Genomic DNA, 544663 nt, shown 5'->3' on the forward strand with positions numbered 1-544663 from the left:
TCTGTACCCTTGCAGAAACACTGAGACATGCATTATCCCCGAAAGAGGAATGAATTCAGAACACTCAGCTAAAGGATTTTACAGAAGAGAGGAGAGGTGTAACCATACATATCACTGGGAAGCTAAAGGTTATATATATAGCTATAATTACTGGCTACTGAGAGATCGAATGAATCAAATGGGGCCAAAAAAAGACCAAAGTGTAGATATGTTCAGTAGCTGCCTCTCTGGTGGAGAGTGTGACACAACAGGGAGACAGAGATATAAGGGCTATAAATATGCTGTCTGAATTAAAACAGCTGCCACTTAGAAACCCCGAGCAGGGATATTTAAATATTCTGAGGCATGTGGGAAGGCTATGCTATAGTTGGCTTTTTTTTAACTTTAAATTAGGTGCTTTTTTAGTCATGCTGTGTCACAGGCAGAACACCACTGTCTCAGTGCTGTGTACTCTCTCATGTTCTCCAGGTGTCCTCAGTAACAAATTCCTAAGTGTGCACAGCTGAGACACATAGAAACTAAAAGGTATTAAAACTTCTGGTGTTCAAGTTCCTTAAAATTGTGTTTTTCAGAGGTTGGAAGGACAAAATAGTGTATGTGCATGTATGGCTGGAAATCCTGCAAAATCAGACTTGTGTTATGCTGATATATTTGTAAAAGTGACACTAATATTGTAAAAGTCACACCTAATTTCTTTTACTTGTACATATCTATCTGTTGGTTTGATCTTGGGAAGGAGGTTCTGGCACAGCTACCTTCTGAGTTCACCTTCCAGTGTTAAAATGAAACCTGTCAAGCTTGTAGAGAAGAAAGAAAAGGTATTATTCCCAGATTTATTTATCTAATACAAGGGATGGGCTGTGACATAGTTTTCTATATGAGAACAAAACATAATACAGGTACAAAAAGTGTTGTGGCATGTTGTTCACGTCCCTGCAGATCTTGCTTTCCCACCTTCTCCTTCCTTCTTTTAACTCCTAATTACCTTCATTTTTGGCAGCTGTTATGCAGCGAGTGCAAGGTGGGTTTGATGCTCCATCATTCTCCCTACCCCTCCATTCCTGCCCTGCCCCACCTGGGTGGGCCTGGCCTTTCTCTGGGATGTGTGGGAGCGTGCCAGGCCATAGCTCCAGGACCCTCTTGCAGAAGGATCTTGTTGGTGATCTCTTTGCCCCAGAACTGTATTTTGGCTGGGCTGGCAACAAAATCAACTCCCAGTCTGTGTCACTGTCATCTCTGAAACTGGGGGAGAAATTTCCTTTGAAATCATGGATTTCCCTCTACTATCATGTGGGTGATTCCACACTCATCATTGCCCTCATAGTCTCCTTGATGCCAGACCAAAAAACCCCAAAAATCCCAAAAGGCAGCTAAATCTGTTTTGTGCACCCAGTCAGTCTGGAGAGCAGCAATGCAATGAGGGTCCTGCCATGAGGTGCAGTAGTGTGGGGCTCTTCTCCTGACAGCAGGAAGGGACCACTCCTGCCTGTCTCAGCAGCCTCCTCACAAAACTCTCTGAGGACTCCTACTCCTGCCTGTTTCATGCTATATTATACAGGCTTCCAAACCAGTCCTCCTTTCTCTCCTGATCATCTGTTCTACAACTTGCAGAAAGACAGGGTGAGAGGGGCTTAAGATACTCTTTTGTTCTCTCTCTCTCTGTCTTTTCCTTTTATTCTCCTCTTCCTTTTTCTTTTGTTCCATTTGTTTCCCGCTTCCATTCCAGCTCTTTCTTTGTATAGGTGATTGCTTTAGAATTGTATTATGTGGTCAAGATACACTTTAGATATAAGTAAGCTTTGAAAAGAAACCATATTGTTCCCATTCTTAAAAAGTCACAATACTTCGTGGAGATATTCCCAAGATATTTATCAATGCAGCAAGTAATTGTTTCTCGTTATTTTCAAATATTGCTAAACTGCTCTCAGGAACTGAAATCACTCTTTCAAGTTTTTATTTGGAAATGAATACTTGAGAGCTACTCAATATTTCTGTCACTACTGCAGGTATTTTCATAACAGTGCTCTTGTGATCCTTTAGATTCTCTTTATAAGAAACAGAACAATAGACAAGGTTTTAAAAAGAAAACCAGGAAATTAGTGAACTTATTTTTTGTTTGGATTTCTGATATCACTTTTCGACACAATAAATTTGATGGTTTTCCATAACGTACAGCAGAAACATTTTAATTTTTTTTTCAGTATTAGTTTCAGCATTCAGATTTAATATCTGATTTGCCATTTTCCATTTGTTGATTTGCACTAAAGCCTTAATGTTGCTTATTAAGGCTTATTTAGAAAAATTGCAGGTGTCATGAAAAGTAACCAGGTTCCCATTAGATATGTATAAAATATTACTTCTGTATCCTAATTAGTGGTAACGACTTTTAATAATGTAAGAACTAGAATGTACCCTTTGGGTCTGGACAAACTAAGCCCTGGTGTTTAATGGGGCTCATACACGTGTTTTGTTTCATCTAAGACAATCTGCCATAACATAGTACAAAACAAGATGTTCTAATTTTCTATAAATATAGCTTGCTTTGGTTAAGATAGAAACTGCCAATTGCAGAAATACACACGTTGTTCATAATTTATAAACAATAAACACTTCTTTTGGCAGGCTGCCATGCAGTTCCTTTCTGCTCAAGGTCTAAACTGTGAATGAGAAATGATGTGAAAGTTACAAATGGAATGGCTGAGGGACCTGGCAGGGTTTGAAGTGATGTTGGTGCCAATCCAAATCCATGCTAGACTCTGTTAGGATAGGCCAGTTCAAAGATGTAGTACAACTTACTGGAAGTGGCTATGTCAATGAAATGTCAAGTGAAATATATATAGTAGTCTAATTGCCATGTGGTAATGACAGAATATTGCTGAGGCTTTTCTCATTCCTGCCTTTCATATTGTGGCAGAGATGCAGATAAGCAGTTGTGCGTCTGGAATTCAAATGGTTGAAACTTCAGTTAGCTTTATGTTTATAAGGGTGATGTTGGATAAAATGAACCTTTTTGGGGGAAAGTGTGGAGAGATTTAGGCATCAGATGAGCAATAACTGGCAAATTGTTGGATGCTCATTGCTTTGAACTTGAAAATGGCCCCTTTGAAGCAATTTGCTTTCCATCTCCGTTCTCCTCTGCCATGCTTTATTACAGCTTTGGCATGGGATCACCTCTGGAGTTGTTTCCCTCTTGTTCTCCTCCTGTCCCAATCAGCACAAAGGGGATACCCCACTGAAATGGGTGCTCCAGGCTGACTCATGTCACATGAATATCATGATCAGGCTTTCTATGGGAGCAGTGGACTGGTTTTCTTGTGCCAGTAATCCAAATATTTATTTCTTCCCACTCCTTCGGTAGTGGGAAAGTGCTAAAAATTCAGACTTTCTTATTTGTCTGAAATCAGTCGGATTTGGGTGGGAGAACCCTCTTTTGAAAATGTTTACATTTCTGTCAAGTGGTCAGCATGTCACTGCTCTCACAGCAATCTGCACTGTTAGAGCTCTGTTCCAACAGGCTCTCAGATTTTCCTGAGCTGGTTGGGTTTAAGCAGTTTCTAGCATTTCCTTGCCTAGTTCAAGAGTTTTTCGGGATATTTTTCCTATAGCCCATTGCTACACTACGGTGATATATGTGCTTGACCTGTTTTTTTGACATGCGCAACATATTTTTGTCTCATCAGAAAGCACACTTACAGTTTAGCAAAGCTCATATATTTATTTATTCCTTTTAAGTGTTGATTTTCAGTGAATTAAGAATCAGAACATTATTTGTGTACATATGCAGAATCAGGGCCCCTTTCTGATGCATTCTGTGACTTTTCCCACATCTGTAACTTAGCCTCCTCTTCCTGGATAATTTATATACTGAAATTGTAATTCTCCATTGACCCAAAATCAAAAAGTTCATTGAATTTTGTCATTCTACTGTTTCAGAAATGCTTTCTTACACTGACTACAGGCCTGAGTTGAAGCCCACTGAAGTCAGTGGATGTCTTTCAGCTAATTCTTGACAAGCACTGTATCAAATTCTAAAATGCATCTTTCTACTACAAAAAAAAAAAAAAAAAAACAGCAAAATTTTCTCAAAACATCAGCAGAGGAGTGCTGTAGGCAGAAGACCAAATCTGTGTGTATGCATGCATTGTCCCTCAGGGATATTTCCCTAGAATTGCAGACAGCAGTATAATAAATCAATTATCTGATTAAAACAAAAATAATTAATATGCAATTATGACAGATGTCAGGCCAATTAATATGTAAATATTCATAAACTACCTGACAAGTTGCACATATGCAAGTAGAAATCTTTAAATATGAACACCCCACTGTGTTTGTTGAACATAAGGGCAGGATGTTTCTAATTTGGTTGGGGAAAATAGCAACATGTATTTCAAAATAATTTTGTTTTCGTTTATCAAATACACATTCCCAAAAGTGAACAATGAGCTGTGATGTGTATAAACAAATAAAGTCTTTATGTGTCTCAGCACTCCAAAACTTAAAATGTTTACTTAAAATTGGCAGAACAAATATAAATCCAAGAGTCATTCAAGCTATGATAACATTAAAAAAATGTATATGTGTTCAGTTAAGAAGCTGCAGTTCTTCACCAAGCTACCAGGTTTAACTAATTATTGACTCCTTAATTATTAACCTGGGTTAATTGGTATATCCCCATCGATCATTAACTTTTTCATTCATTGATCAGTTTGTCAATTCAATGCATGTTAACCACCCATAACCAGATTTACACATTAGCTACTTTTCAGGTAACCTACACAAATTAATTTCTTTTCTGGGTTAATTATCAGCTAATTCCCTTGGAAATTTTTCACTAGTTTAATTATTTTTTGCCTTGCATTCATTATCTAGTCTTCAGTTAATAATTGTAGAAACTATTTTCTCTGTTAATTTTTAACCAGACATCCCTTATTAACCATTAAATAACCCCATCAGTAGCATGTATGTTCCCAGCTTTAGTTTACCTACATATGGGTCTCATCACCATGTGGCAATAACTTATCCGTGCATTTGACAGCTTTTTTAAATTTAACAGGCCAATATCTGAGCTGGACTAAATTTACTTTTCCTAATAACCAACCTGTCAGAACCAAAGTGCTACTCGTGGATGGGTCATATTCAGTTTTTGAACAAAGAATGGACATAGTCATTTCTATGACTCTTCTTTATTTTTCTTTTTGAGATGTTTAAGACTGAAGGTTTCCTCCAGCACTGTCAGAGTTGCAAAGGAGACTTCAGACACTAGTAAGTCCAAAAGGAATTTTTTTCAGTCAGAGATAGATTCCTTAAGAATATGTGGCAAGACAGATGAATAAGAAGAGCATTGAGAAATCTCCAGGGTGGAAGACTTAAAGGAAAACTCTTCTGTCAGGATTTTTCTCAATACAGGAGAACGGTAACTCTCATGGGTAATTAAATCCTTTTTTCTCCTAATCTGGCAAATTTCATGATTGGATGGCTGGAGACCCATCCTACTTTGTGATACTGGTGACAATTTCTTCATCTGCACCCTGTGGATCTTGCATAAACATATATAACTAGAACTGGATACAGTTTCTCTATTAAAACTTTCCCAGGAACAGAATCTTTTCTAAGAGAGTTGCTATCAAAATGTAGCTTTTAAATTGCAGCAGATATAGGCCATACCAAAAAGTAGTACAAGTGCCCACAGGGAGAAGGTAAATGCTGGACCCCTGTGAGGTACCTGCTCTTCTGAAGCAATCAGTTCGATTGGTGCAATATGAAATGCTTTGCTGTTTTTAAATGGCTCTATTTTTCTTTAATAATTTTCCACTCCACAACCACTTTCCCCACCCTATCTTCAAATTCCTTGTAGAAAAGGAGGTTTCAATTATATTTTTTCTATGGGGATGGATGACTTCTTAACAGTGACATTGCAGAGCCATTGGGGTTTTAAAACACTGGTATTTATATTGAAGCTACCATTTGCTTTGTTTTATTTTTAACCAAAATTATATGTTTCAAATAGGGTAAAGACGATTTCCTAAAATAAGAAGAAAAAGACTTGAGATACTTGCTTTCAGGGCTGGTGACTGATATGAGAACACAGAATGCAGCAGAAAATAAATGGAAACATTTTAAATTCAATTGTTTGAAATGTTATTTTATTTGTATATATGAATACTGTCTCTACTGAATTTTCATAGAAAATACAAGAATGCCTATTGTTTGCTAGCAATTTAATCTGTTTTATTATATTTAAATAAATATTAAAAACATTTTTTAAAGTGCATCTACAGACATTAGAGAGAGTGAGACAGAGGTGCATTTTGGTTTCCTCCACAAAATTAAACCCACAAATGTCTCTATAGTGTTTATACCTATTTTTATATCAAAACCAAATATTGTAAAATTTTTTAGAAATTATTTTGGACCATAACTTTTTTCCTTTGAGGAAGTAGAATAGGAGCATGATGTTTGTTTCATGATGGATGTTGAGAGAATAATGTATTTTTCAAGTTTCATCCTTTTAATTAATGTAATAAGATAAGTTTTTAGACCTTTCAGTGATTGGTTTTGTAAATCAGAAGTTCCTTGGTTCTGGTTTATGTTAGTATCTACATCATGATGATTTCATCCTCTTTGATCATACTTTAGTAAGGAATACCCTGTTCCAGTCAGTGATATCACAGCAGGAAAAAAGTAATTTAAAGATAGGTTTCACATATGTCTGAGTTAATAACAAGGCAAAGGAAACACCAGGCATCTAAAATCATTTTCTTGAGAAGCAAATTAATTTATTAAAAGTTAAACGCGCTCTGGGTTTTATTAGCATCAGTTTGCTGATCTCAGTGCATAGAGACCAAGACCTTTTCTTGATATGCAAGACTGAGTCCCTGGTCTGTGATTGAGAATGAATACGTGGCAGCAATTTGTGTGGCAAAGGGGTGACAGGAGACAAGAATTTCCCTGCCCTGATATTTTCTTTATGAGAGTTCAGAGTGGGAGTCTGGGTAAAAGACAAGGGGAATCCTTCTCAACTCAGACACTGAGCAAGCTGTTTGGCTAAATAACCAGGACATTGGTGTCTGCTTGCTTCAGTTTAGTTAAAAAGATGATTATGTTTCAATTTATTTGCTTTTGGTTATTAAAACCTTTTCCTAAATTATTCTCTGCAGCAGTGGCTCTCAATTGTCAGCGTCCGGCTAGCTCCAGCACTGCTCGCAGCACGAGGGGCCCTTCTCCCGAGAGCTGGCTTCGGGATAGCGCCTAAGGCAGTGCCCAGCTTGCGGCTGTAGGCACACCTTGTGCAGGACGGAGTCTGGTAAAGGCTGCAACCAGCGGAAAGAAGCGGACTCCAACTGTGGCTTAATCCAGGCTTTAATGAACCCCGGACGGACCGACAGGAGAAGACGGGGGGGGGCGGCTGACAGCAAGTTTTAAGGGTAGGGAGGTGCCAGGCATTAGGCCAATGGGGGTGCAGTGGGGAGTGGGGTCCAAGGGATTGACACGTGGGTAACACCAACGGGAAACATTCTGGGGAGGGGCCCCGGTTCCTCAGCCAACCATCGAACTCCCCTGCTGGAACATTCTAGCAGTAAGGGTGGGGAGTGAGAGTGATTGGCGGGGTACCGGGGAGGGATCAGAAGAAAAGATCCAAGGGTTTCCAGGGAAACCAGGGCGGAGTTTAGGGGATACATTGTTGGCTGGGGTGGAGCCAGGAAGACAGACAGCTCCAAAGGCGGGAAGGGAGAACTGGGGCAGAACCATTTTCAGACAGGAGGGGATTGGAACAAACCAACCTAATAACTTAACAAAACACACTGCAACAATTCTGGGAAAGTTTTTCAAAAGATCTGAAGTGACTGAGCACAAAGTAGTCCTGTATAACTGAAATGCTTCAGAAAAATCTTGTGTGACTTTATTACTTCTAAGCACGATGCTGCAGTGAATTAAGATGCTAAAAGTTATATATAGCAATTTGATAGTCTTATCTGGCACTGGTCTTTCATTTCTTAGCATCTGGCTAATCTAAGTGTGAAGTGTGGTGTATACCTTCAACATCCAGCAGCAGTCCCATCCCCATCATCTGGGTGTGTGTTACACAGATCTTGAAATGTTCAGGAGAGAAATCCCCAAAGACCTACATGTTAGCTATGGCTTCACCTCAGTGTCAGAGATATCTCTCAGCAGTAAAGAAAATCTGGTAGAGAACCTTCAAAACCATGCATGTGATTAAATGCAGATCTAATGACTATGCAAGAAATTACTTTCATGGGCTTAAAGACATTTCTTTTTGAAGGTAAAACAAACCATGAAATTAGGTGATAACAAGGTTGAGATTTATACATTTAATCCCTTCTAGGCAAATCTCTGGATGAAATACAGTCAGAGGAAAATGTCTTAAGATAGCAAATATAACTAGCAGAATACTAAAAAAAAGGTATTAAGAAGCTAGCATAAAAGGGGGAAGGGGAGGGAACCTCCTAAATAAGTCAAAAACTAATGAAATTACTTAAGAAATATGGACTTTGGTTATGAAGATAAATCCATAAACAGCCCTATGTGCAAAAAGAGGTAATTAAAGATTTTTGTAAAAGGAATAAAAACAGTGAAGTGAATAAACAGCCAAAAATCCAAAGAGAAAGGTGAATTCTATAGTTGCCAAATGCATCAAAGGGCAAACTATAACCAGGTAGTTAAAACTAAAATAGTTTGGTAGGTATTTGTTGCAATTCTTCTGCTATTTTCAAATCACCTAGTGTGTAGGGTGAATGTATATCAATTTCACTCAAATATTTTTTTTTTGTAAAAAGATACATTCATTGAAATTAAAATAAGTTTTCATTGTTTTGTAAGGTAGACTTGCTACCCTAAAGAAGTGGCTGTTTTCTAGATGCAAGTTAAAAATAACCAAACGAAACCTTTTTCAATACAGAGAACTGTGAATGATGTTATTAATATTAAAGGATTTGAAAAAAAATAAAAAGTTGAATTATATTTTTAAATGTTTTTCTCACATACTTTATTCCAACCTTTTTTTCCCCTTTTTTTAGGGAAAAACAATCTGTCTAACCTGAAACAGATTGTTTTGTCTGTATGGGAACTTCTGTAGATTTGATTAACACTACACTGTCAAGTCTTGAGGTCAGGGCAGATTGTATTAGAAGCATGACAAGTAGTTAATGAATTTGCATTGACTAATCCATACAAAGCTAAAGATTTTTCTGTCAAGATTAATGTCCAAAAAGAGTAGGACACACTATTTGATACATTATCTTACACTGAATCATACTGTTATTGGACACAAGATTAAGGAACTGTGTTATTTTGTCTTATTGCATAGCTATACAACTGGGTTTAGCTATGACACTGATGTATAGTCATTGCTTTAGGAATTCATTTAATCACCAGTAATGTCCTGCTGTAACTCCTCTGTCTATGATGTGTGTACTGGCAGTAGCAGGTCACTTCCCAGTCCTGCAAACCTTCCCTTTCCAACCGTTCCTGCTGTGCAGCCATTCCAAATGCAACTTGGACTCAGAGATGCTCGGTCCAAATTGTGATCTACGCCTTCAGTGTGAGCTAAAGTGTCCAAAGACCTGGTGATCAAACACTTTAGGCTTTCAGTTGCTGTCTAGATGTAATGTGATTAAAAGAGCTGCTGTTCGTGAAAATTCTAGTGGCCTAACTGAAATGTATACTCAGTGATTCTGTGAAATCTCAAGAGGCAAAATTTGGTGAAAAGAACTGCTGGAATGCTTTTTCCAGAGAAGTTAGGCATGATATTCCTGTCAAAATGGTAAGAAAAAATAGGTGAAACTCTCGGTCTTGAAGAAGGAAAAAGTATTAATAAAGATGTCTTATCAAACTTTGACTAAAATTCCAGAACCTGTGCAAAATAAGCAAGAGAATCAAGGTAGGTGGTGTATATGGACACCTGTATGGTGTATAGGAGGTGTCCATTTAAACACTGATGTAGAAACTACAGTCCACAGTAACAGTAATGAATGCAGGAAAAGTACACAAGAGGGGAGAAATATGGCAAGATAGTCTCCTTGTGATTTTTTTTAAGATGACCATTTTTTTTAAGGAATAAACCATATAGTAGTTTAATTAAAGAAAAAGTCTTGCAAATTCCAAGTTGACATCTTTGGTAGATTCAGTTGTCTGTATTATATATAAGAACATCTATGTAAGCAAAGCCAAATTCCCAAAAAATAAACCAATTTTTTCAATTTAAAGCAGGATGAAGTAGAAATTAGGGAAAAAAAAAAGAATCATGCTCAACATGGATGATGTAAGGGATGGAGACATTTCCATGTGCACTAAGAATTACCAAAGTGGGAATTTTTAATCTGTAATGAGAGAAAATAAAAGATACGCAGAGAGAAGAACATAGAAAAAAGCTTGTCGGGTTTTGCAGACATAGAAAGATGAGTAATTATTCACTGTCTATAACAGCCTTAAACTAAAATTGCATCAAGTAATGGGTAAACAAAAATTTTTTCTATTCACAAAGAAAATCTAAGCTGTTAAACTTCTTTTCCACGGGGCACTGTGACTGCTTACACTATATATGTTTTTTAAAAACTACCTGATAACAAGAAATAAAATTTCTCTAAATTCTACGAAGTCCAAAGATGATGCCTTTAGATCAGGGATTTGTTGGTGGTTGTATGAGTGTAATGGAAGATGCTTATGTTTTGTGGAGTATTTTGTGAGAACTAGCAGTGGACATCTAAAAAGTAGGTTCAGACATTATGAAAATGTATCTGTAATTAAATCCTCTTGTTTTGTCTTGTTTTCCCCTTTTAGGAGATGGCTCCATCTTTTGTTTCAGGTAGTTAAGGTGCTCTTTGGGAAATAATTTTTTGTTTGAGGCCCAGGTCTAGTTTACTGTATATATGAATTCATTGAACAGGAAATGCTGAACATCTAAAAGCTTCAGTGAGCCCCACACTGCTTAAAAGTATCCAGAAGAATGATATGAAAATATAAAGGCTAAAAATTAGTTGATGAAAAATATTGGTCTATAAGATAAGAGCTATGGAAGGTTGTAAATTTAATATTTAGGGCATATACTTCAAAAATGGAGAATGCTAAATATGATTTACCTTGCTAGCAAAGCTGTTGGCTGTGTGGATTACATTCATCATTATCACTTATAGCAACCTGAAGATGAATGGCACAGGCTGACACCAGCCATTTGGTTCCTGAGGTGAATATCATCATAGACTTCTCGTAAATAGTGCTCATTTCTGTCTCCAGCCTTCTTGGCTTTGATCAACTCTCTGTTCTAAATACTGGTTTCCTACTTCTGTACCACTTGGTACATCCCAGTGCTTTTAAGTATTGTATTTAAGTGCTTTCACAGCTGCTGCAGCTTTTATATCTGCATACACATCCCCAGTAACTTGGATAAATCAAAGGGTAACTGTCTCCAGAGTGAGCTTCACTGCGTCCATGGCTCAAGAGTGCCCTTAGACTCTCTTATATGCATGTGCTCCTCTGTTTCTCTGTGCAGTTCATCCATGTCAAATGTTGTCTCTCTTTATATTGTCTAAATTTCAGTGTTGGGGTTTTTGTTGATTCACTCAATCTCAAGTTTACTTCATTAAATCCCTGTTTATGAACCTGTTCCTTCCTCTTCTATATCGCTGTTTAGCCCCACAGACTGCCCACACAGGGGCAGATGGCTGTGGGTATATTCAAGTCTTATTTTAGCTTATTTCAATGGAGTGAGGCAATGCAACACTCCTCAAAACTGCATTTGTTCTCTAGTTCCAGTAATTGTAATCACATGTTAGCTGACTCATCAGTATGAGCCATGACAAAACTGTAGCAATGCAGAATGCTGTCAGCTGGTCAGTAAATAAAACCTCTCCTTCATAAGTCTTGTGGCATTGCAGGTGGCTTTGTCATTAGAAAAAAGCACCCTTTCTAAAAATCTGGTGTGGTGCTGAAACAGAACACATCAGAGTAGGAGAATCTACTGGAAGTCTTTTAGCAATTACCTAGATGAAGATACAGCTGATCATTTGCAAAGAAGCATGGGCAGTTCTTAACATGGAAACTGGGACATTCATCAGCACAAAAATACTAGAAACATCCCTAAAGTCTTTCTTTGTTGTATTCCCTTACTAGTTTTGCTGTGTCAGATAAGCACTACAGAGTTTAGGTCTGTTGCACGATGGAGGAAAGCACAAGTTGGCCTTAACATGTAAGGAGTGACAAAATTATTCACGCTGCAGTTTCTGTGTTTCAGAGTTCTCACCGTGCTGGGTGCTTGCATTGTAACCCTCTGGGCAGCTGTGCATCAGTGTGCAAGGACAACATCTGGGAAGAGGCATGCAAGAAAGGAACCTTTAAAAGGTAATGGACTCGGTTTCTCTTTTCAAGCATACATTCTCATCCCTAAAAGTTTATTAATGAATAACTGATACTGCATTGTTTGTTGGTATAATAGTGAACTCTTAAAACATTAAAAGCATCAGAAGTGTCTGTACACACACAGTGCATGTGTTAAATGTGCTGGAATGTTTTCTGCTGAGATTGCAGCAGAAGAAAAGCACTAGAGCCACGGTGAATACCAGCTGGTCTGGCTGATCTCCAGAGAGCTAGAATCAGTCTCTGGGTCACTGTTCAGCAAGAGCTGAATACTTTCAGACTAAATTGATTTAAGACTCTCTTAAGGTCAGAAGCAGACAATTCTTTAGGATTTGTGAACCATTCAAGCCCATTAACAAGCAACAGTTTACACACACTAAGGATTCTTGTCCTTCCTTGCAATTTTTTTAGCCAATGGGTCTCCATACCTGCAGCCAATGACAAAGAAAAATACATGTGGAAGCTGTCCACTTTTTTGAGACTTGCTGTCAAGTTAGATAAGGACTTTAGGGTACACACTACTGTTTGTTTGCATGGTCTGTAATTAGTGTCTCATGGCACTGTTATTTCTCAAATAAAAAGTGAAAGAATCCTGTGTTTACATGTACAGGATCCTTGCAAAGCAGCCTCTGAAACATTATGACTAAGTATTCTGAGAGGGAAAAAAAGGGAGACATCTTCATGGCATGACAAAAAGCTACTGAGGATCACATTCAAGAAATTTACTTGATGCAAACGGGGATGGTGAAGGAATAATTTTTTTAAATTGAATTATGGGTTGTCAGACTGTTTTCATAGTTCAGTGAAGATCTTATTTTGCAACTAAATAACAACATTTTCAGTACTAGTTCATGAATATCATCAGAATGGGCTTATTTCTGTTGGCTCAAAATCCTCTTAATCAGAAGGATTTTTGAAAAAAGTCTTGATTTTATTGTATTTCACTTTGCTTCAAAGGAGTTTTATTTATAGAAATTATTTAATGACTTGATGAGGACCTTTAAATATACTATACATTTACTAGCTGTGGTATGCAGTCAGAGGGAATGCACACAAAGATATTGGTAGAAAATAATTATGTGGATTTGACCACTTGACAGCAAACTGCAATGAATCTAGTAAAAATTCCATTGTAAAACATCTTATCTTTTAGATACCTCATGGCTTATATTCAAGAGAGCAGAATAGGAATTCATAGTAGTGCTGTAAGAAGAGGCTGAGTTCTTGGAAGGATGAAAATTTTTCAAGTGAATGTTTAATTACTTGCAGTTTTATTTTACTGTCTAAAACTAGGTGAGATTTTTGGAGTTTTTTTCAGTGCTAAGTGACTGTGTTTGCTTGCAGTGTGTTTTAATTGCATGATCTTTCCTTGCACATTGTGAAAAAATGGTATTGCTAATCTAGACTGAGATTCTCCTGCTGTGTGCAACTTGTACTTAATGTGAATAAGCCAATGCATGATAAAGCTGTTTAAATTGTGTTCTCCTATCCTGGTGAGATTTCAGTTCCAGAAGTGTGTCAAAGTCAGAATCCCAAATGCTTGAATTTACTACCTCTCACTTTGTGTACAGTTTCCTCATAGAAGATTCAATTTTGTTTTTATTAGACTCAGGTTTTTAAACCATAATTGACTTTGTAGAAATAGGTATAGAATTAAAGCAAACCCAGAAAAAAAAAGGAAAATATTTATTGTCTAGTGGAAGTCTATGATAGGTATGTGAATGTATACAAACATGGTTAATTTCTGTCTCAGATGAGTTGCTCTGGTACTGTCTGATTAGTGATTTAAAGGGGGAATACATTTTTCCTGCTCCATTGTGGGAGTTAGCTGCTGCTTTTCATCAGTTCACACAAACTGCCAAAGCCAATGTCTGCCTTACCCTCCTTACACCTAATGCACTTTCTTTATAAACCCTGGGGATTACACCAAGCTTTTATAACTGGCAGCATGGCATTGCAAGGGATGAAGGCAAGGCAAGAAAAAAAGATATTAAAGCTTCTGACTAGGACACCAGGACCATCACTCATCATCAGAGCTGTCCTTGTGAAATGTTGATACTTCCAGCAGTCCTTGGAAAGTCATACTTTGCCACTAAATGGAAAACTGCAATTATGTTCTGATGGATGTTCAAGATTACAGTATTTCTTATTCCCAATTTTTACAGCTTCAAATAAATATCTCCCTTGTTTCCCACTGTCTTACTGCTCCCAAAGAGAGCATTCACGAGTGAAGAAGTCATAGACATGTGATAACTTGACTATCTGTGTAATGTCTTTTTCTACTACCATGAGAAGTCAATATTTCATTTACATTTCTTTCCTCTGAAACCCCAATCTCCTTCGTGCTATCCATTTTCTGAATTTTAGAATCAGGGTGGGTCTTTCCATCTTGTCCTTTTACCTGTGAACAAACTTTTCTTTGTCATATACTTCTGCTTTTCCTTTCAAAGTTGCTTATAATTCTAAAATGAAGCATCTGTTTTGTTTTGTGACTAAAACCTTATTGGAAAAATGTTACTTTCCTCATAAAGACTGATTGCTGCAGCTCGTGCTACACACACACAATTTCCTCCTCTTTAGCCCATCCTTTGACATTTTTCTACCACAAGTTTACTGATTGCTCAAGGAAAAGAAGGTCAAGATGGAGTCATTTGAACACCTTAGGTTTTCAGGTCCTGCTTATATTTCTGAGGGACAAGACAAAAATCACAGATGGGTATAGGCTGTGTGTTGTAGTTATTTATTAATCCTTAGATGCCTCCTTCCCAGACCAGTATTGAGAGCCTTAAGTGAGGTCTCTGAATTCTGTATTGAATATGTGGGAATTGTTAAGAATCTCATTATGGCACCTACAGCAGACACTCCAGAGTGGGAGCACAGGGCCATAGGAAATTCAGAGAGGAATGCCTGACTTATATGGAGATATGCATCACCATTAGGAGCATACAAATCTTCATAAATATATCTGTGTCTCTACAAGGAATGTAGAGTCTTAAATCCTTTCTAGGTTGTAAAGCAAGCACATGCCTTTAAAATTGTATGCATCCCAAAGGGAAAGATAGAGCTTCAAAACCACTATTTCCAATTCCACAGAGTTTATTGGTTCCCTATCAGGATTTTCCAATCCTTAGTCTTGTTTAGGAATTTCTGGCCTGCAGGTACCCTCCTGACCTGAAGGATGTACCACATATTTTCCACAAAAGAATTAGAGATCAGTTCTTGGACTCAGTGAAAATGATGCTTCAGCCCTGAAATTTAATGGTCACATGAGGCAGAAGGTGTAAGGTTTCAGTTCCAGAGCTCTGCAGGAAATATCCTCTAGAGTGAGCAGGTAAAGATGTTTTCTGTGCTGATTGTTATGAAAAGTATTGAGCTGTGAAAAACTAAAACAAAACTATGGATAAAAACCTTGATGGTTCTCTTCTAATTAGTTAATTTATTGAACTATTCAATTGCACTAGCCATAGAACAAAAGAGTGAAAGAAAGCATTTTTCATCTCAAGGAGATCCCCTTTTAGGCTAAGATCTGCAGCGCAATCCAGCAATCAGATTTTGGATCTTAAATATTGCACAAGTTCAGATGAATTTGCTCTAGCTGCAGTGGTGGTAGCTTGCAAATATTTACAGAAAAAAATCACTTTTGTGGCTGACTTTTTCCCCCTCACCAAAAATCAAGCTATTTAAAACCACCACAAATGTGACAAGAATTAAGAAAAAATTAATATGAACTCCTCAAATTTCCATTAAGCAGGTGGCAAATTTTCTCTTTTGGTATTGTAGCAACCTCTTCCAAATGTGGATTTTTTTAGTGGTGATTTCCTCTTTATTCGTTAGTTTTACACCAGTGGATTATCTCCTGCTTTATATAACTGAAAGTCAAAAGAATAATTTCTTATAAAAATTATTTTCACACAATATTTTTCACTTTCCTGTTATTTGTATTTATTCTACATAGTATACTGTCCTTTTCAGAACTTTAAAAATTTCTCCTTCTTTTATCCTTACAAATGTATTTATCTACAGAAGTCTCATTTATCCAGAGGCACTGCAAAAAATAGCTGGAAGACTTCTACACCTAAAAGACCCTTCAATTTCCCTTTCCCACAAACAGTTAAAACCATAAGGAAAGACTAAGTGAGAATAAAATACTAGAAGAGATACACAAATGAATCTCTGTAATGGTCTCTCAATATTTCCCAGATAATAGAGCTGTTAGATTCACATTAGATCATGCTTCCTTATTAGTAGTCTCTACAATCTGTCTGCTGTCATGAGATCATGTATTGAGAGTTCTTTTAATATGTATTTTTTAAGTCTATGTTGCTGTCCAGGTTTCTATTTCTATTCTTGCCTAGTAAGCAACATCCATTTTCCCCTTGTACTGCAGATTCCTTTTGCTTACTTTATTGACTTCATGCCTTTATCAGAATCAGCACAGCTTTTAATGTAACTAGTGAGCCTGTCATTAGGGACTTGATGGAAGCCTTCCTCAAATTGTAAATAAATTATACTTTATGTACGGCCATTATCATCTTTCTCTGGGGGTTTCAATGGCTCCAAGCTTTTGTGGTATAGACCATATCCCTTTAGGCAAGATATCCCTTCAGGATATTTCCCTTCAGGCATGATATGCTCGTTGTAGTCATTATAATATTACTTTGATTATTCTCTAAATTACCCCTCATTACTGTACATTTTCTTTGCTTTTCTCATTACAGATGTAAACATTGTGTGTCTGTTGTGTTTTCAGTCATCCTTCCATTCAATTTCTTAATATACAGCTTCTCTCTGCGATTTTTGATGGATTTGAAAAAAAAAGGAAAAAGTGTTTCTAGCTATGTATGTCATGTCTAAAAATACGGGAATTCAAAATATAGTTTCCTTATTTAATTTAGAGTGATTAAGTAACTAATTAGTCACAATAGCATATAAAAAGGCATCTTTATGACTCTTTTGGGAAGTGATAATGAAAAGGTCTTGCTCTGCATCTTGATTGTCAACTGACCTGGGCTCTATCAAAGCTATAATAAGAGAAGTAAATTCCAGAGGTGAAGGGCTTTTGCTAAGAATTTCCTGTCAACATCCCCTGACATTTAAGTTTAGGGACTCAAGTGTTGCAGCTGACCCCAGCTGTCATGGTGGAACACAAGAGGAGAAGGAGGTTACTTAATTACAGTCCTTCAAACCCTTGCTGATGCTTACAAGTTCTCTGTTATGGTTCCCATTGGGCTGCATGATTTCATGGGCATGAACACTCTTGTCCATTACATCACATCCTATGGGAGCATGAGAGCATTCGTTAGGGAGAATAGAATTTGTACAACAGTATCCAAAGCTGACATACTCAGAAACTTCTTACAACCTTAATGACTTCATTTCAGGTTTTCTAACATTAGATGTGTGCCCCTAGTATGCACACACAACAGATACAATACCATTTCTGTAAGTACACATCTGTAAAACAGAAGCAGAACTCTTGAAGATTCACATAAATTTGAGTCTCTCTTTAACAAGATCTTCATTCTTCAGTGCCTATAACGTCTGAGGACCATTTGTGAGTGTGAAGTGTTCCTTTTATCATCCCTTTTCATAAACTCAGAAGTTGATCTTCACTTCCAGCAATCCTTTTACTCACTGTTGACAAATAATGTAGTTCATATTCTATTTCCATGAGAGACATGGAACTCCTGGAGCAGGTCCAGCAGAGGGTGAGAAAAATGATTAGGATAAAAGTGTTTCTCTTATGAGGATGGACTGAGGGAGCTGGGCCTGTTCAGCCTCAAGAGAGGACAACTGAGAGGGGACCTTTTCAGTGCCTCTAAGTATCTGAAGGGAGGATGTCAGAAAAGGGAGCCAGGCTGTGCCCAGTGGTGCTGGGCAATAGGACAAGAGGTGACGGTCAGAAACTGAGGCACAGGAGGTTCCACACAAATGTGAGGAAGAATTTCTCTAATATGTGAGTGACCATGCATTGGGACAGACTGCCCAGAGAGGCTGGGGAACCTCCCTCATTGGAGATATTCTGGAACTGTCTGTACACATCCTGTGCCCTGTGCACTGGGAGGACCCTGCCTGAGCAGGGAGGTGGGACCAGGCTCACACCCTGGGGTCCCTTCCAACCTGGCTCCTTCTGTGATCCCATGATTTTTTTCTAAGAGTATTTAAACCTCCAAAGTAAATTCAAGATTTTAATGAAGGCATACGCAAATATCCTCAAATTCTGCCTTCAAAATAAAGTACACTTTCTTTACACTGAACAAATAATTCTAGATTTACCCAACAGAGGTCAGAGGCTTTAGTCTCCAGGACATTTATTTTTTTGTTGAGATAAGCTAGCACCCTTAAAGTATCAGTTGTGGCTTTGAATGAATTACGTAATACAGATTTTTAAAATTAATTTTAATATTTAAAATAGCAGTAATGCTTAAGCAAGAACTTCAAATAGGCATATGTAAAACATCATGCCAAGAGATACACTGCTAAAAAACTGTTCTCCAACAGGCATTCTTTAGAACTTCCTTTGGTTTTAGTTTCTGTTTTATCTATGAGGGGATAGTTTAGCAATAATAGCAACCTTTATTTATACACAAATGTCAGAAAATCTATATATCTTTTCTCACTAATTCTTCTAGTTGATGATGGCAACATTTAAATTAAAATTAAAATTAAATATTGTCTCATGACAGAGACAGTAATTGTCATCACAATTAACTACCTGCCTAACAATCAGGAAATGACTCAATTTTGATGTTATCTATGCTTGTTAGAAACCTGAAAGAAATCCTTCTTCCTAATTGTGTTTCAGGATCCATATAGTATCACAAATAAACATTTCTGTCTTCAAGAAGCTCATGCTTATTGGGAAAATACCACTTAATTTTAAGAAATCAGCTTTCTTTCTTCAGTCGTTGGAATTTTCTTTTTCAGAATGGTCTAACGTCCCATCAGATTCAATTTGCATGTAGAAGTAGATCATTTTACCTCATTATTTTTTGGCTAACTTGAAATGGAGTTTCAATCATCATATAAAATGAGAGAGCTCTTAGTCACATTTGAGAATTAATATATAAAATCCTTTCTTTCTCCAATGCTCTTTCTCATGTGTGCATGTACTGTCAGATTACAAGTAATTCAAGATTAGTGAAACAAGGTCAGCTTGATTAACAACCGACAATTAAATCATTCCCCTGTGGAAGACCTTAATACTTTTTAATTCTTGCTATTGGGCTGTATAAATCTAGTACCTATTACCAGGCTGCTATCAGGGACAAAGGGAATAGTGTTAGGTGTGCTTTGTCAAACTCCAGCAGAGCATGGTGGAGCACCATGGGCTGGGTATTGTAAACTCCTATGGCTCTATCCAGAGAATCTTCTATACAAAGCATCAAAATAATGATATATGATTGTCTGTATAACTGGAAATTCCATGCTACAAAGTTAAATTTCTTCTGGAATAGCAGATTTTTACTTTGCCTGAAAGCAAATTGCAGAGACTTGTTGACATGTATGTGCTTTAAACAATTATGTAAAACTGAACTCTGATGTGAACCTTTTGTGCAACATAAACTAAGTCTGCAATTGTCAACTGGTGTGGAGAAATAACACAATGTAAAAACTAATATTGAAAGAACTAAGGTAAGCATTGCACATATGACGACATATGACACACCACTAATAAATTGTTTAGAGCCCAGAATGACAACTTCAAGAGGAAGTCTAAGCTTGTGTATTTCCTCTCTAAGGCTTGCTTTCACTGCAAATGCTGGTGGAAATTCACCCTTAAAAGCTTATCTTTTGCTATTTGAGATTGTGTGAGTGAGCCACTGTTTTAAAATTGTCACTGCTTTTTGAATAAAACCGGGATCAAGCACTGAAATATTTAAATGTATTCTATATTTTCTAACTTGTGCAGTTACAGTTCAAAGCCTGCTAGATTTGAGACGTAGTGATAAAAGTCTCTGTTGCATGCAGCACAGCTATCACGGTGGCAGAACTGCAAACTTTCCCTGTCTGATCTGTCAGCCTCTGGAAGGCATGATGCTCAGCAGCTGATAAAGTGCTCTATGCTGAAACCAAAATTATGGGTTCTAATGAACCTCAGAAATGCTGCTGTCTTTGAAATGTGACTCCCTGTCCAGTGAGAATTGGGCTGTTTTCACAGTATTGAACAGCCACTGGATGATAATGACCTTCAATAGCTACAGCTTGGGGCTAGATTTGAGTTTGATACTAAGAGGTGAAAAGCTTTCAAACTCAGTAGCAGTCCCTTGAGCTATTTAGTCCTTCCAATGACTTATGTCTTGGTAAACATAAATCCCCTTTGTCCTCATCATGCTTGTTGCTCCGTAGCAGGTTTTCTGCAGGCTTTGTATCATTTTTTACTGTAGATTTTCTGTAGATTTGAACCCTACGTCATCTGATGTATGCTCTTGAAATGATGTTTTGTTTCACAGTCCAGCAACATCAATTAACTGTGGCTTTGGCTTTGCTGAGTTTTGAGACTTCAGTGAAAAGAATTTGGGCAGCTGCACATTTTTTGTCCTTTTCCTTAGTGCAATCTGAATCTCAAGCTCAATGGTTTGGTACATATTTCTCAGAAAGCTCACAGGTTGAAGTCAAATCAACTTTGTTACCAATTTTGTGGGTAAAAAGTACATCTTTAAGGAAATATGTGAATGAAAGGGATAAAGAAAGATAATCTCTCAGCTTTACTAAGAACTCAGACTTTCTCTTTAACATAGGTGAAACATTCTGCCCAGGATTCTTCTTTCCTTCTCATCACTTCTGTTTTCCTCTTGATTGAGTAGGTCAGTAATGTAAACTGATAAACTGCTGAGAAACATGATGTGGACATGAGGACTTTGATCTAGCTTATTATTTTAGAATGGCCTCAGTTGAAAAACATGTATACCTACACGCTTATACGTATTTGCTTTATACTGAATATTTGTTAAATATTTTCATGATATCTGTAGAACAATAAGGTTCATACTGTAGTCCTGCATTTTGGAGAACATACTGTGACACAGGGAATTCACACTAAAAGCTACAGCTCTAAAGAATTTTAAAGTCATGTTCTTCTTGACCATATCCTTTCCTTACCTAGCATAGCACCCACATGTGTAGCTTTTTCCCCTTAAACACTGCCTTTGAAAATTTCTTTCAGTTGTGTTTTTCTTTTTTTTTTTTTTTTTGACCACTGGTTGATTATTGCTGCAATTAAACTCTGCCTTATCCCTGCACATTTACTCACTCAAAATAATGTCTTCTTACAAACAGATTAATTCAAATCCATTCAAATATAGCTTGGCTTGGAATACATGTTTACAATGTACTTGATTGTAAAGACCCTAGTAGACTGCAAGCTTTATCAAACTAAGAATATAAAGCATAAAACCTTGTGTGCCTTTGTTGTTGTACTTTAATTCTGTTAATCGCCCTAGGTAAAGATTAGCTGCTGTTGTCAATTTAATTCAGCTTCAAACAAAGCAACAAGGTCACTTCTTTTTTTTTTTTCTTTTTTTTTAAAAGCAAACAGGATTGAGTTGTCATGTAGTTCTAATAGGCAGCACAGGGAATCATTAGTCCACCTCAGCTCTCTGACTGATGGGCATTTCACTTCAGTCATCTGACTGAGCACTAGTGGCCCAGTACTATTGACACCATGTCAGAGCTGAGAGAAGATGCCTTAATCGGCTCAGACACTCTCTGCATTGATTTGACAAGTTGCTGTAATGACCTTCTTGTTTTTCTGAAGGATTACTGTTTACCCAGGGAGGTGCTGCTGAAAGCATGTGCTGCATTGTCATGGAAACTATTATTGTTGCATCTTGATCCCATTAATGCTCTGGTGTGTGACACTGATATGAGACACTGAATATTTCAATGAAGTACATTCCACCTCAATAATATTAATCACTGATGATTCATTAGAGTTTCAAAATTTACAGGTAGTTCTGTGTAGCTTTGCCAGCAGCAACAGAAGGGCTGTGGCTGCTCAGGGCACTTTCCTGCCTTGATTTGATATTTTATGGCCCAGGTAGCTTCTTTACTTTGAAAGAAGAATGTGCCACTGTTTATTTAGTTTGTTTTCTTTTCTAATTTTTGCTCTTTGAGTTAGGTAGCTTGCATGTAATTTAAGATGATTCTGGTTGAAGAAAGAAATAAGACAACCAAGATGGGGAAAAAAAAACTCCTCATACTTGAGACATATATATCCATAAGGAAAAACAGTATTTTGGAGAGAGGAAGGTTAGGTGATATATGGAACATTTTCTTCATCATGTTGAAAGTGTAGCAGCCTGTAACTAATATTTTTTCCCTCTTTTCTTGTAGCTTTAGGGTAATGGCAAGTGGAAGACATATCTCACAGCTCACGATTCTAAATTCTCACTTTTTCAGTGCAAGCATATTTTTCTCAGCCATTTCCTTCTTGTGTTTGCTATATTGAGTGTGTGATCTTTACTGTCTCTAGAAATTAGTTTCTTACTACACTACATTTGGTTGAAACAAGCATGGTTCCAGCAGTGATTTAGGCAAAAAAGAGTGAACAAGAGCCACTGACATGAAAGAAAAAATTCTGACCGGTTAGCAGACACGATAGCTGTTTCCTTGGAAAAGGTAGTACAGCAGGCTGTCTTGCAGGCTAGGTCTAATGATTAAGCTGCAACAGAAATGGCTATTCTGACAAATTTGAGCAATTTCCTGTACATTGATTTTTGATGAGAAGAAAGGAAAATCTTCAAAGTTTTTTACGTGAAGAATCATCTTTCATACACAGCTTAGTAATTGGGAAATACTCTTTGAAAACATGTCAATACAGGCTGAGCTCTTATCTAGGGGCCATGGGCAGCAAATGAAAGAATGGTGCTATACAAGTAGCACTTTAGGAAAAGGGAGTTTTTTTTGAAAAGTAAGAATTATTTCAGTTTTACTCTTCACTCTTCATCTGAAGTGTTGAAAGGCTACCCAGGTCTAGGATATATTATATCATAAGAAATCTGACTGAAGGTGTTGAAATCAGTGCTTGGCTGCAGTAGCTTACCATTTCTCTCCATTCAATCCAATACACAATCATCCAATCATCAGCTAATAGTTTAGGTTATTGACAGAAGTGTCTTATTGACTTTCTTGTTTAACCTAATAAATAATGAAATGCCTTGCACCAGTATTTGAGGAAGTACTGAGTAATATTTCCCCACACATTACAATCAGTTTTTTTCTGATCACAGAGTCATTAATATTTCTGCTTTGATTCTAAGTTATCTGAAGTATTGTCAGTGTCTTAACACTTCATTCACAGCAGAGCCTTCTGAATACTCTTTGTGGCATTTGCCTTTGAGAAAGATGTGCAAAAACTAGTCTTTGAAAGACTTGTATCTCAGAACACAAACTAGGAGGGGTTTCCAGTAACATCATCAGGAACAAAAATTGCAACTGTCCAAGGTTTTTTCCACTGATTAACTATTTCACATGCTGTACTATGGTCAGAGATGGTTATTGAAAGGTTATGATTACCTTTTCCATTGAAAGGTTATGATTACCTTTCCCTTTCAATTGAAAAGAATAAATATTTCACAAATATAGAGTGTCTCAAATTCTTTTCAGAAGAGGTGTTCTTGAGAGGCAGAATACAAGCTCCTGTATTTGCATTTATAGTTATTTCTTGCTGGCTGCTGGGATCATTCCTAACACGTTGAAATGTTCACTTCATATTAAGAAATTTTTTTGGTTTAGAATATTCTCTTTGCTTGAGCCAGACTAGTTTTACTTAAAGAATTCTGGCTTAGAAAATATTTTTTAGGTTCACATTCTGAGATGCTTTAAAATTTATTTATTTGCTTGGAGCTACCTAGTCCTCTGTTGTGAAACAAAAATTCTGGATAGCCATAGTTTAACGTTATTTAGCAAATGCAGTGAGTAAGATCTGGAATTAGTCCACGTCTGACATGATAAGGAAGCAATGCCTTTATTTTTTGACTTTCAAAGATGCAGAGGTATACTTGGTTCTGTTACATAGAAGAAACTGTCTGACTGAGACAAAAAAAAAGGTTCCTTCATCTTCTTCATTCAGGCCCATACAGAGGCAGTTGCTTGTTACACAGAAGAGAAAACAGAGCCAGGAATTCTCCTTTCCTCTTCCAAACAAATCTGCCAGTCTCTTATTCTGCAGAGGTTTTCTTGCTTAGTAAAAATACAGCCTTAGGTTGTCAACATTAAGTAATCAGGCATAAATACATATAATTAGTAGTATTCACAATTTAAATTTTTTTTTAGGTGTTAATCTTATACATTTAGAAAGTATTTATGTGTGAGCTATATACATATTTCATGTATTAAATAAAATGTGTTTCTATACAAAAAAATCAGACAGGAAAAGATAAGAATATGTACTATGTGTAAGAAAAAGTGTTTGAAGTTGAAGGAGTATTGTGTGGCACTCAGTTAAATAATATTAAAATTCCAGACTCCAGAAAAAATTCACTGTAAAACTGCTAGTAGACAGTATGTTTGCTGCTATATCCATATTACATTACCTGCAATTTAAATCAAAGACTGAGCAAATGTGGGATTATTGTATTAGTCTGAATTGAAATGTATTTAAAAGTGAAAGCTCAGCATATTGCACAATACCTGTATGGCATCAGAATGTTGATTTAGCCAAGAGGGATACGGCTTGCAGCCAAAGTGGCTCTTAATGGCACTGAAATTAGGACTGTAATCACCTTTTTTAGATTTTTTTCAATAGCTTCGAATGAGACCCTTTAGGCTGAAATAGAATATTTAGGCTTAATTTTATTTTATTTTTTATTGCCAATCTACTAAAGTAGCCTTGGTCTCGTTCAAGAATTGAAGTAGGTGTTTTTACATTTGGAAGAAGTTTTCCTGAATGCTAATTTTGTGGGACTTTAAAGTAATTTTGAGACCTTCTCTATTTAACTACTTGGTGCATTTGCTCTTCACTTTAGTAAAGATGCAAGATCTAATGGATGGTTGTTAATCTTTTTGATGAAGTACTTCTTCACTACTGCTGTTCTAGTGCTAAGTATTCAACATCATCCTAGAAGACTTCTCCCCAATCAAATCAAGTCCTTAGGTTTTACAGGCCAAAAGTGAAAATTTGCAGGACATTTTTTTCCCCCAGTATGCTGGTCTTTTGTCCTTTTAAGAAAAAATCTTTATCCTTTTCAAGGATTCTTCTTTATTCTGTCTGGTTTTTATTCCTCTATGAACAATACACATAGCTGTTGATGATTTATGCAAAATAGCTTAATTTAGAGACAAATTTTAAATTCCAGATCTGAAATGAAACTGTATTCTTTATCCTTAAAACCTGCCTCAACCTTTTCCTGGTTAGCTCTTATGGTGATCCTCACAAGAGCTTGATATTCAGAAGAGGGAGGAAAGGGGGTATCTTTCCCATATAAACCAGCCAGTAGAGCTGTGTAACAGGCTGGCCCTAAGACTAGCTGACACAGTTCTGCTCTAGTATATTAAAGGACTTCATCATAATCTAAACCCAGTTTAACACACTGATCACTGAGTTCTCTTGCTTTACTCATTGAGACTCTTAGATAGTTGACTCATACTTCGGATATTGTGTGCAGTTTTTGTCACCACAATATAAAAAAGGTATTAAGCCAGTAAAATTCAAAAGAGGGCGGTGAAAATGCTGAAGGGCCTTGAAATGAAGCCATATAAAGAGTGGTTCAGGTCACTTGACCTGTTCAGCCTGGAGAAGAGGAGACTGAGGGGAGACCTCACTGTGGTCTTCAGCATCCTCGGAAGGGGAAGCTGAGGGGTAGGCACTGATCTTTCCTTTCTGATGACGAGTGAAAAGACTTGAGAAAACATCCTGAATCTGAGTCAGGGGAGGTTTAGGTTGGATATCAGGAAAAGGTTCTTCAGCAGAGGGTGGCTAGGCACTGGAACAGCTCCCCAAGGCAGATGTCACAGCAGCAGCCTGACAGAGCTCAAGCAGTGTTTGGACAATGCCCTCAGTTCTCACATGGTGTGACTCTTGGGGGTGTCCTGTGCAGGGCCAGGAGTCAGACTCAATGATCCTTGTGGGTCCCTTCCAGCACAGTCTGTGATTCTGTGATGTGCTTGAATAGAGCACAAGGATGTGAAACCATCAAGTTTCTGCTGCAGTTTTAAAGCCAGTAGTTGTATGACTAATGTCGTGTGGAAAGATTGGGCCTGGCAACTAAGGACTACCTTTTTAGAACTCTACTTCACAAATTATTTACTAAAGCTACCAACTGAAACTTCAGGAAGAATCTGCTGAAAAGTGGCAAGCTCTGGTAAAACAGCAAGACAAAGTGTCCATTAAGCCTCCTTATTCAATTGTAGTATTTCTGTCCTTCACACAATCTCGCTTTTACTACAGTTTAAAATGACAGAAAAAAACCCCTTGTTGAAGCATTTGATATTATTAGGTACAAAGTGTGAATTTTAAGGTTAGGCCAACAAGATAACTTGACACTACATTCAAAGTAAGACAAACTGCAAGTACACCAGCTGCTGCCTTGAATCTGAATGAGTCTGGAAGAAGATGAGATGATTTTTCCTACAATCAAGCTCTGAACTTGTCTTCACTGAACTGCAATTCTTCATGAATTGCAAGTCTTACACATACACACAAAATTTCAAAAAGTGTGTTCAAAAATCAATTTTTTTTGAGCTATGAGTCAGATTCTTGTATTGATTATGTATTTTGCTTTTCATGGCTTAGCTTGCCATATCTCAGCTCTTAGGATAGTCTTAGGCAACAGTTGTTATGCCATGTATTCATGGGGCAGTTCCATCTCCCCAGAAACCCTTTTGAAGCATGATCAGGTATAAGATATGCTAGTTTTTGTGCCATTATAAAAATGGTGAGAATGAAAAATAGGCCACGAGACACTAAGGCATTTCTCTTTGTGATAAGACATATAAGACCATATCTGCAGTCAGACTATTAGCAGTTGGGTTCATGCAACTAAAACCAGATTGGACAAAGAATTTGTAAATTAAGGAATAAGTTTTTACTGGTATGGCAGTGAGCAACTTATAGTAATTCTTGTAGTTATTTCAGATCATTATTTTTTTTACAATATGTAGTTTCACAGGGCCAGAATATTCAACACAGAAAAGACAAAGGGGTTTTGCAAAATAAATCCCTCTTGTGGTATGCCCAGACTTGCATTAACTGGAATGAGTAGTTCCAATTTGAAGAGCCTCTTGATGCTGGCCAACTCTGGTAACAATTTTTTTTCAGGTGAGACTCCAACAGTCACAATAGCTGCTGTCTCTCCTGGCAGGAATATACTTGCTTGCTGAAACCACTACAAACACATTTCCAATCAGAATTTCCAATTGCTTGTCTGGTAGCATTAAAAGATTCTTTAAGCCAAGATTAAAAATGTTATTAGTACTTCACCATATAAGAAATACAAATATATGTCAGCTATGTCTTGTGCATAAAGTATCTCATTTAATTGGTTTCAAATTATCTTTTATGATGTTTCCTCTTGTTTCTCTTAGCCAGGCACTAAATATTCTCAAAATGAAATCTGATCATTTTTCATTTTGCTGTTTGCAATTTTGTTGGTTTTCAAGTATTCTGTAGATATCCAGCTTTTTCAAACTGAATAACTATAAAATTTTCCCAGTTTTCAATAGATGTATGTCCCATCATGCTTCTCTCTATTTCCCCTTTGAAGAGCTCTTCAATTCTGTTCTATTGTACTGCTGATGAGGGAAAAACATAAGAATACTTCACATGAGGGCATCCTATTGTGTAGCACAAAGAAGCCTCAGCTCCTCCAAATATGTTTTTTGGTTGTTATTATTGTTATTCTATATTAATTCTGCTTTACATAGTAGTCACAGAAAATAAGACTTTCTTAAAGTAGTTTCTGTTGAAGTCAATTGGGAAAATATAAATCTGTTAGCAGTTAGCTGAAGACCTTGGAGGGTAAGAATATAAACATTATTCCTCTGAATTTTTAATTGAAAATGTAACTTTTCTAGCATAACTAAGGGTAGCTGGACAGTGAGTTGGGGTTTATTTTTGGTTACTTGGCTTTTTAAGGAGAGGATATGAATAATTTATTGTTTGTGGCTCTACCTGATCTGCCATAATTAACATTGCAGTGGAAAATTATTTTAGGGAACCATAGGAAATGCACCTAGTTCTCCCTGTGCCATTCAGAATCATACATTATCCTTGCATAGCAATTCATAGCAATGAAATATTGTTACTATATAGAACTTTATTTTTGGCTCTTTGCTGCTTTTTGTTCCCCAAGTTTTTTGATTCCTACATTTCGCTTTATATTTTTTTTTTAGTGTGGAGGCCGGTGGTCCAACAGGGAAAGAACCTACAACCCTCCCCTGGAGGAGAGACCCCTCAACCCATAACCACCCTTGTTGGGGAGAGGAAAAAGGCTCCTCCCAGCATGCCTTGATGTGACATGCATAATTAATGTATCCCATTGGCCCTTTCCCCTTGCTCCACCCCTGTGCCCCCATCCCATTGGCCTTGCTGTTCTACCCCACCCCTCAAGATCCATATTCAAAGCCCCCGCTTTCCCTGCCTGAGTGGCTCTGCATCCCTGGGTCCCTTGGAGGAAAAAGCTCAGTAAAACTCTCCTTGGAACTCCACAGGAAGACCCCATCTCTCCTTCTTCATTGCCCGGATGCCTGAAGAGCTGAAATCACTTGGTTGAGCACAGATGTGCCTGTGTCCTCGAGGAGGTGTCGCTTCCAAGCCACTTCCTCAGGAAGGTCGTGGCACTCTGGGCAGCGCCCGCTGTGACCCTTCAGGTACATTTCCCCTTATGCACAGGCACAGCACAAGCTGTTATTTACTGATATAAATTTATGCAGGACTTTGCATCCAGCGTCTGGGCTGAAGTTCAGCTCATACTTTTATCACACTGCCCTTCAAGCTTCTTTTCCTTTGTTGTTGAGGGAGTACACTTTTGTTTTTCATTCAGCAGGACACCTTATGAAGTGTTTAGTCTTTTCCCACATTTGGTTGTTTAAACCTAAGTTATGACCATACCAACAGGTGTCCTGAAAGTGAACGGAAGTGGACTCAGGAAACAGCAGTTGGGATCTGGTTGTTTCCAGCACACGTGGTCGGTGTGATACAGCTCAGAACCCTGGCTGATGGGAGCAGGTGAGGGTGTTTAAAGTTCAGCAAAATAGTCACAGCTGTGGCTACGGAGTAGGGAACCACATTCCTCTTTACCTTAAGAAATATATATATATATTTATATGCGTGTGTGTGTACGTATATATATATATATATATAAATCTATATACACACACACAACCTGTGTTCTTCAATCTTCAAACAGGAATTCTCAAGATATTGCTGACAGAACAATCTTCCATATTGTCAAGGATATGCTGTAATTACTTTTTAAAGAAAGAGTAAACATAATTCTTGTGGCAGCCTTCCTGGCTTGGCTTTCCTCTCTTGGGTTAGTGTGAACAGGTAACAGGCACACCAAACTGAAGATCAAGTCTGGAGTCTGATTTATTAATTTAAATATCTCATTACTACATTGATCAGCTTCTTTTGCAACTTCTCCACTCTCTTTCTGTCTCTTCTGTTGTATTGCCTGGGGATTTTTTTCTCTCTTTGAAACTCTCTTTTTAAGAATATTTTCAATACCTTTTCATATTCTAAATTTATAAAGAGAGAAGCTGCTTAGATTAATTACATGCAGTCTCACTAGCAAATTTCTGGAGCACTTTGAGTTTTTTTGTGGTGAGAAATTATGCTTGGTTTTTTTTTTTTTTTTTTGCTCTGTCTATGCATGACACAATTTAGAGAACAGACATTTCCTTTGAATTTTATGATGGGCTTATTGTGGTTTTTGTTGGGGTGTAGCAGTCTTTAATATTTTTCTGTGTGTTCTACCACAAAGAGCAAAGAGTGGATACACCTGTCAGCAAGGAAAGGAAAAGAGGCTTTGCTGGTACTGTCACCAAATTGTGTCATGGAAAATGTTATTTATTGATTGTGCTGACAGTGAGAGTAAATAGAGCTAAGTCTGTTTTACATTGCAGATGAGAATGTGTATCTCATAACTCTTAATGCACAATCTGACTTCAAATCACTTCTCTGTGTCTCTTTTCCCCATATAAACCAAACACGTTTTTCTATTTTATTATGTGAACATGAATTAAAACAGAAAGGAAGTAGAAGACGTTGTTTTTATTGCATATTTTTTCGACATGCAAGTCTTCTTTGACTTCTTAGTAAAAATTAACAACTACAAATTCCATTTCATCTGTGAACCCTGTTATAGATTGCATTATTCACTCAATTGACTGTAACAGTTAAAGTGATTACCATCTGTGATCTAAATATCTGTTTATATTGGAATGCAGCAAATATTTCATTATTAATGCCATCTTATAAATCTGAATCTCGTTTAGATGACAATCAGTTCACTTTATGACAACCAGAGTGTGTTCTAATTCTTGCTGGTGTTTGATCATTGTGTGCAAGTTTCAGACTCATTTGAAATGTTTCTGAATAAGGCATGCAGGTGTGCATTAATCTTGCACTTTGCTCGGTAGATCACGTGTCCATGATAGCTGTAAAATCATATACTAAAATATTCATGGCAAGTTTGTGTAAAGGACTGTGCAATATTGTGTTTTAATCAAAAAGAAAAAAGCATTTACTTTGAAGTAGTTGAAGTAACAGCTCATGAATGTGATTTCTCAAAGCTGTGAAATACCCATTGTCATTTGCTTAAACAACATTCAGACTAACAGACTTACTAAGGTTTTTTTATATGTAAGGACCAACAAGTTGGTCCCTAGCCTCAATCTTGTTTATTCTGCACTTTTAATATAGTTACAAATGCATCTTTTGGCCTAGATGGACTTTATATCACTATAATTTCCATCTCTGTTTGTGTGCCATGCTAAGATTTGTTTACAAAATCAAGTAGAATTGGTACGACTTACAGGACATTTACTGGTCTCTTTCCCTGATACCTTTGCAGAAAACCCAAGAGACTAGATAACTGCATATTTCTTATAGAGGATGGAAGTCTCTCCACCTGGCAATAGGTGTAGCCAATGGTGTTATGATGTCCTACCACTTTCTTTTAAGCTCTCTGTGCTGAAAAGTGATGCAGGGAAAAAGAGGATGCACTGTGATGGAATCATCATGCTAAAGTGTGAGTACTCCTCTCAGAAGACAAGCATCTAATAAATTTAATGTAAGTCTTTGGAGGTCCTAGGCTGTACTAAAGCCTGATATTATGTTTTCATTACCTTCAGAAGTTTGTTTTAAGAAATCAAATTATTCTTTATTATTCTTCCCTAAAATATTTGCCAATTCCTTTTCACAACTCCTGTAATCACTCATGTTAAGAACAGCACTGTAACTTATGTTCAGCATTGTGTTCAGGAAACCTGCTGCCCCTTCCCCTCTAATGAGTCCAGAATTATCACAGAGTCACATGAATAATGTATATAGACCAATTAAATGAAACTGCTGTATTAGTTCTCATGGGATGCATCCGGTGGAAGCAGCAATCTTGTGGGCAATGGCACTGTGTAATGACACCTGAAGCTAACCACATGTAGCTATTTGTGATCTTTTGAATCCTATTAATTTATACCTTTTGTTTTCAAGCTAACTTAATTATTGTAGTTCTAAATTGCGAGTGCCTGATTTTATTTCTTTGCATTCCCTAAGGCTGTAAAATACAATACAATGGTGAATTGCAATGAAGTGTAGTGAGTCTGATTGATGTTGGGTTCATTAGGAGGTAGAAGTAAAAGAGTGCAAGGGAAAGTTTCTGACTGTGAAGACAGGTTGATTTGATATCTCCATTCCAATAATACTCATGTCTTGAAAACAATAGGCCTTAAAGTCTTTACTGAAGTTACTGCAGTCATGCAGGATGGGGAAAACTTTTGCTCTGTGAATATGACTCTGTAACTGGCTGTGAAATACTAGAGATGTGTAAAGCTGTGTCAGCCATGTCACTGCAAGAGTAAAGTGAGCACAAATGCTGAGACACCCAGTTCACTGTAGCCTTGCCAGCCTGCTCCAAAAATGGTACAGAAATAAATCAGTGCTGCCATACGACCCCAGTCCTGCACAGGTAAGCCTGTTCAGCATAGCCTTACTTAACTGTGCAGATCCCCAGACTGCCAGGAACCTCTGCCTATGCTCTTCATGAGCTTAAAACTGATAATCCACAAAATCAATTTGTTCTCTCAAGAAGACATCTTGAGATGAAAAGCTGAAATTCAGGTTGGTTATAGTTACTAAACCACATATGGTGCATTTTTAGATGAGCCAATGGACAGAATAGGCCAAGGTGGGATTTTCAAAGGTGCTTAAGGCATTTAGTAGCACAACTGACACTAAAAGTCTATGGGATTTACAGTCTTACATGCCTCTGGCAGTTGATTAAAAAAATCTAATTTCAGCAGATAGTACTCTGGACTGTTGCTGGGACTTAGTTTGTGCTGATACAGCTATGACCTGTTGTTGAGGACCTGCTGTTTCAGAGCTTCTGCAACTCTCATCCTTTATTTGCCTTTCCAGGCATTTCCAGGCATCTCTGGAGTTATACCATGCAATGCAATGCCCTCATCTCCCTCAGTCTTCTTTTGAAGAGATCACATTTTCATGAAGTGAGCTCTATGTCTTAGAATAGGATTATGATAAATGTTGCATGAACCTGGGCTTTGATTGCAGCACCTGAATGAAACTACAATTCAAAAAAGAAAAAGTTGCCTTTCATCATTATTAGGAGAATCTTGCCAGAACTGAACATTAGCAAAGGGGAATTCTGTAATCTCTCTTTTTGTAGGTATTTTTTAAAACAATGGACACCAAGCAAACTAATTTGTCAACGTTTGGGTGAGTCACTGTGACAGTCTCATACTTTCAAGAAAAAGGAAGTTGGAATTATTCAGGCAAAGAACTACATTTATTGATTCCTTCTTAAAAAAAATGAAAACACCTCCATTACTCAAACTTAAAACTTTATTTAAGTCAGTGAGTTGCTATCAAATAATCAATAGACTGTCTTGTATATTACATTTATGGCTTTTGTCTGGTTGAACATTAGTCAAATTTCCATCCAGTTTTCTTTACTGACTGGGTCAACGGAAGGGTTTTGGTTTAAATTTGGCTTTCTTGCATTCAAATTAGATATAATATCATATGGAGGATAGACAGACAAGCACAAAGCACATGGTTCATTGTATAAACTGTACTGTTGCACCGTAAGTGGCTTAATCATCACATGCTGACATGACTTTGTATTTTTAAAATAAGTGTGTATTTTTATTTTATGTTGACTGCCTTTTACAGTCCACTTTGTCAAAGAATTCTAACACTGCTTCAGGTCTGCCTATAGATGATTGTTACTGATGCAACAGCTTTACCAATCAAGAAAATTTTTTATTTTTTCCCACCAACTAACTTCTTTCAAAACTGAAAAAAAGATAAACACAGTATTTACATGTAATAATTAGAAAGCCTTGTATAATGAAGCAAGAATTTTAAGATTTATAAATAGCTGAATGTGAGTCTTATAGCCTACTTAATTAATCACTAAACTGTGGAACCACTGCAATTCATATGTCAATCCAGACTCTTTTATGGAAGTGATTTGAATCAATTGCTAATGAAATTGAGAAATTTAGAAGCAGCTTCTTGACTTTCAATTGACAGGATTCATATTTAACTCAAGAAATGTGACAGTTAATGGCAACATGAAAGCACTGTAAATTATTTTCCAGATCATATGAGAATTATAGCATCAACCTATGGAAATAGCTTGTAGCTGATCAGTTTGAAAATAAACAGTCATAATGAAATATTTAGAAATCTATGATGCTGCTTAAAATATGAGGGATTCTGTCTGAAATAAAGCACGGATATAATCTTACAAATATAACAATAATACTTGGAGAATTCTCCTATATTGCCACATACACAGATTTATCCTTACTGCTCTTAAGACTGTAATCCTTTAGAAATCCTTTATTAAGTCAATTACTTTAAACTGCCAAAGTAGTTTTATGGCTAATTCTTCCTTTTTAATGTAATTAACATTTTTACTCTTACTCACTTACTTGAATTTAAATGATTCTGCTGTTGAATTTGTTTCCTTAACTTTGCACTTCTAGCCACATTTTAATTAATTAAAACTTCATCCAGATAGAAAGAGACAGTTATTGTGTGTTAATGGAATATCAGTGGAAAGTGCACTAATCAATAATTAATTAAATTAAGGTGTATATGAGACAATATTGCTATATAATTAACTGAGAACCCCACAACACATGCATATTTAAATATTCATTAATAAGTTTGTTAGGAGTTTTAGGTCATGCTGTTTTATGGATTTACATGACATATTTAAAATTAAAAGCATTTGCCAGAGAGATCCTGAAATACACATTAAATTCAGTTCTTAATGATTTTGACAGTCATGTAGCAATTTTAGGCAATTGAAGCCCCACTAAGAAGGAGAGTGTGCCATCTTGGAGGCGAAATTTGCAGGAGATTTGTTTTAACCTTTGATAGATGTGTAAAAGCCCTCCATGTGAGAAAACACATTCCATACCTGAAAAATGTGCCTTACAAAAGATCATGAATAATGGAAGTATTTTTGCGATTGCACAGCTAAAGCTGGATCATTCCACTTACATGATGTTCAGACACCCTACTTATTAAGGACTCTGTTCTGTTAATATTGATGAAGTTACCTCATTTGCTCATTGTGAATGACTTTTCATGAGAATTTACCAATGAATATACTATTTAAAGGTGCTGCTGATTTGATACATTTGCTCAACTTTTAAATTCTGAATAAATAATACTGTAATGTTTCCTCTGTGTTCAAAATTCATTACAGTTTGTGTAATTAATGAGTATCGGACCGAATAGTGACTATTTTTAGCAGGGTATTTCAAATCCATAAAGTTTTATAATTAAAAGGATTCTTCTTCTTTGAATATCCTAATCATATTCTATTTGCCAGATGTTCTGCACAAAAGCTTGACTTTATGAAGGACTCTTAAAACTGAGGTACAAATCTGACTCTCAGACTGAGAGTTATTGAAGTTAAAACTTCAGTATTGTTCATTGATAATGAAGAACTTTAAAAGTTGAGTAATTGTTGGGAGGAATTGAGGTGCTTTTAATAATGGAGTCCAACCAGATCTGGCAGATGGAAGACTGAGAGATTTATGATGCTGAAGTTTTGGAGAAAGACTAGACAAGTACCTTCCAGTAGGCGGCTAATTTTAAATGGCTTATATTTGGAGAGATTAATTTTCACCCATGTTGCTTACATATGTTGCTTCAGTATATGGTTGGAGGTAATTTAAGTTAATAACAGCTTAGATTTTTTTCTTTTTTACATTTATTTCATATTGATATGGTAGCTTGAAAAGTAGCTTGAAAAGCTAATCATCTTAATTCTCAGGCCAACTTCTTTGAATCAGTACACCCTTTAATTATATGATTCACTTTTAAACATGCTTAGCAATACAGTTTTTTGGATTGGCATCATAAGGCAATATTTATATAAGTATTCATTAATAAGTGTCATTATATTTCAAGGGGTGTTATTTACATAGAGCCACACACATATACTGTGAAAATATGTATAGGTCCTCTTTTCTACACTGTGTAAGAGGAAAGATTGTAAGCTTTCTGTTTCAGAATGGTGTATATTAATTATACATTATTTATTCTGCCTAGCTTATTTTTACAGATTGGTTGAGCAATTTCTCCCCCAGCTCCTCTCCACTTTGTTAAATTGCAGGTTTCAAACCCTGGTCAGTACTTCCCCAGAAAGCTGTTAATCACAGTGCTAGTTAAGACTGATTTTGAAATGAATTTTTCAGAACCTCAAATTCCTATTCAGTTTCTACATTACTCCCTCGACATCTGAGCCTGTTATTTAAAGCAGGAAGTAACACTGGAAATTGCAGTGTCACAATATTATAACTTGACAGTGAAAATTGAAAAACCAACACAGAGAACTGTTTTCCGGCCTTTGTTGGAGCTCCTACCTGTGAAACTCAGGTGTGATCTCACATGGGAGATCAGCATGGGTCCATGAAGACCACATCCAAAAATGAAATCTTTGTCATGTTCTCAGGTCTGCTGAGCAGCCCAGTCCCCAGACACAGCTGTGTCCTGCCAAATGCAGGGCTTCTGGTAAGCTCCTGCCTGGGGTGGTGGGGACAGGTAAGTGCTCTCCCCAGTGTGAGTCCCCATAGCATCCAGCATTGTCCTCAATATCAAATACTTGCATTTTAGCAATGTTCATCTCTTGCTCAGTTCTGTTAAACTCCAGCTTGCCTATTTTAAGGTCTTTATTCTGTAGTAATTGCAACTCTTTTACATACAGTTAATTTTTCACCTCAAATACAGAGTGTTTTCCCCTGGAAAGTGTCTCAAAATGCTGCACATGCTGCCTTGGTACAAAAGAAATTTCTTCCTATCACTACAGAGAAAGCAATCTTTGAGCACTCATGGCTCTAATGGCCCTCAGTGAGAGAGGGAACTCAGATGTCACCTGAAATCCATCTAATGGTAATTTCAGTACTCTGCCTGAGTAGAATACCTAATGTGCCTGTCACCTTCTCAAAATCACATTTAGCACAGGGAGAATTATGTATATGTGTGACTTCATTAGTCCAGGAAGACTAACACATTCAGGGAGGATTGGGCAGGTCCTTGCAGGAGCAGCAGTGTGGTAGGCAGAGGTGAGCTACCTCCTCAGCCCATGTTGGCAACCACAGGTTAGCATACTTGTTCCATTTATCTCCTGTTACTTCTTCCACCAGCACAATGAAGCTCCCCTTTTGGAGTCCTGGCTGTTCTGGCCAGTCCAGTCCATGATATAAAAACTAGAGAGGTCTCATTTCCTCTCTAAGAAGCTCAATGGAACACCCAAACCTATTATTTTGTGCAAAACAAGAATATCCACAGTTTAAACTTCATGAAAAGTAGAGTCTCAAAAACCACCTTAAAATAATTCTTAATATTTTACTAGGGAAATAATGCCCACAGGTTGTGATAGTAAAATTGCTTGAATTTGACATAAGGAAATTGTGTGGATCTTAGCTAAATGTAAAATAATTATACAGTCATACAATTTCCACCTGTGAGTTCTGCTGTAGATCTCAGGTGTTTTATTCTGTCTTTTTACATTAGAATCTAGTATTGGAGAGGAAAGCTTTTTTTCCATCCTTCCATTGCTGATGTTGGGCCTGAAAACCTAAGCATAACTTTGCTTCCAGACCAAAATAAATAAACTCCTCTGAGATAAAACAAGGCAGCAAATCCAGGCAGTTTATTGTCATGCTTTGGAGCAACACACTGCTCTTGGTGACCCATGTCAGAAAAGACAGGCTTTTGCACCAGCCTCAAGATATATCTGTGTTTACTTGTTTGTCATGAAGCTCATGGTAAAACTCAAATTCTATGAAAATATTGATTGGTAGATGGTGTTTTGGTCTTCCTGCCCAAAACAGTCTCCCTGTTCATATTCCTTTTCTAGGGCTTAATGGCCATTTAAGGTATGTTTCCAAACTTGACCTTCCTCTTTTTTTCTCATTACAGGAAGAGATTGCTCTTTAAAGAATCATGCAGAAACGTGAAATCAAAAAAAAATATTGAAAGGCATTGAAAACCTTGCAAACTGTTGTTATTATTATTATAAAGAATTCTATTATTTTTATTTTTTTGTAAGTTAAGTATCTTCTGATGAAGACCTGTAACATGCCATGTCATACATAGAGCCTCGTAAGACTTGGGCCTTACGGTTAGGGTTTGTAATGCTCATTGACAAAACACAAAAGGGCCTCCCCAGTCAGGCCAGCCCCTTTTGTTAACACGAATAGACAAGTGTCTTTTTGCAGCTCTAGCACATGAGGGTGTGATGAGTCTTGCTCTGTCCAGACTCCCCATTTTAAGCTCTAGTAGATCATCTATCCTGGGCAGTTTTGAGGAGGAAGGTATATTTCCATTTCTGCTGCCAAAGCAATATATCTTAAATGCTCTGTTTTGATGCTCCTTAGAATAAAAATAGCACCAAATATATATTACTGCCCAGAAAGAGTTTAACTATAAAAGCCAGGGGAAGGAGGAGGCAAATCTTCTATTTTCTTACTTTTTAAGCCTAAGGATAGTGATGTGACATTACTCCAATTTACTGAGTATAAAACTAAATTAAATCAATGCTTGAAGCTTTCCTTGAATATGTCTCAAATTCAGTTCATCTACCATTATTGAAAAGTATCACATTTAAGTCTTAATAATTCTTTACACTAGAGTGCTATTAATGTCATCATTATTATTGTACTTCCCTATCTTCAATATATTATAGCTGTTAGAACTCAAGTGCAAAAATCAATGGGAAATTTGTATTTGATATAAAATATTCTAATCTATTAAAATTAATTTCTTTTCCTGCATTATGTTAATTACCCTCTTCCCCACCTGGGAAGAAACCCCTATTGAATTCTTGACTAGATTTAGATCTAACGTTGGTTCCCCAGAGTGCAAATCTTTAATAAAAATTCCATATTTAATGTCTCTTTTCTTCTACCTTTTGTACACAAATCACAATGAAAAATATTAAGTGAAAGGTCTGGTTTGACCAAAAGGTTTTGAATACAGAAGACATCTAGTCTTTCATAAAATAAAATAAAAAATCCCTCAGCTCTTGCCTGTGGGCAATTAAGCTGTACATATGCTATTTCAAGATTAAAAGCAGCACTGAAAACCCAGTCACATCTGACTGTTCAACAGTTATATATACATCTAAAGATATATCTTTGACATACAGTTTTGTTTCAAGAATTGCCTCCTTTTCTTCCTAGCTTGGGGAGAACTTTTCATGTTTTCTTTATTGAGAAATTATTTCAAATAAATTATTAGTTATTGTGTAAGAACCTACATGCCAGTGAAAATTTCAATGTTTGTTTTAATTATACCAATGATTCTTTTAATTTCTTGACATCAATATCGTAGTAAAAACTTCTGGCTTTTCCAGACCTTTCCCTAAATGTTAGAGTAAAACAATTTGCATCAGTTATTGCCATTTGTACCATTTTATGCAAGTCTTCATTATGTCTGTTGTTTCCTTTTTCCCTCCACTTTTTCTTACACAAATGAATCTCACAGAGTGTGATCATGAACTCTGGTCAGTCCCAGGACCTTGAGAGAGGTATATTTACCAAAGAAAAGTGACCACTGAAAATAACAGTTCAGAATTATTTTGAATGCCCCATAAGAGCAAGGCTTGAGCCTAAAGGTTTAGGTTGGTTATATATCTGACTCTGCCCATTTTTAACAGTTTATTTATTCACTTGGTTGTAAGGTTATCACTACTGATAGAAAAGAGTAATTAATGCTGACACCTTCTCAAATGCAGTTTCTTCTGAATTGACAGCCAGAAAATGTAGGTGCAGTTTGTGTTAATTGGGGTGGGGCTGGGCTGAGCCTCATCCCCAATGAGCTACAGGTGTGAGCAGCAGGTGAATCCTATTGGAGCTACTGAGCCATGGAGTGCCCAGGGGCACTGACCAACCACCAAAGGGAACAGAGGGCACACAGGTGCAGTGCATCAACAGGAGGGGGTAAAAGGCTGGGCTAAAGAACAAAAGGAGCAGGTGCTTGAGGCTTTCTGGAGTGGGATGATGTTATTCTGATGTTATTCTGTATGGGTAGACACCTGAAGCCTTCTGATGAAGTATGGTGCTCCTCTGTATGGGTTGAAGCCTTCTGATATTGTGTGGTGATACCCTGTGTAGTGTGGCTGTCTCAACTGCAACATGTGCTGCAACAAGAAAACCCGTATGATTTAATGTTTTTCTTTAGATTTGCTCAGGCTGCAATTGATTTTTCATAGTGAAAAATTTAAATACTTCCCCAAATTTTCTAGGTCAATCAAAAATTAGTTTAGGGAAGCTTCAGAGAGGGGTCTGCAGTAAATGTGGGAATTGGGTGACACTCACAATGGTGAGAAGATGTAGTGGTGAAAGGAAACAGAAACCAGCAATATACAGTGGTTCAGCCTGGAACTACTATTGCTTTCTAAACCCAGAGTGAACTGGTTGTGCTTTGGGTTTCTTCTTCCCTTCTCGTGATCTCATTATCCCACATTACTTGGTCAGTTGATAAGTTGTTTCCTTGAATTTTACACTAGATTCTGTTTACAGTACATTGTTATATTTGTTGTCTTAGGCATCAAAAGATTGAGTGTGTTCTCTGTTTCTGTACTACATATGTGTGAACAAAACTGTGTTTGATGGATCATGCTCAGTGCCTGTGCTTGGTTGTCCAAGCAGCATCTGATTTTGAATTGGCAATCTTATCATGAAGAAACATGTCTTCTGCAGTTGAGAGCCAAGTAGCTTATCTCACCTCTGAGACTGCATATCAACCTGAAGGTCTGAAATGAAATGACTTCAGTACGATCAGATCAATTTGCTGTGAGAAGCCCACATCACTATACAAGCCCACATAACTCAGCTGGCTTTGGCAGCTTGCTCAGGAGAGAGCTGGGCCTACATGTGCAGGAGCACTGAATTATTTCTCCTCTCTGGAGATGGAGAGTCAGAAAAGATCCCTTCAGGTCAGGGTTGAGGACTCATGAGGAAGTCAGCAATGAGACAGCTAAATTTTAGTTGAGTACGCTGGGCATTCAACACTTTTCAAGGCTAAGACAGCAAAGGTCAAGAGGCTAATCTTCTCAAAAGCAGATGAACACAGAAATTAATGTGACACATCTAAATGTTGCACGTGCCTTCCTAATTATCCTACCTAGTAAGTATTTTCTTCTAAATTAGAGTCCTTTCCTTTCTTGAAAAATAGTAGCATTTATTGTCTGATTATAGTAAGATGTTGAAGAGCTCAAGAGTTTTGTCTTGCTTTTCCTTTTTAGACACAAATATATTGCCCTTCATAGACTTATTTCATGTTAAAAACATGCTTGACTATTTTTCACATTTAGCATGCATGTAGTAACACAATATATTGTTTTGCTTTATTGCTCACAGTCAAGTTTTACTTTCCTTTCTGTAGCAATAAAAAGTAGCTTTAGCAGTACATCTGTCACAATATTTACCTCCTAGGCCACCAAATTTAATGTCAGTATCTGCTTAGTATTTTGATTTCTGTTATCAATGCCAGAGGAAAGCAGATGATAGTAAGACCATGTATTATGCAGCTCCAAAGTTACAATAAAATATGATTTTTGATTTGGTGTCGATCCTTAAATGTGTGCAAATACTAAACCAGATTGACAGTCATCTTAATGCTTGAAGGACTGATGTATGTAAGTTACTAATGTAACTAAATCTGAATTTCTCTAGGATAAACATTGGTGTTAGTGCAGCACTTGTCAATGATTCATTTTAGTTTGGATCAGTTTGTAAGGTATTGATTATGGTCAGGTGGATTGAGTTTGTTTGGTTTTTAACCCCAGGTTATGCTCTCAGACCATAAATAGGTACATAAAAGGGCCCTTAAAATTGTGAGCAATTATCACTGAATTATTCAAGCTCTGCAGAGAGAGGGACTGGATGGTTACAGAGAGCTGTACTTTTTTTCTGTCTTGCTTCTTTTTCCATCTAAGCCTTAACAGGCTGGTGAAGGGGAGCTTTTCTGGTAGGTTAACTAAACCTCATATTTTAGTACCATCACCTCTATCTCCTGCTGGCAAAAATAAGGTAACTACCCTTTGAACTTGAGCATACTTGGTATTTTTCTGCAGCTTTAAATTGAATTAAGAGATGGAGGAGGTCTATGTAGGATGAGGAAGAATGATAAAAAAAGAAATCACAGATTTTTCAAATGCTAGCAATATTACATGAAGGAAGCATTAGAAATGAGAGAGTGTTAAAATTATTTTGCTAAGCCCCCCTTCCCCTTTTACCCCTGCTCTTGTTATCAGCTTGGAGTCAGGGAATATCTGTTCTCCTTTCACTTACCCACATTCTCTCTGACACCTTTCACTTACCCACATTCTCTCTGACACCTTTCACTTACCCACATACATTGTGTTCCCCATAGAGTTTTTCATCTTGTTGTAAAAATGACACTTTCAGGGATATGACTGTGGAGGCTGAAATGTTGATTACCTAGCATTAATCATTTCTGGAAATACCAGTCTCTAAAGATGCTAGTCCTCTGGGGTGCATATGAAGTGCTTGGAGAGGAACAGACTGATGGCACGTGTGGGAGTGTGTGGGACAGTACATATTTACTCTTGGCCATTTTGGCATTGATTTATCCTTTTGTGGTCACATTTAAAAAATATTGTTGACTTCCCATCCTAGTTAATTAATTGAAGAAGTCATCCTCTTTTGGTGTTGCTCTCCACTGGTTTCATTAATATGTAATGAAATTTCCCTTTGTGCCTTTATTGTCGATGTTCGAGAGCCTATCTGCAGGAAAGGGTTTATACCATCAGTCTGGAATCCCACTTCCCTCTCAGCTGCTTTTCTCCATATTGATGGCATACAGGATAAACAGAACAAGTTAATTTGTAATCTTAGATAGAAAATGATAGCTGCACTGTTTCTGTCATTGAGCACTCTGCCAGTTTAAACAGCTGATTAGTCAGCTTCTGTGGAATCGATCTGAATCAGTTCCACCTGCGTGCACCCACCAGGAGCCACTTTATTGTAAATCAATCATTCTGAAAACATCTCACAAAGGGGCCAGTCCTCACTAACAAGCCATCAATTTAAACTGTCTGTCTGGAGAACTCTAGAAATTAGAAGTGCAACATTTATTCTAAAATTACGGAGTTGTTTGTTTTTTATGTTGTTGTGGGTTTTCTTTTTTTTCTGTTTTAAATGATAGCCTGTAATATTTGGTGCTGTTCTTACCTTTTTTTACCTTTATTTTACTCCTATGAATTGGGTCACTTTTCAGACATCCCAAAAGTGCAGGTACTTTCTCATCGGAAGGAACAATAGGTTTGGAATTTTAACAACAATGGATGGAATGGATGGCCTTTATTACAAGAAGGCAACATTAACAGTAACTCAGAGACTTTATATCCTGCCCTTGTGCCCCTTGGGTGTTAAGATCGATCCCCAGAGTCAGAGAAGTTCTCCTTATTCTTTGACATGATGAATTGCTAAATTTTGCCTGTGCAGAGAGTGGGTCTTCCAGCTGGCAGTGGTTGGAGAATCTGCCCCAGGGGAAAGATACAGATATATGACTTGGTCTCCAAACCCTTCCTTTAAGACACTTCATACTATCCTAAATAAAAGAGAGTGGAGAAGGTATATTCTACCTTTTTTTTTTTTTATTGGCCTGTCTAGGCATTTCACTTATGTCAACAAAAAAGCTGTGAGAATCATGTTTTCCAGTTGTGTAGAATCTCCAGAGTCTTATTCAGCTTGAGAAAAAAAAATATGGCAGCACTTAGTTTGCAAGGTGTGGAGCAAAATACTGCATGTGATGTTACACTGTGTAATTACATGCTGCCACCTGACTGCATTGTCAACACTGTCTCTGATTACAAGGTAATTGCTTAGTTACTAGTTTGGATGCAAAGCTTTTCAGAGACTTGTGTATTAAACAAGTGTCCCACTCTTGGAAATGCAGTCAAAATAGAAGTTCAGTGAGGGCTCATGTACAGAAAGTAATTTTTCACTTGGGTTACACTGGGCCTAATCTATCTCTGCTTAACCCCAGCTGAAATCCTCTCATCTATCATCCCATTTGTCGTAGGATACTCTGGTGAGATGTCTCTTATCAAATAGTGTAGGTATTCACAGCAAGTTCAGAGCTTCAGTTTCTCTCCTTTTGCAGGGAGAAATGTGAAAGACTAAAATGTTGATGGTTAAGGGCTCTATCAGCCACTTGCAAAGCAGTGACTGCTTTTCTGACATGCATGGTAACAGCCCAGGTGCAGAGAGGTGAACATGAGAGGATGACCACCAAAATCCAACCTTTCTTCTGCAGAAAGCTGAGTTTTGAGATGGATAAGGGAAGAAGGCATTAAGAAGCAGATCCCTCATGGCGGGACGGGCGTTTTTATCAAGCTTTTTATTTGATGACCACTATTTCTAGAATGTTTAAACTCAAAGATGAGGAAAAGTGCAAACATGGTTACTTTGAGATTATTTCATTTTATAATCACAGGATGCTGATTTAACACAAACTACAGTTGTAGTGCCCTGTGTTGGTTTTTCAGGGCCTGGTCTTTGGCAGCAGGGGGGCCACAGAGGTGGCTCCTGTGGGAACCTGCTGGAAGCCTCCACCATGTCCAGCAAAGCCAATCCCTGCTGGCTCTGAAGCTGGGCCAGTTAGAGAAAAACATATTTGAGGAGAAAATAACAACAAAGGGCACACAGTTTTCTCCTAGCCAGAGAAGACGAGGAGGTGAGAACATGTGAGGGAAATGACACGGAGACACCAAGGTCAGGGGGAAGGAGAGCAGGAGGTGCTTCAGAGCCGAGGTTCCTCTGCAGCCCCCGTGCAGACCGTGGTGAAGCAGCTGTGCCCCTGCATCCTGGGGATCCACAGGAATGCAGAGATCCACCCACAGCTCCTGGGGGAGGTGCCCATGCCGGAGCAGGTGGGTGCCTGGAGGAGGCTGTGATCCAGTGGGGACCCAGTGGAGAGAAGAACCTGCTTCCAGGCTGGAGCAGCCTGTCCTTGGAGGGCTGCACCCTGTGGAAAGAGAGAGATCCACTTCCCAGCAGGTCTGGGAGGACTGTCTACCTGAGGGGGGCATTCACATTGCAGCACGTGTGGTAGGGCTGCTGCTCGTCAGATTGGAACCATGCTGGAGAAGTTCACTGAGAGCTGTCTCCCATGGGAGGGACCCCCACAGCCTCACAGGGGAAGGATTCCTCTCCTGGAGCAGCAGAAGAAAATCTTGGTGATGAACTGACCAACCCCTCATGCCCTGTCTCCCTGCGCTGTTGGTGGGAAGGAGGGATTGGAGTTGGGGGAAGTTTGGTCGGTGTTTTTAAGGGCTTATTTTTCTTCTCATTATCCTCCTCTGATTTTGTCAACAGTAAACTCACTTAGTACTTCTAAGTTGAGCCTGTTTTGCCCTTGGAGTGTTTTTTCCTGGCCCTTATCTCAAATCATGTGCCTTTTGTTTAATATTCTCTCCTCTGCCCAGCTGTGGCAAGGGAAGGTGAGCGAGTGACTTTCATGGGTGCCTGGTGTTTAGCTACAGTGTCAAACCATGACATGCCCATATTAAACTGATACCAAATAGTAAATGCCTCAGCTGAGAATAAAATGAAAATGGCAACTTCTGTGTAGTTGGAAAAATATTTTAATAGACATAGATATTAAATCATTAGGTTATTGAGAGAGGTTGTTGTTATCTGTAAGCACCTGGCTCATAGCAGCTGCTTCTGAAAATCTGAACTGCAAGATCTCTCTAGTGGCTGTATCTGCCCTCCTGGCTGTCTTGCTGGCTGTGTTCCAGTGCCTTTCAGGATGAAATGGGACAACTCAATACAGAGTAATATGCAGAGCTATCTATCTTCCCTTCCCTGTCAAATCGTTGATGCATTATGGACTTTTTTCATACTTTTGATTAGGACACATGTAAGGAGGTGACTAGCAAAGACACAATTATGTGTGTGATGGGGCAGTGTGGTTTTATTGAGCATAACAAGTTGTATTTTTGCAGGAACCCTGGTATCCCTCTGTGGGCTGTGCATGCTGGCAGTCTGCAAGACTGCAGTTGTCTCCCGAGATGCTGGAGTGCCCTGGTGTGAGAAGTTGACTTCCCTCATGCAAAAGAGAGCTCTGGGCACATCCACCATTGCAGCAGGTTCCAGAGTATGGAAGAGCTACATTAACCAAGATTAAATAAAAAACCTTAGAAGTGCTAGGAGTTAAATTGCAGCTACAGCAAAATTATTAACATGATGACAACTTGTGCACAAGGGATTAAAGGGCATGAAAAATGGAAACAGATCCATCTGTTCTTGCCAAAAGGAGCCAGGGTAGAAAATCACAAATTTCTTACTGTATTTAGTACACCAGTACTAATTTTATTTCAGACCCAGTTGAGCTACAATAATAAAAAATATTTAAATGTATTTATATCAGTCAGGTGAGCTGATCAGATTTTGGATACATGTGTGAGAAGAGCACATCCTGATCTATTACTTTTGAGTAAGTCATTTATTACTCCATTGACTTAAACTGAATTTCTGTGGACTTTACCTCTGTAACTAAGATCATATTCAGTAAAGAAAAGTGAAGTAAAACTCAGCTTGGTGTGAATGCTGATCTAAATTACGCTACTTGATCATTTATTGTAGGCACAGTTTGTAGTCCCTGGGGTGGGGCTGGGCTGACCCTCATCCCCAATTGGCTACAGCTGTGAGCAGCAGGTGAGCAGCATTGACAGCAATGAGCCATGGAGTGCCCAGGGGCACTGACCAACCACCAAAGGGAACAGAGGGCACTGGATTTTTGGATGAGGTGGACTGCTTGCTGAATAAATACCAAAGAAACAGAACTATTGTGTGGAACTTTGTGTTTTTGTTGTTTACTGATGTTATAGCATTGTTGGCTAAATCCAGAGGTGTGTGTAAAGAGAACAAGGCTCTGCTTAGGCAGCCAGTCCAACACCGAACTCTGCAAAAGGCTACTCTATTAATTACAAAATATATCGGTCTCACTAGCAAGAGTAACAAGACTGATCAATCCTTCTCAGCAATGAAAAATCAGACAGTCTAAAACGTTAGTGTGGCAACAATGTATAGTTTGGGACCTAAGAAGTGCAACGACAATAACAGTAAAAATCCCCATTTATGGGGCAATTTATCAAACAAACGTCTCAGGGCACCACACAATAAAAACATAAGAAAATGAAATCAAACAGAACTGTGGGCTTGATTGAAGGGAAGTAATTGATTATTTTTCCTAAAAGCATAATGAGAAAAACCAAAACTTTAATCTCTTGAGGTCTAACATAAAAGTTCAAAGCCTGTTTCAGATGTGCAGTGCTAACATTCTGAAGATGATTTTTTTTCCTTGCTGATTCCAGATTTGTTCTGGCAGGGCACGGAATAGGGTGCCTAAAACGCTAGATTGAAACTCATTTAGAGTGTGCTTACCACCTTCTAGTACAAAAGTTTATTCAAGGATTATAGAAAAATTACTTAAATTTGAGGAAAAGTACAAGAGATTAGCGGATATAATCTCTGATCCTTGGGATATCATCTCTCCTTTTTTGGTATGCCAACATCTTTGTTTCAGATTCCTGCAGGTGCCTTTTCTATGTGACTGCACCAAGTCACAAACCAGTTCCTTTCTCAAGTTCCTTTCTGTTGATACTGGAGCTCCCATCCGGCATCCAGCTGCATGATGCAATTATGTCTGTAAATGCTTTTTTCTACCTTCTCAAAGTGCCAGAATAGGCACTCCTCTTGGCAGATAGTTGAGGTGAAGATGCTTAAATATAAAAAATGGCATCACTAATTATTTGTTCTGCTGCCCACACTCATTTCCATGCTCAGTGTGATATCTATGTCAACTCTCACGTCCAATGAATAATGAATGATATGGTCAACAAAGCTTTTCATCAATACTTTTCCTGATGTTCCCCACTCATTGATATTTCTCCCATGTTTTCTTGAACAGTCTGTTACTTCCAGTCATCTTTACTTGTATGAACCCAGACACTGCGTAGAGAAGTTCCAGGCAAACAAAGAAGTCTGTGGAGTCTTCACCATTAAGGAGCTTCACAAACTGACCAGCCCCAGTGAATTCTGTCTGAGCAGCACAGTTCAATGCTAGAAACTATTAAGCAGATTTAGAAAACATAAAAATATCAAGGCAAAAAGTGCTTATGCCAGCTGAGAGTCCAGAAAAGGAAGCTGCTGGTCTGCACAAGGAGTACATTCTTTTGTGAAGCAAGATAAAGCAAACATACATACAGAAAAGCCTAAAAATAGGTTTGATTTCTCCAAACTTGAAAATAAATTTCACTTTTGTGTATATTCGAGGCACTTGCATAAGAGCAAATCTCTGTTACTAAAGATAATGAATAAACATGCTTTCTTTTCCTTATCCAGACAATTTAATCTCAAATCTATTAATATTTTTTTCCTTGAAACATGTTGTAAAATACACATTTTGTGCGTGCTTGTATCTTTGGACAAGTTTTTAGTACCCTTCTGTAAAAAAAGTGGTTGAATTTTATCTAGTTTGGCATCAAAGGAAAACCAGAAAGAAACACATCCCTGAATGTGTTTTGCACAGGAGTTGCAAACATTCATTGAATTATTAAACATTCATTAGCATTTGTTAAATATTCTTGCTGGAATATTAGTCCCTATCAAGAGCTACTGTGCTGACTATGCGAGTGCAATTTTATCTCTAGATAGATTATTGATAATACAATAGCTTTTCTGATCCAAATACATTAATACCAACAAACTTCTATTAACTTCAGTAACCTGTTTAGGGAAATTGCTTTTCAGATCTCTGGGCCCATGCTGCAGTTCTGCTTCACTGTAAAAGTTTTACAGAGGCTTGTTTAGACTGACAGTAGGGTGTGTTCAGGACAGTGGTGCAGTAGGTGTAATGAGACAGGGTGCTCGCAAGTTTTGCTGGGGCAGGATGATCCTGAAGGAGCAGATCCTGGTCCACCTGGATCTCTCCTTTAGCTCAGCAATGTCAGATCCAGGATACTGATAAGCAGCAATCAGTTTTCATAGGCGTAAGTATCAACTATTGTAGAGATGATAACTTGCTTTATTTTTCTAATTTGCACCAGAAAAAAAAAAAAAAAGGAGTTTTCCTGAGGAAAAGAAGATAAAATGTTTCAGTTTAGCAAGGTTTGGCCTGGAGTAGAAACCCTACTCTAAACTTTGTCCTACTTTGCATTATTTTCTTACATGGCTACAATTACTTGTGGCTCCCAGGTTATAACCTTGTAGGACCAAAAAGGAAAAAAGGCCATTTATACCCCATTGGGTCTGATAAAGTTCTAACTACCTGCAGTGTTCCTTTTTGGAGTTCATCCATATGCTGCCATGGAGGTCATACTACTGATCTGACTGGTTGGAGAAAATAAAAAAAAATTCTCTCCAGAAACAAACAAACAAAAGTAAAAAAAAAGATATTTTATATTTAGTAGTTACATTTTCAGAGCTCTTTTTATCTTGGCCTTGAAATAAACCATGCATGCATGCAATGTCCTTTCTATTAATGACAACTTAAATATAAAAGTGTCCACTTTCTGCACTTTCTGCCCCAAAAGAAACTGTGATGTATTACAGTTTCAGCAATCTTCATTTTGGTAATTCTCTGCTTTGAAAGATAGAGGTCCTTTAATGACTGATTTTAATTTAAAAAGCCCCTTCTACTTAGAACTTTATTAATGTTCTTTTTAAGTACACCTTTTTTGCAGTATAAGGTCTTTTTAATGACAATGGAACATATATACAATGTTTATGATCTGATTTAATGCTATTTTTAAATGAGAAAGTTATTAAAACATGAATCATGTTGCAGCTAATAAAAAATGAGAGGAATCACAGGAGCAAAGGCCCAGGCAGAAAGCTGTGGCTCTTTAATGTAGAAATATTTATTGTGAGATGCTATTAAATGGATCAGAGAGACTGAGCTTTTACTTCTTTGCCAAGGCCTATGCAGCAGATATGAGATTCAAACTCAATGCACACAGCACACGTAACTCTACATTTGCATTTGAGTCTTGCATGAAAACTATTTCAGAGTGCTTCAAGGAACTGAATAAAGCAAATTCACTGTAAGACAATGAATGAGTTGCCAACTAGGAAATCGCTGTTTGCAGGTGATGAAACCTTTGAGGAGAGGCTTTCTAAGCAGTGGGTGCTGTGATACATGGCCCACCTGAGAGAGCAGCCAAACCTAGTCTGGGGTTTGAGAGCTGTGGGGATGGGCTCTGGGGAATGTGGCTGAAGCAAGAAGGAGACAGGAATGGAAGGCTGAAGTGGCCAGAAGTACTTTGGACTCTCTCATAATTTCTGTATCTTTGGTTAATATGAAGGGGTGTCACTATATAGAGAGTATGTACCAGTAGAGAAGAACTGATAAGGGGGAAAGAGGGGTGTGCACCGACAGGGAAAAGATTTTACTTTTTCACTCTAGGTCCATCAAAACCTGGCAGTCTGCAGTGATGGAAAAGATGCATAATATGATAAAGCTTGGTAACCAGCATGTGTGATTGAACAAACCAATGAAGAGATAATATTTGAAAGCTTTACAGCTTGGAAAGCTGTTAGCAAGCTGGTGTCCCCTTCATCATTTTTAATTTTACTTTTACTGCCCTTCATTTGCTTTGACGGGTTGATGTTGCCATGGTGCAGTTGAAATTCTCATAAAAGTGCTGTTACCCTTTCAAGATGGCTATTTTTTCCTAGGCTTTATACCACATTTTATAGTTATGTCAGAAGGTGTACTTGGTTTATGAATTCTCCAAGCTCTGAGACTGCACTAAAAACTCTAGGTTGCAGTTCAGGCTTGCCTTTTAATTTCTGATATTTAACAACCGCTACAACAGTGTATTATTTCCTCACATAATTAAAAAATTCATTTTAAATGTATCCTTTTGTTAATATGGGTAAAAAAAAACTTCTGCTTTTCCCTCACTTTTTTGATATGTAGTTTCTTTAACAATAAAAATAGAAAGCATTTTTTTTCTGACTAAAGCAATGTGGGTCCTTTTTATGCTCTCCTAGTTTTTAAATTATTTACCTGATGTAGGCAAATAATTTTAAAAGCTCTTTCTGCTCCTTGTGAAATGCCATACCCAGTGTTCACCGAGATATTCTCACACTTTCAGTGGAATTTGATTCATGTCAGATGTGAATTGGTCCCATGATGCTTCTGCAATCACAATTAATTTCCCTTCCACTTGCTCTGTGGCAATTCAAGTAAAAGATCTACAGAGAGAAACTCTTGTCAATGGTGTTGTGAGTTAAACTTTTTTGCAAGATGGTTTTTAAAATGAGCATACACATATTGATAAACCTGAAAAACCTGTTAGTCATTAAGAACTGTCCTACATGACCCCTACTCAGTGTGAGCAACAGAGCAACTTCACAGCTGGGTTGGAGCTTTGGAGTGGGAGAGGACAGAAAGGGCCAGAAGGAACTTTTCTTGACTTCACACTAAAGTCCAGAAAAATTGTTCAAGAAAGATATGCCTGCTAAGGGCAGCTCATGAGATTCGTTCGTTAATTACCATTTCTGTTGTTTTTTTGAAGAAAAAGAGACTTTAATAGGTACTCTGTAGCTGCCTTTCACAGCAATACTGCTGCTAAGGGAAGGAAAGAAAGTTTCAGATGCCACTCTCTTGAATTGTTATTTATTGCCTTCAGTTGAATTAGAAGCAAAATCAAAGCAAAACCAGAAGCTCTGATTTTGCTGACTCTTCCAAGAAGCCCTCCTGTAGGGTGCTGGGAAAGAGATGAAGTAATGTCATTAAAGGCAGCACAAACTAAGACAGAGATGAATGAAAGTTGCACTCAGACACAACTTTATAAAAACCAGAATTTTTGCTGAAACCTAGTTTGGTTGAATTTCTGGAACTAACAGAAAATTAAATGAGCAAACAATGTGTAAATGTCAAAAAGGAGTCAACAGGCAACCAGAATAAAGCACAAGACTGGCTTACTACAGGTAGTATCAGGTACACCAGCTCCTAGAAGTACCTTGCTGGAACATTGGTGTTGAGGACCAAAACTTGGATTTGATTTGATGACTCTTTAGGCAAAACCTAAATGAAATCCCAGGTGTTTACACCTCAGGAGACCTACACTGTACTTTGTGTAATCCAGCTTTAACAGGAAGAGCCATTATTAAAGCATTTCACAGCTTTGCTCTTCTTTACTTCTGCTTACCTTTTTTTACAGCATTGAGTGCTGTCCAGTGCTGTCATATTTGAATACTGTATTTTTGCATAGCACAAGGACTGTTTCCTCACAATGGACTGACTTATATCCTTTAAGTAATAGAAAAACTTGGAGGGTTTTTGTGGATTTATTATGCACTCTAGTAGTTTCCTCAAAACTTGAATGATAACATTTAAAACTCAGACTTTAAAAGGAAGCTTGTCTTTTAAAAACAGAACATTAGAAAACTCCATCTAGGTATGTCAATCATCCAGGTATAGATTTGATAGGGTCATTTCAATAAGAAACTTTTATTTGCTCTTGCATACACTTGTAATTTGGTGAGAAGTGAAAAGGAGGTGGGAAACAAATGTTTGTGACTTAAAGGTATTATTACAGCATGAAGTGGCTTTTTTTCTCCTAAGTTAATAGGTTTGTTCCTGTCACTCTTGCCAGAGTCCTATGCAGTTCTATATTGGTATTTTATTTTAGCTGAATGACACTTTAAATGTCATTGTAATCATGATGTGTCCTTAAAACTGTATCATTTTGTTTTGGTTTCTTGTTAAATACTTTCCCCCTTAATTGCCTTTTCATTCAACCAGAAGACTTATAATGGCAACCACAGCACAGCTGAAAAACAATTCATTGTACCAGTCACAGACTCTCATAATGGAGCACCTTAATAAGAGCAAGTTCTGTACTTCTTGAAGGCACAAGATAAATTAGGTTCATAGTCCATTATTTGAACAAGGGTATCTGACTTATGGCAAATCTATCTGAAAGAGTATTATAGAATTGTATTTTATCTTTAAGAAATGTGTTTTCTAAAAGTAAGATATTTGCTTCTGTTGCAGTAAAGGATTTAAACAGAAGAATTTCTCTCTAATGTTTGTTGAATCATACTAGAATGATGAGGTAGAACAGAGCCATACATCAAACAACCAGGGATAAAAACTGAGCATTGTATTTCATTTCAGGAGGGAAGGCTGGGCACAGAATGCCGAATGGTTTTGCCAAGAGCACACTCCCTCTCCCTTATTTACCAAGCTGTATATACAATGGAGGAGGTGACAGCACTCTTAAACTTTTTCTACTGCTGAAATTTACAGATGTGCACATTTCCTTTTTCTTCTGTGAAGAACATCACACTGGCAGAGCTGGAGGCTGCATTTCTCTAACTCTGCAGAACTGCTAGAATATAAAGAAAGGCAAGACACTTGTTCAGTAGATTTTTCTGTAGATGCCCTATCAGTTTGTCCTCTTTGTCAAGCATGGAGCTGAGAATGGGTGAAAAGAGAACTTTATCTTTCTTCCAAAGCCTTTTTTTTTGGCTTTGGCTTTTCCTTGCTGTGTGGTAACAGCTAACAAGTACCACAGGTACTAATGAGGCGTCTTCTAATTTAGGCATTGAAACTAAGATATTAGGAATTCATTTTTTGTGTGCCTGTCAGGCATCATCAGACAACCACTGATGTTGGTATGACCTGGAAGGGATTCAGACTTAATGTTTAACATCTGAGAAATGCTATAATGAACTGAAACTTCCTTTACAACATCCTCTGGTTTTGGCTTAAATAGTGTGATCAGATTCAATTTTCTCAGGCAAACATGCATTTCTAATTTTTCCCACAATCAAGAGGTCAGCCAATTCTTTATTAATATTTCTTGATCCGTGGCTGAATACACATAAGATTTGAGGAAATAAGTTCTCTTTGTATAAAACTTAAGGCATAAATGGAAAGCAGATTTACTGTGATTTCTGATCCCATCTTACCAACACCTTCATTCAGCTCCCTCAGTTTCCTTGGATGGTATGTTGAATTCCTGTCCTGGAGGAGGGATATTTCACATGGAACAAATAGATGAGGTTTCTGGTTAAAAAAAGTGTTTATTTTAAGTATGTAAGTGACCATTCTACTACAGTTCTGTTTGCAGTGTTACTTTCTGAATACTGAGCCAACAACCAGTGCTCAAAGCACTCAGTCTCCCTGGTCCTAGAGTGAAAGAAGGCATTCTGTAGACTGACTGCACAGCCATTGAGCTAAAGTGGAGACAGGAACAAATCCAAGGGGAGTCAGTTTTTCATGGCTGCAATGGGTCTGCAGCAAATAGGGTTTCATGACTGGTAACAAGAGTTAAGTCTGGCCATGCAGTTTCTCCCTGTCATGGATACAGATTGCCTTCCTAACAGGTGGAGATAATGGACTGCTTGAGTCCTTCTGGTAAAGTAGCTTTGATTTAGAGTAGTGGCTGTGTGGTGTTGCAGGCGTTTACAGTGATTATTGGAAATTCTGCCATAGAAATTAAGTCTGTCAAAACAGGAAGACCAAGAAAAGCCTAACAGCTGCCACTTCCAGCTGTTAAGGGTCCATAGCTGTTGGGTACCATTTCCCTCTTTTTCTCTTTCCTAAATACTGGGCCAAATGCTGTACTGCTGTCACACCTGCTACATTGTGCTCTCTTTCCTTTGATTTATAGACATAGAATTCTGGCCTAAGAATCCCTAAGTAAAATCAGGAGGACTGTGCATCCATGTGTAGGCATTGTTGTCAAAAGACATCTGATATTTAAAACTTTAGTTTGTGAAGCCATTTTGGGAACAGACTTCCTGAGTTGTGAACACTCTTAAATGTAGTAGATGGAGTAGACAATTTCCAAAATGCAAGAAATATCTCCATAAAGATTACAGCCTAATGTCTAGGACTTTGAGATATTCCAGCAGGAGTATGACTTTTATTAGACTTTTATTAAAGTTTACTTATGATGATAGAGAATCTTTCCTTGATGTTCAAATATTAACACACCTGCTTACAAATTTGAGTGTTTACAGTTACCTTTCAAGTAATCTCTTTCTCAGAAGGGATTAAGAGGCCCAATGTTTTAACACAATTTCACATTGACAATTAAATGGATCTGTGATATGATAGACATGACATAACTTCTGCAACTGAATATTTTACAATAGTAAACACAAAAAAATACACAGTGTTGTGATTGGAATAGAGTTGATATTATTTCTGGGAAAAAATTTTCTCTGGAGAAAAAAGTAATTGTGTCAGTTTTCCTTCAAAAACTTTAAAAAAAAAACATTCTACTTGCCATACTAATGATATAAACCTTATCTTATGCTTTAATAGCATCCGGCTGACCTCAATTTTTGATCAAAATTTTTTACTTTTCTGAATTCTGGGACAGTAATTTTATTCTTAGCTTTTTCTCTTCAGTCGCTATTGCATTTTGAGGTGTCCGTGCCTGGTTTTATATCCAAGGCTTCTGAAGATTGGAGTTTGGGGATCCTGGGAGTGTTTCTTGTGGAGATTTTTTCTTGGAAGAAATTTATCATGAATAGCTGGGTGGATTCTGGTGCAGCTGAAGTGTCGGATACCAAGGCAAATGACATTGCTTAAAAATGATGGCCATGAAATGCAAGTGCATTGCAAATCACTCAGCTGCAGAGTCTTGGAATAAAAGCACTACAGGGCTGATGTATGGACTGATGTTGCCATTTAATGTGGTTTCCCAGCAAACCTTTCATAAAATTCATGACTGTAGCTGACCTCTGTTACTGTGCTCCTCTTAGGGGAAAAAAAAAGGCTATAACCCAGCTCTCTACAGCAGTGCACTGAAAAGTGATGTGTGATGTGAAGCAAGGTGAGGGGAATCATGTTCACTTCACCACAGACACTAAAGGTGAGCCTGTAGTCAAGCAGTTGATTAAATGTCACAGCATATTCGGCACTCTTCCAGGCTGACAAGGTTCTATTCTGACCAGCTTCAAACTAAGAGCCTCATTCACATTTTCTACCAGCCTCAATCACATTTTCTACCAGCTTTACTCCATTGCCTGTGCTGCTTTAAAAATGTTGCCTCTGCAAAAGCAGAATCAGCCATCAGCTGCCAGCAGGTAACACAGAGCTTCTGTATGTTACAGTTACCACAAAATACTAGACAAGACGCAGCTTATAATCTTTTGCTCCTGTATTAGCTATTGTTATTTGGTTTTTGCTTTATGCATGGCTGTGAGTGCTGATTTTCCCCAAAATCACCAATTCTGGCCTGTCCCAGAGAGTCTTGGCTTCTCATGTAAAAATTGGAGTATGTTTTTTGCTTCCACTATAGCTTACAGTCAAGGGACAGCTGCTGATGTATGTTAAGTTGCCACAGAAACTGAAACTGTATGAATGCCCCAGCAGGTTGAATTTGAGGAAGAAGGTCTGTTTGGTTGACATGTGTGAGCCACCTCCAGAGAGAGCAGAAAGTAGAGGTGGAGGAAAGTGTAATGGAAATGTGAAAAGAGGTAAAGATTATCTAATCAGAAAAATGATGAGGAATCATTTGTTTTCTTCCTAGCTCTGTGTAAAATGGTAAATTAAAATCCACCTCTCCTTACAACTTCCTTGTCTTTCAACTTCCCACTCCTTCAAAGTACCTCTTCAAATTGTGAGAGCTGAGATGGTGTAGTCTTTCATATGTGAGATTGATTCCATATTTTAGGAAATGGAAAATGAACTGTTACTGTAAGTGTGCACTTTTGTCACTACTACCAGCTAAAGCCATTCCATTCCCTCAGGTAAAAGTAATAAGCAAATGTAGGCACATTGCTTTTGGCTGCATGTGAATCTCTGCCTTTTTTTGGTGGAAACTATTTGTGAATGCAAATTGAGGGCACTCAAATGTGTGTCCAGATCACCTGTGTGATTGTGATACCCCACCTGTCAGCAGAGCCCACCACACTCAATGTGCTTCTCTGGGAGAGTGCTGTGTTAGTCCTTAAAGGTCTGGGCACAGCTGGGGCAATTGCTCTCTTGTTTCTGCCTCCACTGGTCTCTTCCTGTGTGTTTGTGCGTGTGTGGGTCTGTATGTAAATGAGGGAGGTACACCTGGAAGAAGAGGCAAGAAAATGTTCAGTGATGATGAGTTAGTGATGCAGGGTTTGCCTGTTGGACAATGAGCCCAAAGTTTGTTTTAAATTAGCTAGAAAAACTGAAAAACTATCCTTCCAGCAGGGTTTTGATAGCATGTGGTGGCAGCTGTAAGTCAGAGCTTCCACAATTCCACCCAACTTCTTGCCCAAACAAGCTGTATGTATAGTAATACAGTGCAGTAGTGTAAAAAAATTTACAATATAATTAATTTTTTTTATTTTGGTTCTCTCCAGACTATATAGTCCCTGCCTGTTATTTTATTTACTCCATAGCTATTCTTGTTTTGCTGTTATTTCCTTTAGATTGTAGCTCTAAGGTCAGTCTAAGGACAAGATGTTCCTTCCAGAGATGAGTTGTGAACAGTAACAAGTGGGCTGTGTAAATGCTTCTTTCTTCTGTGTCACTCTGAAAACCTAGCTTGGGGAAAAAATAGCCTCCTTCAACTCAGGATTTAGATCCTAAATTCAGATTTTGAGGTTGACATCACTCCTTTGATGCCTCCAAGTAAATCACAACAGAGTAGTTACGAGGTGATCCAAAGCCATGCCTATGGAAGCTGTAGTTCTCCAGACTGAGACTGATTTTTGTAGCCACTAAGATGTAGAGGACAGGATCAGTTGTTTTGTTTTGGTTTAGTTGGTTTTTTTTCCCTATTTCACTTGATATTTTTTTTAATAATTCCATGCCTTTTTTTTTCTCTATTTTTAAAACACTCTTTTGATTCAAAAACAATGTTACATATCTTGCATCCTACTGGAATCATCTGTATGTTGCTAGGACATTAATACAAGTGTAAGAGGAAAGGCCACCTTGCTCCATGAGGGCAGGGGATTTTAACATCCAGACAGAACAATTGATTAATAGAAATGGAAAGAGTAGTTGTAGTATCACACTCTGCTCCTCTATCTCTTTCTTCTTCTGGACAATATAAATGTGCTGGTGGTACTAAATGCCTTCATTCGTAAGTGAGTACAATAAAGATTAGTCTTTAATTATTTCTGGCATATGTCCTTTAAATTCAAAGCCTGTAAATCGCAATGGGCAAAGGGTAATATGTCTTAACAGGTTACACCTCCCGAAGGATTTGTTGATTGACATCAAAATTGTTTCCCCTCCCTCTCTTCTGACTGACAGAATGACAGGTGTGAAGTGATGGCAGTGTGCTGTAATAATGTGTCAAAAGACCTTAAATCAAGACTAATGTGGCTTCAATGATAAGCTCCCAAACGTTTGTATGGCAGAAAATGGAACTGTAGGGCAGATTCATCTTGGGACTATTATATCTTTGCACTTTCTAAAAGTGCTTTTTTGTTAGGGTCCTTGGCTGATTACAGGGCAGAGGTTTGAGGAGTATTTAGTTTCACAAAGCCACCATAGGGAGAAAAGCATTTCTAAGCTTACTACTACGACAAACTTACATCCAGTGGGGTTTTTTTTCCCAGCAATTTTAGTATATATGTAATCTAGAACCTGAAATAAATAAAAAAAAATACTTGTTCCAGCAGCTACCACCAAAGGTGGTCGCTCCTTTGGACAAAAGGCAACCTTTATTGCTTGAGGAAGCAGTAGAAAGGCAGTGAGCATAAATAAGGGTGAATACACAGAGAGACTCTCTCATTTAAGCCACCTCTGATGTGCAGTTTGTGCAGAATTTTCTGACCAAGAGGGAAAGGGAAATGCTCTACTGCTGCTCCAGCTTCCTGCTTTTGTATTTCTTCCTGCTGAAACATTATGAAAAAATTAGAATAGAAGGAAAGCCAACAGAGGCAAAAATGAAGTAAATAAACTTTTAAAAAATGTAATAAATCAAATTGAAATCATAGACAGTCTCTTAATTTTAAAACTGTGGGTCAGTTTAAGAAAAAAAAATCAACACCAAAAATTGCTGACTGACAGCAAAGTAATGGTCATGGCAAGTTTGGAGAAATGTGCTCTACCCCTCTGTCTGAGCACAACTGGGAGCTATTTCTGACAGAGAGAAGTCTATGCACAGAAAGAGAAGAGAACTGATTTCAGCTATTACACAGTAACATGAGTCAAATTTGGTGTTTGGGAGGGGAAGGAAAGGGTCTGTGGTCATGGACATAAATTAACACAAAAATTATGAATTAATAAAATTCTAGAAAATTTTAGAAATTTTCTAGAAAATTACTAGAAAAATGCAAAATTAAGACTTCAATAAAGTTATTGCTTAAATAAGCTGACTTGAAAGTAAGAGCATCAATAAACATTCTAATTTCTTCAGAAGAAGCCAAACCACAATTTCCTCCTCCTTATCCCAAAGCAAGGCCTAATGAGTGAGCTGCCATTGAATATTTACGAAACAAGAAATAAATGTTGCTTGAAATTTGTTCCCTTGATGAAGAAGGCAGCAGCACCTGAGCTGTGTCAATCTCTCTGCAGTCTCCTATCTACAGCTTTAAGATAAATAATTAAAAAATAAAAATAAAACAAATGCAACAAAACACTGGATAAACACTGCAGTTTTCAGTGCATTATATTTAGATGTACACACTATCTTCATGCCTCTGTAAACTTCCCCAGCCCATGAGGATTTTCAGTTTCATGGAAGCAGTCTCCTAGCCCATACTCTAGAAGCAAAATCTGATTCACAGAACTGATTTTCCAGTCAGGCTGTTCCAAAATGCCTACAATCAGTGAATAACAAGGCCACCAGCACAAAACAAAGCACACAAATGTGTAGTCAGTAATTTACACTATAGAGCCATTCAATGGCAGTACGCTGCTAATGGCTGCCATAGAACCTCTCCTTATCACCATCCAAACAGGTCAAAATGTGGGGTTTGAGAAAATTTTCCTTTCCCATTTATTTCCCTTTCTTTATTTGTCTTTTTTAACTAAGTCCTTCTAAGCTTCTTTGTGGAATAGCAATAATAACTGAGAAAAATAAATCTGTTACAAAAAATTGGCCTTGCTTTCTACCCAAAGAAGATTTTCCCTTTTCTTTTTCCTTAGAGGTGAAGCTGAGAGCTGGTTATTTTATTTGATTGTCTATTTTAATATATAAAGCACTGTGAAAACATACAGTGAAGTCTGAACCCTCCATCCAAGCAGCCATTATAGGAAATGTTTCTGTTGGAAAAGATGGTAACATATGAAAATATTCCTAAATCTCATTTTTCCTCTGAAACATTACTTAACCCTCAGGCAATAAATTTCACTGAACTCACTGAAGTGAGAAATGGACCCTTTTAATAAGGCTTTTAACTACACATCTTAATGAAACTTAAACAAATGGTGTCCCTGCCACTATGTTGGCTGCATGTGTGTTTATGTATACTATGTAAGAAGAATACATATTTTTCATATTTAGAGATTTACTGTTCTATGGTAATTTTCAAACAGCACTGGAAAATAAACAGACAATTCTTTCTTTTTAATAACTGCAGTTTGCCAGCTTTCTTCTTTACCTGAGTAATGACCACCAGGAGGGGCTTCGCGGCAGCTTGTTTTCTTCCTAGATCCAGAAAAATATGTGCATTTGCCTACAAGGACAGTGTGCATTTTAAGGTACATTTTTCTGTATTTGAATCATTTGTTTCTTTCTTTCTTTAAAGACAAATCGCATCTCTGACCTGTGACACTGGGTAACACATGCTGTGGGCTGTGCAAAGGGAAATTTCCTACATCCAGGCATTCACTTTGCATAAGTTAAGGCTCTGCATGCTACTCTTGTCCCCACTCCTTTCTAATGTTAGTGAATTTTGTGCTTTATAAAACAGGCCGCTGCAAATGTGAATAAATCTGTATGTCAAACCCACCCTCTTCCCCACAAATACAAATCTGAATACGAATGTCAGGACCCGTGCACATGCCTAGTTTCTGTATGAGGCATTCTGCCTATCTGGAGAAGTGATTTGACTTCTCAGTATTGCATTAGACCACTGTCATTAACGACAGAGGTGTCATTTTGATGTGATCTGTGAGGCAGTAGAAGCTTTGAAGTTGAAAGATAGAACAGACATGGATAAATTGTGCTCGGAGTATGCTGCTATTGCACCATTATTGCTGGCAATTATTTCACCAAGTGACACATCTGATAAAAAGTCATCTGCCTTGCTATGGAAAGCAACCACAGCTCGCTGGAGCACGTGGTAGATCTGTCGATTTCAGAGTGTGAGAAAAAGCTCATTAGCTTTGGCCTGATCACTCTGCACCCACCATGAACTGTTTTGCATTGTTTCCCCCCCCATCCTCATATTTTCAGTTGGTTTCCTTTCCTGATTTAGCACTTGTGCTTTTCTGTTTTAATGTTTGGTCATTTGCTCTCCCTTCTTCACTCCACTTTCTCCAACACATCCTTTCTTAATGATGTGCCAGATATGCTTTCTGCTTCTCTTACCCTCTTCCTTAACAATTTTGAATAATGTTTATTTCTTTGTTGGTCTCATAAATTAGGGGGTTCAGAACTTTCTTTTAATCTGCAGAGCATGTGAAATCTAACTGCTCCAAATAAACAATAGCAGATTCCATGTAATTAAATTTCAGGTTAACTTTAAACATGGAGTAAAGGTTTGCTCCTTCAGCTATGCGCCATGGGCTGAGTCTAAGGAACAGAGGCATGGAAAATTACATGTATCATAGGTTTTGGAGATTCTTCCGATTTCTAAATTGAAAAATAACTTTGTTAAAACAAAAGCTCATGTTCTATGTTACTATATTTCCCTGGATAGGTGAGCTGTAAAAGAAGGTGGCCTTAAGCCATCCCCCTTACCAAAATGTCTTTCATTGCAGTATATCAGAACTGCTCTTCCATAAAGGCATGACAGAATACATGGCATAAAGTCATTCCACTTAAACTGAAGTGTCTTGGTTACCCAGTTACATTAGTCTCCCTTCATAGGCAGTCAAGACTCAGTTGCCTTCAAAAGGCATTTTATGTTGAAGAGCTGCTGTTTGCTGGAAGGAACATGGTGCATGTGCTTACTGAGCATGCTAAAGGCATTATGAAATAAATATTCTCTGTGAGACCTGGACACAGCAATAGGTCACTGTCCAACAACATGGGCTTTACCAGGGTTCTACTACTGAGTCTTGGGGATTTAAATCTTCAACATCTTACAGACAGTATTATTTTTGCTCTAAATTAATGGTCTCAGTCTAATCCTGATAATTATGTCTTCACAGCATAGCCAAGAGACAGGTGATTTAACTGACTAGAGAGTCTCTGTCCCACTCAGAATAGGCCTCCAGGTCAGAGGTGTATTAATGAGAGAACAGCTGGAGGATGATGAGCTGATCCTGCAGCCTCCAACAGCACTGAATGGACTACAAGGGACTCTATAGAAAATAACTCCCAGCTAATAACTGTACAAATTATCCTGCAGATCCAGCTGTCACCAGGACTGCAAGCATTCCTGTTTGTTTTTGGAGGAGCCCTGTGTGCTTGTGTCAAAGCCCAGACTATGTACAAATTCCCCAGTGGTCACTGTGAAGAACACCATGATACTTTAAAGGTAAAGGAATCAAATTTACATCAGTTTCTTCCAGGACTCATATCCTGTGCCAGCAGAAGCTCTCTGTTTTGTAGAGAGCTTCTCTGATCAGTATTCTTGATGTGTATCATAGTGGTAGGAAGTAGCAATAATCATAACAATATTAAAACTACCATATACTACAAAGCTAAATGTTAAAGGCGATAAAGCTAAGCATGGATAGCTAGCTGGGTAGTACCAGCTACTATTTGCAGTAGTAAAGCATGTTATGCATGTTGGGCATGTCGTACACTGACTGATCCCTTTCATTCTGAAAGGGATTTCCAGGCCTATCTTGGGTATTTTTAGCAAAAGTGGATGAGAAACATAATTTAAAACAAGAATAGATATTCCTATTGTTTATAGAGACAGTTTTGATTTCCTAGTAGCAAGCAAAGTGCATGAGGGTAATAATTGACTTGAAGAAAGAATGTGAATTAGAAAGGGCAATAATCCTTGGAGCTTGCCCTGCTGCTGGAAAGCAGTGGGTTTCCTTCTGGCCAGAGCAAAGTTTTCAGTGAGATTACACACATCAAAGCAGGTTACAAAGACCAGATTGATGGTTTCCCTAAAAAACACCCTGCAGATATTTGAGCACACATTAACAAAACTATTTCTTAAAAGCCCAGCTACAACAAATTGTATCAAATGGCTGCAAGGAGTTTCATTGCTTGGTGCCCTGATCTTCCCTTCAAATTATTCGGGCAGAGTCCAAGTATGAGAAATACTTGCAAAACCTAGTAATGTATCCTTACAGAAACTGATCCAACACTGCAAGGAAAGAGGAATTCTAATACAACTGGTAAATGTAAAAGGGATTTCTTTGTCATACTTGCCATCCATACCAATGACTGGGTTACCCAGCTACCCAAACTGTCTGTGTCCATATCCCCTCAGTAAAACTCTCCAGCTCAATTGTCACATGTAATAGTCTACTCACCTGATCATCTCTTATTTTTCTTCTTTCAGGTTTCCATGTCAGTGCATAAGTTTTTAAATAATTTGATAATTTTCATAACCTGCTTGGACTTGATTCTCTAACCTGTATTTCAAGAAGCAGTTAATCAGTGTGGGTGACTTCATGGTAGCCTCACCTGAAAACTTTCCAGGTTTCCTAAATTCCACTGTCTTGCACATGTTTATTATAACTTCATAGCAACTATGTTCATATACAGAATGATGAAAGTGTGTTTTTTCATTATCTGACTAGAATATCGCTGAAGAGGCAATGAAGCTTGTGTATTATGAAAAGATAGAACAGGAATGTCCAAGCATGTACAGTGGGGGGATAAGAAATGAATTTTACAGCACCCTTCAGAAAGTCTATCATAAGGAAAAGTTGTCTTTGAAACCTTCTCTTCCTCGGTGGGAAAATAATATATATGTGCAAATCATGGGTTTTCTTGGCTTCTGGTATCACCAGAGTTATCTTGGAAGTAAAGGAACAGTCCTGCTTTCATTAATTCCAAACATTAAACAACTATGATATTGACTTTTACAAAAGCTTTGCATTCAAACTGTTCACCTCGAGTGAAGGGCTACCTAATTCAGTCTGCACACATGGATTATGCATCCTACATGTAAAGTCTTTGATCCATGAGAAAACCAATATTTGTTAATCTGTTTTGTGCTGTATCTTGCAATGAATGCTTTTGCATATATGTATTTTATTGTATCTGATGTCTAAAAAAAGAGTTTACTGGATAACACTTGAGGGGATGAACTGAAAAATGAACAGAGATGTTTAAAGTTTCTCAAGAGTCTGTGGCTTCAAATGCAATAAAATATTTTACAAGTTGTTACTGTGGTTTGATTTCCAAGTCGTTCATTAGAGACGGACGACTCCAACGAGAGTTAGAGAGAGCCTAAGAAGACAAGGATGTTGGAAAGAGGAGTTTCTTCTTCCAAGCAGGAAAAGAAAGTGGAAATTGAATAAAGTTGTAAAAAAATTAAGAAGTGCTTTGGAGTGTTAATGTCTCTCCAGCATCTCCATTGGGATACTTTGAACTCACTCTCCCACTGACTGTAAGATTTTTTTTTGATAGAATGTATCTGGTTACTGGACGCTTGTGTCTCATTGGTGAAAAAAAATGGGAAAGTAAAACCTGGCAAACTAGACCCAGAGGTAGGTGAAAATTTTAGCATAATGAATGTTTTGAAAAAAGTGTATTAATAAATCTGTGTTTTAAGACCTAGAGCATGGGGGAAGGGGAGTACTTTTTAGAGAGGTCAGTCAAGCACCTATAGCCAGGAATCAAACTTAGGGTCTTTGAGTGCCCTTACTTAGAAATAGGTCTGAATGTCTTCTGTCTTTGAAGTAAGAGAAAATTTACAGCCTTTTCAGCCTTTTTTAAAATAGAATATTTTCCCTAGAGGCATCAGATGGCAAAGGGCAGATTTGTGGTACGTAAGGGAGGACTGAAAAGAGACTAATTTTTTTTTTTTTGTGAGTGGTTTTTTCTTTGTTTTAGATTGTCGGTTTTTTAGTTGGTTTTTTTTTGTTTGTTTGGTTGGTTTTTTTTGGGGGGGGTACTTTTTTGGGAGATTAATGATATCAGCCTTAATGACAAGGTTTTTTTTTCGCAGAATGCCAGCCACATGCACACAATCTTACAGATTCCAAAAGGAGACTGTTTTTTTTAAGCCTAAAACCATACAGTTGCATGTAGGATGATACCTAATTCCCTGCAATGGAAACATAGTCCAAAACTTGCAGATAATTTTTAAATGTAATGATCATGAGAAAGTAGAAAATCCTGGGCTGTTTAGCAAAATTATCAATCCATCTTAACTTGACCCATCAGAGCTAAAGGTGATATGAAATGGTCTGTTCAACCATGTAAAGTAGTTAAACTATACCAACTTTATCTGTATTTGACTACACAGCTGGTGTTAGGGTGCCATTTGTGGCTAGTGCAGAATTACTTATTTATGGTACCCACAGCATCCTCCATTGCAGCTGATATTAATTACTATTAGCAAGGAGTATGATTGTGGAGTGTAAGCAAGAGAGGAAGTCTGTTGAGTTAGTCTTTAGTCAAAGTATTAATAGCATTGGTTTCATGAATGCTGTAATATTTATGACTTGGTGATACAAGTTGCAAACTTTTCTAGAAGAGAAAAAAAACCACAGCAATATCTCCTTCTTTTAGAACACAAATACATAAATTTTAATCTGAGAAAAATACAAAATGAAACCATGTACAAGTTATGTACAAACCCTTTTTACAGGACGATATATTTTTCACTGGATATTACATATGACAAAGTCAGGTAGATCATTTCTGAGCACCAGCATTTGTTCTCTCTCACCAACCCATGATGTTAAAAGTAAAGTGATGAAGTCATACTCCTTTTTCTTGATGAACTTTTAAGTTAAGATGCTAGCTGGTTCTCAGTGTACCCCCTCACCATCTCCACTTCCAAACTATAACTAATGGAGACATGTGAAACAATCAGAAGATATTGTATATATGTATTTGCATGTGTGTGTTTTTTCCAAAGGAAGAAAGTGGTTTCATCAGTTTTGAACCTACAGAAATGAGAAAGTCAAAGTAATATATTTTTTTCCTTTTTTTTTTCTTTTTTTTTTTCTTTTTTTCTTGCCAGAGGTTAGAGTATTTGCATTGGCTAAGCATGTGTGTCCCAAGCTATAGGACCATGGCAGAAGCAGAAATTTTTTAACTGCTTGAGATAACTTCTGCTGACGTTCTTATTTGGTTCCTACTAGTTATCATCCAGTCAACAAAATGCTTGTATGCCACACTTTTTTGTTTCTGAAAAATCTATGGGTTTTATTACATTTATTGAACTGCCTATATGCTGTGTTCTGGGTTCTTTGCTTTTTTTACTTTATAGAGATCTCCTCTAAAATGCATTGACTGAAGCAGTAAGAAACCTTGTCTCAACATCATAAAGGTTCTAATTAGATGCAGCATTACTGTTTAGCTTCCTAAGTTAGATATTGCTCTAAATTAGAACCAAAGTAATAAAAGAAATACCTTATATTTTATATTTTCTTCATTTTCCCTACCCCTTCTCCTTTTGGCAGTCACCAGTGCCACACCACTGGGCAGAGCAGATACCTCAGAGCCACAGTCCTCCCTTCTGGCTCCAGTGGCATTTACCTGGTGTACAGAGTGCTGCTCAGAGGCTGCACAGCCTCAGCGTGGCTGCATGCTCTGGAGCAAAGGGGACCAGTGCAGAATAGATACATTGCTGACAGAAATATAGCTCTGATAAATGCTGGCACAGACTTATCCAGACTAAAGGCCCACACACCGTCCTGGGCAGTGACTACAGCAGAAGAGCCACTACACTCCTTTCATTATTTCAGATGGGGCTGTAACCCATACCCACTACTATTGCTCAGCATGAAAATACTATAAATGGAATATCAGGAGACCTGGTGTGCATATATAGTGGCTTTAAAAATATTTCCTTTAAGCCTGTGATTATTCAAGAACCTTTAGAATTAAAAAAAAAAAATTAAAATTAAAAAAGTGCTTGTTTGCATGTTGGGGATTTCGGTGTTTCAGATGCCACAGAAAGGAAAAAACCAGAAGGCTTATAAAGAGTTCTCCTTTTCTCTGATTTTTTTATGTATTTGCCATTGACTTTGACAGATATTCCCAGGCTAATCCACTGCAACACTGGGAACAGATTTGTGTTTTCACTTTGTCCCGTTCATCGCCTTTCACACTCTTGGTTACTTTGTTTAATCTCATTCAAAACTAGAAATGAAAGGTGAGACACACACTTCTTTTGGTGCTGAAGAAATTCACAATGATAACAGCTGTAAAAACAAGACACACACACGCACACACACACACACATTGACCTCAATATGTGTTCATTTCAAATACATTGGGATCCAGGAGCCCTTAGGAATCCACTTCTTAAAACCATTTAAGCACCTGCTCTGTGTTTCAGTTTGTGCCCATGTGAGTCAGCTAATCCAGGGCAGCTGTTAACAATTTTATGGATTGACCAGTGAATGGCCAAGCAGTGAAAACACAAATCATTAGCCATTTATAAATTATTGCTCTTTTTTTTGTCATATATGTTTATTCACCAGTTTATGCAACCAATTGTTGCAGTAGTTGTTAGCTGTGGTTTAGACACACACAGCCCCAGCAAAACCTGAATGAGAACACACTATTTTACTTTCTTCTTCTCCTTCTACTACATGAAGAATTCAAGAAATGCAAAATCTTCCTTTGCAGGCCAAAAATAGCCAACCTCACCCACTACCACCCAACAATGTATAATAAAAGTCTAAATGTTTTTGCAGTGTCTCCTGTACCTTGCTTTGCAAACTACATTTGTTCTGTCCTGCCTTTGGCTGAGGCCATTTAGTTCTTTTCATATCCAGTTGACCATGCCTGGCCGAGATCAAGAGGTTTGTACTTTCTGTCCTATGTATTCCCTGCTGTTGGGCCATGGATGCTGATTTGAAAGACAAGGTGTTAAAACGTCAGTGACAGTTTTAGAATGCTTTTAAAATGTACAAGGAAATGTTTTTATCTTGTTTTTCCCTATTAACAAATACATCATATACTTATTATTTTAGAAGGAACTACACAATCACATCAAGATGTTAAAATTTGCACTTAGACTATTCATATCTTCTTTACTTTATACCTTAACTTCTGCTGTGCTTGGCACTTGCCACCAAATCGATCAGAGGATAGTTTTATCCTTTCATCTTGGTGCTCATGGGCTTCAGGGGGCAAATTAAAACAATGGCCATGAAACAGAGAGAGCCAGCAGACTTTCTGACAGTGTGGGAGCAGACAGGTGCAGGGGTGTGAGGAGGGCCAGAAGCACAGCCCAGCTGCAGCAGTGAGAGAAGGCTCTGCAGGATAATCTCAGTGCATCTCTCATAAAACTAACCAGGATGGCTGGCTTTTGGTCAAACCAAGAGGAAACAGCAGGGAAAAATTCGTCCATATGCTACCCTGCAAGTCATATTTTCTTCTTTTTTGTGCCTTTCTTCACCCCAGCTCATGGAAAATAAAAATTATGTCAGCTTCTTGTGATGAATCTATCAAATACCTGCACACCCCTGTACATATGTGTGTGTCTGTACCCACATACACATCTGTGTGTACCCACATAGATATATATGTGTGTGTGCATGTGTGGACATGTATATATGCAAACACACACACACAGACACACTATTTATCCAACACATGAGTTACCAAGAAAACAGTCTATAGCCTGTATCAGTAGTGCATGCAATTAATGCAACAAAACCACCCACAAAAAGAAAGCCAAAAAAACCACCAAAAACCTGGAAATCCACCCCACCCCACTTTTTTTTTTTTTTTTTAAATATTTGCCTTCTGAGACAGGGGTAAAAGTCATTGATAAAAACCAAGAACTTATTTTTGTATCAGTCATCATGTGGTCTGTCAGCTGTCCCTTTCCCAGCCTTTTCCCAGCTTTGATATAACTTCATATATCCATTTATTGGTGCTGGCCTTATAATTTTTAATGGCTGAATATTGAAGATTCCAATTGGTTTTCTATCTGTTCCTCCATCTAATTTCCAGACATCAGTCCTGCATCTTTGATTATCAAAAATAGGAGTAAGAAAATATCACTGATTCTAGCTTTTCTGTAAATGGGAAATGTAGACCCATAACTCCACCTGTTTCTCTCTGTCTTGTTTGCTCTCTGTGGGTGTTTTTTTATCAACCATTGCATATGGTGCTCTCTGTGCCAGAAGAGCTCATGAGTGTGTTCAGGTCTTGTCCTTTATTTACAAACAATAGCACGGGATTTTGGGGTGTGACTGTTAAATTGGACAGAGACACACACAAACCTCAGCAATGTAGGGGTGCTGTATTTGATTATTTATTTTGTTTTACCCAGTGAATGTTCACTTCTGAAGGAAGGACACTCAGAAGTGACACTTTATATGATAAGGTATAAGTTAAAATGTTCTATGCCCCTATAATAAATACCAGTCTTCTCAGTATAAAGAAATAAAAATTCATATGCATTTGGTGAGGTTGAACACAAATTTCTACAATTCTCCTGTACTCAGGACCAGCTTTTTTCATTCTGGTTGTAATATGAATGCAGTTCATAAATGAAAAAGGAGCACTGACTTCAAAGAAAAGGCTTAACATGACCCAATGCAGAGACTGGATGTAAATTATAACGTGTCACTAGCTGAAGCAGCATATGTTGGAAGAACTCACTGGAATTTATCTTCTCTTTTGGGGACTGTGAAATGCATTAAACATGCACCTAAGTAATAATGAAAAACTGCTTGTATTGTTTTGTTACTCTGTAGGAGAGTGAAATATTTTAAACAATCCAATTTTACAGATACTGTATTAACAATTCTCATTATTGTCTTTAAATAGCTATTCTACAAAATGTAACAACAAAATAGTCACAGTCCAAGAAGTCACTCCAGAATAAAGCCTATTAGGTGTTAGTATGGTTATACTTGTACTGCAGCCAGTGGACAAACATTAAAGCTGAGATAGTTTGGCTTAAATGTTGGATTACATAGTGGACATCATTGTTTTCACAATAAATTCATCATCTGCTTTGTATTTGTTTGATTCACTGATATTTCTCTAATGATAAAAATACCACGGTATGTTTAATTGTGGTGTTTAACAATTCTGCAAAATTACAAAGCCTAAAGTTAACTTGCACAATGAAAATCTGCTTTTCCTGATGACTCTGGTTTTGTGGTTTTGGTTTTTGTTTCCCTACTATCACAGCCTTTCCTTTTTTTTTTTTTTTGTTTCCACACAATTGTGTCAGATGTTGCTTATTTGAGATAGAGAGAGTAACTAAATCATTTAGAACATAAATGCTTGGGTGGGTGGATACTGCAGCACAGATATGAAACATCACATTTTTGTCTGATGGCTATAAAGCTTGTTGGCAACTTTGTGAAACTGCTGACACAAAAGGCACCCATCAAAGGCCTTTTGCATGTTATCATAATAAATACATTCATCACTTTTATTATTTTTATTTGGTTTTTACTGTACTTTTGTGTGTGGTGTCCCAGCAAAGTAAAAATAAATAAAAGGAAAAAAAAAAAACAACAGAAAAACAACTGCTAAAATAAGATGTTGCTCATTGTAGGAATCAACTGAGGACAGCATGTTGTGAGATTGTAGAGCTGGAGCTAAACCAGTTTTTATCCCAATCTGAATTAACCAAAAGGAGATTCAGTGTGCCCTTTACCAGGGTATGAGCTTTTACTAAAGTGCAAGGATCTGGAGATAAATCTCTGTACATATCAGGAAGAATTTTTACCATCTCAGACCAATGAAAGGCCATCAGCACTTCTGAAGTAACAAAATGTGGTAAATTAGATGGTTTATAACTGATGCTTCCATGCACTATTTTATGCACTCTGGATTAAATCACTGTAATAATGGCAAAAGAAGAAGAATTGCCAAGCTTGCCTTCCTGAAATTAGCAACTGCTGATGGCTAATGGGAAGTGAAGTGCAATTGCCAGGTTTGCCGTTTCTAGCAGGGCCCTGTAAGTCCATGGCCCTTGCTGGGGTGGTGACATTCCCTGTGCCTGTGTCACATCGTGCTCCCGGGGCTGCCACCGTGAGAAGGGGCAGGGCACAGCAGGGGAGTTACTGCACCTTCACACAACTGGCAGCCAAGATGATCTATGTGTGTTAATAAAACAAAGACTATTTCTGAAGAATGTTACATGTACAAAAATATGACTTTCAACTCTGAAAATAAATAAGTTCAATTTATTAAGAGCTGGTGTCAATGCTGAACAAAATACACATCTTCTGATAAAGAAACATTTTGGTGAAGTGTAGGGTTTTTTTTCTTGGGTTTTTTTTTTTTTTTGATTTACTAAAATACAAGTTGGACCTTTTTTCTTTTTTGTAAATATATCATTTTTCTCCCATAATTACATATCCTTATAACTGTGACCATCATTCTCCTTTAAGCCAAAGACTGAGGGTTTGTTGGGTTTTTTTAAATTCTTAGGAGTCTGGCCACATATGCCATTTTTTTAAGGGAAAATACTTAACAATGAAAAAAAAAAGAAAAATATATTTTTTTTCTAATAAATAAAAATAATTTAAAATGCTAGAGGCTATACATGACTAGTTTTGATTATGTTCATTTATAAATGAAATAGTTCCCAAAATACGTGGAAGCAATATTAAAGGCAGACAAACAAAGATCTGTCTACTTTATTTTCCCATTAAGCGTGCCCTTCTTAACTTCTCCATCAGTGGTTCAGCAAGTAAGAGGAATAAATGTCACATCACCATTCATGAAGTTTGTCAGGCTTTATAAAAATAGTTCTGGCTTCGAAGGAGTCAACATTCATCTTCAACTTCTCGTATTGGTGGTATCAAGCTGCTTGTCGATTTGTATTGATTGATCTGATTGGCCATGTGAGTGCTCATGGGCTTGATTTGAATGTTTCTGGGATAGGCATTATCCGGCTCATCTGTAAACCATTTCTTTTCTGCTAAGGAGCAAAAAGGGTAGAGACAGAATAAGGAGGGAAAAATGAAAGTGTTAATTAGTGAAGCACACATACACAGAAACATCAGAAAAAAAAAAAAAAGAAAAAGGGAGCAGTCAGTAAAGTTTATAGAAAACAGAGATCAATAGAAGGTGACTTTGACCAATTACTAGCAGTACAGTGCATTAGATTAATACCTCTGAAAATACAGTTATGAAAGGAGGATGACGCTTGCAGATTTGATAATAGAAGCTAAAGAAAACTGCCAATATGTAGTTTGCTTGTTGGATGTAAGAGAGCTCTTTTCTTTTGCCCATGCTCAGGTGATTCATTTATTAAAAAAAAAAAAAAAAAGTCTAAACTAAGAAGCCAAGGAGAGCAGCTGGGATAAGGGTAATACAGAAAAGAGCATGTGAGTCTATGCACAGAGGAGCACCTAAAGAGGAGACTTCTCTGAACCATTTCAGCCTTGGGGTGGTGGCTACTGCTGGCCCAGAAAATCATGCAGGAGAACATAAAGAACTTTCTGCAGTTGGTGTTAGACTAAACAGGACTTGTATTCCTGCTGCCAGAGAGCAGCCTTGCTGCACAGGGTGGGCATTAAATCCCTACTCTGAAACACAGGTGCTGGGGCACTACTGAACTCTAGGGTTTAAATGGGGTGGGGAACACACCAGACACTGCAGGTGACTGTGGAAGGGGCTCCAGCTAATCCTGAATGGATCAGTCCAGATAGGTGACAGCAAAGGCAAAGGAAGTAAGGACTTAAAGGAAAATTAGAGAGGAAGCTCTTTCTTTTCTATCCTTGAGCAGTGCCTGTTTCCATGAACACAGGAGGAATTATTATGGTGCGGCTTTAAGGTGGGCTGGGAGCAATGTGGGAGGATGCTGAGAGGCTGCAGCATTGCAGCCCTTTCCCAGCTGTTCATCATTGTAACCACTATGTTGCACTGCTCCATTGCAAGTATGGACAAAAGCTTCTTAAAATTTACAAAAAAAAAAAAAATTCTTAAACCCTTTAGAGAGCATTTTCTGCTGTAATTTCTCAATGACAGCTATGTAACCTTACAAGATAACTTTATTCCAAGACTTGGGAACTCCTGATGCAGAGAGAGGCTAATGGCCATTAGGTGCACTTGTGCCTTGACAAGCATTTGTGAACAGAGTTCTGTCTCCATTCTTGTCCTCCTTCCCCAGATCCCAGAGGTGGGTGGGCAGAGCAGAGGACACTTATGGTTCTGGGCATTTCATTATTACATGGAAGGTTCAAAGTGTTCACACCAGAGCTGCTACTCTTACATGTATGCACTACTTTCCAGTCCAATGGGGAATCCAAAATGCTGCAGAAGCTTTAGTGCCTCACTTACATAATATAAACTGCTACTTTTCTAACCACTGAAATGCTGCAGTATCTGGAATCAACACAGGAGTGGAAATAATGCTAATTTTTTTAATAAATAAATAAATAATTTAAAATTAGCAAAGCAAAATTCACCTAGAAACCCAAGGACTGAGCACAAAAGCTCAGGAGGTAAAGGAGAGAAAATAAATTGAAAGGCTGAGAAAAATAGAGGAAAAATACCTGGACATAACTGCACAAAAATAAACAAAGACCTTTGGAGTTAAAGTCTTTCAAGAAGTAGCTTAATCCCCAGAATTACTGGACTTTTCAGTCAGTTTCATGAATAACAAATTAAACCGCTTTATGTGGACTTTTAGAACTTATAAGCCAAACCCCCACTCCCCATTGAAACCTTTGCTACCCATTCTTACACATTTTAAAAAAAATTAAATCAAACCCTGGAATTATATTACTTATTAATGGCTTATTGCTGAAAGGAAATGGAACTACTGTGTTGTTTTTCTTGTAATTTTCTAAAATGCTTTTCACTTGTGTTTAAAAATATCCCACTCATTTGTGACCAGACTAAATAATTCCCTGCCCCCTTAAAGGTGCCTGAGTCTGAACGATGTTTAATCTCCCATCTCCCTCTCTCTCACCTATTATAATTAAGTTCCCTTTGATTTGAACAGATTGGACGATAGGAATTCATAATGTTACATCCTGCACACTGAAGCTAACTGATTAAGTGCTTTAAATTATTCTTCCTGACAGAATGATAAAGTTACAATCTGTTCAGAGATGATCTACAGCTTGCCAGACTCCTACCGTTTCTTTCTACATTCATTTATCTTTTTGTCAAGCAGTTAAAAAAAAAAAAAGCCTCAATTCCATAGATCTTTTAAAGTAATCAGAACATCTGAATTATTAATGAGACTTTAAGGGAATGATTCCTGATGGCGGCCGGTTTAAGAAAGGTTGTAGGAAAAAGAAGTCTGGGAATGTGTACACATCAAAATAATTTCAGCTCCATTTAAAAAACCATTTAGTTCAAGTGTGACACATGAACCATTATGCATTTGTGGAAACCAATTTTATGTGATCTACGATTAAACTAACCTTTCAGAGAGGTGTAAAGTGTGATGGTTATCATGTTTTAAAAGCCTTGTGAGATCACACAAACAATTTCAAACTAACAGTTTTCTAATGGTTTGTGTTTAAAATGATTTTGAGGCAAGTTAAGCACCGTGAACTTTCATTGCTACCTTGGTTTTTTTAACACATGGTGCAAAACTTTCCTTACAAACAGAACTTGGTGCAAGTTAATTCAAGTTGTAGCAAGTAAGGGGAGGCTTATGTGAGTGCTAAGAATCAGAACTGTGTTGTGTTTCTCACCAGCCAGTGTAAAGCACTTCCAAATACCCTACTTTCCCTAAAATTTTCCAAATAAGCTATTTATTTATGTGTTAAATTTTAAATAGAACTCCTATATAGGGAGCTGTTCTTTAAAAAGACACCACCCAGTCTCCTTTTGCCTTTACCTGGCAAGTAATACATACAGAACATTAATAATAAATGCAGAAGCTAGTAGATTCTAATGTCTTTTGCTGTTTAGATTTCTTTTTGCCAGTGCTGAAACCTTGACCCAAGCATTATCATTTCCAGCATGCAATGCTTAGTTCCAGCTTTATACCTTTCCTGTTCCTCTCTGCTGTCAAAATTATCTTTGACCACATAACGATGAATCTCCTGTGCAAATTCATTGCCCTCTCTACTTACCTTTGAAATGTGAGCTTAACACTCCTGATCTTTACCCTTGGCCACTATGATATTCTGCTCCCAGTCACTAAATGTTCTTCTTGAAGCCCCTTCACAATTTTCAGTCTTTTATGCTATGCTTAAAGCCTGATTTTGGTATGTCTTCCAGAGTCCTACCACAGATTTTTATCTTCAATATTTACTTTTTCCTTTACATCAGTTCAGAAACCCCCTTTTTTAAAGTCTTTAAATATTGCTATATTCATCAAGTATTTTTAAGCTCTCTGTCATATTGAGTCTGTTTCTCTCCCTTTTGGAATATGCATATTGATCCTTACCAGAAATGTTTCTACATTATACTGACAACAGGCATAGTTTTTTACCTTATTTTTTAGGAGCTGCTAAACAAGTCCCTGATCTTCCTATGCTATTTGACAGGCTTCTTTTTGACAGCATCACCTGAGAGATGTTGGAACAGCTTAGTAACTGAATGTATTAGATGGCAGAAAACACTTACTCTCCTCTCAAACACCTATGTTTGTAATGTCCTATCAGCATCAGTGCATCCAGGAGGGTTCAAAAGGCTCAATGCTCTTATTACAAATAAATAAAAATTATTGGTTTTGTGTAACATTCTTCCCTGCAGCATAAAAAGAAATGATATAAATAACCAAAGTAAAAAGCTCAAAATACAGTTTTCTTCAAGTTGTATTGGATTGCAGCAATTCTCTCCAAGAGATTCATTGTACTGGTGCTTTAAAATTTCTATCATTAATTTTGGACTGAGTAGCAACTTAGAGCAAATGTCACTGTGAAACACCCTCTCTTCTAAGCAGAGGCAAAGAAAATACTACCCAAACATAACACAAAGGTTTTACTATATTTGTATTCTCACCATAATCCCAGGTTACCTTTCAACTGTTTAAAACATGCATTTTTTGTCTTCTGTGACACTTGCAGTTTCAAATTAGTTTGCATGTATGTGTTTGTGTGTCTCCTCCCTGCATGCAACCATTTTGTTTATAACTAAGCTGAAAATTCTTCCATGTAATTTGTTCCTGCATGAGAAAGAAAAGTATTGAAAGTTTCTCTACCCACCTGCTCAGAAATTCTTTGTTTGGCAGATGAATATTTTACATTTAGCAGGCAGTAAGAAATTTGCAGGGAAAGAGAGAATAAACTATTTTTTCTATGAAGAACTTTACTTTCCTCCAGGGCAACTCAAGTTTTGTGACAAAGATAATGTTCTGGACTTGTTCTTGATTTTTTATTTTTTAAACTACCAAAATTCTTAGTTTTGACAATGGGAATTTCACTGGAAAATGCCTGATTCTCTCTGTTTCGGTCAATAGGAACCCATGACAAGAACCTGCAGGTTTGCTAGACATGGTTTTGTGTCAACACTTAAGCTCACTAAGAATTTGGTTTCGCATGCTGAAACCATGCTGAGACTGATATAAATGGCAAGACCTTCATTTAAAAACCTAAAATGTCCTTCCTGACATTGGTGATAATTCTTCACTTTCAAAAACTAACCATTTTACTATGGTTCTCTGACTTGGGATAGAACAGGAGATTTCCTCTTACTTTTCAATATAAACACCAACATAAAGTTGATTTAAGTATTTCTCTACTTATAATGATCAACCTCCATTAGTATATCCATATCAGAAAACCTTCATCACTATAATAAAGTATTTGATCAATCTGACTATAGTCAGCAGTGGCAATTATACGCAATACTACTAAAAGTCAAAAGTTTTAGAATTCTAACTTTGGGATAGAGGACAGAGGTGGAGTAGACTCCAATGTAATTTGAAGAATTTAGATTTGATTTAGATTTATATTAAATATTCCTCTTCTGCTGCTCACAAAGTAGGCAAGTTACTTTGCTAATGTGCACTGTTTATGTCTTTTCTATTTGAGCTGCACTGTTATACAAATACTATTTTTTTGGATAAAGATCATTATGTAGCATGTGACAAGTGGCTTCATATTAACACCCTTCTTTCTCTGCTAAATGGAAAACAGATAAAACATTAATGGAAAAGCATTTTGGTGTCAAAGCCATTAACATTCTTCCAAAATGTGTAACTGCTCTCAACTATCTTCAATCAATTCTGCCAACATAAAAAGATGCTCATGTACATACATGGGGAATAGGAGAGTAGGGAGGGGAAGGTAGGAAAGAAATTGGAATGAGGAATGGGAAATTAAAGTAATGTCTGCACTACGATAGGCATCTTCATTGAGCAGGAACCTGGGTGTTTACAAAAGGACACGTGCAATTAGAAAGGCAAGCAGATGAGAGGAGAAAAAAACAAAACAGGGTTGAGAAACAGCAGCAGCAGCAGCAGCCAGTTTTACTTCTGGTTTGGTGGGAAAAAAAAGGCAAAAGAAAACCAACAAAACAATCAACCAAACAAACAAACCAATAACTGAATAAGGTTTGTAACTATTTTTTTTAATTTCACAAGTTTTCACAAGGACAAAGTTATAGAGGGAAACCCACAGCAGTTGCTAGGTCATGCAGAACCATTAATTTTCATACCTTGGCCCATTCTATTCATCCTTGTTGCACTTTAGAAAAAGAAGTAAGCTATGTAAGTTTTACAATGCTTTTAAACTGTCATATTTCTGGTTGAGCACTTTAACTGGCACATCCTTGTAGCAATAAATATTCTGAGGGCAAAACACGATAACTTTCTTTGCAAAAAGGAACACGTGAATTTTTCTTTATGATGAAGAGCAACTGTAATAGTCTCATTTGTAGGGGAGCAACCATAATTTGCAATGTATTTCACTGATTGGACTTACAGCTGCGTTTGAATGCACACTCACACATATAGACTGTATTCCAATCATTATGCTCAGCACTGCACAGTGGTATTCTCTGTAGCCCACTTACACGGTTCCAGGTTTTGTCAGTAAAAGTGCTTGGCTTTATTGTCAATTCACACAGCAAGCAAATCTTCAAAATTATCATGCTTGGGGAAGGGGAAGGTAGAAGACAAAACTAACCATAAAAGCACCTTGATTGGGTTGGCAGTTACAATGCTAATCATTCAAATCTAAATATTTTTCTGTCTGCATGCTTTCTTGCTGGATAGCCAGGGAAGAGGGTATGTGTTTCTGCCTTCCCTACCCTCGGAAACCCTCCATAACCTAGAGCTAACTGTATATTTCAAAATATACATTGGCTTCTGAAGTTTAAACCAAGAAAAAAAAAGTAAAAGCAAGCCTGAACTATCATTCCTATGGCTGTCTAGGGCAGGTTCCTTTCCACTACTTTATTTAGTTCCCTGCCACAACTTTTTTTGGCCACATGTGTCATTGGTGACAATTTGCAAGAACTAAATTCTGGCAAGTGCATGGAACGCAATGCCTCAGCACTGTGAATATTTCCAACCCAACCCTCCTGTTCTCCTCATTAACAGTGTGGGGCACAGCACCTTTTCTCCCCAAATGGGAGAGATCTAAAGGCACTCAGTTATCTTCCCTGTATTCCTGCATACTGGCATGCACCTGTTGAAAAAACCAGGTACAACATGCAGCAAGATTTCTGGAGGTTCTTCACATATTAGGGCTCTTGTTGGAAGATTTATATGAATGCTAACTTGGAAAAGTTAAACTACCATCTGGGGAAAGGAACAAAGTCCCTTGAGATCTGATATGTAAGCATAGAAAAATGCTTGCTCTTTTCTGAACATTATTTATTCTGTACATAAGGTGACTAATTCACCTTTTAAAGACGTAAAAGTCCCAAGAAGGCAGTTTTTAATGACTTACATCCAATATTTATGATACATATGGCTTTTTATCCCAAATGTCAAAAGTGAAAGAAAATATAGCTATTCATGTGGCAATATAAATAGACAGAATAATAATTTAATATGCAATTAGACTCTTTCTAAACTTAAATTAAACCATTGGAGTTGTAAAACTTCATGCCCTGACAATTTCAGTGTTAAAGGGAAAATACACCATCTCCAAAAGACTAGTATTTTAGAGAAAGTTCTTAAACAAGCAGAAAAGTCCCTGATATTGCTTTGGTATAAAGCAGATGTCTAGCAATAATCTATACAAGGAGTGTAAGCCCTATATAATATAAGCCTTGAGAGTGAAAAATCAGCAGGGATTTTTTTTTTTTTTTGCATGGTTTTTGTTTTTTTTCAATAGGAGAGTTTTATAAGCTTCAAATAAATGTATGAGCTCCTGTAAATATGAGTATTAAAAAAAACCTACTGCAACATACATCAACACTTCTGCACTAAATGACTTTCTTTGTGTAACTCTGACATCAAGAGCAAGTGTTCATGTTAAATATACTCTATTTTCGGATATGTAGAGTAACTGCAGTGAGTTATTTATGTTTTCAGTGTGCCTATGGGTTTGGAATTCTTTTTTTATTCTCCCCTAGCATCATAAATAACTTTTGGTCCGTCTGCTTTGTTGCTGTTGTGCTTAAGGGTTTTATGGTGGTGAAATAAAAATGACAATCACATGCACACTGTCATACATATGCAAAATATGTGTACAAAAAAGGGAAAACTCCATGGGAAAACAGGGAACATTACTGCTGGAAACATTAACCGGGGAGAATGGGTGGTGAATGCAAGTTTCACACACAGTGGGAGCAGATACACATATCAAAGTCTATCTTCCTGCACATACTTCTGTTTGTCCCGGGAATCTCTGCTCTTGGTGCGGTTCGGTCGGTTGGCTGTCGATGGGATGGAGTGAACTGATGAGCTCTTCTTGCTGGAAGAGTAGGAGGAATGGGAGGAATGAGAAAGGCTGGCTCGGGACTGGCCAGCGTTGTGGTCAAATTGCATCAAACAGAAGATCAAGTCCGTCGGCACAAGCTCAAATTCATATGGTGGGTTTGTGATAACATAACTGGGAAGAAAGGAAGACAGAAAAAAAGAAAGAAAAAGAAAATAGGTTTAGATTTATACTAAAAAATTTCTTCTAGAGTTGTTAGCTCAGGAACACTTAGCCAAATTTTTGCATTTCTGTTTGTACCTAGTTTTAGGTCACATAATTCCCACTATAGATTAGGACCTTTTTAAGTCAGCTGTCACTTTTTTAATGTTTTCTTTCAGACAGACAAAATTCCTGAGAATGATGTTCTTCAAGTGACTCACATAATGATTTTTCAGAGAAACCACCATAGAAATCATGCTCCTTTCTCTGGCTGCACCATAATGCAATGACTCTAGCAAATATATTTATATACTGACAAAAAAAAGTACCATACCCACCACAAACAGTATTTAAAAGAATGGCTGAAAGGCAGAGAGAGGAGGATTTCACATGCAGCTTATTTAAATACATATCACATTTAAATACATATTTACATAGTTATTAAATATTTAAATACAGTCAATAGAACAAGGGATATAATTATTGGTTTGGATTGTGACTGTAGTTAAAACAAGTTAAGGAAAATACATCAATAACTTTATAGCAAGGTTAATTTTGTTCATTCACTCCACATGTACATTCATGGCCTCAAAGAGCATTTATAAAGAGAAATCTGCACATCCAAGAATCCAATTTATTGCTTAGCATAAATCCCAGGCCTGAAATAAGAACTTGCTCAATTTCAAGAATCCCCACCTTCACCTAATGGCCTTTCAGGGTATGAAGAACTTATAGAGCAGCTGCTAAATTTTTTCATGCATGTGAAAAACAGACTTGAGCAAGGCAATTGGCATTTTCTGTCCAAGCAAGAAATGAGTAAAAATTGAACATAAAGCTCATGACTTCTTTTCAAATTAATTCAATGCTCATAAGAAATCTGCTTAGCTGCTTCAGGGACAGAAGTCCCTTATTACGCCAACAAATAATCCCAAGTATAGTAACTACAGTGTAAATCTAAACTGCAACTCAATTTTTCTACCCAATTTATTCAAATTCTTACAGAAGAAGCCGCTTTGGTGGGCTGCAGTGCTGTTTATTGCCATGTTCACCCAATAATGATGCTTTCTGTAGAGCATGAAACAGTAACAGATGGTAGATTTGTGGTACTTCTGGTATGGGTCTGTGTGTGTATTTCTAGGAAGCAGTTAATTAAGACACATTTCAAGCAAGCTGCTAAATGGCCTTCAGTTTGCAAAGATGGAAATGTGTCTGCTCTATTTAAAGCACTAAGGTCAGGCTTGGCGCTACTGAAGTAAAAATGTAGTCTACCAAGAGAAGGGTTTCCATTTACTGGAAGAAATTATGCTTAGACACAGATGGTACTGATGGGAAGCCCACAGGAGTATTATTTGAGCATTCAGAAAAAAAGACTAGCTACTGTAATTTAAATTATTATCCCACAACTTAGAGTTGAATCATATAAGGGAACTGAAGTCCTTTCCTTGCAGGCAAACAGTGGATCATCATAGAGCAAACAAGCTAAAGATGCACTCTGAAAATTTAATTAAAAATTTTTGAGTAATATCAGCTGACACCTTACACTGTGATATCCAGCTTATGATTTAAAGTCAGATAGAATCATGGTGAAATCTTTAAAGAGGATTGTGGAAAAGTTATGCAAAAACGGAGCAAGCTCTTTTTTATATTTATTACAGGCACTGGGCTTTTCCTTGCTGAGAGGACTGAAGAGCAGTGAAGCAGAGATGTTCTAAAAGACCAGACTCACCGTTTAGTGCATTGGCTGGGAGTACTTAGATGTGCATCCCTTAATCGATAAATTCCAAAGCAAAGCATATTGTATGTTTTCAGTGCTTTACAAAACAGATCTCCATAACAACCTCCGTCCTAGAGGAAAGAGAGGAGGTTAAAAAAAAAAAAAAAAAGAGAACAGCACATTTTTTTCTTTTCTTTGCTCTGTTAACACAATGTCAGGGAACAGGTCGTGCAGTATGAACTTATAAAAAAAGGGACAATGTATAGACAGTCTGTTCTTTGTCTCAAATGAGAGCCTTTTACCAAAAGAAATGAGTAATCTAAATGTTTTATTTCAAATTAGTAAATATGTAAAGTGATGATTGTTATTTTGAAGAGCCTTAGTCCATAAAATAATGGCAAATTAGAAAGAGAGAGTGATTTGCTTAAAGCTGGAAATCTAAATTTTTGTACCAGACAATGAATATTCTACAAATTACATTAACTGTGGTATTAAAATTGTTAGTATCTTTGACCCTTTCTTGGCAGCAGTCATACTGTCATCCAGAAAAAAAAATTGAGGAGCACAACAAAAATTAGAGTTCAATGGGTTTAAAAGGATAATAAATTATCTGCTGCTGTAAAATAATGACTAAATATATGATTAGCAAAAAATAAGTTTAGATTTGCTCATCTGTATATCCAAATAGTGATTCTTTAATAATCATGAGTGTCAATGCATTCTGCCTTCACAGATGTAGTGCAATTGAGGGTCTGGAGAAACAGCCTTCAAAAGATTGGTGTTGCCTATTTTATTTGTGGAAATGTTAGATGAGTTTTGCCAAAGAGTTTTGATGTGCTGCTAGTCTCAGCTGCAACTAGACTGCTACATCATCTGAAAGGCTGTAGGCTTCTATCTGTGCACTCTTGCCCTCATCCTTAAACTGGGATTCCCTGTCATTTCTGTGAAGGTCATTCTGTTCTTTTTGGACAGGGCTGGTCAACACAGGGTTCATTTAAGAAACATCAAATCCTACATCGTCATCAAAGCAGTGTGAGTGCTTTGGGATTACCTCAAGATTTCATAATGTGGTCCAGAAAACATTTCTAGATATTTTAGTTTTATATAATGCACTATTTTTAAAAGATCATTTATTTATTTGGTTTGGGATTTTAGATTTTTTTTGTTTGTTTTTTACTTCACCCTTAGAACAGTACAGTCAAATTATCAGAAGATGAGGATTTCATAAGAATTTTAGTTCATCCAAAACCAGCAGAAACCAAACCTTACAAACCTTTGTTTTCAAGCTAATAAGCAGATTTCAAGAACTGGAAGCTCTGTGAAAACACTGAATAAGCTTATCAACACCCAAAAAAAGGTATATCTATACATATTGAATAAATTTAGAATTCATTATTGCTCTAATGGTTATATCATCCATATCAGCTCATCCATCTCTTTAGCTGACAATGAAGAAGAGCCACAGGATTTTCTGTATGAAATATGCAGGCATGAATGTATGAAATATCCTGGGCAGTCATACAGCTTCTTAAAAAGGTAAAGAGCAAACCTGGCACTCTGTGCTATAAATTTTTAAACAATCCAAAAGCCCTATTAAATTCAATAATAGAAATTATATGCTTATTGAGATAGATTTTTCACTCAAGTCTGAGAGACAGCTAATAGAGCACAGACCAGCCTTGGTTCTGCATTTCCCTCATGATCTTACCCCTAGGTCTGCAAATGGCCCATCATACAAAGCCAACTGAGCAACTCGACACCTGTCCCTGTTTGCAAGTGTCTGGGGCGTGCTGTAACCTCCTCTCAATGCATTTTCCTCAGCAATCAGTGCTTCCAGCTCTGGTGTGGCTCCTCCTGTTACCAATGTCCGTATCAGTGTGAGGATATTGTCATTGAAGTATGTCTGCAGAGATAAAAGAAAGCTCTTTAAGCAAACACCATTAAAGTCACAACTGAAGACATCCAAATTACAACTTTTCCGGGTTTCTGCTGTTTAAAGTTCTTGGCTGTCTCTTCAAATAATTTTATATAGAAAGTGAAAAGACAGCAGCCTCCAATTACTCTATTTTCTTCTTTCCCATTAGGCTCCTATACTAGATCCTTCCTTTTAAACACCAATTCAGGCTGATTTTTATTAAAGTACAAAAATTTGAATGATTTCTGTTTCCTATAATTGGTGTTAGTAGTGATGCAATGACTGCTTTCCTTCTCATCGCCCTCATGTCTCATAATGGGCTTTAGGACATGTAATTGTAAAATTCAGACCACATTTAAAGCTTACACAGGCTAGATTGCCTTTTTACTCTTGTCACCAATTCGTTGGGGAGCTGCCTTTGTGCTGCAAATGTCATTACTTATTACTGTGGCTGGACTCTAGCAGTCTAACCGATGTATTGTACTAAACATCTTATTACGAGACTTGACAGTGTTCAGACATAAGCATGTATCAATTAAACATCTTGAGTTCATTCCAGATAAATGTATGATGAGTTGGGGATCCTGGTGGTCCTTTTAAAAAACTCTAGGGTATAGGGTAAGTGTGGTTTATTAGGGAAGATTTACTCCACACTGACATTTTGCCAGCATCTGTAGCATTGCTGGTCTGTCAGGCAAACAATGGGTATTTAAAATATTAATTTAAATCCAGATGAATGACTTTCAAGTTCACTTAAAAGTATACTGGTATAGTTCAGACATACTCAGTTAAACCTCTGCAATGTATTGTACTGGGCAAAAAAAATGTTGAACAAAAAAAAGGAAAGATTGTCACTTATAATGTCACCAATGTCTGAGTTTTCAGAAGCTTTGAAAGTGCAAGGAACATAAAAGGAAAAAATGAGCTCACTGTAGAGTACACAGGATTGACATTACTGGATTTCTGGATTTTGTTGAATTTAGGACTTATAACAAATGCCTGTAATCCAACCAAGTAAAAATGAATAGTGAATTCTCCAACAGTGCTTGTTGTCTAAAGATAAGACTTTTAAAATAATACTTTTCAATGAAATTCATTGCTCTAGCCATATAATGTAACTGCATTTAATACATGGGTAAACTGAGGTAGAGGTTGAAATATTTTATCCTGAGATCAAAAAGCAAAACTGGCTTCCTATCCATGTTGCTTTGATATTCTTTCTTTGTATAATGAAACTTCAGTTTCATTGTTTGCTGGAGATGACAGATAAAACAGAAGAAAATGAGTTCTACGCAGCAATGTTTTTCAATTTACATTGAAGTTTCCTAACTTCAAGCTTCTCTGCTTATTTTCATAGGCATATATGCCATTCACCTGTTGACTAAATTAAAATGGGGAACGTATTCTTACTGTTATACATGCCCTAAAGCAAATACTTGCATCTCATCAACTCCAATTATTTAAGTTAACCTGGTTAAGGCACTACATATTTTAGCTACAAAGCATATTGTAAGGAGTAGTCTGACATAAGCAGAGGTTCATGAAGATTCAGCCAGTCTAAAACAAGAGCTGATCTCAAATCAGCTCTTACACATGTGGGTGCACTGGGTAACAATTCAAGTGTAATACTCAAACCTCTCTTAACTTATAGAAAAATCAATGTGACCCCTTGCAGGAATGTAAGTCTGGAGCGATTACATGATGTTTAATAGGAATTGCCACTGTGAGAGAGAGAAGACATTCAGCCATGATTGTTTATTTTGCAATTACTTCTTTCTTGATGTCCCTGAGATGAAATCAGAGTCACCCTCTTTGGCAACTCTTTCCACTGTGCTATACCTCTAAGGCAAAGCTAAGACCCTTATTAGCAAAGGAAGCAGCATTTATTGTGGAACAGTGGCTTAATTTGGGTTTCACACCATGACTGATGTGGATGGACCATTCAATCAGATGGATGAGTGCAGCTAAAAGATATTTCTCGGGTTTGTTTTGTTTTGTTTTGTTTTTTTTTTTTTTGGTTTTTTTTTTTGCAATCATTGGGAGAAAATATTCCAAGGTTCAGGACAAACTGCTGCAGCATTGCATCTGATCAGAAAATGTCCAACCATAAGCAAGAAAAGATGGGTGAATAGGAAGCTGCAACTTCTCACCTTCCCTAAACAGGGTTACTTCCTTCTGTACTAAAGTATTTAGCACTCCTCAAGAAAAAGCTGTCTGCCCATGCTTTTGATTGTCACAAAAATCAGACTCCGCATTGCCAGTTTGGAACTAGGGAAACACTGAAAAGCTGAACTAGCTGATATCCATTTCCTTTGGAATAATAATACGCTGAAATTAATTTGAGAGTGATCTTCTACTTGCTCTGTGGGAGGGTACATGGCCTGAATATGCCAGTACTTATAAGAAACTGATCTACAGAATGTCTTTGGAAAGGTGCTGTTGTACTTACAGTAACAAAGCACTTTCCAGTGATGGAAAAGAAACCCTTTTGTTGAGTGTGCATCAAATCTGAAGAAATACTTGTTTGCTATTGTTGTTAACCAAACCCCTACATTGGACATGTGTGTGATACCACTTTAATCAGCATCTGGAATGAGAGTATGAAATAGGTGTATTCTAAACACAGAAAAAAAGAAATGCATCATAGACAAAAACTGGGTAAATAGCAAGGAAATTGTGACACAGATATCTGAGCTAGCAGTGCCACCTAGCCATTGCTTCAGAATTGTAGTGCAGCTCTTGCAAATGTTTCAAGGATGCTTTCCCATTCGTTCAATCATTTTTAAAGTATAATTACCAGAGTGCTTATGTTTTGCAGTTAATGCTGTCATGTCTTTTAAACTAATTGGTCTTCTACAGAAAATTTAACTGAAAATTAGCACATCTTTTAATAATATTGCTTTAACTTTAATAGCACTTTGCCTTTCATTTATAATTACACTAAAATTGTCATTTTTCAAACTATATCTGCCTTTTTTGTGTTTGCTAGTGGGTTTTTAAATTAATTTCTTTTAAGAAGACTCCTCCTCCTCCACCACATGTGGTTTTTAACCTCACTTTCAAACAAATATTTTAAGTTGCTTTTCTCATTGAGTTGAAGGAATAGTATATATCCAAATCTGAGGAATGACTGAGCTAACATCAGTAAGTCATACCAATAACAAAAGGGTCTTTGAGACAGAATAAACACCAGACAATAAGTAAGAGGATTTCACCATTTGAAAATCTATTAATTCTTAAACTATTGTCCAAGCTTTAAAGAAGATTGGAACACTTTAAGTTACAAGATGCTGCTTACTAATTCTCTGAACAGAATTGCATTAAAATTAGTCTTGTGTTCACATCAAAGATTAGAACAGTTTCTTTTCTGTATAAATAAGACTGTGAGGATCCATGAGGGTGAATTCTTGAGTACAGGACATAATGAAAAGTTATTTTTAACTGTTTTAATGATTTTCTTCCATTCTGTGTACTTCTGTTTATATGAAGAAAAAGTAGGATTTGGTAATACAGAAAGCAGTCAAGACCTGAAGTTCTGGCACAAGCAAATGAATTCCAGGGTAGTGAATGTTAAGTGGTATCACCTGGTGCTGGAGATCCCTGTCTCCAGCAGCACCTGGGGTCTGTTGCAGTGTAGGTGTGGGAGGGACACCAGCCTGCCAGAACTGCTGCAGTTCTTGTGTCTTCAGTACCAAAAGGAGGAACAGGGAAGCTTTGGCTCTCAGGCCAACTGCTCAAACCTTTGAAGGTTCTGTGTGTTGAAAACTGGTTTCCTTGCATGTACAGGATTTTATGGAATAACTATCTCAACAAGACCCAGAAAGAAGCCCCTTCTGCTCAAATATTTGCTCCTTTGACTATCCTATGCCATATAACTTTTCTATAGCTGAAGATAACATTTTTAAAAAACAGTTACATAATCTAAAAGATGCTTCCAATCCCACACTTTTTAGTTACATTTCACTTGGTGAAAGGCATGCTCCGCTTTCCAGAAGTGGTGCTGCCTTGAGACTGACAGAGAATGTGAATTATTTCTCTGGGTTTGCATATGCTATGACAAAATAAATATTAATATATCATTTAAGTACCTGATGGCAGTAGATGTCTCTTCAAAGACCTAGTAATGATTAGCTGGAGCACTTTAACAATAGCCACTGCCAGAGTTAAAACATGAACCAAGCCCAGAGCTTTCCCACAGAGCACAGTAAAGCTCTTGAACAAACCTGGTGAGATCACTGCTACCAACTCATCAACAACACAGTGCAGGTTTTGAGCTGGTTATTGTCCTCTGAGCAATGGTGTTTGAGCTACTGCACTGTGAATCCTGGGCTTGTGGGAAATACTGCCTTTGCTGCAAAGCCAAACTGTGTGTAGATGACCAGTGCATGGCACTTTGAAAACTAAACTACATTAAGCATTTCACCTTTGAAATAAGAAAATATCAAAAAATTTCAAACTTAATATGTCCAGATGTCCAGTACTGTCATCTTATCAGAAATAATGCTAAACCAGCAGAATGTAAAGGTCTCCAGCACTCAGACTTGAATTACAAGGTTACCATATTTTCTAATCTGCGATTCATGAGTTGGGTTTAGTGCACTACTCCAATATTATAAAACTATAGAAAATAAAACTTTAATTTAATACTGATTAATACTGTAGAATTATTATTGTTATTATTATTGTCCAATAACAAAATACTTAAGCAAATTAATTTGAATATATTTTGTAGCTTTTTTTCCCTATACCTACATCTATATGCATGTTTCAGATGACCCACAGGTCAGAAATAATACTGCATTCATGGCTATTATTCAACTTTCTAATCTTTCTTACACTTGTTTTACTACAAAACCCCAGTACAAGAGATTCATTCTTAAAGAAGCAGTTAATGAAAATTTGCATTGTATACTATATAAGGAATTTTCATTACAGATATCAACAGAGTTCATAAACTGAAATTTTTCTATCAAAAATAAGCAGTAAAACCCACTGAATCACTAAATAGATAGAATAATGAACTATATACTTGTCTCCAAGTGAGCTGGCAAAAGGCAGCAGAGTGCACATTATATACTTCTTACAGAATTCCTGTGAAATTAATAGGATGAAAGCATGCCTACAGATCTCACAATTTAGCTAGGATTTCGGGTTCATTTTCCCATATTGGAAAGTATGAAGTTAGACACATTAAATAGAAACTGTTTGCTAAAGTAAGTGTACTTTAGGAAAAAAAAAGAAAGGTAAGAAATAATATAGTGAAAACAGATTAGTTTCTGTGAGAAACACTCTTTTCCTTGGCAAAGTAGTAAAAGGATAACACACCTTCCCCATGAGAATATGGATAGTAAAGGGAAAACATCTCACACATTTTACACTTTCTGAGTGGTCAGGAAGAATTGTACTTTTCCAACTCCTTGCTGGGCCTTTGAGGAATAAAGAGAAAATAATACTGCCACTGATCAGAAAAATGGTGAAAGAAAAGACAGGATAGTGAACAATTCTAACTGACTGAATCCTTGCCTTTCTTCTTGATTAGTATTTTTTTTAAGTAGAGAATTTTCTACTCTTGTTATCACATTTCTCTGGCTTCAGGCTGCACTGTCCCTGACACAAAATATTACCACTTAGATGTGAAAATGTTTAGAAAAAGAACTTTTATAGAATGGAACTGCAAAAACAGAGGGGCATGTTGCCCAAAACTAAGAGTTAATAAAAGCTAGCAATAACTAAAAACATTAAAATTTCTGAACAGGCACGCTGTACCTATTTTTTATTGCATCACTATTATTTACTTGAGATACCTTTGCACAAGGAAGCAATGATGTCCACAGTATCTCACTCTCTTTCTGTGGCAACCAGAAGGATTAACCCTACTTTTTCTTGATTCTGAAGTGCCCTACTGAACAATACATTCACAGACATTGGCTTTGATAATAATGGGAGTAGATAAACAGCTCTAAGTAACATTTGGAATCTTCATGTTAAATTATGCCCATTTATAATGTGAATATATAAATTATATAATAATATATATAACAACATTTTATCTGTGTAGACTCATTTATCTGCGGATGGAACATATGGAAAATATAGCAGGGAAAACTACAAAATACAGATACATAAATATGAAATACAAATAAAATAATAAATCATAAAGATCACTATAAATTTTTCTTAAAAGCAAAAAAAGTTTCATTCTGAATTCAGGTGAAGGTCAGACTTGGCTCCTTTAGAGAAACCCATCTGCTCATATACAGTATTACTTGGGGTCTACAACAGACCTTTCCCAGCACTATGGATCTTTATTCCATAGTGAGCTCAGAAAGCCCATGCTCAGATTTTAAAAAGACTACATCCTTGCTATATCTAGCAGAGTTTAAGGTCCCTCTGAATGAAGTGTAGCTCATACAGAGCAAGACTGGTCTGGAAACTTGGCCAGTATGAGGAGGATGAAAAGAGCATGACTGAGGGGTTTGCTTCAGAACTGCTTCAGGCTGCAAACAAAAGCCCCAATGTAGATATAACCAAAGGCCACCATCTGTAGTTTCTGGCATGCACTGAAGCTTTGATTAATAAGAAAATTCATATGAAAAAGAGAGGATAACCTCTCTTCTCACAAACAGAGTTCATGAGATGTGTACAATGGCTTTTGTGGAGTTCTATCAGTGTCCCCCAGCACTCATACTCGGAGCATTGCTCACGGCTACAGGAAATTAAAAGCTCAAAACACAGTTGATGCTGTCTGACAAGAATGGTGAGCACAGGGACTGACACACTGAATTTGAGTCTGGATTTTAGGCAGAAGGGACAATTTTTTTTGAAAGCATGATCCTTAAAACCTGACATGAGACTGTTTCCTTATAAAATTGTGGACTCATAGAAGTCCTAGATATCTCAGTTATAGTCTCCAGAAAATAACCTAGCTTAGGTTCCGAAATTCTCTTGACACCTAAGAAAAAAACATCTCCTGCCTACCTCTGGAAAAGATTCTCCACCTTCACTCTCTTTCACAGCAAGTCTGATGGAAGGGAATGAAAAAGATTTGTTTGCTTACTGCGCTCATGAGAGAGTCCAGCACGCTGACAGCAAATGCAGTTCCACAAGCAAAAGGCTGCGTGAGATACAGTTCTGTGTCGGGATCATCATCATCATCTTGGTCCAAGAACTGAACATTTGAATCATTTACTGAAAATAACAATAGTAATATTAGGAGTAGAAATGAAAGGTGTTTCTGGGTCACCAGCACGTGACCTTACACATCACACAGCCAAAGAAAAAGAAACGGCATATGTCTGGAAACACAGACTTGTGTCTTTGACGTCACTGAAAATGAAATCAAGATGGATGTGAAAATGTGCATTTAAAAATCTGCTGCTCATTATCTTGCTTGTAAGAGGTGACACTCTTGTTCTTGACAGGTTCCTATCCCTTTCCTGTAATGCGGCTTCGTGGCACCAGTTGCCTGCGCTCAAAATGAGATTTATGATAAATTTGTATATTGAGACAATCTTGGTATATTGGCAGGGTACAGTGGCTGAGGCTGTATGCACGTACAGTTAATGTGAAATGCTATCACAAGATACAAAGTTAGAACCCCGTTGTAAAATAGAGGCTGTCAATAAAATGCTGATAGAGCCCACAGGCATCTGTTAGATGTGCTGCTGTGATTCTTGCTGGAGTGGTGTTAATGCACTTAGGGCTCAAAAGAGGATAAACTGTCCCTTTAACATGCATCTATCTGAATGAATGAGCAGTTATTCTCTTGCAGCACTACCTTTTGTTCAAATATTTGTCTCTATAACTTCACTTTCTCAGCCACGAATTCTACATTAGCCCGTGTGAAAAAGAATCTAAATCAGGCTGTTTTAGAGAAAAGCACAAATAAAGTAGTATCTGTCATTTTGACTTTCTCTGGCATTTCATTGTCACAGTTAAGCCCTCTGCCTCCAACTCATTCCAACTAAAAATAGTTGTTTCCTTGAGATCAGTGTATCAAGTGGATCGTATTTCATGAAATATTTCATTTCCATATTAGTCTCCCTCAGGCATGAAAGCACAGACTGCTTAGCTATGCCATTGAAATACCCTTCAACTTACTAAATGACAAATTAATTTCAGTTCCCATGCAAGAAAGGGAAATGAAAAAGTTTTTGAGCATTTGAAACTGCATACGCTGATGATATCCCTACTCCTCCTGTGAACACATCTCCTGAGCCAACCCAGCAAACTTTGAAAATAACATGAGAACTGCTGTTAACTTGATCAGATTTCAGCTCTGGACTTTTAAAGCCAGAAATGATTCTGCCTACTATTCTGATCTTCCTTCTCATACAGTTTCAATCCTTCCCATATAGTTTTCTTGTACATCCACTTCTTTTCCAAACTCTCTATACTACTGTGCTTGCTATGTTTAACTTACAAAACATTAATTACTGCAGATAAAGCCTCATGATAGCTGTATAAAAGAGATGAGGAGAGAATTTAAAAATGTTGCCTTTGCACTCCCTGATGTAATTGTTAAAGCATAACACCTTAGTACTGTAATAGGAGAAATGTTCTGCCCTAGGAATCAGAAGACTTTCATCCAAGAAAACACCAGGATCCACAATACTTCTTTTTCTAGTACAATACCTATCAATTTAGGTAGATTCTTAAGCAATATAGTATTTGAAAGCCTGCTGTATCAAAATGTACTTTTTGAACAGCTTGTACCTCAGTTTAATTTGCTAGTTGAGAGTAGGCACTATTGACAGTAGCACTCTTTTTCCACTTCCATCTGGCAGGCTAACACCTGACACTGCGCTAGCCATGCGTGGGGTCAGTTCCTGAGCTACTAAAAATCTATCATGAGTTCTGCAGGTGTGTGTTTATCCTCAATATCTTTATATTCCTGATGCAAGTTAGCACACTGGGATTTGTGGGCCAGGATAGCTGGGTGCAAATGGGTGGTGCTGTGCCATAGGGAAAAGCTCATCAAACGCTGCTCCAAAGGCTGGTGAGAGCACTCTGTGTTGAGAGGGAACCACACAGGAGCCTGGCTGCTCCTCTACAGCTTCAAAACCTGAGCTTCTGAGAAAAAGCCTTACTCTACAAAATAAACAAAAAAATAGCTTGAGGGAAAGTATGATGCTTGGGGTTTTTTCTGGTATCTTTTACTTCTTCTTGGACTTCTTGTGAAAAGCTGCTAAGGCATGTCCACCAAATTGACAACAGGCTGAAGTAACAAAAAGAAAGAGAAAGAAGAGAAAAGGAGAGAAAAATTGGTGTAGGAGAGTGAGGGCCAGGGAGGTGAGGACTTAGGCCAAAAAAAATGAATTGGTGAGGAGGTGCTATGAAAACAGCCGGCAGGTCAGACGAGTGTGATCAAAGGTTTACTGATGCTGCGTGAAAAAAAATCATTAAGAAGACCAGAACAAGACAGTCAATTTCAACCAGAACCACAAATAAAACACATTCAAAGCAGTGCCATGAGGGTAGCCCCTCTGATACAGCCAGATAAATAAAGGAAAAGCTGATGACAGTAAGAACAACAACAGAAAATAACACAGTGATGTGAAGGAAAAAGGCACTTCTTACCCAGTTCAGTTATCATTAGAATGTGGGTTCCACTGTTTTTTTCCTGACTGATTGAAACCAAAGGCAGAAGTTTGCCAGGCTTAGCTAGTAAGTAAAGTATTTAGGGGGGAAAGAAAGTACAGAAAGAGAATAAAGTAGGGAAAAAGACAGGTAAGGCTCTAAAAAATAAAACTGAAAAAGAAAACAGAAGGACAAAGGACCACATATCAAGTTTGTATTTGCCATGAAAGAAACAGAACAGCTTCTGCACTTCACATCACACCGCTTGACAACATAAATACCCACAGCCAGAGTGGAAATCAGAGTCTAGTTACCTACCATCATCATATTCTCAAGAGTGAAATATCTCATACTATTATACAGAGTTTGGTTACACATGATTAAACAGTTTTGGACCATGAAGAAATAAACAAATGGCCTCTTACAATTGATCAAATGCACAGGAAATATCTGCTTATACTTACTCTGGCCTTTTTCCTTTTCTAACCTTAGCCCAAAGACCCCTGCTTGTTTGTTACACTATGCAAAAAACATCTTGTCTGATAGATTATTTATTTAAGAAATTGGAGAAAACCCAAAAGAGGGAAATATATTTCAGTTATTCAAATAAAGTGAATCAACTGTTACTAAACTTTCTTTAGAGAGAGTAATTTAAAACACTTATCAAAAGAGAAAATGTAACAGTATGGGTAATTTTTCTGTATCTACATAACAAGGAAAGTGAGAAAAGGACATGGGAATGTATATGGAAGGATAAATTTTAGCTTTTCTTACCTAGCTCTGTTATAATAGGGATGTTGGCTCCTGTTGTAATGGAGGGTTGACGTAAAAGGCCATGGACTGGACTATTGTCTGGAGATGTCCTATCCATCCCAGGAGGTGTAAAGCCTAAAAGGAAGAAAGAAAAAAAAAAGAAAAGAAGAGAGAAAAATAGAGGGAGTTTACAGAGGACAAACTACACACACAAAAAAACCCCAAACAAACAAGCAAAAAAAAAACCATTCCAAAGCAAACACCTTTGCTTAAACAGCAATTAAGATTTTAAACAGTACTGTTTGTAAAAGGTAATTCAACCATAAGGAACAAACTGCTTCCATTAGCCAGTTTTAGGCTTGAGCAGAAATCAAGATTTAAAATTATCCAACTGTTTTCCAACAGCACTACCACCCACACATGGTAGGGTTTTTGTAATTTTGATGTGTACCATTTATAATATGCATTTCTATGAGGATTACAATTGTAGTAATACTGGGATGGAAGGGTCCAGTCTACAAGACAAAAAGATAGGATGAAAGGAAAGAGATACAGGTTTTCAAATGGTATGTGAGAGGATTGCTTGAAAAGAACTGGAAAGAGTGACAATTTGAAGGAAACAAAGGTGGAAGAAGAAACATGTTGGAAGGCAGTCACAGAAAAAAAAAATCAGGAGACCAGCAACATTCACCTTTAAAAAAGACTGTTTTCAGCCAGATTGTCTACTGTTTGGAATGGAGCTCCTGACATTGAGTGTTTTTTGGGGTTTTTTTTGTTTTTTTTTTTTTTGTTTTGTTTTGGGGTTTTTTTGTTTTTGTTTTGTTTTTGTTTGTTTATTATTTTGGTTTTTTTGCTTTTTTTTCCTTCAAACAAAAAATATCCAAGCAAAACCTTTTGAATTTTGATTGTAAGTACTGAAAAATGGGTAGTCATACAAAAGCCCATGCAATAGCAGGACTGGAAATTCACCACTGAGACTGACTAATGCATTCCATCCCCCTTTTCCAGTAAAGCTATAGAAAATATAGAAAACATGTGAATGCTCATTTAAGGTCATTGCAGAAGTGATGGTAAAGCTAGAAAGTGACTTTATTGTTTCATAGACCAATAGACCAATATCAAGGCAGCATTTTTAGACAAGTATTTGTCTGCTAGGAATAAAACTGAGCCAAGTTTACTTTAAACCACACTTAAAAGAAAAAAAAAGACATTCCTTCTTTGACTTCACACCTGACATCCAGGTGACAGACCTTTGGTCCTTTGTCACTAGTGCTGAATTCTCCATACACTTATTCTCAACTTATTCACAGCCAAATTAATTCCTGACTTAAATTCACTATCTTCTTGCAGTGTGGAAATTGTTTCACTCCATTAAATTCATGGATACATTCACCTGGTACTAAATTCAGAGGAAGATTATATGATACCTTGCCTTCAATTTGGGGACCAATTTACAAACCAGGAAATCTCTAAACTAAATTGTAGTTGTTAGCATATCATACTGGTTTATATTGTCTTAAGGACTTACAGTTCTCTTCCAGTGATAATTACATCACTCTTAAACTGCCCCTAAACTACAAGGACCACGAGATCTGGGCTTCTCGATTTAATGGGATTTAATGTTCTCCTTCCATTCATCTATCTCTATGTTTTGTCTGTATCACATAGAGAATATACAGGTAATAAAACTAGAATCACTGGGAAGAGACTTCCCTAGCTCTGCAGAAGGTACTGGTATGAATTTCATTCTGACTATCACAAGAAAACTAGATGCAACATGGTGATTGTACAGACAGGATAGCTTAAAAAGAGAGCAAAAAGGAATTCTGTGAAGAATTCCTCAGGAGAAAAGAAGTGGATATGATATCTTCAACGGGCTTGTAAGACAAAAAACATTGCCATAGGGAAACCTAAGTCAGTAGAGAAATTCTATATAACATTACCAGTGGATAGAAAATCTTTATAAAGCAGATTTCTTAGAGGCAATCAGAAATGTTAACAGTCAGCCATGTAACACCACCTGTGGTGCTGAACTCACAAAGACCAGCTTGGTGACAGGGAGTTGTGGTCCCAGCCAGTTTCAGTTTGCAGATGTTTCCTTCTATCTGGCACTATGACTGAGAGCTGTTTTGGCCCTTTGAATATTTATCTCTTCATGGCAGGAATGTCAGACCGGTAAGCCTGAGGAATCTCGGGCTCACCAGTCTGACAGAGGTCTTTCAGTCACCACCTTGTAAGTTACAGGTAACACTGACACTCACAACAGCAGAAAAACTAAAGTGGGACTCCAGGGGGAGGAAATGCTATCTGAGGACAGGTGGGTATTAGTGTGACACTTCCTTCTGCAGCAGGATCCAGTGTCTTGTATTGTATTATGGAATGCATTCTTTTAGGAGATGCATTAGAAAAAGCTCAGGTAGCTGCAGATTCCCTGTGCAGTTAAGGTGGCAGGCCCAGTTGGGTCTCCTGCTGAATTACAAATCAAAATGGCAACATGATGGTTTTTCATGCTCACTTATATAAAAGTAAAAAAAAACTAATTATTGTTCTCATGCACTCCAGGGATTGTACTGCTCAGAGTATCCCTGGAGGCTCTGCTTCTCCCTGTTTTCCTGAAGCATTTCTGCCCACATCTCAGGGCACACTTCCTGAACCACCTTCTAGTGAATCAGGCCCTTCAGGTGGTAGGAGCACAGCAGTATTTCCCTGCCAGTTAAAAGCAAATTGAAGTAAGCTAGTGTATGTAACTCAGCTAAATGTGCAAGTTCTTCTTGCCTCCCCTTCACTGCAACGTGCACATACACAGAGACACGCACACTCTCCATCTAAGGCCATTTGTAGCCACCTCTCTAACCCTTAGAATATTTGTCTTCCTGGGATGGTGTCAGAAGATTGAAGTAAATGTGGCATTTTTGTTAGACACAGACTGTCAGAAGCTCTGTAATTGCACACTGCACACATAGTGCATTCAGTCTGAAATGCAGGAAGCATGTTAAAGGGATTGTGTTTTCTCCTTGAATGAAAAATAGACTCATGCCTTAATATTTTTCATCCTACTGTCTTGAAAGATGTGAGAAGTATCTGATAATTTAATTTCCTTGCTCGTACTTAATCCAGACACTTCTACAAATTTACTTTTAAGAAATATAAGAATTGTGGAATATTTCCAGGAAAAGGAAATATTTGGGGATTTTGTGTGCTATCAAACACCTTCAAGACACATTCCTGCTCCCAAGTCACAAACTAATTTCCATACACAGGCTGTCTATTTTTTTTCCTCCAGAAGAGAAAACAAAAAAAAAAAAAAAAAAAAGGTGCAGGAAACTAACCTGCTTTATCAGAACTTTCATTTAAAGGCATGAAAAACTACAAGTGACAGCTGTGCAGATTCAGTGAATGTGACATTTTTGAATTTCTTCAACTTGACAAGTAAACACCTTAAATCGGTAATGCTATATGCATAATACATGACCTGTATTTTGACATCCATCATCAAATGCTGACTTGAGAAAATACAGGTTTGTACGTCAAGGAATAGCACCCATAAAGCAGGGAGAAATTCAGGTCACAGGGTATTAGGAAAACTCTATTTCATTACAGAAGCTGAAACAAGCTAAGGCATCAGATTTAAGATCCATTTTCAGCTGTGAAAAGATTCAATTCCTCTGCACAGAGCATTCATTTAGAAATGACATGCTTTCCTCACAGCTTCTTTTCATTTTCCTTTTCATATTCCATTTTCTCCTTCAGTCCCCAAACCTTGTTCCATTAATGCTCATAAAAATCGTAAAACAGGGCTGATAGTTGTGATCTTACAAACACAGTATCTCCTTGTTCTACAAACAACTGGGGGAGCTCTGGCTACAATTGCTTAACCAGAGCAACCTCTGCAGTAAAACTCACATGCCTGTGCAAGTCTGAGCACGGTGCCTGTGGAAGGAAAAGCAGTGACAGTGGGGAGACTTCTGGAGAAGGTAATTCTCTTTGCCCACAATTAGGAGGTAAGGCAAAATCATATCAGTTCCAGCAGTCACTGCAGCTGGTACTAAACTGCTGTACTGGGAGAGTGGTTCACTGGCTTTACCTCAGGCCATGAACTTTTTCTCACTGTGAAACTTAGTTGTCAGTCACAGTCAACCCACCACCACTGGCTATAGTGATAATCACTTCAACATAGAGTTATAGAATCATTTAGGTGTGAAGTGTGCTTTAAAATCAAGTCCAACCACTAAGCCAGCACTACCAAGTTCGCCACTAAACCACGTCACTAAGTGTCACATCTAAATGTCTCCTAAATACCTCCAGGGATGGTGACTCCAGCACTTCCCTGGGCAACCAGGAAATGTTGTTCCAATGCTTGACAACCCTTACAGTGAAGAAATTTTCACTAATACCCAATCTAAACCTCTCTTGGCATATCTTGAGTCCATTTCCTTTTGTCCTTTCACTTGTAACCAGGGAGAAGAGACCAGCTCCCAGCTCACTGCCACCTCCTTCCAGGTAGGTGGAGAGAGCAATGAGGTCTCCCTTATCAAACTGAGGAAGCTTCAATAGGAGGCAGACTACCCCTCTCTGTCTCTGAAACAAGGTACTGCCAAGCAGTGGATTAAGAACATCACAGCTCTGAGATGAACACAGGTTTTGGGCTCCTGACATCTCCAAATCAGTAAGGCCTGGCAGTCAGCAGTCACTGCTTCTCTCCTGGCAGCAGCATCCCTCCCTGACAGGCAGGGACTCCCATGTCTCTCCTCAGCTACCTGCTCTGAAGGAGTTTGAGCCTCCTGCAGTTCTCTGCAGAAAGCTGATGGTTCAACGTCTTGACTTTGAGCAAAGAGCCTTTCCCAGCTCCCTCTAAGGTACTACTGCTCACAGAAGTAGGCAAAAACCAATCAATTACATCAGAAGCAAAGATCTAAGTCTTAAAGATGTTCTCACCTTTGTGGAAAGAGAACACAGGGGAAATTTCCTCGGTAATAGCAGGCAAGCTCTTTTTACCAGGAGATGCGAGTGCTCTCCTGCTCTGAGCTCAGCATGACTAGGTGGCTATGAAACCTCACTGTCCCTAACAAAATACCACCAACAAAGGGATGAGCAGCACTAGGATCATGAGCTCTGTGCCTCTTGAGCCAGCTGACCCGTGGTCCTCCCAGGGAGGCACTAACTGTGTCTCAGCAGTAACATGCAGGTATTCTGAGATCCACAGTGGCACTGTGATGAAGTTCAAAATTAAAGAATGCTGTCATGGTAAAATATGCTTTTTCTTCCACTGAAAGAACCACCAATTTTGCTCTGCTTATGTGTGAGCAACTGGCCTGATGGCCAAATGATCTGCTGACTGTGCTGGCCATAAACCACTAATTTTTGTTTCTTTGCAGGTCACTTAACTGAGTAATGTCCCACAAAATGCAGGAAAGTTTGCTCTTCATAGCAGTAAATATATTCTTAGAGTTTTCTGAGGGGACTGATAAAGCTTCACTGGGGTTTTAATGTAGAGGGAAATTTGTCTTGTGGATGTGCACTGCTTCTGTTCCACTGACTCCACCAAGATCCAGATGGGCATATTCACAAAAGTGATTTTATGCTACATTTATAAGATATACTCTGTTCTTAAGGACCATAATGGATCCTTTATGATTCTTTTCCCCTTTTTCTCTGCCCCTTTCTTCTTTTCCTACCTTCCTTTTCAAAGATGTACATTTTACTAAACTGGAATTCTCTGCAGGCAGAAGACATTATCCCAAAATGAAAATCCACTTGACAGACCTAAAGGCTGTGGCCTTGTTATTAAAACACCTTGTAAATTGATAGCACCCTTTAAATAATGCTATTTTGGGGAAAGATGTCATGGCATTCACTGGGTGATATATGCTAAAAAGTCCTCAAATATAATTTAAAAAGCACATGCACATCCAGCTACCTCTGGTTAACCTAAAGAATATGAGACAACAATAATATTTTGAGCATATATGAATAAGACATAAGTGGTGAACTGCCAAACACACCCTCGACAGGTTATCATGCAGAAATATGGGACAAGTATTTTCATTAAGCAGAGGCAGCCAAAAAGAAATAATTCTCAGAAAGGACCTCACAGTTGTATCCCTTTGCTACTGTTTGCTGACAATGTCATTAATATTCCTGTGAATTCAATTGAATGATAGACTATACCTGTTATTCTCCAAAGTACAGCCCTTGGGTATACCTGGAAAGTTCAGCAGCAGTCATGCAGCTAAAGAGCTGCTGACATTCATGGGAATCTGTTACAGCCATTCAATTTAGAAACAATTCTAGCTTCAGTGTCTCATGGGGTCTGAGACAGAGAGCTGTAGTTCAGCCTGAGAACCTGGAAATCCTAAATTCTGGCTTCAGTTCTGAGTTTTACTGTGATTTGTGCTGAATATCCAATAATCTCTTGGAGATTATCACTAAAGCTCTGAAAAAGGAGAGGAATGTGGGAGGCCGGATGTGACTACATAAGCTCCCAGCTCTCTCAGAGAGAGAGAGCATCTTCAGAGATGCTCCAGGCCCAAATATAGGCCAAGGTAAATCTACAGAAGGTGGAGGCTGAAGAAGGACACCATTCTCAACTTTAGCAACCCTCCAATGCTTTGGGAATGGAACAACACTCGAGCTTTGAACTCTGAGAGACAATGTCACACAGAACCAGCTGCCACTTTCTGCCAAGAAAGTGCTCTTCTCTAATTTCCCTTTGCTCACTTTCTGCTGAATTACAGAAACCTCCAGTAAAAATATCCAAATCAAAGCTCTAATGGAAGCACAGGCCAGCGGGTTCAATGCTAGTTTCTGCTCCCCAAAGTGTGAGATCCATTCCTGGATGAGTTAGTGGCCCCCTGTGCTGAAAGTGTAAATGATTTATAGGCCTGCTGGTTCTTGGGCTGCTCTAACAAGGCAGGATTAAGCTGTAAAAACAAAGATCAAGAGAAGGATTGGAGTTTCATCATCTTGAGGTCTAGCATTGAATCACACCACACTGATTCCATTTCAATTGTGAACAGCATAACATATTAAAAAAGTGTAATATTTTAAGCCTAGGGCAGAATAATGTATAACTTAGAGGGGTCTGTTAACAGGTACTTATATAAATCTCTTCCCAGTTTCAGTGCCATTTTGAGTTTCACTATTATACACACCCCAAAAAACAAAGTCCACCTGAAACTGCCTAGGTTTTTTTGTTGTTGGCTTTGTAGTAATCTTTTTCCCTTCACAAAATCTTACCTTGTAATTACCCAAACCCTAACTCTGCAAGGTTCACCACAAGCTTACACAACCCTAAACTACCAAAACAAATGGGCTTTCTTCACTAATACTTTGCAGAGCACAGCCTTAATGTTCACTTCTTCCTATTTTTCTCACTTTAAGCAAGATAATACGTAGTTGCTAGCCATAGCACTTCCCTCAAGTCAGCATGAATGGAAACTCTATTTCTCTATGCAGTAAGCAAAATTAGATTTCCCCTTTTTAGCTAGTTTTTTATAAATTTTATTTTTTAATTGTTCCTACTCTTCATTTACTATTTAATAGTTTTCTACATTAGGTGCTTCTAGGGCACAAAGTTAGTAGCACAGGTTTGCAGCTAAAATGATCTAGTATATAACAATGCCAAAATCCTTTCAGTTTAATCATTAGTCAGCTCTGCATATTTAGACCTCAGGCAAAAATAAATATGCTGAATAAAAATTATCAAATAAATTAAGTTACATTACCTATTTTAGAGAGACAGGTATTCAATAACTAGAAACAAAATGGAAAACTCACCACTAAAAATGATATATTGGCATGTAAGACAAGACTCTACATTAAGTCATTATATCAAAAAAAGTGAATTTTTCCTTAGTGTAAAGGAAGAGTAAAGACAGATATTATAGCAAGTAATCAATTAAAATATTTGAAAAATAAAAGTAACAGTGTTGTCCAACATCTGATTGGCAACTACTGAAACATAAATTAAACAAATTTCCCATTGCTGCTTATGGGAAAATTATGTAGATTAGAATTTGATTAGGTTTATATCATGAGACTCAATTTGGACATTTAATCTATTAAGCTCCAATAAATGAGGCATCTGAATAGCTCCCCTGAGCAGCAACAGTAATAACGACAGCAGCCTTTTTTGGAATATGTATTCTGAAAATTTCTTTAGCAGACGAGTCCACATCTTTAAGTACAATTACTTTGTAACTTCTACAAAAAATTCAGGTGTTTGCAGTAAGGAAATGAATACATACAAAATGCTTAAACAGACATTTTATGATAATCAACATCTGTCACTCTGTTCTAGCAATATTGATTTTCCATCAACTTGGACTTACTTATGGTCGACTTCATGGTCTGTGAGGGCTAAATAGTGCCAGCAGACTTGCAAATTACTCAAGCTGGAACTGAGCTGGAAACCTATGGTAAAACATCATTAATTTCTCTACAGGCTGTGTCAAAACTAAAATCCCACATTCAAGGCTGTCTTGGGGATCAAAGATTGAACTGTGAAGGCTATAGCCCCATTTTATCAAAGAAATCTGAACTGAATTCCCAGAGTTGAGCTTTGAGACAGGTTGGACTCAGATCAAGACCACCTCTAATTTATCTGGCAGGTATGCTTCACAGGCCCTCCTGCATATTTCCTGCAGTCTAATCTATTTGCAAGTATACAAAAGCTCCTCTTCTATATTGCTCTATATTGTAAAATGCAACTTCTCAAAGCCTGCTGACTAGAGAGCCCATTGTGCACATGTCCTGTCCTGCCAGATTTCACCAAATCCTAGAGAAGCTTTTAGTGGACAGGTTGTCTTATGCAAATAGTCAAGTGCCAGTAGGCAGGTGAATTAAAAAAAAAAAAAAAATTGAAAATGTCAGGGCTTTATTAAATGCTCATAGTGAAGGAGCATGGATCCTGTGTTCATGTGTGGATATATTCTCTTTAAAAGAGGTTTTAACATGGAATTTAATTCTGGCACTCAAGCTTTCAGCATGCCACTACAAAGGTTTTCTGCAAGCCCAAACTTTTTACCAGTACTCCAAATTGAACATCATAAATAGGGAAAAAAATCCCAGTCATGCCCTTTGTCATTGAAACACCGCCTTTTGTAGCACACGACTTCAGAGTAGCATGTCTGTTAAAGACATCTTTGTAGATATCATGTGTGAAAATGAGTATCAGGTTGATTTTAACTATAACAATCTATATAACACTAACTCAACCAACTTCCCCTTGGAAAGCACCAGAAATCACAACCTCTTCTTTCTACTTCTTTTTTCTTCACCATTTAAAAAAATCCAAATACAAACTGCAAAGCTGTGGAATGGGGAGGAATCTGAAGTAGCTTTCTAATTGAATATTCTTGAACTCTGTACAGTAGCAATACATTAGCTACTGATAGTGCCTAAGGTTGTGTCAGTAAAACTGCCTGAAGATCAGCAGTGATACCACTGGTGCCACTGGGTTCACCCCATCTGTAAAATGTGGAAACCCCTGCTTCAGTCAGAATCAAGAGTTCAGAGAGCAACTCATGCCTCTGATGGCCATATCCAAAGCATACAGTCAGCAGTGTAAATAAAGAGGTGATTTGCTCAAATATATCAAGAAAAAAGGAAAGTATTCAGAAAACCAGTGAGGTAAAGTCTGCTCTTAAGAGAAAATTCTGTTGCTAAGTCTGCACTGTTTTGGCTCACTGTCTTTCTCCTCTTATAAACATTAATCTTAAAAAGAAAATTAATTCCTTATCATGACAGAATGACTCATTATTTTATCAGAGTTTTTTCTAAAATCTATAAGAGTTTTCCTTACCTCTGACAGCTCAGTCTTTTGTATTTAAAGAAGCATCTGCAGAAGTGTCTCTACACCATCTCCTTATTTATTTTATTTATATGGGATTCAAAACCCATTAAACTAGCAAACAAGCTGGTAAAGACAGTGATAACAGTAAAATATAATGTGGTATTCTTTAAGTAGTGAAAATTAAATGGCAATCATAAAATGTATACTACAGTATCCAGTCACAGTACAGTCATCCTGAAAACTTCCAGCAGTTTTTTGTAGGGTTTTATTTGTGTTGGTTTGGTTTATTGTGGTTTTTTGGTTTTCAGCTCTGCCTACTTATTATCATCCATGAATCTAAACACTACTTTAATCTCTACAAGCACTTAATACATTAACTTTCCTATTCATTATTGCTTAGTATAGAGTTAAATGGGTTGATAAAAAATAAAATGTTTTCTTCCTTGTTTTAATTTCATTAGTACCAATATCAGTGGAAATAGCTTTCTTTTCAATTAGGCATTCTGAATATTTCTGAGAGTCTTTAGTCTATTTATTATTATTTGATAGGATTCTGAGAATAAATCTTCAAGTTGCAATGTGGGCTTTTGTTGCTAGTGAAGTAATTTAAAAAGTGGTGATTTTGGGCCAACCTAAAATATAAATCTGCAGATAAGTTGTAAAGGCTGATTTACATGTGACATGTGAGCAAGTTGCCATTAAAAATATCTAGACACAATCCAAATTTTTAGAAGCACTCTGTCTATATACTTCAGTCTAGATCTTCCACTGAAAATGGAAGATAGGTCTTCCTAGGTCAGATGAGCTTACATTGCCACTAAAGAGCCAGATATTTAATTAGAAGTTAGAATAGTAACAATTTGCAAATTTTTGAGGATTTACAACAGATATACACAATTTCTAAAACACACCACTGAATATTTTAAACAAAATGGCCAAGCCCCTGTTCTGAATCTGATTTTCTTTACAGCATAAACTATTTTTGAGCAAGCTCACACTTGTGGCTAATGACTTAAGAATGTAACTGCAGAGCTGTTAGTCCTATTAATTAATCGATTAAACAAATAAGTAACATTTTATCAGGCCCCACACTACACTGCCTGATTTCAGTCTCTTGTTCTTTTCTTTAGAGGAGCTGTTTCAAAAATGCCTGCCTGTCTTTGCCTTCACTTGGACATGCATTACTAAGTCACAGAACAAGCAGACTGGCAGGAACTTTGGAGCAGGAACCCCAACATGGGTGTACTAGCCTGTCTACATACTACCAGCCTGTCCATGCGTTTAAGAAAAACCTCTGTCAAACTTACAGAAAATATATATACTGTAAACATTGTAGGGATACCTTCCCTCTCACTAATAACCAGTAATCATGCTCCTAAATTAGTATTTAGAGTATTTGACAATTAAAGTTGAATAAAAAAATTAAGCAAGCAACCAAACTTCAAATCAACATGAAAAGTGGAATCTCCATTATACTTCCACAGGATCTGATTCAAAGTTCTAAGGAAAGTTTGCAAAAGATCAAATATTGCTATGACATTACAGACATTTTGTAAGATCTTAATCCTGTCTCTAAATAAGCCACTACAAAAATTCCATTAGCCAGAAACTTATTTGGGTGTGTTGAATAGAAATAAATTCCAAGAACTAGTTCAGAACTTTCTTCAACAAAAACTCCTACCACACCATTTACAAAATTAATAATTTAATTTTCAGCTCTGGTTTGCTCAGATGTTTAAAAGCTGCAAAAATAATGTATTATTAGGAGTAAGCACAGCAGTATTGATTCTCCAACAAAGGCTGTGCCTCAAGTTAGCCTGAATATCCTTTCCTGCAGATGCTGAAAGAACTAGCAGGTTCTTGATAACCAGAAGCTAGCAATCTTTCAGAAAATGCTTATTATGGAAAGTCTGGGCTGTCTCATATTTAATCACGTCAAACTTAAATCAAGAGGTCTTTCTTGAAAACAAAATGCCAAAAATTTTATAAATTTTATCTAAAGCTGTCAAAGTTCTGCAAATCACTAGCAGGTGATAGATTCTGCTTTTCTGCTTTGGAGATCACAAGCTAGGATTTACCTAGAAAGAACAAAAATCCAGCTTTCTCCTGTATTGGTATTAGACAGGTAAAGCCTGCTAGATACTGATGCTTTGTATCTTCTTCCACAGTAAAGCAAAACCAGTGACATTGATCTCTAGAAAAACCCCATCACCTTTATGAATATAAATAACCATTTATTAAGCAAACAATACGTAGTGAAGCAAAGAAAGACACCAGAATTATGCTCATGAGGCTGCCTGCTGTGGTACATTACTTTCAAACTATCTTGTATTCCTGCAATATATTATCTATATGCTCCATTTTCTTGAAGTTATCTTCATAATCAAGATGCTATCACAAGTATCGTGGGCACTGGAACTATTTTTAATTTTCATTTAAAGAGCAATTAAAGAAAGACAATGGATACACAAGATAATAAAGTAAGTGATTAGCAGCATGCAAATGACATAGGCTTAATGATAATACCCTATTCTATTCTCCAAAGGGCCTGTTGAGAGAAACCCTTCCTACATGTGGTTGTGCAGCTAATGTGCCTCAGCCTACAATTACAACATTGCTGACACCATTAACCACTGAAACAACATCACTTCATGAAATCCTTGTTGTCTCATTAAAATGCAAAGGGTCAGGTAATTTACCAGCATTGTGTGTCTACTTTTGTTGTGGGTAATTAGCAAGCATTACCCAGCATGGACTCCTACTGGGAAATAGTTAAACTGTGAAATATTAAAAAGAATTTTTTATATTTGATGGGAACTTGAAAGATTTAGGATTATAACAGCAACATACAATGTATTCAAAGCCATGAAATACAGACCTTTTACACATTTCATGTCATAAAATTTTTGTGGTTGGTTATCTTTGAAAATTAACTTCAAGTTTTAAAAATTTTCCTCAGTATAATTGGATCTAGATACGCATCTTCTTATGCAATTAAGAACTTTTAGAAAATACACAGAGGGAGATGCAAAACACCTTACAGTTTTTTAAAGACTTACATATGGTTTCTTAAAAATAGTTTTTTTAAAAGTTAAAACACAGAGGTGGGTGCAGTACATTCTAATACTTATGTGCCCTTTTGTCTTGCTAATTGCAGCCTCATATCACCATTTAAGGGAACCTTGATAACGCTCACTATCAGCTCACATCTTGTCAGGGAGCAGAATGGTCTCTTATTCTTTAAATGGAAGTTTTGGAACATAAAACACATTCCAATAAAAGTGAACAGAAAATTATGAATTCATTAAACTACTTTGGTATCTTGTGCTATATATAATATTTATATTCCAACTACTGTAAAATATGCTTTAATATCTTTAGGCAACTCTAAGGACTTAAATATTTATAAAATGGCTAAAGATAAAGTATAGCTCTCTTATTCCTACATACAGATGATGTAAGGCATGCAATCAAAGACAATAACACTTTCAACCCATTTGTCATCTTAAAGGAGCCTTTCAGCTTCAGATCCCTTGTGTGCAATCTACATAAGAGTTGTTGCCTACATAGGCAACTCCAGAGGAGTTTGCTCCTTAAAAACTACCAAGAGTGCTATACTTCACATAAAACAGGGTTTTCTGAAAACGGAGACAAAACTATAAATTTGCAAGGAAAACAGCTCCGAGTGGGGCTTCAAAATACTGCTGTATTTATCTCTGGGACATCTGGGAACAGGAAGCATTTTGATTTAATATTTCATAACATAGAGGCAATTGCTTCCTTGCCTGGTGTATAATTAATGCTCATAAAAAGAGTGCGTTTTTTTATTTCTCAGCATCAGAAATGCACAAAATAGTACACCTCCATAATAGGGGGTTTGCTTTCAAGATGTTGAATAGCAAATAATAATAAATTTGAGTTACCATAAATTTATAACAGTTTTGGGATGCTTAAATATAGTTTAAGTATGAGATCACATATTTGATGTACTGTATTATCTACCTCCTTCATCCTGTTTTATTTTTCTCTGGCTGAAGCAGAAGATATCTTAAAGCAGAAGAGGAAGAAGCAATTGTGAAAACTGAAAGGTATTTGGGCTAGGACCTTAAAGTATTTCTCAAAACCAGAGAAAATTGTATCAAAGGAATATGTCTCTCCAGTCATTCATCCAACACATTTTTAGTGTTTTATAAGCAATAAAATTGAAAACCCTCTTTTCTTAATAGTTTTTCTCTCTTTCCATGAGAACTTTGAGAGAGGTGGGGAACTACTTTGCCTACTAATTCCAGCAGGCAACACTGGTGTCCAGCTGCAAGGAAAGGTACCAAAAATGTGAAGGATGCTGCAAGGGATCCTTCCTGTCAAGGGTTTCATGTGAAGACTGGAAGCCTAGCAAGGTCCTCACAGAGCTGGTTTCTTACAGCACAGGAAAAAAAGTTAAGTGAAAAGCCTCTCTCCCACACAGACTCTTTAGTTTATTTAAGTCCAAATCTTGCAAAGACCTGCACATAATCTAACTTTACACAGGTGGACAGTTTCATTGAAGTCAGAGAGATTTATTAACCTGTATAACATTGAGCACATAAGTTTTGGAACAAGCAAGGCATCAGATTATAAACTTGCCAGGGCAAAGGCCATATTTTATTCTTGTATATATCAGGACTATGACAACAAGCTCTTAATTCCATCTAGAGCTCCAGTGTGCTACCATAAAATAAATAACAGCTATCAACTGATCCATCTAGTTCAGCAGGATAAGAAATTATGTGCATGTTGCAAAAAGGTAATACTGAGTTATTTATCACAGAGACCTGATCTTCAAAAATTGGGCTATTTTTTGTGTGTAAATAGTGATATGGGACATGTCTGGTCCTTATCTCATTTTTCAGTTATTAACTTCATTAATTAGGATGGTCAGCTTTTGTTTTAGAAAGGGCTAATGAAATCAAACTACAACCACCTAAAATTCAGTTAGCTAAAAAATAATCACTCAACCAAGTAGAAAATTTTGTTAATTGGATTATTACTATTATTGCAACAACTGATGCTAACAAAAGGAACATTCAGAACCAGTGTAAAAACATCCTTAATCAGGTGCTAACTCCTACACTAAACCATCAATCCTGCAAGCCAGTAACCCTGATGTTAATGTAAAAAACCATTTTTGAAAATGTGACTGGAGGATTGATACTGTCTTGGAGAGATCTTTCAAAACATCTGTATGAATTAGGTAATTATGAGTTAGTTTAAGTATAACAAGCATTCTGCAGTCTAAAAGACATTGATATACAAAGACACACAGGAATAGAAGGGTTGAAAAGAATAAAGCTAATGTCATAGCTCACTTTTAAAAACTACCCCAAATCTTTCACTTTCTGCCTTATTTATTTTTAATAAAATAAAAAAAATTAAAATTAAAATTAATAGTGATTTTAAAAAAATTTTAATCACTATTCTCTTATTTATTTTTAATATTACATCTACATTTAACATTCTACATTTACTTATAAGCTTTCTAAAGAGGTAAAGTAGCTCCTTAAATTCTGCAATTATTTAGTGCAGCTAAATAGAGTTTGATTTTCTGCATTAAAAAAGCAAGATTCTTTATTCCTACGTTTTTATTAAATATAACAAATTAAACATAGGAAACAGTGCTGGAGTTGCCACAGAATATTGAATTCCATAAAAACCTAAAAATTAACTTCATCTATGATTATCCAAGCCTATATTCTGAAATATTAACTTTGAACCTTATGACTATAAAATAAAAAATATAAGATTCAACATTCACTAAACCCCCTCTCCTTCAGGAATAAAACTATTGCTTTGAATTTATAAAGAGTTTTCTCTAGCAGCATTAAAATACAGTTATCTCCAAGAAAGGGCAAAAACCATTGCTAACAAAGCACTTCAGACAGTATTTATCCTTTCCCCTTATTTAAGAATTTTCTCTCATTTTCAATCCAAATAATATGGTTTTTCTGCCTTTTTCTAACACTTCAGAAATAAAGCAATCAAGGTTTATTGATTGATAGAGGTGGAAAATAATATATTATCTGCAATCACAATGGAAAACAGATCTCAAATTCATTTTATTAATGAATTTCTTGCAGCAAATTGTGAGACTAAGTTCATAAAACTTTGCAATGATACAAGAATTAGTTATCCAATTGTGAAATAAGTCTAAAGAAACTCTGTCTGTTTCTGTCCTTTTAATCAAAGTTTAAGACAGCTCCAACAAAAGAAGACAATGAAGTTTTAAGTGATTTTTAAAGGAACTGGATCAAATGAAATGAAACTTGTACAGGGCTATTTTACCTTGTGCAATTTGTTACACTTGGAAGTCAGTGTGTAAAATTCTGAGTATGTTTACTTGATTTTATAGGATTTTCCCTAGAATAATCCTGCCATGATGTATGAAATGTATTACCCAGGAGTTCCTCCAATCTTCATGTTTTTCTCTTTATTCTCTCTTGTTGGAGGATCTATTATGAGAACTGTAAATGAGGGCCCTAAAAAGATCTCTCATGTGTTGAAATAGTGTTCCTAGGGAAAATTCTCATAAGTTGAAGTCATTCAGAAAACAGCTGCAATTGTTACTTTGCTGAAATACATCTACACTGCTGTACTGTGATCTGTCTTAGAATGTCTATGGACAAAATGTTACTATACAGCCTCCCCTTTCTGTACTTTAGACCTGCTTGGAGCTATAAGATCACTTTTCTTTATTGTTTAGTAAGTGTTTTTTAATGAAATGTACTGCTCTTACTATATAGGACTCAAAATAAGCTCTAAATCACTATCCAATAAAAGAAAATTATTGAGTTGGATATCTAAAGTTACTACCCAGAGGCTACTCTGGTACAGTATTTATAAATCTCTAAACAGTTAGGTATAATTGTCTTTCTGGGTTTTGGGAAGAAAGCCAAATAGCAGCTTTAGTTACAACTGAAGATAAATATTTTGTGTCGGGCCATGTTCATCTGGTGGATAAAATAAGAAGTAAAATCCCCACAAAGTAGGACTCTAAGAAAAAAACAGGAAGCATGAAAAACTAAATAGGAATAGTCAATGGATGATACTTGAAGAAGAAAGGATGGAAATGTCAACAAAATGAAGGAAAGGAAAATTACTGGAGGTCTCCCAACTTAACAGCCAAGGCAGAACCCATCACACATCCAGTCCTCCAGGGTGCTTTGGAAAAATGTTATGACTGAGGAGCACATGTTATGACTATGGATCTAATATTCTCTGGTCTGCTCTCCAAAATAATTCTTGATGAAATAATCTTAATTTCTGTTTGAGGGAACAGAATGAGAAACAGAATGTACAATAAAAACCAATCTCCAGTACCCAGGGGTGACCTTTTTATCCAACACAAACACACAACTCCGTACAGATCTTTCTAGGAAGAAAATCAGTCAAGATCTGTAAGAGGTAATCAAGACAAACACAGGGCTTCCTTGTCAAAAATAAGGTTGAGTTTATAAATAATTTTGTGAAGAGCTGGGCCAAGACAGCATTTTGTACTTCAAAATCTGAGAAATCTTAATGAAACAATAGTGTGCTGCAGCTTCAGTGGGATACACTTTGGCCTTTCTGTCCTTGGAATCTAGGTTCTAGGTCTCCCAAAGGCAATGAACTGCCTGGATGATTTCCAAAAGCTCATTTTCAGGACATTAGAGTCTGCAGCCCTAACCTCTAGCAAGCCTACAGAGCTGCCCAGTCAGCTTTGAAACGATCAATGCAGACAGCCCTGAGAACAATTTCAACGTGAGAACTTCCAACAGTACAGGTTTAATTTGAAAGAACTTCTTTTCTTTTCGAGTAGAAGTACATATTTTATGTAAAGGAGACCAGAAAATCCTTTCAAAACTGTTAGTAAGCTTTTCTTCCTTAAGAAGACAGGTTGTTTGCACACGCAGTTCTGTGTAGCCATGCATCTGGTCGTATGTTGCCAGACAGCTGATGATGAACATAGATTTGACAACTTAGATAGTTTGCTGCCATCCCCTCTGGATATGCTAGGTCATTTGTAGCTCTGGTCCAGATTATTATTTTTTTCCCTGTGTCTTGGAACTTTGAGTTGGATTTTTCTTCTGTGGAAGATCGAGGCAGAGCACTGTGCTTAGATGAGATCCAATTCTGGCAGGATCAGTTACGACCCAAGATGGGCAAGCCAGAGGACAAAAATGTTGCTGCACTACTTATAGAAGGTCCAGATAATTGATAATTACTGTCAACCAGTTTGAAAACCTGGGGATATTATAACACCATAGGGAAGTACTATCAAGTCTTCAATTCTGTATGAGAATTGCTGTGTGTGTTTTAAGTTCATCTATCTTGCACTAGTAGTCAGAAAATCCTTTGTTGATGCAAACCAGATTAATTCAGAGCTGATTTTTCAGCAGTTAACTTAATCCATTGGGAATTGCTAGCCCTATTGTTATAGAAATTTCCCTTTCAGCAAAGTATGCTGTCATGTGTCCACCAACTTGCTTCTTCTGCAAGATCCTTCCTCTCAGATTGCACCTGGGTTCTGTTTCAAAGCTACATCCCTGGCTGGAGAGGGCATGTTTGGATGGATACAGAAATACATTTTTATATGCCTAGGACTGAGAGTGACTTTGGCGTTGAAGCAGGTGATGAGGATGAAGCACTAAGAAAAAGGGAATGAAATCCCAAAATGTGTGATTCTCTTCCTGCTACCAACTTAAAGCAAAGGAGTTATAGACATAGGCCTGTACTTCAACACTTGCCAACAATTATGGCTTATCTGATGGTTAAATAAATTCACATCCTGGTTTTATGGCACCCTTCTTGTACTGGTGTCACCTTTTGCCTAAAGCTGAAATTAAACAATCACAGATACAAACTAGAAAGATCCTTGTATATTCAATAACTTATCAATTAAATGACTGCATTTTTTTCAGAAATGTAAACATGAATTATATATCAGGTTTTCATATGAGATTCCATCACTTACTGACTACATAATTATATGTATGAAATACTATTTATTTAGCCAGAATAGCAAGGGTAAGGTCATACTGCTAAATTCCTCACCAAAAATCTTGCAGCTCACCCCATACATTTCTTAGACTGCTCACATATTTTTGTTTTATTTCTTCTCTTTTCAACATCCTGTCACAGGGCAACTGACCTTCTGCCACACCTCCATATTTTCTAATGTCAGTGTTTCTGATGATCAGTAACAAAAGTAACATAAAAGAATAACACAGAAGATCCAAGCATGATATTGATGAGGATGTCTTAACTCAAAATCATGCATTAAGATCTAGAAAAACTCAGGCAAGCAATACACAAATGTAAAATGACAACTTGCTCTATAAATAAAGGTACTTAATTGCTGGCAAGAATCTGTGAGTTTGTTCTAATATGCTGTTTCTTGACCAGCAAAAGTTGAATCACCTACTTTATGTAATTGTCATGATAGTTGTGTCTACCGTATGTTAAAGCTGCATTTCAGAAACAAAAATGTCACATTGCATATAATTTCCAGTAAAGTTTGTGCTATGCACTGATTCTAACTGCTTCTGACAGTCTAATCATTTTATTCAAGGTCTTTCATGAAAATTTACGGTACTGAAAGGAGCAGAACCAATTCAGGAGTTGTGGATTTCATAAACAGAGAATTTACTGTGAAGATAATTGTTTTCTGAAGCAACTGGGCTTGCAAGAACCCCTCCTTATTCAGTCCTTCCAATTAAAACAGGCTGCTGGTTACCTGCCTAATGTTATGCCCTGTTTCCCCAGAACAGCTATGGAAAGAGTCACCTTTAATTTTTTAACATGCAGTCCAGTATTTACCTGAAGAAATGTCAAAAATTTCTAAAAATGTGCTCACCTATTTCTCCTCTGCTTCTCTGAATCAGCAACATTTAAAAGGGCTAAAGGGATTTGGACTATGGCCAGTGAACACTTCCTGACCTACAGGGGCTATTGCTGCAGCAGCAACCTGGGTATTAGAGAGTCACAGAACAATTCAGTCTGGAAAGGACATTGGAGGGTCTCTGGTCTTATTTCCTGCTCTAAGCAGGGTCAACTGTGAGGTCAGATCAGCTTCTTTGAGCTTTATACAGTCAGGTCCTTGAATACCTCCAAGGATGGAGAGTAAAAAATGACAGGTGTTCATGTGGTGCACAAGACTGGATATTGACAGGTTTCTCTATCCTCACTGAGGGATGGTGTGACCCTGTGTACTCCCAGAGGTAAAATAAAACAGTCAAGTGCTGGAAATGTCTCTAACTTCTAAGCAAAGATAGAAAATTCTCTCAGACTGTTTGTGCTTAAGAAGAGATTCTTGATTATTTTAATTATGTGTGTGACAGGAGACTGAGAGAGATTTGACAAATAGCCATTAGCCTGGTAGTGGAAGTACAGATTTAGTTTTGAGATACAGAATTTCAGATCCCAGGGCTAAACCACCAAAACAAGGAACCTCTGTGCATGTCTTCCACTTCTGCAATGAGTTTCCTACTCATGACTACAAGCTATCAGAGTGCGAGCAAGTTGGCCTCACAAATTTGTGAAGAAAGAACTCTAAAATATTTGGGGTTGTGTTATTTCCAGACCACAGATATGAAACTTTCAACATTCATGGGATTGAAAACAATCAGTTTCTTCCTTTTCTTCTCTAAATCTACTTCTTATCCAGAAAACTGTCCTATTTGACTTTGAAAAGTTCAAACTTTTAGCTTCCTGGTACAACTTAATTCCAGTACTGAATTCCACTATTTTATTGCTGATTCTAAGAAAGAATTTTCTATGTTCAAGTTTCTATATTCAAGAAGTTACACTGCAACCTCTGATTTTTGTCATATAATTCCTATTTCCTGATTAGAGTGTAAAGAGGAAAATCTGAACTTAATCTTAGTTCTCACAGTCCTTGAGGGAAAACTATCTCTAGATCAGGCTCACGGGGAAACTGCAGACCAAAGCACAAGCCTTTCCACCTACATTTGCAGCAGAACTAGATCCAGAGGGAATACTTACTGCTGCACTTAATAGGTTTATCAAAGGTAGGACTTCAGCTGCATAAGCTGCAGGACCCTTCAGGGATGGGAAGATGATTGTTTTTGCACTGATGGTCTTTGCCAGGGTGCTTATGACTGCTTTGCAGCTGCTTTGCACCGGCACAGATGGTGTAAAATAGCCTTTGGCAACCTATGAATCAGTCCCCTACTCTCAGGAAAGATTGAAAGATTTTGTTCAATGTTCTTAAATGGGATGAGTGCATGTCAAACCATGGGAAGAAATCAGCTTTGAGTTAATTCTCTGTGGCTTCTTGAGCAAGAAGGCGCAAAAGCTGTAAAGAAAATTAAAAGTTCTTGTTCTTTTTATTTTACTTTTTGGCTTGTGTTATTAAAACTTGCATTTTCTCTGTAGTTTCAATGTGTTTTACATAAAAAGAAATTTTGTTAGATAGAATTCAGGTATTCCAAAGAATAACTGCAAGTTATCACTGGTTATATAACAGCAACTCACCCTGTAAAGAAAGCCACAGTGAGAAAACGAAGTTTTTATACATTATCTAGGAAAATTTTAAAATGAGAAAAAATGCCAGTTTCATGTTCATTCATTTTTCCTCTGAAAGATGTGCTCTGTGATGTAGCAGAGAAACTATGTGACTGTCCCTTTAAAAGCCATCATACCAATCAGCAGGTTTAACTGTCAAGCAAGCTGATGTAGGGCTCTTTGAATTACTGAGTGAGGGATATTCTTCCTGCCAGGTCCTGTCCCCTGCAGGCACTGCAGAGAAGTATTATAGGGCAGTCCTTACCTTGGGAATTAGCCTGCAAGACCCCAATGCTGTCATCAAACTGCATAGATTTGATGTTGAGTGACGCCAAGATGCATTCCTTGTCCTGCAGCGAAGCATCATCAATATTATTCTGATTGGCTGACAGGATAACGCACATGTCGCAGAGGTTGATGTTGACAGCCCTTAAATCAGCCCGACTTAATGGCGTACCCTTCGGCACAGCGAGGAGAAAAGGGGGGTGCAGGAGAGGGGAAAAAAAGAAAAACAAATTAAAGATTGAGAAGGAGCTTTGGGAAATTATTTAACAAGTATCTTTTTTATGCTCTGACATTAAGCTGGTCTAACTATGTGCCAGGGAATAGGAGATGTGTGCTAATCTAAAGGGTAGTTGGTGCTGATGGCAGCATTTTAGGTTCAGTCTCAATACTCAGTCAAGCTATTACTAACAAACAAGAAACAGGAATAATGCCAGCATTCTACATCTCATCAGTGACTTGAAATTGTCTTGATTTAAGCTGCTATCATGTGGCAACCTCTGGCTCTCTGAATATAACAAGGGGGGTGTTTTAAATGTCTATTTATCTATTACCAAGCCACAATGGTCTTGGGCAAAAGAACAGCAATTTAAACAGGAAAGCATTACGTGTCCTGCACATTTGAAATGCAATCAGGACAAAGCTATTTTTTTGTACCTAAAGCAATATACAGAAAAGGTTAATCCTTTTCGAAGCACGCTTTTGGTGCTTCTAGAAGGAAAACACACTGAGCTTCAAAGCTGTGTGATTAAACCCTTTGAAACAGAAGCAGGACTTTATCCTAATGGGCACAGCTTGTGCAACGTTCCCTGTTCCACAATCCTCAATCAGAGAATGGAATCATTAAAATGAAATGCTGTGGTAGCCTGCGGATTTTTTTCATAGTTAACAAAGCTGAGATATGACATTTAACATGATATTTTTTTGTTTAAAATACACTTGCCTTCCACATTCAACAGTCCACAACTGTAGTTACAAATTATTAACTCTACATCACAGGGCTGCAAGATCCAGGAAATATACTCCTTTTTTTTCAATGGAAACTAGATTCAACTCTGCTGTCTCACATGGATTGGTACCCAAAGACCCCGATGATGAGGAGACATAACTGTCCCAGTGTCATGCAGTGATTTTCATAAAATCAAGTCAAGACCCTAGTCTTCCATCTCCTGATCATTCATGGTGAATACCTCCTGAACTCCACTGGGAGTACTCAATGCAAAAGTAAATTTAAAATGCACACAGTGAAGGAAGAGGTCAATTCTTATTCAGTGTTTGCCAGTTTAATTATTCCAAGTAATTTTCAATAATTTGAGGCACGGAACCTTGTGAAAAGCAGTATGTATCAAACAGATATGATTTCATTATAAACTGCTCCAAAGTTAGAATATGATTATTCCAGCCACCTTAATCCTGCCCTTTGTCCCTGTACTGTGCACCAAGTGAAGCAGGGTTCCTGTGGGGAAAAATAATATGCAATCATGTAATTAATTAAAGGCTCACTCCTAATGATTTTATGCAAAGGGACAGAATTAAGGCTGCCTGAGGATATTTAAAATTGGCATTTGCCTACTTTTTAAGAGTTTACTCAGGAGCTTAAAGGCATCTTTTAATACAGACTTTAAATTACACTTTTTTTTTAAACTAGAACAAATGTTTTCATATTCAGCTGTAACCACATCTCCATCAGATATCAGCAGCAAGTTTTACCTTGTGAACCAAAGCACAGAGAAGTATGAAAGTGGCCTCCCTTTAACAGGTTCCTGCAAGTATAATCTCAGACCCCTAAGTACATTTTAAAATTAGTATAATTACATCAGATATTTTAAATTTATATCACCATTTTGAACCAGATAGGCTGCAAAAAAATGGAAGTAACAGGAATGAAGTCTGTATGGTCTTCAGCACCCTTGATGACTATGTCAGATACAATTCCTTTATAAATTTCTGTATTTTTAAAGTTGCATCAACTAACTATTTAAGCTGTTCAAATCAAAATTAATCTAAAGCTATTCTGAATTTTGGTGTAAACTGGGGAAAGTAAAGCTGGTGTACATTTATTTTATGCCTCTTCAGAATTCAGAATCAAAACTTTGCAAAAAAATATTGTAGTAATGGATAAAAATTACATACTGGAAACAGTGGCAGGATTCTATTCTGCTTGATAGTTCAACAGTATTATCAATTTAATTCTGATTCTCTAGTCTTTAGCCTTCACAGTGACAGGAATTAAAAGGAATTGGCAGAAATAGGAGGATATTAACTGACCAAATCGGATATTGACACAATTTTTGTGACAGCAGAGAATCTTGTGACACCGTCTGTTGGATCAGGTTACAGAAAAATGCCAAGGGCTAACACTAAAACTGCATTTACAGTAACAAAGACCTACAGTCTGAATTAATCAAAAAGCAAAGACAGACTTTTCATTCTATAGCTATTTTCCCAATTATTCATTTAAGGTTACTTCCATCATTGATTTATTTATTTTTAACTGCTGAAATGAAATTACTAAGAACTAGTAAACTTATAATTTTTTATTCTTAAAAAATATCTAAACTAACTTTACTATATAACATGCTGAGCATTTCCTTTCACTTATACCATGGGCTCCCACATGTCATTTATAGCTATGATCACCGAAGATCACCAGCTTGGGGGACTTAATTTGTTAGTCCTGGAGCTCTTGATTCTACATTTTGGTCATATGAGTGAATCAAAATGATATATAGGAGAAAAAGGGCTTTTGCAGTTTTAGTGGCTGTGCCTACCAAGATCAATTGGAGCTTTTCATTGATTTAAGAAGGGTCAGGGTTTTTCTGTACTTTCATACAGGACTCTGAACTGAAATGCCAAGGCAGTGTTCCTTATAAATCAGGCCAGTCCACAGGAAGTCTTTATGAATACATATAAATATTATGTAGACAGAGTAACAATTTTTTCAAAGGTTTTGTGGGTATAAAACCATAAATAATATTATAAATAACTACTGTCATTCTGTCAGGGAAATCACAACATCAGAACCAGCTCCATGCAGGGCACTACAGTGAATGGTCAATACACAACACAGCCAATACATCTGATAGCAGCTGAAATTCATCCGATGAGGATGAGAAGGAACCAAACACTGCAGCAAATAACATCTAATAAGGTCTCACAGGGCTCTGTTTTTATAGACACAGTAAAGGGAAAATCTAAGTCCTCAGGCCTATAAGTAGACAAAAGTAAAAAACCCTAAGATCAAAGTCAATACGAATCTGTCCAGCTGGTGTCCTAAATAACAAAGTATCAATAATATGGCTTTTGAACTTACAGGCAAGATTGAAACCTTGGGGAAGTTATGCAGTGTCTCCCATTCCCTTCTCAGGTATTCAAGTGAACCCACAAACACAATGTGCTTGAGTTCATGGTAGTGAAAGTTGCTGGCTCGTAATGGCATCACTAAATTTCTTAATCCAATCAAAGCAGATTTAACATCCCCAAATATGCAAACGACTACATGCCCACTTAAAACTGTCATCGCTGCTTCACTTCGAGTCTAAAAAAAAAAACAAACAAAACAAAACAAAAAGACAAGGGAAAAATGAAACAAAGGGAATCTTAAATCATATATTGAGTTTAAAACCAGGAAAAATACAACTGTCAATATTGTTCATGCACAAAGAAGTAGTTTGATACAGCTATTTATTTTACCCTTATTTATATTTCATTAAATGTGCTCAGTAGAAAAAAAAAGTTCTTGTTTGCAAATCCTCTGGCATTTGGGAAGACATAGTATTTGACCAAATTCTGGTCCTGTGCAAGTTTCTATACATGTGGATTGTGACTCTGGCTACAAAATACTGTAGGTTTAGCTAAGGATTACAGAAAAGAGGTGCAAAGTCATACCCTAGTTGACAAATCACTGGATGGGTTTTTTTCATCGCCAATTTGGAAAGGAAGATGTTGAGTGTCCAGTGTTCCTAGTAGGGCTTTGTGATATTACTCAGATCTTGTGAGTTGAGGACCATACTTTCTTAGATTCAAAGCTCTTATTCAAGGACAAGCTGCTGCTTCCCTGAGAAGCAATCCATGAATGTCTTACACTGCTCTGCCTTCCAGTGGATGCCCACTATATGCCACAGAGCTTCTCTCAGTAACAAAATACGAGTGCAAGTTTGTGACTAACACTAAACTTTCAGGCCAGTTGGACTTACTGAGGAAAAGGTCTCATGGAGAATATTTAAACAGTGTCCAGAATTATCTTCTTGTCTCAGTGAAAGAATAAATTTTTGCACTAATTTCAGCATTGTTTAGTTCAGTTGAGCAGGCAACTCAAACACCAAGATGATTAAATAAACCCACATGGAAAAAATTACCTTAATTTCTGAAGCCATTCTTGGCATTGTAGTGCTCCATCACGTACTTGGAGAACCACTGATACCATATTGCCAAGAAATTGTACACTCTCTACCATTACACAGAAGTTTTGCCAATGAACAAAACTAAACCAGTGGCAATACGCAAATTTTTCCTCTCAGATATCCACACTATAAGTCATTTTCCTAAATTACAGAAGCATGGTTGTGTGCAATTAAGATTGGAATATGTGGCAGATATGTTCATTATGTCAGAAGAATGGGAACTCTGATTAGAAGTTTTCTCATCAGTTAAAAATTGCATGAGCTTTCAGTTTCCCCAGAGAAATTACACTGATTTTCATACAGCTTAACCAAGAGAGTCGGCTTGGCCCTTCAGACAGCAGAAGACAGGAGCGAATCCTCAAGTGAAGCATTTAAGTTGTCCCATGCCTCTGCCCATGCATCTGGAATACTCAGACTTTACAAGACAGAGATCAAGTCTTGAAAGCAGGTATGTAAAAAATATCACTCCATAAATCTGTAAGTAGCCATGTATGGCAAAAATCCCTTCTAACTACCTGATACTGCTGAAATGTCACAGAGCCAAAACAGACCTTGGGCAGAAAAATTAATTCTTTTCTGATTGGGACATCATCAAGTATCAATTAGAAGACAACCTGGGAAATCTCATTATCTTCAAATTATGCACTAATTTGTACTTGTGTGGTCTCTAAGGACAGCATTAAATTTGCATAGATATGAATGTAGACATAAATTGTGGACTGTGAGTTTGAAAAGGTGTAGGGAATCATTTTGCTGGGACTGTATTGGCGATGATGCGTGAAGCAGAAAGAACCAGGGCAGACTTGCAGATTCACAGGCTGGTAGTGGAAAAAACTAACATGGCATAACATAGAGATGATGACTGTGTCACTCCCCAGCACCATTTGTGGAGGAACACTTTTCAGTGTAGGGCAACATGTAGTTTGTCAGCTAAAATGTGTTTGTACCACAAAGGAGGATTTTTATCTCTATTACAAAATGTACAGCAGGGCTACCCCTTCTTACTTGCTGATTACAAATAAATGATGCTATTTAAAGCTGTTCAGGAAAACTCCATCTCAAAGCTCCATCTCCAAAATTTGGAATTTACTTGCTTGGCTATTTAAACACTGATATTGCAATTCCAGGCAATGTCAGAGTTATTACAGAAACCCCTGAGGAGAACTGGAGACAAGCTTTTAACCCCTGATTGCTAGAATAACTTGGGCTGTCACCATCATTGGCTACACCATACCACAGTGCAGGAAAATCTAAGAGAGCAGGCTCGGGAAAAGCTTTATGAAGTGCGACAAAGTGAAGATCCACCAGGGAGTTCATTTCAAATATAATCAGTTTTGCGTGTGAGATCTGGGGTTAGTTACTTGCTACTCTTAGGTATAAGTACATGAACACAAGTGGCATAAACTTTCAAAATAGACTGTGATAGGTCTCCTAATTATTTTTAATGACTTGAGTCAGTTTGATGGTTTTCCCAGTTAAAGGAATGAAACAAACATAGACAGGGCTCACTGCAACATGCTAGAGTCAGAGTAGGAGCATTACTTGCTCTGGCCTATTTGGGCATCTTGAAATATTGGGAATTGAGAGAGAAGTTGTAAAAGAGCAAAATTAATTAAAAATCAATTAACTATAATTAATAAACCATCAATAAATAAGAGGTAAGTCAAAACAACACTTGCCTGTGTTAGAATCATTACTGCCTTGTGTAATGAGAAAAGTGGGGTATGTAAGCATTCAAGTATTTCTAATCATAATTGTCTAAAAAGATTTAAACCAAATATGTAAATTTCAAACCAAATATGTAAAATTATGAAAAACAAATTCCCTATACTGGATGAATTTTTATTGCTGCACTGGGCATAAAGATTTATGCAATCAAAATTCTTTAACCAAAATCCTAGCTTTGGTTTCATGACTCTTGCTCCTGGATTTTGTGACAGTAGAGACTAACTTATTTATCCATTAGATACCAGTTCTATGGTTTAAATAACCTCTTTTCAAACACAACTCATCATCAATACCTACCAAAATGACCTTTTCGATGTCTTTGGCTGGACACCAATGAAACATCCCTGTAGAGTCGTATTTTTTCACGTTGGCATCCATATTGTCAATCTGCTCATTGCCAGGAATTAACAAGGGGTCATGCCTGGGGAAAAACAAGTTGAGGACAGCATAAATGGAAAATACTATGAATTATGGATGGAAAGATATCCCAAGAGCTGTGTACAAAGAGGGACAAAAGTAAAAAAATGAAATGTATTTACACTTTAACATGGTTTCAATAAGGACATTTTTAAACAAAAGCAGCATACCAAAACAAAAAATTAAATTTTAAATGTTGGGTGCAGTTTCAATGACTTTCTATCCTCTTTTCTGCCAATAACAATTTAATTTTAAATAGGGTTTGCTGGCACCATCATGTCCATCCAAGTTTTTTTCTTTCTTTCCAGTCTCACCCCTCTGAAATAAATATCAAATTTTCTATAGGCATCTGCAATGAAGTAGAAGGGATAGGAACAGAGCCCCATGCTGACTGACTGGCATAAGTATGGAAAGCCAATTACTTGCTTTTACCACATACAACTTCTGACGTGATGCTCTTCACAGTAAAAGCTTTAACAGGCTGCACTTTAAATATTTTAGCAATTTGCCCAATCATATTTTGCTTTCCCAAACTGAAGCCCTTTAAAGATTCAACAGTATGTCATTTTAGAGCAGACTGACTAACAAATGCCCACATCTGGAATACATGATTTTAATACCGAACAACAATGTCCATTTTCTCTGACAACTCTACCTGTGATAACCTTCTAAGTGTTTCTACTGAAACATTTTAAAGCACAAGGCTTCTGAAAGGAGAAGCAAATAAAAGATATTTTTATGAACTTATAGCTATATAGCTACATCTAAGCACAGACACAGAGTCCTCTAATTTATATGCTAAAATCAACCATTAAACTAAGTACGAAGAGACTCCAACACTCACATGCTGGTGAAGACCCCTAAGTGACTGCATTATGCAATAGCATTAGCAGAATCATATTCACAAGGTAGAGGGTAAACTGACCCTAAAATCTTATATTTAGCATGATTCAATAGTGCTTTGTCTGGAAAGCTACAGTCTTTACCTCAGGTTTTTGTCATGAATGCTTGAAATATCTTGATATAGAATTGTAACATTTCAAAGAAATATTTGCAATGTAAGAATATACTAAGTGCTCTGAGACAGGTATCCAAATTTTAAAGCACTTTGCCCTTTGAAGCCTGTTAAAGAAATGCCCATACGGTCTGAGCTCTTAAAACAGGAAAGTTTCCTGCTTTTAAAGCATTTGAACCAGCACACTGTGGTGAGATCCTCTCTTCTGCATCGACTGCTAAAGCAGACTGTGAACATGGTGTCTGATATAGGTTAATGTACCTTGAACATGGTATGCTAAGTAACCATGCAACCAACACTTGCTTCCTATGAAAAGTACAATCTCAAATTCAGTCAGGGTGATCAATTACTGTGATTTCATAGCCACTGATTACAGATCCATTGAAATCAGTGGACAATTTTCATGCATTTCACTCAGGGTCAACTCCAAAGAAAGTGGTTCAAAAAAAGTTGAGAAATTATTAATACAATGTTCCATTTAAACCAGAATCTTCTGATGCTTTAAGACAATCAATGCCCTACATGGCAAAGACATAAGTCAGAGTGATCTGGAAAAAAGAAACACTATGTTTTCAAAGTTTTTTAATTCTCTCAGTAGAATACAGTTCAGTGATTCCACTGTAACCCACTGGCAGCAGGGAAGCCCTACTGGACTACCTGGAGTCTCTGTTCCTGCTCCAAGGTGAATAATGACAGGCCTTGTGTAAGTGTGTTCCCTCTCTCGTAGGAAGCAGGGATGAAAAAGCTGTATCAAAGGCATTTGTTGTGGGGGCTTGGTTGTTGTTTTGTTGGCATTTTAAAATTTCTATAAAAATATATAGACTCTGCATTCTCTTCCATCCATCAGCAAGATGCAGCTGTGGTAGTTTTATCTGAAAGCTGAGATGCCACTCATTGGGCATTCCCCATCTGCTCAGAGCTCCAGGTGGTACAATAAGATCTGCAGCCATGAACACACTTCCATTTGAAGGTTGTACTAATGTTCAGACTACATTTAGTGGTGCTCTGTGCCACCTATTTTTTCTAATGGAATGTTTTATCTATATATTTCAAAATAAGAAAGTTTGCCAAAAGATTAGGAATCTTCAGGAGTTCCATTGAGGAATGTTTTTCTTTCTGTTGTTTCAGGGTTAGGTTTTTTCCCCCAGTACTTCCACAGAACATTTCTTCATGAGTTTTTCTAGAGGAGCATTGAAAAGTTCACTTTTTAAAAGTAAAGTTCACCAGTCAAATCACATCTTTTCCTTTCAGAAATCAAGCACATTTAAGAAGGAATTTTCCTTTCCCCCTATCCTTCATCAGAGGAACTGTAATAAATCAATGTTTAAACAATGCCATATTCTAGTTTTGTAGTCAGTGTTTCCTTTCTGCTCTGAGATTTAAAATTAAATAGATGATCTGAAGCTTTAACACAAGTGATTATTTAGCAATACTCTAATCCCAGACACAAAAATGATTCACAGAAATGATACAAATTGAAAGGAATGTTATAACAAAGCAGGTGGTATCAGATATCTGACATCCAATTAGGGTCAACTGCCTTGAGGTTTAAGGCAGTTTTTAGAGTGCAAGTGCTTAAAGCCTAGCATAGTTCTTTAGGGCTTTGCATCCTAACAGGGAACATTCAAAGTACCTTCTTCCAAAGGTTTATTAGAATATTTTAGGCTTAAGCATAAGTTGGTTTCAGGGAAGAACAAAGCATGTGAATCATCAGCTGTAATCCCCTGTTGAAATTTTAGGCAACAAATTGTGATTTTTTTTTAAAAAGCCCTTTCGATTTTTGTCTTTTTAATCAATACATGCATTTATTGGCAGTATCATAAACAGTTTAGACTCTGCTTTATTGCTTGGAGTATAATAAGTGGGAACCTTAAAGGAAGCAAAAAGGAGGCGACACGCAACATGAAAACATGCTAAGAGATAATATTTTCTACTTTTACTCCAGGAAAACAGATTATTGCCTGAGAAAGACTCTGTGATATGACTAGCCACATTCTGTTTCACAATATGTGGGGTTATCCATGTAATGGGTTTATTAAATTTAAATCTTCTAGGCTAGGATAGTATTTTAATTTCTCTTTAATCAATGTTCTTTCATTCTCAGTAAAGTGATCCCTGAAGCTGTCTCTGGACCTTGGAAACTCTTTGCTACTTAGGTCCAACTTTGTCCTCAGATGTTACTGAGCGTATCAGAAGATACACTGACTTATGTATTTAAAAACTGAATTGATCAGTTATAAAATAGTATTACTACTTTGGACATATACACCCTCATTAATCTGATGATCCAAACCTGTTTTGCAAATCCTAAAAATTAATTAAGATAGACACACAGAGAGGCCAAAGCTGTCAAATCTGCCTAAGGCCTTTGGACACCCTCTTCCCATTAAAATTTATATTACACAAAGCATTACAGTTGTTGCCCTTACAGCCAAATCATGGACTGAATGTTTCTAGAGCCTCTCTGCCTCCTCCTCCTTGAAGATGGCCTTGTCAAGCTGTGCTTGAGTCACATTGGCAGGTTACTGCAGAAATGCTTATATTCACACTGCAGTCATTATGTTCTCCAGGGCTGCAAAGTTCTCTGATTCAAGAATTTAAATCATATGAAGAAAAGCACTTTCTGTCAATTAAACCCCCAGTACTTGTTTTAATTGAGATGTTGGTTTTTATGACTTGCAATGACCAAAGCATTTGGTCCTTCTGGCTAGGAAAAACATGTGTAGCCTGTATGGAAAGAAAGGAACAGAAGTTAAATTTCCCTCATCCATAACCCCAGTCTAAAAATAGCTTCTCTGGTTCTTATAGCAGATATTACATACGCATGACTTAAAATGAAGAGCAAAATGCCATCTTTTCAAGGTTTTGAAGAGCCTATAATGCCACTCATGTGCAATTAAACTTGAAAACGACGCTAAATGCCAAGCTACAGCTGCAAACCCAAAAAGCCTGCCTGGAAGACAACAGCCTAAAGCAAAACCATAAATCCCACTTACAGCAAACCTACTGCAAGGAAGTCAACATTACATTTTTAAAGAGTACTGCTTCCCTAGCACACAGTTATAACCATTGCAAAATCTGAGTTTTTGAGTCTGAAACTTTTGGGTACTCACTGGGGATGGAGAGAACTGAAAAGACCATTCAGGACTAAAGGGCTGCCTCAGTAAATGACTATTGTTAAACATACCCTTGTATTATGTCACCCTTGTCTTATGCTATTATACACATGCAATTGAGAACTAGAGCAACATGCCCTCCCTGGTGTGCAGTGAAAATACCCCGAGTGCTGAGCACTGGGAACAAGAATGCTGTGTGACCAGCAGGGAGGACCCTGAAAACAGGGCTGCCTGAAAATAAACTGTAATCTCTTAGTCTTTACACATTAGTAAGACATTGTCTTGGCTAGTTTTTATTCTGTCCTCCAATAAAATTCTCTTTATATAAAAAGTCAACACAAACCACACCTGATAAAAACACTACTCCTCTTTAACCTGTGTCTGTTTGAGTCTGTAGTTGTGCCTTACTCAGATAGACATATCTGGATTTTATGCACAAAAAGATGTTCAGCAGTCTCCTGTACAAGATTCAGGGTCTTTAGAGACACCCTGCCTGGGGTTCAGGAATTTTGAGTTTTCCTACCTGACTTAGGGGTTTGTGGTTATGTCTTAGCAAGTGTATGCACACAGATGCTTAATTTTAGGAAGAATGAGTGGGTTTGCTGAAGGTAAGAGAGGAATTAAGACACGCTAAAGAACGTCTCATGCCTTCAAAATTTTTCCTGCAAGTACCCTAACAAATTGTGGCAATTAACATGCTGTTAGTGTTAGATGTGTGCAGCCAGTGCAGGTGCTAATAACTGAAAAAGCATTTAGAGCTTTTACACCCTGGCTGAATATTTCATGATGTGCTGCATGTTTCACTATTTACTCAGTGGGCCTGTGTCACTTCAATCTTCTCTGACTGCTTTGACTGGTGCTATAAAGCTCAACCAAGACAGAGTGACGGCTTGTCACAGGAAAACTCCAGTGACTCCAGCAGCTCACTGGGACTAGCTATGAAGGTTGTCACGACATTCTGATGGAATTCAGCAAATGTTTTGTGACTAATACACCCAACATTTGTCGGCTACCATTAGCCATTCCCTGTGACCCTGCAGCCTGTGTGGATGGCATTAAGTTGTAATGAGAATTTGTTGCCTCTGTGTGTTACACTAATGACACTCTCACTGATCTTTCCTTTCACAGGTTAATCAGAAACGAAATTTGTAAGGATTCAGTGCCCACATGCACCAGGCTTTAGAGAAGAAAACCCAGTGTGACAAGAGAAAGAAAACCTGCGTTTTACTGCTAAATGCTTTCATTGGCATATTCAGAAGCTATCCTCACATTTTTTTGCAATCTCATACTGTCTTTTTTCCCCTAAATCTAGGAAGACTATATCTAATACAGTGGTTGGTACCTAGTGCCTTGTCCAGTTTATGGGGCTAACTACAGTGTTAATTGTCCTTTCTTGCCTCTTGCTCTGCCCAGATGTTGCTGGTTTTATTATTCTCAGAAGCCTTACTGAAGATTTCCCATTAATTGATCAAGACTACTAAGAACAATGATATAAAGTTGCTTACTGTAAGAATCTTGCTTTTTAAATTATCTTGATATCTCAGGACATGATCAAAATATGTTTCTGAAGTATGAAGCCTCTCACATAAAAAAGTAACAAAATAGTTAACTTCCAGACTTTTCCATAAGCAATTTAATGAGGGGGCGCCAAGGCACACAGTCAACGTGTCTTTTAAGATTTCCCATTTAGATCCACTGAAGCTGCAGAACTAGTAATCTTTGAAGGGTAGGAGAATGTACCTGAAAAAATAATTTCTGATTTGTAAAAACTAAACCCACAGTTAAGTGGCATCATTAAATATAGGAGTGGTTTTGTCACTTAAACGAAGAGTGTGACATTATGTTTGAAGCTATCACTGTTGCCAGTCAATGTTTATAAGAATACTTTTTTTTTTCTTTAAACCCAGTTTATAGCTAAAGAGCTTTTTATTTCTATTGCTTTGATCTGAGTGCATCTTCTCTTACCCTGAACTTTATAAAAATTGTATTTTTCTTCTGCAGGAAAATTCTCCTTTCCTTTCCTGCTCTCTCATCCCAAAAAGACTTGCCCAAGACTTCAAGTAACCTCAAAAAGGAAAAAAATCGCATGCTGTTTTTATTCCCATGGCTTATAACACAACTATGTATTGTGTTTGCATGGCCTGATTTTGGTAGCCAGGGTGCTACAAGGGTGGCTTCTGTGAGAAACCGCCAGAAGTTTCCTCCACGTCCAGAGGATCCAGTGTCAGTCAGCTCCAAGATGGGCATGCAGTGGCCAAGGCTGGGCCAATTAGCAATGATGGTAACATCTCTGCTATAACAGATTTAAGAACAAGGAAAAAAAAGTTATTGTGCAGATGTAATGAGGCCAGAGAAGAGCAGGGTGAGAACATGTGAGAAAACAGCTCTGCAGACACCATGGTCAGTGGAGAAGGAGGGGCAGGAGATGCTCCAGGCACCTGAGCTGAGGTTCCCATGCAGCCCATGGCAAAGATCACAGTGAAGCAGGATGTGCCCCTGCAGCCCATGGCAAAGATCACAGTGAAGCAGGATGTGCCCCTGCAGCCCTTGGTGAAGATCACGGTGAAGCAGGACGTGCCCCTGCAGCCCTTGGTGAAGATCATGGTGAAGCAGGATGTGCCCCTGCAGCCCTTGGTGAAGATCACAGTGAAGCAGGATGTGCCCCTGCAGCCCTTGGTGAAGATCACAGTGAAGCAGGATGTGCCCCTGCAGCCCATGGCAAAGATCACAGTGAAGCAGGATGTGCCCCTGCAGCCCATGGCAAAGATCACGGTGAAGCAGGATGTGCCCCTGCAGCCCTTGGTGAAGATCACGGTGAAGCAGGACGTGCCCCTGCAGCCCTTGGTGAAGATCATGGTGAAGCAGGATGTGCCCCTGCAGCCCTTGGTGAAGATCACAGTGAAGCAGGATGTGCCCCTGCAGCCCTTGGTGAAGATCACAGTGAAGCAGGATGTGCCCCTGCAGCCCTTGGTGAAGATCACGGTGAAGCAGGATGTGCCCCTGCAGCCCATGGAGAAGATGATGGTGAAGCAGGATGTGCCCCTGCAGCCCTTGGTGAAGATCATGGTGAAGCAGGATGTGCCCCTGCAGCCCATGGAGAAGATGATGGTGAAGCAGGATGTGCCCCTGCAGCCCATGGAGAAGATGATGGTGAAGCAGGATGTGCCCCTGCAGCCCATGGAGGTCCACAGGGATGCAGAGATCCCCCTGCAGCCATGCAAGAGACCCAGGCTGGGAAAGGTGGATGCCTGAGAGGGGGCTGGGACCTCATAAGAGGCCCATTCTGGAGCAGCCACCTGGCAGGGACCTGCAGACCCATAGAGAGAGGAGCCCATGCTGGAGCAGGTTTCCTGGTAGGACCTGTGACCCTGTGAAGGAGCCATGCTGGAGCAGCCTGTCCTTGAGGGACTGCAATCAGTGGAACAATGACCCAGATTTCAGCAGTTTGCAGAGAACTGCTGCCCATGGAATGGACTCACATTGGAGAAGTGCACAGAGAACTCTCCCATGGGATGGACCCCACACTGAAGCCAGGGAAGGGCTCCTCTCCCTAAGCAATGGGAGAAATGACATGTGATCACTGACCATAAACCCCACTCCTCATCTCCCTGCACCTCTGGGGGGAAGAGGTAGAGCTGGGAAGAAGTGGAGGGAAGATGATTTAAGGTCTGTTCATATGTGTCATTATCCTGCTCTGATTTTGTTAGCAATGAATTCAATTAATACATCTAATGTGAGTCTATTTTGTGAGTGATCTCTGCCATTATCTCAACCCATGAACCCTTTGTTGTATTTTCTCTCCCAGCTGTTGGAGGGCAGTGAGAGAACTTTTGAGGGTGTCTGACATCAGCCAGCACCAACCCACTACAGTCTTCTTGAAACCTGGCTATCATACTTCAGCTCAAGAAGCCAGTCCTTCAACAAAGAAATGGAAAGGAGACAAATTAAACAGGAAACCAAAGTTACCAGTCCCTGGTCTACCAATAGTAGTGAGAGTCGGGATGCTAACAGATACTACCACCTATCATTTAAATAATTTAATTCTATAGTATTGTTAAAAACTGGAGTAAGGCAATATGGGTGATTACTGAATTACTCCTGTTATTCCATAGTGAACTTGTAAAACAGAATCAAGAAGCAAATTGTGCTATTATATATCTGTTGGGTTGCAGCTTAGTTATCATTGCATATTAGCACTGCATTAAGTCTGAATATAAATTTAAGTACAAAATGGAAACTTCCAAGGCTGAGGGACATAAATATATATTATAGCTCATCAGTGGGCTTTCACTTTTTCAAACCTTACCTTCATGTCTGGTTTAAGGGAGTAATGGAAAATGATCAGAGTCAACTTATTTTACCAGTTTTGGCTTGAGAAATGCTTCCCTAGATCTGCCATCACATTTCTTTGTTTCTATGAGAAAGCTCACAGTTTCATTTCATGGAAGGGCAGCACTAAAATGGCAGAGGCAATGCATATTCATGCTGAGTGGCACTAGCAGAAATGTGTATGTACATTTAAGTGTATGTGGCTCAGTGGGTGGATGAGGAGATAAATGTGCACAGCCATTGTTCATATACTTAAAATATTATATACAACTTCAGGAAAAAAGACAGGAGGGTTTCCTCCTCAACTTCAGATAAATAATCTCATTAGGCTTCTGGAAACGTATACCAAAGAGCTCACTTGTTTTTCTGTGTCATTTAGCTGGGTCTTGACAGTTTCTGAGCAAGTTTTATTGTTTGGTAGGGAATTATTTTAGATCCTCAATCAAAAAAAATCCTCAGGCTTACGAAATTCTCCTTGGCAACACACTGAAAACCCAGTGTCCTCTGATGCCTCTGATTCTTATGTGATCAGGGACACTAATGATAATGACCCTTTGCTGAGTATGCTACTTGTCTAGAGGCCTATGTCAACTACACCACTACATCCAGAGTGGACAGGGACAAACTATTTGTTTGCTCTTCAGGCCCCTTGGGCCCTGTCATATGCTATTTGTTCTTGCATTAAGAGGTAGTTTGACTCGGCTGGGCTGACATTTCCTTCAAGTCAGTGTATTCCACTCAGGCAGTAGCAGCTACCAAAGCAATAAGTACAGACTTGAGGCTCAGCAACAATCATTTAAGTGGCTTTTTTGATTCATATCCAGGGCTTTTCACATTTTTACTGGTCATTCTGAATCCAAAATGACACATTTTTTTAAAAACTGGCTTTGCTATTTGATATTCAGGCAACATAGCCTCCTCATAGTTAACGTGGCTGTTCATCAATAACACGCATCAGAACCTGCAACTGAGATTATGAACAAGGACTAATACAGCTGCATGATACCAGAGGCATTGATCACTTCTACTTTTCTTCTCCACCTCATGAAGGATACCTGATATGTGATTACTCTCCCAGTCACAGCCTTCCTTCCTTTTCCTTCCATTGCCTATTTAAATTTTACTTTTTACTGTAATAGGGTGTCCTTGTGTTCACATCTTAACTGGAGGAGTATATTTTTTCCTGTTGGAGTTTCAGTTATTTTAAAAAAGTATCCTGCCCTTGTGCTTTTAATGTGTCAGACTTTTGCTGATGTAAAGCAGGTAAAAGCAGTCATGACAATGCTGAGTATTTTTCTGGTTAATTTGCATTTGTAGGTATTGTTGGAATTTGAAAGATTTGTTTCTGATTGATTAGACTCTTCTAGTATTGCATCAGTGTGATGCTGCTCATGCCATTTGATGTGATGCAGCATTCAGTTAGAACAGTGACTTCCTAACTTTGAGTCTAGACCATCTGTGATGCACACAAAGAGCATTCATATGTCAATTCTCTATTTATATCAGTTAGTAATATACTGTAATTTAGAGTCATTAAAAAGGTGCCATTAAAAAGATGTCTCCAATCTATCCATTTCATATTTGGTAATGCAGATTTCTACTTATGTGTTAGTAAATCTACAGAACTCCCACTCTCCGACCAGGTCAGACCACTTGTCAGGAGGTCCCAGGGAATCCCTGTGATACCATTTCCATCCTCTGTTCTAATCCAGCAATACAAGAAGTCAGAGTTTTTTCTCATAGCATAATACCCTCCACCACTGTGGGAATCTAAAACCTATGCAGCATTTTCAACATTATCTTAACTGTAAGGCTGCTCAGAACGATTCAAAAGTCACAATTTGGATTTCAATTTACTAATGAATTTTTCACATATTTTTTGTTTTCATAGTCCAGACTTCTTGTCTTCCAGGTTCCTTCTATATCCTCTGGGTCTAAAACCACAGCTGAGAAAAAGTTTGCAAAATAGCCAGCTATTTCTGGGCAGGTGGGACAGGGGCAAAACTGACTTGAAAAAGGAGTTTTTAAAGCAAATTTACAAAAAAACTTCTAAAGATAAATATCAGCTACAGACATGACAGTGCTTTAGCTGATTTACCTCTTGGGTACTTCTAGCTGACATGCACTAAAGATTTCTGGGCAGGAAAGCAAGTACCTGTCACTTTCTGTAATTTACAGGGATACAAAATAGCAGATTATACAGTCCACCTTTGTTCCAGAGAGAAGAAAGAGTTTGACCATTACAAACAAATCTTAACAGAGCTCTCTTCTGATTCAATCCACTTTGTCTTTTCTAGCACCTTGGACCAAAGTTAAGTCAGTGTAGATAAAGAGTAAAAGGAAGAGACGGTTGGGTCTGGGGAGAAGCTGAGGGTGCCAACACTGGGCTGGAGAATACATTTAGCAGCAACAGAGATGAGGAAGAAAACAATGTCTGGATTTGGAAGCCTGGCAAGTTCTCCACTCGCTGCTCAACCTGTGTTTAGCAATTCTGATGTGCTACTGAGCAGACAGCTCAGGCTCAGGACGACTACTCTCCCTCAGTCCCTCTTCAGCAGGCAATGAAAGCAGGCTGTACTTTGAAAATCTTCCCCCATCATGCAAACTGACACAGGCATGCTTTTCAAAAACCCACAGCCAATCTGTTGATCATTACTTATTTACAAAGGCCTTCGGGCAGAAAGTCCTGTAAAAACCATACTTGATACGGTATACACTAGCTTTTTCTGCTTGTGGAAAAAAGTACCCCTAAGGCTACCTCAAACCATCACTTTCTATTGCACATAAAATGTACCGTGTAACACTAAAGTATTTAATATATATGGTATAATATATCTACAGGAAAGGCATTTGTGTAGAAGTATGTTACCCTGTATTTGGTAATTTGATGTTTTGCTGAAGGCTATGACTTGAAAAAGCCTGCACCTAGTACAGAGGACCTGTCATCTCAGTACCCAAGAGCCAATAGAATAAAGAAGTACCCTTAAGCAGCAAAACTTTGACACAGCTTTGAAGCATATGAAAACAGTATAACTCCCCAGAATTATTATTACTCAAGATCAAAGAAATGAGGCATACTTTACATAGCAAACAGGGACAGTGTGTTCAGGTCCTTCTCTCTCTCTCTCTCTCTCCCTTTCTCTTTCTTTTTACTTCTACTTCCCCAAAATTAGAATCTGGGAGAAGGTGAGGGGGGGAATCTCCACATGTTTAAATTTTAAGCAGTTAAAACAATTAGCACCAGATAAGAGGACTGTCCAAAGGTAAGTAAATTGAAAACTATGCTAGCATGACAACTGGCACTATAAAAATGAGAAGTTTGCCAGTATGCTCATTTTATTCTTCCTCATAAACTGTAAACAAGCATGTAAATCAGTGTCATATGGGCAAGGCTGAGCTAACAGGAAGGCAGAGAACTTTTAATGGCACATTCTACAGAAATAGATGGTCAATAGGGAAAAAAAAAAAGCCACAGCTGGGTGCATTTTCCCTCTGTGAATCAATCTCACTTTTGGTTCTGTAGTCTAAACAGAGATGAAGACGATTTGTGGAGGTTACGTCCTTGAATATGCCCTATATTGCAGAAACAATAAACAAATATGGATGCTTCTGTAACTGCCCAAAGAAAATTCCAGTCTAGTGACTGAAATACAAAGAGAAATATCACCTACCTGTATCCAGAATCATTACAGGAACAAAATCATTGCCAACAAAAATGATAAGAGATTTTATTTATGGAAAGGACTATATATTTGTATCATTTTTTTTTCACTTAACCTCTGTGAGCAGACAGTTATACACACATAAATCTCAGATTCCACGAATGTGTCTGTTTATATATGAAATTAAGTTTACATTTTCTGTGTATGTGTACATATATATACACATAGAGTGGAAATCTCTGCTATGGTATTTATGGATACAATTATGGACTGAGGGTCTAGCCTGGGTACATAGGATATGCAAAAACAGAGCATGAACAGCCTTGTTGGAAACTCTGTATCCACTACAGGATCAAATTTTGACTGAGTTGAGCAGGTAAAAGGCAAAGCACAGTGAGATAGAATGCAAATCACATAATATTTTAATAGATTATAATTTCTTGTTGCAGTTCTAGCTTTAACAAATGTCTTAGAGGTAATTTGTCCTATAAAAGGAAACTACATAGTTATATAAAGAGTATTATTGTAAAATAATGTACACATAGCAACAGGGGAAAATATCACTAACAAGATTCTGTTTTCATCACCCACTTTTGGAGTATATACTACCCTCTTAAAAATCCCTGTATTTCATAATTAATGTGCTTTTAGCTTGACTAAAACTGCGTTAGTTTTGAACTTTGCTTTGGCAAGTACATATATTATTAGACTTTTTCATCAGTCTAAATCAATTAACAGAAATTTGATTTCAATCGACAGGATAAAAGGAAGGTAATATTCAGGTTCATTTTTGATTGTGATGATACATCTCACATATGGCCTTAAGTACAGAAAACAGTACTCAGAGGGAATCCAACAAAAAGAGAATTGCCTGAGGCAAACTAACCACATGAGTTCCCCTGATTGGTTAGTGCTATCATTAGTGCCACTGCTGTTTAAGAACTACACATGGACAGGACAGGGTGACAGCTAAGACTTTAAAGCCTATGTATTTTTCAAACAGCTTTTCAAACTGTTTTTCATGACAGAATTTTTTTTCAGCTCTATCATTATCTGCTGACAAGCTGACAGAATAAATACTTCAGCCTTTCAGAAACCATCTAACAATCTTTTTTTTTCACCCCCTCCCCTTATTTTTGATGTGGGGGGAGGAGAGGAGGAAGGAAGAAAGAAAGGAGATGAAGATATGAGTTTTTTTCAGTCTTACCTCATCAGTTTGGGTGAGGAGTTGGGTGAATTTCGCATGCCTCCATTTCGCTGCTTTTTTTTGGGTGATAGTGTCGACGGCTGCTCATCTTCAACTGGAAATATAAGGAACTCATGAGATTAAGTACTGCTCTGAGTGCAATATGAAATACAAGTGAAGTAGCAAAGAACACACACTCTATGTCCATTCACGCACTGATACTTCATTGCTAACATAGGCCAACAGTAATAAGAATCAAATACATGTTAGTTGAAGAGATTGGTTTGAAGGAGAAGCAGAGAAGAATACCAGGGTTTTGAACACAGGTGTTCAAATTGGTTTCATACTTCAAAAAACAAAGGCGGGGGAACCACATTCGGGTTATTCTTAGAGTTATTATCAGTTAATCTGCGCTACAGAAAAATAGAATTAGTGCTCTGCTGTATTCCCAGACAGATAAAGTACTATTTTCAATATCAACATAACAGCTGCCAGCCTGCTTTTGCTAATGAACTAGACACCAGTTGGTTCTCGCTCCTCACATGCCAAACAACAGAGTCTTCATGAAGAGATGTAAAATATTCAATGCCTTGATGTTCAATGATTCAGTTAGTTGGGAATGTGAATGCAGCCTGCCATTGTGCACAGATCTCCAGCACAAGTCAGACCTCATCGCTCTACTCTCCTCCCAAAACGGAGTTTTAACAGGAGTGAACAGAATGAGGTTGAATGGAAGTGGGGAGACAATACCTGCATAACAGAGAATGCATGTGTTATGCAATCTTTTAATGAGGATGAGGTGCATTTTCAAGGACAGATTGATTTCCAGATAGAAAATCACTTAGAGTTTTGTCAGTCATAAGTTACTCTTGGATAACTTATGTCACAATATGTATTGCTTAAACAAGTGCAGCTTCCTAAGAACTCATCTATAAGAATTAACCACCATCTTTACAGTTTTGAGATTGTAACTGCACTTGATAATCTGTATGTAACTTCTACATGTACTATCAAAAGGAATAAACTCATGTCTGCTTTCTCAGGTTCATACTAATGCTACTTTATTCTGGTACAAAGAAGAAAAAATAAACTTTTTCCCATCCTACTGTTAACTGAAAAATTAATTAGAAGATAATATAACTGATGCCTAGGAAGATTTTCCTTTAAAGCTAAAAGGAAAGACATCAGTAGCAGTAATAGTAGCTGCTATATTTAAAGAGCTTAGTACACTTTAGCAGTGCACAAGCAGAGGTTGAGAAAAAAATATTACTTGCAATAAGATACATAAGAAAAACAACAAAAATGGGATATATGTCACCTGCAGCAGACTTATCTGTGAAGAAATTAAACAATAGTCTTTTGCTGTAACTCTCTTCTGACACTATTTTATTACAGACTGTGTTCCAGCCTACCACCTCTGTCTGTTTGCCCAAGCCTGCTAGGGAACTTCATTTTGCCTTGGTCAAGACCAAAGGGCTGGGCCCTGAAAAGACAGATTTTGCTTTTAGATGACCTGGCATCATGTAGAACAAGGGAGTCACAACCAAAGAAAGCTCTGCAAAGAGAAAAAAACAAACCAAAGCAACCAAACAAAGCTAATCCTAAAATAAATGTGCCAAAGAGTGCTGTAAAAGACAATACTTAGATCAGAACATTGACTGTCTAATAATGATTTATTCACTAAGTTTCTTCTCTTCTTAGGCAGCATCCCTAAAGACAAAGGAATTTTCTTCTCATTTGACTTTTCTTTCTTTTTCCAAATCAAAGTCCTATAGTGTAAATGCTTATTGATGGTTAGTTAAATGCCTCTCAGTCAAATTTGGCTGAGAAATAAACAAGCCCACAGAAAATTCTCAAAAATACACAAATTGAAATTTTCTTTCTGTGACAGTTTGCACACATTAAACTAGATCACTTCAGTATTTAGCTACATGTACCAGGAAGTGAACATAAACCAAATTGGTTTTTTGGTAATATCTTTGCAGCTCTGATTGCAAAAAAGCACAAGTGTTTGTGCTTTTCAGAACACCCTCTCCAAATTATTCTCTTGAAATGGCCTAGTCTTGTTTTAAACTTCTCTACCAAAAAGTTATTTGCATGCTATTCCACACAGACAATAGCTTTCAAGATATCCACTGTGCTCTCTTGTTCTTTATTGGATATAAATATTCAGTTCCACCACTTAAAAGATCAAATGAACAAGAATCATGCAAAATGTTTTTTCCAGAAAACAACAAATGATCTGTTTTACTCTCTTGGGAGTAAAAATTCTAAATTTCACTCAAATTAATCTGTTACCATGGGGTTAACAGAATGTTTGTCCAGAGATGCAGTATGGCACCACAAGTGTGCTGTTATACAATTTTAGCAGTTCAAGGAAGATACACATCCATCAGGACCATAGGCAAAAATCTTACAGTAACACAAGTGAACTGTACATAATATTATAACCAGAAATATTTCTCTGCACAAGAGAAAACAATATTAAAAAATAATATTCTTCCAGGTTTTCAGCTAGCTAATAAGACTCTTTCCTGATCCTTTCAAATTCTGAAAGTTAATACAATAAGGATGCTTTTGTACTATATGGTCCAACATTTATGTTCTGCAGTGCTGCCAGGAGATGCTAACCTGCAGCCCAATTAAAAGCAAAGCCTTATTTGTAACCATCCAAAATAACAACTTCTAGAAGTACATTTCTAACAGTCTGCACTTAGTATCAGTACCACATCTGCAATAAATAAGCTTCCTTTTTGGATACGTGCTTGTCATATTCAAATTATGTTACTGTCACCAGGTGCCTGCAAAGCCCAAGGTTGCTGAGGCTCACTAGTTAATTCCTGTTAGCAAAGCCTTCTGAGGATCTCAATTTGTTGCTTAACCAAGAAAGGCATTTATTCTCATTGCAGCAAAGGAAGTAGATCTAGATTCATCATATGACAGAAAATCAAGTTTTATTTTTCATTGAAATTCTGCGGAGTTTACAGGGCATCTGCAGTTTAGCAACACAGCTCCATAGGAATGGGGGAAGGGAACACATGAAGCTGAAATACGTGAATTGTATCTAATGGACACTATTACATATGGCTTCGTTCCCAAAAATGTTGCAGTGATAATTCACAAGTGGTTTCTTAGTAGTCAGTAGGATAAAACGTATTTAATTATTATCCTTTAGATACTCCTATCAATTTCCTGCCTATTTAAAGAAGTGGATCTAGCAAAATTTTCAGTAAGGTTATTAAATATTTTAGTTTCATGGTTTCTGTGTCTGCATTAATTTAAAAGGGAGTCTTAAATTCGCTTGTTCTTATGAAAGAAAAACATATTGGCACAGCAGGGCTGTGATATATGACAAATAAATTCTGATATTGTATGTTTATTTTTGTTAATGAGTCCCCATCTTTTATGTCTTTATAGTACAGGGTTTGTAATATGGCTGTATACTACAGCCATATTATGTTACATAGACTTTTTTTACCGGTTTAATGAAAATTGGAAGTTCAAGAATTGGACACAGAGTTTTATAGATTTGGAACTCAATTCAGCCTCTGAGTTCTAATAACATTCAAGAGCTTGTTTACACATCCCTAAGTATAACACTTATTGTACTGCTGTAACAACCCAGAGCTCACTTGTCTAATAAGAGTTTTGCAGTTCAGGAAGACTCAATGCTAAAAAAATGTCAGGCGAGTCTAACGAGGCTTCAGACACTCCGTTTTATGCTGGAGTTTAATTTAAAGTTACACTGATGTTTTAACATGTTTGCTTATTCTTGAGTAAAGAGTGTTCATTATTTCAGTGACATAACCTCCAGACAATGTTCCATGAATTGGTTTAAGATGTGCTGGTAATTTTAACAGCCATAATGTGGAGTTGAACATCTGAAGCAACACATTACTTGACTTTTATCCTCATTTCATTTTTAAAGCAAAAACAAAGGGTAAGTCTTCCAAAACAGTGGACAAGTTCATAACTTTTTTCTTTGTTATTTTCTAACTATTTTTAAAACAACACTGTCTCCTTTACTCCCTCTCCCAGGTCACTAGCTGCACTAATTTACAGACGCTTTTTTAGACACCAAAAAGAGCTGAAATTTGAAATAACATTGATTTTACTGAACACCACATGAACTGGGATACCTGGTAAATTCATTCTGCCTCGCATGTAAATGCTCCAAAGCAATTAAATCCTTTGAAAGGTAAAGCACAAACCACCCAGAAACATTAGTTGACTAGCTATCTTGATTAACTTATTAATCACCACATCTGGAGAAACCCACATCTGTAAGCACTTAACAGAGCATTAGTAATGTCATAGTCACATTGAAAACAGACTGCAAAACCATGCACAAACCATTCTGTATTGCCTTATGCATCCAACTACTGGGCTACCTACGGAGATCTTGGTTCAACCCAGGCTTTTGGGAATGGTAGCAGTATTTTACAGGCAAGCTGAGTGCCCTTTGCAATCTACAGTAGGTAGATTTTCCTTGTTCAACAGAACTCAGTAAGTTAAGGTGCAGCAGCGAGGGGTTGTTGGGTAGGAAGAGGCTCCCTTTACGGTTATTAACAAGTGGAACAGGTTCCGGGATTCCTTCAGTGGACTTGGCATCAATCAATGCATTAGTAGTTGCATTCTTGAACTGATATGAACCTTTTGGGTAACTTGATCTAGCTGCATTCTTTACTTCTAAATAATAAGAAAAAATTTAAATTAATTTCTTCATATTAAAAAATATTTAAAACCACAGGCATGAATCAGTTTTGATATTATGTGGAAATACAGACATTAAAGCTTAAGGTATCAGTTCCAACAGCAAAAATAAAGGTTTATACCTGCAGCTTTCTTATGTTGTTGTTTCTTTTTTTCCTCTAAAAATGACTCTTTATAGAAGAATACTTATAGAAGGATTATTCAACAATATTATCACCTTTAAGCAATAATCCCATCCTAGGGTAAGTATCTCTGAGGTAATACTTATTTCCCCATGTTGATAAGGGCTTTGAGATTTACTATCTGTGGAAGATGTTTATTTCTTTGAAACTACTGAAAATGACAGGGGAGGTAAAACACTCTGCTGCTATTAAAATAAATAAGGAATCATAGAAAACATAAGGTCACCACTTCAAAATTGTGCAAGCACACTTATGGAATTAAACTGATTTTAAGGAACCCATATAAAAATTGTTGAGTATTCAACAGAGCTGAATACTGTAAATTTCAGGAGGTCATACATAGTACCTCTGAAAAGAAAGTTAAGAAATTCAATTTCCTAAATATGGATATAGCTTAAAATTGTGATTCTTTGTCTTCCACTGATAATATATCAAGGCTACTTAAACACTACCCTATCTACTAATACCTCTAACAAATGGCACCTGCAGTAACAACCAACAACAAAATATTTTTCTGGTAAAAACACGCAATAAAGATCTTCTCCTAATGCTTGTTTCATTCTGAATGAGTATAGTATAGACAAGAAGGTATAGAACAGAGCTGCTAAGACCTTATTGTTGGTTGTATCATAAAGTAAGAAGTTTAGGTAGGGAGTAGTTGGCGGACTGATAAACTTGCAGCATTATTTATTATTGAAACATATATATATGTTTCAATTGTCTTAAAGATTCTATGGAGAACACTGAGTAGAGACTAGAGGCAAAGTATTTGAGGTCAGCATATTTTTTGGGATCTTTGTTTAGTTTACCACCAGCTAGAAACACCATCTGGTAACAGGAAAGATAAGAAAATAGCATTCCATGCTTGCCATTTTTCTTCAAGCACAAAATCTGTCTCTCTCACGGAAAAGGTGAGTCTATAGGAATTACATTAAGAGTCGTTTGAAGGTACCTTTTAACAAGGTTGAACAGGCTGGTGGCAAAGCACCCATTCCAATTCAATGACCTTTTGATGGCTTGCTACTATTCTGAGGTAGATTCAAAAATTAGTGAGAAAAGAACTAAAAACTAATTTATGATACTATTCTGATTTTTACTAATAGAAGCAACATAATAATAGTAATAATAATAATAATAATAATAATAATAATAATAATAATAATAATAATAATAATAATAATACACCAGAGTTCACATGTATATTAAATCATCAGAGGAGAGCATATATCTTTGATTAGCAATAATGCCATGAAGACAAAAATATTGAATACACTACATGAAAATTATCAATTTTATCTCAGAGTTACTGGGTTTTTTATCAAATTTTGTACTTCTACTTTTGATATTCCTCCAAGTGAAATAATTTTAGGATGATAAAATATATCTGCAGAGAACTATCTCCCTACACATGTCACTGGTCAAGCATGTATTTGAAGGCCTCGATATGCATCAACTCAGTTCTATTTTTAAAGTGCAGATAATAATACTGGAAATAATCTTTAAAAATCCACATCCTCTATCAAAGTATCTTCACATGAAATGGAAGAAGACCAGAATCTATTAAGCTTATCAACCCTTTAATCAAGTTATAAGAAACACCATAATCTTTTTACAGTCTCTTCTGGAGTTCAGTAAGTGATGGTTTCAGATACCAGACCTGACTATTAAGCAATAACCTTCCATAGCAATGTATGTTTTATGGCATATTCCATGCAGACAAATTCAAGCTCTCCTAAGATTTTGTGCTTGTGGTGGCACAGCATGTGTCAGAACAAAAATACTTGTCTTTTGGTATGGCTTCATATCTGGAGCATGGCATCATATTTAACAGCACCACATGATCTTGTTCAGCAGGAAGGCAGACTGAGCTGCTTAAAAACTAAGTTACTTCCCCTTACTTCCAACAGTGTGGACAGGTACTATCACTGAGCATGGGCATAACAAGTTGCCAATTTTTTTTGGTCAAATTATTCCAGATTTAAAAATTCTAACTACTGGTTTCATCCCATGACTTCTAACTTCCTGCCTCAAGAGCTTAGATCAAAGTGGAAGAAGACCCACAGTGGACGAGTCATGAAATTCTTTGTACATAGGATGATTTTCTTTCTCCAATAGTTTATGGCCCAAATCTTTTTACTCAGTCTTCAAAAGCAAGGATTACAGAATAATATCTGAATGACCTATCTCTGGTAGAGATAATCTCTTTTTCCATTCCTCCTAAAATTACACATTTTTTTTTACCACAGAAGAGTGAAACTGGTTACTCTTAGTGTAAATAGTCTGAAGGTGCATGCTGTGCCACATACATGGGGCTGTCAGAATATACCCTGAACTACATGAGCAAGCATAGAGCTTTTGGATGAAGCAGTTCTGTACAACCAGGTGAGAAACAAAGGTCATCTTCAGCAGATAAACACTATAGTGTGCAGAATGTAAAACACTTAGGGAGTATTCCCCTGTTCAGCAAAGACAGTTAATTTTTATCAATAATTTCTTTAAAATCCGATTGGGTTCTTGCACTATTATGTGGGCTGATTTCCATAAAAACCATATTTGGGAAACAAAGATTGCTGTTAATTTTATGGAACTAAATACATCCTTACATATTGTCACTGCCTCACTAGGTTTGGCAATCAAACTGTCTGGATTGGGGTAATTTTTCGTACCACTGTGCAACAGCAAATAACAACCTCCAAATCCACCAGGGTTCTTTACTAAGTATGGGATGAATTTAGCACCACCAAGTCTACTAAAACAGGACTATTTTTCTAGTCATAGTTAGATTAATTTATTTTTATGTAGCATGACATATGACTTTATTTCCAATGCAAACAGTCACAGGCCTGCATTGTTTATGCTGCCTAAGTTCCTTAGAACTGTTCCTTAGAATTGTTCAGTACATTTTCATGTATCCATAAGGCATGATTATTACCTAAGAATATTTTGAGAGCCATTTTGAGACCAAATTTTAAACTACTTTCTGAGAATGGCAAACAGTAAGGAACGGGATAAAAGTAGAGTAAGGGTAAGAAATTCCATTTTCTGTAGTATTTTCTAATTGCACCCTGGGTGAACACAATCTACTTTTAATAAATGCTGTGCAGATTTTGCCCAAGAAGCCTGTCAGCATTAGAGAGATAAAAAATAATATGTATAAAATGTGATATATTAATGGAATCGTAAAGGTATTTTGAAGTTGCATATATTCCTATTCCTTACCCCCACCCTCAGGAACTCCCTTTCAAGCCCAATGAATATACACTTGCCTACAGACTGCGTTAGGGAATCATGCCTGTTTCTATTTCTATACATTTTATTTATTATAATGAAGATAATTTGAATTGCAATCTGCAACTCCCTGAACATTTTTAAAACAACAAATGTAGTTAAACTAATGCCTGTGGCAATCTCTATTTATTCTTTGTGAGCACACACTTGCCATAACTTAAAACTGGGCTGAGCTTTAATTTAAATGTAACAAGGCAGAATACCAGTACAGTGCTTTCAACAAAATGGCTGAAACTGGCTTCAGCATGATTTGCCTGGAAGGGAAGAGGAAAATGTGTTTTAAAGGAGAAAAAATATCCTGACCAAAACCAGACATTCTAAACAACCACCATTGATACCCAGTGCTCCTCTCCTCCCCCATCTCTATCAGCTGCTAGGCTTTCAGCACTGTTTTTCACCAGACACTAGCAGAGTGTTTTCCTTCATAGTCAGCCATCAGCCAGAGCTGTCACTTGCAGATACTTCATTTTTGTTTCAGTCTAATTCATACTGCACCCCCTTAATCTCTGTAGTGAGTAATGCCATGTCACTGTGAAGATATGTCAGATCCAGCATTAGAAATACAGAGAGTGTTCCTAACAGTTAAACTATCTTGGTTCGAAGAAATATTTTATTTCTCCCCCCAACTTAACCGATGTCTTTCTCCTGAACATCTTCCAAGCTGACCTCCAAAGGAGCAGTCACCCTTCTGCAATCTGGCTCAGCTTTCATGGGGTGGGGGGTGAAGACAAGCTGCAGCCCTGTATTACTAAATGCAAATAATCAATATGTTGATAAAGCTTTTGGCTACCAGAGTTCTTTTGATGGGAATGACAGCGAGCATGACTTGACTCATTCAATGACAAGCCTGTTTAGACTTTTTTCTACCTACCACTTTGTGAATCAGGCAACTGAAAATACCCACAGCAATTCCTCCAAACTGTCAGCTATTGCTGTGATTCCACCCAGCACCCCCTGTACAAGACAACAGATTAACCATTAGGCTAGATATGTTGAAAATATACAGCTTCAACCTTTCCTCAGCTAGCTCAGAGCGATGTATAGATGATTATTTCAACCGTCAGCTGCCGCATAGACTTAAACCCCTGCACAATAACTCCTGGATTCATCTGCCCCTTGTCAAACTTGCACAGCTTTACTTTGAGCATACATAGTGTGGCAGTTTCACTGCGGATCTAGAATAATCCAGACGGCTGCTGTCTCTTTGTTAACAGGAAGCTAAACTGATGAGTTTGTAATGCATTTCTTATCAAAGGTACTTTAAAAAAGGAAATGTGCCAAATCAGTTGGGGTTGGAATTTAGCATAGTATTGAAATATGATTTAATCAAAACATTTGTTATTTGTTGGGGAAAAAAAAAACGCCCCATATTTTTCATCCTCTAAAAATCATTTTATGCCAGTGAACTATTTATTTAACAAATTTACTTGATTTTTTTTTTGGTGGTAACAGATGTAATGAAATCATTGACTAGAAACTACAATATAATGGTGCTTGATGAGATACAAGAATGTTAATTTTAGAAACTGTGGAGCAGGGTTTGTTTGGTGTCTGAAATGGTAATTCAAATGAAACAGGATTGCTGCTTTTGTTTCTGTGTGCATTACATACTCAGGGAAATGCATTTCATTCTGTTTTTTTAATACAAAAAGATACACTGCATATCTAAACACTAACACCATTAGAAAAGCAGGTGAAGCTGGCTTTTGGTTGCAGTGTCTGCCACTTAAAGTGGATAAAACATCAAGATCCAAGAATGTCAAGAATGCATCATCACAACATTTTGCAAATACTGAATGGTGCTTACAGGAGACATTCTCTTTGAAATTGCAGATCAAGAAATATTTCTCTTTTTTTTTTTTTCCCCTCTTTTTGTCACTGGCTTGTACTTTTTGGCTAAAGGCAAATAAAATTTCAAAACAAATGCATTGCGTCTACTACTTTTTTCTTTTCTTCCTTTTTCTTTCCATTAGTATCCAATACTTAAATTTTGTATTAATAATACATGGTCTTTCAGTCTTAATTATTCTCCCACATTTAGACCTGAAACTCAGCTACAGATATATTTCTCATCTTTGCTTTTCTGTGAATGCTGAAAAAAGGACAGTTAATAGCAAATGTGGAATCTTGCCATGCTGGATCCTGTTATTAATTTAAGATGGCTGCTCTGATACTCAGTGAAATCAATACAGACTTGAAATTCCTGATCTTTTAGAGTAACTTGTATATAGGATGAAAAATAGACTACAAAGGAGTTTGGAAACCCAGAAAACCTATAACTTGAATCTTTTCATGAAAAAGGTCTGGCGTATGGATTTACATCATTTGTGCTTGTTTTTAAGAGTAGAGAAATTCCCTAAGGTTACCACAGAAATATGGTATTTTTTTCTTTGCTCCTCCAGTTTAATTCAATAACATAACTAATATGAATGCTGTATTAATTATTATCACTTCTCTGTTACTATGACTTCAGCAAGCAAAGTCATTTAAGGCTTTCCAAATTGTGGTTAATCCAAAGTCCAGTAAAGTCAGAAAAAACATTTACACAGACTTCAGTGGACTTTAGATCAGGAGCTGTTCATAACTTGTGCATGCTGTCATAAATGAGAAGCAAGCCTTTCCCATATAAACAGCATTTTACACACATTGGTGTGTGCAATTTTGAGAAGAAAGGCTTCTGATTTCATGGATCTGATTTCTCGTTCCAATACAGAGGTATACAGACAATAGGACACTATTTGTACATAACAAACATCTTCTCTTTTCCCTGCCAAGTTTGCACAGTAGAAAAAAAGCTACCTCAATCCCTAATAAAATGCTAATTTATATTTAGACTAAGTCATAGGTCCATTGAACCTTGAACATATTTTCTAAATCAAATTTTAGTACTCTCTCATACATTTTTCTTGATTTTTAGTCTTCATTCTCCACTGCCTTTTCAAATTATGATTCACTCTGTAATTGTTTATTCAAGTCATTAAACTGTTATTGGAAAAATGTCAAAGGAAAAGTTAAAAAAAAAAAACAAAGCTTCAGTGGACTTTTTTTTCCTCCCTGTCCATTTAATTGTCCAATAGACTCCTCCACTAAGCCATATCCATACAGAATACTATTTGGATAAAGTTTGTTTTGGGAAAGGGTGAAGAAATGGAGATGTCCCTAAACTGCAGAACTTAAACCAGAACATGGTCTGTTTTCAGGGCAGTCTGTTCTCCAGACAAACATCAAAGTGAAAGGAACTAACTTTGTCTTTTCAGAGTGCACTTTGGAGAATAAGGAATGTCTAAGTGTCTCATTGGTACGGCAAGTGTCAATATGCTGAGTTGAATTTTAAATTATATTACTTCATTATAACAAGCTGTTCTGCTCTTAGCATGGAGGAGGAGCTACAGAAAATGTTACCCCAAGTGTCAGGAAAGAGCTGTTCAGATCCTGTGCTTCCTACTAAGTCACAAGCAGCTATGAACTACGATTTTAGAGCCCCAGCTGCTGTCTGCAGCACAGCAAAGTACAAAAGGACTGCTCAAAGCCACACGGTTGTTAACATTTTAACAGACTACCTGATGACTCCATGGCTACAGGCAGAGGAATGGGAATCTCCTGACTGGGATTTAGTTTTACCACTGATTTTGGGTTACACAGCATTGGGTGGCTCACTTGCAGTCAATTCTGGTTTAAAGGATTTTATTAGTCACAGATCTTGCTAGAATTCAAATGACCAAATGATGTGAAATTGTGGCTGTTAATCTCTAATTTTCTCAGACCTAGTAAGTGTAAGACTGCGATGTTGCTACTGTTGTTTGAAAAGTACATTTTGAATACATTCCATAAAAATATACTGTATTCATATGTGATACTGTTATTACAGTGTTTGGTGGTTTTTTTTTATTAGACATGAAGGTGTGCCTCTAACATTAAATAACTGTAACATCCTTTTTATTTTTGTGTTTCTATTTCCCTTCCTTTAAAAAAAAGTGTCAATTAAAGGGCACTGATTTCCTTATGAGCAGTCCTTTGACAGTTTCCCAAGGTGTGACATGTAAAGCCAAAAGACACATCTTTGGGAGATACTTTAGCAGTAGCAACACAGAGCAAATTATAATATTCCATGCATTGTCACAGACTGTCCTTGTTTCAATGCATAGCAACCCAAATTGTATGGTCCTTTGTCCTATTGCCTCAAAGAAGATTTTGACACCAACTATAAGGGACACAGAGGAAGAAGTTGTGACACTAGCAAGGGCACACTGTAGTTATGCAGTTCTGCTAAACTGCAGAAGGAATCTATCTTGTTTTTACAAAGTTAAGGAAGTTTCCCCTTTGTGACTAAAAACACAATCTGATCAGTCACTGCAGAAAACGGTGAAGTTGTACTTGTGGACAAAAAGTAAGCTACTATTAAAAAAAGAAAAATCTAAATTTGAAAGGCTACTCATCATTGTGCCTACGATCTCTTTACTGTTTATACTCCCCCTGCTCCAATAAATTCAAAGAAAAATATACAATGCCTTGAAGTAACTATGAGTAAAAGTAAGGACAGGAGTCCTTGGTGATTGCTCTACTCCTTGGGATTAGAAATGTTATATTTACAGCATAGATTTTGTTTGTCAGGCAGAGTATTTCAGTGCACAGGAAAGCGATATTTCCATGCCTTTGGAGCAGGACTCCACAAATTCCAGCTCAGTCTTGCTGCAACTGTTTCCTTCCTGTGAATATTGGAAAGTGTAGATTTCATCCTGCAGAAATCTAATTAGAATTATCACTTCTCTTTTCCATTAAGAAGTGCCAACTTACCTTAACATCTTAAAAATAGATATTTCCAGTAATTTCAATCTACATATTCTAAAGTTTTAAATTGAAATAAAATTTTATCTACCTTGCTCATTACAAAAGACAATCTAGGTCCCTGCCAATACCACAGTGAAGTGAAGATTTTCCTAAGCTTATAAATCCAAGAGATTGTATTCTTAAATTCTACGATTTTATGTATTTTTTTTCAATTCTTCCTCTGCTTCCCCATGAGTCGCCTTACTTTTGAAAACACGCTTGAGACGATCTGGCTGAGGTTGTTTCTATTTTTAACTAGGTGGTTAATATGCGACTGATAAATTGGGGTTTTCTTCCTATTTTTTACTTAGTAAAATTTGATACCATTAAACTTCTTTTGGCTTGTGTTTATCTTTGAAAAAAAGGGTGTAGAAATGTCTGTGTCTCTGAACAAAAAGAACTGAAATATTAACATTCAACTCTGGCTTTCTTATCATTGTTCAGTTTTCACCCACATCAGTGGAAGAACTTCCATTTACTAAATTTTCATAGAATCAGGCTCAGTGATCCTCAATACTCTTTCAGACTTAGCTGTAGCATTCCTCTGGGATGGAGGTCTTCACACTCCTGTTATTTGTGTGGCCATCATATAATTTCCTATGTAAAGTATAAAATGCTGAGCCTATTTACATAGACACTGGTTCTAGAGACAAGTGCTTACACTGCACACACCTCTATGGCAAAAAACTGTATACCATTTAAAAGAGCCACCTGAAATATTTTTTTTGCAAAATTGTTTCCTCAGCAAAGCAATTCATAATGAAGTTCTTGCAGGCTCCTCAGCCACTACTGATTTCTAAGCCAGCACCACCACCTGCTGGTTACAGGGAGTTTCAAGACCCAGTGCTGTTCTCCTGTCTCCAAATCCATGCATAAATATAGTGCAGTATTTCTCAGCTCTTCTCATACATAGAAATGTTGTTACCAGAGGAGATTTTTAGCAGATTGGTTGCAGTTTAACAATACTCTATTAGCTGAATTATGGCTTTCATAAAAGTAGGAAATGTTAACAAAGAAATTGTTTTATGCAAAGTACTGTAAGTCACAGGGTAAACATTAGAATTAATCAAATAGATTGAACCTGTAGTATTAAAAGGCTATTGTCACATAGGCAGGTTTTATTACTTACAGATACGCAGGTAAATACTCTTTATAACACTAAGAAATGAGTATTTTTTTTCCTAAGTGATCCCTACTTTAGTGAATTCCACAATGTACTTCATTCTTTTGAAGCTTTTTTCTTGCTTTTAACAAATGCATCTAAAAGACAAATTCTACTTGTTAAATATATTAATAAAAAAAACAACCGAGATAGAAATAACTAAGATTAAATCTACAAAACAATAGCAAAAGTAGTGATAGCAAAAATGGAGATGAAATACAATCAATTGCTATGGAAATTTAGGGCAGTACAGTACATAATTTCTAGGTAAACACTGGCCAAAAAAAAAGAAAAAAAAAAAAAAGGAAATAAAACAGCAACAGTAACAACAAAAAACTCCAAAACTCATACCTCTGCAATAAGCTCAAAGCAGCCTGGCCAAAATTGATTGCTATGGGAAGCAAGAGCTGGCAATCCACCCCATATGGGTAGAAAATAAAGCATAAGCTAAGAAATCTAATGCTTACAATTAATAACAATGTTACTAACATCATAATTTTGATTTCTCATAGAAGGAATACTCGAAACGATGGATGTATACAGAAAGGATCATATTTTGCAAACACAACTTGAATAGGCTCAAAATACCTCCATATAAAATAAAAAAAACACTGTAATGAATTCTCTCAGATAATTTCTCTATTATTAAAAAACCTACTTTACTGATAAGATTGAATCTTCTGCAGCAACTAGAGTTCAGCACTTTTGAAATACTGTGAGAGGGGAAAGTATGCCATCTCACATTCATTTCATTTAAGACCAACTATAATGGCATAAAATTACATAGGCTAGCAACAGAGAAAAAAATACTGAATCTACCCAACTAATCTGATATTAATGTTAAAAAAAAAGAATTACATATGTTTTGTCCTTTTAGTTTTCACTTTGATACTAAAGCTACAGAGAGATGCCAGCCTTGCTTAGCTCATGACAAGGATCAGACACATGACAGCCCATGATGAGGAACAGCTTTAGAAAGAAAATTTCATGAAACCCAACTGCATTGTGCTTGGTACTTCTGGATTCATTAACCAAACCTTGATGAGAATATGGGCATTACCAAAGAAAGAGAAGGGAGCTCAACAGAGCACCCTCACTGTTCTCACACAGTCCAATGAATCAAGAGGAGAGGAAAAAAAGCAATGGACAATTTTGGAGAGGATTGTCAAGGTGTTGAATTAGCAGGTTACTTAGTCGTGTTCTATTGAGCACTTGGTGTGCTCAGCACAAAAATCACTTAAACACTAAGAGTCTAAAATTAAATACAGATGCCATCCCTTTTCAAAGTAAGTATCATGATAAGAAAGAGAGAAGACTGATAAAATTTAAAAAAAGGAATGAAGATTCTGCAGGAAACCACAGAACTGCCAGGATTTCTGTTGTATTATCACACCAACTTCACAATGAACTCTACAATCACCTGGAGCTGAGGAATTCTCTCCAACAAAGAAAAAATTGATATATAAGATTTACAAGTCAGTTACTACCCTAAAAGAAACTATATCAAACACAAATGCCACAGGATGCCAATATATTTGGAAATACTGTTGCTGCCAGATGTTTTGAGAGTCAGATACTGAAAGCATCCAGAAATCCTATGCTCAGGGGACGCTGACAGCTGTCAAGAAAGTCATCTTCCAAAATCAAATTGCTTGGAGCTCTACCTCTGAGGGTTTTATTTTGTCCTGTTTGAGGAGAAAGAAGAGGGCACACAAAAGACTTATATGCTAAGGGCAGGTTAGAACCAAATGCATATTTTGACATATTTTATGTTCCTCGTGGGCAGAACTCAAGGATACTGCTGGGGAACTCTCTGAGACCCAAGGGACAATTTCAGGATGCTTCCTGAGGAGTATGTGAATCTTGAGTATTGAGGCAGAATATACAAACCTAAAGATATGATTCTGGCATGCCCTCAAGCTACAATTTTAAATGCAAAACAAGAATTTTGCTATTTAGCAGCAGAAGTACCAGTAAAGCTGTTAATGAATGAGCTGTAGCGTTCAAAGACTCAATCAGTCAATCAAAAAGACCTTTTAAGTTTGATCAGCCACTAGACATGCTAACACTAGAAATCCTGAATCCAAAAACAGAGTAGGCACTTTAATGAAGTAGGAGGTAGTATTCTCAGGGATTATTCAGAAAAAACAGAAAGACAGAAAGTTCTCCACAGATCATGCTCTAATGAAAACTACATGTGCTAGTGGTAACAGGGGTGATCTGAAACAAAAATTTAACTAATCCTATACTTGAAAGAGGCAAATTCAGGTGTAGGTAGTTCTAAGAATGCCATAACCTTTATGATAATGGCATACTGAAGTGCAGATAGAGAACAGAATTCATACTTCATAAATTACCATGCAGGAAGATCTGGTGTCAGCAAGTTAGAAGAACATCAATCCCTGCTCTTACAGAATTTCACACTGATGTAAGATGAGCCAAGTCCAGACTGTGTGATTGGATTCTTGGCTTGTCTTCCCTGGCACTGCAACTTGTTTGTTCATCTACTCCTCTTCCAAACATAACCAAGGGCTTCTGCTGAGTCATGTAACTCTCTGAACTGTAAGATGCCTGCACATTGGACTCCTTGTATGGAAGGATCCTGTCAAATAGTGAGGATCACATTACTGACTCCAGGCTCTGCAATCTTTGCACTATGATTACCATTACAAGAGCTCTGCTGAGACTGACATCTGTCCCAGCCCTACTGTCTTCTCATTTTTCTCCTATTTCTGAATGAAGAAATAAGTAAGGTATATCTTGTTACTCAGGGCAAGGAGACTCTTGAACACAAGTAATCAAAACATATTTAAATAAATTCTTCATATATGTATTTATCTATTTATTTGTTTTTCCTTGAGTAACTTTCCTGTAGAACACAAGTTTTGGTGGAAAAAAAATCCATCTTTTAAGAACTATTGAAAAATTTAGATCTTTCTAAAAAAAAGAAAACTGATTGAAATGGAAACAGATTTAATTCTCTGCAGAATTTTGTTCATAAAATGAAACAAAAATTACACTTTCATGTCTCATTTTTCACAAGACGTAATTTGTCAAAAGTTAAAATTTAATGTCAGTAGAACTCAAAATGTGCAACCTCACACAACAGGGTAAATACTTTTTTCTGTGGAACACCAAAAGCAGTTACTAGCATCCAAGAGTTTGTAAACTATGTTTTACTTATTGGAAAGCTTATTTGCTTTGTTCAGAACCAAGTAAAAAACAATGTTTCTTGTCAAAAACAAGATACAAAAATTGTTAAGAGTCCATTATTGATGAGAAATATTAGCATGTCATCTGAATATTTGCGAAACATGTCTCATATGTTGGAAAGGACAGTATGTAGTGCAAGCCAGAAAAGTACACCCTGTTCTATTCAGCAGTGCATCTCACTTTTTCTCATCCTTCTGCTGTCTCATTGTGTGAATTATAGTCATTTCCATACCCTGCAATTCTAAATAAATACTGTATCACTCCCTTGCTGCCACCCATCTTGTGACTGACTGATCACAGAGAACCTAGCAGTCCTTGCATCTTCTGGTAGATCAGGAATAATTCTAATAGAGCTAAAGCATGAATACAAGGAAACAAATAATCTTTGGACAAATGTCTGCTAATGAAATATGCTATCAGTTTGCACCTATGGATTCACCACATATTGCTCACAGAACAGGGATAAGCATCATCTCTACATTAGGCTCAAAAAGTGCAATTGTTTTTATTCTCTTCAAGAAGAATCTTTGTCATATCAGCCAATAAAACTTTACTAGCTAGGCAAATATTTATCTTGACTTACAAATTACTGTCTGTGTCAAGCTGCTATTTTTACTTAATGACCAATCCCACATGGGATCATCTAAGTATGACAGAAGCAGGGCTGTCATAATAACTATGTCCATTGTTAGATGGCACACCTGACGGTTCCTTCTGGCAAGTTTGCTCAAAAAGAGAGCCTCCATTTCCTGCTGCCAGTCTTCCTTCATAGCATAGGGTGATGTAAAATCTCTCTCCATATTATCAGACATGCTGTGTCAGGGAACATACAGCACCATGAAGTGAGAGTGAAGATAATGTCAGGAACATGGGAATGGAGAAAGGAACATGCACAGTGCAAGCAAAATCTTTTATGCGAGAACGAACAAAGGAAATTGCAGGACAAAGATCAAAGATGCTATAATGAATTTTTGGTTTTCCTTCAGCAGTTCCTCAAAGTAAACAAGGTCTGCATTCCAATTAAAGTTCAAAAGCAGCTGAAAACTTCAGATTATTTTAAAAATATGGCAGCAGAGATACTTCTCTGCTGATGCAGATAAACTCAAGTTACTCCTGCCCTCTCATATAGTATACCCTTTCTAAACCTCCCTAAAATAGACAGCCCTAAGGCAGTTATGGTAATTTCCCCACACCTTCTTTCTGTCTTGTACCCCATTTCACTCTTCTCTTGTTCTTGCTGTGTGCATCTACATTCTTAAGCAAAGATCATAAAATCAGAAAATTGGCCCCTGAAGGGGAATACCTATGTCAAAACAACATTTAGACTTATATTTAGGTCTTCAAAATGTAGATCTCAAAGCACTTCTCAGCAGAAAATGTAATATAGTATAATAGATTGAGAATACGGTATTTTCATTTTCTGAAGGGAAGAACTATAGTCACATAGTAAGTCAGTGGCACAGTCAAGATTGGGATCTTTGCCTAGCAGCACTTTTGTTTCCCATTTTTGCCTAGGTAAAATTTCCAGTCAAACTAAAATGCACACAGGAGTGTTTGACCAGATAACACCGGACACATCTTACACACTAATAATGCTTTCTCCACCCTTCCTTTTGAGAATAATTGTACTGTGCTAACAAGTCTGATCAGTATCAGTGAAGCATGTCTGTGTGAGGTAGCACACATTATGCTTCCTAAAATCTTTGATAATAAGTGAATCACAGAATTACAGCATTCAATATTAAGTAAAGTATCATAAGGAAAGATATATTAAAATATTATAAACATATTATTAAAAAATGCTAAAAGAAGATGGTGAATAGTCTCAAAGAGTGAAAGGATGACTGAACTTTAATCTATTATAAAGTATATTATCAACATAGTTAAGAATTTACATACTGAAATAAATGTATTTATGATTTCTTAAAAATAAATTAAGACTTTTCCTCCTATGTTCTGTCCAACCCCCTCCTGTCTACTATAACCCCAATCAAAGCAATAGTACAGCATGGGCACTTGTGTTGTGGCACTTCAAGAGCCTCATATGGAGTTATATGAAAACAATCTCCTCTTTTCATGTAGAACATAAATAATTCATGAGGTTGTGTTTCCTGGAATACACAAATACCTCAGAAGGTTCTAGGTACTCAGTAGAAAACACAAAGACCCAGAAAAATTGTCCTGTAAGTTGCTTCTGACTTTCAGACTGGGAGCTGATCCACTCTGCTGGAGCCACACTGACCTTGGTAAAATCTGAAGATCTCCTGTTCTAATTCAACAGATTTTCCTAGCCCAAGTAAGAAATAGGTTGGCTGCCCCTGCTTTTGGTTCTAGAAGTATGGAACTTATATTAGTCACTCATATTAGTGACTACTAATGTCACTGCAACCTGATTACAGGTATGCACATATTAAATATGCTAGGGGTCCCATGGAATAATCAGATGATGGTTCCACTGTGTTTGATGTTTTCCATATTTCTCCTGTTTTTATATCAAAATGCATCAAAAGAAAAAACACTGCCATACATAAAGCAAAGGCTTTCATTCTAGGGGATTTTATACTAAACTGCATTCCACTTTATATGTTGAAACAGTATTTTGGTCTGTTGTATACTTCAATGAGCACCTCCTTCTATTTACTACAATACCTTCAGATTACATAAAATGTGTAAGATATAAGCCAGAGGATTTATTTTTCTCTCAATCTGAGGAGAAATATTCCAAATTGGTGAACACATTTTTTCCTTGAATTATAAAAGGAGACAAAGAATAGGGATATAAAGGAAAATAAATTATAACAAGACTATGAAGTGTACAGGATTTACATATCAATTTTTTTAGTTTTGAAGTAATTGGAAGAGGACATGAATTACATATCAAAGTGTCTATGGCATGAGCATGAGCTGATAGTTTTCTGCTGTTGTTGTTTCAGCATTAATTTGAGACCTTGCCCAATAACATCCACACAAACTAGCTAAGAGTCAAAATAGCAATCAATTTGGGGGACCTATCCTGAAAAATGGTACTAACAACTTCCCAGCATCAATGAGCTTCTCAATTCTACAGCTGTTTTAAAAAGCTTCCTCCCAAAGGCACATTTAGAAGTAAATTAAATGCAACTTTGACTTAATTAACGTTTTAAATGATAATGAATACAATGTAGATTCATAGAAGGCATTTACATTGCGCTATAAAACTGATAAAAATTTAATAACTCTTTGTTAATAAGTTATGTCTCTCCAGACCCATAAAGCCTAAGGCAGTCAATGCTGTAGTCTAGGGTCTAATCCAGGTTCCTAATGCAGGTGGTATAAGGAGGCAGGAGACTGACTTGACACTTGACATTTGCTCTAAGCCTGCTCTGGATCAAGCCACTGCTTGTTCATAAATACTTTACTTCATATAGTAAAGGTCAGAATTTGGGCTCAAGGCAGGGCTATGACAGAAATGCTCAAGCTGAAACCGAGCCAGCTCTGGCATCTGTCGCTTGAAATAGCTGGAAAGCAGCAGAGAAGGAGACCTAACTGGCCAGCATCTGTCCCACACCAAGGAGGTAACAGGAAGAATCTGCTGCCTGGTGGTAAGAAACTGTCATGGTGAGTTTCGTGACAACCAGCCACACTCAGGAACTAAAAATGCAAACATAATTTCCATGTCACCTTGCATAAGGCCCTCTGCTAAATTCACTCCACAGGATGCAGACAGCATCTTTCCTAGCTTGTACCCATAAAAGCAAACCACTCACCAGTCCCTTCCTGTGACCCTGGCAAGAATCACTACTCAACATAAAGGCCTAAAGAAATTAAAAGCAGACTCTTTGATCTTTCCTTCCCCCACTATCCCAATTTTTCAAAGGTTTCAATGCTAAACTTAGCAGTGCCTCCAACCCATGATGATGTGAGAGTTCATCTCCTTGTTACAGACATCACAAATTGGGCAGAGCTTACTCTCATCAGCACAGGGGTATATGCTGCATCACAAAACTCACCTGGAATAGTGCATGCCTCATTATTTATATTATCTAGCAATGAGCCAGGCTGTCTCATTTTTACCATTCTACCTTCTGAAAACAGCTTAGTTTGGAGGGTTCTGGGTTTTTTCCTACTACAGCATTTCTACATCTCAGTACTCACCTATATGCTCAGACTATGCCCAAAAGAAGCTTAAATAATTTAGCAGCACTCAGATTCTATTAAAATATAGAACAATAAAAGATTCATTTTTTGTCTTAGAGCATAAATACACAGTTCAAGTCACCTATTGCAAAATCCCTATTGTTTCCTATCACTTTTCCCCTTTTGCAATTAATGTTGTCTCTTCAGTGTTTGAAAAGGAAATACAGAAGTCACAGTGCACTCATATATGTGAAGAAAGTGATAGAATAGATTCTTGGAGTCTCATGAGGCCATTTACCAGCCCATTCTGGTCACTGTTTCTATGTCACTATCACCAATACAGAGCAAGGTACAGTTGGATCAAGGAGGGGATCACTTCCTTGAGGAGCGCTGGACATCGGAGGGCAAGAAAGGCACACAAAGGGCTGGCTCAGTGAAACCACTGTTCCAGCAAGCAGTTCTTGAATGCTAGTTAAAACTGTGATTGCATTTATTGAGTCAATTCATCCCATCTTCTTTAGTGAAACACTTGAATGCATCTTTGGTTCTATGGGCTTTAAAACCCCACTGTCCAGTTTTAGCAATACCAGCTTTCTCAACAGTGGTTCATTCTCAGAAGATGGCTAAGGAAGGTGATTCCCCTCATGCCCCAGTAACAACTGTTAAGATGTATATGCTTGATTTCTTTTTCAGTTGTACTGGACTTGTATCTTAATGAGTTGTCTAAAATAGTGTTATTTCTTACAAACTGGCAACTAAAATAAACACAGGTACCCATTTTTACATTATTTTCATTATTTTGAAAGGAAAAACACAGTCTTGTAAAGTTATTTTGAAGAAACATCAGGAATACAACAGTGAATGCATGGAAACCAATCTAACTGAAGTAAAAATCTGTCACCCTAAAAAGGACAGTATCTGGAACTGGTTTTACCAGTTCAGTATTTCACACACAGTTCCTTTCTTGGGGTTATTATTTATATTCTCTCTGCCTTTGAATTACCAAGAATTTATCTGGCACTATGTCTCATTCTAATGTTCCATTTTCATTAATCTCACAAAAAAAAAAAAAAAAAAGTTAGCCTATACAACAATTGTCCAGTACACAGAGATGGGGTCATTCCATAAGAAGTAAGCTGTAAAAACCACAACAATCTGTTTATAATAATTTGTTTAGGACCTTATGCCATTCAGAAAGGAGACCATCTGTCTTGCCCAATTGTTTTTATTTCCAAGACCCAGTTGCCTATTTATTCCCTCAATCTCATATTCTTCCTCAAAACATTAAAAGCATATTATTGGGTTTTTGTGCAGGACAAAGATGAGACAGTGTGACCACACAGAGGTCAGTAGGTTGTATAGAAGAGAAAGGATTTATGCAGCACATGCAAAACTAAGATTTCCAAGCAAACAGACCCACTTCTGTCCTGTGGCCACTGCAGAAGTCTCACAGCTCAGAAAAGGTGTGTAGAGGGAGAGAGCAGTGGTACTACCCCAGAGTAGTAATCAGAGCATTATAAATACAATGTAAATGTGATGATATTCATAGCTGGATGAACATTTCATAGTCTCTAGCTACCACAAGGTGGTTTACACATCCTGTGAAAGGAAACCCATTGTTGCTAAAGGGTGAACAGAAAATTCTAGCACTTAAAGTTGTCTCCTGAGAGGTCACATACCTGCCCTTCCTGCACCTCTGCTCATGCATGACAGCTACTTATCTTCTCTTGGCTACTACAGCAGGACTAGAGAAGTAATAGGTTAGAAAAGCAGAGGACACATCCTCTGCAGAAAGCAAAGGATGCTCTCTCGCATTCTAGGAGAAATAGAATATGCTGGCTTTTCAGCCAGTATTTCAAGAACCTTGGACTTAATAATTGTCAACCCATTTAGAAAAGCCCAAGCATATTTATACAACTGATGAATTTTAGATACACTGACTCATGCCTGTTACGTATCTATCTCTCTGGATAAATCAGTGAGTTATATGTCATTTCAACTCTCAGTATAGAATCTGGCTTTTTCAGCTGTAAAGACACACAGGCAGGGTCTGAAGTAACAGGTCAATGAAGAAGCTGGAGCTTATCTTGGCCTTACTTGCTAAGGTCCGTCCCATCACCAGTTATAGTTTCAGCACAGTTTACCAACCTTGGTACCCAAAATGTTCACCTTGCAGAATGTGATTTTTGGTCCTTTGAGAAACATTCAGCAGCTAACTTGTTTGTACAGAATAAAACATGTGCTAACACTAGAAGATTATATGGAATATATGGCTTTAAACTTGGTCTGGCACAGAGGGAGATACATGCTTTCCATCTTTCAAAAGTTACACTTTTTCCAACTTTTCTTACCATGGTCTTTCCATGTAAGATATCTAAGAGCCTGGGCTGAACTCTAAATTCAAAATGTAGCAATAACTATTCTTTTCTTTTGTCTCCAGATATCCTTTATATTCACCAAAGCAAAAGTCTTCCCATAAAGCTTCTCAGAACTACCAGAGCATGCCAAAGCACGTTTTCTTACAAGTTCAATTAGATACGTCTGGGCCTAATATCAAGAATATCCTTGAAAATTTAGTTTCCCATGGCAGTGGGTGCAGCAACAACTTTAGGAAAGGTTTCCTTTAGGAACATGAACTTTTCATGTTCCTGAGAAGCACAGCCATATGGTGATGGAGAAACACAGAAAATAAATGGTTCAGGTTAAGATTCTGTCTGTATCAATTAATCATTTGAATGGCACCCCCCAAGACTTGGCACAGACCTAAGCAGAAACATCACACTTGCTAATAACATAATTTCAATGCATAAACCACCCCAGGTTTTTCAGTGGCTAAATGCTTCTCTTCACTCTGACTTGAGTCTCCAATGCAAGAAGTATTTGGACCATTTGCTATTCATGTAGCAATCCACCAAATACAGCTAAACCCGTAAAAATGTAGATACAAAAAAAAAAAAAAGACTTAAAATTCTCTTTCCTTACATTTAGAAAAACTATCAGTATATTTTTCCAGAAAACAGCCTATAAACTCAAAAGCTCTTTTAATGTAATTATACCTAATCATAATACCAATTTTCATTTGCTGAAAGTAGAAACAATATAATAACAGAGACACCCATTCACAGTGGAAAATACACTGCAAGTGTTACTTTCTCTGCAGATTATACAATTAGAAAATTAAATCCTGTGTACACCACAGAATATGTAAATTGACATCTTCTACTCAACATCCGATTTTTAGAAACAGCATTAATTCCTACAAAAACCACTCATTGTTTCAAGAAGCTCCATACAATGGTCTGTGATTTTATTTACCTTGGAAAAAAAAGCCCGCTTTTATAATCAAAAGTTAAAAAAAAAAGGAAAGAAAGAAGTACATTAAGCAATTGTAGAAGCAGACCAACTCAACTGGGGCACCACGACCAAAGCAAGCCCTGTAATAGTATAATGACCTTTAATGAGTGTCTGGGGAAACAATACAGTCATAGCATAAAAGACAAAGGGCAAAACCCATCATGGCTCCACTGACACTAATTTAAAATGATTTTCAGAACAACTAAAGAATGTAAGAGAGGTAATCTGATCCACCAATCTGACCTCACTTTGATTCTGGGGCCCTGCTGCTGCCATTTCTAATTGTCAAACACTCTACATTTCACATCTGCTCATATTTAATGAAAAGCTGACTCTCCCCACCATTCTCTGAGCTAACTAGCTCTGTCAAGATGGGCATCGTCCGACCCCTGTGCACTGCAAAGAAAACGCACTGATTTCTATTGAAGCCCTGCCAGTGCAACGTTGCGTGCATATATATATTTTAATTGGAAAAGAAAGGCTTATGCTGCTTTGCAAAGAGTGTGAATTGGTATTGATTTTTGTACTTATTATTAACAGTCAAAGGTGACTAGCCTCACAAGGGGAAGACTGAGATCTCTTTTGATTTGAAGGAGTGATGAAGGGGGGAAAAGGCCCATGAAGGATAGGATGCTAAAAATCCTCAAAGCTGTCAATATCACTTATCCTTCAAAATATAACATAGCTCTAACATGTTTCCCAAAAAGCTCTGGCTTTTGTTGGAAATAATACCATTATTGTGGAGGGTTTTGGCTCAGCAGGCAACACAATCAAAAATGTTTACTTTATCTGCCTCTGTAGAGTCTTAAGTGGACCTGAAAGCTATGGTAAACCTACAAATTAGTTTTTCTTTCCTTGCCAAACAGTGCTAATGGCAGAAATTTTATCCACTTGCAGGGGACATATTAATTTATCCTAATCTGGTTGCTGTTAACACCAATGCCAGGGCCCAGCCACAAACTCTCTGTACCAGTCTGTACTCTACAAACTCTACCAGGCACGGTGTTACTGAGGCTGTTACACTGTACAAAAAACTGCCTGCAGCAATTCTCAACACAGGAAGGTTTCTTGTTTGCTTTTCTTAACAAAGTATGCTTTACTACATTTTACCCTGATAAAATTCTCGTTAAAGGATAAAACTGTTTTTATCCTAGTTTTAAGTCCTGTGATTTACAACAGGACTTAAAACTAGGAACCATCCACCTTATGGTGATACATGAGTTGCAAGCAAGGAGATTGCTAGGATGTTCAGAGTGCTTATACACAGAGAGAGATGATTTTGGTAAAATCTCCAAGAAATCCTATGAGAATATTTTTAATTAATGTGGTCTTCAGACAAAAGAAAGGTAACAATTATAGAATTTTTATATTTGTGACTGGAAAAATAGTTCATAAGTCAAAATAGTTAAAGCAAAATCATTCAGCACTTGGGCTACGTACTGCAATATGGTACCAAAAGACAACCAGGTGCATAATCCAAAATCTACATTAGTCTTCACAGCAGAAGGCACTTTTGTCCAAAATGACTTGCCTTGGAAAATGGACATGCTTCCTGATCAAAACTCCAATCTATTCTCATAGCTGTAGCTGGATAAGTTTATAGCTTTCCTTTGCCATTTGGGTAGGGAAAGGAAAACAGCTCCTGTCCCAAGACATAGTTTTGCCTGTTAAGAATGACTAAAGAGGACAAGAAAATGAAACAAACAAACACACAAAAAACCATTTAACAATCTTCCTCAGTTGATGACATCACACTGATAATCCAAGCTTTGGAATCCCTACAGCTTGTCCGAAGAATTAATGGCCATGCAGAATTGTTCTAGGTTCTCTGTCTTTTCACTCTCAACCCTGATCTTTCAAAAGAGCTTCCAGGGCACATTCCAGAATGTTACTGTCCTATGGAACAGACACTACATTAAATTTCAAAACATTTGTACCAGGGATTTGCACCAACCTAGTTTTTCTAAAAAGGCGCTACAAAAAGTACAACCGATTTTACAAAAAGTACAAACACTTCCGTGGTTTCTGTATTAGATGGAAGATCTTGCTTTACTGAGAATGAAGAGTTACAAACAAAACTAAAGGCAAAAGTAGCAGCATAGAATAGAATTCGAGCTACTATGTTGTATCCTGTATATTTATTCACTGCCCATTGTATGATGCTTTAGTGCCAATATTATTAAAGGTACCCACTTGGCACCAGTCACAGATTTAGACAAAGGTCTGGTCCTCCACCAAAGCACTTATTGCTTAATTAATACAATTTGTATTGTATGAATTAAATAGAAAAGATGTCACCATACTGCACTACTAAGATCCTGAAGGCTATTGCAAGAGGATGCTTCATAAAGAGCACACAAAGCAAAATAATGATTTACATTTTTTTGCATTAAAAATAAAAACAGAAATATAAATACAGAGCTGTGATCAAATTTGGGGTTGATTTTTTGAAAAAGCATCAGCCCACTAAAAACTCACAGAACTACAATGCACGACACAAGACAGGGATGATACCACAGACACCACAAACATGGAACAGCATGTGTTGGTGTTAAAACTTACAGGCACGTAAACTGGTGGAGCAATCATTAACAGAGACAGAAGAAAGTGGGAAGGCTCTCTCAAGGGTGTCCATGTTACTATGTACACTGCCTGACATGCAAGAGCAGTCACGCTCAGAGCGTCCGCAATCAAAACAACATGCCAGTCTCATTCTCTTGTAGATGGACATCTTGGCTATAACCATGTGTTGGATGGGAGGAGAGGAAGAGCAGCAGGTTAATGGCAAGGTTATATATATAACAAGGCAGCTGGAAGGTAATTTAAGGGATTTAATACAGGCCTTAGTTAATGTTAACAGTCTTGACCCAGGAAAAAAAAATGCAATGAGATTATTGATAACACTTTGGTTGTACATTAAAAGTAGGGCAAAAGATTAATTGCTCTTTATTTCTGTTCAGTCTTAGAGGGTGACCGCAGTCATGGGGAAAAATTACTGTTTACAGTCAAGTGTTTGGATCAAAATAGAACACAGTAAAAGCACAGAATAATAAGAATATGCTTTTCCCTTGGCACAATTAATAACACTGGATTAAAATGAAAACAAAAGTTGCTAGTCCATTAGGTACTTTGGCCTATCCTGTTTCCTGAAAAAATCAGAGATTTCTTCATATATAAATATATGTATGTATGTATACACACACAGAAACACACATACAAATAAATTCTTACATACACACACTCATACACACGTATGCATTATACATACACACATATATATAAAAATATATTTATTCTTAAATGTATTATAATATTTTTTCTGTATTAAACTGTGCCAAGGAACACCTTTACTGCAATCAATTATACATTAATAAAGAATTACAAGATATTAATAAAATTTTCCAAAAAATTAATTTTTCTTACATTTTATCTTCAGGAATTCAAATTAACTCTTGACAGAATACCAAAATTTGCCCATATAGGAGACAAAACTAAAAATGGTAAATATGCTCGACATTAAGTTCAGTTCACAAATAAGGCATCACCAAAAGCACACAGAGCATTGGTCCACTGAAACATGCTGAGCCAATCATTGGCATGGTTTCTGCTCTGGATTCAAAAGTCAGTCAAGAGGCGTTAGGTCCAAAACAAGTGCCAGGTCAGACAGAACATCTTTATCTTTCAGTCATCTGAATGTCCTTGTTATGTATTCCTAGAAATATAGAGCATCCTATTTTATAAATGCATGTATAATTACCATCCTGGAATTTTGTATGTTATCAGAATCAGGTATGTTTACCTCTCAAGGAATCCAAAGGCCATTTAGATTGTTTCACATGCTGCACTGAACCAACTTTTGGTAATGGTTTAGATTGAACTGACTCAATTATACTAAAAACAAAACAACACTGACAGGCAAAAACAAAACCTTAAAAGCAAAGGCAGAAAAAAGGTAATGTTTCTCTGGCCTGTACCTTCAGTTTAGGATGTCTTTTTTTGCATTATGGTAATGACATGAAATTTAAAAGAATTTTTTTTTCCAGTTTCTTAATCCCACAGTCACCAGGAAAGAGGGATTGAAATCACTCAGATGGGTCAAGTCCTGTTCTAAGGCCTTGATGGCTTGCCATACAGTATACTTGTCAAGCAAGGGTAACATTATGATTGTGGAAAACAGGCATTGAGGGAGATGAATGAGTGATCTCTTCAGCAGCGACCCCATTCCTCTAAAACTTTGCTCACATGACTAATGCCATGTTCTTTTAGCATCCTAGTAGAGTTATCTTACAGCTGTTCAGAAATTCATCATGCAGCATCAGGCTTGTTCATTGCATAGTACATCATTCCTCAGAGCTTGGCTTTTAGTAAGAAGGTTTCCACGGCAGCTTTAATGCATACACATTCAAACTACACAGAAAATTCAAAACAGCATTTTCCCGTGTTTTCCCTCTAACTCTTCCCAACACATTCTTTAAAGTTGAAAAGTTGGACAGTAAAAGAAAAGTGAAATAGGTTACCAAAAGTGTAACAGTCTTTCCAGTATGCCTACTTTCTTATTTTTTAAGGAAATTAAAGAAAAATAAAGGGTATTTGTGAGACACACTGACAGTAGGTGAGGTTAAAAAAGCAGGCCCATTTTGCTGTAATTATAGCTGTTTTGAAGGACTTTTTCTAATCAAATGCTGTAGCAAAACACACTGCTCAGAAATTCCCAACTGCTACGTCATTGGTTAGTAACAGTCCCTGGTTCTCATTTACTTCTGGCCATATCTTGTCAACAGTCAATAATAGGATAGGACAAATTTATGGAAATTAAAAAGAAATCATCCTTAAGGGCAAAGAAGGCTAGGAAGGAAAACTTTTTGTACCATTTTCATCAGACTTAAACCAATAAAGTTGGAAATTTAAGGCCTTCTCTTCAATAGGGGAAGGACATGATGGCGTTTCTCAAAAGCAATACCCTTCAGGGACTGTTTTTAACTATTATTGTCAGTTGTTCTGGAGATCATGCATCACTTGAATATTTCACATCATTAACATGCAGGAAACAGGCCTGGACCTGGAAATATAAGCAGCAGAAAGGACTTGCCACAAGGATTTTAACAAGTATATAAGCAACTGCATATCAGAGCAATAACTTTTGGAAAGAAAACATGCTGTTACTCTTCATTCCTTTTATACAGTCAGTTACATTCACACCAAATACAATACTTATTTCAAATAAAACAAAACACGCATTATTAGTAGGGATGACTAGTGACAAGATCAAAGACAGCACAGAAATGATTTTAAATGGTTCAGCCACACACATACCATTTTCTATAAAACTTCCATAAACATTAACAGAAAATGGGAATCATCAGAGAGACAGGGGGACCTTAAGAACAGCCTCTGTGTGTGTGTGTGTTAAATTTATCTGACACCTGTAGGACCTGCATAAGAATCAACTTATTCCTATTCCTAGCTGTGCTATAAATGTTGAATAGAATTGTAATTTGATACTGGTGAAAACAAAAGTTGGGACATAAAGGAAACTACTTTCCTATTTTCAATTGTGTAATAAATAGGGAAAAAAAAAGAGAAGACAGATCCTTGTACTTTATATGATGACAATCACACAACATTTGTAAAACTAATCAGTAAAAATATCAGGGGAAGTTTTTATGGACATTAAGTTAAGGCTGCTTAAATAATTTACAAAACAAGGCACATATGAACTACTCATTAAGAGCAAAAGGAGAGCAAAGTTTCTTTCAATTGCTTAGAAACTAAATAAATACTTCTAGAAACTTCCAGATGCAATTTTTCTCAGAAGGTAGTAGCCTTCCTTTCTATAAAAGAAAGAATAGCTCCCCAGATGTCTAAGCTTTTCACAAGACCTTACTTCTGATCTCAAAAAGTCAAAAAGTACAGTTAAAATGTGTAGATTGTCTGGATCTGAAGCGTTACTTAGAGTTCACGAACGGTAATGGGAAATATTTCCAGCTGCAAAAATAAGCAAAGGAAACTGCAGATTATTCTCTACCTAAAATGTCAAGGAACAGCTCCTTTAACTTTTTCCTTTTTTTCTTTCTTTAAAGAAAGCAGAACAAAGTATTCCTTCTTCTTTCCTGATTTTTCGTGAGCCCCGGGCTGTGCCCCCTATCCTGGTGCTGCTCCCGGCGCTTTTCCCGGCGCTCAGCGCAGCCAGGGTGGAGCTCCGAGGACATCTAGTGGATCTCTCTCAGGCAGCAGCTGCTCAGAGGCAGGATCGGGAGCCTTCCCTTCCTGACCACCCAATGGTACAAAAAGGTATAAAAAGGTCCCAAGACACTTCAGAATTGAAATGCACACTGTTATTTCAATTCGTCAAGTTCTCATGATCCAAACTGTGAGTGAAAAATCATCAGCATTAAAGGCGACCAGGCTGGAGTGATGGCCTGCCAGCTTAGCATCATGAGACTGACACACAGACAGGACTTCCCCCAGCACAGTTTCAGTTTCCTGAAAAATACAGCAGTACCTTAAACTGTTGGTGAGAATTTATTCACCTTAACGCAACAGGAAAATCTATCTCTCCATTATTTAATTTTTACAAGTCAACTTCAAGACTAGCAAGTGCGCTTGCTCACTCTCTTGCAATTTTTGCCATCAATGACAACTGGTTACTTGTTTGTTCCAATTCACAAAGTGCTGTTCTATGCCAAAACTGAAAAAACAGCAGGAGACCTGAGCGGACAACTTGCCCTATTTTAGTAGATATAAGAATGACTCGGGTTTTGATGTAATAGCACATTTATAGACCAATTCATTTTAATTTTCAAATCTGATCATGACCTTTCCTTCATTACCTTACAGAAGACTCTCCAGCCAGTGCACTCTCAAAGCAAACTACTTTTCTAAACAAACTTAAGCTATTGGGGAAATGGAAAAAAACCAAAGCAAAACTACATGACCTTTTCTTTTCTAGTTCTTTCACCGCATGAAGAACTCTTTACTTATTACCATTTAATGAATTTCTTTAGTTCACAAAGGTCTCAACATAAGAACATATTTTAAATAAATACATTGCTTCAGATAAATCCAGATTACTTCTAGTATTTTGCCTCAAAGTCAATGGGATTCACCATTTCATCTATAGAATTTGTTTTACTGCTGATTCTTATCATGCTGACCAGTTTCACAATCTGCTTTTGCCTGCTGCTTCATCTTTCTGCTGTGTCATTCTATTGGCTAAAAATAGATGTTTGAAGAAATTTCTGTTCTATCCTTGAATATTTTCTTCCACAACAGGATCTCAATCATTCAGTGTAGTTTGCAGGCTCCACAATAAAATAAATAGCAAATAATGATAATGCAGGCCACCATAATTTCAAGAAGGCCAGAACTTTATCAAGAGCATAAATTATTCCTTCATTCTTTGCAAGATCCTACAGTGTGTATAGCTGGGAGGAGGAAAATATCTCAATCCTGATTAAGACCTGAGATGTTTCCACACAATAAATTCAGAATATGTGGTAAAATCTTGAAGTTGCATGTTGAGGCCTCCTTTACTTAGAATAGCTGCAGCTACACAGTAAAGTTACAGCCTCAATATGGCACAGTAATGCTGCACTGCAGCTACTCAATCCCCCTTGCTCTTTGAAAGAACAAGCCCATATAATCCCAACACTGCCCTATAACCAGTGCATTTCTTTGCAGCACTTGTATTTCTATGAGCAAATTCTTTCCATGTCCCAAATGCTGTATTTACCATGAGTGTACACACAAAGTGGCTGATGAGAGCCTTCATAGATCCTGCACGCTTTCAAGTGGTATGACCTAGATTGACATGAAGTGGTCCATAAAGCTCATATTCTAGATATAATAATACTGTAAAACTTTGCAGCTAAGGCCCTGGAAAGTCAGTGTGTGTCTACTTATGTAGGTAGTGTCAAAACCAGCAGGCTCAGGAAAATAATCACTGCAGCTTGTTTCCTGTCGAAGTTATCTCTGTGTTTATATATTAAAACCCACTTTTAATTCACTGTCTGGCTTTCTCCCATAACACTTTTTTCTGTCATTAGGGAGAAAAAAGTTAGATAAGGACAGTAAAAGACTGCTGTGCTACTCTTTGTGTCAGCTGTGCAATGGAAAGGACTATTCTCACTGACCATTACTGAAAACCTCAACAGGGACCTGACAAATGAATTGTATTGAACCAGGCAAAGAGTGCTATAGTGGCTATTACCCCAGCCTAACCAATATCCCTAAAAATTCATGAGATATCCCTAGAATAATTTCAAGGAAATACTACTGCCAAGATCTAATTTTCATTTAGGGATAAAAATAAGCTTGTAGAAAAAAAGGGGCAAATAGGTGGAAGAAGGGAAAACTGCTGTATTTTCTTCAACGTCACCCTAATCTCCATTGGTGGGAACAATGAGAAACTTGTGGGTATGACGTCACTGCTACATGCAACATAAATAAAGAAAAGAACCAAAATACTGAACAAAAATACTCTCTGCTAGAGAAAGACAGGTTGGACCGCACTCTGGGCTACAGGGAACCCATTTTTACTCACAATAGATCACTATCAGTGTGCAGTTAAAATATAGTAGGGGCCGTGTTCCAAGGCAGCAAGAGGAAAAATAAATCAAAAGTTTGTCAATTGTCATAGATTACAAGAAATTCCTTCAAACACATCAATGTACACATGATTTGTCCCCTCTGGGGTTCAACCCCCACCGTTCACAGCAAGCACTGTCACTGGAAAAAATATATAGAGAATTAGACCACAGTTGTTGCACAAAATGAAAGAAACAGGAGGAACAGGTCATCCAGTTTAGAGATTTCATCCCAACGTGGCAGCGTTTTATACAAATATATACATATATTTGGCCTCTTGCTGCAAAAACTACAGTTAAGTGGAATAGGAAAGAGATTGAAAACATTAAAAAAAATTAACATTCTGTGAATAAAATTTCCACACAAGTATTTCTTTGGACAATATGCCATCAGCATTTATGTGTTATTCAGGGAGTGGGATGGGTAAGGAGAAAAGGATGGCAAAGAAACTGCAAAAGGAAAGCAGGATTACATGAATTACCCTTGGCCTTGTAGAAATGTACTGATCTGCCCTGAATTATTAATATTAGGCCTAACGAGTTTGGACAAATGGCTATGTAGGTCAGACTCACGTTTAGACCCCAACAATACCCCAAGCTAATATTCAGAAAGTGTCTAAACTGAAGTGCAACCTCAGATGCATTATTAAAGAATGTGAGTTAAATATTATGGGAAACTGCTTGAATTAGAGCCACCATAATTGAGTTTTCCATTTCTTTCACATCTAATTCACCTGAATGTGTCAATATTTTTATAAACCTTTCCTTTCATCTTACATATTTTCCACATTTAGCTGCCTCTAATTACTATGCTACTCGCTCATTAAAGCATGTATTTGTCATATAGAACTATATAGATTCATGTGCATGCAGTGTTAAAAATCAAATTGGCATAGCGATGTATTACATGTTGACATCGCAGTTGATAGTTTGCTAACTCAACGGGGAGAAAGTTTTCTCAATTTATGTTTTGCTTTGGTTAGAATTGTATTTTTAAGACCAATGATTTGCATCATTTGCAGATGGATAACAAATCTAAGTTTTTTCAAAAGTGATTAGTGATTTGAAAGCTAAAACATTTTATGCAAATAACATTCTGGACTAAAGACTTACCTTAAAAACAAACCCAAAACCAAAAAGCAAGTCCCGTAAAAGGGATTTCAAAATTGCCAACAAAATTTGAGAAAGAAAAAGCACTAATTACTATTGAAATTTTTCATTTCATTTTTTCTTCTTACAGCTCTTTAAAAGAAAAGCAATTGCCTTATTTCTAGTACTTGTGAGCATGCTCCTCATTGAAATCTCTTCTCAGCTCTTCTACAGGCTGCCTGCTACTGTGGTATCTGTGACCCCTTGTGTGTCTAAGAAACAGCAGGAGAGAGGGCAGACTCACAAGAGGGGAGATGTTGAAAAGGAAATTTTAGATGTTATTCTCACTGACCATTATTCTTCACCTGACTCAGAGGATTCCCTCCTTAGTGTTCAGTGCTCACTGCACCAGCTCTGACAGCCACCTCCTCCTTCTGCCTCACTAACTCAGTTTGTTTGTTCATCTGCCCAACAAACTTTCATTTATTGGACTGATATGTGTGACCATGCCATTTGTAACCCTTCCAAATGCTACTTACAGAAATTGTTACTCTTGCCTCTCCAAGGCCTTACTGCTGGTAATATCCATTGTGTTGGCTGGGTCATACCCTTTTTTCTCCCAGGTTTCAAAGTACTGAGAAGGTTACCTTGATTCTCATTAACATATAATAATAAAGGGCTCTTAAGCTTTACAATGTGAGTTCCTGATTCCCTATCTTCTAGTAGATGACAATGAAAAGTGTAGGTCTCATGTTAAACTGAGAGATCTTTGGGATTTATTAAATTTTTAAGCAGGACATGTTTAAAAAGCATACACCATGTGAAGGAGGAGTATAGAAGAAAATAGAAATAAAATGGGTTTTTTGTTTTGTTTTTTTTTTTTTTCCTGACAGAACCAGATAAAATTAAGCAGGTAACATATTTCTCTTTAACTGTTGAGTAATTTTGAAAAAAGATTTCATGAGAGTCACAGACACCCTGAGGCATCTGTAACTGGCTTTACCAGAACTTACTCAGCAGACTCATTGGCTTTGGCAGCAGTTCAAAGGTCACATTCTCACATGGATAAACTGTTCTTGAACAATTTTTTTCCAATATGTTAGGCAATGCATACATTCCTTCCACATCAGGCATGCTTTCCATGTGCTTTGCTCTCCTTGTGGCTACTGGGAAGATAAATACCATTTTCTGTCAGTTCCAGCTGCTTTCTCCCTATCATGCTATTGTTCCACACTTGTGGTGTTTTGGAGGAGAGGAGTTTTTTTAAAAATCTCCAATGATATTTTTTTTTCTTTTGAAAATGATCTTCAAGACTTCATCCATTTCAGGTACTCCAAAAGGCAGAGAATGTTCAGCTTAGGCTTTCTTCCATCCTCTACAACAGTGCACTAATAAATGAAGCTATACATAAGAGAGCTTTTTTTATAGCAGACTGAAGCTATAAATAAGAGAGCTTTTACCCTTTTAAAAGTAATGGTAAAATAGGCATGATCAAACCCTTCTGAGATCTCTCAATTTACCTAATCAATACTTTTAAACTGAATTATCTTTTTCATGGCAGGATACCATGGAATGCACATAAATATTTATATATTCAATGAGAAATTGATTCCTAAATAATTTTGCTATTGGTATTACAAATATGCATGGGTCAAACACATCTTTGGTCAAAGTGTGGTTGTGATAGCTCCTGAAAATGTCCTTTCAAAGTATATATGGGTAAAATGCTAATTGCTACATATTTATAGAAATTCAGATGCAAAGTCTCATCTCCATTCAAACACGCAATTATTTCTTCATTAAAAACTGTCCAAACAGTTTAAGAACCTAATTAAACTAATATTAGCATTACAGCTAAAAGGATATATGTAAGTGGTGCTAATATTTAATTTCTTCCAGACAACCTTTTCCTCCACTAAAACTGTTCATTTATTTAAAAAGAAAAAAATTTCAATAGCTATATGATAAAATATAATTCCCTAGTTTCTTCTCTTGCAGAATCTGCATGTTATGAATGAGAGAAAAACTTCACTGTTGGCTAATTCTTAACTCAGAAACCTCCACAGTTAAATTTAGCTTGACTTAATTCTTCAATTTTTGTTAGCATTGGTCTTTAATTTACTTTTTAATGAAGACACAGATGTGAGTGGTGTAACAAAAACATATGGACTTCAGGAACCCAAATAGCACTTACTATGTTGCTGTGCATTTATTTCTTAGCCTTTCTGTACCACTGTGTAAAACATGTAAATGCATGTAGAGGTATTCTTCAGGGCTGAACAGTTCACGAAAAGGAGAGGAAGGGAGGGATAGAAATATTACTTACGCCGTTTGCAGCCACATTTTTTTATCCTTTTGGGATCCGTGATGTCATCATGACAGGCCTTGCAGTAAAAATATGCCCTGGAGAGACAGAATGGACAAACTGACACATTTCTTAATCCATATAAATGAAATTAGTCCCATATTTCATCTTGTTGCAGTGACCAATTAAGGAAACGCACCAATGCTAATTTACTTTGATCTTTGCAAATGTTTGGACATTTAAAGTAGGAAATATTTGCTGCAAGACCATTAATTTCAACTATAAGCTCCAAATTAGTATTTCCTTTAATACACTTTCATTTGAAAAGTAATTGGAAGAATGTATGATAATTATGCCACACTGTATTAGTTTATTTGTTGTTCATCTTAGAAGAAAGAGCATCTAATGAACTTAATCACAAAAAAAGACTTTTTGTTTTCATCGGCTACCAGGATGTTTTTTTTTAAGGACTGTCTAGCACCCTGTGCCAATTTTTCAGCTTGGACATTTGATCATTACTGTATGATCAACACTGTATGTTGATCTTAAATAGGGGTAGAAACAATGACTCTATTGGCTTGTCAGCCTCACCTCTGTGCCTGGAAAGATTGTGTAACAAATCCTCTCAGAAGCTTTGCTGAGGGACATGGAGGACCGGGAGGTCATTCAAGACAGGGAGCACAGCTTCACCAAGGGAAAATCCTGCCTGACCAACCAGCTATGATGGAATGACTACATCAGCAGATAAGGAGGTACTACAGATGTCATTTATCCAGACTTCTGTAAAGCCTTTGACATGGTCCCCCACAACATCCTTCTCTCCAAACTGGAGTGATGGATTCCATGGGTGGATTAGGAAGTGGTTGAATGGCCACATCCAGCGGGTAGTGATCAATAGCTCAGAGTCTCACCAGGCACTAGTTACAAGTGGTGTCCCTCAAGGATCTGTACTGGGACCAGTGTTATTTAATACCTTCATTAATGACACAGACAGAGGCATCAAGTGCACCCTCAGCAAATTTTCAGATGACACCCATATATTTTGCTGACAGTATGAGAACATTAGATTGCTATAACAATTAGGAGGCCACTGAAACAAAACTATCTACAGTCCAAAATATAAAAAACCACAAAACCAAACCAATATTTATATATAGCCTCTGATTAAACACAGCCTTTGGCCCTGCAGCCAGGATGATTACTACTATTTCTTTTAGATTAACTATAGCATGGCCACTGCAGGTGGAACTATACTGGTAGTTAAGTGACCCATCATGAGAAAGATAGCAGGTCTAGCATAGAAGAGATGAACCACATCAATGCTTCATATTGGTTCAAATACAAATTGAAATTGCAGGGAGACCTCACTGAATGCTATTAACATTTCTAAAATCAATATAACATGAAGCTACCAATGGAATATGTAAGTCCTAAACCTAGCACACTTTATTTCTCTAAGAAACTTACAGGAAGATTACTCTTTCAGGCTGCGAAATTGCCTTAGTATTTCCAAGATGCAAAATGTAAAAGGAAAACATCTTCTCTGAGCATGTATACTTTGCTGCAGAAAATTTCTGGTCTTCAAGATATTCACATTCCACCAAAAAGAAAATCAACTACTTCCAAGGAAATGAGAAGAAAGTGTTTTTCAAACCATGAGTAGATGTCAAGATGTAAGCCAGGAGGAGAAAACTGCCTTGAATTTTTAAAATTTCTCTCCAGTCCAGCTGTAAAGAAGAATCAACTACCACAAATAGTCCACCACAAAAACTTCATAACATGAACTGGATATTGGTCATTGATAGAGACCATGTTTCTGAAGTTCACTGCAGCACAATTGTCCTAAAGAGTACCTTCAATCCCATGTCCAAAGTAAAGAATAAATACCTGGAGTTATTGCTGTAATAAAATGATTCTAGATAACTGGGGTAAATTAAGTGGATTTGAAGAATGTGGATTTCTGGCACTCGTGTTAACATGTAAATGAACAAGGAATAATGAAGATGCAATTCAGGTAGTTTGTATTATATTTAAACAGTCAACATTTTATGTGAAGCTATTTACCTTGGCATAACTGTTTGTAGGTGTAATTGTTTCTTATGGGAAACTATTCTTCTCAAAATGCAAAAATGATTCTAACAGAAAGAGTAATTGAACATTATAGGTTATATCTCATTGTGGGATATATAAATATGAACAACTTTAGCTTAAACGGGTTGAAATGTCTTCATTAACAAAGCCGGAATAATTTAATTTGCATTTCAGGTATAAAGCATGTTTAATTATGCTTTATTAAAAAATAATTTTTCTCCTCCAAAAGATCTCAATTTTAGAACATATTTCTGAATCTGATTCATCGCTCAAACACTTTTCATAATTGGCTTTGTTAGTAGAAACACATCTGATAAGCATTTGCTTTGCACAGAGCAGCTAAGAAACGTGTCAAGGGAGGCAGAACATTTCTAAACATAGCCTTCTGCCAAAAGCCAGACAGAATTGGAAATCCTGTTTCACGCTCACTATCAAATGAAACGTGGCAGATGAATGATGTGAAAAATTTGTCTAAACGCCTTTATAACACAGTTAACTTCTCCCTAATCTTAGCAGTTAAAATATTATGCCATTTTACTTAGTCTGAGAAAAAGTTCATTGCAGAGTGTAAAAATGCTTTATAAATGAAAGAAAACTAGCAGCTCAGTAAAGCAGTGTGCAGACAGTTCTGGATGCTCAAGTGGAGAAAAGCAGCAGAGAGGAAAAGAACAGAATGCTGCAAGGCAGAGTCCCTGAGGCAGTGCAGGATGTACAGGCTCCAGAGATGGTGCTGGAGATGTGACAGGACAGGAGCACTGCTGCCATGTTCTGTACATTTCACCTAGCCGAAATCTATCTCAGTTCTTTCAAGAAAAATAGAAGTCAAGTTCTCCAATTTCACTGTTTTGGTGTCTTGACTTTCTTTAAGTATGCATGGCAAGTAGGCATGGTTAGGTATTATTTCACTGTATTTAATCCTAAAAGGTTGGAACTTAATAAAGAGTATCATTTGAATACTTTATCATTTTAAGTATAGGATTTAGTTAAAATACCAAACTCATGGATAACATCAGTAAAAATCTGATTGCATGATTCATAACAAAGATACAAATTATGAGGAAGCGCTCAGCTGGAAATATTCATTTTTTTCTGTTTTTTTAAATTATGGGGACACTAAATATTTTTCTTTGAAAAATTGTTTTATCACATTGCTCTTTTGTTCCTTCCAAGCATAATATAATCCTAACAAACAAGACTACATACATTTGGTCCTCAATAGAAAATCACAAAACTCCTTTGCATTCATCCCAAATCTAGCACACCCAGGTACATTGACTCTGTGAAGTTGTCTGCAATGGATATAATGCACTTTTGTAGTTTGATTTATTATTATGAGGCTGTGGAGTTTGTAGTTCCATTAAAGAAAAATGACAAGAACATAAATATTATTTTGCTAATGCAATTACAGAATAAACACAGCAGCTAACTCGCATAAAGAATTTGCTAAAGTCTGTGTAGATTAGAACTCCTCTAAACCAGAATCTAACAGAACTGTCATCCTTGTGCTCCTCTCTCATAGTAATTCCTCTGAGACACAATAAGTATAGAGAAAACAAATGAAAATATTTCACATTTTCTAGGAGGACTCAAAAACCCAGTCTCTTTATTTCTTTTCATATCTGCAGCAAATTTCAGTTCCTTGGGACTTAGGAAAACTACATGCACATAGGTGGTTCAGGAGTAACAACTCAACCCCCCCTTCAAATTTTTAAACAGATGATAATGAAAATTAGGTGAAGCATTTACATGTAAAGAAAAAAACTGAAATTAAATATGCTTGTTTCTATTCAAAGATAAAAACATTTTAATTACCTTTTTACTTCTTTGGCATCACTTGCAATGAAGAATCCTAAGGTACCTTCTTGAATCTTGACATGGTTTCCAGGATTGATTAATATACTGCTCAGTGAAACAAGAACAAAACCAACAAAACAATAAGTTTATATTAATTTCAGCTGAATCTTCCAAATTAGCTTTATTTGATTCTGTTATAGGGGACCCACTAGTTAGGAAAGGCTGCAAGGAAATTTTAAGCCATTCTTCCTTGATATTTCCAATCAAATAAGAGTTTCACATGCGTTTTACAAAAACTTTAGTTTGAGACAGTCAAATGCCTCTGCCTATAATCACATAATCTAAGTGCTCACATCTGTTTTCTTATCTTTTTGCTTTAATTATAGATTACGCAAAGTCCTCTCAGAAATGTGAAGTGTGAAGCTGAGCATTGCTGTTTGCTTGCTCTGTCATGCAAAGTGGTGACAAATTCATAATATGGTGAAAAGGAAAAAACCCTCAGCCACTGCTCAATAACAACAAAAAGTATCACTTATGAAACTAAACCCTTGGATGCAAATTTTTGCCAATTTCTAGTGAAATAGAAAGTTAATGGGACCCCTATCTGGACATATAATGTTATTGTTTAAAATAATAAATACACACATACACTCAAGGGGAATGGTACAAGACAACCAGTCACGACAGCTGAAAAAACATAAAATGAATAGAAAATTTTTAAAACACTGCTATGCAGCCATGAAAGAACAAAAATAACCCAACCACCATGACAGAAGAGCCTCAGCTAACTTTGACAAAGGAACTAGTATCAACAAGTGAGGTACTCCATGTCTATGAAATATCTTTATTTGGATAATAATTTAAATCAAGACTTTAGGAAAGGTGTTTTGCAAAGCACCAAGCTAAATATGAATATACAGATAGATATAAATATAAATATATTCTCCATAAGTTTTATTCATGGGTGATGTATCTTAGCTTTTGCTCTAAAACTTAATATAGCTTTTCAAAAGTTTTCTCTTTTTTGTCTTTTATTAAAGTTCAGCTTTTCTAACTCAAAATGTAGTAACGGTATGCACATGTAATTTAGAGTAAATAAAGACTACCAGGAATTGAAACACTTGTCCATCTAGCAAAAATTGATTTTAGGGAAGTACATATACACATAAATAAATAAAGCACAATGCTGAACAGACATACATTATTAAAATTTGAAGGTCCAAAGTCTTTCAGGCAATTTATAGGAGGGAAAATGGATCTCAGTACATCTCTTATTCAATATGTTAAATATTCTCTACACATTAGGAATAAATTATTATGACAACATAATATATCTGAAAGATTAATAATGTGCACATCTTTTTGTGTAATTCCACATGCCTGCAACATCTTATGACAAGAATATGCAGGCCACAAAATAAAATGCTCATGAGTTCAGAAGTAAAAGGTTGGTCACAAAGTCATATTTCAGCCCCCTTTATATAGACCTTAAGATACAGTTCTTAATTTAATACCCAGAAACTCCTTCCTTCTCACAATCTGAGACTTCACTCAGTGGTGTTTTACTGCCATTACTTCAGCCATGGCTTCCTGTAATTTATCTCTCTTGAAAATCAGCATCATATTTTTCTTGTGTGTTTTTCTGCAATGTTCATCACTACAGCATGCAAAAGATTCATAAACAATTTCTTTGACAGGAAGAATGAAGATTTTACTCCATTTTACAGAGGAGAGATTAAGCAACTATGAGATATAGTACTCATTAATTTGGGATGCTTATAGGCCAAATCTTTTTAAGTGTTTAGCATTGCATAGCTCATACAGACTTTCTAGGAACTTTTGCTGTGAGAATGCTCAGCATTTCCAAAAGCCAAGCCTCTGATTCCCAAAATAATGAATATACTTAATCAGAGATCAGCAGTAGAAAGTTTGGTTTAAATTATTATCTCCTGCTCACACAGATAGCCTGCGTCAGAAGCTGGAACAGAAATTAAATCTCAAAAAAAGCATCTACCCAGATATCCTTCCCTTCATTCACAGTTTCAAGCTTTGCAACAAATTAAAAAGGAGAGGAGAACTACAGGAACTGGAAGGTATCACCACAGAAAGCAGGTTCAATTTCCACAGCACACTTTACTAATATTTGCAAAAAATGAAATGTGATGATATAAGGAACTCCTGTATTACACACACAGATAAATGGGATGAAATAAAGTTACACAGCTAAACTAGTATCATCCATCATCAACTAGTATCATCTATTGTCATATCTAGCATTTCCTTGTTAGTGAATTGGGCCTAATGGCTGCAGTTGCAATGAAAACTTCTACCTAATGCAGTTTTAAAATGCATTTTCACAGGTTTAAGATGGAATAAAACAGATAAAAGAAAAAAATAAAAAGAAACAACTACATAAGAATTTCTTCATATGAAACCACTTACTCAGGTCAAAAATAGGCTGGCAGATTTAGCTTTCCCGCATAAGCTTTTGTCACCTGAACACACAAAGTACTTCCTAGCACTTGCAGAATGCTGTACTGGCCATCTTAGTCTCCACTTTCCCTCCTCCCTGCCTGCTAGTATGCAGTAACCCGCCATTAAACCGAGAATTTAGCAGCTAAACTAAAAAATCTTCTATAGAGGCTAATTTCATGTATTGATTATACTGTTCCTTATAAAATATGTAAGGTCTTGTAATATAATTTGGCTTGGCTGTTTTTCTTAGGTACAAATGGGTACTGCTCTATCTGAAAAATACTTTTTATTTCCTTACTTGATTCTTAAGTCACATAGGTGTTATAGCTATTCAGTGAAAAAAGATTAACACATTTTTTTTTCTTGGACCCAGGCTGGTTTTTTCCCCCAGTACAATTCTTGGATATGGATAAACCATACCAAAGAGGAAAAAAAATTCTACCTGAACCTCAACAACCCAAACTCCACAAATTGAGGTAACCACTAGATCTATAAATGTTCAATTCTCATAATGACACTTAAAGTTTGATGAAGTAATAAACAAATGAAGCAGTTCTTTTGAGATGCAGGGAACATAGTCTTAAATTGGAAGTAACTGGCTTCATTTAGGATGCAATGTATTGTGAGCATGATTTTGTATCTCAAAGTTTTCTGAGACACATTAAATCAATTCACATGGGTCAGTGTACAGACTTTATTTTTGTCAGACCTTATATTTCATTCACATATACCTCTTTCCACAAATACAATGTATTTATAACCACAAAATATGGATGTGATCACAGTTAATGCTTCTTTTGGAAATGAAAACTAATTTGCCCCATCATTGCTACTGGCTAAGAGTTACAGAAGAAGCTCATAAAGCTTTGGGCTTATATACACACCAGAGCAAAATCATGAGCAATTTCTACTGAGCTGTATGGATACATTAAATGTACAGCTTATTAAAGCTGCAACTCAATTATTTCTTATGACACCTGTAGTGGTCTTAGCTGAAGTTATGCTTTGATAAGCACTCACTCTAATATATACAGCAAGGAAAATGTTTTGAATTAAAACAGAATATAGGGAACAAACAACACAGAGAAAAACAAAACAGTCTTCTGAGTATTCCAAGAAAAATGCATCCATCAATTATTTAGAGATGCATGGGTTTTTTCAATATGAAAATATGCATATATATCCCCATAGTTGAGAATACAAGTACATGGTAAACTAAATAGGAGTTTTAGGAGAGACAGCTTCAGCTAATGTCTCATTTTTATATATATCCAAGGCTACAAAGGAAAAGGTGAAAAAGGAGAAACTCAAGAGGTTTAATAGCAATATATATAGCTAATCCATATGCATTTTGTGCCACACATCAGAAAAAACATTACTGACAATGACACTGATTTTTCCAAATACATGTTTTTAACATAAAGCACAATTTGATTTTTTTATCTCCTAAATCAGCTCATGAAACCAAGCAAGAAAGGCCAAGAACTTTAGAAACTTGCAGGATCTTGATCAAACTTTGTAATTTTATAACATTTCTAGTTTAGGTTATCTCACAAAGTAGTCAAGTAATAACAAGCTTAAAAACATGTAGTCATCATTTCTTTAATGACTGCAATTCCAGAAATACATCCCTCAGGAAAAAACCTTTCATGACAGGGCTCACATGATTGCTTGCTCCTTCACACATGAATGTTAAGGACACATGACAATTAAAGCCATGTAAATTAAATATGATTTAATGTGTTCAATGGGAATTTAATGCACTTCACCACCATAAATTCAGGACAAGTGAGTTCCATTACTTTTTGATAATATTACAATTAGAAAGCCACTTGTAGAATGGAATATGCCCTCTGGAAACCAGTGTTTTACACTTATCTGCAAAAGTCACCCCGTTTGTTAAAGATTCACTTGGTGACTAGATGCAGGGTCATGCACCTAAGAGCAATGAAAATGTCCCACACTGAAAATGTAGATATCACCCTTGAATTCAGTTGGACTCTTAGGAATCACAGACTGAATCATGGTTTATGTTCAAAGAGATCTTTAAAAATCACCTAATTACAACTCTCATGTCATGGTCAGGGATAATTTTCACTAGAACAGATTGTTCAAAGCCCCATCCAATCTCTCACTTAAAGCAGAGGAAAGAATCATTAATATTATCTACACAGCTGAAAATGTCTTCCCAGACTGATAGAAATATTAGCAGGTGAAAAACAAATGGAAATCAGTGCACATTTGGGATACACAGTTTCAAAAAGAAACTCAAAAACTCAAACAAGGTCACAGAAATTCTAGACAAATGTTTATGGTTTTCTTTACATTCAATGAAAATTTCAGATTGGACATGATGACTTTTTCATATGACAGGGGAGAACAGATATCTGTTCATGTTTCTCACTGTGTGTTAATTGTGCCCAACTTACTTATTGAATTGTATCTTTCTGATATTTTAAGTATACATGCTACCTTCAATAAAAGACAGATACATGAAAATATCAGTTCATCCATTCTTATCTATCTGAAACTACTCCAGAACACGACTGCTGCTCAATACCTTTCTTGGTAGTGCATGGATGACTGACTGCACAAGAGACCAATATTCTGACCTAGCTAAAGCATACCATATTATATCTTCCTTTAAAGCACTAAAAGTAAGCTAAGGTTTCCTTTACTAATTGTGTATCTTCTATGGTTTTTTGAATGTAAAGATGCTTGATGGAGAACCTAATAATTGGAGACTCAAACTGTTAAGACAATTTCTGAACTGACATTTGGGGTGGGACTAATTCCTCCAGCTATTTATTTTTTACTAATTTCTGCTCTTAGGTGATTTTTGTCTCCTGCTTTCAAATAGCACACATATTTCACTCAAGTTATCTTCCTTGGTCTAAAACACTTTTACAAAGTTATGGAAAGCTGATAGCTTTTCATATTACAAAAATATTTAAAACATTACTTCTAATAATTTATCAGCATACAAAAGATTTCAGTAGGAGATGAAAAATGTTTCCTGTAGCTTTCTAGACTATTCAGCCATCTTTTAGGTGAACTCCGTGGAAAAAGCAACCAGTCAGTGTAAGAGTCTGAACCATCATTATGCAGTACTAACATTATGCAGTATTTACTGGTAGGCCACTTGTTAAGGGGCATGGCTCCACAATTTGCTTTGCACAGCTTGAAACTGAGGAGGCTTCCACTACTGCTGAAGTTGTGAATGGATGGAACTTTGAACTCTTAATCTAGACATGGTAGTACAGTAGCTGACACTCAGATCTGTCATCTGCATAACTGTCAGCCTTCTCTGAGAAGAACAAAAGAGGGATCTTAATAATATGGAACAGCGTGGTGAAAGTCTTTAAACTGAGCTGACAAAGGCACGTGGGGATGCCCAGCAAGTACAGCACAGCAAATATGCAAGGGTAATTTTAGCAGCACTACATGAGGACTAAAAACTGAAAGCACAGATAAGGTCAACCAATAGAGACATGGATGAGGAGAGGCCTTTTAAGGATTTTCCTTATCCATGCCTCTGTTATGTACTATTCCTGTTTGGTCTTAATTTCAACTATACATTTTAGACAGCACTAAAGGTGGGATTAGTCTCACCTATTTTAGGACCTAATTCTAATGCATTCAAGAACTTTCTTCCTTTGCAATTATGGACTAAGTCTGGATAACTAATAGGAGATTAGACATTTAACATTTTGATTGACAAAGTCAGGTGTGATGAAACCTATTATCAGAGACCAATTGAACAGTTCATCCCTGCATCAAGGAAACCTGTCTGATTTAGTAACCCTACTTCTTTTCTTGGTTGCTTGCTTTCAGCTGTATGGCTACCTGTGTGACTGCCATCAACCTATTCTAAAGAAAAAGAAAGACCAATTGTTGAAATAAATGAAACACAAACACCAAAATTTTGACTAAATGAATGGCAAAAGCTGTAACAATTCTGTTTTAAATCTTGTGGTAGATGTACTGTACCATTCCCCATGCAACTCAAACAGTAGCAATATCATCTAGTAATCAGGAAGATATAATATTGTTTAAGTACTATAAATACATTATCTAAAACAAATTATGTGGTACTGTTTACTAGAGCTACTATACTTTTAAACAAAAACAACTATTATTCTTGATTGTTTCATGCTATGCCCAGATAAAAAGTACCACTATTAGCATAATGGCCTTTTAAAACACACCACTCATTTACCCAACTACAGAAGTAGTTGGAAATAATATTTTTTTCAGGGTATGTTTTCAAGTGGAGTGTGAATGTAAATGCACAAATCTCATGGTGGGAGTTGTGCACATACCGGTTTTCACACTGATTGTAACTCATAAAATATTGCTTCTTTCTTCTGGGCTCTATCATTGACATTAATTCATAATGCTCTACACAGCAAAATCTAATAAGACACTGAAAAGAATACAAGGCAAAAGACACAGTGCACATTACATGCTACAGTATATTAAAGCTTAATTACTACAAGCATATAAAAGGTTGCTCCCAGGACTTAAGTTTTTTACAACAGCACCTAAGTCAAGGTCTACAGGATGTGCATGAGGTACTTTATTTTAGCATACTCCAAACTAGTTAAATAGTGATGGTGAACTCAATACACTTGAAAACAATTAAATTATTCCTTCTGGTTCCAGAAGTGATTCGTTATCAGTACAATGAGGCAGAACAATAAACTTTATTCTGGGAGCAAGCAACTTCACCTGGTACAACACCTCTTCATATTGCTCATCATGCCAGCATTAACATGCCTTCACCACAAGATAAGATATACTTAAAAGCAAGAAGCAAAGTAGAGGTGCAACAGCTACAGATCCTTGGAGATGCTAAGTGTTGCAGTAACTTCTCTGCAGTTGGATCATATCAATAATGCCAAACTGACAGGAAGCCACCTCTCTTATCACGCATCTACTCAGAAACTATAGGAAGATAAGACTAAAACTTAAATACACATAACACATACAACATACACAACAGAACAGACATAGAAAATAGAGTTTGAAGAGTACAATGAAGACGGAAATTGAAATGTCTGGACAATGACAGCAGGTCTCCAAAGACCATCACTGACAGTCAGACAGACTGCTATAAGTAATGAGGGGGAAAAAAAAAAGCTGTTGGGGGAAGAGAGATGAGGAGAGACAAGGATATGAAAGAGCATGCCTTATCAACTTCCAAACCAATAGCAGCATGATAGAATGTAGACTAGAGAGGGACTCACAGCATGGTACACCAAAGAAAATGCAAAACATGCCATCTCAAAAAAACTACAAAGCTGAGAAAAAAATACATTCAGTAACATCTTAATAAATGAGTTAATAAATGTCATTAAAATGAATGTGACATATAATCCATGGCACTTTCACTGGAACAGTACAAAAAATTTAATGAGTACTGTATTATGAGTAACTGGACTCAAAACAGGACCAGAAATGCAAAGAATCAGGTATTTGGTTGCTGTTAATGGAAAATGAGACTGCAAGAGAACATGAACTACTGTACTGTAAGACGTGTTTTGAAGGAAGACTCTGGGGAAAGAAGGACATCAATGAAAATGTGAATATGAACAACATGGCAGCACAAGGGCTGGTAAAGACGAAATATACATCGTCATGATACAGTCAAAATGAGGACAGGAGAGATTAACAGTGAAATCTGCTTTTCAAATGCAATGATCTGATACACCAATGACTCCACAAAGGGGAAAAAAAGCCTAAAAAATGAATCCTCTTTTATTTTGTACTTCCTGCAAAGAAGTTAGTGCGTGAGTCACAAGAAACACTGGAGAGACAAAATGCTGTTCTCTCTCTCCTCTTTGAGATTGGGGGCTCATATATAAATATATACACAGAGATATATATACACACACACATAGATAGATGAATATGTATAGGTATATATGTGTGTGTATATACAGAGAAAGATAGACAAAGATGTTATCTTCCTGTGTTCTTGGCAAGGAATTAGTCCTGAAGTTAGAAGGAGTGAAGGTAGGATTGAGGTTGGAAGGAAAGGTAACGAAGAGGGCATACCGCTTTCGGCTTCTGCAAACGACAAGAAAAAAATTGCAAATCAAACACTTTGATAAGAAATCAACTGACACCAAAGCAAAAGCAAAAAAACCCTTTATTTAAAAGTCTTCAAGGCTTAAAGGTTTTTCTGCTGAGAATGAGAACAAATATATGGATAGACAAAGAGAAAATTTTACAAGTGGAGTATAAATGGGGAGCAGGAGGGAAGAATCCTGGTTAGGCTTTCCTTCTTGCTTAGTTATGTAGAATAAAAATACAGGGGGGAAAGGAAGGCAGACATTTCTGTAAAAGGGATTTCAGATGAGGAGTTTGAATGTCTGAATTTTGAACTGTTATTTTTTGCTATATATTTAACATTGGGATATTTTCAGGTTCATGTTCTCCATGTTTCCTTTGCATTTTTCTACAAAAAAAGCAAAACCTTTCCAAATAAACTAAGAATATTTTTTAAGTGATAGTATTTGGCTTGCATCAGGGAGACAAAAAATAATTTAAGTGCTTCCTGTTCTTAATCACGGGTTATAACATTCCCAGAAAGCAATTAGTGATGAAGGAATGGTTAACTCATATCGTGAGCTGGAATTACTAGAGTGCAGATTTTAGTAGCTAGTCAGAAACTCTAAATTAAGTTTTGTAAAGTCAGAGATTTCTTTGATAGCTGAGAAATAATTTAAATATTATTAAATATATAAATGCAAAGGTTTGAAAGAAATCTAATCATAGGGTTTTTAATGAATCTTTAAGATACCTTGATGAGAAGCAGTTGCGTAAAACGATAAACGTACTCTAGATACTCTATCCATGACAGGAAAACAAATATACATTTATTATATTTATAACTATATTAATTATATTTAGGCTTGAATATCAGCTTTCAAGCAATTCTGTAAAATCATAATTGTTATTAATTACCTACCTAAACTGACAAAACTTGTTATCAAGGTGTGCTTTCTGTTGTGTGTAGCTTTATTAGCAGTCAGGAAAAATGAAGAAAAAACCATCTGCAGGCAGGAAGCTCAACTGCCACTAACATGTACAGCTTGGATAGAGTTCTGATAATTTTTAATTACTATTGATTTCAAATTCCCTACAGTAAACAGAATTAGAGTACTAGATCTTCATGAAAGGGTGCCATCTACATAATGTTCTAAATTTTTAGCTATATTTAACATTGTTTCTCTAAATTTTAAATTATATAAAACTTCTTCCATAGTAGTTCTACAAAACACAAATGCAAAGTATAATTATAAAATAAATCAGCATGTATCTAGTTCTGTCACTCTCAAAAGACTGAAAACTTGAATATCCATAGTCAGCTCCCACTTCTCCTTTATGAAGAATTACCAGGAAGAAATTTGGATATGAACAGAATAAAATATTTCCAATATCAGTATCAATAAACATAATTGACAAATGACAAATTTACATTGTTCAAAAAGGGCTTGTGCTTCTAAACTGTGTAATTCTAACTTTGATTTTAATTCTGCACCTTTTCATTTAATAAGATGCATGGAAATGCAAGTCTACTTAGGAGGTGAGAAATTGAAGTTTTGTTGCATTACCTTTCTGGTTTGACTAAAAGACCAGAAAACCACAAATATCTAGTTAACATATTTGACTTGAAGAGCACGGGAACAAGTAGAAAAGTAATATGCTGCAGGTAGTTCTGTGACTGATCAAACAGTGACTATAAAATTGTCACTGGTTAATATAATCAGCAGATATTGCTGTGGATCAGGGTTATAAGAAAATGTGACTATCTACCCTGTATATCTTCCTCTTGCTACATACATATTCAACAAATCTAGCTGTCAATATCTCTTTGTTAGTATTGCTTCCAGCAATGTTAGGCTCTTTTTTCCCCTACTGTAATAATTATTGCAAGCTGTTACCTGTGTGGCTTTAAGTAAGAAATATATGATTGTATCTCACTGTTTTAGTTTTTGTGGGATCCTCTGCATCACCTTTTGATTAAGAACTCAATCCAACTTCCACTGAAGTTAATGCAAAGAATGATATGGAAGCCAAGAACAATCTGTTATTACTGTAAAAGACTGCAATATTAGCACTTATGTAAGTAAATGACAACTGAAGTAATGGCAACATAAAGCTGGCCAATATTTGTTAGGAGAAAAACAGAAACCAAATATTTCTTAATACTGAAGACACAAAATTTGGTAAATTGTTCCACTGCTGTTATTATTGTATTTTTCTTTTTTCTAGCAAAAGATTAAATTGTTCATAGACAGAAGAATAGATTGTTTGTTTTGCATTAGCCAATGCAGAATGAGGTCTTTCAATGGAAAAGTAATTTAAGAGTCCAAAGAAGCTAAATACAGCATAAAAAATCTGATAGTAAAAAAAAAGGATTTCTTAATCAGCATAGTGTGATCAAAAATTATATCCAATAGTACATACACCACTTCACATTTCATTTAATAATATATGGAAGAATCCAGCAAAATCAACTATAGGGCATGGAAATGCTCCTAAATAGTTGCAACACTGCTTTTTCCATATCAAATTTCTAACACAGGTTTTATAAATTTTTTTAATTAAGAAAAATTATGGAAGTTAATACTAAGTATTAAACTTTCAAAACCCCAGAAAATGTAGAATGAGTTCAATTGATAGAATTGGTTCTCCTGTGAGAAGAAGCAATTGTCCCCAAAAGTGCCCTTTGGCCACGAAAAGGCAATTAGTGGCCAAAAAGAAGATGAACTACTATGTATCTATTCAGGTCTACTACAGCAGTACAAAATGTAATTGCAAGAGGAGAATCAAATTCCTCTCAGAGTTAGTATTGCCATATATTTTTAAGTGTTTCAGAGAACATTTACAATATTTTTGTTACATAAAAATGAATATTGTTTGAAACATTAATGGACAAGGCGATGGAAGATTGACTCCAATGTTCAATCATGTTTCTATGAACCTTTGCACAAAAACAAAAATGAAAGAAACACTTCCCGTCTGTGAATCTGTACTAAGAATAATGATTTTTTTTTCTTTTTGGTTAATGAAAATAGCCAGCCAATTGGTAATTTCAAGGCTAAATTAATCTTTTCCAGTTTCATTATGTTATTCATGTAAGTTTTGTGAGAACAGATACTTAAATTTTATTTAAATATTATGTTTACCCTATATTTGTTTATCCTGTAACATATCTAAATTGGTTCCCTCAAAATAATTTAAATGAAATTTGTATTTTGAAAATACACATAGCTATAATGAATTTTGATATCACATCTGTTTTCCATTTTTCTCTTTTCAGTAGTGTATGTTGGACGTCTGATTAAAAGTGATATGCTGTAAACACAAAAATTGTAAGCTTTTCCATAAATAAAATCACTCCTGAGATGAGACATATGTACTACTGCACTTTTTACCAAACATTCTGACTTGGGTTACTTTTAGGGAGGAAGAGGGCAGAAATAATTCCCTTTCGGTCCTACGTGAAATGCTGCAATGCGATGGCATGCTAATTACATTCTGAAATGTTTCAAAGAATAGCTATGCTCATTCTGGAAAAAAAAGCAGGCAAAACTGCTGACAGTGCATTCGAGCACTCCCCAGGCTGGTGCCGTAGGCCGTACCTGCTCTCGCGCTTCTCCGACTTGTACTCTATGGCTATCATCAAGAGCTTCAGCTTCGCAAACACCAGCCTGCAGCAAGACAAGAGGCCAGGAGTCAGTGCCTTTTCACAACCAACATCACATATGGGCAGGTGGCTGCTCCCACTGGTTGAGTGTCAATACAGAGATAGCTGGCCTCATTAGGAACATTTTGGGGTAGAGAGTGGTAGGCCTAGAACCTGGGAGAAGGTTAGCCTTACATTATTAAATATCAGGAGGCTCTGCACTAGTGGAAGACAGACTGGTTAAGTCATCTTCAATCAACATAATTCACACCTGGTCCAGCAATATCCAAGGGCACAGAATATCAGGAACTACATTCACATATTCAAAAGATATTGTTGGAATACGTTCACACAGTACACACACGTGGAGTTATAAACATAACTTGCAGACTGATATTAACTTCTGTTTCTGTCTAATTCTTCACCCTAGTGTTGACATCAGAAGCTGGAAATTCTTCAGCAATATTGAGTATCCCATCCTTACTGTCTCTGCACACTTGTTATCCAGACTGTATGGCAGCCTATTTACAAAAGAATCACCTTCCTAGACTTGCATTTATGACAAATAACCTGAGAAAGCAGAACATTTCATTTAATTTCAGACTTTTAAAATGTCATTGACTGCATGAATTTTAAAAGTTACGCTACAAGACCTGTTCTCAAAGTCTGTATATTTCACAGGTGGCTGAATACACTAAGACTATCCGCTAATTCACTTTCCTCTTCACAAACCAATGCAATGGATATTTTGCTGTCCTTGTCCTTTGTTTTTTCTGGAAACTGAGCAGTCAATTCTTACATTAATGAGAATATCTATGCACTAAACTCATTAATTAAAGTGCTTGAGGAGACCTCTTTCTAAATCTCAATAAGCACCCTTTCTTTCTTGATTATTTTATCTCCATTCTACCAGCACAGATAAATGAATGTCAGCTTTGTGTCAAATACAGTCTCAGTCATATCTTCCTACAAACTCATATAGAAACTTGACACATTTAAAAATGATTTGGTGTGGAGATTTAATTTTCATTACTGTAGCTAGTGCTAACACACTACTATTCATTCATTCAGCACATACTATTCATTCAGCACAAACTACTATTCATTCTGAATATAATACACTTTTCTGCATTATGTTGTGAGATTTCCGGTTTCAGTAAATCACAAACTTTAGTGCCTATATTAAAAAACTTTTCCCCTCAGTAAACTCAGCAGAGTTTGGCTGACACAGTAGAAGGATGGATTGAAAACCCCTTAACTTGACCAGCAAATTGAAGACTGGGCTCTGTCATAGCTACATCCTAGACAATTTCTAAATGGATAATATTTGTCTAACAGTTGTCTCCCCCTCATTCTTATGCCATGTTTTTGCTCCTGTTAAAATTGGGAAAGGTGGGGAAGTTAGAGGAGTAGAAGCATACTCATCCTTTACATAAGAGATTGTATTTTACTTCTCCATCTATTTCCTCCTCTAAGAATGGAAGAAAGAGGAAATATGTGTGCTAAACTAACCTGATTGTGTAGACAGAGTACTTATTATACAAACCTTTTGCATACAAATCTCTCATTCACAGACTCATTCTAGGCTAAGCATTTTTCAATAGCCAGAAATCAAGCTTGCACTATGGTTGTGTACTATGTGCTTCTTTCTCATAAATGAACAGACCTATCTTTTCTCTCACATACTTTACTTGTTGCAAATGGTTTGCAACCACTTTTGTAGAGCTCTGGGTGCCACACTGCTTATATGACTCCATGACATCTGTTTAAATTAATGAATAGGTTCCTTGGAACAGAACACAAGCCAAGATGGTCATGTTGACCACCACTATTTAAAGAATGGGAATCATAAGAAAAATAACAGGATAGTACTTGTGAGCAAATTACTCAATTTAAAAAGATTGTTGATGAGTTTGTTCAAGACAAAAAACATTTATGCTTTAATTTACAATCACTTAATTACAAATGTCTCCTGAAACCAGGCATTACAATGTTTCAGATTCTTTCATGCAGCGATTGCTTTAATGTTTATTTTATTAGACACCATTTGATGTAGCAACATTAGGACTTAAGAGTCCTCACATTAGAGTGAAAAGGTCTCATGCAAAAAAATTAGATTTCTCTTACAAGAAGGTAAATATTTCTGCATATTAAATGTATTTGTACTTACTCACAAACTGCAGGGAAGGACAAACCCACAAAGGCACTAGACAGATATTCTGTATACATTTCATTTGCAACTCCTTCCAGGTAGTATTTCTGCCACGTATCCTCCTCAATCTAAAACCAAAGAAACAAATGCAGAGTTCTGAGTAAAAACCACAGCTTTCTTTGAAATTTAAAAACAACTGCTTAAACACGAATCAGATTTTAACACATAAATCAGTACACTGCTATGGCAATTAACATCACTTGTTTGTAAGGGATCTTCTAGAATGCTGAAAAAAAACCCCAAAACAGAGTCCCTGTAGTCAGTAAATCAAACATCATATGAAAAAATAATACACTGAATTCTTGTCAAGCACATGGAGCATGGGGTGAAATAAAGTGGTAGAGAGCATGAGGAAAAAGTTTCTCTAATTTTCTCTTTTTAAAAATAGTAGAATCACAAAATGTTAAGGGTTGGAAAGGACCTCAAAGATCACCTTCCTGCCATGGGGAGGACAGCTCTCACTAGACCAGGTTGCTTAAGGCCTTATCCAACCTGGCCTTGAATGCTGCCCAAGCTGGGCATCCACAAACTCCCTGGGCAAGGTATTCCAGTGTTTAACTACTTTCACAGTAAAGAATTTCTTCCAAATATCTAGCCTAAATTTCTCCTCTAAGTTTTTACCTACTACTCCTTGTCCTATCACTACTGTTCATAACAATGAATGCCCCTCTGGCTTCTCTGCAGCCCCCTTCAGATACTGGAAGGTTGCTACAAGGTCTCCACACAGCCCTCTGTTACCCAGGCTGAACAGCTCCTACCTCAGGGGAGGTATGGGATATCAGGAAAAGTCTCTTCACCAGAGGGTGGCTGGGCACTGGAACAGCTCCCCATGGCAGTGGTCACAGCACCAAGGCTGACAGAGCTCAAGCAGTGTTTGGAGAATGCTCTCAGGCATATGGCGTGACTCTTGGGGTGTCCTGTGCAAGGTCAGGAGTCAGACTCAATGATCCTTGTCAGTCCCTTCAAACTCAAGATATTCTGTGATTCTATGATTCTCTTGGACCAAAAAATTTCAGGTTTTCAAATTTCAGCATTCCAGGAATATTCTGACAGGACTTAATATAGTATTTTAGATAAGTTTGTGTTTTTATTCCACGGGCTGATTATTAATTTGGGATTCATCAGTCTTTCTCTCATGTTGAACAAGCCAAAAGGCACTCTTTCAAACTCTTTCCAAAAAAATGCTCTAAAGAACCGGAGGACGGAAACTTGTTAAGAAACCTGGTGAAATGTAAGTTACAATGATTTTTTCCTCTTTTTTTTTTGTTTTGCTTGGGGTGTTTTTGTAGGGTTTAGGATTTTTTTTATTTGTTTGGGTTTTTCCTTTTTTGTTTGATTGTTTTGGTTTTTTGGTTGGTTTTTTGTTGTTGTTTTATTCCCTCCTCCTGTTGACAGGCTGCCAAGTAATCAGTTACTTTAGTTCTGGAGATGTAAACCACTGAAAGAATAAATTGCAATATGGAGATGTTCCAAATCTTATACAGCCTGACAAGTGGGCTGCAAACAATCAGGAGAAATTTCTTCCACAGAAATTGTTTCACCATTCAGAGGCCATGTGGGATGGTAAAAGGGATTTGCATTGTGTAATTCCCCACCACACACAGAGAAACCATATCACATTTTTTATGACCCTTTTATTTATAGGAAGCTTGCAAATGTTGCTGATCAGCAACTCTATATACAGAAGAGAGATAAAGTCCAGGCTTGGTAAAAAACTAAGACTCATGATAGCAAGGGCATGTTTCTAACTTTTGGTCTATTTTGTGGCTGTTTCTTACATTGACACCACCTGGGGTTGGAAAAAATATACAAATACATCACATATCTCCCTTTTGACTTTCTTTCCTTGCTTTCTTTTCTTTAGGCAGACGATTTTGATTTAGAGGAAGGAACTCCAGATCAGTCCATAGTTAAATACTCACCCTAAGTCAAGGACCAAGAAAGGACTGGAAAAACCCAAACATTCCCAAAGCAATGATCAACCTCCATAGATACCAGTTAGTGTTACATTAAACTTTGTTAAGTAATTGGAAAGTTTAAGATATGATCTGTTACGATACCACAAAATGTTGATTATAGAATGTAAAGAATTGCTGATATTAGGGATGCTATAAAATATTATTATAAGATGATTGCAAGAGTTGACTAAAGATGACCTTTCTGTTTTATCTCCACCTGAACCATGACATTTTCCCAGTGATTTCAAAGAGACAGATGGTCACCTGCCTGGTATCTTTCATGAGGAAAAATATTTTAGGAGTCATTATGCTCTTCACTACTTTAAGCCTTTGTGACGATATTTTAAAGTTTAGGTAACTGATGGATCCTATCCAGAATTGGCCATACTACTAAAACAGCCTCAACCTCTATCTTTCTGATTCCTCTCTAGTACTGCAAATATTATTATCTCTCCCTAAGTCACGCTGTAATTCTGTCTCCTGATAGTCATAAAAAAAATTAGCCACTGCTTCAATTAGCCACTTCTTCAATATGAAGAATAGCTGGAAAATTACACAGTGCAATCCAAAAGAAGAAATGTAATTTTCATCTGAATCTCTTTTTAAGTCATGATACTCTTCTTCTCTCCTCTATCTTATAGATAGATACAATATTGTTACCAGCAAATATATTTACACAATACAATCAATTCCTAGTGAGACATGGTGACAGAGATATGAAAAAGTGATGTAGCTCTTGCAAGCACAGCCATTAGTATTGTCAGAAGAAAATGAAAACCTTTAATACACCCAGCCCTACACCCAGCACTGTAATTATCAGGAGCTCTGTAGCTCCAAAAGAACTCTTGCTCATAGCATTTGCTTTTCAGTGTAATGATGGGTACATGAAAGACTGAGTGTATCTGAACCTGATCATGCTATATAATTTCTTCTGCCAAGATCTAAGCATCACTATCAAGACAGAGAACAAATGCTGAGTTGCATTGTGACCTAGGATTATTCATTGCTATTTGCAAGGCAAAGGATTGTGGATATCCAGCTCCTTTATAGCACAGTGAAAGGAGCAGACTTTACATCTCCTGAGAGAAAAGTAACTGGCTGAAAGCAGTTCTTGTGGTCATATCATAGAGTGAAGCTTCATAGATTTACAGTCTTATAATTGCATTTCCTTAATTATTATAAATTATCAACTACTTATTTACTCAATTCCATTGTCTGTTGAAAACAAGGCTAACAAATATCCTTTGTACTATGAACACTTTACAATCTCAGTCAACTATTTCTACAGCTTTCCGTATGCACGGATGATTTTTAAAATTTGTATAAAAAGACTGTATTTTATAAAACATCAAATATGCTAATTGAGATTAGTTCTCATTTCAAATGAGATTTATGCACTTTTCCCCATCAGTACTAATGTAGAATTTTGTAGTGGGTCAAGGCAGAGAGAGCATCCTTGAAATAGAATGACATGTTACTCTTTTTAAGATTCTGGCCTTGTTGGATTTGAACTGAAAGGTGTACAGGCTCTACTTCTAATAGTTTCAAATATAAAAAAAAAGGGCAAGATTTCTATCCAATCATGAGGCAAAGGATAGACAGGTGTTGATCTGTTTAAATGATTGACTGAAAATTCAGTCCCACGATAGACTTTAGCCCAAGACAAATACACTCTTATCACAAGGACTGATACTATGTACACACAATAAACAGTTTTAAACCACAATAGGTTTTAATTCCTAGAATCAATGATTTTAAATCGCTACAGTCAGGAAGATCTTGACATGATCTCTGAAGATAAATGTGTTTGGTAACAGGCGACATTTAATATTTGATCTAGGTCCTGTGAGCAGGATCATGTAATCAGTTTATTATGCAGCTTCCTGAAGAACCTCACAATAAATTTAAACATTGCATTTCCTCCTCACTCCCCTTTTAAGGCCCTCCCACATGTCAAGGAATTCACTGTTCATTTTCCAGTTCTACACTTAGAAATATTCCAAGGCTGCCTAGGTGGTCAAAAACAAAGAGCAAACAAGTTGATGTGTTCCATCCGTGTAGGTAAGCATCCAGCTGATATGAATCTGTGATCTGTGTGGTTTTATTATGTCTCTCTTTCAGCCTGGACGAAAAAACTAACGTAAAGTGGGCATTGCATATGTGTAGGTGTGAGCAAAAGCTGCTGAAAGAGCCCAGAAAACACTCCTGCTCTCAAAATAGCTTAGAGGATAATAGAGACAGCTCTAGATAATTCTGATATTTGGAATGAGGTGGATGGGCTGCCTTACCTATAGAGCAAAGGCAAAACTAATTTGGCTGTGGACTTGTGTTACACTCGAGTACCACATTCCACATTTTATTAATTTACACAACAATACTAACTTGGCTTGTAGGTTGTAGATGGGCCTGTAGGATTGGCCTGTACAAAATTTAATCACTTCTGCCTATTACTCCATGTATCTGGTTTTTGCAATGTTTTTCATGTAGACAGACTTCTGGTATGCGCTTGCTAATTCAAACAATACAGAACTTGCAGTACAGTATTTCCATCTTTTTCTCAGACTATGCAAGTTAATAAAGAGTCCAAATTCCTTTTTTAATACAACAGTAACAGTCTATGTTATAAGAAGACTGGATTATTAAAATGAAGTTTACAGGTGTAATGTTTTGTGGGGTTTTTTCCCTTTACATATAGTTTGGTGCAATCTATCTGTCTTTAAATGTTTACAGAATATTAATCTTTTCGAGCTGATTTTCTTTTTGTTCAGTTTGGTGCCAAAAAGAATATAAAGGATTCCATATGATCTTACATTGCTAAAACCAAAAGGAAAATATTAGGAACAAATATAATATTTTGAGGTTTCTTAGTTTGTTTTACTTCTAACACTGAGCAGACTGTTTACACAAATAATTTTGCTGTAAAGTAACACATAATGAGTTAAATGTGTGCAATGTCACCATCAATCATGTTCATTTGTGTTTGACTGACCAAACATTTATGGCACATTAAATCACTTTCTAATCACGCTATGGAGGCGGAACAAACCCACATTTCAAGCTTTCATTAAAAAATACAGAAGTTTCCATACATTTTCCTGGCAATCTCGTGACTGGTGAGAGACTCCACTAATAATGTTTACCTAAGGAATTTATGAAGGTCTGACAGTACTTAAATTGAAAGTTCTAAATGAAATGGGATGAAAGTTATTTTAGGGAATGGACATATTTCTCTTCACTAGAGTCCTCTTCAGCATTTCTAATCAATGTAGCTGCCCTCCTACAATGCACTGATGATTCACAGCCACTATTTAATAACTTTTCTTTTTCAAGTTTTTAGAGTGAGACAGACATGAGAAAGATCATCCTTTTAGCTAAATAAACAAACCTATTGTTATCACCAATAAGATTAGAGTCACATAAAGAAATGTGTCCCAATTCTTGTACATTCATTTGGCTTCAGATTTTGAATTAGTCAGAGATCTTTGGAAGCAAAGACGTGCATTTCACTTGCCTAGAAAATTCACTCTTAATTATGTGGCAAAAATATTTTTAACCAGGATTAACAGAGTATTGCAATCTTAATGCATTCTCTTACGGTGTTTTTCCTCCCAGTACCATGTGAAGTTGACATCTGAAGTCATACAAGTTATCTCTGCACACTACTCTGTTTATAACTGTATATAATCAGACACACAAGCAAAACTGACAACGACAGCTTCCCCCAAATCAAATTTATTGCTATTTTTATGCTTATTCTGTCTACAAAGAAATACTCAAATGGAATTTGAGTAACGCCTTGCAAAGCTGAGCCTTCAGCTTAAAACTGTTCATCTAATGAGATCTAATCTGTAACTGTACTGGAACTACTATAAAACGTATTATAAAATAAGAAAACATACCTGGCTAAGATAATGGCAGAAGTGGTTAGATATAACTTCTGGAAACATGGTACCTGTATATATCCAAGATTTGACGTCTTTAAATGTTTTCAGATAAAAATCCAGGCCATTAATGTGTGTATTTCTAGTACAGTTCCCCCACAGTCAGACATTTGTACACGTCATCATTTTGTGAATTTTCTTGCTGGTTTTTAAAATCAGTATTAAAATGGCTTGAATTAAGACTGAGACTTTGAGGATACCCATATATTTGGATCTCCTTAGGAGAAAACTGACCCCTTCTGATTTTGGAAAGACAGAAGGTGAGCAAACTTTTCACATGAACTCTGCTGCAGAGCTCGAATTCATATAAGAGGCTGCCTCAGTAATTTGCATACATCAGTGTGACTGTCACAAATGTTTGACACTCCTGAGAGTCTTGGGTTACCACAGCAGGCAGGAGTGAGAGAGATCAGACTGGCAAGGAGAATGATGTTCATGAGAGATACAGATAGAAAGGATTAATATCCAATTGGAAATATGTTGAAGAGCCACAGACAGATTCCAGGTTTGCTGAAGTAAAACAACTTTTTTGTTTCTTTCTTTCAGTTGGGTTCTTTTAGAACGTGAATAAAGATGAAGATATTCTAACTGCAGGCAGTAAAGTGCAGAGCCCAGACCTGTTTCCATATTTAAAACTGGTCTTTTTAATTAAATGTAATAGTATAAAATATTTTTTCATGGGAGCCTGCTGTCTTCTAAGGATACCTTCATAATAATGTCAGGATTTTATAAGAAGCAAATAAAGATTCCCTGTCCGGCACCAACATATGCACCTCTAAGAGAACAGTCCTGGCTTTCTAATCTGAGGACATGAGGGTATTTTTATTTTTAGCTTATTTGCACAATGAAGTTGAAGTGGACCATGGCCTACCTTTCACTTCAGTGCTTCCCATCCCACTAAGAACACTCATCAGACTGGAAACTGCACACCCGTTATGCCTGTAATCAGTGTCCCTGAAATGCACCAGGAAGGATGCAGTGGCTGCTGCAATTGAGGCCCTGGTCCAGTGAACAAGTACAGCTGCCACAGAAGTCTAACTGGGTTATAATTTTGCAATCTAAGTCCAAAAGAGCGCTCAGACTGAGGAGGAACAAACACATGAATGATGTGGTGGGAAGTTTGGGCCTCATTTCTAACATATGCTCCTTATTTACTCACAGTCAGAGGTCCAGTAGTCTTTTGATGTCAAAGATGAAAATGACCAGTCCCTTTTTCCTGGAAATTTGTTGCTACGTGGCACTTAGATAAATCATATTTTTGTTTTAGCAGCAGCAGCTTTTCTAATAGACAAACATGTGGTTTGTCTAAAATCAAGCAAAAACATAAAATGCCAAAAATATCTCCCTGGAAATGGATGATGATTTGGAAAATACTTTAAAGGCCAGACACTTGCTGAATAAAAATTAAAAAACAAACCCCACAAGTTGATAGAACCTAGTTTATTGCCCAGTTTTCAGCAAAAAATTTGCATGGAACTGTGTGCGGGTTGTTTTGGTGTTACAAAATCTGTTATTGTCCTTCTATCTGTTTCACATTTGAGTCATGTTCTCTACTCCAGTCTCTGACAAGCTGAATAGCAGACTAATAAGTTCTAATGAGGAAGGCATTACCTTTATGAATGACCTCATAGAGAAAAGGTTGGCTAACATTGTGGAAAGGCCCGGTGCCAGGCAGCTCTGGGCTATGAAACCCAGCTTCAGCTCAGCAAGACAGATTGCATCATCCCCTTCTTTCCAGTTCCAGCTTGGGATATTTAGTAGATGGGCCTGGAAAACAAACAAACAAAATAACTCACAGGTTAAGAATCAGAAACAGAAGACAGTTCTGAATGATTTTCTCTATTAATACCTTGGATTTTTTCTGAGTAGACAGAAGCACTTCAAGTGTTTCAGAGCTTAATTCTATGCTGAGCAATTTTCCACTCTTACCCACTACAGATAAAATGCTAGACTTCTCAAGACATGCTGGCTGTGGTACTCTGTCAGGTCCATGCTCACACCTGAACAAGCAGAATTGTTGTAAAGCTTTCCTTCCCTTCTGCATGTTCCTTTCACAGCACTTTGAGCTACCATCTGACTGATGAGGAACACACATAATACACAGGAAGCTAATACAACTTAGATTACAATTATGTGAGGCTGCAACCTTTAAAGGATACTAGAATTTTAAAATGTATACAACTTCTGTCTTTTCTATTTCTTTTCTTCCACCTTGAAGAACAGTACTTGTGAAAAACCAACCCCTTTTTGACAGTGAAAAAACAACCCTTTGTTTCTAAGAATGCTATTTACAAGGACAGAATGAAGAAAATAACCGAGCAAGACACACCTGCTGTACTGAAACTGCAAACTTAGATAAGTACAAATATTGTTCAGTTACTGGTATAACTGTTGGATTTTCTCTGACATGAAACTTGTATGTTTGTGTAGATACAAGGAAGCACAGAGTCCTTCCTCCTTCTTCCCCTTCCTAAGTTAATTCCACAGTTCAGCATTTTGATAAAAGCTATTCTTGAAGACATAACCATCGGAATAGCAAACAAACTGCAGTATTTAAAAAACAAAACTTCCCCTCTGTGACCGTTTAAAGCAGAGAAACTCCTTGCTCTTATTCTATAAAAAGACAGGCTTCTTCCATAACATGAAGGAAGAGCACATAACAAGCAACAGTAGTTGCTCTTGTTCTAGCAACAGGTTACAGGTATAAGGAGTTGTTATCAAACCTTCCTAGTGCCAGATTTATTGTGTATTTCATCAAATGAAGGTTTACCTAGTCATGCTTTTTCTCAAACACTGGGCAGTGAGTGATTCTTTCAGAGCTAATAAAAGAAGCAGGCCACACATGAGTACTGTGTTACCTGATATATCCTTCCTAACCCTGTTAGTCATCAGTTTATGGACTTCCTCATCTCAGGACTGAATAAATTGACTTCATTGTGTTTAAGGGTCACAAATTTACCGTAAAAATTTTTTTCAAATTTCTTTCCAAAGTGGATTTATCATTTTGAACTTGACAATATTCTTAGTACCAAATGTCACAACTGGGCTATGTTTTATATTAAAAACCACAAATTTATCTATTTTATACCTACTGCTTGGCAATTTCAGGTCTACACGGTCAAGCTGGAATAAAAAAAAAAAGGACAATAACCTCCAGTAAGACAATAAGAGCAGAATTTAGAGAACTGAAGTGGTGAAAGGTCATCTGGAATCAGTAACGACTATGGACACTAGCTTTGAGAATTAGATCCTAGGCAACTCATAAATGTCAAGATTTTTATAAAGTCCCTTGCAAATATAAATAAAACTAAAACACTTTGTAACTGGATTACATGACAAGGTTTATTAAGATGTTTTAGTTTGGAAAGAAAATGCTTGCTGTTACTGGGACTAGAAAAATTATGTTTGAGTGAACGCAAATGCAGCAAAAAACTCTGAGAAGAAACACTGGCCATCACATTACCTTATTGTGGTACTGCAACATCTGAGTGATAATTCTTATCTTCGGATGATAATTCTTTATGGAAATAACTCTAAAAAGAAAAGGAAAAACCTATTAAAATAACTTTTAATTGATAGGTTATTTGGATAATGCATCCAAATACCTCTATTTTACCATGCTGTGAAGTCCCACAATTAAAACTGCACCCCCTTATTCATCTGCCTGTAAACCAAACTGATTGATGTCAGACCTTTGAAATATTTACACATAGTCAAACTGAGGTAAAAATTAGTGGCTAGTACCAGAGAGCAATAAGCCTCAGGAAATATTCAGTTGAACAGTTTGCCCTTATGGAGTTTGCAGAAAAAGAGACTTGTTTTAGCAGCACTATTCAGATAGTCATTCCATTAGGAAAATAATGTAGTTGGAACTGTTACATCCTTCTCATCCTCAGGGACTATCTTCGTGCCTTTGAATCAACATACTTGAGCAAGTTCCCAATGATAAATGCCTGAAAAAATTAATTTCTACCCCATCACGTTTTATTTCTTTATAGCTGGTAGATACCCATCATATCTAAATAGCTTGAATAATGATCTTGTGTTACACAGGCAAATTTATTAATTTTGATGGATTAATCCAAAGACCAATATAAAACTGATAACTGAATGCAGAATCTATAAAACATGGGGCTACTTTCATAATCTGCACATTTTCCACATTCTAAGTTACTTAATGAATCCAAAATATACTCAACTGTGTATAGATTTTAAGTGGCTCGAAAGAAAATTGTTTGAGAAATGCATGGATTGATTTTGTATTATAAAAAAAGAATTGAGCAAAATTAAGGAGATGAGCAACCAAAAAAAAAAAGTCCTGTATTTAAAACCTAAAGGTAGAAAAAGAAGATGAAACAATGAAAAAAATATCTGACTTATTATGGAATCATCAGTTTCATAAGACTGAATGCCATAAATGTTTTCATTGGTGTTTTGTAGAATGTATCTTGTAAACTACTGGTCTGGCTTGTGCTTTTAAGCATATCAAAGCTAGAACAGGAAACATAAAAAAATTGCATTATTTTTACAAATCTTTCTTCTAGTTTTCCATTTCTTGCTAAATTGTTCAATTAAACATTCAACTTTTAAAAATTAAATTGTGACAAAACACAAGAGAATTCCACACTCACATTAAAAATTTTTGCATTTTATTACATTAAATGTATTAAATCTACTAAGAATGCATCAATCTGTGACTGGAATATTTGTAATGTATTTATGCCATCAACGTCAAAACAAAGTTTCTTGTATTGCAACTCAAACCATGTTTCTAAAATGAAACTAGGTGTATTTTAGCCTTGTGTCTTTCTCAGATAGCTACATCTCTTGCACACAGTGGTAGTTTTCCCAGAAGAGCATTTTTTTATTTCTCCCCTTCCTCCAATACACAGCATGTAAACATCTGACAAGCCAGTAAAATCTAGAGAACAATACTAGAGAACTTTTAATCAATCACTGACTGAGATTTTAATTTTAAAAAGGAGACTGGTCTCATTAAAACTAAGATTGTATGAACAAAACAAAAAATGGAATGGCTTAGGTTTGTTGTAACTCTAGCTGCCATCTACTGACTGACTTTAATCTCCCTTCAGAGACTACAAGAAGGAAAGCAGGAGGAGATCTGATGATCCCTAATGCTGTAAATGCCTTGTCAATCAAAACAAGCAATGATTGGTCTTCAGCATAAAAAAACCAGAAACTGCCCTGTATCTTTGCTATCCCCTGAGCAGTGCACTACTTGCAGGAGCAGCTCCACCACAGAGCAGCAGGAACGAAGCACTGAAGGTGCTTCTGCCCCATCATTGACACAGCCCCTGCAGTGCATGCACTCATGCGTGTATTGTTGCAACAACCTGACTGCATTCCCTTCCTCTCAGTGTTCAGCTAGAAATACTCAAACCCTAGCTCCTGCAAAATGACTAAGAGTGACAAAGCCTCTGCTCCAAGTGTCTCTTCTGACACACTAAAGCAAATGAAACAGTGGAGGTAGGAATTTAAGGTATTCTCACCTCTGGACTTTGGTGAGGATCTTTTATTTTGTCCTCAAAAAAAAAATAAATCCTACAGTGTTCTTTGAGTGCAACAGATCAGATATAAAATTAGCTAATCAGAGTTAAGGACCAAAAAGGTATTAAAAACTGCAGAGTTTACCTCATAATATTGGAGGCATCTTCAGCATCTGGGTCAGCGCAGTATTTATTGGCAAGGATTAGGCACGCATCTGCTGACTCTATCTGAGACACCAAAGAAAAAGGAAACATATAAAGCAACATCTCTTTCCAGCTCTTCCTTTCTCATAACTATCAGGGAATCCAGCACTGGCTGCATGAGTGTGAGTGCCAGTTCTCAAAATTGCTAATCAAAAATGTTTCTAGGCTAATATGAGTTCATGACAGTGATTACGACCATTCTCGTGCACACAGATAATTTCTTGAAACTTGCTTATGATGACCAGAGCAGGTCAGCAGTTACACTGACAACTCTTACTCTGTATCAGCTGAGCCACAAAGGTGGTAATGTTAATCTTTTGTAACCAGATACTGGAATTTAGACTTTTAAATCCATCAGAAGTTCCTGTGGCATCAGTACAGTGCTCCCACAAGTCCCTGCAGCTTTGTTTGGGAATTTAAGTACCTTCTTATTCAAGACAGGAAGAGGTGGCTGAACTGATTTAGAATCTGAGCGCTGGATTTAGAAAGCAAGAGGAGGACAACTGATCTATTCACAGCTCTAGATTCACACAAACCTGAGCTTTACAGAACTCAAAGCAGATGACAAAAGTATTTACCAGTGTATACAACCAAATATCAACACAAAGAAGGGTGGAATACAGAACACAAAATAAGAACACATGATTTTATGATCATAATTAGGACATGCTCTGATGAACTGAAACAGTGTGCATTAGCCTACAAAAATCTTAAGCAATTTCTGCAGTCAAAATGGACAAAAGACATGATTAGTATTCCAGAAAGTGTAAATTACATAGTACTAATAAAATATTCTTGACTTAAGTAGCCAGCTACATTACATTGGGAAAAAAAGAAAAAGAAATGAAAAAGTTAATGATGTATCTGACAACCTGATTTTTCTTTAATTTTCTTTTTTTTTAAAGCTTCATGCTATAAGAGAATGAAATAATTTACCATTTAGAAATTCTAGAAAATAAATATCTAAGTAAGTAAAACTATCTAACTTTATCTACCAAAAATCTTAACTTGCATTTTTCTTTCTGGATTCTAGACAACAGAAAAAGGGTTTGGAGGGTGAAAAAATATTTTTAAATTGCTCTCAGAAGTTAAGACAACAGCACTTTAAGCAATTACTGTAAGACAATATCTTGCTATATCAAATATTAATGTAAAATACACTTTTGAATGAAACATCAATGAAAAATTCATAAAGTGTTCAATGGAATGGCAGACAATGTATCTTAGGTCACTGTTGCTGTAGCTTTGAAGATCTAAAGATATGGGGAAAAAAGGTTTACCAGTATAGATACTTAAGATAATAGAAATGGAAAAACATTCTTTTGGGGTTACATGAAGAAGGGCTTTAGTGTCTGGGTTTTTTTCCCAAATAATGCAAGGAGTACTTAGAAAAAGGTCAATTAGCAGAACAGAACAACAGAGCTGTTACCTTCACTCTCGCCAGGTCATGGGGATTAAGGACTGAACCCTGATAAAATTCCACCTGAGTGAAGTGTCGTTTAAAAAGAGCTTCCAGCTCAAGGTTAGGGGAGATACTGCAGTGGAAAGAAGAAGAAAACACAAGTGCAAATGAGAGGCCAATTTCCATAACTGCTCCATTCCCGCATTTACAAATCCACCTATTTATTTGTTTTAGATATTCAGACTTCTGCTGATGCTTTTTCTGTGGCATGGAAACAGCGTGCCTTACTTAAAAGATGAACACTAAATTGCTTTCACTGCCTTACTTGTATCTGCAGTGCTCCTGGCCCACCTGGTGCTACTCTCCACGTTCACTGCGTGTACATTTCCAAGGGATGTGAATCCAGAAATATGGGTGCAAGCATTTGAAAACATCCTCTCCCAGCATTCTACCCAGAAATTATATAGTACCACAATCATCCTCTGCATGTCCCTACCATTCTCACAACAGCTGACAGTGTAGAATAGAACAACTCAATGCAAGATCTCTAAAAATCAGAAAAAGAAACCAGACAGCGACCCTGAGGCCTCTATGAGCTACAATTAAAACAAACATAATGATGCCATGACTTTCTGTCTCATTTTATTTTGCCAGAAACAAAAGAAAAATTAAATTGATTACAGTCAATTACATAACGTGGCACCAACCTTGTAAATATTTTCCTAGTGCCACTCATTAAAACAGAAGGAATTTAATAGCTACAGGCACAAACAAGCAGCAAGGTGCTAAACTCATTTCATGTGAATGTGCAGTTTCCTGATTCCTATCACCACACATTTTCACTGTGGAAAACTTGATCCTTGATTTCCTCTCACAGTCACTTGTTGTTACATGGAGAGGAAATAAAATAAAATAAGGTAGTTACTTGAGGATGTCATCTCTAGTTCAAATTGAAAGGACTAGATGAAAAATTGTGGACGTACTGCTGATGCTTAGTTTTCAGCTTTCACTCACAAATTATATCCTTAACTTTTTAATCATTTTCTTTGACAACAAGTGCAGAATGCATTGTTGAATGCAAAAAAAAAGAACATTTATAAGTTGAAACTCTTCTAAACAGACGCCATTACAGAACAGAAAAGATACTGTCTCCTATCATGTGGCTTTTTCAAGCAGTTCCTCCCAGGCATGGCTATTTGGCAGTGTAATAGTTATTAAATTATTATTAACTTACACATCATGTAGAGCATGAAAGAAACATCAACCTCATTAAGACACCTTTCCAAATTCCACATAAGAAAGAGGCAAGATACTATGTGTGTGTTGCTATGTGTATATTAATGGAATAAAGAGCAGTACTGATTATCACCACAACAAGAATTTAGTTTCTATTGTCAATACGTGTGTAGAGTATCTGTTATATTAAAACTGAATCTGCACCTACATTTTTCATTCTATAAATACTCTGGACTTTAAAATAAGCACTTTCCTATAGAGATCCAGGGTGAAAAGGTGTTTTCAGATATCATAACTTTGTACAACATACAGTGTTTTTCATTAGTTTTACTGATATAACTATCAGTATTTTGGCAGTTTCCCTAGGAATATTTACCACTAAAACAATCTTGGATGTATTTATTTCCATTTCAATATTTTTTATTTCATAACCTGATCCCCACTTCAACTATGCATTTAGCTATGTAGCTCACAGACAACACAATGGGTCTGAAGTCTGTCTGCTTGAAACAAATATGCTTAGTACAGGGTTAAGGAAAATGCATGAAAAAAAACCCTTTTCCCAAGACATATTTTTAATAAACATAAATGCAAATATTAATCTTATGGTTATTTGGTACTTTAAATATTCTCTGTCTTCCCAGCTTAACCTAATAAGTTTTAGTAAGAGATGATAAGAGCAATGTTGAAAGATTACTCACTTATGCAGAAAGACGATTTCTACATTGACATCATCCCTATCCTTGTGCAGGAAGTCCTTCAGGAAGTTCGACACACTTTCAAGTGTTATGTGACCACAGACAACTATGTGCCTGTTACAGAAAAATCAGAGTTAATCTTGCAAAGAAGCTAAAACAAGCAAGCAAGCACAGATGGAAATGATAACTTATTGAGAAAAAAGAGCATTAGTCTCTTCTTGATGTTTCTCTAGATCCTATTCCACGATGTCAGAGAAGAAAAATACAAATTACAAAAGGTTTTTTTGCAACTGCAAATACATCCATGTACACACTATCACCTGTAAAGCCATTTGCCCAGGTTGTATAACACATTTAACAATAAGTAGGATCAGTTATATATATGTTTATGCACTGTATTAACCAGTCCCTTTCAAAGTCATATTTCCTCATTTTACACATCTTACTCAATATTTTTAACTCCTCTAATGCAATTTACTCTTTAAATTTTTGGGTTACAACAGTAAATCACCCTAAAATGATTCAATATTTGTCTATAGTTGAAGCAAACTTTTATGCCAAGGAAGGTAGTGCAAAGCTTTCCAATTACAGGCCATAAGTGGCAAGAAATCTTTATCCTACCCTAAATCCTAGAAGGAGAGTACTTTACAACAAAAAGTCATTGCTTACTATTATCACTTTTTTGGCAGAGCAGAGTGTGTTAAACATTTATTTTGAAATATGATAACTCCTTTTACATGAGTACTTAGACATCACCAGGACTCAAAGGCAATTTTAGAAATAGCAACGATCTAAAATTTCAATTGTTTCACTTGATTTAACAGGCAAGAAATAGAAGTTTACAAGAGACTCTGGCCACACTAGTTTGTATTTAACATAGGACTTGATACATGAATGCTTATTGCTAAACTTGCTATTCATAGTTTCTGCTTTGCCTTTTTTTTTTTTTAACCTAAGTTTTAGGTGCAATAAATGTCCTTGGACTGCAAATGCAAAAACCACAAAAACAGAAGTTAAAGCTTTTCCATTTTATGAGATGGTAAGCACAGTATCAGAAAACAAGACATAAAATATATCAGGTTAGCCTTTCTCCTTTGGCCAAGGGATGCTCTGGAGGTTCCTCTGGAAGCTTTGCAGCTTGGCAGGGTTTGCAGTATGCTGGGTACAGGGGAGAACCATACCTACACTGCCCCCACCAGGACTCTGCCCCTGCTTCCCTGATGGTCACTTGCCTGAGCTGCCAGAGGTGTACAGGTATGACTTAGTGTATTGTTACACATAAAGCAGCAATGGAAAACCTCAGGAAGCTTCAGATTCTGAAGAGATATTTAAAACCTTAGTAGTTTACTTGATGTGAACTCTGAACAGACTGTTTGGTACACTACATTACACTAACATACAGGCAAGTTCTTTCTGTCTGGTGGTATTCCAGACTTCTCCTGGCTATAAATCCATATAGCATCAAAAACTCACCAACTCCCAGGGAAATTATAAATAGCAGCTAAAAATAATAATTTGTATTCCTTATACTGTCTGTGCATGTTTTCCAAGATGACTGATTTTAAACTATGGGTATTATTTTCTTCAAATGTCTCCAACTATTACTAATTAAGAAATTGAACTTTCCATCTGGATAGCTTATAGCTTTTGATAGCAGAAATAATTCCTGATTGTAGGGGAGGTTCTTTGTAGAGATCCAGTGCTTTTAGCTTTAGCTGGGTCTCTTACTGAATGCTCTCCTGATACACTGCATTCCTATGGAGAAAATTTATTACTTCCCTGGCTGATTTCACTTAATACGGGTTCTTTTCCGTCATTAGAGTCCACATTTTAAAAGTATGGCTGTGCGACTCAAAATATTGTATAGCAGAAGAAATTATCAATCAGAGTATCAAAAGATTACAAGGTAATTCATGCCCTCAGATACCTCCAGAGGGTATTTGCTACAAAAAGTTCCTGCTACAAGCAGATGCATTTGGTACAATCCTGTTATGACGCTCACTGAGTAGGGACTCACAGCAATCTGCTCCAGGGAAAGGAAAACATTTGGCTGCCAAAAACTCTTGCATTTGGGTATCAAGAGTAATTGTTTTTGGAGTGTTAAAAGACATCTGCACTGTGGTTTCCTTTTATACTCTGATTTGGAGGTGGACACAATCTATTCTTCTCTTCTTTGCTATTCTTATAGAGAGTGGGGCAGTGTCCTGAACAGTGACTGCAACAAAACCTCCCGGATTTCAAAGAATATTTTCTGATAAGATACTTGCATTAATTTTTGGTTGAAAACTCCCATCAAAAAAATCCTCCTTTAACGTAAGTCATATTTTTGCTTAGAAGTAAAAGAAATTGAAAACAGATTTCCTACTTGCCCATAGAGAATTATTAGGTATATTATTTAAGAAAACTTGAAGAGTTTATGTTGGAACTTATAATGTTCCAATCTGTCCTGTATATGATTTGAAGATTTATAACTTCCTCTGTTTGTTTTAGTAACCATTGTATTCACTTTTTAATTTTTTTAAACACATTTTTTTCATGCATTGAGAAAGTAAAGCCAACATAGTGGATGTCTTTTGTTTCCTGCAAAAGAGTTGGTTAGTAGAAAGACACAGAATTAAGTTCATTTGGTCAAGAGAAATATCTAACTTCTGCATTAAGCTTTTCTTTCTGAAAAACCTCAGAACTAGTAAATTATTATTATTATTTCTTTTTTTTTACTCTTTATAAACAAAATTTATAAATTCCCTTGCCATACTGAAAAACATGATTTAAGAATTTAGACATTTTTATTAATGATAGGTATTTAGGAGGACTAAGATTTTTGTTAAGCAGTAGTTGTCATTGGTACACATATCAGATATGAAACTGGTTTAATATACCAGTGGGAATCCATACTGTATGATTGTGAGGCTGCAAAATAAAACTTTTACAAAGAATCAAAAGCTTATCAGGAGCCATATTCTATCAACAAAGATAGGCTAATCCATCCTCTCCCATATATATTTAGCATTCTCAAAACGAATTTGACAAATATGAAAATATTTCAAATATGAAGAACTGGCACAGATGTACACAGTTGATTTGATCTGTGATTCTACATAATTGGAATTCTCTATAGTAACTAATTTTTCCCACCCTAGTATTGACATAATGATCCACTTACTAAAAGCCCTCCAGCTTCTTATAAAGTAAACAAAAATGGAGACAGAAGATGCAAAGCTACTACGGAGACAAACTGTTTCATAAGGAACACAATGAAATGAGCAAAAGTTAAAACATCTAGATTTTTGGCATGAGATAATTGAGAACATACACTTAAACCATGTAAATAGCACTGTAAATGAAAACAGATCCGCTCTGAATGGGATTCTTTAAAAAGGATCTTTGCATGGTTCTTCCTTCACAGGACACAATACAAAAGGCAAATCTTTTGCCTGTTTATTTTGCAAGAAACATCCATTTTACTGGAATAAGTAAAAAGAACCTGAAAAGACTCACTCCAACTAGTCTGTTTTAATAAATCAACAGTAATAAATACAAAATTCTGTTCAGTATTCAGTTGAATACTTGGTGTTCACTTGTCAAGTAACTAAAGGAAATGGGATGCATATTGCTCTAGATGCCTCTATAAAATTATGATATTGATATCAAATACATATGCTTTGATCTTTTCATGGTATTTCTGCTTAGCATTCTGCTCATTCCTTTGTTTACTGACCATCTAAACTCTTTATATACCAACAGCAGGCTGCAGCTTGTTAAGTCCAACAGGTTTTGCTCAAAGAAATGATGGATGTCAGTCATGTTTTCTTACTAAAAAAAAAAAGTCAAAAAATGTCAATAGAGATTGTATATGTGGTCTGCTTGTTTATCTATCAGTGATATGCATTCTGAAACGTACCAGTTTACAGTACATTTCTAGATGGTTGTGCTTTTCATGATTTACCAAAGATTACTCAGGATTCTGATAATTCAGCCCAAAACTTCGTGTGTGTTTTTGTGTCTTTCTCTTATTTTAGCATAAACCGTCCTCTCAGATTAACTCTGTTAGAGTAGTAAGTGCTCTGCAGCCACAATCTGAAGTGTTTCCCTTTGTTTTTCACAGAAGACTTGAGCCCAAACATGATGGTCCTCTAGTGATCTCTTACGAAGCCAATGAGTACAGTAGAAAAATAATTAAACTGTAAGCTAATTTCTCAATTTGATTCTCCCATCAGGCTCTATAAATCTCCTAGTTAAAAGGAGACAAGAATATATTAAAGGATATAGAATATATCTATATATTCTATATATTCTATATCTATATATATAGAATATTTATAGATATAGAATATATTAAAGGATATAGCAAACTGACTGTCAAGCAAGTTGAACATTTTTTTCTCCTGCAACTGTTTGTCCAAAAGTGGATTTTTATTATTCTCTTTATTCCTGAAGGATTAAAAATCAAAAAAGCATTGTAGTTACTGGGAAGTGTTGCAGAAACTAAAATATGTCATTATTAAGACGTACAAGCATAAGGCCATACTGTCAGAGGAGATGTAATTGAAGTAGGGGAATACATATCTCAGGTAGCTTTAATTTCTGTAAATTGGACCCGATAGCTTCAACTGTCAGCTATTTAGGAACTAGAGCGTATTTGTGCAGCTGCTGTGCTTAATTCTGACAGAAAATACCTGTTCTTTCCACCAGGTTCCATGCCTTTGGATTCTCCCTTAATGAATAAAGAAAAAGGGATCAGGTAATACCAGGAAGCTCTCAAAAAGCTCCATTCAGTAAGTGGAGCACAGTACAGATCACTGGAACCCTACTGGATCCTACATCAGATTAACACAAACAGGAAATTGTTAATGTCAGGCATTTGAAATTTCATCTGATGCAAATATTAAGTCACTTTGTGACCAATGCAAGTGTGCATTTCAGCTCCTTTAATCCAGGATAAATAGCACACTTCTTTGTTTAAACTCCACATTAGAGCTTTCATCCAAGTCTGTTTGCAATGGCATGCTATCCTACATGACTCACTCTGGCCTGCTTTATTTAAACTTTGCTCAGCTACAGCTAGATGAATTTATCTTGCATTTTTATGATCATGGCCTAAGGAATTTTGCAATGTTTCTCTATAAACTAATTTAAAAGTTAATATTCTTTCTCTGATGCACACCTCCAAAACAGTCATAATAAAATGAAAGTACAGTGATTTGTTTCTTCTAGGGTCTGGATTAGTAGGGACTTCCACTACAGCTTAAAATGAATATTCATCCTTTCATTCAGTATGAATGGCAATATTATTTAGAGTATTTCTGCTTTTATGAAAAATACCACAACATTTAGGCACAACACATGTCTATCACCAGAAGACAAAAGTGAGCAGTTTACTATAAACAGCAGAAAAAAACTACTGAATAGCAAGCACAGGGAGCCCATACTAGAAAGCTTACAGTTAAATGCAGGGGCAATCTACACCTCAGCATTAGCATCTCACTTGCAAACAGACCTTAACTGACTGTCCTAATCCCTCCAAATCCTGGATTTCATTTTTGTAACATTTTGTGGGGCAGATATCGCACATAGAAGCCATCCTGTTTTTACTTCTGAATTCAACTGAAAGTAGTTTCTATTAAATACATTGTTTTCTCCATTATTATTCGTTTTCAAATCATCTTACATGTTTTTTAAGTGCTCAATGAGTCAAAAAATAATTAAATCCTTTGTAAGCAATGCAGGAGTTAGGAAAGGATCTTCATATTTTTGAGCATTTCATCCATGAGCAGAGCCAGTGCATTTCTTTCCACAAAAATCATCCCAAAATGTCACGAGTAATTTTCTGCAACAGAACCTGAGTGAAAGCAAGAAGTCTCTAAAACTTGCTGAACAATTAATCACTTCTGCCATCTCACATTACACAGCCTGGAATGCCATGTACTGTACAGTATTTAGAATACGGTAGATCAGCAGATGTATTAAACAGAGTCAGTCTTTCTTGGGTAAAAATTTGAACAGCATCTACTGCTATTTGGTGCCAAATCCAAGGGGGTTTTTTCAAAGTTTAAGCAGAGAAAAGGAACTTTTAAAACTTCAACTGGAAATATAAAAGAAGCGATGTTATTGTAGGAATGGAACGTGGTATGAGACCTCAAATACACATTTTAAAGTCATAATGTTCTTATATGTCACTTCCCACATTTCCCTTCTTACTTTCAAAAGAATGGATATAGTTTAATATGCAGACAAAATTGAAAAAAAAGAAGTTTCTCCTATTTCTTCTATCTGTCAGTCTATTTAACACTCATCAGATTTTCTTTATCACTAAGTGAAATTTCATTTGAAAAAGTGGGATTGGAAGAATGGCTAGCAGATGGGAAATAGAGACACCCCTGGGATCATAATGTAATCCATGTCACATTCTCTTATTACATTCTCATCCCACTGAAAAAATAATATCTTACATATTGCATCAAATTATTTAATATAAGAATTTAATGTCACTTTCTTTGGAGCTATGCCTCTCATTACTGCAGCAAATGGACCTTTTCTTTGGTTAAGCCTAAACTTTTCTTTTTTCTAATTTGTAATGAAATTCAAATGTCTAATGAGTTCAATATGACCTGTCAACTTAAATTATCTGTTTGTCTTTCTGTTTACCATATCTATCTGTCTACAGTTTTTATTTTCCTCTGTGAAGTTCAGTTATTGAATCCCATGTTTCCTTCTGGAAGGAATTTCTAACAGATGATTATTCCTGTTGATATGTTGATGGTTTGGTAATTTATGGCTTGTAAATTTAAGAAATCTGTAGAAATCTCTGGGAAACAGAGGAGATCATGAGAGAAGAGAAACAGGAGGTTCTAATACCTTTTACAGTAAAAGACTGTGATTTCATTAAAATGCATTTTTAATCTTACATATTAACTACAATAATGCCTCTGGATAACTAATTTTAAATCTTTTAAATCTGTATTGAAGTCTAGCATAAACCTGTACAATGCTGACAAAGCAAGCAGTTTATATAAACATATCCAGAGCCCAGAATGGGTCAGGTTGGAAGGGACCACAATGGCTCCTCTGGCCCAACCTCCCTGCTCAGCCAGGTCAGTGCTCTCTCTGCCACACCTGCTCATGCAAAGCTGTGCTCTGCTTTCTGCCCTCATAAAGACTTTGCATCGGATTTGATAGCAGGATTGCATAAAAAAGACGAAATAATTTAGTCCATGGAATTAGAAGTCATTAATTCAATGTAAAGACTGAAAAAATCAGTAAGCTATCCAGGCTGAGTTCATCAGTTTACAAATGTTCTTTCCATATGCTTTCTAGAGCTTTGTGCATGCTGATTTACAATAAATTAATATCTTCAACTGGAAAATATTTCACAGAGTTAAAATCCAGTCTGATTGTATGCACACACAAATACAGAAATGGAACAAGAACAATCTTGATTGAAAAGTAAATTAGCAAATACAGAATAAATTTTGTATAGATATATTGGTATAGGCATTTTGGTATAAATGCAACAGTAAGTACTGCTGTTCATTTAATAGCTGAAGATGAAACTTCAATGAAAGACATTCCTGTTTCTCAGAAGTCTCCTTACAATAATATTATAAAGCAGAAATTATAACTCAATTTAAAATCTAAAAAAATCCCTGTGGACTTTCACAACTAAATGAACCTATTATCTAGTAAGTTTAACCAGTGATAACTGTCTACAAACTACTTGTATTTCCAAAGTTTCTATGTATGGGTCTCATCTAAAACAAAAATAAGGTTCTTTATTATGCAAAATGAATCCTGTATAGTTTACGATCCTCTGGGGACTTTATTGGCTGAAAAGCAAAATGAAATGTGAGCTCAAATTTGATGTGTTTGTTATTTCTCTTCTTTAGTTAGTGAAGTTTGTATCAATAATTTTTATGCCTATATACTAGCTCCTTTATAGTTACAATTCCATAGCAAGACTCTCCGTACTACTAAAGTCACTTAGTGTAAAACTCAAAACAACATACATAATCATACACTGGTTTTAATTTCTGACCTAAATGTTTAATAATCATGTTATTACACACACTAGGTTCAGGAGGCAACATGTTGTGCTGTTTCCTGGCATGGCTGCTAGCTGGGGTTAAACCACAACAATGTATAAACACATATATAGATGTAATAAAGCAGATTCCATGTATTTACCTATTGTGTACAGAGTTAAAAAATACACACATTTTCTGTTTCAAGGGCTGAAACTATATCTTTCACCAAAATTCAGCTGTTTTCATATTGGAAATGTATTTAATCTGGAAACTTTCTGACATTAGAAATAGAACAACTGTAGTTTCTCATTATTTTTGCTGCCAGAATCTATGCTTGGTTGCTCAACTAAAGACCTTATACTGCTAATTACTACCACATGCCCATATCCCAAGCAAAGGAAAACTTATTGGTTCTGACAATCCATTCTCTCAACACTGAATTCCAAATGAAAACTTCAATTTTGGCCAAACATAACATTTCATCAATCTTGTTCTACTGACTGCAAAAGGAACATCAAACAAGGGGTCCTAATGGCTTTTTACTGTGCAGTTCTCAAGCTTAGATTCTCTGATGAAAGACCCACATGAGCAAAGGAATCTTTAAACCACTTAGTAATTAATAATTGAACCAGAAAACAATGCATAAAGTAAATTCAACAGTTTTTATGCTGATGACAGAGATGAGTTTCAAGCAACAAATTATATGAGCAGTAGAGATCAGCAGAGAAAGCACTGACAGAGTGAGATAAAAACAGACAGTGCATACAAAGAAAGACCAAAAAAAAAGTGAAAAAATAAAATTAAGCACGCCCCAAAGCTAGCAGAAGCCTGTAATCTGAAGTTGAGCTTTTCAGGATGTGGGGTTCTGACTGAAGATTAGGTCCAAATTTAGAGACATCTGAGCAATGCTGGGTACTAGTGACAATGTAGAAGGGGAGGAACAAACCCTGTTTGCAAAACAGGTTTTTAACCATATTCCCCTCTGCTGTAACTCCTTTACAGCTTTAAAAACAGAGGGATTTGTTCTGAGTTTGAAAAAATTCTCTTTGAGGAAACAAGTATGAATATAAATATGAAACTCTTCTGGCCTCTGTGACAAATAAATATTTTGGGAAATTACCAATACTACTAATTCCCAGAAATAAATCAAGGCATTTAGTTTGTCTAGGTAAGTGATGAAAGTTTCCAACATCAGTGTTTACAGTTTACCTAAGACATTTGAGGGTATCTCAATAAATGCACATATTGAAGTTTACTATCTAATTGCTTGAGTATTATTGAACAAAAAATTGTATAGTTACATCTAATTTTAAAACTTTGATTAATTTAAACAGTGATAAAAAAGTGCTCTAGAATTAGCTCTGTGCGACATTTACAGTCTTTCTGTTACACAGAGAGGAGCAATAAATCCATAATCCACTTCAACAAAATGTTGCATGGGTGATGATTTGAAAGGAACAAAGCAAAAATTATCTTCTTAAAGTAAGAAGGACAATTCATTAGATAAATTTATTGCAGTACTTTATTTATGTCATATGAAAGGGACTCTCTATATGACTAGACTTTTAGGGCAAATATACTCTACCAGTGGATGTCACAATGGTATGTAATGAAATGAAGGATGGCAACACTAAAGGTGATATTGTGCTGTACCTCTCTACATTGCCAAGGACAGCTAGCTCAGTAAAGGCTTTATCCCAGCATGTCCAGGAGCTGGGAATGCCAGAAAGAGCTAGCTTTAACTTGGTCAAAAAACAAGCAGGCTTTCAATAGAAATGTAATGAGGTAATGTTTAAATAAATAAAATTTAACCTTTGCCACCAGTTAAAAATATTAGGTTTGGTTTTTTACCATACTGTTTTGATATTAAGGTTACTGCCTGCTCTTCTTCAGATATGCTTAATGTGATACAGGGAATTGCTTAAAATCCCTGGTCACAGATTCTAAACTCATGAGAGTTTGCAATATCCATGGAAGGTCAGAAAAAGCTGTATGAGATCTGAATCTGCTGGTTGAACATTGAGAAACAGGGCTCTTAGACTTCCTACATAGTCAGTCCAACTGAACAAACTGGTAAATATTATCTCCTATTTTGCATCCAGTAAAACAAGGTTTTCTGAAGAACTGAGTTGTCTGAAAATCATGCCAATTATCATTGCAACTTAGTTAAGAGACAAACCACATGATATTCTGATGCCCAAAATGGTGAAGTGACAATTCACCCTTGCTGCAGAAGTTAACTGCATGTGTAATAGCAGTACTTCTTACAAGCTGTGTCAGTGTACTCTGAGTGGAATCCAGGTTCTCTTGAAGAAGGGACAAAATGTTGTGACTTGTACCATAGCACAGCCCAGGTCTCTAATTACAGTGTGACAACTCTCCAGTGGTAACATCTGATGTCAAAGAACACAGCGTTGCAAGCTGTGAGTCAGCTGTTACCACCTTCAGGGGCTCTTTAGAGTCCCACAACCACACCTGGTCTTTTTGGACTTACTTTCTGCCTCGGGTTGAGTTAAAAGTTCCGCCGTATTTCTTCCGATTAAGGATGAGAGCAGCAATTTCTGGCACGTAGCGAGCAAACATTGCCTACATGCATGAAACAAAAACACAAAAAAAAAAAAAAAGAAAATGGCATGCAGAGAGTGTTCTACTGCAGCAGAGGCAGCAGAGCCTCTTGGGATACTTACTTTCTTCCACTAACCGCACTATAGGAACCACCATATTTCTTGCGGTTTCCTATTAACTCTATGATTTCAGGGACGTAGCTGGCAAACATGGCCTAAGAAGAAGATAGGAGACAGAAGAAAAGACTAAAAAGAGAGGCCAAAGAAAGGGGGATGATGAATATTTTCAGAAGATATATATTCTTAAGATCTGAAAATGCAAAAGAAGTAGATCTATGCAGTTGTTTAAAAATAAAATTAAAAAAAATGAAAAATTTCTTATCAAACAAAACAAGAGGGCTCAATGTAAAAGTTGGTCTTAGAGAAGGTACACACCTTATAAATAAAGAAAATGGTCAAAAGAGGAAAAATGGACATGTAAAACAAAACAAGAACAAAACTACTTCAAACTGGTATCTAACCACAAAAAACAGTTATGTCTATTTCTTCCTGAAGAGGGGAGGGGGGAAAAAACTATCCAAGCCCCACTGCAAAAAAACAAAGTCAAATATTATCATTACTGTAACATTTCCGTTTCAAATACAGACTCTTTCCCCCATTGTAAGAATTTTAAAAAGACAAAAACAAGATTAAATCAGGGGTTATTTCCCCATCAAGAAACAAAAAAAATCACCCCCCCAGCCCCCCTCAAAAAACTTTTCCAAAAGTTCTTGGGTTTAGAAGGATTGGAATAATATGTGATAGAAAAAAGGTTTTGAGGAGAAAATAAAAATCATTCTGCCATGTTTTGTCCAACAAACAGCTTCCTTGTGGCTGGATACTTTGAAGAGCTACTGCCATTTGACATGATCTTTGTCTTCACATGTCAATAAACAGAGATGAGAATGCATATATGTAATGCTCATACATATCTGTGTGTGTCCAATATATGGCATTCATAAGCTTGGTTATATACATAGCACCTCTGTGAGATGTATGTATATGTGAAACCAATGGATGAGGGTAAGGTAACAATATACATATGTGTGTATGGGCACAATATACATTACAAGTCACCCACATAGCATTTACCTTGTACAGGGTAAATACTAAAATAAACTTGGCTTGTTTAGAGAACATTGCAACAAGTGTAATAATATTACTAACACTGACAAATAATGGAAAAATTGGCAAGACAAACAGTAACTTGGGTGCTATTTACATACAGGACAAAGAACATGAGAAATTGGTGTTATAAAAGGATACGTGATAAATTGTGAGCTAAAATTGTACTACATGACATGAAAGGACGTTTGAAATTAAAGGGAGTGTGGTTTGCCATCATCTGGATCAGGCAAGCTGCTCTTTAAGGCAGTCCAAAGCCACAGTGTTTGTTGGAATTCTGGGAAGGAACACAGAAGGGTGGGTAGGACCTCTGAAACCGCAAAGTGCCTTTAAATATCAATAGCAACCTCCATTAATGCTCTACAGCCAGTCACCAAGAAGTAGAGGACTACAAATAACATTCTATGTTGAAATATTAAGGCACTTCATGTATTCACATGCATTAATCATTTAAATGGATTTGAAAAATTCTAATTTTGGACTAATTCTGGACTAATTTGACAAGCTCTGCCAAAATATTTATCTACAGGAAAAAATGCATATTAAACATATTTAAATGTTTTATAATTAATTTTAGTTTAATAATCCAGATATTGTTCCCTTAATTACAACACTGAGATATAGAGGATCAAGTTTTAAGGTAACTGGAGTACTAAGAAGAACATAAAGAAGAATTTTTACCAATCCCCCAAGGATGAAGAAGACCATGAAAAGGCGACCAAGGGTTGTTTTTGCATAAACATCTCCATAGCCAACGGTGGACATTGTAACCATCAGCAAATAAACACATTCCCAGTATGTTAGCGGTTGATTATTTTGGAAATTTTCCCATGGATCCCCTGAGTTCTCCACCTACAATGTACAAGAAAACATATAATGAATTATATTAATTATAACTGACTCTAATTAACCCCAAATTAACTCTACCCATATATGCATGTGCCTTTGTGTGTATATAGATATATACTTTGGCATATAATACAAACTCTGAATGCTTTCCTGTGATTTATTTTCATCAAATACAGAACCTGACCATGTGCCAAATAGAGCACTGCAGTTCTTGTGCCAGTATATACAGCCTTGCTACTCAGATCATTTATGGGAAGTATCTTTTCCAGGCACCACTACATAATGTAACTTACTCATGTAGTTTGGTAAGTTCATTTATAAAAATGTGTTCAGAATATTTTCAGAGTAAATCTTAGTTTTAATGCAATTATACTCCTCACAGTTTTTGTTTTTAAAAATTATGTTTCTATTGAAGGTATTACTGGCACCTTTAGTGGAATGCTATTGCTTTTTCAAAAAGCCAGCCACTGTAAAGACAAAACTATAAATTTGTCAGTGGGAAAGGAGTGTGCCATCTAAAATCTGCTCCATAGTAAAAAGTTGAAGTTTGAGTACTCCTTCAGTAGAACAGAAAAGCTTTTGCTGAAAAACAAAGGAAAAGAATTCCAAATCCTAGAAAACAGAATTCCCTTGGTGTTGACATAGTATTTAAGGGGTGTTGTGCTGTTTGGTAAAAACTAGGAAAAAAAAGGTATTGTTTCAGATTGAAACGCTACATTTGCCCAGAGTGTTAAAATACGTTTCTACGTGAATGAGAAATATACCATAAATTAAAACACTCAAAACCGCTGTGCACCTTTACAAGGGCGAACATTAGACGACTGATACCGCAAGAAAAGAAGGAGCTGGAATGCGATCCTGCCCAGCTGGACGCAGCTTTGCAGCGGAGCCGGTGGAAGCGCTCCGCACCGAGCCCGGCTCGCTCGGGCGTTCCCGGGCCGACACCGCCTCCTGCTGCTCGCCCGCGCCGCTGCCGCCCCCGGGGCACGGACGGACAGAGCCCCGGCTGCGCCTCCTCGGAGGGCAGGGCGACCGTCCATATCGCGGGGAGCTGGCATACCTCCTTATTGCGGGGAGCTGGCATGCCCCCTTATCGCGGAGAGCTGGCGTGCCTCGTTATTGCGGGTATCGCTGGCATGCCCCCTTATTGTGGGGAGCTGGCATGCCCCCTTATTGCGGGGAGCTGGCGTGCCTCCTTATTGCGGGGAGCTGGCATGCCCCCTTATCACGGGGAGCTGGCATGCCCCCTTATTGCGGGGAGCTGGCATGCCTCCTTATTGCGGGGAGCTGGCATGCCTCCTTATTGCGGGGAGCTGGCGTGCCTCCTTATTGCGGGGAGCTGGCATGCCCCCTTATCACGGGGAGCTGGCATGCCCCCTTATCACGGGGAGCTGGCATGCCCCCTTATTGCGGGGAGCGGGCATGCCTCCTTATTGCGGGGAGCTGGCATGCCTCCTTATTGCGGGGAGCTGGCGTGCCTCCTTATTGCAGGGAGCTGGCGTGCCTCCTTATTGCGGGTATCGCTGGCATGCCTCCTTATTGCGGGGAGCGGGCATGCCTCCTTATTGCGGGGAGCTGGCATGCCTCCTTATTGCGGGGAGCTGGCGTGCCTCCTTATTGCGGGGAGCTGGCATGCCTCCTTATTGCGGGGAGCTGGCATGCCTCCTTATTGCGGGGAGCTGGCATGCCTCCTTATTGTGGGGAGCTGGCATGCCCCCTTATCACGGGGAGCTGGCATGCCCCCTTATTGCGGGGAGCTGGCGTGCCTCCTTATTGCGGGGAGCTGGCGTGCCTCCTTATTGCGGGGAGCTGGCGTGCCTCCTTATTGCGGGTATCGCTGGTGTGCCTCCTTATTGCGGGTATCGCTGGCATGCCCCCTTATTGTGGGGAGCTGGCATGCCTCCTTATTGCGGGGAGCTGGCGTGCCTCCTTATTGCGGGGAGCTGGCGTGCCTCCTTATTGCGGGTATCGCTGGCGTGCCTCCTTATTGTGGGGAGCTGGTGTGCCCCCTTATTGCAGGGAGCTGGCATGCCTCCTTATTGCGGGTATCGCTGGCATGCCTCCTTATTGCGAGGAGCTGGCATGCCTCCTTATTGCGGGGAGCTGGCATGCCCCCTTATTGCGGGTATCGCTGGCGTGCCTCCTTATTGCGGGGAGCTGGCATGCCCCCTTATTGCGGGGAGCTGGTGTGCCCCCTTATTGCGGGTATCGCTGGCGTGCCCCCTTATTGCGGGGAGCTGGCATGCCTCCTTATTGCGGGTATCGCTGGTGTGCCCCCTTATTGCGGGTATCGCTGGCATGCCCCCTTATTGCGGGGAGCTGGCATGCCCCCTTATTGCGGGGAGCTGGCATGCCTCCTTATTGCGGGTATCGCTGGTGTGCCCCCTTATTGCGGGTATCGCTGGCATGCCCCCTTATTGCGGGGAGCTGGTGTGCCCCCTTATTGCGGGTATCGCTGGCGTGCCCCCTTATTGCGGGGAGCTGGCATGCCTCCTTATCGCGGGGAGCTGGCATGCCCCCTTATTGCGGGTATCGCTGGCATGCCCCCTTATTGTGGGGAGCTGGCATGCCTCCTTATTGCGGGGAGCTGGCATTATTGCGGGGAGCTCATAATTCCGGAGGGCTGGGATGCCCCCTTATTGCACTTTACCGACGGGGTACGGCACTACCGAGAGCAGCGCGCTGCCAGCAGTAAAGCAGCTCGGAGCCCGCGGTCCGGCAGAAAAAGTCAAGCGAGTGTTTGCAAATGCACTTACCAAATGTATGAACCCAGCTGCTGTCAGCCACGTGCTGATAAATATAGAGCACAGATTCACTAGCTTGATGGAATTACTGGAAATAAACAAAGCAAATAGGAGCTTAGACTAGAATTTGTCACATATTTTTATAGGTACCTGTATACAACTGCAAACTTTAGACTCAAGAACCTGATCATTATTTCCCAAAAGGAAGATTCCCTAAAAAACTTATTCAAAAGTTTATGTATAAAATGTGTTATTTTTCCTTTCGAGAGTTCATATTTTCATAATTTAGATAGCTTGAAAAGAAAGTCCCAATGTATGAGAGCAGAAAGGCAAACAGAAACCTTAGCTACATCAGTAGTCAAAAACAAACTAATAGAAATAAATAATGCTTTTTCACAGATAATCTGGTTGCCTCTCTGTTACACTCACATCTTCATTTTTCACTGCTATACACTCAGAATTATTCACACATAAATACATAAAAAATACATGAGAAAACGGATTCTGAGATTAAAGAACTAAGGTATTTCACAATTCCTGTGTAAAGTCCTAAGTGTTTTCATATTATTCTGCTTGTTCCTATGGAACTCTTTAGGGAAAATTCACATGAAACTAGAGTATTTCATACTTAACACTCACAGTTTGCTCTAAAAAAAGAAAAAGGTATAATTTAAACCCACCAAAAACATATGCAAATGCTTTTTAGTTGCACTGAGTACTATTTTCCCTATTCTAGCCAGAAGGGATTTTGAAACAAGGACCTCACTCAGTTTCGCAGGAAAACACCATACTCTAATATCTTCTGGAGGAAATACAAATAAAACCTGCTCTTTTACAAAAATCACTGTCCTAAGAAGGATATTCAACAGAAACACGAGGAACTGTTGTCCATGTATGACTGTGTTTAAACAATCTTAGCTATTCTTGCTTTTGCAAATATTTATAAGAAAGTAACACCTCAGAAAAGACCCCACAATTATCCTTAAAGCATTACATTAAAAACTATAAAAATTGAAAAAATAAATTACTATCAGTGTTAGCAGTGGTAATTTTGTGGTAGAATTAATGTTTCTGTTTATAACCACTTTAAGGACAATAAAAATGCATCCTTTTCTGAACAAAATAACCTGTAAAATTAACCAGTACAGGTCCTTAAAAGATATTTTAGAAGTTAGAGTTAGTGGACATATGGGAGTACAAGAAATAGAATATGACTGGGTAATATGACAGACGAAATGAATACTGTATTCAAAAATAAAATAGAATATCAGCAGTCTTGTCATTAGAGTTCACCAACATCAACATACTCCCTATTTCTCTCTTTCTTCAACTATGGTTGATTAAACTCCCAATTTTCTTAGTGGTAACATTCATTTATAGCACAGGACCCTAACCAATGAGTTCCTAGATTAAACAAAATCATAGGAGTGATGCTGATGCAAAGCTCCATTATCAATGGCTGAATATCATCCTTCACCTGAGCTTAGAACACAAGATGTTCCTGATAAAAAATTATGTGTCTGTTGGTCTCTTCATATCACTGTAACACCCATTAATAGTAACTATTTACATGACTTGTTTGGTACATTTTATTTTTGAAGATTTATTAAACACTGTCTCTTGTCTGTCCTCTATGAAATACTCCCCGTGTTTCTGCCAGAGTCTAAATATAGATGAAGGATTAGTCATAAACATTTTCTCCCTCTTTAAGCTCTTTCCAACATCTGTGCAAAATCCCTTACTGTGAGCCCTGCTTAAGCCCCTGCAGATTTTTTGAAAAATTTTAGAAAACAATACAGTTTTCAACTGAAAACTGTAGAATTCAATTTCATAAAACAAGGGAACAAAAAATCTTGAGTGAAATACATTTAATTTCAAATTAGGGAAACAAACGGGTCCTTGGCAGAGTACAGCCTTTTAAAGTGCCAGTGTAAAATTTTGCTTTGTCTTACAGGAGCTTTTCAAATATACTTAGCTTTTTTTTCAGATATTCTAATAATCACCTAACACTTTACTATTCTCCTTACTGTCTCTGGTTTTGCACTGTGCACCTTCTTTCACTGGATCCAGTTTTTGGAATGGCCCTTCTGCTCACTGTGTAAATAATACACATCCCTTTAATCCTCATATCTCAGTCAATAATTCCAGGAGTAATTTTCATTTAGAGGTTACAGTAAATTTTTTTCTTATTGGAGAAAAGAGAAAAGAAGGAGAAAATTTCCCTGCAACTGCAATAAATATTAAAACCACAGTATTGCCCAGTATACCCTAACAGTTCTCTCATCTTCTCATTTGTTATTTGTTATTAGTGCCAAATGCACTGAAATGCCTAGGTCAAATTGGTTCCATACATTTTTCATATAAATACATATCACCTGAAACAGATAATTCTTCTCTTTTGCTGAATTTTTAAATATTAAAAACTGCTTTTTCTCCCTACTTTAATTTCAGAGCTAGTAATGATATACTGAATTTTCTATCCCAATTCAACAATTCAAGTTCTGTTATTGACTCTTGGTCTTTATGTTTAAAAAAATCCTAAAATGTCAAAAAATTTCAGTAAAACCTTAGAAGTGGACTGCAAAAAATGCTAAAATATCTTAATTCTAGAAGATTTTTTGCCATCCCTGAGCAAAATAATGTTGCAGTAGCAGGCAAAAAGCATACAACACTGCGTAAGCCTTTAAAGTAATAATAAAGTCTAAGGCCACAGTATGCAATTGAAATCACTGACTGCATTTAGGGAAGTAAATTTTATTTAAATAATACTAGATTTGTTGAAACTAGTAGTTTAACTGCTCTAACTTGTATAAATTTTTTAAAGATTCTCCATTAATCACAAGGGCTCAGCACGCTTTATTTTTTTAGGAAGCAAATTAATTCAGAACCAGAAGCTCTCAATTACATAGTATTCTGGTAGTGTCACAGAAAATGTGTGTGCAGCACGTGAACTGCAGCTCTGATGGTACTCAGAACACACTGAAAATATGAAATTTCTCACTGAAGGTAGCAGTAATGAATGAATTTTCTAGCTTGTTGCTTTCTAAAAGCTAAACTCATACAAGACATTAAAAGAAACCCCAAACACTTACACAATCAAATTTAGGTCAGTTGTAACTAGAAACTCTTATAAAACAAATTGTAATCTGTTAATTTGTTTTAATTTGACACATCCATAAAAAAAAAATGTTTTGTGAACATTGCTGACATTCCAAATTATTCAGGTCATTTCAGGTTATTAAGTAAGACAACAAAGAGAACAGACATGATTTTCTGTTGCATTACCAGGAACAGGGAGAGACATAAAAAACTGTTTTGAGGCAGTGACAGTTTTTCAGTTAAATAAATGATGTTAGTGATGAACTGCTAAGGATGAATTAACTGACTAAACTGAAACACTCATATAAGAAAGTTTTGCTTTACAGGCTTTCACTAATCAACATTTGAGGTTTATAGATATTTTGGCAGTTGTATAAATAATAACAGAGATTATGATATCTAATATAAGAGTAAATTCTGCCCCAGAGAAAGGCTATTTCAATGAACAGGTCAATCTTAAATAAAGCAGGTCTAAGTACCTTGAAAGTGATTAATGCACATATTTATGGATCTGGAATTTCACAAATCCCCCAATACTGGAGGGGCTATTAGCTTTTATCCAACATCTTCGAGTTTATGGGGCTTCTCTAATGACTGCCATTTCTTATGACAGAGTTGTTCTCCATGTTAAATCTTATTCTCCATTCCCATACTGAGAATTTTGAGCTATGGGACTTCACCTTACATTCCTTGATGTCTTTGTTTGACCAGAAATGTCTTCCTTCCAGTAACTAAAGACAGATAGTGTGAGAATTTTACAGCACAGAGAATAGTTTCAAGGTTAAGGGTTGAAGAAACAGCTGTTTACTGTAAATCTGTACAAATTTCAGTACCTATTTTCCTATTGCTACAAATTATCACAGCAAGGAATGGATTTACCTGCATATAAAGCCCTCACAGATCTATAGCAACTGGTGCAGAGAGGGGAAGTTTTCAAAATGGAATTGATTTTACAGTAATTATTGGAAGCTGTGGTCAATACTTCCCCTGCAGCATTTTAGAGAATGATGAAAAACAATATGTCTTCAACTGCAAGGCATGGGAAGGTTTCTCCTTATTTCCTTCAAAATGATCTTTTGTCCAAAACTGTGCTTTTCCTGCACAACACTGATTTATTAATAGGCCAAAGAAGCAGTAAGCCAGAAGGTTAATTGGAATATTTTAATTATTACATGGAAGAAATACTAAGGATAATGAACACAATATAAAGATACCTCAGTGTAAATTTAATGATTTTGATGTGAAAAAAGATGCTTAGTTCAAAAAAACTGGAAGAGCCACAATGAGAATGTCTCAAAATACTTTTTAACTGTATACTTTTGAATGAATTTTGATTTCAGTTTTTTCAAGACAGCAGAACATAACTGCTTATATGAAAAGAAGCAATGTTTAATCAATACATAGAGATGTAAATCACTGAGCTTTTAATTTATCAACACATAACCTTGCTCGGTTTCAAACATAACAGTGGATCAATTAAAATGATGACATAGCAAAAGATGCTGTCACTGACAAATCATTCATCAGCAGAAAAAGGCTTAAAGAACAGATAACAAGTGTAGGGGTTTTTCCAGAAAAGAAAAGCATATGTTACTAGGGCCCCAAATCAAACCCATTTACATTCTGTCACCAATGCAACTAAATCAGCATCCAAGAAAAAGTCTTACCTTGTTTTAAGTATATTCAGAAACTGCAAGATTTCTGAAAACTGTATCAGTCTAAGGGCTCTTAAAAATCTTAAACCTGCAGTAAAAGAAAACAAAGTTATAGTAAAGAATAATTCAAGTTGTAACAGCATATCACAATGACAGTGATCAATTAAATCAACATAGGTAACATACAAAATGCCAGATACCTTTGAAATGCTCTTCCATATTTAATTGTTCAAGGATCCTTAACAGGTATTTTTCAAATTTTTTTTAAGTTTATTTCCCTAATAACAGGTTTATCCTACCAGAAAGTGTTAATTTTTGTAGGAAGTAATGGAAGGAGACACACAGGCTGAAAGCTAAGGGGGAAAAACCTCACTGAGGTCTCTGCTGGCAGCTGCAGTGCACATGTCCTTCTCTTTCAGGCTGTCAAAGACACAGGCAGGTCTGAAACATCTCAGTCCTCCAAGCTCCCACGTTGCTTCATGAAAAATAACAGATCATGGGCAAGAGATCTGATAACCTGGATAAAGTAGACTGTATATGCCTGATTAAATTTGGTAAATCTTAATGACGTAAAATCTTTTATAGTAATAATGCTCCCTATCTCCACTCTCGTTTCAAAAACCTCATGCAGGAAAACAGAGAAATCACAATTTTTCTCTTAAAAATGGCAAATTTACCACAATTCTTTCCATCAGTCTATAACTACAGGAATACATTATACACCACTATTTTTAAAATAGCATTTTCACAAATAAATAGCATTTTTATGTTGAAATCAGATTGCGTGCATAGCAATTCCCAGACAACTAAAAAAATCAGTAAGACAAAGAGTGTGTGTGCAAGAGAAACTAATTGAGAAGATTAAGGGCTTAAATTATTAAAATAGTCTTATGCTGATAGTAAATGATTTGGCTGCAGATCTTTGGCATATGAATGAAAGTACACTCTGTACTGTACATATGCACAGCTTATAAAATTAAAGTAAAGCATGAAGGATAATTTTTATTAGAGAGTACAGCCAGGAGTTACATAAAAGTTGTGTAATGTGATATTGCAACTGTTACAGGAAGGTCCAGAGCAGTTTCTTCTCATAGATTCTCATTATTGACATCTATTTTACCCAACTCCAGTGCAGGAAACCACTTTTTATTCTAGAAACTTAAGGAAATACTGATCCTGGCAAACATATAAACCTGGTCAGAAGTTTCATCATCTTACTGGAATAAGAGGTTCCCCTGAAGCACAAGGGTGCATGTGGCAAGATGTGTTTAAATCAAGAAGTTTTTCCTGCAGTATTATTGGAAAGTTGTTAAATAAAGTATTTGCTCTTATATTTTGCCCTGTTAAGACTCCTAAGTAGTGTTAAAGTACACTCCTGTCTGTTATATGGATATAAAGTTTCTTTTTAATTACTGACTGTGGGTAACTCTGAAAATTAATCACAACTTGCTAAATGGATTCAGGGACCTAAATGAAAAGCAATTAAATGAAGCTTAATAATGCCAAATGTCAGATACATTTGCAATTAGAGAATGATAACTTTGGATCACATTGTTGAAACTGTGAGAGACACATCCCTCTGCTCCACTTCCAGGAGTTCCCACAGTTGTTACTCCAATCCAAAGGGATGTGGTGAGACAGGGAAGGGGAGGATCCTTACTAGCTATCATAAACCCTCCAGCTCTTTTTCACCCAGCTGCTTTCCTCACTCCGCTCCCTATAAACTTTTATGAAAAATGGCTGGAGTAAAAACATCCTGCACTGCATCTGAAGCTAATGGTAAGATCAAGTTAACCATTGCTATGTTTCAGAAAGAAACCTGAGAAACATCTAAGTTAGCAATAAAATCTCTATCTCCAAATCCTTATAAGGTTTAAGTTATATTTTAATAGTCAAGTCATCAAATGATAGATGAAAAATACTATGTGTTTGTTGTGTTCAATGTGTTTTTTGTGGAAAAAGAAAATTATTATAAGTGAAGTCCTGCATTTGCTGCAGCCCACACAATTATTAAACATTTCCTTCAGAGAATAGAATTAGGAAAAAGAAAAACAAATCACTAGAATGTTTGTTTGGACATTTTAACTACAAAATAGGGCTGGCTTTCAATTATAAAAGCCAAAGCAATTATTACATGGCAAATTAATTCTTTCCAGTATCCTGAAATTTCCTAGGCACGAACAGACCTCCTATTATATTCCTATACGTATTTCATTTTATGTGATTTTCACAGAATCATACAATAGTTTGGATAGGGACAAATTTTCAAGGTCATCTTGCCCAAGCAACCCTGCAATGAGCACCTAGATCAGGTTTCTCAGAGCCCTGTCTGGTTTGACCTTGAATGTTTCCAAGGCTGGGGCATCTACCACCTCTCTGGGCAACCTGTTCCAGTGTTTCACCATGGTCATTGTAAAAAAATTCATTATTTGTATTCTAAACAGCCCTCTGTTATATTGAAACCATTACCCTTTCCTCTGTTGCAGCAGGTTCTGTTAAAGTCTGCTCCCTTCAGGCACTGAAAGGCCACAATAAGCTCTTCCCAAATCCCTCTTTCCTCCAGGCTGAACAACTCCAACTCTCAGCCTTTCCTCACGGAGAGGTCTTGCATCCCCTTTTTTGTGCTGAGGGCCCCAGAGCTGGACACAGAGTTGCAGGTGGGGATCACAAGAATGGAGAACAGGGTAGAATTTCCCCCTTGCCCTGCTGCCCATGCTGCTTTGGATGCAGCCCAGCACACAATTGGCTTTCTGGGCTGCAAATTCCCATTGCTGGCTCATGTCCAGCTCCTCATCTCCAAGTACCCCCAGCCCTCTGCAGGGGCTGCTTTCAACCCTTTCCTCACCCAGCCTGTGTTGGCTGGGGATGGCCCCAAGCCAGGTGCAGGGCCCTCTACTTGGCCTTGTTGAGCCTGAGGAAGTTCCCACAGACCAACTTCTCAAACTTGTCCAGGTCCTGGACGGCATCCCGTCCCCTCAGGCACCCCAACTGCACCACTCAGCTTGGTGTTTTCTGCACACGTGCTGAGGGGGCACTCAAACCCACTGTCTCACAACTGAGAGCATGTTACCTCTTTCAGGTCTACCCCCTTACCAAGAATAGAAACAGTTGGTATTTGTTTATGCATCAAAAATAGAAAGCAAAATTCACTCATAGGAGCACTAACGAAAAGGTCCCCCTTCGCAAAGCTGTTTCAGCTACATATACAAATGTATACAGCTCTCTTTCCTTAGCAAAATTTGGGAATGTGTTTTATACAAGTGGAGAAGAAGAATTTCTTTTCTTATGAAATACCTACAAAACTGTTTTACATTTAAATGATTTCACAAGAGTTGAGATATGGTAAGTTTCTTATGAATTACAGTGAAGTCCATTCTAATTTTGCACATTTCATAACCCTGTCTGCTAAAGTTAATTGTAAACTGCTAAACAGAATGCTCAGGAAGTGCTTGCTACTTTGTCTTCATCAGGTAACTTAACTTTTTCTTGGCAAAGAGTTTTACATTTGAATTTTCTTATGGGATCTAATTAGAATAGGATATAACCTGCTATACTACAAATTATACCAAAAAAAAGTACCAAAATATTTAATTTACCTTGAAAATCTCTCTAATAAGAGAAAAAATACACAGGTAAAATAAAAGAAGGACCTCTTGAGTTTCTCAGTCTTCTGCTTCTAAATGGATGACTAAAATATGCTTAGGATTTGGAGTTCATTTCAGCCACAATATCCAGAACAAAGCTAAGATATTCATAGATATCAAGACCAGAAAAAACTTTTATCATTATAAACAATGTGAACAGACTCCTTAAACAATATGAAACTAAGTGTTTCCATCAATAGTTTTTGCCTCTAGTACAATAATCTGAGTTGTAGGTATGATGATTGAAATAAACCTTCAACTCTTCCACAGGATTCTTTTCTTACTGCAAAAATATTTGTTCAGCTACTGTGTTGCCTGTGCAGCAAACATACCATTTTCAAAATGCACTGAAAATACACTCAAAAATACAGTGAAAATACACTCAAAATACACTGAAATAAAATATGTGTGTAATGTTATTTAATGGTGTTCAACTTAAAATCTGTAAAAAATGGTCACTAGGAGAGGCTGCATATTGCCAAAAACCTCTGAAATCAGTTTTAAAGAAATCAATTATCTGTTCAATAGGAAGAATATGCCATGCTGAACTACCAGGCTACATCTAGAATATAGCAGGAGTACTTTTTTGCTGACTCTTTACTAAGGACCCACCAAAATTGATGGATTCTTTAGAACAGAATAGTGATCCTGGACCAAGAGACTATGTGCCAGTAGCAACACAATTACAGTCGAAAATTATTTTATCTATAAACTTTACAGCAAAGTAAAGTTTATAGATAGAGCAAAGTAAACAGTATTATTTAGAGCTTTATTTGACTTAAAAGGCAATAGGGTATTCTCCTGTCTGTCAGACAGTTTTGCACTCTCTCTGCTGAACTGATGCTTTCCCCTGGATTAATATACAGAAGCAACCAGGATTAGCTACAGGTTGCAAACCCCAACTCAACCCCCTCCCCTCCAAAAAACTAGAATTTTCCCATTTTAAATCTTTAAAGGGAAAGGCAAGGCATGACAACTATACTTACACAATTTAAATGAGATTCTAATAAATAGAAACAGGAATTGGGATATTTCTTCATTCAACATGAGAGGTCAATTTGACAAGAGCAGCACCAAGCATTACACTGTTTCTCACAAATGAGATATGTAATGCCCATCTTACTGCCTTAGGCTGCTTTTTTTTTTTTAATAGACAATAGTATGTCCAAAATATTGGTGTAAGGGTTCAATACACAGAGATTCTATTTACCACTTCTATTCCTGACAAAGCATTCACCCACTTATCAGAACAGCATCTTCATCAAACCTATCAATGGCTACTTCCACTATAGATTTCATTAAGACCACACGGTTTACTTAAGTCAGAAAAATATCCCAGAATACATATTTAGGAACCTTTTTTGAGACACAGGATGGAGGGATGACTTTTAGGATGCAAAATAATCCCATTCTGAACATCTTCACAGAGTGCAGCAGAATTTTCTGAGATCTTACTCCCTGTAGATGGGCTTGAAAATGAAAGCTCAAAGAAAAATGACAAGAAGAAATAGAATGGGAAGAAAGGGATCTGTCATTCCTTGGAACCAACCCAGACAAAATATTTTTATACATTTCCCTACCTCTGTTATGCAATAGTACAAGTGGGGAGGAATAGCCTGCTGCATGAAAAAAAATCAATGCTCTATGACCAGGACAGTAAAACTACAATCAAGTTTAGAATAAATCTTTCTGCTGCACATTCCTTCAACTTGCTAATACTCCTTTTAAATGACAGCAGTTTCAACCAAAATTTCTTGATAACACCAACACTGCAGAATATTACATTCCATCCTTCAATAAAGACTGGATTATTTGATTCTAGGTGAACAATGAACCCCTTTGCTGGGGAGAGAGGAGTACATTGCATAAGTTTGAGAAAAAATTCTTCCTACAAAGCAACTGAAATACTGCAGCTTTTTTTTTTTAAGTTGAAAAATAAAACAGAATCTCTTTTTTAGAAGATACAGTAATATTAGCACCAGAGACAGCATAACAGTTCTGAAGAAAAAGTTCAGAGTTGTACCTTACCCCAGTATGAGCCGACCCTATAACAAGACACCAAGGAGTTTCGCAAAGTGCGCTGCTCTTCCTTTTCGGGGATATTATGTCCAGGTTTGACACGATATCCATTTTTGAACAATTCTCCATGAGATTTTTTACGCCTCCTAGTACTTTTGTACGTTTCTGTACGCGTGCCCCCAGAAGGGTTATGGTAGACTAAAATCTTGCTGGGAATCATGACTGTATCTTCAGCTCCAGAAGCACTGCAGGAAAGTACTGTGATGGAGTCCTCAGTCACAGCACTCACTAACAGCAAAGATGGTCATATATTTACCCTTCCTTTTGCTAATTCAGTGTCAACACGGAGAGACAGCTCAGAGTCCTTTCTTTAACAGAACTTCTCTTTGGGAGCAGATTTGTTTAACTGGACACAAGATAAAGTTCCCCTCTACTGGTTGTTATCAAAAGATAATGCAGTATAATCTAGTTCATTTCCGTTAGCTTGAAACAAACAGAACGAATTCAAATACAAAACTCAGCTTGACAAAACAGGCTATCACAAACTGGATAGGCAAAACAAATCACAGAAGCAAGCAGGCAGTGCAGATGCTCCTCTGATCCGAGATGTATTAGAGCTTAAAAGCCATCTTCTATCCGGATATTACCACATAAGCTTCTTTCAGATACATCAACGAACCACACCCATTGATTCAAAACCACAAACATGATGCTGTTCACTTGGAATGAACAAGTACTCTAGCAAAGAATATAGTTATTATAATATATGTACATAAAGGGAATTGTTTACTGTGTATTAGTTTCTTTGGCAAGTTCACATGTCTGTTTTCCAGTTAAAGTTAGTATGCAGAAGGCAGAGGTCACATAATCAGCCAACTCTTACAGGATTTATCCCAGATGAAATTAAAAAACCAACAAACACAACAACCCCTCCTCCAATCCCAGTTAATGACAACTATCTTACTGAAGGAAAAAGAATTCAAAACGAAACAATTTAGCCATCAAGCACAAGCTCAAATAATATAGTCCATAGCTCTGTCAAGCAGACTTGCTCTATGAATATTCACAAAACTGGAGTTTAGTTCAGTCAACTACCACCTTGTTCAATGGATAAAGCTCTACAAATCAAAAGTAATCATCCTCTTCCATTACATATGATAGATTTTCTTCATGATTTTTCCTGCTTTGAGCATAATACACAAACTTCATTGTGTAAAGCTATCTTCATTTTGAGGAATATGCTTATCGTTTCTTTTTTCTTTTCCTGTTTTTGGCCTCAGAAGACCCACAAATATAGCAATGCCATCTGGAGTACAATGCAAAGCAGACACAAAAATAGGCTGCACCATGTGCTTATATGAAATACACAGGATTTCAAAGCATTTTGGAAATGTTATTAAGGGGTGGACTGCCAAATATAAAGGGGATTGTAGTACACCGAAATTTCAAATTATAAGTAACATGCAGATAATGAAGCAAACTACTTCTGTGAGCCCTTTGCATTGTAACCTTAAACACAAAGTTCTTACAAACAACCTGGTTATGTTCCCACTGGTCACAACAGTCAGGTTCCACTCAGTCTATAGGGATGGGGTTTATGTCTGCATGTGACAAACATCCAAGATTTATCTGTGAGCACTTGAATCATTCCTGTTCAACTGAAAAGATTTGAATGGGGTAGTACTTATCTGTGCTCCTAATCACATCTTGTACAGCTCAAACTGAATGCACGTCTTACTTAACTTTTTGTAAGGCACACTATTTTCCTTTCTTTCTGTATTTCCTCTTGACTAGTATTATAATCTTGTTATTTTCCAATTTTAAACCTATCATTAGTGTACTTTATACTTAGTACAGCAAATGTTTGGGTGTAGAATCCATTTACCTTGAAAGCCTGGAATGTCTCTAAAGGAAAACAGGACCTAAGTAATAAATAGCAAGAGCCAAGCTGTTTAGTTTACATAACCTATTATTTTGGTTTTAACAATTTGACAGTATTCTTTAAACTCCTCAGCTTCCTGGCATAGCCAGTTTTTTATCAATTTCTTTTCGGTCAGTGCACTGCTTAATCTGTTGTATACATCAAAATTTGAAAACATAAATTAAATGACACAAACTAGGATTAAGTCTAAAGTAAACCTGCTCGACAAGTTTAAAAAAATGTATATAAATTTGAGCAGCAGCAGGATGATGGCGTATTGTGCTGAGAAGCATTCTTAACATCACAGCCAGCCACACAAAGCTACTGGTATTACCTTCCTGTGCAGACATTTCTGCTTTCCAAATTACTAGTTTTTTAGTACTTTGTTCTACAACTCAATTACCCAAGACAGCTTCTTGTTTTCAGTGACATTTAAAGTTTGCTACCATCTATAATATCAATCTATTACTTGGTCAATTTTTTTATATTAGATGTAAAATTAGATTGCAGAAAATTGTTGTCTGTAGACTAATTTTTTTTTTCAGTTATCCAGAAAAATACCTTTTAGGTATTCTAGCCTAGATGAACATCTGAGTGAAAGTCTGGAGTCCAATTAAGCACATGAAGGTGGTGCCATCAGTAGACTATCACTGTTTCTTACCCCTGTGAAGGACATGGTCCTTGGCCTCCTGGTCTGAGGTAGACCTAAAACTCCTAAGCCCTGAGTTATCAGAAGTACCTGAAAATTTGCAGTCTGCTCTGAAGTATTTAATCCAAACTAATCAACAAACATTTTGTTATAAAGAGCTCTAGAATGTCTTTTAACAACCTATTTTGCCTTCAATGAATTCAAGCTACTTACAAGTTAAGTTGTTCATATTTTCTACAGAAGCATAACCTTGAAGGACATCACTCCATGACCCTTCTTGAACTTGTCACAAAAATAGATTTACATGCTTATGGAAGTACTGCTATAATTGAATGACAACTTGCTTTCAAAGTCCATCCAAATGTGAAGCTATTAAGCTTAAAAATGCAGGAGAAGAAAGCAAGACTTGTCAGCAGCTAAGCTCCACTTTACCTTTGGCTATGCAGGGACTAAGGACTTGCTATATCATCTTGAAGGAGAGCAAGGGAAGATTAGATCCTGCCTCAGAAAACCAATGTAGTGAGTAGAAGTGGGTATCAAATTATTGTCCTTTAAACCACAGGTTAGACACGGGTGATGGATTTGCTGTGCTTTTGTGGGATGCTATTTGCTTATAGCTGTGCTCAAAACCTCAATCTGCAAAAAGCCACAAAACACAAGGAAACCTGCCAAGGAGAAACCTGCTGCAGAGAAAAATAACTGTGTTATATCTTGTGACTATTCTCTCCTTGAAAATTCATTTTTAATCTAATTTACAATAAGTGAACACAGAATTCTCCACATGCTACCTTTCCTCTCTTTTAAATTGCTGCTTCTGAAAGAACAATGTAAAAGCCATTTGCTGTACACAAAATGGCCCATAAAATTTTCATTGCTGCTATTTCAAAAATGGTGAAAGTATTATTCATAGGAAAAAAAACCAACTGAATAACCTGCTCTGTCTGAATTTAAAAGCTCTACAGGTTGGTCAACAACTACTTTTTAGTACAGCTTTGTAGCAACATCTATAGATTATGACAAAACCAGAATATAATGCTCATTCTGCCAAGAATTTACTACTCATTAATCTCACTAAATTATTTAGAAGGTAAATTTACAACCCAACCTTGAGTTCCTGAGAAAACGCATGTAGTTACATGTAGTTATTTATTTTTTAACTCCTAGTCCCAAAGTCTTAAGCTATTAAACCATTTTCAGAAAGCTTGGCATTAGCAAGAATAAAACCAGTCACTCAATATATAAACATTCATTTTCCTGCTTTACACCACTTCAGGCAACAACTGTGTCATCTTCCATAAACCAAGCACAGTGGTAAATGAAGAGCAGATCTTTGCATAAAACCAGGGAGCATTAACTTGTAAACATTTTATATTACAAAAGAAGTATTATCCCACCAAAGTGACATTGGTGCCATTTTTAACAATGATTGAAACCATGAAGAGAATAATAACCAGTGTTCATATTGACCTAGTGGGTAAAAAAAGAGTTAAGAAGGAAAATAATTTATTCAGCTCTCATTTTTCTATTTTTTTCATATTACATTTGTGTAATCCTTTCCAGATACTGTGATTCCATACTCAAAACAGATGGAAAATATGCCTTTTTTAATTCTGTGATTTGGGGAGAAAAGCATTAATTGTACACTTTACTGATGGTGCTACTAAAACCAAAATGACCCTTGAAATAAGAGGTTAAACCCCAGCAAGCTAACCTTGCAAAGAAGGTTGCCCAGGACGTTGGAAATTTGGAGGTTGCTTTCTAAAGTGACCATTACAACTCAATATAAAGAGGTTTCCCTTCCTGAAAAATCACACGTTAGCATCTTATATAATTTTCCCTGGCATTCATCAGGAACAAATTGCACTAAAATCAGGAATACGCTATTTTGAGAGGCTGTAACCATAGGGCAGAACAAATGATAAGAACAAAGGCAAAGGAAGGGCAAAGGCCAGATCTAAAGCCTGACTCATGCTGCAGGAGGTTGATTTAAAAAAAGCCTTGCAATTCTGCCTGTCTTTGCTCCCGTGAGTCACAAGGCACAGGCCATAACTGCCAAAGAAACAAGGAGCATGCTATGAAATGGGGCTTGACAAAGAGTCAAGTATTTCACTTCTAATCAACTGGTATGATATAATGCATCCTGTTCAGTGAGCCTCTTTAGCCTTTGAGTTGCACAAAGAAAATAGTCCAAGAATGGATACGAGCAGATACATACAGATTATTATGAGAAACCAGTTATGAAAATGATACACCACAAAATCCTGTATGTGATTATGACCCAGGTGCAAAAGACATTAATTCTATTTTCTGACCAGATAGATGAAAAATATTCAAAAAATATTTATGCTTGTCCTGGTAAAGCAATAGCCTTTAACTCAATGTACAGAATGATTCCTTGCATATTGTGCAAATTTATATTGTACAAACAATAAACAGAGTATTTCAGACCAGCTGTAGGATTAAGAACTTAGTCATAAAATTGCACAGAAATTAAAGATTATGGTGTTTTTCTTTCTGCAAACACAATTGTTGTATAGATCCATGCACCATGTTTCAGCAGCACTTAATTTCAGCCCAATCAGTACTAAAAAATAGTCTTCACCTCCTCAGCAGTGCATCATGTTTAAATACGAGGTCTGAGAACTGCAAGTGTCAATTCATCACTAAGAGTGAGTCAAGAATAAAGCCAGTAAAGGAAGGAGCATTTAAAACTCTTCTCTTCAAATTCACATTAGACATAGAATCTGTAATCTGCCTACTGAGAAGAAAATTCTCACATTTTTGGGTGCACAGAAATGCTTTCCCTTAAAGACTGATATTGCCCAATCAACAAGAGAAGATAGTGAAATTTCTGTGCACTATCAGAGTAGATCAGAGCCCGTGCCTAGAAAAGTAAGTGTCTGAAATTTTCCTAGAAAACTCTGTTCCTTACATCTATGTATCATTGGCTATTTTCCACTGAATGCAGCATATTTCTAAAAGGATTTGCCCCACATGCAATGATATAAAATTTTCTCTAGATTAATTTCCCAGGTGAGAGTGAACATGAAAGAATTCAGATGATATTTCCAGATGTTTCTGCTCTTACAGTGCTGATATCTGCACTGTGCTCTCAATAGGAAGGAAAGTGAAACAACACAGAAAATATAAAGAATCCCATCTCCTTTTAATTTATAATCACAATATTACACATGTAGAAACTCCATCATGATATATATTGCCTGCACACTAGCCACTATGAAAATAACTTTTTCTTCAAAGTTAGCACTGTCCCAACCACATTAGCCATTAAGAAACACTTCATTAATTATGCTTTAATAACTATCTAAATTTCAAATAATGAAATCGCATACAGTATCTATAAATTATATATCAACAACACAAATTTTAATATTTTCTAATAAAATATTTTGAATTTATTTACTTACATATTTAACTAATCACTTCTGTCCGTAATTAAAAATTGAACTTTTACACCCATTACCTACAGCAGCCCTAACATACATACATTGGTAAGAACCCCTTCAGGACATAGGATTTTTGGTATCAGGGAAGATGAATGTTGAATAGGAAACATTTTCAAAGGCTGCATTTTGAAAAAGAAAAATAAATAAATAAATGAATGTGAAGGTTGTGGAAGGTATTCAAACCATATTAGGAATTTATATTTATCTTGCTGTGATTCATTCTTCTGTTGTCACAACAATGCAATCAATACTAGAACTTCACTGGCTCCCTTGACTAACTTCAGAGAAAAGCATCCCAGAACAGAATTAAGTAAAATTGTGCAAACTGTTAAAATGTGGAAATAATCCTCACGTCACTTTCAGCAGACAATGTCAATGCTCTATTTGGCTACGAATATTCCAGCTAGCTCTCAGCAAAAAAAACCTTCTGCTGGGCTCTGCAGGTATGATCCACACGCCCAAGCCTAGTGCCAGCTGCCCTTACTCCCTGTCTTCAAGCAAATGACATTTTGGATGGCCAAGGGGCTGCAGGGTGGATGAATGAGACTGGCATTAACTGCTGGCTGCACAGGGCTTGGAAAGGCACCAGTGTAGCTCTGTAGTGCACCATGAGCTCACCCATTCACAAAAACTCCTGCAGTTTTGTAGGAAAACGTTCTACATGGTGTGGGGCTGATCAAAGAAAAATACAATCAGCAATTAGGAAGACAATAAAGCTGACAGATAATTTCTACAGAGAAGCAGAGTAACTATGTGATAATAGAGAACTAACGACTGGAGAGTTTTGAGTACCGCAGAAATCTCAAAAAAGCATTTTGCTCTCAGTCATCTGTGCTTTTAAGGGACTACAACAATTTACTTTTGATTATGAAGATTATGGTTGCTAGATGTCCCAACTTTAATGCAAAACCTCTTCAAATTGAACTTCACACTTCAGATAACAGACAGCTGATTCATTTCAGCTAAACATCCACAGTGATGCTTCAATATTCCTGTTTTGAATAAAACCAGCACTCCTTGAAGGATAGTGCTTAACAAAATGCTGTGTACTAAACCTGTCTATGTAGCACAGTTCCATCTGCCTTACTTTATAAAAGGTGATTTTAAAAGATGGCAAAATAATTTCCCTGTATAAGTCACCTCTAACTGCAACAATAAAATGGCTTTAGAAAGAAAGTTTCATAGCAGTTTTACTTAAGTGGAAGCCCTCCTTTTTCTAAGTTTTAATACTATTTTTAAATTAAGAGATGCATTATTCTCTTTTTGTATTTGCCCCATGTTATATATTTACTAGCAACAAACAAATGAAGTTGTGAAGTTAAATACACTGCTTTTCCCACATTCAGCTTTGAATCAAAGCACATCTGGGGAGATATCATAGGAAAACGTGCTTCCAGTAATGCAATTTTGAAGACAAGTTAAGCTTAGATATGTGAAACCTAAAATACCAAGAAAAACATAATTTTTTCACTTCATATCCCTTTATACATAACAAAGCAGAGAAGTTCACTAGATAGATTTAGAGAAAACTCTTTAATAACTATATAAAATTTATAAATACAATGTACTGACATTTACATAAACAATTCAAAACTAAATGCCTGAATGAAACAAAAATGCACTCCCAAGTTTAGCAGCGTCTTCTTTAACACTGTTACAAATTAAAAAGTTCCCTGAACAGAAGAAACTAAGAAAAGCAACAAAAAAGTTCCCAAAGGATGGAGATGTAAAGAATCTGTAAATCTTGGCCTCTGAGTATCATTAGATTTATTGGCAAACTTTCTGGCAATCCATTAGGTGAGCCTACTGCAGTGCAAGTAGCTATGGAAGAGTCAAAAACTTCAGAGATGTTTTTGTGGTGCAGAAATATGCCCTTCATTTTACAGATTGCTCTGATGTGTTTCTATTTTCATTTAGAATTGGAGATAGTATGACACTAAACACTGATTAAGGTGATAACAAGGTTAATGAAGGCTAAATATCTGTGGGTCAGCAGTGAATCAAGTGTAAACCCTGTATAATGAAAAAGTATCAACACACAAGTACTTGAGAATGTTAAGCATTCAAAAAAATTGATGTGAAACAAGTAGCAAAATGTGATAAACTATGAAGGATACTGTTCCCTTGACTTAAGTCAATATTGTATGAAACTGCCATATAAATACCCTGCAATTCAAAACTTCAGAAAAAGCCTTAAATATTTCAGCTGTAAGAACACTTCCCAAGTTTTCCCTCTCTATATGCTGTCTGACTTTGTAAAGCAAAATACTGCAACTGTGAAGACAGAATAGTGGATAAAGGAACAGATTTTCAGCCATCCAACTATTAATTCTGAAATGTCACATAAGCAGGAAGGTCAAAACTTAACAGATTCACGTAATATTCTGAGATGGAAGGGACCCACTAGGATCTCCCAGGTATATGGCCCATACAGGGACCAAGCCCACAGCCTTGGTGTTGCCAGCAGCAGGCTCTCACCAACTGCTCTTCTCATATTGACACCTGGAGCACTGAAGCACCAGAAGTCATCTTTCCTAATCCCGGTGGGGTTTGGACCTCTCAGGTGATGGTCAAGCAGTGCATGTAAATGACCATATTAATGAAGTTTCCCCTTTTGAATGTAGAATGATAACAAGAGTGAAAAAGCTTAAATCAAATTCTCTCTTGACTTTTCTTAGTTTCATATCTATAAAGTAGAGTGAGATAATTACCAAAAAATTACTGGAAGGATATGAATGATCCGATTTAAATAAAATTCCAGTCTCAGGTGAGTACATCAGTTCCATCAGAGCCCTTTGATATTCAGAAAAAACAGACACAGAAGAACTTTCTCAAGTCTAGTATGGAATTCTTAACTTCTAATCTTTCTAGTGAAAGCCCAACTATCTTTGCATCAGATTATATCAATTCCAGTCTCAACAGGATTTGCCTTTGATTAATTCAGTCTTGCAAAAACGTCAGGAGGAACACAGATATGCAGTTTGGGGTTTTTAATTACTTAAACTGAATAATGCATCTTTTCTTAATTCCACATAAACCCAGACTCACGCACCACAGAGCACACTAGAGCACACTAGGTGCTGAATTAATGAGAACTACACGGACACTGCAGTACTTTTGGTCCATGGTTTATAAAGTAAAATAGTTCCTTAGAGCAGTGTCACAGAAATTAGAAATGCAAAATGAGCCAAAGATCAAAAAGAGCAACAAGGAATCATGGAACTCATGTTAAAAATGCCAAAATATAAACTGTCATGTTCTAGGTATAAGGACTTCTAGTTTTGGATTTAGGCAGATATCAATTATATTATTTATATAGTTGCTTGTAAACAACAAGCATTCAAAATTCAAAGTTGAGCAGATCCCACTCAGCAACAAACTAACACAGATTCAAAATATTTTAAAAAATACAGCCAAAAAATCAATGGATGAAACTATCAGGGGAATAACTATGGCATAGTGTATAAAGACTAGACTGAATGCCTACAAGGAACTATACATATTAACATACCACCTGGGAGCCAAGACATGACATTTTATTTTGAACTGGTCTTTCAGCTGACATAAGATAAGAACCAGTCAAATTTAAAAAAAATAGAAACCAATCTAATCTCTCATATTACCATTAAAGAAAGTGTGCAAGTCAGTTACATGCTGCAGATAGTTCAAGAAAATTTAGAAATCATCTGACTGATGATAATGTGACACTAAAAGAAGCATTTTTAACTGCCCCTCATTCAAGTAAACACAAATGCCCAAAGACAGAATAAATAATTATGGGGTCCCTCAGCAGTTCAAGGGAAGGAGTTCTCTCCTCTTACAGTATTACTCCACATCTGATTAAAGAGAAAACTCAACAGTCCAGGTAACCTTTATTTAAGCAGAAGAACTTAATTACAGAGTCAGAAAGACCACTGAAACCATTAGAGAATCCAAATACAGCCATGAAGTAATTAAACTGATAATAAAAAGCAGGATAAAAGGAAAATAGTCTGGTTTTTGCACATCTAGTTATTGAGAACATATTTTAACTGGACAGAAAAAGGATATGGAGAGAAGAAAATTATGTAATATCTGTTAAGAAATGCAAATATTTTGCTATTAAAGGAAATTGCAGTGATTTGCTTTTCAGCATAAATCCTTTATACTTGCTTTACTATCCTTTTATTATCCTAGAGAGGAGTATGACTGAATTAAATCTGAGCAAAGTTAAAATCCATTATTAAAACAACTTCGAATTTAGCAGTCAATCTACAACAAAATAGCATTCTGTGTTTCTCAATCACTAAATCTGGCAGACTGATCTTTAATATTTATGGATTGATGTCCAGAAAAAACATGACATAGAAGACCAAGCAACGATGACAATAGATAATTTGGCTACACCAAGCTAAAGAAAAGTCTGGCTGCTTATGTTCCTTTGTATGAAATATACATAAAAACATCTTGGCTTACAGCCTACTACCTGAAAAACATATGCTGAAGAACATTAATATACCTGTAGAAGTTCTAAGTATTATAACCCTGAAAGAATACTAAGTATTCACTGAAGGGAGGGTTGGTTATATGACAAGGAAATCTTACTAGGAATTCAAATTCAGGTCACTTAGATGAAAATACTAATAATGTTTACTGTTCTTTAAAAAAAAAAAAATCCAGTCCAAAACACTAATATATTTTTTCCATTTACAAACAGCAGAACACAAAAACAATAAAACATTTATGAAATATATTAACCAACCACAGACTTGCTGCATTGCAAAGAATTTCAATCGTAGCATAGCATGACTAGAAACATGGTGGGCATTTCAGTAATGATGGAGAAAAAGCAGAAGTTTCCCATGAATATTTTATTTCAGAACTTAGAAAAAGCCAATCATGTAATGACTGCATACTTGCCTTCCTAATGTGACTAAGGAGACTAAGGAGAATGCAAATAAACACATCTGTTAAGCCAGACATTTCTAAGTCATCATGTCTGGGTAACTTGCATCCAATAGTTTTTAAAACTCTGTGGGCTACTTAGAGTTGGTTCTAGGCAAGTCTGGCACATGTAGTTTATAGAAGTTCCATAAAAAAGTTTATGTTATTTCCATAAGCTTAAAAGAAACAACCATGAGCCTATTACTTAATCTCAGACAAAACAAAGAAATCACTACAAAGTATTTGAGTAGTCAAGATAAGTAATTATTTTTAAGTATACATTTAGAAAAGCATCATATGCCATTTGCTTTTCCATTAAATGACATGTTTGAGTGACAGAGCTATAAATACTGATGTAATTTACTCGGCATTGCCATGGCACTCATTAAATGGACTAAGCCCCAGGGAGTCTTAAAATGTATATCTGGCATGTCTTCCCTGGAAGTCTAGTCAGGAATGTGTTCTTGACCTAAGTTATTTAATATTTCTATTAATCTTCTGCCTTATAATGCTAAGCAATGGTAAATGAGGATGAAATTCTTGGTAATGAAGAGAGTAAGTTAGTGACAACAGGGCTTGGAATCATGTACAGCAGGATGGCAACAAACAATATGCATTCATTTATAGGTAATATGTGCGTGAATTTAACTGTAAATTTAGGACTGGATAATTTTTTTTCTTCCACTGAAAGTACATTCTTGCTCAGTCAGGTTATAGATGAAAGAAGTCTAGTTAGTCCATCCAGCCTGGCAAATACAGTAGGAAACACTTTTTAAAGCTATATAGCTATTTTCAGCTATGATATTAAGAAGCTTTCAACAGCTTCTCAATATTCAAAAACTAGGACTACTTTTGGGCTAAGCCAGCCACTCATTCACTCATGGAAAAAAAAAAAAAAATCAAGATACCTCCCTGCCTATCACCCCTCCTCAAGAGAGCAGAATTGAAATCAGAATGTTATTGGGGTCATTTTTATGCGCAATGTTAAGTACCACTCACAGACAGAGGCAGAATGGGAGCAGTTGATTTAAATCATCCTGTTTGCTTTGATATCACAGAGGTAGGGAAGCAAGAACACAGTTTCTATGCATGTCAGATGACAGACACTAGTGACACGTGAAACCAGTGCTGTCCCTGTGTTTCTGCTCTGCTCCAGTGTCTTTTGACTACTTGTTTGACTTCTCATCAGTGGAGGAGAGAGAAGAGTATCGTCACAAACGAATGCAACAATATCCATAAAAATCTGTCCTGGATTAGCCAAATAAATACTTGTCACAAGGTTACCTTCTGGTCTTAACATTGCAGCAACTCAAATGCCCGTTGGGAAGAAAGTATTATTTTAACTAGGGCCCTATCAAAATATACATGCTCTGTGAAACCTGAACTGATTAAGGTGCCTAGAAAAAAAGCAAAAAAATTGTCTTCAATACAATGCCAATGTGATACAGTCCATTCAATGACAGATTACTGACAAATCACCAAGCACATTGAGCATTCAAAACTCTTTTAATTAAATTCCTTGATACCTGTTTGAAGGCATTTGAAGTGTAGAAAGAAATGTTACCCTATATAAAAGCAGTAAACATGCACACATACATAAAATAAAATTCTTCCAAGAAATTTTAGAGAATTTGGCTTCCATAATATATAAAATAATGCATAATTTAAGCAAAATGACCAAAAAAATACATTAAAGCTGTATAAAAGATGCTAGTTTTATAAGAAATATTGTAGAATTTGGATGTGCATTCAAAGATTCTACCAACAGATGGCAGAAATGCACAACACTTGAGAAAGTCATTGCAAATGACTGCAAATTTAAGGTGCTGAGCAAGGGAGCTTTGAGACCTGTAGATGCACCAAAATCCAGTAAATTAATGCGAAGTCAAAGTGGTCTCCCTATAACCAAGTTATCAGAGGGCTTGTTTGTGTCAGTGTAACTAAATTCCATTAAACTACCTAAGTTTTCCAAAAGGAATAAAGTGTTCTACAGATTCAAGTATGCTTTCAGGCTGAGCTGTTCTGTAGAGATTATGGCAAGAAAGTCTACAGGGCTTTCATGTAGAAAGCAACAAATGTTTTCATGTACAGATTTTCAGCCAAAGCGTCATCTTGACAAGCACTTGTTGGATGGGCAGAAGGCTTCACACCATCACCTTAACTACCTTAATAAGACACGTCTGATTTTTCACCAAAGTCATCTATCTCTAAACCAATTTCACTCTCTGATTCAACAAGAAAGCTGAATTTCCATCAGAGTTGTTGGAAATACTCTTCTCTGACCAGGCATTGATATTGAAACCACAAGTCTCATCCAAAATTAATTGACATGTCTCGAACAGGACCTGGACAGAATTGGAACAAACACTGGAAAAAAGAATCCCTTTCCCAAACTGCACTAATCACCACCTCAAGAGATTTGTTCACTATGCTTTGCATGTGTCTATATTTGCATCTGTTGCCTCTCTTCTTTACCCCACTATATATCTCTAATTAATTTTCTGAGAACAAAAGTACAGCATCAGCAGCAACTTAGACTAAAAGGCATGTCAGGGAATAAGGGTGAAGAAAAAAATCTTCCTGATAATAGAATTTATAAGAATCACACAGTTTCTATCACTTGATGTTCTGTACAGTAGAATAGATGAAACATACGGTCAGAAAAAGGAAGTAAGATTGTTTAAAAGACCTTTTCATCTTTAATTTCTGTGATTCAATATAAGACACTAAAAAATTCATATATTATGTTGTATTAATAACTTTGTATTAATCTCACAATCTAAGGCTGATTGTTTCTCATTCACATATTCTTGCAAATGTGAAGCCAAGATCATATTTCTTATGTTAAATCCCCCTCCAACAATACTATCAAGGCAATTTAGCTCAATACAGTCAGATCATAAAATCAATATTTCTTTTTTCATAAGAATACAAGTAGCTTATTAAAGGCATTTCAGTTATTTGAATTGGCTTTGCTATCACAGAATACAGAATAAGGGTTTTAAGTGTGTAAAGTGTTATTGAGTCTTTACTAAATAAAACTGGAAGACATTCACTTGTTGTAGGACTCTCCAATTTTTCAGACTGCAACCCACCCAAAGGAAAAAAGTTCTGAATCTGAAACTTAGCTAGGATACTCAAATTATGACAACTTTGTGGTTAAAAAAAACAACCAACCAAACTACAAAATTTACCATGCCATTATTTCTCCCATTGCAAATTATCTTTGCCAAACAACCCTTTTAGCCTACCTTCACTTAAACTATAAAAAAGTACACAAACTCAGCAATGCACGGAAATAATTTGGTTAAAGTTCACTGTCAAAATCACCTGTAAATCATTCTTCCCTTGGGAAGAGTCTCTCCACTCTGTAGAATCCTGCACCTGGAGAACTGTCCTACCACTATCAGAAAGTTGCTTGTACAGAGTTGTGCAAGCAATACATAGGATTTGATAAAGCACACTGTAGCTCATGAGCAAGTATCTGCACAAATGTTATTGTTTGCAAAACAGTGTTGGAAAAATGTCATGGGATCTAGATGAAAATGAGCATCCAAAAACACACTGATGTTCGTATCTGTACAGTTTTCAAGTCAGAACATAAGAAATTTTTATATAGCATGATAAAGCACTATACATCACTGAATTATACAGATTCATTAAAAATTTCTTTCCTATCTGTGCTTCCCCCAATTTTTCAATAATATGTAGCTCTTTCCATATACCAAATGGACTCTTTTCACGTGCTTCCTTTTCTTATGCTGTCCTCTGCATGCAAAAATGATACCACAGAAACCTTTTCTGAAAGCTTTACCAAATCTAAAAATCTGGTATTTTGCAGGTTTGAAGTGCTGTTTTGCCTTCATCTTTACTTTAGACATTGATCATAATGATATTCCTAGAAAACTTTTGAAAAAGTACAATCTCATCTGCCTTTCAATAGCAAATGTTGTCTGCAAACTGGAATCCAGGTAGAAGACTAGATTTGAAACATCCTCTATGAATACTGATTGAAAATTTAATTCATATACAGCATTTCAAGATGCAAAAATATATGTAAAGAACAGCTGAATACAAAAGAGTATCAGGGAAAGGAGAAGGCTTCTAAGAGCTGCCTAATAGGTGAATGATGGCATTTCTGAGCTGGCATAAGAACAGAAAAAATCTACTGGCTTTCCACTTCTCTATGGGATCAGATGATACATCCAGAGCATGTCCTCTGCTATGCTTCTCATCTTTCTGTAAGCAATTACTGCTCCAAAGGCAAAGTTTATTATTTATTTAGGATAGTTTGGTTTCTTTAAAATACTGCTCAAACTGTGGGTCTATAGGGATACTAGTCAGTTAGCTAAAGCAGGACAGCTCTTGCAGAATTGGGCATTCAGAGAGCCACTTGGGAACTTGGATTCTGCCAAGTACTTCAATGAACTCATTACAGCTGACTGACATGAATCAATAATGAAATAAACTGGAAAGACCCTGATGCACAATACATTCCAGAGGGTGCATTTTATTTTGGCTCCTAAATGATCCTGAAATCTAAAGCGTACAAAGGAAACCTGCTAAATCATTAAGAAATTGTTAAAATGTGCCAATGTTGAATGATTTTTGCCTCACTAAAAGGCAAACCTCCCTGCTAATCCTACATACACATGGGGACAACTTGTGCAAAACCCACAACTTATTTGTTCTGAATCCCCCTCAGCAGAAGGACATCTCTCTCAGTTACAATATTTATATAAAGAAAAAGGCAAAGTAGCCATCTAACCTGAAACTAAATAATATGGTCTAAACACACTCCCTTCCCCCCTACTCACACACTCAGTCCTACCAAGGTATTACCTATGCATATGATTTGAGCTCTACAGGTAGTAAATTTGGCCATCCCTTTCAAAGGTGTAAAAAGGAATATACAGGCATCATTAATACGCTTTGATATATTCACTTAAAAATTCTTTCATCACAGCTTCTCAAAATACCTTGCTGGTCTAAATTAAAGCTATGTTAGGTTTCCAAACAATTCACATTTTTGAATTAGCGAATGATTTCACTCAGGATGATTTATCTAAAATGAAAACCCCTCTGGAAGCAGGTGCAAAGCTAAAACATTGTAAATATGTTATTCCTAAGATGACCACATTAAAAAACACATCAGTTTTTTGCCTCAGCAGGTGATACATGTCTCAGGGGAACTCCACAAGGAAACAGGCAAAGTGGGGCTATAAACAAGAAATCAAGATAAAGTGACATTGGTGTCATTAAGAGATATGGAAATTCTTTCAACCCTATGAGTGCTCAACTCTTCCTGAAAACTGACATAAAACTTATGAAATCCATGCAGCAGAAACTGCTAAATGTGCAAATGCTCTCATTATCCCTGTCAGTACCGTTAGCTGGATTGCTGTGTCACCGTGAGTCAGTCAATTACGCAGTCACTTTCATGAAGGGTATTCATTCCAAATAATTATCTCTGCCTCATTTCCCAGAGTTTGTGGTCTTGCTACTTTCTCATTTCATATTCCTTTTCAATGGATTCTGTGATTCTATTTATTCTCTCAGATAGACTTAATCTCCAAGGATTTCAGTCTCAAAGTTTTTGGGAAACTCTGATACATCCCATACAGGAGTGAAAATCTAATTCACATAATGCAAGGAATCTGAGATAAAGTTATAGCTACTGAAATCGGCAATTTTCTTTCAAGGATAAGGATGTTTTTTACTTACATACCTTCTTTTTAAATTTTATTTCCTAACATAATGTGGAGCTGTATGACATTTTCTCTTTCAAAAAGCCTTACTTAGTTTTCCATGTATGACAGAAATGATATGTGATAAAGAGAGTAATCATATGAGGATGTGTAGTGATCTTTCTGGCTATTTTACTGCTTTCTTCCCTGGCATACTAATAACCACTGATATGACCTTTACTGTGGTTATAAATTTACTGATCTCTTTCCATAAAAAAAAATTCATCAATAATTTTTGCATCTTTGCACTTCTATATTAAGATGAAAATGTTAAAAGACTATTGAAGACCCTCTGGTTCATTTTATTTTCCATATGAAACATTTAATATAAGTATTTTCTTCAGTTTTCAGGGACAATGAGTGCCTGTATTTTTGGAGGAATGAATTGCCAAACTGTGAGGTTTCATATGTTGTCTAAAGACATGCCATTTTTAGGATGTTTTCTCTGAATAAAAAACTCACATTTGACGTTCATTTTTCCAAAGGAAAGTGCTTATAACACTTGTCCAAGAAAATCCATTTGGCACACTGTGGATGTTTTTTAATTGAGTGTCCTCTCTATTTCATTTTGCATTCCCTTTTACATGTGGCATACCTTTTCTAATGCATTCCCAGCAGTCCAGCAAAAATATTAAGTGTCTAAATGTATCTCCCAAACCAGTCACTTCAGTGGATTCAAAATTTAGCCACACTGGCTTAAAAAATGCAATGAGAATACATTGATTTCATTGTTGACAATGATCCATGGCAATCCAGTTCAGTGAATGAAAGATCTAGATCATCTGTTCAGGTTGTGAGCTCAGACAAATCAAATTCATGGTTTGATAAAGGCAGGCTACTGTTACACAGTACTTCCAAAATGGAGTTCTCCACCACCTAGAGTAGGAGATTATACTAAAGAGTTGAAAACAAAACCAATATAGTAAGTGCTTTTTCTGACAAAATCCACCTTTCTGCTTAAAATTCACTTTGAAAATTACTTTGGAAACATTCTTCTATTTACACAATGACATAAGATCAACAGATTCTCCACCCAAATGTGCAAAGCTGAAGTAATTTTATAACAAACATTTTAAAGGTTAAACTATTTTACTTACCAAGCCAACTTCTGTTTAAATATACTGACACAAACACTGGAGGGACCGTGAAGAAGTCTACCACTGAGTTAACTTCTAGCCAAAACCATAGCTTGTCATTGGCTGCTATAAACTGGAAAGAAAAAAAAAAGAGGGGAAGAGATGAAAGAATCAGATTATTATCATGCTGCAGGTATCTGATTTGCAGGTATCTGTTCTAAAATATTAAACCCAGAAGTTAATTTAGTAACTGATGTTTTAGGTCAGTCCAGACAAAACACGGAAAAAAGTCTGTATTGCGAATTTCTTGATAATAACACTGAGACTAAAATGAAAGGTCTAACTAGAGAGATAGATCATCTATGTTATCAGTTGTAGTATCTGTGCTAAAAATACTTTTTCCACATTTGTTGACAATGTATCAGTAATATTAGAAAAGTGTAGGCAAGTATTTGGAAGTATATCACCTTTGTTCCAGCATACCAAATATGCTGGTGGTAGTCTTATCATGCATTTGGTGTTCACAAATTTCTCAATACAGAGCTGTTTACAGAGTCCCATTATTACAAGTCCAGAGGAGATGAGCAGGGTGACTCCTACAAGGCATAATTCAGGACTGCAGCACTTCAGGCATGTGGTCATTTCTCTCTCCTGAATACAAAATTGGCCCTGGGAAACTGGCAAGCTTAGATGCCAAGGGCATCATAGTCAGAACTTGCCTATGTGCTTAAATAAGGTGAAACTGCCATTTGCATTTGATTAATAATTAAAAAATAATTGAAACATTTGCTTTATATAAATATTAAATGTTAAAATACAAATAAAGGGAAAAAATGAGTGTATCATGAAGATATTTAACGGAGCAGATTTATCTGTCTTAAAACTTTGACTTACACATTTCAAAACCATGGTCATATTCTTTGCATTAAAGAAGATATTGTCTTTCTTTCAAAGAAAATACAATCTCTATTTCAATCTCCATATACAGCAGCTGCCTTCCCTCCCTGCCTCCTGCTACCAAAGAGACATTACTTACACGCAAGCCGAAGTAGAGTAGGAAGAACACATTGAAAGCCATGTCGATCTGTAATGTGAAATCTTTGTAGAAATTCTGGCAGGATTCTATTGGGCTATTTGAAAGACAAAGAAATCAGAATAAACTGTCAATATGTGAGTTTCTACTCTGCTGAGAATTGTTTGCATTTCATTAAAGACCTTGATCCAGAAATCATGTTTCTGTTTTCCAGTCGTTTACTAGATACAAGCAAGCATTTCAAAGGAACTATTTCATTCATTCAGTTAGTCATTCATACAGTATTCATATTCACCTCCTCAGGTAATATTTGAGAATTAACATGCAGATACCTTTAGGAGAGGACAAGCAGGAGAATACCTCAGGATTGCTTAACCCCACATTAACCCTTAAAGAACTGACTTCTTTCTAAAGGACACACCTATGATACTTTAGGAAGAAATCTAACAAGTACACAGGTAGAGTGAAACATTACATCCTTTTAATTCATAAAACCTTTAAAAAAATAGTTGCTTAGGAATACATTACCCAATAGCAACCTGGAGTACTTAGTCTTGTAGAATCCCTTGTTTATAAAAAGTTGATTGGATTTTTTTTTTCTTTTTCTCACTTTTTTTTTTTTGTATGGCCATTTAATGTACTTTATGTACAGTACTATGAACTGAGTAGAAAAGCAGCATAGCCCACTGGTAAAATTAAATAACAAAATAAATTGAAGAATTTGAAGCAGTACTCTAAGGGTTAATTTCTGCATGCAGGTTAATTAAAATACCCTTGTGTCTCTCAGGCAGCCATTGCAAATTTTAGCTTCTTATTTTATGCTCTATTTGACAGTGGGACAGATCCAAAGCTTGCTCTATACAAACTGGTACTTTATAAATATACTTTTATCTAAGGAAGGTGGTAGCTTCCATAAGTATCATCAGTGATTTATTTGTAAGGTTTCTAAAACAGGTTGTTGAAGCCACAGTCCAATGTTGTAGTCATAGACCAAAGTGAAAATCATGTCCCAATATATGTTGATGTATATACTATATATACATAATGTCCCACCATATATACATATATATACACACATATATTGCAAATGATCATGTGTTCATCACAAGTATAATAGAGGGAAACTAGAACATAGATCATTTGAACATTCGGAGCCCTAGAAAACTCCCTTTAGAAAAGCAGAAATTTGTTGGCTTTCTAGATCAAATAAATCACTGAACATGAATGTAATACCAGTTAGTATAGCAGTAGTTCTGCAAATATAATGCTAGACTGCTCAACAAGCAAGATTCTATGCGTTATGAATGTCAGGTACCTAACTTAAGGCATAAAGGAAATTACCTGGACTACCAGGTCATTACACATGCAGCCAGATTTTCCATTCCTTGTATACATTTCAGGTCAAACAAGTTAATTACAGCATGCTCTCTCCTGTCTCTAGATGCATGAATGTATACAGCAAAATTCTCCTTGATGTAAAATAGCTTCATATTTTAAGAAGCTTCAGTGCTATAGGAAATTGTATTAAAACTGTTTTTCAAAGGCTATTTGAAAGGCATTGAAGTTATGAGACACTTCTGTTATAGTTCAAATAGAATTGATTTACAAGAGCAGGGAGAAGGGAAGAGAAGCCATATGTTAACATACAGGAGAGCAGACAATAGCCCATATTTACAAACACAGTTTTAGCTACAAAAACACTGGATGTAATTTGAGAACCCAACTGGATAATTTTCTGTAAGACACTAATGAGAACAAAGGATTTTGTCAAAATAAGGAAGGCCACACACTGAGTCACGGTGCACCCTACCAACAGGAAATACAGAGGAACGTTCGAACCAACAACCCTGCACCAACCCTTAACTCCGGGTTAGGTTCCTGCAAAAGCTGGAGAAATTCACTGAAATTCACTAATGGACTGCAGAGGCTTATAAGCAGGATAGAGAGCAATTTTTAGTTAAGGTCAGCTAAGGTTGCAGCTAACAGCTCTACTTTTGTGTCACTATCCTTTACAAAAACCTACAAGATCTGACAAATTATCTAATGCATAATAAATCTTTTTTTCGGCAAAACACTTAGCCCAATGGATGACAATTCTAATTTGTGACTTTTGTTCATCTAATAGCAAAACCACTGTTTCTCCTAGTCATATCCTTTAAACTTCCTTCATTTCAGAGAGCATCCCTCTCTTTCAATATTTAAGTTGTCCATTTCAAAGACAAACACAGCATCCTTCTTTTTTATTTCAAATGATGATTTTGTCAGAAGGGCATGACATTGAAGAAATTATCCATTTTTTCACAGATGGATTATAAAAGATTTTAAACATTCTAAATTAAACTTTCAGTTTGGATTTTTTATTTTTCTTCTCACCAGTAGCTGACATCTGAGCTGGTAGAAAAATAGGGTCACTAATGTTTATCGTTGCACAATTCTGCAGAAAGCCAACTTGAAACTTGTCTTTACACCAAGTTTCCCAACACCAGAAGTGCTGCAAGTACTTCTTAGTAGTGCACAAGGGTCTCCAGGACCAGTAATAATAGTAATAAAACTTCTTGGTTTATATTAAAATCATATGGCATATCCTAGGGGATTTCACCCCATTAGGGCAGCAAAGGTTTCACTTCTGAAAAAGGCAACAGACTATTAGAATTGTTTTTACTCCCCTTCCATGCATGGTTTCATACATTTATACCACAAAAAGACAGAAGAAACTATGATAAAATCAATGAAATAGCATACTAGCAATGAGAGGAAAGATTTCATATAACTGGATAAAATTTACAGTAATGATGGAACTGTAAATGCAATGGGCACCTCCCCCTAAAAGAAGTGGCAGGATCAATACTCCAACAACTGGCATGCACATCTGGTAAATCAGCCAGCTAGGGAAGGAACCCCACCAGAGCTGTTTTTCTGAACAGAGAAGGACTGGTGTCTGCTGTGACAATAGGAGGTTATCTTGGGCACAGCAATCACAAAACAATAGATTTTGATTTTTGTTGAAATAATGAGGGGGGCCAGCAGGACTCCCAGAGGGCAGGCTTTGGCCTGTTTATGATGCTGGTTGAGAAAGACCCTTGGGATGCAGTCCTGAAGGGCAAAGGAGTCCAGGAAGGCTGGACATGATTCAAGATGGAAATTTTAAACGCACTGAAGCAGGCGATCCCTAGGTGTCAAAAGATGAGCAGGGAAGACCATCAGCCTGGCTGAATAGAGAACTTTAGCTGGAATTCAGGAATAAAAGTGCATCATCTTTGGAAGAAGGGCCAGGCAACTCAGGAGGGCTTCAAGGATGTTGTGAGGCTATGCAGGGAGAGAACTAGAAGGGCCAAAGCCCAACTAGAACTAAATCTGGTTACTGGCATAACAGAAAATTAAAAAAAAAAACATTTCTAGAAATGCATTAGCAACACAAGGAGAGCTAAGTAGAATCTCCATCTTTTATTGGACGTGGGGGAAACATAATGCAAAGAATGAGAAGTCTGGGGTACTTAATACCTGCTTTGCAGTCTTTAATAGTAAGAGCAGCTGTTCTCAGGGTATCCAGTGCCCTGAGCTGGAAGATAGATGGGGAGCAGAATGAAGCCCCCACAATCCAAGGGGAAATGGTCAGTAAAATACTACACCATTTAGAATAAATCAAAAGGGCTGCATGGAATCCACCCAAAGAAACTGAGGGGGGTGGCAGAAGTGCTCACCAAGCTATTTTCCATCATTCCAGACCTGGTTAACTGGAGAGGTCCCACCTCACAGGAACTTAAGAAATATGACACCCATCTACAAGAAGGATCAGGAAGAGGATTCATGCAACTACAAGCCTGTCAGCCTGACCTTGGTGATGGGGAAGGTCATGGGGCACAACATCTTCAGCCAGCACAGAGCACATGTAGGACACCACAGGATCAGGTCCAGCCTGTTCGTGTTTATGAAAGGCAGTGCAGCTTGACCAATCTGATCTCCTTCTAAGGTGACTTGCTTGGTGGATGAGGGAAAGGCTGTGAAGGCTATCCAGACTTTAGTCAAGCTTTTTACACCAATTCCCACAGCATTCTGTTGGAGAAACTGGCTGCTCATAGCTTGGACTAGCTGGGTGAAAGACAGGCTGGATGGCTGAGCCCAAGGAGTGTAGCAAATATCTTGATCTATAATCTGGTCAAGGGAATTGAGTGAGTCCTCAGTAAGCTCACAGATGACACCAAGTTGAGTGGGAATGTTGGCCTGCTGAAGGGTAGGAAGGCTCTGCAGAGGGATCTGACCAGGCTGGATCCATGGGCTGAGGCCAATTGTACAAGGTTCAATGAGGCCAAATGCCTTGTCCTGCACTTGGGTCACAACAACCCCACGCAGTGCTACAGGCTTGGAGAAGAGCAGCTCTAAAGTTGTTGGGAAAAGGACCTAAAGCTGCTGATCAGCAGCCAGCTCACTGTGAGCTAGCATGTGCCAAAGTGGCCAAGGAGGCCAACAGCTTCCAGCCTTAAACAGGAACGGTGTGTCCAGGAGGACCAGGGAAGGGACCATTCCTGTGTGCTCAGCCCTGGTGAGGCCACCCCTCGAGTGCTGTGCACAGCTCTGGGCCCCACACTGCAAGACAGCCAGGGGCTGAGGTAAAACACAGAAGGGCAACACCTGGGGAAGGCTCTGGAGGGAGCAAAAGGGGGCCTGGGGCTGTTCAGCCTGGAGAAAAGCAGGCTCAGGAAGGAGGGTATCACTCTCTACCACTTCCTAGGGGCAGGTGTAGCAAGGTGGGGGTCGACCTCTTCACCCGAATACAAGTGACAGAAAAAGAGGAAATGGCCTCAAGCTGTGTCAGGGGAAGGCTAGATTGGAAATTAGGGACCAATTTTTCACTCAAACTGTCACACGCTGAAAGAGGCTGCCTAGGGAAGTGGTTGAGTCACCATCCCTGGAGGTATTTAAAAGATGTATAGCTGTAGCACTTAGAGACATGGTTTATTGGAGAACTTAAAGGTCATTTCTAAAATAAATGATTCTATGATTCTCCAATATTTATAAGTACTTTGAAAGAGCATCTTTGATTATTGATACAATTTTTACAACAAAACTAGTAGCTATGAAGCCCAGTTGTACAGTTATAATAGGCATAAACTACTTCAATGAGCAAGAGTGACTACAAGAGTGGTAACAAAATAATTCCATTTAATTTTACATATTTCCTGCAAAACTTTGACAAGGTGTTCCCAGCATCCTTAAAGCTTTGCTGCAATCAACATTGAAGCCAACACTGTGCACGACACTTTTATCACATGATGTACCACCTGTCACTTCAATTCAAAAGACCCTATTGCTGCTTAAAGAACTATTTTTGCCACCAGTTTATATAATCTGTTTATTATTCTTGCTTATTTCTGTTTGGCTTAAAACGTTTCTAATGCATCAAAATGTTTCTACTGGAATTACTCCTTGAATAGTCATAAAACGAGTGGGAGAGAGCAAAAAATGCTTTTTAATGTTCTCTGAAATTTCTTCTGTTGAGTATATTAATATGAAAGTTCCCACAGAAGCCTTCAGATTTTTCCAGGATTTTTGAAATTGCAACAGAGTTGAAAATAACTTGAGTGGTTTTACTGTATCTTTTCACCACTTGATAGGAGCTCTAAAGCCCATTGCAAACTTCAGATCAAGGCCTTAGTAAGAACTAACAACCTCTGTCCCAGCGCAGCCACTGCCATCATGGCCACACAGAATAAGAGAAGGAGTTCCACGCTCATTCAGACTTTTGACCAGCTTTGCAATCACAGAGACAGCTGTCTGGACAATTTTACATTAAATGTTCCCCACAATGATGGGAATGCTTTTGTACATCCAATTCAGCACCTGAAATAACTATACAGTATGCAATTTACAGTTCTTCCTAGGTAAGGAAGTGGACTGTTTTATTTTTTGGTACATTGTGCCTATCTGCTCCTAATGGTTTTTTGCCTTTTTATTTCTCTTACTTTTTAATGACAAGGCATGCAAAGACTAAGATGGATGCTAATTCTTACCTGTGTATAATTTTATTTTTTTAAAAAGGGAAAATGTTTATTTTAAGACATATTAATCTAGTTGCATTTTGTGAAGTGTTTTGAAGATATGTATATAAAACTTCCATAAACCGCCACAGAAGAAATTACTTCTACTGCAACCAATTAAGTACTGATGTTAATATCTTACTACAGCTGCTACAACTTCAGAATTTTAAGAAACTATTGAAAATTTTAGAAATTCAGAGAATTTTCCTAATTTACAATTTTAATTTTTGTGAATCTACTTTCTGAATGGTGAAGGAAAAGCCAAATCCATTAGAGAAACAAGATAAAAATATTTTTAATTTCTTATCAATAAAATAAAATATAAAATTTAAAGTAGTGATCATATGAAAAATCAAGAAGTTTTTATTACCTGTATTCATGACAGTTTTTAGACTGCACAAAAGAACATTGTATGAAAAAACAGTAAAATTTGCACTTTCCATCAGAAGGAATGTCCACTGAGGAGAGTAAATTTTAAAATTAAATTATAGCTATGTACAGAAATACCAGTTGATACTGCTAAAACATAAAAAATACAAATAAATAAATAAATAAATAAATAAGATAAACCACTCAATATTTAGAAGTTCATTAGTATTGCATCATTTGACACTCCACTCACTGCACTTTCCAATTGTATTTCAATGCAATTAATATCTATCAATTTGGGCATGTAAATTTTCTTTGTACATAAAACTGCTTAAAGTGGTGGGATTTTTTTCAAATTATTTTGTTTTACTGGAAGCTCCTCTTTAATACTGAATTCCCTCAAATTTACTTCTAGAGCGAACCAAATTTTATGAAGTCTAGAGTAAAAAAATTTGGCACAAATTTGATATAGTAGTGTCTGCTTATACGCCTTTAATACATATTTTGAACAGTACAGCAAAAAAGAAAAATAAGTTGCTTATGGTTAGGACTTTAAACTCTGTTTCAGTGATGTAGTACTAAAGTAAAACTATAGAAAAGCCACATGTATCATTTAGTAAAAGCAATTTTCATTCAAGGCAGAAGGGTTTACTCCTTTATGGCTTAGTCACACAGCCCAGAAGGGAATAAGCAGTTAAAACCTTCTTTACTGAAACAGGCATGAACAAATAGCAAAATAGCACAGATGCCCATCAAATATATACCTTGGGGAACAAATATCATAATTAAAGCAAATCACCAAGACTAAATTAGAATCAAAGATGTCAGACATCTTAAAAGGGACAGAGAGCATAACATACTTTTTCTTACTTCAGTGGCTTCCTCACTTATTAACCCTGTGAGTCCCACAGTAAGAAAAACATTATTTTCTCACTGTATCTGTATTCATCTTCTCAACACAAGATGTTGGTTAAATGCATCTCAGTTTAGAAAGCCCTTCTTTGAGTCATAGCACCAATAAAGTTTTTGACCACAAGTATCTGCTAAATTACCTCACTGCCCCTTGTGAGGGACATGGGGCAGCACTGGGGAACTCTTGCTGCCAGCACTTTCAGTTAGTGCTGCAGGAAGTGCAGGCAGAGTTAAGTTGGTTTCTTTGCCAAGGAGGAAGGACAGACAGCTGGATCACCAGAACAAGGCACTGGTGAAGGCAAGGTGAAGACCCCCTTGGCCTGTAGGAGAAGTGCCTCATAATCTGCTGTCACAGACCTAAGATCTGGGTCCATAAAACTCTATGGGATCATGACATCCCTGCTTAGAGATATTTTTCTGAGGTTTTGTGCACCTGGAGCTAGTAAGTGAGGGAGAAGCAATCCCTTTCTCACCAAATTTTGTAGACAGTTATGGCCTGATAGCTGAAAATGATGTTGCAATCATTTCTTGTATCTTCTCATATTATTTACATTTAAGTCCTATTTGACCACTCAACCCCCTACATCTAAATTCATCGCTGTTTCTCCTACACACACAAAGAGTGAGTGAACTTTCTGTTCCCAAGTGTTTCATTGTCAAATCCCAGAGTACTTTGCCAAGTACTTTTCTTTTAATTCTCAATTCTGAACCTCCTTTCCTTAATGGATTAAATCATATTTGTCTTTCCACGCACAAACCCCCCTCAATGGCATGTGATGAATTTATTTTGGATTACTCTGTTTTACTATGTGTGTTTCCATCTCCATTTCTGCAGTCTATATGTGGAGTGGACTCCCCTCTTCACTTTGATCTGTACCTCTCACATTCCTTCTGAAAATATTTGATGACCTTAGGCTCATACACACTAAGCTGTCTTTGAACTACATCAACAATCAAAATCCTCTTTGTTCAATTTTAAAATAAGTAAAATATAAATCTGATTAAAATAAAACTATTGAATAACATTTTCTCTTCCAAGATTTCTTACACTGTGTTTAACCTACACTTTATAATTTGCAAGTACTCTGCTTTTCAGAGAAAAGCGCCCCAAGAACACTTGAAATGTCTGTCCTTACTTCCCTTTTCTAATTTCTATTACAACATATTCTACTATTCTTTAAAGTCTGACAGATCACAAGCTGGCATTAAAATTTTACCCTTCTATTTCTAACCTAATTAAACAAATGCATCATGACTCATTTGTTCTGCAAATGCTTTCTACAACTAAGTCCTTCTTTGCAATCTCCCTAATACCTTGGGAGGGAACCTTGGCAAGCTCTCAGACTAATCTGGGGAAAAATGAACAGGCTTCCCTATCCTCCTTCAAAAAAAATTCCAATATCAGTAGGAAAAAACCAACAAAACAAGATCAATAAGTATTAAATTGGCACAATTGTGTCTTTTAGTAAACATTTTTCTCGGAACCAGAGAATTTTTTTCTTTTGATCCTTTCACTTCTCTGCATCATGTCATAAAGAATGGGGATTAAGAGTTTATGTTGTTCTTATTTTCCCCTTTGACTGAAATTTATTTAAAATTTAAACATATATTTAAATGCTGTGACTCAGCAGTTTTAAATGCAAAATTAAATCCATTTAGAAACTAAGACAGTTGTGGATTTCCAGTGGGAAAGAAAAAAGAAGCTCCTAATTTTAACTTGTGTCACATTCACATACAAAATTAGGAGGCAAATTTAGTTGGTACAACTGCAGAACAAAGGTCTGCTTTCTGATGCCCATCTAAAGCTATCAAATTTACAGAGCTATTTGCAATTGGCAACACACCAAGTGACAGTCAAGTAACATTGACAATAATTATTTTACCTAAATGAATTAATAAAATTTTGTAAAGTTCAGCATAATGCTGTCAGTTTCAATCTCTCTTTTTCAAGTTTTCCATTAATTTGAAGCACATCATGCTTCTTCACAGACTCCCCAGTAAAACATAAGCCAATGTTCTACAGCACTCAAGCAAAATCAAATTGAGCTGAGCTAATTTCCTCAGCCCAAACACAAAATAATGTACGATAACAATAAACTTTTGCTTATAATTTTATATTGAATTATTGGGATATGCAGACAGAAATGCATTAAAATTGCTCACTCTGAAAACAAAATAATAATTTCCTCAAGATGTGTGGCTATTCACTACTATCTGCAGTATGCGTGTTTTCTAATTTTTCAAACAGAAGGGAAAGGAAGGTCCCTGAAGAACAGCAAAACACCCAGGAGCTCAGTGTTAGAATGGGCTTAAGTGAATGGCCTAGAATCCTTCTCCATAACTTCTGACTTCTTTCAGTAGTGTATAAAAGACAGAGCAGGTGCTTTCCTGTAAAATACACCAGTAAGATTTTCATCCTAAGATAAATTAATTTGAAAAAATTTGCTAAGAACCACGTATAGAACCACATATAGAACCAAGTAGAAAGAGCTTATTATTTTATTTTGCGTTACACTCCTTCATTGTTCATCATGAGCTAAGAACACTGGCAACTAAAAATAGCATGACATTACCTTGACAAAACAATCTCCCTGATGACAAATCAATTCTAGGAAAATGCCTGGGATCACATTTTTAATTAAATAAAAAGTATTTAATTTTAATAAAAATGATTTTGTGCGAGACTACTAACATCCCAAAGAGAAAAATATGAGTATACTCTTTCAACTAACCTTACTTTTTTTGGACAAATTTTAATAAGCCACTTCAGTTTTATCTCTTGTACTGATTGCATTATGAAAGGATTTGGTTGAACTGCATACCTCATTTACTAAAGTTGACAATCTTGAGAATTTCTCTTCTATATAATACTATTTTTCTATTACTTCTTCTCTCATTGTTATCTAATAGTTTCTCTCAAAGTCTATCTAGGAGTAGTAAATTGTAGCTGCTTACCCCAGAAAAGAGAAAATAATTGGTGACATGAAAATGCTAGCAAGTCATATGAATATTACTCTTCTTTCCATGTTGACATTGAACTAACAAATGGAAATGAATAAAGTTAATGAGAAGTATATCAGCAGCATAAAACCTTTTCATTTATAAAATACAGATAAACACTGGAGTAGATTTTTCGGAGAGATGGTGAATCTCAGAATTTTAAAACAGTAAATACTTTTCAGCCTGGCTTATATGGACCACTTAGAGTCCTTGCATTTGCATGAATCAATAGAATGATCTATATACAAGATATTTCTTAAATTTCCTCTTTTTTTAGGAGAGGGCCTACAAACCATTGAACTCTTAGATAAGTGTCTGAATAAATTTATCTATAGCTACTCTTACCTTGCATCAAGAATGAATTCCTGAGACTCCTGGTTCTATTTGTTTGCAGCTGCCATCTCTTAAAACTATCTAACTGTTTCACATTTGCTGTCCACTTTCCTCAGACTCAGTTTTCAACAGCCCACCATTATCAGGCATTTCCAACTCCAATTACTCCCCCATCTCAGTGCCTTTGATTATTCTCTTGATACTGTCATCCAACTTTTAAAATCCTCCCTCATCTGACTGAATTATTTGAAAAATACATACAATGAACAAAAATTAGAATGTTCTCCATCTATCCTCTTTGATTAGAAATTAATATTTTTTCTTTTGTATATTAGCAAAGAACAGAGCTCTAATTTTCTGTTTCATATGCATAACTGATTCCTACAGATGATTTTGAATGTACCTTCCATACATTTCTTGCTAGCTTACATACTGTAAGTTAAAAAAAAAATGTTGTCCTATGAAATTTAGTCTTATTTCAACCATTCTAATGAAAATTACAAGAGTACCAGATAATCTGGAGTGTAAAATGCTTACAGTCCATTCATCTGTCTGTCATTTCTAGAATTCCCTCCTGTGATATTGGGATGAAAAATATCTGGCTACTCTCTAGTCTTACAGGGTAGAAATAAACTTCAGCCTAAGGTATCTTATTTGGCTTTAACAACAATGTAAAATGTAAATGAGCAATATAAGTCAGAAGTATTGCAAAGTGGTAGAAAATTGACATTACATTACTGATCAGCTTCTTTGGTCAGGCTATCTAATAGCATGATCCAAATCTATTAGTAACCCAAAGAAACCTAGTCACATTGTGTTAATAGTAATTCTAAAGCACTCCTAATACACAGTTACACCAGGCAGGATATATTTTTTCCTATTTCAAATGAAGGCATAACATGAACCATGTAAATTCCTTCCAAAAATCTACACAAAATTGGAAGATATTTTAGTCCCAAACAAATTTTCATAATTTCAGATTGTCCCTCTTGTTCCTCTTGAGGACCTCTTAGCCTTACCTACGCCATCAGTATAAAGGCTCTTTAAAGCACCTTGCTCAATTAACACCTAAGGTAAATTTAGGGTACCTCAGGTCACGCAGCTCAGCTGCTCCCCTTCCAAACTATGAGATGTGTAGTATATCCCTGTAACCTGCCACAAGGAAGCCTGTATTTGTGTACTTGTTACACTTTCCTAGCAATACTGAACAGATGACTTGAAGCAAAAAACCTTTCAACTACCAAGAGTAAACATTCATGATGGCTTTGATTATACCCTGAGCATTACAGTAGAGCTGTTTAAATTCCTCTGCCTTGAACCAGCTCTGGCACAATCAAGGCCACATTCACTCCTAGTATACATTAACAGTCATGAAAATTCCTTCTACCAGTTTCTTTTTTTTTTTTTTTTGTAACCTAGACCCCTGAAGTGTCTTAATTGCATGTACCTTTAACCAGTGAAACACATTATTATATTTCTCTCCCATAAGCTCCTCTGCTGTGCTTTAATTTCCACATCTACATAACTGCAATCTAGTAAATTTTCCTTCTCAGAAAAGCTTGTGTCACAGCTGTTGCAGCTGTGAGACCTGATTATTCACCACCACTGGCTTAAGTGCAAGTACCATATTCTTAAGGCAAAATGCTGATGCTATGAAAGACTCACTGAATAGCCACATTTACTTCTCAAAATAATAGAAGTAGTTTAAACAAAGAAGAAATTAGGAAAATACTTAAACTTTTCAGAAAAAAATAGCCTGAAGCCTGAGTGACAGTCTCACCCAGTGGTTTTTCTAAATGGGAAAGGCAAGGCTGCTTTCAGGCAGATTAATGACACTATGTCTTTCTTTTACAACAGTAACTTTATGTCCATTAACAGATGGAATAAGAAACTGTCTACAGCTGTAGCAGTTGCAAAATCAATTATTAGAATCCTGATATAAAAGTATTTTACATCAATATAAGAAGAGGATTATAGTAGAGCTAAAAATTAACATATAGTGGCCTTTTTTTCCTAACACCTCTCAAAATGGTTTGCACTGTAACACCCATCACCTTCATATCCTGGCTGCTCTGCATGGGAGAACAGGTGTGTAACTGAACTTACACACTGAGCTACTGGGAAGTCAAAAGGACTGGTAAAGTAATCCCATCTGTACTGAGAGCAGAAAGAATTTCATGTTACTGTGTAGATATATGAATGACTTGGTTTAGAGTACTAACAGAATTTTCTTTCATTGTAACGGGGGGGAAAAAAGTAACTGCCTTTATATGGACTCTAAGAATAATACGAAAAAATTAAATCCTAGGTAATCCTGAATAACACACATTCTTAGGGAAGCATAGTATCAGCACGTGGGTGGCATGACAACAGCTGTAGAAATTACTTCCCTTTTGTACTACTTTGAATATATTTATGTTTTCATTAAGTTACCTGCCTAAATGTACACACCAAGAGCATATTTTCATTTGTATATATACCTGTTCTCTATGACCATTTTTCAAATATCATAACATTTTATATTATAGGCCCTCAAAGTTAAATTCATACAACCAATAGTACCTGTTCATCAAGATGAATATTAATTTGAAATCTGTGCATTAATTCTGACACCAAAGAGTGCACAAATTGTAACTTCCAAGCATACACTAAACATTTGCACTGATCAGCAGCACTAGAAAAATTGTATTCAGACACAATGTTTCAAGTCACTTCCCAGACTGCTGTTTCATCATTTTATCAGGAAAGAATAGGATAAAAATTCAATCACATCTTATAACATGCTGATGAAAGGTTCATTTGACTACATTTAAGAACATATGAATAATAGGTTGGTTAGAATTGTCACAATGTCATTTGTAAAGGAAATTTCAACTCTTCATATGAAATGTCACCATGTGTTTTGTAAATTGTAAATTATTTTCCAGGTTATTTATAATTTAAAAACCCAAAAACCTATTGAAGTTAAAACGCTTCCTAAATTCTGAATTTCAAGAAATTATTATTTACAATCTTACCTCTTTTCACTGTCACCTGCTGCTGAAGTTGACAGCAGGGAAAGGTTTGTGTTTCTGATACTACTGGCACCACTCAGTCCTTGTCACAACAGGGTAGATAGTACATCCTTTCCTCCTCACATCTTGACCACACCAAAATTGTCCCTCTAGTCAATAAACTACTGTAATATGCTGGAAATTTTAAATACATAGACCTGATACATATTATGTCCTATTCATGCTATAATAGCTTATCTAAAGTTAGTGATAAGCATAATTTACTTTTGCCCAAACTTTCTAATGTTATGGGTTTTGTTTTTAATTCCATTTCATGCACTTAATGCTCTAGACTGCATTCAGTGTATACATCATTATGTAAACACATTGGCATGCACAGGCAATACAAGAATAGATTATAATTAATCCCATAGACAACCAAAAAAGGTGAAGTTGCATCATGCAATGAAACCAGCTTGGCCTGGGCTGCCATGCAGAAAAAAACCTACATCAATGAGTCTGCTGTACGGCTCCTAGGTAAGAGTTGATATGAAAGAGGTGAGTTATTTCAGCAATGAAGTCACAGGCTGAGAATGTTTATACTACTGTAAACAAAATACTGTACATAGCACCAGTATTACTCAGGGATGGGGGAGAAGATGCTTGGAAAGGAGGACAAAAAGGATGAGAAAGAAGAAGAGGGAGGAGGAATTATAAATTACAGTAACCAGTCTGAAATCCAATTGGTTCTTTTAAATAAGCATTTGTTATTTCATTCAAAATAATTTCACTTGAGCTTTCAAAGCAAACCTGAATTTTCAGTATATTTTGAAGAAAAAAAGATGAAATAATGAGATACAGAGCAACTTCAAAATGTCGAATGTGTTCAATAATTGATGAATAACTAAAGATCATAAACACACAGATACGCAGTGGTGAATTTTTCAATGCAGTGCACAGGATCCAAAAAACACAAGCTTCACTGATTTGAATGCACAATCAACCAAACTAAATGAATATGGACAGTAAAAAGGATGCATTGATATGGGTGATTTATTTGGTCGCCTTTTGCTGCTTTTCTGGTAAAAGACATCTCTGCTGGACAAAGCAGGTTTTTTTCAGAACTTGTGTTGAATGGCCTTTACCTTACTCACCTTCACAGTTGCACTGAACATAACAACATGACTGGAATTACAGAGTGACCACCTAGCCTGTTCTAAATCATGTACATTGGGCAAAGTACTGCATAGCCTCATTCCAGAGAGCTCAGAAAGACCTGATTGAGAAGGTAATTTATTTTATTGCAGCATTCACTTGAGGCGCTACCCTGTGATGATAATTGTATGATTTTGTAACATTGTAACATATTATTATGTGTGTTCCATTACAAAAGGATTTTACATGTTTATCAATATGTATATTGTTTTCAAGCAATTTTTCTTAATTACCTCTAAATGTATATCATCACTCTATTTTTAGCACAGTTCACAAATATATAAACTACTTATGCAGGATAGCGATTCACACAACATCAAAAAAGAGCTTTAACAAGAAAACTAAATTTCACTTACTGTATAAGATTTTTAATAGAATCTATTATTCCATTTGCAGTACAATTACTTTTGGTATCTTTGTTTTATATACTAGTAGCTTTGTGAAATATTAATTTTTAGTTAGTAAATTGTCACAGAAATTTAGATTACAATAAAATCAAATAATTGACAGTAGAAGTAATTTTCTGGCCTCTTGAAATATCTTAGAATAATTGCAGAGAAACTGGTCAATATATTTGTAATTCAACAGGGAAAAAAAATTTCTAAATTGTTCATTCCAGATATAAAACCTCCAATATTACCACTCTTACATAGTGAAATTCACATTCTTTTTCCAGACAAATACTTCTAAGTTTTTCAAAGAAACAGAACTTGCATTCAAGACTCATACCATACTTTTGGCCACTGTGTGCTATGTAACAAGGCTAGCAGAATCTTTCATTAATTGCATAATAAACATGTGAATATTTTCTTGGGTGTACAGATATGCCCTTACAAACTGCTACACAGTGCATGCAAATGTTATCGCCTGAGAAGAAGGTTACTTAATCAAGAGCAATTAAAGCACTGCTGACAAAGCCAGAAATCCAGTAAATTGTTTAAGGCAAGCAGTTGAGGAGCCCAAAAATTTTGGAACACAGACTTCAAAAGTGTACCATTCAAACAGCTACTGTACAGTCAGTAACAGGAATTCTGGCATACACAGTATGTACTATAACGTATATGCACGTATCACAGCGCAAATGATACACACTATATAGGTACACTTTCCCATTGTTGTGGAAATAGAAGAATCTTTCTTATCTTACTTGAAAAGCATTGACTCAGCAAAAAGATGGAAAGCAGTCCTTAAATTTATTCTCAAAAAAGCAATACACCAGTAATCTTTCATTTAGTTCTGACAGAGCAGTCCTCGAGACTCAGAACACAAAGCTGGTCTGAGTTCTACAATGTCATCACTGCAAACATGACCATAACATAGTAAACACAAAGGGAGAAGAATCATATCCTTGGTATCTGCTACTAATGCAGCAGAGCATGATAGAAGCTCCAAGTGTAAGGATCTCCAATGATCAGGTTACATCACAGTTTAGCATACCTTTACTCAACAGTTTGTCCTACAAACAGTGACTTTTTGCTACAAAACCAGCTCGTTCGAAGATTCAGCTATTAGTTGTAAGAAGAGATTCATCTGTTTTCAGATTGTAGTTAGGAACCAACTTCATGTTAGAAAAGTTTCCCTGCTTCAGCTGGAGAGAAGGTATCAAACTCATTTATTTCCTAACAATCTACAATCTAAAATAGCAGGAATTTCTCTCTTTTGATGTAGCCAAAAGCCATAACAAACTTTACACATAGCTCATACAAGTCTGTTGCAAATTATAAAACCTAATCATTATGAAGGGTAACGTACTATTTAAAATAAATGACCAGAACTATCAAATATAACTAAATTTCTGGGATAGTTAGCCTTGGAGTCAATTCCTTTCAACCCCTGAACATAAAACTCCTTTTGATAAACCAAATACTGGGAAAGTTTAGTTTGACAAAACAGGGGATCCAATTCCTAGTTGTAGCTTTCTGTTTTGAGGACTTGGTTTCACTTAACCAGGTAAGTGAGTTAATAAGACTTATGAACTATCTGACTGAAGATGGTCATAAGCAAGTTCCTGGAACAACAGAGTGACTAGATTCATATCCATTAACCTGTAGTGATTTGAACAATTACATTGCCACTGGATTTTAGCTACAAAACCTAATGCATTGAAGTTTCAAATTTTCCCTAGGCAGCAAAGCTTATTCAATTTGCATCAGACATTCATGTTTATGACAGAGAGCTGGTTTAGAGAAAAAAGCTTTCTTTCCTATGAACTAAGAGTGCCTTGAGACAAGCCTTGAGATATCATGCTAAAAGAGTCCACAATGCACGTACTTAGTCATCCTTTCACATCAGGCTGGAATAACACCAGCCTATCCTGATTGCTGTAGCTGTTTACCTCACTTCTGTCCCCACCTCAAGCAAGCCCATTACTTTTCCTCTCCAAAATTCACTCACTTCCCAGCCAGTTTCTCTCACATAAAGAAAAAACAAAAAAAAAACAAACCCCACTATATCCCTAATGCTCTAATTCTTCCCATAAACACCATCTAAGGACCACACAACAGTCTACCCCTGTCTGCCCAGGATTTTCTCTCTAATGTGATTCCATACTTGCAGCAGTTCCATATAAGTGAATTAGCACAACAAATATTACTAGCTGCTATGTTAAAGCAGAGGCACAAATCTCTGGCATTGCAGAATGTGTGTTTGGGATAACATGCACAATCACTGCACATGTGTTCATTTTATAATTTATTAAATATGTTACAGGAAAAAAAAATGGAAGATTAAAAGTTTTCCCAAAGTAAACATTGCAAAAGGGAATTTTAAAAATAAGTTAAAGCATTTCACATCCTCTGGAAGAACCATATCTACACAGACACTTGGCAAGGGTAGAGTGCTGATATAACCAGGGAGCTTTGAGATACTAAAGGGAAAAGAAGGACACAGCAAGTGATATCAGAATCCAGTGGCTAAAGTTGTTGCATCTAGAAGGAATCTAGATGGTGGTGGGAGAATAAAGGAGGAGTGTTAACCTGTAATGAGAGCTTTTTACCTTAACAAAAAAAGTGACAAAAAAAGTCTCTTCACAATAAAAAAATACATGAAAACATGTTTTATACATTTTACTCATATTTTTCAAAGGTTTTAATACTACCCAATGAATGAGGCTACCTCTTGATGAACTCTGTCCTTGCCTGTTCCTTTGCATCATTATGATGCCTTAGAGAAACAAAAGCGTAAATGTGGGTAATGGTGTTTCCATATTAGTTTCCATACTAGTGTCCTATTCAGAAATGTGAAATTTCAAATGAATAGCAGATTTTCTTTTGGATGTTAGGTTTCCAAGAAATTAGTAACTGGGTAAAAGTTGGATTCAGCTTTCAGATGCACGTTTCATACTGAAGATCAGCCTTTCTCTGAGTCCTAGATTGAACCAGCGTGAGAATGGCAGCAAACCTTTGAAAAATATGACTAAAATGTATAAAACATGATTTCATCTATTTTTTTTCTCGTGAAGAGACTTTTTCTGTCAATTTTTTTGTTAAGGTAAAAAGCTCTCATTACAGGTTAATACTCCTCCTTTATTCTCCCACCACCATCTAGATTCGTTATAGATGCAACAACTTGAGCCATAAATGAACTTCTGTCTAGGATGTGTCTCTTCACTTTGAATTCCTTTATGGACTGAAGGGACACAATTTTTCCAATGATTCATATACAGCAAATCACTGTAAGATTTATTTCATTCTAAGTTAGATTATGTGACTCCTTGAAGGGGAAATGAGTGGCAGGAAGTTGGAGGGAAAATTAGCCTGTACAAAAATGTCCTGATAGCTTTAAGCCCTTTTTAAATATAATAAAACCCCAGAGACTGCTGAAACAAATATTAAAACTTGTAATAGCTGAACATTAAGATGCCCTTTTTCGAAAAAAGAAAAAATGCCTTTGTTGATAGCACGAGGAAGTGTACTTGAAGTATCCCTACAGATGGTTTAAACATTAGCTATGAAGCCTAAATTCTTTCCTCTGATACTTTCTCTGCCAGTTACAAATAGATAAGGCTGGCTGACCAAGTCCTGTAGAGGAACAAATATAAAGCATACCTTAATTTTAGATGACTCTTCAATTTAATGACTTTCATTTCTAAGAACAGACATGAAAGTGAACAAGAAGGTTTAGAAGAACTTACAATGAAGGCACTGAGGGCATGCCCAAATCTTATTGAACATTCATTGCCACAATCCCCACACCCTTTGGTTCCTTTCCATCTCATGTGTTTCAGCCAACAAACAGTCAAATTCCTAGCTGGAACACTATCTTCTTTTTATCTCTTTTGAATAAGAACCTAACTGCATATGAACCTCATAGAACTACTAGCTGTATTCAGATGGCAGCACAGACAGTGAGCAAATGAACCAGTTCTGCTCTCTCTTCAGCAGGAGGCTGCTTTGCCCATCGTTCAAACCAAAATTCTGGAGTGTGCATGAGCTATCGAGTCAGAGGAGGCAGAAGATGAACCCAAGTAAACAAGAGAAGGACTCCTTCCTACTCCCCACAATATTTTCAAGGAATGATGAGAGTAGAGGATAGACTGGTTTCATACCTCTCTAAATACAAGAGAAGTCAATTCCTTTCTCTGTTTTGTCACACAAGAGGCTGTGTCACGCTCTCCACAGTGACAGCATGCTGCTGCAGGGGTAATATTGCCCTTGGTCCCTGCAGCAAAGCAACAACTCTTTAGGAAGTGCAGAGGTACAGAGAGGGGACGTGTCTCTATTAATAGTTCTGCCTGAGCTATGAATAAACTTCTCAATACTTGTGAAACTGATATCCTGATCAACATACCAGGACAGTGGTACCAGCATTTTCAAACTCCAGGTTCCCACCTGCTGTTTTTCTTTTGGTTATGAATTTTAATTCTTCACCCAAATCAGTAGTTTGAAAGAGAAATAGATCTTTATTTATTTTAATAAACCACCACTGAATCCCTCTCTTTCTCTACTAAAATACCTTTTCAAGACTTTATTATGATTAGGAAAAAGATTTACATAAACAGCTATGCACCTGCATGAAATCTTAGAGCCACATGGCATGAAGTTAATACTCAGAATATTAATTTGCTTAGCAAGCCTGCTGTCATGCGAAGGTCTATTTCCATTGTGTGTTACCACATTTGATTGCATGGAAATGTTCCCTTGGAAAATTTTGGGTTTTTTTGCACTGTTCTCTCATGAAAGGTTTTTTAAGTACTACATATGCATTTGTATGTACCTCACAGACTTTGCTTTTGCATACTGTATCACCTCTTGGTATTCTCTGAGAATGCCAAAAAGTATATCATTCCAAAGACTGCTTTTCAAGATTGTTGAGAAAAAGCAATCTCCAGTGTAATGTCTGCCAATTTTTAGATCTGAAACTCAGAGAATGAAAAATCTGCCTTTAAATAAATGCTGTCACTGCCAAATATACTCCATTTCTTCCCTCCCATTTCTGTGGTATTTTACCACTAGCCTGTAGCTGTCTGCTTGTTTACTAAAATTTTGGACCTAATTTTCTGTTCTGTTCTTCCTCTAGGCATTCAGTCCTGGGGGTGAGGGGTGTTTTTCATTTGTGCACAGAAAAGAGGAAGGCTCTAAATGTTCATCAGGGATCAGCCTTTGAGTGAGGCACACATGATATTAGAGCAGTCTCCAGAGACTTAGATATCATGCAGGCAAGTAATTTATTTTCATTTACCTCCTGCCTGAGAGGTGATTTCACTGATTAATCTACACAGGCAGGTTCATTCCTGTCTCTCCAAACCCAATAAAACTGTTAGTGACACTCCTAATCAATACAGAAGAATTCCAATTTACGTTTCAATGTTAGTGACTTACACACAAAAATTCTCTTTCTCCATAAACCCAAGTTTTATATATGTAGCAAGAAGAGTCAGAAAATTCCTTTCTGGTGTATTAATCAAACTCAACCACCTATCAGCCATTACTGAGCTTCAATGCAAAACTTCCAAAAGGCTGTCAGTATTCTGTTTGCTGTTGTACCACTGGCTGGCATCATCCTATCCCAGCACCTTGCTTTCAATTTACTGATTGATTATTTAGCTGAGAGACACAGACTTGGCCTACAATGTGAAGTGTTTTGTGCTTGACAGCTCGATTGATTATGATAACTAAGAAGAAATAATAAGAATAATCATTTCAACAATTCTTTTAATAGGGCTTGTCCCTCTCCATAGCAAAGATCAATGAGACAAAATAATTCCTAACAATTGGTGTAGACTTTGCTTTGCGTTTTGTAAACTGCCCCCTAACTTTTCAACAAATATTTGAGAAAAACAAGATTTATACAAATAGACAGTAATGGTCTTCAACAAGCTTTACAAAATAAATAGAAGGGAATTTTGTCTGATTTCCATGATGAGAGCAGGCATTCACTCCACCAACTTATTCCAACTAACCAATGCAGTGTGCAAAATTGCACAGGTAAGGCCAGGGGGTTTTGGCAGGAGGGGGAGCTGGACATGTAGAGGAGCCTTTTTCTGAACAAGAAAATAATGAAGAAATTCTAGTGACTTGAAGTATAAAAATATACCTACATAACTCTATGTATCTGCAAAGAAAACCAGTCCATTACATAGAAAGAGTGTTAAAGAAAAAATGTGTTTTACTAATTTCTCTGCCTTCCTCATAACCTCTGAGAGAATTTTTCAAGAGCAAGTAGAATAAAGGAAGATACAGTGAAAGCACCCTTGTTAATATATTATATCCAGTTGTCATGCTCTCAACTTTACAGACAGGTAAATTTACTGTCTTAAAAAGTTCTTGTGAAATTCTCTTCATAAATTGGGAAAGGAGTAAATATATCTAATGCTCTGTGTGATCACAGTACATATATTTGGCATTCAATATAAGCACCACACCCAATATTTTTATAATTCAAGCATTCTTCCTTTTCAATTCAAACACTTCATAATAGCTACAGGGCAGGTCTAACATTTAAATGTTGACCAGGGGCTCAGCCAAGTTAAATATAATTCTTAAAACATGGTATAAATGTGTTTAAATGCCATTTATGGCACCAATTAAAAATTTTGTGAGTTAACACATCTATGTGGAGAAAGATACTTTTGATCAATCTGCTGTAAAATTTATTCGTATTTCCACCTCACAACATGAATCCTCCCCCTCCCAAAATATTGGGAGATTATCATTTTAAATGAGTAGTAAGCAACCATGATAGTGCTCCGTTGGCAGAGAAAATCATGTTTCTTGTGCCACCTCCCAGAACATCATGTTTATCAGTTATGGCTTTGCAAATTTGCTCATATATAACACATACAACATCTGAACTACTTGAGAAGAAATTCCCACATTTCTCATTGTAACCAAGTACTACAAGCTGCTACAAGTACTACTACATTAAAGGACTTGTATCTTCACACAGATAGAAAAAGCATTGCTTCCTAAAAGTAGATTAAAAATTACAGATTCTTACAAAATCAAGACTCCTAATGTCACACTACTAACTCACTGTGATTCAGTTCTGCCTACTATTCATTTACCAAGACAAAATCTTGATAAATATAGTGTTGTATAAAGAGAAAACAGACACTTAAAACATTCAATCTTCATATTTCATTCATGTGAACCCAAAGGATCTCATTACTCACAGATTAACTAGCAGAAACTATTATCCATTAACCTCCTAAAAAACTGAAATGGAAACTGGGGTTTTTTAGCAATAACTGCTCACAAAAAATGTATACAAAGTCACTGTACACCTGTAAATTCTTTTACTCTATTTCTGGGTTTAGGAGAGAAGAGATTGTTTTCTCATTTTTTATGCAGCACAAATTACAGAAAGGTTCTAAAGGTTAAAATGCACAGGCCTCAGGCTTACCAGTAACAACAACGATGCTAAAATCCATTAAATACATTCTGTAATCACACCAACTGTTATTGGAATGATTAACATGATGTATGGATACTGAAAATCTACTGTCTGTTCTATCTGAGATTGCTTTTCCAAACACCACTAGGAAAAATCAGCTCACAGTACAGCTGCTGGTTTTTGCTATGATCTTATAAAAGACTACATTTCCTATGTTTGTAATTCAACACACATATTTCTACACACCTATGACTGAAATCTGAACTACAAAGAAATATCTCAGCTACAATATTCAATCAAAACTGCAGTTTTGCTATAGGACAGATAAAATCACCAGGGATAATGCACTTGAGCTTGCCTAGTACTAAACAAACAAAGAAAGAATACACTGATATGAAACCCTAAAATACAGCACTGATTCTGTAGGTAAGGCAAATTATTAAAAAGCAAATTGAGTTTTCCTTTCCCCAAACCATTCTGCCTGTGCATCCTTCCTCAAGCTCTAAAACTGAGCTGGGATTGTTCACTGGGGGTTTTCCTTCCGTTTGTTATTCATCTTTCTCTAAGCTCATATCATATTCTATATATTACCCTCTATTTACCCAAAAGACAATCAACTAGAACCTTGGACTTACAGTGTTTAGAGTAACAAACACAGCACAGGAGAAAAATTACTACTCTTCTCCCTGAATTACCTAAAAGCTTTGGAGTTACATGGAAACCTTCCTATCTTTTGATGTACAGACCTCTGTTTGCCAAGCTCACAACCTCAGCTTTTCCAATATAAATGCTTAGTGCTGAAGAAAACAGAAGTACACTACAGTTTATTTGTCAAGTTAATGTAACTACATGACATCTTGATGAAAGTATGAATTATTATTATAATTGTTCTACCTGCATAAAACCACAAAACCATAAAATATATTCTATATATTATAATATAGAATAGTACACGTATGTAATAATGTGGTAAAAAATACTAGGGAGATTTTCAAGGATTAAAAAAACAACCCAACTCTGTGCCTGGTTAATAGCCCCATAAAGGCACTGCCCCTACCTAGAAGTTTTACCTACAGCTTAAAGGTATGCCTAAAGAAAGAACTAAGAGCAAACTGGAGAGGAAGACAGATTATACAATTTAATATGAAGTTTGGATTAACTGCTTCAAAGGAAGCAATTATTTTAAGATGTCCTTGATCTGTGAATAACTCCCAAAATTCATTTTTAACTGCTTTCTGCAACCAAGACTCCACAGATTCTCTAACAAGTCTCAGGCAGAGCACTCTGGTGCCTCTTCACAAGTTCGGTTATAAACTGATCACCAGATTTTCAAACAGAAGCTCATTTTTCCCCACCTCTCTCAGCTGAAATGACTGGAAATTGTTGCCAAGCTCTCGGGGAATCTAATCTAGGTTTTATTTTATTTATTTTCACTACCACCGAGGAGCGCCTTTCAAATGTCATTCACTCTCGCACTGTTTTGTGCAAGGCCAGGGCAGCGAGGGCCTGCGGGACTCTGCTGGGTGTCCCCAGAGCGCCATTCCAGCCCGGCCCTCAGGGAACAGCGAGGCACTGGGGAACGGCCGGCACTCGGGAACCCCCACCTGGCCCCCTGCCGCCACAACGGCCTGGCCACCGCTGCAAGTGCTGCCAGCAATGGGTCCCGATCCTCAGGGGAAGGGCAAGGCAGGAGGGAGCTGTGGCTGGACCCAGGAGGTCCCAGCTGAAGCCAGGGAAAGCGGCTGGGGCAGCAGCTCTGCCGCAGCCAAGGTTCCAGGCAGCCTCTCAACCCAGCAACGCCGGCGCGTGCCAGAACAAAAGTCTTCCAAGGCCTAAATGTGCCAAGTGAATATTTAACCCTGTAGAAAATTTTACTGGCTGAGAGCCAAAAGGGAATTTTTTTTGATGGAAATATACAGGCTTATGTATAGAAAGTTGGCCAGGAGCCACAAGATTAAAATTGCTGCTTTTACTTTTAAGTAAATGCTGCAAAGTATTATTTGTGAAATTGATTTCTTAATCTCTCCTCCCCAGTAAGTGCTCTCTGAATTGACTTCCACACTAAAAATTAATTTACAGGGCTTTAAGCAGTGAAAAAAAAGGACAACAAAAACACAACATTATGGTTTTTACATTAAGGACATAAATGAGGTGGAAAAAACTCAATAGGAGCATTTATCTGTTTTATTTTATTTGTTAATCACTATCTGGTGTTATTTTAAAGAAAAAAGTAATTACAAAAATATGTAGCATTAAGATAATGCCACTCCTATAACACTCCCTATGTATTCTGAAGGCACTGACAAACATACACCTGTCATTACCACACATAACAATGGATAGAACAATGGGATTGCATTTTCCTGATCCATTCTTTAATAAAAAGGTACCTTGCCCCATTGCAGAGGAAGTCCACAAACACAGCAATATAATTCTCCTGTAGTTTAGACGTGAGTGCATTTTTGCACTACAAATATTAGGAGAGACTATCCCAAAATTAAAAGATGACAATAATACAAAAGAAAGGAAAGTAAAGGTAAATTTCTAAATGGTACTTTGATAACAGGAATACGTTTAGGAACAAAATATTGTGAACTCAGTTTATGAATGTCTTACTGAATTGACTACTTATGAAATGACTAATTATGAAATGACTATTAGGCTGCAGAAATTGTCATGGTTTTTTTGGGAGAAGACTGACAAAAGATCATAGGTCCACTGCTTGCTTACTACACAGAAAATAAAAATTATTTCATAACAATGTTGGTTCTACAGATTTAACTACTATCATCCAATTTAGGAAAGCTAAAATTTAACACAATGTTGCAGAAAAGCATACTGATTTTTATTTTTATGTCTGGGGTTTTGTTTTGATTAGCATCTTAGTTTGAGTCTTGATACAATCTAATGTAGGTTAACCTCTAAATAGCAAGCATTAGAATAAAACCTATGGAAGCCAAATTTTTGGCTATGTTTCCTGAAACACCTTCAGCTTTAAGCCCAAAAAGAAGTCAGACTTTCAACTACCCATTTTTACTAACATAGTCCTACTTTTAGAATCAAACACATTATTATCAACATCTGTTAGCAGAAATCAGTTACAAAGACATTAGCCAATGTTTGGGGCATCTTTTCTTTCAACTTTTTTCCCTTATTACCATTTTACATACTAGGACTGCATGGAAGCTTGGATGTGATATTACATCACAATGACAGCTTACTGTAAGAGGAATAACTGAGTTCTCTTTGCAATCACCTTCTCAGTGCCAGCCAGAGAGCTAATGGGAAGCCTGAAAGCTTCCCTAAGAATGAAAGGACTCACATCACTGTTATTGCAGTAAACAGCTTTGCTACAATTCCAAAGCTTTGAAGTTCTCACTGTAAAACATCTGCCCTTAATTCAGCAGTTGAAAATCCTTTGACTCTACACACAAACCTCTCAGTCAACCCTGTCAAGTTACCTATATTTTGACACTCTGCAGAGTCTAATAGAGATTTTCAAGCCTGCCATGTAATACAATCTGAGCTGTTGGCAGCTACAATTGACTTCACATGCCATGTTTCTCTGATCTCTGCTGCTAACAATACTTTGTCAACAGAAGTCATCACATGTAATTGTCAAGAAGAGCCAATGCATGTGTTGTTCAGTTCTTAGATTTCCTTCCAAAGATATACAGTATGTATATTATGCAGGCAGGCCCATTATAGCAATTCAAACACTGTTAAAGTGCACTGGTTGTTCTCTAAGTTTGCTTCAGTGTTCATTTTTAAAATGAATGCATGCAACTTGCTTGTGGAAAGGGGTTTGATTGAAAAAGGAAAAAAAAGAAAAGCAAAAAAAAAAAGAAAAAAAAGCCCCTAAAACTGACCACTGTTCCTTCCTACCTGCCCATGACAATTCTTTGGCAGCTGGAGAAGGTGCAATCTTGTATCCCTGGCTAGACTCTTTGGCAGTTTAACCACAGTGTTATAACTAATAAACTTTACAGCATGGAGGCTCATGGCAACCTGTGAAATCCCCTAGGTGCTTCTCTATAGCACTTGAACATATATAAGAAAATGTTCCAGTATAATTTCCAGCCCACAAATGCTCAACTTGAAGATAGTGGGTGTCTGCAAAATGAAAACATCTGTGTGCCCTGCCCAAATGGATATCAAATGCATGGAAATTGTGTTTCATTTAAAAAAATATGCTATCTAATCCTGTTATGAATAGAAATGTACATAGCTGTCTGGTCAGCTGCATTTAGATCAGTTGATATGGTCAACTCTCTTCTCAGAAAAGTAGCAGTATGCTAGTCCCACAATAAAAAATATCTTCTTACTAGAGCAAAATTATCCACTATTCCCCCACATCAGAATTATTCCACTCTCAAATACAATGAAAAGATAAAATATTTAGAGGCTACATGAGCCAAAAGGAACAATTCATAAATAAACTCTAGTTTACAGTGTGCTATACAATTAATTACATGCCTATTTTCTGATATAATCAAAAGTGAACAAACAGTTCTGAGAAACTGAAGAAGAGGGCTTATTTTAAAAAAGTAGCTTTTTCACAAGTACTTATCTAAATAAAGACTTTTCAGTCTCAAAATGATTGATCAATATTATTATGAATTACTGAAAATCAGATATTGATCTTATTTCAAACTATATACACTTTCATAGAAATGTAAACTTTACATGGCAGTGCACAAAGAAAAGGACTTAAGGAAACTGCCATGTTAAACAATGATTCAGGAATGTGCAGTATGAGGGATTCATGTTTCCATCAGTGGTGCTTAAAGCAGTAAAGTAAGAACAAAAACTTGAAGAAAATATAGGGATTTTGTTTGTTTGTTTTTAACATAATGGATGAGATTTCAGAAACCTACAATTCAGTTAACCTGTAAATTACTCCAAGAGATAAAACATATCCCTTTTATATGTAAAAATAATGCTATCAAATGCTTTTGAAAAAAGGGCCATTCAGCTCAGATTTAGACAGGTACCATTTTGGAAAGAACATGAGGCCTTACAATTAGAAGAACATTCAAAAATACACAGCCTGTAAAATAACATTAAAAAATAAAAAGAACTCAGACCATTACTTAAATCAGCAGGTAGATCTACAGTAGCATGTTCTCAGTATGAATCTGCTCGTTAAATATATATATACATACACAATTTCCTATGCTGACAGCTGCTGTAAAATTTTTTGTAAAAAGCTCCTAAATACAGCAGATTTGATTTCCAACTATATTGTTACACTGCTTATATTAGGAGGGGAGAGATAAAAAGTATCAGCATGAACTTTCTGGTTTTACAGCTCTGAAGAATTTAGTTTCTATTCTTGTTACTCATGACAGCACTGAAATTGCATCTGCCAGAGTGATTACATGTTTTTACTGAATTGCTTTAAAGCCTGAGTCTCACACATGTGCCAGGGTTCACTTAAGGTTCCCATTTCTCTTGCAAGTGACCACATCAAAGCTTTTGTCTATAACCAATTTTCTTTTACTCTGAAATGGTAAATATTCTCCAGTATGAAAAAAGCTGAACAGAACTAATTTGATTACTCATGCATGTATGCTTCTAGTCACCAATTAAATATCTTTTGACTGCTTCAAACATTTCTTCCCAAAGCTCCAGACAGCTTCAAATTAAACTCAACTGGGAGAAATGGATCACTGTGATGTGATGTGGGATCACTTTCCTTCATGTGGGAAGTGCTAGGGAACAGCAGGAAAAGCTGGGAAAACCAAAAGAAATGTCAGAACATAAGATGAGTGAGGCAGTCTGGGAAAGACACTGACAATGAAAGCAGTGGAGGTGCTGGGCCACTTTGGGCCATTTGGCATTCAACCCTGGCCACTACAGCCTGCTTCTCCTGGAACATACCCTAAATTAAAAGGATCCTTAAGGACAAGGAACTTCTCTGATTCCTCAACTCTTTTTACCATTTCTCTTTCCTTTTTTCCTGTTACAAAAGATGCAGCCCAAGATAAAGAATATACCTGAAAAGTGAAAAACCCAAAGGAAAAAATAGTGCATTTCTGTTCTAGCCCTTTTTCCCCCCCTTACTTGCATTTTAATGGTCAAATTTTTTTAGTACTAATGAAAAAAGAGAAAATTATGCATTACACTTACTATGTTTTTATGAAGGTGACAAGGCCTCTCACATGAAAAAGAAGCAGAGTTAAAAGGGGATCTTCTCCAGATAAGAAATGTTATGTTATTGAAATGTGAGAGCACAACTTAATAATCTGAACTGGCATACCCCTGCAAATTTTTGTAGCTGTCTCACAGCTTTGGGGGAAAAAGCAACCATGAAATTCAATTGGTTTTTGACCGAAAACCTCAAAGGAAATCAAAGGTTAAGTGCTGTCAATGTCACATAAAACCATGGTAATTCTGGGTAGTAAAATAAAATTACCACAACTCACTTATCAAAGCTTGTATAAATATTGTAGGTCTGGCAATTTTTTTTTTTTTTGGCTTCTGATGCTACTACTAACATAGATGAGATTTGTGTAGTTTTGCTATACTGTAAATTCAGTTTAGTAAAGATGAGGACAGCACTGAAGAGAATAATTAACAAATTTTTGCATCAAAAACTGATTCATTTCAGTTCTGTTTAAATTCAATTAGGAGAACAAGCAGCACAGATTTTTACTTTATACAGTGGTCAATTGACTAGGAAGAACCCAAAAATGTTGCATTATATACTTAATCACTATAACTTTAATGTACAGAACAGGTACAGATTGTCTATAACATCAATAGTTATCTCTAAGACCTGAAGTCAAAGGACTCTCTAGAGAATTGTGGTAACTGTAATAAATACTAAAACTGTATGACAGAAAATATACTCCATGAAGGAGTACAAATAAATGTACCTAATGAACTCACTTTACATATCAGCATGTCAACTTAACATTGATTTCCTAACCTGTCATAATAACAATTTTCAAGTTGTAAACAAAGAACTGGTGAGGAGGGGTTGCTATTCTTTTCTGGGTTAGTACAAAGATGTATAATGTTTTCCTTCTCACACTGATAATACATAAATCAACTGACATAAATACTGACAACACATACATTAACAGGCGATATACCACTCAATCCTCTTAAACTGTGATTAATATTGTACATATGCATCCTCTCTGAAATACCTTTTCTTCTCCTACTTTGTGGCCAAACTATGGATGTATGTATTTGTCTAAACACAATGGCCTAAACTTCTACACTTCCTCCCTCTGTTTATGTGGGCCTCTGCATTTCTCATACAGAACATGTTAGGGCTTAGCTGTCTGTTTCTTAATTTTTGCTGCATCTATCACCTTTCTGTTGATCTTTCCATTCAACCATCTATTTTTAGAAAAATGGATTTAAAGAATTTAATTCTGTCTATAATGTGCTTCCACATTACCGTCTTTGAACTGACTGAATTTATGTTAGAGAATCCCTTACGAGTTACATAATGATCATGAAATGTTTATATCATGATTCCTTGCCCATGTTGTTTGAGATCAGTTTCAGGTTCCACGAGTTCAAGTGGTCTCCCTTTGTGTTAACAGATACCAGTCTCCTGAATCACACTGAGGTCCAGATAGAGTTTATTTCATTCCACTAGCATTTGATGTAAAAACCTACATCAGACACTGAGTGGGGGCTGGAAAAGATCTGGCAGCTGGCATGAGTGGGAGTAAGCAGCCTAAGGACAGTGTGCAAAATGCAGCAATGAATGACACCTCCATTTTTGTCAGAAACTGAGCCTGGGCTTGCTAAAGAATCTGATCTGCTTCTTAAAACTGTATTTCTTACCTGCAGTTCTTTCTTATTGCTACTTTCAGCACTGCTGAGAATTGAAATTCAGTACAAATGGGGCTCATTAATATCTGAAAAAGGAGGGCAAGTTATCACCCTCAGTCTCATCATTCTTCGTGACTGAAGTCTGAATCTGATTTAGAGCTGAGTAGCTGTGAACCTTCTTTGCTTTACTCATGTTCAGTGACTACCTACAGAATGCATAGGATTTTAAACACATACATTCATATGCATACACTCAAATCTAGAGAAAAAAGAGTATGCACAATATGCTGAAGTACTTAATCTAAGTCCCCAAAAGAAAAAAAAAACAGAATCACAAACATAATACTAGAATCATTAATATATTTTTTATATTTCAAGGAATGATACTTTAAGTAGACTAACATAGATATTATCATATATAACAAATACACATAACAAAGCTACTAAATAAAAAACTTGCTAAAAAGGGGAAAAAATCTCTACTAAGCCAAGATCTGTTTATGCAGTATATAGCATTGGGGCCTCTAAGGTCCCAATCCCCAGCTGAGGCCAATAATCCTCAAATCCTATTGATTAGAACTGAATCAGAACCACAAAATATTCCTTTTATATTACTGGAAGGATTTTTGAAGACAAATTTTTTGGTTCTGTGATTAATATAGATAACTATAAAGAGAATAATATCTCATAATTCAAAACATTAACAATTACGATGAGCAGATATCAAAATTACTTGCCTATTACAAGGTCCTCTTGATGACATTACATTTTGCTTTAGAAGGACCTTTAGGTGATGTCTCTTAAAAACATGAAGAAACAAATATATTTGGCAGAAGCCTAAATATAACTGAGTGCAGATCCTGGTTTTGCACATGTGGCTCTGAACAAAACAGTTTCCAGCCAGAGTTGTCTTTTCATTATTATCTGTGTGTAGCAGTTCTCCTCAGATGCTAAAACACATATTTCAGGACAGACTGCTGCAATTCCATAGTGAAAGTAATTCTTTAGAATAAAAATCATTTAGCAAAGATGTCACACTTAAAATAATTCCATTTCTATTCCTGTCAGGAAAAGTGGCAAAAGACAGAGGGTAATCTACAACATGACCACTGGGGGTCATTCATTTTACACAAATGTTCCACTATGGTAAAGTATTTACTGGTTTTTAGGAGGAGTAATATTTTAATAGAACTAATTATTTCCAAAGATAAGAACACTCAAATATTATTATTCATATATTAACAAGCTGTGTTCTTTAATTTTAAATGGTTAATGGGAAAAAATAATACAACATTCTTTAAAGATCTAATCACCATAATATCAAGAAACTGAAAAAGACAAACACAACATTTAATATATATAAAGAAATAAAATTTTAAAAACTTCAAGCAACACCTTTTCCAGATTTTCTGCTACATTTGTAAGGGGACTAAGAGGAAACTGCTCAGACACACATTATGAAAAATGAAACAATGTGAACTCTGATTTACCTACTTTGTTTTGCTTCTATCAGATGGTCAACAATACTTCTAAACACTCCATATGGAAGACTCAATGAAATGAGACCTGAATGCTAGCACTGAGAGAAAACCAAACATTTGATTCACGAAACTGTCTGTGCTAAATAAAATCCAATACAATCCTTCGAAGCATAAATGCTATATACCTGGTTTGACAGTCAACCATAAATATGACTTAAAAATCCAACTGCTGTTTAAAAATAAAACAAATGTAACATGCTCAACAAAGACTGAAAAATTTTAAACTATGAAAATAGATACCTGTATCTAACATCTAAAATTTTTACAACTTCAGGAAGTAGCTAATTTTATCTTATATATAAGCTTCATATATATACATATTTACATGTATTCAGTTAAGAAAATGAAGCATACTAAATCTGTGGGCTTTTTCAGTAAGAAATTACCAGTCATATATTGACAATAAATGATCTTGATTTCATTTTTCCAGTGAAATACTAAATGTAGTTACCTACTTATCACACAGTATCTGCACATGTAAACAGATCACTAGACATACTTCCCAAAATTTAATTTTAAAACGTTAAGATTTTTTCCAGCATAATAATTCCACTAGGTATCCTGGCTGCTGATTTTTGATCAAGAAATCATATGCTTACAGAAAAAGACCAGGCTACCACTTCAGTTTCTATTCTGGCTCATTACTAGCTCCAGTTTATTACTTTTCATTCTCTACCAGGCATATCTACTTTCCTATGGGGACACTAATTACTATTAAGAGCACATAAACCAAGTTAGTATAAAAATAATAATACACTTTTTAAAAAAATCACCTCTCTAAAATTATAGGGTTTATAAACTATACTAACAGATTTACTCCCACATAAGCACAATAAACCTAATGAGCAGTGACACGAACACAAAAACAAGCCAAAACAACTCCATACAACCCACAGCCTTAAGACTACTCCTCTCTCTCCCATCTTCAACATTCCAAAATTACTTTTGCTACAGATTCCTTTTTCTTTTTTTTTTTAGTCATCTGCAAGCTCTGAAATCTCAACAGGCCTTTTAGACTTGGCAAGATAATTTTTTCCTTTGCCAAAGGAGGAGGAAGTTCATACAGTAATACCACCAAAAATCAAATGTGGATATTTTATAGTGGGAAGAATCACTCTCTGTCTTTCTTTACATTTCCTAGCATGCTTGGCATGCTCATTTCCATTGGTTTTAGTCAATTAGGCTGAGTTGCTCATTTTAGAAACAACATTTTTTTTTTTATTTGCTTTAGGAGCAAGTAATTTCCACTGGGAAAAAAGAAAAAAAAATAAAAACCAACCTACATCTTCTGCATAAGGTATCTTTAATAACGAAAATTATCCCAACACCCCAAATGCTTCTTAAGCTCTTGGTCTGACAATAACAAAAAATGCCTCAGCAACATTACCTCTTTTAATAATTTCTTTGGGAATGCTACAATCTCATAATAGAACCATGATGCATATCTTTTTGTCCACTAAGTTATTACTATGCTTTCTAAACCTGTATCACAATCTGCCAATATATTTGATTGTTGGAAAATTGAGATTATGAGTGACATGAGTATGAGCTGCCCTGAGAATAAGTGAAAAAGAAGCAATCTCCATAAAAAGAAATTGTACCTGACAGGATTCCCCTCTATAAAGTGGAAATTATTCGAAGCTTGATAAAGAAATTAGAAAGGAAATATCAGAAAGGTTGTTTACTCTGTTTTTCAATCACACACCCAGCCCCCACATTTATCATAGTGGAAATCTGTTTACATTTACAGTACTCCAAGAATACATGGAGCAAAGTCAGAATTCAGATGTCTTCAAAATACTTCGCTTGGTGTAGTTATAATTTACCACAGTTTAGAATTAAAATGATGTAAGAAATATTTCCTAGAATAAGGATCTGTCTAAATGCTGTTGAGTGGCTAATTGAAGAACAGCTGTTCTTCTGGGACCCCCTCAGGACACTGATCTGCCCTAACTTGTCAGCTGTCCTGGGAAGCTCACCTTCAGTAAATGGCATCTTGCCTCTTTTGCACACACCAATGTATAGGCCAGTGGCCACAGAGGACAGTTAAAAACTGTAAATAAATACATAAGTGATGGTCATATTGGGGATAGGTAAGAGGAGGTTCTTATTCACTCTTCTTATCAATGTACCTCGTGCAAATTATACCTTCACACAAAGTCAATCTGTTGTAGATTACTTACTTGAATTCTGATTTTACCTAATTAATTTTGCAGATGAGATATGTCTGACATTGCTGGACCCAGGAAAACTTAAGTCTCTTGTTACTTGATAAAAAAAAAGTAACATTACTCATTTTCTCATTTTTCAAAAATCAAGAAGCTTTAGATAATCAAGGTCACAGACTTACGTGACTAGTTCTAAAGTATGGTATGAGGCAGAGAGTAGAGGATGATTAAAAACAATGAAATCTCAGAAAGAGAAAACAAATCCCATCAAAATCATGTCCAAATTACTATTTTTCACTAAGAAAGCAAAGTCCAACCAAATGGCTGAAAAGGGGGGAAGGTGGGAGACACAGTGCAACATGTGGCAGAACCAATAAACACTGCAGTTTTTCAGGAAATACATGTTTGACACAGACATTTCTCTAAAGCCACTCTTCAAGAGGTCAGAAAAATAATTTTTCTGTCCTATTTCCTACCATATCATAAACTGGGATATAGAAAGATATTAAGCTATAGAATCCAAAGGAGAGTAATAATAAAGATGGTGAAAGGCTTGAAGGGACACCATGCAAGGAGCAGCTGAGGTCCCTTGGTCTGTTCAGCCTGGACAGGAGAAATTGAGGGCAGACCTCACTGCCGTCATAACTTCCTCCTGGGGGGAAGAGGAAGGGCAGGCACTGATCTCTGCTCTGTGGTGACAGTGACAGGATTTGAGGGAATGTCCTGAAGCTGAGGCAGGGGAGGTTTAGGTTGGATATCAGGAAATGGCTCTTTACCAGAGGGTGGCTGGGCATTGGAACAGCTCCCAATAGAAGGACAGAGGTCACAGCACCGGCCTGACAGAGCTCAAGCAGTGTTTGGACAAAGCTCTCAGGCACAGGGTGTGACTCTTGGGGATGATTCTGTCCAAGACCAGGAGTTGGACTTGATCTTTGTGGGTTCCTTCCAAGTGAGCATTGTCTGAGATTCTGTGATGATTCTTTGCAATGCAGTATTTCACATAACAATAATTAGTGCTGCCGGATGGTGCTCTGTTGCTGCACAGTATGCACTGCAAGATCTGAAATACTTTTATACTTCTTTTGAATTTATTTTCTTAGTGACAAAAAAAAGGAAGGTTCCAAAACATCTCCCCCCACCCCCCCAAAAAAAAAGGCAATGCTTGATATGCATGCAGTGTCACAAGGAGGAACAGAAAATAGACTCCCTACAGTTCCTTGGGAAGTCCCAGCCTGAGTAACCAGAGGAAGGGAACTTTGGCTTCACTGACTCACATCAAGATGTTCCAGGGATATTTTTTTTTGTTGTTATTCTCATTTTTGATCTAAACATTAAAAAACCCAAACCACAATTCTTTCTGTATCAATATGAATTCATTTCCTAATTACTGCATACCTTTTCCATGTTGTGCATTTCATCCAGCAAGATCAAACTATAGAAATAAATAAGTCTACTGTAAGCTCTCACTGCATTACAGAAACTAAGACAGAGAAAACAGGTTTTCCTCTTTCATACAAGTCATCACTGAATGTAACATGGGATGTAGATCAATGAATATAAGCAGTATTGTTTGGAAAACTTTTGCTGTGTGGGTTGGTTTTTGAGGGGTGGGTTTTTGGTTGTTGTTTTTTTTTTCCCTCCAAACACTGTTGCTAGGACACAGGGTTGTGAACAGCGACAGGATATATTTTCCAGGACATAAATGGCAATGAGTCTATATTCCATTTAAACTACTGAATGCCTTAAGCAGGAGGGAGGTACTTGTATCTGCTTTCTGTCAACTTAATATTTTAAACAAAGATGTGTAGGATTAGTGGGCTTTGAAATGGAGTTAAAGTTTTTTTTTTAATGCAGTGATACAGCCTTTAGGTAGGTATAGTTGCACCAAAGCACTAATAAAATACAGATGGAATTAATATTTCTCAAAACAGACTAGAAAATGTAAATATTTTAAAAAATTGATGCAATGTGCATTTCTGTAGTAGGCCAACCCCAAAACTTGGATTTATTTTTATCCTTCTATCCTTTCTATTTACAGGCTTTTACAAGCAGTAAAAAACTAATGCTACTGCTGTGAAAATATCCAGAAGAAACAGAAACACACATTTTTTGTTCTATTCATCAAAGACTTTTTCTTAATATTCTGTACATTACAGGAGCTGTGAGACAAACTGGGGGAACAAAGAGAATATTTCAGCCACTACAGAAAAGTACTGTGCAGATCTATGTGCACAGACTATTCAGATCTATTCAAGTTTTAAGAACCCATTTTCAGAATGGTTATTTCTACACAAACACACAAAAATACAGCATTATGCAATATATGCTAACCAGCACATATAATATGTGAGCATGAATACAGCTATCACTGAAGACAGGTTTCAGCAGTTGGAAAGAAATTAAATTCTGGGCATCAGTTCAAATAATACGCAGCTTCTGCAATGCGAACTGAAGGAAAAGTTTTCTTCATGACTAATAGCATGATATACTTTGTGTGTTGACTAAATGGGCAGCAGTAAAAGCAGAGAGCACTACATTAATTTTGCCTTTCATGAATAAATATCATGCTTTTCATAAATAGCTAGAGGAGAAAAAGAAAATGGAGGTATGCATTGAAATGAAGCACTCAAAAATCATTGAAAATTTATGTCCAGTAGTACCCAATATGGACTGCAAAATACTCAAACTGAAATGGCACATACGAAATAAAAGTACCAAAGAGTTCAGGGGGAAAAAAAACCAAAAACCTGCTACAATGGTTCAGTCTAAGACCTTGTACTATTTTATAAAACTGAAAATGAGCTTCTTAAATTAATACCAAAAAAGGGGCATTAAAATGTGATTTTAACAAGTCTAGAAATAGCTCTACAAAGCATTAGCGGAAATATCACTAACAGGAAAAAAAAAAGACATATATGGAAGATAAAGTCAAAGATCTAGATTAAAAGCTAAGACACATTTTTAAAATCAAGGTAAGTTAACCACTGCAAGTAGTTCTCCAGGCAAATGGAAAACTTTGTATCACACCACATCTTTAAAATTAAGTCTACGTATCTTTCTGATCCTAAGACATTTGTTTAAAGCACAACACTGAATAAACTGTTATATTGAGAAATGTGACAAAATGACCAGAATAGGCCCTTTGGCTCAAATTCCAGAACCAGTGGTATTTCACAATCTCATTTAGCCTTCTCCCCAGTCTACAACCACAGGAATTTAAAAAATAAACTATTTAAGAAATCCTTAACCTAACATACCATAATGTCTTCATATGCATCTAAGAATTAAATTAATAAAGTGAAGTATGTCCTAGTTTTATTAGAGATAAGTAATCACCAATAGTGGTTCAGTAGGAGTTTAATTTTTAGCTTTATTTCATCTTTATAAATTTCCAAAGTCAATAAACAATAGAACCCATTTCAACAGATGTTTTCTTCATTTAGCATTCTCAATTAAAAGAATATCCCTGATACCCTGCCGCAATTTAATTTTAATTAAGGTAAACCAAGATAATCCTGAACCTACTTCCAGTCTTTTCTATTTTTGCTTGTATTCTACTCCCTTAATTTTATACCAAATTTTTGCAATGCTTCAATCTACAGGAAAAGTGTAATACTGTAAAAATTTAATCTGACTTTATACAGAGACTAGTAATCTGGCTAATGCTAAGAATAGTAATTTTTTTTATTTATTGACTTTCGTACAAGTTTATGAGTCCTATTTCTCACCGGAATTTCATCATATCAACAAAATGCAAATCACTGACACCAAATTTCAAATGTGAGGTGGGAAAATTTTGAGCTTAAGTTAGCAAAGATCTTTACAAGAATTTAAGTATTGGTGTTATGCAGAAAGATTATTTGCAGCGATGAATGGATATTCTGTAAATAATAGTATACTGACTGTTGACACCAGTGTCTACTTCTGGTTTTTAAAATATAAGTCACCCATGAGTGTTGTGATGAACATGACTCTGAATAGCAAACCAGCCATCAGTTATCTGAGTTCAGATACATGTCACCTTTTACTCAGAATTAATACTGCTTAACAGTATAAAAATAAGTAATACCAAAAGATACTTCATATAATCCATATAATGTTCTTCTTAGAATTCCATTTTTATTACAGGAATGGATGGAAACTGAGCCACCTTGGTTGAAAAATTATATTTTTCAGCAGAGATGGAGTATAGTTAAGGCAAATTTAAATAATTACATGAAAATAGAAAATCAAGTTGTTTTGAGAAAATATTAGGCTCAAAATGATGGCAAATGAAAAGGCTAAAAATGGTAACATATGGCTGATGCAGTATCTTTTAGGGCTATTAGCATCAGACTTACATTTCTTAAAGAACCTTATAGTATCACAGTTTCCAGCAAACTCATGCCATTTCCTGAATTGTAAGAATTGATTACTTTATGGATGTTGAGCTGGCATAAAATTCACTATTTCTAATGCTTATCAAAGTACAAAACCTGTGAGAAAAACAAATCTTCAAATGTCTAAGAAAAATCATTGTAGCAATAGGGTTTTATGCATCATATAATTGTCCCACTGCAGGGGTTGTCCCCCAGTTTCAAGGCCAAATAATTCCCATCAGCAGCAGATGAATGAATATGTCATGAGCTAAAAATCTTGCTAAAGAACAACCTGCTCCACTCCCTGTAATTGCACTAGATTTGATAAGAGTAATAAAAAACTTTACGAATGTAAAAGTGAGCAAGGTCTACTACAATGCCACAAATTGCCATTTTAATATTAATCACATTTGTATTTAGTACTTTCTCCTGTTGAGGCTTGTATAGGGTACTCTATCACATGTACCTGGTGCTGAACACAGCTGACTAATGCTTATCACTGTTCTCGTGCAGCACCATCTCTGTGCCTCACTGATAAAAGATAACAATATTGTAATGCTCCATTACAAATTTTCTTCTGTGCACAGTAATTAGACCTTACAATTCCCTTTGTGAAGCTGGTTTTCTGTCAGGTCTTTGAGGATTAAAAAAAATAAAATAAAAAAAAAGGGTAGGGGGTGGCACAGAAGAAAGGTGAGACAGCGATGTTTGCTACATTGCACCAGGGATCTATAAAGGACTCAAAATGCTCACAAAGAATAGGGAAGGGAGGAAAGCCTGCAGGTATTCATGTTCATCTATATGGGATTTCCCTTTTTTTTTTTCAGTATTGTTGGATTCCAGCTCTGGTATTTACTGAAGAGAGAGAGCTCTTTTCCTCCTGGTTGCCTAATTAACATGGCACAGTTGGCCCTGTGACTCTGTCAGAAATGACACATGCGTCAAAAGTGGAATGGGTGTCCTTGCTGCAAGGAATTCTATTTTTAAGCAGAAATGACTCATCAACTACTGGGGTGTCCCAAAAGCTACAATTTGTCAAGCTGTCAGGAGAAAAGGAAGGGGAAAAATAAGCAAAAGAGGTCACATCTTTATTTGTATCTGTAGCTTAAAAAGCAGAGGGGTAAGGCTGATTATACATTTAACTCCACTCTAAAAAGCAATTTTCTATGCAAGCCATGTTTTGATAACAGCATTATGGTCTGGTATTTTTAAAACCTCAGCTGAGTTATCTCCTCTTCTAGATCATATAGATTTGGGAATTTGTCCAGTGCTAAGGAGGAATGCTTCTAGCTCAGTGTGCACAACTAATCTGTCTACAGGGAAAGAAACCATGGGACAAAATATTTGCAGATGCATTGTCAGATGCCTTGAGATGAAACAAAAAATGCAGACATTCATTTGGAATGCGGGAAAAAAATAAGGAAAGATTCTAACATGTAAATCAATTATACACTGGTGGGGTTTTTGAAAGAATTTTAATTGTAATTTAAGAATATGTTCCCGTAGCAATACTGGGAACACATCAAGCAACATGGTATGAGTTTATGAAAACAGAGAAGTGAAACTGAGCAGGCCATAAATGTGATTTATACAGTTTCCTTACACAAACTGACCTTCAAATTGTTGTGTAGGTGGTGAAAACCAACATGGGGCAGGTTTCCTGAGAACTTGTTTGCAGTGAAAGTTACCGGAACCTAAGCTATTAAATCTAAGCAAATAAATGCTAATCTAAATATTTTTATCCATATTTCTTAAGTCAGATCCAAGTCATTATCCAAAAAATGCATATGTAAGCATAACAGTGTCAATGCGCTTATTTTATTGATGCTCAAGAAACAGTAAATTATTATTCAGAGACAACAATAATTAGTAAATTGTAATTCATGCCAGCAAGCAAGCTTGGGCTTCAGATGCTGCATAACATGTAGTGCTGCAACATAAATATAATTTTCAAAATAAATATAAATTTAAAAGACTAGCAAATCACAGGAATGAGAAACTGAGATGTTCTATTACAATCGGTTTTTACCCATAGTCATGGGTAGAATTTTTTAAAGGACATTGATTCAGGGGTTTTTAGGTAACAGACATAACTTTTAACACTCAGGTTTCACTGGACTCAGAAACTTGAGTTCATGCAGAGATATGAATTGCATATGGTATCAAAACTAATGCAAGTTTTATGCAAGCAGGGCAGCAGAAGATAAATTCCTTAACTTAAAACATCGTTTAGAAGTATGGTTTTCAAAACATGCCTGAGTATGCCTGACATCTGCCTTCAGATGAACCTCCAGGTGAAAGACCTTACTCTTGCACAAATCAAACTTTGAGATCCTGCCCTACAGAAGCTAATGGAATTTAGAGCAGATGGGAATAATCTTCCCAAAACAGAACTAGAAATCAATGAAGACTGCCAGGAATCAACTGGAAGCAGCTGTCAATTTGCAGTTCTTTTTCAGCCTGATGTTTAACCTGATGCCTTTGGATTTCTCAGTACACACAAGCAGAAGCAACTCATTGGAAAAGAAAGATTCAGTTTGGCACACAGGAGGGTTGAATACCAGTGTTATTCAAATGTCCTTTAACAACAGGCACTTGCTTGGAGAAAACCTGCCAGGTGAGGCAAAGATCTGCTACAGCCTTTGTCAAGCCTTGCCCACTTGAAGGAGTTCAGGTATCCCACATGAAGCACAACAGCATACAAAACCAAACCAGCCCTCAGCAGAGAGAAAAGAATTTGACTCAAAAGCATATTATAACATCCATGTCCAAACATACAGGTTGAAATTTATTTCTTGCTAACAGCTCCAGAACAAGCAGTAAACTCAACTTGCCATAAATGCCACTTGTCACAAAGTGTTAGAATGGACTTGGAACACAGTAGGGGGAAAAAGAATTTTCTACCTTGTGGTACTACCTATTTGTTGTATTTGTTATTAATTTTCAGATACAAAATAAGATGCTAGCATCTAACATGAAATTGTCAGAATATTCATGTATGTCTACACACAGCTTCCAGATTTAAAAAAACAAAACCAAAAAAAAACCCCAAAACACTCACAGACCAGTCACACTAAATGACCAAAATGTTATCTAAGTAATTGTGGCTCTGAACTGCAAAGCAACATGTTATGAAAAAAAGTCTACCCTGAGCTAGGATCACACATCTTCTCTGGGCTTGGATCCATTTGTCTTCTGAGAGTATCTGATTTTATAATAATATCAGTAAGAAACTATTTTACAAAAGATGAAGGTTTAAAATGCTCACTTTTTCTCCATGGCAGTTATAGTCAAAAAATTATTCCTGTAAGATTGAAATTGTATAGACACCCTTGGCACTCTTGCAGGCTTAGATCTTCAGAGCAACAATGTGGTCTTAATTTCCTTCTAGCCTCCCAGGCTACATAGTTAGCTTTACATTGCAGAAGACATAATAATCAGATATTCCAACATCCTACCAACCAAAACACCACCAAGTATAACTTGCACAAGCCAAATACCAGTCATGCAGGAAATTCCACGATCATCCTATGGTTCTCCTTTCCAATATCTCCCCACTGTCACAGCTATCAAACTTTCCTTAAGTTCCAAACTAAATTTGCAAAGTCACAAATGATATAGATTTTATCATGGCTCCAAACACCATAGAGAGTATGAGTACCATTCCACTTCCCTACTGGAACAGTGCCACGTCTGCCCTCCCTAAACCAGAGGGTGTGACATTTTAGTGTAAAATCCTGCTTCTTTGAAAAAGCCTTGTAATATAAATATAGCTAACAAGTTATTCAAATTTGACAACGCCTAAGTCAGACCTCCATTTCCAATTAATTTCCTCCATTCATTCTTCAAAGAGAGAAACTTGAGAGAGCAGCATGTCTTACTCTCCTAAAAAGTGCTGTCTTAAAAATGTGCCAGAGGTACAGATTTTTGCCCAGACTGAAATCAGATTTCTGCCAATTAACTAGAAACTGGAGAAGGAAAAACCAATGGCCAAATGTTTAAAAAAAAACATTACTACATTCCACCTAACCCTTAAAAAAGAAGGATCTGATGCCTGAAATACAGTACTGCCATCTGTCTAAGAGATGACAAGAATTTAAACTATATAAGAATTTACTTATGAAAAAGTGAGGACTTAGCTATTTAATGATCAAACTCTTAAGCCTGCTGTGTTCAGTATAAACACATTAATTTAAGTGACAGATATTTACTTAAAGGCCTATCTAGCAACATTTTCATACAAATAAAGTCAGTAAATATCACTGCACGTACAAAGTTTTGCTATTTCAGATTACTGACTTATTTGTGGTACAATAAAATTATCCAAACTTGAACTTCTGTGATTGCTTAGCATGGCATGCAACTGGCTGCAGCTGGAAAGCAGCTTTGCAGAAAATGACCTGAGTCAAGAAGTTCACTCTAAGCCACCCATGGGCTCTTGCATTAAAGGTCAGCAGCATTTTCCAGGCTGCTTTAGGAAATGTGTCTCCAGCACAAAGATACAGGCACAGGGGAGTGAGACCAGAGAAAGGCACAAAGATGTTAAAGAACTGGAGCCTTGTCATATGAGGAGGGCTGAGAGACTCTTCTGACAAAGGCTCAAATAATCTTACCAAAACCTATAAACACTTTAAAGAGCCTCCTTCAGGTATTAAGAAAAGAGAGTCAAACTCCACTCAATGGTACTCAGTGGCAGTTACTGGGATCTTTTACAAGGCCCAGCACTTCAGAAAAGTAGTCCCACTGGAATTTCTCATCATCAAGGTTGTGCATTACAATTACTAAGAATTTCTGTAGAACACCAAGGGATAAAAACAATACCCAAAAATTTCCCCAGAGCTTGATTTGCCAATTATTATGAAAGAACTCTATTTTTGTTTGCCATTTTATCATTCACAGTGTTGCTCATTTAATTCATTTGCAACAATTCATTTTCATTATTTAGCAAACACAAACTACTGGCATTGATTAACAGAAACTTCATTACAGTGGTTTGTCTAGAGAACTCAGAATATTTCCACACTGCCTAACCAGAGACTCTGTACCATGAGCAAAAATCAGTGTAATCCAATGTTATTTCATTAACGTGATAAACACATACAGAGGAATTTCCTTTATTCATTATTATAATCTTCTAAATAAATTGGAGGAGTTGTTCAGGTAGTGTTATACAAATTTTATCTGCATATAATTTGCCAAACTCAAGGTCTCTGAACATGTCAGAGAATGAATGCAAACACTGAGCTAAGAGACTGATAGTACATAAATCATGCATCTAATTTTTCAGTATGCCTCACTACATCCAGATTTTTTTAATAATTCAAGACAATACACGATTGGTGGTTAAGGGATAACGTCTAACAACAAAACTAGGAGACATATAATCATACCTAATCCCTTTGTCCTAGAGAAGCAAGTGCATAGTAACACATGGACAATCATTACCAGGTGGTTTTTTCCCTCCACTGTGGCCTGTTTCTTTTGGTTTTTGCCTTATAATAATCATATCACTGCTGTTGCTGGACTTGACTTATAATTAACACCATCTGTGCCTAACAAAGACCTTCAATCATCCTGGTATTCAGTTGCCTGCAGAGGCCATGCATTGAGCTGCTCACCCACCTGGCTTCCACTGCAGCATGCTAATGAAAGCAATGAATCTTAGCTATGGACACTTTCCCAGCAAAATTTGCAGAGCACTGAAGAAAATTAAAGATCATTGTCACAACTAAGGCTTTCTTCTGGAAATCACTTTTCAATTAAAGCAATAATGGTGTACACTCAGCACCGACTACAAGCACAGTAAAGATAAAATTAAAATACTTAAGACCAAAAATGTTATTTAATGATGTATCAGTTTAAAGAGTATGGACTGAGGCTTGATGAACACAAACTTTGTGATTTGCTGAGAATCAGCAGTAGAAACAACTGAAGTTACAATTCTGTTATAATACTAAAAACCACATTACTTCAAAATAAATACTTACAAGAAATTCACTTATATATTTAAGGTAAATTTTCTCTGAATCAGAAAATTACACCTATCACTCCATTTGACAAGTGAGCAATTAATATAACTAAGAGGAATTAAAAGTTTCTTTTTCCCTTTTAATGTAAAAAATGGGTGAAGAGAACACATATAAACTGGATTTCCTTCAGTGTGGAACAAAATTTATCAGCTCATAGAAACAGATGCAGTGCTAACAAAATTAAAATTAGTAAAATATTAAAATTTTACAATGCCACCAGCTGCAAGGTACTGTGGTAGACTCCCCTCACAAGAATGCAGGGAATAATAAGGGAATAATACTGTTTTAAGCTACTTGCCAATTCACAGACCATTGAAGTTTTAGCAATTTCAGCAATGGTAAATATAATCTAACAGCATTTCCTTGAACCAGATCCCAGAATTTTAAGTCAACTTCTACATCTCTTAGTCATGCATCACAAAAAAAAAAAAAAAATATATATATATATATATGTATATGTGTGTGTGTGTGTGTGTGTGTATTTTAATTCAGCTGTGTACTTAGCATGAAGGAATGTTCCTGTAGCCACTTAGTGTCGATTAACGAGTGTACTAAGGCAAACTTTATAAACATAATTAAAATACTTTTGCATGAGTAGATTTCACTATAAGCAGGAAGGCTTAAAATAAAGTTTAGTACAATTGAAGTCCTACTTACTTAACTCCTCAAATATGAAGATTGAAAGGCTATGTAAAATCTGTGCACACCCAAAACACTGGCAAATACATACTTGGGAGTACAGAACTATGAACTGCACAGGATGTCCTCAGCAAAATGATACAGCATAGCCCTAAACTGGTTACTTGAGGGGAAAAAAAAAAATCAATATTTTACTTTTCTATGTCTTGCAAATTGAAAAGAAATAATACATTCCAAAAAACAGACTGTAACCTGAAAGCTATAGTAAAACCAAAGCTCACACTGAGCTTTTTCTATTAACTGATTTCTGATCCTATCAGACTCATCTTCTTTTTTTTTATACATCAGGCCAATGAGATCCACTTAAAATTCAGATGTAGCATTGTTGATTTACAAATTAAATTAAAATTGCTGTTTCCTTGAAGGGCCATGAAACTGAGAAGGAATCATCAAAGATGTTCTGCAGATTATTCCAGTTAAAATGGAAAAGCTTAAGGACTTGTAATGAAAATGAGATTGATATCTAAAACCACTTGAGTGTTTATGTTTACATAGACTTGGACTTAGAGAACTATTCAGATAAACTTCATACCTCATACATGTCTGTAAAAGGGGTAACACAGACTACACAAATGAAAAAGATGTGAATTCTCCTGGGCAGTAACACTGTATCTGTAATAAATGTGAATGAATAATCCTCACCAGGCTTGCAGTATTTTTGTAGAAGATTTTGCTGAGCAAAATCAAATGTCTCTCAAAAGACAAAACACGGAAGCAGTAGCAAACAAGCAGGAAAGCCAAACACAGTACACTATCACAACTTAGCCTCAAATGATCCCACAAGAGAATTCCTAAGGACACAAAGTGCTGCTTTCAGGGGGAAAAAAAATTTCTAGTAAGACTTTCCAAGAGAATTTGCTAATGACACTTTTCTCCTTGTGCTCTCACACAGGAAACTTCTCAAACAAAATACAGAGATTTCCAATGCATCCTTCCTTCCCAATTTATTCCTATGCAATGGCAAGAAACCAGCATGAATCCTCCAAAACAAGAAATCAGACTTCTCATTTTGCAGTGTTTTGGTAAGTAAGTTCTAGTATAGTATCTCTGACATGTTTCCAGCTAAATTGCTACTGAACAAGTAGACAAAATCACCTGGGTTGGAATCATGAAGTCTAACTGTTAGCATAGGTAAAACAGACTTGCTTCACCCTAAATAATAAAGACAACAGCCAAAAAATGAACTCAAAGGCACCACAGGAGATAGAAGAAGCACAAGAAAACTGTTTTCCTCGAGGGAATCACAATCCTTTCAAAAAAGTCATCCACATACAAAATAATTTGACCAAATTCTCAAAGGAATGACTTTTTACAAGCATGCACTTGCAGAGCTTAAATACACTGATATAACACTCTATTTGATTCTGCATTGCTGAAATGGGTGTCAGGTCAGCAGAATAAAATTAAGCAGAACTTTTCACTTTAGGGATATATATGGGGTGTTTCTAACATGAATTAATCCACTAAGAATTTACAAAAAAAAAACCACCAAAAAGACCAAGATGTGGGTAGAGAACTCAAAAAGAGTAAGACGGGAGAAAGGAGGAGAAACTGAAGAAAAAGTGTGCAACTACAGTATGCTAACTTGAGGTTCCTCAATTTAAACTGCAGCACAATTTAAATATTGACTGAAAGCCAAGAGAAATGCCCAGTTAAACCACTTGTTGATCAAGAAATCAATACGCTGGTAGTAGTACATGGATTGTGTGGCCCAAAGAAAGCTCAAGTCTCCCATGTTGTCAGCTTTGCTCTTCTTGAGGAAAAGAATGAAAGACTCAAAAATGCAGTGCCAAAAATTCATCATATATTCCATTAACTTCAGAAAAAGCAATTACCCTGACACATCGCTGTAGTTTGATCTGAAATTGAAACATAAGTAAGAACAGGTTTTAATCTATTCCACACTTTTGACCTGGAAATGTCAGGTATCCAGGAGCTTTGCCACTTTGCTTTAAAAAGTTTTGCAAAAGTCTTCAGGAAGGAACCACTTTACATACTTCAGTGGTGACATATTAAGGAAAAATTGCTAAAATCAACAGAAACACTCATTGCAATGTTAAGAAGGAAAACCAATTGTCCTCACTTCAAGGGAGCTCAAGACAGAACTTGAGTTTTCCCACCACGTGGCTCCTCTCCACAAAGAAAACCTCTGCTTTAGTTATTTTCATTATCCTTAACACATCTATGGCTTCAAACTCGCACAATACAGAGCTGGCATCCACGTATCCAAGAATGCCTTTTGCTGGTGCCACCACATCCCAAATATCGGGACGTACAGATGTCAGCAGGGGAATGTCTGATTTTCTGAGTCACAGAATGACTGGTTTAGAACATTACTACTACCATTACAGACAGTAGGCAGGCTCACATGGACTGACTCTGGTGTACAATCTTAACAGTTGCAGTAATGGAAAACCTTAAACTAGCTCAGAGAAAGCATGAGCATGTCATCATAGAACTTTAAATTGCTATTGATTCTTCAGAATATCACACTCCCAAAAGAACTGTATTCAAGGAAGAATATTTTTTTAAGTTCCTTTTTATTAATTTCTTCTGTGTTAGGCTACCAGTGTGCCTGTTACAACACTGACAGTGCCCAGCTCAATGTGAACACAAGAGTGGAGTATGAACAGTATCAGAATATGGTCTGACTTATCTTGTTTGTATCAAACCACCACACAGCCTGATAAAACTTTCTTCTGCCTGGCCAAAACCACACCACTGTATGATAACATCAGAGTAAACCTAAAAAATACTGAGATGCTTTGCAGACCATGAGTAGTTCACCTTATGGTGGTAGAAACCTATCACGCTCAGAAGCTGGAAATACAGAGATGCTCATACTGTCTAATTCATGCAGAGGTTTTCAGAAGTGTTCTTGTCACTCTCCCCAGATGCTTTTTACTCCTCCAAACTGCAATTTTCTGACAAATATTTTTAGTCTTTATTTCTTACCCTAGTCTTGATTTTGAAAGAAAGATTCTGCACATGTGTAATGAATATAAAAACTGTAATTTTGCAAGAGTATGTATAATCTCAATACACAAAAGTAGTTTTCCTCTCCATTCTACAGATCCAATGTGACTGTGTTCAATTCAGTTTATGTAATTTTTTTTTTCCCATTCTTGAGTTATTTTTGTAGAACCTTTGCTATTATAGAGTTCTTTGCACTCAGGCAATGAGATCAAGCACTGATTTGAAGTAGATGAATGGAGAAATTCAGAGATGTATAATTGCTGCAGGAAAGGAGAGAAAGGAAAATGTACTCAAATACTCACTTTGATGAATCTATGAAGTATATTACAAGAGCACCAATACTAAGAGCGAAGACTAAGACAACCTACAAAAGAAAAGAAAAGAGTAATTATTTAACAGCATTAACCATTTATTCTTTTACATACAAAAACAAAAAAAAAAGACAACAAAAATAAATAATAAGCTAGTTTAATTTCAGCTCTGATTTTCTTTAGGAAATTAGTCCTACTTGAGCTTCAAACATTATATATTATCATAGAATCTTTCTTGCATTAAAAAGAGACAGAAAAATCTGGCTTTACCAGACCTCTTCTTCAGGATTGCTCATTGGTACAAAAACCAGGAGTGACCAAACTTCCATTTATATACATGGATGTGAAACCCACAGGAAAACCGTAAGAATGCACTCATGTCCATAGGGGCTACAGTGAACTGTCAAACAGTTTAAAGCAAAACTTGATGCAGCACACGATAAAAGTTATGACTTTTGTTGACAATCTTAACATTTAAAGCTACAGATGAGTACTGGAATAAAAACATCTTGATTCAATACAGGCTTCAGACTTCTTTCTGAAGCTGCTGTATTATGAACAAGCCTGAGTGAGGATCACAGTGCAAGGAGGGGACACACAAGGTTTTCATTCTAAGTAGACTTTCTGAAACAGTGTAGACATTGCTCTGCTCCCAGCTGTCACTCAGTGCTGTAAAGGCAGCATCTGAAGCAAGGTATAATTATTACATAACCAAACTCTGAAGTTCTGCATGGCCAATATCAAAAATGTACATATCTTCAATAAAATAGTCATTAATGTATGAATATTACATAATTAATACTAATTGTTAAAATAACTATTCAACTGAAAGCTTAAATGATTTTTTCTTACTTTTATATCCTGCTGACCATAATATTTTTTACTTTGTGAATGTTTGAAAAAGAGTATTTTGCCTGAGTACAAGTATCTGTTGTCTTGTCTGATGCATTATCACCTGAACCAGTGAGATCTGTCCATCAAATTCAAGAATCAAAGCATGAAATTCATTGAAATAACATTTTTACTACCCAAGTCTAATATATTTGTGTTAACATCTAGAGTTGAAATCTTCTTTCATTGTGTACAGGTGTTGCAAGGTGAAATAAGCTATTAAACGCATACCAACTGGTAGTAGTCTCACCATCACAAGAAATTATAGTGGTGAATAGAACTTGTGGATTGTTATCTGACAACATACCCCAAATTATGATTAGCAGCCATCCCAAGGCCCATTTTCCTCTGAATTAAGATAGTGGGAATCATATTATTATGCACACTCTGCCCTACCTGTTGGAATATTCCAAGCTAGATACAATCATGGTTTCAATCTGAATCAAATCTGCTCCATTATTTATTATCAATCCATTTCAAGGAAAGTCTGCATTTTTAAAAAACAAAATTTTAAAGAGTGCTGAGTGTTCTGAGAACACAGAGCTTACAATTTTGGCAAAAATTTTGCTTTTTCCCAAACCAGTTTTAAACACAGCTATTTACTTTCAAATAATTTAAAGTCAAGTATTAGTGGTAATGTTTTATCCTTCTTTCTGTGGAATCATTTCTATAGTAACAGCACCCTCAAAGCCACTATTAAATATAGGTATCTCTTTAAAAAAATCAGGAAAGAAAACAGCAATGAGAAAACAATAAAAAGCAAACAATCTATAAATAACAGAAGAAAGAAAAGAAGAAAAAACAACCATAAAAAAAGCCACAGGACAAAAGAGATTTACCCTATGGTAGGAGTTTTGGGTTGCAGAATGCTGAGATGGCCACTTAATGCTGGAAATGAAAATTTAAAAACTGAGATTGTAATCCATTTGGGACTCTATAAATACTCTTCTTATTCATTCAAGTTTCACAAAGCACACAAGGGCTTTGTAAAACTTTTATTTTCCTTTTCACATAGCAAGTCTCGAGTTATGACTTTCAGTCATTTCCTCTGACCTGTAGAGCAAACCCAGCAAAACACTGCATCAGCCTTACATTTCAGTTATAGCCAATCCTTTGTTAATCATCACTATGCTGGCTCAATGTTATAGAGATTCTGGGTGCGACCTTCCAAAACACTTAAGGCTTTCAGATGTTCTGTGACAGTTCATGTAACTGCCACTAAAATGCAAAAAACATATAGATATATATTTATATACACACCTGATTTTAAACCAAGGCTTATTTTCTCTTCTCTTGCCTTGAAACACATACCTAACACGATACATAATGTCTCAAAGAACCACAGAAAGGGTATCAGAAGAGAATGGAATATGAAACTCCATTTGTTTTTCCTGCTAGCAGAGAAACACATTTTTCCTTTGCTAAGTGACAGGGGAGTTGAGCTGAAATTGAAACCATCAAGTGTGTGGGAAAAGCAGACCCTGAACCAATCAGGTTAAAGTTATAGTAAAATAAAAAAAAATAGATTTTAACAAACCCCAAACTCCTGTATGCTATATGATAATATCTCAGATGCAAGTTTTTTGTATTCCCATTTAAAGAACGTGGAGTGTAACCTGGTTATTCAGACCCAGGATGACACTTACTGAGTTTGCTCTAGTGTTCCCTAGATTGCCAGGGGAGATAATATCTGTTTTAGAGACCTTACTAGGCTAGAGGGGCGTCACAAACATAGATCCATACCCCAAATTCACAGCAACTAAAATCTGAGGGAAGGAAAAGCACGTATGTATGTGAATTACTGCCTTTCTGGTTAACTAGGCCATGGCAAGAAGTTTGCTTCCTTTGTTTATTATTTCAATGTGTTTGCCAAAACATTGCAATTGCTACACATCTATTATAACCCTTCTGTACAGAAGGAAAGAATCCTTTAATTTATAATAGCTTGCTGTTTGTATAAGATTGAGAAATGTGAACTCATATGCTAACATCTATACTGACTAAGCACTTACTAACAAATTAAAAATAAACACCAATCTGATTAAAGAAAAGAGGGGGAAATACATGGAATAGTTGCTGCATATCCCTAAATCTTTCATAAAAAAAGGAACAGAAAAATCCAGCCCCAGATTTAAACAAAAAAGTAGAATGCCTTTTTATGGCAAGAGTCAGAGAAACTGCAGATAAAATTCATCTAAGGAAAACTAAAAATGTTTTGACTGATTCCAAGATGCTCTAGAAGAGCTTTGACTGCAGTCAAAATTTAGGCATCCATAATAAATACAAAAAGAAAAAAGAGAAAGAAAAAAAGGAGAGTTTTGATAAGGGTGTAACAACATAATAATACTGCAGGCAAGAACCAACTCCGAGAAACACTGTCCCAAATAAGCTCAGGCCCCAGCCCATGTAACAAAGGGATGATCCAAGGGGTGGCACTGTTCCCCCTACAACTCCAAAACTGCACTGTTGAAGAAAAAAGGGAAAGCAAGAAAGCTGGTTCATTAGACAGGAGGGCTACAGTTATTAATGAAGAGACTCTAGAGCAGGAACTTCAGATTCTCATACCCTGTAACACTTGAACATTCTGTGAAAGTTGAAACAGAACTCTTTGAAGTTTCAAAGGCAAATTCGTGCTTATACAAGATTAAATTATCCAAACATAATTAATACAAAATAGCATAGAACTCAAGAGGCAAAGCAGAAAATCAAAAAGGAATAATTATCTCTTTTTATTTTCCTCCAAAATTAAGTATTAAAATAGGAAGTATGCAGTGAAAAAAAAACCAAACACTTTCAGAAATCTGTAACCCCTAACACCTCGGGGCATCAGAGAGTTCTTATTTTTTCTGACGACAATCTGTTCTGTACTGTTCTTCAAAAATGTTTCTTTCAAACTCTTATTCTATGGTTAAATTATTCTACCCAAAGGCTACTGTAATCATTAGAATATACTAGGTTTTTAGTCACTAATATTTTTTTAAATTTACTTGGTTTTCATTTCTACATTCACACAGTAAAGTCTGTTAATAAGATACTCAGTTTTATCAACTATGATTTTAAGATAAAATTCCATTTGTTTTTATATTTATAATTAGTTATGGAGAACACTAATTAGTTCCTAGTTCCTGTATACATAAAGCTAAAGCCTCAATGATCCATTAAACTTTTGTTTGCACTACTAAGATGTGAATAGCCTGATGTTTTGATCTAACTTGGGTGAAAATTCTCATACCTTAAATCTAAACCCCAAATGTCATTTAACCATCAAATAAGAAATAAACTGTAGTTCTTTTATAGACAGGCAGAATTTGCTTGTCCAGATTTATTAGGAATGAGAACCATAAAAATCCAAAGACCCACCTGCTTCAAGTTACATTTCAGAAGTTATCAATTCCTTCTAGTTTGGCAATCCCAGCATTACTTTGTAGACTCTCGGAGATGTACCCACATCTCTGCAATTTAACAAAAGTAAGACCTTCTTGACCATAGAAGATCCAGAGTATCTTACCTAAAATTGCCAACTCTTAGTTACTGAGTTAACTTAATTGCTAACTCAGATACTTAATTGCTACTCTTTGTTACTAAATCTTCATTTTGAGCTTGAAGCAACTAAAACACTAAATCCAAATTTTGCAATTTTTATAGCCACATTAAAAACTTTTCAGAAACCCTGACTTGAAAATCTTTTACAAGATTCTACATGCAAGTCATTTCCTTTCAGTGACATTTTACGATTTAGTTTTTTGTTTACTGCTATTACAAAAAAGGAGTTAACAAAAAAGTTCATCAGCTATTAAATTTTACAGTAACTAATTTAGTGATCAGCACACAATAAAAACAGTACTGTAAATTTGTCAGCTTTACAAGATTTTTTGCTATATAAATTTTCCCCTTCAGCAAAGCTCATATAGGCTTACATTTTCCAAGTCTGAGTTTATCCAAAAGAGGAGGTGAAGGGGAGTGAGAAATGACTACTTGATAAACCAGGAGACAGTAAATTCTCCATAAACTTCTGTCAGAAAATTCATAGCAAGGATTTAATTTTAAAACCAAAAGGCATCAAAGTGGTCCAGCATGAGCTCTGCTTGATGACCATGAATAATCAGAAGTCTTGGTTATTGTCCTTAGTCCTACCATTCTTATGATGTGTAACTTAAGCATATTACTTGACCTCTCCAGGCTCTCAATTCTCCCTCTTGCTTGGATTTGGCAGGAATACTCCATGTCAAACTCATCAGGGCAACCACTCCCCTCACTACAGGTGTTTGCAGTGGGTCTTGCACAGCTGAGACCTCTCCTGAGGCCACAGTAACCACCAAGACCCCAAACATGACATGGCATCAGTGGCAGCAGCACTGCCTATGACAGCAAAGGGGCTTTGTGCATTAAAGGGTTTTATTTAAGTAGAAAGGTGTCAGTAACTCTATGATAAACTTTTTGCCAATTTTTCTGGAACTATACTTTTGGTACCATTAAGTCACTACCCAGTATAATAAAGTTTTTAGTTTATTACTAAAATTCTGTACTTATCATAAATATATCTTTAAAAATACAGATCATATGTAATGCATCTCTTTTTACAGACTTGAATAATATTGATAAGAACTATAGAAATAACATTATTTCTGGGACAGAAAACAGATAAGAGCAAGCAGAGAAGAGTTACCAAAAAAACCAAAAAAAACCCAAAAAAAAAAGGCATATATTTAGTTCCCAAATATCTAATTTATGCATCAGAGCAGTAGTTTGGGAATATCTGAAATGTACAATTAAAAGCTATGGTAAAGGCCTGAATCACTGTGAGCTTGCCTAACTACTCATGACTGTAGTAAGTAACTGATGTAATAGGTCACTGGGAATAGAATATGAAACATCTCTGAATGAAACCATACTAAGAAGAATTAGCAAATTCAGTCTCCCTGCCACAAGCTCCGTTTTCTTCTCTCTCCAATAAAAGATTCAGCTTTCTTGCATAGACTTGAACAGACTACATCTCATTTGAGCAGACTGCTTATTATAAGGAATGCTGTGAAATCAAAATAAAGGAATTACTAGAGTAGACATCAGAAACAGAAATATATTAAAAAATTAAACAAACAAACAAACAAAAATTTAAACAAACAAACAAAAAAATTATAACTTCTATATACTTTTCCACACACAGTTCCAATCTGATTTGAGGAAAGATTTTTCAAAAGCATTTTTGCTGTCATCTGTTCTGTACATGCTTCAATGTATGTTAATATTTCAGCTTCATTTTGCTTTCTTGATACAGATTGGGGTTTTTCTCAACTTTCTACTGACATATTGACAATAAAATGAAAACTTCTGTTAAATCTATAAATGTGAAAAGACTGAGATTTTCTAATTAGTGAAAAAATACAAGACAAAAAGTCCCATCTGTTAATGGTGCTCTGCAACTTGAAGTTAATTAGGTTTGCTGGGAGAGTGCCTGGCAATATGACCAATTAAAATACATGCAACTTTTCCAATTCAGTATCATTAGTCAAAAAAATAGCAGTACCTTCTATCAAAATGTGCCACTATCTGGAGCTAAGTGGATGGCATTATATGTCTGTAAATATCTGCATATTTGAGGGGCTTTTCTGCCCCCAACCTAAAAGGTTCTTCCTCCTGATTAGCTAGCAGTCACCTAATTAAGGTCAAAATCACTCTTTGTACATTGGCAGAAGAATAGCTCTCACAGATTTCCAGTGGATGTGTGACTGGCTCTACAACCACGCTGAGCAAAAGCGTTGTGTTGGTGACCATCACCAACTACTGGGGATGTCAGTGCTCTCCTTTCCAAGCTCCTCACTGTCCCACTGCAGATAAAGGCTGCCAATAAGCCTGCTGGCATGTTGTTCTAGAGAAACCACTGATGACCTGTCACTCAGATCCTGCAAAAATGAAAACCAGCCAGCTCAACTGCAGAACTGCACAAAGGCCAGAGAACCCAGGGAAGGGTCTCCTGTCACACCCTGCACTGCACCAGAGCAGCACGTGTGCTGGTGGCCGATAATTCACAGCCCCATGCCATTTGCTCAGCCGAAGAAAGCCTCTGGGTTTTGTGTCAGACCTTGAAATGCAGCATGTGCTTTTTTTTCTCTGTTTCTATGCTACTGTGCTTCAGTTGTGACAAAAGGGGGTTTATCTCCACATGAAGAATTGGAACCAGGTAACTTCATCTGGAGCACTTTGTTCTAACAATATTTTGGCCAACCTCTGGCTAAACAAAGTGATCAAGGGGAGATGAAGCAGCAAGCTGCACTTTTTGGTATAGTGCCTACACAAAAAAAATCTCCACCTGTGCGTGGAACATCTTGGAAAACACAAAAGTGCGCTAATTCCTGGGCAGAATAAAAGACAAGATATTACCCAAAAATCACAATCAAATTCTTTATAATTAATTTATAAACCAATCTAACTATATGATGGTGCAACACCTGGGAAAGTAATCAACTCAAATCAAATAAATCTATTTACCAGTAAAATGTAATGTAGTCGTCTGCCAACCCACCTCTGTATCTGGAATACTGCAATACAGAACTGAAAAATCAATAAACTATAAAAAAAAAAAAGGAAAATACTGGAAAACATGGTCTTTTTGAATTAAGCAATTATCTATTATCTATTAAGCAGTATACTTTTTCTTAAAAGTATTTGTTCAAAAAATAAAAAAAAATTAAATAATAATAAAAATTAAAAAACACAAAACCAAACAAAACCACAAAAACTAATTTCACAGTTCTTGTCCATACTCCTCATCATTTACCATTCAGTTTTGTAACTGACAACAAAATAGGAGAACATCCAAGAAACAGTCAAAGAAAATACAAAACAGAAAACAAAGAATAGTGGTGAAAATACCAGAAAAGAATAATACAATAGGGTAAACAAAATGCTGTGTCTTTAAAATGCTAAAATCAGAAAGATATCGCTGAAGTAAAGGGTTTGAGGTAAGGAAACCACTCAAACAAGTTTTCAAGAAAAACTGCAGTCCAAAATGTGGACCTTCTGAGAATTTAGGCCTCTTCCTACAATTCACAGTGCATTTGTACAATATTATACATATTAACAGTACTGTTAAAGGGAGCTCAAACTTTACTGCCATGCCATAAGAAATTACTGAAAAGAAGTACATTTCTTTGTGAATGAATCACTTTAAGGATGACATTTAATGAAATTATTTACCTTATACATTCAAAATTAATACTAGATTGTATGGCAGACAAAAGGAATCCTCACATTCCTCAGTTATTTTGACATTAGTCTGACATGCAGCCTACACAACAGACAGTCATGCCAATAAATGTTCAAAGAAGAAACAGAGAAAGAGGTTACTCCTCCTTGCTAAGGTTTTATAATTGAACAAATTGCTAAATTTTCAGATTTTGTGTTACTCAGATTTCCTGCTACTATTTCTCAATTTTCAAACAGCAGAACTCCACAAACACAGAAACAAGTAACCTCCCATTTGAACTGTTTAGGTTCTTAGTCACCAGACAGCAAAGGTAGATACAGCTGTGCATGTATTTGAAAAACTGGAAGCTCTTGGCTTCAGTAAAGCCTAGTAAATTTTCATTCAAGAAAAAGACGGAATCAAGAATGCTGAAATCATTTAGCACACGACAGAGGATTTGAATGCTTGTCAAAGAGTGTACTTTAAAACATGAAAACAAGACACAGAAGGGAAAAGACTCACTGCTAAATGCATCTGACAGGCTGCAAAAGGAGTTTGCTGCTGCAGTATCAACATCACAACTCTCATCTTCCATGTACCATTACCTCATGTGGGTTTTCTCTTAAACCTTTTGTAATATAATATAATAAATGAAATTTAGCACTTTCATTTCCAGACAAAACATAGAGTATAACAATTTCTGATACTTGCAAATACATTGGTCAACTTCTACTCTAAGTCTAGAAAAATCCATAACTGTTTCATAGACTTCTAAAGGGAGGTAGCCATCAACATGACTTTTTTAATGGGGACCACTAAACCTTCGGCCATTCACACGAGGATTTTCAGGAGCTCACTGCTCCTCAAGTCATGTTCTCTGCTCAGCCATTTGGCACAGCTTAATGTCAACTATATGAGCAGCTTTCTGTGACAATTAACAGGGATATCAAACACAGGACCATCAATGAGGAAAATGAGCAAAAGGAAACTACGTGATATAGGAAGGGGGGAAACTTGGCAACAGAGCTAAAGAGCACAGTAGCTTTGAAAGCCACCTTTTTAAGCATCTTTTTCCTCCTTTTTCTCTGCCATTGTTTGTCCTTCAGTCATTTTGCCAAATTTGATAGCTTTGACTGATAGCTATAGGAAAATCTCTCTTACCAATCTGCTTTGAAGATTAAAAAATTGACTTTTTTATCACTGGGAATAAATCTAAGCCTACTTAATCATCCAGCTATACATGAAAATGCGTGAATACAAAAAGCTGCCTTTAATTAGTGTACAAAAGAAAACTATAGAGAGCAAGTCTGAGCATTGTAAATTGTAGCACTCACTAATTTTTAGTCTTTTTAGTAATTTAGTCTTAAGAAGTCTGATAGTTCTAAACAAAGGCATAAACCTCAATAGTTTTACAGAGGCTATGTCAAAACATAATTCTTATCAGACCTCTCAATTTCCGACAGCAACAAAAAAAGAGACAATGTGAGCTCTTCTGGTTTTTAGACTAATTTGAACTGAAAAGCCTGCCAATTAATTATCTGATAAAGCCATTGATCATGAGATGTGAGTTCTCCTCATAATTAGAAAATAAAATTTAGCAATTTTAAGGGAGCAGCTAAACCTAAAGTAGACTGGTCAGGGTTGTGGTGATCTTGGTTTATGGGTAAGCATTCACTCACACTAAGAAAGCAATTTTCAGTGGGCTTTGGAATAACATGGAACCAATGTTCATACAGTTGTTTCTGCAACTTGAAAAAACATTCATACATATTTTCTCTTTATATTAGGTAAAATTTGCATAAGCATAATTATATGCTACTATGGGTCAAATCTTGACTCACAAGACTGCACTGATATGCAGACCTTGATATTTCAGAGAAAGACAAGGAGGCCTTTGATGCCATCAATTACAAGCAGTGGTGATTTCCATACTGTCACTGTCAAGGTGATGGCATGTTGTGAATATTGTTAATCTGGAATTATGATTCAACATTATCTACCAAATGATAGGAAATTTACATGAGGTATGAAATTAAATCAGTGATTTGCAACTATCACTAAAGACCAATGCAGAAAACAAATGATGCAGCAAGCAAATGTAAAAGCTATTTTATACAACAAACCTTTTCTTGCAGGGAATGCTTTTTCTCAGTGGTAGGATGGAAAGACTAGTTTCTCTGTTAGGATGCAAAGACTGATTTATTCAACCAACCTGCTCACTGCCGTCTCTGTTTTGCTATGTAGTTATAATTTTAAAACTGAAAGCTTTATTATGAGCCTTCTTCTATGTGGCCAAAGGCCTGCAGAATCAACTTCAAACGTAACTCTCTAACAGCCTTATACAGTACCCTTACTTTTAAAAAAATACAGCAGTGACCACTAAATGCCTTGAAACCAACTGTTACCTCAGCAGACTTCTTCTATTGCTAGTGACAATATCATCAGGTCCTTTAAGTTTCACCCTCTGGTACCATGGCTTTTGTTATTCTTTTCATAGAACATGAAGATTTTAATTAAAAAAAAAAACCCACCAATAAACAACATTCTCAAAGTCCTCCTTTCCTCTGGGCCCATAGCCTTTGCATCTTTATCTGGCTTTGCTAGCCCATAGTATTTCTCATCAGAATCTTTATTTTTCATGCAGACACCATTTTGAGAAAATTACCTACCTTCCCACCTGCTTTATAGGGTCCTTTATAAATGTGTAAGAATGAAAGGCCACCAAGTTCATTATGGTGTGGTCTTATTCACAGGCATAAAAGAGGGTGGAGAATGAGGAACATCCAACTTCAGCTTATATTCTGTTTCATAAATGCCAGCTGATACATAATTTTTCCCCTTTTCTGCATGCTTGCTTCAGCCTAGCTATAGTCTCTTTCCAAGGCGTTTCTGAAAACCACCAAAAAACCAAAACTGGAAAAACTACCAGGCAATCATGTAGGAAAAAATTGGAAAAAACTACCAGGCTGTCATGGTGAAAAATTTATAAGACATATTCTTAGGACTCCATGTCTTTATGTTAATATGCAGTTTTAGTTGACATTTTAACATTACAGAATGGGTAGAAGTTTAAAGTACATAATGGATTTGAAGGTTTTTTAAGTATTGCAAAAAAAAAATATTTTTCATGAACTATAAAAAACATCCAGTAGCAAACCTTGTGAAAGACAAAGTGGTTTTCTCTGAATAAGTACTGCAGAACCTGCCTGAGATTCCTGTAAGGTAAATTATGCCATTGAAGTGTAAACCCTTTTCTTTTTTCCTTCCCTGCCTCCTGAAACTCTACTTACTATTGAGCTCCTACAGAGATTCAGTCCAATGCTGCTTTATTCAAAAACCATTTTAAAATAGGTCACCTTTCTAGAGTCTATTCTTAAACAGAAAGTTTGAAAAGCAGATGTCAATGAGATTACCTTTTTAGCACCTCTTTATCTGTAACAAGAGTTTAAGTCTTTAGCCTGGGACAGAAGCTTCTCTCTCCCAGCTGTAGGCCCAGCTGCTTTCCTACACTGTGCTACACCCACTGCTCTGATGCTCAGCCTCCCCTAAAGACACTGCTCTTGTCTAGTAAAGGAAAAGCTGGCAGGTAAAAGAGAAAGACCAGCAGGGTGAGTGAGTGGCCTATTTTGGTTTTCTATCAAACCAAAGTCTCATCAACCCCTGGGTTTTGTCAATGACCTCCTCCCTCCTCTGAAGCAGTTCACTGCAATTACAGCCCTATACACAGGACCAAAAAGTGAGAAAAAACAAGAAAATTATTAAAAGAAGTCCAATGACACTTAACAAATGGCAATAACACTTGAAAAGTGTTTATACCAAATCTGCAAATGAGAAATATTTATACTGCAGTGATGACACTGCACAAGAAGGAAGACTATCAAGTCCTAATGCTAACAAATAATTTGTTTTCTCAACAGCTTGGCTGACATGCTTCCTTTCTGACTCTCAGGCAGAGCTGGAAGACAGAGCTTTCAGCATTTGTAATTTCAAACACTAAGTTAAAATTCCATTTGCTGATTGTCCAAAACCCCAGAATGCGCCTCTGATCAATCTTACAACAAAGACCCATGTAAAAGTGTGCCAAGGCAGACTGCTGACTCTGAAAGGAAGTCCATGTACTGATTCATTAATGCCACTGCCAGCAGCACTGACTCATTCCTTGGAGATATCTTGCTGAAGCAGTTTCTCAATCCATAGTTTAGTTTCTTATCATGGTTACAGGTGTATTAGACACCAGGAAGACCAAGCACACAGTCATATGTGCTTACAGGACTGAAATTAAAGCTGCAGCTCTCTCTTAACTCTAAGAACTAGAGTAGGATGTCACTACTGACAAGACCATGCTGCAGGGCTACTCCACAAAATAAAACATGGGCATGAGGAAAGGCTGCTGGGGATGAACAGAGACTTTGCTAGAACAGGTGACACAGATTTTGCACAGACACTCTGCCACAGACAATGTATGGTATAAGCTGCACAGTAACCAAACAGGCTTATTTTTGTACCAGTTCTTGAGTGAATTAGAAGCAAATAACCACTGTACTGAATAAATAGAGCACCTGTTTGTTGTGGTTCGTGTTTATTGTTAAATGGTCCATTCTATTATCCCCTCCACTTTCTAAAAATGGAGCAAGATTTTAATATCAATCATCTTCCACCTCAATAATCTTGGGACTAAAAAATGTTTGGTGAAGTTATTACCTCACCACTTTTTAAAATCCAGTATTTAACATCAATGACTCAGTTATTAAATAGTTCTCATTCTGTCCAGAAGCTTTTAAACTCTGTGGCCAGATCAATGATCATGTCTTTGATGTTCACTCTCCAGTCTCCTGGTGTATATACAAACTAAAATGAAAAATGTATGTTACTCAAGTACACTGCTATTCCTTTTTCACAGAAAAAACCAAGAGAAACTATTATTAGTCTGATCTCGGAGCAAAGTGTTCTCAGTACATGAACAGCATTTGCTCATGTTGACATAAAGTATGAGGATTTTACCATCTTAGTTTCATTTATTCTGTATTTGTTCACATGCACAAAATACTGTCTCCAGCAGACTGATGAAAAGCCCATACTTTTATCTTTTTTACAATAGAAGACATTTTAGTGGTCACAAGTTCCTGCCTTCAATTCAAGCTCCTGAAGCTTCTTCACTGTGATGCAGAACTCAAAGTAAATGCTGAAATATTACTTTTAAGAACACTCTGATATAGTAGCGGAAACCACAAGAATTAATGGGGTTTTGCATATTTTAAGCTCAGACTGTCCATGGGAGGTTAGGATCTCCATTGCTATAAAACTCCCTAGGGTTTGCATGACCTGGTTGTGGTCGCAGGGCAGGGGGGCTGCAGGGGTGAATTCTGAGAAGCTGCTGGAGGTTTCCCTACACTCAGCACTGCTGTTGCTAAGGCTGAGCCCATCAGTGATGGTGGGGGCTCTGTGGAGGCTGTGTCACGGAAAAGGCAGGAAGCAAAGCACAGACAGACCTAAACAAGAAGGAAAATAATATGCACACCATATACATTAACTTCTATTTAACTCTAAAATCCCACACATTGAATTCACCTGTTTATAAAATGTACATGTTCTTCACACTATTTCTTTCACACCATGTGGACTGACATAGTTGACAAGTAGGCCATGCAAGTTTTGCATGAATAGTGTACTTTAAAAATTGTCCTGGCAAGCTGTTTAAAGAGCCAGGTTTTTCTCTGCTAGTCCTTATGCAGGAAGATGTGTTTTGAATCTGAGATCTATATGTTTGAACTTCGCAATTGAGCTTGATTGTATGAAAACTGAACCTGTTCTGAAAACATACAAGCATTTTTTAAAAAGAGTAGCTTCATAGTTATTCTGAATTCTTCTGCTCATTGTATGTGTGACTAAAACTCACTGCAAGTCCTACTTTGAGTCATGAACTTAAGAGAACCTGGATTGTCTTTTTTCCTGCACCAAATCAAACTCAATTTGAACCAACAACTGACACTCAGCCATCTTCATTATCCTATTTTTCACTGTGATGACGAATTCAAGCTCTTTAATGATCTATCACAGCTAATATGCATTAGTCAGCTTTTAACATCACTACAATAAAGTTGCATAAGCCATGAACTTAAGAGCTCCTTTAGTTGCAATTTCATGGACTGAGGCTTATAATACATTCATATATTTGAGGTTTTTTCACCATATAGAAGCAACTTGCCATTTAAAACCAATCAGTCAAAACAAAGACTTCTTAATCAAATTCCTTCTTTTTTTCAGCTAAATTATATTGCATTTTTTCATTGATTATTGTATGGGTTTCCTGAGTTTTATATGATTTCTTGGATTTCTAATTTGGTGATGCCTGTAGAGCTGAATAATACGACAATATTAAATATAAACAAGATACAAGCAATGTTCTAAATTTGAATGCCAAATATGATATAAATCAGTGTCAAAATAAGACACTTCCTCAGATATCTTAACAGATGAAGCTTTGGTACACACTAGGCCTAACTGGTATACACAGAGAGCAAAAAATTACATTTAACAACACTTGTAACACTTGAAAAATGAATGAACAGTATTTCTCTTTGTTCACATAATACAAAGTGATCCTTTTGCTACTGATGCTACTAATTATACATTAATTACCTTGTTATGCTGTGACATCATATTGGCGCTAAAAACAATGAGTCAAACCTGATAATGTACTCTGTTTTGTTGCTTATTTTTTTCCATTTAGGAATAAAGACAACTTATTGGCATCATTCAGTTCTGAAAGCTTACTTAAACCTCAGTTAAAGGTAAATTTTACAGTAGGAAAGTATTGTCCCTTTGCATTCGTCAACTTGATAAACTGTTCCATCCAGTAAGTTTTTCTTTTAAAACCCACTTTTGGCACAACCAAAGTTATGTAACCTGCATGATTTTTTTTCTGTATTATTTGGAATAAAAAAGATCAAAGTGTTATTGCAACCATTTCAAAAATACATTTGAAATGTTATTTCAGAATTTTTTTGTATTATAATAGATGTTACTTGATGAGTAAGAAAATTATTTACTGCTTTGTGCAAAATAAAATAGTATCAAATGCAACTTTAATTGTAGCAACTTGTCAGACATCACAAAAATAACCTGCCTGACATATATTTCCACCACTCTCATTATTCTTTTACTATCTCTACTTTGTTTCCAAATGAAACTGATTATTACTGCTAAAGTATTACCCATCTGGAAATATATCATCTCCTCAAGGGCCTTGCTGATTTACTAACTATCAACAACTAATTTCCTTGGTGAGTTTCCACTTTGCAAAGGAACTCATTAAAATTCACAGGTTTAAGTGTTCAGTGCTTTGTTCTCCTAACAAACACTGGAAAGTGATGTTGGGGCAAGAAAAATAAATAAACCTTCCAAAGTATCTTATGAATAAGCAACAAAACAGAGTACATTATCAGGTTTGACTCATTGTTTTTAGCTCCAATATGATGTCACAGCATAACAAGGTAATTAATGTATAATTAGTAGCATCAGTAGCAAAAGGATCACTTTGTATTATGTGAACAAAACTGTATCTCCTCTGCCGCAGTGTATGCCTTTTATCTACTCTGCATAGCTGCTACAGGGGCAAAGAGAAACTAATTTTGTTTGACTTCATGATTTTTGGAGTGACATTGAAGTTAAAAATCCTCTGATAGATCCAACTTGAATTTATACTTAACAGCCAACTGTATTCTAATGTAATGTCCCTGTTAAGCAGTATCTGACTTCAGTATACTATCAAGTATCTTCCAAACCCTTCTTAAACTTTTAAAAGCAAGACATGTACAGAAATTTACCTCATACCAACATAATTAACTTAGCAACCTTTGTTGTTCTGTTAAATTACATTCCACAAACTAAAGGGAACAGGCAGTCATTCTCTTTTGTCTCCTCTGTTTGTACATTTCTTATCAGCTCCTGTTCTCCTTTCTTTTGTTGCCTTACAACACAGAATCACAGAATCAACACAGAATCACAGAATCATGAGGGTGGAAGAGACCTCTAAGATCATCGAGTCCAACCTATGCCCTAACACCTCAACTAGACTATAGCACCAAATGCCATGTCCAGTCTTTTTTTAAACACATCCAGAGATGGTGATTCTACCACCTCCCTAGGAAGAGCATTCCAGTACTTTATTATTCTTTTGGTGAAAAACTTTTTCCTAATATCCAGCATATACCTTTCCTGATGCAGCTTGAGACTGTGTCCTCTTGTTCTATCAGTTGCTGGCAGGTGGAAGAGATCAAGCCCACCTGTCTACAACCTCCCTTCAGGAAGGTGTAGAGAGCAGTAAGGTCACCTCTAAGCCTCCTCTTCTCCAGGCTAAACAACCCCAGTTCCCTTCAAACATCCCTCATAAACAATTTTTCCACATGCATTTTCTTCTTCTTTTTGAAAGATGTTCTATAGATTTTTAGGTAATAAGATTTTGTGTTCCATGTATCTAAACACTCTGAACAGGTTTGCCCTTGGCATGACAAAGGGCAGGGTCTGACTCTGCCCAGCTGACAATGTCTAGGGAGATTGCCCCTGCCCCCCCAGGCTGTTAACTGGCCAGAACTGCTCCTTGGCAAACCTGCTTGTCCTACCTTTAATCTCCGTGCAGGCTGGCTGAACACATAGCACATATATCGCATAATACTTGGCATTACACGATTATTCAAAATAGTGGAGGATAAGGATAAATTCATTGAACATACAATAAAAAGCAAACTTTACATGAAAAAAAGAGACTATGTTTCCATTAACTAAAAAAAGTAAAACAGGCTGTGGGCTTTGACAGATACTTGTTTTGCAAGGCATTAAAGTCCAGACTAGTTTAAGACTTAGAAGACAAAACTGTATTTTGATTTTAACCGATCTGATAACCATGTTCTCTACTGCTTCTAAGATGGAGATATACATTCATACAAGCTCTCAGTTCTCACAAAACCCTGGGGGAAGATTATCACTAATAAAGCCTGGCACTTGGTATGTGCTAATATTCAGCTGTACCCAGTAGAATAGCGCTGAAAAAAGATTTCCCTCAAAATAATTTTATTCCTAGAAAATATTTATCTTCTTAAAATAACTTCAGCTAGGTATCAACCACACTTTTTCCTCCAGTTTCAGTAAGCAACCTGCTCTGGAAGATTTTGATCTCTACTGTGTCTAGACTGACAGCAAAGCGTGACTTGAATTTTTGAATATATCACTGGCAAATAAACGTGGTGATAGATACAGAATCCAGTCTTGTACAAATAACCTAAGTAGGAGACATCATTTTCAGGACATGTCAATAAACCAGATCATATCCAAGGCTACATCCAAGCCAACTTCATAAAGTGAAGCTATATGAAGATCAGCAGCTCCATGGCAACATCATACACAACACAAACTTCCCAAGAAACCAGATAAATAGTCAGACATCAAATGTATAATAAGCTCCATCTGCCCTTACTTTATTGCCAGAAGTACCTCATTTGATTTTCATAAAACTAGGTTTGATACCCCAGTACTACCAATTATACTTTAAAGAACAAAGCTGATTCATTCTGCCTTGAAAATAACATCTGTGCTGGGTTAATGAACATGTATCAGAGATGTACAAGCAGCACTCTCCTGGTGTTTTCCAAACTGAGTAATGGCAATGTGGGAGTTTACTGGGTAAACTAAAGGCAACAAGCATTACTCAGCTGCTGAGGTCTGTCACCCTTCTCATGAAACACTACTTCCACGTATAAAATTTCTCATTGAAACAGAGCTATTTGCAGGATTGTGTATGAAGTCTGAATGGGGACAGATGTGCACGTTGCTTTTTTCAATCCTACATGGATGTTCGCTGCAAACTTGTACAGTTTTGGCACTTGAAACGTATTAAAGAAAGGAAGAATTATGAATAGTATAGTTGTGATACTGAGAAATAGTTATTTTAGAAAAATTAAGATGCTACAGTATTTCAGATTGGCATGCCCTGACAGATATCCACACTTCTAAGCACTATATCATGAATACGTCTCCCAGATCCCAGTTCTAGTCACACACTAGTCTTTAGCATTTCTCTGTATTGAAGGGCTTTTTTCATCCATGAATGGAAACTCACAAATTTATTTGCAGGTCTCCTTGATTAACATTACTTTGACTCCAATTTAAAACTGGTTTGGTAATTCATTAACTGATTTTACAAGGAGGTGTGGACATTCTGGTTCAATGAGGTACAATAACTTCCAGAGCAGCAAGAGAACAATTTTCATTCTAGAAATGATTATACTTTTGGTTTGTGTGAGTCACACCTTCCTTTATTATTCCCCCATTTTTAATCTCACCTGTTTAAAATAATTTTATGTTCATTAAAATATTCATATCAGTGGCATGCCATGAAAATTTATTATTTGATATTTATATTGAGTTTAAGATATTTTAAAAAAACCCCAATTTTTAAATTGTAAAAATATTTCATACTTTCATATAGAGCATATTTTCATATAAAGCAATATAGAGTATCATATAGATACTCAGAATCAGACCTAATTGTGATTAACTAAGAAATTATCTAGCTAATGAGATTAACAAAGGGATTTACAGGCTTTCACTTACACGACAAAGATTGACAGTACACAAAGTTACAGGACATGACTTGTTCAACACAATATTTTAACACATTCTTCATCTTCTCTGCTTACACCAGAAATACTACTTTTTCCTTTGCTAAAAATTTTGAGAAGGTAAATATGAGGATGAGGATTGTCTCTTTTGAGAATTCTTTCTCTCATAGACGTAGAGAAATGCACGATCACATATCCCAAGTTTGGTTGCTAAGTTTACGGGTGCTTCAATGAATTTGAATTTATGGGCCACAGAAGAACAAGAAAGAAAACAAACTTCCAATATACTAAAAATACTACACATTTCAAATATATTCTAAAAAATGTAAAATTTATTTATACCTACATTTCAATAAAAAATGAATTCTTGCAGGCTATTACAGAACAGTGAAACCAATCTGAATTTCTGAGTCTTTGTTCTTCCCCATTATTGCTTTATTTTTTGTTGAGGTTCAGCTAATTAAAAACTTGCTTACTTTAAATGAGGTGAAGCCTGTGTTTTTACTCCTTTTTTAGAGGAGTGGTAGAATCCTTCTAGAAGCTTTAAAAGCGTGCCCCTATAGACAATATGATGTTGATTCTGTGTTCATTTTAACTGGCATCTCTTTCCTCCTTTGTTCATTCTACAAAATCTCCTGTGTTTTTTTCCACTCACCCTGCTATGTTTCTGACCAATTTTTTTTGCTCTGCTTCCAACCCACACTCCATCTCCTGCCAAGGGAATTTTAAGTCATTAATTGCTGTCAGATTTCCATACTCACAACATTTAACCAAATTCAACAACTCATTCATCCATATTACAAAAAAATAAACGAAGGAAAAAAATAGAACTACTTGAGAATAATGGAGAGTGCTAGCTTTCTAGAGTTTGATAATTTTGCTTAGTACATAAATATACTGAAGGGATAAACATGCATTAATCAGGATTGAAATTACCATCTAATCACTTTTTTTCCTACTGTAACTCTTTAGACATTTGCATTAATAGAATCAGAATGCATACAAGAAGAATGACCCAGTAGTGATCATGTACTTACTACATTGTGCTTACTTTTCAAACATACAGTAATTGTTTGAAATGCAGAATTTAACCAAAAAACTGAATATCATCCTAACATGTCCATTGCCAGTCATCAGGAAAAAGGCTTCCATAGGAGGCCAGTGCAACAGGAACAGCTCTCCTGGAGACATTATGGAATCCCTGTCCTTGAAGGCTTTCAAGACTCAGTCAAATAAAACCCGAGCCAATCTCATCTCTTTGGTAGTTTACTCCTGCAAGGATTCATTCTGCAAAAGTTTTAGGAAGTTCTCTCAGCTATATAATAATCAGTTGTGGAGTCCCCAAGTGGAGGGGAATGAGCAGCCCACAACCACAAAATCATAGAATACACAGAGTTGGAAGGGACCCATCAGGATCACCAAGTCCAACTCCTGGCCCAGCACAGGACACCCCAAGAATCACACCATGTGCCCAAGAGCATTATCCCAGTTAATCTGAAGAGTAAATAAAGTTTATAAGCACTATAACATTGCTGAATTTTACAAAATTCTCAAATAAAAAGACATAATAAACCAAATTGCCTAGTCAGGTGACTGCAGAATACTCTTAAATATGTTTATAAGAAAGAAAGTTAAAAAAACCAAAAAATGAAGTAACTACTTAAAGAAAAAAACCAAGCATATATTTAACATAAATTTGAAATTCAAGACCAAGAAAATGATCAGTAGGATGGAATAGAAACTGAGGTGACCAGAGTGCAAAAAAAAGTACAAGTTCAGATAAACTACAAAATGTAACAAGGATATAATAGCTGAAAATTAAGATTTCAGAAGTTTTTCTGATGTATTTTATAATATCACTTTCAAGGTCATTACAGTAATGTGGGCAGTTTGCCATGTGCAACATGCCTGATGTTGCTTCTCGTAGAAATGTTCTCTTAAAATCAATGGTTTTGGTAGTTGAAAATGATCACAAACATAAGTCTATTTTAATTTTAAACAGCCTTTTTACCTGGAGGCTGTAAGGTCATGGTTAAAATTCTTATAAACAGACCTGGACCAAAATAAACTGAGATTAAGCAGGATCTTAAAGAGTTACAGTTAAAGCATTATCTGCAGAGGATTACAGTAGACAAGCAGTCTTGTTTCATGCCAAACTATGACCTTTGTCTTACACAAATGCCACATTCATCTAGGAAAGGTGTCTGTACAAGGACAACAGCACTCTCTCAACCAGTTTTTTCTAAAGCATATGGATAGGCATGTTTGATTTCCTTCAGTAAGACCCACATACAGTAGGAACCTATATCATGAAACTTTGCAATGCTCTGTTCCACTGAATGGAAAGCTAGACTAAAACTCAGGACTGTACTTTCCCTTTAATGCATATGCAACTTCTGACATTACTAATAGAGCCTAATTACACTCATTAGTCCCATTCAACATTTCCTTTTCAAATTATTAATTGCAATAGGCCTCATGCTTTAGTGCAGCATGAAACGAAGCCCACACCAAAGAAAACAATCACCTTCTCTCCCCACTATTAGATTTTTTGTTCATCTTCTAGCTTTGCTTTTTATTAAGGGGTTGGGGGATGGGATCTAAAGAAATCATAAAATAGATTTAAATAATAATGTTTATCTAATTTTAATAGTTTTGCCACCTCTTTTTTGCCTATTGTATCCTGGCAAATGGAATTGAGAAAAAAAGACATTTTGCCATGGATTAACTGCATGAATTTAGAGTGTCAGTCTTCTGATGGAAACAGACACATAAGAGAAGTTGCATAATCACCTTGTTTCTAAACAAGTTAATTTACCATGAAAAGGTGCAGAAAAATAAACCCTTTGATGGCTAGGAAGTTAAATAGGGCACAGGGATAAATAATTTATAATGCTAAGTACTGGGAAGACATGGAAGAAGAGACAAAAACTATGTGAAATTACCAGACTTCAGCCAGGCTACAGATCCCTGACTGTACTACAGAAAGAAAACAAAACTAATATTTTGTTTAGTACTGTAACAGGTTCAAGGTCAAAAAACCGCATACAGACTTGCAAAATTTTTGAAAAGCAGCTTGGTGTGAGAGCTTTCTCAAGTAGTTATCACAAATGGTAGTTGAGTCTCAGTCCTGCTTCAGGACTGAGCAACATGACCATATCATCTGAGCAGCTGAATACAAACACCTCCTTTATCTCTGCATTTTTTTGCAGACTCAGATAATCTTAGCCTTGAGAGAAACAGAAAACTCATACAATTGATCTCAGCAGGATGGTTGCTTCAAAAATTATTAATTAAGTAAAAAGCACCCATCACTGTAATTGGCCTGAAAGAAAAAAAAATGAAAGTAATGCCTAATTCTATCATCTGATGCCATTAAAATAACGAAATTATTTTGGGGGTAGGGATGAATGATCCTGATTGCTGCGGGCATGGTCCTGCCTGCCACTCTCCCTTTCCCAACAAGGCAGCCAGCCCTGCTGCTCCCTGGCACAAGCTACTGAGGTACAATAGGTGAAACAGCAGGCAGAGGTTCTCTGTTTAATGGGCACTTAAAGGAAAAGAAATAATAATTCAGATATGCTCCTAATAATCCACAGCCCAGCTCTAAGGGCAAAGGATCCAAATGGAACAGGTGACTCAAACAGTCTAGAAAGCCATATCTACAACTCCCAGCTTCACTGATCAGGTGAATTGTGGATATGAAGAAGTTATCTGTGACTTTCCATCTCTAAGGCCTCTCACTGAAGATATTTTTTGATTAATAGGAGCAAGTTTAACCTGCAAAAAGTATTAGATGCACAGGCTTTCAAATTATTGGGGTTTAAGAAGTTTTTTTTCAAAATAAATTTTGCATATTCCCGACTCCAAGAATAAGCTTGACTGAGTAACAGAGAATACCAACTGAACAGAAAAAGCAACGGTACCACAGAGCAGGAATAATACCAAACAAAAGAGACCAAAGATCCTGAGTTGCTGAGAAACTTGACTGATTTTGCTGGACTTGTAGGAAATTATCAATTCAGGAAGAAAAGTGAAACTTGAGCATACACTAAGCACTACTTGGGAAGCCTTTCCACCAGTGATGTCCTCCTGGATGTTGTACAGGCAAGCACTGGCATTTACACAGAATACAGTGAAGACTTTAGTTTGCCTCCTTAATCTATTTTGCTCTCTTCTACAAGAAAGAGCACATAGAAACAACAGCTACAAATTTATAAAGCAAGACTGACCATAGTAAGTCCTTAGCAGAGAAAAAAATATGCTTTAAAAACTTGAACAAAAAATACCTGAATTTTACACAGTAGAAAGCTGTTATTCATTTTCTTCAGAATATGTTACTTAGAGCATAGATGTCCTTTTCTCTGTTCCCTTTCTATTTCTTCTTACCTTTGAACTACTGAAGGTGTATTTCAATCTTTAAAATGTCACAATTTAGCCTATGAGTTTATTACATGATCACATGACAGGGACAGCATTATAAAGGTATTAATTTTACAAATGTACTGTATGGCAAACAAAATGAGTATTTTCAGATTACCCTTCCCAAATGTACAAGGCTTACAATTCAGGCATCAATTATTAAAAAACTTTGGTTTAGAACCAAATTCAATGTTCTTTTTAGTCATCTTCTGGTGTGAATTAGCTAGAGACCATGCTTTTAAGCTTGGCCCTGAGGTTCTTGAATATATCTTTAATTAAGTTTTAAGAAGAAAAAACAAGCCAATACTCTTAGAGATAGACTAAAACCGTCATATTTGTAACACATTTGTGGGTGACCTTTTCCACAAATATATGTTTATGTAAAGCCTTCTTTAATGAAACGTTCTGTGATGAAAACAATCTATCATTCATATATCCTAAAAGACCAGGTTTGAAAGGCAAATATAATTATTTTCATTGATGAAAAATAATTTAGATTGACATGGAAAGCTCTAAAATATATGGAGATTATAAAATGCCAATAAGGATGGATGAACTGACACTTAGTAATAACAAAAAATGAATAGTCCTTAATTTTCTTATGAATAGTCAGCATAACACTTAGGACAACATTTTTCTAATTTTTTCACAGTAAACTATTTAAAAGATGTGATATGTCCTTCTTTTTTAAAGGGTACATATTATAACCTTATTCTATTTCAAGACAAAACTTACAAATTCATTAGACCACCTTAATTTTAATATGCTTTTTTTTTTCACTGAATCTATTCATAGAAATGTGGAGGTCAACAACATGGTTTATAAAATAAAATATATTTTAAAAAAATGCAACCAGTTAGCCCAAGTGTCATGCTTCCAACATAACAAATCACAAGATACCAAAAAAATATTTCAACACAAACATTGTGAACAGATAATTCATTTTGATATAGAAAAACAAATGGAGTGTGGACAAAAATCAATTTATTTTTTTAGTGCACCATTCTAAGTACTTGAAAGCTGTGCAGTTATTTCACAAGTATCTAGAGGACTTCTAAACATTTCTGTATCTAGGCTGAAAAAATGGATTCATTCATCTAATCTGTTCTGACAGCTGCAATCAGAGATCATAAGCTCTGCAGATAAAGGACCAATTTTTTATGGTATGTTTATACATTGTCATTTGCAAAATGTGCAAAGCCTAAACTATTACTGTGTTTTACATAATAAAAACCAATGACAGTCAGAGACTTCACAGTGATGTGAGCACATTTACCCCCCATAACTCCCCAGCCTCAAAAGGTGTTTGGGATTCTGCAAAGTACTGCATACTTGTGATGAAATCCTACTTATTTTTTCCTATTGCTAACACTTCCTTCCCCCAAGTGAATCTCTTCTCATTAAAATCCATTCAGCACTTCTGCTATAACATTTATAAGGTGATTTGTCAACACCGTGACATGTCTACATAAAAAACAGATGCAAGGTCCCTGACACCAACCTGATTAATAAGAACAAAGTGTAATGAGAATTTCTAGTGGCTAATGTCATAGCAAGAAAGAACAAAAAAAAACACTGAAGACTCTTCTAGTACAGACTACACCATATTAGAACTGTGTGAAATATGGTACTATTTGTCTAAATCTGTGAACTAGTAACAGAAAAATAGCTCTAAACCATGTCAAACTTTAGCAAAATCAAAACAAAGCAAACAAGCATATACTTCGAACTGGCCTGCAAGAGTGCCAAACATTTTTAACTGTACTGTCCACCCAGAATTTACACAGAGGCTCAGGGGGTTTTATTGGCAAAATTTGGGTTTTCCCTCTCAGTAGAAAGAAGTTCAGAAAATTGACTATCTTTGGAAATTTGCACTCTACATACGTAGTCATAGAATTATGCAGGAGGAAAAGCAGAAGTAAAGGAAAAAATAGGGTAAAAAGACAAGTCATTCAACAGTTTCTGCTTCTTCAGAAAAGGTTATAATTTTCCTCAAAAGTGTAGCATCTGGCTCGCTCACTACTTTGATGAAAAGAGGTAATGATCTGTAACGTGCACTAATCCTACTCAAATATTTATTTTTATTTTCTTTTATCACCTGACTTACTGGCTAAAATCAATGTTCAAGTTACTGGCCTAGTTCAATCTCTGAACTGAGAGGAAAACAAAAAAAAGGGCATTTCAAAATAATATACAGTCCAAATATAAACATTTCTATCTTTTGCTAAGATGGCATATCCGCACTGATTATGGCCAAAAGGTGTTTGATCCTGTTCTCACTTTTAACTAAAATAATCAAAACTTTAGGAATCAAGACTTTAGGGATCTCATTTGTTAAAACTAATAATATATTTATGTTTTAAAAAACCTTTCATTTCTTTAAGGCTCATACTCTTAAGATGTCTCAGATAACAAATCAGAACATGTAAATTGGGCTTTTGTTTTTAAACGGCCACTGAAGTGAGCTAGTTAATATAGCTTTATTCCTGTTTTTCTCATCCTCTCCCCATTGTCACAGTATTAAAAAGAGCAGTTTACCTGTCCAGCAAATGTTTCTCTTAGAATAAGAGGCAGGTGCTGCATTACCTCTTTCCTTTGAAAATGTTGTCCAAGGATATTATACATCCATTAGAACAGATGGGTACATACACACACCATGTTGTGAGCCATCTCAACTCTGAAAAGCTGCTAATTCTGTCACACACTGAGGTCTCACAGCTGTTGGCCAATTAGATGGATGAACAGAGTTAAGAGTCCTTTTTAAGAAAAGTTAGTGCTAATGACTACATTTTTTAAGAGGGAACCTAAGAAGAGGAAAATGTAACTTTGCTATTCACAAACTAGAAGTATAGAGATACATGAATGTTATTTCAGACCACTTCCCCTTAAAGATGGAAAAAACAAACAAAAAAGAAGATGGGGTCATCATGTCAGTGGCCAAAAAACAAACATCTGATCCTGAGTGGCACTAATAACCTGGAAATCATGCCTGAGCTTGTAAACTATCATGGAAATCTCCATAATGACTATGCCATCCGTCAGCTGTATTTTTTTTTTAGCTTTATTATTTTTATTGAATAACATAGATGTGGACTTTTTAGCTTGCCATCTTACTTAAAAAATAAATTTGGATAGCTGCAGAAATCTGTCTTGATACCGTGCCTACCATCACATTTCAATGAGATTTCTCAAGGCAAAAAAGAACAGGTTGCCTACTATGACTCAGGCATCTTTTGAATCATACCTGCTATTATAAATTGGCTAGGAAAGCATTATCATGTTATTTTTTGTGCTTCTGGAAGTAAAAGCCATTGCTGCTTTCAAACTACAACCCTCTATTGCAAAAAAATAAATCAAAATATTTTAAAAAGTTACACTGTTCCATGCATATGGAGATATACACATACATGGATATATTTTCTTATTTGAGAAAAACCAATGGAAGAAAAACTTTAGGAGAGTAAAATGTAATGGAGAAGGTTTAAACAGTTCCCTCAGAAGGTCATTCTTATAAATTAAATGGCAGCAGAAAATTTAAATACCCTATTTATTGCAGTGAACTGAACATCCATTACATGAAAGCTCCAAAAACCAGGTACATGTGCTTGGATTTACTAAAAATGCAACACTGCTGGGTCACAGTTACTTCAGTCATATAGCTATTCCCCATTATAGAGTAACTTTGCATATACACTGACAATATAGAACCACACAGAACTAAGAGTACAGTCTTCAACCAAAATATATTTTAAAGAGATCCCTTATTGATAAGCATTCTATTTTAACATACCATTCTAAATACATTGCTTGAAGTATTTTTCCTTAGTGGTCTAGAAGCAATTATCATTCATTTTTACAACCAACCCCTACAGACATCTATTCATCTTCAAAAGGGAAGAGCAAGGTAAAACCCCTAGTCACATACAAGCCTTCTCTGTCCACATTTATTTGCACTACTCAAAGTGATGTGGTTGCCAGAATCACATTTTCCTTTTTTATAGTTCTCATCTGTCTTACCATGTTTTCCAAAGCAATCTTAGTTCCATGAAATTCTTACTTGTGCTAAAAATTCTTTCATTGATGCAGTCTGTGTACCACCTTCTTTTATATCTTCCTGATCTGCCTTGGAAGTTCTGAGGTACAGTCAGGCAATGTGTTCAAAAGACAGCAAAAATTTTAAAAAACCTTAAATCACAGCATAAAGTACACTTCCCATAAGCTTTTCCTTGCATCCTGCAACACCTGAACTGGCTAACACACTGTTTACGCTCAAGATTTCAAGATCTGAATTAAGAGTCCAATGAGCTCAACAGACATCTTTCTACTGATCTCATTTGGCTTTGGATCAGGTCCTAAATCCACCGAGGTCATTAAATTGTTCTTTTGCTCCTTGCTTTTTCTCTGTCAGTCACTTCAATTTCACTATGATGTCATTCAAGGATTCATGGAAAATGGACCGACTTTTTATATAGTCACATTAACAAGACCCAACAGCCAACAACAATATTCAAGAGTCTAGAAATTCACTTTTCAGTACATTCCAGTTAGTGCCACATCTTGGTTCAGTCAGCCAGCACCAATGAGATAATTTTTGGCTCCTTATTCGCAACTTAGTGTTTGGAAATTAACAGTTTTGAACTCCATTAAGAATTTCAAATATAGAACAAGTCTGTTGGAAACATCCCTTATCCATTTCAAATCTCTCTTAAATCTTGGTTTATAACTGTCAAATTTCAAAATGCACGGTTATATTCTTATAAAAATTATGGCATAGAAAAGAGTGGATTTTATTGATTTTTTTTTTTTTTTTTACTTTCCTGTAAAGGATTTCCTTCTTTTATGCTTTATATTCTTATCTTTATGTTTTCTTTTTGCCTATCACACCCCATTTATCTGGGTGCTCACGAACAAAACAATAGCAACAAAGTACTTGAGAGAATTTGGGAACACTGAATGCAAACTGCACTCTCACTGACCCTCAGGGAAAAATGTACCTCTAAAACATGTTTTATCTGGCAACAGAAATTATATAATGCCTTTAAATGACAGCAGTGATAACATCTAAAAAGTTCCTAAAATCTATCCCACAAGAAGTAACTTGGCGATCCTGGAAGTTTGAATAAATCACAAGCAATTAAAACAGTGTGTGAGACAGACTATGGATCTGTCTTCATTTCAAACCCTGTAAGCTCAGCATTGTGCCTTTCCAGGCTCTTTACATGATCCAGAAATAAATCCTGCTATATAGGTTAGAGTGAAACATGAGAGTGCACAGACAGAGAAACACTGCTTTGTTGCAAAGCAATGCACAGAATAGCTTCAGGCTTTTAAAAACTAATAAATCTGGCCTCCTGCAGATGCTATTCAACTAACTTAGCATTTCTGCCCTCAGTGCATCTGTCTGGTTCACTATATACCATGAAATGTGTTAGGAAGTTCATTATCTCCACTTATCTAAGCTAGTGCTGAGTGGCAAATATTACCAGCTAAAAAAAAGAGTAAGGAGGTGGCGCTCCCTGATTCTTTCAAAAATATCCTATAATACTGAGTGGTTTGGATTTTGTTTCCATTTCCCTTAGGGGTGACAAGCAGTGAAGACAGTTATTGCTTATTACAATACTTTCAGCATTTCATAGAATTAAGTACGTGACTCAACACAAGAGCAGTTTGTGATTTCTCCATGAAGTAGAGACAGCAAAAAGCTGTTGTATACTTCTTTTGAGTATGGTAATTACACTGGGCATTCAGTATGTTAATGAAGTAGGGAAGCTACTTTAAAACAACAACAAAAAAAACATATTTAATTTTTTAGGAATACTTGTGGAGCATCACTGCAAAGTAAATCAGTCAGCAAACAATTTAGTCATAAAACAATGAAGAGATTACCCCATGTGCCGGCACATATGACACTGGCCTGAGGCTTATCTTGCAAGCACAGTAATAATGAGTTTTATTTTTGGGAAGCTATTATACTAAAGCATGTGCATCTTTAGGAAGCATATATAGTTAGTAAGAATACTGATCACAGACTAGTGGTCTCTCTAAACTAAGCAAACAAATAATTTTGGCTAGATTCCATTTTATATTTAGCACTAGCAAGTTCCAACTTAATTTTGGCTTTCAGACTCCATGTAGTGGGACAATGCTGCTACAGTGACCAAGGCAGGAAAATCAGTCTTAAATCAAACCTTTCCATTACTAATTACTACACTGAATATGCAGTTAGTAAATTCAGCCCAAGTAAATAAAAGAGAAAAATAACCAATGCTAGCCTTCTTACTCTACAAGTTGGCAGTAGTTCCTACTTAAAACCCTCCTCTTTACAGTAATGAAAATGTGGTACCTTGAATGATGCATGCTGTATCTTCCTCAGTGCTAGTGGTATGTTCCACTCAACAGATTAGGTTAACAATTTGTGGGTTTAGTACTAAAAATTATCTCCACTGTTCTCCGGAAAGCATCTGATCTGAATGATAACACAAAGAGGTGAGGTGGGAGCACACTGGCAAGAGAAAATACTTCAGACCCTTACTTCCTGGTTTTGCAGCATTTTATAGAGAAAAATTATTCCAAAAGAAATAGTCATTTTCTGAATCATAACAGCAAACTTTCTGAATGAAAATCAGGGCATGTTTTAAAATGAAACTTTTTAAAGGCTGTCCTGAATTTTAAGGCTATATAAATGATTGAAGCATTCCTTCATTCCAAGAATACCAGATAATGCACAGATTTATAAAACTGTAAAGGGTAGAAATTATAAAGTCTAATTGTAATCTCATATTCAAAACTTTATACACACAAAAAGCATACAAACAAACATATGTACATATGAAATTTGAACCTCAGTAGAAAAAGGACTAGGTTTTTCAGAAGCATTTAACAATTGTTAGAGATACTTTTAAAACTAAACGGAAAAGGGTTTCATCGACCAGCTCATAAACAACTTTTGCCAATTTATAAAGACTTAAAGACAATCTATTTTCCCCAAAGAGATGTGCCAAAAATTTGCATAGAAGTTGGTTATTCTGTGTGCTGATAGACTTTTTCAAAAGCCAAGGAAAAATACTTTTACAATTATATTGTTCCTGTCTTATACTGTGCATGACAGAAAAATTTCATAGGAAAAACAAGGAACAAGACTGACTTCCAGAGAAGTTCTATAGAAAATGCTCAGTGAAGTGACCTCTACATGAAAACAGCATTAGCAGAATCCAAAGAGAAACTGAGTTAGAGCTGCAAATGCTAATCACAAACATACTTGGATAAGAAACAAGTTCAGTATCTAAACAAGTTAGGGAAGTTTGAAACAGAATAACTAAAGTTTAGAAGCAATGGCACCCTAATGAGTATTTTCACGTTTAAAGACTTGAAAGTTTTCTTGGTTCTTTTAATATTTATGAGGCTCTTCTTGCTAAGACTGGTAACACCACTGTTGCCAGCTCAAGGATTTTTAAAGCTCAGGGCAAGCTAAAATCTGCCTGTCAAGCACAGCCTAAAAATCATTCACACAATAAAATGTCCAGTAAACACTTCATTGCCTCTAGCAACCACCTGCTCTACTCGTATGTGGTAACTAGAAATTTCATATAAGCCCTACCTTCTTCACTAATCATTATTCATAGATGAAAGCCATCTTTGATTTTTAAATCACATGGTCAGTGTATGGAGAAAGTGAATTCCATTAAATCCACTCACTAAACTCATATTACTGCCTTCCCTTGAGGAAATATGTCAATCCTTGGAACACAGAGTACAAATATTTATATATATATACACCTGCAAAATTTTAACTTGGTTTTTAGGAATGAAGCAAATGAGTGATGAAAGAAAGCTTTTCTGGTGGAGCTTAGTGCCTATCTGCAGCTAATCTTGGACTAGGTATTTGTGCTCAACCTTTTCACAAGCATCCTCACAAATCATGCAAATTAGCCAGAGATGGCTGGAAGCAGTTACTGAGCAGCAGAGTCCTCATGATGCTGTATTGTGATATAAGGCCTTTAGTCCTCTTTGCTGTGCCTTTCATTTTTCTAAAATTACATTAACTAAACAAGGAAGAACATGAATGCAAAATAGTATGATGTCTGCATCTAGCTTCCTGACATTAGGTATGTACATAGTTATATATATATATATATCCCTAAAGATCTCTGTCAATACAACACTGAGTCAAAGTAAACATCTGCAAAGATTTCCTCCTTGTCACAAATTGAAATAAAATGTCCATACTAACCATGTGCAGAACAGAACAAGCAGCCTGGACTTATTCATGAGTTTTGAATGCCAAGTGTCTCTTTGCACATCATGCAATGAACATCAGACCTAAATAATGGAAATGCATGATGTCAGCTGCTGTGTCTGCATGCTGTGAAAGGATGCGAAACACACTGATGCTGTATTTAAATTGACATAGCTTACTATATTAGGAGTTTCTGCAGTCTCAGTGGGAGCCTGGGGACTTTTGGGGGACATTGCTGTCAAACCCAGCAGCAAAATGGCCCTGTGAAGGGAGCCCCGTCAAATTCATTCCCATCTTGCACAGAAAATTTTCTCCATGTTGTTCCTATTTGGAGAATCCATGCACTTACTTCAGCTTCAAAACCAAACATTTAAGTTGTCAGTCATGTGAAACAAATTTCCTCTACAATTCCTTTCCTTTACATCAAAGTGAAGCTAAATAGTATTGCAATTGCCTCAGTGATATGTTCCCTGGTTAGAATCAGCACTGAGACCAACTAATTCCTATTTACTGCAAAAACAAACAAACAAAAGTCCAGAAGGCTGAGTCTCCTCAACATCAGCAAGATACTGACTAGTCCTCCTCACATATAGCTGCACATTTAGACATATCATACAGTTCTGCCTATCAAAAGCTTGGTGATCTCATGCCAAACAGACTGAAATGCACTATAAAAGAGATGCTATATATTCAGTACAGGAAAAAAACCCATTTTGACCACAAAAAAGTTGCTTGTGGCATACGTCTAGACTTTTCAAAATCCACTAGCCAGCTTATTTTGGCTCAAGTAATCTATGAGGGAAGGGAAATCAAGATTTCTGTGAGGCTGGTATTGACACAGATGATTTTACAACCATTCCTTAAGCTGTCTTAGCCAAAAACAGGAAAAATGGAAAGAAATTAAGGCTCTGCTCCAGAGCCACATGAAAAAATAAATACCAAAAAATGAGCCAGAAGAATTAGTAACTTCAATTCTATCCTTAATTTCATTGACTATCATGTTATTAATTTATAACAAAGAATGTTGTACAAATTTTTAGTAGTTTGCCATCTTAAAACATGTTTTGAGACTTTTGAATGAATTACTATTTTAATCATACCTATTTGTGGGGATTTTCTTTGTTGCATGTATTAGATTTCCAGGCCTTATTAGTTCTTACAGACCAAGAAACTAATTAAATCAAATTAAAGGAGCTGTTTTCTAAAAAATAATTTCAGGCCTAGACCCATTAAGGACAATTACTGTAGTAATTGTCAAATTCTGTAGTAATTGATCTCTTATAGTCAGATAATAATTGAAACAGGAAATAGCCTCTATTTCCTGTTTCAATTATTTTTATATATTAGCTGTACTGTAAACATGGAAACAGATGCATATTTCCCCTTGTAAATGTAATACAAGCCTAGCACCCATAAGTGAATTTAGAAATTGACATTCAAATACCTTATTCTTGTCTGAAGAAACTAAGTTTGAAGTGCTGTGGGAGTACTTCAGCATATACAGAGAAAAATTGTAACTTATATCAATACTGTGAATCAAACCAAGATGTTGTTTTGGAAGTTCAGGATCCCTGGAAACTGTGGTACTTGGCATTATCGGGTGATTTTAGTCTTTGGCATGATTTACATACCAGAAAAAGAGACCTTTAGCTAATGGTATTGGCTTTGTACCTATTTGTACCCAACTCATCTGATTAAGAGTTTCCAGTTAGGTACTGCAAGCTCTTCCCAAGCAGTAAAAATTAAGGTCTTTGGGGAAAGTTTCTGGCAGGACCAGTCCTGTCATCTTGTCTTGGGCATGCTTAAGGCTTGTAAGCCACTTTTAATGGGGCTGTCTTGCATCATTACCTAATAGTTAATTTTCTTTATAAAAACAACATCAAATATCTAATTTTCAATTTGCCACCTGCTTTTTAAGTTAAAAGAATTATTTAATCAAGCTTCATGACATATACATACATACAACATATGTACATAGGAAAACACCTATTCCAGGCAATATAAAAGTCATAGCCGGCTGTTTTTTTAAGCAGAGATGAAACTCAGGGCATTCCTGTTTAACTGCTTTCTAAGAAGGCAGGTTTGTCTGACTGATGAACAGGTGACACATAATGGTGTCTCCCCTTGAAGCACTGGGACAAAGCGAAAAAAAACATTTATTGTAATGACTGTCAATATCAAACACTGAAGCTGAAAAATAAAGACAAGCAAATTCATCCGGCAGCTCAATTAGAGGTATTAATCTAAGAATCCTAGAAATCTCCATTACAGATAGCAGTTTAGTTATGCTTAATTTCTTATGCAACATTAGTTCAAAGATTAGACTTCATAATAATCAATACACATAGAGCTTGCTTATACACCCAAGTCTATTTCCAATTACAGGCACAATTACATACTTTGAGATTAAGAAAAGAGTAAGCTGATACTAGGATTCAGTAGAATAGAAGACTCACTAAAGCCCACTAAAGAGCTAAAAGGTTTGGGGAAAGAAAATGTGTGTAAAAGCATCTGAAGTCCCAAACCATCCTAAATACTGGGAAATCACCCAATAGCTTATCACAGAAAGGAAAGATGCTTTATTTCTCTGGAAAGACTGTAAGACTATTCTTCTCATGCCAAAAACACAAACTGAAGACAAAGAATACAGCTTGATTCTGAAAATTGTGTTTTGTAAGTGGAAATTGTCAGAATACACTATATGAAAAAATCTTTAGTACATTTAATATGGTAATATAGTAAACATGGAATTACCAGGATATCACAGAATCATAGAATATCTCAAGTTAGAAGGGACCCATAAGGATCATTGATTCCAACTCCCTGATCCTCATGGGAATATTTAAAACTAAATCATCTGACTAAGAGCATGACCACTTCCCCGGGGAACATGTTCCAGTGACTGACCACCCCCTCACTGAAGGAGCAAAATCCAATGTCCTGTCTGAACTTACCCTGACATAGCTTCATCCCATTTCACTGATAACCAGAAAAAGGAGACCAGCACCTAACCCTCCTCTGCCCCTTACTGAGGAAGTTGTAGACTGGGATTAAGTCACCCCTCAGCCTTTTCCTCTCCAGGCTGAAGGGACCAAGTGACTCCAGCTGCTCTTCAAGTATCTGGCCCTTAAGACCTTCCACCATCTTTGTCACACTCCTCCTCTGGACACACTCTTTGTGGATGCCCTTCTAATACTGAGGCACCCAAAACTGCACTCAAGGTGAGGCCACACGAGCACAGAGCAGAGCAGAACAATCATTGTCCTCACCCAGCCAGCAATGCTTTGCCTGATGTAGCCCAGGATACGGTCAGCCCTATGGCTGCCAGGGCACACTGTTGACTCATATTCAACTTGCCATCAACCCCAACTCCCAGATCTCTTTCTGTGAGGCTCTCCAGCCTCTCAGCCCCCACCTCAGATGTATAACAAGGACTACCCAGTCCCAGGTGTAGAATCCCTCACTTGCTCTTGTTAAACTGAAAGCTTATAGAGTCGCTTGACATCCAGTTCTTGGTCTGTCCAGATCTCTGTGCGGCTCCTCCGACTGTAGTACTGTTGGCAAACTCAATGCACACTCAATTCTTGTGTCCAGGTGATCTATAAACAATTGAGCCTGTGGAGCCCTGCTGGTGACTGGCCACCAGCCCTACATAACCTCATTTACTGTAACACTGAGCCCAACTCATCAGCCAATTCTCCACTCAGTGTGGTACAGACCTGTATAGCTGCATGCTGGACGTTTTTCCCAGAAGAATACTGTCAGAGAACATATAAAAAGTTCTGCTAAAATCCAAAAAAATCAACTTCAATAACTAAAATCACCTGCACACTTCATCCACATGTCAAGCTATGCTGTTATTCTCGCAACAGAATAACAAGAACAGGATTGGGCCTATTGAGGAATTCTGAGAGGTTTTTTTCCCAAGTGCTTTTCTGACGGTCCATGGAAAGTAACTATGAACCACATGTTATGACAGTTTTGGCTTCCCTACCCAAATAAAAGCAGCTCCGAGTATGGAACAAGCTTCAAACTGCTCTAATTACAGAGCCAGTTAAGCACACAAGCAAAACACACCTGCAAGGAGACCCTAGAAGCAGATACTGTCAAAGCAATTTAACACATTAAATATTGAACCTCTTCTCATACAGTATTCAACAAACAGAAGGGTGAAATGTGTTTTCTTTTTATGTAGTCTTTTTGTGCCTCTGTAGATTAACTCTACTTTTCAATGCAAACAAACCAAGAAACAAAAGATAAGCCATTTGTGTATGAATCAAAAAAAAAAAAAACATCAAGAAGGAATGAAAGTAATCGCACAGAAGACAGTCCTACATTTAGAGTATCTGCCTGTGTAACACTTGCAAAATATTTGATAATGATAAATGGATTCTCATTTCTAAGAGCTGCATATAATGAAAACATTTTGAAATATATAAAAGAGACTCTAAGGTATTTTAACAAATCTGAAATATATCTCAGAATTAAAATTCAGACATTATGATGATGATGAGGAGGAGGATGATGATGATTATAATAATAATAATCTTTTAGGACTGCCTTTTATGTGTTTGAATGCCATGTTTGAAAATCTAAACTGAAAGGAAAACATAAATTTAAACCAGGTTTTTATTTAACTGTGTTACCTAGAAAAAGTAGTACAGTTCTAAATTTCCTAACTTACACAAAGAGATACTATCTTTTAATAACTACAGAACATAAAAAAACCAAAGAAAATACTCATACCATATAGGGTGTACACAATGAAAGAAGTTCTGGTATAAAATTAAGGAAAGATAAACTGTGTGTAGTTAGCTATCTGCAATGATTTCCCCATACTGAGCTCTAATAAGGCTAGAAAACTTCATCTCTTACAGAGAAGTAGTAAGAGATATATAGGGTGATGATGTGAGTGGAACTGGATAAAGTCATTCATGCTAGGTTTATCATACAACAAAATATACCTAAGTGTGTGTAGGCTTTCCACCCAACACTCAGACATGGGTGGATTTTCTAATATTTGATCATTTGTCTGGTATTTTAGATGTACAGATAAAACAGAAAGAAGCTACTCTGTCCACTCCTACTCCATGATCAGATCAATGCTTTGCCTTGAGCATGAACAGGAACAAAAAGTGAGTCATCCCTAAAGGTGTAGGCTTGGAGCACAGCAGGCTGCCAGCCCGCAGAGATCTGCCTCCACCAGCTGCATTAGCTTCTTGGAGTTGCAGCACATTTGTCCAGATTGCCATCACTGAAAAAGCAAGTTACTAGAGCTAATGTTCAGTTGTTATTCAGTCCCAAAATAGCACATCCATCTGCTGAAACAAGTGTATAATTACAAGACATTGTTACATAAGCTATTTATTCCATACTGTTCCCTTGTCAATTTTGGAAGGTGCTAAGCCAAATTCTCTTCTGGGGCTTCCCTTCTATATAATTTAGATCAACTCATTATTCAAGCCATTATTTTGCTATTAGCAAGCATAAGATACCAAGGGATTGCATCTAAACTATCAGGGAGAAACAATTCATCTGCAAAAGGGCCCACTGATCACTGTTTCCAGAACCATCCAATTCCAGCCAGTCATCCTTCTACCACTCCAACCAACACTGCAAGTGACAGCTTCTGCCTGTGCATCTTCAGAAAGGTCCTCTGAGGTTGAGGACAAGGCTACAAAATTCAATCAAGATGCCAAACCACCATCTGTATCAGCCTTTGTCCCTACTGTTTTTACATTTCGTTCCTCTTTTTTTTTCTCCCTCATTCAGAGATATGGTAGTCTAATCAGTGGTGACAGGACTGAGACTACATAATTACAATCAGTTCATGCTAGAACTTTTAACCTCACTTGATTGTTTATACTTAAATTTCAATTAAATTGTATGATTTTTTAAAAAATTCAACTGAAGGGCAGAACTCCAGTATCCCTATGTCTCCTAGCACCAGTTCAAAACACAGGTTCTTAGAATGCTGCTTGCCCTCTCCAGTTCTAACAGTGTGCTGAAGTAATCACACAGCTCAATCACACTCTGCAGGCTCCAAATCAGATGTAAATGCAATATGAAACTACCAGAAATTGCTGAGAGAAGTTATCTCAGAGCCAAGGAACAAAATAATTCACAGCGAGCAAATGCTTACACGTTATCTAATTCTAGTCACCTATAATGATGCTGACTTCATAGACAGTCTTGTACTCCTGCACAGCTGAGGTAAACATTAAGCAGAAGAAAAAATATTCTACAATTATAACAGAGACTACAACTCAGAGGCCAGAAAAAGATATAAACTTGTCTATTACTAAATTCTGAAAAAATCTTTATTGAAGACGTTTTCATAATCTAGAGAGTAAAGATTACAAAAGAGTTAGATAATACTATATATTATTTTATTTATATATATTTAACTGCTGAATGCTCATTTCATCAATGACATTAAGATCTGATGACATCTGTAATTCTGAGTAGTGTACTTCAAGCAAGAAGCTTGTTCAGAAAATGGAATCCTATAGAAGCTTCTAATGCTAATGCACATTAAGATTCAATGTCTGACTAGACAACCAAGAGTTTGTCCTGATGCCATGAAGCTCTTAACTTGGGCTTTCATGGATTAGAGGGCTGAGGCTCGGTAGCTCACAGGCCAGCTAACTTAATTCCTCAACAGAACATTCAACACTTATTGAGGCTTCATTCTATTTTTCTAAGCTATCTCAGGACTCTGACTTACTTCTCTTTGAAACAGAAAAGAATTTATAAAATAAAGAAAAAGGCTTAACAGGGACTAAAATGAATAATAATGAAATACAGTGTAATGCTTATATCTTTATCAACAACACACCATAACAAGGCATTCATTAGTTTTCCCTGTTATGGCCAATCACCAGAACAACCTGTATTAAAAATGCTTTTTTTGTAGTTCTCATGCTTTTCATGCTTATGTTTGCCCCATGAAAAAAGTTATTATTTGTGAACTAAATTTGTTTTCAGATAATAAGAGCTATGCTGTTATTTAATAAATTTATGGTTGTGTATGTTCCAGAAATAGCTACTCACTTAAAAGAGGAGCTATGAATTTAACAGAGAAGACTAAATGGGCTGAAATCTGCCAAACAGTGCAACAATTCACGTTGATATTTCTTCACGAGTATATATTTGTCCAAGGGCTTTCAATAAAAGCAATCACTGAAGTACATAATGAAGCAAAATTCTGCAAGTCAGAGAAGTCTATCATTGTTTTCTTCCAATAAAAAAAATGTATTACCATTTGACATCTATAAAGAACTCTGCTATGCTTTACAAGCTAAGGTAAGCCCAGTCTTGCATCTAAATTTTGTGAAGGCAAAAGAAGAAATCTAGTAAGCATGATCAACACCTCAGGTATGACAACTGTTCCTATGACATTTGACAGAATTAACATTTATTTATATTGCTCATTAAACTATACATTATTAATCAGCTTTTAACAGCCAAAATCCTGTGCCTTACATAACCATGAAGCATAACACTTGCCTTGAGAAACCACTGTTTCCAATGAACAAGGAATCAAGGGAATTCTGTAACATTTTATAAAATATTACTATAAGATATATGTAAATATATTTTGATACTTTGAGGCACCAGATCGAGGTAACTCTATTGACACAATTAAATTTATTTGAAAAAATTCTGTAGGTTGTCAACTTTGACATTTTTAATTATTTAACTGATAAATTATTAGGAATGTTTTGGTATTAATGCCTTGTTTGACATAATGACTGATGTATTAATTTCGTGTATGATTCACTAACTAGTATATCAAATATCAATCAATACACTAGCATAGCATACCTGGCAGGAAGAGGGGGAGATATGATAAATGTCTTAAATTAAAATTTCCCAAAAAATAAATTGATACAAAAGTAGATTCAATGGATTAAAATTCTACAGATGACATTTAAACCATCTCCCTCTTTCTGAAATGAGGAGAGGCAAATATTTTTCTTCTACAGTCACACAGCAAGGATTTTATCAAATTATTTTGGTAATTGAGACCCTCCTGACACAGAAATTTCCACAGAATTGGAACCAGTGGATAGCTCTCAACCACTGCACAAAACAAATCTCCTTCAAAATGAAAATATACTATACCCATTAGTATTACTTTTTACCCTTGACTGTACTTTGCCAGTAGAACCATGTTTTCTAAGGCTTAAAGCACAGTTTCTGTACCTAATTCAAAAGCTTTTATGCAAGTATGTATGCTCAGAGTCCAAAAGTATCAGGATAATCCATGCAAACTTCACACACTACATATTCCAGTATAATGTTCAAGAAAGATTAGCTGAGTTATAAAGAGTGACTATAGACTGTATAGGATCAAGATACATCTACAGTGAATGTCTTAAACACTTAGGTAAAATTAATCCAAAATAACATTTGTATTTCTTGGTTTCAAATATTCTGAGATCTAATATATTATTGACTCCACAGTATCTGAAGCACTTCTATTCTGTAAGAGTAATTAACCAAATTGAATCAGGTGATCGTACAAAAACATACATGCTATGAAGAAATCACTCCTCTTGGGTCTAAGGTGAACAAAAGCTCTTAAGGAAACATCTTCATTTTTGTGTAGCCTGGATATTAACCATTTTAGATGCATGTAGTTAATATTATAAACCTAAATCTGAGAAAACCATCATTTACACAACACTCTGTCACAGTTATGCTGGGGATCACACTGGGGAGTGTCCATATTTAAGTACATATTTAAACAAATGAGCATTTTTAGTTTTTTAGGATTCTTCAACTGTTAAGATTATAATTTTACAGACAGCATTTTAACACCTTGGAAGGACACAGGAAAAATAGAGCACAAAGGTTAAATAACATGAAAACCAGAGAGAAGTACTTCTGAACAGATACCAACTTGCACTCTAGACTTGGCTTAATGGGGAAATAATTATTAAGTCTCTGAGAAAATTTTAAGTAATCAACACAAGAAGTTTTTCAAGGCAAAAAAAAAATGGTTGCGTAAGGGAGCGACAGGGCACCCAAAGAATCACCTACAGTTCTAACATGTTTCTTTCAGTCCTACAGCTTTGCCTTCACACAAGCCATTCCATTTTAAAGTCAAGTATCCTACTACTTTAAATAGCCCCTGTTACCATAGTATCTAATCACTAGTTAGGTGAAATAGCAGGTTCCACAAGGTAGAAATGCCCTAACACACATTTGGGAGGGGGAAAGACACACAGAGAGGTCAAACATCTTGACCAATATCACTTAAAAACCCACTCTAAAGGAAGAAATAAATGTGTCTCCAAATTTCATACTATTTTAAGTATTTCGAGTGGAAAGGGAAGATCAGTAAACAAATATTGAGGATAGAAACAGCTTTTGCTCAATCTTTTCATTAAGAGCTGTCCTTCAGTAAAAAAATTTTAAAAAGGGGTTTTGACTCCAGGTACCACAATATGTACAAAAAATTATTACAAGGAGAAAAACTCTCAGAAAATTGAGGTGTTGGTTGAAGTTCAGCCATTTAATAGATGAGGATATGAAATCAGTGAATTAGAAAAAACCATGTCCATAGCACCATGTTAACAATACATTAACTCAGAAGGCCACCAAAACACAAAAAAATTGTATTTGGCAGACATCTCTTGAGCAAGAATGGATATTGGGTCACAAAGGAAAGATTTGTGCCTTGCTCACTGCAAATGGAGGAGCAATGAAAAGAGGAAGCATCTCCTACCAGTTCAGTATGGATATCTTTCAATGGGTCTGGGAAAAATGTCAGAAAGGACTGAATTATTGTTCTGTCTGCACTTGCTATGGGACTCTCCTAAAAGCAAAGCACTGCAGCTTTCTGCATAAAGATTTCTTTCAAAATTTTCAATTGCCCTGTCTGTTTAAACATAATCTTTTTAGAGCAGCGATTGATCCTTACTATTGCAATTTTCTGACCTTTCTACCTGGCACCAGTCTCAAGGTTGGGCCTTTAAGCAGCACCATACAGTCAGTGCAACTGTAACACATCACATTTAAACATGCCAGTGGCTTGTCTTCAAACTACGTCTATTTCACCATATGAACCAACAGACTGAATCAATACAATATGAACCATAAGGTTTCTCTGACTGTATTGAATGCAGGGCAGCTTGCATTTCTTAAAATGCACTTAAAAAGTGGGTTTTTTTCTTCACTTGGGTACAAGTTTTCCCTGGCACTTACTTTATAAGTCTACTTACATGAGTGAAGCTTTGAGAAACAGACCTGAATGTTTTCTGACTAGGCAAAGGATATTAAAAGGAGTAGATGCTGGACCAGACAAAACCACAAAATAATTTGCTTGCTCTAGTCAATGGGCAGATGTTGCCACTGGAATCAGCTACTATGTCCCAATAGCTTGAAATGGTGTGAATGAGAAGCTAATTGAAGTATGGAAATCACCAAACCGTCCATATTTCAAGTTAGTACAGTAAGAATCCTGTGGCAGGAAAGAATAGCAATGACACTGACGAGGCTTGAATAGAAGCTTGTTGTGTTTGGATATAGATGTTCCAGTGGCAGTAGATCTGGAAGAAGTGTCTGAAGAGACGGGCCCTCCCAACGATTTTTTTAAGTGCTTCCCTAATGGGAAAAACACTGCCGTCATATCTCTAACCTCATGATTTTTCGTGACAGAGAACAGACAGATATAAGACCAATCAATCTTATAAGGCAAGCTGAGAAAACTGGTGATGCAGATCACACTTACATTAGACTAAATATAAAGAGCATCCAGAGAAAACAACCACAGAAAGTGCTACTGTAAACCTTCAGAATTTAGCAAGCTAATAAAACATTAATCCTTGTCAAACTTAAATATCTTCTATTTTTAAGAGTTCATTTGGCTGCAAATGGCTGTCTTCCCTAATCCAAGTACTGTGCTTGTAGCAGATGTTGCTTTAATAAAGTGATCTGTGCCAGAGATGCTTATAAACTGCACACAACAGAACAGGATTTACTGCTCCAGTGCTCATCCTCTTAGATTTCAGGTTCTGCTCCTTTAGTGGAAACTTTATGACAAAGGCAGATTTCAAAACACGGTGCAGCAGGGTTTGGCAGACCACTGAGGGAGTAGCTATAAGAGTAAAGTAGTGAAAGGCATGGTCATCATAACGGGCACCACCCCCAGGGCAGCTGGAATGTATTGCTTCAAACACCAACATTATGCCAGTGGCTTAGCTATCACATCAATCACCAAGGAAAAGCAGACCTATTCTGGAACATCTTTCATAAACAAATTCAATTGAAATTAATCAATAATTTCAGTGACATAATGGATGAGAGGATATCTTCTTTTCTTGAAGAACCACCAGCTGCAATCAGGGCCTTTTTTGTTGTGGTTTTTGATTTTTGGGTCGGGGATTTTTGCAGGGGTTTCTGTACATTGGTTGTTTGGTTGGTTTTTCTTCTTTGAAAGTAGCTATAGTGTTTGCATACATTTTTAACTGGGACAGATTTAGTAGGGCAGATGATCACCAGCCTCACCACAAAGCATGGTTGGATAACCACATAGTTTCCTATTCCTTCCCAGTTACTCACATGTATATGCAAACCCTGAAAGAATTGATACTGGATTTATTCTATATGGACTTCAGAATTATGAGGACAGAGGACGTGATACTGAGGTGGTGACTCAGGAGACAATTGAAGAACAGGACCTGAAGAACTGGCACAGTGAGTTTCCTAGGTTACACAGGCTGACTATTCATTGATACAATTTAACCTGCTTTGAAAAATCAAACACTTCTATTTCGTAAACCTACTACACATCTAGAAAGGCATCTCATGCATTTGGCAAAGATAGGATTAATGACATTTTTACCGCTTATGAGGTCTAAGGTATCCCTTCAGAGAATATTCTGGAAGAGCTCTGAAGTTTGGAGGCTTACATACAAAGTGAAATTAATCATTTATGCAATATTGAACCTTGAAAAATCAACAAGAACCAACTGCGTGAGCAGCCACAAGCATAAAATTTCATTCAACTCCTTACAGAATCTTGGAAAAACTGAAGAACTGAAGTGTATTCTATCCTACAATTAGAAAGATTGCTTGCAATCAATACTGAAAATTAGTTTCGCCTGTCATCTAGATTGAATTTCTGTGAGCACAACCTGCAATTTACAGGGAAAACTGAAGATATTAAAAAGTCTGTGAACAAGATTAATTTTTATAACTATTTAATAATGAAAAAAATCTAGATTTTAGAGGGTTGTCTTTTTAAGATTAACCAATTTTAAAGCATTTAACAGATTATAAAGAACTCACAGCAATTGCAGCTATAACTCCCCTTCAATACAGTACTGACACAAGAGAAAAAAAGAGGAAGCAAAGATATGAACTGACAGAAAATAAATTAACACACAAACCCAAAATTTCCTACTTTATAAATACTGTTTACTTTCTAGGAATATACTAATTTGATGCAACAGCCCAGGTCATTTGCCTCACAATTCACATAACAAAATCCAGTCATATAATCTGCACTGCCACTTAGTCTGTTATTCTGAATGTCTCTCTCTGTGACAGACACTGTTCCTCCCATGATTTTCCTCTTTTTCCTGCCAATATCTGAGGCTTTTATCCTCTCACTGTTATTCTCTGCCTTAAATTCCAAAATCATCCTTGGCTTTTCTCTTGACGTTTCCAGGTGCTCAACATGGATACATTAGGATGTAACAATGCCTTCCTTTGTACAAACCACCACATATATTAACTAAAAGTCAACAATATTCAGGAAGAACTGCAGTCAGAATTCAGACATGTACTAGAACTAAGAAAGAGAATAAGAACATTGTCCATACTTGCACTACAATGTGTTAAAAAGATTTTAAAATATCAATACTAACTTTCATCATGTTGAACTCATGAAGTTTTATCTAGTTTCTGGTGGTATGAAGGGAGAAAAAGAAAGATTGATTTCAAGGGTCAAATATGTTTCCAGTTTCAGAACTAAGTTCCAAGATAATTAATTCTCAATAGGAACTCATTACACTTTGTAAATGAATTCATCTATTCACCAGCATTTCAGTGACAAAGGTTCTTGATACATGGATTAAACTCTCAATTGAACCTCAATTCTATCACCTCGTACTCTCACCTCTCCTCAAATTGAAAATACAAGTCATTCATTTGGAAAACCTATTAATTCCTTATTAATAGGACAATGACCTTCTGATCAAAATGTCTGTCCTCCTACTCAGTGAAATACTTTTTTCACTTGAATTTACGATACAGAACTGCCACAGCTAACCCTTTGCAGACAGTTTAAACATTATTTAATTACAATAACTTTACATCTGCATTATGCAATCCACATACACAGTAACATCAGTTTAACCAGCAGGTAAAATCAGGTCTATTAAATAAGAAAAGGACCATGTAATTAATCAGATTGGCTTAGTGGTCACTTTCCTATCTCCTCCAGTTACTGTGTGCCTGAGAACATCAATATCTTCAGGAGGAATTTTAAAAATAACAGAGAAATGCCAAACAATTTAGAATATTTCTTTTCTACCTAAGGCAGCTGGCAGTTGTTTTCTATGGGTTTTTTGTTGTTGTTTAGGTGGTTTTTTGGGTTTTTTTTGTTTCCACATGCTTTACATTACTGCTAAGTCTTTTTATAGGTGATGTGATCAGTACTATTCATAGTATACTGAGAGCACATCACCAATATTTATAGTATCCAGTCTGGCAGTTTAATCAAGTTTTGGAAGAAGTCCTTATGTTATACACAGAAAAGCTTGTTTGAAGGCATCTTGGTGGAATTTCTGGGTGGTATTTTAAACTTTTTTCATACCTTCAACATTGAAATCAGTACAAAAGAGGTTACATTAATCAAACAGGTTTGCTCACTCCATGGGCCCTAATCTTCATGTGATTAGAGACAGGAGTTCAAAACCCAGCCCAGTTTCTGAGAACTTTTATACACAAAAGCCTTCTTATCAAGGGTGGTTCTAAAATATGTCACTATTCATTTACTGGTTTTGACCTTGTTTTGCACTTCATAAGGGGTATTATCTAAAAACCCCAGCTCTTAGGACATTGCCCTGATTGACTCCAAAACTGATATAGAGGTAAGGAAATGCTGTTCTGCAGGCAGATAGTAATTCATTATTATGTTCCATGTACTAAGATGCTTGTCAGCATGCAGTTTAACAAAGATATTTCACTTTGGATGTCTGCAAGCAACTACACTCTTGCTTTAAACTAATGATAAAATAAAGGTGGAAGATTGAATATTTGAGGAAGCTTGCTTTATTTTTATTAGTTGTTGATGCACCTTGTCCTACCAGTATGTTTAGTGCTGTTCAGCACAGTCCTAAAGCATCCTCTCCTAAAAACACTTTCCAGCAGTTAAAATTATCATTGCCTGCCTGAGATCTTCAGAAAGAACAGCAATATTAGCATCGCCAAACCTTCACCAAGTTAAATATGACATCTGATGATTTGCACATGTATACCAGCATGTCAAGAGTGGAACATTGCTCCCTCAGACCTAATATAGTCATAGTGCTAGATTAAATAAAATTATTTTTTAATATCAGAATTAGACGACAAACATTCGGAGAGTTCCATACTGAAAAAGGGGGCTAACTTTCAGAGAGACTGCATGCACATTTCAGAGAATTGTATTTCCTGAACTTCCATGTGCTCTAATGTTCTGATGAACCTCTTTGCATTGTGCCAAACCATTGTCAACAGTGCCAATGACGAGGGACAAAAAACCGAGGGATCAAATTGTGGCACTCACTCAATGACAAACAGCAATAGCAAACTGAACTTGTTCCGAAATAGTGAATACTGCTCCCAACTACCACTTATGTTGTCATTTTAATGCACTACTTAGCACATTATACTGTGTCTAATATAGGACCTCTAACATGCTCCTGCTAGGGTGATGTTAAAAGAAAATCTCACACGAACGAGTAATGAGGGACGTTTCAAGATCATATAGAAGCAATTGATTTATTTTGAGTGATCTGCAAAGAGCTGGTGGTTTAAGTCATAAAACCAAAATGAGTAGTTGACAGTCCATTATATAAGAGAAGCCAAAATCCTGAAATCATAGAAATAGGGAATTGTCTCTTTTGTAAGCCATCTGAAAGTGAGAAGAGAATGGCTATTGTGCCATTAGGAACACTTGCACCAGTTGCAAACAAGAAATTCCTAATACTGAGCCCTAGGATTATATACTCTCAACTATTAGGGCAAAACACTTCCTGGTTCAAAATATAAAATTACAAAATGTGGTAAAATACAGAGTTGGAAACACTGTTGGCCAGTTTCCAAAAAATGTTTTTCACTAGTTTTGAAAAGGACAAGATGTCTTTAAACCCTCCCTTCCTTGGAGATCCTTCTTGCTGGTAGGAATTTCAGCTGCCAACTAATCACAAAATAACCCCTGTAAAAACCAGTAAGAAATGATCATACCTATTATTCATATACTTTGTAGGCAAGAAGTAATCTGGATTAGTCCTGCTAGCCTGTGTTTTTCCACTGATTTCTTCATATGCCCTTTTATTCCTGCTTTATCTTACTCTAAACAGGTTTTACACAGACTTAATCTTTCACCAACAGAAACATGAGGCACTACAACAGGAGCAATTTACATTGCTCATTGCTGGTTTCAGTTCCTTTAAAAGTTTAATTGGTGGGCTTTCCTTTTATTATAGCTACTGAAAGAGACACCTGATGAATTCTAGCCAGGTTATCATAGTCTAAATAGTATGGGATGAATTCCCTCTTAGCCTAACCATATCTTTACTTTTTACATTAATAGAAAAGCTAACACTATTTTTAAAAAGCACGATTTTAGATAAGACATCTGTAAAAACACATCTTTCAGTTTGAGGCTCTCTCTTGCTATTCTGGTCTTGGGCAAGTCAAGACAAAAGCTATAAAATTATGAGAAAGGTCCACAAAAACCATGTTCAAGTGAAAGAGAGCACTACTTGCCCTGAACTTTATTGTCCTTTATGGGGTGGGTCCAATGAGTCCTCAGTCTAAGAATAAACAGCATTTACTGGGATGATGCATTATGCCAGTGATAAAAGTTCAATTTGAAAAAAAAAAAAAAAAAAAGGAAAAGCTCTTCTCAAAAATCATTTTTGCAGGCTGCCATAAGAAGTGATAGTACAGTGATATGTGAGAAAACATCATTCAAGGGTGCTGAAAGCAAAAGAACTAAGAAACTCCTTTTCTGACCTCACAGCTGTCAGAAACAGACAGGGATATGTTGCCTTAAACAACCACAAGAAGCCACAAAGCTGCATCCTATGACCATGACACTCATCTGTATTTATCCAGAATAGAGTCCACTTTAGGCCATCGTGAAGAAAACTAGGCAAGATCTAGAATTTCCTGTCATTTCAAACTTGCATGACCAACACAAATGTAAAATGAGAAGTTGTTTGGATTTGATGTTTGGGTGTGGGTTTTGGGGCATTTTTTGGGGGGTGTGCAGAACAGTGCCATACTGAATGGAAATTCATACTTAGGGAATGTACATGAAAACACTGCACTGTTTCCTCAGAAAGATCACAGTAAAGCACAGCAGGACAAATGCATACTTGCTTTTCCTGCTCAAAAACAAAAAACAAATCTCCATAAATCACAGAAAAAATCTCTGGGAGCAATATTAATTTGGTGCCACAGTCCTCAATCACATCCTGATTTGTTTGAAAGGCTGGTCTCACCTCTTGCACTCATTTACAATATTTATATTTTTGTTTGTTTGTTTTATGTTCCACTATCTTCCCACCCTTTAGTGAGCAAGCATAATTAGGGCTACATATCTTAGAACTAAAAAAAAATCAGTTGCTGATAGAAATTTTTTGGTCTGCCTCTTAATCACATTCTAACACAAGATACCTGCTGTAGATCAAGACTACTTGAATATATCCAAGAAATGGCTAAAAGCAAATGAGCCACAGGTGACATTCTGGTCAGGACAGCAAGAAGTTCTAGTTCCTCAAAAGCAAACTGTGTAACATGCTTTGCTTTCTGAGCATGTTTCATAACCAAATTCAAGCCACAAGTTTATTGTTCAGATATGTTGCATAGATTGAGCTTTGCTATATAAATAGATATGTATTTATATATGGCTCCTTATGGCTCTTGAAATTAAAAACTCCACCTTAATTAACATACCCCATTTGTTACAGATGTGTGTGTAGCAAATGCTGATTGAGTGCCTCTAATTGTTCTAGAATCATGTCATATTGCTCACTTGAAAACCAGAAGATTCTTCAATAACTCATGTCATTCACTTCATGACAGACTGGTATGAATTTTATCTTCAATAACTGGGAACACAAAGTATTGTATCAGTAGAACTGCCCTAGGTCATGAGTCACCCTAGAATACCAGGTAACCACACTGCAATTGTGGAAAGTTTCTGTCTTGTGTTGCAACCTAACAGAAATTACCAGACTGGCAATGGTCACAGTGGGCTAACAGCATTTTAGCCAGGTACACTGGCACAGATTTCTGATGCAGGAACTAATGCAGCATTAACTTTTTCATTAGCTACCGCTTTCTGTTCCCACATCATGCCACCCACATGGGGTTACTGCACACTGCTGCAGCTTCCCATAGAACACTAAAGCACTGCAATTCAGTGACTGCCAAAAAAAGTTCTAATGCTGGTTTAGATACTATATGAAAATATCAACCTTCAGCTGGATATTATTTCTAGAAATCCTTGTTTCATAAGAAGTTATGGTGGGGTTTCCAAATCCAAACCAATATATCCACTTGTGTTGAATTCATGCTATAAAGTAGCTAAGTTTCACTGGCTTTTGTCAGTTTTGAAAACTGGAAAACACTAAGATTTTTTTGTAGTTGCTTCTGGAAAAATGATCACAAAATTATTTAATATGGTTTTCCCTGAGGGCCCTGAGTAAACAAGCATCAGGACAATGAGCAAACACAACAGCCACACACTATCACAGCAAGATAATGAGGCAACCATGTACACTCTCTGCTAGTTACCAACAGAGACTTCACATAATTAAATTAAACTAAATGTCAAGTAAGTTAAATCAACATCAATTCCTTGGATTCAGGGATATACACAATTAAGATTTACTTCCATTTATTATAATTCATAATATTTTGTGGAAAGGAAAGGAGTGGATATGAGCATTAGAGATATAAACAAGGCTAATCAGTCTACAGTCAAAATGCATTTAGTAGGACTCTTGTATAAATCCCATACAAACTGTATGGCTGGTTATACTTTTCCATGCATCTTTGTTTTGTCTCACAAAGTTGTCCAAGGATAGTGGTTTCCTTATAACACTTTTTTCAAAAACACTGGCAGAATTAGAAGTAAGTCCATGCGAAGATTTTTTTAAATTAAAAGCTTATACTGTCACATTGTATTTTCCATTCATGATTAGCATTAAAAGTGAACAAATTGAAAGTGACCTGCATTTCAAAAAGATGCAAAACCTTTAAGACTTTTAGGATATTTTTGCACACGTACCATTTGTGATGTAATCACAATGTCAGTATTAAACATGACAGAAAAAAATTAAAGATAAAAAGATGTAAAAGCCCTGAATCTGCTTAGCAGCAAGGTATAGGTAATATATAAATTCCTTAGCCAGCAGATAAAATTCAGAGTCTGAGGATTACAGACTGTGCTCCAAGCTATTAAATTACAGAATTATCTCACTAAAGAAGTGCACATGTTTGATCATCTGGATGAGTACACAAGACAGTGTCTAATCAGTTTTGAGCATACAGGCAGGTATGACAGCACAGAGTGATGCTATTATTGCTATCCATATGTCTAAAATCAAAGAGGCAAATGAGTGAATTAAGTGCCCCAAACAATCTCTACTTTGTGAGAATTGTTATTTTGTCTTGTTTTACATGTGGTATTATTTTAACAGTGTCCAATATTAATATTTAATCTGGTGTACCATCTGAACACAGGGTGTCAAAAGTATAAGAGACATTACATTGCCTTTTTATGATGAAAACCATCACTTAGCAGTTGCTCATCTTGAGTCTTTACCTGTGAAGGAAAAAAAACCCTCCCACAATTCTCTTGTGATAAATGTCAGCAAACTGGAAACATGAATGAGGACAAAACCCTGTCAAGGGACAAATGAAGAATTAAACATCTGAATACCAGAGCTCTGCTACAATGCTAACTGTTAGACTGCAGAACTAGATACCTTTGTTTAATGATGGTATCATTAAAAAGGCTTGTTCTGTAGAAATAAGAAAGTGATCAAAGAAATTTAATTATCATAAAAGGTTTATTGAGAAGTCCAGAATTTCTTCCAAGAGCATGACTATGTTATAGCTGCAGCTCTCAGGTATTACATGTTGTTGGGATAAATATTCCATGGAATGGCTTGAGTTGGAAGGACCCTTAAAGATCATCAAGTTCTAATTATCCTGCCATAGGCAGGGACATGTTTCACCAGACCCATCCAGCCTGGCCTTGAACATCTCCAGGGATGCAACATCCACAGCTTCTCTGAGCAACCTGTCCCAGTGTTTCACCATTACTCTTATTTACAGATGAATAAACAAATATATATGAAAATTTGTATATTGAAAAATATAAGAAGCTACTTAGTAACTCAGTTCAGATGTAGAGTTCATAGTTAAAATTTGTTTTTAGAGAACATTTATAAGTTCTTACTGAAGTAGGTACAAAATTCAACAGGTGCATGAGACCACTAATATTTCTATTATCTTCAATCCCAGTATCTCAGCTAAACAACAACAGAACCAGCAGGCATTAAGTCTGTTTCTTTACCAAGTCAAGAGAAGAACCATCCCTACATTACCCTTTTAAGTTTTCCTTTAAAGTTTTTTTCCTTTAAGTTTACCTTTAAACTTTTCCTTTTAAGTAGTCAGCAGAAGTCAAATGACATTGTTTTCAATCCCCTTCAAAACACACCTTGCAGCAAGCCTTTCTAGTAAAGTGGCATTGCAATTGAGTAAAACATTTTGCAGGTGATGAAGAACACTACAAAAAACCATTCTTTTCATATTAAAACTAGATTGCAATATCCAATCCAGAAACTGAAGTTTTGTGTTCTGGAATTCTAGGCAAGTGCAGAGTCAAACCCACAGTCTCCATACCCACATAAATACAATATAGAAGGTGACAGCTACTTCCACTTCCACTATATTTAGTTCAGCATTAAAGTATATTCTGATAAAAAACAGAGTATAGAAAGATAAAAAAGGGAAATTTTATATAGCAATAACAAAAAAGGAGGGGAACACACCCAAGAAAACTGCAAAGCAAGCAATATAAGAATCTGATTCTTCCATCATCACACACTCACTGTAGAAAGCCTCTATCCATCCTATGGTAGGCTTTTCACAACACAGCACAAAACTAATTGGGCAATGGTAGGTCTGAAAACCTGACAGGTAATCTTGGAATTTTTACACTTCATGTTCATAATGACTACTGCTTAAAACTCTTACCTAACTACTACATTATTTACAAGCAGCATGAAGTTCACTTAAAGTTTCTTCCTAAAGTGTTCAGCAGGATAATAGAGAAAGTTAAGGAGTCTACCTTCATATTGATTTCTGAACTGGTCCATGCTCTGAAATTTTTTGGTGTGGTGTTCAAGGTTTTGGGGCTGCTTTTTATTTTCATTTTGGTTTGGGTTTTTGGGTGGGCTTTTTTTTAATAACATTTTTGGATAGATTTTTTTTTATATTTAAAAGCTTAAGAAATTAAGCATAGTATGATTAGCAATATCTTTTGCTAACCTTACTGGGTTTTTTTCCCCCCACACTCACACAACAGAAACTACTTCAACTGTTATGTAATAATATTACTCTTCTTTTCCAAACAGAGGTAGAACAAGAGTTTCCTAATACAATCTGACAGAATTGGCCAGGCATGCTATTTAAAGGTAATACTATTTGAGAGCAGGTTACCTCAACTGAAAGGGCCAAGGGAAAAACCCTCTATAGTAACCTGTCTACACAATAGATCCCAAGGCATTTCCCCTCATCCAAGTCACCTTCATGCACAGACAATCATAAAGAAGCCATCTGAGATGCAGAGGAAGCCGATGCTAAATATGCCCAAATTTTCCTTCTGCCTTGCAAGGCTGGAAAGGGGTATAACAGATATTATTTCTCAGTGCTAGTTCTTCTCCAAAATAAAAGGAAGTCATAAAGCCTTTTTCCTCATTACTACAAGACAAACAGCCAGAATCACAAAAGAATGGGGTATTTCTTCCAAACAGGATAGCTTGACTAAACAGTCTTACCAATTAAACAACTAACTGTAGTCATGAGTTTCTGGAACTGATATAGTGTAAGATCATAAAAATAACAAAATGAACTGCTCAATAATGAGGCAGAGTGAATCAATATTCAGTTCTGATTTTGGATATTAACAGCCTGGGTCAACGTTAATTACACAATTTGAGTTTGGCTCTCATATATCCTCTTTGCATCTTAATCAAACTGAAAGCTCTCTAGAAAAGCACTTGCTCATGTTCTTGGGTTTTGCAATGCTTAGGAAAGCCTAGCTCTGATTTATGAGACATGATGGAAATGTTACAGTTTTTATGCATTTGTTTCCTAAACCTAGACGAGGTTTCTTTTATTGACCTTGTTTTGCCCACAGGGCCTTGTAAAACAGTAAGAGCTACTAATAGAGCTTTCTGTTATATCAGTACAGCAAACTCATTCAACATTTTTAGGTAAGACTGATATGACAAATGAGCAGTCATAGAATAAATAAATACATATAAAAACATAAATAATAAGCACAGCCTTTACATTCCAAGCACAAATGAGAAGATTTATGAGGGAAGAACTAAATTGGTTGAAAACCTTTATTCTTGGGCTTTTTCTTTTTTCCTTCAGGTGGTAGATATTTCTGCCTCATATGAAACTTCAGCCTGTCCATCATGGTTCTGACACTATCTCTGTCTTTCAGGGAAAAGAAAAAGGACTATCGCTACTGTTGAACATGGCACATTTCTTCAAATGAAAACCCAACCTGAGTGTTTGTGTGAAAATGGAAAGAAGCAAGAGAAATTGATCACTTTTTCCATCCTAGCATTCGAAAGGTAAGTAATGAAACATTCTTCTAATGAATGAGTCATATCTCAGAGTATCTTACAGCTTAAAAAAAATTGGTACTAGATAACTGATTTGCTCTTACAGACTCTTCTGGAAAGACAACTTTTGTCAAAATAACTGCACCTGTAGCGGGACATCTCAAGTACATTTTACCCATCATAATCTTGAGTACTGTACCAGGGGATAGAGGAATGCAAACAAAAACAGAATTAAAAAAAATAAAAAAAAAGGATAAAAAAAAATTTAAAAAATGGATAAGTCAGTGATTCTCAAGTGGAGGCTCAGTGGCCTGTGCTCATCATCCAACTGAACAAAATGTAATGGATTACTGTGTTCCATAGATGGTAGCATGTAACTACATAAAATGTTACAGGGGAAAGCCAAAGGTTGCTGGCTCAACCAAGAAGCAGTTTCCAGGTTATGTCTTATATCCACATAACTTAGATGAGTATTACTACACACCTGCCAGAATTTATGTTAAGCAACTTTTCTTTTCGGGCTTTTTACATGAGTACAAGTTAAATTTCCAACCAGAGTTAATTGAAATCATTATGTTGTCAAGATATTTCATAATATTAACACTGGATTGATAGTCTTTTCATGTAACTATTTCAAAGTACTTCTCAAAGAAATGCTTTGCAATTTACTATGTTAATTAAAACATTACTAGATCTATTGATTTTAAATGAAAATGTTGACACTAATATAATGCTTTCAGTATAAAATGTATTACCTTTTCCACAAGGGTGGCTTAACCTGGCTAAATGGAGGGGGGGGTGGGGGGCCTCTAGTACAGTAGGACAAGAAAAACCCCTAAAAATTTTCCCTTTCCTTTTCCAACTACCATAAACTAAGCTGACATGTGCCTCCCATGCAATAAAGGCTTTTCACTTCTAACTGTTGTCTCTATTCAGTGAAATACTATGAGACTTTATTGCTGCAATGGTCACATTAAAAACATGGTTTCCTGCAACTATAAAAATAAAATATTAAGATGAAGAAAAAAACCCCAAGCATTAAGCTTTGCATTATAACTTCCCTTGACCTTGCTTTATTATACAGCAGCATGAAGGTCTCTACATGGCTGCATTAAAATACTTTACCAAAAAAAATCTTATCTATAGACCCATAGATAATGTCATGCAGTGTAGGAAAGTACACACAATTTAATACAAACCTTGTGGTTTTTAACAGTTTTCATAGAACACTGAATCTGTCAATAAATCTAAGTCTGTCTAAATCTGTAAATCTAAATCTGTTTAAATTGCAAGAATAAAATTCACCTTTGTTTATTTATTATCAAACATGGATTTATCTATGCCACATTAAAGGAAATCAGCATGGCAGTAAAGAGAAATGTTCTTAAGAAAAACTCAAAAAAGAAATCAAGTTCTCCAATTCTGCATTTAGAGCAGGTATCTTTGCCACACTGTAGTGCAAATGAGCAAGTACTGTTTCAAAAGACTAACAAAACCATTAACCAAATCTAATCCCCATACTTTAAAACCTAGGCATACAGTTTAAATAAGTTAATATTATGTCTAGTCCCTGCTCCCACTGGAATCAGCAGAAGATACACACAACTCAGGAGTTTGTGTTTCCTTTGCTGTCTTTTGAGAATATAATACAAGTACAACATGTAGAGATGCTTATGTCCTTGGGAACAACCATCACACGGATGCATTTCCATGTAAGCAGGGGTGTAAACTTAACAGACCTTCAGTTCAGCAGAAAGTGCACTACTAGATGACTGTATCAGAAATTATATTTTATTGAAACTTATTGGTTCACATTCCGTTCCCACAGAAACGGGGAAAAAATTGGTTCACTAATTTCATAGAATTTTACCAAGGAAAAAATGGCAAGGCTTCCATCGGTGGGGGAGGGAAAAACCTAATTCTCTAGTCAAACACAAGAGAGAAGACCTCACTGACAAGTCTAAAAGTTGTACTAAAATTTCCAGTGTCAGTTTTCCATCTTGAAGCTCACATACACAAACTGCAAATAAGGCACAGTATCCCAACATTGAAAAGATGTCTAGAAAACTGCAAGTGCTATAGAGAACCATATAAAAACCAGAATGTCCCCAAATTTATAAGAACCTGCTTCAGCCAAATTTTTGCTCAAACTTTAACTATCACTACCATTAAATATTATGCTCATATCTGGTCCTGCCAAAGGAAAGGCTTGACAGAGGGAGTTTGGGCAGAATTTCATTTCTATTCAACAGCATCTGACCTTGAGCCTAGAAACTCCCTAGAGGATTGTGGCAGGAGAGTTTTTCTGCTTTGTTTTAATTCTAAAACCTATTAATCTTCCTTTAGGGAAAAAAATCCACAATTAGCTTTACATTACCAATGGGCCTGCACATGTATTCTCTTTAAATTTCTCGTAGGAAGACAGGTGTCTGCAGTTCTGATAAAGCTTCATTTGGCTCTCTGACAGGAACATGCTATTCCATATATGTTATTTTCATCCTCAAATTTAGCCATCTACACCTGTCCTTAATTAAAGCAGTGTAAATATGGATCGACTGAGCTAACTTGAATTAAATTACACAGTTAAGCACAAGACCAAAACTCGACCCAGAAGCTAGAAATGATTTTAACTTTGTGTTCCAATATGCTTTCAGTCTTACAGTGCCTTAGATTCTCCTCTGAACTCTTTTTTAGCATTTTCACAAAGAATCACACTACGTATTTTTGAAGCAAACCAGCACGCAGAGGAAGGTAACTCAAATAACACACTTGTCGACACTTCTGTCAGCTAATTTATGCTTTTTAGATATTTTTGGCATTGCTAGCAAATAAAGGCATGTATTTTGTTTTTACAGTTCTTGAAAGTGTAACTGCTTATCACAGCAGACATACTGCTGTCAACTTTTTCTACATGGAGGCTTTAAAATTCAACTGGTTTACCTTTTCTCCAGTCTAAAAAGTATAAAACATCCACACACACACCAAATAAATAGTCAATAATATCTGCAACTAGCACAAGAGGTAGTAGTACTAATTATATGCATTAATATTTAATGACTGTTGCCCAGGTGAAGCTAAATTCTTTGTAGTCAGTTATTCATTTTTATAACAAAAAGTCACTTTTTCACATCTCTCATGCCAAAACTAATCCAGCATAAAAGACCAGGAAACAGGTACAGGAGGCACTTACTGTATTCCTTTAATGTCTAAACGAAAATTCTTGGACATAATGATATATTCTGTTAGAGAAATCAAAGGGCTTTGTATCATCCACAAGAACAAAACTTAGAAAATGTATTATGTTATTAGAAAATACATTAGAAAATGTATTATGTTGTAGAAAATGTATTATGTTAGGAAATAATAGGCATGTACACAGCTCTCTGGAAATGTGAGAAGCAAAGGTGGTCTTTGAACCTGAGAGATGAGAGCAAGGCACAGTTTCTCAAAACACACTTTTTATTGTTTGTTTCAACTTAAGGGTAAAGCATGAGAGACTATACTGCATTTCAGACTAAAAATCCCTGATCTGAAGCAGAATCCTTTAAACAACCATAGAAATCTCCCAGTCTGGTATAGTCTGACACATTCAGTACAAAGAGAAAAGATAGGCAAGAATTAAGAAGGACCAAGCATTTTGAATGTTTAAGAATAAACCTGCTGAACTGATAACAAAAACCATTAATTCCTTCATTTGGAATAAATAATATGATGCAACAGTAGGCCATTAGTAGTTCATCTTACAGTATTCAAGTTCAAAAAAAACATCTTACAGTATTCACATCAAAAAAAACAAAAGAGCATGCCTTAGCTTAGTATCAAGTGAACTGGTTGAAATATTCATTAGGAATAATGTAAAAAATCTAGAGAAATATGATGTCATTAGTTCCACCCACCTGCATTTCCATCAGGTACACACAGAGCTTTGCTTAGCAAAATTCTCTCTGTAGAGTATTTTACTGGCAACTAGATATAATATTCCTCAACAGCTCATGCTGCCATGATTTGCTGAGAAAAGGTTGGGAGTCTTGAAATTTGACTCCAACCCTATCAAATGGTGATGCCTAATTTAATGCAGAGATTAATAATAAAATTACAAAAAAAAACCTAAGACATAAAAACAAACCCAAGTGCACCAAACCAAACTTAAAACTGTTTCTTCTATGTTTTTTGTCTTACTGACAAAAGCAATGAGCCTTCTTATATAAACACCTAAATAACACTAAAATACCAAAACTCATGCCAAGTCAGAAGTTGTTGCAATATTAACATATTTGAAACAAAATGGGAAAGAGGATCCACACATACTCATCACTGTACCTGTAAATGAGACTGAATAGCAGATAATAAAGCTATTTTCAATTAGTATGCTAGTTATAAAAGTGTAACAAAGCTGAAGATTTTCCAAGCTTTTTCATATATTCCTATTCCTTGAAAAATCAACAAGACAAGTAGAGATTTCATTACAAGTACAAGGATCTGATGTCAATATTCTTAGCTACAGGAGGTAAGACAAGACTGAAGTTTCTCTCAATCCAACACTTACTTTGTGGCAAACTAAAAGTTTTCAGGCTTCATCATATGCTTATTCTTGTAATTCCATATCATTGAATTAACTCATGATAACTCAACTAGTTATATAATTTCCTTTTTATAAAACAAGGTCTAACTTTTTTTTTACACTACAAGATGCATTCTCTAAGTAAAATAAAACCTCTCACACAGACAAGCTTTTCATTTGTAGAAATAAAACAGTGGGTTTGGATATCCAATGGAACTGCATCATTAAAAAATTGATCTTTCATATGAAGAGACATCAACTATAAAGAGACCACAAGCAACTAGTGTTGATGCCCAAGGCTTTTTCCAAAAGAGAATACATAATAATTCTAATGGACTGAATGGCAAGGAAAAATTCAGATTGTTTATCTGTCTGCACCAATCAGACCCAAAAGAAATTTTTAAAAAAGCAGAAGTGCAGAACGAAAACACTAAGGAAAAGAACCTGTATAGTAAAAAAAATTGATACATGAGTATACAATCTCCAAATGCATAATATGGAAGTAAAAATCATTCATGTATAAATATACAAAATTTATATAAAGCAGACACATGCATTTCATATTACTACATTGATTTAACTACATAGGACAGAAATGTATTTTGGAGCAGAAAATGTGTATTGGGAGAGAAAAAAAAAGTTCTGATTTCACTAATTTTAAAAGCTGATTTCAATGCTTTTTACAAGCATGGGTAATTAATCTGAATCCTCTAATGCACAGAAACAAAGGAGTAATAGAAAGTTTAGTTGCATGTTCAAAGTCATGCAAGTTGCTATTAGATGTGAGAACAGAAAACATGTCAAACTTCAAGCAGTCACATGCTGCAGCTACTGAATTCACACTGTTCCCATTATTTTTGAAGAGTGACCAAAAATGCTTAGGAATTTAAAGTTTCTGCTACGGACCACTCCATCTATTGTGAATCCTCTAGATGATACCTCAAATAGAGAAGAGTTTTCTGCCCAGCTAACTCCTCCAAAAGCTTTAAGCCAGTGGCTGACAACCTTTTCCAGCCTAGAGACACTTGAAATTATCCATTGTACTTAAAAATACCAAACAGCAACTGTAAACCTATCAATCTGGTAACTTGATATTCTTAGTTACTTTTCACTTTTCAGCCATCTGCAACAGCAAATTGATAACCACCAACCATCCAAAATATCTTCGCAATATTTACCATGAGAGAAAACAAGGCAAATCAGAAAATGTATTCTATAGGAAAATTATTACAACCATTTTTTACAGATTGCTATGAGAATACCTATGGGTTTCTGCAATACTTTTCTGTTAGCATGACATGATGATTTATGCTGCTGTTTTGTAATAGGGAAAAAACTTTGGATTCTCATCTACATTGATATTCTTATAAAATCCTCTAAGTATAGCACAAAGCAGTTTTCAAACCTTGTCTGACAGTGTGCAGCTTGATCATATTCATTAAAGCCAATCAGACATAAGCACCAATGACAAAATTTGCTCTGGCCATGGTTGAGAACAAAAACCACAAACCCGCAGCCTTGAAAAAATAAATCTGAACAAACTACCATAATTCTCAAGAAATATCGTGCTGAATTTCTTAGAGCAGAACGTAGAACTCTCTGATTTAGCTGAAACAATAGAACTGACTGGTGCAGCTCCCATATGCATGGGGGCCAAACTGCAGCATGGACAAGAAATGGCAGCAGGGAACACTGTCCAGACAGTCCAATGACACTCACAGCCCGCAGAGATCAAGTGCCAGCTGTCCCAATGCCACTCTAAAGCTGAACTCAACCTTCCAGTATCTGAGTTGGCTCGATTTTAAAATCCAAAACAAAGCATCCCAACTCACAAGAGAAGACTTTCTCGCTTGTCATAATGAACAGATTAAAAAAAAAAGGAAAAAATATAAAATTAAACAGCTGACAGGAACATTACAAACAGTTTGCATTGTTACTAAACTGCTGACAATATACCCATACTTGTTACCAAGATACATAGCTATACTTTCTCAAGGGACCTTCACCTTCAGAATACAGGTTACAGGATTAAATATAATGGCTGACAAGAACCAAGAGCTTAGTATTCTACAGCAGGCTCATGACAGGATCACATTTTGTATATCACAACAATCAGATGGCTCACTAAAATCTACTCATCTCTACTGAAGTAATTTTTACAAGATTTTACCCCTGACAGGCACAAACTGATTTTTTTAACAGTCTGTAGGAGTTACATGTTTTTCAATGAGGGGACTGTGGGCATCTGACAGAACTGGATGGCTTAGTTTGCATGCAGTCTACAGAAGGCAGGATTGGGTTCCACATTTCACTTTTAGCTCCCAAGTGGCATCCCCATTCTAAGCACTAACAAGTATACTGTGTTTGAAATTTTTATTTTATTAAGTTTGGACCAGAAATAGAGGAAAAATCAGATTCTGTTTCCTTTCTCATTCTATATTTACCCTGCCTCAATTAAGTCAGTTTTGTGACTCCTTCTTCACAGTCACAGTTAGCAATTCCATAGCTCATAAGAAGGCATGGCATTACATTGCAGAAATTGCCTTTTCACCCACCTATCCTAGATAGCTCTGATGAATAGAAGCAGTTTTCATGAGACTCAAAGAGCCACCAGGACTTTTTCAAACTTGTGAAAAGTTCTGTCTCTTTGCCTTTTTTCCCCACAGTCCCTACCCAAAATATTTTCTCCTATCTTTATCCCAAGCTGAAGGGAAGTGTCTGCAGGATGAGGACTCTAACTAGGAAGGAGGAGCAAGATCATTCAAGAGGACAAGGAAGTTTCTCCCTTAAACTCATGGCATTTTGCTGTGGATTTATGGAAGGCTCTAAGAGCTTCCAGCTTCTAGCTGAAACATATGGAACAAGCAGTTAATATTCCCTGATTTTCACTTCTAATTGACAAGTTCTTCATGCTAGTTTCTACCATTGGATTACCTGCTCCCTTTTCAGAAAGGCAAATATAGAGTTACTACTACTTCAATTGAACCAAGCCTTCCAAACCTTACCAGTACAGACATCAGACTTCACAAGAAAAGTGGGACTTCCTGCAGCTTTGGTAGTAAGCTTTGAAGTTGTCTCTGATGCAGCATTTGAAGCTAAAACAAAGCATTAATTAAAGCAGAGAGGAATCTCCTGTGCCAAAGCAACGCAAATTTAAGGAGCCACATAAAACTACTGACACCAGGAGGGATATGTTGAGAATATTCCTCAAGAAACCTCTGAATATTCAAGAAATACCTAAAAACAGTTTCAAAAACAAAAAAAAATAGGTAAGAAGGAAAAGGAAACTGATTTTGATAGACAATATTTTGTGTGAAAATTTTGCCGAACATCAAAATGGAGATTCTTCTGTTTACCACAAGCTTAGCAGTTTGTTCCATTTACCCTACGCCTCAGAACAATGAATGATGGGAGAGCTGTACAAAAACATACACAGAATTTTCTTCAAAAATATTCATTATCACATGAGTGTTTTGATTACAAGCACTATTTTTTCAAATACATTAAGCACAAAGAGGAAAAAAAAAACACATAAAAACCCCAATATTATCAACTGCATCATCAGAGCAGCCCTTCACATAGGAACAGCACAAATGCCTTAGGGGAAGCCATCTGTCTCCTCCAGTAAGCTTTGTAAATATGCAAAATTGTGTTAGTATCTTCTGTTCAATACCTGGCTGTTGTCAGTGGCCCATAGGTGGAAGGTAAATTTCCCCTGTACTACACACTGATCATGAGGATCAGCACAGCATCACAACAAGGCACATTTCTGTATTTACACACTTTCATGCTAGATTCATGCAAGAAAAAAGTGGCAAAGACTTGCCCTTAACTCATGTCTGACATGGATATACAGCAATACAGGTTATCAATAGTGCAGTCTTACACCAATTTTTCACCAATGAAGCACTGTCTAACAGAAGTTGACCTAAACCAGGTTTGCCTTCTGAAGAGAAAACACTTTCATTACTTTCTCCAAATAATCACACCATTCAAAACTTAATACATTATTTTAAAAGTGTGTTTGCTTTTCTTCATTTCAATGACAGAATGCCATGCATACCTTAATTTAGACAAGAAAAGAAGTGGTACTTGCAAAAATATTTAGCAGAAGATATTTATTCCCGCTGTAAGGAAAAGCCACATGGTTTTAAATACTATTAGAATGGTTTCTGCAAGCATGGTCAACTATCTAAAGGTCATGAAAGTCCCTGCAACACAGCCCTAAGTCTGAAGATAACTTTAAAATGGGCAACTTCCATATCAGCAGCTATAACCTGACTGAAAATAAGGTAGACTAGGCTAGAGTGAGATCTGGCTTACAAAAAGGAGGCCTATAAAAATAAGGAGTTTTAATTAAGATAAATTGTACGTGTTATGTATACACTAATTTTCTACTTTTCCACCTTTTGAGTTAAGAATTCAAATGCAATGTTTTAAGTCCAGTTCTGAGTGTATTTCATGCCATTTCATTATAAAATGTACTGTTTATTCATTTCTTCATTTGATTTTACCAGTTCATGTACCTTATGCTAACCTTATCTATTCTTCACATAGCAGTACTTAAAACTGGTAAAATTGAGTAGAAAAAATACAGTTTATGTTTGATTAGCCATATAACTAAATGAAAAATCTCAGAGAAAAGAAAATTTAAGATTAGCATATGTTAATCATAGAATATGCTGAAATAAGGGATGCATTAGGATCATTGTATCCAGCTCCTGGTCCTGCAGAGGACACCCCAAGAATCACCATGCAGTATGCATTATTCCTTTAAGTATAAGATCCACTGAAATTACAGCAGTTCCCCAGAAATAAAAAGTACAGCAACAATCAGAACCGCTACATCTAAATGTAGCACCTACGTGCAGTTTTAAAGACCTATGTGCAATAGAAGAACTTTCTCACCAGACTCTGGGCAGAAGCCCACCCTCAATCCAGAGCAAAAAAGCCTGCAAAAAACCCCCTCACTATTGTCAATAATAAATAAATATTCAGAAAATGCACAACTGAAATTTAAACTAGCTGCAGTTACCATAGAAACAAACAAGACTTAGTCAACACTTCCTACTCTATTCCATTATCATTACCTCATGAACTTACATGGAGAACATTGTTCCTATTCCTATGGAAACCCTGGAAATAGCCCCCATCACTGTCACAAATTAAGGCAATCTAGAACTCATCCCTTGGATTCATTTATGTGCCACCAAGGCCTATGAAAGACTAAAAATAACTAAACAGACAAAGTTCATTTCTCAATAGGGATGAGCAGAATCTAAACCATTCCCCATGAACAGCTGGCAGGTGAGTGCCAAACACTGACAAGAAGTTCATAATGTCTGAGCATCTGCAATGATCAGATCTGTGCAGTTACACTGACACACTGCAAGGTACATGCCCAGCAGTTTGGGCACTGTCCTGCTACAAATGCCCCAGCTAGGGAAGAATCTGCTCTTCAATCCTTATGTCATTTCTCTTTTTGACCACGATGAGGAAAAGGGAAATTTTATACAAATGTAATAGTATATAATCTAAAATACACATGTAATTCTTTCCATCTCCAAAAACTAAAATAACTTCAAAAAAAAAAAAAAAAAAAGGCAGCAGGAAACAAAACCAAAAAAGAGGAGGGAAAAAAAAAGAGGGGTGGGCCACCAGCAAAACCACACCATATCACTCAGGGCATGGAACATCTTGTGATTCCTGCCTGTGCACAGTCAGATCTAGAAGCTGAGAAAGACTTTCCCTTTTCTCCTTTAAGTTCAGAAACCTAGACCACAGCTAAAGGGAAGATATGGCACTATTTATTTTTGCCTGACTAGAATATTCTGTAAGTCTCACCAAACCTTGCATAACTATCTAAGAAAAATTGTAATGTCAGAGCAAAACAAATTGTTTTATCAAAGAATGCATGTGCTTCACTGCTGCAAAACTAATGCCATATTGGACTTGTAAAAGGCTTAGAATATTATGAGTATGAAAGACTAAATCACTGAAGCATGCATTCAATTCCTATTCTCTAGCCAATTAATATATTTTACTCTAAATTAAGGCCTATTCAGATTAACTGCATCCTAAGAATATTACACATGCCCAGAAAAAATAAAAAAATCTATGTTAATTTCACAAGAAGACTGGTTACAGGACATTTCCAGGATGAGAGGGATCCAAAATGAAAAAAAAAAGAAAGAAAAAAAAAGAAATTTATGAGAACTTGTCTTATCCTTGAGAAAACATATTAAACTTCATATTTGAATTCTGACATGTTGCATACTCATGTTTACTGAAGGTTTCTCTTCCTGCTTTGAAAAGCTGGTGAAATAGCTGATACTGTCAAGAACACTGTCAAAAAATGTATATGTATACCTATCACACCTGCTTGTCCAATTTCTTATCTGTCAAATACCAAATTATCCTTTGAGCTCCTATTCTCATTAAAGCAAGGAGATAACAGCCACTGTGTCTTTGTAAACAGTGAGAAACCCCACAATTTCTGAACTATTAAATTTCACTGTGGCAGCTAGAAAACTATTACATATCACAAGAGGTTGTGGGGATATTTTCCCCCTCAACACTAAAAATTTGAGTCCTCTCATTCAGAAAAAAAAAAGAAATTAAAAGTAAATAAGAAGCAACAAGAACAAATCTAGTTGTGAAAAATACTGAAAAAAACCAAAACACACAAGGAAACAAACCAGAAGGCGCATAAAACACCTGTCTGTATTTCCCAGGAAAATTTACTATAAATACTTATATAATGAAAGATCCACTGGTTTTCCCCAAATGAGTAGTGAGGCCCTCTACCCTTTTTTAATAATTTCTCAGAAGCCAGTCAAGGGTCTACAGATTTCCATAGACTGAACTGTGTCAAATTCAACAATATATATATATATGACTTCATTCTGTATATCAAATACTCCATCTAATTAAGTAAATCTTTTTCTTCTTACTCAAATGATATAATTTCAGGAAGCAAAATCAGTTCATAAACATGTTTAATTTCCTGCATCTTGAGATTAATTATCAATGTGTCTGATTCTTCTTTGAGAAACTCACCTCAGAAATCTGATACTTCCATCATCTACAGCATTTTACAGCACTTCAAAGTAAATCAGTACTTTCCTGAACAGATTTTATTCAAACTTGTACCTTTTACTGTTATTTATATTTATGCCATTCAACATCAAATGCAAACAGAACTGCATGGGTTCAATTAGCACATTCTCAAGTCGTGCTTATGCAATTTAACATGGACACGTTTTTAAATCACATGTCAAATTCCCATCCACATTGTTTAAGAGCAAAAGTCGCATTTTCAAAGGTTGTGGCACCAAGAACATTATATTTCAGTGATGATTATATTTCAAACCAGTTACAAAATTTCACTGGGATTCTCTGAAGTTTTAAATGGGATTTTAATCACTTTAGCTTCTAGTTTATAAGTATATGCATTCTAAAAAGAAAATGAATCCAAATTACATAGGAGACACTTTTTACTGCAGTGAACTCCACAGAAAGCCCCTGCATTTTACTATTTGTCAATGCTCTAAAGCAATTATGTTTAAATAAAGTGAAAAATGAAAAAGTTTTTTTCCCTTTAAACCATACATTATCATCATCTGTCTCCATTTGATATGTAACTGCTCACAGGTCTGAAGGATTTTTACACTAATAAAGAAAAATATAAAGGGAATATAAAATCATTATTAGTCTATTGAATATATCACAGATCTCGTTGCATAGTCATTTCAATCTTGTCTTTGCTTTACAGTTCTGACCACTCTCTATATTTGTAACACTGGGCTTAATTTCCAAGTTTGCTTCCATTCTTCCAGGTACAATTTTACTTTCAGATAAAATAGGTCTATAGTTTTAACACCTTATATGAAATTAATAAATTCACTGTTTGTAGTTCAAAATCATGGGGCAGAGTTGTCAAATAGGCTGGGGAGTGGACTGGCAGTCATTTTTTCTTACTTGCTGTCTCTGCTTCTCTCTTGCAGTGGGAACTAGTCTGCTATTTTGCAGAGAAAATTGGGATTGACTCAGTGCTGATGCAACAAACCAATCAAAAATCCTCCACTAATGCTGGGACACAGTACTTCCTTTAAAATAAAAACATAGAAAATCAGAGAAAACTTACAAGTACTCTGCCAGTTAATGTCTGGGCAGATATCATGACTCCTGCCCAATCCTTCACAGACGTCATCCATCCCACTTCTGCTGCCACATTCTCCTCTTTTTCATCTGTTGGTTTGCAGGCTCCATCTGCCTGTGTATCTCCACCACCATTGATCTTCTGGGCCTCCTGAAAAGTAAGTACTTGGGTTAATGTTTAGCAATTTGACAGTGAAAATCAGTATATAGGTGGTGCCAAGAATAGTAATAAAAACCAGAAAATCTCTCTTCCTGGATCCCTACTAGGTGAAACAAAGAACCTATTTGGCCACATTTTTAGAAATAAGAGAAACAGAAATGTTCTATAAGGTACCAGACTAACTAGATAATACTCTCCTTGACATTACATCTTCAAAACATATACTTAGCACTAAATATACAATATGTTACTTTGTTGCAAGCAACATCATTGACAACAGCCCTGTATGCAATTACAGAGTTACATACAAATGAATTTGTCAGACATACACCGAAAGACCTTCCGATGTATCAGTTCAAAATACTGCATACTAGGTGTGAATGTAATTTATGTATAATTTTAATTTCCCATCACTAGAATTAATTATCTGAGTAAACTTTCACTGAGAAGCATGATGTAACAAGACAGCAATTATGAAGTGTGAGGGGAACAAAATCCATCATAAAGAATCTGCAGGGAGCTGCCACGCTATCAGTGAACCTGTGTTTCAATGCAAGTGTTTAATATATCACAGGAATTCTTCTGTCAGTAAGTGGCTCTCACAGAAAGAAGAGCTAGAAATTAGAGGAGCCTCAGCTGCACCAAGTTCACTGATAAGGAGCACACACTGGAATTCATATCAGTCTCTCATGGATGCTGCAGCAAGGATGTCATGCTCTGTGACTGCCTGGGATGTGCTACAGTCATGGGTGCTGCACAAACATCAAGGGAAATGCCAGGAAAAGCCAGCGTGGATTGCACAGTGTTTAAATCATACTGCATGCAAAGCACCACTGTGCCACGAGCACAGTGATACTTTGGTGACAGCATAATACTAATGACTTGCTGAACACTTGACAAGTTATGCTAAACAAAAATAGGAGAGGCAGCAAAATTCAGCACTGAAGCAAGTCCTGAGCACTAGATCTGCATTAGTGTTCCAAGCACTCTGCACAGACCAACAGCTTGAAGGATCTTGTTTATAGATTACTTGTCTGTAGGCCAGTAAGCAGGAAATCAATTGCCATTAATCCCCTTTGGGATATCCTTATACAAGCAAAGATGCTGTATAAATGGTGGTTATGTGATAATTACTACAGCAGAAGTATATCCTGTGATGGTCAAAACCCAGAGCTGTGAGATGGCCTTGAGGACACAGCTGGACACAAGGGTACAGGAACTTCCTGAGAGAAACACTGAACTAATAAAGCAATGTCATTGAATCTGTCAGCAATGAACAGTAGAACAATGCTAAAAATGTTAAACGGAGACCAACAGTTGTTTTCAGAGAAGCTCAACACTGCAACTTAATTAGCTAATCAGATTCTTTTTTCTCTATTAGTTTCCCTCCCAGAAAGCAGGCTCCATGTTCTTACTAGCGATTACAGCAAAGTATGATGTTACTATACTGATAATAACAAATTATTCAGTTACAACAGTAATTCAGTACACTTCCCAAGCAAATAATGCAACATAAGTTTAAAATTACTTTGTATTTGCATAGCTGGACCTCATTCACTGACAAATTTGGACACAGTGAATCAGATGTTCTGCACTTGGCATTGAAATACATATCCTGTGCCGCACACACACGCATGGAGCACAACCTACAGGATGAGCTCATGCAGCGATGTACGACACAGAACGAGGTACAACTCGGAATGAGGCGTCTCCAGCTGAGCAATGCTTGCCTGGAGCCAACTACTGACCCAAAGCCATAGAGATCAGACCCAAAGAAATGCCTTCACCACCATCAAGGTTTCGATTACAAACCAGGAAAGAGAACACTAGGCTCTATACTCCAAACAGCATTGAAGCTTAAGCAGCCTAGACATATCTCCAAGGCCTCACTGGTCCTAGCTGCTGTCCCCAGGGTCTCCCCTGACTCAGATGCCCTCTGTGACCCAGGACACCCCTTCAGCCCGATCCAGGGCTCCCACAGCCCTGTCCTTTCCAGCCTTGGTGAGGCCACAGCCAGTTCCCCCGGCCCGAGCCACAGGCTTCTGTCTCAGGCTGGCCCAAGAAGGCTCCAGGCCAGGCCTTGTCCCACCAGCCCAGCCATGGCACTGGGCAGGCCCCTGGCCCACAGGAGCCCCACAGCCCTGACAGCTACAGACTGCTTAAAACACCACACATGACATTTCTTTCTCTCTTCCCACCAGCTTCTCTGCCTTTTCTAACTGCTAGAGCTTATCTTTCAGAACTGTAAGCTTCACACCAGATTTTGCTCCATGGTCCTCCTATGCATTGCACAGTGAACTTTCATACTCTGTACAAGTTTCTATTGAATGAATTAATGTGGTTTTCATAGTAAAGGAGGGATAATTATCTCTTCCTCTCAGATAAGAAAGTGAGGTGTTGATTAGATGCCTAACTCAGTCACTGGAGATGCCACTGGCAGAGCCAGGATGAAGCCACAGTCTTTTTTGATCTTTTCACCCAGCAGCGCTTGCTTAAAAGAGCACAGATGCACACCTTGCTACAGACCTCACTATAGAAAGTCACAGGACTACAGGTCACTAAATAAAAAGCTGAATAAAGAAGTCAATTTTATTGAACTTGTATTAAGGTTAGAAAATTCTTTTATTGTGTACATGTTCCTTATCCCCAATCTTTTTGTCAATAGATGTGATTGCTCATAAGATATAAAAATAATTTAAAATTTCCTAGCACTCAATGAAATAGTAGGCAATTTACTTAATTGAAGGAGAAAGGTAGCTTTTATATTTTGAAAAGGTTTTCATAACCTACAGTTCTTTTGCTGTATTGACTTTTGGTTGCCAATAGAATAGAGCAGTAAAACATGACAAACTTATTCAGTATTTGATTCTCTAAAGGTATTAAAGTCTTTAATGCATTGAATGGCTATATTTCTGTATTTATGCTACTTATTTCACCTCTATTAAAATCTCCCACCCATATTATTTCTTAATTAAAATTTAAGTAAAATAATAATCCCCTGCCAAGTATGATTTGGAACAGACTGTCATGATCAGCCTAGCTCCTGCCATTATTGTAGCTATAATTAACATGCAGATTAGTTGCTGTTATGTAATATTTGTATTCATTTGGGATATTTTATATTTTTCATCTACATGGCTAGCTTTTATCTTACTTAATTGGCAGTTGAGTATTAGGAAAAGTTTATCCCCAAGTCATTATGCAATTGTGCAGTGATCACTAAAGGAGGTTTAAAGGCTGGTTTTTTTTTTTTTTATACTGAACAAAAAAATTCAGTCCTGTTATTAAGTGTATAGTCTTGTTTGATTGCTATTTCCTCACCCCAGTGCACTGAGTAACCAACACCAACAGCTGAAAAAGGTGCTTAAAGTAATAACCTGACAGTGATGATAGCTGCTTAATTATTTACAAGTTCAATATTACAAGTAAGAGATCTTTACCCATTCTGCTAACCAGTTTTCATTATTTTAATTACTTCATGGCAGGAACATGCAGGTAGATTAAGTGAGAAGCAGTATATTATGAAATATATATTTCCTGAACTTAATGACTAAATGGAAACTAGCATGATGAGGTGGTGTGTGTACAGGAATCAGTACTCAGTGTTCCACCAATGGTTTGGCACAGACCTGGACCAGAAACTTCAATGGTTTGTCTTCTATTTTCAGCAATAAATATTGATTTAGATTACATAAATTCTGGGATTCTTGAAGACAGTCACCTTAAGGAAGAACTCAAAGGCAAAATTCACTCAAAAACAGGCAACAGTTTTCAAAACATAGTCCTGTCTTTTCCATTTCTCCTCTAAAATACCTATACAAACATAGAACCACTGCATAGACACCTCATCCAACTCAGGACAACACAAAATAAAATCAGAAAATTATTATGAAACCTTAAAACACCATCTAAGAATAATCTTTTTACAAGTCCTAAAACACAGGACAACATGAACACAACCTGAAGAGTAGTCTCTGATGTATGGTACTGAAAAAATTTGTTATCTTGTTAAAATATGTTTTAAAACATATGAAACAGGGAGTCAATAATGTGAGGGAAAATACCTGGGTTGAAGTGTGATGAAACAAAAAAAAAGGATTTGGTAATCTCATTTACCTAACATGTAACCAGATGAATATTACACAAAAATCATTAAGTATCACCTGCAATGAGATAGAGAGCAATGAGTCATGACCACATCACTCCAGAGAAAGTAGTATGCTCAGTCTAAGCAGATGTTTAAAACCAGTAACACCGATGAAGCAAACACAGTATTGGCCTTTGACTTCCACCCTAGATAACATGAGATGAGAAAGGGTCTGTCAGAATGGCAGCTGCTCCTAGTTTAAAGTATGCAGTAAAAATACAATAAGAAAACATCACTTGGAGCAGTTAGGAAAGGGCTGCTTTAGATAATGATGCCAGCAAATAACAATTTTATCTCTATTAACTGCCCTTAAATTAACAGCATTGCATTCCTAGAGCCTGGCATTTTATGAAATGTTTTAAATCAATCAACAACACTATGATAATGCCATTCTTACAAATTAGGAATTTGTATTTACCTTTCCTTCCTTTTCGTTCACCTGTTTCCCCAAGAGGTGCTATGTGAAGAGGAATAATTTTGCATATGAGACTATTTCTCCTTTCTCTTGGGCAAATGTCTAAAACACTGTGTTTAAAAGACTTCTATCAATAATTTAATTTCATGTCCTTCAATACATCCACTCACCACTTTCACATCTCCAAACAGGGGCCTTAAATTTCTATAAAACCATAATATTATGCTGGATTCTCTGAAGCTGGGCAATGTACAGTGAGTGTAAAGACTTCAGGTACCTATTGCCATGGCAGAGGCCTTCTGTCAGATAAAGTTACCATCCATTGTCTCCATCTAAACAGTTACTGAGTACCAGTTCATCCAGAGCTAAAAGCAAGCAAAACAAAAAACCACCCTGCAGCTGTTCACCTGCTCTAGTGCAGTTTAGGAAACACAAGTTTTCACTGGAATATTAATAAAGAAAACAAATGGCAATGTGAGAAATGAACAGCTTTATGGAGACTTCCAAACCTCTTTTAAGTCAGACTTGTAAGAAAAGAGAAAGCAAAGGCTAAACTAACTAAATGTGAGGTAAGAGGTACTTCTAAACTGGCCTAGCCACAGCATTTCTTTGCATATTAGGTTACACTGACGTCAGTTGTCATACTGTAGCTATGGTTCAACTTGTTTCAAAAGATTAATTATTGATACCCAGACAAACATTATTCCTTTCACTGAATAAAAGAACCAGAATGATCTGTGGAAAACATGGCTGATAAGATACCAGCATTTTGCTCTCATAAAATATTCACAAGCCATATAAATTTGTTGTCTGCAAATTTGGAAGATGAAGAAAAATAAGTCAAAAATAGAATACAAAGGTTTTCTTATTAGTTTAAGACTGAGATGTTACACTCTGTTTTCTGCATTCCCAAGGATTTCTAAGAAGCACCTTGCCAGTCCTTCCTTAGAACCAGAGCCTTACTTTCTATGCTGACCACCAGAAAATCTTTTTTCCTCTTCTGGCAGTGACCAGCTTTTCTGTTGCATTTGTCCAAACCTTCAGTAATGCTCACAGATTTCATGTTCTGCGACCTTCATATTTCTGGTACAGGTTACTCTTACAGAATTCCCTTTTCACATCATTGCTTTGACTGACAAAAATTGCTGCAGTAGAGGGATTAATTCTAAAACCTTGACCTGAGAGACAAGAGAAACTAGACTAGTAAAATATAGTGTTCCACCCATGATTCCACAAATAGTTCTCCAGTCTGTCAAATGAAAAGCTCCCGGGTATGGTTCTCACTTAAGAATATGAAACAGCAGACACCTACATTATCTGAAATCTGAAGTACAAAAAGATTCATTTCAAAGATTAAACATTTCTACACATTAATGGAAATGTTATGATGTAACACTTTCATTGATGTGAAACAGTATTTTCAAATAACTGAAAAACTGTCTGTCAGATTTCCATACCAGCCTAGTAATTGAGAGGCATGCTCAATGTCCCTGTTCTGTTATCAAATTTTGAAAGTCCTCAGTCACATTGTCTAACCTCTTCATGTCTCCACCCTGCAGCTATAAAACAAGAGCAACAACAGTTTCTGTTGCATAGGGATCTTAAAAAGATAAATACATGTAGGATTTTAAGTGTCTTGATATTCACAAAGACAGACAACACAGACATAATCTAAGTGATTTTACTGGTAAAAGCTGTTAGGTTAGTTATATAAGACAATTAAACACTAAAATATGTGTAAAAGAGAAGCAATTAAGAACTCCAGACAACATGGGGAAATGAAAAAGGACAGAAAGTCACTGCAACTTTTTGTTCAAATAGACAAACAGTGCTTTTCAAAAACATGATTGGTTCAATTTAGCAGGAGTTTATGTCAATAGTTATGTAAGCTTTCACTATAAGTTAAGAATTTTGGGTAAAAATTTCATGTAAATTTATTGATAAAAATAGAACTAAGTTTGCTTTTCTAGCTTCTGATTCTGTATCAGACCACATTTTAGAAATAAATAACCTCTGAACTTGTCATAAGATTATGTAACAAGTGAACTTACTGTCTGCAATACATAAATAAATAAAAAAATAGGATAAGTCAGTGATGAACAGGTTAAAATTACTCCTGAAAATATTTCACAAAATGTCAAACTAATACCTAGCCTTTACATTTATTTTCCTTTTTTATATTAACAGAGCAGTTCTTATTAATTTTCTCTACCTAGACCAAATTATTACCACATTAAAATAGTCTCTGAAGGCCCTTTCAATTACCAAGTAGCAGGCAAGAGGGCAAACAAGCATTTCACTTTATTGATGGGGGCACTGAATTTAAATGAAATGACACTTTTCATTATTCTTTGGTCCCCACATACCACAGAAATATGTCCATTAAGTAAATTAGACAATTCCTATGTAAGGCATTAGTCTTTAAGTGTATTTTCTGTGGTTCAAGCCTTATATTGACATCATTCTTTCAAAATATGCTTTTGAAAATCCTTTTAAGTAGATTAGCCTTAAATATGATAGAACCTAAACTTGCAAAAATATATGAAACAACTTTAGATGGGACTAAGTTATTAAAAATACAGACAAGTGTTCCTGAATAGAAAAGAATAAAGGACAAAAAGGTGCATACATTTTCTGGTATCCTCCTTTTTTGCTTCCTCCCACCTAACAGAAGGCAAATCAAAGTAAGCACACAATTGAAAATAAAATTGATAAAGATGTTGTCATGAAATGAAAACTGCTGAATTACCTATATCCTATTGAGTGAGAAATATCTATCTGTCATAGATGACAAAACACTTTCAGGATTTATCCAAAAGTCTCAAACTGCTTCACAAATGGGAGAAAAACAGTCTCAAATATGAGAAAGAAGAAAGAAACAGTGGGGAAATTACCTAACTTGTTTATCTTGATTACAGGAAGTACTCTAGTTGATTGCTTGTAATTTTGTTGTTGTTGTTAGCATTAAGTAATACGCAATTCCAAGATTTTCAGTCATTACCTCTTGGCACTTTTTTTTACTGCCATGAAAGAATGAAAGACAGAAAACAAACCACATTTATTTTTTTCTAATTTTAAGAGAAGTATGACTAGTAAATCTTTTCTCATCTATAGGATCTAGATTACAAGCATAGTTTTCACAAAATGACTATGTGATATATCCAGCAGTAAGAAAAATAATGAAATAACTACTCACTGCCAGAAATAGTCAATTAAATAACCCATTAAAAAGTTCCAAAAGTAGAAAGTTTATTTCACTAAAAGATATACTCAAGCACCATTTACAAAATTAGTTTCAAACTGCTTTGTCAGTGCAGCGAAACTTCACAGCATCTTGTCAGTTGGGTGTTTTTCTCCATCCTGCTCAGTCACAGAAGGGAGGTTTGTACCTTCTAGCACACAGGATGTTTTCATTCACTGCATTAACCTCCCAATCATCTCTCACTCGTGCTATCAGAGGTATCCAAGAGAAGATGTCTAGACTGAACTGCAGAAGGAAATTCTTCCCCTCTTCTGTGAAATACATGTTCAAAATCACACTTCTATTGCCCAAAAATCACAAAGAATCCATGGATTAGGATAAGCAATGCCCAGCTTAAAGGACAAAACAAAAAGTACTATAGCTACTCCAAAAAAAGAATATTGGTCCTTACATAAAAGGAATTAACCACTCATTTCCTTCACTACAAAGAACAGGTTTTCTCCTCAAAAACTTGCTGACAGGAATTTGAGAACTTCATTTGACTCAAATCAAACATTTTCACATAAAAGGGATGGACTTAAACACTTGAGTTTTCTTTATACGTAAAATAGCAAGTTTTCAATATTTTAGTGGCAATCCTCAATAGGGAGCCTCAAATAGAATTTTATTTGCATATACATTTTTATAAATAGATTTATGATTTTTCAGAAGGTTTTAAAGATTACCGCATAAAAGATGAAGGAGAAAGGCAGAGGGACAAAAAAAAAACCAAACCTGAGAGACTCACAAACATAACAGGTTGGTAATATCATAAAACACATGTATAACAATAATTTGAAGACTGCCAGAGAAGCATTCTGTCATCTGCCAAATTCGATAAAAGAGTCATCTCTAAGGCATTTTTGATTCAAGGGTAGTGCATAACATTTATTCTCATTGTATTACAATCATAAAGGCAAGCACAATGAATTAAAGGCAGCTCTCTGTAGGATATAAATCCATATCTAATCCTATCCTGATGCTGGAAAATAAGTTCCAGCATGCAGCACATAAATATTTGAAGAGCAGCAGGTCAGCCAATTAAGTAATTAAAACTATTTACTAGCACACAACACTTCTCACTCTGAGATTACAGAGTGCCATGCAGCTTTCAGAGTGCAAGAACTTGGTGCAGGGGGGAGTCAGAGAGCACACAAATGTGCAGGAATCTGGAGCAAAGATATACAGTTCTACTTCTCAAAATATTGAAAATGCAGATTTACTTGCCAACTGTTTTAATGATTACTTTGAAATAATTATATTAGACTCAGCGTTTCCCTCTAAAAGACCAGTTACATCACATTGTAAAAAATGTACAAGTGCTATTATTTAATCAAGTAGATGTGACTTGATTTATTACCCACTGCTATGGAAACAATTTTATGTCATGTTAATCTCATTACTCCCATGCATAAATGGCAGACAAAAGTTTTTAATCTACAAGGAATTTTTTCTTCTTTCAGGTTAAATTTCTTTTAGGTAGCTTATATTACTTTGGTTCACTTCCTAGACAGTAACTAGCAGCACCCAAATTATCCAAAGTCAACACCTGTAGACTACAAATACAGCACCTGATATATTTATGGTACAAGGAAACACAGTTGTTCCAAATTTACAGATACTGACTGAAATCTGAGGCAGAGAGAAAAAGATCGATACATTTCTGACTTGCATAATACATCTCCATTAATTGTTACTTATGCTATAGAGAATGAGAACAACCTCAGTGAATTCTCTTTGACTTTCTTAACTTCATCGCCTTAAATAACAGGAATAACTTAAAGCAGCACAGAGATCATCCCCTGCTCTTGTGTGCAGTGATGCAATGCTAGGAATTGATGTGTGACATTGAACATTGCCTTTTTAAGCAATCAGAAGCTGAACGAGTGGAAAATAAAAATACATTGTATCCATTCTTGGCTCTCATAATGCATCCTGTTCCAAGGGAGGACTGAATCTGCCTGTACCAAAATTTCTATGTGAAGCTCCTACTCTGAATAGGTCATTTTCTAAATGAAAACAGCAACTCTTTGAAGCTCCTCAGAGGCCTGAGTGCTCAGAAGCAGCCCAGGCAGAGTTGCATGAGTAGCAGAGGGCCTGTGAGGCAGGCATTGTTCTGTCTCATGAGTCTGCAGTTTTTGGTTTCAAAATTTATCAAAGCTGCAGATACAGCATGTGTTACAAAAGTATGTTCCCTCTGAACACTCACTCTGCCTATGAATTATGCATGACAAAGCAGGCAGTTATTGTCACCTGAGCAGAAAAGGTAATGAACAGAGGTGAGAGGATAGGTCAATTTCAATTTCTAGCTCTTTTGGTAAGATTAAATAAGAATAAGAGGAAATGAAAGTACAACTGCTGTTAAATCATCAAAAAGTATTGAGTTTTAATTTGCTTGACCTTAATCAGAGCAGAAGTTTACAATGACAGATAATAAAGTTAAGGCTACTATGGAAATTTCAATCTTGAATGCTGCTTGTTTATATCTTGCAATTCTGTGGCAATGTAATAATGTTATTACAGGGCCTGGGACTCCAATTTTTTCTCTTAAATTTTATATTAATTATTTTGATAAAGAGTTTGCAGCAGCATAAAGATTGAAGAGTTCATCAAAGCAGGTTGCCACACTATGCACTATTCACAAGATGTGTTTACTGAACCTACTCATCAGCTTGAAACTTTCTCCATTTACCATGGCTAAGTCTCTTACCATAAGAGACTTTCTCCATTTACTGTGCTGCATAATTACCTAACACAGCTTTTCAAGATGCAGGTGCCCCCTCCCATAATTTATGAGATTCATTGACAAGCCTATGCAAGTATCACATGACATTAAAAATTTCACCTTAACTACTTCTTAAAAGAAGAAAGGGCTTAATTAAGCCTTAGGGAAAAAAAAAAGTACTGATTCATACATAAGTAATTCACATCTTCCAAATATCTGATTCTAGTTTATTCAGCAACAAGGCATTGAAGTAATACATGTAACTAGGGGATACATTTGAGAAATAAATAATATCTCTGCATTTCAGATTCAGCTGAAGGAAATTGGGGGGTTGGGGAGGAAAAGCATGAACTGTAAGATCAGCTCTTTTTTTTTTTTGAGTTTGAAAGTATGGCTTTTATCCTCACAAAGTAGTTTAATAAGGAAAATGGGATCTGCAGGTTACAAAAGCTGGAGTCTTATGTATAACAAATCCCATTTTGTCTGCAGATCTAAAACTGAAGAAAAGGATTCAAGGATGTTTTTTCTTCTTGGTCACTTTCTAAGTCTTCACTGGGACCATGGGATGTACCATGCATAATTCAAATGCTTCAATTTAGTAACACCTGTAAAGTGCCCAATAAACCAAAACTGCTGTGTAGTTTTTACCTGATGTCCACACTGGCAGCCACCATGGCCTAGAAGCATCCAGTGGCCCCCACCCCAGGTTGCAAAAGATTTCTGCTGAATAAAATGAACTTTCTGTGAAGCAAGCTTCTTCCTTAAGTCATATCAGATTATTGTACTGTGGTGTTTAAAGAAAACCTGACTTCAAATACATTTTCAAGGGCTCTCCATGGAAACAAAGTCTCCTCGTTATTGATTGGCTGAACAGAAAGAGTTCTAAAAATTCATATGGAAAACTTTGAAAACTTCATTCACTTTTCACTTTTTATGAGATTCAAAAATGATGAAACAATTATATTTCCTCTAAAAGCCCACTACTATTACCTATAATATGAAGGTGGAATCCCTCAGATCCACAGAAATCTTTTCCTACACTGATTTCTTCTCATGCATATAACCACAGGAGTAACAGAAAACTATAAACTAAGCAAACTCCAATCTGTACTAATATTTTATAAAACAAAGCATGTTTTACACAAAGTTCTAAGCAAACAAAGGCTAGCAGGGGAAAAAAAAAGACTCTGTATCTCAAAGGAGTGTTTTAATTTCATTACTCAGAGACTTAGCAACAGTGATATTTAATAAAGTGATCATCAATCATCTAAAAAAATACATTTTTAAAAAATGTATGATTTTCTGCTATGCTCTGCACTCCCTGTAATCAGAGTGTTCTGCTGGAACCTAAGTGGGGGAAATTTTTCATCAACACAGGCATATCAATTATGAGAATGTCAGCCCTGCTGGATGCCAGATTCAAACTGTTGTTAGGTAGGCTGTTTATGAGATGGCTGAAGTAAAACAGTAGAAAAGTATAAAAATAAATCTAATACTTCACAGAGAAAAAGTGATGACAGAATTATATACTTGTATAACACAAATTCCAACTCACTGTAATAAAATTCTTCCCTCCTTCCCTCAGTGTGAGTTTGGGGGTTTGTTTTGTTGGAGGTTGATTGGTTCTTGTTTGTTGGTTTTACAATTAACTCACTCTCTTATGTACACACACTCTCCCTCCAGGATACTCTCTAGGCTTAGGACAAGATTTTAGAGTAGACAAACCTGATGCAAGGACTGAGCTGCTGGAGAGACAAAAGAGCTGTTTGAGGGCCCCTCCACTTACCAGCCTACATCAATATTCATGTTGTGACAAAGCTACCCCAGAAAACAAATTTGTTCATGCTATCAGTATTTTTACCCAAACATACTCAGACATCCAAAAAATTTCACCTCTAATAACTCTGAATCTTTCACAAGCTCCTCTGAACCTATAAATTGTGCAGAAGTCCCTGAAGATGAAAAAACAAAGGCTTTCACTTTTATGAATGCATGCAGACTTATCTCTAAAGCATAGAGCCAATCCTTCTTCCTTTTCCTATGTTTCTTTGCAACTAAAACATAGCTTTATCAACAAATGGACCAGATGGTCTAATCCAAGTTATAGTCCTGATTATTAGAATAGACAGGGTACCAAACTAGCTAGTGACAGAACAAAACCAGGAGGATTTTTGGCTGGTTACCTTGGGTTTTTGTTGGGGTGGGTTTTTTTTTTTTTTGTTGGGTTTTTTGCTTTGTTGGGGTTTTTTTTTGTTTGTTTCTGGGGGGTTTTTTGGGGTTGTTTTTGTTTTGTTTTTACTTAAAGAAACGCCAAGTCAGTGACCTAAACAATAAAGGTGTATTGATTCATAAGAATCAATAAGGATCTGAGCCAGAAACTATAAACACACATTCCCACTGGGACAGGACAAAACATATGGCTCTATAAGTTACTCCATATGGTGGGTTTTTTTGCTGGGTGTTGGCTTGGAGGGGGGTTTTTTGGTGTTTTGATTTTTTTCTATTATTATTTTTGGTTTCTTGTTGTTTTTGGTTTTTTTTCAGTCAGCAATGTACAGTAAAAGATGTACAGTCTGTCTTCAGGGTACAAATGAACTGACAAATGAATATCTGCATAAATAGGGGTTAAAGATGTAAGGCTTAAGGACTGATACCTCTGTCCTGTTTCTCTAGCTGAAGTAAAGGTAAACTTTTTAACTTTTTCTTTTTAGCTTGGGTAAATCTGTTTCCCTCTCAACTCAAGCCCACATAATTCCCCTTCTCTTGACTACTCTGCTATGACTCCTCCTCCACTTTCCAGTAATGTAAAATTGCAAGCTATGGTTCATGTATTGCATCACCTGTATTGATTCACACTCTAGGACCTTGTAGACATTTTTAACATGTAATATTAATGTTAAGTGTTCAATTAAGTAATAATAATTTTACACATACCAGCCTTTATTATTTCATATACAAAGTTTTAAACCTGATTTTACCACCAATACACGTGTATTTTAATGTCAAAATTTAAAAAAAACCAAAACCTATTCCATAGGCTTCTAATTAGTAATTATCTATTATTAACAAGAGTTACTTGTTTCACTGAAGTTTCTGGTCATTATATCAGAGCTGCAAATAGGAAAACTAGTTTTAACATCACTTTCTCTTTTTTTTTTTTTTTTTGCAATACTAAGAAAATCGCAATAGGTTTGCCTAGTTATGTCCCTTCCAACCCAAACCATTCTATGATTCCATGAAAAAATTACTTCAGAAGAGGAGTGGTACTACAGTCAAAATAGGTAACAATTTAAGACTGGTGTTGAATTAGTCATGACCAAAGCAAAAAATTATCACATTCTAAACACTTTAATGTCTGAGTCAAAGGGAGTAAATAAGGTTATCTCACAAGTAGAGGTTCATCAATTTGTAATTAGAAGCATTATTCATTGCCTCCTTGCTGAATATTCTCTTAAAATTGATAGCACATACTATACCAGCACACACAACAATTCACATGCACAAACCCAAAATACATACAGCCAATTAACATGTACAAAAATACTCAAACATAGCTCAGAAACCATTTCTATTTTTAAATTAGTCATGCTTCATTTCTTTCTTAATTGAAACCAATTTAAAAAAAACCAAGTAATTGTGATCTAGCATCAACAGAATCTGTTGCATTACTTTGGTTTGGTCAGTTGAGTGGGGTTTGGATTCAGTTGTTCAAAAGGCAAAGGAAAACATTTAAGAATTTATATTAAAATAAAGATGACTCTATTATGATCGATGCAATGACAAAAATTTTCTTTCCTACTTAAAACCAATTTTACTACATAATATCAAGACTTTTCATAGTTTTTAGCAGTCTTCCACTTAGCCCTCTACTTTACAGAATTCCCTTCCCCAGCTAGAAACAGATAATGAGAACAACTGCACACATGTTTGTGATAAATCTGATCTTTTGTTTGATTTTTGGAATATGTGGAAGCACTCATTCCTTCAGGACATGCTGTCATGCCCACTCAAGGACACGCTCTGCTGGCAGCACCAGTGAGCGTGGGAATCACTGCCACAGGGTCAGCACCACCCCAGGTCACTGTTCACACCCTCCAGCCCAGGCACCATCACCTGGGGCTCGGGGATTTGATGCTCAGGGTAAGCAGCTCCTACAAAGCTGACACCCAGGAAGCTGAACAGCAAACTAAAATCTGCCTAAGCAAGTAACACAACCTTTTGTGCAAGAGGGATGAGAAAAACCAGGATTCTGTAACATTATTAACAGGAATGGGAACAGTAGCCTTGGGATTCAGAAACATATGTATTAATCAATGCAGATTACTTTCTCTAACCTCTTAGGACATGTTACTCTCATCTGAGCTGTCTAATTTTAGATGTGCTAATTTCATTTAACTTTTCTAAAAACAGAAAACAGTTATCTGTAGGCAAAACAAGTTTAAAGACATACTATCATGTTTCAATTAAAGGTTAGTTTTCTGTATGTGGGAAGCTGCATTTAGACCAAATAAAAGTAGCCAATTGATAATTCATCTTAGGTCCCATAACTGTACAAGATAAACACCAATACAGTTTAGAATTTTCTTGTATAAATAAAAATACAACAAAACAAAATATAAATGAAAAATACACTGAAGCCTGATTTTATTTTCTGTGTCAATGAAGATGTATGTACGCATGCTCATCCTTAGTTAGGAATAAAAAAATACTACAAATATCTTTCTGACAGGCACGAAAACCCAAATTATAACATCACATTTTAAAGAAAAACATAGTACTGAAAATATAACATAAATAGAAATAAAATTATTTCCTCATAAATGCTCAGCAAAGGAAAAGCAAAAATATAATAAAATATAAAAAATAGTTATATTTTGAAAAAGAAATGTTTTACTTTTGCTACTCTGTAGCAAACACCTTGAAACTACCAAGAATTCGCTCAGGGAACCAGATCTGGATGCTGTTAGACAATGTGTGTGTACATATTACAGCATTCCCCCCCAAACTGAAATTACTGTACTAATTCTGTGAATAAACACAACCTACATTAACCTCATTACTATTAACTGAATACCAAAAATCCCTCATTTTCATTCAGCTGCTTCTCTCAAAACACTGATTCTGTAAAATTGGAACTTGCTTTTGCACACAGCAATTACTAATACAATTTGGGAATTCCACTCCATTCTACAACCAAGGAACATTTGGGGACCAGAAAGGTAAAAAGCTAAGGGACAAAGTGCCTCCCTTAAAAGTGAAGTAGTATTTTAGAACTTAGGATGACAACCTGACAAACTCATTTGCACACTTGAGATTGATTAATTATGGCCTCAAAGTGAAAAGTGTTCATACCATGATCATTATTTATGTGAAATCAGGTTATATGTTTTAAGCTATAGCACTAATAAAAGGACGAGCCTTCGTCTCTCATGTGATGTATGTAAGCAGAATCCTTTGCCTTGCTAAATAAACCACACACAGACTTAAACTTAATTCTGAGACATCTTTTGTGTGTCCTTTCGGTCATTTTTAAAAATTACCTCATGGTACTTGGTGTACACACAAAATGCCTTACTTATAGTCTGGATCCTTTGACAATTTCCTATTCTAATTCGTTTCCATTGGGCTAGAAGATATTACTTCTCAGGATGGTAAATTTAGCCCATGTCCTCATTTTTCTCCCTTTCACTGAAACGAAAGGGTCTTCATAAAACCCCAAGCTAGCTCCTAACCAAGTTTTGGCAGTGCTTTTTTAAGCCTGTGTCTCATCATAAGATCTCTTGCAATGGAGTTGCCATTTAGAAGGCACATTGTCAGTTTAATTCTTTGAGTAACTCCTTGTGTCTGCCACCAGCAACTCAATCCTGGAATGTAATAACATAAGAGGAAATGGACAGCTCCCCAGTACAGCAGAAGTGCATAAACCAGGAAGGGAGCTTTATCCACATGTCCTAGTCTTCTAAGCCCAAGAAAACATTGTTCTTGTTATGAGAAGATCCATTTCCACCTGAATAATGCTTTTTTAGGACAACTGTATCTGAAATATTCTCAGTAAAAAAAAGGAACTGCTATTTAGCTGATGCTTAAGAAATACCTGCATACAGCAGTTGAAATCAACCTGGATTCCTGCCTGCCATACAAAGGACTACACTTCATTCTTTTTCTACCCAAAGAACTGATATTACAGACTGTAAAGAAAATAAATTCAGCCTTATGGAAAATAGAAAGAAAACTTACATTCCAAACATAATGTTATTTTGCGTATAGAGGTATAGGAAGCAGAAGCTAATAATTCGGAACTAAATACAGAGCACTTCAATACTTCAGAGACTCACAGTATATACAAAAGCAACATCTCTTAATTAAAGATTAACCCACTGGCTGAGAATGATACAAAAGTAGTTTGTGTTTTATTCTTTTTGGTAGCTGAGAAAGTAAGAAGTGAACATTAGACTAAAGAGAATCAGGAACAGGCTGCTATGATTCCTGAATAGTCAGATCTCAACTCATGCCTCAGCTTTGCTAAAAATTCAACATTCAACAAGCTAAACTATCACTATTAACCAGTACTGCACCCAGTTAGCACAATCTCTGGATTGCAAGATCAAAGGTGATATGCCCCATCCTTAGCACAATGCCAAGGAAACATTTCACCACAGAATACAAAAATCTCCTGGAGCATTTTTGAAGCATTACTCTACAGTCCAAGCAGCAGCAAAAAATTCTTCAATAGCTATGAAACAGTTTAAAGCAACAAATAAAAAGCTACATGGAACTTTTCCAACAGTCTTTTGATAGCAATTAATTTAACATTTAGGAGCAACACTTTTGAAATTTATGTTTCTAAAACAGAGAAGGCCATTACTGGAAGCTCTACTACTGAGTACTTTCCTATTTCTTAATCAACATACCATGGGAAACCATAGCTCTGTGAACACCAAATTACATGTCTTTTAATTCTTACTGTGCCAGTTAGGACTCAGTACAATTTCTTTAACTGTATTACAACATTATTTTCATTTTTCCTAATTTTTTTGGGCTTTAGGGTTTTTTGGTTGGCATTTTGTTTTTTTGTTTTGTGGTTGGGGTTTTTTTTGTGTGTGTGTTATTGTTGATTTCCTTTTGCTGTGCAGTTAGCATTCCTGTTCCACTTAATGACAGCTACTCCGTTGCAAGACAAAAAATATATAAAAACACTGAAGAGCCACTTCAATACAGTGTTTTTAGACACTAAACAACTTGTTTGAATTTCATTCTTTAAAATTACATAAGAAATTTCCAGAACATACAGAATTCTCTCCCAGATTAGTTTTTATAGTCTTCTGGCACTTTCAAACATGCTTCTGAATTATACTTCATATCTGTATTTGTTAACCATAAAGTCAACAACATATGGCTCAGAGATCATAAAAATGAAGAAGTATTAATTCTTCAACCTTTTTTATTCCTTTTTTCTATACATATACTGGAAAGAAAAATTATGCTATTTTGGAACCTATTAAATAAATAGAACAGTGATTGTGATACCACTTAATTTTCCCTCTGATGAACAATTCAGTGACCTGCTGTGAAACAAACAAACAAACCAGCCAAGTGCACATATTCTTGAAAGTTACCTCTTCTATAATTAGCTGTACCTTGAATTCCTTCTGAATATATTTGCACATCAAGGAACATTTCTCTAGTAAAATACGTACACAAAAAAATTTGTTACCATTTTAAATTGCCACAACTGTGACAAATTACTGTATCATACAATGTAGTTATAGTTGATAAACTAACACTTGACTAAGTGCTCAAAAATCTACCAGAAGAATTCTCATCTCCCTTCACAAAGTGTGATCAGAATTTTATCAATAGGAACATAAGCTAAAGGTTACAGGAAGCTTTACCTGAAAATGAGTGAAAGTAGTCTAGTATAGTGAAGTGCAAGTACAGTATATTGATGTGAAAATGAATTTATAAATACTGATCTACCAGAAAAAAAAAAATTCTTATTTAGTCTTACATAATGAAATTATGAGTCCTTCATGTAGGATGAGCAAAAACCCCAAGGTTAGAACAGCTGGATTTTATTGATTAAGCAATACCATGTCTTCCATCCACTTTTACTTTCCTTAGATAACAGATTTCCTATGATAACTGGATGCAGACTTGTAGAAAAGGGCAGGAAATAAGCAATTTCCTACTCAGTCTGATTGCAACCCTTGAGGATTTGCTATTTGCTTTGTGTAGTAAAGAAGATTTTGATCTGAAAGTCTCAAGCAGTTGTGTATCACTGATAAAGTTTCTGCATACCTTTAGTCTGAACAAGGGAAAACCAAACATTTCTCCTCCCACACATGGAAATGCAAGTGTCTCTGAATCACCCATAAAACACAATTTTCTGAAAAGCCCCTTAAATTCAGAAGGTTTAAATTTTGTTTTGAAAAATGTTAGTATCACTTATCTTTGACCTGAAATTCATCTTGGATAATTTCTGATCTTGTATCAACCTTTACAACTACAACATTAGTCATAAAAATTAAATGGTTTTGGTCACCGCACTAGATTCGGTTGGAAAAACTGCAGGTTACTGCTCTGGATCTGTTTGGGTTTGGTAAGACCCTGAACAAGCTCATGGAAGAGAAAGCAGCCATGTACTAATTGGGTACTGCAACAATTGTTGCAGTAAAAGAGATGTGCTTACCACACAGAAACTATACAGGTCTCAAAAACCGTTCACATGGCAAACAGCTGAAGGTCTGGAGGGAAAAGGAGGGACAATTATATATACCAGCCTTATTTAAATACTCTTTTATAGGCACCCATTCTTGACTACCATTTGCAAAAGAATATTTGGCAATATTTATCTTTGATACAAAGCTGTTAATCATGTTCCCTTTATGTAAAAGGGAATTATTTACTTAGATTATTGACAATAATGTTTGGCCATGGTTTAACTGCTCAAAAGGAAAAAGCAGGGCAAAGAAGCCCTCATAAAGAAAGGAAACACTTTGAATCAGTACAGCTAAAAGGATTACAGTCACTTAGCACAACATAGAAACACATGTTTTGTGTCAGAAATTGCAAGTTACACACATGGCTATGTCAAGGAATACCCTCCTTGTATGATCAAGTTTACAGGTAGAAAAAAAAGAGCTAAAGAAAGAAGAAAAATTTTAAAAAAAGAAAAAACCAGAAGAAAGCTGATGACAAAGCCTATGAACACAATCTAGCCTGCACACGTGTGTGTTTTGATTGTTGTAAAATTTGCTTCGCTGTAACATCTTGGGGGGAAAAGATACAGAAGAGGAATACCTATACCCGATTACTTTAAAAAGTCACATGACAAGTGCATTAAATCTAGTGCTCTTTTTTTTTTTATTTCCTTCACATGTTCCTTCTTTAAATTGCCTTTAGGCAAACATCAGGGGAAACATTCTCTAACTCTGTTTTTAAAAGGCTGATATAGAATGTGTAATTCTGTAATTGAAGGACAGCTGGCTGTTACCATGATATGCCAAATGAAGATCCTTTCCACTGGAATTTGTGGCTCCCACTGATTATAGGTTAAACTCCCAGAATTAAAACCCCATTCATAAGGATTAGAAAGGCAGAGCTTAAGACTTGCCTTCCATATGTGCCTGTTCTCACAGAACAGTGATGCTGCTTTGTAACTGCCCACAAGAGCAAACAAACAGCACAAAAACATGGCTACAGGGAACATCTTTAAACTATAAATAAATGTTATTAACTGAGATCCAGTGCATTCTGTGCACCTTATTACAGTCTAGCAAAATGACTGTGCCTGCAAAAATGCCTAAAGCCTTAAGATTTCCTTACTTAATATATAACATTTGAGCAACACAATGATTTCTTAGGCAATTATTATGCCACAGACGATAATTTATAGATGCCACACCTATAAATGGTTCTGTAATTTAAAAAAAAAGGCATTTTCTTTACCCAGCATTGCGATTTTCTGTTGATTTAACTTTACCAGGAGGCACAGAAAAAATAATGGACTCAAACTGGGGTTTTTAACATATGTTGATACTTTATAAAATCCAACACTACGTAAGAAGAGCATATTTGTAGTTCACAGTGTAAACGATCATAAAGTATGCTCCCACTTCTTAAAGGCACTAAAATCCAAACCTGACCAACATGCACTGCTCATGAGCTTTGGTCTTAAACACAGATTTCTGAATTGTTCTCTCTAACACATCCACAAATGAAGATATATATTGGAGTACAGACAAAGTTCCAACTGATTTTAACAGGAGTTAGTCCATTTTAGCCTACACTACAGAGCCACAGATTTACCATTCCCTACAGATGCTACACGCACCATATTGCCCACCAAAGTTACAAGGCTATGTCGCTGCTGCAGGCTAGAATAATACTTTTTCAGCAAATGAGTTTTGTTTACTGCCTTTGCTGCTCAGTGAGTTAAAAACCATCAAGTTTGGAGCTGCAAATGCAATAGAATCAGTAGATAAACTGTGGATCCATGCAGCTAATTGTTTCGCTTTTGGCTATGGCATATGTATTACTTGATTGCCAATTTCACGCTCTGATACTGCTTCTTTATAGCAGCAGATGAAACTGAAGCTCAAGTACTCTGTTCAAAGAGGCTGATAAATATGTATTCCGCCCCTCTGCAATGTTTGACACACTCCTCACCCATTGTTATGCTTCCCTTTTATGAAGTGCAAAACAGGCCCCTATTTTAGCTCTTATTCTTGCCACTGTCAAACCCAATTTAGATATGCTTTTGGCTTAATCAGTATGCCACAAGGAATTTTAATTTTCCTGTTTACACAAATCCTCTTATAATTTGTTGTGTCTGTAGAGTATTTAGGTTTGAGGTGGGGGTTCACACTGCTGTGCAATTCTAAAAAAAACCACGAGAGAAGAACAGCAGCACATTTCTCTGCAGATGGAGAAATAAGCACTGAAGAAATCATACTGCTCCATGTGCATGACTGAAGTTGCCAATTAAGGCTGAGATTGAGCCTCCTAGGAGCAGCAAGTATTGCTACTGTAGTTAATTCAGACCCAGCTGGCTCTAAGGGCTGCCTAAGATGAAGGAACAGCTCTAGAGGGCAGCCTAAGAGGTGGCTGAGGAAACTAAAGCTTTGGCTGGTCCCTGTATTATTAGAACACAGGAAAGTCAAAGCCAAGTTTCTAATGTTACCTTTAACGAACTTCAAAGAACATAAAATATACTGAAATCTATCAAATTCATGATAATTACATAATAGTGAATCAGACAAAAACAATAAGAAAAAAATGAATGGTTGTGAAATTGAGAAAAAAAATGGAATGAAACCAAAAAGCAAGTCTAAGGAGATAAAACTTACTGGTTTAATTCAAATACATTTTTATCTTCACTGAAATATCACCACAGTATTTTTATTTCCATATTGTACTATGATTCTATGTTCTTACATCACCTATATACAAGGAACTACCTATAATATTTTACTGTCAAAGAACCCATAATTTCTGCATTCCAGTATTTTTAAAATTCTTTAAATTTCCATTTTTAAAATACTGGAATGTAGAAGTTATGGAGGTTTTTTTTCCCGTTTTCATGACACTCCAGTCATGTTAAGAATGAGAGGGCTTGGAACAATTAAGCCTTTGCTATACTCACATATGAAATCTAAGTGGAAAAAAAAAAAAAAACAACAACCCACTAGTGTATGCAAACTGGCAAGTTCATACAAATTTTTGAATTTAGCAAGCATATATATGTACACACACATGCATTCAATACATATAGAAACAAACACATACACGATAGGCATACAATTTTAGATCCTGGGCCACACAAATCTGGTTTCCTATAGAACAGATCATCATTGCCTAGCAACCAGAGCTATTTTTATGTCAAACTGTAATAATTCAACATTTCAGCTCTCTTTATGGAGATTTGGGGGTGGGGGAGATCACTTAAATCCTATCTCTTCCCATTTGTCCCTCCAATACTCTGACATTTGAACTTTGCAAACCCAAAAATCACTCCTTCCCAGAAGTCAAGTTAGGACAATTTCACCATATAAAGCACAAGCTGGAGGAAAGCTCTGAATGACAGAAAAGGTGACTTTAGCAAACACTGTTCATTCCATAGATCACTATTTCTTATTTTCAGAACTCCCTATAGGTTCTGATGCACTCACAAAAGGTCTATGCAGCTCATACTGCCTAATAATGCACAGCACAACTGGTTCTTATTTTAAGGGCTAAGTCATAACAGTATAGTCTTTGACATGAAAAAATCACTTTACTGCACACTGTAAACTGCTGTATTGCATTTTAATTACAAAATTCACCAGAAGAAATGACTGAATACTATTGTCCTGGGATTCTGTACATGAAGTTAACTGAAAATGAAATTCCCTTGAAAGAATTGTAAAACAAATATGGAGATGGGAGTTTAAAGCAGAAAACAGGTATACTGCTTTCCCAAATTCAAAGCCTGTTTCTGCCTACAAGTAAATAAAGCTAAATATACTGTATGAAAATATCATCTTGGCATATACATAAGGAAGATAAAGACAGATGAGTTAATAAAAGACTTAGCCTTGCATATTCAAATTGGCTGTACTATCATGAAGATTATACTCTCCTTCTTGCACATCAGATTTTATGTGGTTTACCTTCAGAAAAATCAGCATCAATTTTAACTGAAAGACAAAATTCTGATGCATCCACATAGCACCAGAAGGTAAAACAATGTCTCTATGGCGATTCTCTGATGAAAAATAACAGGAGCTCTAACATTACATAATCTAAAAATGCACAAGACTGAAACCTGAGAGAAAAATGAACCAAAATACAGCCTTTGCCTACAATTTTGCACAAATAATACATGGAATCAAGAAACCTACAGAAACTTGCATCCAAGCGTCCTCCTGGCAAGTTTACTGCTTCCCACCAAATAATATGCTTTAATCACAGTGTACAACTGCCTTTCATACTGTCCTCAGGTAAGGACATGAAAACTAACTAAATTGAAAGAGATTCCTCTCAGATATGCATTATTCCTGTTTTAGGAACAAGAAAACAGTAACACAAGACAGTTCAGACATTTCCCAAAGACACTGACTTTAGGGCAACTGTGAATTCCAGTGCTGGGTTCCAAGATGGGAAACTACCTAAACTGCAATAAGGTGTGCTTTTACAAAAATGGGAGTGGTTGGAAGATTGCACAGAATAGAATCAAGAGAATTCAACTTAATTCCTTTCTTTCTTTTCAGTATGCTTGGAGATAAATCAAAAGGCAGCTGCAGTGCTTTCTGAGCTATGTAATGCACCAAGTAACCATTATGAAGAAACCAACCAACTCCAAGTCTGTGCTTATTTAAATACTATGGAAGTCTGTTATGGAAAAGCTGCTTTTCTCTGTAGAGGTTTTCCCAGAAATAGGTTTAGGTAAGGTGGTTTTTTTCAGCTGTTGTCTTTGGAATTCCACCTCTTTTATGGCATTTCCAGGAAAGTGCTGTTTGATGGGAAACACAGCTGAAGCTTAAGAACCACCTTTGGGCACATTTAGGAAAATAAATTATAATTGCTTAGAGAAAGTCTATGGATTTATATAAAAGCAAATATAGTATGATCCTTTAGAAATTCCTTTCTGTCATCCAGTAGGGTGTGTTGGTGCTAGCCTCAAAGCTTCTAACTAAATATAAACACAGCATTCCCAAAAATTAATATATGGTTTAAAATAATGTATTCCTGATGCTTATAAAAATCACCCATTAAAAAACCAGCAGAGAAATACAATTCAAAGACTACAACAAGAAGCCAAAGAACACATAGAAAAATAAATTCCAAGTAGGATTTCAGTTGGCATAGGCAAGACAGATGTCCCATGCTACACAACAGGCAGTATTTGATTTTCTTTCCTAAACTGAAAAACTACCAAATGTAATGTCAACCAACTGTGTTTGGGATCTCCAAGCACAATCAGGGCTTTGAAAATTGACGCAGTTTAAAGTTGTATAATTATACATAATACCTATCCTTCACAAACTTAAAAGTTTTAAAAACACAAAAGACACAAAGAACCAACAGCCTTACAGAACATGACAGAAAGTGTAAACCCCTTGAAGGGAGAAAATTATCACAACTGACAAATAATTCACATCCAAACATTCCCCATTCACTAGCATGTTACTTCCTTCAGTTATTGCTTTTCTACACTCATTATTAGCAAAATTATCATAGAAAGCTGGAACTTTTTATTAATTAGTTCACTGTTACACTACTTGCTCTTTTTTATGTCAAGAAGTTCAGATCTTTAAAAGGTGCCACTTAGATCATGCTTACACACGTGTATTGAAAACACTTGAAATTTCATTTCCCACACAGAAGCATAGAAATCTAATGATATAACAAAGCTCTTTTCCTGGCTCAGATTCTATGTGGTTATGGAATACCTCCTAACAAAGGTACACTTTAGCAGCTCTGGGAATTATAATTGCAAATTATTATCTCCTATATTGGCTCTGTTCTTCTAACAGTCATCAAAAAAAGATAAAATGTCCTCAAACCACATCATTATTTGCCAAAAATATGTCCCAGTTTTCAGTTTATTCAAGTTTAGATTTCTGGCATTACATGTATTTTCTAGAACAATATTGTATGTGGTAATATTGTGGTAATAGCAGTATAAATGAGAAGTAATGCCAATAAAATTTAAAAAGAAATAAAAAATAAGCACATACAGCAGTAGCCCTGGTTTTTCATACACAGCAGTCTTTACAAGGGAAGTGGGTAAAATAAGTTCAAAGAAGTCTATAAACCTGGCCTCAATTATCCTAATTAAAAAAATAATAATAACACCAGTAACAAGGAATAACTGCATTATTTGTTTGATGTTTGGGGTTTTATTTTAGTACTCCTTGTGTGTTCCCCTTTGAGATACTGTCCATTCCAGTCTAGCTGAGCAATGAAATGATCATTCATTCTTCACAGGTAACATTAAGGAGTGTAGCCCTTGCCTGCAAAATTTACCAATAGATGCAGCTGTGTCTCATTAAATCTGGCTGTCAATGTGCTTCAATGAAACAAGAGGACTGGTTGAAAAATTCATATTAAAAATTATTAGCTTATACATAAAATAACTAAACCAAACAACATTATGTGATTGTTGCATTAGAATATTAAAAGATCACCATAATTTTAAAAAAATCAAATAATATCTACACATTTTGATTTATTTTTCTGATGCTGCTACTGCAGTCATTCAAGCCTGTGCAGTCCATGAAAACTAGGTCAGGCATGTAATCTCATTCACGTAATTCTGGTTTTGTCTATCCATTCAGTTTTCATTCTTCTGTGGCTTCAACCCAAGGAAACATTACTTCAAGGAACAAATAGGAGCTTCAGTTCGATTTTTTTTTTTCATTCTGTATGACTGGTTAAGAAAAAGCCAACTTAAGCCCAAGAGATGCAAGGTGAGGTTCATGGTATGGACAAGTTTCTAAATAAGTATAAAAATGTACAGTTCTACTTGCTAGAAATATCCCAATATAAATTTTTTAAAAAAGAGAACAGATGCTAAGAAAGATTAGAGTATTTTTCTGAGAACCATGCAGCTACATTGCAGCAGCAGGGGCGAATTGCCACATCTTCAGTCACAGCTTTCCCCAAGAGAACTGGTAATGAGCAATACCTGTCAATTGGTGGTTTACGATTTGTTTCCTAAGTATTTAAAGGAAACAAACAAAAAAAAAATGAGAATTCAAAGCTACTTTGCTATGATGAAAAGTTAGAGCATAGCGTCACCTTCTACAGTTAGCTTTGCCCATGTTCTTGCTGTTTTCCTAATTTATGTCAAGTAGACAAAAAACATGCCTGGGTATGAAAAAAACAAACTATTATATCCCTTTCAGTGTAAATGCAGCTTGACTTACAGAGCACAGCAGGAACAAAAACTTTCATTATTGTTTTTCATACTTCAAACACGTAAACTACCGTTCAATTCAGAAATGCAACATGTAAAACTCATTTCGATGAAGGTTCATTGAGGAACATTTAACACATATTTAAATCAATGACACAACTAAAGACAAGCCACACAATGTTATATGGGTCATCCATCACAAAACAAAAACCCCATTTAGCATTTACTGGCTTTTCAAATTTGGTAGCTTATGAAATACTTTTTTTGCCATTATTTCTAAACAAAGCTCTCTGAAGGATGGTTGAGAGCTGGTGCCAGACAGGCCAAAAATAAAAACCTACCTAAAAACCCACTCACACCCAACTTCACACACCCAGCTTCCACCATGTGTTCTCACAGACTAATATTTGATTTAGAAGACAGTTTGCTTCTGGCAATTGCCCTCCCCAAATGGATCAAGATAGCATGCATTTCTTCTTACTGTTTCACAAACAAATTAACAAAAAAGCTTTACATTTGCATCAGAAGTCTTGAGCAAAATGGAGAATATCACAGAAGTGGAATATTACAAAAATTCTTACACGAGATTGATCACCCTAGGGGGCTGAGGGGGGTTTTCCCCCTGCTTCTTTTTCTAACATAAGTTTGCTCTCCACTGAAACCTTATTTCAGGATTTCTAGTAATCAACATAAGACACTCAAATAAAGCCTTTTTTTTTAATTTTAGAAATAATTACTAGGAAAAGATCCAACAGTCTTTGCCTTTAACACATATAAATCCTATCAACTGCACTAGCTTCACTAGAATTTTACTCCATGTGTGTTAATACTTACACAAGTCATGACTGCCTTCCTCACAACAGAAACACATTTAAGGAGTTTTCCAGTTTCAAAACTGTCACCATTTATTAATGTATCAGAAGGACCTTGTTTCCGAGCTCCAGGTATCTCCCAGGTGTTTCTAGCAGAATGGCCTGAAGACCCTTCAGAAAATTTCCAAGATTATAGACTTGGTCAGTTACAGACTTCTACTATTTTATTGCCACAGAATCAATATTAGCTGAAGGTGTAGAAACAATTACTATTGTAACATATATACATGTAATATTGTACATATCAAAGGTATGAGGTTTCAATTGGTAATGCCTTAAGTAGTCTAAATTTTTTTCCAGAAATGGAAATAGCTAAACTTATACCTTCCGGGGGAAGAAAAGAGGTCAAGCACTTTAGGAAATTGTTAATCAATTATGAGCCTGTTGGGTGGGTGGGGGGTGTTAGGTTGTTTCACTTCTGTTTTTTTTTAAATTACAAATATTTGTTTCACCTCTCTTGGGTGAAAGAGAAAAGACCGTCAGAAAAAAACATTCAAGACCATTCATTGGCTGAAAATTACTTTGGAAGTAAGAGGAAAAGATCATGAATTTATGCTTGCAGTTGATTTGCCTCACATATCTAAAGATTTCATGAAGTCACAAGGCAAAAGTAAAACATCTATCTATCGTGGAAGGCATTCTGACTCTCATCTGGGGACCTAAGAAGAACAGTTCTCTAAGTGACTGGGGGGTATTAGTCCTTCAAGACTAGTCTAGCAACTCTGTTACAAAACAGATTGCAGAAATAACCCTTCCCACCATTTTGAAGGATGATATAGATGAAAAAATTTATTCTAGGCTACGCCCAAAGGAAAAATTCTACAACACTTATTCAGAATAAATGTGCACCCAGCAGCTAAATAGTTAGAAATGTAATTGAGATTTCTGAAATCTTCAAGCAGTACACAAGCTTATGAAGTGATAAATGAAACACTGCTGAATTTCTAAGCACAGGAATTAACCCAGAATTATAGGTTAATTTCACATATTAAAAGCCAGAAAATATATTATTAGCAGCAGTGAAAACGCATTCACGTTAAAAAATGCAATCACAAATTTCATGGCAGTTAATTTCTGCTCACCTTGCTCTAATATTTCTAACTACGGAATAATTTAAGTACGTGTCACAATAAATAAGATAACAGAGCTTATTCACCAAGCAGCATGTGGATCTGCATTGTCCACATAAACAAGGGCAAATGGCAAACAGGAAAGCAAGACAGGAGAGATTTAATTGGCATCCAACTGAGCTCTTGGCTCCTGTGATTCAGAAGCTCTAAAAACCATTTTTTCTTCCATATAAATATTGCAAGGGAGACAGGATCAAAGCCCCTTCCATTTTGCAGGTATCTCACAGCTTTCATCCAATCTAAATATAAAAACAGTTAGAAATCATATTCTGAAATGGCAGCCAGGATAAATCTTGCTTAGGAAAGGGCTAGGAGTGGGACTGTCTAATCCAATTAGAGGCACCTGGTGACACGACTGGCACTCTCCAGAGTGCCATCCAAAGCGGCAAACATCCAGCAGAGACAAATTAGGATTCACAACAGAGAAATGGGAATTTTTAGAGACTCAGATGTTGCCATTTGGGGTCTTATTTCAACATCTCAATATTTCAATGTTCTCTCCCTCCCTTTCCACTCAGCCTAAATTCATCAAAGAATTCCACGAAAACAGATCCCTGCAAAATGATTCTTGCACAGGAACAAGAAGGGATGTGGAAAATTGCATTTCCACTGAGCACCCCATGCAGACACATCCCTGACTATACCCACATTTCTGTATTCCTCTGTTCATCAGCAACTCCTGTATTCTATTTCTATGTAATTCTTAGTCACAGATGGATTGATTGCCTCTCTAACACACTACCTGCCTGCTAGACAGAAGTAGCTTCACTTGCTAATCAGAGCTCTTGTACAAGTTTTTTTTTCAGAACTGGATTGACAATACAGACTTTCTGAGTTAATGCATTTTATTCATCCAACTTGAGTTTAAAACAGCAAGTTCCCAGTTAAAACAGCAAGGGCAAGTTGGGTTTAGATGAGCCAACACAACTGACAGCAGAAAGATTATGAGAAATTTATTTTTTAAAGAAGAAAAAAAAAAAAAAAAGAAAAAGAATTTGCCTCCAGCCACAGAAAAACAGATAGTCAAACTAGTTATGAGGACCAAGCCTTTCTGTTGCCTTAGAAAGGTGGTCAGGATCACATGTAATTGAGCTATGCTTAGCTTTTTGTGTGTGTGTGTGTTACCAGCACATGTTGGTCAATACAGAATGCTGGGAAACACTCCTTACTTTGTGATGAGTGAAATAATCCTACAGAGATGCCAAACCTACTCCCCTGTGCCATGGCTGCCTGCAGAATCATAAAAGCCTCATCTTTTTACTGTTACATTTATAAGGGTTTCTTTACATAGGAATAATGACATTGATTGTGTTCAAAGAAAGAGATATTTGGATTTCTTAACTCCCATTAAAATTCACATGGAACTGAGAACAATTCACTAAATCTCAGGTCAACTAATAGTAGAGATAATTTATTACTACAGAAGGGGGCAAATTCAGGCATTAATTTCTCAGCATTAGTAGACTTAACAGGTTGTTATGTCATGTCCTATCAGTGTTAGCATGAAATGCATCATTTACTTACCCAGATTAGCTGTATCTAATTTAAAAAAATAATAATAATTGATTTTGAAAATTACTTTTCAAGTCACTGAGCACAGAAGAATTACACAACAGTCTAGATTTAATGAGGATTAAAGGAAGCAATGGAAGTTATAAACTAGAATGAGAAAATAAACTATCTAGAGAAATGGGATGAGCTCCCTTCAGAGTCTAAATGAAACAATACTTGAAATTAATTCTGCTGTAAATAAGTACTGTTATAATCAAAATTGTCATTTGCATTGCTACAGTAGTGTCACTTGGCATATAAAACCAGATTTATTTTATTCCATCTCCACGCAGGAATTGAAATGCTATCTACCTTCATAATGGCCAAGTGCCTCTACTGATATCTGTGTTCAGATCTTTTCTTAATGCTGAGCCCTTTATGGGCAGCAGAAGCTTAAAGAGTTCTCCAGCAACAGTCTACATCTTCAGGCAGCAACACTTAAAGATTGCTGACGCTTAACATCTGCAAATAAACTTCAACAGTAATTCTGACTCGCAGGAAATCAGTTGCACTAAGTAAATGGAACCAAGGCTAGTCTTAGTGCTGGGAAACCACTTTCAGTATGCCAAAGTAAAAACCATATGAAAATAATGTTTCAAAACATTAGTATAGTATATCAAAGATGCCAAGATAATGAAAGATAAGTATTGAGAATTCCTTACAGTGGCACCCTTAACACCACCAAGTTCAGCTTATCTTGGCTGCTCACCAATGTCCCATTATACACAGTTTTTATGTGAAAACCACGTCTAGGGACCGAGCTCAAAGACAAAACTGACTTGGATTTTTGCAGTTAAGCTTAAAAAAAGACAACATAATCTATTATTTTTGCCCAACACCCACAGTTGTGACAGTGAAGAAGGTTGTGAAACTACCTAGCAGGAAGGATTCTGACCAACCTGGAGTGGAACAGAAGCTGCTCCTCACAGAACACGTAACAGAGTAGGTAAGTAAATGAAACTACCATGTCCATAGATTTTGTGTCTCTTGCTTCCCTCTCCTGCTCTCCACGAAATGACTGGATTAGAAACCACATTCTAAGGGATAGCACAGACGAAGCATGTTTTGCTAAACATGGTACTAAATAGGGAGATACTGCTAACTTTAATTTGGCTACTGATAAAAATGTGATAGTACCCTTCCTAAGAATCAGCTTTCTTTTGCCAGCCTTTCTTTCATCTCAGTGTCAGTTCTAGTCTCCTAGTATCACCACAAACCACAATTCAGTTTTTTAGGTATCATAACAATTCTTCATAGTTACTTTCTAGCAGATTTTTAGTAAAACTGTTTTAGACTCATTTTCCTGAAGTTTCTTTAAACTTTCCACTAGTAAAAAAATACAAGCACTTCAAAGCTCTCTTTTAGTTCATATGGAGTATTTAAAACCATAGACATAACTCCAGTACTTATAGCATATTTAAGTATTTCAAGAAACAAAATCATGAAAAACTGGATAAATCCTGAAAGTGGCATCATATGCTCTAGCATCCTGATCCCAAAAGGGCCTCAAATAATAACTTGAAAGTTTTAAAATAGCTTATTTTTCATACATGAAGGTTTCACATTCTCTTTAGCAAAAGGGGAGTTTAGTAGGTACTTTTTAAAGTTAGTAATACCAAAGAAAAGCAATTGCTTTGTAACTGAATACGTGCTACGACACAGACTTGCTGAACAAGGACATACTGGTTCTTGGCCCATATTTCAGTGGCAAATCTGGCCCAGCACGAACAGCCACTGACTTGCTCCTGCACTCAGACTTTGCTAAAATCATTCTTCACAAAAGTTATCACACTGTCATCATTACAGTACAGAGGCAGGAAGAAAAAAAGAACATCAGGAAAGGAAATAAGAACAAAAGAGCAGAGCAATCAAAACATATTGGCAGTGTCCCCCGAAGGGCTGGCGGAGAGCGGCTGCATCCCGCTGGCACCTGGAAACCCCTGCCCAGGAATGGCCCCTGGCAGGCTGCCAGCCAGCAGCACCACTGACAGCATCCCAGCTCCTTCCCACCCTCACATCACACTCCGGCATGCCAAGTTTCCCAAACCACATAGGGGAGATGGAAAAAATGGTTTGTGATGAAATTATTCAGGTATTGGTTCACTTTTTAAATGGGATTTCTCCTCTTGCACTTCATTAAAATCATTCTCTAACAGTAAAAACAAAACTTTAAAAAATCAGATTATGAAGTACAAAAAAACAAAAGCATAGACTGTATATTTTAGTAAAGGTGAGAGATGGTTACTGGTAATAAGACAAGAATTAGGCCAAGCCTTAGGATTTTTTTTCCTTTCTATAGAATACAAAATTCAAGTAATCACAAAACAACATATATTGTCTGATCAGTATTTATCCCCTCCTGGCACAGATCCAGATTTCAGAAAGTTCTCTACATTTGAGGATTTGTGAACCACTCATACCAGTACTTGATTACATATTAATTTAACAATGCAAGAAAAATAAACAAACCTCAATCTATGCATTATTAACAATGTTTTCATTATTTTCAGGCTCATTAGAAAGAAAAGTCACTTCCTCACCCATCCTTTTAAATGAGTTTAGCTGTGTCCAGATTTGACCACAGTGAATTAGTGAGGGAATTGGTTTCCTTCCTCAGCTCTGCCTTCTGACAACACAGCACTCACAGCATCCTTATTGCCAGACATTCAGTATCTTGGTCATCAATCTTATCTTTAGCTGCCAGTCAAGGAGAGAATGGGAATATAAAGCATCATGATGTAGTAACCCAGATAAAACTTATCAGTGACTTAAATTACACCAAAAAAGTAAAAAAAAAAACCACCCAGGGAGATAAAATTTCCTCAAGAGGCCTCTTGGTAGTAACTGACAGCATCTTTCAAACTTCCCAAAATCATTCTATAAAGACTTCCAAAGGACAGGCTACTGTTAAAAGGAGATGAAGGGCTTTATTGAAGTTTACATTTCACATCAGGGATATAAAAAGTCTCCTGTACAAATGCCATTCATGCAGACTGCTGTAGATGCAAATTAACTTGTTCTAAGGAGTTGTTATCAGATAACTATTTGCAGGAGTAAATTGGAAGCAGTGCTTCCATGATCAATTACTTGTCCAAATATCAGATAAATTCTATTTCTGGAGACCATTAGGAAGGCCTCTGCTACAGTGTGACTCTAGAGTTCTTCACCACATTTTCTTTACAGAACTCCAAGACCATAGAATCACTCAATTGCAAAGGGCACCAACCCAGCAAGATTCCCCCAGTGCCAGCCAAGAAGCCTGTGACACCACAGAGGTTCAAGTGAGGTCTCTCACGCCTAGTACCATACAGTAACAACTAGATTTCCTCATCTCTCATCTTTCTACAAGAATAAAATTAAATAATACTAAAAGCTGAAAAAAAAAACTTAAACTCTGTAAGTAACTGAGATGCATGATTAGGGAAAAATACTTTCTTCAGAGATATTAAACAGCAGGGACTCTTTCAAAGATAATTCTCCCCCAGACTCTAGCAATTTGGAAAATCAAACAAACAGGAAATACTGTACTCAAATTTCAGTCAAATAATATTTGGGTTGCATAGTTCAAGAAAATTGGACGTGGAAGTTCACAGAAAAAGCACTGGTGAGTACAACCCAGCGAGTAAATGCTGCTCAGTATGACCCATCTTCCTCACTCTGGACTTCCAGTCAGTTTTACCTCTTTGGTCCACAGCCTCCAAGATTTTTAAGTACCTCAGGATGAGTCTTATAGAACTAAAAATTAAAAGTCACTAACTACAGACGTTATGGTCTGCTTTACTTCTAACATCACTTTGAGTTAAACCAATAGTTTGCTGTTCTGTAAATTTAATTTTCTTCTAGTAAAAAAGGTACATTTTCCATCTTCACCCCTCAAAATCCCTATGCACACACATCTTTAGCAGTTTGGGTTTTTCCTAGTAACAGAACATGTAAACAAGCTTTCGTCCTCCTGTACTAATTTCATTCAATGTTCCACTTAGAGGGAAAAGCTCTGGAGCACAGAGGTCAGGCACTGAGCTCTTTCAGCATTTCTCTGCAGAGACTACAAGGCAGAAGAGGAATGATAACAATAACACACAAATACACAGCAGAACCCAATTGCTTTCTATCCTTCATCCTTCATATTTCTATACACGCCTGAAAAAATGTCACATCTTCTCAGATGCTGAAATTTCCTTTTCATACGCACAAAACAAAAAGCACTGCAAGCATATCACTCTTATACAAGATGCAAACAGAGCTCAAAAATCTGAATTCTAAGTACCCTGTGGGAAATATTGCCAGAGCATGAACATTCATTAATTATAAAAACTGATTAAATTTTTCCTTCTTAAAGCCTTAAGGTTATTTTCAGATTCTGCCTTCCCAGAATTGGGTCACCTTCATGCCCTGCCCCCCACCCCCTCCTCCCCAATACATAATTTACTAGCATTAATTACCTTAATTTAAAAAAAAATTCAAATCAGCAGAGCTTGAGGAAAAGTATTCCAGCAATATGAGGATGGCCTCTGGAAAGATCAAGGGGAGCAGAGGCAAGCAGAAAACAAAAAAACCCTTCTTCTTAAATATCAAACAGAAACCTGTATGGACTTTCAGGACAGAAACTACAATGGTGACTTCTATCTAGACTCACTGCCTTCTTGCCAATTGCTTTACTAATAAATTTTGACAAAGTTTGCTAGTACACAAGGCAATAGTACACTGCCAACAAAAGATGCTGTAAAATTAATCCACTGGAGTTCAGGCATAGCTCTTGAAGTAGAGGGTGAACGGCCGCCCATCCTATGACTCCCCTGAGATGACCAAGAACTATAAAGGGGAAGCACATGAGGCGGGCCCACCTGAGGAGCAGTAACAAGTGCTTGAGGCACAGAGAAAAAGGGGGTTTTGCCTATTTTTCTAACCAAAATTGTGAACACAAGAGAACGATAAAGGAGTAAGAAGCTGGTAAGAAAACCAGCTGCTGAAAATCCACGGCTAAGACTTGAGGCCTAAAAAAATGAAAATAATAATATTAAAAAAATTCTACGCAGACAACACAGCAACAAGTTCAGAACTTCCACTTGTCTGTAACTTTGAGAAGGTAGCTGATATAGACAGAACAATAAGAGAAAAGGGGAAAAGTGACAAAGTATCAAGGACTACGGAAAAATGGAGTCAGTTCTGCCAGTGATGAGCAATTAATAGAACAAAGGAGAGCAATCATACTAAAACTATTTCCTAATTAAAATAATTACATTAGCTGGCCTTTAAGGAGATTTATTTATAGTAAGTGTGACAAGCTATTAAGTATTCAATTTAGATCAGAAGTCTCAAATTACGTCTTTAGGTATGGGGTGGAAGTGAGCTGCTGTCAAGCAAAATAACTCATCTCAGAGAGTAATTTGTCTCTGACAAGGGACATAACAGGAATTATTCTGCTAAGATCAGAATTCAAATAACTATGGACACCTGTGGATTGCAAAGTGTGATTGCTACAGTCAAAAAACTTCTACAATAGCCGTCAAGTGACATTTGATTTATAGGAATTTTTTCCTTTCTTATACAAATAGCACTCTTAAAATTCCTATTTTTGTCTATTTACAAATCAATTTCTATCCAGTAAATACTAAAATCTACAACGTTCTCGTGGTTGTATTATTCCTATATTTAAATATTGCTGAAGACATTTGGAGCCTCTCACCTCTGATCTCCCTGTACAGATCCTATGAGCTGTCAAAATCCAGAACCAGCACAGTAAGACTGAAACCTCCACACCAATCTATCTAAAAGGCAGTGAATTTTAGGGATGAGTGAGTGAGTGAGTGAGGACGGACAGAAGGAACATCATAAAGAATTCCAAAAATCTGTGTTCCTAATTTTCATCACCAAATGTAGCAGAACTGCTGTCTAGAGTGGCAGATGAATATCAAACAATGGGCATCCCAAAGTCAGACTCTGAAATCAATAGTTTGGACTTGCTTTTTCTAAATGCCAACTTTCTGTTGGAAACACAAAATGCTTCTCCTGCCATGCAGATTGCTCATCAAGTTAGTCCTGAAGAAAAAATACCCTTTGTATTGTACAGAAAAATCTCTTGGAACTCGATCAAAGGTACTGAAGGTACACGAAGAGCTGATTGCCAACAACACTCAGCAGAAAAGCTCGTTTATGTCACTCAGAGCTGGCAGCCTATAGACATATACTGCAATTACTGCAACCCATATAAGCAGACATTTTTTTATTAATTACTTTAATCACACTTTAAGAGGTATAGCAATATGCTAAAAAGTAATGTGTATTATCAACTCAAGGAGAAGTAATTTCACTGGCATTTCTAAACTCAGCTGTTGTCATCAATATTTCTTATCCAGCAAGAGCTTTTTCTCATTAGATTTCCAATGCTTGTCTGATTCCTAATCCTAAACCCTTGCCTCCAGATACTGAAGGCCACTTAATTCACCTTTCTGATCCCATTTCATTCCACAGATGCTGCTATTTCCAAGGAGCAATCTTTTCCTCTCTAAGTCCTGATCATCACCCCTCTCCAAGTACTGACATAGATTTTTCTTTTACCCCATTGTTATCTACAGTGATTTATTGATTAACCTAATTTTAATTTGGCATATTAATAATCCAGTGATTACTTTGGTATGTCAAGGTTCCGTTCAGCAATGAGGGAAACTCATTTGCTGCCATGGAAAACAAAATAGGGTTCTGGTGATAGTAAGACTAAATGAGAGAATCCGGAATCCTGAACTTGTTGGAATCACCTGGAGTGCAACATACTGCTTAATTAATTGGCAATTAATAGACATCATCTTCCAAAGGAGACCAGTGCCATAAACCACTAAAAATTCACAAGTTTGTTTTGCAGTTCAGAATGGAAACTGCATAATGCTACAAGAATCTCTTCCTTCCTTTTCTATTCACTAGAAGCAGTGGGCATTCAGAAATACTCATTTTTATTACAGAAGAACAAACTGGACAGAGATGACAATACCCATAGGGCTGAACAGGTTTTATTTTATGTTTCTTCATGATCTTTGTGAAAAATGAAGCAAAACCAAAGAAAACACCCCACAACACTATTTCAGTTAATACTAACTGGATGGAATTGGTAACTAGACATATCTGACAAATTCACCACTGGATCAGGCAGTAGTAAAACATGCAGCTAAGTTGCTTCAAGGAGCCCAAACTTTCAATTACCTCTAGTATCTGTTCTGAAAACATTACCATCTGACTACCATCCATTATCTCCTTGTACAACAATTGCACATCTTACCCTAGCTTGGCTTCTCAGGCTCTCACTGCTTTCCCCTTCTATGATGTAAGCAATTTCCACAGTGATGAAACATCTCAGACAAGATGGTAACAGTCCCACCCCACATAAGCCAATACCAAAACCACTAACTTTTAGTCTACTTTTATCACATTATCTGCAGAACTGTTATCTAATAAGCCCATGGGTGAACTAGATTTAGCTCTCAGCAGTTTTCAAATGTACCTCAGCCTATAAAAAAACACGTATAGAGGGATTGAGAAAGCAATTTCTACTAGCAACAGTTATGGTCCTGACAGCTTTAACATGGAACTTAATTATCAGCAACAAGGCATTCCATACAGGTCATTCAAAAACCTATGCTTGTTCATATATTCTCTGAAGGCATATTCTAGATCTAAATTAATGACAAAATAATCAGATGAAAATTTCTAAATAACTATATTTAACTGTTTAAATACATTATAAAGCAATAATCCTTTTAAGGGGGATACATATCCTCAGCTTTATCCTTCCACAGCACTGCTACACTTCAAAGGATTCACGATGCACCTCATACAGCTATTAGTGCACCACTGCCATGAAATGACCTCCACCTCCATTAGCAGTCTGCTAACTTCATATTAAATACATACACAATTGTACAAAATAATTGCATCAATTCTTGAATTTTAAGGTATTCAATAATTTTATAGCACATATTCTAAAATGAAAATACTTTTAAATTGTATGTAATAGCCCCTCCCTAAGAAACATAATTTTTTTTTCCATATGGCTTTTCAAATACTACTACTGAAAACAAGAGCAGTAACAATGACCTCCACTGACAGATTTCAGCTTTAATTTAAATTGATCTGATTCCAAGAAAGAGAGGAAGAACATGCACGTCCTCAATAACTTACATCAGAAAGACAGAGCTCTGCATTTATTATGACAGTCCAAAAGCACTTTATCCTACAGCACTGGAATGAATTCTTAAGTCCCTCCATTTTATTTAATCAAAGCAAAGAATTCATTCTAGATTTGTGCAGTTCATTCATCAGACTGAATTAAATTTTTGATAAGCCATTGTTAAATTTTTCATAACATAACGATCTGAACTTTAATGGGCCTTGCACTTGCTTCTCCTTTGTCTTCCCAATTTCCATGCTGTGAGGCACAGTGAAGGGCCTAGGAACTGGACAAGACAAGCATGAGCTTCTTTAAAATACAGAATAACAGAACAGTCATAAAGCTTCAGAGATTAAGCATGAATACTCACAAAGTAGTAAGCCAGTACAGGTTATATTCTTATTAGAATCAAAACATTGCAACCAGGAAAAAAACACTTGTGAGAGCATATCCAGATATAATTCTGCAAGTCTATCCCTCAAAACTCAAGATATAAAAAACTTGTTTTCTTACTCAGAATCCCACCAAAGATAGTACCAGATCCCTAAAAAAACCCCAAAACTCAAAAGAGAACAACTTCCACACCAAAAACAACTCCAAAAGCAACAAGAGAAGGCAAAGAAAATAAGACTCCACCTACAATTCAGCTACTCCTGCAAACATCTTGCACCTCCTAACCAAGTATGAAGGACCTGGTGTTTTCTGAGGCTCAAGAATAGAACCACAGAATAAAATAAAATAGATTTTACTATTTTCTTTCAAAATATATCTGGCAAAATAATCTTAAAATTTGTTATACACAGAGTATTTTCCACTTCAACAGCCAGTTGTGTGTGTAAACAATGTCCTTCCTAACACTGCCTGCATCCATTAGAAGTGTCCAGCAAATCTGTCTCCACACTCCCAAAGCAGGAACTAAAAGAACATCCTCAGGTGCTGCTGGAGAAGTTAATGCCTGGAACAGTGGCTGTAATGACACTCCGAGACTCAGCAGCATTTTCACTGAGACGGTACAGTCTGTGGTCTGCATACCACCCTCAGATAAGGCTGATGCTGTTTGGTACACCCAGGGAAAAAACAGAAGAGCATAGCAATGGCTCAGATTTACACAGTTTTAATCCCATATAATTCCACAATAGGCCCCATGCCTGTTGGTTCTCATTGGCTGGCTCCAGGCTTCCAAAGGCACGTAGCCAGGAGGAAACCTTAGACAAAAGGACTTAGGTGGCATTAGATGGCATTTAAGCTGGGCAAATCTGGGCCACACCAGGTTATCCCTTCTCTGAAAGCCCTGAGCACTGCCAGGGTAACTTTGACCAACAAAAAATTAACAGACAGATTACTGGGAAAGAACTACATCCAAGCCCTGCATCGTACTGCTCTTAGCACACACCATCAATAAAAATTTCCAATTTGCTTCCTCCAAAAGCAATGTGTTTACAGAAGTCCATGGCCTGTAGTCCAGTGGGATATGAGGGAAACCTCCTGTTCATAAACTGGATTTTTCCTCGCTGGTTTAGCCTGTGTGTAACAACAAAAAATTGCTGACCTGTGACATTCTGCTCGAGTTTTTGCTCTATTCCTTTGCTTACATTAGGGACACTATTAAGAAACATAAAATCTTATTTTTTGAAAACCTCCATCACACTCCACAGTACAGATGTTGTTTTGTACAGCATTTTATATCAACTAAACTACAGGAAAATGGTTTTATCATTCTAAACCCTAAGCCACATCATAAACAGATGAAATATTTCTGCGACTATTGCATTGTGTTACTTGCAGAGGAAGTATCAGCAGCCTTTGTTAACCTACTACAACTCTGTTTGGGATTAGAATTATTTAAACCAGAGCATGTATGAAAGGTCACTGATACCATTATGTCCATACTATGTTGCACTTTTGCAGAGATTTATTTTCAAGGCAGAGAGAAGTTACCTATTATTTCCCCCATGCAGATTATCCAGTATAAAAATCAAGAACATAAATTCCTTTGAAGAATATTAAAACAATACTAAAAACAAAACATATGGCTTTGAACAGACAGCAGAAGTGTAAGAAATTTTCCATAAGTTACCTGTCTTTAATCCACTGACAGAAACATCAAAGCAGCATTAGGGATATTGAATAAACCTCCTAACTAGTCTGCACATCTCAATATCAAACTTAAACCTTTAGTTTATACAGATACAAACAGATTAATTTTACTTCTTGAGATAAAGTAAATTCAGAAAGCAGGAATCTTACCATATGGCAAAGCTCCAGAACCTCAACACTAATCGTCAGGTCTTAAAAGTAGATCATACTGAAATACAGTGCATTAAAAAGCAGGAAATCCAACTGAAGACAATATACATTTTGAAGATCTCAGCTGATGTCACCTACTCCTTCTTTCTTGACAATAGCTCTAGTTTTACAAGTTAAGAACTTCAACCTGTTCTCTGACCAAACTCCCTGTACAGTGGAAAAGATTGACAAAACCAACAGGTGACTTGACTGAAGTTCTGAATGTGCATCCCTGATATATACATATTTCTTTATAATTTATATACAGGCATTACAAATAAAGGAGCACTGGTCATACACAAGAAACCTCATAAAAAGACTGGGGATTTAGAGAATGGTTAGAATTACTAATGAAGGGAAAGGGAACAGGGAAACTTCTGTATTTAACTGGTTTTAGGCTTAGAACATATTTTTTTCCTGTATCTTCCTGAGCGCAAGATTCATTTGAAGGGGACATGCTATAAACTGAAGAAGACTTTAACCTTTCAGTCATCAGTGTTAATGAGTAGCTTGAGCTATTTAGTAGCTTGAGATAGTTAATAAATCTCTAGCTAATCACTCCAGGCCACAGAGAACAATAGGCACTTCTAGATGCAAACCTCTGTGGAAAGGCCAAGAAACAGAGGAATGAGGAAATGGAAGGATCTTCACAGAGCCTCAGGAGGTATCTTTACAATACAGCTTCTTGTTCTCACAGAGGACAAGTAAAGTTGCATTTTCCCTTGCAATATACATTTTGTAGTCTACCAGAGGCCACTCTTGCTAATGCGAAGTCAGGCACATTTCACAGCAAATAGATCATTTAAATGAGAACTGCACATTTGAAGACTGAAGTGCAGGGCATGATGCATAACTTTGGTTTCCTGTTAAGGAGGCTTGATGGTCTTACCTTGCCCATTCTGCCAGCTAATTACAGCTCATGACATCAGAAAGCAATTTTTTAACTCCCATATTCACATTCCATTAGTCTCCATAGTAAAGAACTGGTAGAGAGTATTCATAAGATATCACAATAAATCTTACTCTCAAATACTTCCAAATGAAAGTGATTTTTTTTCTATCATTTGGAGCACTATTTAACATCTGTTTCTTTGGATGTGATAACAAGCAGACACTAATCCATTAGGTATAAATGGCCTTTGCTAACACTGTTTAATTTTCTAGAGACAAGGTAGGGTGGAGCAAGGCAAGATGTGTGCTTTTTACTTAGCAAGAAATGGAGACCATCAATCAACAGTGGCTACATCCTTTCTTTTAATCACTCCAAGGAGCTGGGACGTCAGAAGTGACACAAAGTGCAAGAGTTAGAGAGGTGGAAGAGGGATCACAGTATCATACTGCTGAAAACTCCAGAAAAAAACTTGTCCTCAACCCTCACCCCAATAACAAAAGGATCTGTTGCCAAAGTGCATCAATAGTGACTACCACGTGACTTTTTTGACTTTCTAACTGGTAAAGGACTGAATTTCCATGCTTTTATTTTCCTTGCTAGATTAATGGTCGCCCTCAATGGGTATCCAAACCAAATTGAATTTCAGATTCCAGTAAAGTATTTAAAAATAAGCATCATCTGAGCTTTAGTACACTGGAAAACTATCACCTACAGGCAGAAGTACAGGAAGATATTTTCCAGTTGGCACCTTAGGACATTGATCCTCTGTGACTGACACATGAGATATTCTCACACACACAATACCAATAGCACTTATATTAAATCTATCCCAAAAAAGAATGCAGATGCAAAACACATTTTCTATCTCTGCTCCTCAATGAAATTCATACATTTTCTCAAGACATTTCAAATTTATATACAGAGAACACCAAGATGTGAGCTGTCTCAGCCCTAGAGAATTAGCTAGAGACTGAATAAACAGATCGCTGTACGGTCTCAAAATAGAGTTTAACCTCTCTCACCCTAGGCAGAGGAAACACTCCAACAAAGTCATAAATGAAAATTCAGCTATGGTTAGATCTTCAGTTACACCAGGAACAGCAGCTGGTATAGGTGCTGAATCTTACCAGGTTTTCTTTCCTATGGAAGGTTGTTCAAATGCAGACAAATTACCTTTCTTTATTATTTCTAAAGTTGGGGTTTTTTCTATTGGTATTTTTAAGCAAAATTGCATTGAATAGAAAAGCATGCTATAACTAGCATCATTCAAATTCTGGATATTGAATTTTTTAACCGGACTTTGGTGTTACAGTTCTGTTATTACAGAATATGTTTAATGTTTGATATGTTGCCCCATATTAAATACTCGAGTTCACCATGACTGGCAGAAACACAATCACAAAAATATGACAGTAGTATGTAAGAAATATTTAAAACAGCTTTTAAAATCTTGGTGTGTACGGAAAAAAAATGTGCCTGATGGCACACTAAAGCAGGATCAAGTTATTGCAGGGCTGTGGTTCTGTGCTGACAGCTCAATGTAGCTCTAAAAACGTACCCACAGGCTTAGACACACTGGTTTTGGCTAAAACCAGTTATAGGCAGCCAAGCAGAAATTATTCCAGAAGTTAAAATAAATCAGTAATTAAGTGGCACTTTTCAGAAATATAATTTTAGTTCTCATTTCCTTTTTTTCCTAAATACTTTCTGGGCTGTTATTTTGAGATGGCTATTAACCGCTAGGTTATTTTTAATGCCCTGCATGTGACAGATGTCTCTGGAAGAAAAGGCAGCTGAAGGACAACAAACTCCTTCTCCAGGATGGGTTTTATGTCCAGTGTTACTGTAAGGATCAACCCCAAAAATGCCCTAATAGACTCAGAAGTCACACTGACAACCTACTTATAAAGAATTATTTATGACCACTGTTCTTTTTCTTTCTAAAGCAAGCCTACATTTGAAGGACATTTAGCCTCAGTGACGGAAACACACCTGACCAGGGTGGAAATGCACTAAGAGTGGGATCTGACTGGGAATTGAGACAGGGAGTAAGGAAACTAGGGTAAAGCTAAAGGGCATCCTACAGAGAAATCTGTAATTGCTTTTGGTTCTAGTGTCATTAAGTGACAAGAGGGACCACCATACAGGCTCTCAGGTCAGCAGTTTCCTGAGCACATTGCCAGACACCAAATAATTGCTATAGAAAAAGTGAGGAAAAGGGAGAAGAGAGAAAAACAGGTACAGAAAAGTCTCTGTAGTAGAAGATATCCTTAATATAGTAGTAAATGAGTTATTCACTACAGCCTGAGCCATTGTAAGAATTAAAAATTCTTCAGTAATGCAGTATCGAATTAGGTCTGCAAGATGTACACATTTCTGAGGATACCAGATAAATTTAGCAGCAAAAAGATGTGATCAGACAGGAACAACACAGCCCATCTCTTTGATCCAGAAAAAACTGAAAAAAACTTCAGATCACTCTAGATTACATAGCAGAGTCTTTACTTAAATGCTTAAAAGAGAAGCAACAGGCAGCCTTGTGGGGTTGAGACAGAAGACCCCTTTCTCTGAGTCAACATTTGGGCCTGGAATGGACTTGAGCTTGAAATCTTCCATTACACACTAAGGAGTATGTTTGCACAACCATGTGGAAGTGGATGCTCCTCTGAAAAGCCTCCTCCCTGCACTGACACCACTACACTGTCCCCCTCAGTCACATTTGGGTCACAATGAAAGGATAATTGTGATGTGATGAAAAACACAGTCCATCATTACTTTTTTTCAAGTAGGTTACATCAGTCCTTCTGGATGTTACTGAGGCAGAATGTACAACAACAGGTGCCAGAGAAATCCATCTGCACTCCTTGGAGGTGCCAAAACACACAGAACTGGAAAATGTTGCTGCAGACACTCTCAGGTCCAAAATTACTGAAAAAGATGAAGTAAACCACCAGCCAAGGAATCTAGTAATTTATGGCAGCAATTCTGTTCTTGTCCCAATTAGAAATAAAAGCAAAGGTTTCTAATACCACTGTTTAGCTGCCTGGTACTCATTCATTTTTAGACCAACATTTGAAGTAGACAAGTTAGGTATTGGTACAGCTGCTTTTCCTATGGATATTGCACAGAAAGTAACATCAGAGGGGAGAGGAGATGAACAAAAGTTCCAAAATCCTCTCCGATCCAAATATACTCAAGAGATCAGAGATTTACTATCAACAGAAATGTGAATTTTTAAGTACTTCCTTAAATTTTGTCCTGGATTCACTTTTGATCAGACATAACTAATTTAGTGCCAGTTTCCTGTGGACCACTTTGACTTAGTTGACTGATGTAAAACAGTGCAAAAATGAGGTTTTTATGTATCTAGAACTTAAAGGACCAGACATCATAGTACTGCCTATATCAAGAATTATGGAAGGAGGAGCTTACTGAGCCTTCAAGTTAGATTTGCTAATCAGACTGCAAAAACATAAATTATTAGAAATTTAAGCTCTTATTGAGAGTTTAGTGACTGCTCAGGGAATAACAGCACAAGTTTTTGCAAATGTGCATAGTATTGTAAAAAGCAGTTTTGTCTGGATTCATATAAAAAACTTGAAGGTGTCAGCCTGTATATATTTCATCAACAATTTCATCAACAGTTTGTATATATTTCAACAAACAATCCTGCATGAACCCTAAGATATAAAAAAACAGTAAAACTGAAGGCTTGAGAATGTTGATTACCATTCAAAACAAAATTAGAATTATATTTTTGTCTCAAGCAAGCTATCAAATTTTCAGTACTTAAATACTACTTCTATTACTTCTAGTGATAATTCAGGTAAATTCAGGTATGAATTCTATGAAAAATTCACTTTAGTTTTAGAATCTGTAATTAGACTGGCAGACACAAGTGAAAGAACACAATTTAAATCCTAATGACTGTTCAGATCACTTTAGGCTCTGTTAAAGACATATTTACAAGAAGGTATGGAAAGCTTCTTATTCATGGAGAATAAAACATAAATAATACTTTCTTACATCATTTTCTCATTTGAAGTGAAAGAGAGAAATAAACACATGACTACACCTCAAAAATTTTTGAAATTCACTTCAGCCTGATATGATTTCCTTTAGTAAAATTCTGCATCTTTGTAGTCAAGACATTGTTTGTTTACTTGCTAATTGTACAGATTTTTTTAAAAACAGATTAACCTGGTTGTAGTAGAAGACAATAAATCATTAGTGAGCAAGCAAAATTTTCCCATTTGCACAATGCTTTGAAGCCAGAAATGGCTAGACAATGTGTCCTCAAGATGACACAACAGGGAAATAGCTTACTTGGTAATTCACATGATGTAGAACTCACAGAGTCACAATGCACAATGAGCTTTTTATTGTGGCATAGCCTCAAGGATATGACAAGCAAATTAAAGCTGTATCTACTTTGCTCCCTCACATACCTTTTCTTTCTTCCTCCTCGTGCAAGACTATGAAATTAATTGCTGCCACAGTTTTGACCTAGTAGAATTTCTATCTTTAGTTCAGCAGGACCTAAAATATTATGTCCAGATCTCAGAACACTAAAAATAATTCCTGCTATTTCTTAACTGCTATCAAAAACTATGGAAGACTCTCAGAGGTTTTGTATAGCCCACACTAGAAAGCAATTTCTCACTCTGCTGAAAATCAGCCTCACAGTAATAGCTGTTCGCATAGCAAAGCTTAGGACAGTCTGAAGTTTTAAATAACCTACTCTAGCAGAGCCTCCCCCTGCCCCCTAAAATCTCAACTGATTTCATCTTTTTCTGTAATTTCAGCAGCACCTCAGGTCCTTCCTTATTTCTATCCTTTCCACGTAATTCAATTTTCTGTTAAACAAGTTAAATTTTTCATTATTGGCCAAAATGCAAATCTGTGATCGTTCCCCTACACCTGAAGCCAAAGTTTTCCTCAATTTAAGTCACCCTTTTTAGCTGAGCAACAAGACAGAGTACATTTAATAACATATCAAGCATATACAAAATATTTTTCCTGTGTGCTTACTTGCTGACTTCCTTCACAGAGCTACCATTACAGTAATTGTTTTATTTTTAAAACCAACTCTGTGCAAGAGAAGACTGCCTTAAAATGCCTTAAGCTTTTCCTTAAATTAAATAAAGTACTTATTAGCTAATATGAGGGAACTCAGTATATTTTTCCAGGAGATCTGAAGTTAGCAACAAAATTCAGACCAATTAAATATAGGGCCACAGTAAATACACTTCAGAGAAAGGAAAAAGCCTACAAGGGTTTTGTACTTAGTGTATCTATCCATTATCACATATCCTTTTTTCACTTCAGAACTGTGCTTTTGGTTTTGGGGTCAGGGGAGCATTTTATTTTATGGAACAAGGGAAGTAAGGGAAATGCAAAATTATCTAAGGCGTTAAAGCGGCTTAAAAGCATCTAATGCCATAAGCTGCTCTCAAAGCCTTGGATCTGTTTAAAGGAAGATAGGGACAAAAAACCACACACACAGAAAGTATTTCTGAAGGAAAACAAGAAGCCTTGGTGAAATAGTGGTTCAGGAGACAGATATAAACATGATATAAACTTTCAAGAAGGACATTTGTAATATTTGGGGGCAAAGATACGAAAACTCAAGATTAGCTTCCAGGAGGATGCTGCGGTGGAGCTGACATTACTGAGTGCATAATTTACTCTTGGTGATGAATGGTGAGGGCTCTGGAGTAGCTTTGGACAGATGTTTGTAACAGTGCAGCTGAAAAGGGAGAGGTGAGAGGAAGCAGAACAGGCAATCAAATACAACAAACAGAATGGCTGCAGGCACAAGCACACACAGCAAGGTACCTCAAGGCACAAACACAAGAACAAATCTGCCCATGAACCTTCCAGGGCAAGGCCTTTCCACACTGACAAAAACTGATCTTGTACCATAATGTTACTGACCTTCCACATTTGGTATCAAGCACAGGCAGAGCTGTCCTTGGAAAGGCATTTCCTTGAATTATTACATTTACATTTAACTGCCACCACTAACATTCTCCGTTGTGGCTTTATCTTATGTCTAGATATACATGGTTAATCTTGGCCAAAAATGCCAGACAATATTAATATCTTGAAAAGGTGATGTAATATTAGGAATAAATGAATCTTGTAGTTACAATTTTCTAAGCAATAAAAAGACTCTGGCCTTAGGAATCTACTGGAGAGCAGCTAGCATTGCACAGTCTGCATGCTAGAACTGCACTGATGGCCTCTATTATATTTCTCCCCCCTTAGGAAAACACTGCAAACTAAAATACTGCCCAAATACTGTTCAGCTTTTACAAAACAGGTGTTTCCTTGGTCCCTGGAAAAAGAAACAACAACCCCTACTCTTTTTAAATACCATTTTAAATTATTTTACAGGCAGATGCTGTTGCATTGGTAGACCTGAGGAGAGCCTCATTACTAAATAAGAATGTTACTCTGCATTCCACACCAGCAATCATTCAAAACCTACTACATAACCAAGATGAACGCTGGAAATTTTCTGTTAGGAATTTAGATTGAAGGGCCTTTGACAGCTTCTGAAATTGGGCCTTTAACTGCTCTCAGATATCTGTTTACCACTCATCACCTATCTTGCACTACTGACAAGGTTTCGGAGCTCAACCATCCTAGTTCTCTGTACTTTATACAGAAGTATCAAATAAACCACATGATGTCTCACGTATGGAACTTGAAGCAACCAGTATTTCTGGTGCCTGTAATTGAATCACCGAAGGACATATGCTTGTGTAAGCATTTACAAACACAAATCACCCCGCACAGGACAAAACAGGAGCTTGAAACACCAGGGGAACCGAGACAACTCTTCAGGTTGTGCTGAGCCTTTAAATGACTTGAAATTCACGTTAAGCCAGAACTAGAGAAGACATTTTGAGGACCCTCCACAAGATTAGAAGCAATGTGGTTGACTGAAGTGGACAAAACTTTCCTTTGTTTTCATTGCACTCTTACCTTGCAATCACCAAAAGAGTATGTCATGGCTATTTCTCCAAAGGACTGCAGGACTGAAATCCAGACTTCTCCTGTTCCAACTCTGCTCATGAGGAGTTGCTTACTTATTGTTCCGTGACCATGTAAAAGCCAAATTACCTATACCAGGATAGATATAAGACCATGGCCACTGTATATTGCCCAACACACAGCTCAGCTGCAGGGGACATTCACCTTCCAGAATAAAACTTAAAAAGATGTTCCAGTCTCCCAGTCATACGGAACCAAAATAGCACTTCTGGTGTTTTTCTACATCACTGTTACAGTTAACCTGAACAGTCAAAATGGTACTGGACAATTCCCATCAGAAGGTAGCTTCAAAGGGATGCAAGGCTGATGGGTCTACTTACCACCCAAAATCTATTCTGTTCTAACACAATTCCACAAGAGGACAATTTTTTTAAAGCTTCAGGAAATTTTAGCACAATTAGCCCAGAACAAGATCGTTTCATTTGCTTTTTAGAAACACTGCCCAACTTCTAAGTTATCCTGGAATGTTTTCCTAGCTGAGGAAATCCTCTTCTTTTGCCTGTTACCTCTGCAGCTATTGCACGTTGTTCATCAACTAGCTCTGCATTGCCCTTTTTTACTTTTAATATTTCCAGAGTCAAAGCACTTCAGGATTATTTCAAAGTCAAACCAGTGGAATGTAGTTATTTTTATGCCTGTATTGAGTTGGTCATTACTATCTGACATTTGGAGAACAATTAAGGACAGAAAGCCAAGGTAATTCTTCCTAATTAGAACAGTATTGGTGCAATCTGAGATGATTTCTTCCAAGCTTGAAACTGAAATCTGTTTCTTCAATGAAAAAGTTGTTTCCTCTACCTGAAACTCACATACCAAATCTATTACTTTGCCAGACTGCCGGAACTGAATACATTTATATCTATAAAAACAGAAAGAATGCATTTTCAAAGTGAAAAGGAGACGTGAAAAGGTATTCTGATGACTCAGAAAAAAAAAGTTTGAAAAAAATGTTATGCGTCAATTAGAAAAGGTCAGTGCTGGGAGACTTGGTTTTTACTTCTCTGGACACCAATATTTACCTACTTGAACAATCAAAAGTGAAATCATTATCCATTATGATCGAAATTACTACTGTGAAGAATCATCATTATTGCCATAATAAACATTTTCTTTAAAAGGGTAGTTCCAATTCAAATAAACCATGTCAGCTCATCTTTAAATTGAGGAAAATGGAAAAATATCAGGTTTTAAGGCGACAGAAATTCCTACTGAAATTCATATCAGCAACATGATTTATAGGTCTGCAGGCAGAAAAGTAAACAAATTCTACCCTCTAAAAACAGCATCAACACCACAATTTTATGGTTTTGTTTTTTTCAGGTGAAAAAACATGGAAAGCACGACATCACCATCTTATTTTCTCACTTCCGATTCCAAACGCCATTAAAACCCCACAGTTCCTAAGCTCTACTTAGAAACGCTTCCAGTAACGCTTCATTTTTCACCATCTGATGCCACCCACTAATAAGAAGCACAGAGACATGGAAATCAATAGGCAATGCTCACTGAAGTAGTGGGGGTTCAGATGCACTTTACAGAGGAAAAACATTGTGCCCTAGGTAAGAGAAACCCTACCCTTATATCCCACCCTCACTGCACCTCATCAAGGATTTCTACCACAACACAAATATACCAACCATTCCTGGAAGGATTATTTGCTCAAGGGCTCAGTCCACACCAGTGCTGAAGGCTCACACCACCAGCCATTCTGGATGCCACCTTCCCACACAGTAATGATTTCTGGTGTGCATCATGACCTCACCACCCTTTAGAAAGCTCTGCTTCAGAAGACCAGAGAAATATTTCAGAAAAGGGCTGTAATTACAACATAAAATTATTACAGAATCTAATTTTGGAAAAAAAAAAATCTAGAGCTTTTAGCTTCATGCTCTTCCCCCACTCTGCACTGCTCAATCATTAGCATATTCATATTTTCTGGATCGTGCTATCAAAATCTACATAACAGAGATGAACTCCCTCACACAGCAAATACGTGTGAACATCTCTTAGCAACAACCGGTCATGAGCCAGCAAGGAAACTTAACAGTGATCCCACTTAAAACATCCTACTTATGCATACCAAATGATAATGCCATCAGTAAAAATCCAAACTGTTCACTAAAGCAGCATTCTCCTGAATGCTTGAAATTAAATCTTCCCCACAGAAGCCAGACACCAGAAGGAGCTGTGTGCTTCGTCCTTGACAGCTATTCCAAGAACACTTGCAAGTGAACAGTAATGTGTGCTTCTGTCCCCAGTTGCTTCACTTCCAAAATTCACATTCAAGCACTGCTTAAAATTCACTATGCACAGAATGTGCCTACATTACCATCACCAGAGAAATAAAGGAAGAGAAAGAGGGAAAATATTAACAGTTTTCTGTGTTACTCAATCATGTGGAAAAGTAATTTTGCCAGTCTAATACAGGTACCAATCACTGCAGCAACAAAAATCAGACTTACCAACTGGCCTCTATGAGGTCCCAAAAAAATGAGCAAGCTTGATGTCAGTGGCCTCCTAATTGCATGTGTAATAGCAATATCATTATGATATTGAGGTTTTTTTAGTCAACTACATCTACTCTTCCAACTGAAGGGAGAGTGCCATTCAGTTAAATTAAAAATTTGATTTCCTGCTAAGTCTAGTCTCTTTTCTCCCCTATAAAGCCTTTAGGGGTAATCAGAGCAACACTTACAGCTCTAACTCCTCTGCTTTGCCATCATAATGTTCATTGCTCTGAAGAAGGTGAAACTCTAAAAAAACAAGTCATATTTACATGCCTACAGATGAACTGGGTGAGCTATTTCATGCACACACTTCGTTTTCTGGTTTATATTGGCCAGAAGGCACAGGTTCTCATGGCCCTGATAGTTACTCAAGGGGTAACAAAAACCCAACCTCTTTTTCATTTTACTCTATGCTTAGAATGCTCAACTTTATGTAGCATAAAGCATAGCAATCCTTTCTCAAAGGGCTGCTATACCTTAGATAACAGGCAATTAAGTATTCACAAATCAATTTGGGGTAGATGGGAAGAGAACACTACCATTAAGCATAAATCAAAAAGAGATAAGTCAACTAGTTCACAAAGATGGATATAAATAAAGCCTGACCTGACTCTCTGTGGAAGACAGACCACACTAAGAGAAGAGGTATCAGAATTAACTTCACAAGAGTGAAGTTTCCCTGAACAAGGTAATAAAAGAGAAAAAAGCCAAAGGTCCCGTGTTGAGGAAGTGAAACGTAATGGAAAAAACCAGGCAAGCAACAAGGCAAGCAATGCCTTCATTGAATTTAGTCCATTTTCTTGAAACACTTTAAGGAAGGCAGTGAGTTTCAATTGACTAGAACATAGCAAAGAGGGACACTAACTGTTTGTTACCAAACTAATTGCTTCTTAGTAAAAAAGACTGAAAAATACTTTCAAAGTAGTTTTTGAGTAGAACTTTCATCTCAAAGAAATGGATCTACACATTCTTGGAAAAGACACGTGTTGCAGTTTTTAGGAAAATGCACTAAATACTTCCTTTAATGCAGCAGTTAGTGCTTACATTAAGTGGAAAAACTAAACCGGTCTCAGCTGATTACATTTTCCTCAACATCTAACAACTTCTAAAGTATTCCTCTATCCTCATGCTTTTGTCAACTTTTATTTGACCTTAAGTCAAAAACAGATATGCATTTTCCATCTTGAATCCTTCAATACACACAGACTTGTTTGAATTACAATAGTTTCACTGAGAATTATGTTGCCATTCAGCTAGCTGTGACAGAAATAACTGTCTGAATTACTATCTAGGGGAAGCAGCCCTCCACTAAAGTTAAGACCATTATCTCTGCTAGATCCTTTATTCAAAATCATCCAGCTTCAGTGTGGGTTGTATAGCTTCATCACTTTTTTGTACTAGAATATCTCATATTGAGTAAAAAGGAAATTATTCTTAAATACTCAACACAAAATGATCAAAATGTTTCATAGCTTATCAGTTCAATCCTTTCATATTCATTTTAAGCATATACCCTGTAGAAGTCTCCGAAATTGTAAATAGTAGTTTTAAAAATATTACTTGGTAGGTTCTGATAGCTGTTATCAGGCATTAAACTATTCAACAGAGAAGTTAGAAGCCATTCTCCTTTCTATATTGTACCCTTGTACATTACTCATACCTGGGGAACACAGAAGCCCTTTGCTGATTTCCCACTGAAGGCTTAAGCAAAGTATTTGTTTGTTGGAGAGCTGAACAGGACAGTTATTGTCCAGCTGGGATTCTGCAAAGCTCTATGCCAATAATTTGGGAGTTTCAATCAAATGCTCTAAGTAATAAACTTAGAATTAATGCAGTCTTTTTTAATAACTCAAGATAATGCAGTATTTTTATGCTGAATAGCAAGAAAGTACAATTTATAGCTACATGAAAGAAAAATTACTTCAAGCACCTTAACCATCTTTTAAAATATTTAAAGACAAAGAAAACATGTTTCTGATCTGATTTTAAGATTTACTTCCCAAAGCACATTTTGCTGTCATTCTACCAGTTTCCAAGAACTTTTCAGGCAATTATGAAAATAACCTTGAGATGAAACACAGCTGCACTTCATTGCTATCCCAATTCCAAGTTCCTATACCTTGCATGGAACATCACAAATAAATTTATTACAACAAGCTTATATTTTTAACTTTTGGCATGTCTAAGATCAAGTAGTGGTTTAAGCGAAGTAAGCACACAAAGCACACTGCCAGTGCCTCCCAGGGACAATGAAGCAGTGGAAGCAGGGTGCTGGCAGTCCCTGGGGGCACCAACAACCCAAACAGCACGCTGAGAATTCAGAAGGCATACGTGCCCTGCCTAACTGAACGAGCAAGTCAGAGGTTGTGTCACGAGGTGATGGCTTCTGAGATGAGACTGGCAAGGTCTCAGCAGCGCAGAGCATTCATAGTTCCCAACGTCTCCCAGACCATCCCACAGTCAAATGGGGACATTTGCTGAGAGAGAAGTCAGTAGTGAACATACAAGCATAAAGAGTACCCCTCAAAATTAAAATGTAAAAATAAAATTAACAAACATTGGCAGAATGGCAGTGGGAATACTCCATCTACATGGCATCTTATGATTCATTTCATGTCCACGTGAAATGGAAAAAGTAAACGTGTGCCTGCTCTGAATTATGCTGGCCCATTTTTGGGCAGGAAGCCTCATTATTAGCAATCCTCTGGAAAGAGGAATTTGCTTATAAGGCTAAAAGAGGACTTAGAGTGAATCACCTATCTGCTGATCAGGTATTTTGGCAACCACTGGAAACTGAAGATGGTAAATGACACCACGGACACAGGCTGGCCACCACCACTACATTGTTCTACAAGATTTCAAAGAGCTTCTCGCTTAAAGTCTGTCATAATGCCAAAAGCACGGTCTGTTCATAAATTGGAAGAGAAAGAAACTGGGTTAAATCCAGATGGATACTTTCAGTTAAAAATCCCTTACCAATAGTCCAAAGTGATAGAATTCTGCAATTAATTTATTCTGTTCTAAACAATTAAAAATATTTAAGATGCATAATCTAGTAGAATGTAGTCAGAGAATAAGGCAGAAGCCCCTCTCTGCCAATACAAGTAATTATGTATGCCATTTGTTGTTATGCAGCTGAAGTGACTCAAAGTTCTGCATTAGCCCTCACATTGCAGCCCCTTTTCCACAAAATTGCCAGCTTGAGTCTACTCCCACAGTGCAATGAGCACGCCATGAAGTGGCTGTGAATCACAGATGGTGCCAGCAGAGATCTCTCCATTCTCATCTTTTAGTCATTCTGCAGGCAGGGAAATGCACTGGCTGCAGAGCCCCACCTCCTGCAGCTCCAGCAGCAGCTCCACTCTGCTTTGCCACAGACAATCAGCTTACCTGCCACTGCCCGGCTCTTTAGCCTGGAGACGTGTTCTGTGTTTGCTGCACACTAAATCCCTCGTGCACTGCTGACACTGCAGCGCTTTTAAAAACCTACAGATTAGGCCACTTATCCCCTGCCTCGGTCTGCAAGGCAGCTCTCATTCACAGGTGAGCTCTGTGCACACATCAAGGGCACCGCGTGAATTAATAATGCGCCACACCTGGTAACGCTTCAGGTTTTCTCCCTTGTAACTATTTCTGCAGGTGGTATTGTTATGGAACATGGAAATAACTATATAAAAAAAATAGAATCAGAAGTTTCACTTTCTAAAACTGGCAGAAATATTTTGGCATACCTAACATTCAGCACTTTAAAGTAGCCATCTGACAATACAGAAGCAGAAAGTATTTGATACCATTAGCACATGGTTCCATCTGTTGTAAAACTTAACCCCCCAGCAGTCTGAAGTTATTTCTATATTATGCTGAAGAAACAATTTATTGGTCTCTTGGCCAGCAGCATTATAGGAAACATCCTGTTCTTCCTTCCTTTTCATGATTAACTCCCTACACATCCAAAGGAAGTCAGAAGCACTAGCCCAGCCAACTAGAAATATCAAGTATCTTTACCAGAAGTCGGGACAAATATTCCCATGACACAGCATAGTGGAAAGCACTGGGCTAACACAATAGCCAAACAGGAGAAAAACAAGGAAAAACCCTCCAAAGTACTTAACTGGCTTAGTGTTAAAGAGGCCTGGAACACAGTGCTCAGACAACAGCAATATCTGTATGACAGATCTATGGCAACTACACTCAACACTGATTGCAACATGAAAAAGCAGAGTCCCTAGGACAATTTGCTAGGGAAGGATCTGTTGTGAAGCAGCAAAGGAGCCTGGGCAGCACACACAGTGGTGAGTACAGAACACAGCTGTGCAGTACAACCACATCTGCTTTGCAGCTGCCTTGCCAGGAGAGCATACCAATGCCCTAGAAGGCTACAGCATTCCTGTTGTAGATGTGACCTACATACAGAAATCTCATCTTGCAAGTCTTCTCTGCAATACCAATATACATTATTCAGAGCACAGCCAAACTTGCTCGTGTTGTCAGAAAATCCAGGATAAGCTTTGCTGGGGCTATGTGCCTCCTCCTCCTTCACTTGTGCAGCATCGACGTTTACCCATGTTGAAAACTGTCAAGGGCCTGGTACATCCGCACAGAAAAAGTTAAATTTAGTAAAAATGTAAAGCCAGTTCTGCTACACTACAATACAAAAATAACACCTGTTCCTCCAAGGAGAAAATGTGTCTCCTCTTGCTTTCCTTCAAAGTGGGACAAATCAGCCTCCATCCATACCTGTCTCCCTCTCTAGCCTGCCAGTGCTGTCACATGGCTGTGATCTCCAGCAGCAACGGGCCAAGGTTTGCTGAGCTGTGCATCTGAACTCACTATGATTAGCTGAGACTCTGAATTCTGAATTTCACTTCATACATAGAGTACATACATGCACACTCACAAGCAATACAGCATATGTCTATGTACACACACACAAATATGGTACAGAAGAAATATGAATTTGCTCTGAACAGTTGCTTGGTGAGTGGAAACAGTAATCCAAGGTTATCTGAAATGTGTAAGCACTGTCAGAAATGGCAGAGTTTATAACAAATATGAAGACCTGCAATGCCTACTCCACCCTTAGTTTCCTTCTACCTCATCATGAAATATTTTAAGCTTCAGAGAAAAAAAAATCATAGCACATTTGGGGCTAGTCTTAACTAACATCTTGTACTAGTTACTTAACAGCTCATTGTCATGAAACATGCTAACATTTTTGCATTTTTAAGAATTAAACAGCTTAAGGACCCTCCCTGCAAACAGACATACCAAGGAGGAAGTATTTTTATTATCTTGGCAACACGAGAAAGAGTGGAAAAAACCCAACCCTATGACACTAGCAGTTATTATCTATTGAAAGCTTATGATCTGAGAACAATACAACTAAAAATGTACTGCATAAATTAAAGACAAAAATACTCATAGATCAGCTATAAAAAAGCCTAACAGTTCTCTTCCATTCACTCCTTTCTGAGAAGTTTGACACTGAGTAGTAAGGTAAAACAGGATAGACCTAGACTTGCTGACTTTTAACTTCAATGGCTTTTTATTTCTGCATAAACTAAAATACTGGCCACTGTTACTAAGCACTATTTTGTTAGCTAAAAAAATATAGCAACATAAAACTACACAGGCACATTCAAAAAGGACATTGCAAAAAAGGCTCTTTGAAAAGAGGTTTTCATTAGGGGCATTCACATTTACCACTTGGTAAATGTTATAAACCAGACAAATATTAGATAGTACTTAAGTCAGAATTGGCAATATTACAGCATTTAAATTATAAATTAATTATCTGAATCTAATTCAGGCTGCTGTGTGTGCACTCACCTAAGCACCACAGGCAACTGCAATTTTGTAAAAGAATATATTGACTCCTACATGCAAAGAGCAGCTCAGCACACAGCTACTACAGCATAAGGCAATAACAGTGCACCATGCCTGGCTTTCTCTTGAAAGCCAGCAACCATAGATAAAATAAACTTTAAAAGCAAAGTTCAAAAAAAGTAAGCATTTTTATCTATTTCTCCTTGTCCTACAGTTTCTCTTTGGGACAATTTACCCACACACAATTGTGGGATCAAAATTGGAGCAAGTCCACTTTTTTCCAACTCTCGTGTACCGCATAAAATGGCTCATGCAGATCACGAAGCCTCAAATTTAAAAGTGAGCTAAAAATGCCTTTTGTGGTTTTTTTTCCAGGTTCTTTAACCACAGCCTACACTGAATAAGGTGAAGTCACCAGCCTACAGTATCCCACCTCCTGTATCTCCTGAGCAGCTGGTTCTCCAGGAGTCAAAGAGATACAGGAAAAAGAAGGGTGAGAGGAAGAAGAGAGAAGAGGGAGGCAGCAGCAACGCAACATCGAGAGATCTCTGCCACGGTGCCATACAAACCAGACAATGATATTTATGGCTGAAGGTGCTCACAACACAAGCTACTGTCCTTGACCACTGTCTACAGAACTCACAAACAACTTGTAATTGACATCCATTCTCAGCCACAGAGAGCAAATACCAAGTTATTTTGAGACAGTTAAAACAAAACAAAAAGTCAAGAACTGAAACACTTTCACCATTTCATGTTTTCCTATATGAGCTGGTAAAACAAAATCATTTATAGATTTTCTTTCCCTGTTTATTTCTCTCTGTTTACTAATATTTTACTAAATCCTTAGGCAAGGTCCATGCCTACCAAAATACCAGACATGCAGGCTATTCTTTGTGCTCTTGCCTGCTCTGTGGCCTAGAGGGAGAAATATTTATTTTGCTGTTCTCCTTAGAGCAGTATCACTGCTAGAGGCAGAAATACTCCATCAGCTGTGGGAACTGGTGTGTGCAGCAGGTCTACACATAATCTTCCCTGACCAGCACAAATGCTCTGAAAAATCTCTACCAAACAGGTTTGGAGGTAATCTGGTATTTACTAGTGATCTAATACTTCTAAATATTTTGCATTTGAGGTTTTGCTTATTTATTTTATATATGGAAATGAATGAAAAGTAGAATATCTCGCCCACTAGTGACTGTTCATAACACAAGGCCCAGTAAAATCCCTCCTTCAAGAGAACAGGAAAAGAACTTTCACTCTTAAATCAAAATCAGGCCTTTTATCCTGGATCTTGCACATTCTTAACCAGTGTCTTAACAAGAGTTTTGTTGCATCAAAAAAGGAATACAAACACAATACAGAAAAACAGAAGATGCCATCAAACAAAAAACTATCACCCTCTGTCCACTCAACTTTTAACTGACAGAGTGTTAAGAAAAATAAGCGGTTCATACAAGCCTCAATCTTTAAGTTACTGGTGAAGAGAGAACAAGATTAAACAAGTAAGGAAAAATTCAGAGTACAATTTGCATCTCTGAGCAGGATGACAGTTATGCAGCCCAACAGTCCACATCATTCATTTGGACGTGTGAAATACCCTGTGGAGAGGTTTGAATCTTAAAGTGGTTCTCTCAAAGTAATGGATGAAATAGTGCATGATAAACCAACTTGTCAGGAATCCTTTTACAGCTATTCCAACTGGAAATAAGCAGCCCTCTCAAGGAACAGCGAAAGAAAAATAGTAATGTCTGATATGCTTTGTCTCTAAGCCAGAAGAAACTAGTCTGAAAAGCCTATTTACAATCTTTAAGGCATGCATTAATGCAAAGGGACAGGAAAAGATTCTTTGCAACAGCTGGGAACTAACTACACAGAAGAGAAAAAGAGAATAGCATTTACAGGAAAAATAGGAAGACCAACAGTAAAAATTGATATAATTGGCATCCTAATTACCCCAAGGCAAAGGTATTACAACTTTTTCCACAGGGATTTCAGTATGCTATATAATAAAGCAGAATAAAATATGCTCACACCTACACTTAAGAGAATGAAATGCATTCTAAATTTAATATGAACTAACCTATGATTTTTTTTCTTTTCTAGGCCATAGCCTGGTTTTTCCCTTATGTGAATAAGTCACTGCATGGTAATTTATATGTAATTGCCCATGGCTGTACATACAACATTCTGATATGAAGTTTCCTGTTTCAATTAAATTCAGTGGAATTATCCAAGTGAAGACTGATGGCTTAGTCAATTATTAAGGTTTGGACAAATATTCCTGTTGATAACAATAACAAAAGAATAAGCATTAGGAAGGAACTGAACATTTCAACAAAATACTATACCCACTAAGCACAAGAGCCAACAAAAAGCTAATATCTGGCTTTTGGTATGCAGAGTCTCTTTCTGAAATCACTGTCACTTCAGGGATTTAAGGTGAAATCTGGTGCTGAAAACCCACCTTTAAGCTACCAAAGATTTCTGTGAAATCAGCACTTCGGAAAGTCTAGATTAGACTTATGATCAGGATATAGTTTGCAAGCATTGCTAAAGACTCCTTTTCTTAAAAACACGACTGTATTTGATGCCCAGGTTACCTCCACTCCGCCCCCTCAGGGTCCATTTTTAAGTGGAGGAGGTGGGAGGAAGTTAAAAGATGAAGTGAAGAGCCAAAGAGCACAGCACTGCTTCTCCTTTGGTCCCTCAGCCCACAGATGCTGCAGCTCCACTGCACAGGGAGCAGGGGCAGCTCTCTCAGACCACGCTGGCTTTACTTGCACTTCTGAAATCTATAAACATCTATACAGATGTTTACAGATTTATATATAAATGTGTCAAGTATTTCTCCCATTGCGTTCTGAATTCTCAGTAGAGGTCTCAGTCTGGAGAGGGAAAATTATGGCTTGTTCCCTTTTTCATTTTGAGCTAATCTCTGCCTGCCTGGTCGTACTAAACCTGGCCGGATTTCCAGCCACCAACATGCTGTATCCTGCCATGCTGAGGGCTGTCCCTCAGGCAACTTCAAAATCTTTAGACATTTCCTAAATCTCTGTTTTTGCAGGGCACTTTTGTTACACATTAAACATGCGTCACATCTTATCAGCAGTACCTTTCATGGCCATCTCCTGTTGTCAGAGGAACAGGAGAGGGAGAAAAAATTATCAACCACCAGTTAAAGCTGTGAATACACAGTACAAATCTAGTTTGGATTTTTCTTTATCAACTGAAAGCCATTAAAAAACAGATGCCTACTACATTAAGAAGCCTTGTCTTCCATCAGGACACTGACAAGTGAGGCACAAAGCTCTTGTAAATCCTAAGCAAGAGGCTTCCTCAGAAAAAGCAGTAAATAAAAAGTATGGAGCTGCTGCCTATCGACAGGACAGAATGTAAGCAGGTCCATGGTGTGGTAATGATACATATAAAAGTATGCAGCATGGTTAAAAGAGAAGTAAATACTCTTCAAGTATCAAAGCTAGTGAGGATTTTATCCTTATTCTCCTAAATTTTATTTTCAATATTAAAATCCGGACTTGTACGAATACACACAGTATGAAGTGTGCAATGCTTGTTTCTACTGTTGAAAACTGATCAGGTCAATCATGCAGAGTTAAACTTCTTCTTTCAGCCAACAGCCCTGCAGTTCTGTAAACACAGGTTTTTAACTATGAATAATAACTTTGCTATGAATAGACTTCTCTTCACTGTGCTCTTCACAACTCAGAGGAGCAGAAAATTCTCCAAATGGTCATACTGCCCAAGGTGAAGAAAAGAGGCCTGAAGGAACAAAGGCTTGAGTTATTATATTGCACTGAAATGTTCCTCCCCTGTGCTTAACCCAGACACACATAGGACGCAAAAGAATTACATTTTCTGGGGTTTTCCATCAATTAAAAATTATCTTCCTGAAAAAAATCCCCCTAATTCACCCTATTCTGGTTTGCTGAGAATTTTTCTTCCATTTCGCTTGTTACCTCATCCTGTTCTTCCCTTTTCTGCAACATCCCCTGTCCTTTCCAGGAATTTATCTTTCGCTGGGCCACTGCAGCAGCTGCATTTTTTACTCTCCTCCCCTCCCCCCTCTCATCTTCCTGACTGCAAGACTACATTTTACTATTATAATTTAATTTATAATTAATTTAATATAACTTTAATAAATAAAGTCTGGACTGTTATGGCATAGTTTATTCAATCACAGCTATAATTTCACTGTATTTAACAGCTGAAGTACATTTGAGCCTAAAACTTAGAACTTGCTTCTAGAGCTGTATAACTTGCCACTCATACCTGGCCTATCAGCTGTATAGTCAAAGAAAAAGAAGGAGTACAAGAGAGACTATAAAATTCTATTTCATGCATATATTTGCAAGGTAACTTAAAGTACACAACACAAACTGTGGCAGAAGATTTACAAACTAATTCTACAAGAATTTTTCTGGTAATCTACATACCCAAAAATAAATGAGATGCTGTTTAAAAAAAAACAAAAATAAAATAATATATCACAATTCAAGTTGTGACACACAAGTTTTATGTAAAACATCAGAATTGACATACAGTGGAAATCAATTATTTTTCCAGTTTTATTACATTGTTTATCCACCACAGAAAATTAGGTCAGACTCTACCACCTGTATATGTCACCCAACAAGCGAGAAAATGTGTAACTCAGTCCAAAAGTGTTTAGAGTTATTTTTTGCATGTGTTACATGACATAGATACAGTAGGGGATAAATTCAGAACTCTCTGTGGCACCTACTCTGTCAGGCACTTTAAGTGCTGCTTATTGAGATTTCAACAATTCCTTTTTTACCTAAATTATAAAGATCTTTTCTGTTCCTCTCTACATTTATTCTAATGAAGTCCATTGCCATACAGAGACTTCTGAAACAGACAGACTGGCAGAAAGTTTATTTCTCTGTGTCAAACCTGCAATTCAATAAAGAGATGTGCTAAGTCACCAGGAGATTTGAAAGGACTAAACCTTTTTTGTTCTCCAGATGGCATCGCTGGTGAGCTGTGTTCTCTCTGTTTGCCCCTTATCTTAGACTGCCAAGTCTAAAAAACCCTTTCTTAATCATTTTGTAGCTAGTTTGTACTCACTTGCTTCCATAATGGGTGAAGGACAACAGTTGAAAAGATCAAAAGTGAGAACTGACATGCTATATAGCACAGCAACTGACAGGCAGAAAACAAAATATCATGGAGAATTATCTGGTAGGGTTGACCACTAAGGAGGGAATCTACCTCAGGGTTTTAGGAACAGTTCATCATCCCCTCCATGAAACTGATCAGCACAATCTAGACCAGGCAGCAAGAGCAGTCCAAAATTAGCTTAACTTTTTTCCTAAATAAATAAGGAAAATAGTATTCACACTGCACTCACAGGTGGAAACTTTTATTAATGCCATGTTCAGAGAAATTCTGAAAAACCACAGGAATTGTCCAGAATGTTAGAATATAAAGTTTGAAAAGAATAAAGACGTGCGTGTAGGGAGGTGACATCTGAACAGACATGGAGAGTCAGGCCTCCAGGACTGCCAGCACTGATGCACTGCCAAAGTAATAAATTCACCTTGAAAAGGTTTATTTAAACTAAGTCTATCAGCATTTAATATAACTTAAGCTATGAAAAGTTACTACTGTAGTTATACTACACCAAAGATGAAAACCTCATGAGGAGTAGCAAGAGAAAGGGAAGATTATTAAATCTAAAAATAAATGTAACAATAACTTTTCTTGTAGCTTTTAATGCAGAAAATAAACTTCTCTAATATATATGGCTTTATGCAAATAATTCTATGTATTTAGAAGGCCAATTCTGTTCTGTTACCCAGGCAACCTATGGCTCATTTACAGATATGCATGCATAGGAATACACAAATATGGTTAATGTGCACTAGCCAAAACTCAAATATGACATTCAACAGGCCTGAAAAACAGCTGTCATCACTATGAACTTTAGACTGTTTTTTGAGGTTTTTTTTAATACATCCTAGGAGCCCTTCCTGAGCCCTTAAATAGCATTTAAACCACAAGTCAAATGTTTTGAGGCCAATATATATGCATAATGCTTTTACTGAATCAAAACATCATCTGTACCAACTCCTGGAAACAACCAACCTGCTTATAATTACAGAAATTGATTCACTTCTTACAGAGAAGTAAACCACCATCACAGTTCCAAACAGCAGGGGTAAGAAGCCCACCAATACAAAGGTATGGTATATTCTGCAGGTGTGGTGTATCTTAATGATCACTCCGTATTACTAGAGCAGTATGGATTTATCACCAGTATCCTATTACCTTGACAGAATAAGGCTGCCTCTTAGGAAAAAGCCATCTGCAACTGAAGGGTCAACAGCACTAATACCTTGATAAAGGGTGCACTGTAATGTGTATGCAGCTGTTCTGTGACAGCACCATAGAAATCCTGACCATGCTTAAAAGCTTTTTCATAATAAATAAAACAATTAACTATGAAACCTTACCACGTACCACAGAGCTACAGTGTGTTTAGTGCCACTTCAGGAATGAAACCACCATGCCAGTCAGGGAAGTTTTTGTCCTCTAGTTTTATCCCCAAGTTCCCTCTTACCCACTATGTCAGGAAAGTGAGAATGAGGACTGCAAGAGGGAAAAATCTATTATTTCATTGTTACCCAGATTTCTTCTTGCTTTGCCTTCTACAACTGGCACGTTTGGGATCCCAGCTACACCAAGACTGTGCCTTCTGCTAAACAGGGACTACAAAAATCAGGATTGAGCACAAAAATGCAGAAGAGTCATAATTAGAAACAACTTGAAATTAAATTTCTGCAGAAGTACGACTCCTAAGGGACTCAGCTTTGGCCCATTCTGATACCTTTTACCACTGACTTCAGGAAAATCCAAATTAGGTCAAGTCCATACAATTTGAATTGTCAACACGGATATTTCCTTTATTAATTTACTTTCTTTTCTAATTAGTCTTGCTTTTATAAAGTTCTCTATACTCCCAATATGTTGCAGCTACTTCCTTTGGTGAATTACTGCAAATCTACTAATAATAGAGCAAGTTGTTTGGAAATTGCAACACACATTTTCAGATGAGAATCTAACATGAGCAAATCCTAAGGCAGGCCAGACCCTTTTCACCAGAAGTACTGAAATGCAGTTACCAAAACGCTTGGCTTCAGTTCTGGGAACGCTGAAGGTCAGTAACTTGCAAGCATCCTCTATTAGGCTGGCTTTCTCACTTCCTAATATACCAGTATCTTCTAGGCCTCTTAGAAGTGAAAACAAAGGAATATGCCATGCACCCTCACCATCTTGCGGTGGATTATGTTAAAGTCACCATGAACTGAGGCTGAACCCCCTACAGCTACCAGGGGTGCCCCCAAGGACTGGCCAGGGACATTTACATCAGGGTTTGGTCTCTCATTGCAGCAGCAGTGAAAAGCACACTAATATCAGGGCACCTCCAAGGTAGCATCTTCTGCATGTTCTGTTCTTCAGCTCCCAGTACGTGCATCAGCTCTAATACCTTATTTATAACTGAATGAGAAATTTTTATTTCAGTTGACATTATTTGCCTCTTGAAAGTTTTTCCTTGATGACATTTACTCATTTTTAATTAGATAACAATTAAATGTTTGGTCTGTCTGGCACCACTGCTGATGGGCAGTTGAAAAAAACAGAAAGAGTAAAAGCAACAACCCTTGTTTTTTCTAAACCTCAAGTTCCATTTTATTTTCATGTGTTGTGGTTTAACCCCAGTCAGCAACTAAGTACCATGCAGACACTTGGTCACACACCTCTCTCTCCCCTGTGGTGGGAGGGGGAGGAGAACTGGAAAAACAAAAATAATGATGATAATAGTAACAGCAGCAAGAGGAGCAATAACAAAGAGAAGGGAGATAGGAGAGAGAGAGAGAGAAAGTAGTGAAGAGGAGTGATGAAGGTGACCATCGCTGAGCACATGCTGACCAATGCCCAGCCTGGCCCCAGCAGCACCTGGCACCCCCCAGCCAAGTCCCCCCAGTTCATACACAGAGCACCATGCTCCACGGTGGAGAATATTCCTCTGGCCACTTCAGCCAAAGCTGTCCTGGCTGTGCTCCCTCACAAACTCTTGTGCACCTCCTTGGTGGCAGAGCAGGGGAAACTGAAAAGTCCTTGACTTGAAATAAGCACCACTGAGCAACAGCTGGAACAGCAGTGTGGTACCAACATTATTCTCATACTAAGTCCAACACACAACACTGTAGCAGCTATGAAGAAGAAAATTAACTCAATCCCAGCCAAAATCAGGACCACATACTACTTTGCAATTCAAGAGTCAAACAGCAGTTCTAAATCTAAGCTAATTCACTGTACAGTTCTAGTGCTGCTCCTCTCAGTGACATTTAGAATTGTGAGGGGAGTGCTGTCCTTTAAAAAGGACCTACTAGACTAACAGATTTGTATTTTATTTTTCATTTACGACTAACTTGGTCTAACAAAATAAATGGCAACTTCTCCAGGCTCACAGGCCTCTCGCAGAAATGACTAATAATTGAGGCTATTAAAGGAGCTAACAGAGAAAGTACTATCCAAGGTCAAGAGATTGTTCTAGCAGATTTTAAAACCTCAACATACCTAGGCTTTGCAATCAAATTTTAAAAATCACTCCCTGTTCCAGACATGTATCTGTGCAACTTTATTTATCCAAGACAGATGTTCTCATTACAAAATATATGGCTTGTTGTTCAGTTCTTACACAGATGGCTTTTGTCGAAACAAAACAGCCCAGGAAGAGTGAAGTTAATTCCACTTTGCTTTTATACATCTAAAGTAATGTCTCACTATTATTGTAGGTGACAGTTAACCATCTAATTGGATATTTTCCAGAACTCTTAACTTCCCTGATTCTGCCAAACTCCAGCATTTCTAGTAACGTTCCACCTACCACCTTCACAGGTTAAGAGGTACTGCTTAAGGTCAAGATTTTGTTTTCCTGAAAGCCACTCAAGACAGGTGTAGTCTCAGGGTAGTACTTCTCAGTCAATTCGGTTTCTAGACCTTTCTCTAGCGCACAGATTTGCAAAACCTCTCTCAAAATTATTTCACTGGTGCTTACTAGAACTGCGTCCCTATCATTATTTCAATAAATAAATTCACTATTATTATTATGATTATTCACCTATCTTTCAATTGTTTGCAGGATCCTTATTTCCCAGAGTCTGTTCAACAGTTGTAGACAAAGAAAATTCAACTCAAATGTAAGTTTCTCAGGAACATTGAAATAAACATGAAACCCACCCTAACGCCATCTCCCAGCTGTGAAACAGAAAAGATTTTTTTTTTCCCATCAGGACCTCCAAAAACAAAAGGTACAGGCTGGAATCATCATCTTTGTTAATGTATCTACAATAGGCATAAACCCCTAAAAGGTTAACTTGGCCAGACAGATGGATCTTGACTTCTATTTCAAAAGAGTAGGGTCCTTCTTCACTAGACAAGATGATCTCATCTCAATACTATATATGTTTATCTGGACCAGTCTGTCCACTTTTCTGAGGTTTTTAAATTACATAAAATGATGAACTGAGGGTCTTTATATTCCTTCATATTCAACTGGAATGTGCTGCATAAGGATATATTGCTCTTCTTCTGTTTAAAGTATCAGATCTTGAACTTTTATCAGCAAGTTCTTTATTGACTTTTAAATTAACATAAATAATCTCTAATCTTGAAATATAAAGAGATTTTACAGAAGACAAAAGTTTCAGTGTAATTTGTGCAAACATACAGCAGACAGGATATTAAAAAAGATTATTAAAGACTGATTATTAGTATTGTATGCATATCAGATATATACTTTGAGGTAACAAATAGTAAGAAGAGTAGCAGCTATTCCAAATCACACTGGTGTCCATCAGATACACTAAGGATGTAATAAGTTACAGCACAGATCAACCACGAGCACAAAATGCATCAGATCCCCACTGTTTTGTCACTAAATTAGTCACCAGCAATTCCTCCTGCAATGCTTCTGAGTTTTTCCACATCATGGTATATTTTCAGAGCTTTCTGAGTCATTGGGCCTGGAAGGAGACACTCCCAAACACATTATCTCCCTGAAAAAATGTCACACTGAACAGTATTTACCATTATAAAGTGCATGCTTCCCAGTGAAACCCAAATACTGCTTCAGAGGGAGAAGCCAAGAGGAAGGGGGGGGGGGAAAGGAAGGGAAAAGTCAGTCCCTTAGCCAAAGCAAATTTTAAATATGACAGCACAGATATTTCTGTTGCTATTTTGAACACAGTTCAATGCATGCCTCTGTAGCATATTTTCAGCAAATCCCAAAAGTACCAATTAAGTTATTTCATTTTTATTATTGTCCAGCTGATACAAACTGGAAACTGGCATTTGGGCTAGATTATATCACCTTTGGCCATGCTAAGTAATATCTCATCCCTGAACAGTGTCATTTAATGTAATTTAGTTAATGAGTGCTTGAACAAGAGCTAAAGCATCATTCAATGACAAGAAGAGTATGAAAAAAACTTCTGATTCTTAGTTGAGGCATTTTTGTGTGGCACTTGCAAATCTTCTCCAAGTGTCCTGAAAGTTGCTTTATTCTTCACAAGGAAGCAAGTCCTCCAGTAAAGCTGATTATTAGGAAGTGGTGTAACTTCAAGAGGAAAAAACTAACAACCACTGTCAGAGTGAAATAGAAGGTGCACTAGAAACTTCCACCACTGGATAACCTAGTCCTGTTAGTCACTACAGACCTGGTAAGTTATTTGCTGGTACTCTGCAAAATAGTAAGAAAACATAGACAGGGTAGAGTTATACACACAGGCTGCAAAATCCAATCATGGATTTAACTGGAAGGCCAGAGAAAAGTCTCTGTGCTCACACATGGACAACAATTCACAGGGGTTTATACAGTGAACACACAAAGTGAAAAATGGCACATCCACAAAACCATCCATTCAAAACCTTGAAGTATTTCTTGTCAATCCCTAAACAAATAAAATTCTGTTCCTTTAGCTGCAATTTTACTTATTATTGGTTCAGTTTATATTTTTATTTCAGCTAGTTTATAGACAACACTTTTGTTCTTAACCTTATTTAAAGACATCACTCTTTTGCTTCCAGGAAGGAACTGTGAGCTAATTCTTACATAAATGGGAGAGATGTTAGTGCCTGAAAGAAATATGGTTCAATACTCTTATTTTCCTAAATATTATGCATACTATCAGTAAAAAACATAATTCGTATTCAAGATCACATTCAAGTTTCAGTATTCTCAAACAAGACAAAATATCTTCTCCTCAAAGGCCATAGCTAATTTTTCTTGCAGCACCTCCATTCCCACTGGTCTGCCATTCAAATATGAGTCTAAAACCCAAAGCCTTGAAAGAATCACTAAATATCACTACAGACAGGTCTCTAAAGCACATCATTTAATCTAAGAGAAAAAAATCCAGAGAATCTCTCCACTCAACTGCTTTTCTGAGGGAAGCTGTCACAGCAGGGATGAGTCACACTGGTTTATCAAAGATGTTCCAGATCAGGCCTTCTCCATTTTGGTAGAGCTTAAAGGATTTTCAATAGTTATTTGAATACTTTATAGCAAATACATTAACGTAAACTAGATTAAATTGACACAAGTAAAGGGAAGCTCTCATGCTACTGGAAACAAAACAGGAAAGCATGATAAGCAATGTGAGGGAATTTTCTATCTGTAGGCCAGAAAGACTAAAGAATGGAAATACAAATTAACAGCATGTGTACTAGAATACTTCATGATAATAAAAGAAAAGCTCTCCGGGGTTTTGAAGTGAGCTATGAGATTCAGAAAAATTACCCTCTATTTTCTTTGTATGTTACATTTCTTACACAGGTTTCCTTTCGCAAGCTTTTATACTTAACTATTTGGGGCAGGGGTGAGTTGCCTGTATTTTTCCTTTTTAATCTGAGGTTCAAAATTGGAACTAAAAATAAGACTTCCTTCACGACATAAGGACAATTGTAAAACAAAATTAAGAAGTTGCCAAGGCTAAAAAGACAAACAACGACAAGCTCAATCAGCAAGTGAGTTAGGATGTCCCTTTCCACAACTAATTTCCTTTGATTATGATTCTTATTTTTCTTTCCTGCTTATGACTCATTTATCTAGATGAGTCTACGTGCCGAATAAGGCTTTGCTACTGTGTGAATGTGTTCATCTCCTCCTCTCCAGAATTCTGCATACATTGTTATGGTTTCTGCTCTGTGCCCTATAAAGTCACACATTTATTGCAGTATACATGGAAAAAAAAACAGTTGCAGTCACTGCTTTATTAAAATAAACAGCCCAAACCTTATGAAGAGAAAAAGAAGCCTGGCTTTGCATATTGTTGTGTAGTCAGGGGGATGGTAGCAGAAACAAACAGGAATTGACAAAATGCAGAATGACAGGCTCCAACCTCAAGAAAACCACCAGTGACCTTCGAGATGCTTCAAGTGGTTAATTGCACCTTGGCAGTACTGTAAAAAAAGGCTCCATGAAGTTTATCATTCTAAACTACTCCCAAATGAGTGAATTCATGTTCATTTTGTTGGTAGCACAGACAAGTGCACCTGGAATGCTTCCTAGCAAAGTGCTGCAAGCTGGGCTGTTCATGCAGCAACCAAATGATGTAGACCTGAACAACTCTCCCCATCCATCAATAGTGGTTACTGATGCCTCCTGACACATGTATGTCAGAGAGAAGAAAAAAGTCTGCTGAGGACATAATGAGAAACAGCTGGCAAAAAAGCTCACCAGTTCTTTTCAGATTGTATTCCACAGGCCATGTGTGACCATGGAAAACACTGCAGAACAAATAATAAGACCCTGAGTATTTTAAAGGAGTACGTCCTTTGCCTTTCTACCATTCTTTATTGCACCAACTTGATTTTTTTACATTAATACAAAGTACACAAGCCAGTGCTATTTTGATAAGGAAAGGAACAGCTGTAGATAACAAGGGAACAACATCAGAGGTAAACACTTCCACAGGTAAATGAGAAAAGTAAACTTCAGTGATACATTTGCACAGACAGTGGGACTAAAACCCTCATTATAGTAGTTTCATCAGCTGTCAATCTTTGTCAGAGATAAAGCTTTACCTTAAAAAAAGAGCCTTCAAAACAATGTATTCTGCTGACTATCACAGCATTCACCAAGCAAAGGCAGTACAGCTCTAGATGCACATATTGTGATGAGAAGGACAATCGATGGTAAACCCAAATCAAGACAGTGGTTCACAGAATGGATAGGCAAAACTGAACCTAGAACTAAATCATTCTGGGTCATATATCATCCATAAAGATTACTATACTAATTATAGAACAATATATAACAACTCAATACTTTAGCACTAGCATTAGAAGAACTCTTCTCCAGATATATTTAGGAAGCATTATCTGCATTAGTATCCAATTTTATACATATCCTTGCTATGAACTGCTGTCCTCACTTATCTTGGGTTGCAAATTTTTTTTGATGTTCCAGTGTACTAAAGATAAACAACAAATATCTCACACAGTGTAGAAAACAGCATTTTTTTTCCATTACTGTATTGTAGGATTTCATATTCTGAATTACATCCATGAGTTTTATTTCAATACCATTATGCTACAAGGTGTTCACAGAAGAATTTGTGGCTTTTTCATGTTGGTATAAAAGCACTGCCCATACAATCAGTGCAATACAGAAAAATCAGAAGGTTGCTCTGGAAAAGAAACGCTCTGCTAACACACAGACCAAATTCAAAGAGGGCAATTGAGTAAACATTCATAGCCATAACTGTCACAGCATATGACACAGTCGAGACAGCCACAACACACAGAGTATCACTGCACAACTTCACAAAGCTTCAGCCCATTCACAGTAACACCATACCTCATCAGAGGGCTTCAGGTATCTGCCCATACAGAGTAACATCATTCCACTCCAGAAAGCTGCAAGCAATAGCCCCTCTTGTTCTTCAGCGCAGCCTTTTATCCCCTCCTGTTGATGCACTGCACCTGTGTGCCCTCTGTTCCCTTTGGTGGTTGGTCAGTGCCCCTGGGCACTCCATGGCTCAGTAGCTCCAATAGGAGTCACCTGCTGCTCACACCTGTAGCTCATTGGGGATGAGGCTCAGCCCAGCCCCACCCCAATCACCACAGTGTACCTACACATAACATCCTAATGAAAGGCCTCTGTCCTAAACCAGAGCAAAGAACTGCCCTGATGTAGTATTCCTATGTAGTATTCCTATGTAGTATCCCCTTCCCATGTCTGCAAACTCCTTTGTGGTGACTGTCATTATGCCACCATTTGTTTTAATTGCTCCTGAAAGGAAAATATTCAAACTAAAATATCAACTCTACAACATAATTCACTCTTAGCAAGCAGTATAAGGTCTAAAAAGGCCCATGCTTGCCACTCTCTTGGCATAAACACTGGATCACAGGAGGAACATGATTATCCAGCTGGAGCCACCCCACACCCTTGTGAGGTGACCAGGGCCTCCACTGGCCCTGTGAAGGAGTCCATGAGCTCCCCTTGCTGCTCATCACAGGGCACCTGGCAGGGGGACACCCGCCCTGGCACTGTGGTGACTCTGGCTGGCAGGCAGGACACCTGCAATCACAAAAATCACTCTTTCTGTCTGCTGAGGGTACACACAACAAATCATTTACCACACTTCCACGTTCCTATAGGTCAGTAAACTTTAGCAAATTATTCCTGACTTAACACCAAAATTAGGTTTATACCAGAATGCAGTGTCTGCCCTTGTCAAGTCTCTCAGACAGCAAATAAACCTCCCTGACAGGCCTTCTCCCCCACAGCAGTGGCCTGCAGAAGTCAAATCATTATTCATAATCAAATTAAAAATGTGATGTTGCAAAATAATGCAACTATCTTTTCTAAAGATTTCTATAAATTCCAGATGACTCCCTGACCTTTTCCTATATTTTCAACCAATTAAGTTTTTTCTTTATCAGCTAAGGTTTTGTCTTAGGACAGACAACTTCAAACGTATTTCTTATTATGCAGCACCTCCCATCCTGATTACATTGTAGCACTCTGTTAATTTCATCCTTCCCCTGGTGATGAACATTTATGAGAAAAAAGAAGGTTTTGTACTGGTTTCTGATTTCTCTTTGTTTGTTTTATATCCACCTTGACTAAATAAGCTCTCACATTTTTCACACCTGAACTGCAAAGTATTATGTTCTATCTCCATCCTTTGCCACATGGCATTTCAGCCATCCATCTATGTTATTTCTCATGTTCAAGAATTTTCCTTACAGCAATACAAATAATGTTTCAGTAAGTTGTACAAGTAATACCTGCTGGGTTCTGAAATCATAATGGCAGTAAACAAATCGGCCTTTTTAGCGCCCTAAATAATTTCAAAAACACAGGATTGCAAAATCCTTGCCCAAGAAGATAGAAGAAAAACACTCAAGATTTCCTTTAAGGATCACCCGCCTATGATGGCATTACCAGATCAGGGGAACCCTGCTTCTTCATATCATCCACTTTACATTCCCTCCCTTGCTCTACAGCAGACACAGCAGAAGCCAGCAGAGCTCTCTAATTTAATTTCTGCACAAATTCTCTGCCAACTAGATATGAAAATTAAGTTTAACTCAAAATCCCAGGGGCTGCTCTGGAGAAAAGAAAAAGACATGTAGAGTATTACATATTCAGGTCATAACTGCACACAAGCACTTGCTTCATAGTAGACTAAGTTTAGAGGGTTAAGGGGATACCATACTATTTCCCTCTATGAGTAAAAATTGTTTATGTTCATAGACTGCCCAAATGTTTATGATTACAAAATGTTGCCCAAGGTGCCATTTTCATAATCTGTTTTCCTTTTCATTAAATTCAAAAGCATCATTTTTAGACCTTGGTTAGTTGTTGCTGGGATCAGGTGAGAGTTGTTTGCATTTTATTTTGTTGGTAGTTCTTTGGGGAAGGGGGTGTGTTTAATGAAGCTTCACTGTCCACTCCTTGCAGAGCCACCTCTGTTTATAATATTTCAGCTCCTTGAAATTCTCTGTTGAAGTGAATTTAGACTTCTGTAATAAACCCCTTATTTTATGAACCTGATGATGTACTCAACTGAAAAATATGTATATACACAATATTTATACATATAAAGAGAAACTTACCTAAATAAACTAAGTGAAAAAAGGACAGGTTGATTTTCCTGACTTTCCTTTCATCACGAGAGGCAATACACAGGCTAACGTAACTTCTTCTGACCTGTTAACAAGACCTCCTTTTTTCCACACACATTATGTATTCCACACTAATTAAGAAAGAAAGTTAAGCTGCACTCTGTGTAAGGCAGTCTGCTTGCCTTGAGAATAGGAGCTGCACTTCATCTCCTCTGCAATCAATAATCCATAAACTGGGGTTGAATGTGCAGGCTGTTTGCCAGTCAGCTGTAGTTGAGATCTCTTGTCTAAGCCTTTCCTTTTCTTTCAATCAGCTCTGCCCAAAGGAAACATTTCAGATGAATAAAACAAAACCTCAAGACTTTCAGTACTCTAGTTTGTCATTTATTCCCCTGCAAACCAACATTTTTCACAGGTAGTGAACCCAGATTTCAATGAATCTTGGAAAAAAATCCAGTGTAAAGACAGGGTTTGTCCAGCCTTCCATTAGAAATGTGCAGGTTCACCATGAAATGTAGAACTACACCTAGCACCTTGTATAAAAGTTTAGGTTTCATTTTCAAAACTATTAAATCTCTGGAGGTTTATGTATTTGCAATCTTTCAACTTCACAGGTATTCATTAAAAATACAATGCATGCACAAAAGATTTCTGTGCCTTCAAATTTATATTAAAATTTAATTTACCACTGAACAGGCAAATTTGAAAAGTTTCCTTTAAAAAAACATCACCTCAGCATACTTGGTTTTTAAACTCTGGCATCCCTGAAGCTATTACACTTGGCTTTAACTATTCAGGCTAGTGAAACCTTTCCCAAGTACCTCAGAATTTACAGAAAGGTATGTGGAAGCTCAATTTTATTTTATAACAGGGTCAGTAGAAAAACATAAAAAGGAATAGAATGGTATCCTATTGATGATAAAAATAATGAAAGAATCCAAAAAAGTATACTGTAAAAATCATAAAGACAACAAAGATGTACACCTATAGCTCCCATACCAACAAATCTCTTCAACACAAGATTTCAGTGGGAGATGGAAGTGTGTGTGTGTACACACAAGGCTTTACATAGTAATAGCCTGAATTGTAATGGATACTTGATCTTTCCAGTTTACCTTGAGATAAGAAAAGGAGATGGGGTGGGAAGCAGTCTTACAAGTCTCGGTTTTAAATTTTTAATTTAAAAAAAAAAAAGTCTCAGCCGTAGTGACAAAATTAAATCAACCTATGAATTTAAATTATTTGGTAGATCCTGTGCTATGGTAAATTTAATAACTGAAAAACAGGTTCATTTCAGGGTTTTAAATTCCTTCAGAATTTCAGTGAATCGCATTTCCATTGAAGAGCAGTTTTTTGGAAGGACTCCTGCTTTTGTGTTTAGCCATGCACCTGAGGTAAGAAAACAAAGTTGGCTTGCAGGTTTTTAATATATTTTAATACACAACTAGCAACTTCAAGCAACTAGCAGAGTAGCAACATGATATAATTTCAAGTTTTTAAATGTATCATAGTACTAAGATCAAGTTTAATTTCAAAAGAAAATACAGAAAGAATATGAAAGGGCAGAACACAAGTTTTCCTGAGATTTATGGCCTGTGAGATACCTACTCGATTTACAAAACTAACTTGTGCATGTAAGTAATCTGCCTCCTGGTCTAGCACTCCTACCTCAACAATAATTCTAGCTTATCTGTCATTACTCAGTTTGTAACTTTGGAAATATAACTCGGTGCAGATTATCACCACCTGTTTCTGTGGAAGTCCTGCCATGGGTGCTCGTTAGTTTTAGCTCCCACTCCCTCCCCAAACCTCCAGCTAAGACCTGAAACGCGGTACTCTGCAAGAAGACTGAAGATCCAGCATTCCCACCTCTTGGCACGGTTTCTCAGCAACTGCCGCTTGCTACAAAGCTGTGGATTCAGTCATTAATCCAAGGAGGGACACAGAGCATGTCATACATTAGGGGGAGCAGCATTATAGCCTCTCCATCAGGTTGGGTCAGATTGTGTTAAAGGTATACAAGTGGTGGTCGGTGGTTTGGTTTTGTTTTTTTTAAGAGGCCAATTCCTGATCTAATGGTGATAAAAAATATAAAATCAGCATTTACACAAAGAAAATGGGAAACACTTTTACTTAAAATAGGCTTCAAGGAATAATCCATACAATTTTTTTTTTTTCTTTCCCAAAGAGAATTATCTTAGAAGAAAATCACAAATTCCCTGTCACCTCCAGTCTCCCACAAGCTCAACCTGTGACAGAATGTTTCCATTTTAAATGGAAATACTGGTGGGGTCATGGGAATTAGGGATCTCCCGATCTTCTCAGATCTCAAGACACCCTGAAGATATTTAAAGCTGCACTGAGAATAGTATCTTAAAGGGATGATTTGGGTTATAATATAAATGCATAGCAGGATGCACATCTCCATGAGGCAAACAGCTAGGCCTGTCAACATCTGCGGCAGAGAACCTGACTGTGGGTAAGAAGCTCCACAGATGCACTTGCCACAGGACCTAAATTAAAAGAATTAAAATTCATAGGGCACAATACAAGCATAAAAATAAAGGAAGAGGGACAGCATTAAATCTAGGAGAAGAGATCAGGTTTTACATTTTTCCAAATGAGTTCATGCTCATAATTCTAAAACACTTGCCACCAAACAAGTCATACATACTGCTGGCAGACAGACATTGCCTTTGGGACACTAACTTCTATTTTTGATTTCTAGGGCATTGTTCTATCCAGTGTGCAGACAAGGAGGGGGAAACTCCTTAAATGAAGACCTACAGAAGACTAAAGCCATTCAGCAATGAAGTCATCTCTGGCTGCAGCAAGAAGACAAGGCCTTTTTTTGAAAAATAAGTCAGTTGCCTGCATAAGAGCTGAAGGTAATCAGCTGCTTTTACAAACCTCCCCATCACACCCCACTCAATTTGCTCTATTTTTTTATAGTGAAATCATGATGCAATTTTGCTGCTGTGGGTGCATGGCTTGTAATGATATGTGGACTGTAATGAGACATGATGCAGCACCTATGTGGGTAACACGGCCACAGTACTGGATGATGAAGCATTGTACCACCTGTTCATGGTCACTCAAAACATACCTGGCAGGAGGGAGACCAACACCCCTTTAAACTGGAACTAACCCAGGAACAGCAATTTAGAAAATTTTATTCACTGATCAACAGCTTATTTCAAAAGTAATGATTAAAAAGACCATGCTGGCACATCTCAGCCCTTACTTTTATCCCCATTACCATGTGTACTGTAGAAGAGATGCTCAAATCCAGTGCAAAGGAGAGAAAAAAAAGAACAAAACCAAACCAGCAGTTAAATGACACTGTGTGATTGAAAAACAAGTGTGCAGCCAGAAGGAAGCATCCCAAAGCGTGCATCCCAAAGGATGCCCTATGCATGCAGAGAAGTGCCTGCTGCCCTGGACAGGCCAGTGCCCTGCCCGGGCCAAGGGCAGCAGATTTCCCGGGCAGGGAATGGCACCGGGGTCTGCAGCGGCTCCCTCCGTGCCAGCCGTGCGCACCAAGGGCGGCTTCACCTCAGGAAAGCTCCTGGCAGCCCCTCCAGCCCAAAACCTCACGTGCTGAGCAGCATTTCTCGCCACGAGAACACTGTGAAATATTTCTGAACGTTTCCAGCTCCAAGTGGCGTTTCTGGAGCAGCCAGCTGCTGGGAGCAAGGCGACTGCACCTGTGACTCAGACACAGCCAGATCCAATGCCACACCAGGGAAACACCAAGTCCAAGCAAGTATTTTGTCAGCTAAAACACCTCTAAACTAGATCTTTAATCATTTGCAAAAGTGACAGCTCCTGTTCTAATTTATATTTTAATGTATAGGAAGAGTATATTTTGGTCTACCAACTTAAGGACTTTATGTAACAAAGTTTTGAATAAAATCAGAGTAATGTTTCATTATCTGCTGTAAATAACAAATGATCTACTACCTCAGAGCTTTCACTGAACACTGGTCTACTAAAATCTCAGGCATAAAGCCAAATTCTGGATTTGTGAATATGCATGTGCCTCTCACCAACCTCAGTGTGAGCCACGTGAATGAATCTCTAAGCTGAAGCTGGGTCTAATTCATGTTTTAAGCCTAATGAACTGGTAATAATCAAATTATTTGCTCCATTTTTGTCTTGTATATTTAATAAGACATATTAACAACAAGATTAGGTAAAAGAAATAAAACACAAGAAAAAAAAAGCTACTCACTTATATTCAGTATCTCTGGTAAAGTCAAAGGATTAGACAAATTTTGGATTAAAAACTGCCCCAGAAATCAGGTTATTGATTTTTTCTTTTATATTTTCTGTTTTGTGCTGGATATAATTTAAACTGTGTATTTATTGCATATAAGTTTATACAAACCAATTCAAATTATTTCATTTGGGTTTAGTTTTACTTACTACACAGCAAAAAAATAACTGTTAGAGGAGTATCCCATCAGCCAAAAGAATCAGGGCAGAACAGTGAGAGGGATTGACAGATAGTAAAAATAGCAGGGAGAGTAGAAAAGAAGAATGAGGATCAGATGGAAAAAGAGCTACGTGTCCAGTGCAAGGGACAGACAAAACAGCAGGTAGCAGATGTAACTCGACTCTCTGAACAAAGGACATGAGACTGAATTTCTCATATCGTTGCTGCATCACAGCTTGACTTCCATAAGTGAGCTTTAGATATTTTATATCTGCACACACACTCACCCAACAGGACAGCTACACTGCCAGAAGCTGCCACAGAAAGCAGTTATACACGTGGAATTGGACTCCTGGGACACGCACTGCGGTCTCAATTAGGATTGCAGGCTTGCTGTTCTGCAAGGATGAATCCCCACCTATACTCTTTAGTTCTAAATCAGATCTGTATTTCATTAAATAGTTTCAAGAAGACTCAATATTGTAGCTTAGCAAACCTACTGTGCTTGTTATTTGCTTATTCTTTGTTAAAGTAAATTAACAACATTTCTTTGATTTATCACAATTCTTGTAATAAATCTGACAAACTGGTGCACTACTGCCATCCACACTCATTTCAACTGGTAGCTTCAAATCACTGCCATTGATTTCTAAATAAATATATTTTAAATCACTACCCATTTAATGCCCCCTTGAGGAAGTCTTGGCCCATATAAACACAATTATTCCTGATTAATTTATAGAAACTAATTTAATTGAATAAGTAATGAGTTTCTTTTCCCAGTCGGGTAGGAAAACTAAAACAAAATGTACATGTATCCCTTGAGAAGATGCAATAAAATGAAAATAGTTATAAACTAGGGACTTCTTATTTTTGTGTATATAGTGGAAAGTAATTTATCAAAAAACACTGCACTTTGTATTTCTCATGTGATAGCTGAACAAATCTGCAGATGACATTACTGCTACAAGAAAACATTTAAGTGAAGATCATTAGGACAAGATCCAGGATCAGTCCAGCCTCTCTTGAGACAGAACTCAATCACCCTTTCTTGAAAGCAAAACAACAGTGCAAGATCAACCAAGTGGCATGCTCCTTCCCCACCAGCACCAAAGGCAGTTGCTTTTCCCATCACTGCTCCCAATAATTTCAAGTAGCTCTCCCAACATGGATCTAAGCACTCTCTTCCTTTCTTTCAACAGTACTTGACAGCTGAGGCAAATATAACCGAACTGAGATTTGGCTGCTTCCATGGATTCTACTTCAGGGCTATATTTACAAAAGTGAACTTGCTGGAAGTTGCTAAAAGGATGAAAACTACTATAGCAAAGCTTCAATATAACTAAAACAAACAGGCAAAAGATAGACATCTGCTGCAGCAGATGGGGAAAAGGAAAGGACATGACCCATTTGCCAGCCTCGTTTTCTAATTGATCCACTCCTGGTTGTTTCTCAAGTTGAAACAAGGATCCACATTCTGACTAGAGTGTTATAATTGGCTCTCTAAGTCTGCTTCTTAGGGGAAGGCAAGGTCCCTCTTCACCACAATTTATCTTGATTGGTCTTCCTGCTGTGAGCATCCCTAATTCCTATCTCTCCAGCTGTGTCCCTGCTTCCCCCTAGTACTCCTGAAGCTTGTTCTACCTGAACAAGTTCATTGCTCTCAGGGAAGAAAAGTCTTCCTTCCCCTCAAAGGGGCTGATTGATCAGACCCAGACTACCAAAGGCTGCACTGCACAAAAAGATTGTCTGGCCTCTTGCCAGACACACTTGTCCCAACAACTCGTCATATACACATAGTAATAGACCTATCAATATTCCAACTACCTTGAAGGCTTGACTGAAGACACCAGCATGGACAGCTCTCCTTCAGCAAGCCTGACTGATCCATCCCAAATGGCGGGCAAGTCCCACACCCCTCTCAGGAGGAGATGCATCTCGTTAACTTAAAACCATCTATGCCAAGTACTGCTGGGAGCGTAACTATGAAAGCCTGGAGTTCCACATGGGCTCCAAAACTGGCCCAGAAGAAGTGCCTAGGCCAAGCAGAGCTCTGTGTTGCCATAGCTACATTTCTGTGATTACTCAGGCTGTCTAGTTTAAAGTTAGCAACACTGTCCCCACCAGCTCCAGGCCCACCTGTAACTGCTGCAAAGGCAGGCAGTCTGATTATTCAGAACACACAGGTCTCCCACCAGGAGTAATTTCACAGGGTCTGCAGAAAAACACAGTTCAGTACCTCCTTTCCTCCCCACCCAGCTGCCAAAGCAGCAGGCATTTCCTTACAAACGCCCTACTGAATTTCTAAAGATGGTGTGCATGTATAAATAGAAGTGGTTTGGCATGATGAGATCGCAGGGAGCAAAACTGCCTCACTTCAATTTGCAACACTGAAGAGCAGCAGTCTAACTTTAGGTCAGAGATCTGAGTTCAAAATTGCTTCACAACAACGGAGAACATACTCATTTCTTGAGTATCTAACAAAATAATTATAAATTGTGAGATATTTTCTGCAAAAGCTGAGCAAGGCCGCTTGTTCCTGAAGGTCAGAAGATGTTAGTTGCCTGTCTTCCATTAAGGAAAACTACTTAATCAGGCCCAGAGCTATTTTTGTAACCTGTAACATCCATTTCAGGTTATTATCTGGTCCATAGATCTAGGTACCTTGTACTGTTATTGATTAATTCTACCCATCTTCAAAAACTTTATTTCAATTCTTAAAGGGAAAAAAAAGGCACTTTCCTCAAGGTGTTCATTATATTAAAAGGTTCAAAACACCCTATATTTACACAAAATTTTGAGTATAAAGATCACTAGCACACACTTTACAGACAATTATATAGTGACACAAATAGAATCTATTGGAACCATGTGCTCAAAGGCATGACTTTCTGCACCATTACAATGCATAAACCAGAGAGACCCAGACAGTGACAAGTGCTGCTCATAAACACTATTCCCAAGACTAAAAAAACCAAAATCTATTAGGAGAACCAAATAAGTAGCTAGAACACCAAAAAAGTGACTTCCTATTTCATTGACTGGTAATTTTATCTTTGATCCAACAGCAGTGCATAAACTGGCAAACAACCATACTCTCTACCACTGCAGGATGCTAATGCTTTTAAAAAGTGAGGGGGGAATTCTGTCTGAAAACACAGAGCTGGACCTGCTGATCATTACATAGTTGAGAACCTACAAACCTAAAAATCTGTGCAGCACAAACAGTATAGGTTTAAAAGTAGGCTCCATGCTGCACTGGCAGAGTTGGATGCACCTTTCAGCTGTACTCATGCAGAGCCATGTCTCTTCCCTCAGCCCTTTTGTGTTAAAAGTACAATCCCCTATTCATTCTCCCCATACTCATTTGCATGGCATGTTTCCTAATACAGGATGCTGAAACATAGCCAATATTTACACAGTTTTCATTTCTGTGTCTGCAGAACAGGAGCTGATAAGCTACTTTTTATTTCAGGTTTTCTTACTTCTAATTTCACAAAGTGCAGATAAAACTAATCTATATGTCATGCAAGGAGCTAGGCCAGATAACAAGAAAAAAAACATTAGCTATTCCAGTGACAGCATTATGTAAGTATTTGATGATGCATGTTATTGCCTCAGCTGGGCTCCTGCCAGACTGGTAATATTCCTGTTCCAGGTGACCTGTGCAAAAGGCACCAAAGATTTAGGGATGGATCTGCACTAGAATGTGCAGCAAACCTTCTGCAGTGATTAGCTGGTTCTGTGTGGATACTTACCTTGCTACTCAAGGACACCTCTCCTCAACAGGTGAGCATGATGCAGCCAAGAAACCAGGCACAGAAAACATAGTACAACCTTACATCCAGAATCTCCTAGAAACTGAGTGGAAAGGAGGTACAACCACCACATTCTCAGCTGAGGTTCACTATGTCACACTCTATATCACGAGGCAGGTCTGACCATGGCAAGAACCAAATTACTATTTTTCACTCACTAAGCCTGGATGTTCCAGCTTTGCCCCAAGAGAATTCTCTAGCTTGTTTCAAGTATCAAAGTGGCATACAATAAAACCAGTTTGATATCTAAGCAATCCCATTTCTGCCTTTTAAAAGCTTCCCTACTTTGACTTCAAGACATTCGCACTTACAAATCTCATTCCATCTCTTTTCAATACTTTTTAAATATTCATGTCTTTTTAGTCACACTATCATCAGCACACTATGCTCAAATTCCAGCAGCAGAAGCCACACATTTGCCACACTGCACGCTCCAGTCATTTTTTGCAAACAGAATTTTGCCTGCTTTTACAATCTAACAAAGTAGACTTGGCACTCTTTCAACACACACCTTAATCCTTTATTATCAGTAGGCCTCTGGTAGCATCTAAGTTAATTTGAACAGCAACCTCCTCCAGCAGAGTCAATTCTAGGCAGGGATAAAGCAGAAAAATTGCACTGGACAGCAAACACATGGGAGCAGCAGAACAGCCATGACTGACTGCTCGACCTTGCAAAGCCAGGCTGCCTCTGCCCACCACAGCTGTGACCGAGAGGCTCATGGACAGAGGGCAGCAGCAACTTCTGAGAGCCATGACGCAGGGACCACTGCTTCATCCTGTTCTTTTGCCAGCACTGCTAGCCCACTCTGACCTGGCCTTTCTACCTCTTCTATCCTCCCCCAGCACAAACCACCAAGTCCTGGTCCATCTCTGGGGTTTCCTCCCAGGACATCAAGAAAAAGCCCCAAATCACAGCACCAATGAAAGGATTCAGGTACTGTCTCTTCTCTCCAGCCTGGTCTCTCAAAGATTTTCTTTTTATCCTCTTTCTGTTTCCCTGCCCCTTAGGTTATTCTTTTTCAAAGACGTCCACTCCAAAACTCCAAGTGGTCACAACACACCAGTTGTCTGCCATCCCACTGTCCTTCCTGCTGATCTTTTCCTTTGTGCTATGTGCCTATTCCAATTGGTCTGCAAACCACTTAGAGAAGACATTTAATATTAAAGTTTTTGTGTACTAATTAGACTATGACTTCACAATTCAAACAAAAATGCTGCTGCTATTAGAGTAAGTACATATATATATACACATAAATGTATATTTATTTTAGCTTAAATGAAATGACAATATAAGTAGAGATATGTTTTAATCTATGTTCTTAATAGCAGTCTTGCTTCTCTAGATTACCTCCCTTTTTGATTCAGATCAGCCCTTCTCATTTTCCCCCCTAAGATGATCTTAACTGTAAGTGGTAATGATTTGTAAGAGGCACAAAGAAGCCCCTGGAAGTGACCTTGAAGAATGGCATCTCTGACTTAGTAACAGTCTCCTGATATTCAGGTATTAGCATTTCTGTAACTGCTCTAATGCTACGGGCTGCTGCTGCTTGTTGGCTCTTGGGAAGGTTGGCACTGCTGCTATGATAGAGTTATGCTAAAGGTGGATGCATTTTTTGACAACTTTTGATTATTTCAAGCACTCCCATTACAATACATTAGCTAAAAGCCAGTCCAGAATAGCATTCTAACACAAATCCACTTTATTAAGTAGGTTTTTGTAAAAATGTAATTTCAACTATCTGTAATTTCTGTCCTGCCATACATTACATATGGGACTGATAATACCAGCTGAATCCCTCCACAATGCCTGATCAGGAAACAGCAAAAGCTGTCAGGGCAGGTTGTGACTGGCAGACAACCATACGAGGGAACTGAGCTGGGAGCAAGCACCAATTACTGCGATGGAGACTTTAACTCTCAAAACACATCAGAACGGGATGCACTTGACAGGCAATTAGGAATCCTGCTCTTTAATGAGCCCTGATCTTCAACTCAGTGCAAGAACTAGGCCAAATCCATCATCAAAATATGCTTGCTATCAATAGTTATAGGGAAGAGACCAGATTCAGAGAGATAATCTGTCCTATTCTCAATAAAACAAAATATTTTACCAATACCCCACAGTGACAATTCAGAGGCTCCCTGCATGTCTCATATAGCTGCTCAGGTACAGTCTTCAGCTGACCAGAGATAATCCACCAGGGCAATCAGTCACATAATCAAATGAAGGATTCTTAAGAACAAATTGAAGGCAGCCGGGGCAGCACAAATGTTTATATTCAGCTATGCTACAGAGAAACTTCACTTCCATAGTCACTCCACCAGTGACAGTGGCCTTACACATCTTTGCAATAATAGGGGAAAGCCATAAATTAAAAGACTGTCACTTCAATTGTATTTTGTAGTTGTATATTATAATCTAAAGGAGCTTGATGTTCTAGACCATCCAATCTGACCATGTCACCTTCTGCACTGGTGATATCTGGGAAATTGTCTTCAGTATCCTTAAAGTCATGATAACATGGAAGTCTCTGGTTTAATTCAGAAAAATAACAAAAAAAAATCTTTATTACTTCCAGGAGAAAAAACCAAAAAAACTGCAGGGCTTAAACACATGAAACATTAGCCAAAAAAACTAAAACGTATTTTGGAGGAGCTGTCACCATTTCCCTACTCTGCTTTACAAGGCAACTTGCAGAAAGTCAGCCAAATAGTATTAACAGAATACGTTCCAAAGCTTTAAATAAATTAACCAGCATATTATAGATCACTTTTCTAAGGATGACAGTGGCCAGTGCTGCAAGCATACAGCATAACCCTCATCCACAACCAGGTCTTTGGCAGCACAGCCATTAAATGAACAGCACTTCAGTTTTCATAAAGCAGCAACCTGCTTTTCTCTGATTCATGTCCAGGTAACCCATTTTGAGGTGAGGAAATCCTGATAAAGTCTTTGTTTTACAAGCATGCATTTTCTTTTCTTACATTTCATAGGTTACTCACATTCACAGCCTTTTTTTTAGTTAACCTCTCACAAGTACAGATCTACCTGCATTTTTTACTTCTTTGTGCTGTTAGCCTATTACAAAGTGTGTTCTTAGCAACAGGGATACAGACTGTGACATCAAACTGCTTATACTGCTTTAAATGCATTGAATCCAAACATCTTAGCTCTATTAATTTTTTAAATGTTAAGAGGACATATTATATGCATGAGACACAGTTACACTGTGTAATTTTCATCTCCTTAACTACAGTCACATGCCAGTGTGGCCATAAATTTCATATTGTGTTTTCTTTGTTGGGTCAGTTTGAGGGGTTTACTCATTCTGAATCACATTCATTAGTGTTCCACTGTTTTCATTACATTCAGGATGAAACGCTAGCTGGACTAACACCAGTGACCTGTAGGTATCTCCAAAAGCATTCTGAAGGTAGTTTTAATAACCATGGTTACATTAAAGCCAAGAATTAAATGACATTTCATGGCAGCACCAGTAAATGAACGCTGAACTCCAGTGCCAAGATCTTCTGAGAGAAACAGCATCCCCAGTGAAATAGGAGTGAGAAGTCAGGGATGGCATTGCACTGGCAGCTATCCTATTTACAGCATCCTGAATTAGGATATTGGGGAGTTACATTTTGAATAAAACTAAATTAAACCATTAGAGTTAAAAGTGCAAAAGTGAACACTGCTAATTGAGATGAGCTTCAAATGAACCTTGGATTCCACATTTTACCTGAAACTGCTAGATAATATTGTTCTTTCTTTTGAATGCATAAAATCCCTCCCATCTCTTGCATCACTCATTCTCTTAGATCTACAAGACTAATGAAAAAGCACTAGATGCACTACATGCTCTAGAAAAACATGATCTGGCCCTTCTAAAATATGATCAGAATTAGATTATCAGTTCAAATCAGCAGCAACAAGTAAGAATCATTATCTGGCATCTGCCACTTAGTAGCCTGTGATATACACTGGTGGTTTTACTATGATCCTAGACTGAAATATGCCAAAAAAAGCTTCACATAAATGGCAATACTTATTGTCTTCCAGTAGTTTTACCTGTGTTAAAGCCCATATGAGAACATGGAATTGCAAAATCCCCTTTCCTGCAGCAATCAACTCCCAGCACTTCTCTTAAAATAAACAAATGCTAATTTCAGAGTTACAAGTCTTACTAAAATGTCAACATGTCAAGCTATTAAAAAGCCAATATTTCCCTTTGACCTACATGTATAGGTCTCTACATATAAAAATGTGTGTCATAGTTTGGGGTTTTTTTAACCAGAGTTTATGCAAAAAGAATGCAAACATGAACTCACCACTTATTTACAATGAGTTTTCACCTGCACCGACTTTGAAAAGAGCTTTCCTATCAGCTAACCTGTGCACTGAAACACAGCTGAAGGCTTCTATGCTGCAATACCAATTCACTGCCAAGTGACTGGGTTGGGGCAAATCACTACACGAAAATTAACACTCTACATCATTGAAAAGGTGAAGAATGAAAGAAAAAGTCTGCTTCATATGAGATTAGAAATAATACTTCTTTTCCAACTGTGTATATATGCGTGTGTATACATATAAAGTCAAAAAACTCACACACACCTTTCTTTTTCTTGCTATTTAAAGAAAATAAATAATTTTCTTCTGATATATAGATCTGGACATCCAGTACACAGTCACTCAAAAAACTAGCAGGCATTTTAAGCAAGTTCTTTAAAATGAAAAAAAAAAAAGTTGAGTTGTGGTCATGGAAAAATAGGATGTGAGGGAAAGATGTAACTGTGACTTTGGGGGATATTTTTTTAAAGAATAAACACAAGTTGTCTTTATGCTGTACAGCTATTCCTTAAAAAGCAAATAGAAATGCTTTTCTTCAGCTTTCTCTCCTCAACAATACCCAAAAGATGTGTAAGCATGGTATCACAAAACCCCACTTCAGAAGAAGCTAAGTACACTTAATAGGATTAGCTCTTGCCATTACAAAAAGGAATACCCTACACACTACTTTTTTATGTAAGTAAAGCAGATATAGATATATTATGTACATGAGCAAGTTATAAAGTCAGCATGTAAACATGAGCATAGATAAAGCAAGCATATCAATGTGTGTGAGCTGTGCTCATATCACCTCCCTGAAAGCAGCACCTACTTAAAGGTCACTACTCAAATATTAAGAGCAGCTGAAACAAAGGTTCTGCATGTGCAGCACCTCTTTAAGGAAGAGCATAGTACAGGAATTCTGTTCCTCTCCAACATCCTCATTTTGCCACAAACAGTTGCTGAGACAGGGAGAGCAGTTCCACTTGTTCCAAAGTGTAACCCACTTGCCAGACATGAGACAAGCCAGGAGTCCTCTGCTATTGGGTGAGGAATCAGCCAGGAATCACACAGGAATCAGCTTACACAAGCTCACCAGTGCTCCCAGAGCTGGAATCACTCCCCAGCTGCCTCTGGAACAGGTGACTCTCAAGATGAAAGAGGTTTCCATCCAAGCAATGCCAAGCCATTCCTGGCACACTGCACACATGCAGGAGAGTCAACACTACTGACATGTAGATACTGAGTTCACACTGGTTGGAACATATGCCACACGTCTGGCCAAAGCACAGCACACTTCACAAGAGCATCTCAGCAGCTCCCACAGCCTGCACACATCACAGCCCCCTCTGAGCAGCTCCAGCCCAGAGGTCATCACTCTGAATTCCCCCTGGAACAGGGCAGGGCATTAACAGCCCAAACACCATGTTACAACGTCCCTAAGGCTATCAGAAACCCTTCTCTATAACAACAAGGACTCCTCACTACCAGAGTCACTCATCTTAGCATTTTGCAAAGCCTTCATCTGTTGTCATCTTATTGCAAAAGTTCAATACCTTCTTGGTGATGTCTCATGGGCAGCTCCTCACAGCACTGGCTCCTTCTTCTTCACCGTACAGCCAACAAACTCCAGCTCTCTTCACAGCACAGCCAACAAACTCCAGCTCCCTTCACGGCACAGCCAACAAACTCCAGCTCCCTTCACGGCACAGCCAACAAACTCCAGCTCCCTTCACGGCACAGCCAACAAACTCCAGCTCCCTTCACGGCACAGCCAACAAACTCCAGCTCTCTTCACAGCACAGCCAACAAACTCCAGCTCCCTTCACGGCACAGCCAACAAACTCCAGCTCCCTTCACGGCACAGCCAACAAACTCCAGCTCCCTTCACCGCATCACCAACCAACTCCAGCTCCCTTCACAGCACAGCCAACAAACTCCAGCTCCCTTCACAGCACAGCCAACCAACTCCAGCTCCCTTCACGGCACAGCCAACCAACTCCAGCACTCCCTTCACGGCACAGCCAACCAACTCCAGCACTCCCTTCACGGCACAGCCAACCAACTCCAGCACTCCCTTCACGGCACAGCCAACCAACTCCAGCTCGCCCCTCACCCAGCTAACCCACTCTTTTGTAGCACTCGTCTTCTTATTGGACACAGCTGTGGCCTGTTAAGGGCAGGCCTGTCCCTAATCTTTGGTGATTGGTACAGCTGCAACTCCTTAGGTGTGAGATTACCTTCTGCACTAACTTTATTATCTTACATTCTATCCCCCCACATTCATCATCCTTCCATCACAAATTCCTGGATATTCCTCAAGTCCTTACATTCTCCACTGTGCTCCAAGAACAATCCCCAAGATCAGGGGAAAAAAACACCCTTCCTAATGAGCACACTGCTCTTGAAAGAAGATTTTCTGGTCAGGTTGCAACTATTCCTTTTCTCTTTTCTTCTTTGTTTGGGTTTTCTTTTTCATTAAGAAACAGTATATAGACATGTAAACATCACTTTCTTTGAACATATTTCTTGCTGGAAAAGCTCAGTTAGTTAACAAAATCCCTTATTTTAAGGCCAATTCCACTTTCTCCTCATACAAATGCTCCAAGACAATGCTCCAAGACAATGCTGTCTAGATTGCACATTTGCTAGTAATTTCAAATCATATAATATTTTCATTTAATGAGGTCTATTCAATTTCAACAATAATTAATGAACAATTTTTAGTGTTTCACATACCCAAGACCTTGTACCTTACCTTAAGGTAAATCCTTGTTTCTTTTACCTAACTTCCATTAGCACCCCATTTAACTATAGGCAAGTCCTCTTGGAAACTGAAACAAGCATCACTATTGCCACTCAAATGTCCAATATGTTTGGAAATTAAAAATTTAGAAACTACCATGAATAAAGATTGCCGAGACAAAGCATTCCTCTTACGGATCACACCTTATTAGGACTAGAAGATGGCCACTGATTGGGACAGGTGAGAAGCAGCAATATTGTGGAAGGAGCACAGGTGATCTATGAAGCACAGAGGAGAAATGAGGAAGTTGGAGGCATGCAGTTATCTGGTCAATCCTAATGTTACTTAGGAAATTCTTGCACCAAGTCTCTTTTACTTTGAAACAGACTAATGTGAGAATTACATCAGCCTTTATATTTATCACCACATGTATAATGTTTTTGTCAACCTTAGGCTAAAATATCATAGAGCAAAAAATCAGGTAACATTTTTGATTTACTCCACTGAATGGAGAAAAAAAATGTAGAATGTGAAGGCTTTTATTCAAATTGCCACTAAATCAACCACAGCACCTTAGACACCAAAAATACAGGTGAGAACCTGGGCAGATAAAAATGATACCTCAAAAAAAAAAATTCTTAAGAACTAGAGAGCAAAAAACTGAGTCTCTTAAAAGTACATTTTCTTGTACTTAGACAGAACAAATTCAGGTTTAAAATACTGGCCCAGAACCTTACAGTGTGTTCTACAGAGGTGTTGATTTTTACTTACTGAGGTTTTCATTACCGGTACTCGTCATCCCACAAACATTAGGACAGGCACACACAGACTTTTGGTGGAGCTGGTGATTCACCACTGCACACATTCTTTCCACCTAAGAAATGTTTGTTGGTGGGGCCCTTGTGATTCACCTCCACTGCACTTTCTTCCCCATCTTCACGGTCCCTTGATGGGGTGTTGGTGATTTATTAACCAACAGCCCCGTCATCTGAACTCGAGCAGTTTGCCAGATGACTACACAGTGACTTCTGCTTCCTGAGGGAATTAAAAATGTTCTTCCACGCCAGTCTGTGTGAATGTATCATACTCACCACAGTATAGTATGTGAGCTCTGAAAACAGAGCTGTTCCACACTATTCTCAGTTTGCCTTGTCCTGCTGTTTCACTGGAACACTATGGTGAGGTAACTACAGAATACTAACAAAATACTAACTACTAAAAAAAAATACTAACACTTCAGAAAACTAACAGCACTTTGAAGCCACTTCCAGACAGCCCATCAGGCTGAACCCCAGCATCAGGAACAAAATCTCTTAGCTGTAAAATTACAAAGTTAATGATGCTAACCAAAAGTCCAGCAGCACACACTTTGTGCTCACCAGCTACAGACTTCTCCCTAACAGAGCTGTCTATTAGGGAATAACTTTTATTATTAAAAAACCCAGAAAAGAATCTTGAGGCAGAAGTCAGGAATTTAAAAATAAATAAACAAATGAAACCACAAAAACAAAAGCAACCAATCAACCAAAGAAAAGCACTAAAAAACCCCATACACATACCCCACAGACAGCAAACTCCTAAAAAGTTCTGTCCTGGAAGAAAACCAGAAATAACTCTGAAGAGACCAAAGCATAGTGCACACACACTGAAGACTTGAAAACATTCAAATACAAAAATGCTGCTCATTCCAGTTTCCATATAACAAGAATTACAGTGTTGGTAACTAATATTGATGCTGTCAATAAATGAGTGGTGCTCCTCACTACTGCACTCTCGACCCCCAAGATCCAAGTCTTGTGGTTGTTCATATCTTAGCTACTCAGCTGAAGATATAAAAGGTGCTGAAAGCTCCAGAAAGGATAAAAAAAACAGGGCTGTAGTCCCAGTTAGCAGTATGTACACGGAAGATTTTTCAGATGACTTTTAGTACTCTAAATTATTATTAGAGATTACTTTTCTCCTTGGTATCCTGTCACAGGGCATTTGCCCTGTGTTTCCAAATGGCCTTCATATAAAACAAATAGTTTCAAGTACAGGTATTAGCTATTTAAGTACTTGAAAAGATATTTTTAACTTACTTTTTATGTCATATTATCTATGACATGCTGTTTCTTTTCTTCTCAGCTAGAAATGAGACTATAGATCAAATCTCTAGTACCCTGTTCTACATTCTGCTCTACTTGAGGTTACAGCCATCAGCGCTCTCCTTGTTCCTTGCTCATCTATGCCATGACAAGAAATTTAAACAGGTAGCACATTCTGTGCTGCTGTCAGTGGTGAAGAGTTACAGCCCAGGCATGGACTTAATAAAAATAGAAAAAAAAACTCCAACTTATGTCATATTACTTTGGTTGTGGTCCTCCTTATGCGCTGTAGTGAGAAATTGATGCTATTTAAACTTTAGAACACTGTTTCTTCTCCATCATCTGCCAATCATTCACAGTTTAGATTAGCAATTACTTCTACACACATATATAAAAAGATCCCTACTGCTCTTAAATGCTAAAACTCTCTTAAAAACTTTTTTTTTCCAAGAAGTAGGCCACCCTGCAAAAGCAGATAGAAATTCATGCTGCGTGCAAAAATTCCCCTGTTACTTGCATGACATTTGAAAAGATAATTTATTTATAAGTAACTCACATCTTTCCTATTACTGTTAATTTATTTTCTCATTATGTTTGCACCTATATACTCAAAATTACTGATCTACAAATTAAAAAGAGGCACAGGAATAGCAACATGATTATGCTGTATGCTGCACATTGCATTATCCCTTTGAAACAGGAGAATGCATAGGCATATACAAAAGGAGCACTTTTAGGGCTGTCCAAACCACTAGAAGCAACCCCTCCACCTTGGAGAGTCAATGTGTCAGTGACTGCAGACAGTGAAAGAGTCATCAGAAGTATGACCACAGTTAAATAAATCAAAACCCACACCTCACACACCCCTGTAGGTATAATAGGTTTCAACTGGAAAATATGCAAAAAAAAAATATTCCATAGGAAATGGAGCAAGAGCTTGCAACAGCCCACTGTCTCCAAAAACCAATCACAGCCAGCATTTCTGTGCATACCCTCTGACTCAAGCTGGGATCTAATGGAAGAGGATGAATAAAACAAGTATCCACCTCAAGCGTAATAAGGAAGGAGGCTATAAATTCCCAACCAATTACTCAAACCTCATCAGGATGTGAGCCCATAGCTTCCTCCAGCTCATGCCAGAATGGATGTGGTTTTCCAGCTGGGTAGACAAGGAAATCCTCAATGCTGTTCCATCCCATACATTTTGTTTACATCCAGATTGAAGGAATAGGACCAAAGAGGCTGCATTCATACAGGAAATATTTATGACAACTGAATGCAGATGGAGGTGGAGGCAGCATGGCTTTGGCTCCAAGCCTGTCGAGATGCCTCCTTTTCCCCCTCCTGCTATCAGCAGGCACAGGAACAGTCCTGAGGCAGAGAAAGTGAGAGGAGCCTTCTGACACAACAGGGTACTCACAACCCATGGAAAACTGGCAGCTCACCTCAATCCTGGCTGCCACTGCCCCTTCAGCTGCTGCAGGTTATCCTGCCCAGAATGCAAGCACTGCCCCATCAAACCATTTTACACAGAGAGCCTAGGTATGTGCAACATGGCAGGTGATCAAATGCAAAACCACAGCAGAAAAACAGGAACATCCTCACAACACTGCAAGTCTCTCCCTAGCTGGCAATAAGAAAACTTTGCTTCATCTGCCTATATTCTAGTGCCACATATATACAGAAAAACAAAAGAAAAAAACCTCAGCCTGTAATACCTGTAAATTTTAGAGGGAAAAAAAAAACCAGCTTACAGAGGACAAGTATATATTGTAGGAGATGCATATTCCACAAAGCAGCAAGTCCAAGATCACACAGCATCTTCTTTCCCTGCTATCCAATTACTCAGCTTCCACACTCATGCATGAAACCTGATAAATTTCAACCATTTTAAAATAAAATTTTTGATTATTGCTTCTGCAACTTTTGTGAAATTGGATCCTGAAAGCAAAAGTGAGACATGAATAAGGACAAATTCAAGAAAACAAACTAGTGCTATTTTCATGCATTAATAATCAAATGTACATAAATAGTCTCACTAGTGGTTTTTTGTATATAAATTAAAGGTCTACACAATTTTGACTTTTTTCTGGAACACTAATATCAACAGCTTGAACAATTAATTCTACAGCATAAAGTGCATTCATATACTTTGTAAATGCCCCTTGCACTGAATAAAACAACCAATATATCTAAATTGGCTTTATTTCATTTCTTTCTAGTTATTTCATATTTTGTACCTAGAGAAACTTCTGGGTCAGAATTCCTTAGCTGAATCACACAAGAACCTCCATGAAGCGTGCAAGCATTTATGATTCAGTACATGCAGAATTAGGCTATACAGACGCTGCAAAAAGCAGCACTGTATCACCCAATAACTTTGTTTTCATAGCTTTATGCAGTGTATCTTTTGTTATGACAGCTGCAAAATCACCCCATTACTCAGCTCTCTCCTCCCTGCTCAGCATTACATCCCTGCTCCCCTTTTGCCCACATCCATTCACACATGCCCTGCTATCCTGGCAAAATCTGAAGATCCATATTAGCTGTGGTACTGGCATTCACATTTTTGTTCCCTCACAATCAGGCTTACAGCACTTTGCTCCTCAGTAATACCAGTGCTGGAGTCTGCATCCTCAGCATTATTTGTTTCAGATCCTGCACTTTCCCCTCAGCTGCCTTTCATCGAATCTGGCCCAGGTCACTAAAAACTGTCCTCTCTTGCACTGGCAGAGCCCCGAGGTTGGCCACACTCCCCCTGTTTATACATCCACATATTGTCTCCATGCAGGTCTTCTGCCCTGCACTTCCCTCTGGCTACTGGGGAGTTCAACTCATTAAGAGTCACTAAAGAACTGGAAAAAGCACCCAATAAGCCCGGTCAAGACAAAGCAGAACCAATGGTGCCATCTTTTCCAAGTCAGGGACTTGGATTTCCAAGTCAGAAGTAATTATCTCATAAAGGTGGAAGGATAACATGGGAAGGATTTTAGAGAACACAGAGTAACTAAAAGAGAGAACAGGGTGAGATGAACCCTTGCATAGACACCAATTACTCCCTCCCCTCAGGCAGAGGCTCAGCGAGTGACCTTGTAGTAGTACAGCTGGGAAAAGCAACTTCCAGAAGTGTTTCACCACGTTGTAGGCAGTTGCATTTATTTCCTCACAACTGCATAAGCTAAATGGGGAATTTCAGAGCCACATTTTAAAATAACTCAAAACGTTTTAGCATATTCATTAGACAGCTGTGTAAATTCTGTCTCCTGCCATTCTTCTGCTCACTCCAACAGGAAATGCCACTCTGTAAGCTGGCACTTCTGCAAAGCAAATGTGATATTGTATCGACAGCAGACTAGTCAGTGCAAACCTCTGACTCAGTGCTTTTTGGCAGCTTCAACAGCTGCCTCAGGAATAGGGCAAGGAGGAGCCAAACCAAAGGTAAAAATCATTATGTTTCCTTCCCTGAAGTTAAGAAAATCTACCTCCAACAAAACCAGGGCTTCATTCTAAGAGTTTTCAAAGACAGTCTAATATGCTTTGGTGCCTACAATATCAAGATCTTCACATAGGTGCAGGTATATACAACATCATCACAAGTGCAAGAACAGATGAAGAATTCTCTTCCAAAACACCAAGATCCAAACTCAATGCTTTTGCCTGCAAGAATTTCATCAACCTCAAGAAAAGCAAACAGAATTATGTCTACTTGAAGATTTGTCTAAAATTTTATGGTTTACATTCTTCTTTCTTATTTACATGCACTTTGTAAGGCATCTTCCAATGCTGGATAGAGAATTTCCAAGTACAGTTAATTCACTACATGCTAACAAAGGCAGCTTTAAGACTTGAAAATTATAGCCAACAAAATCTGTAAAGCAGAGTTGGAAAGTTTTCACTTTCTCCTACATAAATCATACTCAAGAAGCAAAAGTTGATAGACAAGTTGAATATTCATATAGAATTTAGACATTTAGAAGACTTGCATGCAGAGAGAGATTTTTGAGCCTTCAGGCTGCAAGTGTTTCACGAAGGAATTGGCATGAACTTAAAATACAATCTAAGTAAATGCATCAAAATGGCAAATCACAAATAAGCCACAGCCCTCTCAACGTTCACTACTTGCACTTTATCCCTGTTGTTAATTATGAATACAGAAGGTGCACATGTTTCAGACCCAAGGAAAATCCTTCTGTGTTTTTGCAGTAAACTCTAAACTCTAAAGTCTGAGTTTCCAATATCATAAAAAGGTAAGTAATAGGAATAAAATTACAATTCATTTACTAGAATGATGTAAGTCTGCTATAAATTGTTACCTTCCTACATAAAGCTGGCAAAAAGCCCAATTAAGATGCCATTAAAAAAGGAGAAATAAATACTGAACAATGCCAATAAGAGAGCAGATTCCATAGACCTTGGTCTCTTGAAAGCCAGAAAGAAGCTATCCTTCACAGACAACTTTATCAGAGCACAATGACAACATTCAATCCATTTTGTAGAACTTTGTCAGAAATTATAAAGTAAAAACTCAAAGGAAGTTAGACAAATAGTTAAATTAAAAGCTGAGAGGAAACCAGATAAACATAATTGCAATGACATTGTCAGAATTGTTTGGCTGCCATTCCAAAAACAAAGAATTCAAAATGTGATCATCAGACATGGGCCTAAAGATATTAAATTTCTTGGCTAGGTCTTATATTACCAAACAGCCTTCTGAGCAATAAATCACATAATCCAGGAGTTTCTGCATTGCAGCTGCACCTACATTCTGAGAAGTCTTCAACACTGAGACTGCACTTTCCCAGGTACAGGTCCAACCTGTTTTCCCCTGGTCCATGCTGGACCGTGACAGCAGAGCACGGCACACTTCCCCAGGTGGTGCCAGCCGTCACAGGGGCAGCGGCACGGGGACAAATCCCTGAGCTGCTCACAGCTGCAGCAGAACCCACCCACTGCCCAATGCACTGCACTGCCAGAGCGGGTGAAAAACCATTAACACCCTACCTCTGCCTTCAGGCTTTTTATAGTTAATATAAAGTGGATGTTCCCTTCAACAGTGAATGTTGCTCACCAGTGGACTGTGGTCAAAACATGCTTACAAGTTTTGGATCTGATCTATATTTGAGATAGTTGTGTTTTAAAAAATTTAAATACCAGTCCAGGCACTCAGATTTCTTATTTTCTGAATATAACTGTGTGTGGTCTCAGGGTTTCATTCTTATTTAGATTAACCCATCTTCCTCTAATTAAGGAAGAGGGAAAGGTATTATCCAAATGTCTCAAGTTCCCAATTTGATCATTTTTAGGTACTTAGTACTACCACCTCTTCTAAGACTGTATTTTCTCCCTATTTTCTTTAGCAGCTTCAGCTTCCCACCGTACTATGAGCCTGACTGAATGCAAAAAAGCCCATTTGAAGTTTCTGAGGGAAGACAATTGAAGTTACACTGAGTGCCACAACTCAGTTCCTGTCTCAGACAGGGTATGGTTTTTGCATGTCTCAACAAAGAAGCCAATATTTAGATATACCTACAAATTTAGCAGCTGCTAGTATCTCATACATTAATAAAAAATTAAATACAACATTCTACAATCCCACTTAAACCAAATATCTAGGTAAAAGCTGTAGCTACTCATCCATGAAGACACACTGTGCTGGGAAGGATCTCAATAGAAGCACCCATTTTCATGTTCTCCAATACATGCAAAGACTGTGTTACATGGGGCTACAGATGTTAGAGGTGCCATGTTTTTTTATCTTTTGGTCTCCAAAGAACAGCAGATGGCACCACACCAGAATTATTATAATGAGAAATGGGAGAAGATTGATATTAGCCAGCTGCTCTGGGTGCACAGACTGGTTTCTGGAGGCTCAGGACACTTGCAGACCTAGAGTTAAAACTTAGCCCACGCTCAGAGGGGGGTAAGTAAGGGGGAAAAACTTACCTCATGCTTATATCCATGTAGGGATAAGGAGCCAGGAGCACTTCTGCCATCTGGGATTCATTCAGAAACATGCTCAAGACCATTAAGGTGTAAATCTCATCCCTCTACAGCTTCAGTGTCTGCCTCCAAACTGTGACCTGAGAATTTCCGTACAGTAAGGCTACAAGGCAGGTTTCATAACTTCCACTCCTTTTTACTTCTTTTCCATGGCACCATAATTTTCTTTTTAAAGTATATAATCTACCTTTCACTTCTTAGACCATGGGTTTTAAAGACTCAAAGCCTGTGCCTAATTAAGGTCACCTCTTAATTTTCATTCACTCTGTGCTTATCTTTTGTAACTGATACGGGTAGTAGAGCACAGAAATAGATGAAAATCTCACATGGAAAAGTCTTTAAGTTATGTAGCTCTGCAACTCAGCAGTTGCCAGAAAATGTGATATTTGAATCAAAAGGCATACCAGATTTCTCAATTACCTTACTTCGAAGTAAAAGGCATTGACATTTATGATTAACAGGAAAGAAGATACTGTGATGCTTGTATTACAGAGTGGGACCACAGCTGTGCCAAGTTTACCTGCTTCTATTAAAACTCCAATCATCTAGTAAAGCCAAGGCCTGCCAAGTAGGACCAGCAGCACACTCTGGCATCATACAGGTTTCTCTGCTTTCTGTGTCATACTGGATTCTTAGCTTCTTTCATAAAGCTTGAATAAAACCCAAGAAATTCTGCTCATGCTTTTAGCTTGGAATTTACATAGGTCATTTGTATTTAGGAAGCCCTTCCATCAAACTCAAACTAAAAAAATATCCTCCTTGTATGGTTGCCCTTTCAAAGTTGTGTCATTTAAAAAGCTGTTTTTCCAAGAGACATACAACAATTACATAATTTCATCTTCCATTTCTACCAAGTAAACTTCTTGTTCCTGTTGTGGACTTGATTATGCTCATTTTATGACAAATATTTGTTTCCTTTAGTATCTGAGGCTCATCTTAAAAAAGGGGAACTTTCACAGCAGTCCACTAGCCTTCAAATGCTCCACAGAAACATAAGTGGCAATCTATTTAAGGAACTGTTTTTCTAAAACCAGAGAGAAATATTTTGACTTTGGACAAAACGCTAAATTGCCACTCAAGTCAGCAAAATAAGAGTTTGGACAACAAACCAAAACCAATAGTGACGTGCCACAAACTTTTCCTATTTACACTGGATAAAAAGAGGATACTGGACATTGACCAAGCAAATGTAAAAAGAGTTCTTTTTTTCTAGCAACTTTTCAATTCTAACTTTCAACTTCTACCCAACTCTCCCACCCTCTACTGCAATTCATCATCCTGAACAACGTGGTACCTGCTGGAGTTTTTTGCCCTCTCTGCTCCTCATCTTTTAAATGAGGAATTTTGAATTCAAACATTGAACCCCATGAAGGTTCATAGCTGCTACTCTTTGCTCTTTTCCTGCTGAAGTTTCAATCTCTTCCTTGTGCAGGCAGCAAAAACAAAAGGTAAAGAATTTCTCTGTATATAGCAATTTATCCTTCCATAAATCAGGCCTGTGACTAACATAATTTCTCATATTGTTTGGTTTACTGAAGCCTAAGGAATATTTTCAGGCCATTCCTTGTGCCCATTCAGGATTCTACTTTCCCTTTCCAAGGCTAGAGCATTCTCCAGTGTTCCACACAACTTCTGCACCCCTCCGTTTTGTGGGATGTGGGATCTGCACATCTTTGCCTGTGTGACTTCCATAAGCTGATGCTGAAGTGCAACCCCTGGATCTCAGTTTTTTGCAGGCAGGTTTTTGTCACTCCCTCTCCTCCTGAACAAAGTTACACAATGCACATATTCAGAAGAGCACACAAGAGTAAAGAAGAAAGTGATCTTACTTGAGTAACACAGACAAAGGAGGCCTTCACTGAAGCTGAAAAGGCAGAGTTTATGGGGCACAAAGAGAATGAGGAATAGATGTGGGTGGAGAAATGAATAATGTTTGGTAGGCTCTTATGTGGTCTGACATTTTTCATCCTCACAGTCTCCAAAATTCAACTTTTCAATGAAATGCAGAATTTGCTTCTTTTCTAGGTTCATTCACAGCTCTCAGTAATTACACGTGTGCATTTATGCTTGAGATTATTTTAAATTCTGAGCTTCTTGCCAGAAATTTCATTGTGGGTAAACACCTTTAAGTACCTAAAGCCAAATTTGTGTTAAGTATAATATTTCTTGTTCCTCTTTCTTTCCTGGAGTGCTTCCATGTGCTCATACACAACTGCTATGCTCCACTTAACTGATGACTGATGTTCTTCACATCCATACACATTTTTTCTGAGATGTACTGTGCCCAGCTCTAACTTCCTATTCCTATGTAACATACTGAAATTTTGGCAACTGCTGCTGCATTACATGTGGCTGGTTTAGATCTCTATTTTACAGTGATCACAGAACAAATAATTAAGCAGGTACTGTTTGACATTTCTTAGCAAGAACTCTCTGAAACTTAAAAAAAAAAGGGAAATTAATTATAGCTAATCAAAATCTGAGACATCTATCCTAAACTTGAGAGACACTTTTGTTTCAATAAAAATAAGTTTTAAAGGAAAATATACAAACCTAGGAAATTATCAGAGCTTAATACACAAATTTTAAAAAATATAATCATATAAGCATCATGTAATCTTCCATTAACCTCCAGGATCTGTATGTAGATAAAAACAAAATAGTGTTTCTGGTACTAGAGAATAACAGCCCTGTAAGGCATGAAAGTACTTTTGGCTGTGAATTGTTTGGGGATTAGGTTTTTTTCCTTCATTAATTCTTAATCTCTGTGGAAAATCTGTTACTCCGAGATTTTCCTTAAAATGATGAGAAAATTTCATCTCTGGAAAAAGTCTACTCTGGGGATCACAAACCCCTGGCAATCTTAGGTTTTTAAACTCATTAACCTCCTTAGACTGCTGTTGGGAGGCTTTCAGTACTTACAGAACTAAACAGCAAACACTGAAATGCTGAGATGTCACCAATGACAATGAATGGCCTCGGACCTGGAGTGCTGGAAAGGGACCAAGCTCTGGCCAAGCATTTGCTACATTTACGTTGAATTCTTGGACTGGAATCTAAATTCAGGCTTTGGCACTGGCCCATTTGTATCCCTAGCAGTAATAAATTATGGAGTTAAGAATTTCATACTGTTTTAAGAACCTCAGCTGACAGTGCCTTCAGTATGAACCGAGAGTTCTCAGAACATCATGGAACAAGTGCTTCAGTCCTGATCAGATAAAATTACTTAAGTACAACTTCAGATTTGATATGACTGAGAATACTTGCTGGATGCATTTAAAAAAAAAAGAATGTGAGAACCTTGTAAATCTACATAATGTTATTTCTTTTCTGGAATGAGAAAACACCTGTATTATACTCCTTTACTTCCAATTCCCAGGAAAGACCTGTAGCTGGTGAGCCCAATATCAAGAGCCTCCACAGGACTCCTCTAGCAAAACCTACACAGAGCTGAAGTTCCACTTGGGGGTTGTGGGGGAAGTTGTGGTAATATTGAGACTTAAAATAAGTCTGCATTATAATAAAACTTCATATCAAAGTGTCAAGAAGGTTCCCTACTGAGTAATAATTAAAGGAATAGAAAAAATAAGAAGCCCTACAATCCCTCAGACAAAGTAATATACAGGCTGCCAAGGAAGATGCACCCCAGACTAGATGGATATCCACAGCCACCATCCTCCAGTCCTGCAAGCATATCTCACTTTTTTCCATATGATTCATACATTACCTGGAATTTATCATTTATCCCCAGCGTCCATGCACCATTAGAACACCAGGGGGATCTGTACACAAACACTAAGTTGCACATCATAATAAATTACCGAAGAATGCACCAGCCCTGCATGACCTGTATTGTCCAAAATTACATAGAGACAATACAGTAAAAGTGTATTGTATTTATACAAAGTCGTGGAATGGCTGCTCTTTGCAGAAGGAACAGAGCACTGGGTGAAGAGAGGAAAAATTTGGGTAAACAAACTGATACTCAGCTGTACAAAAACAAGTATTTCAAGTCTATGATGATAAAAGTATTTAATTGTAGAATTACTCCTAGAAGCATTAACCACTAAGAAAAAATAAAACTGCTGTGAAGTCCTGAACAAGAGCAGTACAGCAAAGCTTTTTATATGGTATCTCTTAATGCAATGTACCACAGTACTCTAATTTAGATTTAAAAAAAATTAAAAGAAATACTAAATTTGTGCTAAATAAAGTCTTTTGAATGGTTTTGGCTGTACAGTTGTATAAATGCCACACACAAAGACCCCAGTTATGAGAATGCTGGGATTTGTGGATTAATATCTAAAAAATTATTGAAAAATAAAAGCCACTCCAGGTACTCCTACCAGTAGTTTTTAAGTAGCACTGCCTAAAGGAATTTGCTCAACCTTGATTTTTTTACTAGGAAAGTATAAAGTAGAAAACTTCTGGTTTAGACATTATCCCATCAGTGAGCTGTATTTTAAATACATATACCATGAAGGTTTACTACTGAAGTTCTGCAGTAAAAAAGCTACTTACAAACAGGTTAAAAGAGCTACATTATTACAGAACCCAGGTAATCAGAAAATCACCTGGATAAATGAAGCACTAGCTAGGGTGTGATTGCTCAGCAAGGCTGCACATTGGCAGCTCCAGCTGAAGCCACACTTCAGCCAGCTCACCACCCATAGAAGCCCAGGAGTTCAGAGCTCTGCTAAGCCACAGGTTATTTCTGCTACACTGATCAACCAGCTCCTACCTAGAGACCTCCTTCCTGGACTAAGCCTAATCCTGGTCTCATTCAGACTTAGCTGTGGAAGTACTCATTAGGCTTGTAAGGAGGACAGTACAGGAACAAAGTGAGATACCTAATCTTCTTGTGGAGAAAAAAAACCCGAGAGCACCATCTTCAATACCAGACTGCTAATTTATGTTGTGATTTCATGTTTTACAACTCAATTGGCCAACACTGTGGAAGTGCAGTAACATCGAACATCAGCCTGCTCTATTGCAAAAAACTATTTCAGACCTCTCTCTGCAAAGTAGAATAGTCTGAGATATCACCAATGTATTTCTCATGTAAACATACAGAACCTGTATCAAACCTTCTCTGCCTTGTGCTAATCAGTTTTGCCAAAATTTGGCCACTAACCAGGAACTATGAATTACAGTCAATATAGCAACAGGCCTCCAAATCATAATGGCTCACTCAGAGGAAAGAACAACATTGAAACAGGGAATGATAGTCTCTGTGTAATTTATGGCCATGTATACCCCAGTGTGTATTGAGAGGAAAGATTTCAGATGAGATAAAAGAAAACAGCATTAAAATGCTAAGTCCAAAACCCCTGCACTGAAGAGTTAAGGGAACTCCACAACACAACAGGCACACTGATAAAAAAACCCAGCGTAGCAATGGCCTAGAAAGGCATGAATGCACCAGGCACTTAAAAAAAATTACATAATATTCAACGTTTTCTTTTCACTGTCTTCTTACAGACCAGTTGTGATCTGTATTGCTCTCAGCTTGCCACTTCTTTCTTTCATTCCAATGCTCAAAAGCTGTGCTAAATTTCCCAAGGGCTCATCACTCAGTGAGCAAGCCTGTTCCAATGTGCTAGTGTGTCTGCTGAAATAGCTACTTCCACAAATAAACCACACAAAATTCCTAACAAATCTGCAGTTACAGAAGAAAACAGAAGAATTATTAAAACCAATGAAACATATTAAATAGCTGACCACAGTTTCTACAGTCATTTAGCAGCTACATCACTTGTCATGCAATCAACTGATTTAGGGGGTTTGCAGAATTACATATATTTCTCATTTGTAGAAGTATATAAATCTCCTATTCTTGCATGCTTTCCACAATATATTCCAGAGATTAAACATTGTAAAAAGAGTTAAACTTTGGTGTAATTTTTCATAACAGATTTGGCCATATTTATATATATATAAAAATGTATACTTGACATGAATATTTATATAGCCACACTCTAGAAATGGAAACATTCAGATACTACAGCTCAGCAGAGAGTAGAACTGATGTACACAGAATTTTAAGATCAACAAATTAACTTCTAATATGGAAACAACTCCTGAAAACTATAAACACTTGTCAAAATAAGATTCCTGACAAAGCAGCATGAATCAAGCTGTTAACTGCCTTTGGTTTTGACATTACAAGATGAAATAAAATATAAGACTAAAAGCTAAAATACTTCTTACCTGACCAAAAAAAAAAAATTGCTCCTGCATCATCCTTCTCCTTCCCCTAGCTATTGAAACTGTATTAGTGTTTTGAAAGTACTCCAATTTAGGGGAAAGTATATTTTCCTGAAAATTATTTATCAAAAATGGAATTAAATTCTCTCTGCTACAAAAAGACAACCAACATTTATGTTAATCTTACAAACCACCTAAAATCTTCCACTTCAGAGATGCAAATTCAAGTGAGACAAACAAGAATTTTCCTTCCAACCTGCATGTGACGTGTTCTCACAGAGGCTGTTGGGATTTTTAAACTAGAAAAAAAAAGGTGAAACTTAAGCAGCATGAAATAAAAGAACAGAGGATGCTAAAAAAAATTATAGACAAGGATGGAATTTGACTTAAAGGTACATAATGAGATGGATTTTTTTTTTTTAAGCTGGATAAAGATCTAGCTGCTAAGCTCCTAAGTTCCCAAAAAGCTCTATGGCCTACTTTCTCCACTTGTTTCAAAGTCACGCCAAAAGGGCCAGGCACCTGCCCCGGTGAACAGATTTCCTCAGAGACTGCACATCAGCAGCCTTCTCTCACTCCACAGCACAGGCAATGGCACAGAAATCATGTCAAAGTGGTGCCATAATAAAATGGGAATGTGTGCTGAGGAGCCCTGCCAAACCAAAACCCGGAGCCGCGAGCAGACACCCTCCGTTAATCTCCTCACTGCCATTTCTTCTCTAATCTAATTCACTTCTTCCCAGCATTTGTACTGTTTACCTTTTCATGCCTCCCAAAACAGGTAATACAATTCAATTTTTACAGTCATTTTTACATTCCTATTCCCAGTGATGCAATCACTACCTTGAAAATATTGCTGAGAATTTAAATGAGGTAATTTTGGCAACAAAAAGGCTGCATAGAGATTTTGTATTCTTCTTATACAAATTTGGGGGCAAAGCTGAGTTGGCACCATACCTTCCATGATTTTTGTTTTGTCTAACAGCTTTCTAAATTTAAAAGATAAATGATTTTTCCGAAACTGACTTCATTTAATTTTTGTTTCAAACGCTGTCAACCCATTTCTTTTCAAACAAACCCATAAAGGGAATGGTGTGTTTCTCACATGTTGGATTAAATACATTTGCCTTTTATTAATAATGAAAAAAGTTATTTTTTAGCAATGGAACAGAAAAAAGCATTTCAAACTACCCCCTTAACCCTCTGATTTAAAAACAAGATTAAACAAAAAGTAAAAAGCCTAACACCAAGATCAGCCTTCTGATAGCAATATACCCCAAGGAACCTGACATGTTATATAATGCACTATATGTTTTCTTTGGCTCAGATTCTTTCACCTGTTCTCCCCTGGCATTGCTAGCACTACCAGATGGATCCATTTTAGATTTAATTAATTTACCCTGTCTCCTAGGATTTCCAAGAAGTAAAGCACGGACAAGAACCCTGGTCCTTTCCTTTCTTGGATACAGAAAAAGAATCTAGACAGAGATTTTCCTTTTAAGAACAGAATACAACATCCACAAATAAATATCTCAGGAGAACACGTGCTCAAAGAAGCTAAAAATAGTAAAACCAACAAGCATATGTTTAACTGGGAACCTTCCTAGAGCCTAAAAGTAACATTATTCTTTAAATCCAACGTGGATATGGGAACTCTAAGACTGTGTTTGATTTTTTCTTAATGGCAATGAAGCAGGCATATTCCAAGAGTCTGCATATAAAGTGAATACCATGCACTGCTTGTTGAACTAGACAGAATCCCTCCTTCTTGTCACCAGCCTTCATTCCCTCCACCACATGATTTTTCTCTCCTTAAAAATTCCTCAATATACTACAGGTAAAATTTCATCCCACCCAAATTAAAGCTTTTTTTAAAATTCCTTCTATTCTCTGCTCATGTAAAAAATAAATCTACACAAGAACTTGGATCAGCAGGGCAACTTATAACTACCTGTAGGTCTTCAAAATAGTAACTGCCCTAAAGGACTCATAAACTACATTCCCTTCATAAATTTAACAAAAGGGGTGAATGGATAATTATATCATCTGCTTATCTTAATCACTAGGTTGCTTTACATGGGCTGGGACAAATCAGTTTTTTGACAGTCCTCCTCTCCTGGCTTTCTCCTTATTATCTGCTTTTACAGCATGAGATGCATGGGGCAGAGCATTGCCCCTTGGCCAAAGCTGGTAAGAGGATCTGGCACAACTAAGCCTGCAAAACCAGCTGGCCTCAGCATACTACAACAGAAAAATAGTTCAGATCTTCTAAATTGCTAAGACAAATTTTGAAGGCACAATGCTCCTTATACAGGGTGGAATGTTTCACAATCGTATCCTGGAGGTCTAAGAATGAATTTTCCCACTTGCATAAAATGCTACAAAAAACTTAAGCTTTTTAGCCCTCTAAATAGAACTTAAATGATACAGAAGCACTGACACATAGAACAGGAATTAGTTTTACTTAAAATGTATCAATACAAAACACAAACCAACTTGCATCACTTGTAAGAGATGCCAATTCTCCAAAGTCTGTCTCCGTAGCAGACGTATTGCATCTCTGATATTAAAGCATGTGCACAGCTTTAGCTCCAAATGTCACACAAACTAAACAAGAATCTTAGGTTTTCACCTTCAGAAGTCCAGTGAGATGCTAACTCGACTACATAATCTAATCAAATGCCTGAAGCCAGAGGACAAACAAAAACAACCTAAAATTAAATTCTGCAGACTATAATGATTATTTTAAAAAAATCTTCTATAAATGTAGCATTTGCTACAAGATCCACATTGAATTAAACTTTTTTTTAAATTTAAAATAATTGATTTGTAAGGGTAGGGCTTGTTTAAAAGAAAGAATGAGTCACAGATGTTCTGAGTTGGGAGGGACCCACAGGGATCATTGAGTCCAACTCTCAGTGAATGGCCCCACAGAGGGATTGAACCCACAGCCTTGGTGCTAACGCTGTACTCTGACCAACCCAGCCAATCTCAGTGGCTTTCATCACCTAATTCTTTAACCTGATGGTCTCAGTAATTAGTAGCAAGCAGCCCAATTAACCCAAATAAACTGACAATGTAAAACCAGGCATTCAGGATCCACCATCAATATAATTAAAGGGGTGAAGAACCTATAAATGCACTTCAGCATTTATACCCACAAGACTAATTCAACCCAGCTGCAGGGACTTCAGGCCCATGAACAGGAGGAGCAGATCAGGTGTGCTGATGGAGCTCATCTTCCTACACAGTCTCACCTGAAGGGAATTCACCCAACCATGCCGGGAAGCTGGAGGTTACTTTCAAAAGTTATCTAGCTACATGCTAGAGTTAACAAAACCCTATCCTGCAGAGGACACCATGAAATCAATATTTAGCACGGCAATAATGGAACAACCTCTCTCTTTAAACCTTTCAGCATTCAGTTTTTACCCATTAAAGCATTTCTACTCAGTGAAAAGGCCTTAAAACACATAGAAAGGTTTAGGATGTGGAGCTACCACTACTTACTAGTCAACACTGCTGAGGTACCTTGCAACAAGTCTCACAGTATTAAAGTCTGGATTTATTAGCACTGTCAAACCAGCACCTCAGGACAGTAAGTCCAGTATTGGAAGACTAAATAAAAAAAAAATTCTGCTGTGACAAAACACCTCACTTGGTCTGATGGATTAAAATTGTGTTTAAAAAAACATTGTAAGTGATGTAACTTAACTTCAAGAGGCATTAGATCAAATGAGGTATGGTTTACATTACCTTCATACCAAATCATAATAGAGATGCAAACACCACAAAACGCAGCTTAGGCACCTTCACAGAAATAATCATGCAATCAGACATGCTCTAAACCAAGCTGCTGTGCCCCTACATCTCAGAGCACTCAGGAGCAGCACAGCTAAATGCTGGATGACAGTCTGGAGCTCTGTCAATCACCCAGTCACCTCCAACACACCCACCCACACTCCTTAAATCAACTCACTTTGCAATGTGACCCTCCTCTCAACAAGACTCAGCAACACCCTGGATGATCATTAATGAAGGATTTTAACAATTAGTAACTCAGGAGGTTTGCTTTCTTGCTGCACCTGATGCAAGTGAGGAGTCCCTTCTGCAGTACCCTTCAGCTGCTGCAAGCAGAAATCTTCAAAACTGATTATTCTATAAAAAGTATACAGAAAAGCCTATGACATTCTGTGTCTGCCTTTTTGTTTAAAAAAGTAAAAAGAAAACTTTAAAGAACACAAAACCCAAAGACAAAGAATCACATGGACAGTCAATAAAGACAAAAGTTTGTATAGTTTTATTAAAGCAACTATGGCCACAGAAATTATAACATTTTTAAATAAGAGCATGAAAAGTTATTTTTAACCTGATTTTTATTATAGTTATTTCCAAGAGAAATCAGCTTATAATATCTATTTTTTTTATTACTAGGTATGTATCAACCTCTTAGCTAAAAGAAAATTAAAATTAAGACTATTAGATGTTAATGCAAGAGACAGTATTGCTTTATGGAGCTTTAAAACAGTGCATAACTTTACAAACACTTGACTACCTTCCCCTATATATATACAGAGAAGCCAGGGGATTAAGTAAACCCAACTCAAGTCCAGAATATGATGTGCAAAGTCAACATTAAATTAAAAAAAAATGTTAATGAACAAACATCTATATAGAGAAAAAAGTTTTCAAGAACAATACCTTTTTCTGAAATGAACTGAAACTGACTGAAATCAATTCAGATTAAGATCTTATTAAGATCTTAAATAGAAATTTTGATGTCCAAACAGCTGTTTTGTGCAAGTGATGCGAGTTCCATATATTAACCTAAATAACTGCTGTGTAAGTTTTCTTTAAAAATTATGCATAACTTAATAACAAACATAATACCACAAATTGGAAATAAGAAGAAGCAGACACTTTTTTCTGTCATTCCCAGAATCATTCAGTTGTCTACACAGAGATACCACAGTTTTCCTATTGTACATATCATCCAGGTTAACATTAGAACTTGATCACTTACATCATACAGCCAGAGCTAAAGCTCCACACGTTGGACAGCATTTTCCACTTTTGTAAATTAAAATTTTATTATATCCTAGGGACACATTCCAGCAAAGCAACCAAACTTATTTTTGCAAATATCAAAACCATGACTTTTTTTGTATTGTTTTCTTTCAAGAACAAGAGATCTGTAATACAAATTCAGCTCTTCTAACAAAAAGACACCAGAAGTTACACATCTAAGGCAGTGTCAAAGGAGGAAAACCAGCATTTAGTCAAAAATTTTGTATGGCTTTAAACCAGAAGCCAGACCCACAAAGGGTGAAAGACAAGAAGGAGACTTATAGCTGAGAGTCTTAAATAATATGAAAATAATACAAACATAAAGCTAGTAGTCCCCTGTTTCTGATCCTGAAGGAATCAGAAGCCTTTAGGTGTATTGTATATATATATATATATATATATATAGTACAAGAAAACTAACACCAAATGCTGGAAAAACTTCCCATATAACAAAACCAATCTATCAAAAGTGCATAATCAAAGCATTAAAAAGATCCCTCATGGGGAAAAAGGTTTGCACCGCATACAGACAGACTCTGCAATATTTTCTCCTACCTAAGCTGTTCCTGTGACTAAAAAGAATAGGAGATTTTTGTTCTTCAGTCTTCAAAACCCAAGTGGAGTCTGTCAGCTTCTTTATGAAAGAATACTTTTAGTATGATAACCTAGAAAATGTAAGAACATCACAAACCTTCTGCCTGTTGATCTGCAAACTCACTTTCAAAAAAAGTGATGTCAAATCACTTCTAGCAAAAGGATTCACCTTATTTGAAGCACCTAAAGTGCTCTGCACCTACTAGCACCACCATAGGTCACAGAGTGCCCCAGTAACCCATTCCAATTTCTGTCCTACAGAATATCTGTGCTTAATCCCACCTAAAATAAACTGAACAGCGTTTATACTAGAAAACTTACAAGATGCTTAAATAAAGAATCGTTCTAATACATTTCTCTTTATTTTTGCAATATTAACATCACCATTTTCAAACAGGTTTTTTTTTGACATATCTGTATCAATGTTTTCCCTGTACTTAAAATAGAAAATTAATCCAACACCAGTAATGCTAATCTCCCTACTACTAATAATAATAGTAATAGCATATTAAAAGTGAGTCACCTTTTTAGTTGAAAAAAAGAAGAGCTAAGCATTAGATAAAAATGTAAAAGATACCATGAAAAATGAATGAAATATACCCAAGTATGCCAATATTTAGTCATGATTTTCTTGGACAAAGGGGAAGCAAAACTGTAGTATAAATTTATTCTATAAAGAGCAATACAAAAACAACATGGTAGACCTGTATTTAACAGTTACAGTGATAAGCTGTTCAGTTGTCTGTGTGATGCTGCAGTTGTTGATGAGGTTACAGTACTCCTCCCCATTTCTGTGTCCTAGTTTAGGGTATTTTCTCCACTCTATGTTACCACTTCTGATACTTAAGTTAGGTAGTGAAGCTCAAGACATGCAAAAAGGTTTCCAGGTCTCAGGGCTGCAGCTGCACATGTGTCTGTTCTGCAGGTGATCCATGGGGCAAGGGACCTCTGCCAGTTCCACTAAATGTGCCCTTACTGCAGTTCTAAAAAAAGAGCCAATATTTACCATTGCAAACATCAGCTTGCAGGAGAGACGCCCTTATTATCAGCCATTCAAGCACTCAACTTTTGATTCCCCAGGGGAGCCTGGCAGAAGGTATAATTCTTGACTGGAATAGAAACATACCATGTGTGACTTTTAAATATTATGTTTCTAATGTTGAAATCTCAGACATGATGACCATAAACCAAGTAAATACAACTTGCTACAATAAAAGAAAAAAGCTTTTAAAAGCTTAAAATGTTAATATTAGAATATTATTTTTTTTGAAAATCTGATTCATCTAGGACACTGTGAACATCTAGGCCTGAGTCCAAAGCCATTGAAGTTATTAGGACTGCTTCCCTCTATTTCAACAGACCCTGGATAACTCTCTCATTTCTGTACCTCTCAAACAGACAAATACATGCAATATATCATCTCAAAGCAAAGGAACTTAACACATTTCAGTGGCAGCACATTCATTTAAACAGAGCCATGGATACTATATATGGAAATGAAGAGTTCCTCTCAAAGATGCAAACCCGATGTATTCTCAGGCTATGAATACCATCAGGATTCAAAATGGGCCCTTCCTGACCAGTATGTCTCTGACAGGCGTGGAAGATAGGTATCATTCCTTCTCATTTACTCAGACCCTGCTGCTTTTCCACCCTCCACTCTCACCCAGGGTGACCTGTGTGTCCTGGACAAAGTGCCCACACTGACAAACCAGGAGGTCTAATTTGGAACTGGTGTATTTAGCCCTGTGTAATTTTGCATAAATGCCAGTGTAGTCTTGTGATCTAACAGAGTTTTGCACTCACTTCCCAGTCAGGCATTGTATTCCTGCAAGGAGCAGGGAGCTGGACTCAGTGATCTTTATGGCTCCCTCCCATCTCAAGCTATTCTGAGATTCTAAACCTTCAGCCATATATTAGCATATAAACCCATTACAGAAACACAGCTTTTTAAAGTGTAGCTCCTTTCCCTCTGCCACTAAAATCATATGTGCAGGAGAAAAATATTTTTTAACCATTAACACCCACACAAAATGTTTCAGCTATCTTTCCCTTAGAAAACCTCCACAAGCTGCATTCACTGTGCTCTCCTCAGACTTCTGATAATTCCTAATTTTCATACATGTAAAATATACACAGTTTTATGCAACGTGACAAGGTATGTTTAGTAGAACCAAAGGGTACCCTGTCCCCCAATTTCATCTAGTGTTATTTTCACGTTTATACCTCCACAGCGACTGCTGCCCTACCAACTTCACACTACAGGATGCCTTGCTGCTGCTGAACTACACCCTGATCCTGCTGAGGAATTATCACCAGCCAGCCCTGAAATTCATATAAACTTTTGTCACTCCGAGTTGGATTCCACAGGAGAGCCAATCTCAGAAGGAATGCTTGACTGCTGCTCTGTGCTGCACCTGACTAGAGATTACAGCTTCTTTGTAGGATTTGTCCCAGGAAGGACACTCAATGACTAAGATTCACAATCCACTTTCTTTCACTAATACAGGACATACAAGTACCATCATTGCTGGTTTTAATTATAATCATTAGATCCTGTCCCTGCAGAGATTATACTTAGGGCTAGTGCTCTCTAAATGTTCAGTGATTCTGTCTCTGGGGCTGGAAACTGCCCTCATTCTGCAATCAGAAATCCCAATGCATCAAAACTGAGTACATGGATCAGTGTTACTTAAAAGCTTTTTGTTTGCTATTACAGGCATTTCTTCTATGGAGCTAAACTGGGGGGAAAAAAAAGTGAAATCTAATGGTTTTCAACCAGCACTTATGGATTTGCAAACGTGAGACTTTCAAGTTCTTTTTGCATGCAGATGTTCCCCTTAAAGGTATGTGCTGCAGAGCCTTGAAAATAAGTATGATGATTTTGGTTAAGAATGTTTGGTTTACGGGTTAAATCCTTGTCCCCACATTCTCTTTTCTGCATGCAGAAACCTATTTTAGCATGTGTTTATAAAATGAGAAATCCTTCCTAAGCTCCAGAGAGCCAGAAGTACCTTCCCTTTTCAGAGCATGAAAGCAGCAGCATGCACCCCTCCACAGCAGCGCCCATCCCTGCGTGTAGAAACGCCACCTGCAAAGGGCTGCGAGCACCTTCTGTCTCAGACCTTGGCCTCTCCACCACGGCCACCTCTCAACTGGCAACCTGTCTGGGGAGGCTCTCAGGGGGGGATTGGGTGCAGACCACCTGACAGCCATGGGACAGGAAGGCCTGAGCCAGGCCGTGCATGTGACCGAGCACAAAATGTGTTACAGCTCCCGCTAATCCCCTGAGCCTCCCAGTTGTTCACCACACGCTGCTGCCCAGCTCATCCTCGCCAGAGTCAAGGTGAGGATTCCACGCACAGATTGAAATGAAGGGCTCTCCTGCATTGTGTGTCCACACGTGTCCTCCAGTGGACACTCCAACCTTCCTCAACAGAGCGTGCCTCAAATCCTTTTCTTCATTTGAGAGGACGTTTATGCAGGTATTGCTCAGAAACCAACAAGCCTCGCCCACGCTAGAGCCAGCTTGGAATGAATGCTGCTTGTTTTATGGACAACTTAAATTTTTCCACTTACAAGTTTTCTCAGGCTCTAGAATTCTGGGTTGAAATTCTTAACTTTTCAAAGATGACTTCTGCAAATATTGTATTTCCAGCAAAACCACGTTTTTTTCTGTTCAAAACAAATGTGAACCTTGCTTGGTTTCTACTGAGTAAAAAGCACTGCGTAACTTACTATATTTCAAAAATTTGTAGACCAAGGTCAAAGAAGGGCTTTTAAGTTGAGGCTAACAACTGCTACCTATAATCATAATTTCATTTGATATGTGTACAAGTCCTGGGTTGTGGGGAGGAAAAGCTCTTCCAAAACACTGAAAGCATCACAATAAGGATTCTACCTGCCAGAGCCCGATGACATAAGGTCTGTAAGAGGCACCCTTGACTGGGGACCCAAGGAGCAGCAATAAAGGGTCTGGTATCATATTCTTCAAAAGGAAACAAATTCCATTTGATTCTGCACTGACCAGCTCCAGGAGCTGACTGTGCCCCAAACCTGTACTCTCTCATTCCGCTGCTCCTTCTTCATGGTTTTAGAGTTTGTCCAAAGCCATAACAGATAATGTCAGCAGAAAATGCCCTCCAGGAGCATAGAAAATGTAGAGGCAAATCCATATAATCAAAAGACCTATAGATTGTACAATATGCATTTAGCCCCTCTGTGTACATTACCATGCATATTCATTTTATTTTTCTGCTGTTACCACAAAGAAGAACAACTAATGTCAGTGTCCAACCCAGTGAAGTTTAATCTCACATTCTACTTTTCATACACAAACAGAAATTAGTTGGTCAAGGGAGAAAAAACAAACAATGACCAGACAAGTTCTTTAGCAGTATCTAAGCACTACTAAAAATGTAGATGTAAACACTGAGAAGAAAAACAGCATTTTTCAAGGCTGGTTGCAAATAGACTGTAGCTAATTTTGAAAAATCGCATCTAAAATTATATACCATATTAAATAAAGAAATACAAGGGCTCTGATAGTAATGACTGTCACACAACATGAAACTGACAACAAAGGTAAAGATTTACATTTTCTGGACAGTTTTTTTTTAAATGCCAATTCACAAAGCAAGCATGGAGCATGAAAATCCTAAACCTTCAACAATCATTTTTAGTACACGATTAAGAGTCACGTTCTATTCATATACAATTACATAAATTAGACACGGAATTTTAAGGGACAATGTTGATGATTCTGTTAGCTGTTTTCATATTCTTGACTTACAGTATCTTGACTTTCTTATCTCCAAGGGGAAAAAAATTAATGAAATTTCATACCACAAAGTAATAAACTGTTTATATCATGGTTTTAAATTCCAGCTTTAAATTAAATGAGTTGAAGAGCAGGATACTCCAAACAAACCACACTCTAAATCCTTCTACATAGTCATAAAAAGTTTTACATCCCAAACAATCATCAACAAATTCATGGAATACAATGTCATGCTTAGAATATAGCAGGGAGAAGAAAAACGAAACTTTTTTGCAGTTCTTTGCAATAACAGATACAGACATGAGTGTCAGCAGAGTAACTCTGAATTATTCACATATATATGTGAATTATTCAATAAGAGGCCACAGAAAGTAGACATGAGGAAGATTTCTTTTAGCTCTCTCACTGGGACTGCTCTTTATGTAGATAGGGAGATGATGCTGGACAGCCCAACTCCCCTGCAACCTGTGGAGCAGCAGAAGAGGCAGCAGAGGAAAGGAAAGCTCCTAACATGCAGAAAACTTCTTCAATCCTGCAGTAGGAGGAGCTACTTCTTCCAAAACTGCTTTTATATCAGGCCAAATAGAGTCAACACAGCATATATACGCATTCACAGCTCTCTCCAGCAGCCTCGGCAGCTTTTCCCAACTCACCAAGCAACCAAGTATGAGCTTGATAACAGCAAAGTTTCAGATAATTCCAGTTCCTTCAGTTAGCCTTTATACCCTGAATACTAGAAAAGTGTTTTGCAATAACTAGTTATAACTAACGTCCTTGCATACACAGAAATCCCTCCAATTCCCCATTTTATCGTATAAGGAATGCAGGATCAGCCCTTGAAATTCTTCTTTGCCAGAGTCTTGAAAATCCTTGTAAGTGGAACAAATAGGATCTAAAAGGAGACATATATCTCCCCCTACCTGCAGAGCCCTTTATCCTCCTGCCCCAGGGAATGACATTCATGGAACTACTTCAGTCTCAAAGATGAAATAAACTGAAATCTTACAACCTGCCATAGCCATAGTACATCAAACTGTTGGGACTGGAAGTGTTTGAACCCCTCAACAAAGCCTATTACTAAACTGCCACATTTAGCCCAAGAGGTTTTAAAAACAATTTGCACATATCTTTCTATACTGGTTAAGAAATGACTGATCTGCTTTAACTGACTGTGTCCCAGTGGTGGACTATCTGATCAACAGCACCCATCAAGGAACCATGCATAGAAGTCTGCGTACAAGCCTGTAACTTTTTACTCTCTCAAGGGAAGAAGCATGAGGTAATAACAAGGTAATAACACGCAGATTTTTCTTTTTCCTCAAGATCCCTCAGAGCCTTTGTACATTTGTCTCATTCCGTGGAGGCAGAAATGCTAAATACACAACAAAACCAAAGCTTAAGTCTTCACTACTCACCCTTCCTTGAAAATTGACTTTTACTGCTGTAGGAAACAGTATCTTATTATCACAAATTCATTAGAGCTGTGTCATCATATCTGGCTAGCACCTCTCTAAGAAAGTTCAGGTTTGGTTTTGAATGAAAAAAAAAAAAAGCCTATAGAAAAGTAGTGCTGCCTGATAGAATTCCTGACACTTAAGGCTGACTTAAAAGCTTTTATTCCTTAACTTTAGCAATCACTCCTTCCATAGACAGGCCAAGCCCACTGTAAGAGTTTAACTTCCAACTGGAATGTGGAGGTTCATTTAGGCAACCCAAACTACACAACAAACATCAACTTCTCATGCTCTAACTTTGTTCCTGGTTTCCCCTAAATGCTGGGCCCTCCACAGAGCTGGTGAATGTGCTGTGTGTTTAGGGGGGAGGGGACAGGAGAAAGGGGAAGACAGCTCACTGTACGTCAAAGCAAACCAGCAACCTAGCAACCATATATTAAAAGGTGTGTGTGTTTTTGTGGGTGTCTGTGTGCCAGGAATAACTGAAGCAGATATTATTCCATTTGTAATTCAAAAAATGTGAAAAGGGAAGGGGAGAAACTCCAGTTGCTGGTCTATTTTGGGGTCTGTCAAAATCCACTTTCACAATACAGAGTGGTAACAATTTGGATCTCATTTTTCGTAATCAAAAACGAAAGTCTGGACTTGAGCAAGTTCTTAGCTTTGGTTTGAAAATAGACCCTTCAAAGCAGAAACTGAACTTATTTCACATACTATGCTTTCTTCCAGCTGGAAATAAGCAAAAACCAAAGGGGCAGAAAGGCTGCCTCAAAGACTTCACACTTAGGTTAAGAGAATACTTACAAATGTACAGAATACTTCCAGATAGATACACTTAATTTAACAAACAGAAATGTCAAAGATTCCCAGGGAATGGAACTAGCTTTATAAAGATTCACTTGAGTGAGAAATTGACCCTTTCAATTCTACCGAAGTTTCTCATTCCACAAGGCAACTGAGAGTTTAGATCAGGATATGCAAGCTCCCACCCCATCGCATGCGGCCCCAAGGGTGCACATAAACTTCTGATCTGCCCCGTCCCACTTCACAGCATGTGCCTCTCGGGCAGGGTGAGTGTCGCACAGCAGGTCTAACTTTCGTGCCACCAGAGGAAAACGAGAAGGGGGAGCGGGGAGGCGCCTCGGGACTGCACCCACCACCTCACCCTCCAGCTACACTGCCCACGTTGCAGCTCCCAGCAGCCCTAAGCCAAGAGCAGCCAGCACAGTGCCATCAGCAGCCCTAAGCCACCTCGCCCAGGTGTCCTGCTCTACGAGGCTGGGCTCCTGCTCCTCCTCAGCACCACCACCGCACCAAACCACCACCGACAGAAAGAGGGGAAGGGAAGGGAAAGGGGGAGTTACCTTGTTTTTGACCCCGCAGTGGCAGCAGACAGTCCACAGGTACTTGAGGGTCCTCCACAGCAGGATGATAAACAGTCCCCCAAAGAAAGTAACCATGGATGAGGCGAGGAAAGCCCACCACATGCGCTGTCCGCGGCTATCGCAGGGCACCTCCATGGTCACCGGGATGATGAGCGCATCCATCTTGGGCACATTGACGGGGGAGGAGGACGAGTCTGTGTTGAGATTGTTGGCGTTGATATTGTTACTCATTCTAATGCCGCTGCCGCTGCCGCCCGGGTAGGAGCCGCCGCCGCTGCCATTTGCCATAGCTAACAGCGAGCCGGGCGCGCAGGGGCTTCCGAGAGCTCCTCCCGCCGCCAGCGCCCCCCAAAAAGCCCATCACCAGCCATATTGCTGCTGCTGCCGCCGCTGCTCAGCGGGGAACCATAAGGAGAGTAATAAAAATTAAAAAAGCCCCCAGTCAAAACAAACAAACAACCAAACCAACCAACGAAACAAAAAAAAAAAAAAAAAAAAAAAAAAAAACCACAACAAAAAAAACCAACCAAACAAAAAAAAAAAAGCAGGTGAAGAAAAGCGACCGCACAATTCCCGGATCCCTCTCGGGAGCCGACAGGCCGGTGAATTCCGAGCGTCCTCTTTGTACGGCGAAAATAATATTAAAAAAAATTTAAAATAATAATAAAAATATAGTCTCCTCCTCAGATTCCCACCCCTTCCTTCTCCCGCATACACAGCCCCTACCCCGCCCACCCCCAAAAAAAATCATCCACCACCACCACAAACTGATGCCTCTGAGCGTCTCTCCGAGATACCCAGCGCTGCGACCCCGCTGGCCTCAGCGGGGATCCCTCACTCAGCCTCCGCCGCGGATTCTCCCAGAGGTGGTCTCTTATTATTGTTATTAGTCTTTAACTTGTTATCAGCGATACTCAGTCACCCCCTCCCCGCGCACCCTCCTCCTCCTCCTCCTCTTTCAAGTCCAGCCCCTTCCTCTCTTCTTCCCCCCTCGGTGCCAGCAGCAGCCTCCTGTGGCTCCTAATTCATCCTCCGCTGGCCCATCTGTGCGTGCGCTGCCGCTGCCGCCGCCTCCTCGCCCATCCTTCGGGAGCTCCCTCCAGGGCCCGGCTGTCGCTCAGGCTGTTGCTCCCACACGCGCAGCGGCGCCGCCGGCGCCCGCCCCTCCCTCTGTGCCGCCGGGGGACGCGACGGCCCCGCGCCCGCAGCCGCGGCCGCTCCGGGAGCGCATCAAAGGCCCCGCGGGCCGGGGGTGCCGGGCGGGCCGGGGGTGCCGCGCTGCCGCTGCCGCCGGGGTGGGGGCGCCGGCTCAGGCGGGCTCCCGACGCCCCATGGGCAGCGCTCCCCGCTCCGCGCCCGCTCGGTCCAGCTCGCGGCGCCGCCGAAGCGCCGAGCGCCCGCTCCGGAGGGGACGGCGAGCCGGGAGCGGGGGCTGTGTGCCGAGACGGGCGCTGTGTGCCGAGACGGGCGCTTCACAGGTGGCGGCGAGGCGGTGTCCGGCCGCGCCGGGGAGCTGCCGGTCCAACAAGTCCCGCCGGCCCTGGCGCGTCCATCGCCGCCGCGCCGCGCTCTCCGCAGCCGCGGTGGGGCGGGGGCAGGCGGCAGCGGCCCCCCCGCGCCGGCGGTGCGCGGGGCCGGTTCGGAGGATGTCATGACGCAGCGGCCAACGCACGGCGCAGTCACGGCCCCGGCCCCCGCAGCCCCGCCGGGCCCCCGCGCCCATCGCCCGCACCCCTCGCCCGCCGCGCAGCGCGGCACCGCGGAGAGCGCGACCCCTCCGCAGGGGCGCCCTCGGGGGCGGCGGGCCCGGGGCTGCAGCCGGGGGGCAGCGGGGGAGGGAGGGAGGGAGGGAGGGAGCGGGGCGCGCTCGGGGCTCGCAGGAGGCGGTTGAGCTGCAGCAGCAGGTGCCCGGGGATGCGCACGGCGCGGGAGGGGGGAGCTGGCATGGAAACGCGCTAAGGGAGCGTGAAATAAACATCGGGGACCGCGGCGTGGGTTTTTCCGCTGAAGGCATTCGTGGCTTGTCTTTAATTGACACGGGCAAGTACCGCAAATGCTCTGCAAACACGCCGTAAATTGCCGCACATCCCAAGAACATTCCTGAATTTAACCCTTAGGAATGTAAATAGCAATTTTAAATGACACCTTTGGGGAGGATGGGGGTGAAAGGGAAAGCCAGCAAGGAAATCTGGATAGTCATCTCCTACTTTTTTTTCGGATTCACATTGAAAAGCAGAGAAATTCATATGTCTATATGTGTATTCATTTATACATAAATCAAAATCTCTGTTTGGCACATGGTCTGCTCACTGGGTTGTCTGTACAAAGTATTATGCAGATCCTCTTGACATCTTTCCAAGGGTAAAATACAGCAGGCTTTGTGTGCGTGACATTCCCCCATCTTATCTAGTTGCTATACCAGCAGAGAACCACCATTATGAAATAGTAATCTCTTAACCTTTAGTAGTAGTAGTGTCTGTTTCTGCATCTGCCAGGGGCTTGTTTGTTTCTGTTTTCTACTTAAGTGAAGGTAATGAGATTTTATGAGTTCCCAAAGCTTTTTATGGGGCTCTCTAACCCTTTCACCCCCACTTTTTTCAGGCAATAACACCACTGTGCCTGAGTTCATCATGATGTCTCTTTCCAGTCTGCCCCTCCAGTCTGTTCCTTCAAGAAAAGGCTTCCTTTTCCCAGAAGGGTTTAATAGGTCCTCTGAATAGAGAAGGCATTTGATAATGATACAGAAGTGTATACAGGTAAGAGAAATGCCACATTACTTTTTCCGAGAGAAAAACATTCAGTTACAAAGCAGACGTGAAGCAGGCCATTCCCAGGAAACTATTTGGTTGAGAATTTCTAGATGTAGAAAACTAGTCAGATTGAAAAGAAACTGCCTGTCACAGCTGCCACATGCAAGCCCAGACTGCACTGCCACAGCTGCTGCTCCCTCCCATGGCTTTTCTTTACCAACCCTCCCCACAGCTAGAGAGCCACCTGGACTGCAAAGTGTTGCCATGACAGGATCGCACAACCTTGGGTCCTGGGCTCAGAACCTGGTCCTCATGGTCATTGCTCGGCAATCCTGTGAGGAGCACCCTTTTCACAGCTGCACACACGCCCAGGGATCCTTTTATCCATCAGCAAACACCAGGAGTGGAACAAGGGCAGGAGCATCGTAACACAGGCACTTGATGTCTGATCTTCAGAAGTGCCGGGTACTTACAGGCACTTTTACAGCTAATAGAAACTACAACCCTGTGCACCTTGAAAGATGAGGACAATGAAGAGCAGCCGCACAGCATATCCCAGGGAAGGCTTTTGCATGGTGGGATTTCTTCCATACTCTGCTCTGGCAGATAACAAGAGCTGAGTCTCTGAAGCCATGGCTGTGGCACACATCCCCTCTTGCTTTGTTTGAGAGGGCCCAGAAGATTTGACAGATAGGCTGGAGTCTGAAAATCCATTTTCTTGCTTTATGCATTCAGAAGGTATGAGTTAAAAAGTATTTATTGGACTCAACACTGCTGCAGCTGAGCAGTGCAGACACTGTTTTCACGAGCACTTCAGATTCAAACAGGATCATCATGCACCTCTAAAATATCATTCCCATAATACTGTACCCCCACATAGCCAAGATGGTCCTAAAGACTCTGACTAAAGCAAAGCAAGTGCACCACAAAATGTAGTCTGTATGTTCAAATAATTTGATTCAAACATGTTCACACAGAGTTTACTTGTAGATTTGGACAAGGATAGGAGATTTATTGTTATCACTTGTTAAAGGCTGCTTTAAAGTTCTGGTGCTCAAAAATTATTTGTAAACCAACCAACACATACAGTAGGAGTCCTAGTATATAAATTTCACTCTATATATCCAGGGGAAAACCTTTTGTTTTATCCATATAAACAAAACTTTTATTTACATAAATATGGCTCAGTTCTACAAATATTTACCGTGAAACTCGCACTGAAAAGTAAATATTGATATCAATTGGTGAGACTTACCTTACCAGTTGAAAGTTTCCTTACTAGGAAATATCTGCAAAAGACAAAGCCAAGTAGGTAACTTTGAATTTTGTTCACCCATTCATAGTCAGAGGTAAAAATGATCCTTAAATGAATATCCCTTCCATTAAATTCCATTTGAGCTTGCTCCTTTATGAATAAAGAAAGGCCAGCTTTCCAGTGCAGGCTCTGTAAAGCAGAGTTTGAGAAAGCCCCCTGGGGCTGTATGCTTCATTTACTGAGGCAACAACTCCATTTCATGTTGCCTTCAGACTAAACAAGATTTTCAAGCTCTGCATCCTGGAGAGATCTATTCCAAACAAACAGAAAACTTCAATGGATTTGTTTTCAGATTAGTTGTCTATTTAATATTTCACTCAAGAGCTCAAAATTTACTTTGTTAACAGTACTATTTACAGAACAAAACAAACGCTGTGCTGACCTGTGTTTTTCCTGTTCTTACCATGTAGCATAGTCCAGGACACAATCATGCCTACTCAATGTAGTTCAGGAGGATTTGGTTCCAGAAAGCAGTGTTTTAGCAGCAAGGGAATGACTCCTCTTTATGTAAAACAGTTCCCTCTTGTGGATATTCTGTGCAGAGTATCACAGAAGTATTTAAAATATTCATCAGTCCTGGATCTTTGCAATTAAAACCCCCAACTCTGTTCATCAATTTCCCAAACCCCTTGGCATTCTTGATTTTAGCAATTAAATATGTGAGGAAGAACAAGCTATTGCATTTAATCATAATACAACTTGCTCAATTCCACATTATCAATAACAAATTATTTAATAAAGTGCAATAAACATAACAAGCTAAATAAAGTTGCATAACTGTACCTATATGAGTCAAGTGCAAATCACAGTGGGGCTTTTTATTTTGCTTATATGAGGAAACTTTCCACACATTCCATTAAGAGAAACCATGATTAAAAAACAAGGAAAAGATACACTATTTAAAGAAAAGAGGCAGTAATGGCAAAGCAGTCTGGGTTTCCAAGGATCCATGTACTAAGTACAGAAGACAAAGAAACTCTGGAATGATAAATCTTTCAGTTAAAACTAGAGTCCAGGCAAGTGGCACAGCTTCACTGGTGACACAATATTGCACCAGGGATTAATTTGGCATGGCAGTTAGGGAAAAAAAAAAACAACGCATGAATGGAGTAACAGTGTGAAGATTTATGTGTTCTCTAAATGATGACTACATTATACAAACAATACATTTTTTCTTAAGAAGAATAATGTGAGAGAATAAATGTGTACTCCCCAGTTCTTCCTAATGGCATATATGGTCTCACTGAATCCATGTAAATGACAGAAAACATTTGCATGTTATTAACCTGAGGGAAATTATATTTAAAAAGGCTAAAAGCCTTTATATATACCCTAAACTTGCTTAGCACAATGTATTTGTTAAATGGTTATATATAAAGCCTTCCTGAACCTTGATTAAAGGTACAGAGTAAATGTTAAAGAGGCAGCTTAAGGGTCAGTAAAGGTATATACATTCAAGGTTAAAAACCCCAGAGTTCCAGTGGTTTGTGTCCAACAGCCTCCTTCACATTTTTGTTGTCCCTATAGAATACACCATTGAGTTTTATGTAACATCAGTAGCTGTGGCAGGGCAAGCACTTACACACAGAAATAGCATAAAATAATAATAAAAGTACTTCTAGTCAAGAGGCTAGGTTTGTCTTTCTGAGGTCAGTGGGGCACTTGGTCTTGACTTCAAATGCTGGAGACCCACTGTCAACCAGACTCCAGATATAAGCACAGATGTCTTGCATAATTAATTTTGAGCCTCACTGTAATACTATTCCTTACTATTCCTACTTTTTCTTGAGAACAAAGTGAAAACTAATGCATTTGTAGTGATTAGATGGATACTGGAACAAAATCATATCATGAAATAATTCTGGGATTCTTGTTGCAATGCAAAATTGTTGCTGTCTGAGATGCTGATGTAAAACACATTGGATCTACTGTCCTTGTATTAAAAACTCAAAAGAGGAAATTTTAGCCGGTGATTATACCAATATGCACATAACTATATATTTGCACATGGCAAATTATTATCTTCAGCATTTGCTTTTTTCATAGAATTTAGACAACCTATTTCAGCATATATTAATTGAAAATTCTGTTTAGTTTACTTTCTATCTGCCCAATCCCTATTCAAAGACTGAAGTACATATTTAGCATGATAATATATTGCACACTGTAACAGCTTCTTATCAAAGTACTTTGCAAATAGGAATATATTCAACCTCATCACATCTCTCTGTAACTGTATACGTGAACACTATTCTTGGCAGTGAGGTTATGTAACGATTTCCTTGAATTAGTTAAAACTTTTGTATTGAGATCTATTTTGGCACTTAACCCTGGCAAAATCCTCCAGCTGGCAGGACAAAGGCATACCTCAGCAAAATGCTTTAATGGGTCACCCAGTCATTCAGAGTGATCATCTCCAGAGTACTGGAACCCTTGCACTCAATCCAGCCAAATAATATATTAAAGAAAATCCCTTGTTCATGCTAATCCATATGGTATGAATAGAAATTTAATTCAAATTAATATTGCAAACATAGAGTATTTTCTTTGGGCTTTTTTTACCATTTTAATAAAGCAATTCTTCATATCCTTGTATTTTGCTTAAGAGTTAGACCCATACATACTTCCTCATTCTTACCAAGTTTCCCAAATCACATAGCTTTTGATTAGATGTGATATTTCTTGCCAGTAGGATCACTTCTTATTGGAAAATTAGTATGGTTTATGCATTAACAGAATATGAACATGTAATCAGAATCTGAAAAAATGTGACAGCAAAATGATGACCTCTGAAGTGATATTAATTAAGCCATGTTGGACGGCCTGAGGTCTGTAAGTACATTTAATAAATATGAATCCACACACTTACAAGCACTCTTGACTCCCGCAAACCAGAGCCTGTTTATTACTGTTTGTACTAATGAGATTTCCTTCCAGCCAGAAGAGAAGAAAGTAGGAAGATACCAGGATATTCTGAAGACAGAATAGTAGCAGTCACTGTTAACACACAGACTAACAAAGGAGCTACAGAAATAGCAGTCAGGAAAATGGAAAATAAATCACATACATAAAAAGACCTTTAAAATATCTCTCTTAAAGCATTAGTTCCCCTTCTTCTGAGTGGGCCCTGATGACCAAACCAGAGAGTAGAAGCAAACCCTTTACCCTCTACTGAATGGTGATGACAGAACAACAGAGAAGTGCAGTAGCGTGCAAAGAACCACTGCAGGGGAGCAGTAAGAAGAAGCAGGGTAAAACTTCTCCATGGTTTGTGTTGGGTTTTTTCAGTTGTATCAAATCAGGACAGCTGCCTCACTCTGCAAACATATCAGGGTAATGCCAGGACTTCCTTCTTTTGGTTTTGTGGAAGCTCTCCAGTTCTTTGTATAAATATTGACACCCATTAGTCATTCCTGATAGGCCCAGAAATTTCTAATGGAGCAATACAGCAACTGTTATAGCAGTGAAGCAAATACATATGTGTGTGTGTATATATCTATATCTATCTCCTGTGTATTACATAACTATAACAGCACAGAGCAGTCAGTGTCCCCCAGTTTCCAAGTGTTCATGCTGTGGCCATAGCTACTATCTACAAGCACAGCATTCCAGAACTGCTCAGATATTGCCATAGTGATCACAAAGACAAATAACTAATTTTTTTCTAATGGATTTAATTTGGAGAACTAAATATTTATTGCCTCATCTTTTATTTTCCATTCCTTTTAGAAGAATTTTCCATTCTTTTTACTCGGTATCTTGCATACTGGCCTTGTGCAGGCCAGGTAGTTTTATTTGCTTGCTTCTAGGAACCATCTGGCTTTGACTCTAGATCCTTCTAAGGCATAACTAAAAGGCTATGGAGGCAAAAAAAAAGCATCATTGTAAAATACAAACCCGCAGATGCCTGTTTGCATTGGATGATTCTTTTTTAAGTCCATCAGCCAACTTTGCCACGTGGCACTGGCAGTGAGTCACTGCTGTCAGAGTCAGAGCCCCTACAATGGAAGCTCTGCCAGTCATTCCCGAAAGCAGCCACCAGCCCTAACCTACTGCAGGGCTCCAGAATCTGTTGTGTACAGTTTAAGGGGTTTGAGGAGCAAAGCAATAGCAGGACAGTACTGCTGCTCTGCTCCTATTAGGCCAAGGGAAATTTTCATAAAAGTCAGCTAATCATAAAAACCAAGAAAAATGTGAAGATGTGTGTGTGTGTGTGTTCTGAAACCAGCCCCTAAGAACAGCTCTGAGCACTAGCTAATTTCAAATCCACAGGGTGTAACTCTGCTTAACACTGAAAAATCAGACATCAGACATCATACTAAAACCGTAAAGGGGAGACCATATGTTTACAAGCAGCCACACCATTTTTTTGCAACTCATTATGACACTTACACTTTGCTCTCCCCAGGATATATTCACATTTAGGAATGTGATGTTTATTTTTGACAATAGCCTCAACATCATTCAGGAAGAGCAGTGTTTGCAATGACCTGCTTTGCTTTCTTGTCTCTCACACTTGTCTGGAGGTAGATAGCTGAGAATTGGCAATTTTCAACTGAAAATAAATTGGAACAAAATAAATCTTTTATTATCGAACATCAGCCCATACAGTAAGGTTTGAAAAGCTGAATCTCACCATAATCAGAAGACACTAGGACACTTTTTCTCTTCCCACTACGTAAACATATATCCACCAAAGAGTTTTTCCAATACGAGGATGAGATAAAACACATTTAACACGCAATCCTGCAAAATGCTGAGCATTCCTGCTTTGATCCAGCAAAGCATTTAAACAGGTGTCTAATGTTATGCACAAGTAATCTCACAGAGTCCTGTAACCGAGTCACATGTTTAAAATTAAGCATGTGTTTTAGGTCCAGGGTGACAAGGCTCGACACCTTGTATGATTAAGTGACTAGTAAGCTGAAGAGGTTGTGTAGGAGTCATGTCCTTAATTGCTTGCTGACTTCATCAGCATGTATATCTTACTGGGGCTGTATTTGCTACCATGCGAAAGGTGACCTTTAATTCCAGAATTAATATAGCTTTTGCATTTTCTTTGCTGTTTAGAACTATATGTTCTTCAATTAACAAAATAATAAAAAATAATACCCAACTTAGTCAAAATTTTTGAAGGATCAGTGATTAACTGACATTTTTTATACTCCTGATAAAAGATGAATCTATGAAATAGCATTCTAAAGACATAATTTTCTGTTTTCTCATGGACAGATTCAAATATGTCCCCTCACTAGTCAGTGGTGCATGGATAGATTCAAATATGTCCCCTCACAAGTCAACGGTGCTGCTAAGGCTCAAATATGTATCATTAGTCACAGATAAGTGTCAAATGTCAGAGCTCTGCTAATGCAGCAGTCTTACATGCAGTACTAAGCCTGCAGCAAGCTATCAAACAAAATACCCTCAGGCTGAATTCAAAATAGTTGAGTTCAAGGCCAAAATGAAAGCTGCCTTAAAAATGAAGTATTTTCCAGCAACAAATTTTTTTTTTTCCTGTGCTAAATTCAGTGTAATGTTGGGATACCTAATGGCAACTGACATAAAGGAAGTGCAGTTTTCACCTTCAGTTGCAGCCTCTGGGCAATATAATAATGGTAAAATGAAGCTTTATTGACTGAATAGTTTCATATGCTGAACTCATGTTCATGGCTTTAATTTAATCTGATCTATGGGCAGATGCTAATTTCTGTTTCCTCTCAGAAGCTAATTGTAATTCAACCTATGGTCAAAACTATGATAAGTTATTTGAGAAGAGGCATGGGTTGTTTGTGTCTTAGGCAATGGGTGCAGCTTTGCCTTTGAATACAAGTCTGTAGCTGCAGCAATGAAGGATACACGTGGATATCTAATAATAATTCACATGTGCATATCTAACAGTAGTTAGACACAGGATAATTTGTAATAAGTGGAGCAATATCTTTGGAGAAAAGCATAATAAAGTATTTTCATAAATGTTCACAGGCAGATATTCTGCAGATAATTTTTAATTATTAATTAACATGAAGGTTTAGGCAATGGAATACTGAATTGTATTTCACTGTGAGACACATTGATCACAAACCTTCCACCTATTCACCATCTCAGTCAAGCCCCATTCAAAGTCTCTGATAATACACTCCTATGATTTTATGACTTTATCTCACACAACAGGTTTTCCCAGCCTGTCCTCTCCTAAAAGGAAGTTCACTGCTATACATGTGAGAATACATTATTGCTCTCCTACCCTCAGGATGTTAGAAACTGATCTATGCAGTCTATTGACAACTGCAATGGTTAGAATATTTCTAATGTTTACACAGGTTTATGGAACTTGAACTTGATCTGTTTTTCATAAATTGTACCTATTATTAAATGTATAGATAATGTGTATTATATGTATAAATGTGTATTATAAAGTGTTACTTGGAATTATCACCTTTACCAAATTTATCATCAAAACTATTTTTTCTCTGAATGTCCACAATGTCAAATTTCTAGTGTTCTCTTTTTGTGTCAAGAAATGGGTAGCCTAGAACTTTTCAAGGTCTGTGAAGAGATGAAGCTGTATAATCATTCCATGTCTCTTAGGATTAAGGCAGGTGAAATGCAAAGCCATGTAATGAGTTTATCTCCCACAATTAAAAAACCCCGTTGTTTTAAGTGCTAGAGAACCCTACAGCTATATTAACATTATATTACATAGAATAACCACTACCTCAGTGATATAAGTGTCATTCTGGAGAAGCTCTAGCCATACAGTATTCATGCCATGTTAAAACAAGAAAGATTAAATTAGATTTTCAGGGGTACTTTTGTCCCATGGACAAAACCAGCTTACTACTAAATTGCTTTCCTAGAAGGAAATGCGCCCTGCTTACATAAAAAAGCATTCATGAAACACTTTATCTTTTGTTTCATGAAAGATTCAGCTTCTTATAGGCAAGTAATTATGAGTAAATTATTAACTAACTGCGATAGAGCCATAGGACAGTAAAAGTTTACCAAGGGCAGGTTAACATTGATGTAAATAAATACTATTTTCATAGACAATATTTAGGCAATATACTTCATTCATTGTGCATCAGGTTAGTGCCCTTTCAGTGACAGGCACTGGCAACTAATTAAGATGTGTTTAAATCCTAATTGATGTGTCAATGCGACACACTTGTGTATGCATTGCATGAATCACAAAGTAAAAGATTTACCCAGGCTTTATCAATATCAGTAAAGACATAGATTATGTCACCTTTTCTTCTTAAAAAAGAGGGCTTATACTGCCTTTTCTCCTGGATGGTACAGTAAGTGCTTTCTAACACAAACTAAAACATACAGCCAACCTTCCTCCATGTTTTAACTTCTCTTTTGAGAAAAAATCCTGCCTTCCAGACTAATAAATTCAGTATTAACCATTTTTAAACATGGAGTGTAACCTCTTCAGTGTTCTCTGGAATAATATCAGGTTCCAGGAAATACTAGAGGTAGAGCTATTTCTTCTTTGGACAATCAGAACAGATTTGCTTACCTTCTTCAGCTTGCTCCAGCTTCTTCAAAACTACTATGTTAACCAGCTCTCACCTTGGACCAATAGTTCTGCAGCACAGAAACATCTTGTCTTGGCATCCCAGTCTAATAATAATAAAAATATCCAAACTCAGTAGCTTTTTAAACTCTCCTTGGTGAAGAATGAGATCCTTATAAACTCAAGGTACAAAGGAAAAGATATCCCTTACTGAGGATAAAGCTGTACGTGAGGAATCAGTGCTTTCAAATGCTTCTGCAGTGTGACAGAAGACAGCCCTACCCTTACCCCTGAGTGAGAACACAACAGGCAACATCCTGGTGGGGACGGGGGCTTCATGATGGAAATGGCCACTGAAGGCAAAAAAGATGTTCAAGTCTGAGATAAGGTTTTGGAGTAGCTGGTTACAGAGGAAATGCATGGTCATTTCAGCTGCAGTCAGATTTTTTTTTCCAGTTATTTTCCAGAATTTTGAATATTCAGACTGTCTTCATATTAAACTTAGATCCATTGGATGTGGGTCAATGTACACACCATTTCCTGTTATATGCCTAATATCTCTTGTATAATGGGTACATGTTCTTGAAAACTAGACAGAGGCGTTTAAATCTCTTCTAAACCAGGCAATGTAACTATTAGTAGAAAGTACTACAGATGGCTGACTAATTGAACCATGGAAAGCATTATCACACCATTCCTCAATTTAGAACTCATTATTCATTTGAGTTCAATCTCATTTCATTACTGTTATAATTCCATATAAAATTAAATTGAGTTTTAAACTTACCTACCTGGTAAGGTCATTTTGCAATTGTCTGAAGTATACCTCACTTCCAGCCAGTCCTACCAGACCACAGAAAATTACTATGTTTTGGGATTTTTTTTGCTTGTTTTCTGAGGGTTTGGGATTGTAGCTTAGCTATTAGAACAGAATCTCTAGGCCAAGATGCACATGCAGCCTTTGCTCTGTGACCTTGAGCAAGTTACGTGTACTCCACGGGTCCTGTGTTTACTTCTGTACAACGGATATTGTGGGGGGTAAATATCTCTACAGCACTTTTAGAGCATTAGGCTAAAGGTCCTTTAAAAGCTCAAAGTATGACTTATGAATAATATATAAGCACATATCTTTTCAGGTTATGTCTCAGGCATCCAGCATGGGGATTTGTGCAAAGCTGCATGTCTTCTCCAATAAAACAGACTAGAGCAGCTACTTATTTAAAGTTCTTTTGCACCAGATTAACTAAATGCCTGAGAGAATGATACTAGGTCACCTTCTTAAAATGGCCTGAATACCAGCAGAAGATTAAGAAATGGTGGGAGTGACTATATTTTGTTACACTGAAAGCATTACAAGCAAAGTGTACATGAGCAAAGTGACATTCACTGACAGATTGAATTGCATTATGATAAACTAAAAATGGCAGAGAGGCTCAGACCTTTGGAATAATAACTCCTGAAGATTTTCCATTTTGATAGTCAGTTGATTGACAGAGGGTACAATGAGAAATGGGTATGACTTTTAGTTTGGAAAACACCTGTTTTTTGGTCCAACTTGGTTTCACCCCAACACCAATGGTGTTACAATCTGCACCTCTCCTAGTTTTCATGGATCCTGGATTGTTCTTTTTAAAAGTGCCAAACCCTCAATTTTCCAGCAGTAGCTCAACAGCTGTAACCAAACCCTCATCATACCAGACCATACATGATACAGGAGCACAAACTAACTCTCATGTGGCTGGTGAACTTACAGTGCCACCCTATAATTAACCATTGCTGGACTTTGTTTAAGATCCTATGTATTAAAATATGGTTGGAGTTCTGAAGTTCTGAAGGGCTAAAGGCCATCCATTTATTCAGCTTCTCTTTCCTGCTGAAGTATTGTAATGTAGAGCATTAATGTGTGGGTTGCTTTAATAGCATTGGCAGTAATATGCCTATGTGTGTGTATTTTTTGAGTTTTGTAACTAAAGACATTAATGCAAATATATCTTCACTTAATGTGTTGTAGTTTTAATGTACTAGAGGATCAATTTCTAGCCTTATATTTCACACTGAATGGCAGCTTTTTAATTCTTTTTTAATATGTCTGTTGTGAAACAAAGTGAGAGGTGAGAGTAAACTTGGTAAATGGCCAATACCAACACAGAAAGAGAAATACTTTTTTTCTCCAGGCTAGTATCATCCAGCTGGGAGTGAAACCTACTTTGTCAGTATAGCATGAGCTAAGCCAGTCAGTCATTGGCAGCAAGAAACCAGGTCACAGTGGTCTACAGCGATCCTGCTGCTGGATCGTACTCTCTAATGAAGAATGAACATGGACAAAGGTACAAACTGCAGCAGCAGCAGCAGCTGGGTGAAAATGAGGCTTAACTTCTTATAGGAACCAGATGGTGGGCTATTAGAAATCGTCTAAAGCTGCCCTGGAATGGCAGGAACAGGCTTGAGTTCCTGCAGCAGGCAGGAACTGAAAGTATTAGTGTAAAGACTTTGTCAGATGAACATGTTGAGGCATTCATTCCTAATGTCTCCTTACTTCTGTTATAAATTTCAAGGGCCATGAGCAGGGGAGAAAGATACAAATTCTAGAAACAGATGGAGAGTCAGTGAGGCATAGAAGTACAGGTGCTATACGAACAGATGGAGTGAGGGAAAAAAGGAAAGGAAAAGTGCTAAGTCTGAGAGGTGCACAAAATTCAGCAGGTGTATAACAGTTCAGTCTTGTAGGGGGATTTAGAAATTAATTACATCACTTTTTTCTCAGATAGCTCACTCCTTCCCACAAGAGACACTAGTTTCTTCCCTACTCCATGTGCATTAAAACAATTTGACTTGTCCTTGAATACATCTGACTGCTAGGAGTTTTGAAGAAAGTTATCTTGTGACAGGGCTGAGCTAAATCTTATTACGAGTCATTATTGCCTTAATATCATTGCAATTCCTTTTTCCCAACTCTAAACCACATTAGTTTACAGATCAATGTTAAAAACAATGGCAAATCTGGCTCAATCCTAAAGCAGATATTATCACTGTCCAAAAAGATGATGCCTGTAGAGGTATTCAATTTGGTAAACCATCTGATAAACTTAGGCTGCATTCACCAAATCTCAAATCCAACATCACCTTCCCATTACACAGCAAAGCACAATGTCAATGTCTGACATGAATTACATCAATTTCATTTTTGTGGTAAAAAGACATACAATGGCTGTTATTTATCCCAATAATAGTTGTTTGATGACTTAGACAACTTGGAAAACCTAAATTCAAAGTTACAGTACATTTCCTCCCTGCCTTTACTGAGTCAGGGAAATGTCACTGCGAGTGACAATGTTCTGTAGCAGACCCTGCTCTGTGAAACCTGCAAGGTTGAGCCTCACAGGGGTCCTGGCTGGAGCAGTCTGGGGCTGAGAAGTAGGTTGGCTGGAGCAGTCTTGTGAGTGACAGATTCAGAAGCCATAGCCTCCATGCCCAGGCTTAGCTGGGGAGGCAGCCTCCCAGCAGGAGATGAGCACGGGGCTGAGCCCTGTCACGTCTGAGAACCAGTTCTGTGATTAACTATTCAACTCTGATGAGAATGCAGGTGTCCCTGCTGTCCTGGGGGGCTCACCTTTGAAATATCCTCTTTGGACAAATTAACATTTGTAAGCAAGGCATGAGGCATGGCTTTTTTTTTTTTTTTTTCATTTATCATTATGCTTTCTTCCTTACCTTTTGAAAAAAGAGGACTTAATATTCCAAGCGTTGCCTACTGGATATCATTGTCACAAAGCTCTCATCTCTATTTTTGAAGAGAATCTCTGGTTCTCTCCTGCAGTAGCATGTCTATTTGAAAAACAGGACTGCTAGGAAAGATTATTTATCATTTTCTCATTAACTCCAAAAGCCAGAAGGGAAAATGTCTGTTTTGTCAACTAGCTGTTCTCCCTTTCACACATTTTACAATGTAAGTTTTGCAGATCATGCATACTTCGATTGGTTCCCTCCTCTGTGGCAGGAATGGGTTCCATTTGGAGGATTACTTCTAGAGCTCCAACAGAGGCCTTGGAGTCAGCGTTCATCATTTCAGCTCCTTGGTCTTGACCAGAGAAACACTTTTGTGCAAACTCCAGATACCCCCATGGACACAGACATTAAACAGTGTTAATGCTCAGTCCTTTTTGAGCACGTGATCAGAACAAATGTGGGCAAAAGGCAGCAGAATGGGCTGGGACCCCAAGGTGGCATTGCCATGGCTGCCATCACACTCATTTTCTTTATGTTTTTTCAGCTGCTCTATATAAACCTTTGCTTCACCTTTCATTCTAAGTTCATGTTTGTTATCTCTGTTTAGCTGGCTTTAGTTATCATTGCTTTGCATCTGTTTGATTGCTTTGCATCAGTGTTTCATCATAAAATCACAATGATATCACAAAGGTCTGCCAGCTGGCTGAGAAACAAAGTTGAATGCTTATTAGATTTTGAAGGCAATATGCAATAGGTCACCATTTTAGTAGATTTATGCAAGTCATGTAGCCCTACTACATTGAGATGTCTTATAAACTATTAGCTTTGGGAGCACTGCAGGGTAAGGCATACATTAAGCAGATTAAAAACAAATAGGAGGTGGTGAAAGACAATAGCAGCCATTAAAGGAAGGATCACAAGATCTGTTGGACAGAGTCAACACTCTTAATAGGGAATCACTCTTGCACAAAATTGAGCATTTGAGCCTGCTGCAATGATATTCTGAGCAGCAGTGAGAAGAAATCTGTCACTGACCACCTTGTGAACTAGGAAATAATTCAATGCAAGCAGCCACCAGTACCACAGGCACTCTTATCCTGAAGAAACCTTTCAAGGAAAGTATCTGAAAGACATTTGTACACTGAGATAGTAAAATAACAGGCCCTGAAAATCCATACAAGTACTGTTACAAAATCCTTATTTTGTTTAGCTAGTATATTTAAAGGAATTTATTTTTTTACTTATACAGTACATTCAGGACCTGAAGTCTCAGATAAGAAATTTGACTTTCAATATTAACTCAATTATCAGAAAAGAATTCTGTAGTTAAAAGAGACTTTGTCTTCTGATTCCAGCTGCTTGTTTTCATATAATGCAAGAAGCAAAGGGAGAAAACTCACAAAAAGAAAAAGTAAGAATTTTTTTGTACTCATGAGCAAATGTACAGAAGAGCATGTATCAAGTCTAAAGTCAGAAGCATGACAGATGCACCCAAGGTCTTGCTGACATTGGCAGCCTTACAGGGGCAATCTGTATGGAAGGACAACATGTTCCTGAGCAACTCCTTCTAATGAGGTAGACATAGAGATTGCTTCCTTTAATATCTCTGGCATGAAGTTTTGAGGTTTTTGCTTATGAATTGAGCACTGCAGAATCATTGGAGAAATAATAACAACAACAACAACAACAACAATAATAATAATAATAATAATTTTGTTGTTGTTGTTGTTATTACTACCAGGTTGATGACAGGTCCTGAAATGGATCCCCAGAATCCTCCTGTATATATGAATCATATTTTTCTTTTCCCTCAATTGGAGACACTTAACAAAAGGCTCAAAAGAGTCTTTATCATAAGCAGTTTATAATTTTCAATGAGAATGAAATTATAATGAGGAAATCATACAGACTGTGAAAAGTAGTCTAAAAGCTAATATAGTTTAAAAATGCCATGTAAAATATTGAGATATGCACCTACTACTTTTAGTAAGGGATGGTCACTAAAAATCTTATTTAATTTCAGGCCTGCTCATTCTTAACATATGTAATCCCAAGACACAGTGGTTTTGGTTTTGTAGGTAAAAATCAATAATATACTGTATTACATGAGAACTGGACACATAAACATGCTTCATTTCCTTAGGAACTGGTTAAATGCATAGCAGCTGGTATGTCATTACAAACAATGGAATCCTGTATTAAAGGATGTGGGGCAAATAGTCTGTGATGATCCTATGACTGGGAACTGAAAATCCTGTTGAAATAACCCAGGAGGAAGAGTCATGCAATGTGAAAGAAGTGGCTTTTGAATATCACCTCCCCTACTTCTTGCAATGGTAGAATGAACCAGGCTCATGGGAACTCCTGCCTACTAATTCAAGGAAAGTTAGGGTAATTTTTCCTCTATAAAAGACTTAAAATGCTTTCTGAATCACAACTACCCCATCCTTCATCCCCATGCTCTTCCACATGGGTTCTTACATATGCTTTTTTTCTCTGTTTTTGTGAATGAAACAATTACCCAAGAAAATGGCACTTTTCCCTTTCCCTCAACCTTAGGCATAGGTTCCAATAGGGACCTTTTCTTCCTATTAACCTTAGCAACTCTTTACCCTATCAACACATGGCTGAAATCTTCCCAGACTGAACATTGCATTCTCTAGTTTTAAGAACAAACTGCACTTTTCTGGCCAAGCAAACTCATGCAGAGTGAATTGCTGGCATGAAAGGTGCTGTTTCATACTTAATTGCAGTCATTGCCTTTGAAACACGAAGTTCAGGGTTTTCTTTTCCCATAAAAAGTCTTTGATTCTTCCCTTATTGCCTGAGCTTTTACATCCCTGATAAATATTTTGGTAAGTATTTCTTCCTAGAATCCTGATTGGAATGATGCATTAAACATACCTACATATAAAGCATATCTAGATGTATTATCTGTTTGCACTATAATGGGACTTGGATGTCCTAATCAGGATGAATCTCATTGGACCAGATACTGAAGTGCTTTGTAACTACCATTCATGCAAAAAAAGCTCTATTTTGCATCTCCTTTTCTTTTCCATGAGCTTACTAAAGAAATTGGATACTTTAAAACAATACTTTATGGTATTTTTTTCTCTACCCATAGGCAGAGAAAAGTTCTGTGGGTTTGTAACTGTAATGTTTTCTGTGATGTTTGTCATTGTGGTATCTGCATCTTTCATAAACAGCTAAGGTACAGGCTGCAGTGTTTCTGATCACTTATATACCAACTGTAAGTTTAAAATGAACCTGATGTGGTGACACTTTCACTTGTGGAAACAGAATTACATCTAAAAAGGTAGGTTTGCTTCATCTGTTCTCCTAAACAATGAATTGAATAAGAAAGAATAATCATACTTACTGCCCAGACTCAGCCCAAAAGATGATGTTACATGTCTGAAGCCTCCCTGGAAGGCAGAAACAGAACAAAATAACCTACATACAACTGCAATGCCTGTGTAATTTTGTGCAGGGTCTGCAAACCACCCACAGAAGAAACAGACAGCCCTACTTGCCCAAAAACTTTCTGGCACTCAATTCAAACTAACAAATATGTATTGTAGCAATGTAGTACATCTGTGTTTTGGCATGAAAACTGGATGTGGACGCCTCAGGTCAGCCTTTTCCTTTTCAGGCATTCTCTTCACACCTGGAAAAGTACAGCTCGATTATGAAGAAATTGATGGATATTTTGGGGTTTTTTGTTTTGCGGTTTTTTTTTTGGGTTTGTTTCTTTTTTTCTTTTTTTTTGGGGGGGTGGGCTGTTTTGTTTTTTATTTTACTTTTGGTAGTTTTATTTTCTAATAACAGTGAAGACAATGTTTATCTTTCAGCAGTATAGAGTGAAAATTGGCAGCTCTTTTCATAATGCGCAGCAGAATCAGCTCAGTTGTATTAAGGTTATTCTTTCCATAACTCATGAATCAGCCACTCATGTTTTCATTTTCCTATGAATTAAAATATCATCATTTCAGTCATCATTTTTAGCAGCTATTCCTTTTTCACTACTTATTGCATCCAATTCAAACCTTCACTGGAACAGTTGCTCAGCAAACAATCTTCCATATGTGTGTCCTTCCACTTAATAATAATAATAATAATAATAGTTTTAGTTCAATCCTTAAACCACATCTCTGAATAAATGGTAGAGCTCCCATTGGGATGACCTGTGTTAACATTGCAGTGACTTAAATTGTGTAATTCATATGCTTCCTGGCATTAGGAGAGGCATTACCATGTGCTCAGGGCAGTCATATGGGTAACAGGATCAACGAGGTATTTCAATCTATGTGACATGAATAGGCTTCACCAAAATGAGCGAAATGCCGGCGTTACAAAAGGCAGAGCATAGATGTCATGTTTATTTTGTGCTTCGGGCTCGTGAGCTCTAATTAGCTGTCAAGCCAATTAGCCCAAAGAGGCATGCCAGAGTCCCTGCTGTAGGCCCAGCTCAAGCAGGCGAGCCCGGGCCTGAGCAGCTCCGGGAGCCGTGGGTGCTGCTGGTCCCCGTCAGCTCCTGGGCGCAGCAGCAGAGCGGTGACGGGGACAGTGACCGGGACACGCCCGTGTCCTGGGGGCTCAGCACACCGCAGCTCTGGTAAGGCGGGAGCCCCGGCTGGGTCAGCTCCAGCGCTTGCAAAGTGCTGTGTGCTGCGTTCCCTTTTGCGGCCTCCTGTTTACTGCAAGACTCCCCCCAGCAGCTGAAGGAGAGGGGCAGATTTCGCCCTGCGTTAATTCTTTAGCTGAGAACCAGCACAGGGTTTACGTTTCCCTTAAACCCTCAAAACAAGGATTAAGTGTGACTTCACTGCTGTTGGCCTAGCTGGTTCTGTTAGAGAGGTGTGAAATTCATCTGGACTGATCATAGCAAAAATATTTTAGTCTCCTTTTCCAACTGATATTAAAACTAACTTCTGCAGAAGGAAACTTTTGCAGGAGCAGCTGCAGCTGCAGTAGCAATAGATGGGAGACAGGAGAGCCCTTAAATTTTACAAGGTGTTTTAAGTTCTCTGAGGCTTTGCGCTGTTTTAGGGTGATTGTGCTTGTTCCATTTTGAGAGCTGCTCAGATTTTGGCCTTTATTAGATTTTTGTATTATGCATTTTATTAAGATATAACTATAATTCAGTTATGGTCCCTTTCTCGAAAAGCTAAAATTCAAAAATGAAAATTATTAACTCTGTACTGTTAAGTCTTTCTAAATGAGGCTGTCCTACTTGGTTATTTATCATATCATAGTAGAAGCAGTAGCGTCTTTTGCAGTGTGTGACCATAAAAATATGGTTTTTTAGATGATGTTTGTTTATTCCCTAAAGCTAAGAATCATTTAATTTTTCAGGTAAAATCAGAGCAGTTACATAGATAGCCCTGAGGCTGAATAGTAACCACCTATATACGACTCAAGTGGAAGTTGCTATGACAATGGCTTCTGAACAGAGTAAAAAATAGGAAAAAAAACCCTCACCACTTGCTTATCAGAAGAAAAGTATGACACAGAAGTTGAGGTCATCCTGAAATTAGACCCCCTGCCCTAGAGCTTTCAGTAAAGCTTTAACAGAGATTTCATGAATCCAAGCCTCGCTGTGACCCCCAACATCTGTAGAAAAGTAAAAGTATGAGAAATATTCCCTCACTCACAGTTGGAAAATAATGAGACAGCCAGGTAAGCTACACAAAGGAACAGAACCAATCGAAGCCAAGCAGTTGTGAATACCAATTCTCAGTTCCATTCAGACACCCCATTTGTGCATCTTCCTGTGTAACTCCTGTGCACTGGCATATGTACAAGAGTTATGTAGAACAGTGCTGTCCTACACCCGAATCTGAAGCCAGTCAGCTTTCCCTATCAGGGCTCCTTTAACATCTCCCCAGCTTGAGATGCCTGGCATGCATCACTCTGAACATGTGAGCTGTTAATTACCACAGTGCAAGATTTCCCTTGGAGGAGAATTCCCATGGTGGGATTTGTCTGCAGAGCCTATTCTGTGCTACTTAAGGGACAGCTGTTACAGCAGATGAGAAAATCTGAACACAAATTGAGACAAGCATGCTTTGATATGTGGAACTGCTCTTTTAGAAATGCCAAGAGGTTTGCATTACAGCATGGCTGCAGGGGTGGGGCTCCTGTGATATCTCCAGGTCTGCACTTGGCACACAGTGCATGCTAACTCAGCTGGGGAAAGTGGCTGTTTGGATGTAAAGCCTACACAACCCATGTTGTTAGTGAAGGTGAGATGTGCACCAAAAAGATCGGTTTCTGAAGGTAAACAACATGCTGTGTTTGGGCACCCTCTGAAATGGAGACAGAGACTCTACAGGTTTAACATTAATGATTAGCATAAGGTTTCCCAGAGTGCCTTCACTTCAGGATGCAAAACCTGTGACACTGTCAGAAACAACTCCTGTAAACTCCTCTGAAATCAGTTCAAAGGGTCTCATAAGACCCCCATAAGAATAAGAAGGAGCCCAATTGATTATTCATTGCTAAATTTCTGGACTTTTTCCATTACTGATTTGTGCATTTTCTATTCAAGTAAAGGACAGTCAACATATTTCTACTAGAAAGAATATCCAGCTGAGGCACTAGGCCGTCAGCATGTTCCCTCCAGGCAAGATCCTCTCTCTGCTTCAGCCATATTGAATTATATTTTGTATAAATAAGCATAAAGACAGTCTTACCAGCCTACATGTAAAAATGCTTTTGCTTATTTTAACAGACCTTGATCCATTGATTTAATGTCCTTTAAACATTGATTAGTTTAATTGGTTAATAGCAGTGGAAATCCCATCCTGAATTCTTCTTCTGACTTTGGAATTTTGTAAGCCTAATGCTCCACTTCATGCTACAAGGTGGGCTTTGCTGTTGACTCAGCACATGCAGTTTCACAGTCAAGAGACAACCAGCTTTTAATGAATTATTCCTGGTGTATAACCTTAATCCATGCAGGTGTCAGGATTTCCCTGCTAATCCTTGTGCGTTAAGCAGTAGGTGGTCGATGGGCTGTTAACATAAGGCATAAGTGGCTGTGACAGGTCTGTTCAAAAGAGAGAATCTCAGACTTTCCCTCTCCACTCTGCCTCATAAGCAAGGCTCTGGGTGAGAACAGCAGAGCTCCTCACACTGGCATTTTTAATCTCTCTTGCCCTGCCACATTTAGGAAAAAATGTAGCTGTAGCAGGTGTATGTACAACCACATAAGATAAAGAAAAGGCAGTCCCAGCTGGCCAGAGTCACCCTAAGCTCTCAGGCTAAGATCTTGCCCCTGGCTAGTTCATTTCTGACTCTTTGCAGCCTGCCTTCCCCTCCCTGCATGCCTCTAACCTAAGGAGAGATGATATTTCTGTGCCAGGAAGGCAATTACAGCTTTCAGCCACATGGCTTTCTCCCAGCTATCGACCACATTACTTTCAAAACAGGAGAGAGTCAGAAAATTTATGACCCCAGTTTAGGCTCAGTCTTCAGTTTGCAACACAAGCCACACCAACCAGAGAGCGCATCTCAGGTTAATGACAAATGCTCCACTTAGAGCAATTGCTCAATATATGCTCCCAAGGACTTTATCTGACAGCCTATATAAACAATATTAGAGTATTTATCTTAATTGCTGCCCAGGAAGAATTGTTCCCCATTGGAAATATAAAGCATTTCTCTCTTTCTTCAAAGGAATTTGTGGATTGGTTCTCTCTTACCTCCATTTCTCCTGTAATCGATGTTAGCATCCGAAGCAGACAAATGGTATTAGTTTCCTTAGTCCCAAAAAGAGGTTCTCAGCTGATGATGTAAGGAAAACATTACTGTATCTAGAAGACACAATATGACCAGATAGCAGGTAGAAGGTACTGTTTTCAAAGGGGCCTGTTCCTCAGAAGACATGTCAACAGTTTCAGGCTTTAACCATCTCAGCAATGCGGTGACGTCCGGCCTATGCGATTCCCATTACTTGACATACCACAGCACAAAATATAACAGCAAAGGATGAAGTACAGCACTGAGCTGAACAGAGAATCCATGTGCTACAGGAAGTCTGGAGCATTTTAGCTGGCTCAGTTAACTCCATTCTATTATAAGGTTTTCAATCAGGGACCAGTTGTTACCAAAGCAAAATGTGCATGGAGTCAGATGGACACTCTCTATTAACTGACCAAAACCCCAAACATGCAGGCTTGAAGTAATATAATATATCATAAATTATCATACTGATGCCAATCACTGTAGTGCTGTCCAGTCATGCAGATTTTTTTAAGAAAAATGCGGAAGTTACTAGTATTACTGGTATAAATGTCTTGATTTCTGCCTTCCTTATTATTTTAATTATTAATGCAGTATAGAAAAACCTTCTGAAATGAGGTTTTCAAGCAAGTTTCTCAAGTGACTTGCAAAAAGTCTGAACATACTTTTTGCTATCTGTAAGCTCTGTTAAGCTCTTTTGTGTCACTACTGAAAATATGCAGTACTGACAGCCCTGGTGGGCTACTCCCCACCCAAGCAAAAGTCTTCTTCTAAGACCTTTTCACCCAGTCTTATTTGAGATAGACAACAAAAGTCTTTTTTTGTGTTTTTCCTTTTTGTGTTGGTTTGGTGGATTTTTTTTGGATGGTTGTTGGTTTGTTGGTTGTTTGTTGGTTGGCTGGGTTTTGGCTTTTCCCTTTCATTAGGAAATAAACTTTCAACACTACATCATCCCCAAGAGGACCTCAGACTTTAAACTACTGAGTCAGTGATGTCAAATCTTCAGAAATAACAGTTAGATCTGAACTGAGGCAATGACTGAGAGTGACAATTCCTACATCCCATCACCAAATCCCTTCAGGTCAGCGATGTGAGCTTACATCCTGAACCATCTGCTGCCAGTAAAAAGCCTGCTCACTTACAGACCTCACTCTTCCTCCTGTCCAAAAGGAAAGGGGAGAACTGAGATGGGTCTTAACAGCCAGCACTGCACTTTTCTGGAAAAGCTACAAAACCTCATTTCCACCTAGCAGGTGATGAGACAGTAAAGCTGCCTGTCCAGCTGGAGCAGCAGGAACTGAGTGCCAGGGCTATGCCCAGGCTTGAGCTTTTACTGCATACTTGCACAGGGCAGTTCAGCTCTGGTGCATTGCCTGCTCTTCCAGAAGGAAAGACTCTAATCTTACCACCCTGTGGAGCCAGCTACTTTCTGGCAAGAGTCATTACAGTGTTAGCTGTGATTATCAATCTCCTCCTCCCCTGAGCCTACATACTCTCCCTTAGGCAAAACAAAAACTTTCTCTCACAGGGTTTCTTGTGTCATAAAAAACAGAGCTGCAAATATCATCCTCAGTCATTTTGTACATTTGGGTTGTATTCTGTGTGGTGTGTTTGGGCTCTTTGCACAATGCAATTTCAAACTCAGAGATATCTGTTCCTCAAGTAATGGATCTAATTTAAAACCACAAGTTTCTTCTTTTATCTTTACAAGGATGTATAAGTACATTCCTCCTCTAGAAAATAAAGGCAAATTATTCTCTCTTTCCAGAGCACATTTGATTATTCATTTTATGTGTTTGAAAAGGGTTCTGCAAGTAGTCCAAGATGTAATATTTGATTTTTAGGCCCCTGTCAGAAACAGCAGTTAACATCATTAGACATTTTCATTCCATAAAGGAGGCTAAAAAGGGGTAGCCCTAATGGACACCCTGTCACATCTTATCCATCTTAAAAAGCATATCTCTCACAGCAAACAAATACAACAGGATGCCTCACTGCCTTTAGCTTTCCTTTTAGATGAGCAAACCGGAGTCATTCAGATTCTACAGACACTATTCACAGTACCTTAAAAGTGAAATCCCAGCCTCAGAACACCTGCCAAGAGAAGAGAACAAAATAATACGAGGGAAGACTGTGTAAAGGGATTGAAAAGCCTCAAATCCCTGAGAGAGCTATTATTAACTGACAGATTTAGATTTCATTTCTGCTAGAAAAAATTCAGATGTTAGGGATGCTTCATCATTAGCTACAGAGCAGAAAATAAAATATCATGGCTTTTACCATATATCCCATTTGAAACAAGACAGATATTTTAACCAAAAACTGGAAGTACAAACCAATATAGTCAAGACAGATCATTTGAGAGCTTGCCAATTCATTTCTTGGAAGAAAAGTAAAAATTTTAGCCTTTCTTAATAATAGTAATTTTTCAGGAAGAAGCTGGTTGACCAAACAAGTCTCCTGAAATTAAATGGATTGAACCATGAGAGGAAAGAGACCATTATGTGACTACAGGTTCTTCTGTAAATTACTGGAACACTTTTTGAGGGGAATATTTCAATGGACATTGCAGAAACTATGACATTAACTTTGGTTTTTTTCTGTTTCTTTTCACCTTATTTATTTAAATTTTTCCCTTCATAGAAATGAAGTATGAATAAAAAGAAATAAAATAGCTTTAAAACTGCCAAAAATGTTTCAGTTCTAAATAACTGAAAACAGTTTAATGGAAATAAAAAATCAAGGTTTGAGAAAAATTGTGTCCCCTCTGTACTTCTACTTACGTGGAATCCAGCAATGTTTTCTAGGGCTAATGGTGGCTGCTCATGTGAAAAGCACTTGCACCATTTGTTTTTTCTTTCTCCCTAGTAAGCCATCCAAATGTAGTCAGTGGGAATAACAGGAGGAGGGCATAGGTAGGAGAGTAGCTCCTTGGGTGCCAGTAGCAGGACAGCTTCATCCTGCAGCCCCCTCCTTCAGCCAGAGCACTAGCAGAATCTCCCCTCTCTTTCCAGCCCAGTGTATTTCCCTTCATCTGTAGAAATCTCATTTTCCTACAGATTTTTTGCTATTTCTCCCAAATGAAGATGAAATCAGACAACTGTTTAAAAGTGATTTGAGAGAGACAGCAATTGCAGGAAACAGACAAGGACAGCACAGCAAGTTGCCTTTCTTTAGGAAAACAGTCTATGAAAAGCTAGGTGAACAGAGAATGGCAGCCCATTTTCTGCAAAGCAGAAGGCTGTGAGACACCAACAACCACTTCCATGTGGAGCTTGAAAATGAAAAGGCAGAAAGAAAAGTTTGAAGGCTAATGAAACATTTTCTGAAATACATACAAAGAGTTTCATAAAAGTTCACATTGTTCTGACATTCCATCTTGCCAGCAGCAGCTTTAAATTGAATACATGGGAAAAAAATTAATTTCATTGTTTAACAACTATCCAGTGGTCAAATGCAAGGAGGACACACATGTAAGGGATGGAGCTACAAGGGCCATAGGCTTGTGCTCTCTTCCTGGCCTTGACATTGTCCTGTACAAGATCTTCTTTTTTGGCTCTGTGTCCCCTTGACCTTCTTGACCATTTTGGCTGTGAAGTATGCTACAGTTACAGACATACTCCTATTTGCTGTCTCTCATACTCCCTTCTGATTAGGCAAGGTTTTTAACAGAGTTACATCTCTGTAAATCACAAGGTCCTCCCTAAATTTCCATGCTTAAATGAAAAAAAAAAAATTAAAGGCTTAAAGACTGCAAATAGTTATTCTACATGAAAGTAAAAGTGATGAATAATTCAAAAGCAGAATTCAAGCAATGGTCATACTCTGGATGCATTCAGTAACTGCTAGAAATAACAGTAATTAGCAAGAGGCTTTGGAAATGCCTGCAGGGTTTTTCTCCTTCAGTCCTATAAAGCTAACATTCATATTTTATTTCCTATTCTCTGCATTCTACTCCTTTGTTTTTTACATGCATCATTACATAGCAAAGAAATATGTTTTCTTATTTAGTAATTCTCCTCTCCAGTGAAAAAAATAAGACAAAATAGGGAAAAGAAAAGGGATTTTATTTACTTTGGGGCCAGGACATATATCTCTGGACTTTTGCTTGCAGGCTGCACCTTAAGGAAATAACAGGATTGCCTTGTTCTTTTTCTTCAGGTTTTCATTGTAAGTTGTTCCTCAAGTTTTATCTGCTATGCTTTTTTCCTGTCTAGAAAATTTTCTTCAATTTTCTCCCCTTCCCTTCTCACAGAGAGAGGAAAAGATGCTGATTTATTCTGGAACAGTTATCAAAGAGGACCCAGCTTACACATCAGTGCAGTGAAGCTGAATAGAAAAAGCTATAGCGTACTTTAAAAGGGAGACATGAGCTGAAAGGTAATGAGGGATACTCCATTGGTAATAAGAAACTCACTCTTGGGACCTCATGCATATAACAAAAGACCAGCTAAAGGATAGAATGCCCTAAAACAGGTGGATACATAGGACAGGACTGCAGCAGGAAGTGTCTCTGATGTGTCACTTTAATCAAATCTGACTTAAGGAAATAAAGTGCTTAAATGCCTGCACAAATGTTGCCAGCGTGGTGAATTACAGAGAGGAGGGAGCCTACAAATAGAGCCTATGGAAGGACCTGGTTGAGTAGAACAGCCAGGTCACAGGAATTCATGGCAGGATGCCCTGCGGGGGTAAGACCCTTCCCTCCTAAGCTTTATACCAGTTGTGTCAACAGCTGTCAATGAAGAAAAAAAGAAAGGGGCAGTTTCTAAAATAAAAGCCACTTCTGTGGCTAAGATTCTCTATAAATAACACTTTCCCTCTCCCCTTCAGCTTTATTTGCTAAATAAATGAATAATTGGATTGTGAAACATGACAGAAGAATATTAAAGGCTATTAGCATGTGAAATGAGCTGTCTGCTGGTGCAGTTCTAACCCTATGTAGTACAAACCTATGTAATTCATAGGAAACTGATGGATAATTAATCCTCAGTGCTGCTGGAAGTCTTTGATGTGTGAAAAATTAGACAAACTTTCAATAAGCTTTCTTCTGCCACTTCCTTCCCAGTCACACCAGTATGTTCTGGTCATCCACGTTTAACTGCACCTGTAGCAAGGCTGAAAGCTTGTTCTGAGGCAGACACAAGGAAGGCAGCAGCCCAAACAGCTCCCTGCACTGCTGGCTGTCAGCCTTGCTCTGGCCTGAGCTCCACTCTGCACACTCTGCTGGGAAAAGCTCTGGAGACCTGCCCACGGATTGTGCTGCATCAGCTTATCCAGATCAAACACAGAGAAGTTGAACTTCTCTCTTTGTCTTTGAGGGCTCTTTGCTGCCTGGCACAAGTCTAGCAAAGCTTTCCCTTTCACACAACCACTGCAGCTGAGGGGAGTTTGGAGATGAAGCGAAGACTCACATAACAGTGAAATAGGAGAAGAAACAATGGTAGAGCTCTGAGCTTACCCCTCCACAGCTCTGAATGCAGCAAGGTATGGGGGCCATGACTGGACTCAAGGGTATCCAGACTCAAAATCTCCACCTTGAGAGGAGGAGTTCCTGGTTACCAGGTTCCTCTGCTTTCCTTTTGTACTGAGGCTTGCAGGAAGGCAGCAGGAAGGCAGCAATGCCCTGCAAAATCTGGATAGCACTTCTGTTTAACAACTATTTTAGTGCTTCATAAACTTCCGTGCAGATGAAAAAGAAAATGCAAAATTTATTAGTGAACAGGATGTCTTTTTTTTTTTCTTAAGAAATATCTTTTTTCCTAACCTCTTTAGACTAGGGGATCACTCTTTGCCAAAGGGGACACACACTTCAACTCTGATTCTTTACTGTAAGAATAATACTTATTCAGACTAAAATAAAAGTTTCCATTTTCTATACTGTGATACAAAATCTGTATGACAAATGTTCCTGCTGATAGATTCTGTAGCTATGCCAGCTAAGGAGATCACACTACAGCTCTTCACACTCTGCCATCTCCTAACAAGGCTTTCAACCATGCCCTTAGTGCAATACACAGAGCTCCTGGGTCTCTGCAGAGCTGATAAGATGACATCTAGATATCATCATGCTGTTCCAAAACTCTCCCTTTGCCCTGCAGTCCAAATACATAACCTAGTACTCCCTGAAGCCCCTTGGAATCCACACTCACTGTATAGACAGTGCTGGTTTAAGTTTTTCTGGGTAGCATTTTACATCCTACTTCAGTCTTGGAGAATTCACAGAGTGCTCATAGGGAACACAAGGTGATACATTCAAACAGGTGCAGATTTACATGGACCAAAAGCACCTTACAAAATTCTAATTGAGCAAGAAGGAGACCATGGCAAATTACAAAGGTTGTAGAGAGGCAGTTCACTCAGTGAAGTCAGCTAAAGATCCAGCAGCACAGCTGGTGTCACACTGACCTCCCTGGCTTCCATTTCACATTCTTCCTGTTGATGTAGTGTGTGTATATTCACATATATACACATGCACACATTAGCAAAGCAGCTGAGATTTTCCAGATTCAGTTGGACAATGTTTATTTATTTTATCACTCTGATCTCTTGCACTGTGCAAACATTTGCTGTTGGAATATCTGGAAGAAAAATCTCCAACAAGACAGTAATACCTCAGAGCCATAGGGAATGTTGTAATCCCTAACTCTGTTACATGTTGTGTGGTAGATCTAAGGAATCTCTCTCATCTTACATGAACTTTTTACTTCCCTAAGCTTTTTACTTACATTACCTTTTTACTTACCTGAACTTTACTTACCTGAGAAATGAGAAGAAATAAGAGCGCAGAGGAGGAAAGAGGAAGATTCCAACTGCATTAGCAGCCCATTGGGAGATTCTAATTGCCCTAAGGGCTGCTGTCCCCTCCCCTTAGCATTGGTATCCAAATAGCTGCATGGACCAGGTCTTGCATTCCATAATTTGTAACGTGGTATATTTAATAGCCACCCAGCACTGTACTGCAGCCATAGATTTATGGAGTCATAAGATTTATGGAGTCTGCCACCATCTACAAGTTGATTATCGCTTTTTATTTGGATGCACTGGGCTTTTTTCATTAGAGATGATATATTTTATTTTAACTTGTGATAGTAGTAGGTTGCTATATATTCCTTTATTTCTTCTTGGAATATGGCTGCTTTGGGAGTTCTCTCTTTGCCTCAAGTTGCAAGATTCAGTATGATTCATGTTCTCAACATTTTGTTGGGGATATAAACTGTGAATCTTACCCTGTACATGACAGAAATACAGATTTGCTGAGCCATTGAACCATCAGAGAAAATCCAAAGTTGCATCATTCCCCAGTCTATCATATTGCTTTAGTCTCTTTACTTTGGTTGAAAGTTATTCTTTAACTTTGAACTTGTAAGTCTAGTACATAATCACTGGAGGACACCTCAAGGGAGGGGTTAGCTAAAAGCACCCAATACTCTTGTGCTCATGCCAGTCATCTTGTTCTACATTCCCTGCAGCTCATTCTCAAGCTTGTACTGCAGGTTAATGCACATATTCACACAGCTAAGCTCTAGCCATGTAGCTGCTGCAGACAGATTCAGCTGGAAAACTTGCCCAGAAACTAAATAAATATTCAGGCAGTGAGCCCACACTGAGCTCCAGTCTGCCACAGCTCTGTTGATAGCTGTATTTCATTTGTGGAGTTTAAAGCTGGCTGCTTCTTCTGTGTGTGAGATGCAGGGATGGCAGTGCTGGCAATGTTCTCAGGAGACAGGAGGACAGGACAGGAAGGCAGGCATTGTGTGACCCCAGCAGCACTCCCAGTTTCAGGTAACCATGCTGGAGATACCTACTTCAGGAGAGTCACACAACATCTATTCCTTGCCTATGGCACAGGTCACAGGACAGCACCACAGTAAGAATATCCTCATCATAATGTGCCTCAGGAAGGAAACAGGAGGGGTCAAGAGAAATCACACCTAGAGCTTAATAAATAAAACTTGTAAATTACCCTAGTTAGTGATTGTGCAGAGATGGAGGTGGAAACCTACCATAAGGCTTTGCAGCCTGATCTGGGCTCTCCCCACCATGACTGAAGAAAATTGCATGAAATAAAGACTGGGTTCTTACCTTCAAATGAGAGGACAGCTTACTGTGAAAGAAATTTGAGTTTGGTGTCTGGCTTCGTGGTTCCTGTGGCTGAAAGTGTTTCACAATTTTCTGGGAAATTGCTCTCTTGCCAACATGATCTGGAATGGAACTAAACCTTGATGAGACCCAGGACCCCCATTTATTTCAGTTTTGACTGCAGTTATATTTAGCATAGATACACTATCTTAAAAATAATAATAAAAAAATCTCTAAACTACTTGCCAAAGAAAGTTTGTGCCCATATATGTGATTCTGTGTCATACCAACTCAGGCTCTGCTCCGTGTCTTAATGACGCTCATGTGATATCAGTTATAAATGGGAACTGTGAGAGCAAGTGACACAGTGTATCTGAGAAGGAGTTATAAAAAAATATGCTAATTCTTGGAAGATTCTTGGAAGTAAATTTGAATATGTTGATGGAACTCTACAGAAAGTAACATATTCCTCCACAAAGACCTCTCTGTTGCCAAGAACCTCTTTTTATCCACCTCAAAGCATTACTTTATATAAATGCAGAACTGGTGTGTGTTTTCACAAAAGAAAGAAAATTCTGTCCTAGCTGTGTTCACATGCTCTTGGGGATGCAGCATCTTTAATCAGCCATTATGTTGTACAGCTTTTCAGATGTCTCTTTATCTTCCAAATTCTGATGACTGAAACATGTTTAGAACAAGAACAGCTATATCTGTAAAAACTTGTGCCTTTTTGAAAAGTCATGGCTAATGATAGTTTTTTGAAATGAGCTTCCCAGTACTCTGTATCCTCTGGAGGGCTGGTGGGAGGAAGTGATTGCATGTGTTCATGGCTGCTCCCACCAGCTCCTCATTCTACTTCTGAAAGCTCTTTTAGGGCTTTCTGAAACTAGCTGTTGTGAAAAAGAAACAATAAATGGAGAACTAAAGCCCTTTGTGCATTTATCAGTTGCAGATTAACCCATTTGCAAAAATAGAATGCTTTGGAATCTGCTTATGTGGATAGCTTCTGTGTTCCCTACCTTGACTGAAAATAGAGTAATGGCCAAACATTTCAGTTCAAACAGCTTTGCTTAGGAGATGCTAACTAGTCTGTCACACACTTTTTTTTTTAAGATTGCTGAGTTTATGCAGCTTAGTTTGAGTTTGAAAATGCATTACTTTTTATTATTATATTAATTTATTTCTAAAGCTTTGCTCTAGTGTTTCATGCTGCCTGCAGTGTTCTTCAACTTCTTTCCTCCCCTGTGAGCTGTGACTCCTCACTATGTGTCCATGCAATGTCCAAGGCTTCTCTCAAGAGGAGATTGTGCTGTGCATCTACAGATTTAATTTATCCAAAATCAGCTGTAGAATAACCCCACTACTCCATCTCAAGATGGAAACAGAGCTGTTTTCATTCACAATATTACATGGATTATTTCCCATGGTTTTCATTAACACCCACAATGTAAATTTATGATTGTTCATATAACAGTTGAGATGCAGCGTTAAATTATTCAGTATGGATCCTGTAATATTTATGCAATGTGATTTTGGTTCTTTTGTAAACAAATATGAACACTAAAGACCCATGACAATGTTAATGAACTGAAGCACAGGTCTAATTGACTCCATTGGTAAAATTAAGGTAGTAGCTTATATCTCTCTTTTCTACAGCTTCCAAATTTGAATAATCAGTCCAGGGTCAGTACTGTTGCCTCTAGACACCTTGCATTATGCAGCGCTGAGAAAGTGAAATATGAAATAATGAAAAAAAAATCCAGAAATTGATAAAACAACCCAACAACAATCTTGCTAATTTCTTTAGTTGCTCTAGCAGCTAACATATTTCTGCCAGAAATTAAGCCTCCTCCGCTTTTTCCCTATGAAGATACTCATAATTGATGTCAGAGCAACACAGAGAACATGCATTTCTAGTACCTAAAATATTTGACCAGAAACACTTCCCGGTCCTTTTTAACTCAAGAAACATCAAGACTTTTTTTTTTCCTTTATGCTACTCAAACGAGGATGAAGAATGACAAACTGCAAATACAGAATGGGGAATAACCCCACTCTGTCAATTAAATGGACAGTGTAAGGAAAAATGTTAGTGAATTCACTATTCATTTTACAACATTTCAGCTTGAATGATATCTCTGGGAAAGCTTCTTATGTCTACAAGGGTTTTTCCAGAAGAGAACATTTACAATAGTTGTCTTGGCAACAGGAGCTCTGTAGAACTATAAATCAGAGCTTACAAAGGTTCATTTTCAAACTCCGAAATAAAACAGAAGAAAAATAAGGCAACTTGGTGAGCAGAATTTTATGATCTTAAATACATGAAATGACCAGATCCATTACATGTTAAGCTATTCCACCTTGCTTTGTGCTGATGAAGCCTCGACTGAGGTAAAGTCTTAAACAGGAGCCAGGAGCAACGCACAGAGAAACCTGTAACAAGCTGCAGTGAGCACACATTAAAACAGCTAACAGGATAATAAGCTTAGAGGAAGAGGACCCTTAACAAAGCCAGGAGGAATTCAGACTACAATGCAGGAGACTGAAGGAACTCATGGTTGTGATTTTTCAAAACCTAAATGTTGTTATAAAAAGAACCGTTATAAAACAGTTATAATGGTTATAAAAAGAACAGTTCCACATGGCCATCAGGATCCCAGCCTTGAGAAGCAAAGCAGGGAAAGACTAAAAAAATTCAGCTGAAATGGGGTGAAATTTTATGTTGTTAATGTCTTTAGGCATATTAAGAATTTATCTAGAGAACCTCTTAATCATTAATAACTCTTAAGTAGACTCTAAACAAGATATTTTGATTATTTGTCCTTGTGCAGGTCAATTGCTTCCAAGGTTTGCAGAATTGCAAAACATTCCATCCCATCACATTTTTTTTTACTGGAAAACCAGCAATCCCTTCCTCTTCTACACCAGGAGAGGCTGGCACAAAGCAGGGTATTTACCGTGCTGCCATCTGAGTAACAGAAAAACAGGACACAGCTCCACCTGAGCAAGCACACAGCCTGTCCTCGAGAAGTTGCTGCTGCTATCATTGCCTTCATATTTACCTTTATTGGGAATCATGAACTTCAAACTGGGAATCAAAGTCTTGGAACCTTTCTTCTCCCGGTATTTTAACTACGAGTTTCATCTAGCAGTAACTGAAAGGGAGAGCAGAGATATGTGTGACCCTGAGGGAGCTGAGCCTTTAAGAGCTGCCCCAACTCCCTACTCCCACCAGAAGTTTTTGTCCAATACCACAAGGAAAATAAATTATGAAATTTCAAAGAGGTAGCTGAAACATTTCTATCTACACAGCAAGCAAACCTGATTTCAGCAAGAGACAGAAGGTACTGAAACAGATGAAAGACAAATTCTCCAACCAGTGACTTCAACCTGGATACACAAGAAAATTTTGACTGTGTTTTCCCAAGACCCCTGCCATGCCTTACAAAGATCTTGTTTCTTGTTCAACTTTCTGGACAGCAGCAGTAATATATTTCTAGCTTGGCACCAGCCTAACAAGGACAAATATAGTTCCTTCTTCAGTCAGCAATCACTAGTAAAATGATAAAGGAAACAATAAACTAAAGCTTACATGACACCAAAAAGAAATCAAACCAATTTGACAGGAAAAATGTGATTTATGTGATCCTACTTGTGCTGTTCCATTTAAAACTCAACTGTGATCTAATAGGAATAAAAAGAGGTAGTTAATGGCTAAAGTTACTCTAACTCAGAATTTCAAAAATTTCAGTAGCAGTTTTTCTCAGAACTTTTGTCCTTCCTTGATCTCCTAAACTCATCTCATTATAGCTGATGTTCTCAAAACACTGTCAAGGACCTTGATAGATGAAACTTAACACAGAAGCAGCATGTCTGGATAGAAATCATTCAGTGTCTCAGTAGGACATTTCTATTCTGTCTCAAATAAATGTTCAAAACCTTCTGATCTTCAGAAGGTCTCAATTTATTTCTGTAGAGGCAAAAAAAAAAACCAAACCAAAAAAACCCTCTGTGTCTCCCTGCACTTCCCTTTATTATCTTTCTCCTTTACCACCTGTTAACCTAAGATGTAATAAAAATCATCCCTGTGCAGTAGGGCAGACATGCAAAGCACACCTGTGATCCTGAAACTTGCTCCTATCTTCATCTCAGACATAGGGAGGGACAGTAACAGCAGCTACAGGAAATGTTTTGAGTTTTTGCTGGTGCTACACATCACACAGTCCTGATGTGCAAAGAGAAAGCTGCTCCCGAGCGCGACCCGCTCGGCAGAACAGTCACAGCGTAAAGATTCAAAGGACATAAGGGCACCTACTGAAGCTCTTAAAGGAAGGAAAGCTTTGCTTGAAAGGATTATTTAGGAAGCTGGTACACTTTGAGATCATCCACCAACGCAGGTCAGACTGTTGTCTACTCACTGCTTAAGAGTTTGCCTTGGCTAAACTTGTTAAATTTCATCTTTCTTGAGGAAGCTGCTATCTTTCATTCTTCCGTGTTGCCCATTCCTGAAGTATCTATGAAACTTAAAATTTGAGATGTATTTGTCTTCAATGCATCACAGTGAAACAAAGATAAAGAACAATTTCCCCCATTTTATTGATGGGTAACAGAGCTGAGATTTTTAAGATTGTACCTAGGATTCCAGGAAAACTGTCAGAATGAATAAGAGCTCCACTTTGCCAAATTCTCGTCTGACATAGGAAACCTCACTCCATTTAATGCTTTTTCTCTCTTTTCTCTTTTTTTACTATGCCAGTTAAAAGTCTGTGAGTGATTCTTGATAGAAACAGTAAAAGTGCAGGGGAAATAAAACCCAAGATACATTTAGAGCTTCTTGATGCACAAGAATGTAGCTCCTTAATTCTATGAGTATGGTTTTCAGTGCCAGCAAAGTTTGGTTAAAACAAATCAGACTGTGTTTGAAACAGGTGTTTTTACCAGCTTGTGTACTGTAGCTACTGTGATGGCTGGATCATTCAAATATCCTCAAAAAAGCTGAAAATTTGGGGTTTCTTTCTTATTTCCAAGGTGGAAGAATGTATACTTACATGTTGGAAGAAGGAAAATGTTTAAGTTGGGGAAGGCAAATGCTGAATTTTCACAATTGCCTGCAAGGCTGTGTTTTCAAGAGACTAGTCTAAAAGCTGCTCTTTCACTTGCCATCTTGTCCTCAGAGACAAGTTTTTCTCATGTCAAGGTTGAGTGATCTCAATATCTGAAATGGCAGCATGATGACACGCACAGAAGAGAATGAGAAATAGAAGCACTCGCTCTCTATTTCAATCTCTTTTCATTTGATGCTTGCTGCTGATGCCACTGCAGGTGCAATCATTATATTTCTGGTGCAGAACCTCTAGCTGGAGACTCAGAACTGGTAATTTTAAGGAAAAAAAATAAGTGATGTTGTTCACTATATTTTGTGATTGTCAAGAGATACTTCTGCTTCACTAATGGAATCCAGTGCAAGCTTGTTGGAGGAATTACCAGGCATGGGAAGATACGGTAACTATCAAAAGAATTTTAACTTTCTTTACTCCAAACTTTAGCTGTTAAAAGGGTGGACAGAATGTGTATGCATTCTGGAGCATGAAAACAGCTGCAGGCATAGGAGACCGAATCCTACAGAATCCTATAGTGGCATTAAGGTTGTGAGCTAAGCATCAGCCAGCAGGAAAATATCTACCAAGAAGAGGTAGAAGAAGAAAATAGCTACTGTAACGATAAAGAAACACTCTCTTTGCCTGACTGGGGTCTCTCTCCAATGATTATCCCTCAGAAACCTTAATTATCATCATTTATACATTTTTTTATTTCTCTCAAAAACCACTTAAACATCATGCTGTAATAGAGGATATAACAACTTGGATGTCACAGTGAAAAATGTCATTGGAAGGGCTGTTTTCAGAATGCTTCTTATTGTCAGAAGCAGAATAAAGACTGAATCAGTTTCTGTTTGGGGTTGGTGGAAGAAAAATAGCTTTGTGATTAAAGTAGTGTTTTCAACATTTTTTGTGCTTTTACAAAGTTTTGTGATTAAAGTAGTATTTTCTAAATGTTTTGTGCTTTTACAAAGTGGCAACTATTCTTGAAGGCATTTGAAAAGCATAATGTGGTGTGACAGTTATAATCCTGGAATGAAAAAGTAAAAGGAAGATGCTACACTGCAGCTGGGGAAATAGGCAATTAAATGATTTCTCCATTGTTTCTTTTTCTGATTTTTCTCTATAAAACTCTTCCCCCTTAGATCTTAGGAATTCTGTAAACCTCACTTAGGCATATTAAGTGACTTTTTTAAACCTTTACATCTGCTGATTGACCTTCTGTCCAAGTGACTGCTTTAAAAATATGGGCTATTTTCATTTAGAATTCAACATTGAGGTGTAAATTTCAGATATTAATTATTCTGTTAACCCATGAAATGCTACACAACATTAAGTGCTCTGAAAAAATCCTATTCCTGTATGTATGAAAATAGATTGTCAGAACCAGGGAACAGCTTTAGAATAAATAACTGCTTTTTTCAGTTCTTTTGCTGTAAGTTAGGAATGAAAGCATTCATTTTATCTCATAGTGACAGCAGTAATGAAAATTAATATTACACATAGTTGAGATATTTTAAAGATGAGAAAAGATCATGAGAGTAGGGGATATGTTGCTATTTTGTCATCAGTAAAGATGCAGTAAATCTTATAAGGAAAAAATATATCCTAAATAATTTTTCATTTTTGCTTGTCTTTTGGGAAAGGTCACCATGAAATAAGCAATTTCTATGATAAACTGATTTGGGATAGGTCTGTGGGCTGATCTGCCTCAAGACAAACAGTAAGAGCCCAGAATGCATGCTTCTCCTTGATCTGAAAATCCACACCATTAGGAAACTTCTGGGCATAGGGAAGTCACACTGAAATTTTATCCAAAGGGTCCAAAGGAGGAGTGAACTCCTGGGGAGAATACATAGAATGAGTAAAGCAAGAACACACCATGATCAATTTAACATGAAACCTTGTTTCCCTGTCTGTCAAATATTTTTTTTTAGCTTAGGCTATGCTGTTACGGTCTGATACACATTTCTGCAAGAGAGGATTTTAAGAAGTGTTCTGTTTGAGCCACATGAAACTAAGTTCTCCAAAACTATTAAAGATTTTATTTCTCTGTGTGGCTAATTAGCAAGGGATGGGAGGAATCTAACTTTTTACCATAAGTCATTTTGGCTGCAAAGACAGTCATGAAAAAAACCTATAGAAACTACATTTGATGGTAGAATACCCCTCTCCTCCTTCCTCCCACCTTCCCCCCAAACCCAATCAGAATTAGTCTTGATCCATGAAGTTCATGGAGTTAGTGCTTATATGGACAGTAGTGCTGGCACAGAGCTTCATAATTGTTATGGAAAGTTTATAAACCTTAACTATCCTTATTCTGGATGCTTCAGTAGTAGGATCTAATGCCACAACAAAATGTCCTCTCTTGATTTCAAAAGAAAGCAGGATCACACCTTCTGGGAACAATGTTTTTCTGCTAATTATACTGTGTATTACATAGCATGAAATTAATTAGAGGGCTTGTTAATGGTCCCTAAAACAATGACATCTGTGAATGTGAAGTAAACTCAAAATTAAAAACAGCACTTTAAATTCCTAGCAGAATTCCAAAATTCTAATAGATTTGAAATATACTGTAAACTATGGAACATTTATTCCTTGTGTTTCTAATAGATACTATATTCTGATGGATTTTAAATACAATGAAGATTTAACTACAGCTGGAAGTATTGCTTACCAGATATGATTCTATCTTGGTAAAAAAACTCATACACTACTATGCATAAAAATCTCTCATTAAAATACTTACTGAGCAAAAATATACACAGAGAAAAATACCCATTAGCTTTTCTCATTATAGCTAATGGCAAAACCTCATTGATTACAACAGGAGTTCTTTTCAGAGAGCATTTCTGCTTACTTTCACTGCAGGCCAAATTATAGCTCTGTAATCTCTGGAACCCTCAGTATTTTCCATTGCCACGTCAACAGCTGCTAGCAAGTGCTCAGCCTTTATTCAAGTGCCCGAGTCTGTGGGATGTCCCCAGCCTGCCTGCTCCACGGCTCACATCTGACATGCACCCATTCTGCTGCTGACTCGTCATTCCCCTCCCATCTAATAACTCATCTCAGCAAGCATTTATACCAATCAAATCAAAGATGTGCAGAACATGATTATTTGAGTGTAAATCTCTGCATACACTCATTTTTGGGATAGTAAATCAATTTAGTAAAGGTCAGTGACAAACCTATTTTAGCTAAATCAAGATTAATTACTGAAATGCTAAGTAATAACATAGCCATCAGTTGGACCTTGACAATGTTTTAAAACATGTTTTCTGTTAATTTGATTTAAATCTATTTTGATTAGGTATCATGTATGGAAGGGAAGCAAATGACCTTTACTACATGTATATAAAAAATGTATGTTGTTAGCCATTTGTCATATGGTTTAAGCAAAGATGCTTAAATTTTAGCTCATTATTTTTGCTTTCTATAAGCATGAAGAATGGGATTTTGAGTTTGTTCACTTGAAGATACTGAATTTCAAAACTTCCTAGCTATCAGCATCAGTTGCTTTCCAAAAGTGCAATGTCCTCCCTTTTCATGGTCACCCACTCTGGAAAAACACCCAAAATATTACAGTTGATGTAACCAAATGCAGCTATGCACAAAATAGCATGTATTTTTAAAATTTATAGTAGATCCTGGAATGAAAAAAATGTTAAAATATTCTTAAAAATGAGTCCCCACAAGGGATTCCTGAAATTCAAAGCCTCTAAAAAAACATGCAATAAAGATTTACACAAGCTCACAGGGAAACTGCCATTTGAGATCTCATCCAAATTCCCATCTGATGGCTGTATATGTAAACACACACCCTGTTTCAGACAGGGGTCTGCACCCAGCAAGATGCAAGGAGCTATCTACATGTATGGGAACTTGTGAAGAAAAAAATGCCTATAATGTGAATTATTTTCCTGGCTTTGACAAACTCTTAGCCATGAATTATTTCTCACTTAGCCCTGTAAGAGAAAGGCACTGATTATGGCAAACTACTCCTGTCTTCATGCTAGTTATATTCTCCAGTTCTGTGCTAAAGTTTCTGTACACTTTTCATTTGTTATCCTGAGTGAAATATTTTACTTTTTTTTTTTTCCTGGAAATTCAGCTTTTTATTTCTCCGAAGGTAACAGTAAATTTGTTATTACAATGAAGTGATAAAATGTACAGTTCTTCAGCCCAGGCCATTTGCAGCTATGGAGCATCATTTATAATGATGCCAGCTGGAGATGCCAAAGGTACCATCAACCAAAGATAGGGAAAACGCAACAAAACTGCAGAATAACCAGCAACATACATTTGCTGTTATTATTCTTCAGTCTCTTTTAGTAAGATATGTTTTCAATGAGCCGAGCCAGAACAAATGCTATGGCCAAACTTGAGCTACCTTGGAAAGAATCTATCATCAAAAACACAGCACCACCATTGGAGTCTGTAATGGCAATGCAAAAAAATATTTATTTTTTATGTTGTAACCAGATAAAGAATTGAAGCCATTGTCAAACTGACAAGGGTGCTGACATAAAGTATGCAAACAATTATTTTTGTACATTGATGGCTATATTTCTCACACAGAAAACATGAGAGCTGCTCTGCTCTTTTGCTGCCCATGTTGGATTTTCATGGACATTATGAGCTATGCAGAGCACTATATAAGCTGGCTGGATTCACTTTGCAAAGGGCTGGGCTCACCATTACAGGATATATTCTGTACAAATTTGTACTTACCTGCCTTGCTTTCTTCCATTAGGTGTTTCTGTTCTCACTTACCTGCTGCCTCATTGAACCAAGAGCAGGAAGCCGTGGGGATCCAAAATGCAGGAAGCCACTTGTGGAGTTTCCTGGGTCTGCAGGGGTGGCAGTGATGTGACACCAACACGTATGTGCAGGGAACACACATGCAAAATTCAGTGGTTAGCTATGAATCACATCAGCTACACACACATCTGTTTCTTTTCTTTTTATAAATTGCTTTGCCATCTTACAATTCCCTGTAGTTGGCTTTTGAGCTGATCACCCTGAAGGAACTTTGGTCAAGTCACTTTTTCTCTCTTTTACAGATAACATAGGAATAGGCTACTGGCAACCTCCTTCTGATGGAAAACTAAGCACTGCACTGAGTTGTCCCCTTTGTTTTGTTATTTTGTTCTTAATTCAGAACTGAACTATTCCTCTCATGCCAGGGTTACTAAGCTGCCCTTATAGACCTCATGAAGAATCTCCTTTGCTGCTTTCCCAAAACCCTAATCATTTTGCATTCTGATCTCACGAAGCCTTTGACTGTGTTAATAAACAGAGAGGTGTGAGGTTGTGCCATTCCTTTTACAAAGTTTCTCTCACCTCTTCTCCAGCATATTTCAGCTACCTGTGTCGACTAATTGTATTCTTTATTACAGTTCTAGTAATTTGCCTAGCGTGCAAATCAGACTTGCAGTCAACCTGCAGCCTGGACCCAAGGCAGAGACATCCCAGGCTCTGGCTCTGGTAAGACTTTGAGGAACAGGTAACATAGCACGTTGCTACATGAACCATTTTAATTTAACATATTTTTGAATGTGAAGGTAAATAATCTTAAATCCTGGCACTCTTTACTAAGAGAGAAGAGGATTTCTGTAAATAACACCTCTTTTATGGTATCTTCAATATGTCTCCAATTAATGCCTAGTTTTTAAAAAAAGTACAGGTAAAAGAATTTCTTTGATCACCTTTTCCCTGAATAGTAATGCAGCCAATATATTTAGCTTTTCAGCAATGCCTTTTATCTTCCCTGACTGCTCCTTTTATACCCTGGATCAACAGTTTGCTCCCAACAACTGTCTCAAAACCTTCCTAAGTTCTGATGTGATAAAACCAGATTTTTAGATAAGCTTTCATATCTCTAATAGAATACTCCAGTTGTAGCTTTAATGAGCAATATTCATTGTTGCCTGCATGGAAACAATCTCTACTTGGAAAGACTAAGTGTTGGAATTTTTAAAAATTTCTTTAATTACTTCCTTTACATGGCTGTGGAATCATGTTGACCTTTGAAAGTCATTAAAATAAAATAAAATCCTACTTCAGTGGGTTATTTTCAACATTTCTCCTTAAAATAAATGCTGTTCTTTATTGAATATATCTGCTAGATCTTGAACACTAAAATGGCAAGTCACAGCACAGTATGGAATGCCATATCCCACATTATGCTCATCATGCCATTTATGTAAATGTCATTATATGCCACGAAAAGGTGCATTGTTTTATTTTTAATACATAAACCATTCTTTAAAATGTGGTACATGTTTGACAACTCCGTTCTGATTTATTGGATAGCTTGCAATGGAAGTGAACACCAAATTCAATGAGACCACTTAATACAAGGAAGAAGAAAAACAGATAAGCATTCAGCATCCTAATTAGAGGAGCAGCTATTTTTTGGATTCGTCTTGTAGCCTGGAATCATTTTCTAGAATATTCAAAACAGATGCTCTTTTATTTAGAAGCAGAAAATCAGAATTTCGGCTAGCAGCACCCAAGAGTATGTTTGAGTGCATTGGAGATAAAACGTCAAGTTTACATAAGTTCTGCCACCTTCTGTTATGTAAATGTCTGCTTCTGTGTGCATCTGCTCAGTGGCATCAGCTCAGCCAGAGCGTGTGCCTCTCCCTGTGCCTGTCACAGTGTCCCCTGCACGGAGGATGGACTGCAAGTCACCAAGAGAGCATGATCTGCTCTTCTTGAACAGCAGTGGTGGAGACCTGCAGCTTCTCAGGCAGTGGATCCTGGATTCCGTGCCTGTGCTGTCTATATGCAATTTAGTTAGCTGCTGCTGTCTGTGGCTATATATAGAACCAGATTTATTACTATGGGTATGTTACCAAGAGAGCAGATCCAGCCTGATAGGAGAAAAATATTAATTCCATTGAGTTCAAAAAATATCTCCTGTAGCCTGCTTATCCTTGTCTCTATTTTATAGCCATGACAGCAGTAATAGATGTCTGAGAAATACCTAAGCCAGAATAAACCTCAGTAGAAAACCCAAAATGAAATATGACCTCTCAAAATTTGCAATTTTATGACAGCAAAAATACAATAGCACCTGATTGCAAATGACAACTTCATAGACACAAAGAAACCAAACACATATTATCACCATAGTTCACTCCATGTCTAAATGTGGACAAGAAGAATGAGAAAAGCACAACCTTGTTTACAATACCATCTTCTTGAGGTTCAGGCAGCCATTCCAAAAATAATAGCCAGCAAGTCACAACAAAAAGCATTGCCTGGACCTTAACTCCTTTTGGCTCTACATAAGGTAAAAGTTAAGTATAGCAGTTTTATTCCTTCACAACGTAGGGTTGTCCATGACAACAGTTAGCACAATTCTTATCTTTCACACTGTTTTGACTGCCTGGAGTTGCATTCTGTTCACTGCACTTCCAAAGGCAGAAATATCCTAACATTTCAGCTTTCCCCAGGCTCAAGTCTCAGTTGGAAGCTGAGAGGTGAGTGTGCAAGATGTACCTTGGTGGTTTAAGGTAAAACAGTCAATCAGGAGACTTACCTAAGCTCAGCCAAGGGCTAGTATCAAATATTCTGAAAGCCCTAGAAGCCCTAGATGTCTATCAAAGACTGCTTACTTCTGGTAAAAGGGAAAGACAACTTCTTCATGGGTTCTTTTAGTTACTTCACAGAATGAAAAGAGGAACAAGATCTAATGGAATAGGGCTTTAATTGGCTCACCAATGCTAATGAGACCTGCAGTAATTATCATGCTCAATAATTTCTCACTGGATTTGATGTAAAAGGTTGAGTACTTAGATTGTCCTGACATACTGAACACAGGTACCACACCCAGACAAGCTTGTAGACCCTGGCCCTAAGCAGACCACAGGACATGTGAACACAGACTGTAGCTGCTTGTTACTATAGAGAGGACAGTGTGGGAGGCAAGATGTAGAGTTTTAAATAGGTTTTTAAGACCTAGAAAAAATGCCTGAGTCAACTGCAGAGGATAGGGAGAGTGAAGGGAAAGAAAACTTGATAATGTGAGATGCATAAGCAGATTGGCAAGACTGGTGACACTTGGTGATTTCCTTAGGGCTTCAGCTTTTAGAATTAAGGGACTAAAGAAAGAGATTGATTTAATTTAATATTAGCATACTTTTAGCTCTTGACCAGGTCATTTCAACATTAAATTTGTAACAGCCTCTCTGAAATTACACATTAGCGAAAACAGTGAATCCTTTAGAAAGGGGAAAAACATTCAGGAGCTGCACCATTTATACAACTCATCTATTGAGAAGCAAAATGTTCTTAACATAAATAGTCTTGTTTTGTTTTGAATGTCAGTACTACTTTGACAGAATCACATGGAAGTATGAAAGGAACCAGCAAAGTTTTGGAGCACAGAGAGCTAAATGAGAATAAGATAAGAAAGAACAGTGTTTTCCTTCCATTGTAGCTGCCTTGGTACGCAGTATTTAAAGGCTAGCTTCAAACTGCATAGTCCTGTCCAAAATGAATCTTGAAATCACGGTAGTTGGAGCTGGAAATTGGAAGGTGCACTGTAGATATCTTCTTCCCAAGGAAAGACTTCAACTTTTCTATTGTAAAAACTTCTTTCTTTTAGAATTCAAAGAAATAAAAAGTGACTATATCTATGGCTGCCTGCTGATCACTAGGACAGCTCTAAGGCTCCTGAAGCACTCTGGAAATACAAATTCTTTCATTCACACACAGGCATTGCAAAACCAGCCTTATAGCTACGTTACGGAAGAATAAATGGTGGTTGGGGCACACCACATGACAAGCTCAAGGTCACACAGTTAAGGAGGAGCAGATCTTGGAATAAACCAGAACAAGCCTCTAATTCCTGGTCCCTCTTGGTTGGCATTCTTTCCTATTCCTATGCTCGAGTCTGATGACTCTACAGCACTGTAAATACCAGCCAGTCCTTCAGTACAGAAGGACAGGGTTTGCTTTAATGCTATTTTTAGTTAAGCAGATCCCACTTTTAAATCTGCAACGCCTTCATTTTCAATATCGTGATTATGTTTAATGTTCCATAGGAAGATGAGGGGATTCGTATGAATCAGAAAGCACAATGCAGCGTAGGCAGTACCATGCTGCCTTCTGAAACACCAGCACAGAGCAAGCAGGAGCTTCGGAGGGGGCTTTGCACAAGGAAAAGGCATTAGGCAGCTGGACGTGTCAGCTGGGTGCCTCATCAGGCAGCTGGTGCAAGTGGAAGGTCAAGAGCACATTTACTGTTTACTGAGTTTGTAAATTACTAATTATTCAGCTCACTAAGCAAGGCAGGCTTATTGCCTGCGCGTGATATTCCCCCTCCTGTCAAGCCTAAGCACCTATGGAAGAGAAGGAAATCTCAACTATATTTTGATAGATGGAAGTCATTAAAGTACCATAATAAAGGATGTAAAGAGCTATAATGGGTAGATCACTAGTAAATATAAGCACACTTCTGGAGTTGGTCAGGGAACAGGTGTAGAAGTCCAGCTGAGCACTGAAAACAGCAGTTCTGTCTCTGCAGAGAGCTCTGCAGGGGCTGCCTTGCTAACCAGGAGATGGTAGGATTTGGTGTCTGTGTCCATGGGAAGCAGTGGCCTAGGAGTTAAAGAGTGGTCTGCACACACATTCCACTGTGGGAGACAGAGGCAGTAGCCAGGCAGACACTGCCTCGGAGCCAGGGAGATTTCAGAGGTACTGGCCAGCAGAAGCTGTGGGAGCTAGACCACAAAGCAGGAGACTGCCAAGAAAGGAAACAAGGAAATAGTCTGCAACATGAGGGTCAGAAAAAGAAATTGTGTGGTGGGCCTTGAACCAAGAAAACAGATTTGTTCTTCCTGTCCCATCAGCAAGAGAGATGATTTTGGAAATGAGCTACTCAGGAATTTGTAAGAAAGAGACCTGAGACAGAGTATACCATCATCTCAACTGCAAATTGAATGAACTCTGATGTCTTTTAGTCTGCCTACATACACTGGGGCAGTCAAAGATGACTGACATAAGCATGCTTGTGGTAGCTTCAACTAAATAAACCCAAATGAGAGGAAAACTTGATTAGGTTAGCCAGGTGGCCAAATAGGCATGTCTTCTGCAAAAGTGTATCCTTGCACAGGGAAATATCTACCAAAAGAGGAATAAAAATGTGACACTTCTGGAGTGAATAGGACTAAAGGTTACCCTCTCTACCCAGTCTTTGGGTATATGCAATATCTACCAAGACCCTTTATGAAGAGGGAAAAACATCTACTCCCTCCTTTACCTGACAGCTCAGACAAGACTAGAAGCAAAGATTAACAAGTCACCAGATCTTCCCAGGGCAAAGACAAGAAAGGTCAAGAAGAGAGAAATTAAATCAGTGTTTGGCATGGAGGGATGGAAATAAGGGCCAACTATAGCAGACAAATGAGGCAGTGCATTTCCCAGCTATTGGAAAAACAGAAGTAAATACTCCAGGTGGGAGGATGGACTTGAAAACAAACAAAATCCTAAAATGCTTATGCCAGTGGAAGGAAACAAAGCAGCAATGAAAATCAGTCATTAAATCCAGCAGAAAGACTTTGGATAAACTGTATTATTTCAGAAGTTCTACACCAAGGCCCAAGCATGCCACTCAATCTATACATATCACTAGAAGCCAGGCTTTATAGGCAGTGTTCAGGCAACAGGAGCAGGGGAAGTGAGGTAATGCATTGGTGAGAGGGCAGTGAAGAGTATTCTGCTAGATATGCCAAAAAGAGATGGTTTTGTGTCGGCAGCTTTCATTTCTCAATTCTGGCTGAGATAATTCTGCGTCAGAAAAGGGATATTCACCTGAGATAACTTGGAAATGACAACACTACATAGCTTTCTTCTTTTTTTCTTTCCTTATTTTTAGAAAAGGACTACTTCAATACAGACTTCCATGGAGACAGTTCAAGACCTTTTCAATCACAGTTTGATTTCCAGACCCTGAATTATCCTGAAATGCATGAAATTGCATCTGACATTCTGAATGATCTGTTTCAAAAGCAAGAGGCACTATCAGCTTCCCAAAGCACTTCATGCAGCTCAATTCCCAGTGGACAGATGGGAGCACCAAGGGGCTGCCAAAGCATATCTCAAGTCTTGCAGAAAACAGAAAATGCATATACATCTACTGCTTAGAGTATATGTGAAGATGTCCTCTAAGCCTTCTCAGTATCATTTATTATATTAATGTGTATGTCAATTGTTTTTGTAGGTGCTGTTGCAAGTTATGATCTCATATCCACACCTGGTTGCCTACCATGGCACTGTAGTAAGTGACCTTGGTGAGGTTTAAATAGTCCTGGAAGGAGTAGATCTTTGAAGGAGATTTGAAGAACTCCCTGAGTCATGATGAGATGCTGGATAGCACATAGCCAGTTCTTGGAGAGTGTTGTTCCTACAAGCAACTGTGTACTCGCAGGGTCACGGCTCAGCAGGGCAGGGACCCTGTGTGGGAGCTGACTGAGGGGCTGGGAGAGGAGGGAAGGCTGTGGCTTACACTCTGCCTGATTAAAGTTTTATTTTAACTCCTCCTTTAAAAGCTGTCAGGTTATAAAAGAAATAGCATTCCCAAGAAATTACTAAAGAGAACTACGGGACAAATTAAGCTTGCAGAACTACTGTGGAATAAATATTGGTGCAAACAGCAGAGGCAGAAAGGCAGGCAACTATTTCCTATGCACAAGTATGGCTAGAAACTGCTTCTCCCTTGTTTTCATCTTCTCTCAAGCACAAAAGGGCTAGGTAAAATCCACAGAGATAAACGTCACACCTAGCAGGCAGTGTCCATATACCCCTGGAGTCTGAGCAGTATCTTGACTCCCTCGTGCTTTCCACCTTTGTTTCTTTCTGAAATACATTTCAACTCACATTGTTTTATGAGCTTAAAAGAATAATCAAGAAGTGAAACTTGTAAGTGAAAAGCAGATGTAGAGATCCTCAGGCCGTTGAATAATGTGATTATGGACCTTCAGTTTTTGGAAGGAGCAACAAAATGTGATGCACTAAGTTGCAAAGAATTTAGCACATCTTTTCAGCAAACTCTCTATGTGTTCTACTCTTGATCTGCTTTCTACAGAGGAAGACCAGTCACTCCCATCACAGACTGGAAGCTTCTTTTGAAAAAGAAGGGCAAGGGTGAGATTTGGAGTTTGCATGAACTGCTAGTGACCCCCTGTGCTGTAGTGTCAGAGGCTCTGCAGCACTGCCTCTGTGCCTCACCCATCCCCACACTGAGCTTTCAAAGGTCTGTTAGAAATCAACTGCAGAATAATTACTGCAGAGCTTGGCTCCAGATCTAACTTGGAAAGTGCTAAGTCATCAGCTCTACAAGATATAAATTATCACTTCTGGTCAGTTTCAGTAAAAAATACAAAAGCCACGGCATCTTGAAAGAGCATCTGGACATAGCTTAAGTCCAGTCCAAATAAAATAAAAACACATGATGGAAATGTGTAATGCTTTCTGCAGTGGCTTGTGATGCCTTTAGCACAAAGGGGCAGACAAGGATGGTTTTGAGACTGAGCAGTGCTTGTGTCACCCTGTGTATATGTCTTATGATCTAAACCTGGTCTGAGAAGCCAAAAAGACTTTTATAGTGGAACTTCTCCATAATCTTAAAACAAAACAATCTTGAATACCTTCCTTTTCAGAGTTCCATTCTTAGTGCCTGACTGCAAGGTAAAGGTCACATCTAGAAAGAACTACTGGTCCAGGAGATTAACAAACTAGAAAAAATATTTTGGTTATGAATTACTATTGAACATTTTCTGACTCTCACATTTACTAATATTCTCTAAGTGATTTCTGCAATAGGTTTTCAAGCTAAAGACTAAAAAATTTAATTTTTTAAACCCTAGTCTTGCAAACCACTTGATAAATAGCTCATGTGAGCTGTTTCCATTAGAGTGAAACCAGACTGCTTTTGCAAACAGTTGTCCTAGAGTTCAACATTTGCCTTCTTTAAATACTTCTATTTGTCTAAGATTAGCTGTTTCACAAACATTCTTTGCCATGATTTCTTCAAACTTCCTTGCTAAAATACTGGTAAGATGAGAATACTGCTCATAGATAAAATTCTCCACTTTCTTAAAAGAAAATATACTTTCAGTTCTTTGTTGTACTGTGCTAAGAGGATATTAACAATTAAGAAACATTTATCCAGTTATTTTGCAGAAGGCAGAACTAAGTACCTCACAGTCTAATCCAGAAAATGTTTCTGTATGGAAAGGATGTACCAATGCTCCTATTTTATAGCCTAAGAGCAAGGCCTGGAGAGGCTGAACAACCTTGTAGAGATCACCCAGAGCCTTTGAGAAAAAGGAAAACAAACAGGCACTCCACTGGAATACCTCTCCTTCCCCAAATAAAAAGGAAAACTAAATTACCAAATGACCCTCCCCAAACAGCACCACTCAGTCACAGAGCACTGATGCTTGTCGGATTCTTTTAGGATTATTGCAGGCATGAGTCTTGGTTTTAGCCTCTCTGACACTTGGTACAATTCCTGAATCCCAGTGGTACTGAGGTAGGATATATTTTGGCACACCACAGAAAGTCCTAAGCTATTGTGAAAGATTGACTTAGATAACTTTCTGCAAAAAATACAAGAGTCATTACAAATACCTCATTTACTTCTAACTTTGAAGTTAAAAAATCACAAATGCTTTAGCTAGCTAAATATTTATAATAGCTTGTCTTTATGCATGCAATGCATAATGCCTTCCAAGTACTTTAACAAGCTAGAAATAGAGAAACATCCAAAGCTGAAAGAGCCATATTTGGGGTGAAAAATGGAAATTGTTTAAAAACATCACATTCAGTTAGAAGAGAAATGACACATTTTAATGTATGGGCTATTTTGAGTCAAGCAGGCGGTAAGGATTATAGTTAGAATTTGGCCAGAATATCAGACCAGGATATCATACTTGCAAAAGAGAGCAGCTGTCAGTAATAAAAGTAAATAAGCAATAGGAGCCCCCCAAAGAAAGAGACATCTGTACCCATGGCCAGCCTGGAGGCCGAGCTCAGGCATGACCTGTGTCCAGCAATTTCAGTGCTCCTTCCTGCAGTGCCCTAGGTTTCCTGGTGAGGAAGCATTCCTTGAAATAAACACCTACTGTCCAAAATTACCCACAAGATGCCCCAGGCATATAGTTTAGTTGCACTCATTTGTCTTACAAAGCTCTTGGAACATGGACGCTCTTCTTTCAGCATAGATTTTCCCTCACTCAAGCAGCAGTGCTCCCTTTTCTGGATTTCTTCCCTGAACACCACAGCCCTTTGATTTTAGCCAGCACAACAGCAATGGCAACAGGTGAAAGCCCTGGGTTCTTTCCCAGTCTGTGCCTACAATTGCTGCAGCTATAAAACATCTTTGTGAGAAGTTCATGATACTGGCAGGAACAGCCACAAGATGGGTATTCCAGTGATGCTACAAGCTGTCAATATTGCCACTCGACAGCAGTTGGCAGCAAAGCTTGTCACTGCAGGCCTGACCTCAGCCTTCACTGCTTGGGTACTTGCAAATCCAACTCCCACGTCACTAAATGCTATTTTCATTACTGGGAAAGAATGAAATGAAGGGGGACACATTTGCTCTGCAATCAGTACATTTATCTGTGCAGTCAAAATTCTGGATAGGCACACAATTAATTGCCCAAAGTGCTTGAAAATTTGCATTAAATTCATTTATATATATATTCCATTAGCCAGTTTTCTGCAGTTTATCCATTTATGTATTAATTGTTGTGTGTACCTGAAAAATGCTCTATTCTCCATAAATCAGAAACTGCATTGTGGCACTTGTGCCCTTTGGTTTCTTCTCTGCACCAAATGCAGTGATGTTGTTTGCTCAAGTTTCATGATAGATGTAGGCTGGTAGTGCAATGAAAATGCATTTGACCATTTCTGTGGACTCACAAAGAGCTCAAACCAGAAGGGCATGGGGGAAGGAGAGCAGGGAGAACCAGCACTTCTCTCATTTCACTCAGCTGGGCACTGTAAAGCACCGAATGTTCTGTGACCAACAAATAACACTCCCTGGTTTGTGTCTCAGTTGCAGCTCCAGCCCCCTCCTTTCACCAAACAGACATGCTGTCTAAAAGCTGTTACATTAATGCTTTCTTCCATGTATAACAGTTCTGGAAATTTTCCTATCTGGTTTGCTCAGGGGTCACAAATGAGATCCTAACCTCTTTCTCCAAGGTTTTATACAAATTTACTGATCAGAAGCTAGAGCCTGAAGTCAAAGAAACTGTCAAGGAAAGAAAAGTGGTGTTATTCTTCACCCAAGTGAGACAGAGAATGACGCTTCTTTGGGGTGTGTCTCCTTAGTGTAGATGGCCCATGAAGAAAACACACTACAGAAGATATAGACAACCTGGGGCAAAGTTTCTGAATTTGAGGTAGATTTATTCCAGTTCAAGGTCATTATGATTGTAATATTTTTTCCTTTCCTTTCAGCTCTGAGATTTTCACAGAATACCTAGTATCAAACCAACTTGCCTAGGATAATAGAAGGTATCATTTCCCAGAAACGGGAGACAATTTTCTGAATCCTCACCTAGTACCTTATCATACCTTCCCTTCCTTATTTCTGCATCTTTCAACACCACTTCCAGTAAATTGAATGCAACCTTGGCTCTGAAAAAAAAAAAAAAAAAAAAAAAAAGAATCTGTTGTTTAGAGACAGAACAGCTCTATGCAGGAGTCTGTAGGCTCCTATCCTAGCTTTTTCTAGTCAAGATACACATCAAGGCCTCTGAAAAGGATGGAAAAAAACTACCTGATAAACTTTCAAAGCTATGTGACTGGCAGAAAACTGCCTCATAATATAAATATGATAAATATGTACAGCTATAAGTGAGCAGGTCTTTGGAAGCACACACCTGACAAATCCCGTGCAATCTTCATCTAAACTACTGTAGCTTCAGATGCACATATTCATCCAAGACTCAGTACATTCACTGACTCTCAGGTAAAATAGAAAGGCAGCTACTATGCCAAAGGGAGATGTTGTGAACTGCTCTCGGTTGGGAGTCTCATTTATGCAGTTACAGAAAGGCTCTGAAAAGCTGCACGTGAACGTGAAACACAAATGCTAACAGGGTACAATGAGGCTGCTCTCACAAATGTCTTATCAATATACATCATAAAGGACTTGCATAAAGAAATAGTACTCCATCTACACTATATGCAAACCATAACAAATAATAAAAAGATGAATAGGAGAGCAATAAGGAAGGGAGGCAACGAGTACAAATGTGACCACTGAAACACAAATAAAGCAGCAAGGTTACTGGTGAAAACAGGATATTTTCTATATAGGAAATTGTGCATATCTTTCTGCTACAATAGACATCAGTACTGGGGTGAGGATTAAAACACAGATTAATTCTTTTATCAAGATGTTGGAGTACAGGGAACCAAGTCCTTTGTGTTTGCAAAGAGTCACTTGGGAAAAAGTAATTTGAATTTATTTGTAAGTGAAGAACTTGCACATCTCACATTGCAATGTGAATCAAAATTCAAAGAGCTTTTATTTCTGCAGTATAACGTACTTCAAAAAGCCTCTGTTCTTGAATGAGTATATCCACACAGTCCATTTTGGTTTGTGCAATCAATGTTAAAGTCACCTGACTAGATTAACTGTCTGAAGCACCTCCACACAGACAGACAGTAAATAAGGAAAAGAGATGCACCATAGACAAAGAAAAGAATAAGACAGGGCTACAAATCTCATTTTATCTCATGCTGCAGGCAAAGCTTGTCTCTAAAGGTATCAGGTGAGCACAAATGCAGTCCTTAATTCATCCAACAAATTCACAAACCACATTAGCACAGAAAATGAATAAGCTAGCATTCATATATGAAAAGGCTATTGAAAAACTAAGTTGAAGATAAAAATTGGAACCTATTTATTCTTGAGCTCTTAAAGGATAGGCATTTTCTTTAATTAGAAGCAAGCATCCACGTAACAAATGCAACCTTGTAACTGTTAATAGCTGAAGCATAATCATAATCAGTTGTGATGGAAATTCCAGATTGCATGCTCTCATCTCTTGACCTTGGAGTCACTATGTTTCTCCCTGTGTGTAATTAATACCTTTGTATTAGGGGGAAATGACTTTGTTGGGAAGGTCAATAAACACAGGCAGTCTAACATCCTTCACATTGTCACAAGTGCCACAGGTTGAGTCTGTGTTTGAAGCTGCTGCAGCCCAGCAGCTGCACAGGCAGTGCTTGTTGTTCTGGGCAGAAAGGACAGACCACAGAAGGTCAGGGAGGTGCACACCCCATTTGCAAGCACAGTGAGGAGGGCACTGGAGAGGTGACCTGCACAGCTCCATGCAGCTCCTGGTCATGGACTCCCTTCTGTCAGCAAAGAAAGGGATGGGATGCTGGTACACAGAGCCTGCTGGAGATCAAGGCTGTAATTCAACTGCCTTTTAGATGTCCTGTATATAAAACTGGAGCTACACAGCAGCTGCATAACAAATACTGATCTTCTAGCACCAAGTGGTGGTAGAGCAGAACAAACTGCATTAACAAGCTAAGAACCAACACGCTCCAGACCTTTCTCCTTCAAACTGCTCCCTTTGTTCTACATATTTCACAAAAAGGAAAAGCCAAATATTTACATCTTGTTGGACAGAGGGAGTTGTGTCCCTCTCTGCTCTTCTCCAGGCTAAAACTAACTGATGACTCCTCCAACTCTGGCTGGAGGCCATGGCAACATGAATTATGTGGGACTACCCAGCTTTATACTTGAAGAAACTCAATTTTACTTAAAAAAAAAAATCCCACAAACCAAAACACCCCCACAAACCCAAAAAGAGAAAGAAAAAAGTTAGAAGCCAAACCCCCACAAACAACCGAGTAACAAATTTATCTTTCATCAGTCTCTCTGCATTAAAAAAAAAACAAAACAAAAAGTTTGCATCCCCTATCCCCACAGGTCAGAATTGTTGGGCTGCTGAAAAACAACAAAAGGCAGCAACAAGTTTTGCCTTTGAGCTGCAAAAGAAATGCTCTTGCCTTCAGTGGCACTCGGGCAAGAGCTCACTCTGTTCTGGAAGACCAGAAGAAAAAGGAGCAAGATGATGCAAGGAATAAACTCAGAGAAATGCTGATTGCGAGATACTGAAATGTTATTTCCTGGAGTAATTATTTGCCTCAGTGAGTACTCAGAAATCAGCTACACTTAAGGTAGTTTGACACTTCACACAGCTTTGTGTAGCACAGCTCTCTGGAGAGGCTACATACTTAGAGCTCTAACATGCTTCTCCTCTTTATGGCATCATTTAGAACATTTTATTAGCCATATTTTAAAAATCCCACATGATTTCTTCAAACCTGGTCTTTATTTGCCTTGCAACTTTCTGTCTGTAAAATAGGATACAACTTCCTATCTGTATGATATCTGCAAAAAACCATTAAGCTGCATAAAAAGGATTCTATAATCTTCTGGGATAAAACACAAGCTCTCTCAAGAACCAGAGGCACTGAAACCCCCCACCCCTGCAATCACATCTGGGAATGTGCTGCTCCGCCTTTCACAGAGAATTTCACTGTTAAAGAGCTTGTTTTAATTATTTTCCTATTTGAAGGAACAGCTAACCACTCATGGACCTCCCTGCCTCATTGCCTCTCTCTGACATGAGATTTTGTACTAATGCAGACAGGTAAGACACCTGTAAAGCACAGGTAATTTTACAGTACATCCATTGGGTCAAAGCAAATGAAAAAGTAAAGTGTAGCAAACAGGGGCTCTGGAGCCTCTAGCAGGGTGATGAAAGAAGAAACAGTCAGTGTCTCAGTCCCTTCAAAAGCAGCAGCCCAAAATGTACACGGCAAGCACAGCAGGCAGAGCTGGAGCGCAGCCACACTCCTCCTCGCGCCAGAGCGAGCCTGCTCCTCGTGCCCTTCCATGGCAGAGGTTAGCACTGGCAACAGGCACACAGAGCTTCAAAAGCTGCACACAGAGGTGCCATCTGTAACCTGAATAAAGAAGCCCCAAAGTGAAAGGTCACGGCCCAGCACAGCTCGCAGAAGGAAAGACACGTAGAGACTTCTCGTGAGGCACTGGCACGATTCGCATACGCTGGGTACAAGACAGCAACACATGGCAGAGGAGCTTGTTGACAACTTAATGACTGTATTGCTTACTCTGGTGGCTAAACAAAAGAAGATGCAACTCTGTAGCCTCATCAAGTACAAGGAAGTTCTGTAAGTCTAACTTTGGAAGCTGGTACCTAAAAGCGTACATCTTGTCAGTGAGAAATATGCTGTTATCACTGAATTCCCAACCTTAAAAATTAAAAGCTCAAGGTCCAAGTAACTAGAAACTGGTATGTCAAACTTGTGCCTTAGAGGGCTTCCTCTGTAAATTTGTATGAATACACTGTAAAGGACTGCAGAGAGCTCTGAATATGTCATAAAAGGAAAATGCTACTCAAGCTGTACATGTTTCCATAATGAGAAAAGCACTGGATCCATGACGGCTTATACAACAGTGACTTCTGCTGTGAAAACCTTGTCAAACCCGCATATCAGTTATGGGGGTTAAAATTGCCTGCTATTGCTTCCGTTACTCAAAATACTGAATATACTTTAGATAGAACTTCACAATATGCTTCTGACAGGGGCATTTAAAGTGTGATGGGCTTCAGCTCCTGTTCTTGCTCCTATAGCAGGGAGCAAGGTGTCAGTTTTAGTGGGACAAGGATGCAGACAGAAAAATCCAACCATTCACTAGTCTCAAACCAGAACCAAAACCTTTTCATTTTCATGAAATTGTGAACACTTAATTTTAGTCACAGGTGGATTCAAAAGTTTTCAGGACTTGCATCTGAAATCTTCATCGATGCCACTGCATCTTACCTGAGTTAAAAGCAGAGGCAGTTTTAGTGAGCTTTTGTTGTGCCTGCATCCTAGGAGCACTTACAGACTTTCTTCCAAGGAAGAGTGCAACAACATGTTTGAAAGTCTCTGCCTCTAAGAAAAAAACAGAATATAAGAAACTAACAGGGTATGGAAGCTTGAAAAAAATCTCCTGGTTCAATTATTTTTTTAAAAAATGAGTGGTTTCAACAAAGTGCTTAAAATAAAGAGCTCATGAATCCTCACAAATTTTAATACAAGGTTATCTTCTGGAAAAACAATTACTAATGAAGAAAAACCATCTGTTCCCCATAAATTAAAACTGGTTAAATATTGGAAAGTATTTATTTGACTAAACAAAAGAACTCTCTGCACCCCTCTATGTTTAAAGCCAAATATTCTAGCTTGTGTATTCATGAATAGGTGGAAAATAACTGTCTGCACAGGCTATACACGTTAAGTTAGTCTGCATAAACTGTCACAAAGGCTTTCCATTTTAAGTCATACCTTTTATAAGAAGGACTTGACACTAAGCCAGTGAGCCTGATGCTCTCTCATGCTTTCTGCATACTTGAGAGACTAGATTATTATTGTCTGGTCTCAACTAAAGGTCCGTGGCCATACAAGGCTTAGTATGCCTTCATCAATTTAGAGTGATTGTTATAAAATAGCCCGTAAGAGGTGTCTGAGTTTAACATGCTAGAAATCTTGGATCTACAAATAAGCAATATGCAATACTTTTCAATCCCCTCAGAACCACCAATATTTGGAATCCCACTGATTTTGCATTATAGACTGTCACATACATTATTTTAAGATTCAATTACTTTGTTTTTCCATACCTTGCCTGGCAGCTGCTGATTTAGAGTCATCACTAGGGCTGCAAGTTCTCACCATGGATTTTGCTGATACTTTCTGTCTTATGGAAGAAATTGTATTAGAATACATATCATTTGATTTTCATAATCCTAAGCACGTTTGTGTGCTATATTTTTTCTTTGAAGGTTTTTTGTTTGTTATTGAACTACTTCATGATTAAAAAAAAAAAAAACCACAAGAGAAGAATTTACTGCCAGGCTTGTGACCTTGAGGAAGACAGTTGAAAACTCTGCTCTTAATCTTGCAAGAAAAACAATCAGTGCTATATACAGCATGAATTGACTATAAATGAGATGTTGTAACTCTAAAAATGAATAGAGTGTCAGAGGTGTTCTATGTGTAAGTTTGCATCAAGGGACAGGTTCTCAGATTTTAAAAGAATAATTTGATAAATACAAGTCATAATCCACGTGTTGCTGAAGAAATAGTTTTTAGTGCTTTTTTTCTGTTGCAGTTTCTGCACTGCTGTATTAGCACACTGTGAAAATAAACATTCATTCTCTCTCACATACCAGAAATAATTTTTTTCTCTAATCACTTTACATGCTGTACTACACATAAAAAAAATCCACAAGCACAACTTTGAATGATGAGCAATTATGTAGTATAGCTCCTGTTTTCATTAGCCAGCTTGAGTCTTTTAAAGGGTACTTTCTTTTTCAGAAATTACTGATCTTTTTCCAGGAAAATAGTAAATACCTAGATGAAATAGAACAGCTTTTTTTTTTTCAGGAATGTCTCATTTCGATGCTTATTACATGAAGTATCCCATTCAAAAACTTTTATTTTCCAAATGTAACTTTCAGGCTAATAACACCCTTTTAAGGCAGGTATATTAAAATTAAACACAAGGCTAAATAATTGAAAACAGAGCATCAGGGGTTTGTGGATTTTAAGTGACTCATCAGCTTCACTCTAAACTATTTTGCCATATTTCCTTTCACAATGACTAAAACTCCATATATTGGTCAATTACTTATCCGTAGCACCATTGATTTGCAAGACAGATTCTTGGTGTGTGTGCTATCTGCAGAATTAGATTTTTAAAACTTACAAAACAAACAAACAAAAAAAAAAAAAAAAGAGAAAAATGCTCCACTCACAAAACACAGGGACATAAATACATTAACAGGGCAGTCCCACATTGGATAGCTTAGCTGGCCTAACATTTTTCCCCACTGAGAAGCAGGACGCTTCAGTTTAGAGTGACTGTACAACCATGAATTCACACCATCAATCTGGATGATGGGTTATGATGGAAAAAACCCTTTATTTAAACAAAAAAACCACATCCCATAAACAGCAGGGGGTAACAAAAAGTCATAAATCCAAAATCATTGAAATAGATGGGGCTTACATCTAATAAAACAGAAGCTGAAAGTAGTCTACATAATGAAGTACATACCCTGAGGCAGAGAAGCTAAAATAGTATTTTCACAGGAACAAGTATTAAGGTGCCACAGATGCTTTTGGTTTGGACATCAGATTTTTAAAAATAAGGGAGCCAGATAGTGAAAGTCTCATTATCAGAGCACTGAGAACAAGAAAGAAAATAACTTTCAAAATTCTGTCTTAATTGTTTCAAGGAAGGATTTCTCTTTCTGAGTGGCTCCTTCTTCAACTAAGAGAATTGAAAAATGATTTTAAGGGCCCATGAGTAGCAACATTAAACAGTGGTTGTTGCAGCTCTTGTTGTTTCCACTATATTGTGTATTACAGACTACCTGCATCTTGAAATGGCTGACATTACAGAGGGTGTAAACTAAACCTGGGCTTTAGGGCAAGAGTAGGGTGGAAAAGAAACAAGATAAAAATGGCTACTTCTGGCAAATTTCAGTGTTTCAGAACTTTTTATAAACTGTCCTCTTTTAACTCCAGTAATATTCTATGTGATAGCAAAACAGGTTAGACTAATATTAATTCATTTCTAGTGAAGGTAAGGCACCATTTGTGGATCTCAGTAATTTGCAGCAAATCAATTCAGCTATACCTCTGCATACCTTACCAGTCAGTGCTGGTTAATCACAGAACCTGAATAGTGCAGAGAGAAATCCAAATCAATCCAAAGACTGAAGCCTCTGTAGGCCAGCAGAGGTCACACAATCTTAAGGCAGGTTTGTGGACTTTCTCAAGCTGTCTTCTGTGGCTTACCAAGTATGTCCTGCTACAAATGTACTGCTGACACTGCTGGAAACATAGCAAGGCATCACTTTCAGAAACTGCAGACAGGCAGACCTTGCTAAAACATTACCTGAAACTGCTGGCTGCTGAATGCTGGAGGGGATCAGCCACTGCTGCTCACGAGATCATCAACAGTGAGGACAAGGAGTGTTTAAAATCAAACCAGTGATTAATACACAACCACATAGTATGCTTTGTGAAACAAACAGACTTTACATAATGTCCCAAAATACTTTAGCATTAGATAACAGGGCGAGGAAGGGAGGGATTAGGTTGCATCAGCAATGGAAAAAATATCTTTGAGAGTTTAGATGTGTAAGTGAAGCATAAAGCAAGGAATGGGGCAAACAGGAAAGGCTGCACTGGATAAGGGACAGACCTTGACAGAAGATTTATCTACTAGAGATAGAAAGACTATAAAGCAAAGGGAAACTAAAGCCACATGTAACAGTAAAAGAAGGGGAAAGCTTGTGATGTATCCGTAACACAGCTCTCACAAACTACAACCTCACTCCTAAGCTGAGAACAATTTCATGGAGCACTTGATAAAACTCCATGTCTGTGTATGATTACTTAGCAGAAAAGGGACTACTGAAAGGAAAACACAGCAATTGCCCATCAGAAATCCCATTTTGGCTCTGGAAGGCACAGAACTGCCCTATGGAGCCAGAACTGGAAGCATTTCACTAGATTTAACCCAGGCAAAAACTCAATGCTTCCTCACCCCACACTGTCAGGGAACAGCTCTGATCACTGTGCAGGACAGTAGAGTGGTGTCAACATCAGACAGGAACTCAAGTGAACTCATGGCAGTTCAAGACTTGCAGCTCTGATGGAAATTGCCATGTAAAGATCAGGAGGAGGGGAGGATGTCCAATTGATTTTTACAACTTCACTTGAATTATTTTGCAGCTGTAAAACAGTCACTCTAGCACGAAATATGTGGTGCCACCCTGACAAATGATTTCTAAATAATTGAACTGAAAATCAGTCAGAGAAGGTTTCAACAGATCACATTATAATTGCAGCTATTAACAACACATTTTTTAATACAGCACAAGTTAGGATATAAAAGTATGAGAATTCATCTGAATGCTAGAAATATGTTTCCAGCCAGAAGCTCTTCCAAGGCCATACAGTTCAGCCAACCCCAGATAAAAGTGATACACATTTGCCACCACGGGGCCAACCCTGGCAGTTGCCGAGGACATGAAGTTTTCATCACCTTTCTAGAATTCAGCTCCATGTGTTTGGTTTCTTCAGCAATTGCACTTACTCATCTTTGCATCACAAACCTACTTGTTACTATAATGATACGAGCAATTGCTGGCACTCTTAAATCCTATTTTCACAGCAGAGGACAATTTTCTCTCTCTTACCTTAGGTTCTTTTGGCTGACTTTGCTGGAATTATCCTCTCAAAATGTTATAACTAAGAGTTATTTTCATCACAAAACTATGAAACTTACAATCACATTTAAACTCTTTGCACGTATTTAGATAAAAAAAACAAAGCAGCATTTTCAGCCTTTTATTTCTTATACCAGCCAAAAAGACAAGCTTGAAACCTAATACCTTAAGTTTATCCCAGTGGGCTACAAATATCATCTCAACCTGGTTAAAAAATCTGATGATTGAGCTAACTGCTGAACTCAAATGGTAAGCATTAGCGGACCAAACAGATTTGTCAAATGAAGGAATAAAGATAATTTTAATTGATCGCTGTTATTGCTAACAGGATAAGATTAATCTGCAGCAAAATGAGGTACAAAAGTTGAAAAAAAAAATAAGGGTCACTTACTCTGAAGATCAAAGTCATCATCTTCAGAAAGCTGATCATTCCCTGCCTTCAGAGGAAGGGCATAGGGAATATTACTTAAGGAATGTCATTAACATTTGCACTGAAAGAAACTTTAAATTAAAAAAAAGCTACTGCAAATATAAGCATGATTTTATCAAGAAATAGATTTTTTTCAAGCTGTTGAAAGAATTTAACAATTTGACAGACCTGTTTCTAATTCTGGGGAAATATGAAGTATATTTGTGAATAAAGAGTAAACTGCTGTCTTTCTTTTTATATGAAATTGTCGCATTGTCAGGAAGACAGGAAGGACGTGAAGTCATAAAAAAGCCAAAATGGTCACTTTGGACGTGGGGTTTGGTGGGAAAGGAGTTGGGTTTTTGTTTGTGCATTGTGTTTGGCTGGGCTGGGGGGGCGTTGTTGTTTCAGGCTCGGGTAGTTTGTTTTTCTTAACTAGCAGCAGCGCTGTTGGACACTTTAAAGTGTGAGCCAGTGAAGGAAAAGGAGATAAATGAAGATATTGTATCTTTGAAAGCTTCCTCAGCCCTTCGTGCTATTTTCTTCAATATGGTAGACACAGAAAATATCTCAGTGAACATAGACATTCAGCATATGATGTACTGTTAATAAAACATATCAATGACAGATAATTCACCATAATATGAAGTAACTAGGCTATATAGTACTAAGATTTTTATGATTTGATTCTTGAAACAGTTATTACATCTCTTCCATTCTCCCTCCTACATTTTTTAAAACAAAGACTCATATTTTAAAAACCTGTGTGTACATCTGTGTTAAAAAACTCACCTAGAAATTCACACTTCACACAGGAGGATAAAACCTCTTCATCTTTAACAGGTACATTTTGTAGAGGAAAATTAATTAAAATTGCTTAATTAAATGAGATCTAAGGAAATCTGAGAAAACTTTAATACACCTCTTCTCACTGTTTTTCAAGTGAGTTAAGTAATAAGATTAAATAAATATTTTTTAAAAAATTAAATAATCCAAAACATCTTCCACACTGGAAGTCTACAAGATAACTGTGGAACTGAAAATGTTTTAAATTTCTTTAGTCACAGTCTGTTTCCACAGTTAACCACAGTTTATCCACATTTTGCCTCAAGAAAAGGATCCATGTAGACAGACAACTGATGAAGTTGTCTAAATATAAAGTTCCAGTCCTCATCTAAAATTATAGATACTGTAAAAAACAACTACTCTTACAAAAACTTGTAAGGAATTGTTTGTGAAAACAGAGCTGAACAATCCCAGATTAAGCTGGTACTTTCACACTTCTTAAGCAATAGGATCCCCTGTTCATCTGGTTTTTGGATTCATGCTCACATCATTTGTGTTGTGTTAGCAAAAGCATATCTTTGTATTCAAAGAGAAATGACAAACTGAACAGCTAACAAGTTTACTACCAGATGTTATCAAAAATGTACTTTTTCAGCCATTTTCTAAGCAAAATGACACAAAAGTTTACATTGGAAAAAACCCCAATCGATGAATAAGCAACTCTCACACACGTGGGCAGAGCAGCCTGAGAAAATTTACAAGAGGCCAAGCACCCTTTTTCTGCTGTTCAGCTTCTGCTGCACTTCTGGAACCTTCACTAGCTGTTGCACAAGACCAAAGTCTGCTCTATTGAGTATCTGTATTTCTCACAGTATTCTCTTTAGTTTCCAAGCCAGTGCATATTTCTCCAGTGTCAGTCTATTTTAACAGAAGCTGTCCATGTGAAGTGTAGGCACAGAATTGTAGAAATTACATGGAGTCTTGAACTTAAGTCCAGAAAAGATTACAAGATGGTATTTTAACCACGAATACATCCACCAGAGACAGACCTAGGAGAGCTGTTCGAGACTGCTTAAGGCAATGTTGGCATTCACAACAAAGGATTAGGATATGGCCTCCAACTTCATCAGGGACTGAAAAAGAACCCTTGTCTGAGGCAGAGAAGTTGGCAGCTGTCACAGGGTAATTTTGGATCAGGCAAACACTTGCCCTGCAATTCAGGTCAATGTGAACAGAATGTAAGGTTTGAAAGGAAGTCGATGTTTGTCAACAACAAATCATATACATGGGCTGCAGTATCTTCAGCCATTTTATGTCAGTTTAGCTGTGGAAAAATAAAGTTCAAAGATTTTTATTTCTAGTTAACTCTACCTGCAGCCACACATGCCCAACTGTGGCTTGTAAGAATAAGGGTGAAATTTTCAGACTTTCTGTTTCTAACGTTACTATTTTGCAACTCTTTTAAAAAAATCCACATAACTACATTCTTTATTTAAACACCTGGGCAGAATTACTCCTTCCAGAACAAGGGCTAAATCTATGTCTGGCATGTAATATTATAAAAGAAAATGGTATATCAAGAAACTCCTGATCTGAGCTAAGGGCATCTCCTCCTAGTGTTCACTCATGACTTCAGTTCTACTTGGTTGTGATCAGATGATATGCAATGTATGGCTGTTACCTACCTGCCAGAACCTGCCTGTTCTCATTTTCTTCATCCCCTATTAGATGCTGTTACCGTGGTGTGGCTTTTTCAAGAGCAGGTAAGGTGCAAGTCCTTATGACTAAAGGCTATTACCAGTTATGCAGATTACAAGACTTGTCCATCCACAAACTGGGCTCATGCTGAAGCTGACTATCTGGCATCTGAGAATAAAGAAA

The 544663-nt window shown here is 37.2% G+C and overlaps 1 protein-coding gene across 29 annotated transcripts; it reads right to left on the minus strand.

Annotated features, from left to right (window-relative positions):
* Positions 1-65831: 65831 nt before the first annotated feature.
* KCNMA1 (potassium calcium-activated channel subfamily M alpha 1) lies at positions 65832-481452 on the minus strand. 29 transcript variants are annotated; one of them, XM_066554085.1, is made up of 32 exons: positions 480953-481452; positions 364994-365158; positions 298827-298888; positions 250270-250363; positions 249255-249366; positions 225800-225875; positions 221046-221121; positions 218122-218292; positions 216400-216491; positions 205695-205805; positions 203785-203890; positions 202297-202379; positions 200108-200177; positions 198256-198411; positions 190704-190813; positions 188490-188558; positions 184894-184905; positions 176377-176463; positions 172495-172571; positions 163057-163230; positions 135661-135754; positions 122212-122335; positions 119097-119321; positions 115767-115959; positions 94192-94305; positions 93418-93501; positions 90896-91026; positions 83632-83826; positions 81936-82054; positions 79958-80182; positions 77835-77863; positions 65832-72183 (listed from the first exon to the last, which is right to left on the minus strand). In XM_066554085.1, the coding sequence occupies exons 1-32, from the start codon at positions 481259-481261 to the stop codon at positions 72032-72034; spliced, it is 3897 nt and encodes a 1298-aa protein (XP_066410182.1). In that variant the 5' UTR covers positions 481262-481452; the 3' UTR covers positions 65832-72031. The 29 variants fall into 29 exon arrangements, with proteins under 29 accessions (XP_066410182.1, XP_066410181.1, XP_066410185.1 ...); XM_066554084.1 differs by having other exon boundaries at positions 65832-72186; XM_066554088.1 differs by lacking the exon at positions 163057-163230 and adding an exon at positions 171182-171334 and having other exon boundaries at positions 65832-72186.
* Positions 481453-544663: the final 63211 nt, after the last annotated feature.

Source organism: Molothrus aeneus, chromosome 8 (genome assembly GCF_037042795.1).
Source record: "Molothrus aeneus isolate 106 chromosome 8, BPBGC_Maene_1.0, whole genome shotgun sequence".
NCBI classification, from domain to species: domain Eukaryota; kingdom Metazoa; phylum Chordata; class Aves; order Passeriformes; family Icteridae; genus Molothrus; species Molothrus aeneus.

Coding starts and splice junctions, on each gene's coding strand:
- KCNMA1 (XM_066554084.1), bottom strand. CDS start 481,261: ATGGCAAATGGCAGCGGCGGCGGCTCCTACCCGGGCGGCAGCGGCAGC. Junction 365,159..480,952: donor ACTGCGGGGTCAAAAACAAG/GTAACTCCCCCT, acceptor CTTACTTTTCAG/GAGGCCCAGAAGATCAATGG. Junction 115,960..119,096: donor CCAAGGTTTCAATCTTGCCT/GTAAGTTCAAAA, acceptor GCTGTGCCGAAG/GGTACGCCATTAAGTCGGGC.